The 576,716-nt window shown below is 45.4% G+C and overlaps 1 protein-coding gene and 1 pseudogene across 1 annotated transcript; one reads left to right on the top strand and one right to left on the bottom strand.

The window, feature by feature from the left end:
* Nucleotides 1–46,988: 46,988 nt before the first annotated feature.
* LOC147728741 (EF-hand calcium-binding domain-containing protein 6-like) lies at nucleotides 46,989–424,321 on the bottom strand. The gene is made up of 18 exons (XM_086962496.1): nucleotides 424,002–424,321; nucleotides 339,294–339,403; nucleotides 319,615–319,715; nucleotides 314,169–314,246; nucleotides 310,347–310,523; nucleotides 279,275–279,412; nucleotides 274,153–274,253; nucleotides 265,632–265,774; nucleotides 248,255–248,451; nucleotides 233,671–233,778; nucleotides 232,537–232,602; nucleotides 204,047–204,157; nucleotides 118,845–118,983; nucleotides 101,064–101,188; nucleotides 100,650–100,893; nucleotides 82,482–82,654; nucleotides 54,348–54,486; nucleotides 46,989–49,750 (listed from the first exon to the last, which is right to left on the bottom strand). Exons 1-18 carry the CDS (start codon nucleotides 424,297–424,299, stop codon nucleotides 49,493–49,495), a joined length of 2,706 nt encoding a protein of 901 aa, XP_086818622.1. The 5' UTR covers nucleotides 424,300–424,321; the 3' UTR covers nucleotides 46,989–49,492.
* Nucleotides 265,893–267,180, top strand: LOC147728742 (uncharacterized; annotated as a pseudogene).
* Nucleotides 424,322–576,716: the final 152,395 nt, after the last annotated feature.

The raw sequence follows: 576,716 nt of genomic DNA on the forward strand, positions 1-576,716 counted from the left end.
GTTTTGCCCTGAATTGTACATTTAGTCTCAAGCATTCCAACACAATCTCTTTCAACAATCGCAATATCCACTTGCAGCGTGCTGCCTGCTGGTTAATGCACTCAACTACAGTCATGTTATCAGACCAAAATATCACCGAGCGGTTTCGGAACTCTTCTGGCCATGCCGACAACGCTACCCAGATGGGGAATAGCTCTAGAAAACCAATGTTGCTCGTCAAACCACTTGTTTCCCACCATGCTGGTCATTTCTGGGCCGACCATCGGTTACCAAGGATCGCGCCAAACCCCACACTGCCCGCAGAGTCAGTCCATAAACCTAATTCTGCTGACGAGGCCGGGGCTTTGCTCCAGACTGCTCGGCCGTTGAAATCCGCCAAGAATGCCAGCCAAATGAGCATGTCCTGGTGAACCTCTGCCGACAGCCTCGTACAATGGTGCCCTTCCTTTAGGTCAACCATGGCCTGGGCAATCGATCGGGAGAAGGGGCGAGCCATCGGTATAACCCTCAATGCAAAGTTAAGCTGACCCACTGTTTGCTGTAGTTGGTGCAGCGTCACTTTGTCGTTCCGGAGACATTGCAACAAGGAGGCCCTGAATTTGGCGATCTTCTCCGCCGGCAAACTGAAGCAACCCTCCACGGAGTCTAGTTCGATACCCAGAAACTCCAGGGAGGTAGTTGGACCCACCGTCTTACCTGGCGCCAATGGTAACCCGAAACCCCGCATGAGCACGCAGAAATCCCGCAATGCCAGTGCACAGTCCCGAGAGCCCGCTGGGCCGAGAAACAGGAAATCATCGAGATAATGCATCACATGTTGGTGCCCTGAGGCCTTCGAGAATACCCACTCCAGAAATGAGCTAAACATTTCAAAATAGGCACACGAAATCGAACAACCCATCGACATGCACATATCCATGTAGTACTTCCCCTGAAATGCAAAACCCAACAGGTGCTGATCCTGGGGATGCACCGGAAGCAACCTAAATGCGGATTCAATGTCTGATTTCGCTACCAATGCACCGGGGCCTAGGCGATTCAACATTACTACTGCGTCATCGAATAATGCATACCTCACACTGCAAATGTCTGCATCGATCGCCTCATTAACGGAAGCTCCCCTTGGTGCAGATAAATTATGAATGAGCCTGAATTCTCCCGGCTCCTTCTTGGGAACTACCCCTAATGGGGAACCACACAAAATTGGCCGTTGGTGGTTCACCGAACGGTCCTGCAATCCGCCCCAAGCGAACCTCTTTTGCGATTTTTGTGGCGGTCACCGCCGGGTTGTGCTTAACGAACAGTTAGTTTCTGCATGAGGGGGCCCCCCGAAAATCACACGCCGGGATCCTGAAGCCATACGAGAAGCCATCTCGCAGGATCCCAGCGGACACATGATCAGGGTATTTGTTCAGCCAGGGAGTCAAGGCCAGAACATCCACGGGCGATTGTTTGGACCTCCGAGGCACCGTGTCAATCCTGTTTGGTACCCCCTTTCCCTCCTGTACTATTGCCTCTGGATCGGCAGTTAGTCTCGGGGTGGGAGGTGTTACCACAACCTGCGCAGGCATGCCTGAACCTGCATGTTCCCTGCGGCCTGCTACACGTTCCCTTGTTGAAACCCCAACATACCCCTCACTTATTCCCATTCCCGCCCGATCTAGACTGAGTATCTCCCCCGTAGGTTGGTCGAAAGGGCTGTGGATGCTTCTGCTGAAAGGCCCTGGAGCCGTTTGCACTCGACCCTGATCCACCCGCTGAGCCCGGCAAGAACTGCGCATGCCAAGATACAGTATCCAAACAATCCCAAGTCAATGTTTCGTTAAACTCTTTCGCCTTTCTAAATGCCACGTCATACCCTTTCCATTCTTCTCCTCCATACTTCTCATGGAAGCCTGTGATCCTGCTCTGGTAGCAAGCAAGGTCTCCCAACAGTTCTGGTGTTCGCTCACCCATAATTGCTACAAAAATAGAAAAAGCCCTGATCCAGTTCATCATAGACTCTTCAACCCTGAATTCTGCCATTTTTGCCCTCCATACACTGGGGTGCCATAAATCCTTCTGAGTCTTGGCATATTCTAACTCACGATTGTCAGTCAACAATAAAAACATATTGATGTACTTGTTTGCCCACACCATTTCTTTAGTTGCCATAGGAACATTTTGCGCCAAGTATTCCCGCCTTGAGGGTACAGCGCCCTCCCCCATTATTGGAAGCGATCTCTTACCGGTCTCTGTTGTACCTCCGGTCGTGTCCGTCGACTTATTCCGGTTTTCGACCGTGGCCAGGTTCGCCACCTGTGGCGAAATAGAAGGCATGTTTGCTGCCCCAGAGCCCCTTGTCTGCCTGAGCTGCTCGACAATCTGCCTAGCTTCTTCGGCTGGGTCTTCCACAGCCGCAGATCCCCCCGCTCCCTTCTTCAACCAAGGTAACACAGACGCCAACTGAATCGCTAGTTCGGGAGGCATTTGGTCGTTATCCAGCGGTGTGATAACCACGGGGATTGGCAATCCCCCATCCGGTACAGGTACCGGGCTGGACGCTGGTGCTACTGAGACCAGCGGGACCTCCATCGGGACTGGGGCCTCGCTAGGACCCTCTTTCCCCTTTCTCTTTTTCCCCTTATCCCCCCCTGGGGTAATGTTTGGCAAAGCAGGCCCCACAACCCTCTTAGGTAGCCCTGAGTGCCCCGCTTGGGCCTCCACTTGTTTCCGGAGGGCCGCTAGGCCGCGACCCAGCTGGTCTACTTTACCGAAATTCCTGTCCATCGCCGACACTTGGTTCACTAGTGTGCGCAGCATTCATTCCATCTCGGAGCTCTTTTTTCATTCTTCTTACCAGGCATATCTGCGTTTTGTTCTGTCTCTGCCTGTTTTCCAGTAGCGACTCGAACTCCAGCTACGCCTTGACGACTGAAACAGAAAAAACAACGATTACACTTTCAAAAACTGCAGCTTGTTCCCTTGAGGGCTCATGAGCGACGAGTAGTGCAGCCTTCAGAGCGCAGGAACAAGAGGACGCCTGCCTGGATTCCCGCGCCTTTTATCTTGCAGCGGGAAGGCGGGGCAGCATCCGCAACCCGCCCAGAAGTGCACGGACTTCCGGACGAATGTTAGGACAACCCTTTTAGGCGGTGGGGGCGTGCTCCAACCATGCCACTATGGGCATACCGGCCGGGACACGCCCCCCGCCCGCAAAGGTTTCCCGGGGGATCGGGGCACCCAGCCATACGTTCGGGGTGACCGAGAGGTCTCCCCTTTCCATTCTCTTTCACCTACCCTTAGTTCCAAGCACTGTGCTTCTCTCCTGCTTATTCTTAATTTGTTCTTTTCATTCTATCTTTTCTCAACTCAGTAATGCCTATTAAAGAATAACAAGAGACTTCTTTTAACAAGTTTCCTTCCTTAACTATTTGCTCAATATTTTCTGTCTATGCCTTTCCACTTACTTCCTTGAGTTGGTCTTTCTATCTACTATTTAATTCTCCTTTTGTTTCCTTCACTGTATTTGTGTGTTTACATCCAAGCTGTACAATTTCTACTATTAACTATATTTTCTTCTTTCTTACATTACAGTGTCCACTAGATTCTAGCAGCACTATGGTAAGTAACTTCCTTATCCTTTTATTATATACAATGTCCCTTATAACCACAACATATCATAACCAAAGTTTTCTGTTTCTTTTTCACTTAGCTCTGTCTTCTCTTTATCCTTCTGAATTTCTCTGGTAGTACTCGTCAAGGAATTAAGCCAACGTCAAGTCGCCGACGTGCTGAGGCGAACAGCTGTGGGAGGAACGCTGACTCTTAATCTCCTCAGTAAACACCACCGATTGCTCTGTAGATACACGGAAAGGATACTCTCGAAAAGGACCTAACGCTACTCCCGACAAAAGCAGCGGACGAAAACCCGGCGAAAAACTAACTTTGACTCTGGTTCTTAAAACGGATGCATACTCTTCCAAATCCACGGTGAAGTGCGCATTAGGCTCGGCCCGAGCGCTTCAGCATGCGTCCGAGCACCTGCGGGGAAATACACTAGACCGCCGCTTCGATGTCGAAAGCGGCGGCCATCTTGGAATTCCGTTTTCGGATGTACGCCGTCCAATCGTTGGTTTTTGGTCTTGTTCTCCTGCTCTGGGGAGAACCTTTACGAAACAGAGTGGCCATAATGGACTGCATGTGGTCCGGAGGTCTGACAACTAGACAAATAAATACAACTACAAATCCAATTGATATGAATAAAAAAATCGAAAATAGTACCAGCCAAATGTAAGTCCAAGGGGGTATCAAAAGAATTCTTTTAAACCAAACAGCAAGGGGGCGTGGCTGAGATGGCAGAGTGAGCAGACATACTGCTCTTGAGCTCCCGCTGACGTTCGTCTAAGCACCGGCCCACGGGGCGTCACAGCCACAATCAGCCTACAGTCGGGCAGAGTACCGGTACCGGGAGGCTTACCTGGGGTGCGAATGAAGGTTGCACACGTTGAGGATCCAGCGCTGACCCTGCGGCGAGTCAACAGGAAGATGAGTCGGTAGGGCTGTGCTGCGCTGCGCCACTGGGGTGCCGGCAAGAGACCACCGCGCCGAGACACGGATCCCCACACTGCCCTGTGAAAGTGGTGTATCCAGCGGTTGACTCCGGTGAGGCGGCGGCAGCCGGGACGGAAGGCAGGAGACGGCAGGAGCTTGGTGTGTTGCCGCAGTTAGTAACGGCCCGCCATTTTGTGGAGGAAGCGCTCTGGGCCTCAGGATTGCGGAACGATGGTCACGGGCCTGGGGACAGCGCGGCACGCCCACCCGGGGTGTGCCCAAGGGTCCGGCAGGGCCCAGATACGGAGCCCGGCGGCAGGAGTGGCAGACATCTGACGACGAGGCAGCGGCCAGACTGGCCTTCCTGCCCGAGGACTGCTGGAGCCTGGAGAGAGACAATAGCCAGCACAGAGGGAGGCAGGCCTACACGCTGCCTGGAGGCGGAGGCGACCCTCGCAGAGGGCCCTGGAGAGGCAGGTACCGGCAGTGCGGCAAGCGGGTGGCAGCGAGACCCTGATGTGAGACCCGGAACGAGGTGGCCACCATCTTGGGGGAGCAGCAATCCGAGTCTGAGGCCCACGTGGCGGTGACTGAGGGGCCGGAGACAGCATAGCACCCTATCTCGGGGGCCAGTCTACCGACTCAGTGGAGCCCAGGAAGGCACTTCAGCAGCCTCATGTGAGAGAGGAGCTCACGGGTTGAAGCGGCTGTGAACAGGTCCGCCTCCCCACCCTCCTGCCTGGGTCTGGTGGACAGTGGGAGCCCGGAGGGGACCGGGCTTTGGGAACTCGGGGCCCTGGGTAAGAGCGGACTGCGGAGGCTGCAGCGGGTGTCTGGAGTGGGGCCGCTTGCTTACTACGGGGGGGGGGGTGATCGTAAAGAAAAATCGGCCCCAGAGGCTTATAAGACAGCGTGGGGGGGCCCTGTGGGGATCCAGCTGTGGGCCTGACTCTGCCGGCCTGTGTTGCGCTGGAGGGGGCCTCCGCCCCGGGGGGATCCAGGAGGGAGAGTGTTGGATCTGCCACTTTCGAGCTGGGACATGGACGGTGGCGGGCTCGGGTGCTCCCAGCAATTGATTCGGCGAAATCGCTGCAGCCCGTGCTGCGGGACACTGGCGCTGGCTCACTGATTTGTTCAACGTGGTGGGTGCTGCAATGGGAGAGCGGGGATCTGTTGAGCTGAGGTACTAAAGGAGCAGGAGACATCTGTTGGACCTTGGTTTGGGCCTGGCTTGGATAGTGGTCAGGACTCCATATCTCAAGGAGACGCCAGACGCGCGTCCACCGCTGTCTGCTGTCTGGGACACTAGTGGACCATGGCTGTTGAAAGGGAGATGAACAAAGTGACAAGGGGGGCCCTGTGCAAACCTTTTGGGACCAGTTGAGGGGTGCTATATGTTCCTCCAGGATTCAGAAACACAAGACTATTAAAGGCTTGTTCGCCAAAATGCAAGCCGGGCAAATGGCCTCCAACGCAGCAGCTGGAGCTTTGGGCCCAAAGTTGGAAAAGGAAGAGGGTACTGAGCCCATCACCAAGGCGTTCTCAATCTATGTTCCTTGCACTGAGGGACGACATCCACACCCTCAAACAAGAGTTCACTTCCGAGATTTGGGAGGTCAGGAGGGATGTGGAGAGCATTAGAGAGAGGGTCGTTACTCTGGAAGGCAAGAGCGATGGGAGAGACGCAGAGATAGAGAGCCTTCAACAGGAGACCCTTAGGATACATGGCCAACAAGTCAACCTCCAGGCCCACGTCGAGGATCTGGAAAACAGGTCCCGGCGCCATAATATCCGCATCAGAGGAGTGAAAGTGGACGACGACTCGAAGGATCTTTTTGCCTATTCAAGGGAACTCTACAATCGCATCCTTTGTAGACCGCCAGAAACGGAGCTGCGAGTGGACCGGGCGCACAGGGTGAGCTCTCCGAGGGCTTCATCGGCTCCTCCACCGGACATCTCAGTCTGCGTCCAAGACTTTCGCACCAAAGAAGCTATCCTCCAAAAAGCGCGTCAAATGCACCCCTTGAAGTTTGGGTTTAACACACCGGTTGGTGCTCTATCAGGACCTGTCTGCTCTTACCCTGCGGAAGAGGAGAACATTTAAGCCTATCACTATGCACCTTCGGCAATGCAATATCTCTTACAGCTGGGGCCATCCATTTAGACTGGTGTTTCGCATGGATGACAAACTCTACCAGCTATGCTCACTGTCCGAAGTCTGCAAGCTATTTGGTGTGGAGCGACAAGAGACGGAAGGGGGAGACGAGATTTCCAAGGAAGAAGTTGTCGATTCCAGATCCCAGTGGCACCAACAGGGCCGCAGGCGTCGCCTCAGGAGGCCCCGGCCCGCGGAAGTCATAGAGGGCCGGAGGTCGGCTTTGGAGGCCGTCTCCACAGACCTCCCTAGCACTTAGACTGGTTGGCTCTGAAAAATACCCTTATTTGATTGGCTAAGTTTTCTGAGGAACAGATCATTGGCGGGAGGGGGGGGGGCGCCTTTATTGTTGGTCATTTAACCCCAATACTCTTTTCTCTGATCAACAATGGTTGATGGACTACATGTTTTCTCTTTTTTTTCAATTTTTCAGATTGTTTTACGGTTTGGGAGTTGTGGGGAATTAAGGGGGGATTTCCAGTGCTCCGTGTCCACCTTTCTTATCGAATTAGCGTATATCTGCGTATCTGTGAGACCCTCCATTACCCAGCAGCCAGACACACTATATAGCTCCATACATACAAGTCTGACCCCGATGGATGTTGGGAATGCCTGTTACCACGCTTAAGATTTTAACCCTGAATGTGAGGGGTCTTAACAATCCAGTGAAGCGCCGAGCGGTGCTGTCATGCTTGGAAAACACGCAAGCAGACATATGCTTTCTCCAAGAGACCCACTTGCTGGCGAGAGACTGCCACCGGCTACGGTCCCGCAGATTCCCCACTAATTTCTTCTCCTCATGCTGTACTAAAACAGCAGGGGTGGTGATCTTGGTGGCCCAGTGATTCAAAGGGGAGGTCCTGCATAGGGGGCTGAGATTAAGGGTAGACTTTTGACCTACCGTTTCACCTTCGGCAGCCTGACGTTTACAATAGGCTCCATGTATTGCCCGAATGAGGGCCAAGAACGGTTCCTAAACTCTGCACTCACAGCCACATTAGACTGCAATATTATTCTGGGGGGCGACCTCAACCTAGTGTTCGATAACGTTAATGATAGATCCTGTCAGCGCTCTCACCAGGTGGGCGCGCTCTCAACAGAGGGACTTGAAAGTTTGCAGGACTTAGGACTACACAATCTTTGGCGCAGTTTTCACCCCTTAGAGAGGGAATACTCTTATTATTCCAATGCACACAAGACATATGCATGACTGGACCATCTTCTGGTATCTGACCCAGTGTGAGCACTCACGACTACAGCTGAAATAGGAGAGGCATCATTGTCAGATCATGCCCCGGTACTCGTCACTCTCACCCTACCACCCGCATCACAGCCAGCCAGGGTATAGCGCCTCAGGGATACTCTCTTACACAGGGCAGACATAGTTAAGCACATACAAACCTCCATTACTGATTACCTCTCTCATAATGCGAACCCGGACACCACTCTCGCAACTCAATGGGCATCTCTGAAGGCAGTAGTTAGGGGTGAGTTTATCGCCATATTGGCTGCCGATAATAGGGAGCGCCAAAGCAAAAGGGATGAGCTCACACAACAGGTTCGGGAACTGGAGCAGATGCACCAGAGGACGGGTGCCCCGAGGGTGTGGCATCAGCTCAAAACAATATGCCATCAATTGGCAGCGCTAGACCATGACAGAGCGGACTTTGCTGCTTTGCGGCTGCGACACGCCTACTATACTGGGGGTGATAGATGCGGGCGCCTTTTAGCGAATAGACTGAGGGAGGCCCTTCAGCAGCAAGGGGTCAAGGAGATCACCCGACCGGATGGAACCAGTGTGTCGGAGGATGCTGCTATAGCGGACACGTTCCGGGATTTTTATGCCACTCTTTACACCGGGAAAAACAACAGTTGATGGACAGAATGCAGAACAATGTCATACATTCACCCCGGTACAGAGATCTGGGCCTAAATCCATCGTTTTTTTGCACTCCACACCACCCCAGTTCAGACATGGCCATATGCAAATCAGCCTTAACCCTGTGCCTCATGGGAACAGTCCAGCCCGAACTGCCAAGCCACGTCTTTCCTGGACCGGAATCAAGCATCCTAGGACCGGTTTCTGGCTATCAGCCGTCATCAGCCAGGATAGCTTGACTCCAGTGGTGTGGAGAGCATGGGACTCACGTCTGAGCATACCCATCCCACTCGGGCTGACAAATGCAAAAACAACTCTTTACACCAGGGCCTCGCTAGACCGCGCTAAGGGAACTGCCCTCCTAGACTCTGTTTTCCTGCCATCACTGACTACGGCTCAGGCGACCATCTAGACAGGAACATCAAAACGGAGGAGGTTATAACTGCTATAACTCGTCTCAAGCTGGCGAAAGCCCCTACCCCTGCACCAGAGGGCTTCCCCGCTATTTTTTCAAGAAGTTTTGTACTGTACTTGCCCCGCTCCTCACCCAGCTGTTTAACTCCTTCGCTGACCAGGGAGCGATACCGAGTGACCTCTTAGAGGCCTCCATAGCGGTAATCCCCAAACCCGAAAAGGATAGGTCTAAATGCGGGGCATATCATCCGACATCCCTCCTAAATGTAGACCATAAACTGTATACAGGGATTCTTGCTGCTCGTCTTGGCCCCCATATGCCCGGTCTTATTGACCCAGATCAGGTGGGCTTTATCCCTGAACGCCAAACGTCAGACAACCCCAAAAGGATTCTCCATCTCATTGAGAAACCTACTAGGGTGCCCGGGTAATAGATGATGTTCGCCATAGATGCTGAAAAAGCGTTTGACTGCGTCCACTGGCCCTACTTGGAGCAGGTGCTGGAGAGGGTGGGGATAGGGGAGAGGTTTCGTACTTTTGTCTTTAATTTCCCACTGCCACGGTCAGAGTGAATGGGCACACCTCCTCTTGTTTCCCCATCGAGAGGGGTACAAGACAGCGGTGTCCATTGTTGCCTCTTTTATTTGCCCTCTACATGGAGCCTTTAGCTCAGAAAATATACGACAAAACTCGGAGGTCACAGGGATTAAGTTTGGTGGATACGTCCATAAAATTAGCCTATGTGTTAATCTCACTAGCTAACCCGAAAGCGCCCTCCCGGCATGCCTAGCAGACTTGGATGCTTTTGCTCGAGCGGCTGGATTCAAAATGAATGCGGACAAGTCAATGGCTCTAGACCTTTTATGGACACAGTTCACTCTGGACTATCTGCAAGCCTCGCTTTCCATTCAATAGGCGGCGGACACAATCCCATAGCTGTCTCTATCCCTCCCTGCAGTGGCTATCACTAACTATGATAGCCTACGCAAGAAAATCCGCAGAGAAATGGGTCGACGGAAACACTATCCCCTCTCTTGGTTGGGCAAGATTGCAGCGGTCAAAATGACTGTGTTACCTCAGATCCTCTACCTCTTCGGCACCCTTCCTCTTCGACCACCTGCCGGATGGATTCGGCAGACACAATCCGACCTAGCCAGTTTATTTAAAGCGGTCGGAAACCGCGAATGAGAAGGACACTGGTGACACTTCCCCCAGAGGAGGGAGGGCTGGGAATCCCTGATCTCCAGCTCTACTTTCAGGCGGCGCAATTGCGGCACCTGGTTGAATGGAGTAGATGGGAATCGGAGAAACACTGGTTGTTTTACAATGGTTGTTTCAGTACCAGGCAGTGGCGGCAAGACCCTTGCAAGAAATTCCTTTCCTGCGTAGGCCTCATAGGCCCCCAAATTTGTATGCCTCGCACATAACGCGGGTCCCCCTGGAGGTATGGGATACTACCAGCATCAAGCACGAACTTACCACCTTCCCATCTCCCCTCACCCCGTTGGTCGACAATCCCAATTTTTCCCCTGGCACAGATTCGGAAGCATTTGCACGTTGGAGGCCTGCTGGATGTCAGGTTTTGTGTCATATTTAGGGGGATGAAGGGGTCATCTCCTTTCCCCAATTCAGGCAGGAGTATGGTCTCCCAGCGGCTGAAAGACTTGGATACCTACAGGTACGGCACTGGGCACTCCAACCACAGGTGCGCTCGAGCGCAGACAGGTGCCTTTCCCCTTACAAACATTGGCACTTGACTCGCACATCCGACAGCAAACTCATCTCTGATCTTTATAAGATGTTGCGGGTCACACAGGCATACCCACATAATCCTAGTAGGGAACGATGGGAGAGAGAATTGGGCAGAAAGCTCATCCACAAGGAGTGGGATGGGATATACTATAGGCTCGGCACTCTGCGTGACACATGGGGCTCACGGATACGCTCACGAAAATTGTGACGTATTGGTATTATACTCCGGAGCGCTTACACGCAATGGATCACACTTGGGAGGCGACTTGCTGGCGTGGCTGTGGCCAGGTGGGCAATCTAGTACACTTGTTGTGGGAATGCGTACATATTCAACCTTATTGGGACCAGGTGCTAGATGAGGTGGATAAACACTTTGGGACGGAGATCCCGCGGTTCCCGGCCTATGTGTTACTGGGATGCCCCAACCCCTTGACCTACCCACTAAGATCTCGCAGAGGCAGGCAGATGGCTATTGCATAAGGTTCAGAGGTGCAAAATATTCTTACACATTGGCGCACTAACAACACCCCTACCTTTGCGGGAAGGCTGCACCGCTTATGGCATGTGCTGGGCATGGAGAAGTTGGCACTTACAATGGCAGGGGAGGGATCTAACTATGATGAACTATGGCGCCCATTCTTGTCATTATTAGCTACCGAATTTCGATAAGTCACATGTCCCCGATATCTTAGGTTGCTACGCCTTAAGAAACCACGGCGCATGGGGGCCACTGAGGGCCTGGTACTGCTTAGGGTGGGCTGTGGAGCTGGGGGGAAGAGAGGGGGCACTGGACGGGGGGAAGAGGGGGAAGGGGGATTACTAGGGGGGTGTTCTCTTTTTTCTTTTCCCTATAGTTTTTAATCCATGTCTGTGATATTAGCCGAACATGTTTCTAAGAGCAGGCTAGAACCCTCAATTTACACTGTATGGTTATTCTGTTCTAACATTGCTTGCTGACAGCTAAATGTGCATGGATATGTCTGTGTGTTGTAAACTTTAAATCAATAAAAACATTTAAACCATAAGCCAAACAGCAAAAATAGAAACTTTTGATGGGGACTTTGATGTTGTAGAGTCAGTTTCAAATGAAAAGCGTGACTGGTTAACCGCACTTGTTTGCACACCAGGCAACGACACATCTGTGGGATAAGTATACTCAGTATCATCATTGGGATCATCAGCTGATGGATTCAATAAAGGATTAGTAACTGTATGCATCTCGATGGCAATCTCAGGTCTGTTGGTATTCGCCGGAGCCAAAAAACAATTTCTAAGCATCGCTGGACAAGAGACAGCTGGTGTCATACTAAGAAGAATTGGCCACTCGTAATATGACATTGTCAATGGAGATGTACCTGTTATCCTTGCGACCAGGAAGTGGAGGTAACATGACTTTTCTTGTACCTTGCACTCCAAGCACAGGAACTGGTGCACAACATGAGGGGCCGAACTCCTTCTTGTTCTCCACCTTCTCACGGACCAGGTCAAGCTCGGGGTAGCCAGCCAACTACCGGAATCTGAAGCATAGCATCAGGTCTGGAGGGCAAAAGATCCTTAGCAAGACTGCCTTGAGTCTCTTGTAGGTTCTGTAACACAGCAGAGTGATCATCTACGTCAAAGGGTGCAGCAGACGCCGCCATGTCTAGACCCTCAAGGCCCGAAACAAACATCTTTATGCCAAAGAGCATTTTGTATGGGGTCCGCCCACCCAGAGATCTTCTAGGGAGATTATTAAGTGCACGTTGAACGCTATACAAATGGGCCAGCCAGTTCCTGCCAGTATACCTAAAACCCTAGTGGTCAAGGATTGGGCCGGACCCTGGTCCGAATCGAGGGTGCCACATGCAAAAATGCCCACAAAGACACGCAATTCCCTCATGACAGTTCGAGCATCAGCACTACATTGTGGCCAGAGCCAAATAAAGTGTGTGCACAAATCACGCGTCTGTCTGTACAATCCATGCTACCAGTAATGCTGCTGTAAGAAAGAGACAGTCACTGAAACGCCAGCATGCGCCAAGGCCATGCCCTCGTGAGTGGCTGTTATCAAGGTTTGCCTGCAGTCCACGTAGGGAATCAATCTGTCACCAACGTATTAATTGCATCCTGGGGAGGCAGACGTTCTTTAAGCTCTGCGACTCGGACCCAAAGCATTTCGTGTGTGATTGTGCTACCTTTGGAATCACTATATTCATTCTGAGTCCAAAAGAATAGGAGTCACTTACAATCAGAGTAGTCACAAGAGGGTCAGCATACTCCAGTACAAGCACCAGAGCACGTAACTCAGCCAACTCGACGGTACAGTCCCCTAATGTCTTTGTATGTACAACATCGACTTGAACTCTCCATTCACCATGGTACCCACCACTATTGCGCAGGCTGCTGAATAAGCATGCTTAGATCCTGTCGCCGGTTGAGCCGAACCGTCAGTGTAAATGATACAATGGTAACCCTCAAGCGGGCGCATAGACAAAGGAGCAGGATGAACAAATTCATACTGCAAGTACTCCTGAGTTTGCAAAGAGGAATCAAAAATAAACATGACATCTGGAGACTTCAAGGATGTGGCCCATTGTATTCAATGAGGATGCAAAGAAAGAATTTGAATTCGGTACACTGGCTTTTGTGACTGCCTCCAAAGCAGGATACGGTGTAACAATCAGCATGCGTTTCCCCTGCGATAGCGTTCTCTCTTTCAGAATCGCCATTGACACTGCTGTCAAAGCTTTTTCAAAAGTAGAAAATTGCATTTCAGCCAAAGTGTACAAGTGTGACTTGTAAGCAATAGGAAATGTGTTTCCTTCATTAAACGTCAAGTATGTGAAACCCACCGCGCCTGACACAATTCTCATTACAACTTTTGTGTGGTTATCACGAGTCAGTAAATATTTAGATTCAAGAAGATCAGCCTGCAAAGAATGCAAGATAGCTGAATGTTCAGGCAGCCAGCAAGATTTGGTGAAAGTTGGTTGTACCAAGGCATATAGTGACTTGATACGCTGGGCATATTCAGGAATGTAATGCGCCCAAAATTTAAAAAACCCAGCCAAGATTGTAGTTTCTTCAGAGTTGTCGGAGTGCACAACTGGCTGCATTTCTCCAGGAAGTTAGGTGCTAAACCTCGACCTTCATTGTGGAGCTCTTAGCCCAGGAACAATACTGTATACTCTGCAGTGTGTGATTTTGCAAAGTTAAATTTGTAACCGAAGACCGCAAACATACCAATGATGCAGTCAACGCGACACAAATGCAGCCATACTTCGTCATCTGTGAGATAAATATCATCCACATACGAGCACGCATCAGGGTCGATGCTCTCTAACAGAGAGAAAATATGTGCGGCAAAGACGCCCAGGCTGTTCTTATAGCCCATGTCTAATCTTTTAAACTGTTTTTGTTTGCCGCTAGAAGTAAAAGCTGTTCATTGACTACTAATAGAGGACAGGTTATGGCTAAAAAAGCCATTGGATATGTCAAGTGTGGTTTCAAATCTTTTTCTCAGGAGACTATCCACCAGGGCAGAACTGTGAGTATTCCATACCGCACAGGTCCGACAATGAGAGTTCAAATAATCTTCTCCCTGATATGGTTTCCCAAGAACAGTCTGGTTTGCAGATAATTTATGTACCTTTTCAAATATTTTTATTAAAGCTAATAAACGTACCTCTTCTCTAGCGGCAATTGCTCAGGACGCAGAGAAAGCAGTTGACAGAGTCAATTTGCAATTTGTTATGAATGCCTTTGAATGGCTAATTTTCGAGCCCCGGTTTCACCAACTTATTTCCCTATTATATTTGCCACCTCATTCTACGGTACTGGAAAATGGCGTACAATCACCTTATTTCACCTTAAGAGAGGTACTAGACAAGGCTGCCCCTACCTCCATTATTATTACCGCGGTCATCAAATGGATGAAAATCAACCACCTCCATTGCAATACGGATAAGACAGAAATCCTACTGATAGGGAATAATAATCCCTTTCAACCCAATGACTGGTGGCCGGAAGAGGCAGCAGCCCTTCCATCCACTGTGGAGGTGGCAGAAAATCGATTCTTCCCTCTCCTTCAAACGCCACACATTTAAGGTGGTGGGTACATGCTTTGGCCTAATTAAAACCTTGAAAAAATTTCTTGATTTGATTCCGCTTGCTGCATGGAAAACAGTGGCAGTGGCCTTAAAACTCTCATGCCTAGACTAATGTAATAGCCTTTGGCAGGAGTTAACAAAGCAACCCCGAGGAGGCTACGGGTAGTGCAACATGCAGCAGCTAGATTGGTCTTAAAGCTTCCCCGTAGGGCATCAGTCTCAGCGGTTCTGAAATTCCTTCACTGTCTCCCGTTACACAAAAGAATTTTATTCAAACTTCTCCTCACAACCTTCAGAGCAACTCGCCGAGTAGGGTCAGTATATCTCTCCACAAGATTTATACCATACACGACAATGAGGACACTCAGATCCACTTCTGTAAACCTTCTTAAATTGCCAGGCTTCAAACTCAAAACCAGGGGAGGGAAGTTGGCTACTGTGTTAGGGGCAAGGGCTTGGAACTTTATGCCAAACAAATTAAGATCAATGGAATCTGAAGAGCAGTTTAGGAAGGCCCTAAAAACATGGATCTATGGAACATCTGATGAATCTTGCTTTGCACTCATCTATATTCTAACTCCTGACTGCTAAAGCTTGTTATCTTGTAGCGCCAGGAGGCTCCCCTGGGAGTGACAGTTTGCGCTTTATAAATGTCACATTTCATTTCATTCATTTAATTTCATTATTTATCTTAGCATTAGAGTCCTTCTTATAACAACTTAAAACTTTAGATACCATACACGGATTTCAAGTCAAAGACACACATATCAAATATACTGCTAATGCCCATGGCAGTCTTCTTTTCATTTCCCAACCTGACACCTCTCTACTATCTTTCTTTAAAGAGTTGAGATCATACTCTGTGGTATTGGGATACAAGCTCAACTTGGATAAGTCTGAAGTGCTACCTCTTAAACCTATACTGTATAAAGGATCCTTTTGCTCAGGCAGGTCTATCCTGGAATCCTGTTAAGATTAAATGTTAGGCTGTTCTCAATACCAATAATATCAGAGATACAATAAAAACTAATATGGATAGTATACTCACTAGAATTACACATCTTATCCAGGTTTGGTCACCTCTCTTCTAATCTTGATGGGGCTGTCGTGATACAAGTAAAATTATGATTCTCCCCATTATACAGTTTTCTATTCATATTTTACCAATTAAGGTTCCTAAGAAATACTTCAGTTCCCTGGATGAAATGGTATCTACATTTTTATGGAATGTGAAAAGGTCTTGCATATCATTGAACAGACTAAAACTCCCTAAATCGGAGGACCGAGTAGCTTTCCCGACTTCTATACTTATCATAAGGCTTTCAGCATTAAGCAGATCCAATACTTTATTTGTCATTCTACTAATACAGAACCTAAATTGTGATTTGCATTAAAATTATCCATGACCTTTCCTTTCTCCCACATACAGGTTATTTTTCTGTCCCAACCGCCCAAATTTTGGTTAACATCTCTGATTTTGTATTTCTGTTCCCTGATCACAGTGCTTCTTAATTCTAATACTTCTACATATCATCAATTTCTTCAAAGCCCCATTTGATACAATAAAATGGTTATCCTTAAAGGAAAACCTCTTCGATGGAAGAGACGGATTGATAATGGCTGCTCATTATTTCTCAACTTATCTCAAATAATGTAGTTATTTATTTTCCAGTTCTTTTTCAATTATTTATGTTAGCATCTTCATTCCTTAACCAATACAACATTTTACACAATCTTCTACTACAGGCTCTCACCTCATTCTCTCACCCCTTACCTAGAACTGATTATATGAAAACGCTCAATTATTCACAACATAAAACTCCCACTGATTCACTTATTTACAAAAAACGTATTACGGCCATTCAAGAAAGACCTCAATCTAAGCAAGAAACATTGTGGGAAACTGGCTTACAATATAGTGGACCTCTTTCTCTAAAACATCAAATTTTGGCCAAAATACATTCCACCGGCCGAAAAGCTATTTACTAATACTTCTTTTATGTTTATCAGTACAGTTTTCCGATTAATCTTTTGCCTTTAAGACATATTGTTGTAATCTTTTGTTATATTTTATTCTCGAATAGTACTTTGGAAGGTGTATTTCTTCTATATTTACTTTCCCTTTTTCTCTTCCTTTCAGTCCTGTAATTTTTATTGTCTATTTGGAGTACAGTAAATAAGTATTCCTTTTATATGATTTCGTTAAAAATCATAAAAGCATGGACGAAACTCATATTACATAATAGTTAGCAAAGATAAAAATCTATGAAATACAAAAAAGTAAAAACATTATCCAATCTTAAGTTCCGGTCACAAACAACGGTTAAAACAAGAATGTTGTAATCTATACAAATTGTAAGAACTTTATCGCAGTTCAATATGAAAAGAGCGATATTTAGTGTCAGTGCAGATAGGGAGTGGCCAGACAGTCATATATCTTTGCCATGTGGACTACTATGCTTTTTGTCCAATTATTTGGCTGCCATTGTCCAAAAGGTGATGGCTTGACATGAAAATGTAATTAATGACAGGCCACAAAGGCATTGTATCACTGCGGCTCTGCACGACCTCACTCTGCACGACCTCAATTGGTTTTTCCTACCAAACTCGCAGAGAAATGTTTTTCGAGATTCTAATAGCGAGTGGCAAATGCATAAAAGGTGTAGTAACGACTCTTCTCCTTGTTTGCACAGGCGGCATTCTTTAGTGGGCTATGTAGACTTCCATTTCGGGGTTAGATCCTTCGTGGGGCATGAACCCAGCTGCAACAGCATCACGTAGTGCTTTTTGTAATGCGAGAAGTGTTCAGACAAGTACGTTGTGGTTTCAGAAGTGATTCTTTTAGGACTGCAACTGTAGAGTTTCTTTGCCTCGCTTGCTTTTCAATTTCCTCTCAACAAAAGTGGGCTAAAGTGTTGTCTTCCACTTGCCTCATCCGCCAGTAATATTTGACCATCGCCCCTTACCTGGCAGGTTTCTGTTTTTTCAGCCCGTATTCCAGTCGAATTTGAGCCTGAGAGATGTGCCGAGGGATTGAAAACAGGAGCTTGAAAAAACTCGATTGGGCTAGATTTAAGGCGGCGGCATCTTTTGAATTCATAATTTACGACCCATATGAGTATGTTTCTTTTATCCTCTGGTTCTTTGATCTTCACTAATTGTCATTTCTTTTGTACCTAAGTGATTGTACTTACATTTCTATTGTTCATTGTTTTTATTTCATTGAATAATATATTTCTCTTGTGAATGGCAATATGATTGCATGTTTACCTGTATTCTTATCTAAAAATAGAAATCTTTAAACTACAAAAAAGGCCCCTTTTGCAGAGCTTTGCCTCTCTAAAAATTATCCTGCCCCAGTGAGACAATGCTGGTAAGGATCCATCTCCCAGAAAACAAAGACAGCTGCCCGGCATGAAAATAGCCGGTGGCCCAGCCCAACCAAGCATATGGACACAGGGAGCAGGGACAGCTTGCCTGCACATCAGTGGCGGCTGGCATAAATCTGGGGCGGCGAGAGGCGAGGGGGTAAGGTGGTGTAAAAAATGAAAAATACACTTACCTCCTCGTTGCACTGTTCCACATTGTCGCTCTTCCGTCGGCCGAACATGATGCAGCCAGCCTACCCTGAGCCAATCACAACACTGCAGTGCTGTGATTGGTCTGAGCGCCGTAATTCGGCGTTCAGATGGGGGCATGTTCTCCGCCCAGGCTGTAATGCTAAGTGCGCATGACTGTTTGGCACCCGTGATGGCTGACCAAAGCATCATGCCCAGTTCAGTGTGCCCAGCAGTCCTCCCTTGCTCTGCGAGCAGAGCAACCCTGCCCCGCCCCCCATGCTGCTGCGTTATACAAAGATGGGGGTTAAACCCATATAGTCACGGGGACCTGGGTGCTATGCGGTACATATAAGAGGGGTCCCCGTAAGGGAAGTGTATTGTAAAAGACATACACTACAGTGAAATTACCAAAGGATCATTTAGATGAACATAGACAAAAAAAATTGAAATTGGTATATATGATTTATTACCAAGAACACAGCGTAAATGCTGACAGATTAATAAATAAATTTATGCAAAGTGACAAGCCCCAAAAGAAGGAAGGGAAGGTGGTGCTCTGGGAAGTGAAAAAGGGAGTAAAAAGTATTAACACAGTGTTGAGAAGGTGAACATGTTTGGTTACCACTCCAGTAGAATACTGAAGCAGCGCTATATTTTGTTTCCTATGCATCAAACGTAGACCTGGTTCACAGGCAGGAGCACAGGACTTGTGGGCAATTATCAGGACTATTTGTGTCCCGCTGTGAAATCCAACACTCCCTACTTCACCTAATGATTCTGGGTACTACCCCTAATGACAGAAGTTTTTTAGTTTTTATTTTTTATTCTTTATTTATTAGAGTAGCCGATTTTCTTATAGTTATGTCTGTCTCCTCTGTAGCTGAGGTTCCCTCTTCGTTGGACTGACCACTACTTCCTGGTGTGGCGGCCATACCCTGTACAGAGCCCGGCTGGGCCGTACCCCATGGTAAACTTATTTTATTTTCTCTCTAATAGATAGGATGAACATTTGTCGTCCTCATTGTATACTAAAATCTAATTATTCCTCACACAGATCTGCGCCCCCCCCTCCCCTTCTTCAGTATGATGTCCTGATGAAGACCCCGCTTAAGGACCTTAACTAACCTACCAATAGGGGTCGAAACGTCGACTTTTTTCTTCCTTGAGATTCCGGCACACCCCCAACTTGTCAAGCAATTAGCTGTGACCGTTGAATATGATTTATTGACTATGTGTGAAATTCGCCCTAAAAAAATGTATTAGGGCACTTGTATTGTAATTATTCTGTACTGTTATTGAATTTGGATGTTCACCTTCTCAACACTGTGTTAATACTTTTTACTCCCTTTTTCACTTCCCAGAGCACCACCTTCCCTTCCTTCTTTTGGGGCTTGTCACTTTGCATAAATTTATTTAATAATCTGTCAGCATTTACGCTGTGTTCTTGGTAATAAATCATATATACCAATTTCAATTTTTTTTGTCTATGTTCATCTAAATGATCCTTTGGTAATTTCACTGTAGTGTATGTCTTTTACAATACACTTCCCTTACGGGGACCCCTCTTATATGTACCCCATGCTGCTGCAGCGCGAATAAATAAAATGATAATAACATCAAGTAATTATTATTTTATTTTTCCTTTCCTTCCCTGCTGCAACGCAGTGAAGGAGCAGTGGTGCCGCCACTGCGCACATAATTGCTTTTAGGTACAATGTGCTCTTTTTACCTAAAACAAACTTGCAGGCAATTACTAAATAAACATGCCCCAGGCGTTAAAAATGCTTGTGTTAATTGCAAGCATTTACAAACGTTCAGCTGATTTAAAAATAAACACGCCATAGGCTAATATAACCTGCTTGGATCACCTAAACACACTTGCAGATATTTACAAGCATTTAGCTGCTTACAAAGTAAACAAGCCCCGAGGCTTAAAATGCGCTTTTCCCAACGCATGAAAACACACGTTTATAAACAAACTTTTAATAGCACAATTGTTTGAATAATTCCGCTTACCTAGTTAAACCGGGAACCAAGCATATCCGAGTCACAACGAAAAAAGCACTTAGGGAAGTGCAGAAGGGACATTAAAGGGGGATAGTGGGAGTGTTTCTACAACAGAGATTCTGGAAACACTATCTAATTGACGTGTTCGAGGCTCGCGTGTTAAAGGCTGATAGATAAGGACTGGGACGGGGAGGACGGGTTTTGGGGAAATGATTTTAAAGTGCTGCACCTGCAAGCAAGAAGTGTGTTTAGTGTCCGAGGCTGGGACAGAAAGCATGCATGGTTAACTTCTAAGTTCTGTGCGTGTTGTTGCACTGGCTTCTCCTGCTTGCGCTCTGGCCCTTCATAATGTCCAGTGCATAGTTGACGAGCTCCAAGTTAGCTGAACAAGCATTCATTTCAATTGGACGTTTGAGTGTGAACACACTTTTCAAAGCAGAGGGCCCTTATAATGGGTTCAGAGTGCAGAGAATGGATAACAGTACACAGACAAGGTTCAGATTGGGACCACAGCCTTGATACAATGGTAGGGTTCTCATTCACTGTTTTCTTCAGCGTATGGAGTATCTCCTCCTGTTTTGCGATATCGACCAGCAATTGTCCACAGACCCCGCATATTGGACCCGATTCCCAGAATGAACTTAAGACTAAATCCTAAACGTACTACTATTTGGTATTTACAGAATGCACTTACTACTTTCGGGATTCACAAAGTGAACTTACTACTTTCGGGATTCACAAAGTGAACTTACTACTTTCGGGATTCACAGAATGAACTTACTACTTTCGGTATTCACAGAATAGATTTAAGACTACTAACTTTATGTCCGCACTCGGGCCGTAAATTCCGGCCCGGAGGCAGAGTTTCCGGCTTGGGGGCGGAGCTTATGGCCCGGAGGCGGAGCTTACGGGCCGGAGGCGAAGCTTGCGGCTTGGAAGTGGAGCTTCCGGCTCGGAGGTGGGTATTTAGCCATGGCTGAAATCTCCACCTCTGGGCCGGAAGCTCCGCTTCCAAGCCGCAAGCTCCGCCTCCGGCCCGTAAGCTCCGCCTCCGGCCCGGAATTACGTTGTGTAATTATGCCCTTAGAGTTTAGCTAGATTAATTTCTTCTCCAGAGATTGAAAGAAATGTGTGGTCTCTCCTTCCACCACATAGAGCCATGCTGGGAAGAGAAAAGTCTATAGTAGTACTAGTGCGCTCAGGTTCCTCTAAATTTCTATGTAGGAATTTCGTTGGGCCTCGACAGTCGCAGTGTAATCCGTGTATGCTGATATCATGGTACCCTCATAATTCCACCGACCCTTGTAGAGTTGCTAAAGCAAACCCCTATCCCTGTAAATGAGCAGCCTTGTAATGATTGGGTGAGCAGCGTGCCTGGTCAAGGCTGGCGCCCTGTGATGCGATGGGCTCTTTCAATGGAGAAGCACTTACGTGGTTTGTCAGTCAATACTATCTCTGCTGCCAGTTATCCAGAAAGAGTTCTGTGTTGGGGCCTTTTGTTTATTATAGAATCCCCAGCAGGCAAATGTTGTTACACCTGGAGTAGCTCTCTACATCCTCAGCACTGCCCTGGAGTTCCCTCACCACTTGTTGCAGTTCTTGTGATCAGTATCCAAGAGGGACACTACTACGCAGCTACGGTGTTGATTTTGAGGGTGGTTTTAGTATCTTGAATGGCCTGGATTCTTTTTTTTGGAGTGTGTGCTTCTCCAGGGGTGTTTCTACCCCTGGAGAAGGGGTATTTGCTGTTTTCACCCTTGAGGCGGAAGCCGGGGGTACACTGCGCTCTCTTGCGCGCTGCTTTTAAAAAAACGCTGATCTAATAGTGCTGGCATTGATTTAAAAATCATTCCTCATTTAAATAATTGTACATATTTTAAATAGCCAATTTTTAACTGTAGCCCCACCTAGGAGCGAGACTTACTTCGCCAAGGTTGTTTACACTGCATGACACAGCGCCGCTGTCGCTAGGCGCTGGTCACTTCCCCTAGCAACTTGAGCCGCCATCTTGGGCTGGGGAAGGCTCGTGCTGCAGATCTCCGTCCCTCCCGCCCTCCCAGGATATTTAAGGGCTCTGCTTCCCGCATTTGAGGTATTTGCTGTTTTCACCCTTGAGGCGGAAGCCGGGGGTACACTGCGCTCTCTTGCGCGCTGCTTTTAAAAAAACGCTGATCTAATAGTGCTGGCATTGATTTAAGAATCATTCCTCATTTAAATAATTGTACATATTTTAAATAGCCAACTTTTAACTGTAGCCCCACCTAGGAGCGAGACTTACTTCGCCAAGGTTGTTTACACTGCATGACACAGCGCCGCTGACGCTAGGCGCTGGTCACTTCCCCTAGCAACTTGAGCCGCCATCTTGGGCTGGGGAAGGCTCGCGCTGCAGATCTCCGTCCCTCCCACCCTCCTCCCACTCCTTGAGATGTATTTAAACCACCATACCGCCCGTCCGCGCCAAAGGCGGGCCCGTCTGCGCCCGTCCGCACCTGGACCGGGCCTAGGGCCAGTTCCCCTGGTTCTCATCCCCTGCCCCCAGGAAGAACTTACACTGCTAACCAGCTTCGACACTGGCGCCTCCCCCAAGACCAATCTTGCACTATACTCAATCCTAGCCTTCTTACTGGCAATTCACCTCACTGCTGTTCGAATTGCTCCGCATCAATACCCTTATATCTGAAACACCCTCGGTGTAACCTTAACAATACACGGAGCTCTCACTCAATTGCCCTTATCAATGTTCGATCGCTCGGCAAACACCGACAGGAAATATTCAAACTTATAGAGGACAACAAACTAGATCTTCTATTCTTGACAGAGACCTGGATGGACAGTGCGTCCGATCCGGACGTAGTCATTGCTGTTCCTCACAGCTTCTCTATTTATAGACTGGACAGACAACGCAAGAAAGGGGGTGGGATAGCAATTATTGCTCGTGATTCATATGCGGTAAGAACCAATGTGATACCGCTCCTTTCCTGTGAGGCTCTTCAATTCTCTATTAAACTGACCCCTTCGGTGAATTTTAAAGGCATTCTCGTCTATCGCCCACCAGGGCATAGGTCTGGATTTATTTCCGACATTGGGTCTGTTCTGGAAGTGTCTGCCCTTGATAGCTCATTCACCATTCTAGGTGACTTCAATTTTCATTTTGATAAAATTGAAGATAACGATACAGCTACTCTCCTGGCAGACCTGATAACCTTTGGCCTTTCCTCGCTGGTAAAGTTCCCTACTCACGAAGGAGGTCATATCCTTGATGGGATTTTTACTAATTTGGAGGACCTACATGTTACTGAAATACTCCCCATCACCTGGTCAGATCACTATGTCATAATGGCTTCATTTATCACCCATGACACTGGAGCACTTAAGGCAAGTGTAAGTCCCCGCCAGACATATCTGGCCTGGAACGACATTGACAATGACAGTCTAGAATCACAGCTGACCACCTCCAAACCTCTCCTTTCACACGACCCAAATATTGCCATTACTCAATTTAATGAGTGGGTGGGATCTGCGACCTCCGCTTTGGTCCAGACTAAACAACGCTCTCGCAACAGATCCTCCCCTTCAGCCCCCTGGTATTCCGAGACCTTAAGAACACAGAAATAATTGTGTAGAAGGTACGAAAGGTGTTGGCGTAGAGACTACTCCGAAGAGGCCAAAACCAAATATAAAGAAATGGTGACCAAATACAAAATAATGATAAGTGAGGCCAAGAACAAGTTTTACTGCGAATGAATAGAACTCTCCAAAAATTCCAACAAGGCCTTATATGAGACCACTAAACAGTTAGCAGGTGACTCGCCCAACTTACACCCTCCCCCCTCCCAACCACTCTGCGATGCGCTGGCAGAATTCTTTTTTAATAAAGTTAATGATATCCATGCAGCCTTCGCTAACGGTGTTAAATCCACTCCTAAAATCATCTCTGAGCTGGGTTGTATCCCAAGGACTAGCCCATCGCTCCTCCAGTTTGCAGATGTTTCCACAACCCAGATTAGGGACATTATGTCCTCCATTAAAGCAGGCTCCACCCTTGACCCATGTCCTTTCAAAGTACTTTCCTCAGTTACTGAAGTGGTTCTTCCTGCTATTACCACCATTTGTAACACTATGATCACAACAGGTATTTATCCACTTACTTTGAAAAAAACCCTAATAAGACCTTTGCTCAAAAAATCCAATCTCGACATGGATGAACTTAAGAGCTATCGGCCCATTGCTAACCTCCCAGTCTTGGCAAAGATTGCTGAAAAGGCTTTGAACTCTCAACTTTTAGCCTTTATAGAGGAACATCACTTATTGGATGATTCCCAGTTTGGCTTTCGCCAATATCATGGGACAGAGACGGCCCTGATCAAGGCTGCGGAGGATATTAGAGCTATCTGGGATGCTGGGGGAACAGCAGTACTTATACTGCTGGACCTGTCAGCAGCATTTGACACGGTCGATCATACCATCTTGTTCGACCGTGTCGAAGGCATTGGCGTTCAGCAAAAGGCCAAGACTCTCCTGGCCTCCTTTTTGGCAGAAAGAACTCAGGTGTTCACCATAAGACCCTTCCAATCTGCCACCTTATCACTGCCATGTGGAGTACCCCAAGGCTCATCCCTGAGTCCGACACTTTTTAATATATACGTGTCGAACCTTGCTAACATCATTCGTACTCATGGGATGAGCCTTACATCCTACGCTGACGACACCCAGCTGGTCCTTGCCATCAGGAATGATGGCCAAAAAATTGCTGACGAATTCAATCTGGGCATGCAAGCCATAGGGAATTGGATGGCCTCCAATTGCCTGAAATTGAATTCTGATAAGTCCGAAGTAGTTATCTTCGGAAACTTGACCCCTGAATGGTCATCCTGCTGGTGGCCACTGTCTTTAGGTCCTCCCCCCACACCTGTAAGCAGGGTGAGGAATCTGGGAGTCATTTTTGACGACCGCCTTACCTTCCTCCCACATGCTAATCAGATTACCTCCTCTGCTTTTTATAAGCTACCACTTATAAAAAAAAATCTCCCTTTCCTTCTGACCTCAGCAGGCAAAACTTTGATTATGTCCCTGGTTCTGTCCACCTTGGACTATTGCAATGCCCTATTCCTGGACACACAAGAAAAAGTTCTCAATAAAATGCAAGCCATCCAAAATGCAGCTGCCAGGCTTTTGGGAGGTGTTCCCAAATTTCACTCAGTGTCAGGAACCATCAGAGAACTCCATTGGCTTTCTATCAGGAATAGAATAAAATTCAAAACTCTTTGCATTGTGTATAAAGCTTTGCATAACCAGGGACCAGCCTTTCTCACTCAAAATCTTTTTCCTTACCGTCCCCTTAGACCCTTGCGATCTTCTAATTTACAGGAGTTAGTGGTACCCCGTACCAAACTAGTGTCATGGGGTGACAGAAGATTCCTCGTGTCAGCACCCAAACTCTGGAATACCCTACCTTTGGCCATTAAAACCAGCTCGTCTCTGTGGTCTTTTCGAAAGCAGCTTAAAACCTGGCTTTTTAATCAGTGATCCCCTTCTCCTCTTTGGCTGTACATAGCAGATATTTTAGCGCCGAGATGCCTAAGGGCCTTCGTTCGCGCTCTACAAGTGCTATAAATAAATAAATAAATAAATAAATAAATAAATAAATACCTGTATTAATAGTCTCTTCCCTAACTGGGTCGGGAGTATATGCATCCCATCATAAGGAGCAATGGGGAAAAACTTCACAGCCTTCGGTTTCAGCATAGTAACCGTTGTCTCTCAGGGTCTGTAAGGCACATTAGTAGCTAGTGAATGCTAGCTTCTCATCTGGTACCATTAGTGAGTGTCACAACACATGCACTCAACTCAGTACTGCGACTTGGAGTACCTCTCCTCAGATCTGAGCCGCTCGAGGTCAGACCGTCACAGGTGTGGTTCCGGTGCGCTCTTCCACCAGCATGCATGCGTAACATCGATTCCCCAAACTGGCCTCCCAAAGAGTCTAGTCATACAGCATGCTTCAGGCGTGGCAGGAGCACTCTGACAACATATAATGTAGCTAGCTCTCTGATTGTTGGGGGCAGACACTCAAGGAGAGTGTTCCCAGCTGGGGCCTATTTCCTAGGCCTTGCATCCCTCAGGAATCCCTTAGTTTCTCCTTGCAGTCAAGTCTGTAGTGGAAAGGGGGGCTAATCCCAGCTCAGTCCTCCACCCCTCGCCCCGCAGGGGCGGCCTTAGGCATGTGCAAGCTGTGCACCTGCACAGGGCCGCCAAACCCTAGGGGCCGCCATGCCAATATATATCCTTAATATAATAATCCTCTGAAGATGGATACATATTTGCGTGGCGGCCCCTGGCAGGGATTTGGCGGCCTCCGGCTCTGTTCCACTTCCAAACACCCTGACCCCCCCCCCCCCCCCCCCTCTTCACTGGCCTCCGCGCCTGACTTCTTCCGGGGGCCCCCTACCTCCTCTCCCTGTCCAGGGCCGCCATGAGCCTAGAGCCGCCCCTGGCCCGGCCCCCGGCTCTTCTGTGTCATAGCACCCAGGACCTAAACCTGGTCCGCACTGTGGTGGCTATGTTTCTTTCTGGCTGTCCTCTTAAGGACCAAGAGCACATCTTCATGTGCTCCCAGCAAAGGAGGGAGTGAGGAGCCCTGTCGCGACTTGTCCCTCTGGCTTCCCCCTCTGCAGTTTTCATTTTCCCAGACTGTGGGGACCTTAACACACGTATCTCTTGCAACGCCCTGCTTGTGGGTGCTCCAACTCCCCTAACCAGGGCCTTTAGCACCGCTCTCAGTCGACTCCTCACTGTGGCTTCAGGCATCGGGACTTACGCCTGTCTCCACGGAGTCTCCTCCACATCCAACCCTAGCCTTGTCAGTAACAGCAGAGATCTCAACTATTAAAGACGTGGCTAAGGGAGCAATGCGTCACAGGCAGGAAATCCATGGGCCTCGCTCAGGGCACTGATCTGTGCATCTCAACACGCCGCCTTCTTGGTCACGCCTCTTTTCGCTTTCATTCACTCGTGGCTCCTTCTCAAGGACGTTGATAATCGAAGCTCCTGCTCACTTTAGGCCTCCGAGGTTCCTGCTTATTTTCAGGCCATTACAACTCCTCCTTAATATCACATTAAGAATGCTCTTGCTTACCTTCAGATCACTGACTTTCCTGGTCACCCTAAGGCGACTGCCACCCTTAGATGGTCGAAAAGTTGGAAGTACACATCTAAGTCTTTGCTGGTTTCAAGCAAGTCTCTCTGTATGCGATATCTTGGGTTGAAAGACACCTTGTTTTTTTCTTTTAGAATAGTTAATTTCATACCCCTTGTACTTTTTTTAAACTTAAAACATCTAATAATAATAATTGTTGTACCTGCAGGGCCCCTACAGGGGATTTCTTTCATATGTTTTTTCATTGTTCAAATGTCTCTTTTTTTTTTTGGAAGCTTACATGGCTCAAAATTTCTGAACTCTTTTTTATTTTAGTCATTTACAACATTTTTCAAAACTTTCTTGATGGGTACTTGGGTCTGTGTTCTGGAGATAAGGTTAAGGGCATGCTGGTGGACCTTCTTCTGGTGGTTGCCTTTCAAGTCATTACCTCTAATTGGAAAAACTTTAACAGAATTTCTTTTCTCACATGGTGGAACTTGATCTGTTACAATCATAGATTAGATACCTCTCATTCAACCACATTACATGTAGCCATTAGCAGAGATTTGTTATGGCTGCCTTTGACCACTTTTTTAATCAAATCCTCATGCCATAAACATTAGAAATGTTGAAGTGTCCAAACCTCCATGATTATATTGTATTTTTCTCATATTCCTCCTTCAATCTCTTCACATCATCCACCGTATACCTCCAGGTTTTTATCTTCAAAATAAATATTGTCACCCTATTTCCATTTTTAACTTTTACTTGTTTTAGGAACTTTTTGCTATAGTCTCCCTCCCCACCCTTTACAATAAAAAAACTCACACAATGCTATTAGGTATAGGCAGGAATTTTGTATACACTTTTCTTTCTCTTTCAGTTTTTGAGATATGTTCTATTTCGCACAAGCGAAGTAATTTACCTTTTGTTCAATTTGTTTTTCTCTCTGATGAATATTTACATTACTATATTATGTATCATTCTTGTGTTCTTTTGCGTGTTTTTGCTGTACATCACATTGATTATTCTTTAATAGAGAATTTTTGTTAACTTATGCTTTTTTTACTTCCAGTACAAGGTCTCCCTCAACAAGCTCTTAAGCTTTTGCTCATCATTCCCCATTTATTATGGCATTGGCTTTCTTACTGCTCTCTGATATGGCTTAATTTGGGTTGGTGTGGGGTGGTATCCACTTCTGACACATTTTGAGTGGCTGCCTGACAGGTGTTACAATATCCTCAGAGACACCTCTGTAGTACACTCCACATTGCCATTCTCCAAGATATTTGATCACTTTATTGAGAGTGCACATAAACCACTCAGGCTCACTATTGGCCTGAGGCCGCTCAGGCATATTTATTTCGGTGTGTGATGTTGAGCAACTGTAGGTAGCAAACAAACACAATTGTCAGTTTAAATTTCTATGGGAATACAATCAATGGCCAGCACCTTTTAAATTTTTGGTATTACTTCTTTCCGGCATCCGGCATGGATTTGACTATCTTCACTGCAGGCTATTTAGTGCAATCATCAATCCATACCAACAGGTATCAACAGACCTGCAAAATCTACACTGAAGCATACCCACAGTATTGCTGGGATGTCTTCAGACATTTTTGGGCGAGAGGTTCTGGAGGCCCAGTGGCTAGGCATGGCACATAACTGGCTACTACCCTCATAACCAGTTTGTCAATGTCCAAAAATGACAACTTTTGTTGAATACGCATTTCAGCTTGATCACGCCCTGATGTACATTATGTGCCAGTCTGAGCACTTGGGATACTAGTGCACTGGGTATGACAACGCATCTTTCGAACATCAGTATCTCCTCATCAATTACATGCAACTCCTAATAGATGTTTTCAAGGCTTGAAGTTGAGTCTTGTCAGCTGTCCTATATGATATAATGTTCAGCTGTCTGATATGAAAACGTGTTCAGCAAGCCCCTTCAGCCATTGGTCATCACTACCTACTTTGCTAGGCTCAGGCATCCGTCATTTTGAGTGCCCGCAATAAACTCTTCTGTTGTCAACGATCGTGGTCTGGAGTCACTGATTATCAGTTGCACATAGTCTCCAGTTTTGGTGGCCTGATTTGTCTTACCTTTGGTAGTGTCTGCAGGTGCTGCAAGATATAGCCTGCCCCACTTTACATTAGATTACCTGGAATGAACATCCCTAATGCTGTAAGGTCTATTTATCAATTCTTGGAGTCAATTTGGATGCTGAGCCCTTGAAAAGTGGAACCAAAGACTTGTAATCAGTAAATACATAAACAATTACTGCCATACAGGTATACTTGAAAGTGCCAACACCAAAAAATTGTGACAGCTTACTTTGAAATGTATGAGTACCTTTTCTCTGTTTCAGTGGGCCACCGGAGCATAATGTTAAATTGGTTTGTTGAAGTAAGGCAGTATCTAACTCTGTAGGGCTTGTGTCACCAACAGTTCTGAAGGCTTTTTTTTGGGTCATAAAGTCTCACTGTGGTCACTACTGATAGGACAATCTAAATACTTTGGAAAGCAGACTCATTCTCTTACAGCCACACTCACATCATGCTTGCTTTTAGGAGGCCCCTGAATGGTGTGGTGAGGGCTGTGAATGGATTGTCCACAATCGGTCACTATTCCCAGAAAACTCCCAAAACACAGAGATATTCTGGGACTATGCTACTGTGTTAATGTCACACACTTTTGGGGGTCAGGGCTCTTCTTTCACACATTACCCTGTATGCACAAAACTTGATCTCACACATGAGAAACTTGCACTTTTTTGTGGAATTTAAGACCACTGCCGCCGATCAAATGTGCTTGAACATGAGCATGGGGAGGAGATGGTTACTCAGTATTTACAGCATAAACAAGGATTTCATCAGTATTCTGCAACCCATTGAGACCTTATATTAGAACATTGGAATGTTGGGAGCTCCATTGCAGACAATGGAGTGCTCCCTGCTTCTACGGGCCAGTAAAGGCCTGCAGAGCAACATTCCAATGTTCTACAAAGGCTTCTCGAAGCTCGAGGGGATTTATATCCCCTCGAGCTTTGAGAACCCTTTGTTTAATTTGTTAGAGCATTCTGCCCTCTAGTGGCAGAACGTTCTAATAGCCTTATAGCCCTTCTTAGCAGGGCTATACCGGCAATTAAAGTCCCGCTGTCTCGTTAAAGTCCCTCGCCTTCGGCTCGGGCCTTTAACAATTCAGCGGGCCTTTAATAGCCGGTATAGCCCGCTATGGCCGGCTATAATATTTCTCAGATGGACGGCTGAAATAACCTAGTCACACTTGAGGTGCTAAAATTGAGATGCTGATATATGCAGCGGCCGACATGAGTGAAAAAAGTTGTTATATACCTCAAGACTTTGTGTATTTTCAGCCAGCGATCTCCTGATTTTAAGTTAGGTTGTGAATTCAATCAGACTCTGATAACCACTGTGAATATGTCAACCACAGTTGAGGTGAAGTAATGAACCTTCTTTATTGCTTTTTGTTAGCATATCCATGTCCCTACAGATGAACACCTCACCGCAGCTTGGGCTTTCGTGGTGTCACAATTGGTGACACCTACTTACGAATTTCTATGCTGCCTGCTTCCTCTACATTTTCCAGTTTTTTTCAACCTGTTCTCACACATTTAATGGGATCTGCTGATGACAAAGAGCCATAGGCTGTACTAACTCATTGAATTTCAGTTGGATGGTCTTCTCTTGTAGGCATCCAATTCCTTCAAAAACACCACAGGGATCTTTTACCATGCTGTTCAAGTCTCACTCAGGTACCCCGAATGCAAATGCCATTAAATGTAGTCTGCACCTGATCAGTTTGTTGCCTTCAGTGCAAGTGATGAAGAAAGAGGCAACAATGGACGATAGGTGATTCCTGAGGCGGAAAGCCAGGAATCTTAGCCTACGAGGTTTTTAATTTTTTCTTTGGTCATTTTTTTTAACTGTATTGTATTGCCCATTACCTGCCGCACCACTCCACATTCTGCTCCGCAGCCGATTAGGAGCTGCTGGGAGACCTTGGAAGACTTCCCTGCGCAAACATTAGGTGCCATCTTAGGGGGAAGCGGAGTCAGTGGGCTAGTTTCTTCTTGCACCAGCTGACATTAGAGCTTAAAAGCGGAACAAGGTTGCTTACGCACACACTAGACGATTCCTGAGGCGGAAAGGCTGGAATCTTAGCCTACAAGGTTATTAACTTTTTCTTTGGTAATGTTTTAAAACTGTATTGTATTGCTCATTACCTGCCGCACTATTCCACATTCTGCTCCGCAGCCGATTAGGAGCTGCTGGGAGACCTTGGAAGACTTCCCTGCGCAAACATTAGACGCCATCTTAGGGGGAAGCAGAGTCAGCGGGCTAGTTTCTTCCTGCACCACCTGACATTAGGGCATAAAATGCTTCCACCATCCTGTACGCGCAGCGGACGCGCAGGTGGCGTGCTGAAGGCATGCCAAAGGCAAGCCCGTCTGCGCCCTTCCGCGCCAGACCGAGCCGGTAGGCGGGAAATGCTGCCCAACTGGTACAAAATCCTTTGCCTACAGGTTTGTTAACCTACACGAGGAAAGCGTTGCATGGGATAAGAACTGTGGCTTTTAACAATCAAGAAACAACTAGTATTTGCCCTATTAAAATACCTGCGGCACTAGAAGGGCTTGCAATCTGTCGTATTTGTAAGTTTCAGTGTTCCATCGGGAAGGCCGACCTTAGTGAACATGGCCTGCGAACTTACAGTGGTCCCAGCTATATCCTATGCAATGTTAGATCCCTGGCAAAACACTATATAAAAATCTGGGATATGCTGTCTACCTACTCCCCAGACATTTGCTTCTTAACAGAAACATGGTTAACGCCCTATAACTGTCCTGCGATTAATATAGCTATCCCTGCTGAGTATAAGTTCATTTACTTGAACAGAGGGGGAAAATTGGGAGGCGGCGTTGGAATAGCCTTTAAAGATCACCTAAAAGCCCAATGGCTATCGAATCTCTGACAGAATATCGACGGACAGAATATCGACCAACAGCAACATCGACGCTGGAATATCGAAGGCAAGTATATCGACACCCTATCTACAACATGGTAAGTACAAAAATATTGAAACTAAAATATCGATGTTAAAAATATCGTAATTAAAAATATCGTTTTTTATTTTGTAAAAAAAAAGTTAAATACATTAAATAATACTTATAAATAAATTAAACATATTTAAACATATTTAATAATGTTTAAAATTAATAAACATTACATATTTAATAATAAAACTTCAAATAAAAATAAACATACAATATATAATATATACCTACTTAATAACAATATTTATTAATTATTTTAATTAATTATAAATTAATAACAAATACCATAAATTACAAATACATCTACACACATAAAATATGAACATAAATACAAATAATTAATTATATTTAACACATTAAAAAAATGAAATATACTTTCAATATTTTGAAAGTTAATTAAATACAACATTATCTAAAATAATACAAAAAATATTAAATACATAAATAAATAAAAAAACTATTTAAAGTCCCAAAAAAACTACATTAATGAAAACATTGGATTGCGTAGAATGTAAAATTACTGTTCCCACTCCAGAGAGTGCAAAAGTAGGGAAAGCGTTGGATAGCGTAGAGGTAAAAATTACTATTCCAACTCCAGAGGGTGCAACAGTAGGGAAAGCGTTGGATAGCGTAGGGATAAAAATTACTATTCCAACTCCAGAGGGTGTAACAGTAGGGAAAGCATTGGATAGAATAGGGGTAAAAATTACTATTCCAACTCCAGAGGGTGCAACAGTAGGGAAAGTATTGGATAGCGTAGGGGGAAAAATTAGTATTCCAACTCCAGAGTGCAACAGTAGGGAAAAAGTTGGATAGCGGGTGGGTAAAAATTACTATTCCCACTTCCGTACTTAAAAATAACATTATTAATATATAAAAATAATACACATATAATTAAAAAAAAATACTTAACAAAAACATATTACACATACATAATTAAAAACAAAAATAATACAAATATCGATATTAGTAACATCGAAATTAGTTACATCGATATATATGCTATCAATATTAATAACTTCGATATTACTTACATCGATATAAATAAATTCGATATTACTTACCTTAGGGTCGATATTCTGTCCAACGATATTCTTGACATCGAAATTCTGTACCTTCGATATTTGCAACACAAAAATTTGTGTAGGTCGACAATTTGGACTCGATATTTTGACTGTGTACCATGGCTATCAACGGTTAGCAATGATACAGTGGAAATAGGTATCTTTAGGGTCTCCATGTCCCCCACGGAAACTTGGGACGGAGCCCTATTATACCATCCACCTGGTCCGGAAATGAACTTTGTTAACTATCTGACAGAATTTATAGCTAAACAGGTCCTGGCGTCTAGTAGTTTCATTGTATTAGGTGATTTTAACTTTCATGGAGAATCCCTACATGATCTGGACGTCCTTCAGCTGACCTCAAGCCTATGTGATATGGGTCTCCTTCCACAAGTATGTGGCCCCACTCATAGTGCAGGTCACAAGCTAAATCTTGTATTTACAAACATGGAACATTTAAAGTTCCACTTTTCGCATATCCTGTCATGGACGGATCACTACTTGATCTTATTCTCATGCCCTCTTAACACTAATTCTTCCAATCGGAAGGCGTCCAAACCCTTAAATTCACAAAGGGGCAGACCTTGGCAGAAGCTTACTCTGGAAACATTTAAGGAAAGGTTCCCTCTCTATGATAAGGATGCTGACGGTCAAAGCTCTCAAGATACCTCCGTCCTGCTGGCCAGATTTCACTTGGCCATGACCCAGACTTTGGACATGGTTATTCCTGAGTGTAATAAGAAGCTTGGCCCCCAACGGAAATCAGCTCCATGGTACTCAGGGGCTCTAAAAAACGATAAAATCTTCATGTAAAGTCCTGGAGATACGTTGGAGAAGAACTAAAGAGGAGCCGGATAAGTCGAGTTATAAAGCGGCATTAGCTTGCTACCATCAAAAAATCAAAACCGCTAGATGCGCATTCATACAGCTTCAAATAGAACAGGCTGGAAATTCATTTAAGGCACTGTTTGATATTGTTAAGGGCTTCGCTTCTCCTCAAGCATGTAAACAGTTACCCTTAGAAACACAGGAGCTCTGTGAGTCTTTAGCGACGTTTTTCCAGACGAAAATCTCACTAATATATGACAACTTCCCTATCAAGAGTATTAATCATGATAGATTTACTGGGTGCCCTGAGGTTCTTGCGTCAACACAGGGTTGCGATCTTAACTGTTTTGAACCTATTTCATTAGAGGATGTAAGTCACCAACTTCAAGCATCAAAATCAGTGTCCCCGAGTGATATATGCCCTCCAAATACCATGGATTTGCTTGCATCCATTTGTGCCCCTCCAATTCATGGGATTTTTAATTCCTCTATCTCTAAGGGCTTTATTCCAATAGCGTGGAAGGAAGCCCATGTCCGGCCAATTCTTAAAAAACAGACAGCAGACCCGAAGGTCTTGAACAACTATAGACCGATATCGCTGTTACCTTTGTTGGGGAAGATATTGGAAACCCACATAAACAAACAATTGAGCCACTACCTAGAGACCAACAATATTCTGGATCCTTCACAGTCAGGCTTTCGCCGGGCTTTAGTACTGAGTCCGCCCTATTGGCAGTCACAGATTCAATAAGATTGACACTTGATAAGGGAGGATCCGCAATGCTAATTCTTTTAGACCTCTCCGCAGCATTCAATACTGTCTCCCATCGACTGCTTGTGGAGAGGCTGCAGGAATGTGGTGTTGGGGACCTTGCTCTGAAATGGCTGATAAGTTTTTTGGCTGATAGGAAGCAATTGGTCATATTAGGTCCTTTTAGGTCAAAAAAATTCCAGCTTGATAAGGGAGTCCCGCAGGGCTCATGCTTAAGCCCGACACTATTTAATGTTTATTTGGCCAAAATCATCCGACATTATGGGTTTGAGGTCGTCTCATATGCGGACGATATTGAACTGTTCTTTCCCATCTGAGCAAATCTAGAAGAGGAGAAAGTGCGCTTTTCAGCGGGAATGTTGGCTATTTCAAATTGGATGGCAGAATCCTGCCTCCAACTTAATCTAGACAAAACAGAGCTGATGTTTCTGGGAAAGGTGCAGGATCTGACTCTGGCCGATTGGTGGCCTGCCCAGTTAGGGACGGTTCCTACCCCCTAAACATCAGTAAAGAGCCTAGGAGTACAACTGGATGACAAACTGGCCATGAAGGATAATGTCAGAAACATCATGAGTTTGTGCTACGACTACTTCGTAGAATTATTCCATATCTACCAGTGAAACATCGCAGAACGGTGGTCCAGGCAATGGTGGTGAGCCGACTGGACTACGGAAACGCTCTACTGGCCGAGGTAGGTGAGACTCTGACAGCAAAACTCCAAGTCATCCAAAAATACGGCAGCTAGGATGGTCTTAAACCTCCCCCCGGGCTCGCCGTCACTTCCCTTGTCGAAAGAGCTCCACTGGCTTCCAGTGAAGAAGAGGTCTTTTTTAAAGATTTGTTGTTTCACCTTTAAAGCTACTAATGGAACAGGCCCTGAATATCTGCAAAACAAACTTTGAAAGCAGACCTCCTGTCGTAATCTGAGATCGAATGATAAGGCTCTGTTGAGGATTCCGCGTATTTGGCAGACGCGTTTAGGGGCCAAAGCCTTCTCATACATTGCCCCTAAATATTGGAACTCCCTACCAGTAGCTCTGCACAAGTCCACATCCTATCTTGTTATTAGGAAACTATTGAAGGCTTTTTTATTCTAAAATATCTCTGCAGCTCTGGTACCTAATTTTTCCTCTTTAGTTTTCGTCTATTAAGCGCTGAGAGGCCCCTAGGTGAATCATGCACACTATAAGAGGCCCTTAACATAACAATGGAATGGTTGTCTTGTGACACCTTGATGCAGAACATGCCTGCAGTGTTGAGTGGAACGGTGCTGGCTTAGGTATAAACGTTGGTGCATTGGGAATGGAGCTTCAGGCTGGGTTAGAGGTCAGTGTAGACTTGCAAGGATATTACACATAGTGGCACTTGTGTCAATGAGGCAGGTTATGTTACAACCTTGAATGTCCAGCTTACATTGTGTGGCTGGAAATGTCGCCTTTGGTCTTGTATGCCTCCCATGGCATAGATCCGGTGAACATGTTCTTCTTCTGAGACAGTATTCCTTTGATTCCTTGTTCTGGTGCCTCACCTGGCTGGTTTTGGGGTGTTCAACTACCTTCTTGAGAGACTGCTTGCATTTGCATGGTTGTCCTTTGCTGTCACACTGCGACCAGCAAATCCTGGTAAAATTAGTGCTATTGCACTGGTTGAATAGGTCTTGCCTTTCACCAGACAGGCAACATTCATGTGGGTAGAATTACCATAGTACCAGGATGTTTTGTTAGGTTTCTTGATTGGTCAGTTGAAAAACTCCCTGTCCACACCAGACACTGACTCTGCTGGTTCAGTTTTGATTGGGCGGAAGGCTTCAGAGGTTTCTATGTGTGGAGCAGGTGCTTTTGCTGTTTCGTGGGCGCTACCAGGGGTGAACTCTGCAGGCCGCATCACTTTGGTCTGGCACAGGATCTCTTGTCTTATTTGAGTATAGAGCCAACCTCTGAAAGGTGCACAGAAAGCTTTGTTGGGTGAAGGCCTTGCTTGGCTTGCCGAAGATGAACCTCTCCTAGTCAGAATGCACTTGTGTGCTGAATTGTCTATTCATGGTTGCCACTGCAGCATTATAGTCATTGTCCTGTCCTATGTTCCCTAACATGAGAAACATTTTATGTCCCTCACCCCCCTCCAGGTGTAGCAGTATGGATTGTTTTGTGGGGTCCATCTCTTTTGTAGCTGCTGAGAAATTTTCAAATGTAGCCATCCATGTCTTCAAGCAAGATGCCATTGAAGAGGGAGCAGAGAGCGTGTCGAACAGCTGGACCGCCGTGCCACCGTTCTGTAGCATGATATCCCCTTTGGTGTGGCTAGCAGAAAGTTGCATATGGTGAGCCCAGATACAGCAAAGCCCAGGGCTCTCTCAGGCTGCTGACTATCAGAAAAACTTCAGCACTTGGTTATTACCGTGTAACAGGTGGTTCTCTATGCACGTGAAAAATTGTATTAATGAATTCTGGCACAGTTACTCACAGCCTCTGACACCACAAGATTGTGTGATCTGGATCTTGAATGTGGGTTGACTCCTAAGTTGCAACCAGGATACAGCTGAATCAGTCACTCATAAAGTCACTATCTGTATTTATTTTCAAAGTCACCATCAGTACTTCTGTAGAGAACATATGGAGAGCATGAGGCAGCTGCACTATTCACAAAGAAAATACTTGCAGGCATCAATCACTGACTCTGCCACGTGGACCTTGTGACACAAGATTCACATGCAGTAAAAGCAAGGAGCTTTCTTTGATTTGTGCAAGACGAGATTCCCTCTGTGTTTCGGGAGGGGGGAGGGGGGGAGAGGTTCACACCCACATCTCAAATTTATGTCAGTCTTCCTTGGTCGTCAGGGCTGCCTTCAACAATTGTGGTGCGCTGGAGTGAAGTATCAACCTGTCTCAGCCCCTTGGTGCTTCCACTCTCACGGGTCCACCAATGCCAGGGACCCAAGAGCATACAGGGCAGGATTTAGATTTATCCTCGTCTCCAATGTTGTATCTCTGGACTACCTGCCATAATGTTTTTTTCTAGTTTATTGTTTACCTTCGCCAAGGCCTGTTACCAATGGTCCTTCTGGTAGCGCAGAACCTGTTTAAAAGTCCAAGCTTTAAACTTTATTGAAAACAGAGAGTATTTTAGGGCTCTGCAACAGTTGGACCGAGAAAGGTACCATACATTGTTCTGTGAATACATTATTTGTGATAGTAACAACAACAGGAGTCATTGTGAGATGCTCACACGAAGGATGAGGAAGATAAATATGCTCTTGTCCTAGCATACATGCAATAGGATTTATCTTTTTTTTTGTCTTCCCCTACCAGAAATGTGAGCATGCAGTTTGCAGAGGATTAGGAAAGCTGCACAAGTTACTACTTGTGTAACGATATATCTCCAAGAGACATTAGTGATAGATTTCTTACCTTAGAATATCCCCAGGTGTCAGACTGGTTCTGGAAAGTTTTGCTTAGCAGTACCCTTGCGCGTCAGTAGGTGGCGTCCTGCGGCTCCGCGTCCGTCACGGGCGTCGTCAGTGCCGAGATGACGTCACAGAGAGTACTTAGGCGCCACCCATGCGTGCTGACGTCAGTTCTATACATGACTTTCCGCGCCAGGAATGCAGAGCCATGCAAGATATTGACCATTGGTGCATTAAACTAGGGCCCTAAAAGGGGATGACCTTAACCCTAGTAATCAGTTCGCAGAACGGGGAGGATGGGCGGGGCGGTAAGGAATCTATCACTAATGGCGGCGATCTTATTGCCCTTTGGCCAAGGAAACACTGCGAAAAGAACAGAGAACCTATTACGCCAGTATTAAAAAGGCAAAGGGCATCTACTACGCCAATCGGATCGCCAAGGCCAATAACAACAGCCGAGAGATCTTCTCAATTGTTAACAGCTTTCTGTCCCCTTGCGCGGAGGAGCGGACAGTACCAGCTTCTAGGGATTGGTGTGAGAGTTTGTCTGGGTTTTTTGAGGATAAGATCGCGGCTATTCAGTCCAACTTTGCCGCTATTATTCCCTCAAATGCCTTAACTCTCCTGATTCCTCTGAGGGCTCCAGCGGCTTGGTTGACGGAGTTTGCCCCTCCTTCAACTACCGACACTCTTGCTGTGATTAAATCTTTGAAATCCGGGTCACCATCGGACCCTTGTCCAGCAAGAGTGTTAGCGGCGGTTGCCGACGTAGTTGTTCAGGAGGTATCACACTTAGTCGGCCTTTCATTTAAATCAGCCAGCCTGCCTTCTGAGTGGAAACAAGCCAAACTTCTGCCCCTCCTTAAAAAGGCTGGTGCTGATCCGGCGGTTCTGACTAACTACCGTCCGATATCGCTGCTCCCTGCTTTGGCAAAAATTGGAGAGAAACTGGCCTTCCAGCAGCTTAACAAGTTTGTGGAAAGCTCCGGAGCTCTGCATGAGGCACAGTCCGGGTTCCGTGCTGCCTACAGCACTGAATCGGCTCTTGTGGAAATCTCGGAGGCGGTCAGAGAGTGTTTGGATGGTGGCGGCAGAGCGGCTCTAATTTTATTGGACCTCTCTGCCGCGTTTGACACGGTTCCCCACCAACGCCTCTTGACCAGGCTTGCCGACATTGGCATTGGAGGTCTTGCATTAGATTGGCTGAGCTCATTTCTGTCGGCTAGATCCCAACAGATTTGGCTCCCCCCTTACTCCTCTTCGGCGAGACCTCTCGTGACAGGAGTCCCACAGGGCTCGACTCTGAGCCCTTTGCTCTTTAATATATATTTGACACCTCTGATTGAACTAGCAGAACATCTGGGAGCCAAAGTTATAGCCTACGCGGACGACACGCAGTTGTTGTTTACCTGGCCTGGAGAGGCGCTTGACACTGAGCAGATTCAGAACTGTCTGTCCTCAGTCTTCAATTGGTTAGCGTCTGCTCAATTGAAGTGTAATGAGGACAAGACTGAAATCCTGCTCTATGGCCAGTTCCCCCCTGATTTTCGATCCCTACTGTGGCCGGTTGGCTTTCCTGCACCATGTGCCTCTAACACCTTGGCTAAAAACCTTGGGGTCTGGTTTGGGGAAGACCTCCGCTTTGAGGGGCACATCAAGAGGCTCACTGGTGGCTGCTTTGGGACTCTGAAGTCTCTTAGAAAAATTTTCCCTTATCTGCCTGCCCCGGCCTGCGAGTCAGTCGCGAGAGCTTTAATTCTCTCGCGTCTGGACTACGCCAATGCCCTGTTCAGTGGCTCACCGGCCTATCTGATCGGGCGGCTCCAGATTATTCAAAACGCCACCGCCAGACTTTTGGGGAATATCTCCAGGCGGATCAGTGTTAGAAGTTATCTGGAGAGCCTGCATTGGCTGCCGGTACAGCATCGTATTACCTTCAAAATTCTGACTCTGGCCCATAAAGCCATCAATGGGTGTGGCCCTGCCTATCTGATGAAACGTTTCACGCGGTACTTCCCTAACAGAGATTTACGCTCAGCAGCTCAACATCTGCTGCTGGTCCCGCGCTTCCAGCGTGTTCGGCTGGGAGGCCACTCTGTGACTGTAAAGGCCGCGCGCGCATGGAACGCCCTCCCTGCGGCTCTACGCTGCATTGACGAATTCATTGCTTTTAAAAAAGCGCTGAAGACTCACCTGTTTAGAATAGCTGTCTAGTATGTTTGCTGATCTATGCTCTGCGTCTACTGTTCCCCTCTTTCCGCGCCAGGATACTCCGGAGTAATTGTGCGCGCTATAAAACAGCTTAATAATAATAATAATAATAATAACTAACTAATGTCTCTTACAGATATATCATTACACAAGTAGTAACTTGTGCATCTGAAAGAGACACGTTAGTGATAGATTCCCTGCCTTAGAATTGATACCCGAGCAATACCAACCCCGGTGGTGGGTCTGCGAACAAAATGACACCAGGGAGTCACGGAGAACAGAACAGCCAAAGAAGCCGTCTCTCTGGACTTGACTGTCAAGGCAGTAGTGCTCTGTAAACGTGTGCAGCGAGGCCCACGCATCTGCCTGACAAATGTCCTGCAAGGGAACGCCGCGTCCAAAGGCGGTAGTGACTGCAGTTGCCCTGGTCGAATGGGCATGCAGCCCCTCAGGAAGCTCCTTCTTGGCCAAGGGGTAACATGCTTTGATGCACAGAATGACCCACCGGCAAATGGTCTGTTTGTGTACAGCCAGACCTTTTTAGGCGCCAACGTAGCCAACAAAGAGCTGATCATCCACCCGGAACTGTTGTGTACGCTGTAGATAGAAAGCAACCGCATGTTTTGGGTCCAGACGGTGGAGCCTCTCCTCTTCCCTGGAAGGATGCGGAGACAGAAAGAAGGTGAGCAAAGTGATGGTCTGCCCGATGTGGAAGGGCGTGACAACCTTTGGCAAGAAAGAAGGACGGGTCCTTAAAACCACCTTGTCCAGATGAACAGAAAGGAAAGGAGGTTTAGAAGAAAGACCCTGGAACTCACTCACTCTTCTGGCAGAGGTGATAGCTACCAGGAAAGCCGTCTTTAGAGTAAGAAGACATAAAGGACAGTTATGAAGAGGCTGAAAGGGAGCGCACATCAGAAAAGTCAAGACAAGATTGAAGTCTCATTGAGGCATTATGAAAGGCAAGGGAGGAAAGGTGTGTGTAATGCCTTTTCAGAAAGCGGTTAACAACCGAAGACTTAAAAAGAGAAGGCTTATCAGGAAACCTCAGGAAGGCGGAAATGGCAGAAAGATAGCCTTTGATAGTGCCCAGAGCAGAGCCCTGCTGGGCCAAAGATAGGAGAAACAGAATAACCTCAGAAAGAGGGGCCAAAAGGGGATCCACGGCCTTTGCTGTGCACCATGCCACAAATTTGTTCCATCGGCAGGCGTATACCATTTTAGTGGAGGGATGCCTGGCTGCCAGAAGGTGGAGGCTGGACAGGTTTGGGTGGAGGACCGTCCCCTGCTGCTGCGACAGAAGATCCTCCCGAGGAGGCAGACGGATCGGGGGATCGATGCTCATACTGAGTAGCTCGGGATACCATACTATTCGAGCCCAGTCCGGAGCCACAAAAATAACTTGGGCCTGGTCGCGCCTGATCTTCTTCAGAACTCTGGGCAGAAGTGGTATAGGCAGAAAAGTGTACAGTAGACCGCAGCTCCACTTGAGATGAAAAGGGTCTCAGAGCGAGTGCCGCCTTGGAAATTCCAATGCGCAGAACTGATGACATTGCGCGTTCTCTTCGGCGGCGAATAGATCTAACCAAGGCTCTCCCCACTGCAGAAAGGGACCTTGCGCCATGTTTGTGTTCAGACGCCATTCGTGATCCATCAAGCACCGTCGGCTGAGTTTGTCCGCCCTGGCGTTCAGAGAACCTGCCAGGTGTTGAACCAACAAGGTAATGCCTTCACGTTCCAGCCATGTCCAGAGGCGCAGAGCCTTCTGACATAGGGTCCAGGACCCCACCCCGCCCTGTTTGTTGCAATACCACATGGTGGGGGTGTTGCCCGTGAACACCTGCACTACACTTCCCCAGATAGAGGGAAGGAATGCCTTCAGTGCAAGTCGGATCGCCCACAGCTCCAGAAGGTTGACATGGAGCCGGGACTCCATCGGAGACTAGAGGCCTCTTATCTCCACCTCTCCCAAGTGGCCTCCCCATCCCAGGAGGGACGCATCTGTCACCATTGTGTGCTCCGGTTGGGGAAGGGAGAGGGATCTGCCATTGACCCGATGGCAATTCATGAGCCACCACTGCAGTTGTCGTGCAGTGCCCTCTGAGATCTGGACATGATCAGACAGGTTGCCCTGATGTTGTGCCCACTGGAACTTCAGGTCCCACTGCAGAGCCGTATATGCCATCTGGCATATCGCACTAGCAGGATGCAGGAGGCCATCAGGCACAGGAACAGGAGGTCATCCTAACTGAAACCCAGGATAGGGGCTGAAAGATCAGAATCATAGCCCGAATATCCCCGACTCGCTACTCGGGAGGATACACCCGAAATTGCGTCGAATACAGAACAGCTCCGATGAAGGGAAACTTCTGAGAGGGACTCAGGTGCGACTTCGGCACATTGAGGGAGAACCTCAGCAAATGCAGGAGGTCAGCTGTAGTCTGTAGGTGGTTGACGACTGCCTGGGACGAGCTCGCCTTCAACAACCAGTTGTCGAGGTAGAGGAAGACTGACACCCCTGACCTGCGCAGATGAGCTGCGACCACCACCATCAGTTTCGTAAACACCCGAGGGGCACTGGTAAGGCCTAAGGGGAGCAGGGCATACTGAAAATGCTCCCGGCCTACCGTGAACCGCAGGTAACGCTGGTGGGCCGGCAGGACGGGGATGTGAAAATATGTGTCCTGCAAGTCCAACGCTACCATCCAGTCTCCAGGGTCGAGAGCAGTCAAGACCTGAGCCGGGGTGAGCATCTTTAACTTCTCCTTCCTGAGTAAGCGATTCACGTCCCGGAGGTCCAAGATGGGACGCAGACTCCCTTTGTCCTTCTTGGAGATCAGAAAGTAGTGGGAATAGCAACCACTCCCTACTTCTGGCCCAGGAACGCACTCAATAGCCCCCTTGGCCAAGAGGGCTGCAACTTCCTGTTGGAGAAGAGGCAAATGATCCCCCGACATGTGGTGGCACCGAGGTGACATGGCTGGGGTTGGGGACTGAAAGGGAAGGGAGTAACCCTTGCAGATTATCTGCAGCACCCATTTGTCTGATGTAATCTCGCACCAATCGGGGAGGTGGTGGCGGATCCTGCCACCCACTGGCGTGGGGTACTCCCTGAAGCTCAGATTAGGAGGGTTTAGAGGTGGAAGCAGCGGGGATGAAAGTGGGTGGACCCGCGCGCTGGTCCCCGCCTGCCCTTGCGGAAACCGTGACCGCAGCCTCGCTGTGGCTGGTTCTGCCCAGGCCTGGTGGAAGAGCGTGCCTGGGCGCCTCAACCCTGTTTATGAAACGAATGAAAACCAGAAGTGCCATCAAAGGGCATGTCCATGAGCGAACTCTGGACATCGGGCGAGAACCCGGACAAACGCAACCAGGCGTAAAGCCGCAACGCCATGGTCATAGAGATCGCCCTGCCCAGGGAGTCGGCGGTGTCTAACACACACCGGATGGCAAATTTAGCCGCATCTTTGCCCCCAGCAATCGCCTGAGAAAGGGTAGCCTGCACCTTTTCAGGACACTGAAACAACACCTGAGCAACGGCGTCCCACACCCCGTGGGAGTAGCGGCCCAACAAGCAGGCGGTGTTCACCGACCGTAGCCAAAGGCTGGCTGAGGAGAACAACCGCTTCCCAAACTGGTCCAGCCTTTTAGAATCCTTATCCGGCGGGGCCGTGGGAAAGGCACTCTGCGATGTCAAGGCCTGAATGACCAGGCTCTCAGGCGTAGGGTGAGTGGTCAAGAAAGTGGGGTCGCCGGTCGGTGGTCTCTGATGACTTTTTTATCCACCGGGGCCCCCTTGGCCGGCCTTGACCAAGTGCCCAAGAGGACCTCTTTAAGGGCGTCATTAAAGGGAAGCAGTGGCTCCGCCGAAGTAGACGCTGTCTGGAGCACCTCGGTGAGGAGGTTTGTCTTGAGGGCCACTGTGGGGAGGTCAAGAGTGAGGGCCTCAGCAGCCCGACAGAGGACCATCTTATAGGAGGCACCCTCCATCATAGTAGGCGGGGGAGAGGTGAACCCCGGGTCAGAAGAGACATCGAGATTGCCTGCATCCCCCAAGTTGTCCACTAAATCGAGTTCAGAGTCACATTCCCGAGCAAGCGGGTCCTCGGACCCTTCCCAGTCGGCATCCGCCCCTGGCGTAAAGGGGGCCGGTCGTGGCGGCAGAGCCGGAGCTGGAGATGGGACGAACGGCGTTGGAAACGGTGCTGTGAACGGCGCCGGCTCCCAATGCGGATCCCAGGCTGGAACAAAATGGTCAAGGAACCCTAGTAAGTGTGGTATAAACGGCATCCAGTGCGGGGCCGGGGGTTGACCCGAGGTCGGGGCCGGGGCTGGAGCCGAGGGTGGTGCCGGGGCTGGAGCTGGGGGGGCGCCGGGGCCGGAGTCGGCAACGCAGCACCTCGTGGCGCCGGGGCCGGAGCCATCGGCGCAGGATCCTGTGGCGCCGGGGCTGGAGCCGATGGCTGAGCCGCCGGGCCAGCAGGATCTGGACACTGGTCCGCAGGGCCCGAAGGAGCACCGGTGGGAGCCAGAGGCCTGTAAAGGCGGTCCAAAGCAGCAAGGAAATCTTGCATCTGTTCAGGAGTCGCCAATGGACCCGGGTATGGCGGATAGACCGCGGGACTCTCCGGCTCCAGAGGAGTCACCGGGACTAGGCCTCTGTCCCCCTCGTCCACCTCCAAGGAGCGACGGCGGGACGGCGGAGAGCGGACACGCTTCTTTTACTTATTTTGATGGCGACGCTAACCGGAGTCCGAAGGCGAAGACTTTGAGTCCAAGGAGTAACGTCACCGGTTCCGTGAGTGGTCCCGGGAATGGCCCCTAGACCGGGAGCGGCGACGAGACGAATGCTGGACCTCCAGCAACTTCCGACGCAGCTCCCGGAAGGCCTTTGGGCCATGGCACGGCAGTCACGGTAGTCCTGGGAGTCATGGTCGGCCTCCAGGCAGTAGAGGCAAACATCGTGGGGGTCCGCTACCGACATGTTTCGGCGACAGCTCCCACAGGACTTAAAGCCGGGCATCCCTACGTGCACCAAGAGAAAAGTGGGGAGACAAAAGTCTCAAAACAGTGGTCAAAAAGAGACCAAGGTATGTGCTCAATCCGGATCTGCGCTTACTGGCGCGGAAAAAGAAAGAACTGACATCAGCGCGCATGGGTGGTGCCTAAGTACTCTTCGTGACGTCATCTCAGCGCTGACGACGCCAGTGACAGACGCGGAGCCTCAGGACGCCACCTACTGACGTGCAAGGGTACTGCTAAGCAAAACTTTCCGGATCCAGTCTGACGCCTGGGGATATTCTAAGGTAAGGAATCTATCACTAACATGTCTCTTTCAGATATTATATATTTTCAAAGAGTGGAGACACTGTATTAAAAGTCTAAATAAAATGTTTGAAACAAATCTGCTTTTCAGTATCATTCTGATTGTACGTGCACGGTGCATTGTGATATTTTGGCTAGCAAGCAATTCCAAAATGTTGTGCGAATGAAATGCTGTGCCAAAAGCGGAACACACTTAGAAATAGGCAGATGGATTCGTATGTAACTTACTTTATTGATTTGTTAATCATTTGGATCATTGGGAGTAATACAAGTGTGTTTTCAGATATAAAGAATTAGACACATACAAATCAATGAGTGCCAGCCAAGTACTCAGTACAAAAATACCAGCAGAATATGTAGAACAACCTGAAATATGAAGCCATGTACATTAGTCGGTCAATGTTTGATTAAAGCAAAGTGTGTGTGTGTGTGTCTGTGAGGCGAAGGTTGAGAGAGAAACTTTTTTTATAAGTCATTGAATTGTTTATTTCAGTGTTCCAGAAAACTGCCCTTGATACATATGCTTCATACAAAAAAGGACCCAGGAACGGATTCAAGTAATGTGTTAATTTGGTGTAATGCATATGAAGAAAAACGAGAACCTAAGGCTATTGCAATTACCTAATGAAGATGTTTTAACATTAAGCCTGAACACTCATACTCTATTCATTCAAGGTATATAAATGCTATAATAACTGAAGGGTGAGAGTGTGAGTTATCATGTAAATCGAAAATACTAGGAAATATACATATTTTGGGGGGTGTGGGGGGGGGGGGGAGATAGAATCCAACAGGTCCAGTGTGCAACTATAAAATCACATTACTACAGAGACGGTATCACCTGCATCAGTCTCCATGGACAGTGGCAGGGGAGGGCGTACAGTAAGCCCACTGGCTCATCTGGCCTAAAAGACTCCAGGCCATGTTGCTGTCTCTCAGACTGCAGTGACCTGGCACAGAGATGGCCAAACAGCGTTGCGTCTTGACATAGAAACCTATGGCATTATCAGGAAAGTGCAGCTTCTGTATTAGAGCACTTCTGATCATGTTTCATCTTACGAGTGGTAAAATTCCTTGAAGCAAGTAATTAAAGGTAGGCGAAAGAGCAATAGGCCTTAAGGGACTTTCTGCAAAGGGGATGCAGACGTCAAAAATGAGATTCGACCATCTCTCTTTCTCGTATTTCTTTTTTAGCTCTCACTCAACCATATTCCTCACACGTCCCAGCAACATAGGGTTTAAATCACATGGATTTTACTATGAGGAGGTGTGACTTTAGTAGCAATCCTGGCTTACTCCGGGAATGCCTGGAGTCTCACCCTCTCCCCCCATGATCAAGCTCACCCTCTCCCCCCATGATCAGAAGCTGGTTTGTTTATCTTAAAGGTTTTTCTTAACTATAAGTTTCATAAACTTTTACGTATTTGTATTCTACCAACCATAAACCCAATTCACAAAAAATGCAAACGTATATTAGGCGATTTACACCTCTGCTTGATCCGAGGTGTACAAACTTTTCTAGGAGTACGGCTCTAATGCTGCACCGGCCAGAGTGAAATAATATTGAGTCCACAATATCGGCCACCACTATCCTGTCAAGGTTAGGAAATAAAATGACCAATGTACTATTCTTACTCAACGTACCTTGACTATAAGTAGATATGGAGTTAAATTAGTCGACCCATAGTTGTCTGTCTGTACTTGCCTTGACGATACAGTGGTAGTAGATTCTGGGGAGTCAACTTTGTTGCAAGTTGATATTATGACATCCAAACGTCTACCATATTCCCTGCATAACACAAATGCCTGAAAATAGACGCTGCATATTTTTACTAAACTGAAAAACAGACTGTGTGTTTGAGTGGAACTCCAACTATTTTTAATCATAACCTTTATTTTTGCATTATGACACAATAAAATACAGAGATGTATTATGTAACTTCTTTCTTATTTCAATAGCAATTTTAGTTAAAAACACAAACTAACTTGCCCCTGAGATGTACATTTATGGAAAGTGAAAGGAAAATAGGTAACAAATGGACTATTGACACGATCTTTCATAATTTTATGTTCCTGAATTCAGATTGTAGCAAAGCAAATACAAAATAGTAATATTATTTTTATAAATAACTTACACCCAGTTTTACTTTAAAAACGTGGGGGCATATTATCAAGGAGATGCGATAATTTCCGCAAATCGCGCTAAGCGCAATTTTCTTTATCGCTGGATTATATCGCCGTGTTAGCGACGTATTATCAACGTTTTGCTAACAGGCAATGTAATTCCAGCAATAGAGGCTGATTATCAGGAATAGCGCTTGAAATCCTGTGATGATTTCACAGCGCTAAGGAGAAGCTTGCTGATAGGGGAGTGTGGACCTAACCTGGCAATCCACCTCCCATTATCAGTATGCCTAAGTCAATTTAAAAGCAGGCGTTACATTCCTGCGATAACCGCGGTTAGCGCAGTTATTTTTATCGCTTCGCGGGTCTGCTGCATGGCTTGTAAATATTGTGAAGCCGTGTTAGCGAGGATTCCCATGTTGTAGTGCTCAGGAATGCCTACTTTGCATGTCATTAGCGATATTGATGGATGACATGCAAAGTCGCAAGGAAACACGGGTTAACGTTTGTTAGCGTGTCTTTCAAAATATGGTGATAAAAAATTTGCCACTTTTTGGGCGCTATGTGCCGAAAAAGCGGCGATGTTTCCCTTGATATTATGCCCTGTGGTATTTTGAATGTTAGATAAAACTATTTGATGATTTTTGGTCAAAGATATAAACTCCAGTAAAGTGTAAGGCACAGTGTGTCATATTTACGCAATATTGTCCAAGCAGGAGAGCAGTCCTTGGTCCCTAATGACCAAGATGGAGTCAGAGGGCCAGAGGCGAAACTGTAAATCTAGTGGGTAGATATCAGCCGGCAAAGAGCCAATAAGAATGCAGCACTTTGATAGCATACTGGTGTCTGATTTACAATTAGTGTTCTTACACATTTGGTTAAGGAAAGGAGTGAGTTGGAGAAGAGTACAACATTGTTTGTTTTAGTAAACAAGGGTGTGCATATACAACAAATCGATGTGTTGTGTTAGGGCGACTTTGTACAATTATTTGTTTCCAGATATTAGGGTTGCACCTATAGGTATATCAAGGATGTCTAATGCCTGACCCAGGCCCTCTTGTTGGGGAGGGTGAACATGTAGGATGGAGGCCACGTGCTGCATATGTCCATTTCCTTTACATTCTAGGTTTGATGGGGGGATGTCCATGGATCTTGGGTGTGTTACACCCCAAGCTCACTTGATTTACTCATGGCAGACGTACGTCCTTTCAAGCCAGAGTCTTCCAGAAAGGTTCTGTAATTTATTCGCCCTTCCATATTTTGGTCATACTTGGACATGAGTTGGTAAACTTCATTTTCGTCCAGAGTGAGGTTACACAGCTTGAGGACAGACTTGAAGTCTGGCAAGGAGAGGTAACCGCTGCCATCTGCATCCAACTTCTTGCAGGCGCGACGGAGAGTCTTCCATTCACTGGGCAACTAGGAGTTAAAGTGAAAAGTTTACAAATTAGTTTGATCAAATTTTAAAGATCAATGCAGCTTTGGGTACAAAACAAGATTTATGTTCTTGCAAACTGCAATACAATCTGTTGGGGGAATCTGCAGACAAAAAGGGTTGCAGAAAAATGGCGTGCATCGCTGCAGACTCTGATATATGCATTTTTCAAATTTTGCATTCGTAAGTAAGAAAGATATGCTTATTATTGTACGTCTTGGAGTTGTGTTCCTGCATAGGTTATTTCTTAGTGGCTATTGATGTCCTCTTTCTAAGATTCGGGAAGACAGATCCAGGAATCCCACTCACACATCCCTCAGATTCACACAGGGCCAGGCCTACCATTCACAGGGAGACCCAGGCCTGACCTTCAGAGCAAGTCCTCACACTCAGTCAGGCCTGCCACTCACACAGAGAAGCAGATTTCACATTCAGAGCACAAAGAGGACATCACTCACACGAGAAACAAGCCTACCACTCACCCAGATATCCAGGCCTCGCGCTCACACAGACAGCTATGCATTCGAATTATAAAGCAGTCAGTCCTGACTGACAGGGGCATATTTACAAAGAAGTGACGGAGTGCAGCGTTAGCCTTCTTGGCTTAACGCCACGCTCTGCCACTTCTGAAACACAGGGCTGCACCGTATTTACAACAATACGATACAGTCCTGTGTTTCCCCCTGTGCTGGTGCTAGTTTTAGCTGCCTAGCGCCAAAGCAGGCACCCTTGCACAATCGTTAGGGGGAATTGTTATCTATGTGCAGGAAGGAGTCCCTTCTTGCACATAAACAATCTTAAAAGGCGATGTGTAACTTCTGTGTGCTGCTTTGTGCAGCACACATAGAAGTTGCATTTTGTCATTTTTAAAATGATTGTTTATGTGCAGGAAGGGAAACCTTCCTGCACATAAAAAATCATGCATTGTGTGTTTCTGTTTCTATATGTGATTCACAATGCAGCACACACAGAATCAGCAAAAATGAGGCGAAATAAAGCATTTATCCTTGCTTCGTCATGATAAGACTAGGTTTTTTTGGTCTTCATTTTGGCAATGCCTCCTATTTACACCACCCTTGTAAATAGATGGCAGCGTCAAAATTAATGGGCGCTGCGGTGGAACACTCACAGCAGCACCCATTGCCCACCCCTTTCACGCTAAGTATAGTGTGAAAGGGTGCCTTATTTACAAGGCGATACAAAAGGGGGTGGTGACGGACGGGGCATCTGAATCAATCAAACACTCACACCCAGTCAAAAGTTTTGGGTTTAATCCATCACCGTTCTTTAGCCCACTCTGCCACCCCAGTTCAGACATGGCTATATGCAAATCAGTCTGACCCTGTGCCTCATGGGAACCGTCAAGCCCGAACTTCCAAGCCATGTCTTCCCTGGACCGGAAACAAGCTTCCGAGGACCGGTTTCTTGCATTCCAGCCGTCTTCAGCCCGGCTTGCTTGAATACAGTGGCAAAGTGAGCAAGGGACTCACGTCTGAGCATACCCTGCCACACTTATGGCGGCCAAAAGGGGTACAAAAGGGGGTGGTGATGGACGGAGCATCTGAATCAATCAAACACTCACACCCAGTCAAAAGATTTGGGTTTAATCCATTACCGTTCTTTAGCCCATTCTGCCACCCCAGTTCAGACATGGCTATATGCAAATCAGTCTGACTCTGTGCCTCATGGGAACAGTCCAGCCCGAACTGCCAAGCCATGTCTTCCCTGGACCGGAAACAAGCTTCCAAGGACCGGTTTCTGGCATTCCAGCCGTCTTCAGCCCGGCTTGCTTGAATCCAGTGGCAAAGTGAGCAAGGGACTCACGTCTGAGCATACCCTGCCACACTTATGGAGGCCAAAAGCGGTACAAAAGGAAGTGGTGATGGACGTAGCATCTGAATCAATCAAACACTCACACCCAGTCAAAAGATTTGGGTTTAATCCATCACTGTTTTTTAGCCCACTCTGCCACCCCAGTTCAGACATGGCTATATGCAAATCAGTCTGACCCTGTGTCTCATGGGAACAGTCCAGCCCGAACTGCCAAGCCATGTCTTCCCTGGACCGGAAACAAGCTTCAGAGGACCGGTTTCTGGCATTCCAGCCGTCTTCAGCCCGGCTTGCTTGAATCCAGTGGCAAAGTGAGCAAGGGACGCACGTCTGAGCGTACCCTGCCACACTTATGGCGGCCAAAAGTGGTACAAAAGGGGGTGGTGATGGACGGAGCATCTGAATCAATCAAACACTCACACCCAGTCAAAAGATTTGGGTTTAATCCATCACCGTCCTTTAGCCCACTCTGCCACACGAGTTCAGACATGGCTATATGCAAATCAGTCTGACCCTGTGCCTCACTTATGGCAGCCAAAAGCGGTACAAACGGGGGCCAGACTGATTTGCATATAGCCATGTCTGAACTGGGGTGGCAGAGTGGGCTAAAGAACGGTGATGGATTAAACCCAGATCTTTCGACTGGGTGTGAGTGTTTGATTGGTACAGATGCTCCGTCCATTACCACCCCCTTTTGTACCGTTTTTGGTCGCCATAAGTGTGGCAGCGTATGCTCAGACGTGAGTCCCTTGCTCACTTTGCCACTGGATTCAAGCAAGCCGGGCTGAAGACGGCTGGAATGCCAGAAACCGGTCCTCGGAAGCTTGTTCCTGGTCCAGGGAAGGCATGGCTTGGCAGTTCGGGCTGGACTGTTCCCATGAGGCACAGGGCAGACTGATTTGCATATAGCTATGTCTGAACTGGGGTGGCAGAGTGGGCTAAAGAACAGTGATGGATTAAACCCAGATCTTTTGACTGGGTGTGAGTGTTTGATTGGTACAGATGCTCCGTCCATTACCACCCCCTTTGGTACCGTTATTTACAAGGCGGCATTAAGCCATGTTAAGTGGCTTAACGCCGCCATGTGTATCGCCAGTGGAACGTCAACGAAAGTGTAGTTTCTGTGGTGCTAAGGGCTTTTAAATATGCCGTACAGTGTTAGATCTCACTCTCATATGAGAAGACATGCCTCGTGTACAGAGCATAGTCTAACACACAGCACACCAAGGGCCACACTCACACGTAGAACCAAGGCTCACATTCACACAGAAGGCTAGGCAACTGTTACACACAAAGAGCAAAGCCAGAGTTTTAGAGGCAGTCAGACCCCAGACCTCAGAGTCGAACCTCAGAGAACCAGTGGCGGCTGCTTAGGATCGGGAGTGGCAGGGCAGGGTTGAAAAAAAAAACACTTTCCTGGTTATGGCTGTCGGAAGCAGGAAGCTCCCAGGCTCCCCTAAGTCAATCATGATGCTGCTCTCAGAAGCATTACAGCAGCGTCATGATTGGTCGGAGCAGCCTGTTTGGTCACTGAGGAAGTGCACGGGAGCCTTAGGACAGTTCTCCACCTGGCTGTGCAACACAGCCGGGTGAAGAAACACTAAGTGCGCATGATGGTTTGGTCGGCATACCACTCCTCCTTCTGTGCACCAGCCCAGCCTCGCCCAGGCCCAACCTGGCTCCATGCAGAAAAATAAAATGATAATAACAATGTGTTATTGTCATTTTATTTTTTTCTTGTTGCCTTAGGGAAGGGGCCACCAATGCAGAGAACATGGGTTCACCAGAAATACACAATAATTAACACTTTTGCTGACAATTAACTAGTTGAATAAATGGGAGGAAATTTCCAAAATTAGGCAAAAAAACTTGACCTGCATAAATGAGATGTGTCACTGTTTAAGGCATTGTTGTTGCCCCCATCCTCACCAAAAGGTAGACCAATTAGGCACACGAAAAATCAACTACATGCAGATGGAAGTAAGGACATTGCCTGGACTAAATTACTGTCCAAAGAAGCCAGGCCTCCACCCATTAACCAAACGGGTGCTACTCCTATAGGGCCGTCGGTAGCTAAAAAGAACCTCTTTTTTCGCTTTTGCAGCAATAGAACAATACTACCCTCCACCTGACGTGGGAGCTACTAACAATCTTTACTTAGGTTGCAGTGCAACGGTGTACACATATATAATAGCAGTAACTAAACGCAATATGAGGCACCGATTTAGGCATTAGCCAAAAGAGGGTGGACTATGGCACCAATAGGCACACAGAGATGACAGAAGATTCCACCTCCAAGCCAATGACAAGCGAGTGAGAGCAGCTCAGCTGGGAAGGTGAATATGAAATATGCTCTGCAGATGTTCCCACAAATGTCATCAACAACTTCTATCTACATGCAGCTCCCAGATCGTTGCACCGTGGTTAGAGCATGACTCCGAGATCGGGAGCTTCACCTACACCTACCATATAGGTAGAATTACTACAACTCCCTGTCATCCATTCACTGTGAAAAGGATGCCCAGGAACCCTGTGTGAATCCCAGTGCTCTGCAGTCTCTTCAGGGGTATGAGGCGCTATAAAATTTCTCCAATACAATAACTGCTAAATTAAAAAAAAATGTTTTCTGTACTATCTTAGGTTAATCTGTTCAAAACACTTTTAAGAGCCCACACACTCCCCCTGTTCTCAATGAATCCATACTCTGAAATGCAGAAGTTCCAAAGGGTTCTTCTGACTGCACACTCATACCTTCTTCTGCAGTCTAGCGCTCAAGGCACCGAGTCCTGCCTCTTTCTGTGTTTCATGCATTGCGGCTGTCATGTGCTTGGCGTTCTTCCACATCTGTCGACGTAAGGCAAAGGGCTTCAGAAATTCCATGTAGGACACACTGGAAAGGAAGGAGGTAATTATTTCATCTTGGTCAGTCATGGGTATATTCAATATATTATATCTAATATTACATAAAAATACACATTTCCATTGTACCACTTGATCACACAAATTAAACAAAAAGACCAAGTGGGTCTCTACCCAAAACGAGTATCCACTATATTACTTTGATGCTTTACAGGTGTTATTTACAATTTAAAAATACATTTAAAAAAGTTGTAGTTAGTTTAAAAACCACAGTCTCACCAGTGACATGCACAGCAAGGACACCAGGGTCCTCGTGCAAGCAAGAAAGGAGCCTAGAGGGCAGGGGCATAACGAAACTTGAGGGGGCCCCCCTGCAAAGTACATGGAGGGGACCGCCCATTCTCCACATCAGTCAAGAGCTCTCAGGCCAGCGACCCGACCTACTGCAGGGGCTCAACCCAGCCATAAAAAAAAGGATTCTGGTTCCTTCATTGGTCACATCCGCCCTTTCATCGGGCAATTAACATATATCAGTAAATACTGCTGCGCCCTCCAGGAAAGTTACATAACACTGCCTCCAGCCGGCCCACCAAATACATCCTCCTACTTGATGACCACCTTCAAGCGAACCCCGCTCAGTAAAGCACCTCCAAACACAGACTACTACCTTCATGTCTGCTACTAACGCATCCATTAACTCTACTCTCACTCCTACATAACCTGCAGTTATGCTTTTCCGCCCGCCTTTAAAACCATCCCTCGGATGTCACTGCAAACCCATGACCGCTGCCACTGCTCCCCTGTCCACCACCGACAGAAAGACTGATGGCCGATCCCCATCTAACCACTGCTTACCAGTAAAGACAGAGCTTTTCAGCTGCTGCCCTCCCCAATGCCACTGTAGTAGTTTAAAACATGGTAAACAATCTCGTCAACTGACCGCCCCAAAACAGTTCTTCCTGCTAGCCTCTATGGCATCAAAGCAGTTCCTGCTACTTTTCATCCTCTGCATGATGCACACAATAATATTAAATGTCCGAGTTTTTGTTTCCTCACACCAAGATTAATTTACACTATGCACCCCACTAAACCATACCTCCTGTCAAAGGCAAACCTGATCCCATGTGTAGCACCAGTCAGCAAGTACCCCAAGCACAAACACCAGAGAGAATGTGCTTTTCATGTAATTAAACCTATAGTGACAACGTAGCATATCTCCATCCACTGTTAGCCCAGCAAAGTCTGCAACCACACAGTAGCCATCAATACCAGCAAAATCTAAAGCGCATTTCCACTTCCTTTCAATGGCAGCTCCTGATACATATACCTATGACTTCTGGGCAGTATCGACCACGGACCACAGACAACACCATCACAGCACCACCTGAACATCACACAGCCCCAGCGCAGCACTGCCTCAGTCCCAGTGCATCACCACCTCAGCACCAGCGCAGCACCACCTCAGCACCAGCTCATCACTTCAGCACCAGCACACCACCACTTCAGTAGTGCAGCACCACCTCACTAACAGTGTAGTACTACCTCAGCATCAGTGCAGCATCACCACCTAAGCATCAGCGCAACAACATCACAGCATCAATCAGCACCACCTCACCAGCACTCAGAACCACCTAAACACCAGCACAGCATCTTCTCAGCATCACTCAGCACCAGCTCAGCATCAGCATCAGCACAGTACCACCTCCATGTCAGTGCACCGCCACCAGAGCAGCACCAATTCGGTATCAGTGCAGCCCCACCACAGCATCAGTGCAACTCCATCTCAGCACCAGCACAGCACCATCTCAGCAGCAACTCAGCACCACTCCAGCATTAGTGCAGCACCACCTCAGCACCAGTACAGCACCACCTCCGCATCACTCATCACCACCTCAGAATCACTCAGCACCACCTGAGCACCAGCACACCACCACCTCAGCAACACCCCTGTTTCACTCAGCACCAGTACAGCATAAACACAACAACACTTCAGCATCCGCACAGCATCACTTAAGCATCAGCACAGTGGGGTTTCAGCACAGCATCACCTAAGAACCACCACAGCATCACTGCCTCATCAGTTCACAACCACCACTGCAGCACCAAGTCAGCATCAGTGCAGCACTACCTCAGCACAAGCGCAGCACCACCTCAACTTCAGCATAGCACCACCTCCACATCAGTGCATCACCACCAGCGTAGCCCCACCTCAGCCCTAGCACAGTCACACCACAGCAGCTATCCTCAGCACCAAATGAGCAGTATTTCAACATTAGCAAGCACCACCTCTGCATCAGCGCATCATAATTTGAGCTCAGTACCAAAGCAGCACCACTTCAACATCAGCGCAGCACCACCTCTCCATCTGTGCACCATCATTTCAGCACGGCACCAAGTAAGTATCACTCAGCACCACCTGAGCAACAGCACAGCACCACCACCACAGCGTGACTCTGCAACACCACAGACTCACTCCGCACCACCACAGCATCAATCGGCGCCACGGCAGTATCAGCATAGCACCACCTGAGCACCACACCAGCACCACCTCAGCTTCAGCACAGCACCATCTGAAGAGCAGCACAGCACTACCTCCTTATTAATGCACCACTACCGGCTCAGCACTACCTCAGCAGCAGTGGAGCATTAACACCTCAGCATCAGTGCAGCACAGTATCACTCAGCGCCACAACAGCATCACTCAGCACCACCTCAACACCAGCTCAGCATATCTGCAGCATCACTCAACATCACCACAGCACCACCACAGTATCAGCACAGCACCACCTCAGCAAATGTGCAGCACCCTCTCAGCATCAGCACAGCACAGCACCACCTCCTCTTTACTGCAACACACCCAATGCAACACCAGCATCAGCGCATCACAACCTCAGCATCAGCGCACAATAATTACAGCTCAGCTCCAAAGCAAATTGTTAATTAATTATTAATTGCCAAATATTTTTGAATAATTTTGGTTTTTGGTATTGAAAATGTATTATTTTTTGTTTAATTATTATTTGGTAATTAATTGTTAGTAATAATTATTTTATTGTATTTATCATCAATGTAATTGTTAATGTATAAATTATTAATTGATAATTATTTTTAAGTAATTCTTTATTGGTGTTGTTAATTAATGTATTGTTATTTAATAATTAAATTATTATTATTAATTTTTTTTGTCCTCATATTCGCCCTTGGTGACCATATAGTAACGAACAATTAGAGGAGATGACTGGGACACTGACCCAGATTAACTGGGGGGATTTTAATGATTCCTACCGGACTATCCCGCAGTGCCAAGCATCCACGCCTCAATCATCATCAGATGGTACCAACAGGACTAGCATGCTGCTAATTACAACCCAAATCGTAACCAACATCGCCCTTGTTGGATATGTATAGCAAAAGGGGATCGAGTAAGACGACCCATCAAAGCAGCAGAATCATAGGACATGGGGGAAAAAAAAAAAACATGGTGTTCTGGTTTATGATTACCAGTTCAAAAGTAGCCAAAATCTCCTCTTATGTAGGTTACCCACTCTAGCCATGTCCAGTTTGGACATCTGTAACATAGCTGCACGCCAATCGGTAAAGAGAGGAGGTGTCTTATCTTTCCACCGTCTACATATTTCTCTTCTAGCCAACAACCAGCTATAGAAGACCAGCTTTTTACATATGCCATCAAGCTCTGGTATAATACCAAAGAAGACTAACATAGGACTAGGGCTGACTTGCGAACCTATTGCTGACGAGATAGAAGCACAGATTTCATTCCAAAATAATGTTATAAACGAACACTCAAAAAACATATGAACATCTGATGCTGCTACCAAACCACATCTAGGGCAGGCCACCTGTGCATTATTGGGGAACTTTGATAAACGCAGTGGAGAGTAATACACTCTGTGCAGTGTAAACAAGTGGTTACGACGGAGCCAGGAAGGTTTCACAATCTCCCCCAGAATCTTAAATGTTTTTAGCCACAGACCCTCCACATCGGTGTTGGTGATATATGTTTCCCAGAGCGAGTGGGGGAGCAGGAATTCGCCGTCAGTCTCGTCTAATATAAGGTTGTACCAAAATGTAATCTCTTTTTTGAAAGGTGGTTTGTCAATCAGATGGGTCACTATATTACTATCGGCGCCTATTTTAAACCTACCCCTACCTTGACTATAAGCTTGAGACCAACTCTGGATTTGGAGGTATTTAAATCGTGAGAAACGAATTCCTATTATTGAGCTCAGGGTCTCCCATGAGAGTAAGACTCCTTCAGCAAACAGTTCCCCGCATGATGTAAATCCGGCCTCTCTGAATGGGAGAGCTAAGCTATCCAAAAGCCAAGACGGCGCACCTGGAGAGTCCCATAATGGGGCCCTACTAAATTATTATTATTATTTTTTTAAATTATTATTAAGTTATTTTTAGCCCTACGCTATCCAACACTGTCCCTAATCTTGCACTCTCTGGAGTTGGAATAATAATTTTAACCCCTATGCTATCCAAAACTTTCCCTACTGTTGCATTCTCTGGAGTTGGAATAGTAATTTTAACCGCTACGCTATCCAACACTTTCCCTACTGTTGCACTCTCTGGAGTTGGAATAATAATTTTTACCCCTACGCTATCCAACACTTTCCCTATTTTTGCACTCTCTGGAGTGGGAATAGTAATTTTTAACCCTAAACTATCCAATATTTAATGTTTTAGTTAATGTAGTGTATCATGTATTTAACAATTTTTTTTAAATGTGTTATATATATGTTTTATATTTTTATGTATAGTAGTGTTGTATGTGTATGTATGTATTTATAATTTATAAAATGTTTTTAACAATTTATAAGTTATTGCAATAATTAATTGTAAATATTAAGAAAGTATATATATTATATTTTATATGTATATGTTTAAATCTGTTTTTACATTATATGTATTACTTATAATTTGAAACAAATTTTTAACTATGTTTATTTCAAATATATGTATTATTTACTTTATTTAACATTTTTAAAAAACGATATTTTTAACAACGATATTTTTGACGATATTTTTTCCCAATATTTTTGTACTTACCATAATGTAGATAGGACTTCGATATTCTTGACATCAATGTTTCTGGTCCGATATTTTTGACGTCGATATTTTTGACGTCGATATTCTGTCAGTGATTCAATTTGCAACCCTTGGCTGAGCACATTCGGAAAGCCAAAACCAGCCCAGGCAAATGTAAAAGTAGTGCACCGAAACTAACTTATATGGCCGATAGTGAAGTGATCCATGTAACAGGGCCAGAACAGTAAAAGGAGGATCAAATGTCAATTATGCACCAGCGAAAACAAAGGAATTTCGAAAGGCACATGAAAGAACTAATTGAAATGGATGGGAGAACTGAAAGCCCATACAGTAGATACAGCATGTATCAAGAGACAGTGTATGTACTGCCTAGGCGAGACCTAAAAAGGAGCAGGTACCAGTGTGTTGCCAGGTGAGGCAGCAGCCACCTGTGATTCAAACTGTATCTCAGTTTAGTTTATCAAGTTTGTCTACTACTCGGAATGTTTTAACTATCAAATATGAATCGGGATGCCTCGTGGTTCAGGCTGATATCAGGCAGTGCTCCTAAAGACCTAAGCCTGCTCCCCAAGAGGCCACACTTTAGCGAATCAGATACCACCACACCTTGGGAGCTGGAATGTGATCAGTAGTTTGCAAAAACTACTGAAACATTCCATTACAATCACTAATAGTAAAGGCGCCCCTTTCATGCTTCCTGCTACTTGCAGTTTGAAATGAGAGACAAAAAGGCATTTAAGAGTAAGACTCGCAAAAGAGGTTTAATACCCAGCAAAAAAGAAATTGCGGTGGCAACCCCTGTATTTTTCGAGTGACAGAGTTTTGGCCCCTTAATGGCTTTGTATATCAGACCCTGTATGATAAAAAATACAAACAGCAGATACTTTGAACGTAAAAGTGAAAGCTAAACTAATTAGAATGAGTTTGAGAGAAAATATTGGACTCAATTTCATTTCTCAGTAATCAGAAACAGGGAAAATAATGCATTCAGTGAGAGCAGTCTTTAAGTAGTCTGTTTCCTCTTTGATACATTAAATTGATATATTTCAATGTGTTCTGTCATTTATGTATATTTTTAGATTTTCTCAACAGATTTTTTTAACGTATTTTTCCTCTGACTTTTGCATCGATTTTTGGCTGACTTTTGCATGTTTTTCCAAGAATTTAAAGTGTTTCTACTACAGTTTTTTTAATTATTTATTTGCTGCCTTTTGCGGTGCCGTTGGGCATGAAAATACCACGGGCACATGGTATTTAAATGCCAAACCACAAATTCTACAGTTGCCATAGACACCAACTGCCTGTTGCCGTACATGCAGCCAGCCTAGTGCAATCCGACCTGTGTAAAAAGCATGGCACGTTTTGTACTTATTTTGCGAGTGACTGCAGTATACCCCACACAAAAAAATTGAGTAACACAGAGGCTGTGCAAGTTTTCCACAGCAGCTTGCTGGCCGGAGGCAATATAAAGAACGTGTGCTCACACACGACCCAAATGTATGCCTGTTTCTATACAACTGCACTGTTTGAGGCGCAGACACTTAACTCAGAATTTCACTCAGTGCATGTGCGACATACTGCGCAGCTCGAAAACTGTGAGCAGTGGTTGCCTCGCTGTTTCAACCGTATGTATAAGTCCGGAGCTCATGTGCTAACTCAGAGAAATTCTGAGTTCGAAGTATGCACTTTAGATAGAGCAGTCCCATAAAAACAGGTGCACAGCTGCGCCCCAGGTGAGCGCATGCCTTCCTGATAGCGCCCACAACTGCACATCTGCCTTAGTAGCAGTATCCACTGCTCCAATCACATAGCCACATTCATTTGCAAGGTAAAGATAAAAGGTTTTTTTGTGAGAAATTCTACAGACTGTTTCAACTTTTTGATTTTATCTACATGTACTCGCAGAATTGAATATGCAAAAATGGAGTGGGTGAGTGATTGACAACCTTCATATGTGCAAGTGCCACAGAGTATGTCCGTGGTAACAATGCAGGCCAACCCGACACAGGAAACACCTTTACAATGCAACTTTTACATTGCACTACCATTACAACGCGGTCATTACATCGCAACATCCTTTACATTGCATGCCATTACAACGCAACCATTACATCCCATGTCATTACAACGCATACCACTACAACGCATGTCATTACAACGCAGTCATTACAACCCATACCATTACAGCGCATACCATTACAACGCATAGTACCCTTACACTTTCCAACACTTACCCTACTGTTGCACTCTCTGGAGTGGGAATAGTAATTTTTACCACTACACTATCCAACACTTACGATACTGTGGCACCCCCTGGAGTTAGAATAATAATTTTTACCCCTATACTATCCAATACTTACCATAAATGCAATGTAATGGTATGTGTTGTAATGGTATGCATTGTAAAGGTAGTATGCGATGTAATGGAATGCGTTGCAAATGATGTCGCGATGTAAAAAATGTGTTGTAAAGGCATGCGTTGTAAAAGTATGAGTTGTAACGACATACAACCACCCGAGACTGCTCTGGACATGACCGCGTTCACACAGAATGCCTATGTCGTGACTCAGAAATGGGCACAGAGGGAAAAGTGTGAGAACCCATGAAGATCAGCGACTGTGAAGGATTAAAGGGTCTATAGCAAGAAGCGTAAAGAATGAAGCAAGGACCAGACACAGCGCGCAGGCAGCGGGGCAGAACCAGGGTTGATTTGGTTTATTCTAGGACATGGGACGGTGTGATCCAGCAGCTAAATGGAGGTTATGTTGTGTTTTTATGAATTTTAAAAAAAAATAGCGGACTACCACTGATTAGTCCAAAATGTTCAAAACAAAATCAACACCATACCAAATATACTGTTTAGATTATAGTACCTTCTGTTATTTCATGGCACTGCTTCTCGTTCTGTGCCGCTCTAGGAGTGCCATCATCCATGTGTGTTGTTTGTTGAGTAAAGGTAGTAGACTTTGTTCAATGATTACCTTAGGATCGGTCTGTGTGGGTTAGTTTGATCTCTGTAAAGATCTTTTTAGTGTCCTATGTATATGAGTGGCTGTGCCAGAGCACTTTTCATTTTTTTTCCTGGGATTGGGTGGTTGGTTGGCCGTTGATCAGTCAGTGCAAAGTGTTTTCTATGTATGCATATTGTATAATTCTATTGTACTTTTTGCATTGGTCAAGCAAAGGTTTCACAAAACAGCAAATTCACTATTGGACATCTATGAAATATACAATGTGTTCACCTGTTTTAAATTACCACAGCAACTGCACTGTCAGAGGGTCACTGTGCTCATCTCTAAACTCAGCTGGTATTGAGCCAGCCTATAATAACCAGAAGCCGTTGTCCCCAAGTTATATTATATGACTAATATATCACATTATATCATACATAAAGTACCCCCATCTTATAATATGAAAATATTGAAATTCACTGAAGAAATAAGTGACAATGTAGTGGAACGAGGCCGAAAGTCATTAAAATGCGAGGTGACTTGCAACATGGGATACTTTATTCCTTATAAAATGTGGTCGCCCCATCACCTTTCTGACAAACCACTTAACTCCTTGCTTAAAAGTTGCATTTTCATGAATACATGAATGAATGAGTGAGTTAACGAAAGAATGAATGAATGAATTTCTAACGTGCTCAGCTATTTGTGCAGGTCTAGTGCCGGGACACTTTTCAGACAAACTCATTGACTAGCCTACAAAAGAAGAGAGAAGAAGTGGGTTTTGGGAGATTTCCGGTATATCGATTCTTGAGAAACAGCACAAAAGGATAGCGTAAGCGGATTCCATGCTTTGCTGGTGAGTACCGAAAAAGAGCCTATGAAAGAGATAAGTTGTTTGTAAACATGAAGAATAAAAGTAGAATCTCTAGTGCAAAATTAGACACGCAAAAAAGCAGTTAGAAATCGATTATAAAATATATTAGAATCAGTTTAATACAAGTAGGAGTAACAAAAACGCAATAGCTCAGAATGTGTAGAAACATGCAGATAGATCCTATCTTTCTTATAATTCCCTAAAGCATGCAAAAAAATGAACATGCTGCTATACATATTGCCTTTGTGGCCTGTATATGTTCTAATGTTTCTAATGTTAGAACAATTGAGGATGTAGTATTCTTTTACATTTGTGTTCCACTCATGCAATGTATCCATGCATAGATTATGTTTTTTTTCCATGCGGAACTCTAATTTAAACCTGGAAGATCTTTGTGTATTGGCCATCCAGAGATGGCTCGCAGTTCTTAACTAATGTTTAGGAAAACATCAACTGTTCCATGGAAACATCACCGACCCCGCTGCTAACTCTTCATTTGGCGACGTGGCCTAGATCGAGATGAAGGTAGGTTTATTCTGAAGATATTTAGTATTTGAATTTAAAAAAAATCCTTTGTTTAACATAAAAACGACCGAAGAATAAAAAGGAGGCCCCCAGGAACTGGCAAACAATATATAAAATATACTTTTTTGATAACAGAGGATGTCGCCACTCGCCTCTCCCTGCTGAGAAGTCAAACAACATGATGGCAGAGACGTAGCATCCCTTCCCAGCCCCTGAGAGGTAAGGGAGGGAGCGTGTGACGCAGGAAACAATCGCTGGCTGGGCTGACAAAGGGCAGATCAGTAATCCAGCAAGGTCTCCGGGCGTCTGATCCATAATGCCATGAAAGAAGGGCCCGGCCACTCTCTGGCTGCTGGGGGAGGGGCGACGAGGAAAGGGGTTTGACATGTTTCCTGTGCTCCCAAAACTGAAGGCGTTGCCTTTACTTCGCAATGAAACAACTGCATAAAAGTGGCTGAGAGACGAACAACAGAATTTCCAAACGCATACGCCTCACAAAATGCAACAAGTCAGCGGGGCAAGAGTCTAGGAAAGACCCCGCTCCCCACGCATTACCAACTTCTGCAGGGGTCAGAATAACTTTTTTATTATTGCCCTGTAGTGTGATATGCAGGTCACAAGATAAAAACTGAAGCTAATAAATATTAGAGGAAAAAAAGATACATAGCAAAGATGTGGGGGTCGCACCAAGGAGTGCCAAAGTGGAACAGAAAGAAAAAGAAATGATGGCAATGACGAAAATATGTAAGAGGCTAATGGAGTGCTAGAACATGAAAGAGAAAGAAAAATATGACTGCAAAGAAGGAAAATGGTCAGAAAAAAAGGAAACACAGCTAATTGACGGTACAAATGAAGAAAGGAAGGAAATGAAGTTGTTAAGGAGGGAAGAGACAAGAAAAAGAAAGGGTGAAAGAAAGATTCAAATAGAGGGAAAGAAAGTAGGGGAAAGAAAGAAAGCAGCATGGCAGGAAGGAAGGGAAGTAACAGCAAAATTACAAAGGAAAAATATAAGGAAAGCAGGAAAGCAAAATTAAATATTCAAGAAGAAGTCTGAAAGAGAGGACTAAGAGACAGAGGAAAAAAGAAGGTAATTAACGGAATGACAGAAGAAGAAAAAGAAAGAATTAAAGAAGGAAATGTATAACGAAACAAAGGGAGAAGGAAAGGCAGGAAGACTTTAAGTAAGGAATAAAAAGAATGAATGAGGAAATAGGTGAAAGAAGCAAGGAGACGGAGGAACACATGAAATGAAATAGAAAAGTGAAAAAGGGTAGCAAGAAGGCGAGATGAAGGAAAGAATAATGGATAGAAAGATAGCAAGATGGACCGAAGGTGTTAAAAGAGACTGGAAAGAATACTATTAAGAATACAGCTCAAGGAGAAGGCCAAGCAAAGGTAAGAAGGACATTTGTAGGTTATGCATGATCTACAGCAATCGTCATGTTGATGTTACATCCCCCATGTTGCCATGCCATTCATATGGAAAGTCCTATTACTGGCAAGGTGAGGGTGAGAACGAGAAAGAGAGAGATTGAGAGAGCGTGTGAGGGAGAGAGAAAGAAAGAAAGAAAGAAAGAAAGAAAGAAAGAAAGAAAGAAAAAAAGAAAGAAAGAAAGAAAGAAAGAAATGTAAAAAGATAGAAGGAATGAGTTAAAGACTTAGAAATAGAGATAGATAATATTAATGAATAATAAAAGGAAAGAAAGACAATAAAATAAAGTATAGTGTAATTGAACAGTGGCAAGGGAGAAATAAAGAAGAAAGAAGGAAAGACTGATAAACATGTAACTGGCCAAATTATTTTAAAATTGTGCTGTTAAAGCATAATTTTTCACTATTTTCTGCCCGGGAAAAGGGCGGAATAGTTATCAAAGGCCTGCATAGAAATGGTCAGGGTCTCTTACTTTGCTCGCATGTTTATTGTCATGTGGTTCAAAATGGGGGGCATTTTATTTTATTTTCTACTCCCTTGCAGTCGGGGCACCGACGTGGCCGAGAGGTCTCTGGGTGAGCTTGGCAGATGAGATTAATCTGGAGGCCTTGAATCGAGGCATCCTGAGGATGTTTCCTTGCACACTCTGATGATCAGTGGCCTGGTTGAACACTTTTACAGTGGATACTATGTTCGTTTGCTGCCACTACCAGTATTTTCCAAATCCTGCTCTACTTTTGTATTGCTGTATGTTTATAATGTCTCGAAGTGTTCTGAAGTGGTCGAAGGAGACATGCCTGCCCTCGAAAAGTTATAAAAACAAGCATTGACAAAGTCTTGCCTTTTGGGACGACTAGTCTTTGCCAATTGATTTTCCAGGTGCCATATAGTTTCGGGACAGTGTACAGCATCATCAAAATTAAAAATGTCAAAAAAAGATGCAATGGTGTCATTCCCCTAACACAGGAATGTATTTGCACACAGTTGAGGCCGGCATGGCTCGCAGGTGGGAGGGAGGGCGAAGGTGGTTGTGCTGGGGGCGGTGGGGGCAGGAAGGGTCGCGCTGGGGGAGAGGGAGTGCGCCTTCCCGCCGGGTCCTGCGTTGCTGCTCCTGCTCTCCTGGAACTTGAGAAACAGGAAGCAGGCCCCACTGACCAATCACAACGTTGCAATGTAGCGTTGTGATTGGTAGCACCCAGGCTCCCTGGCCAATCATAATGCTGCACTGCAGCGTTGTGATTGGTCTGACCATTCCGGTTGGACGCTCAGCCAGGGAATAGGGGCCTGGGCATATTCTCCATGCAGGCTGTAATGCATGGAGAGTGGGGAAAGTGCGCATGACTGGTTTGGGCGGCCCGAGTGAGATGACCAAACAGTCATTGCACACTTTGGAGTGGGCAAACCACTCCTCCCCTTTCCTGCTCCGTGAGCAGAGTAGCCCTGCCCACCCGCCCGCAAAGAGGCAGGAAACAAAAAATGCTAATAACTGAAAGTTATTATCATTTTATGTTTCTGTTTTTCGCACTGCTTCAAAGCAGTGGGGTGACGTTCCTCTGCCATAGCGGAGGAGCCGCCCTTGTTCGCACGCCAGCGGAATGATGCGTGTGTACCATAACTTACATTTTTTATTTACCGAATAAAGATGGTGGATGCCACTTGTGTCAGTAAATACATAATTAAGATTTTTTTTTAGCGTGAAAGCAACAATTTCAAAAGACCACAGGTATCTGGCGGTAATGGTGGAGCTGGTGGGGGAGGAAGACTAAAAGCAGCACACAAAAGGCACCAGGAGGAGCACAAACGAGAGCAATCACAGAAGCACACTGGCCAGAGACACACAAAGCACGGGGTGAGGGAGAGAAGTACACAGATGAGAGACAGCAGCACTAGGGGAGAAAGGCACACAGATGAGACATCAACATGGAGCGTAAAGGGGAGAGAAGCACACAAGAGAGACAGCTGAAAAACACATTCATTGCGAAATGCTTAAGCACCAACACTCTAAAAATGGGAGCACGTTAGAGGAGTCTTTGATGGTATACTGCAGGGATTGCTTGGTTGGAAGACTGTTGAGTTGCGGTGTGGCCTGTATGGCAGGTGTACTGGTGGTGTGCCTGAGTTTGCTATAGTACTCGCTACGGGTGCAACGCAAAATTATGGGGTCCCCAATGCAGAAAGAGGTGCAGTGAACCCCTGGTCTCCCATATCTCACTGACATCCAAAGGTGTTGGGCGGATTGGGGGCACCCTGAAGGGTGGGGCCTCGTGCACGGCATGGGCTGCAGAGGTCTGTTTTACGCCCCTGAAGTACTTGCTTAAGACCCACCGATGCTCAAATTCTGTGCTCTTCTCATCAGGAAGTTCCGCAATGGAAGTGTCAGTGGATAGGAGACAGCTTCTTATGGGTGGTCACCACCACACTCGGGGACGGTCTTACTCCTGCCGAGAGCCGGCTTAAGGGCAGTGCGACTGGTGCGGCCACACTGGGCGCTGACCTGAGGAGGGGGCACTGTGATCTCAGGGGGGCGCTGTGTTTAGCAATATTTTATGATAGGAGAGATAAGGGGCACTTTTGCAGGTGGTAGTGAGAGAATCCACGGAGGTGGTCATGGGATGTAGGACCGCCAAAAGTGATTGTTGCACCGGGGTCCACGAGTACTAAAGCTGGCCCTGCTCCTGCCCACCGAACACAATAACTTTTAGCATTCTTAACTGCGGCGCAAATTCAGCCACGGTGCGGTGGTTTTAATGAGTGGGCGGGGCTGCGTTGGTCAACGGACGTGCACAGCACTACAGAAGTAGTGCTCATGACGGCCGTTGGCCGGCCTAAGCATGGAAAGTGATAAAGAAACTAGAAAAATATCTTTTGCGGCCAAAGGCTCTTTGTTAACGGTTCTGCCTAGCCTCAGTGCCCAGAAGCCTGAGGGTGTTTGCACATTTTATTAAGAAAATACTCTACAATATGCTTACGTGCTAAAAGCATATTACACCAAAACACATTCCTAAACCCGACTCAATAGAAGTGATGACACCTGTAGGTCATGCAAGTCACAGAAAAATGGCTGACAAAGAGCTGCAGCCATGTCTAGAGGGATTTATGTCACGCATGTGTATTCAGTTTCAACACATGATTTCCATTAATTTTTTTAGAAGTCTAGGCACTAACCCCCAGATTCTTCATTGTCATGTTTTGCGAGTCCTTAATAGCGATTTTTAAGGAATCGCTATTAAAGACTCGCGAAACAGGATTCATGTAGAAATCGCAATATTTTTAGCGATTTCTACTGCTTCCTTATTAGCGATTAGCTAATTGCTAATCGCAAATAAAGAATGGCTTTCCCATTCATTCCTATGGGCCTAAAGGCCCATAGGAATGAATGGTGAGTCATTCCTTATTTGCGATTAGCAATTAGCTAATCGCAAATGTGCCGCAATTTCAAGAGTGCCAGGGTGTCCAAAGGACACCCTGTAGCACCCCTGAAATGGTAATGTACACTGGTGTTACGCACACACATGTCCAAAGGACATGTGTGTGTGTAACATACAACTTAGAAAAATGCACTAAAGTGCATTTTTTTAAGTTTTTGCTATTTGCCACGTAGGTAGACTTCGTGGAAAATAGCGGCCCCAGATTGCGAATTCGCAATTTCATAATGGTTCATGAATTGGATTTAAGGAATCTCAAATTGAGATTCCTTAAATGCAATTAATCGCAGTTTAGCGATTTCTAGAATTGCGATTTTTGCATTTGGGATTATGAATCAGTAAGGCACTTGAGATCCAATAGTCTACGCTTGCTGATCGTCCCTCGATTCAGACTCACGCGCACTGGTGGCAGAACTTTTACCGTTACGGCCGCCAAGCTTTGGAATAGCCTACCTTTGGATCTCAGGTTCTCCGAATCCGAACAAGTCTTCCGTCGCAAACTGAAAACATGGCTGTTTTCTAAGCACTAGCCAGCAAATCTTTTGCAGACCTGCTCTTGTGACAGATAGTCATGAACTAGGCAACCCCCTCTGTGATAAACAAGTAGTCTTAGCGCCGGGACACCCTCGCTGGAGGTAGCCGTGCGCTCTATAAGCTTCTTAAAATAAAAAAAATAAAATGCAAAAATAGCGCTCGCAAAGCTGGCCCTTTGCGAGCCGATTTCGGCTTCATGAATCTGGCTATAAGTCACTGGAGGGGAGAGTGCCTGAAATATGGACCTTTTAAGGGGTACTGGTAGGAAAGACAGTAATGGTTTGCTAAAAAGAAAAGAAATCATGAAAAAATTATTTTTAGACTAATTTGAAGGAGGCCAGTTAGTTAGGAGGGAAAGAACAAGAAATCTCTCATGCACCTATGGAAATTACAGCATTCGTGGTAAAGTTATTGAGCAGCCTGCACCACCCAAAACATTTGATTTTTATCTGTGTATTGTTACTGTCGAACTCATACAGAACTTCTATATGGTTGCACATAGATTCAGTGTTTACATCATCTCAGTGCAGCCAACCCGATTGACAGACACTTCTTCAGAAGAGTCGTGTATCTATGCAACGTAGATACGCATCGACAATTTGCGTAGAATCGAGACTGTTGGGGGATTCACAAAAAGTCCAAGAGTCCCATGGGTGCCCTTGTACCCCCACAAGTACTCATGCAGATAGTCTGCAGAGAGAACAATCTGCCTGAGTATGCCAGGGCATATTTAGGTCCGGGCGACATTTTAATTATGCCACTGTAATTCATGTAATGTGGGGAATTCATGTTATACTTGTTACACAAATTGCCACCAATACGCACAGCAGGTAGATACACCGTCCATGACAAAATGATAGCACAGAAGCACAGGACCAACGCAAACACTCCGAATGGGAGCAGCAGTTGGTCACAGTAACTGCGTTTTTTGCACTTTTTTAAGCAGGAAAAGATCTTTGTGTCAAAAAATGACAGATGGACCCAATTTCGCTAAATGGCCGATTCGCATTTTGCATAGTTGCACATAATTTTATGTAATTCTTCAGAAATCTGATATAGTTATGTGAAAGCAAATTATGCGTATTTCGCACACCCCTGCGATTCTTTTTTTGTTTAAACGTTTTTCCTTCACTGAGAACTATTTTATTTGCCCACCTCCTTGTGGAACATGTACTCCTTTACTTTGCAGAAGGTCTGCTTGCATTTCCAGAGGGAGAAACATCGTGCTAAAGATTTTACTTAGGTGAAAAGAAATTGTGTGTTTCCGGCATGTGTGAAGAAGCCATTGTTGTGCCCTGGGATGGTGGTAGCAATGGATAAGTGGTTGAAAAAACACAAGAGCCCACACAATACCAGGAACAATGAGATTCCTTACTTTAGTTTCTTCCCTTTCCAACTGGCACAGTTTTTCTCCTTGTTTGTAAGTCTCCTGTGCAGAATGACTGTGTGAACATGAAACGATAAATGCAAACCACAAGGTAGGTGACAGAGCTCATTCTTGCGTGTGCTGATGCTTCTAGGGAAATTGGTCTTTCCTTGTTCCTACGGTGATTCCCCATCCAAGAACTACCAGTTTCCGTGTTATATTTCCTGTAAAAAGAACTTGTGGTTCTTTCATGAAGATCCTCACTGGTTGGCCAAGAGTAATACCGCCCAGCATCATGTTCCATGCAGAGCCCGTATCAGGCCCTTTGGTGTTTTCCACATCTTTACAAACTAGTCAAATTCGACAACTTTTAAAGAATATCAACCCGGGGGATTTACATTTAGCTACAGCGTTATCTTTCCTGTATCATACAAAGGTACGTAACTTCCCAGTTCCAGAACCATTCACCTTCTCACAATCTTCTTAGACCTTATTGCTCAGGTTTCAGTCCTTGATGTGTCACTGACACAGCAGATTTACAGATGATGCCTTGCATGTGTTGGCAGTTGGAGTGTCTTTCTGTTGATGCTTTGCGATATCTCTGTATACTTTTTTGAGTGCAGATCTATATAACGTGAACTCGATCCAAATGTATTGAAGCGCTGTACATGAGCACCAGTTACGTTACACAAGGACACGTTTAGTTTTGGTAGGCATGGGGAGATTAAGTGATTTGCCCATAATCACATGATGCTGAGCCGACGCTGAGGCTCGAACATGGTTCTGCAGCTCCAAAGTCTGCAGCTCTGGTTGTAAGGCCACATCCTCTTCCTTTTCCCACTTTCATATGGTGACATCCAAGTAATCCCCGTCCAATGCCATTTAGGCTGTCTCTGGGGTGTTCCCCGCCACCTCTGTTTGTTTATCTCCACAGAGCTGCTTTAAGATCTTATGCTTGGTAAAGGCATCACCACCCACCATTATTTTGATAGAACCAAACTCTGTCTGGAGGTGTCAGTGGGCGTCATACTCCATCTGAGGGATTAGCTTGGTGAAAATAGGTGTGAAACACCTCCTTCAGCTCAAACGCTCCAAACAAAATATTTGCTATATTTTGCCCACTTTCTGGACTTTATGATTCAAACATGATATTCTCCCCTTTCCACTCCTGGCATTATCCACGCCTTTTTGCTGGGCAGGCAGCTAGGACTACACCACTCATTCAATTTCCAGGTTTCGTGTCAGCATTCACTTCCACGTTCTGCAGGATTTAAGGCAGAACATAAACCGGCCACTAACAGACACGGTTTTAGGAATGGCCTAGTCAACTACATTTTGATTGGCTGGTATGCACAAGGATGGGAGGAGCTCAGGTAAGTAAGGATTCCAGAGCAGCCTTGCTGAAGGGCAGGTCTACATGGGTGGGTGGTAGTTCTCAGGTAGAACAGGAACTAAGGGACTAGGTATATGGAAAGCTATGGGCTGTTCCGTAGCAGATCCCTTGTGCACCCCACTAAGAAGATACTCACTGAGCAATAGGTGCAGCCAGGCTCTAGTAGATGAATAGTGCCAATGCTTTGGCTTAGAGCTCCCCCAGGGGTATTTGTAAATGTATAGGCAACAGATCACCAGAGCCCCACCTTGAGTTTTGTAATCTGAGGGCAGGCTTTCCCAAGCACACCCTGTAGAAGTGTTGTTCGTGACTTCTTCGGGCAGGCAGGGAAGCCTTCTTAGAGAGACAGGAAGAGTCTATATGAGCTAGGGAAATATAAACAAAGTGAAGTGATATAACAAGGAAATATAGACAGTCTCAATGACATGAATTCAGGCAGGAGGATGCTGCCACTCTCTAAAAGAATATAGAAAATAAAAGGACAAGAACACATTTTGGACAGAAAGAGAAACAATGTATCAGACTGAGAATCTGCAGAAAAAAATAGGGGATTCTGGGAACTGTAGTACCCGAGCGCCCCATCATGATTTGCTACCCGCTGAAAATGCACGGAAGCATGGTGAATGTTTCCAGAATGGCAGGAACCCTATTACATCATGTGACCTAGGGCCCTCCAGGAACAGCTCAACATAGCGGGACCTCTGCTCAGTAGATGCGGCATGACATCCGAGCACATATCGTCCAGCTGGCCCAAGTCTGCATTCCCAACAGTTAGTTTTTAGGAAAATGGAAATCATGTCCTGATGATTTGTGAGCTATTGACCAATCTCTGGTTGTGTCCAAGCTGGACGGCAGCAATGGTATCTTTAATGGACTGTGAATAATAATATGTCCAGTTATTGTCTCTGCAAGAAAAAACACAGATGATTCTATACGTCACCAGAAGGGTCAGGTAGCTAGACAGGCAGCCTAAATGAGACAGAATCAACTAGACTGGAGAAGACAAGGACAGAGGGGTTGGTGGCATCACATACGTGGCGCTTCAGAAACTTTTATGTGGGCAGAGGTAGTGTTATGGCAGCAGATAGGGAGTAGTTTTAACAGAAGTTCTTCAGCACATTTTGTCAGATCCAAAAACGCAATTGTTTTGTGACTAGCATTGGGGGTAAGGGTTTTCCTTTACAGAAGAACAAATACAATTGTGACGTGAGATGAGTCAAGGGCAATTAGAGAATTGAATTAATTGGTGACCTAACATCAGCGTCATGTATCTCGCATAGTGAGAAAGTCAATGTCAGGAGGAAAACCATGCCGGTTTGGACTTCCACTACGAAGTTCGGCAGCTAGTACAAAGAGTCCCCCTAAAAGACATGCAGGTTCTAATCTTACCAGCATAGTCTCGACGAAGTTGTGGCTATCAAACCACGGTAGTGATTGATCAACCTACGACTATTGGAAATTGGACCACATCAAATAACGTTTTGATCTTTATATGGATCACTCATTCGACATACAGATCAGATAATAGAGTTCTACTTCTGCTCAGAACAATCTATCTACAAGGCGAACAACCGATCTACTTATCTTCCAGTCGCCTCAGACTGATAAATGCCCTGAAGAAGTCCTATGTTATAGGACCAAACACATTGGCTGTTGCTTGTTTTGAAAAAAAAAATAAAGAAGAAAAATTTCTCATTCCGCGCTTCACTGAGCAATGATTATTTATATAGACATGCTCTTTTCATGGTGGTGCAGCTCTGATCTAGTGTTTATTTAATTTCCCCTTTAGATGTAGGGGTGCTTTTGGACAGGGAGCATCTTTGGAAGTCTGCACACAAGATATTTCAATACTCTGATTTTATTGGTGACTTTTTAGGGCTCGACCTCTGCAATGCGCAAGCATTGCAGATGTCGAGACATATTGGGACTTATCCAGAGCTTACCCAAAGGGGCGATTTGTTGCTGTGCCCGTGAAAAAGCTCGTGCACAGCATCAAAGCCACCAGCCTCCCTCCCACAAGCTTTCCCCAGCGTGCGCTCTGGCATTTCTCCTCCCCTAATTATTCACTGCCCACGGCCGGCCGGCACGTCAAAAGCTGCTGCTCCCCTGCACGCACTGTGGCTGCATAGCTTCCTAAAACTCCTGGGACTTAAAGCGCTATGTAGCACGTTTCCTGCGTTACTCTTCAAACTACCTGTCACCACACATAGGTAGTGCATTCATTATCCTTTGCCATATGAATTGAGCTTGTAAACGTGCTCCTCTTGATTTCAAGATCTCTTTCTTTCAAGGAAGCGCAGTAGCTCGCTTAGGGGGTTTTAATTTCTCCAGAGACTTTCAATGACTTCTTTAGAATAGGCCCTAATTCTGAAACAATGCTGCGTCAGCGCACTGAGATCACCAGCTCCACTTCCGACCGAAGGACTGAAGCACAGACTGGTTAAAAGACTGGGGCGCACGTCTGTGTTCATGCACTTTGTGTGATGAACACTTCGTACGTGCACACCTTGCGATCAATGATTGAGCATACTCCGTTCCAAGCCAGAAGATAAGCAAGCATAAATTATTGTTACAAATGTGCGACCTAATCCTGTGTGACTCAGAGTCGAGCATCAATTTGAAAACGCCTATATGAGATGTATCACCCCTCCCTTTTATGACTGTAGGTTTACCTGGCTTTAAGCAACACAGCGCCCCTGTCAGTGACATTCGGCACGCATAGCAGAAATAACCGAGGGCAACAGTACAAAGTCATCGGGTTTAATCCACACACGTTAGTTAATGTCAGCAGCTGAAATGTGTGCTTTGAGTAAAGCGCCGCCGCTGAGGGCTTCCTCCTCCTCCTGCCTTTGATCAGACGATGGCTCCCTCGTGCCCTCCCCCTGCTGCTGCTGACGGTCTTGGAGTATATTTACCACCAGGAGGTGGGGAAGTCAATCTCATGAGACCCACCTCCCTGTGCCTGTCATCACCCACAGGAAAACCCTTCCCATCCTACAACTTCTCCAGCTGGACTCCTGCAGGCTTTCCAAGGCAGGCAGCATGTCGGAGGAGAACTCTCTCGTGATCGCAGACGGGCATCCCAAACCGGGCACCCCGTCGAGCCCCAACTGTACCACTGCCACCCCCGTGCCCGTGATGCCGCAAAGGGACAAGTGGAGCAAAAAGATGGATTTCCTGCTCTCTGTCATTGGATTTGCTGTTGACTTAGGCAATGTCTGGAGGTTTCCTTATATCTGTTATCAGAATGGTGCCGGTAAGGAATCACTTCTTGTATTAATTTATTTCATGAAATGGTAAAGAAATAATAAACCTCCAAATGCTGTGGCAGCATTATTTTCTAAATATCATTACAGGGAGAATAAGTTGAAGGGATAGACCACTTATCAGAGAAATGGCTCTAGTAGTTCCTCTTGCTTTGGCACACCTCCGAATCTCTTTATTTAATTTGATCCCCGAGTGAATGAAATTGAAGTATTTATCAGGTCTGCACATTCAACCTTTTAAAAACACGAATACATTCAGACCTCAAAAGGAAGAGAATGGTTGTATCAACGCTTTATAAATGTTTGGACGTAACTCTTCAGCATTTCTTATTAAACAAACTAACAGCATGAGACACTGATCACTTCTTGCATTTTATTATATGGAGTGATTTTATTACACTTCCTAATATGCTGCTACAGAGAAGAAAACCTGCGCAAACTGTCTGAAGAAGTTAGCAATTAGAGAACCCAGGGCTATAGTGGTCGTATACAGAGCCTTTCAAGACGGGTGAGCCTTTTGCATTCGGTGAAAGAGATCTGAACCAGTGGTTCGAGCATCAGCTGTGGCACCTGCACATCAGAGTTCTGTAAACTGTGTGATCTTGCGCAATCTACTTTATTTTGCAGATGTCGAGACATATTGGGACTTATCCAGAGCTTACCCAAAGGGGCGATTTGTTGCTGTGCCCGTGAAAAAGCTCATGCACAGCATCAAAGCCACCAGCCTCCCTCCCACAAGTTTTCCCCAGCGTGCGCTCTGGCATTTCTCCTCCCCTAATTATTCACTGCCCACGGCCGCCCGGCACATCAAAGGCTGCTGCTCCCCATGCGCCTTGTCACCCTTACTCTCACCTAATGCTCCCATTCGCCCCTCCTTTTGCTAGTGTTCTAAAACTACCAGTAGTATTCATTACAGAGGTAGTTCCATATGTAGTAGAATCACATAAGTCGACTGCCAGTTTAGAAAGTGCAATATGTAGCTCAGATCGAGTTAATCAGTTATTCCTTTTCGCACCCATCATTTTGGGAATGAGGATTGTGTTGCCTGAGTTGGGACGCCAAGCTGAGTGTTAAAGAAAATGTGTCGCAAATTTGAAAACAAAGTAATTCATGCTTTTTATTGTGCCATGCACTCAGTTGTTAGTGTATAATAGAAGCTATTTCTTCTTTTTGTCTGCCTTTGGTTATTTTCACCCACCACCCAGCTCCACCGATGCACCCACCACACAGCTCCGCCGAGGCAACCACCACACAGCTCCCCCGATGCACCCACCACACAGCTCCACCGTTGCACCCACCACACAGCTCCGCCGATGCATCCACCACACAGCTCCACCGATGCACCCACCACACAGCTCCACTGATGCACCCACCACCCAGCTCCACCGATGCACCCACCACACAGCTCCACCGATGCACCCACCACCCAGCTCCACCGATGCACCCACCACACAGCTCTGCCGAGGCAACCACCACACAGCTCAACCGATGCACCCACCACCCAGCTCTACCGATGCACCCACCACACAGCCCCACCGATGCACCCACCACACAGCTCCACCGATGGACCCACCACACAGCTCCACCGATGCACCCACCACACAGCTCCACCGACACAGCTCAACCGATGCACCCACCACCCAGCTCCACTGATGCACCCACCACACAGCTCCGCCGAGGCAACCACCACACAGCTCAACCGATGCACCCACCACACAGCTCTACCAATGCACCCACCACACAGCTCCACTGATGCACCCACCGCCCAGCTCCACCGATGCACCCACCACACAGCTCCACCGATGCACCCACCACACAGCTCCACCGACACAGCTCCACCGATGCACCCACCACCCAGCTCCACTGATGCAACCACCACACAGCTCCACCGATGCACCCACCACACAGCTCCACCGATGCACCCACCACACAGCTCCGCCGAGGCACCCACCACACAGCTCAACCAATGCACCCACCACACAGCTCTACCGATGCACCCACCACACAGCTCCACTGATGCACCCACCACCCAGCTCCACCGATGCACCCACCACACAGCTCCACCGACACAGCTCCACCGAGGCACCCACCACCCAGCTCCACTGATGCAACCACCACACAGCTCCACCGGCACAGCTCCACTGATGCATCCACCACACAGCTCCACTGATGCACCCACCACAGAGCTCCACCGATGCACCCACCACAGAGCTCCACAGAGCTCCACTGATGCACCCACCACAGAGCTCCACCGATGCACCCACCACAGAGTTCCACCTATGTCCCCACCACGGAGCTCCACAGATGCCCCCACCACACAGCTCCACCGATGCACCCACCACACAGCTCTACCGATGCACCCACCACACAGCTCCGCCGAGGCACCCACCACACAGCTCAACCGATGCACCCACCACACAGCTCTACCGATGCACCCACCACACAGCTCCACCGATGCACCAAATAAGCTCCACCGATGCACCCACCACACAGCTCCACCAATGCACCCACTAAGCTCCACTGATGCACCCACCACACAGCTCCACCAATGCACACACTAAGCTCCACTGATGCACCCACCACACAGCTCCACCGATGCACCTACCACACAGCTCCACCGATGCACCCACCACACAGCTCCACCTATGCAACCACCACACAGCTCCACCGAGGCACCCACCACACAGCTCCACAGAGGCACCCACCACACAGCTCCAAAGATGTACCCACCACACAGCTCCACCGAAGCACCCACCACACAGATCCACCGATGCACCCACCATGCAGCTTTACCGATGCACCCAATACACAGCTCCGCCGAGGCACCCACCACACAGCTCAACCGATGCACCCACCACACCGCTCCACTGATGCACCCACCACACAGCTCCACCGATGCACCCACCCCACAGCTCCACCGATGCACCCAATACACAGCTCAACCGGTGCACCCACCACACAGCTCTATCGATGCACCCACCACACCGCTCCACTGATGCACCCACCACACAGCTCCACCGATGCACCCACCACACAGCTCCACCAATGCACCCACTAAGCTCCACTGATGCACCCACCACACAGCTCCACCGATGCACCCACCACACAGCTCCACTGATGCACCCACCACCCAGCTCCACCGATGCACCCACCACACAGCTCCACCTACACAGCTCCACCGATGCACCCACCACACAGCTCCACTGATGCACCAACTAAGCTTCACCAATGCACCCACCACACAGCTCCACCAATGCACCCACTAAGCTCAACTGATGCACCCACCACACAGCTCCACCGATGCACCCAACACACAGCTCCACTGATGCACCCACCACCCAGCTCCACCGATGCACCCACCACACAGCTCCACCTACACAGCTCCACCGATGCACCCACCACCCAGCTCCACCGATGCACCCATCACCCAGCTCCACCGATGCACCCACCACCCAGCTCCACCGACACAGCTCCACCGATGCACCTACCACACAGCTCCACCGATGCACCCACCACACAGCTCCACCTATGCAACCACCACACAGCTCCACCGAGGCACCCACCACACAGCTCAACAGATGCACCCACCACACAGCTCCACAGAGGCACCCACCACACAGCTCCAAAGATGTACCCACCACACAGCTCGACCGAAGCACCCACCACACAGCTCCACCGATGCACCCACCACGCAGCTTTACCGATGCACCCAATACACAGCTCCGCCGAGGCACCCACCACACAGCTCAACCGATGCACCCACCACACCGCTCCACTGATGCACCCACCACACAGCTCCACCGATGCACCCACCCCGCAGCTCCACCGAGGCACCCACCACACAGCTCAACCGGTGCACCCACTACACAGCTCTACCGATGCACCCGCCACACAGCTCCACCGATGCACCAACTAAGCTCCACCGATGCACCCACCACACAGCTCCACCAATGCACCCACTAAGCTCCACTGATGCACCCACCACACAGCTCCACCGATGCACCCACCACACAGCTCCACTGATGCACCCACCACCCAGCTCCACCGATGCACCCACCACACAGCTCCACCTACACAGCTCCACCAATGCACCCACCACACAGCTCCACTGATGCACCAACTAAGCTTCACCGATGCACCCACCACACAGCTCCACCAATGCACCCACTAAGCTCCACTGATGCACCCACCACACAGCTCCACCGATGCACCCACCACACAGCTCCACTGATGCACCCACCACCCAGCTCCACCGATGCACCCACCACACAGCTCCACCTACACAGCTCCACCAATGCACCCACCACACAGCTCCACTGATGCACCAACTAAGCTTCACCGATGCACCCACCACACAGCTCCACCAATGCACCCACTAAGCTCCACTGATGCACCCACCACACAGCTCCACCGATGCACCCACCACACAGCTCCACTGATGCACCCACCACCCAGCTCCACCGATGCACACACCACACAGCTCCACCTACACAGCTCCACCGATGCACCCACCACCCAGCTCCACCGATGCACCCATCACCCAGCTCCACCGATGCACCCACCACCCAGCTCCACCGACACAGCTCCACCGATGCACCCACCACACAGCTCCACTGATGCACCAACTAAGCTTCACCGATGCACCCACCACACAGCTCCACCAATGCATCCACTAAGCTCCACTGATACACCCACCACACAGCTCCACTGATGCACCCACCACACAGCTCCACTGATGCACCCACCACCCAGCTCCACCTACACAGCTCCACCGATGCACCCACCACCCAGCTCCACCGATGCACCCACCACCCAGCTCCACCGATGCACCCACCACCCAGCTCCACTGACACAGCTCCACCGATGCACCCGCCACACAGCTCCACTGATGCACCCACCACACAGCTCCACCGATGCACCCACCACACAGCTCCACCGATGCTCCAACTAAGCTCCACCAATGCACCCACCACACAGCTCCACCAATGCAGCCACTAAGCTCCACTGATGCACACACCACTCAGCGCAACCACAGCTTCACTCAGTGCAACCACAGCATCACTCAGCACCACCACAACATCACTCAGCACCACCACATCACTCAGCGCAACCACAGCATCACTCAGCGCAACCACAGCATCACTGGTTCAAATATGTTCTTTCAATGTTTCAAGCTGTTTTCTAGCTTTCACGCTTTATTACAAATCACAAAAACATGTTAATACTTCACTTCTGTTCTTGGATTTTTGTCACAATAAAAAACAATGAACATAATCTTCACAAAAGTTATTTACAAAAGTTTAAGCTATTGCCATTACAAATTAGATAAATTATTTAAGTATTAATTATTTAAAAAAATTAAAAGCCATTGTTATTTGTAATATCAATACATCTAAGTCACATAAATACAAAACATGTTGCATTACAAATGCTATAGTTGTCACATTTGCGAAAGTTAAAACTATTGGCATTGTAAATGACATAGCTATTAATTTAGCTATTTTAAAAATTAACACATAAATAAAAAAATTCATTTATAAGACCAATAGCTCAAACTTTCCTAATGCGAGCCCTATTGCATTTCCAATGCTTGTTGTGATTGGTGCTGCAAGTGTTTGTGTTTGGTCCAGTATCCATTTTTGTGTGTTTCCAGGAGAGGACTTTCTAGTCAAGAAGAAGGAGCGGGTAAGTCCACATATGAGGGGTGGGTGGAGGCTGCCACCAACCAGCAGCAATTGTGAAAATGTCTGCTAGAACTCATACAATGCAGCATGGAGATAAGGGGAATCCCTCAACCCCCTACAGGGGGTCTACAAAACCAATATACTGCAGCCAATCAGAAGCAAGTGTAATAAAGCTGAAAATTATTTTGCCCATTTGATAAGGAACCAAGGGATATTATGAAATAACTGAAATTATTAAAAGCCTTCTCTTTATATGGTATTTCTTGTTCATGTGCCTTTCCATTTGATTGGTCGAGAGATACCTTATTAATAATATTACAAATATTTCTCCTTAGCATCCAGAACACTTTTGAAGCATAATTTTGCACAAGAAAAGAAGTGTTTAGTGTTTTCCTGCTTCATTTCACTTTTGGCAGCATCAGGTACCCCATTCCTCTTTAAACTTCACACATGCAGTAATACATATTATGCCATAAACTTACCTCTGTAGTTAAATACTTTCCTTTTTAAATGCCTTAAATGTACTATCTTCATGCCTGACCTCTCCTCAGGTCTAAACGAAGCTCTGATGCAACTACCAATTGGTGGCAACAATGTTGGGTGCTAAAGAAGGTTCTTTCCAAAGCTAGCTAAATGCAAAATGTCTCCTATATCTTTACCGACTGAGCATGGTGTTCGTAGAGAAGTGCAAACCGATACACCATGCATTTCTAAAATTCCAAAACCCAGACGAATCCAGGGGGGGGCATTTCTTCCCTGTTCACCAATCCTGTGTGCCCTTTCTCTTCCTATGTGTCGCTCAGTCTCATGTGGGTTTTACTGTTGTTTGGGTGGATGTTTGGTGTTGTATAATATTCCATGAATGTATACATGTAGTAGTCACATTAAGATAGCAGGAGAACACTGTTATGTCATATTTTTTGCATTTAATTAGCTCTATATATATGCAAGGTTTCTTGGTACGGTAGAAATGAGATCACGAGCAAAGATACACGCTTACAATTCATTCAGTAAGCGAACCTTTCCCGAGTATGGGGAGAGACCAGCAACATGGGTCCTAACAGATGAACCAACATTTAACTTTATACCCTAAACGGAGCATGAAGCAAAAGATCCTGCTTATCAAACAGAAATGTTCTGAGCAACTTCCAAAACTTAAGGAGGCAAAGGGTCTGCACATGGTACACGTGGAAGCAGATTTCATCCTTCAGGCCTCGCTGCTGGCACTGCCCTGTCTCTAGAGCTTCTTCCTAGAGCTGATTTAAAAAAAGAAATAGTTCTAGGTTGGTAATGTAAGTGACACTATGATCAGTATTATATACTGCTTTCAATATGTGCATTCACTGCTGTTATATAGAACAAAAGAACACTAAAGTGAAAAAGATGAGGCTGTAGATTTTCGGAGGCAGCTCACCTGGCACCGGTGCATTCATTAAGGTGTGCCCATGCATGCACTTTCACTTTCACTTATTATGAGCACACCCTTCAAGTTCGACTTACCGTCCATCTCTATTAGTTTCAAACTTCTTGGCAAGCATCTCGCATTCGTATTCGTTTAACTGCACGCAGAGCTCTGTCAGGATGTCACCAAACTCCTCCTTGCTAACAAACCCGGTGTGGTAAGGATCCAGCTCCTCGAACTCCTTCCAGAGTTCTTCAAGCAGGTACTCCACCTAGGATGTGAAGTGCACAAGCAGAGGGTTATCCGGCTTTGAACTGGAAACCCCAGTGTGTGAATTCATTTAGAACCTTCAATACAAGGGGGTAGGATAAAAGAGTAGAAACATTATTCTTTGTGAATAGATTGTTTATATTTTTTTGTTATTTTGACAGCATATTTTGTGCTATGGTATCTGACTTCAATATTATAATTAGCATTAATTAACACTTTGCATAAGATATAAAATACAATAAAAAGGTTAAGCGCATTGGAATTCGTGGCCTGAAATGAAACTAATGGGAAAGTTCTTGGATAAGGTGTGCAGAGGCCTGGGCCTGCTGTAGTGTGTTTACCTGTAGGTTATCCTCACTTGACTGTGCAGCCTCTGAGGAACTCGTGGACTGAACCTGGGACCTGCAGCCTTGGTCTATGTCCCATCGTGTAGGGTATGGCGACCAAGGGATCTCCAGTGGAGGCGGCTCACACGGGAACATGTTCCAGTATATTCTGGATTTGCATCATGTCCTGGAACGGGCTTTAGCCTTTAGCTCAATCTATTAAGGTTGTATATAGCCAGCATGTCGTTTTTAAGTAGTTTGTTTTACTTGTAGCCACTACCATGCCCTGCTTTTTCTTCCGGGGCACTCTGGGGTCAATTCCTGCCTTGAGATATCTGATGGAGCATTGTCTGTCTTCCAATTGTATGGCAAGGCTTCCGGGTAGTTTTGTCAGCTGTTTCATTCTCCCTTACTAATTTTTACCTTTGATATTTTTTGGCTGTTCTTCATCCTTTTAGGTACTGCGAGAATTATTCATCAAGGGTTCCATCGAGAGCAGCCCCAGTGACTGGCATTTTCGGAGAACAGTTGTCTCCCACCGCGGACCAGTTATTTGCCTGGCCGCACTCGCGCTCCCGGTTCCAATTCAAGACGCGTGATGATAGCGCACCCGCCTTGAAGGCATCCGGTTGGCCATATTGTTGGGCTCTATTCAGATCCAGCAGATTGCACCTTCATTCACTGCCTTGGACCTATGCCATATCTATGTTATTCCACTCCAAACCATGACTTGGGACCTCATTAACACTCGACTTTACAAACCCTGAAGATTGTGCTTTGCCATTAAACCTATACCAGCGCTTCCACAAAATCTTAACCTCATCTTGAAGTACAGTGATCCCACTAAGAATCACGTGTGCTCGCGCGCCCCAGCCAGAAGGGCCTTCCTAACTGAAGCCAAAACCTTCCCGGACCACCACCCTGAATCACGTGTGCTCGCGCGCCCCAGCCAGAAGGGCCTTCCTAACTGAAGCCAATACCTTCCCGGACCACCACCCTGGTGTTATAAATAATTATGTTCAGGCAATATTAATTTCTTGTCCTGATGATGATACCGTGATATCTGAGCTAGGGATCGAAACGTCGACCTTAAAGTAATTCATACATGTACTTATATAATACTATTGTGTGTATGAATGACTCCAGGATACACTGCTAATGTATACTTAATGTCAGTGACCTGCTAGCTCACTTTGTTTGCCTGATAACTTTCCTCACTTACCTTTACCCTCTTGCTCTCCTTTTTTCTGTATGGCACAGGACTGTGCCCCAATTTAACCCTTACTGCTTGGGTTAATTGCTGTATCCTTGACATCATAAACAATTGAACCAATAAACATTCCTTGGCCGGCCGGTCAAGGAATCTTAGACTATATAGGATTCCATTGTGATCTATATATATCTTTCTTCCCTTATTCTTGTATGCTCAGGACCACTTGTTGTTTTGATAAATACTTGCTACCCATGGTCCCGAGTGATTAAATGGGTTCCCCTTGTCCTCTTTAATGCGAGAATTATTCAGTCATCTCTAATTCTTAGCTTTGCCTCTACTGTGGGTGCTTTTTTTCAAATGTCGGGGTGGGCTGGTTTATTTTTCTGCTACAATGAGCCCTGCACCATTTGCGCCTACAAAAGATGCTGAATATATGCGAGAGTAAATTGTGCCTTAGCCCAGTGCTAGAAATTAAAAGTATCCAGGGATTCAATTAATTGGGGCAAAGAGGAAGGGCATAAATGAGAGGTCCCTAGAGGTGGAGTAATAATGAGTTGCGAAGTCTGAAAGTGAACATACAAATGTTTTTTTTTTAAACATGTCCTCCAAAGAATTGGTAACAAGGAAAAATAAGACAGTAAATTTCATCTGGCGTACTTAATTTGTCACAAACAGAGCACATTTGAAAATATCTTACAGGGTTATGGAACCTGCTGCAGAGAGCTTTGTGGCAAAGCAAGTTCCAGGGCATTATAGCTGTAATATAACACTCAGTGGTTAATTCGCCAGCTGGAGAGATCAGTGTTCAATCTGAGCAAAGGCTTGATTCATCCTAAATTAAGGAGAGGGTTAATGCTCCTGCTGAGAAGTACAGTGTACAACATGCAGGTTACAGATTTGGATTTTATGGAGCTAGCTCATTGGGTTACCTCTTTTATTACAGTGGTCTGCATGTCGTCTGCAGACAATAAGTTAAAACACTTTATAATATAGCTGAGCGAGATTAATGAAATATGAGCTAGCACCAGCGTTCTGCAAGGAGACGGGCAGGCATATGTTTAGATTCGTTCTGTTTTTCTCAACCTTTCATTATTCGAAGATACTAAAAAGGGTTCCTCTTGGTATTATTAAACACTTAGGGGCGGAGTACAATCTTGCTAGGGAAGCCCTCCATATGACTCCGATCCGGAGGGCTTTCCTTGCGGTTTGTGCTCTGCGAGTCCGAGCGACCGAGTACGATGCACCAGTATGGTGACGGACTTGGTTCGCTCGGACTCCCATTGAACTCTATGGGAGCCTGTGTACTGAACGCGTACCCAGGCTGCCATAGCAAAAAGGGGTGGATGGGAAAACGTGTACACCTGTCTGCCACACTGTGCATGCATGGAAAGGGGGGACCTTTGGGTACCCCCAGGGTACCGATTTGGAGGGCCCCGGGTGAAGGAGGGCCTGCTCAGTCCCCCAATGTCAGATCCCTTCAGTTGTTTCATCTCACTGAGATCGAGTCGATTCAGTTGTCCAAATCGTGCATTGTACTCGCTCGTTCGGAAACCGGCTCCATTGTGCGGCACGATTCGGCGGCGAACGAGTCGGACTGACAAGATCGGGTTCGGAAACGATTCGGTCGACGAGGACGAGATCTTCACATCATGTAACGGGGGCGATTCGGTCGGAAACAAAGGCTCCGAATCGGATTTGCTTGTTCTGGAACCTGTCTGGAGACCTTCCTAGCAAGATTGTACTCAGCCCCTTAGTAGTACACGTCAATACTTTTGAAATTCTTACATTGCACACGTCTCTCTTACTTCTACCAAATACCTTCCTGTAAATCACAGTTTATCTCTTGAGCACTAGTGACACAGCACAGGCTGAGTATCTTTGTTTCCAGGGCGCTGCTATCAAGGTGTTATACTCAAATGAGCTCCCAGCCAGGATGAACTGAACTCGAAAAAACGAGGGGTTGATAGTCCTTTAAATGAGGCATTTCTGTTGGGGACAACTAAAACTTCAAATAAGAGATCTCCCTCACCACCAGCACTTTGCTGCTTTGGACACAAAAAGCACACAAAGTGTGGGTGCTGAGAAATGTGTCCTGAGGTCGGCTATTTACATGTGTCACTGGGACGAGGCCAGAACCTGGATTTTTATTCAAGAATACCTGCTGAATCTAGGATCTGGCTGGATCTGCCCCCACCCCCGACTGGGGGTGAATGCATGATTTATTCAGTAGTACTCCATCCATCATTTGTTTGTGTAGCCCTTTTCACTGTAAGTGGAATAGATATGCCCAGACGTGGGTCCCTTGCTCACTGTGCCACTGGATTCAAGCTAGCCTGGCTGGTGAGGCGTAATACCCCCAAACCGGTACCAGGATGCTTGTTTCTGGTCCAGGGAGGGCATGGCTTGGCAGTTCGGGCTGGACTGTTCCTATGAGGGACAGGGTCAAGACTGATTTGCATATGGCTGTGTATAAACTGGGGTGGCATGGTGACGAAAAGAACTATGGATTTAACCCAGATCTCTTGACTGAGCGTGAATGCATGATTTATTCAGCATTCTGTCATCATTCGTTTGCGTAGCACTTTTTGCCATAAGTGGGATGGGTATGCCCAGACGTGGGTCCTTGATCACTGTGCCACTGGATTCAAGCTAGGCTGGCTGATGAGGGGTAATACTGCGAAACCGGTGCCAGGATGCTTGCTTCTGGTCCAGGGAGGACCTGGCTTGGCAGTTCGGGCTGGACTGTTCCCACAAGGAACAGGGTCAAGACTGATTTGCATATGGCTGGGTCTAAACTAGGGTGGCATGGTGAGCAAAAGATCGACAGACTTAACCCAGATCTCTTGACTGGGTGTGAAAGCATGATTTACTCAGTGCTCTTTCTTTTGCCAGGAATGTACCATCTTTGGATATTTCCAAAACTTGGACAGCCATTCTTAAACGATCTTGGCAATTTATAACATGAACTTCAGTATTGTACTTGCCGATCCCCCTTCAGCAGGATCTTCTTTTGATATTGTGACACATAATTATAAAAACAAGTTGGCTGCAACTATTGACTAATTTGCACCTCTAATACTAAGTTGCTGTCATTGCACCAGGCCGTGATCCATTTGTTTACCAATGCAAGTCCTTTGTGAAAAGAAAGAAAGAGACTCACCAACCGCAGTCACCAAAATCTGTAACTTATGCTTCTGACTTGATCAGAACCTCTCCGGTGCCCTTCCGATCACTAAAGTTTAGGCCCCATGCTTACATTATTTGCGACATTTGCCTAAAATCTGTCCATTTATACCTGATGCCACCAGATGAATTGTGATCCAAGCCTTAATTTTATCTAGGCTGGATTATTGCAAATCGCTTGCAATTCATTTGACTTAGTCTCCCTTCCTGACTTATTGCTGGTCTACAGCATAAAAGACATGACAGTTCACCTGATTTTTAACCTTCCTCTGGATTCTCATATCTCCTCCTTCTGAGCCTATGTTCACTGGCTACCATCACAAGGCACATTCTGCTTAAGATTCTTTGCAGGACTCATCATGTGGTCTATCAGCTAGGTCATGGATACCTTCGCAATAAGGTGACCTTTTATGAGCGGAAAAACAAGGGGGGGGCCCTAGGGGAAAGTGTATTTATAGACCTGCTTGTATCTTGTCCCCCAACTAGACAATAAACCACACGAGAGATACCAAGGGTCTTTTCTGATTGTGTTCGTGATTGGAACCTGTTAGTGTCCCAGACCACATATACCAAGAGGTTTATTAAGAAATTTACACAGGACAAGAGAAGGAAATAAAGTGCAGTTTAGAAAAGGAAAAATGTACCCATCAGCCCACTCAATAGTGGAACTTCGTCATCTGGGTTTTTTTGTTAACAGCTGGTGTCCAGTGAGCTCTTCCACAGGAGGAATCCTGAGGCTAGCTGAACTTAGACCCACCGGTTGTGCCATCAACCGAAACCGATGAGAGTTTGAAGGCTGAAAGGGCAAGTTGCAGTGCTCAAAATAGTGAAGAATGAAAGAAAAGAGTAATCTTAGTGATTAAAAATACCTGTCTTCATGTCTTAAGAAACGTTATTAGGTGCGCCCATTAAGACGGTATGATTAAAAGCAGAGTGAAAATGGTATGGAAGGAATTACTATTCACCATGAATGATATTTGGTCAACATGTTTCAGCCCTTAAGGGCTTTCGTCAGGACCTATGATGTACACTACTGCAACACTTACCACGTGCTGTGATAGATAATTTTCATAGAGTAGACATATCTACTGTTGCAGATGTATGTCTATGTTTATCAACCTTCTCCTGTGAACAGAGTAAAGTGAGAGACACACAAAAAGAAACACAATACATAAATCTAGTCAAAATTCAACATATTAAGTGTATTGATATTCTGTGTGTCCGTCTTGTTTTCAACTTCCAACTCACCCAATTTTGTAGGGAGGAATTGCCTCACCTCACCTGGCGCTCGCTCAGGACAAAGGAGGCCACGCGCTGAAATTTTCAGAATATATCAAATTATTTATCTTGGTATTTGGACTTATATGCCAAATCCTTATTATGTGACAGACAGCAGATAAGAGGGTCTTAGGCTCTAAATAAATAAGGCCTCTATTAAAGTTATTTTGCTCATAGAGCTAAATCTCTTTTTTCACACTTGAAGATTACATGGCTTGTGTCACTTTAATAGAGGCCTTATTTATTTAGAGCCTAAGACCCTCTTATCTGCTGTCTGTCACATAATAAGGATTTGGCATATAAGTCCAAATAACAAGATAAGTAATTTGATATCATTCTGAAAATTTCAGCGCGTGGCCTCCTTTGTCCTGAGCGAGCGCCAGGTGAGGTGAGGCAATTCCTCCCTACAAAATTGGGTGACTTGGAAGTTGAAAACAAGATGGACACACAGAATATCAATACACTTAATATGTTGAATTTTGACTAGATTTATGTATTGTGTTTCTTTTTGTGTGTCTCTCACTTTACTCTGTTCACAGGAGAAGGTTGATAAACATAGACATACATCTGCAACAGTAGATATGTCTACACTATGAAAATTATCTATCACAGCACGTGGTAAGTGTTGCAGTAGTGTACATCATAGGTCCTGACGAAAGCCCTTAAGGGCTGAAACATGTTGACCAAATATCATTCATGGTGAATAGTAATTCCTTCCATACTATTTTCACTCTGCTTTTAATCATACCGTCTTGATGGGCGCACCTAATAACGTTTCTTAAGACATTAAGACAGGTATTTTTAATCACTAAGATTACTCTTTTCTTTCATTCTTCACTATTTTGAGCACTGCAACTTGCCCTTTCAGCCTTCAAACTCTCATCGGTTTCGGCTGATGGCACAACCGGTGGGTCTAAGTTCAGCTAGCCTCAGGATTCCTCCTGTGGAAGAGCTCACTGGACACCAGCTGTTAACAAAAAAAAACAGATGACGAAGTTCCACTATTGAGTGGGCTGATGGGTACATTTTTCCTTTTCTAAACTGCACTTTATTTCCTTCTCTTCTCCTGTGTAAATTTCTTAATAAACCTCTTGGTATATGTGGTCTGGGACACTAACAGGTTCCAATCACGAACACAATCAGAAAAGACCCTTGGTATCTCTCGTGTGGTTTATTGACCTTTTATGAGCCACTGAGATCTATCAGATCGTCTTCACTTCATCTGCTTCAGGTTCCTATGCCTTGCCACATATGACAAGGTGGACATTATTTTACCTACATGGTCCCAATAAATTGGAACTCTCTTCTTTTATTTGTAGTTCTCATCTCTGACTATGTCATCTTCTGGAAAGACCTCAAAACAGGGCTTTTTTCTCTATGGACAAATAATAGTTCCTAATTGATTTCCTCTGCATTTCCACACGGTTGTTAATGCTGCTATCTTGTGGAATGTTGTCTTTCAAAATATTATGCTCTAACTTCTCGTTGGATCCTGAGCAGAGATTTATTGGCACAGGGCTCCTTCCTTGAGCAAATGAGAGATGATAAAGGCTATTTTTGAAGAAAATAGGGACTCCTCCCCAACAGTACATCTTTGGGAAGCATATACATCTACTATGATTGGTGAGATAAGTGCTCTTCAGTCTAAACTTAATAAACTGGAAAACATTTGATAGAAGTCCTTAAGTGACACTCTCTAGCTTGTTGAGCTAAAACGCTCCAAATCAGACTAGCCATAAAATTATCTAGGTAAAAAAGTAGCAAGGCGAGAACTGCAGAGCTACTTGCTTGAAAAACAAGTATTGAATGCTCTACCTTTTGGGAAGCAGATAGATGCGAGATCTGTGGCAGACTGCTGGCCTGGAGATTAAGGGTACAGCAGTTTAAGAATGCAGTTAGGAAAATCGTAGATCCACTTAATGGCCATTTGATTACCGAGGGTCAACTGATTGAATAGGTTTTTCCAACATTTCTCCAAAATCTCCACAGATGAGCTTATATATGTATTAATATATCCAACAAAAGGTTTCCCTGCTTGAGAAAGCCAACACAGTCAGAGGTATATCCTTTCTTTATTGCAGGTAGGCAAAAAACAGCGCGTTATTCCTCCAAGTCCAAAACAACGCCAAACATGTTTCGGGCCAACTGCCCTTGGTCACTGGCTTCAACACAGATTCCCACAGCTGCTCATGATTAAATGTCATTGACTCCGCCCTCGAAAACACAGTGCATGTTGGGCAAAGGAGTTCATTACCATAGTGGGATTCTTTACCGTAGTGGTGGCTGCCGGTTCTGTGTCGACAAACTGCATTCCCCATAGTGGGCTAGCCTGGAAGAAAACGCAGTGTTCCGCCTTGTATCTGTGCCCACAATAGGTGGAACCTCCGACTCCTCAGACCCCTTGTTGTGTAGATGGGTCCGCGGCCAGCGAGAGTATGCGGGGGGCTTCCTCGCGACGAGGAGCGCCGCATTTCACATCCAAAAAAAGGTTTCCCTGCTTGAGAAAGCCAACACATTCAGAGGTATATCCTTTCTTTATTGCAGGTAGGCAAAAAACAGCACGTTATTCCTCCAAGCCTAAAACAACGCCAAACATGTTTCGGGCCAACTGCCCTTGGTCACTGGCTTCAACACAGACGCCCACAGCTGTTCATGATTAAATGTCATTGACTCCGCCCTCGAAAACACAGTGCATGTTGGGCAAAGGAGTTCATTACCATAGTGGGATTCTTTACCGTAGTGGGGGCAGCCGGTTCTGTGTCGACAAACTGCATTCCCCATAGTGGGCTGGCCTGGAGGAAAACGCAGTGTTCCGCCTTGTATCTGTGCCCACAATAGGTGGAACCTCCGACTCCACAGACCCCTTGTTGTGTAGATGGGCCCGCGGCCAGCGAGAGTACGTGGGGGGCATTTCACATCCAAAAAAAGGTTTCCCTGCTTGAGAAAGCCAACACAGTCAGAGGTATATCCTTTCTTTATTGCAGGTAGGCAAAAAACAGCGCGTTATTCCTCCAAGTCCAAAACAACGCCAAACATGTTTCGGGCCAACTGCATTCCCCATAGTGGGCTAGCCTGAAGGAAAACGCAGTGAAATGCGGCGCTCTTCGTCGCGAGAAAGCCCCCCGCATACTCTCGCTGGCCGCGGACCCATTTACACAACAAGGGGTCTGTGGAGTCGGAGGTTCCACCTATTGTGGGCACAGATACTATGCGGAACACTGCGTTTTCCTCCAGGCCAGCCCACTATGGGGAATGCAGTTTGTCGACACAAAACCGGACTTAAGGACTTGGAAAGTACTAGACAAGACATTGATTGGAAGTTGACCGATTTGGAAAACCGCGCACGACGTAATATTGGGAGTAGCTGAACAATCAGAGGGAAGAGACATTCGTCGTTTTGTTGTAGAGATGCTCTCGGATGCTTTTCCGGATCTCAAGGGATGGGATTGGGATAAAGAAATTATAAGAGCCCATCGTTTTCCCTTTAATCAAAAACGCAATCAGGGGGGGGAACAAGAATCCAAGAGCTATTCTTATATGCCTGCAGAACTACTTACTTCGTGAGATTTGTATGACTTGGCTAGACCTTTAAAGACTAGAAAGGGTTTGGGGCATGAGTTTTTTGTTCGACCTGATTTTTGCCCGGTAACAGTGCAGCAACGCTGGAGGCTTAAACAGCTAATGGCACCAATTCAGTCTAAGGGGGGGGCAAGTCTTTCTTCTAAATCCTGCAAAACCTAAGGTTGTGCATAATGGAAAAACTTTTTTTTTATCTGAGGTCAAAGCACAGCAATTCTTAGATGCAATGTAGTAGAGATTGGATAATGATAAGGATAAGAATTATATATTTATTTTTTGCTCTGGTGGTTTGCCCCTCTATCTTTCTCTTCATTCTCTTTTTTTTTTGTGTGCCGGAGATAAGGTACTACTTGGGTCCGGTCGGCCCGGGCAGAATCACACAGCTCATACTCACTTTCCATCAATGGGGGCAGTTGCCCTTAAGCTTCTGGTGGGGGGGTGTTGGGAAGAGGGTGGGCTGGGGAGGGTGTGCTGGGGGGATGTGGGTGGGCAAGGGCTTTCTTTTGGGTGCAAGGAAATACAGCTGAAGGATGTTTTGTTCTTAAGTTCATGATTTTTGTGTGGCAGGTGCCAATTTTTGGAATCTTTTGTTATTACAAGTTTAATTGCACAACTGTACTAATACAAGACAATGGCTAAATTGACGATGTGCTCCATCAATGTTTGTGGCTTAAATGATAAAAGAAAAAGGGGTATAATGGCTCAGATGTTAAAAACTATGCGGACGGATTTAATTTGTATACAGGAGACTCATGTCTCTTGGGCAAACAGAGGGTGGCTTAGGGATCTTGGATTGGAGGTAGTGGGATGTTCTCGTCAAAGTTCCAGAATAAGAGGGGTGGCTATTTTAAAGAGGTTTGGATTAGGTGAAGTTAAAAGAGTTAAAGAAGATCCACTGGGACAATGGGTTATTGCTGAACTTAAATTTGGGGCGTCGATCATTACTATTTGTTCAGTTTATGCTTCTACAGTCGACAACCCCACAGTATTACATCATTTAGGTGAGGAGTTAGCTTTATGGTCACCCAATGTAATATTATGTGGAGACTTCAATTTACATTTGGATGAAACATTTGATATTTACGGAAATACTCCATATGCAGGGAGGAAGAAGAATGTATTTAAGGCAATTAAGGGGATCATTCAAGACTATAGATTGATAGATGTGGGGTATGAAAAAAGGGGGGGAACTTTCGGATACACTTTCTTTTCTGTCCCCCATCAAAGACATTTCAGGTTGGACTACTTTTTTGTTGCTAAGGCATTGTATAATGAACTAGCTCAAATGGAATACATGGTATTACCAAAAATTATATCGGATCATAACCCCATCACTCTTAGATTTGACTTAAATACTCTACCCACCCCTCGGCCGTGGTCTTTTGATCGTAAACTCCTGTTTGACTTATCTTATGTCGAGTATATGAATACCTGGATTCCTGAGTTTTTTTCTAATAACAAGGGATCTGCTTCTGCAGAAGTGGTTTGGGATACTTTTAAGTGTGGGGTTCGAGGAGAAACACTGAGCTATTCAATAAGAAAACAGAGGGAGATTAGAAAGCAAGAGGAAACAGAAATGAATAATCTAAGACTGTTGGAGATTCGGCTTATGCAGGCTTGTAACAAGGGACTAACTACAGAAACTAATATTAACCACATCGCTGCTGATGGAATTCCCCTCCTGTGCTGGAACTCTTTGAATTCCATTGTTTCATGACGAGCTCAGCGCCTTCATAAGCACACGACCAGTGTACTGCATGACGAGCTGAGCTCGTCATGAGCAGGGAAGGGGTTAAGGAACTATTGGCTCTTAAAGTTAAGATTCATCCAGGATTTGCTTTACAGTTTGCTCAGCAAATTGCTGCTTTTCGAACGGAGGTTTATGAAGTGGGAGAAAACTCAGGAAAATATTTGGCTAAGAGGGCATGGCAGAAAGCGGTGTTTGCTAGCATTGACAAAATTAATAACATTGCTGGGACGACTGTCAACAAAATAGATGAAATACTCAAAGTGTTTTGTGATTTTTATTCCAAACTATATACTGAGGATGTTGTGGGAGACTGCTCAGATCAGATTAATCAATTTATTGAATCAGTTTTGAATGATATCCTACCTATACATGAGAGTGAGAAACTGGACCTGCCAATTACTTGGGAGGAGATTGAGCTGTCTCTGATGTCCTTAGCCTCTGGAAAAGCTGCAGGCCCCGATGCTATTCATTTGGAGTTCTTTAAGCATTTTCGGGGTATCTTAAAATCAGAACTAGTGGATTTATGTTTAAGAGCTCAACAAGGTATCGCCCCTCAATCATGGCATGATTCTATAATAACTGTATTCCTTAAAAAGGGTAAACCCCCCTTGCTGCCTTCATTCTTTCGTCCCATATCACTTATAAACGCCGATAGTAAAATTTTCTCTAAAATCCTTGCCTCACGATTATCTAATATTATTTCTCCACTAGTCTCTAAATACCAACATGGTTTTATTCCTACCCGAGACACTGCGGATCATATTCGACGGGTGATCACGTTTCTTGATTGGTCCCAAGCAACCCGGTCTAATGTTGGACTTGTATTCTTAGATGCTGAAAAAGCCTTTGACCGGGTTGCCTGGGGCTATCTATGGGAAGTGTTATCCAGGAAGGGAGTAGGTTCAGGTTTTATAAAAGCACTAAAAATTATGTACATCGCTCCAAAAGCCTGTATCCGAATCAATGGTCAAATTTCCCCTTCTTTTTCAATCACCAGGGGCACCCGACAAGGATATCCCTGCTCGCCTTTACTTTTTGCACTTTATATTGACCCTTTAATTAATTGTTTTATTTTGGAAGAAAAAAATTAAACCTATTTACTTGGCTAATACCAACTATCGAGCATTGGCCTACGCCGATGATATAGTGATAACTACCATCGATGTCCAAACAGCCCTTCCGGCAATTAACGATCTTGCTAAACAATTTGGATTATTCTCCGGCTATAAACTTAATCTGGAGAAAACGCAGATCCTTTGCTCTGGGGATAATCCACCTCAGAATATCTCCACTACTTCAGAGGTTACATATTTGGGAATTAAGGTTTCTTTGCCTATAGAGAAAATAAATAAAATACCGTAACTTAACATAAATCCCGTGATAGTGCAGATTAATACCATGTCACAGCGCTTAGATCACTTACACTTATCACTGTATGGCAGACTTAATATCCTAAAAATGCTGATCTTACCAAAAGTGTTGTACATGTATCGCACTATACCGCTAGAATTTCACTCTCTTTCTTTTAAAAATTTAGAAAGGACTACTTCCCGGTTTTTGTGGGGTTATAAGGAATGTCCCTTACTTTTTATTTTATTATTTAGCGGCTGCATTACAATTTATAAGTCCTCTTATAATGGGAGATAAAGTAAATGTACCCATCTGTCAAACCCCATCGATATATGAAATGACTATGGGCGAGAAAGTGAAAGGCAGGTTTTTTTAAGGTTGTTGAGCCCAGTTACCATAAAAAAAAGGAAAAGACATTGAAGGCAGCCTTTGGAGTCTGGCAAAAAGTTTGAAAGCATTTAGGTCTATCTAAACTCAATTTCTATACCCCTTTAACATCGTCAGGTCTTCTGCCAGTCATTTTCTGCGACTTAACGACGTATAGGTGGGAGCAGAAAGGACTACGATATTTGGGAGATTTATTCGTTAATGGCCAAATTGCTTCATTTCAGGAATTAGAGAACAACTTCTCTTTGGGAAGAAATGATTTTTTTAAATTTCTTCAACTTTGAAGTTTTTTTACAGAGTTATCTATCTACTACCTCAGTTAGAATGATGAAAATTCCATTATTAGAACTTTTGCAGAAAAAGCCTCGTATAGGAACTCTTTATTTAAGTTTGATTCAAGAATGTGGGGATGATCTGGGACAATGCCAGTCGAAATGGGCTAATAAATTAGGCATCCCTGATATCGATATCTTGCTTTATATTAAATCTGCCTCAGATTGTTTGATTACAGGGATGATGAAATCTCAGCATTTTATGTGTATACATAACCTTTATTACACTCCAAGTAAAGTCGCTAAGTGGAGTACGACTACTGGAACGAATTGCAGTCGCTGTGGGTTATTTGCAGCTGATGATTTACATATGTTTTTTTCCTGCCCCAAACTTAGGGCGTTTTTTCAACAAATTGAAAGCTTTCTTTCTGTTGTTCTTAAATGTGAGATTACTGTAGCTATTGAGTTGGTGTTACTGGGTATCGAGCATACCCCTTCTAGATTAAAGCCAATATCTTATTACTTATTTATATGTATGGCGGCAGCCAGGGCCTGTATTTCTAGGGAATGGATCAGTCCAGATCCTCCTTCATTCTTTACTTGGCGTGAAAAATTATTGTTTACGTATAATATCGAGTCCGCTATTTATAAGTTAAAGGGGGTTAAAAGAAGAGCTTTGGGGGAGAAAATTTGGGCACCTATTGCTGAATGGATTTAATCATATTGTTTGAATTGTATAAATTTTGTATATTGTATGTACTTAATGCGGATATCTTCTTATTTATGTATTTTTGTACTGCTGTATTTCCTTGCAAGAAAATAATAAATTAAAAATATTTTTTTGAAAAAGAGAACTGGCACCATCCTACAATTTGTCTGAAAAAACGAAGCAGCCTTCCCAATAATAAACAACAGGTATGATAAAATCAACAAAAGAATGAAAACGGGGAAGTTTCCTAAACACAGGACCCCGTCACCCCCTATTCCCCCCCGCCCCCGATTCCTCTGATCAGGACTTCCAAATTGGTGAAATATTGAACAGTACCCATTTTTAAGCAACTAAGACTGCGGCTTCAGATTCCTGAAGTTCATAAACACCCCCGCCCACTTTAAAAGCATATGTCCACATCCTTAACACCCCTGGTACACTGGATCATCTTAGGGCTCAATGGGAGGAATAGCTGGGCCCCCTTGACGATGACGACGACCGGCAAGATGCACCTCAAATCAGAACGATTTCCTCTAGGCTACGCCTCATCCAGACCCACTACTTGCAAAGTCCCTATCTTACTCCCACTAAACTTCATCATGTTGGCCTTCTCCTCACCCTGACCTGTCCTCGATGCTCAGGTGCCCCAGCCTATTTCTATCACATGGTGTGGTTGAGCCTGTTGACCCAGAACTACTGGTCTGTCGTGGTGAGGGAGTTGTCAGGTGTGCTGGGCTGGGAGGTACCACTTTCATCCTTTGTGCTGCTGCTGCTTGATGTTTTGGAGGGGTCCGGGGTTCGAGGGCAGATTAGGCGCTTTTAGGATCAGCTACAATTGCGGCAGAGAGAGACATTGCGGCCCAATGGAAGGCTCCTGCTACCCTATGGTGTCACCGTGGTGACGTGGTATGGTTTAGTGTGTGCAACAAGAGAAGCCTGGTTATAGGCCTGGGGAATGCCCTTCAAAACAGGAACATATTTGGGGGAAGTGGTTGGGTCCACTGGAATAGCCTTATAGTTTCCTTCATTGCATGAATATGTCCCCTTCCTGGAAGTTCGTCCTATGATGCTCCACCTTTCTTATTTGTCCTGTGCATTATCTTAAGTGTACTATCACGTGTCAAATGAATGCTTTACCTATAATCAATAAAGTTGTTTATCAAAAGAAATGAGCATATGCCCAGCTGTTTTGGGGTAAGAGATAAATGGATGGGAACAACGGACCTTCAGGAAAGTGGGTGATTGACTATTTAATGATAACCTTATTGTTTGGGAAGCTGTTCAGGCTTAACTACCACTATCAAAAATATTTTTTTTCTATTTACAGATAGCTGCCATATTGAAAAGTACTTACAGCTGAAAACTGAACATAAAAGTGTGGTACCATATGCTTATTTAATCCCTCTAGCAATCAGAAAAAATTGTCTCAGTAAATATGCTGGTTAAGAGCTTTGCAGAATATATTTGAGGAACAATTTCATGTCATACAGTAGAGATGGCTTAAGGAAATGAATACAAACTCGACGAGAGAGCAATGGGGAGGAGTGTCACAATTCAATCACAAAAGGCTAAGAGGAAAACATTTTCAAAGAATGCAGCTGAATGCTCACTGACTGGTATGTAATACCCCCTCAGGTTTAACAAATGGAATTCGAATGTGCCCAACCAGTGCCCAAGGTGCTTGGAGTCTGGAGACTGGGTTCATCTGATATGGGGATGCAGTTGGGTACAAACATTTTTTTGGTGGGGGGAGTCTTGGTATTCACTCAGACCTCACTTGGGATTGGGTTTAACCCGGATGTGGATGTGATTCTCCTCAGCAACTCCAAGCGCTTGGGAATTCGACCAAGTGCTCCTTGCCTCTGGTGGTTCATTGCACTATTATTAGCAAGTTCTGAGATCACTATCTGCTGGAGCTCTTTTGAACTACCAGACATGGGTCTGGGCTCCAGAAATGAAATAATGTTTCCATTAAAGAGCAATTATATGCTAAGAGGACGGGGAGAAGAAACATGCCATGCACTTGATACCTTATTAATATGTTGGATATATGACAATTTGCTGAAAGTTTTAAACAGGGAGGACTAATCGGTCATATTTGTTATGGGCTTGAATTAAATTAATTGTTTGTTGCATTATATTTTGAACAACAATGTATGTTTTTATGAAATATTTTTCTGAAAGATTGTTTTTTAAGCTATTATTTCTAACAGGCAACCATCATACATAGCAAAAAAGCAATTCCACAGTGTCAGGATACTCTTTTAGGTGACTGTGTGCTTTACTAGAATAGCAAGGAACCAGGACGATGCCCCTAACCCTCAACTCAGGACCACTGTAAATCTGCCATATTAGTGGATTTTTTAAGTGGTACTCAATTCCACCTGTGCAAACCATAATTCTTTGAATCAGGAACCGTGAATTGACCTGAAAAATAGGAATCTGGGAACTGTCCACAGGTGTATATTTGGGGCTACTTAGTTGAGCTTAGGAACTGAAAAGGTGTAAATTGCCCCTTATGTGATGGAGCATTCGACAAGGGCAAGTCACAATCGAAGCTAGCAATATCCAAACCTGATCATCATATCTGATTTTGTGATTCTTGTTAGGGAATTCGACAGCTAAGTCAAGCATGATAACATCTGCCATGTGGCATACCTATATCAACCAGGTATTGCGGAACACACCGTGTAGATTGAAGATAATTGCTGCAGTTGAAATTGTTTTAAATGCTCATAATTTATCTAATTGAACTTAACCAAGTTGCTCATGTTTCCAAGCGCAGATGGCTTCATTCCTCTTGTCAAATTCAATTCCCAAATTAGTTGTACTAGTCAAGAACTTTTCAAGAGCCCAATTGCTCATTGATTTATTTGAGCACCACTCTGGGTGAATACACATACCCTCAAAAATTGATGCAAGTATGAATTTTGTCATCTAGTTTTGGCAGAAGAATTACTGCTGATGACTAAAGGGTAATGTACTCTGTGGTCTCCTCTTCCAAATTTTCTAGAGTTTGAAAGTCTCTGGTATGCAGCAGAAGGAATCCTATGTTCACACTGTTCACAAAGTTTATATCCAATCCATCATACTGGAGAACATCACATAATATTCCTTCACTAAGTACTTCAGTTCCTACAGCTGGTATTCTGTGTGCTTCCAAGGGAAGGTCTCAGTTTTAAATCAGGAATTGTACTCACTCTGCCCCATTAAATATGAACTGAGCCATATTCAGATATGGCTCTATGAGCTGCACTGGGCTATTTCCTAGTCATACCTGTGGCAAGATCTTAATGACCAAACATAACGCCCACCATCATCTAAACCTCTATGGGGCACAGTAAGGAGGCAGTGATTGTGGTACTAGGTGAATCCTGAATCCAGTAGACTATCTAATGTTCTAAACAATTTGTTTACAGATATGAGGCTTGATATCACCAATGGACCCGTTAAACCTGATGATGGACTCTAAGATGCAGGGTTCTCAGGAAAGTGAAGAATCCATTCTTACTGGCTGATCTAAGCCCAGAGACATGAAATTAAATTACATTTTAAGGAAGGGGACGTGAGATATTTACTGTGCTTTATGGGGTGGGATTAGGGCACCTCTGGACTTTAAAAAGGCTGATATAGAATGTTACCCTTTTTTGTGAAAATACTAATTGTCTTCTCTTCTTACTCTTGTGTTCCTTTACAAACATGTGTATGTTGTTATTCACGTTTCTTGAAATATCCTTGGAAGGACACATTGTCCACTATAGAGATGCTCTGTGCAAATACCAAAATGGATGGGCAGATCACTTTGTTTTTCTGTCCATAGACGACGGAGAAATCTGCCACTAAGAAAAACTAACTTTATTACTTTTTCATACAGAGCAAGCCCTGAAATGGTATATTGGAACTGAATTCTTCTATACCCATTATGGATTTACATTTCCAATGTTCTTACCTTAGCTCGGACTCTATCGACAAGGATATCAGAATCACAGTTGAGCTTGTTAGAAAGCATCTTAAAGTCACTGTCGCCTTTCTTGGGTGGGCTAATCTTGGCATTAGGAAAACAGGCAGACTTAGGAGAGAAGCCAAAGTGTCTCACAAACTCCAGGAAATCCAAAGTTTTGTCTTGGTTTGTAATCAAGGTTTCCCACAGCCGGCGGATTTCACCTCTAGTTATCTCAGGATGGATATCAAACCTATCAAGAAGACATAAGAATTAAGATGTATAGCTTTATTGTGTGAGTAGCAAATTCCATAACATCCTTCAACAAAATGAGAGATGGGAAATTAACTTTCGTTTTTTTAGACTGAAATTGCATGAGCAAGAAATTAACTTTTTGAGAAATAAACCTCATAAAACTCTTACCGCTTTAGGAGGAAGTACATGCTCTCCTGACTTAGGCGCCTGGAATTCATCTCATCCAGATCTTCAAACTCTTTTTCCACGGAGTGATAGTTTTTATTGAGCAGCATTTTGATAATCTTGAACAACTTGGGGAGAATAAAGAAGTTCGAGAGTCATATCAGTGACCAAATGCTCTTTTGTGTTTCTTGATCACAGATGGTGCTTTGAAGAGATATTCAACTTTATTTTCCATAGGCCCCAAATGCAGAGGGAGTAAAGTATCATAACATACATACATTGCAGTAATTCATTCAAATAACATCATGACTGCTTTGGACAACTGGAAAATGTCTGCTGGCTCCATTTTTATGTTTTATTCATTTTGGAAGACACAATGTAAGGACCAATAGAAGGGCTGTGGAAAAATAATGTTTCTGGGCCCGATTCACAGAATGAACTTAAGACTAAATCCTAAACTTACTACTATTTGGTATTCACAGAATGCACTTTCTACTTTCGGGATTCACAGATTAAACTTACTACTTTCGGGATTCACAGAATGAACTTACTACTTTCGGTATTCACAGAATAGATTTAAGACTACTAACTTTACGTCCGCACTCGGGCCGTAAATTCCGGCCCGGAGGCGGAGTTTCCGGCTTGGGGCGGAGCTTACGGCCCGGAGGCGGAGCTTCCGGGCCGGAGGCAGAGCTTGCGGCTTGGAGGCGGAGCTTCCGGCCCAGAGGTGGAGATTTCAGCCATGGCTAAATACCCACCTCCGAGCCGGAAGCTCCGCCTCCAAGCCGCAAGCTCCGCCTCCGGCCCCAAGCCGGAAACTCCGCCTCCGGGCCGGAATTTACGGCCCGAGTGCGGACGTAAAGTTAGTAGTCTTAAATCTATTCTGTGAATACCGAAAGTAGTAAATTCATTCTGTGAATCCCGAAAGTAGAAACTTTAATCTGTGAATCCCGAAAGTAGTAAGTGCATTCTGTGAATACCAAATAGTAGTAAGTTTAGGATTTAGTCTTAAGTTCATTCTGTGAATCGGGCCCTATTTCGCTAAATATTGTAATTAGCCTACATTCCAAAGAGCTAAAATTCCAATCAATATGTTTGAATATTCGTTATTGTGGAATGGGTGTTCCAGTCAAATTCAAGGTCCAGACTGATTAGCAAGTGACGGAGGGCATCATTTAGAGTTTGGCGATAACAGCGCGTCTGTCAAAAATCCGCAGAGGCCCCGTGGGCCAATTTCTAGGCACCTCTGATTCCTTTGGTAGTGTAGATACAACTTATTTTATGATGGCAGAGACTTAGTTACTCTGTTGTTGGAAATATCTAGGTCTAGTGATCCAGCTGCCAACAATGTCAGAAGAGAAGACCTGCCTTAATTGGGAAGTTTATTTCTGAAAACAACCCAAAAATGCCCACCAGGATTGAAGTTTTGCCATAAGTGGTTGTGCGGTATTGTTGGAAGCACTTTTGTTTAAAAATGTCATAAAGACACGGCAGGAAACTCTTATTTGAGAGGGCTGGCCACCACAGAGCATCTCCCACCCCCCAGTGTGTTGGTGGTAAAGAGATAGCTTGCGAAAGTGAAATTATTGTAGAGGGCAGAAATCCAAAATTAGGACACAATGATTTAGTAGATTTACATGATTATAAATATATCTTTTCCACTGGTTTAAGTCTCAAAATCTAAAATAGAAGCACTTTAGAAGCTGCAATACTCAAGCAGGAAACCCAATCAAAGATTATAACTCAAATCTATACTACCAAGGTGATTTGCTTTCATAAACCTCTACTGTGTATCTTTAGTTTGCAATGCTAACCTGCTTAAATAATCATCAGTTAATCTGCATCCTTTTTCCAACCTTATTCTCTTGTGGGGCTTTTGCATCAATATTATTGCTTTGTCAATTTTCGTTATATTTGCATCAATATTATTGCTTTGTCAATTTTCGTTAAATTACACAAACTACATATGGGCACTCGTAAACTGCCAAAGAGCCCAACCCACCCCATGTATGAAGACTATAGTTATGTTAATGTCTGTGTTTGTAAAAATTGTGTCAATCTAAAATCAGATTTCTAATAAATCATAAGCTTCTTCTTCATTGTAGCTGAAGGAATACGTTTTTGGGACCAAAGCTGAGCCGGGCTAAGAACCAAAGACAGTGCAGGCAAAAAAAGTGTTAAACCCGGTGAGCTGGAGATTGAGGTGGCAACCCTGGACTGTCAAAATCTGCCTCCAATGGCCCCAGCTTTGGCTAGGGATGACAAATGAGCATAAGAACATCCAGCCTTCAAAAGATCCTTGAAATGTTTGTTATTCTGATGATTAGAGTTATAGGTGACAGGGCTCTTGGCATAGGCTCTTGAACCTGCTCAAGGGGTGTCTCCAAGCTGCAAGTGAAGCGTCTGCTATTCCGAGCTGTAGGGACCATACGTTTCTGATCGTCTATATGTGTTACATTTAACCACATTAGATTCCCCTTTGTGCTGGTTAAATGCACCGTAGACCGGGTACCTTTCATGAATTAGGAAATGGACAGTAAAGCCCCTTTAGGCTCTCACAGGTAGGGTTGAACGGAAGGGATATGAGGCACGTGGCTGACATGACATGATATTACAGTCCTCCATTTACAATTCCCAGCGATTCGGTGACTATCCTACACATCAGTGCCCATGACCCAGCACCCATGCTATGCTGATGTCATCGTATAAAGAAAAGCGAGTGAACCTCCCTTTCCCTCACTGACGTGGCACCTGGAACTCCAAAAGGGCCTACGGTGGTCTTCGGCTTTGTCAATACGCAGGGCTGGTGTCACAGGCCTGGAGGTAGCTGCGGTCTTGCTCTAATCCACCCCCCTATCCATAGCAGATGAAATTTTAACAGATGCTGGAGGATGCAACTAGAATTGCAGCTGTTGGCAGAAGACACTCCAGCATGGGGGCTGGGCTTCCGGTGGTGAGGGTGAATGGATGGTCCTGGTGCTCCACAAGGGTCACCGGTGCAATCCTCACTTACATGCCCTTGATGCTGGCTCTGGGAATGAGGGAGAGAGTCACCAGACCATTGGGATGATGTGTGTACGGCACCAGCTCAAGGGGGGCTGGCCAGCATAGGTGCCAAGGACCATAGATATTTGACAGTGATAACAGCACACATCTGGGAGTCGGGGGTTCCAGGCTGGAAGCAGCAGCCTTTTTCAAGAGGCAGTCAGAGAGCTTAGTGAAGACTTCTCTCTTTCCCTCTCACTCCTTGAAGAGTACTCTATAGACGAAGCCATAGGCTCACCAGGGTCTCAGGCCTGACACAAACTGATTTTGTGAGCTGCAATGTGCTAAACTCTTCCCCCCTATGTCAATGGCTTAAAGTACTGCACCTTAAAAACAGCCTCCCTGTCATATGAGAGCTTGGGAGTACAAATGCTCTACAGATAGGAATTTCTTCAGCCACCTGTCTGGATCCCTGGAACATGACCATTGACTGTATGGCTGCACTGAAGGGTGCAACAGTGCAGCGGAATAGAAACATCACCCCCCTCCAATCGGACCAATACAGGCCACTAAGACCCATAGGCAAACCTAAAGCAACCCGCCTCATATGCTCAAAGTGCCTACTGACTGGACGGGAAGGTTTCCTCAGACAGACACTGCATGATGGGCGGCATCTCGGATAGGCTAGACAAAATCCTACAAGCAATACACAACACTTGCAAGATATTAGAGGGTAAAATTGACATATTGACAATCTGACCACAGGACCACAGTCGAAAGACTTACTATTGTAGAAACCAGAGGGTCGGTCATGGAACCAGTATGCCTGCTGAAACTGATAAAAGACCCTTTATCACCAACCTACTAAACTACCATGCATAGGATATCGTCTTTATACAGGCTAGACTGAAGATGCAGCTATTTTTCAAGGGGACATAAGTGTCCATCATCACAGACTACACAGTTGCAGTCCAGCAAAAAAGAATACCCTTCTGAAGGTGAAACATAAACTGCACAGACTTCATCTAAAACATATGCTTATATTGCCCAAGAATCTCAAGCTACTCAATCAGGACAAGTTACTCTTCTTCACATACCCAGCTGAAGTGCAGGAATGGGTTAAGGTCATGGGTTTCCGAAAAAGGTGACCTGAGGCTGAAGGTGTTCCTGGTCCAGAAGGAAGAGAAATAGAGGAGCATGAAGGCCTACCCAAGAGCAGAGACTAGTGGACCGATATGCAGCTTATACTGTTAAAGATTAAACTGCAAAACGTCAACATTATCGGCGCCATCTTGCCCCTTTCCAAGCCCATTCATGCGCGTAAGCGGCAGCCATTTTGAGCACCATGGCCTCCCTGCCCCTCGCTGATAGCCAGCGCGTCTCTCTCTCTCTCTTAACCTCGCAAGCATTCCCCCGCACGCTGGCAACCCCCGCTCTCTCATGCCCTGGGTCATAAACCCCTCTTCAGCGCAGCTTCACCACGGAATCCCATCCTGTTCCCAGCGCGACACCTCCCTTCACTCCTTTCATGGCCTCAAACCCTTTTGATGCAAACCCCCTTTTTCTGTGTCCCCGTTTGTCTTCCCTGTTCCCAGGCCGCCACCTGGCTCTGCGGATACTGTTTATTACCCCGTACAGTAGGAAGTTTCCCCTCCCCATCAAAAGACCCTCGAGCCGATCAAAGCCCCCACCCCATGAGATCCGATCAACCCCATGCATTCCGTGAATCGGCGGAATGCCCTGCTGTGCGACAACCATCACCTGTTGTGACCGGGGTGGGGAATCCAACTGTAAATGTGTGTGGGAACGGGCCTGCAGGGGAGATTCCGAGGATGTTCTTTTTAATACTAAAGTGTTGCAAGAATGTGTTATGTGCAATAAAGGTCATAAACCCTAGTATAAGAGGCCAGGCCTCAGAGATGTGGTTAGAGCACCTCGTGACGATACTTGCTGTCTGAATTGATGTGTTCTCCTCCGGAGAGAATAAAATCCTCGTTTCCCGCCTTCCAGTCTCCAGCGCCTGCTTCTTCATTGATTAATATTGGTGGGTCATAGAGGCGATACCGCCGGGCAACATAAAAGGGTTTTTGGTTACCGGTTGTCTTTGGAACCCTTTTTAACAATTGGCGTCCCAAACGTGGGGCCCATCAGCGACTCGTGGATCCAGTGGGAGAGGTCCCGACGACAGAGTGAACGACTGCAACGATCGGAAGGTACCCTGTCTGATAGACCCTCGTCTGACAGCCGATCATCCGAACTTCACTGGTTCCGAACAGACCTCTCTCGAGTGATCTGCGGTCCTGACTGGGAACCATCAGGAGTGCCACGAGAAGTACGAAGAGAAGAGGACGATCGGGCGCTGGATTCGGAAGACGAGAAACTGTCCATGCGGTCCGGGTAAGGTCGTGTAAACACGACGAATTGCGAAAGTGATAGATAATTGAAAGTGGTTGATAATTGTTGAGAAAATACTAGTATTACTTTTTGTTAATTTATTGGAGATTCACTGTCTACAAACGGAGAAACAACAGGCTCTCCCTTTATAAACAGCGAAGGATAGGTACGCACCCACCGGACCCATCTTTCTCCCCCATTGATTAACTGTTATAGACTGTCTTCTGGAGGTTCTCTGTCTGCAAACAGGGAAAAATAGGTCCCCTCTTTACAGATAGTGAAAGGGTAGGTGACGCGAACTTTTGCGAGCCTACTTATTCTCCCCATTGACCATATTGATTTTTTATTTTCGACCTAAACATTGATTAACTGTTATAGATTGTTTTCTGGAGATTCTCTGTCTGCAAACAAGGAAAAATAGGTCCCCTCTTTACAGATAGTGAAAGGGTAGGTGACGCGAACCTTTGCGAGCCTACTTATTCTCCCCATTGACCATATTGATTTTTTATTTTTTGACCTAACATTGATCGCCCAGAATTGGTTCATGAGGTATTCACTACGTGCAAACAACGTAGAATAGAAATATTCTGTCTAGTCTTTGCGCGCAGTGATAAGATAGGTAGTGCTGACTATTATCCCATTGTGATCCGTCATGCCTGTCTTCTCCCCACTGGTTAGTAGCCTGTTTAGCCCGGACCGCTTATTAGAGATGAACCATCCGGCTCCGCTGGAAGGCACCCCTAATAAGGACATGTTCACAAAGCATGGATTAGTCGCTATAGCCTATAGCCAACTGTGGCATAAATATACGAAAAAGGATCGAGAAAGTCAGTGGCCACTGATAGGATCCTTCGAAGACGATAGAATAATCGCACTAGAAACAGCCCTTGGTAAAAACAAGACGACGTCCACTATGCTTGACAGCTTCGGCATGTGGCGAAAAGAAGCCGAACAGCGCAAAAAGAGAACTGAGAGTAGGTTGGGAAAAGAGCTGCGGAAAGCAGCCCACCTAGCGGCCCAGAAACTAGAGAAAGAGATAAAAGAAAGAGAGGATACCAAACAGAAGCTAGAAATAGAAACATCAAGCCAGTGTCTGGTTAGAACCCCCTCCGCGCTCTACCCTGAATTACACTCAAAGCAGCGAACCAACGATGATCTGCTGCTAGGTCCTCCGATCATCCACATGCCCCCTCCATATGCCCCTTCCCAACCCTCAGCCCAACACCCACTATCCCCAGGTACCGGCGAGAGTAGCCCCACGGCTTCAGCTCCCATGGCCTCCGTGCCGGCTGAACTCCTCGTATTAGATGTTACGCAAACGACAACGCCGGGCGACCCAGAAGCCCGAGGGGTTGGTCCTGTTAGAGCATATAGACTAAGCAAACATGAACGAGCAGGGGTCGATAAGATAGCAAAGATACTGGTAGAGAAGAGGGAGGATGAAGAGTCCGTCACGGATGTGTTTAATTCTTATACTGGGAGTCACAGACGACACTTTACTGTACAACTGTGTTACCACGTCTTGAATGCATACGAGGACCGATATCAAGAAAAGGGTCCACAGAGCCTAACGACTCTGTACCGGAAGGTTGACATCGGGGACGAGAGTGAGAGTGATGTGACGGACCTCCTTACGCGTACGCTTAAGGTTCTCCGCCACCTCACTGAACAAAAATCAAAAATCGAATCCACTACATCTGTAGCAACCGACCCACAAACTGAACGACCTAACACTATGATGCCGATACGAGAGGCTGCCCCTTACTGGGTTCCTCCACGAGGTGAAGGGACTCACGATGACGCAAACAATAAAGATGCAAAGGGAAGGGTAGTATACAATTGGGTCTACCAACCATGGGACCGGCAAGAGATTCTGACCTTCCGGAAATCTCTGCCTGACCTACGTAAAAACCCCACTGCCTTCTATACTGAGTTGGGTACGGCCCTAGGATCAACGATTATGACTCTAGCTGACATCGACTTGTTTTTCGGGTTATGTCTACCAGCTGATGTGTGGAAGCAAATCCGGAAAGTCGACCACTCTGAGCTGTTTGGACATAACTGGTCACAACTTGATGGCATAGACAGACAACGAGAACCCGGACAAAAGCCTTTAAAAGCCATTTTAGACCTCCCGGATAAAATCGTGCAGAAATTAAAAACCCTGATTCCAGAAAAGAAAGTGGACTGGTCGATAGTAACGGCTTGTCGCCAGAAACCTCAAGAGGATGTATCGGAATACTTCTCCCGGTTTGAAACGGTGTTCTCCGATTACAGCGGCCAGGACCTGACCACTGCAACCGGACACCATCTGTTTGTCCAGAATTACGTTAAGGGCTTATCACCGGAGGTCTCGCAGAAACTGCAGGCCAGTGAAAGTAGTTGGGCAGCCTCCAAACCTACGGCCATCCTCCAGATGGCCCAATATTATGAACATCAGAAAAACGAAAACGATAGAACAACAGAGAGGAAGAAGAAAGAATTAAAAGAGAGGGTGATGATAGCTCAACTGCAAGGGGTGACTCTGGGACGAGACCAATATCGAGGAAACCATCAGATGAATGTCCCTAAAACGGCACCTCCCAAAGACCGTGCTTCAACTCCCCACATTGGACGTACAGACATTAGAGAGGACCAGTGTGCCTTCTGTAAAGGATCGGGCCACTGGAAATCTCAGTGCCCGGTTCTTTTGGAACTCACCAGAAATAGAGATCCTAGAGATTCAGCAAACGAACCAAGAAATAGGGGACCACAGCGAGGGCCCCCAAACAACGCAACTAATGATAGATCCAGTAGACCAAACACATTTGATCGACCCCGACAGAACCAATGCCAGCAATCTGACTACGATGACGTTCATGACTTTGCATAGGACTGCCTAGGGCAGGGGAGGGATCCAGTCGAGCTCCATGTTGACCAGCAAGGCCCTTATGTCACTGCTAAGGTCTTGGGTACAAAGTCACCATTCCTGGTAGACACTGGCGCAACACGTAGTGCATTATCTAAACGACTGATTCCAAGGGCACCCTTGTCTGGCTTACTAATAACATCGACAGGTTTCGATGGGACGCCCTCCACTAACCCTTTGTCCGCCCCAATCCTCTTTGACTTAGAAAACAACACCACTGACACCACGTTTTTGCTCTCCTCCAATAGCCCTGACGCAATTATGGGACTCGACTTATTGAAACACTTCCGAGCAACGATTAGATGTTCTCAAGATGGAGTCCGAGTTTTCCTTTACGACAATCCCGTTCTGCTTAGACATTGCCCCCCCAGACACATGTTTTCCATCACCGACGCTGACACTTCCCTGCTTGACACTCTGCCTCCGTATCTGTGGGCCAAAACGGATTCGGATGTAGGGCGCATGATGATTGACCCAGTGCACATCACTGTTCGACCAGATGCAACACTCCCAAAACTTCCACAATATCGGATATCGCCCGAGGGCGAGAAGGCATTGGTAGAAATCATCCAATCACTGATAGACGCAGGAGTGGTAGAGGAAGTAGTTAGCAACGTTTGCAACAGCCCAATCTTGCCCATCATTAAGAAACAGGGAGAAGGAGATGAGAAAGCATACCGCTTCATCATTGACCTTCGAGAGATCAACAAAGTGGTGGTACCCCAGTACCCTGTGGTCTCGGACATTACCACCATCCTGACTTTGATTCCCTCCACTGCCACCACCTTCACTGTCATTGACCTCAAAAACGCATTCTTTTCCATCCCCATCCACCCAGACAGCCGATATCTCTTCGGTTTCACCCTAAAAGCCCGCTCATATAGGTTCTGCCGAGCACCCCAGGGCTACACAGAAAGCCCTAGCATCTATAGCCAGGCCCTCAAGAGACAACTGGATCAAGTCCAGTTACCCGATGGAGTGGTATTAGTACAATATGTCGATGACATCCTCTTGGCCGCCGACACCACTCCACTAGCTGTCACAGCCACCATTCAACTCCTGCATTTCCTTGCAGAAAATGGCCACAAGGTCTCTAAGAAGAAGTTGCAATTCTGCCAACCCCAGGTCACTTACCTAGGCCACCTTTTGTCCAAAGACGGAAGGAAACTGACTCCTGACCGGATCCAAACCATTCTCGACACCCCCGTCCCTAAGACCCAGAAACAGGTCCGCTCCCTACTAGGCCTCACCTCCTTCTGCCGACAGTGGTTGCCCAACTTTAGCCTTGTAGTAAAACCACTGCTTTCATTGTTAGCAAAGGACATCCCTCTCCCACTCCCTTGGACCCCTGAGTGTCAGGCTTCTTTCATGCAACTACGAGATGCCCTCTGCTCGGCCCCTGTGTTGGGTACCCCCGATTACACAAAGCCCTTCTCCCTTTACACCCATGAAAGGGAGGGGTGCGCTTTATCTGTCCTGACCCAGTCCATCGGCTCAAAACAACGACCATGCGCTTACTTCTCAGCCACTCTTGACCCTGTAGCCAGAGCCCTGCCTGCTTGCCTTCGAGCCGTAGCTGCTGCTGCGATCTCTATCCGACAGAGTGAGGGGATCGTGCTCTCGAATTCCCTCACAGTACTGGTACCCCATGCAGTTGACACCCTCCTAAATCAAACCAAAACGCAACACCTGACGAGTGCACGACTGACAGGATACGAACTAACTCTGCTCGCACCCCACATCACTCTGAAGAGATGCACCACACTGAACCCAGCAACCCTGCTGCCCTTACCAGAAAACGATCCCAATGCGCACCCTGTACACGACTGTGTGACCCTCACAGACGAACAGACCAGAAGTAGGGTTGACCTCAGAGACACGGCTTTCCCCGACCCCGACGGAGAGCTGTGGGTGGACGGTTCTTGCATCAAACTCCCCGATGGCACCACTTCAGCTGCCTATGCAGTCACCACGGCTCGAACTGTAGTCGAGACAGCCCGCATAACGCAACGATCTGCCCAGGCAGCGGAACTGATTGCCCTGACACGAGCCTGTATTCTAGCAGCAGGAACCACAGCAAACATTTACACCGACAGCCAGTATGCCTTTGGGGTGGTTCACCATTTTGGGCTCCTTTGGAGGGAGAGGGGATTCTTGACCTCACACGGCACCCCCATTTTGCACGGGGACCTAGTCTCCGCCTTGATCGAAGCCGTCCTTCTCCCCAAAAAGCTTGCAGTCATCAAATGCCAGGCACACAAAAAGGTGACAGACATTATTGGACAGGGAAATGCACTAGCCGACCTCACTGCCCGAGCGACAGCTGAAAATAGGACGACAACACGCATGTACGTGACCAGGTCACAAGCAGAAAAATGGTCTGACGCTAGGGACACTATCAGAGACATTCAAATGGCTAGCACACAACACGAACTGACTGAATGGACACGGGTGGGATTGAAAGATGACGAAGGCTGCTGGCGGACAAAAGACACAAACAAATGGTTATTACCTGACTCATACCTGATTCCCATACTGACTATGGCACATTCCCCTGCCCACATAGGATCAGCCCCTATGATTGAACTTGTCTCCAGAGTTTGGCACAATGATAAGATCACAGAGTCCGCCAAACGCCTGGTCCAACAATGTTTGATATGCCTGCAACACAATCCCGGGAAAGGAACTGTAGTACCCCGGGGAGGGTTCGGGGTCCCGAATCACCCATTTGAAGTCCTACAGATGGACTACATCCAACTAGACAGATGTCAAGGCCTGAAATATGTACTTGTGGTGGTATGCGCATTTAGCAAATGGGTGGAAGCATATCCAACCCGTGACAACACTGCTATGGCCACAGCAAAAGTACTGTTAAAGGAGTTTTTCCCCCGTTACGGCCTTTGTCGAATTTTGTGGAGCGACAATGGCCCCCACTTCGTAGCCGAAGTTATCCAACTCATTTTGAAGGGGTTGGGTGTAAAACAAAAGTTCCACGCAGTCTTCCACCCCCAATCTGCTGGACTAGTCGAACGACATAACGCCACACTGAAACTAAAATTGGCCAAAATAGTGGCTACCACAGGACTGAAATGGCCAGACGCACTCCCCCTGGCGTTGCTTTCAATGCGTTCCACCCCCACCAAACACCACTTAACGCCATACGAGGTTGTTTTCGGCCGGCCTATGAATGTCTGGTCTGCACCGAAACCAACTTCCATTCATGACGTCCCGGACGTCCTAATGTCGGATTACTTATGTCAGTTGACTAAAACGCTGTCTGTTATCCATCAACAGGTGCTGCATGCCATCCCTGATACTTCCAGGGGTCCCGGACACACCATTCAGCCTGGGGATTTTATCCTGATCCGGAATTTTCAGCGTGCCAAGAGTCTGGAACCCCGGTGGACGGGCCCCTGGCAAGTCCTCATCACCACCCGAACAGCACTACGGGTGGAGGGAAAACGCAACTGGCTGCATGCACACCACTGTAAGAAGATCTCCTCGACCCTGACCTCGACTGAAAACATCGACAGCCAAGAAGAGCTCCTGAACAAGGACCGACCGTCACTAACCTGCTATCCTGATACCGACACACTTGAACTTTCAAAATTCTCTGATCCCACAGTGCCATCAAAAGAAGGGTATTTCCTGCGTCGAAAGGGGGGAGTCTCGGCTAAGTAGACCACGGACTGAGTTAAATCTCAGAACGGTGACCTAAACACTACCAAGGGTTACCTGGAGAGAAGCAAAACAAAGTCTGTGGTTCTGCCCGCTACCGAGCCCCTTGAAGGTGATGGAAGCGCCAGATAAGAAGATGATGGAAGCGCCAAATAAGAAGATGATGAAGGAAACAGGAAATACCCACCGCAGAAACCCAAAAGCAGACAGACTCCATAGCCCAAAGACTATTGCGCTCTTCATCACAATCCTCTTCTGCTTTCTCCTCATGACCACACTCTGGATTGTGGAAGAAAATGCACCTGCTCACGAAACCTTCTTGACCACCGTCCAGCCTACCACCATGAAGGAACATTATCTGATCTCGCTCTCTCCCCAACTCAGAGAGAGGCGAAAGGAATTTTGGAATAACTCCTTCGTGCAACTACTTCACCAGCACAACCTTGCCACCAATGCCACCAACTGTTGGATCTGTGGGTTGCTACCCCACGCCACTGGACATTCGATACCATTCATCCCTTCACCTTTCTCAGTTCACGGCTCCTGTCTTGCCTGGCTGATGCTTCTGCAAGAAAGCTTTAAAGACAATGCCACCTCCAGCAAAACCGTAACGCATTTCTACCACGGGGTCTGGCGGAACAGAACAAAGACACACTTCTGCCCGCAGACCAACAACAACACAATCCACTTGGACATCCCTGCTAAAGAACAAGTTGAAATGCAAGTGTTCAATAATCCAACCAGAACCACCTTCTCCTACCTGCGAAAACGAACGGCTGCCACTCTGACTGTGGCCCTGTCAGTCATCAACGTCACCGGCCACATGTGCATGGAAGGGCTTGGGACTCAGCTGGTAGGCCACAGTGCCTGCCGGTTTTCCAGAACTCTGGACTCCATCGACCCACCTTCCTTTGTGGCATCTCCAAACACGTATTTCGTCTGCGGCACGAAGGCTTACACCTGGCTCCCCAAAGGCTGGGGGGGCACTTGTTTCATTTCCTTCATCCTTCCTCCGACTTATGTGGCACCAGCAAATCATCACAGACAAAAACGAGCCAAGGACATCGAACAAGCCGATTCAACAGGAGCGCAATTCATCGATGCTATGAAAGGACTTGTCCCCCTCTGGGGCCCGATGGCAAACAGCCGTGCCATCCGACATCTGACTCAAGCAGTTGAGACAACAATGAACATCACGGCAGGTATCCTTGCTAACAACACCGCTGAACTTCAAGCGGTCCGCTTGGTGGCCCTCCAGAACCGCCTTGTCCTGGATGTGGTTCTTGCGGATCGTGGTGGGGCATGCCGCATTATTGGGTCCAGCTGCTGTACGTACATACCGGACAACTCACCCTCAGTGTACAAGGCCATCGAACATCTTCATAGACTCTCTTCAGAAGTCCACCAAGAACAAGAAGAATGGTCGCTGGGTGGGTGGTTCTGGAGCACCGTTAAAAACTGGGGCTGGAGACTTTTCACCATTATCCTGATTCCTGTGGTTGTACTATGCGGTTTATGTTTAGGAATTCAATGTCTACCACCCCTGTGCACATTATGTGTAAATTGTATTTGTCCTAAGACTGTGGACTTTGAAAATGAACGTATGAGAGCAATATATGATGCCGAGGTTAGGAATTTGATGAAGATTGACATTGAGTAAAGCAAGTTGGCTAAGATATGTTGAAAAGGGAGGACTGTTAAAGATTAAACTGCAAAACGTCAACATTATCGGCGCCATCTTGCCCCTTTCCAAGCCCATTCATGCGCGTAAGCGGCAGCCATTTTGAGCACCATGGCCTCCCTGCCCCTCGCTGATAGCCAGCGCGTCTCTCTCTCTCTCTTAACCTCGCAAGCATTCCCCCGCACGCTGGCAACCCCCGCTCTCTCATGCCCTGGGTCATAAACCCCTCTTCAGCGCAGCTTCACCACGGAATCCCATCCTGTTCCCAGCGCGACACCTCCCTTCACTCCTTTCATGGCCTCAAACCCTTTTGATGCAAACCCCCTTTTTCTGTGTCCCCGTTTGTCTTCCCTGTTCCCAGGCCGCCACCTGGCTCTGCGGATACTGTTTATTACCCCGTACAGTAGGAAGTTTCCCCTCCCCATCAAAAGACCCTCGAGCCGATCAAAGCCCCCACCCCATGAGATCCGATCAACCCCATGCATTCCGTGAATCGGCGGAATGCCCTGCTGTGCGACAACCATCACCTGTTGTGACCGGGGTGGGGAATCCAACTGTAAATGTGTGTGGGAACGGGCCTGCAGGGGAGATTCCGAGGATGTTCTTTTTAATACTAAAGTGTTGCAAGAATGTGTTATGTGCAATAAAGGTCATAAACCCTAGTATAAGAGGCCAGGCCTCAGAGATGTGGTTAGAGCACCTCGTGACGATACTTGCTGTCTGAATTGATGTGTTCTCCTCCGGAGAGAATAAAATCCTCGTTTCCCGCCTTCCAGTCTCCAGCGCCTGCTTCTTCATTGATTAATATTGGTGGGTCATAGAGGCGATACCGCCGGGCAACATAAAAGGGTTTTTGGTTACCGGTTGTCTTTGGAACCCTTTTTAACAATACCAGCAATAGGGCGTATTAGGTGTACCATGGGAACACCACAGATGAGTGACACAAGCAAACAGCACTCAATGACAGCAGAACAGGACACAGATGCCCCCATCCAAATGGGACCAGTGATCATGCTGATGGCCTCAGACACTTTCCTGTAAAGTTAGACGGCAATAATGAACCAGAACCCCTTATTGGAACTGTTATGAGGGATTGGAATACCCAATACCACATGACGAGCACCCCTACTCAGGGGGGAGGGGCAATCCAACAACCAATATGCATACTGTATAATGATGTGGAGCAGCACAACAGTGAAGCACTCGCATGGCCTTGGATACACCACACACCTTCTCCTTGGTTTCACTCACAGTATACCATGCAGAGGTCCATTGTTTGGTTGTCTGAGGTTTACTTTAGACTTTCAGGCTAGAGACAAATTGATGGAGTGTGGTTGCACTCAGCCCAGGGGATTTACAATGCCTTGAAAATGCTGAGTCCTGATGCCTAACATGTCGTGCCCTGACTTTGACAATATACTCTCTCTGGATTGACACTGTTGCATGTGGCAACATCGACCAACCTAATACTAAAAAAGGAAACACTCTTTACTGGTGCTAGGAAATGTGTCAACTAACCTGTAAATGTTAACTAAATGGAATATCAGAAGGTTGATGGGGCCAACAAAATATCACAGAATTCATGCATACCGGAAAAGACGAGGACACATACAGCTATCCTGCAAGAGACCCACCTCACAGCAGCAGAGTGACTTTAACTCCAAAAGAGGTGCCAAGGCCTGCTCTACGCAACCAAATTTTCAGCATATGCTAGAGGAGTGCTAATATGGGTCAGGCCCTGGGTCCCAGTTATTTTCAGCAGCCACTGGGTAGACCCGAATGGAAAACGTTACAGCATTGTAATGTCCAGCAACAGAACGTGTGATGCAAATGTTTTAAGAAATTCATCCAAGAAGAAGGTTGAGCAGAAACTGACAGCTCTTGATAGAGTACCCAATGGATGAAGGGACGAATGGTCACATGAATGGAGACTCGATGTGGGCTAGAGTATAGAGGAACAGAGCTGTTAGAATACTGAAGGAAGAAAGCAACTAAAGACCTGAAGTTGCTTTGTGTTGGGAAGAGCTGTTACATACCCGCTGAAGCACTCATGATGGTAGTAAAGAATTAGATATCTCTTCCGGTTTGAAGTGAGTCACACCTGTATTGTTTACCTAGCAATGAAGTAGGCTGAACACACCATAACGCATGCATGACTAAGTGTAACAGAGAGCCTCCAACTGCACCCCCGTGCAGCCGCGGTCGGCAGTAGGAGTTCCTGCAGGGCGGTGACGTGGGGAGAGGGAGGGGCAGGGTGGGGGTAGTAATGTGTGGATTACGGAGTTTAACAGGTAAGTAAACATATAAATGAATACAACGAATTTTGTTGCGTGCACTGCATCACCAAATGCGATGCAGTGCGCCCAACGAAATTCGTTTTATTTATTTATATGTTTACTTACCTATTAAACTCCGTAATCCATACATTAGTACCCCCCACCCTGCCCCTCCCCCTGTCACCGCCCTGCAGGAACTCCTACTGCCGACCGCGGCTGCCCCGGTGGGGATTTGGAGATTGACAGTATGAGGGCACCCCTGGGCTCAGAAGAGATAGTGGCTGCTTGATGTAAAGGAACTGTATGGGTTGATGGAGGGGTGGGTGTTTGTGGGGATTTTTCCTGGTGATGTCCCTTGGACAGATGCTATGTGTCAGCCATACTGGAGTTATAATTTACATTTTTACGGCAGAAACTTTTTGTTGACTCAGACTATTTTCTCAGTAATCAGATTCTTAATAGAAAACCAGAAATTGGGTTTTGGGAAATTAATTGAGGCGCATAGGACTGCTTAAGGCACTAGACTCTTGGGGTCTATAAAACAGGACAGTAATATAAGGGGAAGAAAACTCCTAAGGACTCACATTTGGTTTCTCCTAGCTTAAACACTCTACCATGATGTGGCTTCATAGGCTATAAAGGAGTGGTATACTCAGGGCAATTGTGACCAAGAAAGGTTGTCATCAGAATATCACTGTCTATAATATTGCCTAACATAAATATAATGCTCTAAATATCATTTACAAAAATATTCTTCCAGTAGATTTCTATTATTTTCTATTATTAACTCCAGCGTGGCATATTTATGTAAGCAATATTTAGGACACAATATTTCCTTAAGCAATATTGTTATTAAGATATTTTGGTATCATTCCCCAAGGACAAATTGAAGCTTAATTCCTTAGGACCTCATGGCTCTTGCCAAAGGGTAGAAGGTAAGAAATGCTGTCTACTTGGCTGCAGACTCTTGTCTAAAATTATCACACATGCGTGTGCACAGACACACACACACACAGACACACACCCCTAACAATCCCTGAGCCATTCATTCAAACAAGGGTACCTAACGGGTACTTTGGTGCTGAGAAAATTGATAATGATATAATAAAACATTTGAAAGATCTATTCCGGTGTAAGCTGGAGATCGATTAGTCCAAGCTTGATGGTGCCTTTAGGCGTGTGCTGAAAGGGAGAGGGTGAACATCATACTGGAAAAGAGAAACATTTCAAAGACAAAACAGGAGGAGATGGACTTCTCAAAAACAATTATCATGACCATTCAAGACATCCTCTTGTGCATCAATTATATTTGATTTTGTAACTATTATGGTCATGGTATTACAAGAGTCAGAGGGAGGCAATCACCACACCCTTCTTAAACTCAAGCATATTAAGATCTGTATTATTTGCAATCTGCCCCACAAACTAGAGGTTGTGGTGTAGGGGATGGCGGCAATTCTCTCAGTCAATTTGAGGTAGCTATCTGTGTTTGTGACATTCGTATCACATGCATAAGTGTCCTGACATGTCATTACACTTTGACTTCCTATCAATAAGTAATGTGAGCTTTGTTTATTGGAACATAAGTCGGTATCCTAAGGTTTGACATTTGCCCTCAGTTTTCGGTGAGTAGCAAGTTTGGCAGTCAAGCCAGCAGCAGCAATACTCACTCCTTCTCCAGCGAGGCTGCCTCTGAAGTTTATTTCAAAAGTAGATCAGAGATGCACATGTCCATAGCATGAGATATCACTAAAAAACAGCATGTGTGAACCAGATCCCCCATTTAAAACCATGAGAAAAGCTAACACTCATGCCCCAAAACAGTGCCATCAAATTCTTCTTATATTGAGTTTTGTATGTACCTGCTCTGGTGTTCTCCCGCTGACGTATTCTTCTTTGGAAGAGGGTGCTCTTGGGTACATTTGGGTTTCCATATCCGTACTAGGTGGAGATTCTGATCTTGCTTTAGACTTCTCATCAAAAAGTGTTGGCACACCCCTCCTAAAATAGAAATTTTTCTTAATATGTTTTTGCAATTTAATATTACTTATTGTGTATCAACATTATCATTTGGGTAAATATATATGTGCTAAAGTATGTATATTCAATAACATATTTTATACTGGCTACGTTTTGCATATTCTTTACAATATTACAATAGAAGTAGTTTGAGATTCACACACATTTGTGAATATCTTATTTAGTCGTTTTCATTTAACACTGAAAGAGGAGTCAAGGTTAGAGGGTGAAAGCCTCTATTGATCTCCTTTTCCCATGACAGCTTAGTGCACAATAGATCATCGATTATCTGTACTGGGGGAATTACATTTTGCCTTAACACCTTTTATTTGTGTTTTGAAGCATGTCCATGTAAATGAATTACACATATCTTCATATTTATTCGGGCCAGTAGAGTCAGAGTTTGGATTGCTATCCTTAAAGAACTTAGAAAAGTTTTTGCTGTGATGATTTAGAGTTACATTATAAGCAACAAGTGCAGAAGCCAAGAGCTCTTTAATGCCATTGTAATGTAAACCTTGTAAAAATGAAAGAGAGCACAAATATGTTATTAATGAAGTACATTATTTCCAATAAAGTCTTTAGGGAATCTAATTTGGGAGATGGACTTTTTACACCTTCTGTCTCATTAGTAGAACAATAAGGGCCAGATGTAGGTCGGTCGGTAACGGCCGAAAATCGGTATTTTCGGCTGTTGCCGACCGGTATACATGATTTGGCATGTAGGGGCACAATTTTACAGAATCGGTAAATACCGAATGTTACAGAATCGGTATTTCCACATCTGGAAATACCTACATGTCCACCACATTGATTTACCGATTTTCAATTACCGAATCGGTAAAATTCGGTAATTAAAAATCGGTAAATCAATTTTACCTACATCGGGCCCCTAATGTCTTCGTTCTGCATGGCAGAGTCTTGTTCAATTTCACTTTTTACTTCACATTCAGTCAATATGTACTTAGCAGTCAAATACACAAGCAATATTTTTACAATCCTTTCAAGAAACATTACATGTAAAAGTAGGATGAAAAGCTTTGAGATAATTAAAACATAGTGATAGCAAATTTATGTTTTTGGGGTAGGGCAGGCAACAAGGAGATTGGTCGATAAGATCTCACAGCTGATTATGTGACACCTTCATCGGGATGAGGACTGGCTCCTCTCAGGACACCACATTTTAGAACACAGGTTTTCAGGAGGTTTTTTAACAAGTATATCTAAGGGCAATTTACATATAATGACTTCCTGTGGAGAATGTTTGGTTGTTTTAGTCATTCTGAAAGGCCAACTTAATTGTACTATTTGGTGGCCTGACAAAAACCAGCTCCATTCCTTATAGACATTACCTTATTATTGCTATGCCATATCAATCCCAAAATGCTTATGGAGTCCTCCCTCCTCATCTCTTTCATTCATAACATTCTTCAGAAAATAATACACAAACTTTTTCATCTGAAGAAAGTGATATCAAAGCTAATAGGTCCATTCTTCAAATCTCCGATGTTAGAAACTGCTACTGATTTCCTTTAATTTATTCTCCATAATATTTATAAGTGAGGGTAGAAAAGGGGAATCTGATCAGGAAGCTTCTGCCTAAAATTACAACTGTGATCTGGGTTTGCATCTAAGAATTTTGGTAAATAGAAGAAAATATTTGCAATCATTATTTTTGGAATCAATCTGTTATAGAATGCCCACTGAAAAAGTATTTCACAGTGTGTGAAAATTCTAGATCAGGGCTAAGATAGAGCTGGAAAGTGTTAGTACCATCAATCTACTCCTTACATATTCTATTTTATATTATGCAAAGGAGACAGTACCTTTCCCCCATAATTGGTAAAAGGGGTCTATCCCAACTGTGTCTATTTTCTATTATGTAGAGGTAGCTTCATCTTATTAGTGTTAAGCTTCAAGATAGCTATACCTCATAATATCCTTTATATGTGAGGATTTGAAAAATAGCTGTGTGTCGTCTTCTTATGACAATGTCTTGCAGCCAAAGGATTTGATGATGTTAGAAACGTTTTGGATGTATACATTGAATAACAATGGATATAAAGAGGACTCTGGAACTACCCCAAATGGCTCTGAGGTACTCCTTGATGTATAATGAAATACATTGAGAGATTGGGAGTGACCCTCCAGGAATGATATGAACCATTCCATAGTGGCATCCTTGATTACCACCTCTCTTAATTGGTGAATCAGAACAGATAGGCTCACTGTTTTAATATATAGAAGAGTACCAAAATAAATACTTCCGATGTGTCACCATCATTCAAAATGGACTTTAGGTCCTTACCGGTTCTCAGGAATGCCGTTTCTGTCACTCTGTCATTCTAATCACCACAGGTCCAGGGTGTAGGATACCTTCAAAATTGCTAACGGCTGTTTCACTACAATTTTCTTGAGGATTTACCCAGGGTTAGAAAAGGTGTCACTGGACTGTAGTTAGCAACAGTACTAAGCTATATTAACAGAACCTCTCAAATGGCCAAAGAGGAGTAAATTTGGTCTGTGACACTGTCCTTAATTTCAGGCACAATAAAGCTACCCTGCGTAGATCATCTGAGGAGCTTCATATTCATGATAAAGGGCTCAACATATTCCCTAGTGGCTGGTGTAAAGGCGGTCAAGGAAGACCAAGTGGTCTCTTGGGGGGCATATACAAAGAAACCTGAGCCAAATTATGATCCACTTGTCTATCCCTCAATGTCCTGGGTTTGAACACCGGAGAATGCAGCCCACTGCTCACTAAATGTCTCTGACTTTTAAAAATCTTTATAAAAATAAATCTGCATTAGAGATGGGGAGAACACCCCTAAAGCCCACTTTCAAAATTTTGACACAATCTATGATTTGAAGATTGTTTACAACCCCTATAATGCCAGTAAAACAAAGGCAATGAAAGTCAGGAAGCTTAGAGGAATACAGGCAAAATTTCAACAGAGTTCAAACTTGCACGTGGAAGTGTGTGTCACGTGGGCAGGGAACTTACATAGGGAGTGGCAACGAAGCAGATCCACTCCTGGCCTGATATAGATGCTCAGTGCAAGAGGACATTAATTTCAGTCTTTCTTGGGAGCCCTTCAGGATGCTGACTGGGAGTCCCTTAACTCAGAGAGCTCCCTGGCAACCATCTGGATATATTGTGTCCAGCAGGATCCTCGACACAGATTGATATTGGCTGGAGGATGAACAGTGTATGAATGAGGGGTGAAACAAGAGAACATGCTTTTACTTCACTGTCAAATGTAAATGTATGTTTTATGTATATTCTCAAAGCTCAGGGATTGCATTGACTCTATACGTTTTGTAAATACACTTAAGGGCTCATAAGGAAACACATAGGTGTGCACGCACACACACACTCTTTTGGAACTGTGTGCCCTTGTTGTAAGCTTTGTGATGCATTTATTTATTTTAGAAGTTTTATATAGCACTGGCTGGACCCGGAGGTATCAGAGCGCTTTACATTGGTGGGAAGGAGGTCACAGTATAGAACAATCAATCAAAAGCATGAAAAACCAAAATGTTAAAAAACTAAAAACAGCAGTTAATTAATAGATTTTTAGTACAAACCAAGAACGTAAATAATCAAGGACTGTCTCGTTTTATGATCTAATAATGGTTCTGAGGCACTGTAGTGGCATTAAAAACACTGAATTCTCCTATAAAGTTTTCAGAAAATAGATGTTAGTCTGCACTGGCATTTGAAAAGGTCTTAAAATAAGTGCCTACAAGGTACGTCTTAGTATGCTACAATTTGTCCACTCTTCCAAGCCAAAAGGTAGCCAACATGTTTGATAAGTCATCGGAACATGGCGACTCATTTGTGTCTGTCCACCTGCAGTTTGCTGTATCCTGGCGGCGATCAGGCCTTGACACCACCCGTTGGCTTACAGACTTCTTCCAAAAACCAAGATCAATTTAGAGGTGTAGTGGAGGGTAGCGAGGGTGGTGAATAGCTCAGAACCTCCCCTCCTGCCCCGCGCATTAGTGGGACAGCGTTAGTAGTACACTGCCGGGTCAAGGGCACATGGACCAAATTCTCCCAGCACTTGACAAACTTAACCAAGCAAACCAAAGATTCTCACAACAAAGGAGGAGAAAGAAGGGCAACCGCCCTAATGAGTTTTTCTTGCGCTTGATTGAACGAAGTAGCCTTTTCAGGAGGCTAATAGTTAAAAACCTTCACAAGCTTTTGTCCGAAGAAATGGCAGGCGTTTTCCACCCCTTTATTTTTTTTAAAGAAAAAGTAGGCCCTTTTGGAGTCCACATGAGCTGTGTGGATTTTAAGGGCGACCCCAGGTCATACAGAACTAATCAAGCGAAAACAATACGAAAATTTGCCTGACAGTCATCAAGCATCTGAGGACTTTATCAAAAAGAAAGAGGAATGCACTAAACCACTGGCAGAAGCAAAAGGTCAAATCCGCAAGGTGGTATTGCTGCGGCCTGGATTAAATTATGTATTCATTGTTAATTTATGTATGTATGTATGTATGTGCAAATGACCTCGCTGCTGCAGGTGCATAAGGGAGTTTCTGAAAGGGCCCGGTTTAGCGCCTCGGCTGGAATATTGGTCCATTTAACTCATTCTTCCCCTTAAGGCGATCAAACACAGACTTTTTTTTTAAGGGAAGCAGATAGGGAGGAAAACGCATAGGGCCAGTGGTTTTCTGAGCCCCATTCATGACTTTCAGAAGGCCGGGGAGAGGAGAGTGCCAGCCCCATGCAGTTTAATGGCTAGGAAATTAGCAAATGAATGCTTATGTCAATATGTGATTAATCCTTATTGGTTTAAAGAGATACAAAGTCTCCTTCGAAGCTTAAAATCTCGCAGTGTGCCCCTCACACAGAGACGGGCGAAAATCGTCTTTTTGTGTCAGAGGACAGACAGACGGTAATTATTTAATCGACTAAAGGCTGCAGACCTGTTCTTCTCAATTAATTTGTTTCGAACTCTTCCGAGTGAACGAGATAATAAAAGCGAACCATTGGTCTTTTTTTTTTTGCTGCGTCATGAGGTGTTTGTTTCTCACAGAAGAAATCATGTGTTACATCTGACGTACTCTTTCCAGATTCAATCCGTTTTCTGTTTTGTTTCGGAAGGGCAGAAATCGAGGTTACAAAACAGCAGGCATCTTGGTTTTTCAAGGTCTTAACCCGGCATTATTAATGGACTGAAACCGCCACTGCCCGCTGCTGCTGACCCGGAGTAGCCACCCTCAGTGGGGCTCCGTGTAGGGCAAGACCCTGGGCCCAGGATGAACATAGCACCCCAGCGTGTGGGCATGGAGCCAGAAGCCAGGCATGTGCCACATATCCCAAAGGAGGCTTCAACATACACATATAAATACTTCTACATCACAGGGGGGGTTATTATCACTTACACCACGATTTAAAAAAAAAAAAAAGAAATCCGGGTTTTACCCTTATTTTTGTCACTTCAAAACAAGATTTCTTTTTATACATTTAGATGAAGTATCTTCTGGGTTTTTGTATTTTGTCAGAGGTTACCCTGTTCAGACCGAGATACCATTTAAAATTATGATTAATAAAAAAGTAATAACTTTATGAGCTTTAAGCTGTCCGAGTGCCTCATACAACTTTTGTAGAGTTTCCTATTTTAAGGGATTCACACAAATCTCTTTTTTGCACACAGGAATGTATAAAAACGATTACCTTTCTAAGTGTCACATCTGACCCTAAACTGGCGGAATTTCCATCAGCTGAAAAAAATGATTGTTTTTATTATGGTTATGGGGCTAAAGCACCTCGCCTTTGTTATTTTTTCTCTAAATGTGAGAATTTTTTTGCAGGTGGGGAATTTTCTCCCCCCAACACCCGAGGGACATATGGGACACTTTCATAGTTTCATTCCTAATTTGCACACTTACTCCATGTAGTTTAACACTACAGTTAGGAGAGAAAATTATTCCTGAAAAACATTGTAAATGTTGGTGAATATAAGTTTATGACTTTAGGGCAGGTTTTTGTGGGAGGTCAGTACATCCCTAGTGGCCTCCATTGAGCCCTTCATGTGGTAACACCCAGGTCCCAACCTTTAGTCCCACACTTACAACAGTGGAGAAGTAGTCATTCTTGCACATATTTGCAGTCCTAAATAGAATTTAGGGTCATAAATCTTATCAAAACCTGTTTTGAGGATGAAAGTTTTGGAACTATCAATCTAGGTACATCTTTTTACTTCTAAAAGTAAGGGCAATTGTACCTGTAAATGCTTTTCTCAAGATGGCCGAGAGATAGTCTAGATATTTAATGATTTGGAAACCGATTTCTAAAAGACAGGCTTACCTCATCACCTCCTAAAGTTGAGGTTAACTTTGTAAGTTGATGTAAGTAAAATGTAATGAAGAAAATAGGTTCAGCAATTGCTACTAAGCAAATCTTGTAAAGGCAAGAATGTTGGTAAAATGACAGGTGAGCCAACCCAAACACCTCCACCGTCAGACTTTACAGCTGTGAATCTGTAGCTTTCCTACTAAACAGGGACCGTCTATGAAGAGATGGAAATACGTACCATGTTTAGGAAAGAAAATTGAACAGAAATAGCAAACATGCTCCTTTTTATGAGGACACCTTGTAGGGTATGGAACATAAGCACCTTCATTAAAAATGAAAACCATATGGACTCAAGATATGATGTTCATGCAGAAGAAGAGACTCAGGTGTGGAAGAAAATATTGCACCTTCCACAAATACACCAGAAGGACCTAATCTTGGTCTAAGAATAGACCTGAAATCAGCTGAACCCGTGGAGTTCAAGATATCCCGAAAGAAAATTGTCCAGAAAATTGTGAGAAATTGGACTTTTGGTTGAGGGGGGAGTGAGCCCTCCTCAAGCAACAACCATAATTCCTGTCAGGGTGAACCACAAAAAGTCATTAAATGAACCTATGCTTAACCCCCCTTTGGTAGCTTGGCACAAAAGCAGTCAGGCTTAATGTAGAGACAATCTGTAAAGTACGTATGAAGTACATAAACATGAATAAAGTGTAAACACAATACAAGAAAAATCCCACAGCAACTAGAAAAACAGTACATTTTAATAATTAAAATGGGATGTATGACATTACAACGCATGCTTTTACCACGCATGCTTTTACATCGCAAGTTTTACAATGCATGCCTTTACAACGCCTAGTGTTGAGGGGTGCTGGATAGTGAATAGTTTAATTTACTATTCCAACTCCAGTCCCCGTGGATAGTAGGGAAGGTGTTGGATAGTAAATTAAATCTATTCCCTATCCTAGAGCGCCCCCCAGCGCAATGCGTTGTAATGGTTTGCGTTGAAAAAGTTGAGATGTAAAGGCACTGCGTGGTAAAAGTTGCGTTGTAAAGGATGTTTCCCATTAAAATGATATCAAAACAACCAAAATCCAATCAGTAGAACTAGAGATATGCAACTTCAAAGTTTTAGTTAAAAGTAGCACCAGAAAGCACAAAGCTCGAACTGTGGTTATCGGGGCATGTCGGACCGGGACAAAGTCACATGTTCAATCTGACAGCGATGGAGCACAGGACGGAGCTTGTTCCACTGGACATTATATCTAGACTGAGATGCGTGTTCTTTCATTGGAATGCATCGCGCTTCATTGGTTCACATGAGGCCACTAATCAGGAAATGAGAAATGCTGCAATGCGAGGTCCTTCATCGAGATGCATCACCCTGTGTCGGTTCTGAGGTGTCTGCCCATCAGGAGCTGCAATGCATTGTCCTGCGTTGTCCTACGTCGCGCTGCATCAGTTCTGATGAGGTTGTAGATCAAGAGCTGCAAGGTGACGCAATGTTTGGGCCAGCATCGAAATGAATCGTGCTGCATTGTGTCTGATAAGGCCATTTATAAGGAGCTGCGAGGTACTGCAATGCATGGTCCTGAGTCGAAATGCGTTGGTTCCAATGAAGCTGCCAGTCAGGAGCTGCGAAGTTCTGTGATGGGAGGTTCTGCGTCGAACTGCATTGAGCTGCATTGCACTGTGTCGATTCTGAGGGACCCACAGCTGGGCCAGGAGGAGTAAACCAGGAGTAAAGCCATCCAAGGGTCCAGACCTGGGAGACACCGCCTGGGAATCAGGGCTCACTCAAGCAAAGGCCATGCAACAGGACACAGGTAGGTCCATTATCATCTGGACCACTGGGTAGATGCAGTACAGGTCGCTGGAGCTTGTTATGTGTCTGTCGCTCAGAACAGTGGGCCAGTCAGCTAGCCCTTGGAGTCACTCTGGTAGTTCTGGAATCTTCTGGGGTCAAGGAGCAGGTCCAGTCTTCATTTGACAGGCCAAAAGGAAAAACAATGGAACCCTACTCACTACGGAACCAGGGTGCGTACTTTATATAGGAAACAATGGTTCCAGTGGAGCAATGTGTGTACGGTCATGGGTCAGAACAAAACATAATATCCATAACAGTTTGAGGGTTCAAGGGGATATTGGAGAGAGAGAGACAAAGCTCATAACACCAAGTTTCATATCATAGTTGAGTTTGTATTGTTTCAAAATGAAATAAATCATATACACATTATACACATAATTTTTTAACACAGTGCGAAGTGTCCCAAGTGTATTATGAGAACCAAAAAAACAGAAAAACAATTGAGTGACATCAAGTGAGATATATACAAGCTTTCTACAAAATGTAATTTCGGGGAAAAAGGAATAACGACCATGAAAGTAATAAATATAACAGAATGTTACAGTGACTATCTTCATTCATAGACACTGTTTGTATGGTTCATTTCCATAGAGCGTCGACGGCGTTTCGAACCGGAAGTAGATAAGGGGTCTCGTCAGGACCAGGGTAGTATGGGACATCTATAGGGGTGAGAACAAAAGTGTAAGGACATGAACACTATGTGTTGGAAAGGATTGTGAAGGACCATTGCCAGAGCGTAATTACCTAGATCATGCGAGCTCAAACACTGAGTGAAAGTGTGCCAACCATGTGTGAACTTCAGAGTAAAGTACTCACAGTGAACCCAGCTGGGTTCTTTTGCATGGCGTGGCAAGGGGGGGGAAGGGAGGGGGGAAACGAGGTCAGGTAAGGAAACAACTCAATGCAGAAACCTGGTGAGCAGTACCTGGCAGGTGGAGGTACTTACCACTGAAGGCAGTAAATGTGTAATCGATGATTTCTTTGTCAGGCAGCAGGGCAGCCCTTCTTTCAGCAGGGCATCATGGCAGTTCTTCCAGCAGCTCGCAAACAGAGCAGTTCTTCTTCTGAATATTAAACAGGTCCAAAAGTGATCTGAAGAGTTGGTCTGAGGGTCCAATATTTATACGTGGTGTCAACTTTGAAGTGAGAGAAACTTCCAGACTTCCTCCCAAATCTGGTTCTAGAAATTCTTTACTTCCCCTGCCCTGCCTCCAAGATATCTGGAGTCACAAATAGCTAGTGTGAAGTTCTTTGTGTATGGGCTGAGGCAGCTCCTTTGAATTGCCAGTGTGGTAGGTGACAGCTCCACCCTCCCATAAGTTAAGGATGGGCCGTCCCACCAATAACTAGCCTCCCTTTAGTGACACTGTTTGGGAGGAGTACACAAAGGCCAACTTCCAACTACACCGAACCATTTGGTGCCTACAGCCTGTGTAGACTGTATGCACCAAATGGTTAGAACAAGAAAATGACAACTTTCTAAAAGTGCATTTTTTTTTAATTGTAATTTAAAATTTGACTTTACCATTAAGTAGGATTTTTAAATTACAATCCATTAGAGATCAAACATGATATTTCTACCTATTCCCAAATAAAAGTTGTCAGTTATTATATGCAATAAGGAAATGATATCCTATGGGAGAGGTAGTCCTTACAGTATTGAAAAAGGAATTTAAGAGTTTTTCACTACCAGGACATATAAAACTTAAACATGTCCAGCTTTTTCAACACAATACACCCTGCCTTATGGGTTATTTGGGGTCTACCATAAGGGTGACTTATATGTATTAAAAAAAGGATGGTTTAGCCTGGCAAAAGGTTTTTTCTGCCGGGCCGAAATGGCAGTTTAAAACTGCACACAAGCTGCAATGGCAGGCTTGGGACGTGTTTTAAAAGGCTACTTAAGTGGGTGGCACCATAGGGGCTGCAGACACACAAGTAGCATTTAATTTACAGGCGCTGGGTACATGTAATACCACTTTACTAGGGACTTATAGGTAAATTAAATGTGCCAATTTTACCATGTTTAAAGGAGAGAGCACAAACACTTTAGCACTGGTTAGCAGAGGTAAAGTGCACAGAGTCCTAATGCCCAAAAAAACAAATTCAGCAAAACAGGAGGAGTGAATGCAAACGATTTGGAGGAAAACCACACCAAGTATGTCAGGTAAACATCATATTATTTGATTGAAGGATGGTCTCAGACATATATGAAGAATCAGTGATAGGGGATATTAGCCAAATTGGAAAGGAGGTTTGAATTAGCAAATTAGCCGCCTTTCCAGTCACCTGAACACCCTAAAGTTTCCAAATGGAATTAAACAGCACTGTAAAAAACATTTATTTAGCCGCAATTCAGTGCACAATATACATTTATTTCGAACTATTTAAAATGTTGGGGAGATATTTAAACATTGTTCTTTTAGTGATCGAGCCTACAAGAGACTACCACTGTCTTCTATAGTGTGCCTCAAGTGTTCACACTGTCACTTTACAGAAGGCTAAAAATGAGCGTCTGACAATGTCGCTGAATCTAGTGGTATAGTGAAATTGTGCAGGCAGCTTCTTTCAGGGTCTGCCACTCTGCAGAGTTTGTCTATTTAGCCCAATAAAGTAAGGTGGTTGTAAGTCTCACATCAACTAAAATACACAAGACGTACCATTTAGGATACCCATTCCTGAGATTGCAAACCTCACAGAAAGCAGCAGTTTGCCTGTTATTTTCCCTCTAAAAGTGGAAGCAGTTTATTAAGAGATCACTCAATTGGCTTCCTCTTGACCAGGGAGTGACATTTCAAACACATCGTGTGGTTTTTATGTTCATTGTTGTTCACACCCGAATCATACTTGCTTGATTCACCCTAAAGTCCAGTATTATGTCTCTATAACACTTCTGCAGGCCAGCAAGCAAAACAGACTAAAGTATTCTCTTCTGGGTATGAACACAAAGTAACCTGTTGTATCACCATTCAGGCATCAACACCTCTAGAAGCTCTTCCAAGTGTGATTTTGGATTGCAGTTCCTGCCATGCTTTCAGGAAAGAATGGATAATTCTGTTTTAAGGATTTCCCTAGAATTTCGCTTCCGTGGCCTCTCGGAATGTGGATTTTACTAGACCATGAGTAGGTGACATTAAGTCCAAAGTGATTCATTTTCATAAGTTGAACAAAAACATAGGGGGCTGTGCCCAAAGCCTATATGACGGCTGATTCTACATTACATTCAGAGCAGTAGGAGCTACAGTGCAAGGTGCGTAAGAAGATGTTTTTCATGATCCCCAGAATCTCCTTTACCTTTTGGAAGTTTGAGGAGCTATTTCTCGTTTCCATGCAAAGGAGTAGCTCGTCAATTACCATTTGGTTTGTGAGGCGTGATCTGCACAGTGCCTGCAGGTAGCAAGGAGAAGAGCACTGAATGGAACAGAAATTGTTTTCCATTTTTAAATTTGACAAGTAATGTACATTTGTTCAAATCAGTTTAATTTAATCAGATTTTATACAATTCAAGTAGAATTCTGTCATGTCCTATTGATCCTCTAAGAGGCGACTGTATCCTAGAACGTGACATATAATGATAAGAAATTTTTTTAGAGTAAAGAGCGCAGAAAGAGTTTGAAGTAATGACTTACAGACTGCTATCAAGTCTGAAGAGTAGATGAGAAGCATCATAATCAATAGTCTGTGTCCAATCACGGAGAGACTGCCAGGGTAGAACAATTATGATTATTATTAATAAGCTTAGAGCTAGCCCTGGGATCTGCCCGGTACAGAGCAGCAGTAGGGGAAAATCAAAAGGAGATCTGAATAGCAAGTTAGAAGAGCATTGGAGGAAAAACTTTGATCCCCTGAATAAAATCACCTATAAATTGGTGCTGAAAGCCCACTATGCCAAAGTAAGTGAGGGAAAAAAATCATTTTGGGCCTTAAAAATCGAACAAGCTGGGAACAGCAGCAGGGAATTGTTCACGATTGTAAAGGACTTTTCTTCCCATAATGCAATAAAGAGCCCCTTCACTCCTACTTATGAATGGACGAATCATATTGCGCAATACTTTTATAAGCGGAACATGGGGCAAAAGTAATATCCTGCGCCGATGACACTCAATTGTTGTTTACATGCGAGAAGGATGAGGTGCTAAGAGGAAACGAAATCAACACGTGCTTAGCTAAGGTGTTGCCTGGTTTAGGCAAAATCAACTGCTATGTAACTCAGAAAAGTCTTAAATTGTTTTCTTTGGATATATTCCAGGCGATGAATGGCGCCAATGGTGGCCCCAGAATTTGTTCCCTAGTCACCACCGTAAAAAACCTCAGGGTGAAACTGGACGCTGATATGTCAATGAAGTCCCAGGTCCTTTCAGTGGCCGGCACTTGTTTTGGGCTATTAAAAACAATGAGAAACTCCCTCCCTTTGCATTGGAAAACTGTGGTCCAAGCCCTGATTACGTTAAGGTTGCACTGTGTCAAAGTGCTGTACTTGGGCCTCCCTGATTACTTACTAGGCTGCCTGCAGGTGGTACAAAACGCGGCGGCATGGGCTGTACTTATGGTCGGACCCAGGACACACATGACCCCATACTTAAAGTCCCTGCACTGGCTCTCAGTGAGAAAAAGGGTACATTTTAAAGCCCTGGTGCTGGCCTTCAAAGCCTTTTACAACATTTGGGCCCCTTATATTAAGAATAGAATTCAGCCCTATACACCATCTAGATCCTTGCGGTCTTCGACACAGTGCCTGACGATCGTGCCAAAGTTCTTTCATCACGTAAGGGGGGACGCTCCTTTCAAGTGGGAGCCTCAAAGCTATAGAATAGCCTACCGCCTTCCCTGAGACAGGTACAGGACCTTCTTAGTTTCAGGAGAATCTTAAAAACTTGTCTCTTTCAACAGTAGAGGAAGAGCCTGCTGTTGTGTTTCACTGCTCTGTCAAGGGGTCACGCTAGCGCCAGGACACTCCCAGGAGTAGCCGCGCGCTCTACAAATACCCTGGAACATAACATATCGGGTACACACATTTATTGAATGTTTCTTTTAAGACACTCTCTTTCATTTTATATTTATGGAAATCATGTGCCCTACATTTAAATGCAATTGGCCACAGTCCAGGTCCTTCAGACGCAAGGTATGGAGAACAGCACAATCTTTCAGAGTCTAAAACACCAACAACATAGCCAGCTTCACTTTTAGACGAGACTCAAAATTAACCCTGCGAGTTTGCATTAACTTTGCAGTGGAATTATATTTTATATATTTTATTTTATATAGTGTTCAGCTGAAAAGCTACTTTAGAGTGCATATGAGGGTGCGAAAGGGGACAAGGAAAAGAAGTGTTGCACCAGATGGGATGAAGTGGTCAATGTACAGGGGCTTTAGAAATGTCAGCAGCGACAAGAGCTAAAAGCCTGCAGGCTTCCTGTTCTTTCATGAATTTCTGTGGGTCTTACCTTGGGACATGGGTAGGGAGAGAGAATTTCTTAGGAAAGAGACTTGGTCTTGCAAGGTTCTAGTTCAAAAACGTTTGCATTTTGCTAGATAGGGGCAGAGTCTATTTGGGTTGGTGATTTTAGCTAAATGGAACTGCCTTGTCAGTTCCAATATTTGCGGGGATGTTCAGTTATTCCAGAACCTGTTCAGGATGTAGACTGTGTTGAACTCCACCATTTTCTTGACTGGGAGTTGGCGTAAAGCATTCAAAGTGATTAAAAAGTGTTCCAGACATTACAAGATAGGGAGGAGGAGGAGGCAATATGTTTTTTTAAGTTTGGAAACTTGGTATCTATCTTAACTTAAAGTCCTAGATAGATTTCACAACAACAGCAAATGATTAGGAGTAGCAAAGTGAGGATATAAGCAATTTACTTTCAAGGAAATAACAAAGATAGAATTTTGAGGAAAACATGAAGGGGACAGAAGGCCATCTCAGTGACATCACTGATCTGAAGGACCAAGGTTAGGATCCCACATTGCAAACGTTTAATTTTAGGAATAATGTGGCACCCATAGAAAAAGGGACACTGTATAGTAGTGTGGAAGAGTCAGGAGTTACCAAACGTAGAACATCAGAGTTTGAAGTATTGATGCAGAGCCATTTCTGATGTATTGAGCTTTGAGTATCTATTAGGTAGTCCAAGAATAATCTACTATACCATGGCTAATTTGAAACTCTAATGAAGATCCAATTTGATCAGCCTATATATGCTATCTCTGGTTGTAGTTTCAGATAATACTATCGCGAGTGATAATTTTGACAACACCACATGTGGGGGTCAGAGACATGGAGAGCTGGTTAGGAAGTACTGCTTGGTCCACTGTGTGAAAATCTACTGAGTGGACAAACAGAACAAGAGTGCAAATTGTGGTTGATCCAGGTCGAGGACAGTTCTTGAACACCTAGGACAGTGATCCTATTGAGGTAAAATAACCTTAAAGCAATATTTGAGAAGGGTGTCCTATTACAGATAGTGAAAGAGTTTTGAATTGATCACAGCTTTGAGAATCTTCACCATACAGAGAAGTCAGTGGCTATTTGGACCTTCTGGAACAGCATTCTCTTTTGTTAGTAACAGACTAATCAGGGCATGTTAAATTACTTGTGGATATCTGTTTGTTTCAAAGATGTTCATAAGCTAAATTGTGAGGGTGTTGAGGGTAGGTTGTCTAATTTTCATTAAGTACAGTTGTAGATTCTGGTAGTTGTACTTAAGTAAGTTGATGATACTGAAACTCTCCCCTTATTGTACCAGGCAGAAGTCATAGAAGGAAGCAGGACAGAATAACTATCCTTTGTTGGTCACACATTTTGGGTGGTTCTGAGGAGGCAATTATTGATGGAAGTGATTTGATACTGTCATGGAAGAGAGTGATGAAGTCATCACAGAGCCTTTGCAATAGAGTCATCTCAGAAGATGGTAGCAGGCGGGCAGTGTACATTTCTTTGATCATCCAACGGCATACTTCTACCTCGATGGCTGCAACAAGTTGTGTGATAAGGAGGGAGGTGTGATTCGCATTTACATTGATCAACTACAAAGGGCCAGTAAGCAGATTTAATCAGTTTAGTGATTTGGCTGATTTGGCTCGGACACGATTGCCAGGTGATCAAGAATGATGACTCGATAGTGGTCAAAATGTCTGAAAGCGAATAATCCAGTCAGGGATTGGGAACTGTGTTAGTTTCAAGAAAAGTACTGGCAAACATTTCTTTCAGGTTTCTTTTGCCATAATTGGCCATCATGAGGGTTGGTGGGGCTCCCATGATGTTGAGTTTGGCTTTGACGGAGAAGTTAATGAAGGCATAGTCTGACCATTAAAAAGGCAGGAAGTTGCACGTGATGAGATTCAAAAGCTGAGAAAATATAGGGTCAAGCCTTTGGTAAGGTTCATATTTTCTGTGTTGATCAGGTGAGAGAAGTTGAAAATCTGCATGTCCTCAAACAGTCCTCGAGGGTGAGTTGTCCGGGCTGTCAGTCCATATTTTCAGAACACCCCAGAGAATGGAAAACGTGGGGATATACTACATGAGCAATAGGAGCCTGGGTGTTAAAATGCAAGGTGCTGGAAACCAGGAGATTGGTCTATAAGTGGAAGTCTGAGAAGAAAATTGATCACAGCTTTATTAAACCCAGAGAAGGCCAACCCACCATGGATAAGCTGTGTTGATTAGGATGAACTGCTATTTAGACTCTCAAGTAATCTGACTGATACAAGTGCTAGGTCCTATCTAGGTGTGTGCATAGTTGCAACGCCTAACTGCCTACAACTCTGCACAACTCTTTCATGAACTATGGGTAAGTATGCATTACTAGAATTGGGATTAATTCGGGTAAAGGGGAGGAAGGGTGCCCTTCCCTTCTCAAGGGAGATTTAAAGCTGGATAACCAAATCTTTTTCCTAGCCCACACCGTTCGTCATTCCCTGGCCTCAGCAACATCCAGAATGTTTTCCATGGCCTCAGCATTTGTTCCTGAGAGGGTACAGCCTTCTACAGTTCCATTTCCTGCTCCAGGATATCTCAGGACTATGGCACAGTGGCCATGCTATGGAATATAAACACCATGACATGCAAAGGGGACTGTATCACTGAAAACACTACACAACTCTTGATTATGAAATAGAAGCCACATTGAGCCACATTGAAACGTTTACATGTTAGTATGGTCTTCATCAATAAAATCATATGTCAAATGATGGATTAGCAGACACACGAAGTGCATGGTCTGTGGTCCAAGAAACTGCAACTCCTTAAAGCATCAGAGAATTGCTTTGCAAGAAGTGTACTCGATGAACAGCCTGACAGATTTCATTCTGTTGCTGTCCTCTTTCAATGCTCTGACACATGAATATTCAGTAAGTCAGACTGTCGGATCCCTGATGGAACATCCAGCGGTTGAAGCCTGCCGGGAACAATGTACTTCAATCCGAGGTGGATATTCATGAAATGCATGCTGAACTTCAGTTGTCTGAGGACCCAATACTTTTAACAGGAATTTGTGTTTTTTTTTGTAAGTTCATGTATTTTTTATTATTTAGGCAACTTATGTAAGTATGTACATGGTTACAACAAGAAGAGATAAGTATGTAAAGCTACTGCTGATGTTCAAATATTAAATCACTCGACAAATTATGACACGTTACACAAGAATATTAGTGAGAGAGTAATTACAAGAGTAACACTGAAAAAAGGGGGATACTATAGATTGTAATTATATTTATATAGCGCTTACTACCCCTGATGAGACGTCAAAGCGCTCTTTCGGCAAGTAGCACGCTACTCTGGAATCCAAAAAAGATTAGTGGTGAATAAGTATAAGGAGCTATGAAAATAATTTGAGTGGTGGACATGTGAATTAGTTATTTGGATTGAAAAGGATAGAGGAGGAATAGAAGAGGGAAGGTTTCGTATTTATATAGAGCTTGCTACCCCTCATGAGGTGTTGAGAAGCTTTTCGGCTGGTAGCACGCTACTCGAAACCCATAAAGGATTAGTGGTGAATTAGTTTAGGGAGATATGAAATTAATTTGAGCGGTGGACATGTGAGTTTGCTATTTGGATTGAAAAGGATAGTGGAGGGATGAAGGAGGAAGGTTTTGCATTTATATACCTCTTGCTACCCCTGATGAGGTGTTGAGGTGCTTTTCGGCATGTAGCACGCTACTCCGGAACCCAAACAGGATTAGTGGGGAATTAGTATAGTGAAATATGAAATTAGTTTGATCGGTAAAAGGATAATCTGTTAGTTGGATTGAAAGGATAGTGCAAGGATAGAAGAGGGAAGGACTATAAAGATTTTTTTTGTAGCTCATAGCAGTGAATGAATGAATGAATGAATTCGGATTTCTAAAGCGCGGGTAGCTGCCCTGAGGCGTCCAAGCGCTAAGCATATCTCTGAGGTGTGAGTTAGGAGGAGGGCAGATTCAGTACCATGGTTATGTGGTGAACAGGAGCGTTTTCAGCTGTTTGCGAAAAGAGAGAATGTCGGGGTTTGATCTGAGATGCTGGGGTAGGGCGTTCCACTTTTTAGCCACATTGAAGGAGAAAGAGCGGCCTCCGGATCTTGATTTCTTTATTTGCGGTACAATGGCTAGATGTGCAGAAGTGGAACGCAGCTGTCTAGTGGGTAGATAGGGTGTGATGAGAGGGAGGTTGATGGTCGGGCCTTGCGACCAGAAAGTCTGGTGTGCGATGCAGAGTGATTTGAAGTCTACTCTTTCCTTTACGGGGAGCCAGTGCAGTTTCCTCAGTCCGGACTTTACTGAGGATCTGCGAGGAGGAGGAGGTTTGGGATGAGTAAAGGGGAGGTATATATGAATAAAGAAAGTAATATATATAGATTTAAGTTGTATTTAATACATTCAGACTTTCAAGTTTTGCTGTACTTTAAGTAAATGCATTTGTTTATAAACTTCTTTACAGAAAGGTGGGTCGACGCATGGGTCAATCATAGTTCTTTTATGTTCCTTTTGTAAAATCCATACAGGCCAGAACCAAAGGGTGCCCCAACGCATTTCGGTCTCGCAGAGACCTTGTTCACGGGTGTATGGGCCGCATTTCAAAACCAATTAAATACATTGTTATGTGTTTTAACATCACTTCCTGTGTTTACTGCTTGTTTTATGGGAGATGTAGTGCCACGTGTGACAGTTAAAATCATTCGAAGACAGGGGGGTGTAAAGTGCAATGTGCGAAATATGTGCAAATTGGTTTTACCAGGAGAGGAGAACATTCATAATGTATTTAAACATATGTATGTAAATTCAAGTAAACCGCATATTGTATCCAGTCAATCTAGAAGTTTTTACATGCACAATTAATCTTATTTGTAGGACATAATGTCCCCTTGGGCTCATGTTATCCAGTATTCGAAAGTGACAAGCAGATAATGCAAACCAATGTATGTGGAGTTCACTCATCTCATTTAACGATCAACGACTAGGGATTAACCATTACCATCTATGACGGGAAACTCCTATTGATTTATTACTAGGAGTCATTGTTAATCTAGCGATTATACAATTAATTATTATAAGATAAAAGATTAAATCATTTCAACCCACCAGTGGGTGGGTTGAAATGTATTTAATTGGTTTTGAAACTGTCCTAGAAGCGCCATAATATCCAGCAATGATATATAAATATTACCTACTGGCGTTCTGATGCAGTTTCCACCGGAAGAGCGTTTTTTCGTTTGCCAATAACTTTGGCGTCATTTGACAAATCCTTGCAAAATTTTCTAAAAACGACAGTCACTTCAGCTGCTGTCCTGAAAATATTGTGGTGATCAGTCAAGTGGGCCGGAAAAATAAGGGGGGGGGGGGGGGGGGGGGGTGTCCCAAAACGCTTTTTCACCTTGTCAATTTCCGTAGGAAACTTTAACCACGGCTACAGCCTGAACTGCACTGTACTGGAATTACACCAAATTTGGTAGAACAGTAAATCTTGGTCCAAAAAGCATCCTTTTTGTTAAATTGTGCAATTCTGTTCAGTATTTTCAGAGGAATGTACAGATTTTTCAGATATACAACTGATGCCGCACTGGATCCGCAACCTCTCCCGATCTTGGGCCTGAGATCTGATTGGCTGCAACACTTCAAACCAGGAAATGATGGCAGCCAAGTGGCCCCTCCTCCAGCCCCTGGGACCGACACCTCCCCAGAGCACACTATTTTTTTGAAGTAATGTGAGGGAGGCCATTGGGCCCTCCCCCGCTGTCCAGGGACTGCCACTTCCCCGGCCCCCGAGACCACCACCTCAACAGGGGAAATTTGAAGAAAGGAGGGGGGCCTTGTGGCTCCCTTTCAGGAGCCCTATATGGGCCTGGGGACCGCAACCCCCAGATCCGGCTCCAGCAATGTCCCAGGGTGCCCACCCCGGGTTATTGCAGGTTGCCATAGTTTGCGGGAGCACCGCTCCCGCCAAGAAAGAGCAAACACTGCTCCACTTCATGTCAGCGAGAGCATTAAGTGGAGCAGAATTGCTTTTGGCCAGAGGGAGCTACATGTTAGCAGCTCTCTCTTTTAAAAAGCATTGCCTTCAGGCTCTCCTAGTGGTCTCCAATTAGAAAAACTGGGTGATCTGGGTGGCACCCAAAATCGGCCCAGGAGTGAGGCCACCCTCCATGTGTATAAAACAAATTATATATTTTTTTAAGAGACAGGCCCCAGGGGATGGAGCCCCTTGGGTCAAAATTGGCCCTGGTAAGGGGGGCCACCTGGCCCTCCCTTCCTTTAGTAAATGAAAAAAAGAAAGGACAAAATCAAAAGCTGGGCCCCGGGGGATGGGGTCCCCAGGGCCGTAATTGGCCCGGGGAGGGGGCCTGTGCAGCCCCCCCATTTCATGAAAGACTGGCCCTGGGGAATGGGGTCCCCGGGCCCGAAATCAGGTCAGGGAAGGAGGGCTACGCAGCCCCCTTGCCTAAAAAGAATTAAATAAAATAAAAAACCTCCAGCAAGTTGCTGGAGGCCACACCCCCTTCACCACCACTCTGCAAACGTGCCTCCTTGCACAGTGGTGGTTGGGGAATTAAGTTACCTTGAGTGCTGATGGTCTTTGGGGACCAACAAGCCCTCCTGCTACCTCAATTAAGTCCAAGACAGCAGGATTGCCGAGAGGATATGGAGGTCAAATGCACCTCCTGGCACGTTTCTGGTTGGGGAATGAATTCCACTTTACTCCTGAGGGCTTCAGGACTAAAGTGGACTATTTCCTCCAACCAGTAGTGCACCAGGAGGCATGTTTACAAAGTGGTGGAGAAAGGGGCCGCGGGCCTCTAACAACCTCTCAGCAATCCTGCTATGTGGGACTTAATGGAGGTAACAGATGGGACAGTTGGCCACCAAGGACGTCATCACTCATGACACTGTCAGTGACATCACTGATGAAATCTCAAACAACATCACTGATGACATAATCTGGTGACTGAGTGTTTTTAAAAAGTTTGAGTTTTGAATTATATACCAAAGTGTATTGCTGACTCAGTGGGTGTATGAGTGCCTGATCGGATGATTCCATGGTTGGGTGACTAACTGTACAAGTAAGTGATTAGGTGTCTCAGTAAATGTACAGGTAAGTGACTGGTTGTGTGAATGTCTGCATCTATCTGTCCTTTGGTGTCTAAGTAGCTGTATAGGTGTATGAGTGAGTACATGAGCTTCTGTATGGGTGAGTGATTGGTTGTCTGAGTACCTCTATGAGTGTCTGAGTGTCCATGTAGGTGGTTGATGAGTGAGTTGGTGAGCCAGTGGCTATGTGGGTTAGTGAGTGTGTGTGTTGCTGTGCCTGTGAGTGAGTGCATGTGTCAGTGGTATATGGGTGAGCAACTGGGTATGTGGAAGGCAGTATAGGGAAGTGATGGGGTATATGAGGGACTATATGGGTTAATGAGTGAATGTGAGAGTGGCTGTATGGGTGAGTGTGTGCTTGTGTCAGTGACTGTAAAGGTGAGTGAGTATGCGTTAGTATCTGTATGAGTAAGTGAGTGAGAGTGTGTGTATCAGTATGGGTGAGTAAGTGGTTGTGTGATTGCCTGTATGAGTGAGTGGGTAGGTGTGTGAGTAGCTCTATGGGTAACTGACTCAGTGTGTGAGTGGCGGTAGGGGTGTATGAGTGGATATGTCAGTGGCTGTATTAGTCAGTGACTGGGTGTACGAGTGGCTGTATGGGTGAGTGAGTGGACGTGTGTGTTGCTCTATGATTCAGTGAGGTGCTGTGTAAGTACTCGTATGGATGTGTGAGTGGGTTTGAGAATGGTAGTGTGGATGTTGGAGTGAGTGTGAGTGGGTGTATCAGAGATTCTGTGGATGATGTCATCAGTGATGTAATTTAAGATGTCATCAGCGATGTCACTGACCATGTCATGAGTGATGTAATATGTGAGGCCATAAGCAGTGCGTTGCTGGGGTGCCAGTTATAGTTACCTATGTTTTTTTTTAACTTAAAATAAGTCAAAAGCCTTTGGCCGTGCACAGCAGGAGATTGGTTACAAGGTCTGGCCTGTGGCCAGGTCCTTTGGCTGACCCACTAGGAGGCAGTCAAAACCCCACCTCCAGGTAGCCAACCCCACGCTGAACACAGTATATCGTCGTGCGCGGTGTGGGGTTGGCCGAGGGGGTGGCTTAGAGCCTAGACCTGCGTCCAACTCCCTGCAGGCAGACACCAGAGGCAGCCAACCCCATGCCGAGGGCAGCCTTTAGTCATGCATGGCATGGGGATAGCCACTGGGCCAGTCTTGCAGCCAGGCCCTGATTCGAACTCCACGCAGGCAACCAACTCCATGCTGAGCACAGCCTTTGGCCATGCGTGCAGCAGGATGTTGGCCACAGGGCTTGTCCTATGGCCAAACCCCCAGCAGGATGCTAACCCAGGACAGCAGCTGGCCTTCAAATCCGGGGGTTCCCGTCTCCTGGGCGCAAAACATATATTTTAAGGGGAGAGGGGCATGCAGCCCCCTCCCAGCCCTTGATTGGCCCCAGGGACCCTTTCTCCTGGGTCAATGTCAATAAAAAGTGGAGGAAGCATTAAAAGCACTAGGGACCCTATCCCCTGGGGCCAAATATAATTAAATAGGAGAGGAGGACATGCAGCCCCCATCCCAGAGCCTTCATAGGCTCGAGGAACACATGCCCCCAGGGCTAAAAGCAACAGAAAAGGGGAGGAGGCCACGCCGCTCTCTCCCAAAGCCTTCTTGAGTCCCAGGGATACCACCACCTGTGGCTAGCCCAATATAAAAGGAGCCTCCCCTCCCCTTTACTGCACATTTCGCTCCCGGGGAATGGGCACCCCGAGGAATAGAATGCCAAGAGTATCAGAATCCCACAGGAGCAAGCACATTGATTGGCTTTCAGCAACATGAGAAAAATGCTGCTGTTAGTCATTACATGACTCTGGGACTTAGTCTCCTGTCCTGAACATTGAAAAAAGATGTATGGGGGCAGAGGAGTGGATATACCGCCCCTCTAGACCCCATGGGGGAGTTTTTTTTTTATTTATTCCTGCAGGACAAAATGGTGACCATGGCCGCATGCTTCAATTATAGGCTCTGGGGAAGACCACCCCTGGCGTGAAATTTCAAAGGGAAGGGGTTGCATAGCCCCCTCCCTCAGCAATTATAGGCCCCGTGGAGTCCACCTACAGTGCCACATTTCATAATGGGAGTCGAGTGTGAGGCCCCATTTCAGAGAAATTTTAGGTCCCGGGAGCCCAGCCTCAGGACGGAAATGTGTACACGCTGCCCCTCACCCCGAGCCTTCAAAGGCCCTGGGGAGCCTTCTCCTGGGGCTGATTCATTTAATTAAAGGGAAGGGGCGCTGCAACGCTCCTCTCCTCGAATCCTTATAAGCCCTGGGGAGCTCACCCCTGAGGCTGAAACTTACAAAAAAGGGGAGTGCTGCAGCACTTGAGATCTGTTTCCCTGCCTAAACTAATGCAGGGGGTGAAACAGATCAATAGACTGCTTCCACCAGGAGGGAGTGCAGGCAGGAGCAATGCAGGCTCCTGCAGCATGCAGTTGAGCCTTGTGGGGCCATGGGGGATCTGGGGCTCCCCCTATGGCTCCTAATGAGGTCCATGGTGGGTGCCCTGGGCAGGCACCAGGGCACTCAACTATACTAAATTGAGGTTTTGGCCCCAGGGGATGGGGTCCCCAGGGCCAGAAAAGGCTCAGGGAGGAGGGCCATAAGGGGTCCGTGCGGCTCCCTTCTTCTTAATAAACAAAAACATAGCCCTGGGAATGGGGTCCCCAGTGCCTTTTGAAGGGTCAAGGAGGGGGGGCATGTGGCCCATCTCCCCTTCAAAACAAAATGTACCAAATCATGACGTTCCCGACACTTTTCAGACTGAAGGACAGTGTGTTTTCTTTACAATTACACATTAAAAAACGATATGAAGTCCTTGATGGAAGTGAATGCATTGCTGATTTATTGGAGTGTCATCTCTTCTGCACTGACTGTCCAAGATGAGTGAGTTCTTTCTTGTCATCTCCTGGCCTTACTGCAGAGTCCACGGTTCTCCCTTTGATTGCTGCTGAGTATGCAAGGGAGCCAAATCACCTACAAGCTCTGCTCCTTCCACGTTGGCAGTATGCAATGGTGTTACTGCCAATTCCCAGGCTGATGCACAGTGTATTTTTTCTACAATTGCAAGCGGAAAAATGATCTGAAATCGTTAATTGAGGTGAATGCATCATTGATTTATTGGAGTGCAATCTCTTCTGTAGTGACTGTCCAAGATAAGGGGGTCTTTCTTTTCATCTCCTGGTCTGACAGCAGAGCACACTGTACTCCCTTTTAATTACTGATGAGTATGGAATGGCACCAAATCAGCTACAAGCGCCACCCGTTTGGCCCCACCCCTTCCATATTAATAGTAAGCAATGGTGCTGGTGCCGGATGGGTTGGCAACAGAGCCTGACCTGCCACACCCCCTGCTATGCACAGCCAAAGGCCATGCACAGTGTGGGGTCAGCTGCCTGTGAGGAGTTTGCCGCAGGGGGCCACAGGCCATGTGCGACAGGAATTGGCTTAACGTAAGGTAATACATATGACTTTATATATTAAAAAACTAGAAATTCACTAAAAAAACTATAGTTAAAAGTAACATTATAGCTAGGTGTGAAAAAAAGATCTGTTTTTGTTAAAACAAACCTTAGAAATTCACTGAAAAAACTATATGGGTAAAGTAACGTTATAGTTAGTGACTATGTCAGCAACATCATTAACGCTTTGAACTAAAGATAAAACAAAGCAATTCTTCAGTTATAGTTTGCAGACATGTTCTTTGACATCATTGATGACAGACATCACTGATGACATCTCAAACTCAAGTGGCTGATTGTTAGTACAGAAACCAGGGACTGGGGCTCAGTTTGCATACTTGCATTATGGCCCATGAAGCCTTTGCAACACTCCTGTAACTACCAGATAAATCTGCAATTGTTAGTATGGGAAGGCATCTTCCTCTTTAATATCTAAACACTTGGCATTTTGTCAAATGGTTGGCCCTCGCTGTTTGTCTCATGCGCAACTTGTGAAGTGGTGTTTAATATACATCCTGGGGGAGGTTTTCACATAATACTAAGACACATTGGTTTGCAGAGGAGAAGAGTGAAAGAATAGTGACCAGTAACTGTTGCCCACTCCTGCCTTGTGAAACCTCTTTTACATTTTTGGCCTCATTTACAAGGAATTAACGCAGCGCGGTGCTGCAAGCCATTTGCCGCGCTGTGTTAATTCTGAAGCACAGGAATGCGTCATCTCTACAACGATACGACGGATCCCTAAGCTCTCCCCTGGGCTGGTGCACAAGTTGCTACCATGCGCTGACACAGATACTCTTGCACAATAGTTCAAGGGTGCCTGAATTGAGGGGAATGTTTGTTTATGTGCAGGAAGGTGTCCCTTCATGCACATAAACAATCTGAAATGGCGTTTTAAAACGTACATGTGTGCTGAAAGCAGCACATATAGAAGTTGAAAAACTGCATTTTTTCAATGGTTGTTTATGTGCAGGAAGGGAAACCTTCTTGCACATAAACAATCACAAGAGGTGCTGCAGAATGTAGCATGCATAGAAAGAGGGAAAAAAACGAGGAGAAATCAAAACATTTCTCCTCATTGTGCCTCCCCTGGGGAAGCATAGTATTCTGACGCATTTCCAGGTTTACAATTTCTCATCAATCTGGAAATGTGGCAGAAGCCATGGGTGTTGTGTGGGAACACCCACAGCAACACCTATGACACACCCCTTTCACGCAAAGTGTTGCGTGTAAAGGGGCCATATTTACAAGGACACATAAAGTCAGGCAGGGTGGATTTACGTGTCCTTGTAAAGATGAGGCAGCAGATTGCGCCGCCGGTGCATCACAAACTGACGCACCGGTGGCGCAAGGGGCTTGTAAATAACCTCCTTTGAACACAAGCCTTGGGCATGCATGATTTAGCACAATAACATGGTCCATGTTTTAAAACTGAATACCACAACTCATTCTGTGGTTTTCCAGAGAAGTCAGAGGGGTTATCGTTAAAAAGCAATGTTATAGAGCGCAACATGCTTGAACTGCTCACAATGAGCAAAATCACCAGCACATTGAAAACTCGACAAGACAAAGAATACTGTGCACAGGAGATCCTGCATCACCCCACATTTACAATTATGAAAAACAGTGCAAAAGACGATCAAGGTGCAGATCTGTAATAAAGTCACAAGTTGACTGCCTTGTGACCTTGCAGTGCCTGTATATTTCTGCTTTGCATTTTTCAAAACAGCGTCAAGTTTGCAATGTATGCTTTCTACCCTCTCCCTCCTCGTCCTCTGCTGTCAATAGGTACATTTGTCTCACCAGGCATGAACTGAGAACACATTTTAACAGAGCACTGTACCACATGGGTGCTGGTGTTATTTCACAAAAATCTTTTTTTGGGGGGGGGGGGGTGGAGGGGGGAGTCTTATATAGCGCGAACTAGACCTAAGGTATAAGAGAGCTTTACATGAGCACTACTTACGTTACAGAAGGACATATTCATTTTTGTTAGGCACAGGGAGACTCAAACCCAGTTCCCCAGCTCCGAGGTCGACCACCCTAGCCGTTAGGCCACATTCTCTCCCCCAATTGGTTAAGACTCGAGGGCAATTGAGATTAAGATATGTCCCTAAAACTGACGAGGTGCCTACTGTATTTAGAGTAGAGCAGACTGTTGTGGTTTGACCGGCATGCCCTACCAGGATAATCCTTACACAGACAGCCCGAAGGAAATTGGGGCCATTTGTGTAAGCACCTCAGACTGTCTGCTTATTTTCGGCGGATCTTTAGATGTACTTGTATTTCCATTCAGGAACCCCAGGAAAAGCCTTGCAGTCGAAAACAGAAAAAAATAACAATTTCCACACATCCTTGGCAAAACATCCCATGGTTCAGTGTGACTAGTATATTGTTTTTGAAAAAAACAAACTCCTGCTTTGTTAGTTTGTTTTTGAAAAACCCCAAAGTTTGCTTAGCAACCTCATTCATAAACCATACCAGCAGCACTTCTGAAGACTACTACTTTGTCTAACATTTGTTGCTGCCAATATCTCTTGTGTCGTGTCCATTTGTATTCCTGATTGGCTGGGTATGATGTTGCCCCTGATATTGGCCTCTTTCTCTGCCATAATTTTGTGTCTCCTGATCCCGTTGTTTCTGTCAAAAAAGAGTTGGTATGCTCTCTCACTCTAAGAGCCCTCATCACGACCATGACAGTTAGAAAATAACGGGCTGTGATTTTATGTAATTTTCACGACGTTTCTGATGAATTGTGCTGATAAATGAATATCAAAGTTTGTTGCACATTACAAGCTGTCCGCCAATAGCGGTGGTGTATATCAAAGTTTGTTGCATTACAAGATGTCCACCAATAGTGGTGGTGTTGTCCTCTTTCAGTGTTAATGTAAATTGTAATTGACATTAAAAACGGCTGTTTCAGGCACGCCATGCTACCATAGATAAAGGCGTCAGCCGAAACGCGTCTGGATACCGTAAGCCCCAAATAAATTATTTGTACTCGCCACCGTGAGTGCTTTCTTTGTGTGTGAGCTATTACACAGAGATTGCAGCAGTCGTAGTTTCGGGCGCACCACCCGCGAAAAGCACCCACGGAGGAGGTAGAAATCTAGAGCAGTAAAGTTGATCTCCGTGCACCGCGAGGGAAGCAAGCAAGAGCCATATGAAGAGGCATAACGTCTCAAGGTAGGAGACTGCCCACACGAGACTTGCAGCTTTCAGCAGTGCGAGGTGGCTGACATCCAAATGGTTTTGGAGGTTCCGGTATAAGCATTACAAGCTACCATGTGCAGTGATGTGGATCGCGATGATGCGACCTTAGAAGTCTTTCAAAAGAAACCGTCATCAGGGCAGTGGCGTCCCGGGAATGTAATTCTAAACCCACGACTTTAATAGACCAGTTTGTGGCACTGGAAAGGCTATATGAACGGGAAATTTGTAAGTGGTGGAAAGGAACATCGCTAAAAAATTATGTGGAGGTAAAAAGGGTCCCGAGGGGCCTGCGAATATACACCATTCCGGCTTACGAGAATCCCGACCCTCAGTTGCTGCAGAAATGGTCCAAGCATACTGCTGATTCTTGTAAGGGTATGCTATTAATTTTGATCAAATTTGCTTGGAGGGATCACGCTAAGGCTCACAAAGCAATTGAGGAGCTGGAACAAGAAATTGGGTTAAACAGTAAAAAAGAGATACAAGAAGAACTGAGGAAGAATATGGCAAAGCGCTTGAAGAGTTATGAGGGCAAGATTAAATCACGTAAACAAGAAATGTTTGAGCGTGACAAACGTGACTATGCGTCAGGCAGGATACTGACATTTGCCAAGAAATTTGATGGGCCACAGAGGGCTCTCCGGATTAAATCGGCACCGCAAGTGGTGGTACTACCAAAGACCTTAGAATCGGAGATAACCACACCTGAACAGTCCGAGGATGAGAACAGACCCTCAGAGGCAACAGGAAATAAGCCTTTATTTTTTCACAACGAATTCCAGGTTATCCAGCAATCATAGCAGCGGAACACGCAGGGAAAACCACCAGCGTAAAAAAGCAGAGGAAGACAAGAAGAGGGGGACACTGGCGTAAAAGGGCACGGGTCACCCATGGTGACAAGGAGCAAGAAGAAATTCAACAGACATCGTTAAATCATTCACCATCCGACAACCTCACCATCATTAATTTGACCTCACAAGTCTTGACCGAGACAGAGGAGGAAGTGTTAAAGCTGGGTTTCACATTCTGTCCTCAAAAGAAACTGGAATACACACAAACGCGGATTGATTTGTTCAAGTTCACCAGCAAGCTGAAGTTGCACAAGTTCTTTAAATTACGACCTAAGAAATCATGTTTGAGAGGAGAAAATGAGTTCAATTGGAAACAGATATCTTAGTGGGACAGGACATACCGGGTATACGAACTCTAGAAGATCTGAGAAAGGAAATTGATTGCCCAATAGAGGAAGAAGACCCGGCTGGGTTTCTGGGCATAGAACAGAGCAATGCAACCACGCTATTCAGGCCAGTATCCACTTTTTTACCACAAATGCCAAATTATGTCATTGATACTTTTTCAGATAAGGTTGTGCAAGAATTGGTGAACTTAAGAGAATATGACAGCCTCCCAAACAGTAAATGCAATTTCAAGTATGATCAACGTATGGCGATTGACGGACTCAAAAAAGATGCAACAGTTGTCTATAAGCCCTCAGATAAGGGCGGTCATATCGTGTTACAGACTTTTGACGCTTATAATGAGGAGGCCTTATGTCAATTGAATAATGATGAATTTTACGAGAAAGTTGGTAAAGCTGTGTATATCAAAAGCATTGCAGATTTTCATGTATTATTGAAAAAGTGGTAAGAGAAGGGAAAGATAGAAACTGAGGAATATTTATTTCTGAGACGGTTAAATCCAGTAACACCTTGTTTTTATCACCTTCCTAAGGTACATAAGAATGCCCTATTTCCACCAGGGAGACCGATGTTATCATCAAGTTCAAGTTTAAGCATTTATATAGCGTGCTACTCACCCAGGGGGTCTCAAGGCGCTTGGGGAAGGGGTTCATTATTTGTCGAATAGTCAGGTTTTGAGTTCTTTTCTGAAGGAGTTGTGGTTTTGAGTAAGGCGGAGGTGAGTGGGGAGTGAGTTCCAGGTCTTGGCAGCGAGGATGAAGGATCTGCCACCCATGGTGGATTTTCGGATGCGTGGGACTGCGGCGAGGGCTTGATTGGACGATCTTAGTTGGCGGGTGGGTTTGTAGAAGGACAGTCGTGTGTTGAGGCATTCGGGTCCTTGATTGTAGAGGGCCTTGTGTGCGTGGGTGAGAAGGCGGAATGTAATTCTTTTGTTAACGGGAAGCCAGTGGAGGTCTTTTAGGTGTCTGGTGATGTGATCTTGGCGAGGGATGTCTAATATGAGTCTCGCTGATGCGTTTTGAATGCGTTGGAGTTTTTCTGTAATTTTGCTGTGATTCCAGCGTAGAGTGTGTTACCATAATCCAGTCGACTCGTGACCAGTGCGTGGGTGACAGTCTTTCTTGTCTCGAGGGGGATCCAGCGGAAGATCTTTTTGAGAATGCGGAGTACGTTGAAGCAGGAGGATGAGACTGCGTTGACTTGTCTGGACATCAAGAGAGAGGAGTCTAGGATGAAGCCAAGGTTACGAGCATGGTCTGTGGGTGTGGGTGCTGTGCCCAGAGCGGAAGGCCACCAAGAGTCGTCCCAAGCAGCGGGGGAAGATCCTAGGATGAGCACCTCCGTTTTGTCTGAGTTGAGTTTTAGACGCCTATGTTTCATCCATTCGGCTACTTCTTTCATGCCTTCGTGAAGGTTGGTTTTGGCGGTGTTAGGGTCTTTGGTGAGGGAAAGGATTAACTGGGTGTCGTTGGCGTAAGAGATGATGTTAAGGTTGTGTTGACGCGCGATGGAGGCAAGTGGACTCATGTAGACATTGAAGAGGGTGGGACTGAGTGAAGATCCTTGTGGTACGCCACAGATGACTTCGGTGGCCTCTGAGTTGAATGGGGGAAGTCGGACTCTTTGAGTTCTCCCAGCGAGGAATGAGGTGATCCAGTCCAAGGCTTTTCCATGTATGCCGATGTTGCTGAGGCGTTGTATGAGGGTGCTGTGGCAGACTGTGTCGAAAGCGGCGGAGAGGTCAAGTAGAATGAGGGCCACTGTTTCTCCGTTGTCCAGTAGTGTTCGGATGTCGTCAGTCGCTGCAATGAGGGCGGTTTCGGTGCTGTGTTTGGCTCGAAACCCGGATTGAGATGGATCGAGGGAGTTGTTGGATTCAAGGAAGAATCGGCAGTCTTTTAGACCGGCAGTCTTTTAGAACACATTTTTACATACATAGACTAATTTTGTGCATATGACAGATGTTGCATGGCAAAAGGGTGATCATATGATAGTGATGGGTATAAGGAGCCTCTACAACTGTACAGTACACCAACAGGGTTTAGTGCCAGTTCACTTTTTTCTGAGGAATTGGGCACTGACATATTCTGAGCATAATGAGATGCTAATAGAACTCCTAAGTTTCTGCTTACATAACAACATCTTTATGTACCAAGACCAGTACTTTAGACAAGTATCTGGTACAGCCATGGGCACCTTCTTCGCCCCCAGCTGTGCAAATTTATTCGTGGGATGGTGGGAGGAGCAGGTGACCTGGGCAGAGGACAGGAGCAAATGGACCGATACGGTCGAGGCTTGGTACAGATATATTGACGATCTTTTCCTGATATGGAGAAGGACATCGGAAACAGCTGAGGAGTATGTTCGAGTACTGTATAGCAGTAACTTGTACCTTGAATTCAGTGCTGAGATTAGTGAAAATTCTGTGAACTTCTTGGATTTGGAGGTTACTGTAATTGAGAATAAGATCTGCACCAAACTGTTTCGAAAACCCAAGGCGGGCAATTCTATCTTACATGCCCGAAGCGGTCATTCTCCCAAACTTATTAATAGTATCCCCTATGGGGAATTACTGCGTATAAAAAGAAATAACAGCAGAGAAATGGATTTTCACAAATATGCAGAAGAATGTATTGGGAGGTTTCGTACTAGAGGGTATGGAGAACAGACATTGGATGGGGCATTGAAGAGAGTCAATCTCATACCTAGAGAAAAACTTCTAGAGGAGAAAGTGAAAAAGAGAGATAACAAAGGGGGTTTTCGGATGATAACCATCTATTCACAAGACTCAGAGAAACTATGGAGCATTTTCCGAAAACATTGGAGTCTTTTGAAAATGGAACAGATTGTTGGAATGGATATTCCAAATCGACCGCTATTGACAGTTCAGAAAGCAAGGGCCCGCCGAGACACTCAGTTTCAGCAGTTTCATGAAAAAAGGTACATCTAAGATGTTTGTTAAGGAAATGAGGGGTTTTATCCCTGCAGGAAATGTAAGGCCTGCACAGGTAGTAAAAGAGTTTTGACCTACCAGGTAACAAGGGTTAAAAAACCTAAATGCCTTTACAAGTTTATCACATGCAGTACCCCTTGTCCTTGCGGGCTCAAGTATATTGGGAGAACTATCCATCAGACCAATCTACATGTCTAGAGCATGCAAGGGCCATCAATAATGGAGACATGACATACCCGGTTGCATGCCATTTTAAAGCAGAGCATAATGGTGACGGATCCCTTCTGACCTTTTTTGCCTTAGATCATGAACCTGTCAATCCAAGAGGGGGGGATAGGGTGAGTAGGACAAGAAGACTAGAATCCAGGTACATTATTGATCTTCAAACTTAAGTACCGGGCGGCCTAAATTCCCATGAGGAACTTGCAATACATTTGGGGGAGTAACTGTGTAATTCCATGGCCATGGAAGCTGAAGTAATCTGTATTAGGATTTGTTCTTTGTGACGTGATGACATTTTGCTGATATTTTAAAATGGTTAATTGGAAAAATGTGGTGGGTAGGAAGATGATTCAGTAGATCATGAAATATGACAGGTACAATGAGATGAGCTTGGAAAAAGAAAGACAAATAGAGGAAATGGTCGTGATGAGGGCCCATTCAGGGTATATCTATGATAAAATGTGTGTTTTGTATTATGAGTGGTACACAAGCCCATCTGGGGCTAAATGACAGTTAGAAAATAACGGGCTGTGATTTGATGTCATTTTCACAACGTTTCTGATGATTTGTGCTGATAAATGTATAAATCAAAGTTTGTTGCACATTACAAGATGTCCGCCAATAGCGGCGGTGTATATCAAAGTTTGTTGCACATTACAAAATGTCCGCCAATAGTGGCGGTGTTGTCCTCTTTCAGTGTTAATGTAAAAAAACTGCTGTTTCAGGCGCGCCATGTTACCATTGATAAAGGCGTCATCCGAAACGTGTCTGGATACCATGAGTCCCGAAGAAATTCTTTGGACTCGCCACCGTGAGTGCTTTCTTTGTGTGTGAGCTATTACACGGGGATTGTAGCAGATATATTTTTAAATATATATATATATATATATATATATATATATATATATATATATATATATATATATATATATATATATATATATATATATACATATATATATTTTTTTTTTTTTCAAGAGGAAAACGAGGAGGGGCAGGCCGAGCCGCACAAGGAAGATCCACCCCGGTGGTGACGAGGAGCACCCGAGGGAAGAATTGAAGAATTGGAAATGAACACAACAATGATGACACAAAACACCATAATCAATCTATCGGATAGAAAACTGACGAAAAATGAAGAGAGAATTCTAAACTTGGGTTGACTTTCTGTCCAACTCCTGCTTTTGACTACACGCAGACACGGATAGATCTGTTTAGATTTATCAGAAAAATCAAATTACAAAAGATACATACTTTGGACCCAAAGATTGATGATAGAACAGGAATGGAGGAGATTGATCCACTAGCAGCAATAACTGGAAAAGATCTACATGCCATCACTATGGCACAAACCATGATTGGAATAAGTGACTCACAGGATTGGGAGGTACAACCCACGCAGATGTTGGAGGAATGTGGGATCACACAACAAGGCTGCAAAAGTAAAATGACAATAAAATCCAAAATCAATCCAAGAACCCCACATGATGGAATTGACACATTTCAGGAAGTGGTTATTGAAGAAGTGAAAAAACTACAAGAAGAGAAATTCAATTGGAAAAGAAAAAATTTGAAAAAGGATGAATGGGCAGTAATTAAAAGCTTGAAAGAGGATGAGAATATCATAATTAAACCCAGTGATAAAGGCGGGAATATCGTCATCCTAAAACGCAGCCAATATGAGGATGAGGCACTTTCCCAATTGAACAATAAAGAACATTACATTGAAGTAAAAAGGGAGAAATATGTAGAAAGTATTAGAACCTTCAACAACCTGATTACAGAATGGAAGGATGAAGGAATTTTGGATTTTAAAGACTGGAATAACTTGAAATGCGAATTTCCTCAAATTACTATGTTCTATCACCTACCTAAGGTGCATAAGAGTAAAATATGGCCTCCAGGTAGACCAATTGTGTCTGCAAAAGACAGTCTGCTAGAAAAAACCTCAACTTACATTGATAGCTTCATCTCTCCGTTTGTCAAAGACCTCAGCTCATACCTGAAGGACACAAAGGATTTTTTGAGAATTATACAGGATGTCAAGTGGGAGGAGGACATGATCCGAATAACACTGGACATTGCCAGTCTATATACTTCAATCAGGCATGAAGATGGCCTGTTGGCAATGAAGAGTTTCCTGGACAATAGATCTCTTAAATATCGAAGCCACAATACAATGTTGTTGGAATTGACAAATTTCTGTTTAAGAAATAATATCTTCTTATTTTCAGGGAAATTGTACCTACAACTCCAGGGGACCGCGATGGGCACGTGCTTCGCCCCCAGCTACGCGAATCTATTCGTGGGCTGGTGGGAGAAGCACGTGGCCTGGGTGGGGGACAACGACCGGTGGATGAATAACATCATCCTGTGGACCTGCTACATCGATGACTTGTTCTTGGTGTGGAGTGGTTCACAGGATGAGGCTGAGGAATACATCACTGAACTGAACAACAATGACTTGAACCTCAGCTTCACCAGCAACATCAGCAGGAGTGAGGTCGTCTACTTGGACCTTCGGGTCTATGTGGAGGATGGCATAATTCAAACTGCAGTATATCGAAAACCCACTGCGGGAAATACAATCCTGCACTCACACAGTTATCATCCCCGTAGCGTAATCAATAACATTCCCCTGGGAGAGTTGCTGCAAATGAAACGCAACTGCTCGACCCAACAGGAGTTTGAGAAAGCGAAGGATCAATCCAGAAAGAGATTTTTACAAAGAGGATACTGCAAAGGGATTCTAGATCAAGCTGAGATTAGAAGCAATTTAGTGGGGAGAAATGACCTACTAATAGACAAACCTAAATCTGCTGAATCAAAAATCAGAATGATCACTGACTATTCAGAGAAGTCACTAGAAGTTTTCAATATTATGAGAAAAAAATGGAAAATCTTAAAGACAGACTCCGTAATAGGAAAATCCCTATCTGATCACCCTCTCATTTCATATAGAAAGGGAAACTCTTTCAAGGACCATCTAGTTGACAGCCACTATGAGAGCAGAAAAAAGAAAAAATCGACTATTTTTGGCTTCTTCCCATGCATGAAGTGCAAGGCCTGTAAAAACTCAAAGAAGGTCAAAGAATATCAAATTCCTGGGAGGAAAACCAAAACCAAGATATTGAAACTGCTCAATTGCAATTCTGACTATACTGTATACTGCTTAATATGCCCGTGCGGGAAAAAGTATATAGGGAGCACAGTAAAACAAACTAAGCTTAGGGTCCTTGAACATATGAGGGCTATTACCTCAAAAGATCCAAGCAATCCTGTAGCTCGTCATTTCGAACAAGTGCATAACAGCAACAGCAGTCTACTGACCTATTTCATACTGGACCAATTAGTCAGAACAGACAGAGGGGGGAACTGGGTAAAAAAATTAAGAACCTTAGAATCTAGGTTCATTATCCAGCTCCAGACCAAGGCCCCAGGCGGGATGAACAACGAAGAAGAGATGTGGACACATATCTAAAATGTTGTCATCCTGGACCCTCTGCGAAAACATGCAAATCCTGAGAGAGCAAATAGAGAAAGAAGATGAAAATAAAATGTTGTCTGCCCAATCCCTGAAAATAAAATAATATACACATATCAAAAATATAGGAACAATTAGAAATTACCTTAGTGTGAGTACACAACATGACCTATATGAAACTGGCCCATTCAGGGCTTGATTGTACCAAACTTGAAACAGATAATTGTTCCATGTATTTCAAAAACGTGAACTATTCGACAAAGCTCTAAAACGGGATCGTTGTGGGCTTTGCGAATTAACGGCACTGTCAAAACAGGCGTCCAAAAAAATGTATGATAACACAACCTACCATCAATACACACACATGAATGACTGAATCAATTAATTGATTGTTATTATTATATGAATTATGTATATGAATTTGTTGAATGCATAACATCATGGTACCAAGTGATATTGAAATGATTGATATAATGCAGTACTGAACCCATTATAAGATGGCCGCCACAAGTAATGATGCAATTACAAGCTTTGTGCCGTTTTTTATGTTTATTCTTTTAGAACACGTGACAGGCTGTCACCATGGTTTTTATTTAAATCACCAAACAAAAAAGTGCGAGTTTACACTGACGAAGGCGGCAACGCCGAAACGCGTTTGTAACCTTGGCTAATCAACTGCAAGAAGTTTCTGTTATTAAACAACTTGGCGAAACCATGCTATATCGGCTTTGAGCGCTCTTTATTTAAAAACGAGTCCCGAGGATTTTGGGATTTGGCGTTGGCAATATATATATATATATATATATATATATATATATATATATATATATATATATATATATATATATATATATATATATATATATATATATATATATATATATATATACACATATATATATATTCCAGCTCCTGCACCTCGGCCCTAAATCGCCAAAGTTCACCACAGGTACAGACCACAAAATGCGCAAAAAGTTTTCAAGAAGGTGGTTTATTGTCCCATCGTCTCCAGCATGACGCGTTTCGCCTACGTCATGGTAGCCTTGATCACATGTATATATATATATATATATATATATATATATATATATATATATATATATATATATATATATATATACACAGCAACACGCGCCACTTATGCAGCGCAGAACGGGCCACACCAACAATGCTTAGTCAAAGAGTTCTTTTTTTTCAAAGACCAACAGGCATTACGCGTTTCGAGTCTGCCGACTCTTAATCATATGCCACGCTGTCTACTCGGTGGGTTCGTTGGCTCTTAAAAACTTAACTTTTCCAGACATTGAGAAAGGACTCAAGTCTGTTTGTTCCAGTCTTCATTTAAAAGGGCAATCAGTTGTTAATTCAAGTTCATGGTTTATATAATTGTTACCAATGTTGCGAGGATGAGTACAATTTCATAATTCAGGTTTTTACTTTCAACCCCCAAATGGTTCTTTAATAAGGATGTTTCCTCGTTGCAAAATTCGGTCGTTTTTGTTCCCAAAATTACAGGGACTGCAACTCCCAAGGTGCACCATGACTGCCCTTCACCTTCTTTTTGCTGGTTTCAATGTCGATTTTGGCAAGACTCTGCTTGTTTTGCTGCTTATAATAAAAATTATATTTTAACGAGTCTGACATGACATATCAAAATGAAGTAATTAGTAATTTTTTGGATTGTTTAGTTATGTTTTTATTATATATTTGCAGTTGATTTCAAGCCCTCAATAATATAAAATTTGGTACTGGTATGCAAATGAGTATTGCACGCTGAAATTTGGATCCTGAGGAAGGTGGCGTTAAACTTATATTCCCGTGAAGTATGTCAACGATTCTTCTTGTGAACATGAGATTACTGTATGTTAGACCTGGCATCATTGGCATGAGTCTCTCCTCCATTTTTATTATCTGTTTGCCTCCTCTGTTTACTATCTTTGGCTGGAATATTGCTTTGGGCACTGTGCCACTGCTGATCAGTGCCACAGTGCAAGGGCTCCCTATGTTACATTGATACATTGATTGGATTCCATGATTGGCTTATTTGGTTTACTGTCAGTCCCTAGTAGAGTGCACCAGGAGTGCCAGGGCTTGTAAATACAAATGCTGCTGGTGGGCTTGCAGCACTGGTTGTGCCACCCACAGAAGCGGCCTAGTAAAATATGTCTAAGGTCTGCCATTGCAGAACCTGAGTGCAGTCTGGTACTGCCATGCTGACTGCACAAGTACACCTACTTGCCAGTCCCTAAAACCTTCCCTTAACTTCATGTTAGTCACCCCTATGGTAGGCCCATGGGCAGGGTGCATTGTAAGGATAAGGTAGGACAAGCCCTGATGTGTGTGGCATGTCCTTATAGTGAATTACAGCCATTTTCGTTTTTCACTATTGTAAGGCTACCTGCTCTCCTTAGGCCAGACAGAGCTGCTGGAATTATTACACTATATAATCCAAACAGACTCAGATAGCATGGTGGAAAGTAGAGTTTAGTATCCCTGAACTCAGAATTTAATAACACATCCTTTAGGATGGAGGGTTTTTAGATTCTGAGTTTGAAACTAGCACTTTTAGAAAGTGACTAGTTTCTTGTTTAACTATTTACCGGTCTCTGCTGGTTCGGTGTGTGTGTGACAGGAGCTGGGGGGCTCCAGAGGTCTGAATGAGTCAGTGTGGGGTGAATGAGGCATTTGCGTTTAGAGTGAGGAAAGAGTAGTTCCTGATAGCCTGCCCTGCCTGACACAATACTGGCTCCACCTCCTGCTGGGCGAATGATAGCCCTGCTCCTGCCAGTGACAATGCTGGCTCCACCTCCTGCTGTGCGGCTGAGGACTCTGCCCTGCACAGTGAATAGGCCAGGTGCCTCGGCCTGGCAACACCCACAACAAACCCTGGATGGGGGGAATTTCCCTGCCTGGACAAAGAGATCAAAGCAAGAAAAGGGTATAAGAGAAGGACCCCTGAATCAAGAATTTAGATAACGTCTATCAAGGAAACCTACACCAAGGACAAGAAGCCTGCTGATCCAAGGACTTGCCTACCCCTTCTGCCAGAGTGCTGTTTGCTGGGGGGAATCCTGCAGTTGCTTCTTTATTTTTGCCAAGGAACAAGGAGAGAGGAACTGAGTGTGTACTCTCAAGCTTTGCCAAGAAAATCTCCAAGGACTGGAAGAGTGCCAGTCTTCTGCTGAAGTCACAGGGCTAAAGTACTTCGTCATCTACTTGAACTGGAGCGTGGTGCTTCCAGTAATCTAAAGAAACCAGCAATCTCGATGTTGACGGATGCCGCCGAATCCAGCTCGACATCGTGAGTAACAGCTCCAGTGTCCCGCTCCTTCGACGCCAGTAGCGACGCCAGTGAGTAGCGAGTTCGGCTCCAGCTCCAAGTGACCCTGTGTCGACGCCGCCGCTGATCGCATCGAATTCGCAGCCCTTCTCGACGCCGTGAGCGCTGCTCACTCTTGCAACAACGACTTCAACGATGACACCGTATCCCGCTTCGCCACTGTGAGCGCTGCTCCAGCCTGACACCTGTCGACGCCGCTACAGATCGCTCCAACTCCGAGGCCCGATCGACGCCGAAGACTCGACGCCGATACATCTCGACGTCGTGGAACATCGTTTCTTCATTTCCAAAGGTACTGTGTTTGTGGGGTCTGCTTCGACTCCGGGCTCGACGTAGCGATCCTCGCGGTCAACGCCGAACCTTTGGATAACTTTGCCTCGACGTCGTGTGACTCCTGTGGGGGTTACCTAGTTGCCAAGAACTGTGCTTTAAAGAAGATTTACTTTTGTTGATAAAGAACCGTTTATTAAGAAGAGACTTTACCCGAACTATTATTTTTCCTTCCAAAGAGTATTTATTAAGATTGTGGTATATTTTTGTCGTTATTTGGTCTTGTGCTAAGCCTTATATAAAGATCCTTATTTTTATAATACCTTCTGTGTTGTGTCCATTTGTAGTGTATTCACTTTATTACTGTATGTGGTCATAAATGCTTAACACACTGCCTCTGAGATAAGCCTATCCCCTTGCCCTGACTAGAGGAGGTGGGTCCCTATTTGTCAGAAGTGTATACCTCTGCCAACTAGAGACCCCCAATTCTAACACTGTAATTATGATGTTGGGCAATCTTTAAATGAAAGGTCTTCAATGAAATACATCAATGTTATGTAAACAGAATATGGAAGTAACAATGCCTGCTTAAGCTACTTAAGAAAGATTCATTTTAAAATATATGAAAACACACTTTAATTATTAGTAGTGAATGACATTTCAAGATAAAAAAGGTATAATGTAGAGGAAGGAAACTCAGGGCCCAATTTAGAGTTTGGCAGAGAGTACTCAGTTGCAAAGGTGGCAGAGTACCCTCTCTGTCAAACTGAAGGTCATTTAGAGTCGGCAGAACCTTTAGAATATCGTTGGGGAGACTACTCTATCTCCTCTGCTGACATACACCTTCTGCAGCCCAAAAGTGTAAGGGCTATTGGTAGTTTTAGCATTTGTCTGCCGGCCCTGTTTAGAGTGAGCGAAAAAAGGGCAAGATTTAACTGTCAGTTATGGACAAGGAAAATCTAGTGGTAAGGGGCAGAGAAAACGGCAAAATGCCCCCACACCATGGAAGAAACTCTCATGGGGAGGGGGGAGGGTCATTGCTTTTTTTATTTTCAAAAGAAAAATCCTACTTTAGGATTTTGTTTTTGAAAATAAAAATAAACTTTGACTGTTTGCCATATGGCTTCACTATGTTGGTAGGACCAGTCCATCAAACACTCAAGGCATTGACAGGAACCACCGTGAACAACAGAAGGTTACTAAATTTGATTTCCAAAGCTTGTGGTTCTTGAAAAGACACCTCAATTTGGGTACAATATATAAATGAGCTATACGCAGCTAATATGGAATTTTCATTGAAAACTCTGCAAGTGGGGTTTTCTCGCGTTGAACCTTTTAATGAATATGACCCGCCCTCAGAGGCATTAATGAAGAGTTTTATGTTAAAATCGAGCACTTGAAGTGCAAATGAACCTGATGCAATGCTAATTTCTGTTATACAATACGATACCGCTCTTTGGTCTTTCTTTGTAGCCCCCATATTTAAGTACTGTTATGAGCAAGCTGTAATTCCACTAAAAAAGACTATTTCTGTCTCATGTCTCACTCTGTCACCTCACTTCCTCTACATCACCCTTATCTCTTACTTCTCTCTCTCTCCTTAGCTATACCTTTCTATTTACCCACCCCTTCTTTATATCTCAGGCGATTCTTTCTCTCCTACATAAACCTCACCTCTCTCAATACGCCTCTTTCTACCTCACCTCTCGTTCTCACAAAACAGCCTTTCTCTCTAAAACTCTTTACCTAATTCTACATCTCTAGATCCCTAGCCCTCTCCCTACCAACCCTCTCAGTCTGCACTTTGCTGCTGTTTCCCTCTTGCCTTCCTCCTTCTCTCATCCATCTTTTTCCCCTCACTTTCATTCTCATTGCTCTCTATACCTCACCAATCTCTCGTTCTCCATCACCCTATAGCACAACTCCCTCGACCTCTTTGTGGGTACTGTCTTCACCTCTCCAACTCTCTCTAATACATTTCTATCCCACACCATTCCCACTAACTTGTCTCTCAACTTCTCTCTCAGTACCTAAGTTCTAAATTTACTTTTAAATTTGTTCGCTATCTCATCTTCACGCCTCTCTTCTCTCGCTTTTTACCTCTGCTCCTTTCTACCTCACCTCTCTCATTACCGTACTCCTTTCTTGTTACCTCTTTTGCTTTCTCTTTTTCATTATCAATACTTCCTCTCTTTTTCTTTCCTGTCTCTCAACCACTTCTCCATTTCAACTCACTCTCTCTATCTAATGTCTCTTAATTCTCCCAGTACACATCTCTCTAAATGTCCTCCCTGCCTTCAATTCTGTCCCAATTTCACAACACTCTCTCTTAAATACTCTCTGTATCAACTAGCCTCTTTTCTACCTCACTTCTGTCTCATTGTTTACTTCTTTTCTCACTACACTTAATTCCTCTTTCTACACATTACCCCCTCGCTTTACCTTTCTCTTTGGCTTACTATTTGCTTTAACTTTCATGCCTTTCTATACGTCTTTCGATTTTTCCCTCTCTTTACCTCATATTTTTCTCTCTACCTCCCATCTCTTTAGACATTTCTTACTACCTCACCTCTCTCTACCTGTCTTTCTCTCACTGTCTGATTTTCACTCTAACTCTCCTCTCTTTCTGCTTTAGCACACTCTCTGCCTCACCCTTTCTTATACCAACCGTATATACCTCTCTTTGCATTTCCTTATCCCTTTCTCAAGATTTCCCTATCTCAACCAAAATCATCTTCACCTGCAGCAACAGCATTAAATACAATTCCACCTTGCCGTTCACATGGACTTCATCATCCACTTCCAAATCAACATGCCGCAAGTCAACACACCTACTAGAATGTAAATGTAAATGTAAATGTATAGGCATTTATATAGCGCACTACTTACCCGGAGGGTCCCAAGGCGCTTCGACCGCTGCGAAACCCTTCCTGGCTTCCCTGAGAGATGGTCCCTTAATGGGTATCTCCAGGGTGAGACCAGGCATCCCCGGCGGTCTGGTGGGGCCGTTCGTGAAGATGAGGCAAGCTAATGCCCAGAGTTGCCGAGTGTGAACGCTGATCAGAGTGGGCACCGAGGCGAGAGAATTATCGAGTCCGCTGACCCTGGTCCAGAAACCTGCCGCGCCGGGAATCGAACCCTGGTCCCGGGCCGTCCTCTGCTCTCGGGTCTGCCGCCTCTAACCAGTGAGCCACACCACCAGCCTACCAAGCCACAGTAGGGGCAAAATCTCAGAAGCAGACTCGCTCAGCATCCTCAGCACGGAGCAACCCAACCCCACAACTAACTTATCGATTTCAGACCCATTTCCCTGCTTCCCTACCCAGTAAAAGTGATAAAGAAAGCTGTCAGCAAACAGCTCTTATCCCACCTCCAGCATCACCACGTGCTAAACAACACCCAATCCAGATTCAGAACGAGCCACAGAATTGAAACAGCACTCATCATGGCCAAAGGCAACATCAATTCCCCAAGGATCGTCCCTCAGCCCCACCCTGTTCAACGTCTACATAACACCACTCGTCAACACCATCCGCACCCAGGGCTTCACAATCATGTCCTGTGCAGACAACACCCAATTCATCCCTTCCCTGACAGACAAGACAACCACCACCAGAACGAATTCCTCCACTCTGCATGACCATGATAGCAGCCTGGATGCAGACCAACTGCCTAAAGCTCCACTCTGAGCAGACTGAAGTGCTGGTCTTCGAAAAGAAGGCCTCCCCATGAGACACCGCCTGGTGGTTGCCAGAGGTAGGACTAACACCTTCACCGACTGATCACGCAAGAAATCTGGGGATCATCCTCGATGACAAACTCTATACAACAGCACTTGTCAACACAGTGAGCTCCTCTTGCTTCCACATCCTACGCATGCTACGAAAAATATTTAAGTGGCTGCCACATAACACAAGAAAGACCGTCATGCAGGCACTCATCACTGGCAGACTGGACTATGGCAATGCTCTCTATGCAGGATTCTCATACACAGACTCTGGTTCATCCAGAATGCCACAGCAAGACTTATACTAGACTTCCCATGCCACACCCACATCACACCTCACCTCAAGGAGCTTCACTGGCTCTCCATTCACAAGCGCAGCCAATTGAAACTTCATAACGCACACATACAAAGCCTTACACAACACTGGACCAGCAGAGCTGAACAGCCTCATTCACTTTCCACAGCCTGCCAGACACCTATGCTCTGTCTTACTCTCAATTTCCCGGATCCACAAACCCAGAGCAGGTAGTCACTCATTTGTTTACATTGTTCCTAGAGCCTGGAATGACCTCCCTCAACACATCACTGCCTCCTCCTCACTTATGGACTTCCGCAAGAGGCTGAAGACCTGGCTCAACGAATAGCTCTGCGTGGAACACAGGCCTAAACCCCTGTTCAAGTGCCTGGATATCCTCATGGGTGATTAGTGCACAATACAAATCCACATCGCAAAGCATAACTATCTTATTTCCGCTCCCATTTCTCATATTTAGCAGAGTTTGTATTTATCTAGCCAGAAAAGTGTACACATAGAAAGAGCAGACACTTAACAAGGCAGGGGAGAGAATTAAGGAGAAAATTATGAGATTTTACTGCACAAAATTATGAGAATCTTCAAAGCAGTGTTTTGGTTTTCACTGTTGCAATGAAAAGGCTAGTTGTAAAGGGGGATTTTTTATGATTATGAATAGGTGGAGAAAATCTTCAGAACAGTGTTTTGATTTTCACTATTGATGTGAAAATGACAGTTGTGGAGAGTGATATATTTGTGTTCATGAACATCCAGCAATTGAACCTACATTTCAAGAGTTATATTCTTATGTCTTGTTTTCATATTATGAATAAGGCTCACTGTTTTCCGTTTTTACTGATTTTTACAGATAAATACGGGCAGAAAACCATTCATTTTCTTGTCTGTATTTATTTTTAAATGTGGATAAAAACAGGAAGTAGGTGCTTTTTTTAGAGATTCTAAATACACTTTGCCATGACTGTCAGGCCAATAACTGCGTGGCTTGATAAGTAAGGGTGTTTAACCGCATGCGCGCTAGCGGTTTTCCCGCTGAGCGCTGCGATTTTAAAAATCCTGCGTTACGTGACAAGGTCAACTCGTCACACGCACAGCGCAGGTAACGCCCATGACGAGCTGACCTTGTCACACGCATCGAAGGGGTTAAAAAGAAAGGAATTTTAGTAAAGAGGCTTAACCAGCAGCTGTTAAATATGCTTAAGGCTGATACAGAAATGTACATATTTTCATATAAATGCATTGATTTATCTTCTGCCAATGTTCATATTACAGAAACCTGGCAGGCATTCAAGCATGACTCTATATTTATTGTTTAAATAAATGTGAAAATATACCAGTTCAGGCATTATTTTTTTCACAAAACTCATAATAAATATGGATAAATACAGATAAAAGTTGACAAAAAATACAGATAGAAATGTCAAAAAAATAAATACCATAAAACTGGGAGTCCTAATTATGAACTAACCTACTAAAGATCCTCCAAGTCACCCACACATATATTTTTTAGAATGAGAGGAACAGGCTGGTCAGACACTGAGTTCCACATAAAGAACACAAAGTGCTCTCTCAAGACAAAAACAATCCAGGTCTAAGCCCCAAATGAGAAGGTTTTTATTAATGCTTCTTCAATCTTTCTTTTGGTACTGTTTGGCTGGTGGACATAGGGCAACTTGAATTTCTAGCTGTTTTTGAAGGTCTAAGTTTCTGAAAATGTAACATATAATTCCGAGCTGATTGGCAACATCACAAGAGCTGAAAATTGATAATTATTTCAAAATTGTGCGAAAGGGAACACAAAATATGATTTGTCTTGCCCCCAGGAATCTCACAGCCATGTAAAGTCGTACTGAATGGCATTCAAAATAGTTATTGTAAAGTAAAAATAAAGTTACTCAAAAGCACAGTGCAATTAAAAGTGTGCTGTGAGCAAATATATTTCACATGGAAAGTAGATGCCAAGATTTCAAAAGTCACATTAACAAGTATTCTTTCGGAATTTTATTGCGATGGCACAAGCTCATAAGAAGCATGTGGTTTTAGCAAATTTCTTCTCTTTCAGCTCAAATGTAATACTTCCAATTTAATTCTTCTATTTCTTTCTCAAAATGAAATTTTTTTCCGGTATCATTCAAGGGAAGCCAGCTCTAGGGGCTACTAACAGCCAAACAGATAAAACGCACATCCTCTAATTCCTAAATATGTGGGCGGGCAGTGCTCTTTTAACTGCACACTGACCAAGTACAAGGGAATTGGGTAAATGTGGAAGGAAGAAATACCTCTTATGGTTCTGAATCAAAACAACTGTTAATTGCTATTAAAAAAACATCAAGGGAGTATTTGTCATTGGTGCAGCAGATGCAGTGGTACCGGGGCTCAGCGGCTTGAGGGGCCCACTGAACACTGATTATTGCTGTATTTTATAATACAAACAGCAGGGGGGTCCCATTTTCTTCAATGCACTTTGTGGACTGCAAATATTTGACTCTGTGTTGCTGATTCTGTGGACAGTTATTTGACTCTCGCTGTGTGATGGGCGAGCAAAGTGGTTTCAAAAGTTGAGCGGACAAAAACCGATCATAATTGCATATTTCAAGAAAATTCAAGAGGTAAAAATGCCTACTAATCCTATAAATTGATTGACTGTCACTGTTCATTTGCATAAGTAAAATTCGCTATTTCACATTGCCAGGTTCAGCCCACGAAGCTGCCTTGGACATGTCTGATCTTGCATTTCTCCAGGGGCCCAAACTTTGTCCATGAGATTGAAGTTTTAAAAATGTTTCTTATCGGTCTCGCTCATAATGCTTGATGTAAGAGCAGGGACAATTCTTCATTCATTTACTCTATTAGTGAGACAAAAATAGTTACCCCAGTGTAATTAATGATATGTAGAGGAAAAAATAGAACTATTAGTGGTATTAACTCCATCTACATTGATTTAAACAATGACTAAGAAGAGAACTTCAGATCAGATATAGAAGGCCTTTGGAAAATTCACATTCATGCAAAATAATTTGGGCTTGTGAATAGGCCCAGGCAAATTTTTGTTACACCAGCATAATCTTGCATAATTTCCGATATTTCAGATTGCGTTTGTTTTTATGCAAAATCCCCGAAAATACATCAGTACTTCCTGTGTATTTTCCAACTGATCGGGGGAAAATCCTATTGAGGGAGCATCTGCAAGGGAAAAAACCGAATGCGTAATTTGTGATTTAGCGCTATTTTTAGTGCAAAATGTGTCCTTGCAATCAAAATGAATACGAAGACGTGTTTCATGCTAAAATTCTTTGCTAAATGCCGTATGTTGTCTGTTTGTGTAATTTTCAAAAACTGTTGCGTTATCATGGAATAGAAATTGTGCGTATACCACAAACCCCATTGCGGTTATTTGCCATTTGGAGGTACCTTAACTACTTGCAGATCAATGTCTGACAATAATGACATGTAACTGCCACAAATGATCAGATCCTTATTAAAAGGATTCCAAGATGTGAAAAGGAGGTCACCTGAGGGGCTTTGACATCATTACCAAGGCTGCATGAGCCCTATGAGAAAGAGGCACATGGTGATGTACATTCAGAAACATTTGTTAAAGAAATGCAAAACAAATGAAACATTTTTGGAAAGGAATTGGAGTAAAGATGTCTCTATGGAGGAAAGAGACATATAAAGAAATGCACAAAACAGCCTCATTTCTCAGCAGAGCTAGAGTGAGTCTGGGCTCTGCAAAAGGCATGCTCAGTTCACGTCCCTAAGTGAGACATGTTTACACTTACACTTAGCAGCTGCTGGGAGTGGGCAGGGCGACAAGAGGCCATATTTGGTTTTGTCTAATAGGTCATCTTTGCTCAAGATGGCCCCCCTTGTAATCTTGTCCATGGACGCAGCCATGTTAAACGATAAAATGGCAGGCTAATTGGATTGTGTGTAGGTGCAGCGACGGGTGAGAAGAGCGAGACGCTGGGAGCAGAATCGGGAGGAACTCGATGTGTCTGAGAACCAGCAGACCAAGAAAAAGCTAAACGAATCCAGGCAACAGAGAAAAGCTACGTCGAATTCAGCGTTTAAAGGCACACACTCGAGATTCATTCAAAGTTTATTAAAACACACAGCCCAATGCTGGCTCGTATGATTTCTGAGTGAAACGTATGGAGAGCGCCTTTGTTTCAACCATGGCCAGTTAAAAACAGAAGACTCCCGGGAAACCGCAAGTATTTGCGACATTTTGACCCATAGGCAATTTTCCAAATCTTTTCAAGCTCTTAACAAGAAGCAGCCGAAAGAGACTCGAGTCCTTGCTTTTCATTCCAAGAGGGTGCTTCATAGGACGCGAAGATGCTATGCTTCAGGAACAAACACGCTGTCATCCCAATGTCTCGGAAGGATAAGGCATCTTGCAGGAGGGGTGCTCAAAAACAGCGAATAAAAGATGGTTCCGTCTTCTTTTTACAGGCGATTGCCGGACAGTCGGTGTGAGCCGCAGCTCTGCAATCCGTGCTTGCACGAGTGACAAGGGTACCGATTCACAAGAGCATTTACGAGGGCGGGAAGCAGCACTAAAGGTTTACTCTTTTATATACTCCTCACACACCTTTGTGATATGCCCGAAACGTCAAAGTCCTTATTAATAAAAGTGCAAAGGGGATTTCTATTTCCACTGACTGAATCATTTATTCCCATTTTCGATGTTTTCGCGCCAATTCACAAATCAGGTTAAGTAACAGGTGCACAACTTTACGTATACCTAAATGCCTTTGTAAACAGACCACAGGTTGTTTCCTGCAAACGTCCATAGCAGTTTTGGATGCAGTATTCAGTTTTTGAAGAATGAGTTTATACCAGGTGAAAATCCTACTTCTCAGAGCACGTTAGCCCTACTGGGTGCAATGTACCCATAAGCCAGCAAATGCCACATTCAGCTCCAAAGTTTAGCATGCACGCTTTCAACCCTGTCCATGACATGCCAATGTGTTTGTGCGGGGGCACATAGCGTTTCGCGCCTGGCGGCCAGGCATGCCTCACACCGCCCAAGAAAGCAAGACAGGCCTGACAAAACTACAGGCTGAGCGCCGGCCAGACACAGAGATGGAAGAAATGTGCCTTTTTTTCTCATGCAAAGAAAAACATTGCATGCAAACTTTACATTTACAACTGCATTGTCCCCCCTTTTAATCTGGCCACCATCCGAGCGCTGATCTGGATGTTAGAGACGGGATGAATGGGAGGCATTGGCAGGGATTGAAGCCGGGCGATGAATGTGGAAATGTAGAAAGGGTGTTTCTTTTTGCTGGCTTTGAGTTGACTGTTGTTTCTGTCTGTTTTTTAGAACTGATCCAAGGGGACAGGGAAGTCAGTGTGGGCAGCCCTGAGGAAGCCCCCTCTCTACAGCTGCGGCTCAGCGGATTAGGCCGCCTCGTCCGCAAGGCAACATTACACAAGTAGCCTTTGAACAAAAGTCATGGATACTATTAATGATATGGTAATCCTTCATCGAGCTACCTCCCAGGAGTGATTATTCTGACATGGGAAGAATATCTAAGTCTTGGAAGCAGCCCACAACAACACTGTGCTATTGTTTACCCCCGGCTTGACCACGACTAACTTTTACCAGCTTCTCGGACGTCACTTTTTTTTCTCCCCAATAAAAAGGAAAATGGCAAAGAAGTCTCCGATTTTAAATCTTTCCTGGGGTTTGCTTCCAGTGAGTTCCCACACATTTAGTGTCATCCTGAGCATCCAGACAGCAGAGGACCTCAAGGGATGGTTTTCGTCTGAGATGGAGACCACACGTTAGTTAGCCTTGCTGGTCTCGGTGGAGATGTTTTAATTGGCCGACAAAAGATGGCTGGGTCCTTTGACTTGTTAATGTGTGTCTTCTGCCCTGATATGGCGTATACTTAACCAGACAATTTGTCGGACCCACAAGCACCTAGCCTCTGGCTTTCTCAGAAGAATGCTAAACAACAAAGGGGCACAACTGTGACGTGTCTACAAAAAGACACCGCGGTATCAACCCTGGTAATGGCCCGTCATTGGGTCATCCATAGGTATGTACATGTTTGCAGGCTTTTATTATTAATACCCTAAAGTTAATCCTGGAGGTGAAATAGCAGTGGAACTCCAACAATGGCTCTGATTTTCACTAACTGTAGGGGGCATGAGGTGCAGGGATCCCGTAATTGTGACAGACAGTAAAAATACCCATTGGCTTTTAGTAGGGTTACTTCCGTGCTGCCTTCAAGGATAAGTGGCATAGAAGGTATATAGCTGGAAAAAAGGGGAACAGAGCTGAGCAACAAGTCTACACTTCTGCTTTCAAAAATTGATGCACTCTCCTCAGTGACCTCTGTGAAAATTAGCAATTATATTGCACTTTCTCTGTTTTTCTTGAGTGATGTGTAAAGCAGAATGTAGAAGGGTGTATTTACTGATGAGCACTTGTCTTTTTCAAAGCAGAGCTTCTGACTGGAACTCTGTGTTGCAATCGGAGACATTAAGCGTGTTGTGTCATCGCCACCCTACGAAGCATGTGGTTTACTGCTTACATATCGAGTGAAACACAGAGAGAAGAGCTAATAACACAACATTTAAAAGAAGCATACTTTTCATTGTGCTTACAAAAGAACTGTATACAATTGGGTACGGGGTGTGAATTCAGGCCGGTCCAAGAATGCTTTGCGTACGTGACGGGTGCATGCCGGGTTTCCCATTTTCATACTCTGGGGAATGGCCATAGGCTAGCCGGGTATCTGAATTGTGACAGAATTCTTCCCTCAAGGGGTTCTGAAGGTGGAGGGCAGGCTGTAGCTGCCAGCTAGCAAGGTGAGGTGACTCTACCTTGTAAGTGCAGTGAATTTGTTATATCTTTTTAGGATACATCCACAGCCCACATATGCCATGCCATGGCTTATTGCCACTGTCTGTGATAGTGGTAAATGAATAGTACATACGCTATATCATATGCAGCCATGTCTTTTAAATCGCTGCCTAAAGGTCAGAGTATCCTTGCTAGAGTCAAGAGTGAAAGCCCTCAGATTTCTGTCCAGGTGTTCTGGACAGAGTTTTGGGTGAAGAAACCGAAGCCTCTGGCAGCATGATGCTTATGTTCTGGATTGTCCCACTTGAGAAGTTTGAGGTACTGAATTAATTAGAGAGATTAGGGCACTACAGAGAAAAAGGGGCGGCGTTGCCACATATGCAGACAACGTATAGTCACTTTCCTGGGTAACCGTGTGTTTGTGTTTGTGAGTTGCTATTGCTAGGGAGACTTCAGAAACCAGAATGAATGGCAATTACTTAGCTGCCAAGTTGCTGAGTGTCCAGTACGACATAATCCGCCCCTCTTGGATTGTTAACCAACAGCACTGTGTAATCTAGTATGTATATATATATATATATATATATATATATATATATATATATATATATATATATATATATATATTTTATATATATATATATATATATATATATATATATATATATATATATATATATATATATATATATATATATATATATAAAAAAAAAAAATTCCCCACAGCGGCGCAATCCAGCCAGCAAAAAAGGCGCACTTGTGGATCAATCACGGCCAAATTTTATTTTTAGATGTCTCCCCCCCCCCCCCCCCGGGTGCTGACAGACGCGTTTCGGCATAAGATGCCTTTCACCCCCCTCGTGGAGGGGGGGCGGCGGGGGGGGGGGGAGACCTCTAAAAAAAAAATTTGGCTGTAATTGACCCACAAGTGCGTCTCTTTTGCTGGCTGGATTGCGCCGCTGTGGGGGAAAGTATTGCGGCTCACCACCGCAAGCAATGCACCCAGGACGAGTGGTGTGGCGGCAGTGATTTCTGTGCTTTAAAAGAAAAAAAAAAAAATATATATATATATATATATATATAAATATATATACATTTGGCATGGCAATGTGCAAATTAACAAGGCGCTGGCTCATTCAGCCAAACTTCAAGTACCCCGGCATGTTTCGAAACACCTAAATATCACTGGCAATATTCTGAGTCACTGGAAGGAGCTACAACCTGGCAGACTGTGACAATACCTGGGATTATAGGATGTATTCAGGAGGCATTTCATTTCCTAACACAATAATGTGTATGTCCTGTTGAGTGTCACAGAAACAATGACACGGATTATATTTCAGAAAACATTAATATAAAACTAGTATCATTCCTACTGGCAAACGGCTGAAGAGCAGGGCCTCTGGAATTATGCGGCAGGGGAGGAACAAATTATGAGGCAGGGTTGACTAATTATGCAGCAACAAATGGCAAATTATGCAGCACTTTTTGAGATAGTATTACTTCATTATTTTGTTATTTTCACACATTAACACTGTCTGGGCAAAGCTGTCACCTCTGTCGGTACCAGAGGAACACATAAAAACAGCCATATGCATGCAACAGAAAGTTGACCAGTAAACTTTTGTGAAGGGTCCCCATGGCACTGCAGCAAGTGTTGCTGCGTTTTAGTAACTTTTGATCCATTTGAGCTAAAAACTATTTTTCTTTGTTGAACTATTCAGATTATGTAGCAGACGGTGGATAATTCCAGTGTGCTTTGTTTATGAATCAATTTTTACTAGTTGTGTAGTGACACTGGTTCCGTAAGAGCCGTGAGAGCACCCCCAGCAGTGAGTAGGGGGTAACAGTTCATCTCCTATCGGGATTCAAAGGCCAAGAGATGGAGAACGAAAGTCCTGGCAGCGCAGGAATATGGGGAAGGAAATGTCTCGAGAGGGATCTACCCCCCTCCTTCGACGTGAGTGCACACGTTTCCAACCCTACTAACAATAAGTTAGACAAAACTTCGCACAAAGAGACTGCACAAGTGGCGTGGAATTTCCCTACAACCGTAAACTCTCCTTCTACAATCATCGAAAAAACCCGAAAATTGTAAGTGTTAAACAGTTTTCAGATTTTATGAGTAACGCATGATTGTGTTGACTGCAGTGCTACACTACGCCACACATGGAAGAGGATGAATTATGGACGACATGTAACAGATTTGAACTCCATGGGTCCGAGTCACAAATGAAATGTACTCCTGTAAACGTGCGCCTCAGTTTGGAGAGATTTTCTGACCTGTAGATGCCAAGTGTCAACAGGCATACTATATATTATGACTGCCATTCTTTCATTTTGTTGAAATTTATTGTATAGACAAGTGAATTGCTCTAATGTATCTGCCTGTTTAGCCGATTAAAAAGTATTTTTCTTGCGTGTTCTCCCAATCTGTCTATTTCTATTTTTGTGGTGATATCTGTTTTATGTACATTATTTTGCTGATTAATTGCTGAATCGCTGTTTTTTAAACTCTTTCTAAGAAATATTCTTTTAATGTTTTATGATTAATACATTTCTGGAGACATTTTTCAACACTTGGCCTTTGAAGGGAATATGTTATGTTCTGGTGATATAGTTAATTGTATGATTATGCTGGTGAGAGTGTTTTGTGAAATGAAATAAGTTGCCCATAGGTTAGTTTTTGTTTTTGACTAAGGTCTATTTGGTGCCCTACTCTCTGGGTTTGACGGGGCCCCTCTCATTTTTTGTGAGGCGAATTAGATTTACTCCTGTAAACGTGCGCCTCAGTTTGGAGAGATTTTCTGACCTGCGCAGATAGCTACACATGTGTAAAAGTAGCATGAGTATATTATCACCATAATTCCAAACGAACACACCACTTGGCGAGGAAACAAACAGCTCTTGCGAAGGGCAGTCCTATCAGGGATCGGGAGGGGACACAAAGCCCGATTTTCAACCGAGAGCACACTCACCACAACAATAGCACAATTTACGTTGTGATACAGGAATGTAGCCCTGATTACAAAACAAGTGTAGTCCTGTAAAGATTTATCGGAGGATTTGTAAAAAGAGTCAGAAATGCAAATAATATAAAAAACACAAATTTGAGACAAACTTGGAACGCTAGAGAGTAGATTTAAAGAAAGTGAACAAAATGTACACTTTTTCTCTGTCGCCTCTCCGAAGATTCGTTTGTTTGCTGATTATGGTAAACAGATAAGGCAAGAGGGTCACACTAAGAGGGTGCGTAGCGTTTGTATCCTATTAGTCATTGCCCACTATACAATTGTTGAATAGTTTCAAGCTATATATAAGTATGGCGTCTTTGCATGCATAACCTCTGTACAGGTCACAGGATGAAGATGCAGGTGGACGGGGAGTGTGTTGGTGCCATGATTTCTATCAGCAGCATTTAACGCCGACTTTCACATATTTTTTTTTATCAAACAGATAGGTACCAATTACATTTCCGTTATTTGAGTCCAAGTCCTCACCTGACTCCTAGGACTTACCTCGCACTCTCGTTATTGGGTCTTGCCTATAGTACAGACAGCTTTTACCTTTCTATTATTGAAGACCTATTATGTACATGAGTGGGCGTTGGTTCAGCCCATTGCTTATCATTTGTTGACATTCTTGTAAGTCTAATTTGCTTGCTTCTTATTTCATGCATTTCTTTCCTCTTCCTGTGTTTGTCTTTCCAATTTACAATAGCTTCTTTGCCATCCCTTTGATTGGAAGACTTATAGCTTGCCATAGCTCAGATCAGGAAACATCTTTTTTCTTTCTTCTTCAAGAACTCCATTAGATAAGCACCCAGATAGTGCACTACCTCATCGGTCCTGGGAATCTTGTGTGCAACTGTCTTAGTTGTCTCTTTCAAGGCCCCATAGTCCACACAAAACACAAGTCTATGTATCGTTGCCTGGGTACCAGTACCACTGGACCGCAACAAGGACGGTAAGAACTGTCAATCACTGCCATGTCCAACATCTTGGCAACCTCTATCTTGATGCATTTCTGTACTTGGTCAGACACACTAGTAAACTTTGTTCTTTACTGACAAGCTCTCCCATGTAATCTATGTTCCATACACAGACATCTGTCAGCCCTGGAGTTAGCAAGAACAGCAGGGAAAAACATCTCGTCGCTCATCTGTACTCTCTTTGCTACTCAGGTGTTAGTTCAAGGGCAAGTTTGACTCTGTTAATAGAAGCATCCTTCTCATCAGTGTGCAATAGGTCCAGAACTGATTGAGTGGCTTCCTTAACTTCTCCTGTCTTTTCCATGATGCTTATAGTGAAGCCTCTCAGTAGATAAGGCTTAAGTTGGGTGACATGAAAAACCCTCTTTGGTATCCTTGTGGCACTTGTGTTCTCTAAGTAGGTCATCTCAGAAACCTTCTGCACCACCTTAAAACATAGCCCACACTACGCTATACTCTAAAGATCTCAGAAAAACGGGCTTGAGCACCAACAACTCATGACTCTCCTAGTACACAGTCAATGTTGCGTACTGCTCACACCATTACTTCATCGGCTCTCGGTTTGCTTAAAGGTTTAACTTTGCCTAACTCATGTACTGCATAATCGACCACTTTTGGATAATCACATAGTCCACCAAATCCTTTTGAGGTAACTCTAAAGTTCCTTCCAACTCTTCTTCAAAGTGAGATGGCCATGCTCTGCGTGCTTAAACAGAAGTTCGAAGGGACAACTGTTTTCTGTGGAATGCCTCTATAGGCGAATACGAGACATGGCAGGAGGCCCCATTTCCTGCCGAGGTTCTCTAGCAAAGTTTACATCATGCAATTAAGGGCCTTGTTAAACGGTTTCACCAACCCGTTGGTTTGAGGGTAATATGCCATGGAAAATGGTAGGTCATTCCCACTTGTTCCCACATTGCTCTTGTGTAAGAAGAGATAAAGTTATCCTCTTGCGGAAGTCACTGTTTTAAGCAATCCAACCCTTGAAAAGGTCCTCAGGAGTGTCCTAGCTACAACTCTAGCAGAACATGTGCTCCTCAGAGGTGCAGCCTCTGGGTATCTGGCGACATGACCCACCACAACCAAGATATACTTGATACCTACGACTGGCAGTGGCACTAATGGTGCCTTAGTCTTGACTTATCACTTATCTGGCAAATGTGACAGGTTCTACATAACCTATCTATGTCTCTATGCATCCTTGGACAGTAGAGGAAAAAGTAAAAGCCATACTGGGTCTTTCTTATGCCCAAGTGTACCGCTAAGGGCAACACAGGCGCCAGAGATAGGAGGAAATTCCAGTGCATTTGGGGAATCACAAGCCTTTTACTGGCTCAGGAGTGAGGATTCACAGGCTTATTATACATCAATCCATTTTCCCAGCAACATAATGCCTTTCAACTTCTCCCTGGCTGACCTGTTCTTGTACCTCTTTCTGAAGTCCCACAATTGTAAAGCACTCAGTCTGTGCCTGGAGGATTTCATCGCTCGGTGGTCCTACAGCAGCTAACCCTGCCGCTCTGGAAGTAGCCCACCTCCAAACACCTGGACGGATTTGAGTTTCTCATTCTCATGCCCCTCTGGAGCTGGGACATGGATGACGTGGCATGTGCTTTCTCAGAGTCTGCGCTAATCCACTTCCTTACTCTTGCACATTTGAAATGGTCACACTCTCTTCCTGAGACTGATGTGAAGCCTGTGCTCTGGTCAACACAGTTGAAGTAGTCCAAGGCTTCCCAGTTTTCTACGTTTTCTGATCCTGGTATCAAACAAGGGGAATCAAATCAATGGCCCAAAGACATCCAGCTCTGTGGTTCTCTCTTACCCCTCTATCGACCATGGATGACTTGCCATTAGGTTTAACTGTAATGCAGCCCAAGTAATTACTATTCGCCGAGATGAATTCAAGTACTTCACACATTACTTTCTGATTTGTCTGTGCTGCTGAGCTTACAGCTTTGCAAATTGGTGTGGTCCCTGCTATTGTGACAGCAGTTGTTGCTACTGTGAACACTGCTGTTGTCCTTACCATGGTGAAAGTTGTTACTGTTGTCCTTGCTGCAGTAGCAGCTATTGCCTTTGCTGTGGTTAAATCAAATCAAATCAAATCAGGTGATTGTTAAGTGCATCTACTCACCCGTACGGGTCTCAAGGCGCTGGGGAGTGTGGGAGGGGGTTCGCAGGTTCCAGTCCATCAAGGAGGGGGTCTGTCGAAGAACCAGGTTTTGAGGTTTCTTGCGAAGATAGGGAGCGATGTTATCTGTCTGAGGTGGAGTGGAAGGTCGTTCCAGGCTCTGGCAGCGCGGAAGGAGAAGGAGCGGCCTCCCAATCTGGTCTTTCTGGTGCGGGGGACCATGGCGTAGAAGAGCTGGGCTGATCGTAGTGTCCTTTGGGGTGCTTGGAATTTGAGTTGGCTGTTCAGGTGTCGTGGAGGGCCTTGTGAGCATGGGTTAGCATCTTGAAGGTGACTCTAGCTTCGATGTGGAACCAGTGGAGTGCGCGCAGATGCTGGGAGATGTGGCAGTGTCTTGGCAGGTTGAGGACCAGTCTTGCGGCGGCGTTTTGGATGTTCTGTAGCTTGCGGGTGAGGTTTTTGTTTATTCCGGCATAGAGTGTGTTGCCGTAGTTGAGCCTGCTGGTGTGGAAGCAGGAGGACGAGACGGAGTTGATCTGGCGGTTCAGTTTGAGCTCTGAGTCCAGGAGGATTCCCAGGTTGCATGCGTGATCAGTGGGGGTGGGCGGGATTCCGAGGGCGGGGGGCCACCAGGTGTCGTTCCAGGCATCTGGGTTTGGGCCCATGATCAGTACTTTTGTTTTGTTGGTCTTTAGTTGTAGGCAGCTGTTTTTCATCCATTTGGCGATGGCTTCCATGCCTTCTCGAAAGTTGTGCCTGGCCGTGTTTGGTTCGTTGGATAGGGAGAGGATGGGTTGGGTGTCTTCTGCGTATGATACAATGTTGAGTCCGAAGGTTCTGACGATGGGGGCGAGCGGAGCCATGTAGACATTGAAGAGCATAGGACTGAGGGAGGACCCTTGGGGGACTCCGCAGGTGGTAGGTGTAGGGTCCGAGAGGAAAGGGGGGAGTCTGACCCGCTGTGTTCTGCCTGAGAGGAAGGAGCGGATCCAGTCGAGGGCCTTGTCTTGGATCCCTGCATCGTGGAGTCTGCGTATTAGGGTGGGGTAAGAGAGGTCGAGGAGGATGAGGGCTGCTGTTTCTTCTTTGTCCAGTAAGGTACGGATGTCATCTGTTGCGACGAGGAGGGCGGTTTCCGTACTGTGGTTTTTTCTGAAGCCGGATTGGGAGGAGTCGAGGATGTTGTGCTCTTCGATGAATGTGGTGTGTCGGCTGTTGAAGGCTTTCTCGATGAATTTCACTGGTAATAGGAGCAGGGAGATGGGTCTATAGTTTTTGAGGTCGGTGGGGTTCGCTGAGGGTTTCTTCAGGAGGGGATTGACCTCAGTGTGTTTTCAGTCATCAGGGATTGAGGCGGTTGCCAGGGAGCGGTTGATGGTGTGGAAGAGCATGGGTGCGATGATGTCGGCAGCTCTGTTGAAAATGATGTGGGGGCAGGGGTACGTAGGGGCCCCTGAGTGGATTGACTTAATCGTCTTCAGTGTGTCTTTGGTGGTGAGGCCTGTCAAGTTGTCGATCACTGGCTTCCGGGTGTCCGGGGTGGTTGGTGAGGGTTCAGTGTGTTGGTTGTCTTTGTCGAAGTTGTCTTAGATGCTCTTGATTTTGTGGTGGAAAAATGTGCTGAGTTTGTCACAGAGGTCTTGTGAGGGAGGGATGTCTATGGACTCGCTGGTGGGTTGGACGAACTCCTTGATGATGTTGAAGAGTTCTTTGCAGTTGTGTGCATGTGTGGAGATTCTGTCTTCAATTGCTTTTTTCCTCGTCTTTCTGATGAGTTGGTGGTGGGCGTTGGTGGCGGCTCTGAAGTTGTTGTGAGCTTCTGTGTATTTGGTGTTCCTCCAGGCCTTTTAGTGGTGTAGGCTAGTGCGTCTGGACTCTCGAAGTTCGGCGGTGAACCATCTAGCTTTCTTGGCGGTGGTGTTGTTGTTTTTCTTGAGAGGGGCTATGGTGTTGGCGCTGTTGGAGATCCATCTGTGCAGGGTTCGGGCTGCGATGTTGGCGTCGCCGTTTTCCGCGATGGTTGGGGTGGAGTTGCTGAGTATTGAGGTTAGCTGGTCTTCAGTGATTCTGGTCCAGTTTCTTTGTGGGAGCAGGTCTGGTGTCTGTGGATGGTGGGTGTTCTGAATGTGAAGTGGACGCATCGATGGTCATTACATGGGTGTTTGGTGGTGTGGCTGAAGGTGATGGAGTTTCCTGTTGCGAAGAGGGGGCCGAGGGTGTGTCCTGCTGAGTGCGTGGGTTCGGTCACGATCTGGCGGAGTCCAATGTTGTGGAGGTTGTCCAGGAGGGATGTGGTGCTGGGGTCCAGTTGGTTGTCGAGGTGGAAGTTAAGGTCTCCCAGTAGGGTACAGTTGGTGGACGCTATGGCATGTGGAGAGATGATGTCCATGATGGTTACAGTTGTGGTCACACTTGTTCCTGTCGTAGTAGCAGGTGTGCTCAGTACTCTGGCCTGTGCTGTTGATGCCACTTTGGTGGAAGCTCTTGTCACTGCTGCTTTCCCTTCTGTGCTCACAATTATTGTTGCAGCTGCTGTTGCTCCTATGGTGGTGGCTTCTTTCAATGCAGTTTTTGCTACGGCGGTCCCTGCAGTAGTACAAGCTACTGTTGCTACTATTGTTGCTTCCATGTTGGAAGCTCCGGTTGATGCTGTAGTCTCTACTATGGTAACAGCTGTGGTGACTGCTCTGGCCCCTACCTTGGTGGCCTCTGGAATACCAGTTATTTTTTCAGCTTAGGTCACTGCTATAGCCCCTGCCGTGGCAACTGTTGCTCAGCTGTGGCAATGGGTGTCATGGCAGCTGATGTGGCTGTTGTTCAGTGTTATCTTACTATTAATGAGTCCCAGCACGAATCTCAGGAATAACATCAATTGATTTAAGAGTCACTGAAGTAGTACTATTGTTGCATATGCTGGTGTAAGTGCAACTACTCTTTCAGTGGTGTGAGACCAGTTCACCATTGATATCTAATGATTTAGTGACAAGATCTAAGGGTGAGAACTGCAAGTAATGACATCTATAGTGTCCACCACCCCCTCTCTGGATGACAGCAGGTGTATCCTAAACACCAACACCACCGTGAATGACTTTCAAGAGCAAGTGTACAGCAGCATTCTGGTCCTATGCCAAGCAGCTGCCGGGTAACATGGTCAGAGGCTAGAATCTAACCAGTGGACACTGGCTGTGTCAGGTTTGCCAGCTATCAGATTACTGGTACTGCTATTGTTGCTGTAAAAATTCTATGCTGCCACCACTTCTCTGGGAAATGCTGGTATAAGTTGATGATGAATTTTTAAATTTAATTCAAAATGTGCATTATTAATAATGTGCAGACCAATAAATCTACACTTGCATTCACTTGTGTATACTGACATGGATCCAATGCAGTTGAAACGAATAGGCTATGACACGTTAAAGTGAGTTTTTGTGTCTTATGCTAACTAGGCCCAATTAGGCATTGACGCCATCTTGTCCAAAATTGATATTCTTTGTATCTAAGTCTGTTGCCTGTATTCAAGTAAGATGTGCATTTGTATATTTCGGAATGACACTGCCCCTGAAGAAAGCCTGCTGCAGGGCCTACAACAACACTTTTTCAAAGACCGTCCACTTGCACGCAATATTGCATTCATTTGCCACCTGATGACATTAGGTCAGAGGGATAGAATCAATAATCATGGAGTGGGTTGGTTCTAAATTGTTAGGGTTATGTGACGATTTAAAAATCTGTAATTTGATTGGTTGAAAATGTTATATTTATGACTTTTATCTATTCCTCACTAAATTACAACATTAGGTAAAGGTGACCTCATAGGGGAAATAACACACACAAACTTCACCCTGTCATTGTATATTAAACAACACTGTAGAATCTCATCTGCCGACAACTTGCATTACCACATGGCCTCACGAGGAGATATGTGGTCACCATCTACCATGGGGTGGAGTACACTCTGCATGCACTTCCAGTCAGGCACCTCTAAGCTCATAGATGTCAGCCAGAAAGGGTATGGAGTTCATCCATTCACAGTAGTCTTAAAACACGAGACAGCTTTGATTGGCACAATGCGTTTACCTGCCCATTGAGCTTTAAGCAGCTTTGTATCAACACCTTTAGCTCTCTCTTACCATCCTTATCTTACCATCCTGTCTTACCATCCTTATGGCTACATCTGTCTTCAGGTATTTGCCTGAAACTCCTTATAGCCTGATAGTAGAATGCTGTGGGCTAAATATCGCCTGATAAAAATATTGTGTCCTAAATATAATTTACAGAAATATTGCCCTGTTGCATTTAATAATAGAAAATCTACAACCAATGGAACAATATTTTTCTAAACAATATTTAGAAAGCAGTATTTATATAAGGAGATATTAATAGACATTTCAAGAGATGTGAACCAAGAGATATCACTTCCAAAGATGTCCCAGAGACATACTCTACACATAATTCGGCACATGAGCCACAAGACTCATTCTCTCTTTGGGCCCGATTCACAAAACTAACTTAAGGCACAATCCTAAACTTACTACTTTTGGTATTCATAGAAGTTAGGATTTAGTCTTAAGTTTGTCTTAAGACAGACTTAAGTTAGGATTTTGTCTTAAGTCTGTCTTAAGTCTGTCTTAAGACAAACTTAAGTCAAAATCCTAACTTCTGTGAATACCAAAAGTAGTAAGTTTAGGATTTTGTCTTAAGTTAGTTCTGTGAATTGGCCCCTTTGTTATTTATCTCCACAGTTAAACCAATGTCTTAGAACACATATGCTACAGAAAGCCGAAAATAATGACATTATCCACAATCGTGCCAGTGCAAAGCACGCTTTTGTCATAAGTCATGCTCTATTCTACAGTGGAAAACATGCCTTAGTACACTACCCTCTCTTAGTTATGACTAGGGCACATTTTATGCAACGCGTTCAATTTTCAGCAAGCTGAACTGTAAGTGGGCTTGGTGGAGCTGCAGATGCTCCTCCATCCATCTACAGTAGTTCCACTGGCTTTCTGCCTCATTTCCCACCCCCAGGCGTTATAGGTCTTACCTACTGGAGGTGCAAGCTGATCTCCTCGCACACAACCCCGGAAGGAAGGACAGCTGCCAGCGAGCGACGCCGAACACCACCCACAGCCAGTTCTCCTGCCGACACTGCTGACAGTCCTTCACCATCGACAGCCCCCCCACAGCCACCAAACCTACATCGGATGTCCGTACCACCTAAGCCCTGACGTGCACCCTCCTCAACGTGCACTCCTTACACAGACACACCGTAGAGATCTGGGACCTGCTCGACGCCCTCTCGCCAGACGTCGCCTTCTCCATGGAAACAAGGACCAATGTGACCTCGGCCCTGACATTGCCATCGCCGACGGATACAAGATCCAGAGAAAGGACCACCCCCACCACACAGGAGAAGGACTCGCCATCGAGCACAAGAGCTCCCGCCGACTCTCCACCTCCAGCACGAGCGACCCCCTCTGCAACACAGACCACCTCCATTTCCATATCCAGAACAGCCCCAGGACCCTCGCCTACAGACCCAACGGGCCTCAAGCCTCTTCCGCTACCACCACTGCCTGCCTCGTCGCCTCCCACGCCATCCCCTCCAAGGACTACATTCTCATCGGAGACCTGAACTTCCACCTCGACAACAGCAGCGACCCGACTCCGCCACCCTCCTGGACAACCCTTCTAACCTCAGACTAAAGCAGCTCGTCACCACCCCCACCCACAGAGCTGGACATCCTTGACCCCATCTTCGCAGGAGGAACAAACATCCACTTCAGCCACGCCACACAGCCCCCCTGGACAGATCACCACTGTGTACACTTCACCTTCAACACCACCACCGCACCCAAGCCAGCCCAAGGCCCGCCACAAAGGAACTGGAGCAAGGTACTAGAGGAACACCTTAACACCACTCTCTTCCACGACCCCCCCGCCACGACCGCCGCCAACTCTGCAGCCAAAGAACTACACAGCTGGATCACCAGCTGCACAGATAAGCTCGCACCCCTCTGCCTCCCCAACAGACAACGCCCCCTGAAAGCCCCCTGGTTCACCACCGACCTCCAAGAAGCCAGGCGCTCCTGCAGACACCTCGAAAAAATATGGAGGAATAGGGTAACCACCGAAGACCAGAACACCTACAGGAACGCCATGAGTGAATACCACAAGCGTATAAGAGACACCAAGAGGACCTTTATCAAGAACAAAATCACGCCAACACCAATAAAGTAAAAGAACTCTTCAACGTCATACACCAGTTCACCAAATCCCCCAGCGAAACCACGGACGTTACACCACCCCAGGACCTCTGCAACAAGCTTAGCACCTACTTCCACCGTAAAATCAAGGCCCACTACAACAGAGGTCTTCAAACTTTTGGGGGCCGAGACCCCCCCTGTCAACATTTTCAGTCATAAGGACCTCCTCCTGACAAACATTTCTAAACCTATAGGCAGGGCTTCTGGAATTACGAGGCAGGTGAGGACCAAATTACATGAAAGGCTTGACTAAATTGTGTGAGAGGAAAATGTAAATAATGTTATGTGATGCCACGTTATTTTGGGATAGAATTGCTTCATTATTTTGACATTTTTTGCACACAATAACACAGAGGAAAGATTTCACCCCATCAGTACCAGTTTATAACCAAAATACAGCAATTAACATCAGAAAGATGTCTAGTCAACCTTTGTGATGGGCCTTCCACTCCGCAGGAATATGTGCTGCCACATTAGAAGCTCACCTGGCCCTGGCCGGGAGCAGCAGGGGTCCCAAAAACCCTGGCGGTCTTGTGCAGAGTTAAGTAATTTACCCATGCCGCTTCCCTCTCACCCCTCCGTTCCATCCCTCTCTCCTCTCCCAACCCCGTATCCCTCTCTCATATTGCCAGCATTTTATTTCACCCCTTTTTACAACTTCTGAACTCTCCCCATTCAACTTTTCACTTCACCCTTAATCACCTCTTGCCATTCTGTATTTTCACTGCCCTCATCTCTAACAGTTTCTCGCATTTATCTCATGGCCTCTCTGGCCCGTCACCTCCCGTGCCCATCTGCACTTCTCATTCACTCAAGTCTCTCCATTCAAATTGTTGTCTATTTGTATCTTACACCTCTCCAGTCCCCCTATTCATCATTCACATCTCTACTTTGTTCTTTCACACCTTCTTGAACAAATGTGCCTCTCCCCTGTTACCTCAGCACCAGTGCTTAATTAGAGCAAGTGGTTTCCGGTGCTCCGCACTGGCACCTAATTCTGCACACAGGCACTATGACCGTCAGCCACATGGTGGCTCTGTCTGTGTAATTTAGAGATGAGCAGAACAGCTGTTTATTAGTTCAATTTACATTAAAAACGATAAACTCCTGACATCCATGCCATTCTTATAGCTTTGGGGGCTTGAAATAGTCACACTTGTACAGTGTTATGGTTGGTAGTTGCAAAGGCCATTGGCTGCACAGGCAAGGCAATAGGTGGGTGGCTAAAGTTGCAGTGGCACCAACAATGCACCTCATCTCTCTGTAGCACCTTTCTGACAATTTTTTTTTATAGTGCTACGCATAGTTTACTCACACGCAGTTCTGTGATCTGCATAGTACATATAATTTTAGCAGGAACATTAACCCTCTGCACTCTGTGGATGAAAAGTGTGGCCATGTGAGTGCACGGTGAGCGATGCAACAGTATGAGAGTAAGGAAAGAGGAGTGACTGCAGGGTGAGTGAGGTGGCCATATTAATTTGGGTGTGGATATAGATGCAGAGTGGGATGAATGAATGCATGTTTAATGATGGGCTTGTTTGAGCGAGTTGCAAATTGAGCAGTGAGGGGGCAGGTGACTGAGGTGTCACATGAGTGCAGGATGAGTGCAGATGAGTAGTGTGACTGCAGGCTGAGGTACAGGGGAAACAACGCAAGTGCATTGTGATTGCAGAGTGATCACTGGGAGTGCAGGGTGAGAGGGTGAATGATGTGAGTGCATGGTGATCAGTGTGAGTGCATTGTGATCGCTGTGAGTGCAGGGTGAGCATGAAAGTGAAGTGCGAGAATGAGAAGTGAGTTCTCTGAATGCAGGGTGCATTTCCAGACACTTGAAGTAACTCAACACATTATTGACGGCGGCGTAGGGTTTAAGATATAAGTTAAACTATTGCTATTATGACATTAATCAGGGATCGAGGGTGGAGGAAATAAATCATATGCTGATCTTGCAACATACTTCCAGTCCTATGGTTGTGGTTGCCTGCTCATTATTTTGATGTCCCAGACGGTACAAAAATAAGCAGTCACCTAAGCTGTATATTTCAGCACTCATCTGTGCATACTTGGAACAGCAAATCTAAATAGAAAGCACTTGTAATTGTGTTCTAGGGCTGCCTCAATGATCCATGACTGATAATTAAAGGGAACAAAGACAGAAAAGTCACATTACGAATGTATTTATTTATGCGTTTTTATATAGCACAGACTTTACCCGAAGGGGTCAGAGCGCTTCACAATAGGAACAGTAATGTTACATGAGGAGAAAATTACAAGTGAACAAATTACAAAAGCAAACGTTAAGTTACGTGAGGCAAAAGTGACAATAGTGAGCAAGATACAAGAGGTAGCAAACGGTACATTACAGGAGGAAAAAGTGATATGTGTGCAGGTTACAAAAGCATACAAAGTACAAGTAAAGGTATATTACTGCAATAAATGGCAGACACTCAAACACAAGAACAAACGTTTCGTAGGCAATGGTGGCACTTGTGCAAGTATATAAAGCAAACAAAATGTGAGAGGTAGCAAACAGTGTGTTACAAGAGAAATGGCTGGTATTTTTTCTTCTGGCAACCCTTCTTTTTATTTCTTTTCGTGAAATGCATTCTCACACTATTGCAGTAAATGTAAAATACAAATGTAAGGAAAAGGCTGAGTTGGGGCCCAGGAGGTACTGGAACTATAACAAAAAAAAAACTAAGCCTCAGTAACCAGTTTTCAAAAGGTATGTAAATATGCAAATGGTCGTTAACGACCTGTGAAAAACTCAGGGGTGCCGGGCTGTGCTGGAGATAAGACTGCAGACAGCCCAGTGGAGCTCACAGCAGCTCGAGCTGAGACACACTACGGGGGAGGAGGGGGGCTGAATCCCTGTAGTCCGAAGGGCCCGGGCAGAAGTGTGATTGGGAAAGCGAGACCCCCTTTCCATCACTCCACGGCCCCCCTGAAAACCTCTGTCCCATATCTCTCCTTCCCATTGAAGCCAAAGTCACCGAGAGATTTGCCAACACTCAGCTGACTACCTTGATCGAACAGAACGCCATCCTCGACTCCTCCCAGTCCGGATTCCGCAGCAACCACAGCACTTAGACTGCCCTCCTCTCCGCCACCGATGACATCTGCATGCTACTCAATCAGGGCCACAATGCCGCCCTTATCCCTCTAGAATTCTCCGCAGTCTTCAACACCGTCTCCCACCTCACTCTCGCCGCAAGACTCCACAACGCCGGCATACAGGGGACCGCCCTAGACTGGATACACTCCTTCCTCACCGGCAGAACACAAAGGATCAGACTCCCACCCTTCCTCTCTGAATCCACAGAGATCAACTGACGTGTACCCCAAGGATCCTCGCTAAGCCCCACGCTCTTCAACATCTACATGGCCCCCCTCGCCACCATTGTTAGACAGCATGGGCTCGGCATAGTATCCTAGGCCAATGACACCCAGCTCATCCTCTCCCCTCACAAAGAACCCTGAAGGCACCAGACTCAGCTTACAAGGAAGTAATGAAAGACGTCACAGCCTTGATGAATTACTGCTGCCTCAAGCTCAACCCAGAGAAGACAGAGGCCCTTGTCCTTGAACCCTCCTCCATCGCCTGGGACAACACCTGGTGGCCTTCAACCCTCGGAAACCTACCCACACCATCAGACCACGCCCAAAACCTCAGCATCATTCTAGACTTTTCCCTCACCATGACACACCAGATCAACGCAGCCGCCTCCAGCTCCTTCAACTCCCTCTGCATCCTTCGCAAGACCTTCAAGTGGATCCCCCTGAAGGCAGAAAGACTATCACCCACACACTCATAACTAGCAGACTGGACTACGGCAACTCTCTCTACGCCGGAATCAACAAAACCCTGCTACACATGCTCCAAAACATCCGGAAAAACTGCAGCCAGACTCGTCCTCGGAACCCCATGGCACGGGCACATGACCTAGCACCTACGAGACCTCCACTGGCTCCCCATCGAAAAGAGAGTAACCTTCAAGCTACTCACCCACGCCTACAAATCCCTTCACAACATCGGACCTGAATACCTCAATGAAAGAGTCTCCTTCCACGTACCCAAAAGGAACCTCCGCTCCGCTGATCTCGCCTTGGTAGAGAGCCCATGCATCCGCAGAACCAGAGCAGGCAGAAGAGCCTCCTCCTACATCTTAGCAAAAACCTGGAACGAGCTCCCAGTCAACATCAGACGCTCCCCCACTCTGCACACATTCAGAAAGAGCCTCAAGACCTGGCTCTTCGACTGACCCAGAGTTGCAACCCCTCCCTTCCACCAGCGCCTTGAGACCCTCATGGGTGAGTAGCACGCTTTATAAACCCCTGAATGATTGAATGATTGATTGATTGTTAGCAATAAGTGAGTCCACTTATTGCTTACTATTGGTTGGCATTATTGTCAATCACATTTGCTTGCTTCTTAATCATTAGTGAGCATAGGCTTTCCTTTCTCTACTTCTTTTTGTTCCTCCCTGGAGCATGGATACTTTACTTACGTCCTTCCACTGCTCACTTTTCAGGAGCAACTTTTACTTTTTGTTTAAGCACTCCACATGAGTGCATGTATTTTCTATATTTCTCCCTCTTATGATTCAATCCCCCCCAGCCAAGCTGTGGTGTTCCTCTCTCTCATCCGTATGTTTCTCCCACATGCACTGTCTGTTGCAAGATTTATTATTTTCAGGAGTTACCTTTTTCTTTTTGGTTAAGCACTCCACAAGAGTACATATGATTTCCAGATGTCTCCCTCTCATACTTCTCTCTCCCTGTCCGCCAGGCTTTGGTGTTCCCATCTCTCTCGCCAGTATGATTCACCCACTCCCCCTTGTTGCTTTCTCACCCATATACTTCTCCCTCCCAGTTCCTCGTTACTCTGTTCCAGGCCCTTTACTCTCCTCTATGCTCTACTTTTCTCTCTCCATATTCATTTCCCCTTACATATAACTTTGGTGCCCCACCTGTGGTGCCTCTGCCCCCATGTCACATCTGCCCCCAGTCCATTGTGTTGCCTCTGCCCCCCATTTCATCTACTCCTCGTGTTGCTCATCCCCTCCCGCTTTTAGAAAAAAAATCTTGTATGAGTTTTTTTTGTCTTTTAAGTTATAGATTCAACTTAGATCAACAACTAAAAAGAAGAAAAAAAGTAAGGATGCGCCTGCGAAGTGCACGCACCTACAAAATGACGCAGCTGGCGAGGTCTATTGTCTTAGCCAGTGCTTGTTCTTCCTGCAACTACTCCCCGCTCTGTCACCATTGCAGTAGCCATGTGGTATCTCCATCTGGTCTGCCTTCTTACCCAGAACCTTCTTCCTCTCTTTTTGCACCACAGAATCACCAAGCCCAGCCACTTCCTCTGGTCACCTTCCATCACCACAGCCCATGCTATTGCTCAGCACGGTGACATCAGCTGCACTACGGCAGTGGAGATGAGTGGGAGTGGGTGCGGCGAGAAGATACTGGCATATGGGGCCGAGAAGAACTAGAGGTAGGAGGCCTGGGCCAAAGGTATACACCAAGGGTGTCTGCACTGTACCCATTCTTTGTGTGTGATGCAAGCTTGTGCTGCTGCTGCCCGTTTATTACCTGTTCTGTGCCAATTTCCACAATGCCTGGGATAGAGCAGTATCTAACCTGGGTGGAAAAACCAGAACATGGGATTAACCTCACAAGGTTCAGGGTACATTCATTTCAATATCTGGTTGCTTACACTGGCTCCTGCTTTGAATCACTTACAGGCTGCCCATGAAGTAACTCTTTGCCTCAAACGACAGTGCACTTTATATTTTTTGCCCACCTATTTAGCAACTTGCGAAAATATTTCTTACTACCACTTTTAAAGCACAAGCACTTCCCGTCAAGAGGGGCTGATCTGTTGAAAATGCTTAAACATTCTGACAACTTGCTTCTCTGTCCTTAACTATATAATGTCTGCAATAAAGCTGAGGAGGAGGTATGCTTCATAAGAATATTTATTTCCTTTTAGCCATGACAAGTTTGTCAATAGTATTTAAAAGAATGTTAGCCTCCATGGGCACTCATAAAGTAATTGTTATATTACTTGCTACATGCATACAAAAATGATATTTTATGGTGTTTTTAAATTGGTGCTAATTGCTGCGTGATGTTTTCTTAATGTTTTTGATCCTGAAATATGATATGATGTAAAATGTATTTTAAATCTGTGTTTTTATGGTCATTGTTATGCCCGAATAAAAACTGTTGACTGACTGACCTGTTCTGTGTGTGTGGGAGAATAACCGGCATTGTCTATGATATCTCAGTCCTGACTACGCATTTAAAGATTGTATGACGTTTCAACGCATGCTTTTACCACGCATGCCTTTACAACGCAGGTATTACAACGCAAGTCGTTACAACGTTACAGTCGTTGGGGGGCGCTGGATAGTGGAATAGTTTAATTTTCTATTCCAACTCCAGTCCCCGTGGATAGTAGGGAAGGTGTTGGATAGAAAATTCAACTATTCCCTATCCAACAGCGCCCTCCACCGAAAGTCGTTGTAACGACTTTCGTTGTAATGGTAGTGCGTGGTAAAAGTTTCGTTGTAAACGATGTTCTCCATTTAAAGAATCTTGCACTGCTGCTGCACTTGTTCTGTGTGTCTGGTGAAGCCCACATTCCTACTAGCTTTTACTGTACCTGTGCTTTGAGTGTGAAAGAAGCTTTTTCTGCTACTGCATTCGTTGTGCCTGTACTGTGTATGTATGGGTGTTTGTAACAGAGAGATAAGGAGGGCGTTAGAAATCTGGACTGCTGCCGCCCATGATGTGCTTGTTCTGCATGTGTGCATACGTGTTTGTATAAAGTTTCTTCTGTTGCTGTATGAGCTATACACCACAATTGTTTTTAAGGAATATTGCACTGCTGCCGCCCTTACCAGACCTGTTCTGTCGTTTTGTTTGTGAACGAATTGTGCATTGCTGCCGCTTGTGGTTTGAATGTATTCAAAAAGATGCACTACTGCTCGCTGTATTGTAGCTTTTCGATGTGGTTTGGTAAAACTTGAGAAAACATTTTTGCCAAAGCATTTGTCAATCTCAATGCTTGTACTCCTTTAATGATTGGTGGAAGAACAATGTAAAAAAAAAGCATTAGCAAAGTCAATAGGTTTTGCCTATGCGAGATCTATTGAATTTGTTGATGTTTTTTTTACATATCTCACATCATCACGAGCTGCTGTGCAACATGGCTTTGAGTATGAAAAAAAGACCTAGGACGTGGGCAGCGTTGACCGTGTCATAGTATTTTTCTTTTATTTAAGCCATGTTGTACAGCCACCAGCACTGCTGTGGAATATATCTCAAAATTGCCAGGAGGGGTTGGAGGCTCAAGCAACATGAGGGAGAGCAGGGGCGGCCTTAGGCATGTGCAAGCTGTGCACCTGCACGAGGCCGCCAAACCCCAGGGGCCGCCACGCCAATATATATCCTTAATATAATAATCCTCTGAGGATGGATACATATTTGCGTGGCGGCCTCTGGCAGGGATTTGGCACCCTCCAAACACCCTGACCCCCCCTCTTCCCTGCCCTCCCGCTCCGCCCCGCCGGACCCCCTCATCCGGGGTTCCCTATCTACACTCCCTGCCCAGGGCTGCCATGAGCCTAGAGCCAACCCTGGGGTGAGGGCAGCGGGGTAAGAAACGGACAGCGGAGGGGATGAAAAAGAACAGAGAGCAGGAGGAGAGCGGGTTGTTTCACACAACAGGGAACGTGACGGGGAGGATGCAATACAAAACAGAGCGGAAAACAGAGGCTGATAGAAACATGAAAACTTATGGAGAGCCGGAGAGGGCAGGGGATGAGTGAAAAAGAAATGAGTGCGGGAGGAGTGCAGGGGGTCTAAAAAAGAACGGAGAGGGAGAGAAGATACAAAAGAACGGAGAGAGGGAGGTGAGTGAAAAAGAAAGAGAGTGGGAGGTGGGCAGGGTTGAGGGAGAAGGTCTGTAAATATAAATCAAAGAAAGCAAATATTACCAGAAATTAAAGCAGCTGATGAAGACTTCAAAAGGAATAGGTAGTCGGTCAATGCTCCACAGAAAACAGAAACTCACAAGGGAAGACGAAGAGAAACAGGAAATCACAAGCAATAACCAATAGAAAGCAAAGAAATTAGAGAGACAAGCAAGCCAATAAATGGTAAGTAGTGAGTGGGCTGTAAGTCCCATTTAAGATTTCTTTTTTATTATTTCCAAGGGATTTCGCAAACACAGCGCTAACGATGTGCATTTGAAACCTAAAATGGGAGAAGTTAATGTGTTTTTTTAATATATATATATTTTTTTTAGTGTCCTCATATCACCAGTGTTTGCAAAGTCAAGCCTGGTACCCGACCTGTTCCGCCTCAGGCAAGTTGCAATTAAAGATCTAGCCCTGCGATCCAGTCCATCCAGTTACCTGGTTACTGGTTTCACACAGGTTTAATCATAGGACAACACCATTAAGTTCTTACTTTTCTCCACCAGCTCAAATAATCGTCCCAGATACTACTACGAGGGCCACCTCAATACCAGTGTCCATTTTGCAAATAGTTTCAACCGCCTGGAGCTAGTCAAAACCCCGAGGTGGAATGGGGTCTGTACATCCCTTGCAGATCTCTCTCCTGGCAAGGAGCATCATTTTTTTTTTTTTTTTTTTTTTTTAATAATTTTTATTGTAGTCATACCTGTACAGGCCCAAACATATTCAAGTAGCTTCATAAAATTGAGCAGGTATACAATATGATTTGTTGGTCAGTACACAGCCGTTATGCCCACAACCCGGGGGTTGGGCGGCGATGATGTCTCTGCCCTTCCATGCCCGACGTTTAAAATAAAGGAGTAATCGGTGTCCGGATCGTGTGCATGACTACTTTTATAGTCCTACTTAACTATGCGCTAACCCCCAACTCCCACCCCCTGCGCAAAACCTAAAACTCCCCCCCCTATCCCACCCCGTTCACCACCACCCGTCTGAGGCTCTTATGGCGGTCGTTCCTGGAGTACTGGTGTCTGCTCCCCTGTATATCTGATGCTCCCAGGTCCTCAGCTAGCCTCTGTCGCCCTTCCTGCCTCGGGGGCCTCTTCTTCCTCGTCAGCCTCGCTATCCCTGAGTGCCTGTACCATTACTTCCCATGAGGTCGCAGTATCAGCCGCTGTCTGGCTAGGGGACCTGCGCGCAAGCTGATACCTGTATGTGCTGTCAGCCGCCGCCCACTTCAGGAATTCCTGCCGCCACCTCCGTGGAGTTGGCCCCATCCTCGCCTTCCAGTTCCTAGTGATCTCCCTCTTAGCCACCATCAATCCCATATTAATAAACTTGCTCGTGAGTTTGTTTTTGGGGGTATGGGGAAACCAGTGCAGGATACATTCCGCTGGTCCATAGTCTATGGTCCTGTCAGTCACCTCGTTCAGCACCACCCCTATTTCCTGCCAATAACCCCGCAAGGCCGGGCACGCCCACAGCATGTGCACTAATTCGGCCCCCTCTTCCGGGCACCGGGGACAGGACGCTGTTACCGCGCCAAAATACTGCCTGATCCTTCCTGGGGTCATGTACGCTCTATGCAATACGTAGTAGTGGATAAGTTGGAATCTAGCGTTTCTCGTGCTGTTGCGAGCCCTTCGGAGCAGCTGTGCCCACGTTGTATCAGGTATGTCCTTACCCAGGTCCGCCTCCCACTTGGCTTTCAGAGATGCAAGAGGAAGGATATTCTCTCTGATCATCCGATTGTAAAGGCATGTTACCGCCTTGAGCGTTCCCGCCGCCATCATAGTGTACTGGCACGCTGCCGCCGTCTCAGGTTCCTCAAGTCCCGTACCCCAGTGGGCCTGCATTGCCCTGGTTACTGCCGCATGAAGCAAGAATCCCCCTCTTGGGATGTCAAAGCGCTCCATTAATTCCTGGAACGGGAGTAGCGCGCCATTTTCGTAGAGGTCTCCAACCACTTGCACTCCCGCTTCTTCCCACCCTTGCAGATGCGACCAGTCGCCGCCATGCGGTAGGGCTGTTAGCATGCCCAGAGGGATCTCCGGTGCATATGGGCGCCGAATTCCGGCTCTCCTCTGTGCCCGGTTCCAGCATTGACGGTACGTGCGCTGTTCCAGCGACAAATTCCGACTGTCCAGCCGCTGTTGGAGAGTAATATACGCCAGGACGTGCCTGGGCGTTCCCCGCAAGTTGTCGTCCTCTGGGCCCCGAAACACCCTCGCTACCTCCTGCGTGAAGACCTGCAGTTGGGCCGCTAGATAATAAAGCTCAAAGTCCGGCACCGCCAATCCCCCTCATCTTTCGGGCGAGAGAGCGTGGCCAGCGCCACTCTGCACCGTCCCGCTCCCCAAATGAACGTCGTGATCAGAGATTTGAGCAGTCTAAAGAAGGAGCTAGGTAGCCAGATCGGGAGCGTCCGGAAGTAATATAATAATCTTGGCAGTGCAACCATCTTCAGCAAGGAGATCCGGCCAGCCACCGATAGCGGTAATGTGGCCCAGAAGGTCATGCAGCCCCTCAGTCCTCGCACACACCGCCCCAGGTTGCCCTCAAGCAAGTCTTCCGCCTTATGGTAAATTTGGACCCCCAGGTACTTAATACAGGCAGGCTCCCAGGCCGCCTCCGATCGGTGTTGTGGCTGGGCGGCGCCCTCCAGCAGCGGGAACAAACTCGTCTTAGGCCAGTTAACTTTCAGGCCCGACATCTCTCCGAAGCTCTCCAGTAGTGCTTCCGCTCCCTGCAAGTCCTTAACACCGTCATGGAGGAATAGCAGTAAATCATCGGCATATAGCGAGATGAAATGTTGCCCGTCTCGGGCCCACACTCCACGGAAGTGCCGCCCCGTCCGGGCCTGAGCCGCCAGCGGTTCTATAGCCAGTGCAAATAGCAGCGGCGAGAGAGAGCAACCCTGTTGAGTGCCTCGTTCAACCGGGTAGCGGAGGGACACCGATGATCCCACCCTCACTCTCGCTATCGCCTCCGCATAAAGGACCTTCGTCCAATGAATATAGCCAGCTCCCAGCCCAAACCGTTCCATTACTGCATAGAGGTAGTCCCACTCTAGACTGTCGAAGGCTTTTTCAATGTCGACCGAGAGGACCAGTTCCGTCCCAGCCCCGCCGTCCAGCCCGTCCATGAGAAGGACAAGCCTTCTGATATTTATTGTGGTGTTGCGCGTTGGTATAAAACCGTTCTGGTCTTCGTGCACGAGGCCCGTCATGTGTGGCAGGAGCCTCGCTGCTAGTATGGAGCTCAGGATCTTATAATCTGCGGTTAGCATAGAGAGTGGTCGATAGGACGCCGGGTCACTACTCTCTCTACCGGGCTTCAGCAGTGGAACCACCAATGCCTCCCGCATTGACTGCGGTAACCGGCCCGCTGCCTTGGCCTCTTTATAAACGGACAACAGTCTTGGCGCCAGGATATCTAGATACTTGCCATAAAATTCTACGGGGAGCCCGTCTATTCCCGGCGATTTGTTCCGTGCCATGCGCCGCACCGCCGACCTGATCTCCCCCAGCTCAATGTCCGAGCCCAGGTCTTTCGCCTGCTCTGCCTCCAGCCGTTGTAGGGGTAGACCTGTCAAGAAGGGTTCCGCTAACCCCGTCCGGTCTCCCGGGGCACTCTTGTATAGGCCCTCGTAATACTTCTGGAAGCCGTCAACTATGCCCAACTGAGTGTGTTGCACCACGCCCGACGTATCCCTCAGTTGGAGTATGGGAGCGCACCGTCTAGTGGGGTTCGAAAGCCACGCCAGGAGGGTGCCCGCCTTATCTCCGTCCACATGGGAGCGCAGCACATATCGCTTGTAGTCAAAGGCTCGGAGCCTCTCTACTTCAATGGCTACCGCCTCTCTAGCCGCGCAGAGTGTCTCCTGGAGTTCAGGGTGTCCGGGCCGCTCCCTTTCCGCTTCCCTCAGCTTGGCATCCGCCTTAGCCAAATCGCCCTGCAACACTTTCCGCACGCCTACATAGTCCTTGATACAGATACCCCTCACCACTACCTTAAAGGCGTCCCATTCCATCGCCCTGGAGGTCGCCGTCCCTTCATTCTCCGTGAAATATGAGGCCACCCCCTCCGCCAGGGCCGCCTCGAATAGGGGGTCTTCCAAGGTCTCAGGCCGTAGTTTCCAGATCGGGATCCTGGGTTTCTCCGCCACCCACGCTAGCCGGATCAGGAGTGGATTATGGTCAGAGATCGTTCTCGACAGGTACTCCGATCCAGTGACGTAAGGCAGCACCCCCCGGGAGCAGAGTATCGTGTCCAATCGGACATGCAAGTCATGCAGGCCGGAGAAAAATGAGTAATCTCGGTCAGTCGGGTGTTGCCCTCTCCAGACATCCGTCAGTTCCCAGCTCTCTTGCCACTCCCTTCTACCTCTAGATAGCCTGTGTACCGGGGAATCGTGTAGGGGGGGATGGGACCTATCCAACGAGGGGTCCGCAATGGAATTGAAGTCACCCCCCAGCAGGACCGGGCCCGCCAGGGAGTGAGCCAGCGTTCCTGACAATGTCGCGAGGAAAGCCAGCTGGTCCGAATTCGGGGCATAAATGCTAGCTAAGACAACATCTCTACCTTCCAGCTTCCCCTCCGCCACCACATACCTCCCTTCCTGGTCCACCCATTGGCGCGTGAGCTGGAAAGGTGTGCCTGCTCTAATCCAAATTAGTACCCCCCTAGCATAGGCTGAGTAGCTGGTGTGAAAAACCTGTCCCCGCCATCTCCTCTGTAGCGCCGCCCCCTCCTGCCGTGTAAGATGCGTCTCCTGTAGCATGGCGATGTGCACTCCCCTCCGCACTAAATAGGCATGTACTTTGTGTCTGCGCTGCATAGTATGTAGGCCCCGCACATTCCAGGTAATACAGTTCAGCTTATTCACATTAGCCATTGTCCCAGTGATCCGGTCGAAACACTCCCTCCAGTTCCCGCCCTTCGATGGTGGTGGTGCCCCCCCTTAACATAACAAAGCATCTCAACAGTCCTACCCGTGGTGTACCCAGGGTCAATAACTTCAAAAAGGGTAAGCAATCCCCAACTGTGGAACCCCCCCCGTCCCCAGAACAGGCCCCAATACCGAGATATCAGTCCCCATCCAAACTCCCACACCTGATTGACCCAGGTCTTAACTACACAGCCGTAGCCGTGGGTGCCTTAAGGGCCTACGGAGCGCGGCCTTGACCAGAGGGGGGCTGCGCCGCCTAGCTCCTCGCTCCCTCCCCAATTTCCCATGGCCTCCCTGCTCTGAGCACCCCGGTGTGCCCCGACCCCCGCTATGTACGTAGGCATGGGTCTCCCTCCCAGCTTTCCAAACATTACCCACAGTCTTCTGTCAGCAGTTCAGATATTCAGGATCTCATCCGCCGTTTGCGGCGTCACCAGCGGCCCTCCAGTTCGATGAATCCCAGAAAGGTCCGACTCTGAACCTGAGGCCGAGATATGAGTGTCCGAGTCCGTGGCCCCCCTAGAGCCGGGGCCCTCCGCTCGACCCAGCTTCCCCACTTCCAGTAACGCGGCCTGCCGTTCTGCTTCAGTCTGGGAGGCCGGCGGTCCCATCTTCCCCCGCCCTCGCTTCCTCAGCCTCTTCGATCTCCGCAGCTGTGGTGGCGAGCGTTCCCGCTCCTTCTCCCGCTCCTCCTGTGCCCTGGCACCGTCTGTCCCAGCTTTGTATGTCTCCCACCAGTCCCAGGCCTCCGCTGATGTGCTAAAGAAGATCGCCTTGTCGTCCACCACCACTCGGAGCCTGGCTGGGAAAAGCAACGAGTAGGCAATTCCCTCATTCCGCAGTTCCTTTTTGATTGTAAGGAAGGAGGCCCGCTGCTTCTGTGTCTCGAAGGTGAAATCCGGGAAAAGTGTGACCCTGCTGTTCGCGATCTGGAAGGGGCCATCCTCTCGAGCTTTCCGCAGGAGCAGATCCCTGTCCTTATGATGAAGCAACTTGGCTATGATCGGTCTGGGCGGAAGCCCGGGCTTGGGAGGCCCTGAGGGGACTCTATGAGCACGCTCCAGTGTGAAGAATGGCGAAAGCCCTTCCGGCGCCACCACTGTTTTCAGCCATTCCTCCATGTAGGCAATCATGTCCCTCGTCCCCTCCGTCTCCGGCACGCCTACGATCCGCACATTGCTGCGCCGGCTTCTATTTTCTGCGTCCTCCGCTCGCCGTTCCAGGGTGCGTATGCGGTCCAGGGCTTCCGTTAGCTTCCCTTCCATCACCTTGTGAGCTGGCGCCAGGTCTTTGATCACCGTTTCAGCATCCTTGACCCTGTCCTTTAATTTGTCGTGGTCCGCCCGGAGCAAGCCAAGCCCCGATGCCACCTGCGCTATATCGTTGTGGAGCGCGTCTCGAGTGGCCGTTATGGCGTCCAATATCCGATCCTGCAATCGCTGCAGGTCCGTCTGCCCGGTGGGGCCCCCCTCTGCCGCATCAGACGCCGCTGCTTCCTCCGCCTTGGTCTTCGGCTTCCCCATTGTGGCTGGCCTCGACTTTCACGGCCTGCTCGGTTGCTTGCGACCCACCGGGCCACGGCCACGTGGTCTATTCCTGTGCGCTATGGGGTCGCGCTTCGCAGATGTCGCGCACCAGGAGTGGCGCCTGTCGTGACTTTTGGCCCCCCGGGATCTGTGGTAGATTGTCCTCCCCCACCTGGGTGAGCGGTCCCGGCCTATCACACCTCAGGGAGCCTGGAGCCGCCGCGGTCCCTCCGCTGGTCTATGGGCTCCACCGCCGTGTCCCCACACACATCGCAATCCTCCGCGGTGGGGCGAGGGGGGGGGGGGCCCGAGATGCATCGCGCTGTGTTCCTTCCCCCGTGGACCACCACTCAGAGCGGCCCCCTCTCACCTGCCGGCATGTCCGGGGCCCAGGGCTGGATCTCCGTTCGTTCGCTCGCTCTCTCGGCTATGGAGGTTGCCAGCTAGCTCCGCCTGCAGTGTCGCACCCGGGCGGTTTTCTCTTCTAGCTGTTCCGGCCGCCGCGCACCGCAGCCGGGGGTGAAGGAGCGTTTCTCTCTGTGGGGGGTATCGCCGCCGGTGATGTCCGAGCTGGCGATCGCGCCCCTTCCTCGTTCTCTGGCAGTGTGGTCCGCTGCTGAGCCCTCGATCTTTCAAGGCTCCGCCGCGGCAGCCATCTTGCGCGCCGCTTCCTTTTCCTCCGCTCCGGCGGCCGCTGCTATCGGCGGCCGTTCTCAGCTCCGCAATGCCGCCAGCAGCCCAAAACCTGCCCAGCTAGTCACCAACAAGCCCTCAGTTGGCGCCGGGGCACACACGGGCTCTCCGGCCCCGTTTCACAGGATTTTCGTGGGGAAGAGGCACGGAGCTCCGGGCTCACGCCGCCATTTCCCTTGGCGCGCAAGCCACGCCCCCCCTGGCAAGGAGCATCATATAAAAAAGAAGATCCCGCCTATTTGCTGAGAGGGGCTGAGTAGGCTGATCTTCCAGCCCCATCAGTATCAACGTTAAACTCATTTTTATAATGACCTAAAAAATATCATTGATTACTTTCTCGACAGTAGGCAAATACACCTGTAATTTTGGGCATTCAAAAGATCGTCTGCGCTTAGCATACCACATCTATAACATCTTAGAATTGGAGTGAATACAAACTTTGCAAGTTTCTGAGGGGTCCAGTAAAGCCTGTTAATAGTGAAGAAGTGGTTCCTTTTCAGGTTAGCTGGTTTAACCACCTTATAAAGTAGTTTTAATGAAAGTTGCCAAGTTTTCTACGTCGCCGTCATTTGAATTACTACTTCCCAGATCTCACGTTGGGGTTTTAGCTTCTTATCTTCAGAGAGCACCAAATTCCAATACCAATCGGCGACTTCCTTTCTTCTAGGGACCTCATTCTGCAGTTTTAATACAAATTTCCACGCTCCACCAATCTCCCGTCTATTTGCCTCAACCCAAGATAGTAACTGCAGGTATTTAAATCTTAAGAGAGAATCGCCCATTTTTGCCTCCAGGATTTCCCATGGCACCACACCCTCGTCAGGAGATCCCCCCTCCTTCCAATTCCCACCCTCCTTAGTGGGATACTTAACCGATCTTGAAGGCACTCTGGAGTACCTGGTGGATCCCAGATTGGTGAGAAATCTGAAAAATAGCCCATTCCAAGTGTCTTCCCTACCCCGAACCAAAGAGTAAGTGCTGCCTTCAACGTCTTCAATCTAACTTTTTTAAAGAATTTCCTTGCCCCAAACTTGTAGAGAAAACCTTTAGAGCCCCACTCCTTTACCATTTCCTCCAACAAGCCACCCCATACCAAAGTCCCTGGTTTGCCTAAAAGAATTCTACAGTTTTTGAACTGGAAGGCCATACAAAATAGTCTTAAATCAAGGAGAGCCAACCCGCCTTTCTCCAACTTGCGCCTCAATTTCTTCCAGGCGAGCCTAGCTCCCTCAGCTGCCCCCACAAAACTAACTCATTTCCCCAGTAGCGTATCAATCATATCTTTAGGAAACATCAGAGGGATGCAATTGAAAAGATATGTCAATTTAGGCAATATCACCATTTTGATTAAATTCACTCACCTGTACAGTGACATGGGGGGATTCTTCCACCTGGCGAGTGATTTGTCGATATCTTTAGCTATCCTCTCTAGACTAAGCTGGGGAATTCCCTCTAATGAGTTGATGATACTGATTCCAAGAAATCTAATCTCTTTCGGAATATTTTCCCTTCCAGTCTGAGACATTCCAACACAATAGTTATTGATTCATTTATTTATTTATAAAGTTTTATATAGCGCGAACTTCCCGGTTTTAACGTTGTTTACCGAATAGTGCCCTGAACTCTTTAACTAGGACTTCCACCCTGGGAATAGTTAGAACTGGATCTGCTGTAAAGATTACAAGATCATCTGCATATAATGCGATTTTCTTTTTATATGTACCTTAACTGAAAACAATTACCTAATCATCCCGACGCAACATCTGGCCGAATGGTTCGATATAAATATCGAACAATAATGGTGAAATGGGGCAACCCTGCTGTGTTCCTTAAAAATCGGGAAACTTTTAGTGAGAGAGCCATTACGAAGAATCCTATCTATTGTACAATCATATAAAGCTTTTAGGGCCATATGTATCAAGCAAACTCGCATTCGCAAACGCCAAAATTTCGAATTTCGGCATTTGTGAATGCAAATTTGCTAAATGGTATGTATTAAGGAAAATCTGGTGCAAAACAAGGAATCGCAAAATTTGCGATTCCTTATTTTTCAATTGGATTTAAGGAATCGCAAATTTTGCGATTCCTTAAATGCAATGTATGAAGCAAAAAAAAATGCAAATTGTCCTTAAGGAATCGCACATTACCACCAACTTCAAGGTGGTGGTAAGTTACGAATTCCTTGAAAAATGCACATTTTTGCATTTTTCAAGGGCATGTATGTGCGCCACATGTGCACCCATGCTTATTTCAGGGGTGCAACAGGGCGTCCTTTGGACACTCCTGCACCCTTGAAATTATTCTCAATTTGCGATTCTCAAATTGCGAATCGCAAATTGAGAATAACTTCCCATTCATTCCTATGGGCCTCCTGGACCATAGAATGCGAATCACAATTAAGGAATACTAAGAATTCGCAAAAAGTGCAAATTTGTACATACATCCCAATTTGCGATTCTGAAATAGCGATTTCTAAAAAATCACTATTTCGGAATCGCAAATCAGGTTGATGATACATATGGCCCTTAGTGTTTAAATAAAGCATGGGCCAAACCATATATCCTCCAACACTTCCCATAAGTAGACCCAACAAACATGATCGAAAGCCTTGGCTGCATCCAATGTAACTACTGCCAGGGGCACCGACCTTGATGTAGCCAGATTTATGCTACCAATTAATTGCTGGGTCAGTTCATGGATCTGCCTCCTGGGAATAAATCCTTTTTGATCAGGGTGGATAAGTTGGGGAGCCAATTTAGCCAGCCTCCCTGCCAGAATGCGCACAAAGACCTTACAGTCCACCTTCAGCATGGAAATCGGTCGGTATGACGCTGCTCTCTCGGGGTCTTTGGCTGGTTTTAGGATCAATACTATGGAGGCTTCTCTCCATGATTCCGGAGCCCGCGTCTTCCCCATATAGACCATATTAAACAGGTTTTCCCAACCTGGGAGGGCTTCCTCTATTAATAATGTATAGACTTCTAAGGCAGCCAGCCAGCGGCCTTCACATTCTTAGTTCTCTAAATTGCCCCCCTGATCTCTTCCTGGGTGATTGGAGCTTCCTCTTCGCTAGTCAATACAGGGAGAACAATTGCCCTCAACCAGTCTTTAAGCCGTCGGAGTTCGGTAATAGTGGCTTCACCATAGAGCTGAGAGAAGAGTGTGGCTACATGATTCTGCATTCCTACCCAGTTGTTAAACACCTCCCCTGAAGGTCCCGTCAGCTCATTAATCAAATTCCTGGTTCTTTCGACCCTGGCCTTCCAAGCCAATATCGCCCCTGCTTTCTCCCCATAATCAAATTCCCTCACATTCGCTGCCTGCCACCTTGCCTTACACTTTGACTACAATTTGATCTTATTATTTAATTGGGCCTCTTCTAGTCTTCTTACCACCCCCTCTCTTTCTTTCCCCTCACTTACGGAGTGTAAGGCTGCCTCAAAGTTACTCACTTCTCTTTCCATACCTACTAATTCAGCCCTCTCTTCTCTCCCATTAGCACGTCCGAGATTTTTTAAAACCTCTTGTGTATATGGTTTAAAAGCATCCCACACTATTTCGGGGGAGGCAGTGTCTTTATTGATCGAAAAGTATTCTGATGTGGCCTTTTTTAAGGCGAACACCACCTCCTCATCTAAGAGAAGAGCACGTTTTATTTTCCACCTACTATTGGGCTTAGTTCCTGGGGCCTGAAGTGGTATAGTGACAGCTTAGTGATACGAAATGTGAGCTAGATGGTGTATAATCTTTTTTATATTGGGCGCTAAGCATCTTTCAACTAAAAAATAGTCCAATCTAGAAAAGTGGTGATATTTTTTGCTGTGGTAGGTATAGCCTATCGCCTTCTCTCTCAGATGCCTCCAAGCGTCCACTAACCCAAGAGCCTGCATCAAGCTTTTCAGGGCATGTCTCGTTTTAGGCACCGTGGAACTATCTCTTTGTGTTGATCTATCCAGTATGGGATCTAACAGGGTATTAAAATTTCCCACCACCAATGACTGGGGCTGATATATCAACTAATCTTAGTTACAACACTATAATGTGCTGTGGATCATCCTCATTGGGGCCACAGAAACCAACATATATAAATTCGCAATCTGCCCATTTCATACCTGCTAAGACCCATCTGCTGGAACTATTCATACTTGAGAACTTAGGCTCAATCCCTCTGCCCCTTCTAATTAAAATTGTGACACAATTGCAGCATTGTGCTTGATCGGAGACTAAAGAATTCTGAACCCAGCCACACCTGCTGAACAATTCCTTACTCTTGCTTGCTAACAAATGTGTCACCTGTAGCACCATGATGTGGGCCTAATTTTTTTCCAAATACCTCAGCACTACCATCTGTCTAGATCTTGACCTAAGGCCAATCATACTCCATGTGAGTATATCAATGTTGGCCATCATACTTCCTCTCTAATTTCCACCTCCTGCTTCATCGCTGGCTCAATAAAGCTCTCCTAACTGAGTGATAATGAGGACTTTATTAGTTTTTTTAACCTAGTGCTGCCAACCTGTGTCCCTTCCCCCCCACCAGCACCCCACCCCATTGATCCTGCCCTGGGGAACCCTCCCTTTCTTTTTAAGCATAAAAATGCCTACACCATTTGATGGAACTTCATTTAGTACTAAAATAAGGAGAGTTCATACTATTGCGTTTAATAGGCACCAAATTACGTTGGTCATCTGCTTATCACTTAGCAATATCTTTTTTTTTTTTATCCTCATTTGCCATATCTTGCTTCTTTTTTTATTGTATCGGTTAGTGACTCTACGTCCTCTACTGAAAGTTAGTTGTGCATTTGGTTGTCCCACATTATGCGTAGCATTGCGGGGAATTTTAGTTGGACCTTGGCTTAAAGCTTCTGTAGCTCCTCCATCTTGTTTCCTAGCTCCCATTGACTCTGTTCTGTGGATTTACATATATCTGACCCGATTACTAACGAGTAGCCATTAACTGAGTACAGACCATTTTTTAAAGACTTCGCTAAGGATTTTTTCTTTGATAGTATAAGAAAGGAAATTCACCAGGATCTTCCTGGGTTTAACTCTTTGGGGGTTGCGACGGAAGGGCTCTCTATGTTCTCTTTGGATTTCCTGCTCAAGGTTTATATCTTCCTTATCCTTCAAAATCGTGTTCCGAAGTAACTTAATTATGAAGGCCTTCATATCTACTCCCTCCTCAGCTTCTTGGATGTAAAAAAATCTTAAATTATTCCTTCGGGAATGATTTTCTAGTGTCTCGAGATCTTCCCTTAAGCTTTGATTTCGCTTAGCTAACTTAGTAATATCATAGGCATTTTTTGTCACGCCTTGTCTTACTGCTTCCATGTCTTCTTCCAGCATCTTAGTGAGGAAGGTGAGCTCATCTAGTTTATGTGTTAGCTCCGAGCAGGAGGCTTGTATGCCGACCTGATTTGCTTCTGAAACTTCAAAACGATTCTTGATTTCATTTTTCAGCTCTAATAGAATACTTGCCAGTGAGTCCTAAGAATTTCTCTGAATGGCTATTTTCGAACTCTTCAGACTCTCCTGGTGTATCCGTCAGGGCCAACGCTTCAAACCTGTTGCTAGTGGGGATTGTAACTAATTCTTCTTAAACTACTGCAAAATTAGGGTTGATTTTGTCTTGTTGTGGGGATCTATTTGAGCTACTTGAACTGCCTGCGCTTGCACTACTTTCATCACAATTAGGGCCCATACTGAAAGCCTCTGCTCCTACGTATTTAAGAGCTGCCCCCCCCCCCCCCCCGAGCTGCCCTTCTGCATACTTGGTAAAACGCAAAAGAATGATTTAAGCAAAGGTGTAATTTTTATGGGTATGTTAGTTGGTTTTTTATTTTTATTCCCGCTATTTTTGATGGAGATTTGCCTGCTCTCCTACTTTGGAGGCTCGCTCCACTTTGCCGACCTTGCCTACCCTTAGCAGTGTTTTTTACTTCCTGCACTGTGCCTGAAAGGGGGTCTGACGTTGAAAAAATAGGTAGGAAGCCCGCCTTACCTCTACCAATGTTCCTGGTTCTCAAGGTGTACCTGGAGTGTTTATCTCCAACCTCCCCTTCCTTAGCGATACCTTTCTCCATATGCGAGGGGTGGAACCTCCTAACCTCACATCCCTTGAGTAGCTCACTCTCTCGCCCGGCTCTCTCTGCTTCAGAGCTCCCACAGGGGCTGTTCGGTCTCCATCTGCTGCCTCGAGAAGCTCTGCCCCCAGCCCTGGCGTCAGCTTCCCTGCAACGTCGGAGCTCCACATCCACCTCCTTGCACTGCAACCCCGAGGTCCTGCAGTGCAGTGGCCGGCTCTGTGCTGTCCTCCCTCCTGCCACCTATGGAGAGGACCGAACCTCCAGCATTCTTCCTGTACTTTGTTTTCGCGTTGTTGTCATGGCTGCTCTCCTGGCACGGTTCCGAAACTATTTACCCTAATGGCGCCCACGGCCATCTAGCACACGGCCGCCATGTTCCTCGCCAGGGAGGAATTGAATGTGTTTTTCTAAACGAATATTATAATATTTGGCTGCACAAAAAAAACAAAATATGTGCTAAATTCAAGTATTTACAAAGTCTTTGAATCCTGCAAGTCTTCTGATATACTATAGCATATTACAAAATACAATTTATAGAGTACAACTCATTATACTTGGAAAATACCCACATTCCTGCGTAGCCTATGTTTTGTGCAGAATTATAGACTCATTTGGATTGTGGAAGGAACTGAAAATCCTCCAATTTCTGGAAGAAACTCTAAAAGCGGAGTAAAACCCCCTGTCTGAATTTGCTCCACAATAGTATCTCGATGGTGGAGTCGGTTCAGTCGGTGAATTATATTTCATATTTATCATGTCCTTCCAGTACCGTAGCCAGTGTGCCCTGGGCCCAAGTGCAAGTATGGACCTGAACCCTCTGGCTGCTGTTTGTATTATAAAATACAGCAATGATGAAGGTTCAGTGGGCCTCTCGGGCCTCTGGGCCGCGGTGCACTGCACCTGTTGCACCAAGGGAAGCTACGCCCCTATTTCCTCCAGCAATTTAAGGATTTTCAGTTCCCTACAAACTTGTAAAGTCCATTTGTGTGAGTTGGAGTTGTGCTTGGTGTGTCCCTCTGTGTAATGTGCCCCTATATGCAGTGTCATGCATCAGCGTGCCTTTTGTGTACTGACTGTGTCAGGGTGTCTTCTGTGCACTATCATATTCTGATGCTCCTGCATGTAGGCCCGAGGTGCGAGTACTGCTAGTAAACAACCTTAACTGGAGGCATAAGCAAGCTTCAAGGCCTTCTAGTAGCGGCCTTTTAAACCCCAAGATATCCTTTTGCACCCTCATTCCCCTAGGATTCATTATTGTTTATGATTGTGTGCCTAACTATCGAGCCAGATTTAAAGTTTGTTGGTAACTGACATGTTTTTACTTTTTTAAAGAAAACTCTAAATATGAAGACAAATTCACCTGCTGAATTTCCTCTATGACGGGTGTTTTATGATACAGGAAATTCAGCAAGTGGAATTCACTCCATCCTTAAAATGTATTCCAGAAATTGTCGGATTTTCATTGCCCACCAGGTTTTAATCGGTCCAATATTGTCGCCAGAGTGAGGCCTGGACCGCACATGGAATACAAGGATATTTTTCATCTTCTTCAACAGGTGCACATACATAGATACATCTATACATCTTAATTACACTTTAAAACGACATGTTACACTTAGTGCAAATGAAAAGAACAAAACTGCCTACCGGGAGTCGAACATGGCCATGAACTGAGGGTATCTGACATTTCCATCTTCATCAAGCGGGATCCTGTCAAGCAGCAGCTCAAACTCTTCCTCGGTAATCTCCAAGCCAAACCTGAAACAAACAGGCCGCAGCCGTCAATCACAGAGTTCACGTTCGGGTCAGCGGTACCCACAATGCCCCAGGCATATGGCTGCCATTAACTCTTTGTCGCCGCCGTGCTCCTGTAGATCAAGAGCGCCTGGTGAATATCAGAGGTTAATCAGGGTTTGGATGGCTGCGGGTTTCCCAAAGAAAGACATTCTAGCACAGAATCGCGGCCCTGTGCGAGGGTGGGTCACAGAAACCGAGATGCCGGCACTGGGGCCCGCCAGCGATTGTCCCTCAATCAAAAGTTATTCATTACACTAAAAACACTGTAGCGCTTAAACAAGTTAACTCCCAGGGGTATTTCAACAAGGCCGTCGAACGTGAAAAGAAACGTAGAAAAACGTTGCCTTCCAAGGCCCCCCCTAAAATCTGTCTTAATTCTCCTGCATAGAATCTCAGAGGACATTTAGCATACGAGTATTTGAATACAAGGCGGTGTTTATTCATCAGTTGTACTGAGTGGTTCATCTGTCAAGCCCAACAATAACATAATCCTGCAAATGCTGACATAAATCAGAATGACTTTAGAAATACTAACGAGCGAGGCAGCATTCAGTTTTTATCTCCCCATGCATACGAAGCAGTTGACTTCTGTGAGGCCTGCGTGGTGGTGGGGTGGGGATATGCATTTTACGGATGGTACATGGAACATTTGTCTCATGCAGCTTTCTTATAAAAGGACTTTAGGGTCCTTCTAGTCTGTCCTTCCTCATGCAATAGCACAGTCTCCATGCTATGAGCAGATCTGCCTTTTCTCTAGTGCTTTGATCCTGTGTCTTGCTCGGGACTGTTTACATTCTGTTACTGACTTTGCCCCAGCCACTCTCTTGGCAGGTGGTGCCAATCATCCCTAACCCTTATCTGAGGAAGAACTTCGTTCTGATGTTCTTGATGAATCTTATTTCATGGCCCGCTTCTTCAGAACTCACACTTGCACTCTGATATTTCTCCCGCCCCATCCTTCATTTGTCACTACCGTGTGTTAAATTCTCCATGATGGACCCTCGTCTCTTCTAGACTACATATACCTGTGTACTCTCGTCTCTGCTACTGACACTGCAACCCTGTTCATAACCATTGTCATGGAGTGCTTTGGAGGTGGGGCCTCCTCCCCCCGGAACTTGGACTCACGTCTTGCCAAACAGGCTACAAAAGGCCGCACACCTGAGGACAGGAGTCTTAGCAATACAGAAAAGCAATATATGTGCTTTCAGAGGCTTGACACCTAGAGAAAGATTTCACGAATAAAGTTCAGGTATCCATTTCCTTCATTTTTGCAGCTCCTTGGTCTAAGTTGATTCCACAGAAATTCCAGCCCCAAGTAGTGGTGTGTGAAATTAATATAATATGCTTTCGCGTAAATACGAGAAATTTCAGGAAAATTCCGCAAAATTACGTGTAATTACCCTAAAAGTAAATCTGTCAATTAGTGCTTTACTCTAGAGCGAAATGCATCCTTGCGTCCATTTTTGACACACGTACACATTACACGCAAAAAAACTAGCACAAAAATCACAATTTCTTCGAAAATCAGCCACCATGGAATAGTACACCAAAGAAACAAGGCAGCGGACCATACGGAACCGCACCTTTAATGTGGTCCAGTGTAAGTAGGTTTCCACAATTCAGTTTCTATCTGTGTGCACTCACTACAGGCACCTGCTGCCAAGATGCATCCTTTAGGTCAAAGACATATAGGGGCCCATTAGGATGGCGGGCGATTGCCCCCGCCGGGCCGGCAGAGGTCACCGTCGGCCCGGCGGGGGCAATCCGCCATCCGTGTAGAAAAGACCCTAATCCATATTATTATGGCTGGGGGGTCCGCCGCGGACGGAAAGACCGTCCGCTGCATTTCCGCCCCGGTGGACTTGTGACCCGGGCCGAAAAGGCTGCAATATGGTGGCGGTGTCTGAAATTACAATGTGCATTTAGGAATGCCTTTCGTTGCCGCCACAGAAAGTCATTCAGAGTCTGCTAGGGGGACCCATTGTGGGTCCCCAAGGACTCCGGGGGTGGGGGTGCATATGGGGGGTACCCATGGTACCCCCTTGCACTTCCATGCACAGCATGGAAGTGCACAACATGCCTCCCTAACATTGTGGCGGGCGGTGGTGAGTGCACCGCCCGCCACAATGTTAGGGATGCAGGATGCGCCCGTCACTGTGGCGGGCGCATCCTAATGGCAGCCACGGGACCCCCGCCCTTATGGCGGGCGGTCCCTCTGTACGACGGGATGGCGGGCGGACTTTCCTAATGTGCCCCATAGTATCTAAACTAGAAGTGCATCACAATCAATTTTAACATGAAGAAAGTCCCAATTTCAAGTTCAAAGCATTGTTAATTCTTCGTTTTATTTTTCTTTCTTAAGCGTATCAAATGTTACAGCGAAGACAGCCAATATGTTTCGTCCATAACAATGGACTTCTTCAGGGCACATTAGTTCCAATGATCACACCCTTCCAAAGATGGTTTATCCTTCAATCCCCGCTCACAGTAGTATAGAATATGGCATACGGGTGATTTGAGCAAATCTACCCCGTATTTGGTACTCAATTCTAATGTTTTGCTTCATGGGAGGTGAAGGGAACCCCTTCATGCAGCATTCGACACCAATCAGAGTGTCATCTCGGGGCATTTTGACCATACCACTCATGTAGTAAACTTTGCATGGTGGTCCACAGATGTTGAGTGATAGATCCTTTATGGAGGATTGGACAAAACAATACATTAGAATTGGGTACCAAATAAGGGTGGATTAGCTCAAATTGCCAGTATCCCATATTCTATACTGCTGAGAGTGGGGATTGAAGGATAGCCATAATTGGAAGTTTGTGATCATTGGACCAAATGTGTCCTGAAGAAGTCTATAGTTATGGACGAAATGCGTTGGCTGTCAGCAGCCACTCTGGATGTTCAGATTGTTCCTGAGGCCCTGCACTATAATTTTGCAGTGAATCGTGGCCTATTTACGTGACATGATGTAATGGCACAGTTTTGGGAAATTCACAATTACACCAGCATAATTTAAATTTCACCCAGGGCTAGTTCTAAGGCAAATTTATTCTTTTTTTTGGGAGCATAGTTTCTACAGAGGGTCTATACTGCAAAGTTCAGCAACAACTTTAAAGGGAGATGGAAACAGAGGAGGAAACTAGGATTTCCATATATTACCTATCCTCGACCGTCTCTAGCCAGAGTAATTCTGGTTTGTTGTGAGGGTATCGTGAAAGGTTTTCTTCTAGGCATCAGCAAGTATAGAAGCGACTGGCACCAAAGGTCCAGCTATATGTGTTGGGTTGTGAGATGCCAAACTCTTCTAGCCCAGGGCACTTGGGTACTATGAAATTACAGGCATGACATAAAGGGTTCAGGTTCTGTTGCAGGGCAAGCGTTTTAACTGGTAGAATGGGATTGCACATTTCCGCAGTGCACCAGTTATCAATGGGGCCTTTAGGGCACAGCCGCAGGCACAGCCACTTGAAGGTTGTCACGCACAAAAGAGGGACAAAGACGGACTAAAGAGAGTCACCATTTTATGCAACCTTCACAAAGTACCCCAAAGCAGCCATTTCACATTGCACATCCATACAACACATGACAGCATTATACAAACACACACAGAGGCACTAACAGAGAAACACACACACTCTCTCAAACATGTGCACAGTACTTATGTAGAGGGGTAAGTACTCCATTTATGAGGATAAGGGGAGGATTCACAGTGGGGACAAGTAGGCTGCTTCCCTACCAGGGATGAAGGTGCAAAGGCCTGTGCTTCTGACCCCAGAATCAGCTCCCACCCACTGCCAGCCATCTCACAATCCACTCGATCATGGGTGGCGGTTCACTTTGGGGCACACACTGCATAGAAGAGTCGTGTTCTCTGCTGGTGACACAAAAATTTGCTGTAACTCCAGTGGAGTAACATATTGGTGAGGACACTGAGAAAACAGGCACTGCCAAAGTCAATGGGCCTGGCAGTTTTTAAAAGTCAAAGTACATGTTCATTGATTGGAGAATTTGTGTCTGTGGCGGATGATTAGGTGAATATGGGAGTGAGACAACATTTGTAGGGATGAGGAAGTGCACTGATGGATGAATGAATAAGTGGCTGCATAGCAGACTAGATGAGTGCATGCATGAATGAATAAGGAGTGAATAATGGATGAGAGGCTAGATGAAAGAGTGAGTGAGAGCTTGAATGCATATAGACAGGTTAAAGCAATCCTACAGGCTAAGGCTTCTGATAGCAACAATGCACATGATTCCCCCATTTAAAACTTGCAGTAAAACAATACATAAAATGTTCTACCGAGCCAGGGTAAGTGGAAAGTCACCACAAACTGTACTCCCTAGTCACTGGTACCCCGACTCTCTCTGTAAGTGAACATGAGGCCAGATATTTCTCAGCACCTGGGTCACTTTCCTTTAACAGAAAGCAGTGATATCAAAGCATTTACTCTTTCAGCAGATAATAATAGCTCTTAAATGTACTGGTGTCTTTGACGAATTGAGAGGCGACACAAGCCTTTCAAATATGCCTCCAAATACAATGTTGCTGCTGCTTTCTGTGTGTGAGCACCGTTTGCAGGGCAGCTTTCCATGATATGGCTTATCTCTGTGAGAAAGACGTTTGCAGTGCTGCTGGCCTGGCTATGCTTGTTCTTCGTGGGAAACTAGCAGGGCCAGGTTTAGGGTGGAGCGACCGGTGCAGTTGACTGGAAAACGAAACTTGAGAGGTCCCCACTGCAAGGTACATGGAGGGGCCCTCTCCGGACTCAGTAAGGAGTTCTCCAGGCAGAGTGCTGTGCCGAGGGTGCCCCCTGAAACTTGCCACCCCCTCCCCCGCACCACGGTGGCTGCGGGAGCCTGTGTTACACCGCTGGTACAGCTGCACCTGGCTCTGATTTTGGTGGGGGGCGCTATGCCTAAAAATAACTTTTGGTTTAAAAGCAGGTGAACTTTCTTGTGCATCCAGTACTTTTCAGGCAACAATAAAAATGGCAAGATAACTTGGTGATTAAATGTCCGTACTGGTGAGAGATATGAATTTTGTCTTGTGGCAGTCTTGGCTCATTATAAAATAGCGTGGATTGTTAATGTGCCTGCTGCAAACAACCTGTACCATGCAAATCACGGAACTGAATGTGAGTGAACTGTGAGTAGGGCTAGAAAAAAATTAAATGTTTGTCAGAGAGATGCTGTGTACAGAAGAGGTGTACTGCTGGAGAGTGGGAGTGAGGGAATTCATGAAGAAGAAGGTCATGGTCGGGCGCCAAAAATAGACTGTCGCACCACGTGCGACCAGCGCTAAAGCCGGTCCAGGAAACTAGTATGACTGGTGCACATGTTTTACCTGCTCTGTGCGAGGTGCACTCGCGACCACTGTAAACCTGGTATAAGCTCACATGATCTTACCCTCGTCAACAAAAGCAGCAGAGCACTTAAAAGTAGACTGGCCCTCAAAAGATATTTTCTTTGAAAATGAAAGCCAGGTGCTCCAGTGACCGGGAGGTGACTAGATTCCTATTCATCTGTATGCCTAGCAATTAATGAAGGGACAGTCTGGGCTGAAATGCTTACCTATCAACTGTTGACTACTTAATGAGGATGAAGTCAGATGTTTAAGAGAGCGATCCGATAAATGTCAATGCGAAAGAGCTATTTTTGAGGGGGATATAAGTGTGAAAAAAAGACCAACCCATTGAAACAATGGAAGTGTTTTATTCGTCCTAAAGGAGAATGTGACTGAAAATAGGGTGACACCTGCCACATGAGGCTAAGGTAACAGGCACCAAAGTAATAATAGGCTATACCATGCAAAGACAGAGTTGGTGAAGGCAGCTATATAATGTACAGCTGCCTGGGTTTCCTTGGCAGCAAAACATTAAGGGCTAGATGTAGGTACCTAAATACCGGTCGGTAACGGCCGAAAATCGGTAATTATCCTGTAACCGACCGGTATTTAGCCTTTTCTAATGTAGGAGGCAGGTTTTAAGGATTCAGTAATTTACTGATTCCTTATTTTAAGGAATCGGTAAAATATTGAATCCTTAAAAGCTATGTAGGAGGCACTCAAGTGAGTGCATGTTAGCTTTAAGGATTCGTTATTTACCACCAACTACAGGTTGGTGGTAAATACTGAATACCTTACATAAAGCATTGTTTTGATTTTTTCTCAGTGCCATGTGGCCCTTAGGGCATGTATGTGCACCACATGTTCACACATACACGATTCAGGGGTGCAACAGGGTGTCAATGTGACACCCTGCCACCCATGAATATGCTCCCCCTATTACCGATTCAGTATGTACCGAATCGGTAATAGTGAATAGCTTCCCATTCATTCCTATGGGCCTCCAGGCCCATAGGAATGAATGGGAAGGTGATTCCTCATTAATAAGGAATATTACTGAATCTGTAACTTTTACCGATTTATTACCTACATCACTTTTACCGATTCTTAAATACCGAAGCGGTAAAATTCGGTATTTAAGAATCGGTAAATTGTGATTACCTACATCTAGCCCTTTAAATATGTTGCTCTGTCTTTGATAAAGGGTTGTCAGGGCATAAAGAGCAACATTAATACTAACTGTGTGGAGCTGCCCACAAAATGAAAACACAATGTATGCCACACTAATATATGAAGCATTCACTTTAAACTTTATAAGAGCTGCAATGTTTTATTTTGTTGTTGATGTGGGCGATCCTAACCTGATAAGAAAATCACAGTGATTGGAGGTGGAGTTCACCTGACATGGGCAAACAATCCCTTTAGCTTCAGTAAGGTTGCAGGAAAGTTATACGCAGCAGAAGAGTTAACATTTGTTTGTAGCACTCAAGATTGGAGAGCAGGGGGCCTGTAACGTTGTGAGTGACAATAAAAGATCCTGGTGAATACCAAAGGCACTGCTGTCCATCAGGTATCTGATGCGCCCCAAGGCAGCCGTCAGTAAAATGAATTGTAGACACATATACATTTATGGAAATACATTTTCAACATCTGTGGGCCTATCAGAGGAAACAAAATCAGTATCTTTAAAACAAATAGTGCTCCTATACATGCTGGTTAATCCTTCCTAAATTATCAAAGGAATAGAACAAAGTCTGAGGGCCTTAAACCCACATTCTGCAGGAGAATGGCAAAAGCTGTACTACAGGGCGATATATATCTTAAGTTAACAATTTGAAACTTAAGTATGTTACATGAGTAGTAACGGAATTAAAATAAATGCTTGTTTTTATGACTTATCGAAGGACCTTATTTGCTACTTGCCGCTCGAAATCCTCAAAACCACCTGTGAGGATTGCACACCCATTCAGAAGAGGAGCTTAGAAGCACAGCGCTACCTTGAAAATGTGATTCCTGTTTGAATTTCTGACTCCGTCGGTGCTTGCCTGTGACAATCACATGTCTAGACATTTAGGTATTTAAATACTGTTGTTGCAACACACTCGATGCACGTTTACCGTGGGCCAAGCCATTGTGAACCCTAAGCAGACTAGAAGTGTGCAGAGAGTTGCAAAGTCCACTCCACTTGCAGCCCACAAGCACAACCAACGCTGATGCAGAAAGACCTTTATATTTGAAAGCAAATAAGAGAAAAGTTAAAAGAAAAAGTGCCACGGCACGAAAGATGGAAACTAAACCTGTGAGCGAGTGGGGCTGAACGAGGGTTTTTGTCGCTGTACTGCAAGAGAATGAACATGCTGCTCCATTTCGATGGCAGTAGCTGCATTGCTGTGCGATGATATTTTGTGGATAGTAAAGTCCTTCCACACAGATTTAAAACAGGAACCTAGGGATGACCTGCGCTCTGCTATCTAAGCCACTGAACGCTCTGATCTTTCCTGGCTTCCCAATGCATCCCATCAATCTGTTCATCTCATTTACAGAATAAATAGAACATAAGAATATTTAAAAGATTATTAGAACACTCAATTCAATATTCGGTAGGCAAGCATGTAAGACGTTTCACAATTTCTCTCTCTGAATTCTATATGCATGAATAATGCTTTGGAAAACATATTACCAGTACATGCTTAAGTTTTAACCTTGATTCACTTGCAAGTCATTGTAAAATGTACCAATGGGGATCTTTTCATCTCACAAGAGGCTGCAAATTGCTTTCTGGTAGCATGGCATGGGAAACATGACCCATGGGAAAAATAACAAAATAGCTTGAGTGTCATGTCCTGATGCATCGTTGTATATGCATTGGCTGGTTTTAGTTGTGCCATCAGTATATGAATGCCCCTCTGCTAAGTAGGGGAAAAAAGACTCTCTGTTGATGAATGTTTATTCCATTTAAAGCTACCACCAGATGATCAGCAACCTTTACATATAGCCAAGTGTACCCTAATCCATTTAAAGATGGCCACAAAGTTTGCACAAAGCGGCAATTGTGGATAACTGGTTGCGCCGGACCCGGACAAGGTCACAAGTTGAGGCTGACTGTGATGGAGCACGGGTTGGCTCCAGGGACTCAGGTAGGCCATTGAACAAGAGCACCTTAAGTCTTGGTTGCAGAGTGTTGCGAGGTCCTGTGCTGAGGATGTGTCGCACAGCCGAGGCGATGGATAGGTTCCAGGGTGTTGCAGAGCTGTGATAGGAGGGCCTTTGTCGGCACGGAGGATCCCGTCAATGAGTGCTTGCAATGTGAAGTCTGGCGTCAAGGATGCTTTGCATAGTCAAGGTGATGCGTCAGTTCCAGAGAGCTGTGAGGCTGTGATGCAAGAACCTGCATCGTCGTTGAGGCTAGCAAGAGATTTGTGATGCGAGGGCTTGCAATGGTGAAGCTTTGCACAGCGGCGGTTCCAATGCGGGCTGCAAGGTCGATGCTGAGTACTGAGGCTACGAGAATCCTTGAAGCAGAGGCAATACCTCTTTTCTGCTTGGATTTGCGCCACGCAAAAGGAGGCGATGCGTCAGTTCTGCTGGATCCACTGATGGGCTGGCAACGCACCTTCAGGCCCACTTCCAAGGGTCCAAGCCTGTGGTGACACCACTTGGCAGGGTAGGACTCTCAGATGGCAGAGTCTAGGTGCTGGGTTTAAGGTTGTTGGAGCCTTCTGTCCCTGAGGGTCTTATCAGGAAGCCACCCAAGTAGCCCTTGCAGTATCTCTGGGGTCCTGGGCTCTACACATGCAGTTGCAGTCCTTCTCACTCAGGCAAGAGGGCAGCAGGCAGTAGGTCAGCACAGCAGGGCAGCAGTCCTTCAGAGCCGCAGTCCAGCACAGTGGCGGTCCTTTCAGCAGCACGGTTGTCCGTCCGTATACAGTATTTACAGGTCCAGAAGTGTAATGAAAGTTAGTGTGTGGAGTCCAAATTTTATACCTGGGCCTTACTCTGAAGTGGGAGAAGCTACTAGAGGTTTCTCTTTGAAGTCCACAGGCTTCCCGCCTTCCCTGTCCTGGCTCCAGACTAACTACAGTGGTTATGCAGCTCATTGTGTGGCGGCAGAACACAGCCTATTCAAGTGTAAGTACGTCTGTACTCAGCTCCACCCTTCCATCCTGCTTGTGAAGGCCCATCCAGGCACACCCAATCTCTCAACTATATGCGGCTGTCTAGGAGGAATACCGAAAGCCCAACTGTCAGCATATCCAGTCATGTGACCCAGGGACAGACTGCACACAGTAAATGGCTATGACAAGAAAATACCAACTTTCTAAAAGCTCCATTTTCAAAATTGTAATTCAAAATTCGATTTCACTGTGAGAGAGGATTTTTCATTTGCAATTCCAAAGACACCAATTCGTGAACTGCTTAACTGCTCCCATTTGGAAATGATCACTTTTTAAATGTAATAAGGTAACACCAATGTTATCCTGTGAGATAGTATGCCTTGCAGTAGTGAAAAATTAATGTAAGATTTTTCTCTACCAGGACATGTGAAACTAAGAAGTGCATGTCCAACTTTTCAATTACACTGCACTTTGCCCTTTGGGCTCTCAGGGCTTACCTTAGGGGTGACTCATATGTCTTAAAAAGCAAGGTTTGGGCCCAACAAAATGTTTGTTTTGTCATGTCGAAATGGCAATCTAAAACTATCAACACAGGCTGCAATGGCAGGCCTGAGACATGTTTAAAGTGATACGTAAGTAGGTGGCACAAGCAGTGCTGCAGGCCCATTAGGAGCATTTAATTTGAAGGCCCTGGGCACAGATAGGGCCACTTTACTAGGGACTTAAAAATAACTGAAATACGTCAGTTGGGTATAAGCCAATCCTGTTGTGTTTTAAAGAGAGTGTGCACAAGCACTTTAGCACTGGTTAGAAGTGGTAAAGTGCACAGAGTCCTAAAGTCAGCAAAAAGAAAGTAAATAAAACAGGAGGGTTTGAAGGCAAAACGTTAGTAGGGACCCACACCAAGCATACCATGTTTAACACTTTTTAAATACATTTGTTTAAATGCAGCCCATTTTCCTTAAAGGAATTTCAATTTAGAAGTGATGCCCTAAACATGTCCCTTTCAAAATTTGAAATCGATTTATTAAGCGTTTACTGAATAGCAAAATGGGCATAGTACTTAGTGAAAACGTTTTTAGCAGTAAAAAAAACCAGTGGTTTAGCCAAATGCAGTATTTATTTTTACTGCTAAATGGATTCGTAACTCTGTCTCCTAGTCCTAAAGAGGGTAACACAGATATATAGTTTATGAAGCTTGCTGATCTTTTTTTATTTCCAAATGTTGTAAATGATCATTCTCTTGAGATTGAATTGTGTTAAATTTGCCTAACTTGTTCTCAAAAGGTTTCTTATATAGTGCCTGGTTGTTATATAATGTGTTTTGTATAAATTACAAGTCAGCGTTAGTTAGCACATTGTAACACTTTAGCTCTTGAAATCCAACGCTGCACAAAGTATTATCATTTGCGTTAAAACTAAAGTCTGCAGGCGATGTCTCACTAATGTTGTGCATCCACAGCACTTGTGAAGGGAGGTTTAGTAGTTTGATTGGGTTGGCATTCTGACATTATGAAGTTAATGTTTGATTCCAGGTGTGACGTAGGAAAAAAATAAAAAGCTTGCAAACTTTATGCACTGGGTCTCCTGGTCAGTAGGGTATACTAAACCTGTTTCTCTCTTACTTCACTTAGGACTTCCAGACATATAACATCTCATTGGCGATGAGCAGGAAGCCCTGTTCTCTGGAATCAGCCCAACAGAGGGACCCCTGCGCCCTTGGCACCGGTCACGTCACAGCAGCAATTCATCTTGTATCAACAGCCTGAAGCTCTGTCAGCACAGAGCCGCGTACTGTTGGCACTGGTGCGGCTCAACATAAAGAGAGCTCAGGCAGAGAGCTTGCCAACAGCGCTACCCATCAACACCACAAGGACCAACTCGATGGCCATCATATCCCACTTTAAGTAATAGCACAGCGGTAGGTGGTGTCATTGTCGCATCTCCAGCCGTGGAGGACATCACAGCTTCGGCACACACACCACTCAGGCAACTAAAACCAAATAAAACAAAGAGGGAAAGAGGAAATCTGACAATATGTGTTTCCATCAACGACACAGCCCACACAGTCTCCTGCCCTGACTGTCTCTTCACACTCACTGTGCACAGGCCACAGGACACAAACTAAGAGCCATGTCATCAATACCACTCATCAGCCAATTGGTGACCTCAGGGATCCCATTGGCACAGGCCTGCAAATGGAAACTGTGGGTGGAAAGATTGGATATGTATTTCACTGTCTCAGGTGTATTTGACTATAGGAAGTGACCCCTATTCCGCCACCTCGACGGGACAGGCATCTTTAAACTATCCTGCAACCTGGACGAAGTGGGACCACAATGGTCACAGCTCATAATAAATATTTTGCACCAATGATGGACCCTTACTAAAAAAGATTCCTGCTGTGTCAGGCCCAGCAAGGTCCAAAAGAGTTGATAGACACATTCTACGTCAGGCTCAAAAGCTTGCAAGCTTGTGCGGGTTGGGTGATAAGGTGGAGGAGATCAGGGCCCAATGCATCCACTGGTGTGCTAATTCAAAGTTAAAAGAACAGATACTTCAGAAGCCAGGCAAGTCATTATCGAACATTTTGCCATTGGGACACTCAAAAGAACTCGCAAAGGCAAGTGCTTTGCATATGGAAACTGGGCTCCACAAACCTGTCAAGATAGAGCCGGTGAACCAAATAACCGAGTCCGCCAGCTGACCCAAGGCAACTCTATGTCACTTCTCAAACCGCCCCTGTAGGCACTGCTACAGAAGTGCTCTGCGTTCAGAAAAATTAACCACTTTGATGAAGTCTGCTGATCCTCACATCAACCAAAACCTAGCAGGAAAACACTATTACGGTCGTGGTGCTGCCCCCATCTGACACTCCAGAGGTAGTAGGAAAGGGAATGGGCCATACACATAGTGCACACTATCAAATAGCAATACATAAACACATTCACCCTACTGAAATGCCAGGTTATAATATAAAAATCAACACTGGTGTGTCCACAAAAGTCATGTCAAAGATGACCTTTGACTCTACATTTCTGAACCCCACCAAACTGAGGATCCAGTGGTTTCTGGTGCTCTGCACTGCCACATAATTGTCAACACCGACACTTGTGAGCGCCCACGACAAGATGGCACTGACTGAGGAATTTACACAAGACCACAACAACAGTTAATTATACATTTAATAAACATTAAAAAGGACTGTCTCCTGCTGCCCAAGCCATTCTTATAGCTTTGGGGACCTGAAATAGCCTGAATTGGCACACTTGGAAGAGGGAATGGTTACTAGCTGTGTTGGTGCTGTGATTGGCAGTGCTGGCAAAGGCAATGTGTGGTACATGCTGCAGTGGCCTCCTGACGAGAGCCCTGGCACTTATTTCTTTACAAATTAAGCACTCAGATCCACTCATAAAAACATCCAAACCTGCTGCTACTCATGGAGGGATTCATGACCAAGCACTTCTACATAGACACACGTGAGTCATGGACACAGTATACATCACACAGGGAAGCACTGGAATGCTCATAAGCTGGAGACCGCAGACACACTACACCTCATCGAGTTCACATACTGTGCACAGACCATGGGGCTAGACAACCTACTCAATCAATGTGAAGAACTATTTCACAGAATTAGATACTGAAAAGACGAAAATGTAAGACTTCGCATTGACCATTCCATCCAGTCGGTAGCACTTAAGCATCATCGAGCGAGGCACATCACATTTTCCACTCACCCGGTACAAAAGGCTAAATTTTGGGGTATTCAGCACAGCTGAGGTCTTACAGAATACAATCCAGGAGGACCTCTCTGGCATAGCAAGTGTCATCACTGATAGTTATGAAATTTTGCTCTTTGCCCTCGGTATGAAAGAACACCACACATGACTGCAAGTTTCGCCCTCTACAGAAAAATATGTGAATTCCAGAAGCAAGAGATCAGCTTCTTTGACAGACGGAGTTGCTCCAGATCAAAGTGGAAGACATCAAGTCGGCTCACCGAGAATTGCCACATGTTGTGGGAGATTTACCATTCCTTAATGAGACCAATGAGAGAACTTACAAAGACATCTATGGCTTGAACCTGGGATGTGTTATCTGCAAATAGGACTCAATCATACATCGACCCGGCCAAGCACTTCAAGCTGGCAGTCTCACTGGGCTAGGGGCAGTGCTGTAAATGGGCCGGTACTGTCCGGTACGGAGTACCAGCACTTTTTAATTTTGAGAGGGAGAGTACCAGCACTTCTCAAGAGAGACGTAATATGTTTAATTGGAGAGTACCTGCACTTCTCAGAAACAAGCAGGTACTCGGTTACAGAGTACCTGTACTTCTATTTTTCCATTTCAAGCACTGGCTAGGGTTAGTATTATCCCCAAAACAGCCCTGTAGAGAGCGGGCACCTGTCGCATATACCAACTCAGTCCTCACTTAGCAGCAGAATTAAAATGGAAACAACTGCAGTCCATTGGAGATGGTGACACTTTCCCCTAAACCTCTATAGTCACCCATCATGCAGCAACCATACACCCCAATGTATCTTATAAGTGTCGGGATCCAAACCCCCACCAAGGACAGAGAACTAGATTTTGCAGTTGCAGGAATATTTGTTCTCAATTGTGGGCTCACCTGGCTCTCACAACGGGGAAGATTGTTTGTCGAGACACACTTAAGCCGCCAATCCAAACAGGAAGATAAGACTCAGAAGAGTATTTATTGCTGTCAATCAAGAGATATCACCCATTACCAATGTCACTGGAAGAAATCAAACGAGGTGCAGACACTGACTGCTGCTAGCAGCTAGACTTGCAGGTGATTCAGCTGGGAGCCTTGAAGCTACTAGGGGAAACTGCCTCAAGATGGATGCATGATGTGTGACAGACCTTAAATATCTTTCTAAAGTGCAAAAGGAATTAATGTAATCCCAAGAGGGATGCCTTCACATGGGTCATAGCAGTGCTTAATTTGAGCCTGTGGTTTCTGGTGCTCAGCACCAGAACTTAATTATCAACGCTGGCACTCATGTGAGAGGAATCTTTCCCCTCACAGCAGGGTCAGAATGGGACCAATCACCATAAAGGCATTTTTTTAAAGTCTCACTTTCACTTAACTATATGTTCTTTAGGTATTACGGTGCCACATTTCAGATAATGTAGTTGACAAAGCATTTTTCGGCAAACTGGGCCAGCAAAAATGGGGAAAATTGTATATAATTTTTAAAGGGACCTTTACATGAATATGCAGGTTTTTCTACCAATGATTTTGGAACATGATCGCTCATTTTAAAACACGTTCGGTCTATATCACTGGTATATACAAAGGAATGGCTGACAATTTGATTCTGACATTGGAAAAAGTAATGACCACCATGGCATTATTCAGAAACTCCAGACCGTCAATTTGCAAGGGCAAGAAGTTGCAGACTTCCTGCAGTCATGAGAAATAAATCATCAAAGGTGATTCTACAATGGCCACACGCCACCTGGGAAGTGGAACATTTCAGGCAGACTCTCACGAATGTGATTCGTATTGCTCAGGCGGAGCAGAAAAACAGCGAATAGTCTAGGCCCTCGACCTATTCACCCACACATATCAACAGATGCCACATCTGACCACTGGGAGAGGTCGAGTCAGCTAAGCAGCAACTGGCGTAATCCCTCACCGTCCGATCTATAGCCCAGCCCTGACAGATGATGAAACCACTTCAGCTCATCAGAAGCAACAAAATTAAAATGCCAACTGTAGCGCGGCTGGCCCACATGTAAGTAGGCCGCAGCAGCACTCAAACACAGGTACGCCACACAGTTTGTTATGTGCTGGCTGGAATACCCCGAGCAGTCTGCGGCCGTTTATTTATCCTCTCGTGTGGAGCCCACCCTGAGGGGTGTTTGGATGCATGGGCAAGTGCAACAATGTAGGGGAGAGCCCGGATGGCTCTCTACATCCCTCCTTTCTTTTAGTGAAAGAATCTTAGGCAGTCCAAACTTCAAGGTGAGGTGTATACAAAGTCCTACAGTCTTTGGCTAGGCACCGGGTTCGGCCGGAGACCTTACTTATGGTTCCACGAGCTGGAACTGACCACGGCGTCAGCTGAGGTGCTTGGTGTTGACCCCGTTGGCACATCTTGACCGAGTCGATCGTTCGCAGAGCTAGCTTCTTCCCGATCCCCTGGCGATCTCCTTAGTGAAGAACACAGCAAACCTGAGGAGCTAGGTAGGGTGAGAATTGGAGTGTCTTCGGGGTATTCAGTGTCTTGACTCGAACTTTGACTATCGATCTTTTTGAAATGAGACACGTTCCTCGTGACCGATTGCTGGCCACGTTGGGCGGTGACCATAGTTCCTTGGATGCTCACCACAGTCCACTCTTCTGGCTCATAGGGTGTCATGAACCTCCAGCCCGGGTGCCTGTCTTTGACCACTACACGATCTCCTTCTCTCAGCTGTGGCTCTTTGGCTCGACGGGTTTCGCTCGCATTTTGGTTTGTCATGGCTCTTCTTGCTTGGACAGCATAGTTGTTCTATTCCGGGGGCACCCACGAGGGATCTGTCGGGATGCTATCACAAGGTGGTCTCTGGAAGAGCAGATGCGAAGGAGCACACTTGGTCGTGCTGAGAGGCGTTTGACGGTACGCATCAAGGAACTGATATAGTGAGACTTCCGTATCCTCACTCTGGTCCACTGCGATGCGGAGGGCTCGATTAAGTGTCTGCATGAGGCGCTCCACCTCTCCATTGGCTTGAGGCCACAGTGGGGTATCTTCCAGTGACGGATGGCCTTTTGGTCCAGGTACTCTTGGAATTCTCGACCTTGGAATGGTGGCCCAATGTCCGTCCGAACCTCTTCCGTTAATCCCATGAGTGCGAATGTCTTGTTTAGGACTCTTTGGACACGTGTACATGCCGTCAATGCCACTATTCCTACTATGGGGATCTTTGAGAAAGAATCAACCATCACTAACATGGTGGGTCCGTCTAGAAAGCTTCCGAAATCTAGACTAACCTTAGTCCACGGGGTGGTACTGGGTTCTTCAGTGATCACCGGCGCTGGCATCGGGTCTCCCCCATGGTAGTGCAGGCATGGCACTGCCTCACCATTTCCTCCACCATAGAATCCATTGCCGGAAACCAGACTTTGTTCCTTAACCGGGCCTTTGTCTCAGCCATTCCCTGGTGCCCAACATGCGCCAGCCAGAGTATTCGATTCTGCAGACTTCCCGGGATCACGATCACATGTCCTCGCAGGATGACTCCCTGTTCTCCCACACTAAGCTCATGACGCACTTCCCAAATCTGTTGGCGAGCGTGGCTCACTTCCGTCCTGAGAGTTCGGGCTTCTTCCATGAAATGCGTCCAGCCTTTGTCCACCAGCGCCGTCTTTACTCTGGACAGTGTTTCATCTTCGGTGGTGGCACGGGCAATTTCCTCAAGAGTCATGGCCATGGTTCACGCTCCTTGCGAGACCATCTTCACGAAAGCTTCGGACTGGGATGCATCCGATGATGATTCCTAAGCCGGCATAGCTTCTGAGTGGTGTGAGAGGTAGTCTGCCCAGTTGTGGGCCCCAGGACGAAAGATGACCTCGAAATTGTAGGACTGCAGCTGCACCGCCCATCACTCTATCCTCGGAGGTGCTAGTCTGGTTGATTCTGCAAAGAGCGGGAGCAGGGGCTTGTGGTCCGTTACCACCAGGAATTCCTGGCCACACAGATACAGGTGAAAATGTTGACACGCCTATTTTATCGCTAGGGCCTCCCTCTCGATTTGGGCATACCTTGTTTCCGTGTCAGTGAGGGCCTTGCTGGCGTATGCTATCGGTCTCCAAGCTTCTGGGCTATGTTCTTGAAGAAGGACTGCTCCAACGCCGACTAGGCTGGCGTCAACGATCAATTCAGTGCGCCGCCCTGGGTGGAGTAGACCATTACTGTCTTGTCCAGCAGGGCTGCCTTGATGTTGTGAAATGCAGCATTGGCGGCTGCGGTCCACTCCCACTTGTGGTCATGGCGTGTGAGAGCCCGGAGTAATTCAGGCAGGGCTGCGAGGTTCGGAATTAATCTTCCACAGTATGTGGCCATGCCGAGAAAACTTCTCACTTTCGTCGGGTTTTTCGGGGTGCTGGCTCCCCGGATGGCTGCAACTTTCTTGGGGTCTACTTGTAGTCCTTCTCTTGTGAACGTGTATCCAAAGAAATCGATAGATTCTTGGTAAAACAAACACTTCGCCTTGTGAAGAGTCAGCCCGCTTTCTTCCATTTTCTTCAGGGTGGCCCGGAGGTGAGTGTGGTGAACTTCTATGGTGTCCGAGAACACCAGGATGTCATCACTGAGGTTAATCACACCCTGCAGCCCCAACAGTGCTTCCCGGATGGCATTTTGGAAGACTTTGGCTGCAGATGATACCCCAAAGCTGAGTCTTTTGTATCTCTGGAGGCCAACATGCGTTGAGAAGGTAGTGATGTATCTACTCTCAGGTTCAAGTTCCAGCTGGTGGTATTCCGCATTTAGATCTAGCTTCGAGAACCACTTGGCCCCGTTCAGGTCTGCCACAATGTCGTCAGTGGTGGGCGTAATGTGACGCTCCCTCTTGACTGTCGCATTAGGTAACCGCATATCCACACAGAGCCGGATGGCTCTGGGCTGCTTGGGTTTGGGAGCGACGGCCAACGGGGACACCCACGGGATGAGCCCGGATACTTTCTTGATCACATCAAGGTCCTCAAGCTTTTTCAAGTCCACCTCTACCTGCGGGCGGAGATTAAACGGCACTCTCCTATGCCTTAGGCCGGCGACCGGTCTCACCGTGGGGTCAATGTGGAGTTTGAATCTTTTCCCTTTGAGTTTACCCAGTCCAGTGAACAGTGCCCGGAACTCCTTCAGGATTGCTTCGGCATGGGAGTCGTGTATTTGGTGGGCAAAGAAGACTAGCCCCAGGTCTTCAGCTGTGTGGCAGCTGAGCGTGCCTTTCTTCCCTTCCGTGATGTGGAACCTGGTCTGGAACCTGGAGGTGTGCTTTCCAATGGCAACTCTGGTGTGAATAACTCCTCGGAGGGGAAGTGGATCCGTCCCTCCGTACGTGTAGATCCAAGCCTTTGATGGTGTGAGCGGGGCCGTGGCGACAGACAGTCATATTGCTCGGAGTCCATCACATTGACAGAGGCACCTGTGTCGATGAGGGCCTGGACTGAAATAGAGCACATGGGTGGTGGCCTTCAGCGATTGCCAGTCCTGCTGACATACGACACCACAAATACTTCATAGTCGTCATCGTCCTCGAGTGCAAGGCAGCGTTCCTGCTGTTGGGTCTCACTTGTCGATGACGAGTCGTCAATGGAGATTTGGCGAAGGCGTTGCGACATGCCCCGCGGCCTCGACGTGGTGTGCCTTGACCGACCACTGCGGAACACTTTCGCGAAGTGATTGATGTTGCCACAACGCGAGCACGTCTTTCCCTTCATCCCACAGACAGCCGTCGCTGGGTGCTCCTCACCACAGTAGCCACATTGCCCTCCGGGCTGCATTCTTGGTGCTTGGCGAGTCATGTTGGGGCGCCGTTGGATTGCTTCGACCTTCTTTTCTTGATGGACATGTGCCTGAGCGCATGCGGTGCAGCGACGGGTGTCTGTAGGGCAGTCTCCATTTCTGCCGCTTGAACATCTGACAGTTCGTGCGACCGAGCCAAGACAATTATCTCGTCCAGCGAGATTCCAGATTGACGAAGGATCAGCTTCTGCAACAGTTTGGAGCGGCATCCTAGGATTATTTGGTCCTGTATCTCTTCCCTCTGATCCGTGAAGGTGCACGTGCTGGCCAGCCGGCGCAGCCATGTGTAAAACATGTTAACCGACTCCATGTCTGACTGGGACGCCCGTCTAAACTTAAACTTTTCGAAGTTGGGGTTAAGTTGGGGGTCGAAATGCCTGTTGAGGGCGGCGACCGCCGCCTCGTAGTCATCATCTTCACCTGTGTTGGGGAGTGTCTCAAAAAGGTTGTAGATCTCACAGCCTCCGTAGAGGATGAGTAGTGACCGCTTCTCCGTGCCATCCATTTCCCTGGTGCCCTTAATATAATGATTAAGGTGACCGACCCACGCTTTCCATCATGGGGCCGCTGTGGCGGGATCTGCCATCTCGCAGAACGGTGGAAGTGGAGCAACAGCCGTGTGGCTGTGCTGTGGGGGTGGTGCGTTAGCACCCCTGACTGGATTGTTCTCTCCATCTTGTGGGGCCGCCGCGGCGTCTGGAGCTTGGTTGCTCATGGCGTCTATTCGCCAGAGTGATTGCGCAGTCTTGGCGCGAAGAGCTCGCTGGGTGTGAGCACACTGGTATGTGGCCACACATGGTTAGCAGATGCCAGCTTGTAGGCCCGTCAGTGTTGGCGAGGTGGCTTGGTCCTCTGCTGTGTTTTGACTGTCCTCCTTCCTAAGGGTGGTTCTATCTTCCCTCTTATCCCTCTTGATGTGTTTGTGCTTGCGCTGGTGTCCCCTTCTTTCCCTCTTACTTCTTGAGCTTTTTGTTTGCTGTTCTTTTCTTTTTTCCTTCAAGCAGTGTGAAGGGCAGCCGTAGGGGCAGGGGGGCCTGGGGCTAGGTGAGATCCAGGGCCTGTGCAGGGGCCTCAGCGCTATGTGCAGGTAAAGATTTGGCAGTTCGGGTCGGAGACTGCGAGGGAGACGTCCCGGCTGGAGTACACCGACGATCAGTCCCCAGAGGGGGGGGGGGGGGGGGGGGCCGCAGTCCCACGAGGCACCACAGCAGGGGAGGGCCTAGGCGGCCACCACGCACACTGCCAGCTGAACACGCTCCCTTTAGGCACAGCGGAGATGTGTAGGTAGGTGCAGGGACCAGCGGCAGGGACCGCAGGGCCCGCCTCGCTTCAGTCAGCGGGAGCAGCGGCAGGGCCTGGATGCGAGCCCAGACCGGCTCCAGCGACGCAGGACGACAGGGGCAGCAGCACTTCAGGCGGCAGCAGGGCGTCTTGGGTCGGCTCCGCTGGCGCTCCATCGACCAGGGACCTAGAGGCGGGCACGCGTGGAGCACCACCGGCCTCGTCGCCTATGTAGCATGGCAGAGCCACGTGTAAGTAGGCCGCAGCAGCGCTCAAACACAGGTATGCCACACAGTTTGTTATGTGCTGGCTGGAAGACCCCGAGCGGTCTCCGGACGTTTATTTATCCCCTCGGGTCGAGCCTGCCCCGCGGGGTGTATGGATGCATGGGCAAGTGTAACAATGTAAGGGAGAGCCCGGATGGCTCTCTACTCTAACGGGAGACGTCAACCTAGGACATCAAACCTAAAAAGTGAAGACCTGGTACTAGTCAGACACGAACTTGTGTGGTTAAAGTAAAGACTATGCGTCTGGGACAGAGAACCGAGAATCCTGGGCTCAAGTCCTACCCTCTGCACTTGCCCAAACTGTGGGATCCTCGGAAAACTATTTATTTCAATGTACCTTATATTCCTTCTATGGAAGTTTGGGAGCATCCGTGAGCATCATTGATTTGTTTACTATACTCTAATGTTGCACAATGATTTTAAATAATAATTTTATTAGTGAGCATTGGTATAATGCACACATAAAAACTAATTGCCTTTCAGCTCAGTAGTAGTAATCTCGTGAATGCAATTTTAAAAAATCTTTTTACGTTTTTGATTAGAAATGTTTAATTTTATTCCAAGGTACGCAATGAACGAATGTGCTCGACTCACACTCTAAATAAATACTATTTTTGAATTTTGAGGTGACATTTTACGCCATTTCTCACGCTCTTCGCATGATCAGTCAGTGAGTGGATCGACTCCTGAATTGGTTGCCATGGTAAAGCCAGACCAGTACCTGGGTTCAGGCTCAGCTCTTGAGGCTTTTAAACCTGTACTTTAACTGTATTCAAAGAGTTTGCTTGTTTTTTTTCACTTTTTTACGGTCATGCGTCGTCTTTCTTCTTAGGTTAGGGATAGGATTACTAAATTAAGAACTGATAATCTGAATCCACATTTGCACCAGACAGTCCAATCAATTGCATCAGTTTGGCAAAAAATGTCCCTCTGCGTAAAACAAAAGATATTGCGCCATCTACTGGTCTTAAGGGTATTTCTTTTAATGATCCTTCCAAAAAGAGAAATTCACAGGCTGCAACTAGTGTAAAATGCATTTACTTCATCCCCCACACACAGGACATATTATCTCACCAGCTCATCTGATCACTGGTGAACATTCAAGTATCTATTCCTTGAAGTCTCCCCCCCCCCCCCCAGTCTAACCTAGCTCTAACTCATACAGGCTGCTGGCTGAGATCCGGTACAAAGTCCACCCCTTCAAACGGGATTGGATGGGAGACGGAGTCTTTTCTGCCAGTGCAACACAGCTAATAAACCAGGCCCCCCTTGAGCTACTTGGAGAAGCAGATTTATAGAAATACAGGGGAAGTCTAAAACGTGGGTATCTCCTGCAGCATCAGCATGATGTGTTGCAGAGTCCGGCCCCTGAAGGGGGCCTCGAGGGCCGGCGCCATAACGGATGCCAGCGCCCAGGAAGGATCCGGTTCTAGCCACCGAGAAAGGCCCCTAAGCTGGAAGGGGGCACTCTCGTCGCGGCAACAACTTGCGCCAGGATGGCGCCTAGGCATCCAGCCAATGGGGGGCCAGGTGAGGTTGACCCTCCCCCAGAAGGAGGGCCACTCACACTGGGATGCCGAACGGCAGGGTGAGTAGGCCTGACAAAAGGGGGTAGCAGACAGAGACGGCGCTCGCAGCCCAGACCCAGCCGGACGGCACGGCACAACAAATAGACTAGCAAGGTAGCGAGTTGGGGCCTAACTCTGGGGAGAGGCTACCCCTCACACGCAAAGGAGCATGGAAACCAACAGAACAAGTTGGACCACATAAGAGAGAAGAATAACGAACTGTCAGGGTGATTGATTTATGACCAAGAATGATGGATGATAATGGAGTTATGACAATGTAGCACAAATGATTTATGACATCCAAATTATGGCGGTCCATCACACAAATGATTTATGGTACACAAATGATTTATGACACATGATGTATGACCCTGGAAATGCAAATAAGTGATGACAGATAAATGATTTATGACCGACAGAATGATTTATGACCAACAGTATGATTGATGACAAATGATTTATGACAGGCAACTCTAATCATGTATGACGTCCAATTTATCATAACGCTAAATGATTTATGACATGCAGACAATGTAGGACGCATGATTTATGATATGCCATGATAACGTTGTATCACCCTGGCCATAAAGTAATGCCCAGGGGACAAAATGTGTTGGTATATAACGGTAATAAAACTGCGGCCAACAACGACCACAACGATCTACAACTCGTGTTGGCTGTAATTTGGTAACATTGCATTTTCTGGAGTGGGCCCTGTGCGGGGGTTATTGCAGAGGCCGGCCCCTGAAGGGGGCCTCGAGGCCCGGCGCCATAACGGACGCCAGCGCCCAGGAAGGATCCGGTTCTAGCCGCCGAGAAAGGCCCCTAAGCTGGAAGGGGGCACTCTCGTCGCGGCAACAACTTGCGCCAGGATGGCGCCTAGGCATCCGGCCAATAGGGGGCCAGGTGGGTGTTGACCCTCCCCCAGATGGCAGACCCGCCCGGGCATGGCGGGAAAATCGTGGAGGGAGTATAAGACGCCGCTTCCCGTAACTGCAGCTCGTCACGACATCGTGGAGCTGGGGAGCGGTGATATGCCATGATAACGATGTATGACCCTGGCCATAAAGTAATGCCCAGGGGACAAAAGGTGTTGGTATATAACGGTAATGAAACTGCGACCAACAACGACCACAACGAACTACAACTCGTGTTGGCTGTAATTTGGTAACATTGCATTTTCTGGAGTGGGCCCTGTGCGGGGGTTATTGTCTCACCCGCCGGAGGTTCCATGAGAAGTGTAGAATGCTTTGAAGCCTATGGGCGAAAGCAGCGCTCTATAAAACCAGATACTTCTAGATTAGGCACGACCCTTTATTCACCCAATATCTCAGCAAGGCTTGATAGGGTTAAAGCAACAGACGGGCGTAGGACTAACTCCCGGACCAGTGCAAATTGATATTACGCATGCGTGTTTACTTTCTTTGTTTGTATATGACTTCCAAAAGCACTCTCCTTAGAACACATTAATGACCTGCTGAAGATCAAACGAGGACTGGACCTGCTGTCTGTGATCTAAGAGACCTGGACCTGTTTTCTCTTGTACCCAGGACAAAGAAGTGGAATCCAAGTGTTATAAGGCTGTCCACCCATGTGGCTACAGGGACACAACAGGCTGCAAGAGGTCCAGGTGACCAGGGGGCGTTAGAAGTGTACTCCTGTGGTTAAATGAGACGTAAAAGACAAAGTGCCTGATTTTGATCTTGGCGGATGGGTTACTGATATCCCATCCACCAAAATATAAATCCCATAGGATATAATGGGATTTATATTTCGGCAGATGGAATATCCGTCACAGTTGTGGCAAAGTAACCCATCCGCCAAGATCTAAATCAGGCCCAAAGTAGGAAAACAAAATCTTTGACCAGGACAGGCCTTCTTGATGTATCTGACCAATGCTTCTTCAATGTCAGTCTCAAATTATATGTAAGTGTCAGTCTACCGTGATTATGGACTATCACTGGTACTTAGCACTTCTTTGACCTACTTCTACTTAAAAACTTTTAAAATTCGTTTCTCCGGTTCCCCCGTTGGATTTATTAAATGTGTCTTTATTTTTCTAAATCAGGTTGGGTTTTTAATGTTTTTACAATTTACATACTTTATTACTGTTTTGGTTCAACTTAAATACTTTACACATTGCTCTAAGTTAAGCCTGCTTTGTGCCATAGCTACCAGGGGCTTTAGTGTAGGTTAATTCAGTGACTTGGGGGATTCACCCTGACAAGGGTAATGATTATTTCCTGAAGTCGGCAGTCACCCATCCCAAATGATTTTAACAAAAGCTAGGTGATCCTATTGTGTAACTGTGTACCATAACAGGTCTCTTACTAGGGACACCAATACAGATGGATCAGATATGAGCATAGTTCCATGTCAGAGCAGTGTGCAGAACTGTATGAGGTTTCAACTTCTCTTGTTCGTTGTTTAACCAATAATTTCCAGTGCTAGAGTTAGTGCTGGCTTTCCTCTCATGTGGCTGAATGTACATCTGAGTCAGAAAAGATGCTGACATTACATTTTTACACACTAATTTGCGTAACAATGCAATTTCTTCAAGTGGTTGAGCAATGAAAATGTTTTTCATCAGTCCCTCGGCTCAGTCCCCCTTCCTATTCCTAATATTCATATTGTTGAGTGAATCCTTGTGACATCAGATCCTGTATATGTACTTGGTGCAGTGTCCCCTTGTGCATTGTGTACACCTTTAATTGGATGTGCCTGACCGCCGTAAGTATGGAAGAGATTGTGCGAGCCCCTTTCCCCATTGAATCTGCGATGGCGGTTCCCGGAGTACGCCTTCTGATGGGCTAAGACTTGTGACATTGTATTCTGAGCTCTGGCGTGTTACTGGGAGATCCTAATACTTGTTTGTCAAGTGTTTTCTATATTGGCCTGGATTCTTTGCATTTGTAATTTTACAACCAGTTGCCAGTTTTGTCAGATGTAGAATAAATACTAACATTGGGGTGGGCTGCTTCTAGCGAAATAGCGCTGGTGTCCTACCATGTGTGAAAAGAAATGAGTTGCTGCCGAGCGTTGGCCATTTTGGACTGGGCTACTGTTCATGTGAAGTTTAGCAAGTTCATGTGAAGTTTAGCAAGGGGCCCTATTTTCATAACCCCCTAATATAATGTAGAGTGTCAACATCTTCCACCTCCTTCAGCAAGTGGCTTCAATGCTTATATGGACTTAAATGCTCCACTAAGGAACTTTCTTTTTGTTTAATGCAACTTCATAGTTTTGGGCTATCTTTGGTCCCATTGAGTTATGCAGTTTTACTAATTCTAAACTGGAGCCTATGACCACTATATAATGCTACCTCTCATACATTGGAATACCCTGTTTAGCCCTTTGCCATGTTTTATTTTTTTTGGTCAGCTTTTTTTTGGCCAGTAATCCTATTTTCAACTATCTTCCTCGATATTGCCCAATCTCATGTGTGTCATGGTAATTTGGTTACTTTAGTGCTGTTTGGACTATAAATCCCAACAAACAACAATCGTTTTTCAACCTTCACTGGGGTATCCCCCAAGACTCTACAGTGAACGTCTTTACCTCCACTCTCCTCAACAATGAGTTGATTCAACATATGCTCAATCCCACATACACTAAATGCTCAATATTAGACCTAATAATCTCCAAAGAGAACATGCTCTCAGTAAAAGATCTAATCCCAAAAGAATGATCCAATCACTCACTCATTTCTTTCACCCTACGACTCTCTCACCGTGGTAATGGGTCAACCAAAACAAGCAACCACCTGGTTTCAAGACACCAGAAAAATAGATGTCAACATTACTACTCTTAGCAGCACTGTTCAAAAGATACTCCCCCACCATTGGCTCTTCCACAAATATGAACAATGCTACCTCACAGCTTTGCATGCCTCTCTGATGCTCTTGACATTGCAACTCCACTCCAAAGCAAAAACAAACATCCTAAACCGTCAGCCCCATGGTTCAACAAGGCCCCTTATGAGCAAAGGAATAACTTAAAGAATTGGATACAGCCACCCTCCACCACCAAACTCACCTGCCTTTGAAATGCTAGGTCCCAATACAAAAAAACACATCTTCTGGGGAAAATTCATACAATTTAGGTCCCTGCTAGACTCAGCAAAGAACCGACACAAGCAAATCTTTGATCTGGTCAGAACCATTAACAACCCCACCGTGCCCCCATCCAGCAAATTTGAACACCCTCCATCAAAAGCAGAGGAGATTTACAGTTCTCTGACTCCAAACTTCAATGGCTAGTATGCCATGAAGTCCACCCTACCTCTATGCTAGCAAGCAAATCCAAAGAAACTTGGCAACTATTTTGTTCTGTTTCAGTGGAAGACTTAATCAAAATTATATACAAACAAAACACTCAAACCACTTTGTATACCCAATCCCTGGTGACATTGCAAAAGAACTCTATAGTCACATGCTTCCCCACTGGACAAAACTGGTTAATCACTCTCTCAGCCAAGGAACAATTACTGACTGCCTTAAAACTAAAGAAGTGACCACTTTCTTAAAAATACCCTCTACAGACATCAACGACTTCAACAATTTATGCAGAATCTCCAACCTGCCTTTCCTCTCAAATATCATCAAAAGATGCGTAGCAGAGCAAATCACCCTCCACATCAAAAACAATGATTTCCTAGAAAATTTCCATCTGGTTTCAATCAGGGCGTCAGCAAAGAAACCGCTCTTCTAAAGGAGGTTGACAATGCTCTTTGAATTCTAGACAGAGGCAACCTTTGCCTCCTGATTCTCCTCAACCTATCACCAGCCTTCGACATGGTCGTCCACCACATGCTCCTACACATATTTAAACATCAAATGAGCATTAGTGGTATGGTCCTGAAAGGGTTTGCTTCATTCCTCATGGGCAGGTTGCAGTGAATACAAATTGATATCCATCTCTCTTTACCAATTGCAGTGGGCCATGAGGTCCCCCAGGGGTCCCTCCTAGCCCCAACACAATTCAACCTATGCATCGAGCCACTCTGCGTCCTTCTTAAGAAGCCAGTGATCTGCTACCTCGATAGTACCTCAACCTTTGGAAGACTGTACACTACCTCAACCTGTTTACGGACATACCTTTGTACACTCTGTATACCACCTCAACCTTCCAACAGCTTTTGTACATTCTGTTCTATGAAATGATCTACCTGTTGTATTTCCAACTTTGTAATTACTTATAGCCATATTGTTTATCTTAAACCATCTGTGACTTTGATGTAATTAATTATTTCTCCTGTAAAGCACTCTAGCACTTTTGGGTATGTCCAGGCTATATAAATATCATATATAAATAACTACAACCAGAGCTTTATTGATCAAAGCCAGTTTACCCACCCACATTTTTAAGAAAGTTCAGGGACCCTGCCTTGGTGGGTACTGAATGTAACTGCACCCACCTGTGGAGGAATTCCTGGATTGGGTTACAGGGACCATACTCACCTGGAGTCCCCTCAGGGGACAACACTCCAGATGTAGACGCAATCATTGAGCCTCCCAGGGGTATGTTAGTCATTGCGCTATAACATGGCATGAGTGCAGGAGCAAAGGTGGTCCCTCATGGCATGGGCCACTCCCCGATGCAAATGAGAGAATGCCCCGCAGGATAGCACGGATACAAAATATGCAGCCATGAGATCCACATTACAAAAGGATTGGCAGGAGCATTTGCACAAAGAGTGGCACAAATGCCAGATACAACCACAGGGTGCTTATGTAAAATGGCTCCTGTTCTAATTTAAACTTCAGCTGCACGAGCACTTAGAAGCATACTGATATAGGCAATTTGCTATCTGTTCCACACCATGGATACAAGCAAATGTGCACTTCAGGTGAACAAATACTTTCCAGCCCCTCTTTTGTTATTTTAGGTATACATCATGAACAAACACGTAGAAAAAATACATGCACGTGTACAGAGTTTGGAGCTTTCTGGACACCACTGACAGATTTGCTGTAGGAATGATGATGCAGCAATAAGACCCTGATTGTTATTTTTGTATTATCAGTGATTTTACAATAAACGCAGGCCTCTACAGGGCAACAAAGCCTTTGCGATACCTTATCAACTAGCAAACGTGAGGGTTCAGTCTGCTAACAATACCTGCAACCACTTAGCAATATCAAATAAAACAGCAGTTTCTTGATCAGAAAGACAGAATTTAAAAAGCATCTTACCGACTTTCAATTGCTGCTCGAAATTCTTGTTGGCTGACAATATTTCTCTCCAATTTATCAATTTTACTAGAAGGACGAAAAAATAAAAACACTATATTAGCTAAAAATAAATTACACTCTGGAGAAGGAACCCCATTATTTTGAAAGGGAATGAAGCATTTGACATACTGAATTGTTGATTGGGTCCAGAGGCAAACCTAATAAGAGGCAACACTTAAACATTAGTGCTGGAGCGAATTTAATTTGCAAACTAAACACTTTTTATTAAAAATATGTACAAGTCTACATTTAGACAGCACGTATAATAAACACAAAATTTGTATTAGGTAATCACACTTAAATTTTATAAGCCTACAAATGAAGTAAATACGTGCCGATTTAACACCTTCGAGTCTCATGACGAGCTCAGCTCGTCAGGAGCCACAGTGCTCGTGTGCTCATGACGGGTGACTGAAGTGGCGTCACGCCACTTAACTTCTGATGGCATCACAGCGATGTCAACCGTGTCATGATCTCTGCCCTTCAATAGCCTTCTATTTGCTGCTTAAGTAATAAAGGTAAGGGAAAGGAATAGTAACTACAGAAAGTAAACATGTCTTACCTCTCAGCTTGCTTTCTGTTGCTTCTTGAACCCTCATACCAGGGATAACAAGGGCAATCCATGGGGCACCAATGGGAAAGCCAAGGGAGATCCCTTCTACAGCCCTGCCTACCCCTGTGTGTATGTTTAACCCATACAAGTAACCTGTTTTGAGAACTGGGCCTTGAGACATAATATGAGGTTGGATTCCTCAAGTTAGTCCCAGCACAACAGGTTTACGCTGAGGTGAGGATATTTTGGACATCTCATGAGCAAACTAGTTTGACCAATTATGATAGATGCTACCCAGAGCCCAATGTTAGTATTATGCCTTTTCAGGCCTTATTTGTGGGCAAGCTTGCCCGAATTGTCTGCATAATGCCGCCATCTTGTTGCCTGATGCTTCTGAGTGTGATTAACCTTATTCAAGGTCGTGTTTAACAAACTTCTAGCCATCCTCTGGTAATTGAAGGAGCACATTTATTAACTTTTTAACAGACTAAAAACTCTTTCCAATGAGAAATTACAACACATACAAGGAATTGAGTACTTACTGGAAAGTGGCCAAGAGTGACAGGAAGTCTGACTGGAAGAGTGTTGTCAGTTTGGCTTCCACTGCTGTTAAGGTTGAAGCTGGGCTGATGCCGCCTTCCCTATGGAATCTGCAAAAACAAAGAGATATGTCTCGGGGATAATGAAAGGCCATCTATATTCGTACGGATAATACTCTTAGTTACGGAGGAAATTCTCGCTGAATTCTGCTACTTTGTTAAATTAAAAGTACACACCATGTACAGTTTAATCACCCAAGAAAGTTCAGAGACATGTTTGTGGAAGTGAATTAAACACACTAATAGTGGCACAATGTTTTTCATGTGATCTTATGGATGAGACCAGGCTTACAAATTTTATGTTTTGAGCAAAGGAGACTTGAAAAAAATGCCACATTTCAATACACTCCAAGAATTTACTGTAGTCTCAATGACAACGCATTTCTTGCAAGAAAGCAGTCAATGGATTTGACACCAGTACTGACACCCTATAAAATGCAAAATGGAGCAACTCGTCGGTTTTTCGTTTTCTGCATGTAAATATTGGGCAGAAAACATCTGCACCATTCTAAACTGATCAACAGTGACTCTTTTCCAGGAACTGGATAGCAGTAAAATCATCTTGATAACTGGCTGACCATAAGCCACAGACGCTCAACAATGAAGACTAAGGGGCTTATTTATGGGCCCTGCGTCACTTTTGTGCCGCCGGTGCATCACTTTTTGTGACACACCAGCAGTGTAAAAAATGTGCCATGTTGCGCCATATTTACAAAGTGACGCATTTAGGTAGATGCGTCACTTTGTAAACCTCTGCACCACATTATACCTGCGCCAGGTATAATGTATTCAGGGGGGGCGTGCTAACACAAGAAAGGGTCATAGAAGTGATGCAGTAAAATCTATAAGATTTTACTGCGCCACTTCTAGGACGCAAATTCGTCATTATCTTCCGCCTGCCTCACGGCAGGCGTAAGACTGATGCAGGCACATTTAACATGAGACTTGCCCATATGTAATGACCCATTGCTGGAGTTGCGTCACTTTTGTGACACACTCCAGCAATGTGTCATTTTTGCGTCTACACATACATCAGAAATATTGACGTATCTGTAACTCCTTGAGACATGATGCATCATACTTTAAATATGACGCATCATTGGTATCGCAAGGAGGGCTCAATGAAAAGTGAAGCATCGCTGTTTACTCGCACCGATGCGTCACTTTTCATAAATGAGGGCATAAGTCTGGTTGACATCACTAATATCTCTCCTATAACAAGGCAAGTTAGCATCCTATAACTCGGCCACACTAGGCAGGAAGCGTCCTGGTAACTTGGTATTAGTTAAAGGGACCGTCCAGTGTAGAAGAAAAAAGTCATTAATCTTTAGCATGTCGTGTATCTCGAAAAGTCATCAACGATAAGCAGCAATCTAGAATGTTGATTTGTTCGATGACATCTGAATGGATTTTGAGATTTACTGTGACATCATCCAGTGCTTAATTTGTGCCGGTGCTTTCCGGTGCTTAGCACCGGCACTTAATTATTAGGGCCGGGTCTACATGCATCTGCTGCGCAGGTCACATATTGCACGATGATAGATGTATATTTTATCATTTCCCCTGTACTGTACTCGGTGCAACCACAGCGTGTTTTTCACGTCTCCCGGCCGAGTGAGTCACTGTGCTGTGCTTAACAGTCAGTGTTGCGGCTGCGACTCTTAGTCACTGTGACTTAGCCTGCCCAGGCTGAGCTGCGAGCCCAAGTCAGAGGAGATTCAAATTAATAATTATGTTGTTGATCACTAGGACAGCGACCTGCCCTTTCACTTTCAGTCAGTGTTTTTTATTAAAGAGGAGTTTGTTTGTGGGGCAGCTCTCTGCCCTCCAAGGACTGATACTGTGCTGCGCCAGAGAGGGGTGCTGCGAGGTATTCCATAGGGTGAGATCCATAGGGTGAGAGAGACTGGGTTGTGCTCCAGATAGAGGGAGCTCTGCCCTTGAGTGTGGGACGGCACTCCAAGGGGGGGAGAGTCAGACTGTGCTCCAGGGTGGGGGGCTTACTTTTCACAGAGGGTGACACTGTTTCAAGATGCGTCAGGCGTGAAAAGGTCAGTAGTACTGGACGAGGTATTCAGTGAGTAACATCGACACCGCGTCTGCGTGATGACAGTACACAGGCTGTGTCTATAGATTCGTAGAATAACCAGGCAACTGTCGAATGTGTGAGGTTTTTCACAAAGCTACGCACAAGGCCACATATGCACAGTTATCCATAATTAGCCTCTGTGCTGCCTCCTTCATGTGTTCGGGTCATGTACTGACTGGAGTGAAGATTACACAGCACACAGATATGAAGGTTGCCCGATGTCCCTGCAAGGGACCCCATGGGAGGGCAAACCCCGTAGTAGGGCGCAGGAAACCGAGGCCAGCCCTTGGGTGGGAGGAGGCGGGGTCACGCTAGTTCAGGCCACCCCTTCCCTTCCTTGGGAGGTTATCAGGTGAGCTCCTCCTTCACGGCGGCCTCTTTGCTGCTGCCCCTCCACCATTGTGGTCGCATGGCTGTCCCTCGCCAGCCTTAGGCCCGTTAGCCCCTCCTAGGCCCTTTCCCTCACCCCACGACCCGGACGCGAGGCCCGCAATTTCAGCTCCCCTTTTCATCCCGGTTAAGCGTCGTGAGCAAGGTAAGCGGACGCTCTTTTGCCTCCCCCTGGCCCCCGTCCTTGGGCGAAACCCAAATTGTACAGGGGCCCAGTGGCTAGGATCACGGGGAGGCACGGGGTCCGTGTGCGTTGGTCGCGCGAGGGGGGGCGGCGGCAGTAAGAGCGGGGAGGTGCGGGGCCGACTGCTAACAGGAGCCCGCACAGCGCTGGGGTCCGACACCCGGTGTATCGCTCCACGGCCGAGGGGAAACTCTGATACGTGGAACAGTTAGCATACTATTCTACCCCACCTCCAGAAGGTTATAGGCGCGCGGCACTATGGAGCGTGCAATTAAGCAGGCACTGGGTCACATTAGGCGTGGGCGGCAGAGCTGCGGGAATTTCGCTCGTGGGTGTCCCCCACCTTCATTGAGGCACATGGTCTGTCCGTGTGTTTCGGTCCGCGTGGGGGAGGCGGCCTGCGCCCCGGGAAGTTCTTGCATGCCAGTGATGCAGTTGCCCCACGGGAGGGGAGAGAAGGAAGTCCGCGGCACTCTGAAGTGCTAGCCGAAGTTAAGACAAAGAGCGCTGCTTTCGTCACTAAACTGCTGGAGATGTGAATGGCTCTCGCCCTTGTTTGAGAGCGTCTGTGATGCACTGACACCCACTTTAGCGGTGTATGGCCATTTGTTTCGGTGCGTGTGGGGGAGGCGGCATGCGCCCGGGGAAAGGGAGAGCTGGCGGCTCATGTTCCTGTCGGTTACACGAACACAAATTCCTCTCTGCCTAGCATACCCCTGCTCACCTATAGAAGTAGAGGACACATTCCTTTTGTGTCCATATGCCGTGAATGGAAAGCGACCTCGTGTTGGTAGATTTCCACCCTGACAGCACATAGAAATTGTCAAAAGTAGGAGTAAGTGCATTTCAGTGGTGCAGATGTATAGGCGTTACTTTAAAGGGATTCTCCAATGGGAAACATTTTTCCATTTCGTTAAAAAAATCATATTTTGTCAGATTTACAGTCAGACGTTTCCACTTGGTTTTTAATCCACATTCGTAAATATTATGCATTGGAGAACTCTAATAATTCTTCGATATTAATGTTTCGTCAGTCAGGTATCTCCATTCCATCGGCTATGTTTGGCAGATTATATATGTTGCCTTCAGAGAAAGCGCTTAGGCGGTGTTTTTTTTCCCTGCTTCGGCGCTGTGTAAACACCAAGATACATAAAGAGATAAATGGAGGGCCCATTGCAGCGTGGGCTCGAATCTTAAATCGCCTTTCACCCCCCCCCCCCCACCCCCTCACCCCCTCCCCCACTTTGTTATTAGCGGTGTATGGCCATTTGTTTCGGTGCGTGTGGGGGAGGCGGCATGCGCCCGGGGAAATGGAGAGCTGGAGGCTCATGTTCCTGTCGGCTTCCACGAGCAGGCGAGGCGTCGGCATCACAGATCATTGGTGGGATGCGACACTTCGTAAGGGGGCATAGCTGGGGGAGGTCGCTCAGCATTGCAGCGTCCGCCCTGGGTACAGCCTAGATAGCCCAGCAGTACCGCTCTCACCTAGCACTTGCGTTATGGCTGTTCGAGGCACGTTTGCTACTCTAGCATCAAGTAAGGTTCAATGTGAGCAAATCAGAAGCCTCCAGTCACTGATCCGGGTTGCACGTGTGAAGTCTCCAGGCACTAATCGGGTTTGCACATGTGCCCACACTGGTTCCAACACAATAGTTGAGTAATACTTTTCAGCAATGCCTTTGCCCCGGCCCCCAAGCTCCTTGACCCCGCCTGATTCCACGCTAGCCTGAAGACAGAAAATCACCTTCCATCAGGCTGCCCGCTTTCCAAAGACAACATGTAGTTCATGGAGGCGTGGGCTGCCCACTGCGAGTCTGAATCAGAAAGGTACAAACACCTGTCGATCTTCTGATTGGCTGAAAAGACCATGATGCTTTAGCAGAAGCGGTGAATAAGAACAGGCCTTGCAAGAATCTCGCCTAACACAGTTACTTTGCTGCAATTCGTGAATCGCTGTGAAATTACCATCTCCGTCCATTAGAGCTGGCAGCAAATGCCACGGAATCCGAGGATAAGTCCTGGGATTTGCTACAGCATGCTGGGAAATGCACAAAAATAAAGTCGATCCATTGGCTGCTGTGGATTTCAAGCAGCTCCTATGCGAGGCACCGGGCCGCTGAGCCACATACCTCCTTTCGTAAGTCAATACCGCCATCAGCGGAAGCCTCTCGCACCTAAAAATGTGTATCGGCATCCCCTCACAGCAGCACCACGAGAGGCTTTTCTGCACCTGAGCCAAGAATGTACAGCACGAGCAGAACATTGTTTATTCATTCAAATTATCTGCTATCTCTACTTCAAAGGCTCCATATCCCTTGCTTGGTTACAATTGGATTTCAACTACACACCCAGTCAGTAAGGTAAAGCCAATGCGGGTGATACAAGTCTACAAACTAAATGAACACTGAACTCTAGTCAAAATTAAAATTGGTCTTAGTCGCGTACAACAACCAAAATTTAATATAGCCAGCTGCTAAATGTGGCTTTTTAGATTTTAAGACCAATTGTTGCTCATCGCAATAGCAACAAATTGATGAAAACATTGGCACTCAAATAGGTCCAAGGATAGGTATTTACTTAGAGCAGATGCTTTGGATTGTGCACATCCCCTGGCTTTCCAGAGTTATTTATTATTTTTTTTGTTGTATATTTGTACCATTCTGTTTGCACACCTAAACAAATATATGCATTTAGCGGAGGGTGCGCAGCTTCTTAGCGCAACAGGCAGCGCGTCAGTGGCATAATCTGAAGGTCCTGAGTTCGATCCTCGGAGAAGGCATCTGTTTCTTCAATACAAAGGCATCCAAATTGTATGTGGAAAGGACGCAGGCAATTCGTTGCGGGCCAGCGAGGAGGCAGGGTAGGACCCAGAACAGAAGTGCCCAAGCACAGCCCCCCCCTCGCTGACAGCACGATGCTTCCTTGACCCGAGAAGGAGCTTGCAATCACACATGCAAGTGGAAGCTCAGGAACTGCAAATAGGACAGTGATACAATTAATGCAAGCTTGTGTGTTGGAACCAAGCACCAACTCGGGCTACATACCATTCCAACTTAAGGCCTTGGCGCGCTTTCCCTTTGCCTAACTTTTTAACAAAGTAATAATCAGAACAGATGCGAGAATGGGCCTGCGCTGGCCTCTTCTAAGGTTATAATTTCTAAGCGGGGGTTTTAGGTAAATCCTAAATAGTGTATTTAAGCTGTCACTGGAGGAGCACTTTGTAAGATTTTACTGGGTTGTTAATAAATAACCAATGAATTTACACTGCCTTTCTCCAACTGCTCCACCCGCCAGTCGCCGTTACGATACATGCCTCAATTTGGCGTTTAGTTAACCAGTACCAGACTGTGAGAACTTAAGGGGGAATCGTTGGTACCAACAACTGTAGCCGTCGAAGTGCATGAAGTCTAAAGGGGGGTTGAGGTGGGGCGATGCATATCCCAAAACATACAATGAATTTCCTCTAATTGCGCAATAGATAGGGGCACGGCCGCACAGTGCACAAAGGGCTAGAGTTCTTGCACGACAGACATGAGATTGTACAGACCAGTTTATTAAGGGTTAATCTAAACAAATAGATAAACGTATGGGCTGACCACAAAGGCTCTCATGCTCGACACAATATATGCTCGGTCCAGAGTAAACACTACACGCCGTGTCCTGCGCATGACCTTTACTTCCTTTGGTGCTGAGATGCAGGATGGTATTCATTGGCTAAGTAATGATTTTAAAATTAAAAGTCTCGTTTTGTATCTTCCATTAGCAGTGCCGAGGCATAACCTTTCCTTGACAGTAGCCAGAGAATGTAGAAAGCATTTAATGCAAGGGTAACATTCATAAGACCGTTAAAATAAGGCCCTCAGCTCAGCGGGTTTTCTCAGACTCGATGGGAAAGGAAGATATACATTCCAGAGAGTGGACATCTTTTAACAAATACCAAAGGCAATGGACTTGAAGCTACACGCCTGTTGCTCACTAAACACATCGCACGGCTGAGCTCTTGCATACCCTATCCCGCTTACCTGTATCCTATTTACCACAGAAGGGTATGGAGCACACAGGACGGATAGTAAAAGGGTCCCATGAGCTCTCTATATTTCTCGTCCTAGCACATTTTCATTAGCCCTGAGACCACGGATATCAAGAGCGGTGCAGGTAGCACCAGAGAGCAGGCAGCCAAATTGACTTCAGCAGATAGGGGTAGCTAGTGCAACCCCTGGTTAACCTTAAAAAGACTCAATGATCTATTCAAATTATCCTCCAAACATCAAGTGCAGAGCAGGCAGCCAAATTGACTTCAGCAGATAGGGGTAGCTAGTGCAACCCCTGGTTAACCTTAAAAAGACTCCATGATCTATTCAAATTATCCTCCAAACATCAAGCGCAGTTGCATTTGTTTATGCAAAGAAAGTGCAGTTGCAACTGTATTCTCTTTTAAGCCGAACAGTTACTCAGTCAACACATGTCAAGGGATCGGCTGGTGCTGCCATTCATGTTTGCCGAGGGAGACGTTTTGGAACGAGCCCCTCAAAACAAAAAAACTTTTAATTAGGCCCGTCAAAGTGAGAATTCACACTGGTCGCTGCTAGCTATAAAGATTGTATTTAACTATACCCGCACATCCCGCTCATGGACAAGATGGAATCTCATTACAGATTAGAATGAACGCACATTTTATCACAGTAGATTAGACGTGTCCTCAGAGGACCAACAGCGGACCAATCATTCATGAGCACTACATGTTCTCCACCGGTCTGCAGTGTAGCCCGGGTGGAGAACATACCCAGGCTCCCGCTGCGCGTCCGAGCACCGAACCACGGCGCTCAGCCCTAGCACAACAGTGGATTAGTAGGTAGTTCCTACTGAGTACCCAGCATTTGAAATCCCCACCCCAATGCCAGGGCAGCGTCTCATCGCTGCTTGGAAATGGTCAATTCCGGTAAGGTGAGGGCTGCTGAGCCCGCAGGTTACCCTGACATGAAACTACATTATAGCTCCATTGTAAGAATGGATGAAGACAGCTCCACAAGTAGGCAGACCCAAGTGGCTGGATCCTTGAAGAAATTAAGGCAATTTTAACGTTGATGTCTGGAAATGGAAAGATAGGAAAAGGATCTTTTGGGTTTATCATGTACAAAGTTCAAGGAATCTGGTATTGCTTCTGTTACAAAGAGCAACGCAGTATTAACAGCCCACCATCGTCCCAGCATCAGGATAAAATTTATAGGCACACCTTACGGTGCCCTGATCTGAAATAATACAGAACAGAAGACATCTATATTAATTTGGGGGTAAACCCCCGTTAAAGCTAGAGCAACACAAAAGCAACAACAGATTCAGTTTTCTTTACTAATGTCGACCGGAAAGGACTTATCACTTAGCTTACTGACCGTATAATAGATTTATTATATTATCAGATTTTATCCAAAATCTTAGAGGCAGGAAATGCACCGGTCACACCGTAATTATTTGTTCACTGCAAAACAAGACGGAGGCAGAACAGTTACACCACGCCAGGGCAAATAAACTAGTAAAAGTAACGCGATGCACCTGTGTGGCCAAGAATTACAGAGCAATAGATCAGCACATTGCCTCCGCCACATACACTTCCATAATAGAATAAAAAGCATATCCCCCAGCCCACATCGAGCCATACCAGCATCCCCAGATAGCTTCTGTACAATAAAAAAGGTACCATTTTGGGGAAATGCAGTGCTGTATATTAGGTGGGGGTGAATTACCTTCAGCTCAAAATAAATTATGGGTTTCACAGCAAAGTCATTTATCGGTTTCACAGCCAGGCGTGTCACTGTGGGAGCAGGACGCACACCTCGTGTTTCTAACCGTCAAACTTGTCTACTTTTATCTAAAAAGCGCGTGCAGATTGTGTCAAGTGCCATGCCAAATTGGCACTGGTATAATAAACGTCTCTGTAGTGGGGCATCATCTCGCCCCAAAACAATCGCACAGCTAATTGTGCCTGCTAGGCAATTAATTGTTTATTAGTTCACCGTAATAACTATTAATCCATGTAAAACTCTTATTATCCAATTTTATTCGAGCCCACACGCTGAGTGTACATGCCACTTCCTAATTTCTAATGTTCAAATTGTGCCCATCCGGACCTTTTGAATGATCATGAGCAAAGCATAAATTCATTGCAGGCAGCGTTTTCCTAATGCTACCCCATTTATAAAATACTGTGTGATATCAAAAACATTTTGCCACCTATAAAAGCTTTCCACAATGAATGTATTACAAAATACCAAACTGCCCAACTCATAATGGGGGCACCTACCAGCAACCTACATGAGCTCTTTCTAAATGCTCAGGTAACAATTAAACCGGTGAAAAGCTATAGGAGGTTGGAAGCCCATCCTCTCCGGAGCTCCCGGGTGATTGGCTATGGACCTCTGCTTGGAAGCAGATGGGCACACCTGAAGGACTCATCATTATGAGAGCTTCGGGATAGGTTCGGAATAGATAGGTGCTTTAGAAGCAAGCCCTGAATATAGCAGTCAATACTCCCAGCCCACGGCGTATGGTCCATACCATAGGCCCAGGGTGTCCACAGCCGCTGGCCAGTTTAAGGAAATAAAACGGTTTGCATTGATCTTGGAGTTCTCCATTGATGTAGGCGGTTGAGCCGCGTTTCGAAGAATACCTGCAACACAGGGGAACTAGTGGATGTCTTTGATATCTAATTTATGAGGGCTCCTAGCACAGAGGGATGAGGAAGGACTTGAGCACCTTGAGCGGCGAATTAGGACAGTGCAGCATACACTGGCCAGAAATACCCCCCCAGACCTATTTGGCATGGGGCAGTATCACAAGGGGCATTGGAAGTCACTCGCAGGCGAGTCAACGCAGCAATGCGGAAATTCAGCGAACAAAGAGGGGTAGGTTTCATTAGGCATGGCTTGCTGCACGCCAAATCCATTGGGTGTTGGGAATGTGATGGGGTGCACCTATCCAAAGTGGGCATGGCGATCTTCCTATTAGGCCTGGGTGAAGCGCTAGAAAAAGCGGGGTGTAGATAGAGTAGGACTAAGGCTAGGTAGTGGGGGCCCTGGGCGCAGCGGGTGCCACGCCCAAGGCTGTGGAAAAGGTGGTAAGGCAACCCCAGGCAGGACAGGCGCAGGAACAGGACCTGAAGCCCACGTGCAAATGCACAGCGATGAGTCATATATAAGCCGAGGGGCCCTTCTCGGGGACTTGGTTCAACGGCACCCCGTTAGTCCTTAGGGCGGTTGTAAGCCTGAACAACCGGGGGTTTGCTAATAACGCCCCGCCTGGATGGGCAAGGTGTGAGTTGACTCTCCCTTGTCCGGAGGGTGGGGCAGGTGGACGATAGGTCCACCGGTGGGAGGCTGGTGCCTCCCAGGATCGACACCTGGCCAGGGCCACTGTGTCCGCATCATTGGCTCAACTTCAGGCGCCCTGCCACGAGGGGTGGCGGGGCTTAGGGGGGTCGCCTGTCAGTTAACCCGCTCTGTTATTTGTATCACAAATAAACCTGCAACTTCTTATCCCCAACTTACTTGTCTGTGTATCATTTGGGCGGTGACAGTTGTGGGAGGGCGAGGTGTACCGATGCAACTACTATGAAGGTTGCCCGATGTCCCTGCAAGGGACCCCATGGGAGGGCAAACCCCGTAGTAGGGCGCAGGAAACCGAGGCCAGCCCTTGGGTGGGAGGAGGCGGGGTCACGCTAGTTCAGGCCACCCCTTCCCTTCCTTGGGAGGTTATCAGGTGAGCTCCTCCTTCACGGCGGCCTCTTTGCTGCTGCCCCTCCACCATTGTGGTCGCATGGCTGTCCCTCGCCAGCCTTAGGCCCGTTAGCCCCTCCTAGGCCCTTTCCCTCACCCCACGACCCGGACGCGAGGCCCGCAATTTCAGCTCCCCTCCCTACCGCTCACCCGCTGAAAGGGGGGAAGTGGTGAGGGGGGTTTATTAATATTGTTTATGTTTCTTTCAGGTTGCAGGAGGTGTTACAGGGCGATCCCCCATGCAGGACAGGCGCAGGAACAGGACCTGAAGCCCACGTGCAAATGCACAGCGATGAGTCATATATAAGCCGAGGGGCCCTTCTCGGGGACTTGGTTCAACGGCACCCCGTTAGTCCTTAGGGCGGTTGTAAGCCTGAACAACCGGGGGTTTGCTAATAACGCCCCGCCTGGATGGGCAAGGTGTGAGTTGACTCTCCCTTGTCCGGAGGGTGGGGCAGGTGGACGATAGGTCCACCGGTGGGAGGCTGGTGCCTCCCAGGATCGACACCTGGCCAGGGCCACTGTGTCCGCATCATTGGCTCAACTTCAGGCGCCCTGCCACGAGGGGTGGCGGGGCTTAGGGGGGTCGCCTGTCAGTTAACCCGCTCTGTTATTTGTATCACAAATAAACCTGCAACTTCTTATCCCCAACTTACTTGTCTGTGTATCATTTGGGCGGTGACAGTTGTGGGAGGGCGAGGTGTACCGATGCAACTACTATGGTCGGTAAAACCGGCCAACCCAGCGCTTGGTTAAACAGAAATACATTTATTATATAGGCACCTCAGTGATAACAGCGCCCCATTTTGGTAAAGTGGACGGGGGCGCTGGTTTTGTGGTATTCACTTCTGCTTTCGCTTTGTGTCCAAGATGCATTGTCAAGTAAAATTGCTACACTCTTCAGGAATAGTGATTCCACTGCTTTTTCCACGTTTGAATTGCCCATTGTTGCTGCATATGTCACAATTTACTGCATAAACTGCAGATTTAAATAAAAAAACGCTTCTAGTTCAAACAGGCCAAAGCCGGTAAAACCACTAAACCGCCTGTTCGGATGTTTAAAAATGTGTACATTTTTAGGCTCACTTAATCACTCGCCCAAATGCTTGGCGGGCTAAGGGCTGGCTTGGCGGCCTGACATCCTATACTAGCCCTCCTGACTGGCCATATTCCCAGCACTGCATATTCCAGATTGATCCATCGGGCTTACTGGCAGTGGCTCAGGCTGGGCAGGCTTTAAAGTTAAAAACTTTTGCACGTACGACGCACACATCGGCAGTCCAGCACCCATCAATCGAAAAGCACTGATTGCAAAAAAAGTTTGCAAGCATGCGCCTGAGCATGGATGGGATATCTATGATAATGTAACACACACACACAGTACTGGTGCCAGTGGAGGAAATGGGTGGAGCCGAAGAAAAGTAGGTGTGGCCTCCAACAAACATTTGAGCACCTGCACTTCATATTTTACAAATTAAGCACTGCCGGAAATCCTCTTTAAACTTTCATCTAACTGAGCATACACACTTAAAACCAACAGTGAGATTCCAAATGTGCCAACTGGTCTAGAGAATTGTCCTACTCACTGACTAAGTGGGAATAAATGTTTCTATGAGAGGGGGAGGTGTGGCTCCGCGGCCAGGGTGACCGACTCCGGAATCTGGGAATCACGGTTCAATCCCCAGGGCCGGCGGCAGATTAGCCCAGCACCATGTGACTCTGGGCAATAGCTTGCTTAATCTTCCGGATGGCCCCCAGCGCCTAGAGACCCTAACGGGTGATGGTTCGCGCTTTACAAATGTGGATTATTATTCTAATTATTATGAAAATGGTTGCTGTTCAACTTGCCTCTAATTTTTAACTTTAGATGTGGCTAATAGCATGCTTCTGGGTGATGGAAATCATTCTACCCCACCCTAATACTGTGTTAAAGAGGGTGCACCCATGTTCTTGGTAGGCAGTTAGCTTCTCCCGAAATTTAGTGAAGGAAATCTTGACGATATTAAGCTGTCAAAAGGGATCACTGTACTGAAAACGCACAGAGAGCACTTTCTTTCACTGGAATACAGACAGCTACCCACATAACAAGCATAACAGGGAGATCTCCCTTTTGAGGATGACAGTGAGACCTTGAATTCATCCAGGCAACAGAGGGGTTGTTCCACAATTCCTGGGCAGGAGTTTAACCACTGAAAGAGGAAGTCCCTTTTGGTAAAGTAATTTTTAACACTTGCTAAAAAGAGTTTAAGCTAATTCTACCTAAGGCGTATGCATATGGCTGAGAGAGGGAGAGAGTGAGAGAGAGAGAGAAGAAGAAGAAAGAGAAAGACATGTTGTAAGCTTCTGATTCATTTTCATTGTTCAGTTACACATTTCATGACCAGTTTAATTAGATTCAATGCTGCACCATTAGAAGATGCCTTTTCTGCATGGCTATTGCGCTGTAGACACATATACACAGCACTGCACTATAGCGACGTGATTACATCACATTTAAGTTCATCTGAGGGGCACTATCTCACAACACGGAATCCAAAAGACATTAGGTTGGCACAATGCACTGTATTCCAGAGCCATTATTCCACCACGACATTTCAACCTAGTGGAACACACACACTGCACTGCTTCTTAGGAAGACTAATTTGCCCCACAGCGCTACACCACACGGGCACTAACTCACCCCAGAATTCTCCATCGTAATAAAAAAGGCCCCCTGCATTCCATCCTAGGCATGCTAGCCCACCACACTTAATAGAATGCTATGGGTACTAACCAATCACAGTGCACTGCACCACTGGTGCACTAACCCAACTGCAAAAAGAACAATTGGACAGAAAGCAGAACAATGTCATACATTCACACCAGTACAGGGATCTGGGCCTTAATCCATCGTTTGTTTGCTCCCTATGTCATTCCAGTTTGAACCCAGCATATGAAAGTCAGCCTTGACCCTGTACCCAATGGGAACAGTCCATCCCGACCTGTTAGGCCAGGTCCTCCCTGGACTGGAAACAAGCATCTTAGGACCGGTTTCTAGGTTTCACCCCTCATCAGCCAGGATAGCTTGACTCCAGTGGCATGGAGAGCACGGGACCCACGTCTGGGCATGCGCGTCCCACTCCGGCTGACAAATTCAAAAAGAACAATTGATGGACAGAATGCTGAACAATGCCCTGCATTCACCCCGTACAGAGATCTGGGACTAAAACCATTGTTTTTTTGCCCAACTCATAGGACTAAATCATTAGGAAACCCATCCAACACACTGCACTACATCCTGGTGGCACTAACCCATGACACTGTACTGCATCCGCGGGACAACAGCATAATCCCCTGTCTTATACACTAGAGGAACTATGCCAGAGCTGTTGACTGTATCCTCTGGACAATAATTGGTGATACTGCACCTCATTCGGAATCAATTAATCCACCAGGCTCCTTGCACTGTATCCAAGGGACAGGAACCTGCTACAGGGAGTGACAGCAGTCACTCTACACCACTGCATCCTAGTGACATTGTCACCATCCAGTGCACTGTTCCCTACAGCCAACGACACATCCCTCTGGATTGCATCCAACAGACATTAACCATCCTCACTGCTTTCTAGGAACTCTACTGTAAAACCCAGCCTGCGTACAAGGGGTACTAACTCACCACAATGCACCACATTCCAGGGGTGCTCACGAGCCACACCGCAATGCATTCTATACACATTTACCCACCACACCTGATGTTACCCCAATGGCTTAGTAAATATGTTTACTTTTGTATCCCCTACTTCAAATGTTTATTGAAAATATAAAACAGTAAACTGAGTAGTACATTCTTGATAAATGGAATAACCAGATGTTCATGTCCTTGTGAACTGCACTTATTTTAATAGTATATTCACAAAGGTATCATGCCTATATTAAATACATAAAAAGAGCGTGTGTGGTAAGTGACTGCAGACTGCAGGTCTCCCGCATAAATCACAAACCACTGGTAATCGTGAACTCGGATTGGCTCAGAGAACAGCTTTTGTTCTAAAGAAAGGCCCCCGCCATTACCACAATAACTTACATGAGCACAGAGTGCACACACTGAGTACTCACTTGTGTTTTGGGTTACAGAGTATCTTGTGAGTGAGCCCTCGGTCACTGCGGTCCTGGAAGTTCTTCAGGAAGTCCATGTAGTTGATGCCAGTCAGGCTGTTTTCTAAGCCACATCTTGCCAGAAAAAGGTTAAAATGCTCGTTCTTGAGATGCAAATCAAACTTTTCCAGGACTGAGAGGAAGTCTTCTTTCTCCACCTACAACAGAAGATTTAACAAAAGAAGTTTTAGAGTAGAGACCAAGTGTGGAGTCCATGCTACAAAGGTTTTCAGTCAGCATTTTCAAGTTTCAAGACTACTGAGCTCGATACACCTGGATAATGACCCTCAAAAGTGGAGGAATAGAAGCGTCCACTCTTGATAGGCAGTATTTTTAAATATAATCTTGTACATTTATAGGAGGATTTTCTTTCACAGTTGTGTATTTAATAACTATTTGGGGGCATGTGCTGAAGTCACTCCAGTGAATTCACTGGCAGTCCATATACCTATGAACACAATGATGTAGGGCTTTAGGGAAGGATGTCCCCTTTGGGCTGATTCCAGACCCTCATCATAGTCAAAGTATGCCGGAGACTAGCAAGGCCTACCTGCCTGACAGGAACTTGGTGATCCTTGGGAAGCAATCAGCCTGGGTGCCAGGGCTGCTGCCGGTACACTCTTACCAGTACATCACACCATGTAAGGTTGATGGGAAACAACCTTTACATCGCGGTCATTACACCGCAATGCCTTTACAACGCAGTCATTACAACGACTGCGTTGTTACAATGCAATGCTATTACGACGCAAGTCATTACATCGGCTTGCAGTAGATGGCACTCCAACATAAGGAATAGTATAAGTTACTATTCCAACATCTTCCCTACTGTTGCGTAGGCTGGAGTTGGAATAGTAAATTATACATTCCTAATGTTACCCCGCCATCTACTGCAAGTCGATGTAATGACGTGCGTAGTAATGGCATTGGGTTGTAACAACCCAGTCGTTTTAATGACCACGTTGTGAAATACTGCGTAGCAAAAGCATGCGTTATAACGTGCTATATTAAAGGTTGATATGGGCTTGGCAGGACACACCCCCTGTGCACAGCCACTCACTTTCACTGCACCGTAGATCAAATGCAGAAGTGCGGCAAAAGTTGGAAAAAAGCTTTGGATGGGAGAACATCCCTTTCAACGCAACTTTTACGACGCATGCCTTTACATCGCAAGTTTTACAACGCATGTCATTACAACGTAAGCTATTCACTATCCAGCACCCCTCAACACTATGAGTTGTAACAGCATGCGGTGTAAAACTAGCGATGTAAAGGCATGCATAGTAAAAGCATGCGTTGTAATGTCATACAACCCTTTGGATGATATGGTAAGCATGTATGCATGTATTGGTATTTCTAAAGCGCAAACCTAGCTCACAAACAAAGTAGCACAGCACATCATATTGGGGGACTGGGAGCTATGTTGGGGAAGTAGAGGAAGTGCGTCCGGGTTTCAGACACGACAATTATTGACAAGCATTTGCAATGCAATAGGTCTTGCATCTGTCAGAGTTAGATCTACTGGTGATGTAAATGACAATGTATTTTACTTATGTGCTATGGTTTGAAGTGTATTGGATATATGAACAGAGACACAGCTGCAGCACTGCCTAGAGGACTGAGAATGAGGAATTATCACAGGGACCAGAGAAATTACTACTGGGACCTGAGAAGCAGCTCAAGCCTAGAATGTTACATCACTAATTTTAGAAATGTTTAAAAAATAATTGCAGATAACTGACTCCTCTTACTAGAACACGCATTATCTGCCTAGTTGTCTCTGTATTGTCTGACATTGAGAACAAAATTACCAATTAACAATTTCCAATTCTGAAACTAGACCGTAATTCCTAAACACCTTTACTCCTTCACTTAATTGACTTGTGGAAACTGGGCTACTAGCAACATCTCCCCACCCAAAACTATCCCCAGCTGGTATTCACATCAATAACAGTAGTTGCAAAAATGTCTGCTTGGTAGTGAGGTTGAAGGCCAGTAAATGGTAAGTATAGGTGACAGACATTGTGGCCCGGGGTAGTCATGCAGGAAATCGCCCTAGAGTGTTAGCTCGACTGAGGTCCAGCCATGCAGAGTTAAACAAATAAAAAACACTGCGTGGACAGGATGGTTAGTTTGGCGAAAGGAAAAGCTTGGCAATGCATTAGGCTGGCATAAAGAAAGGCGACCAGGGCTTAGTGTGGCAGAGGGGCAACATGCCAAACGGCTAGTAGTGCAGATGGGCAACCTAGCAAATTACTAGTCCGAGAGAAGGACAACCTGGAAGATAAAAAGTAGGTTAGTGATGTCAGTCGGGACAAGGCTCTCTTATGTTTCACCTCATAAACCTCCAAATCAAGCTTGAGGTTCTCGAAAGTGGGATTTACCTCCCTCCACCGGATCTTTAAATTCTGATTGCCACAGCCTCGCCTTATAGTCTACGCGGCTTCACAGTGCCAAAGCGTGCACTAAGGAGACGCACTATGTAAAGTAGACAGCACTGACAGGTAGGGGACGGCACTAGGAGGATAATAAGCTGTTCCCTTACAACACATTTTGCGACTATTAGTAAGAAGCCCCCGTCTCAGAAAAGAAGCTTTATTCTGTCCCAGATTAGATTCGAAATTTGTAATTAAGGTGTAAAATGACATACTGAAATGCTGGGGACAGGACATTCCGCGCTGGGACAGTGGTCTGAGATGAAGGCCGGACAGTGGTCTGAGATGAAGGCCGGGGTTGCTTTGCTCTAGAAATTATTATTTTTTTTTTTTAAATGAGCATTTGTTAAGGCGCACAGTTTAAATAATCAATGATGAAGGTAACAGCAGAAATCGCGTACACACATGCATAGAAGGGAGGAGGTGGGGAAGGGGAGAATTAAAAAACCCCTTTGGCCACATTGTCAGCCGGGCTGGCTACTTGGAAGTGGTGCTATGCATGGTGTCCTCTCGCCTTGCATGCGGCCTGCTGTGAACCCCCCCCAGAGCTGCTATGCGCTAAGTTGCTGTCCCCCTCCCCCCGCTTTGGGCTCAGCTGCCTGCTGCATTTCTGTTGTGATGTTTAGTTAGCAAATAAACCTGCTACCGCAGTCCGTCATGTCTGCAGGGGCTCTAAGGATGTCAGAGGAACGTCCAGGCAAAAGAAAAGCCAAAGCGGTAATGTAGGAAAAGCGCCCAAAAATGTTAGAAGTAGCCGAACCACTGAAAATTGCGCACGGGAACCATTGTTAAACTTAAATCATGGGTTTTTGCCGAGGTTTAGGGGAGTTTAGATAAAGCTGCCTCTGACCCAGGTGCAGTCCACAGAGTAGTTCCAGGGCTGAAGCGAGGGCAGGTCGACCACACCCCGTGAGCAGACCTGGCCTGCCTGTTACGTCCTTAAAACAGGCTGCTATGATGGTGAGGATGTAGAGAAGGAGAGACTGGGAATATGGAAAGCGTCAGTAGACGAAATGAGCACAGCGAGTATCGGCAGCAGGCTGCACAAATGTTTCATAAGGGGAAGGTGGGACTGGGAGAGAGGCCCGTCTAGCTAGTAAACAGGATCCGAGGAAGCCTGCCGGAGGAAGTAAGGCTGTGACGGCGTGCTGACAGGAGGAGCTCGTGAGACCTCTAGCTCACTGTGGAGATAGGAGATCAGCATGGATGTTGGCGCGTCTCCCACTGTATTTCCAATTAAAAAAATAATTTAACAAACAAAAGAAACACTACGTGCCCAGAAACGTGAGAGGAGGAGAGACAAGGAGATCAGCAGCGCTCTGAGATTTGAGCAGATCTTCGATATGCTTAAGGGGAACGAGAGCAGCTGCAGGCAAGCAAGAAACGGCGCAGGACTATTCAATGCAAAATAAACCGGACGAGCCCCCCGAGGCGCTTCCGGTCTTAAACAGTAATAATGCATTACTTCCTTCCGCAGCTGACAGCCCAATCCGCGTGCAGCCTTTGCCCTCATCCGGCACCTGGAGGCGTGTCCTCCTCCAGATGATAGCCCTAACAGAGCTCCTAAACAAGCGCTCATGCGGCAGCAGGGGGGCAGGCGCGATTCACTTGCGGGAGCGATAATTGCTGCCAGATGGAGGCACGCGCTCCCGCGAGTGAATCTCCTGAGGTGCACGTGTTGCCATTGATGACAATGGAACGCGTGCACTTGCTTGGCTGAAAAGCCTAAGCGCTTGGAAAAGGTCTTTTTGCCTTGTAGTGCATGTGCGCTGGGAAGGCAAGACCTAACAAACTACTTTTGCAAAATGTCCCTATCCTTCTATATAGACAAGTCCTTAACTTTACTAGCATAAACATTGCTTGATTTCTCAAGAATTACTGTAAAAACTCTTAAGGTATTCCCTGTCTGCAATGCAATCCCTATTTACATTTCACGTGTTACTCTATCCTGCAGTCCCTAAGATTATTTGTTATTTTCAACATGTGTTTCTGCAGATTTTTCATGCAACATGTAACTCTTGCATAATATATATATAAGTCTATGTTTTCAATGCCTAACTCTACATATATGTACCTACTCTATACCTAAATCTTCAAGCTACGTACATGTGGAGTTAGGAATAGGAAATCTATACTTTTTTTATAGGCACTTACCTTTTGATATTTTGTCCCTCAATATTCTTGTGTCAACTTTCTTTATGTCAATATCCATTAGTACAATCTGGCTGGGTGTTTATCATGGTCAATGTTTGGCAGCTCTGATGGTGAGGCAGAGGAGAGTGTGAGTTTCTCACTGTGCCTGTCCAAAGGTCAAAAAGGTGTGCAGAATACATGTACATTTAGGGCCTGATTTATGAGACCCCTTGGGCTTCCGGAACGTGACTTTTTGTGACGTTCCGAGGTGCAGAAGCTTGCGTGATATTTATCAGGCAGCACTAAGCCACTTTTTTTGGCTTGATGCTGCCTCATTAATATCAGTCCCTTTAACACAGTGTTCTGCGCTAAACGGGCATGCAATGGGTGTTGCTGGTGGCATTCCCAGCATCCATGGCCTTTTGACACTGCTCCAGATTTACAAGAAATCGTAAATCTAAGCAGCGCCAAAAGCTTACGCCTCCTCAGGGGAGGCGTAAGGGAGGCATAGCAAGGAGTACTCTCTTTATTTCTCCTAGTCTTTCCTTTTTCTACGTGTGCTGCATTCTCCAGCACACATAGAAAGAGGAAAAGGCCTCTTGTGATTATTTTCGTACAGAAAGGTTTCCCTCCCTGTACAAAAATTATCATTCCTGCAATGCAGGCACCCTTGCACCATGGTGCTGGAACAGGGCAGCACATTGTGTGCCGGCGCAGGGGAAAAGGACAGGAATATGCCGTATCTTATCGATACAGCACATTCCTGCCGTTTTCTTTTGCCGCAGAGAAGCGCCGAAGGAAGATCTGCTGCGCTTCCCTACGGCAAAAATCTCATAAAGGAGGCCCATAATCCTTTGCAGAGTACACAGAGCAATGGTTGCAAATGTACCAATTGTGGGAAAGGGTGTGATATGCAGATGGAGGATTTCAAAAAGATGTGGTGAGAACAAAGGTGTATGCGTCTCACAGAGTGAGACCCCAAAGAAGAAAGTGGTGTGAATGAAATGAAATGAAAATTATATTTATATAGCGTATAATCTACCCTGAGGCCTCACAGCGCTTTGGCTAGAATCAGAAAGGCGACAGAATAGGGCGCTAACAGGCTCTTCTGAACAAATGAGTTTTTAAAAGCTTTCTAAATGCCAGCAGATTGTTATTCTCTCTAAGGGTAAGAGGAAGGGAGTTCCATATTCTCGCAGCATTGTGTGATAATGAGCGGCCACCCCAGCGGGCCTTGTTGGCCAGATGTAACGAGATGGAGCGGAGAGCTCTGGTGGGGAGGTAGGGAGTGGCTAGAGGGTGCATAATGGCTGGACCTGTTCTACGAATAGCTTTCTGGACCAGGCACATGGCTTTGAACTGTACCCTAGCTGCCACAGGAAGCCAATGTAGCTTCCTCAGGGCGGGGTTGGCCGACTGCCAGCGTGGGATTATGAAAAGCAGTCGGGCCGCACAGTTTTGGGTGACCTGGAGCTTGTTGATTGCAGCCACCGGAGCTCGCAGATAAAGAGCATTGCCGTAATCCAGGTGAGAAAGTATCAGAGCCTGAACCATGACTCTCCTCGCCTGGAACGGAAGCAAAGGGAGAACTTTCCGGAGCATTCTCATCAACCCAAAACAGGTGGATGAGGTTTTGGTGGCCTGGAAGGTAAAGTCAAGTGATTTATCTAGCCAAACTCCCAAGCTTTTTATCTGTGGTTTGGGAGGAGGGGGGGCCTAGACACGTAGGCCAGATGGGGACAAGATGGTAGGTGAAGGGTTGCCCAGTAACATGAGTTCTGTTTTTTCCCCATTTAATTTGAGGCAGGAGAGTTCCATCCATCTGGCCACTGCCTCTAAACAGGGGCTCAGAGTGCTAGCCGACCCCTCAGCATGGTTCAATGAAACCACCAGCTAGGTGTCATCTGCATAGGTGGCAATTCAAACGCCAAATGGATGGACTATCTCCGCTAGGGGCCTCATGTAAACATTAAAAAGTGTGGGGCTCAGGGCAGAGCCCTGGGGGACCCCACAACTAAGTGGCTGCTTGGTGGATACAACCTCTCCTTCAAAGACCTGAAAGAAGCGCTCATCCAGGAAGGAGGTGAGCCATGTCAGAGCGTGAAGATGGCCACTACCCCTTCCACAGGCCTTAGTAATATTTATTTCAGTCTAATATTTACAAAATTAAAGCATTTTCAATGCTAACTATACACAATTAAATAATTTGTATTATTAATTTATTTTATACTGCTAACGTGCACTTGCAAAGCCCACAGCTCTAGCCTGTTCCTAGGTATATGTGCTTGTTTTTGCGTGACATGTCAGAATGCAATACCAGAAAACTCACAGAGAGGCAATCAAATACTTGTCAGGTGGCACACTGTCTCAAGTGTAGGATTTTAGTTCGCGTTTTTCAAACCATGCCCATAATTGTATAGGGAATGCCTCTTGAATCTAGTTATGCACATTTGGCAGCACCACTTTTAGAGAACCCCTCATTTGGGATGGAAAAGTCCCTCACATGCTTATGGATGTGCCCTAGGTGCCCCAGCGGTACGATTTCTGGGTCCCTAAAGATGATTTTTGTTGTCATGGGTGAACAGAGATCATGAGTGTGCGCCATGGCATAGGCCTGTTTCACGGATTGTGATCTTTTTGGACTGAGAAGGGCACCCGAAGCTTTACCCTCATAGTGGTGAAAAGCTACTGCCTTTACCAGGAGTTAAGCAGCACGAGCGCCGTGGCGTTAGCATACCATGTAGTAATCAGTGGAAGAGAGCAGTGCCTTTATATCTGTGTCACTAGAGTGAAGCCTACAAGCGCATTCCTTTAAGGTTGCTACTGTGTGCGTAACTCAACATTGGCCTACATCAGTTTGGTGTGTAGGGCTGCACAGTGCATGTGTGATATACATCTGCTGGGTATATGTGTTCCTGCAAATGGTACAATGCAGGGATATTGCAGTACTGGGCAGTGCATGTATGTTATATGCATATTCTGGATGTATGTGTGCATGTGAGTATACATCTGTTGGGTATATGTGTGCCTGCAAATGGTACAATGCAGGGATAGTGCACTTCTGGGCAGTGCATGTATGTTATATGCATGTTCTGGATGTATGTGTGCATGTGAATGATACAATACATGAAGGATGTAGTTCTCTGTAGTGCTTGTATGATATACGCATATTCTGGGTAAACATATACCTGTAGATACATGGAAGACTCTGGGTTCCATTTTGGGATACCCAGAGCTGATTGGAGAAACATGAGCAGGTAGAGGAATCCCCATAGACAGATTTGCGTACTGCTGCATTGCTGGAAGCTGGATGGGACACTTCAGAGGAAGAGAGAGCCGGGCTCTGCAGTGCACTTCAATGGGTGCTCTTTGATTCAGAGAAAGAGGTCACTGGGAAGGATCCTGGGCACATCTCATGAAGGAGTTGGAGCTCATGAGGGAATCATAAAGAGTAGGACTGATGCCCTTGTGTAATCTTTTGATACACATATCACTGTGGCTGACATCCAGGTGTCTACCTCTAGTCGCTATCTTGGCCTGTGTTTGGGGGCTATCAGATCTGGAGTCACTCTTGCTGTGAGAAACTGCTTTCTGGAGGAAGAGAGAACAGAGGAGAGGGATTTCCAAAAGGAAGCAGACCCCAAACATAAACTGCAAAGAATGAGACCCTAAATAATATCTGGTATCTGCAAATACATGATAATGAGGGGAACTTGGAACCCCAAAACCTGTCAACTATCAAGCAGCCAGTCGGACTGTGCCAGGAGAAGAAGCTCCGCAAGACTTCTGCCTATGACCAGGACAGGGGGCCCTAGAACTGCTAGTCTCCCAGCTGGGTGACAGGACATCTCCCAGGGAATCCAAGACCACATGCATTGGAGCCTGGAGCACCAGCACCTGCCTGCTTGCCAAAACCAGTGTGCCCTGTGAGGAAGAGGAGAGCATTGGCGGGAGCAATGTCCAGAGGGGAAATCCTGCCAGGTGGATCCCAGAAACATGGTGTGAGGAGTCAGCTGCTGCACCGATCAGATTATTGCCCATGTGCAGGGAAATGTTGGTGACCCCCGTATGTCAAAGGAGGGACACCATGAAGTGAGTAATCCTGGGCAAAGCACTACGCTATGCTCGCGTAGTTTGCGAAGTTTCCGCTACTTCGCACTTCGCAAATTGCACGTAGCACAGTGCAAACACGCGTAGCATAGTGTAGTTCCGCGGTCATTTTTTGCTTGCTCGCGGTCCTCAACGTCAAGTTGGCGACCGCGAAGAAGCATAATGACATCCCGGCGAGACTTTTTCCTCGTTTGCGATCGTGGAAAATAAACCTCCCGACAAGATACTCAGCGCGGGCTGTCAGGTTTCTCATTGCGAGTGGTCGCGTATGCTCATGACCTCTCGCAATGAGAAACTACCAGTCCGCGTTGAGAAAGTTGCCACTCGAGTAAAAATCTACTCGAGCTGCAGAAAACTACAGCTCGCACTGTGCAAGATGCCGTTTTCAATGATTGCACAGTGCCGAATGCTTGTCCGCACTGTGCAATCATTGAAAACGGCATCTTGCACAGTGCGAACAGGCTACTACGCATTTCGCGTAGTGCTATGCGTAGCTCACGTAGTGCGAAATGCACTTTGCATAGCTTCACGTAGAGCTACTTTGCGAACTACACCCAGCCCTAGAAGTGAGCCATGACCTTTATTGCACCAAACGGGTCATCATCGCCTGTGTGCAGTACCAAATCGCCGATTCTGAAAGCCAGGTGGGGCCGCCATGAAGATTGCTGCATGCTGATTTGCAGGACCCTGTGCACGGGGAAGGAACAGTGACCCCCATACCAAAGGGTCCACCGGGACCAAGCAAGAGAGGAGAGAGGCCGCTACAGTGACCGCAGAGGTTCTGAGCCTCCCCCCCCTTCACCTGTGAGAGGAACTGAAGAACTTACCCAGCATTGAAGGTGCATAAAAAAAAACAGCTGTTATCGCTGTAGGACCGTGTCTGTGGAACTCAAAGGCCACCAACCAAAGCAAGTCTTACCAAAGACAGCCGTTTCAGCCTCTGCGTCTGCAAAGGGGGCTTGGAACCTGTTGGTCTAGGTAAGATTGATTTTAGGACAGACACTTCGGTGCTGGAACACTTTTGACTTTAATAAAGAGTCAGAGTGGAACTCCTGAGATTCGAACCACAAATAGGGCTTAACCTGAACATCGCCTATAGTGAATGGGGAGTAACCACAACCACTAGCTGGAGGGGAGTGGAACTTAGAGACACATTTATTAACCATTAGAGCTTTGACCTCAGGCAACTGTGTGTATTATTTGTGACTGTTGTATTTTCAATTTGTGGCCTTATGAAAATATGTTGTTTTACATAAAAACAAATATTTGACCGAACAATCATTTATTGCTGCTGCTGTGCTTATTTTGAGTTGTGAGCCTGTGTTCACCGTCTTGTCTATCCCACCCCCCACCGAGAAGCTTTTGACTGCTCAACCAGTGCTACCACTGAGAGTGAAGTGCACTTGGCCCAGTTGCTCAGGATCCTTAATAGGTTGGGCCCTGGGACATCAGGAGTAAAAGGTGTCAACCCCCACAGTTGACACGCTTTCCACAGTACTTCAGCTTGTGACACTGTCTCGCGGAAGAAAGGAAAGAATCAGACATAGGCGTATAATAAAAGTAAGATAGCAATACATTACAATATACTACCTATCTGATAACTGGTGTAATGGATCATGTTTTAATCTAGTAATAGATGTTTGCTACTACCTAGTGGCATTGATTAGAACTGCTTCTTATGCTAATGGTAACGGTGCAGTTGAATGGATCGACGGTAATCATTTTGAAATTTTCTGTGTTGTCAAGGTTTTCTTAGTCGGGATAGGCCATTCTATGCACACCCTTCGAGCGCTACAACGAAGTACAATGAACATAATAACATTATTCTATTCATGGTGATTCTCATAACTTCAAAAGATAGGCTCTTTCGGTTCCTAACATTCTTTTTATTACGCTTCCCATTATAAGGCTGGTCGATTCATTCAACTGCACCATGACGAAATTCTGGGTGGGTGCGGGTGCACAGCTGCGGGTGACGGGGTCGACAGGTGTGCGAGCGCGACAGCTTCTTTCCTTACAGATCTGTATGCACCATTACAAATAGCTTGAAGAGCAGTTCCTATCAATGCCACTGGGTGGTGGCACACACCCATTACTGGATAAAGAGAGGCTGCCTAGGAGTAAATCAGTTACCAGGTAGGGAGTGTATTGTAATATATTGCACTCTTATTACTATTATTATATTCCTTTGTCTGATTCTCTCCTTTCTTCAGCGAGACAGCGTGCACTGGACACTGCTCCAGGTTCAAATGCGGGTTTTCTGCGTCCAAAGTGTATGTTGGCTATTTGTTGATGCACGCGGATCCTCGTTCCGTGCTCCAACTGGAGAGAATGTCCAAGCTGTTTTACTTGTTTAATGGTTTCCCACTGGGGCTAGTTCGGCGTACACTAGTTCAGTCAGACTTTAAAGCATGCCTCTGCTTTGCCTGTCAGTCGGATGCAGCTTGCCCTTCCAATCACTGACTTACCTACAGCAAATGTTTAGCGGTTTGGGGGTTTCTAGGAGCTGGTGTGGGGTGACCAGATTTTGAGAAGAAAAAACCGGGCAGACCAGACATAAAAGTAGGGCTAAATACTTCAGCCTTACTTTTATATCTTGCCTGTCCCGATTTTGTGTAGCCTTGTAAAAAACAAACACACACACACATGCATGCATTAGCTACGCATTAATAACATTAGCTATGGCACAACTTCTACCCTGAGCCCCCTGTACTCCATCCCCACTCTGTCCCCCTATTTGCTGCACCATGCATGCAGTCGAACTCCTCCTGCGCTCTCTGGAAGAAAGAAACAATTTACTTAGAGAGAGCATACCTTTCAATTCTCCTTTCAGTATGAATTCACCCTGGTTCCAAAAACCAGGACATTTGTTTAAAATTAAGGAAAGCCTTGGGACACCGGGACAGTCCTTTGAAAACAGGGACTGTCCGGGGAAATCCGGGACGTCTGGTCACCAGAAGCTGATGTAAAGCTTGCCTAGCCAAGCACAGGCAGGACTTCAACTTTTCCTGAAATTTAAGAGTGTTGTTGGGAGCTGGATGTTTAAAGGGAAGGCATTCCACTGTATAGAAGCCTATGCCGAAAAAGACATTCGCCCCCACCCCCAAACCGGGGTGGGGGGAGAGCTTGAGCACATATCTGCCATGTGATTTTAGAAGAAAGGCATCCTGAGACAAGTTGATATAGGCTTTTGAACGCAATGAATATGATTTTAAAAAGCAGTGTGATATGGGATTACGAGCCACTGCAGAGCTCTGCAAGCTGATGAAATGTGGTCCCAAATATTCAAAACAGTCACGGAAAGCAGTGCAGCAGCCAAAAATGCTGCTCTGCACTGCGCGACAGGTTGGGATCAGGAGACCACCATATCTACAGAGAGATGGCTCTCTCCTCCCCTCTTCATAGCGTCGGCACAGATTTTTGCTGCCAAGCACCAGGCACACACCTTTGCGCCATAGTGCAAGGGTGTGTGTCTGAGTCTGCCATAGGTTTTGTAGTGGAAGGTTACCCTTCCAGTACAAAATGTTATGCTTAGGCACACTTTAAAACTGTTCCTACTTTTATGTGTGTTGCATAGTGCAGCATGCATGCAAAGTCAGAAAGGAAAGTAGAAATAACAATAATAATAATAATAATAATAATAATACTGGTACTTATAAAGCGCAAACATCTACCTCAACCAGAGGTGTCCCGGCGCTCTAGCAGCAGGCAGTACCCACGTAGAGATCCAAGCACTGGTCTGAAGCCTAGTCTGGCCTAAACAGCCATGTCTTCAGCGCATTCCTAAAGCAGGTCTCTAAATCAGCATGGCGGAGGTTCCCAGGCAGAGCGTTCCACATTTTGGCCGTCCTCACTGAGAACGCTCTACCACCCAGACGAGCTTTCGTAAAGCAGGGGGTACAAAGCAGATTTTGTGAATTTGACCTCAGAGATTGATTTTGCTAATAGCAGCATAGCCTTTGTTTAAGGTATCCGGGGCACTTTCACTTCAGAGCCCGGTAGGCCAGAATCATGGCCTTGAATTGTATTTTTTTGGCTACTTGGAGCCAGTGAAGCTGGAGTAAATGCGGAGAGAGATGATGTCGAAAAGGTATGCATCTGATCAGTCTCGCAGACGCATTCTGTACCATCTGAAGGCTTCTAATCAAATATTTAGGAAGGCCGAGATATAGACCATGTGCCTAATCCAGTCTTGATTTCACTGTGGCATGGACTATGGATTTGCGGCAATCTTCTGTTATGTTATTTGCACTTGTAGAGTGCGTGATTACCCTTGGGTGTCCTGGCGCTAAGTACTGGTCTTCTGGCAGAAAATGTAAACATTTCCGAAGGTTTCTCAGTTTGCTGAAGCAAGTATCAGAGATCTGCTGAATTTGAGCCGAAAAAGAAAGATCAGCCTCCCACTTTACGCCTAAGTTTTTAATATTAGTGGCATGGGTAGAGGGTGGGCCCATTTCTGATGGCCACCACAAATCTGGTGTTGGGGCTGGGCCCTTTCTAAAAAACAGCACCTTTTCCTGTATTGAGTTTTAGCTTGCTTTTATTCATCCATAATGCTATACCTCTCAGAAAACCCTTAAAGTTCTTGAAGGCATCTACTGTCTGCTCTTGAAAAGGAAAAACCAAATGGGTATCTTCAGCGTAGGAAATCACCTTCACCCCCCCCCCCCCCCAGTTGGCAATCAAAGAGAAAAGCGGAGCCAGGTACAGATTAAAGAGCAGAGGGCTCAGCGATGAGCCCTGAGGAACACCACACCAAAGGTGTTTAGGCTTTGATTCAAATGATTGTAGGGCGACTCTCTGAGTACGACTGTTCAGACATGATTTCAGCTAGGCTAACACCTCCCCCCCGATGCCTATGTCCCGTAATCTCTGAACCAACATGGCATGGTCGACTGTGTCAAATGCCGCAGAAAGATCCAGGAGCACCAGCATCGCTGATGCCCCTGAATCGAGCGACCGTCTCACTGAATCAGCCACCTCCAGGAGAGCAGTCTCCGTGCTGAAACCCGCGTGGAATCCAGATTGTGTGTCATGCAGAGAGCCCTGGCTCTCAATAAAGTTAGTCAGTTGGCACTGGACCAACTTCTCTAACATTTTTCCCGGCGCTGGCAGCAATGAAACTGGCCTGAAATTATTGAGATCTCCCGGGTCCCCATTGGTTTTTTCCTCAAAGGGAGAAGGGTAGCATGTTTCCAATTGTCTGGAAAAATGCTGGATTCAAGGGAAGTGTTCTAGATATGAGACAGTGCACCAATAAGAGAATGAGACAACACTTTCCAAAGTTTAGGAGGACATGGATCATCTGGGGCGCCTGATCTGCATTTTTGAATTTCTGCCAACGCATCGTGCTGTGAAATTGGCGTGAAATTCATGAGCGAAGGTTTCGCTGCAACTCCCACCTACCTGTCTGATTTCTCCGTTGCCACTGGTGTTGGGAAGGAATCATAAACCTTCGAAATTGTATTGTTGAAGAAACTTACAAACTTTTCGCACATAACAGGGGAAGGTTGCACTTCAGTCTCTAATGCTTTAGGCTTGAAAAAGGTCTGAACCACCTTAAAAACCTCTTTGTGAGAGTGATCTGCCTTGTAGATACTATTGACTATGTAGTTCCTCCTGGCTACTTTTAGAAGCTTATGTTGTTCCTTCAATACATTTTTATAAGTTGTTTTTGCCAGCTCGCAGTTGCTCACTCTCCACTGGCTTTCCAGGCGTTTACACCTGCTTTTAGCTGCGCTAAGTGTGTCAGAGAACCTTGGTGCAGAGGGGAATGTCTAAAAACATTGTAACGCCTCCTTTCAAATAGCATTCACTTTTGGAGCTAAACCCTGTCTTCTTCTGTTTGGAGACAAGGTTTTGCATCAAGAGGCATGGATGGTTGCATGGGAATGTTCAAGTACCACTCATGTAATAAATCCTCGGCGCTAAGTAACGCAAAGCAGTGCTTGGTGCTGCTTTGCTTTACTTTCAGGGTACTTTCCAGAGCAAAACAAGTTTTGCACTGGAAAGTGAAATAGGAAAAAAATATTGTGAGATGGTTAGCATCACTTTTTGTGATGCTAACCCAGCGCAAAATGTTTTTAAATCTTCCAGGGGTCTCTTATTTCAGCCCAAAGATAGCCCTGACTGCTGCACTAGGCATGTGTTGCAGCTAAAATAGAAGTGTTTTTAAAGGAAGGGTGTGGTATCTATGCATGGCTGGCTCTAAGGCGGTGCGATCAGTGCCATTGCACCGGGTGTTGACTTGAGGTGGGGGCGTAATTTAAAAAAAATGTATACTATCATTTTAAAAGCACCTGCTTCTGTGTTCCTGGGCTCCAGCAATTTTCAGACATCAATAAAAATGTCAAGATAACTCTGGTGAATAATCATCTTCCTGGAAAGAGACCAGAGGTTGTTCTAGTGGAAGTTTTGGCTCATCCTATGGTAGCACAGAGGGTTAAAATGCCTACTGCTAAGAACGTGTACTATGCAAATAACAAAGTACATGTAATGTAGATAGGACAGTAGGTTACTCCTTCTGTAAGAGAGCTTCTTTTGTAACAGGTTGTTTCCAAGTCAAAATCCTAATATAGAACATTGAACTATTAACTGTCATCAAAAAGCTGCATGCAAACTGCAAGGTAAATGTTAGAGCTAAATGCTTTTTTGTCCAGTCTTTCATCATCCTAATCTTCTTAAAATGGTTCCCGTGGGTAGAAGAAAATAATTCTTATTATTAAAGAGAACCCCTAACAATGATGTTAGGTTTTAAAATCTGAATTTGTGCTTTTCCAGACTAAGGACTCAGACTATATTGCCTACCAGTATCCACATGTCGCTCCTAAACTACACCTTGTAGCCCTGTCTGATGTAACATTTCCTATACACTGGTTTACACACATGTGATTGTCTCTGTGCAGTGTGTGTGTAGTGTAAAGTGCCCTGACACCTTACACTGGTATGAGTGGTGCTATAAAACTAAATGAATCTGAGAGACAGTGATATGAAGACTTGAGGGGCCCTGTTAAGGGGTGCTAGTGAGGGAATCCGTGGCAGAGGTGGTCATTGGCCGGGGCGGCAACAGACATTGTCACACAGGGCACCACCAGAGTTGAAGCCGGCCCTGTAGCAATGTATATGGTTATGACGTTGCTTGCCTGGCCTGAGCATGGAACTCTGTGAGGTCATCTGGAGAGCCGGGCTCATGCTTGGAATGTGCAGGATTTGAAGGGGTTGGCGGTTGCTGTCCCACCTGTGGATGTAGTCTATGGGATTCTCTTCTCCCAATAAAGTTACTTGTTTCTTCAACACTATACGGACTCCAGCCTCTTCTTAGCAGCTCTCTTAAGTGTCACAAAAAGCTTTGATATAGTTTACGTGGGTGTTTAGTTTGGCACTGGCTATGAGTTCTTCCAGGAGAGGGGTAGGTTTAAGAGTTGCATGTACAAGAAGTATTTTTTTATTTTGCTCTTGCATTGACCTGTGGCATAAAAATGGCACCAAACAGAAACTGAAACTTGGGTAGTTGGAAGAAGCTTGAGTCGGAAGACATTCAGAATGTTAAAGGCATCAGTGCAGACCTCCCCCGTACCAAAAAATGATCTGACCCGTGCTTGACTGACCCAACTAGAGATAGCTGGGGTTCATCCATTTCTGGATGTCGTCTAGCTGAGCACGATTGTGAATCGCTCATTCCTGTGGACTCTGGAAATGATAGGCCTGGGAGTAAAGTCAGCAGAGTGTCCTAGTGTTCAGCACAAGCCAAGTGGCTCTAAGGGCAAAGTGGGGTACAGAGCGCAGTGCTAAAAAAGTATTAGAGACAGTGGACATGCTAAACACAACATGTACACTCAACCGCAATATTATAAGAAAAAAAACAAAAGAAAAATACAAAGTTGAAAAAGCATCAGCCAAAGAAAAAGAGCACTATATACAGAGAATGAAGTCAGTGAAAGAGCTGTGGGAACTTGTGACACATTATGACTAAATACAGCTCATAAATTGAAGTAGGACTTAAAAAAGATGGATCTGCCCATTGAACTTCCTGAGACAGCAGAAAATTAGGAAACCGTGACGGCCATCACCAAGCGGAAACATCTGCAGGCATGATAATGTCAAAGCCTCTTGCATAATGGACATCAAAGGTTACCTCCTGGTGGTACCATATTGTTCAGAACAATAAAATGTTGAAAGAACCCCCCACACACTTAGGATCTCAAGACAGCAAATAATATTGTCATAGATTTTCAAGTGATCAATTTTAAATGGAAAAAAAGATTTTTTTCTTTTTAAAGAAAATGCACTGTTAAGTGTGTTGTGGGTGGGCTTCAGTGAATAACTTTAAATATAATAAGCATGCCCTTTTAAGAGAGCCATATCAGTAGATGATAAAATAGGGCTGCACAACTGCTGAGTGGTTTGGATGGCTTCCTTGTGAGTACAAAGCAGTGGTTCTGATCACAGAAGTTATTTAATACTTTAGATGCCTCAGGTTTTAGTGCAATAAAAAAACCATTGAACTTACTATGTAGATTTCAGGCAAAAAGACCTGCCTGTTTCTTAGAAAATATCACCTACTTTACTGCAAGCAGCACAGCATCAATGTTACCTGTATGACCTTTGGAGAGATCTGTTGTTTATCTATTACTAAAACAGCCACTAGGAGGGCTCCATACCTTGCCCACTTTATGTTTATCAAGCTTTTGAAATTCTTCTTTCATGTTCTTAAAACCTTCTCTAAATTTGTCTTTCAGCCATTTTTCAATACTAAGCGACGCCTTTCGCTCCAGTTCTGCTTTCGACATTTCTCTCGTTTGACCTGCACATAAGAAACAGGAAAATAGAAAATAAGTGTTATAGACACGAGATAGCCAGGACAGAGATGGCTAAAGGTTGTGTTTAATTTGAAAGGTTGAGACCTTGTAAGTAAAGACAACATGACAGTGTGGGTCTGATTCACAAAGCGTAGTAAAGTTACAAGTGTGGAGTCTGCGCATTCGTGCGGAATTCCCGCATTCGTGGCAGAACCTCGCACTAGGGTGGAATTTCTGATTGGTGCACTGCAGAGAGTGCGCCATGCGGAGATTCCACTCCGAGTGCTGAGATTCCGCCTGAGTGCTGAGATTCCACCCCAGTGCTGAGATTCCGCGCGAGTACTGAGATTCCACCCCGAGTGCTGAGATTCCGCCCGAGTGCTGAGATTCCACCCCGAGTGCTTAGATTCCACCCTGAGTGCTGAGATTCCCACCCAAGTGCTGAGATTCTGCCCTGAGTGTTGAGATTCCACCCCGAGTGCTGAGATTCCACCCTGAGTGCTGAGATTCCCACCGAGTGCTGAGATTCTGCCCCGAGTGTTGAGATTCCACCCCGAGTGCTGAGATTCCACCCTGAGTGCTGAGATTCCCACCGAGTGCTGAGACTCTGCCCCGAGTCCTGAGATTCCACCCTGAGTGCTGAGATTCCCACCCGAGTGCTGAGATTCTGCCCCGAGTGCTGAGATTCCACTTTGAGTGCTGAGATTCCCACCCGAGTGCTGAGATTCTGCCCCGAGTGCTGAGATTCCGCCCGAGTGCTGAGATTCCGCCTAAGTGCTGAGATTCCCACCCGAGTGCTGAGATTCTGCCCCGAGTGCTGAGATTCCGCCCGAGTGCTGAGATTCCACCCGAGTGCTGAGATTCCGCCTGAGTGCTGAGATTCCCACCTGAGTGCTGAGATTCTGCCCCGAGTGCTGAGATTCCGCCTCGAGTGCTGAGATTCCGCCCGAGTGCTGAAATTCCGCCTGAGTGCTGAGATTCCCACCTGAGTGCTGAGATTCTGCCCCGAGTGCTGAGATTCCGCCTGAGTGCTGAGATTCCCACCTGAGTCCTCAGATTCTGCCCCGAGTGCTGAGATTCCGCCCGAGTGCTGATATTCCCACCTAAGTGCTGAGATTCTGCCCCGAGTGCTGAGATTCCGCCCGAGTGCTGAGATTCCGCCCGAGTGCTGAGATTCCACCTGAGTGCTGAGATTCCCACGTGAGTGCTGAGATTCTGCCCCGAGTGCTGAGATTCCGCCTGAGTGCTGAGATTCCACCCCGATTGCCGAGATTCCCACCTGAGTGCTGAGATTCCACCCCGAGTGCTGAGATTCCACCACAAGTGTGGAGACTTCGCACTCGTAACTTTACTGCGCATAAGTTTCCTTCCTGAATCCGGCCCTATGAGTTTACGTCTCATTTCCTGGTAGGTGATGCTCTGTGCAGACCACGGGTAGCAACTTTGCTTGCTGTTGTCTAAGTGTTTGTCTCAAATAAAAGTATTACCAACGTATCTTTACTTGAGACATTCATAAAGCAGCAAATATGTAAATACATTGCCTACATTGACATTATTCAACATAGATTAGACATATTATAACAGCACAGGAAGGACAAGAACACTAAAACTACAGGAGGACGGTAGGCTACCAGTTCCTTTTACTATACCTTTGGACACTCGTGAAGAATGCGTAAACACCTATGTATGTAATTCATTCCAATTTAACTTTTTATTATCTTAAGGATCATGTAATTTAACCACTTTACTTTTATGTATTGCATACACTGAATGAAGTTATCTTATTCTATTTACTCTCTTCTTTCAGTCTCTACTCAATTGCACATATGCTCTTTGGGCATTTTGACATGTATTTGTCTTCTTTCTTTTGCATTCACTTATATTTTGTTCATCTGTTAAGAGGTCTGACGCCAAAGCAGAGTTTTCCTGGCTTTCATCACTAGGAGCCATCAGCCGCAAAAAACTAATCTGAAACGTCATCAAATATATTTGAAGCTGACACTTAGACAATTAAACACCAACTCCCAGATTTACTATCCCCGAAAGGAGCCAGTTATTCCGGTATCTAAAATAATTGTCTTTCTCTTTATTGTTACTCAGCAATTGTGGGCTAAATGTCAGTTCAGAAATGAGTTTATTCATATTTCCTCTTGTTAGCAAGGGTCTGGCAGTAAGAACTGAGTGTTAGAATAGGGCATGAGCGCCACCGTGTGGTCTCAGGATGTTGGTGCAAGCAAGTGCAACTCGTACTCTATGAGGATGAGATGATGTCCTCTGCTGCTGTGTTTGAAGGATGCGTGGATTGTCTGGGTATCTTTGCTGCCAGCATGGCTATTGAATTGAGTTTCCGAAGGTACCTCTGCCTGTGATTTGTTGGAATATTTGTGAAACAACTGTGTGACTGTTTAGAGGCATGACGAGTGCGAGAGAGAGTCGGGTCTCTTGAGCGCGCTCTGTCGGTGACTGAAGGAGAAGAAAGTGATCCAACAGGGGTGTCAAATAGTCACCATTCTTGCCAAACGCCAGATTGCTGAACTTACACTATTTTATTTTTTCTGGATTTCCAAATCTGTGAATTCTTACTTTGGGAGACCCACTCCAGTCGTGCTGGAACGATTTTCAGAGCCGGGGAGCTGCCAATAATATTATAGCATCAAAGTCAAAGGGATTGTGGAAAATCCAAGCATCACACAAATACAGGGCTCGAGTCGGGGTACCACGCGGGTGGATGGCGTCCCCTCGCTTATTTTAACTTATTTTACCGGGTAGAGGCCGTCCCCCCTGCAAAGATGCCCTTGCTGAGGAATAAAGTGTATTCTTGCCATTAACTGCATGCAAAAACATACCCAATATAAAGACACTAACCTCCCATAAGCCTTTTTAAAAGCAGACTACTCACAGCAGACGGTGCACAGAAGATGAGTGCACACTACTGCTACCTCTGCAACAGAGGGCAGACTTTGGGCCAGTACGCAAGACTCTTAAGAAGCGTGCGTCACAGCTGCGTTTGCCAGGAACTACCAGCCCCAATACACCTCCATTAATGGAAGTTTATGTTTTTTACCGGTCGTGACGTCACTCCATGCCTTTGCGCATCCCCCCACTTCTTTTTTAGGTCTCGTAGCGATACAGTGCGTAAGCACTGTACTCGCCGAGATCTTTTGTCACTGACTCTGCTTCCCAGGAGACAGCGCCGGCGGCGCGCTTCTCTCAAAAGGCGATCGGCGCAGGCCACGCGCGCGGCTGTCTCCTGGGAAGCGCCAACATATACAGGCACACCTCTCCCTGCACGCATGCGCACACATGCACAAGCACACACACACGCACGGAGAGACTTTTCATCGTATTATTTCTCCTTCGTTCATCCACCAAACTGCTCGTGCTCATCATAATCTTATTCCCTCCGCCTAGCTGCATATTCTATTAAAAAAGGATCAAGTGCTTCCATTTTTAGACGCCGGGCTTTCATCTATTAATTAGCTGCTACACTATGGTCCGTGCTTTGCCTTCACCGCGTGCAAAGAGAAAGGAGACAATTCTGCATGCTCGTCTCAGCTCGCTCTTGTCTCTCCCTGTACGGCTGTCACATACACAAGCATACACACACACGCACGGAGAGACATTCCCCCCCCCCCACACACGCACACGCACACATGCACAGATACAGGCACCAACCCCTCCCCTCTCCTCCCCCCCCGCCCCTCCCCGCTCCGCTCACCGGCACTCCGGACTTGTGCAGCCTCCGACCGCTGGGCTCTCCGGGCATGGGAGCCCCGAGTCACCACTACTCCTCCAGGCACTCCGTGGGCGCGGGCTTCACAACACGGAAGTCCCGCCCCACGATAGGTTTCGTTTTGCGAGCGCACAGGAAGCAGAGCAGACAGTAGAGCCAGTGACGATGGGGGTGCCTCCTCGCCCGATTCCCAGAGTACAACGGCCGCGGGATGGTTATTGCTGTGCTGGACACTGGCGTGGACCCTGGGGGCGCCGGTTATGCAGGTAACAGAATGTGCATGAAGCGCAGGGATGAGACGCGCTTTCGCCACCCTGCACGCGATCAATGCTGCTCTACCTCAATATCAATACATCGATCGTCCTCATCCCTCCAAATTCTCCAGTAGATTTGGTCATCCTATGACGAGGCAAGTCTAAGGGCGGGGAGGGGGACACACCCACTCAGTGATGCCACAAAGATTGGCTTCCCTCGATGGCGCAAACAGCGGGGCGTAGAATCCAATGTTGGGCACCTGCCGCTTGCAGGGGTGGGGGCGGCGGCCGTGGGTGGGGGCGGAGGGAGCAGGCTGGGCCGTGTGGGAAATCCACATCCTCGGCTTCTCACACATTGTTTTGCAACTTCTTCAACTGCCCCTCCCCCTCCCTTTGCAAAGCCGTTAATGCCACAAAAGATACTTTGCCCATTGTGTACTCTGGGGACAGCTGAGAGGGTGGAATTGGCCAAGCGGGGCCTCCGCCATCGACATAACGAGAGGGGGAGAGGATGGAGCCATCAAAACGGGGGGCTCATGCTTTGCATACAAAAGGAGGGGACCCCGAGACCTCCCCCTCACTAATCTGGGGCGCGGGGGGCTAAATGTCGTTACATTTTCATTAGGGGCTAATAGGTGCATAGGAAATTCCATTCTTCTGCATATGTCTCATAAATGTCCAGTTATTTTATTGTAATAAGCATAATTAGGCTGTTTCTAGGCTCTCCCGTTAGTAGGTCATAAATGGAATGACGTATATGGGGTTTTTGGTTATTGGAGACTAAAAGCCAAATATCTTCATATCGGATTTCCAGGATCGGCTGACGTAGGACCTTTCTAGACATCTTTGATATAATATCCAGGTTTAAGTATAGCGCTTCGTACTCCGAGAGTCTGTTATAAACACTCCAGGTATGGGAAGATGCTCGAAAAGGCACACAGAAAGTAATCGATTTACACGTGTTCTCCAATTTGGTCAGGGGTGCGAGGGGGGGCGGGGAGGGCTTCTAGAGATTAGAGTCCAGGTCTCCTGGTTGAACAGATTATAATGTAGCTGCTCGGACTCTTCTCAGCCAATGTGAGTGGAAGTTTTAGTGCTATTGGAGTCAGCTGAACTGGTAACCTTTAAATTAGCATACCTACTAGTTCACATGCTAACCTTTTCACCTGGTTCCTCAGGAAGGCACCCCACATAATATACAATAATATTCTTACCCAATTAGTCAGCGAGCAACACAAACAGAATTGTCTCTTGGTTTCTCAAAATCTGGAAATTATGCTGCAGATGATGGATTATGCGGCAAATGTAGCAAATCCATAATTATGTGAAAAAATAAGTGGCAGCAGAATTCCATAATTCCGGTAGCCCTACCAATAATCCAACCAAAACTTGTTTTATATCAGTTTGGCAGTCAAACAGAAGTTTGTTTCTAAGACAATGTTTGTGACCTGATCAGTGGCAGATATGGTTAACAGATGACTCCAAGTCACGAGGTTACAAGTCCTTGGGTTAGTCATGCACTGAAAAATTTCATGCATTCTGGGAAACAATCTTCATCTGCCTCTTTTAAACTAATTGTATTTAGCTACTAAGACGACCTTGTTCCTAAACGGAATGTACAGGTGTAGATCATGAAGTCCCAGGTGACATGGACCAGCATTGAGTGATCCTAGGCGAAATTTGCTTATCTCACTTTGATTGTTCTTTTCATTAAACATTTATTTTCCGTTTGGCAACACTAGAGTGCTTTGAAATTGAGTAATAGTAAATGCTACATAAGAAATTAGGTTTGTGCCATTACCAATTAAGGTGGAAGATCATTGCATGGCAGGGCTCCAGACCTGGCCATTCGTTTAACAAATCAATGCTTTCAGGGTTTTACTTTTGCAGTCTGTTTTTGCTTCAGTTAAGGGTATGGGACTTAACCAACAAATATCATTCACTTATAATCAGAAATACCAGGAATGGAACCAAGAGGGATGAGTCCCAAAAACCATTTATAGGTATGTAAAGTAGAGATACTGGTGTATTATTTTATATATGCTTACATGAGACTTTGTGCCTGCAGCGCTTAATTTGGGCAGAAGCTTTCGGTGCTGAGTGAATAATTGCATCAGCCCCGTGCTCAGGTGCATCATTACAGCTGTGTGAATAATAACAGTTGTGAGCCCGTATCTGAGGTGCATCATCAGAGCTGTGTGAATAATAACTGCGTCAGCCCCGTGCGTGAGTTGCATCATCAGAGCTGTGTGAATAATAACTGCGTCAGCCCCATGCCTGAGGTGCATCATCAGAGCTGTGTGAATAACTGCGTCAGCCCCGTGCCTGAGGTGCATCATCAGAGCTGTGTGAATAACAGCTGCGAGCAACAGCGTACTCTTGCACACACACTCACTGCTCACCAATTCAAAGTTTGCAAAAAATGTATGCAACGCATTGTCATACACAATGCCAATAACTCAAACTTTAATGCTGCGAGACCTATTGCATTGTAAATGCTTGTTTACCTTTTGTGGCATCACTTCCTGTTGTGATGTCACTTCCTGTTTTGAGCGTCCCTCACTTCTTTACTTAGGACTTGTGCCCTTCACAAAAAAATAAGTGTAGCAAATTTGCCACACCCATTCAGCAGGAGAGTGTTAAGGGTGTGGTATGTAGCTGGTGGTGCATTTAAGAGCACTACTGTGGTGGGCCACTGTCATCTACAGACAGCACACTTTCTATCAGAATGGTCAATAAATTTGCATAGACAAAGTTTTGCCCATAAAACTATATTGCACAAAAACGATAATGCTTGGAAATAGAGTTTCAGTGAATTTCTTTTGCAAAGTACCAAGTACAGTGCCTTGATTTGTTTTTCTTCCTATTAGAATTTTTGTTTCCACCTCACTTCAGAATTACAAAAAATGAGCTTCATTTATGCTTTCCTAAATGCTGTTGTAGTTTGAAATAGTGTATATTTAATTTACTGGTATTCAAATTTCGTTTCCTGTACCCCAGTAGGATTGTTATCTTGATTACTTTTACAACATCTTCCCACTTAGCAGTCTCAGAAATAAAAGTACACCCCGGTTTTCGAATAAGCAGCAATTTGTCAGACAACATAGCCTGACATTGAACATTCGACAACAGTCAGCAAATGTGACAAGATAAACACAAAAAGCTAAAGGCATCATTTTTGCTCATTCAACTTCTAAACTCTAGCATGATTATGTCTCAGGGCGCTGCAGCACCCCCCAAACCCAGACTTCCAGCACCTATGAGTACTGTGTGAGGAAGAAGCCACCAACCGTGGCTCTAGTCACCACTCTACCGTAAGCGACATGCTCCATACATCCCAGGGATGGATTGGCCTGCCTGTGTATCCTTCAGCCTCATGCTACTGTGCACAGACTGGGAGGGCTATGGCAGTCGTTGCTGGTAAAAGCCAGTTTCTTACTGGGCGCTTCCACCCCAGCCAAAAGGGCAGCTTGAGGGACACCAGAGGTCCTTACTCCGCCCACAAACCCAGGCAAATCCGAGCCTTCTCAACTAATATTGTTAAAATATGCACAGGGAGCGCAGCAGAGCAGTTTACAAACGTCATCCTCTCTCCCTTCCTCCCTTCCTTTGCGATGCATATATGTACCCCAGACATCCAAATGTAGGACCCGCCCCTGTTTCTCCTTGGCTTGACTTGCAAAGGTATTTGAGACCGTTGCCTGCATGCTAACACCAAACAGACAAACAAGTCTCAATCAGTCTTTTTGAAAATGTTCAAGCTAGACACTGTAGGTCTGCTTTTGGCCTATTTAGCTGTGATCTGTACACTGGGGCAAACTACTGGTTCCCACATGTGACCATGTAACATTACATGGCACATATTTATGTTTTTAGGCGTGCTACATACATCTTCAAGGTAGGTAGATGTGGAGTTTGGAATAGTAAATCTATACGTCCCTGTATGCACTTACCTTTCAATTTTTGTCCCTAAATATTCAGTCCACAGTAGTCTTCTATCTTGATATTGTTGGCACCAATATTCAACAGTACATATCTGCTTTCTTATATCTATGACTGCGCTTTTCTCATAATATTTGCTCCTTGGCGTCTAGCCTGAATGCTGATCCTCAACCACGGCTCTGCATCCAGCGCTAGGGCATCTGTGCCAGACCTGATGTAGGCTTTTAGAAAGCACCAAATAAATAAATGCATGATTAAGAAGCATGATCCTGCCTAAATAAGTGGCTACTAGCCCACAGAGGGCATTTTCATTTGATACCAGTAATATGGAGAATTCAGACAAAAGGCAGAAGCCAACCTTCATTCCTTGCACAGCATTACTGTCTCCTAGAACCTCTCAAACTTTACACTTCAAACATGGCAGCCGTGCGAACCACACACAAAGTCAGGTTACCCGAAGGCTCCGCGTGCTTTGAAGACGCATTTCGGAATTCGATGCCCAGACGTTTAAGGAGGGCATCTCCTTTCAGGACTCCTGTGCCATTAGTATCATATCTGCAAAGAAAGGAAATGATGCATTAGAGAATTTTTGGGTTGGCAAAAAGTCTGCCCGTCAGATACATTTTAAAACATTTTCTAGAACATAGCAGTTGTTTTTAATAGCAATTTTAAAACTACACTGCAACATCTAGTTGCAAAACATACATGGTTTCCTAATGAAACCAGTGGGTCCTTTTACAAAGACACAGGGTTACCTGATGTACACCGGTAAAGGTCTTCGCTTCCTCTTCAACACACTTCATGAAGCTTAGAGGTGAACTTTACACTCATTGTGATATTTCCGCAACCTTAAATGCAATCTTCCCACGGTAACATCTCCTTTTACTGAGTTTGTGCTATTTCTAGGCATGAGTGCCAGTTTTTGCGTGCCCTCATTTTATGTAGATGCACAAAGTGTTTTGTGATTGAATCTCTCAGGTACACTGCTGGGGTCGTTCTGTAATTTCAAATCAGTGTGTAGCTGGTAGTCATTGGACACACAGCAGTATAAACACTACATGGTGGTAACTTTGCATGTCCACTGAGAGCCTCATAGTCAACGTGGTTAAGGAAGCTGACATGAATAGAAGACCTGCAGCTACTTTGTAGGTGGGCTTCACTTTAGCCCCAAGACAAGGGGAAGAGCCGCATAATTCTGCAGGTGATGTTGAGTCTGACAACCACAATCTGCCGCATTAGCATCCAAATATGGTGGTGGAAGCACAGACGGAGACCAGACGACCTTCCAAGGATCTACAGGGGTGTCAGAAATGCCTCTGGGAGACGAAGTCACGATACGCTCTGGGATAATAGTACATAGAAGAAATGTATTCACGAGGCAAATAATGGACAACTGCACTGGTTACATTCTGCTCCAGTGTCAGCAGACTTCATTAGCATGTGATGGCAGAATAGGACACACTAGTGAACATCAAAGGGCCAGTGCCCCTTAAACATGGAGAATTTAAAGATGGCCGAGAAAGGCTTGGAGTTTGTCAAATGAATGGCTTTGACTTTTATGGACACAGGAGCTAGAACAGCATCCTGGAGACATAGGAAAGACAAACATAAGGGGAGGAGATAGTAGTGAGAAATCTTAGGGTTTGAGTGGCACATTACACACCTCTGAAAGCACTAAAGATGGAAAGAGAAAAAGGACACTCATAGTCTAATCGTTTGCTTCTAGTATAGAAGTATGAAAACATTCTGACAGGTGCAAACACTCTGAAATAATCAGAATCTCACTCACAGTCTTAGCAAATTTAGAAGAGCTATTCTCAACTGAATGCCCCTGCCGACCAAACGGGAGTCAGCATTAAAAACATGATTTCCATTTTTGTCCTCCGTTCAGCTTTGGAGCAAATCCTCATAGTGACCCTAGATGGTAGCAGCACCAATGAGAACATGATGGCAGACTTGGCCTGTTGAGGCGTTTTAAAAGATCTACTTGACACGTGGAATTTGGCGTGACTCAGCAAATATGATACTCATTCTTAGATGGCAGTCTGCAATCTGAGAACTGAAAGTATTCCTATTTTTGCAGTTATATAAACTACAGATAGGTAGGTGCGTCAGAGTGATCATTGGGGAGGAGATCTGGCCTAACTGCTAGAGCGGTCTACCTTGAATGTGGGGAACCGGGTTCAAGTCTCGGCAACGATGCTCAACCTCCTAGGATTGTGGGCAAATCACTTACAGCCACATGCATCAAGCGATTTTGGAGTCGCAAACGGTGCGAATCGCAAAATTCGTCCGTTTGCGATTCCAAAATCCCTATTTGGGATGCATCAATGCAAAAGTACAAGAAATCGCTATTTTTTGCGATTTCAGAAAATGCGATTGCATTTAAGGAATCGCATTTTTGCGATTCCTTAAATGCAATGCATGAATGTTAAAAAAAATTGCAAATTCGCAAATAGGGGGAGCAAATTAACACGAGGTTGAACCTCGTGTTAATTTGCGAAATCTTACAAAAATGCTCAAAAAAGCATTTTTGAAAGTGTCATGTTACACACACACATGTCCTTTGGACATGTGTGTGTGAAACTTGCACTTACAAAAACATTTCAAGGGTGCAGGAGGGGGTCCTTTGGACCCCCCTCAGCACCCTTGAAATGCATTAACAAATTGCGAATCGCAAAATGAAAATCGCAAAATGTTAATGCCTTCCCATTGATTCCTATGGGCCTTTTGGCTCATAGGAATCAATGGGAAGATTTTCCTTAATTGCGATTCGCAAAATGTGAATCGCAATTAAGGAAAAATAAAGAATCACTAAAACATTTGCGATTTTTTGATGCATTGCCGTTTGCGATTCCTTAATTGCGATTCCTTAATTTTCGCAATTAAGGAATCGCAAACGGCACCAATGATGCATGTACCTGTTAATTTCCCTGTGCCTAACAAAAAGAGTTGAATGTGTCCTTCTGTAACGCAAATGGTGCTCATGTAAAGCGCACTGATACCGGATACCTTAGGGTCAAGTTTGCGCTATATAAAAATACAAAAGAAATTTAAAAAAATTGTGCGTTTGAATTATTCAAAGCCAATTGTCCCAATTTTACAATGTGACACATCACAGAATTTGCAATTATTGGTGGGCACGAGATGCATTGAATAGATGCTCAATGACAACAGTGATACTGTGCACAGGAGGAAGGAAAAGAAGTAGCTAAAGAACTCACAGAAAAATCAATCAGAACAAAATGGATTAATATTATTTTAGCAAAAACTATCAATCGATATGAAAGTCTAGATAACTGTTTCATTGGCAGTGATAGACTCTGTTGGAATCAGCAACTTTTCATTTAGGTAGAAATTGCTGGTGATGCAGCCTATAAGCAGCTAGATCCTTTAACCCCTTCGACGCTCATGACGAGCTCAGCTCGTCATGAGTTACACCTCTCGTACGCTCATGACGAGCTGAGCTCGTCATGACCCGCAGGTTTTTTAAAAAGTCAGCGCACAGCGGGAAAATGCGCCACACGCATGGTGTTAACAGATACCTAAACCGATAATAAGACATCTTGAGTGGCACATGAATAAACGACACGACAAAGAGCCATGAAAAAATAGTTACTGCATCATGAAAGCATGTAGATAAATTGCATCAAAGATGGAATCATATACATTAAATAAAATAGATTCATACGTTTAATCCGCTTTAATTGTTATTTCAATGTGTATTAAAAAGTTAAAGTGAAGTACTCACGTGTTATAAGATTCCTAACCATCCTTGTTGAAATAATAATGTGTGTGAAGAATTAATTAAATCTAACAAGAAATAGATAATTGTACTTGTGATATTGAAGGTTTCATTCTGAATTCCATATGTGAAATTGTGCAACAAATAAGAGACAGAGACATAATCATATTGAACGCAAACAAATCAAAACCTTCAGCTTTTAACTTTCATATATGTACTAATGTAAATCATTAGAAATTATGTTAATATATTATGATTTAAATAATATCAAATGTTGATACTTTGAAAATGCAGTAATATGCCATAGCTATATGGGATCTTTACAATATAACGAATAATGTGTTCTGAGTGCCTATAAATTGAAAGAATCGTAGAGAATCTTTCTTATTCATGAAATGCATTTTTTCATTACTTTATATTCAGCACATCGTTTAAAATAAATATAGGAGGCCTGTATTTTCTTCTTTCCTTACACTGTATTTCCTTATTGAGAAGGTTTCATAAACTTCCAATGTGAAGCCAAACTGCGTCTTACTTGAAGCGTTCTCACCTGCTTACAAGGACTGTTTGCAACAAAAGTTGAGCATTGGAAACATTTGTTATGAGAAACTGTCCTCTTGAACTTATCCATGTGCCTACTACTAAAGGATCCTTAATTTGAAGTTTACATATACCGCATGACCTAACAATTCACGTGACCAACACCACCTCTTTCTATAATATGTGTCTTCTTTTTGTTTCATGACAACCAACCTACACAAACTGACCAATGGACTGGGTGGTCTGACACGATGACTTGGCCAAGGAGGTATCACTGCCAGAACTAGAGGTTTATAATATATATTGATTTGAGAAAGTTGAAGATAGATTTTTGGGGATTACGCTGAACAGACTGACTAGTTCACTCTGATTTTCCCGATCCAAACCAGACCTGATATCAAAGATTGCCTTTGGGAACCTTTGCGAACTCTATGTGCTTCCTTTTGGACCGATGCATACGCTGCGTGCACCATTCGTGGACCGTTTATCAATGTGGCACTGCCAATGAGCTGTTATAGCTCATGTCTTTGCTGAGGTTTCCAGAGCTTCTTGTCACCGTATGGCAATGCTAAAGTGATTCGATTGTTTAGCACTCTTTAGATCTTAAATGTTGATCAATGATGTACAACCCTTTGAATATCTTTGATAAATTTAACCTTTGACTAAACCAGAGTCTATGTTGATTGTGACTTATCTCCTTAAGTTGATTGTGCATTCCAATTGATTAATGACGGAGAAAGCTCGACATTGATAGATTTCTAATCATCAGGTACGAATGGTATTGTTTTGGATTGCCTTAACAGAACTATTGGCTTGCTTGTTTAGTCCAGCTAAATTTCTTTAGAAGGTTCAGACTAGCAGTGATAATTCTTTATTTTTATAGTCTGGTATTGAGAGTCATATACATGAATCTAATTATTAATTTGTGAATTGGTTATCCAATTCCTGATACTCATTGAGTATCCGGATGCTAAATCTCTTATATCAAACCCCTTAGTAGCACAATACAAGATCCATCGGAGGATCGAGTGAGTGTCAGAAGAATTAAAACATATGATGAGAGTAGAGAAAAGATGGGCCCAAAGATTTCCACTGCAACACTGTCTCTTGCACTGATTTGGTGCACATGGTATGGATTGGTCACCTGCAGCCGGCTATCCCAGTGCCTTCTCGTGCTGTGCCCAATATTTGTTACTGCACTGACAAACTCCTCCATTAGCAGCAGAGATTTAGTGTGGTATTGTATCTGCTCTAATGCTAGCATCACCCACCAAGGTGGACCACATGTTACCTCTTCCATAGTTTCTCAAACTCCTCGTCCTCCATGAAGAAGCCCAACTGGTTCAGCACATTCCGAAACTCAGCGGCCAGGATGCGCGCAGAGCCTCCCGGGTTCTTCTGTGGTATCAGATCTGCCAGGTCCAGAAACCTACATCCAACAGTACGGAGGGTGAGGTTTAATTTTCAAACTTCAAGAATATCATGACAATATACTGACACACTGAACATCACTGCCTCTTCTCTTCTTCGTTTATCAATTTTCTGTGATACAAGAGAAAGCTTTACTCACATTATGGTCATTTCAATTACTTGTGCTCTATTACCCAGTCTAAGACAATCTCAAATAGAGACTGCAAATGTGAGATTAGTGAGTTACTAAGTGACCCAGGGACTGAATTAGTGATTATTTTGTGTGGAACACAAACTCAGTATTTTACTTAGGTATCCTGTAATATGGAGACTCCAGCTATCAATGTGCTTTGTCATGTGCTAGCCACTTCCTCTCAGCATATACCCAGAAACAGAGATTTGTTAAGGGCAGTCACTTTCTCTGCCTTTTATGTTAATTTCAGTAGATCCAAGACTCGTTCTAGAGAAATCCTGACATATAGTTCATTGTGTATTTAAACAAGTATAGAGTACAGTGAGAACGTTTGAAAAAAACCTTCAAATCCCATGGTCATCATGGTGTTAAAGGTCACCAACATTTAAGGAGATGAAAACTGTACCCAATTAAATTGCAAAGGAAGAAACAGACAACGACCCTTTTGGATGCTGCAGTGACAACTATAGGATAAGAATAAGTGATAAGGTTTATCCATGAGCACCCAACATTAAAAATAACATGGTTTCTACTAAAGTTAACCAAGAGTAGGGGGATACAGAGGTCAGGAAACAGAGGACTCTACCTCCTATGCGTACTGTAACAATCAACGAGAGTCTGTCCATGTTGTTTGGAATATCTTTTCACTCTAATATGTGGGAGCACTTTTTATCATATACTAGCTAGAGGTCAGAATACATCACTTTTTTCCTATTTAGCCAGGTATTTTCAACTCTAGTTTTCCATTAGATAAGACCCTCTCACTGTTATATCTCCCAATTCTTCATAGTATATGATCAAAAGTGCTCCCACGTATTCGTCGGTCGTGGGACGCCCTGTTCTGTAGCGGGACAGGAAGAACCCTATGATGAAGCATGCCACCAAGCATGCCACCAAGGAAAATCTTGGTGGTTGAGAGTGGAAAGATAGTCCAAACTGATTATTCTACTGAAGTTCACCAATTTGCAGGGAAAATACAAATTTGTTAGTAGGCTATGCTCACACAATGCTGTCTCATTAAGATGTTCTAAATCGTAGCTTTCTGAACATTGGATTGAACGTGTCATGCATTATATCATAACAGTCAACAATTCACAGTAAATACCATAAATGTTATCTTATTGTATCTTTTTTAATTTATAACCTATAAGTAATATTCTCTACAACATTGCTAATTGTATAATTAAAAACGAAGTACAGAAAGGCAAAGTATTACTCCTATTCAATTGAAACAGGGAACAATAAGCATACAGGTCTGTTGTAATTACTCCATTTTTTCTTTATTGATGTTATAGTTCTTCATATATTAATATGTGTCAATATATTAGGATGAATCCACCCCATCTCCCTCCCTGTCTCTCTCTCATTGAACCTTCCACCACTATTGACCCTTTAGTGGAGAATTGACAGAAGGTGCAAACAAAGAATGTCCTTTACTTACCTGTGTTACTTGGACTACAATACTACAATGGACTACAATGTTTGGCGAGGGTCAGTAGGCCCAAAATCCAGTCTTTAACCATAGCATGTTTTTAAAACTCTTAGAATCTATGTCTTTGTAGTTCTTAACAATGTGGATATCCACTCTTAATAGCCACTTTTGTGTAGAAGTTAAAGACCATTTAATTACTTTATATGGTGAAGAAAAGCTCAGAGGGGTAATCCATGTAATTTAATACCCAAACCCAATGTTATTCGACCAGTATCCTTACTCTGAATTGTAATCACTGTTCGACACCTCCACAAAATACATTATTTATTATATTTTTAAATGATTACTGCTGACTAATCAAATTCTGTCACTTGCTGGTGAAATTGTTTAGCATATCAAGATCACACATAGTAAGGCAGGGGACTTTCTCGTTCTTTACAAAACAAGCTCTATCATTGTATTCCAGTTCAGAAGTTTGCAAAAAGGTCCCTTGTCAAATGCAGGTCTGCGACTTTCATAAAACCAGGTTCAAGCACTGTCCCCGAGTTAATGTCCAGTTATCTCAGTGTTTATCCTTTTCAAGCCCACCTACACCTTTTTGTATTATAATTCCTCAAAAAGTACTGCCCTAAATGACACAAAACCAAACAATGGCACTTTGAGGACTTAAGTTCTATTGTCATGCCAAGTCTGGTGTAATTCCTCTTGACATGTTTTCTGTAGCAGAGAGCAACAATTCTTGTGGGAGTTAAAATCAGAACCTCTGCTTTTTTAACTACCGGTTTAAATGTTTCCCACTTGACAGATTAACATAAAACTTAAACTGAAAAGAGTGTCTGCCAAGCTCTGTGCAGATCCCTAAATCCATTCCAAAGCATACACGCCAACATTTAAGAACACAAACATGTGAGATTTACAGGAGAATGTATTTTTCCCATTGACTACCATTGAAGGTCAGGTGGGAGACATCTAAAATAAAGCCATTTTTGGCTTTAAAAAGAGTCTCCAAAAGTTATTAGCAAATCAAAGGTTTTTGTGACCCCCCCACCCCTTTGATTTTGCCCCCACCTCATAAAAACTGAGATGCCCGCATGAGGCCTGATTTGCAAAATTGCATTCACATTCATTAAACAAGACCTATGTTATTAGCACAGGAAAACGTTTTTGCCCTCCTTTTCAACTACCCCCGCTTGATGAATCGACATGAAACTTGCCATACACACAGACGACCCAACATGCCACATCTCTTCCAAATTTCAAATGGATGTGTCAAATGATGTCTTATTTGTTTGCAAACTAACACCTTTTTGGACCCCCTTTTAAATCTCTACTGATTCTCAAATCTGCGCTAATTAAAAAGCACACCAACAGTACGAGAACCATGGTAAAAGTCTGCAACATTTTGTGCGAATTTGTCAAATGGAGCTGAATTTACAACAAATTAAAAAACAACTGTCATGCTATCTCTAACTCTCTTTCGGGGCATATTATCAAGAACGGCATTAAAGTTATCGCCACTTTAGCAGCAAGAAACAGCCGCTAAAGAATTCCAATAGAAGTCCATGTTCACACCAGAACATGGGTGTAGCAAAGTGAACGTGGAACGTGGAGCCAGGCCACATCACACTTCTTACCTCTTAAATTTGAAATACAATTTTGAACTTGAAATACAATTATCTTCAGAAATGATAAATTAACAGCAAGTAACAAAAATAGGAACCTCAGAATGTAAACACAATCGTTCTTCCTCCTGAAATGCAAAGAATAAGAAGAAAACACATCTCTAGCCTGAACTAAAAGAACAATTAAAATCTGACAAAATCATGCAGATAATTGTGAGGTTTTTGGACCTTATAACTCTTGCGAGTAGGCTCAGATTTTGAACAAGCACCAAACGAAATTCCCACTGAAGATTCAGGCTCAGGAACAATCTCTTTACCAACCCCTACATGAACAACACAACTATGGTTCCAAATGCGACCATCATCAGTTTTCACCGCATTTTTGAAAAGTTTAATCACACTTTTTACATTAGTGAATTTGGGCCAGTTCTGACACCCAACAGGAGCTTTAAATTTTACTTTGTCACCAACTTTGAAACTAATTACCTTACTTGACCTGTGAACATCTACATAGACTTTTTTGCTGAAGAGATAACTCTTTATCTCTCCATTTACCAATCTCATTGTTTTTGAGACCTTTATCCAGAATCATCCACCCTGGACATAGTGTAGCAAAGTGAAGCAGGCACATAAAGGTGAAGTTTAAGAGAGGCTTTAATGAGAAACCCCATCCATCGGACTACTGTCACCAACTGCCCAAATCAGAACCCTCAGTGGACCTGGTTCCACGCTGGAACATGGAACGTGGAGCCAGGCCACATCACAATGGTCTTCTATGGGCATTCACAAGGGCATATTATCAAGCCCATTATCGCCGCTTTAACTGCAGTTTCTGCAGCTAAAACGGCGATAAATTTAACGCCGTTTCTTGATAATATGCCCCTTTAACCTTTCAAGCCCATCAAACATTTTTGTGGTGCTTATTTCTCAAAAGCTACTGAAGGGATTTAGAACAAGACAATTAAATGCTTTTCCATGAATAACTCTGTATTTAATCCAAGTTTGCTGTATTTCTGTTCATTATTTTTTCTGCAATTTAAAGCAAAGATGTCGGTTGCAACTGTGTCTCTTTATGCAAATGTACATATTGTATTGCTGACTGTCAAACGCATATAGAAATGTAATACTGAGCCTGTAGAAGGGGAGGGGGAGTTAGTTTTTGTTTATGACATGTTTTTGTGGAGGGGTGAATAGTGGGGGGGGTAATTTTGTCGCAACTCATAAAACATTATAGGTATGACAAGGAAGACGTCATATTGAACATTGCAAGATAATAGACATAGAACTGTTGGCATTATTGGTTGGCAATGTTGGGACATCGAAATACTTTCTATTATCGCTCAGAGTATATTTCCTTTTTGTCTTGTACATTATTATGTGAATTATTGTGGTAAAATGTATGTACTACAAGCAACTGATCATAGGAGCTGTAAAGTTATGAAAATTCATACAAACATGTTAAAAAAAAGCAAAGATGTCAAACACAAACAAGATGAACCTTTTTTTGTAATGTTTTGTGCACATTTATCCGACTGTGTCAAAGGTACTTAGATAGTTAGATAGATAGATAGATAGATAGATAGATAGATAGATAGATAGATAGATAGATAGATAGATAGATAGATAGATAGATAGATATGTGGAAATTAGAAAAATTAATGTACATAAGCGGCGTTCATTTGCCTTTTTCCATTCCCCTCCCTGTAGGCACCATGAATACCGTGAAACATTGACCGCATCATTCCGCCAGTAAAAGCCCGTGCCCATATGTACATGACAGCCATTTTAGGCACCATGGCCTTTTTGCCCGCTCGTTGGAATCCCCGGCTTCCCTCCTGCGCGTATTTGAACACCCCCCCTCTCACATGCATGGACCATAAAACCCTCTCCCTCTGCGCGACCCTGCTCTGAAAAGTAACCCTCCTGCTTGACCCACGCACCCCCCATTTCCTCTTGAAGAAGCATCCTTCGCCTCAGCTGACATAACCCCCCCCCCAGCTGTACCTGACTGCCCCCGCTCTCTCATGCACGGGTCATAAGACCTCTCTCTCTGTGCGACTCTGTCCTTGGGAGTCACGCTCGCGCCTGACCAACACCTCCTTTCCTTTTATGAATACCCCTCTGTTGGTTAACTCTCCCTCTGCGCTTGATTGTCCACGCGGCATGAATACCTCTCCTTTGATAACCCCTTCCACCGAGTCCGATTGTCCACACAGTTCCGAGGCCATCGCCTAAGCCGGGAGATACAGTTTACTGCCCCCTATTGTGTGGAGTCGCTCCTCTTCAAAGGGCCCACTATTGATCCTGGCCTCCCCACCCCCTGGGATACGATCAGGCGCACACATCCTAAGAATCGGCGGAACACTCAGCTGCGTGATAGCCCCCTCCTCTTATCAGCAGGTTGAGGACCTCTATTGTGGATGCATGTGGGGGGTGGGATTGACACGAGGGTCGGGGATGTCTTTTCCTTGTTTCACAATGTCGTTATTGTAATAAGGAATGTTTGTAAGGTATAAAAGGCGATGTCTCAGAGAACTTGTTAGAGCACCTCCCGAAAGACACTGTGTTTCGTGTCCGAAATGACAGGCTCTCCTCATGAGAAATAAAACTCTGTTCTTGTATTCCTGCCTCCAGCGCCCGTCTCTTTATTTGGTAACTATTCAGGATGGGAACTAAGAGGCGTCTTGCGCCAGCAGCCTGGGCATCGGTTGTAATTTGGGCTGACTTTCCACAATTGGCGTCCCAACGCGGGGTCCATCAGTGACATAAGGTCCAGTAAGAGAGATCAAGACGATGAGGTGAACATCTAAATGATTGGAGTATACCTGCCTTGAGAGGGCCCTCGTCCGGCTGCCGATTGAATGAACTTCACCGATTCTGAACGGACCTCTCTCGAGTGACCTATTGTCCTGACTGGAATCCCACGGGAATGCTGCATGGAGTAAGAGAACGATCGGGCGCTGGAGGAGGAAGACGAAGAACTGTCCTTATGGTCCGGTCCGGGTAAGATTAAGTAGGGCGTTTTTACGCCTGATTGGTAGGATGGTTTTATCCATCTGATTGATTGATTGATTGTATTGGAATCGGTATTTAAATGCTGATATTGTTTGTTTATTGGTTCATTTAGCTTTGGTTGCTACTTGAAATATTGGTTCTCTTCTTGAGAACGAGACATTCTCTGTTTGCAAACAGCGGCGAATAGGAACGTTCGTCTCTCTTTGCAGATAGAGAAGGGTAGGTAATGCCCCTTTATGATTCGTCATGCCTACCTTTCTCCCCACTGATTGTTTGATATCGATTAAATATCGATTGTTGCTCTTTGAGATCTTCCCTGTCCACAAACAGAGACGAATAGGAATATTCTGTCTCCCTTTGCAGATAGCGAAGGGCAGGTAATGCAGACGTTTGTCCCCGTTGTAATCCGTCATGCCTGTTTTTCTCCCCACTGATTGATTGATTGACTGGACATTTATTGTTCAAGGAATTGTTCGTTTGAGGTATTTTCTGTTTGCAAATAACGTAGAATAGAAATATTCTGTCTAGTCTTTGCAGATAGAGAAGGGTAGGTGATGCCCCTTTATGATTCGTCAGGCCTACCCACTCCCCACTGATTGATAATCTAGTTCCACCCGGACCATTTATTGGAGGTAACTCACCTGGTCCGTCCAGGCGTACCCCTAATGAAAGGACATATAAAAATATGAAGTGATCACCGTACCCTGTTAACAGAAACTTTAGCATGAAACAAACTGGAAAGGAAGGAAAAACAAACTAAAAAGAGAAAAAAAAAAAAAAAAAAGGAAAGACATAGGAAAACGAAATCAGTAGGCCACTGATGAACTTTTATTTAAATAACGAACAAAGAAACGATAACAATACGTAATGATGAAACCTATTATTGTCCTAGAAACAAGAAACGTTAGAAATAAGCCCATAATAAGAATCCAGAGAACAGTAAGAAAAACCAAGCGTGACATTGCAACGGCCACGAGGCAACGAGGCTTCATCGCCCCTCACTGCCCCAAACGTGCCTGTCCCACCGTCTGCCACGCCCAAATAACGGCAAAATGGGAAATACACAAGTCACCAGACATCCGCCCCTTTTTCTGGAAACTTCCAAAATGCAACAGGCTTACGGCTACGCCCAGCAGGAAACAGTATATATAGGGCGGGTCCTGCTGCCAACCGTCGGCCAGGAGATCATCACGTAGGGTGTAGCCGGAGGAGAGGCCGAGGCCAGCGGAACCCGGCCAGGGGGATTGCTACGACAACACAGGAGAGTTGCAGGGGGGGGAATGTCTGTGTCCTCGACCCTCCTCTCTCTCTCTCCCAGTCCGGCCAGAGGCCGAGGCCAAAGGGGTCCGGCCGCGATAACCCTGGAGAGTTGCAGGTAGCCCCTTCAGCGGCAACGCTTGCGAGTTGCAGGTAGTCCCGCCTGGTCTGGCCGCTCTTCATTGCCTGGTACGGCCATACCAAAGTGGTGGAGCCAAGAAATGGCGCGGGGTCGCTGGAAGGGGGAGGCGGCGCGAACGAGCCTCCCCCACCCCCCTCCAGGTGGAGGCTTCCAGCGACACCCCAACGCTCCTGCTCAAAGAGGGTCCATATCAAAAGGTGTTTTTTTTTGCCCGGGACTGGCACACGCCCTGCGCTCCTCGACCTTGAAGATTCTAAAAGAGCCGGGGGTGCGACCTCTCCACGAGGCGCCCCCCGCACCCGTCCTCCGATGGAGCCACGAGACGTCGGCGCACTCCTGCCGGCGCCAGCCTCAGTTTGGAAATGACTAAAAATCCTGCAAAGATACAGATTTGTTCAGTTCCGGTGGAACACCAGAATGACCCGGTAGGAAAGATTGTTGCCTCCCTCCCCACTTTTTGACTGATGGCTCATATCGCTAGTCTGTTACCCTATTACGAAAAACTTTTTGAACTGCCAAAAGAAGGTTCTGGTCCAACCACGAGTCAGTAGAGACAATCTGACTATACTGGGACTTGCCTGACCTCGCCCAAAATGTCGCCGATACAAAATGAAACTTTCAACTCCTTGTTGCACCCTGATTGCTCAGCCTTGATGTTTCAAGATAAATATGCAGTTTTTGGACAATGAAAATAGATAAAATGGATATTGATTATGTGTTTGGAAAAGAAAGCGATGTAAGATGGGTATTGATTATTTGTTGGGACAATGAACTGATATAGGGTGGGTACTAATTATGTGGATGGATAATGAACAGATATGAGATGGGTATTGATCATGTATCTCAACAATGAATTCAGCATAAGATGAATACTGGTTACGTGATTTTTCAATGGATTGATGCACGATAGGTACTGAGTGAATAGTTAAAGTTTGAAACTAATGGTTATTGAAAGTTCGAATTTGACATTTATGATGCTTGCTCCCAATGAATTTCGATACAATTTTATTACACTGCTGCACTTTATATTATGGAATAAATGGCCACCAACTTCGTTCCTCTTATGCACAGTTCCAGTCTGCTCCGTAGCCGGCCCACTGGGTTGTAGGCCCGTATTTGTGCGCCAACATTTTCATTAAAGGTTTTTTGAACACGCAAAAATAATTGTAGCGTTTGGATTGATGAGTTTCGAAATGTATGGCTACTGTCACCGATATAAGTAAAATACATGCAGCATGATTAAGGTTGAAGGTTAAAAAGGCCCGATATTTAGCAGCTACATTATGTGTCACAGGCAGCCGGAAAAGTGTTTTAGACGCCCTTAAGCGATACCGAAGAAATGCCACCTGACCACCACCCTTGCACATGACCTAAAAGGCCACGATCAAGTGATTCATGTAGATACGCAGACCATCGATGATTATCTATCTAACCCTCCTGGTCCCTCTGGGCTTAAACGCCGAGATGGTAGAGGATGCACCCCGTGGAGATGGGTCGAGTATGTGGTAGGTAAAAACATTTTCGGATTATTGCGCGCTGATGTGCTTTGAATGCTGCCCCCACCCCCTTCTTTCTCCTCCCTTCTGCAGGTCACGTCGGAACATCGGTTGAAGTATGGAAGAGCGATGGTCGAACGACCGACAGAAGGAGAAAAAGGGGATCTGAGCATAGTACTTATGCTAGCGAGCTTTGAAAGGCGTCGACTTAGATATGACTGTTCCTCCTTAGAACGTAGCGACTGGGAGAATGGACTGACATAGAAACTTGACGGGTTAGTACTGTATGACAGAATTTGACTCGAACCAGCACGCCAGATAGTGCAACTATGACGTTTTACTAGATAGGGAAAGGACAAGGAAAGTTCCGGGGTAAGGTTTACCTAGGCACCACCCGTCTGGAAAAGTAGGAATGATGTTGATGTTCAAAAATGTACCACCTCCTTCTCACACTTTTATAGATATAGCCAAGCTGTCCGACTGTTCTCCCGATTAATGCCCTCCGTTGCCTCAGCCTGGAGAACTTCTTGCCAAAAGAAGAAACAAAAGAGTGGTTCAAGATCCAACCGTGGGCAATAGCCCGACCAGGTTAATTCCTGACCAACTGACCGAGGTGTAAGTATTAGCGATCGAGAACGCTCGCAAAGATAGCAAACGAAAGAAAAAGGAGGAAAAGGTAAAAAGAGCTCAGCACGTAGACAAATAGGATACTAAAGATACGCAGCATGCAGAAAGCGATCTTTTTTTTTTTTTTTGGCCAATAACTGTTTTATGTTTTGTCATGAACCTTTTTGTATGTAATACATGTACTGTCTTCCTTTGACTGAGTTTGTGTGTATGTAATGTATGGGTTTATGTCTCCCCTCTGTTCGCGTCTCTGTGTTACCTGACCCCTGCTGTTCTGTGTTGTGAGCACACTAAATGACCCATTACTGTACACGTGTCTCTCTCCCTCTCTCTCTCTCTCTTTCCCTCTCTATCTCTCTCTCTCTCTCTCTCTACATGTCATGCGTGTACCGAATGGCTCGTTTAGGTTGCGGACGACTCTCACTCTCTATGAGAGTCTCCCTATTCCCTCTTCCTTTTCGTGGTAATATTGTGCCCCGTCGGCACCAGTCTAATTGGGTCCTTTTTTTGAACGCAAAGGTGTTCAGCAAAATTGACAGAAACTAAAACGATTGTGACTTGCCATATTACTACCTCTCCTTTCTGCAAAATAAATGAACTTGAATTGGCTAAGAAAGAAAGGGCAGGTAAGACGACTGATACCCCCCAATCTGGCCTTTTATAGGGGGGACTACATGTCAATGGCTTCCTATTCTTCAGTTCGTTAGAAATACGATCCCCAATGCCCAGATTGATCCCCAATGTCCAGGTTGCCCCACCCTTATGTACTCAAGCGCGAATGTTCAAAGCGTCCCCGCTTCTCCCATTGACCCCTGCACCATATCAGAACTGATGGCCTTGATTAACTGTCGCTCCTCGATGAAAGTCTGTTTCACCCCCGCCCTGTTTGAAAAGGTTAACCCGCTCTGAAGGGAAATGTTAGACTGTTAAGGCTCGGGTTTGAAAGACAAGTCTCCGCTGGAGGTTCCGAAATGTTGAATTTGATGAAATGCGCAGTTGATAGGAGTCTGATTTCTCTCCATTTGTGTCATGAATAGACGATGAATAAACTTGGCATGAACTCAGTAGGAATGCCGACATATACACTGCATGGTAATAGACTTCTGACTGTGACCAATGACGTATCTCCCAAGTGCGTAGGATTGAAGGAGGAATTCACATGCATAAATGTCTTCTCCTGCCAGTTCTCTAAAGCTTGTTTTTGTACCTATTCAAAGATATACGATCACTGGAGGAGAAGGGTCGGACGTGACGTACAGCCTGGCTGCAGATCTTGAGACACATGTGACCTCGACCAAAGGTGGAGCTGCAGAGCAACAAGATACGGGACGAGACAGCAATTTCAAATGTGGAAAATGAAACTTGACGGGCTGCCCTGAAGCCCTCAGTCTGCTAACCCACGTGTGCCTGAAGTCTTCATCCCCTTTTTGAACCCGATTGATGGGCCTGCCTGCTCGTTATCCTTTGCTCCCTTGGTCCCTTGGAAGTGTCCGAAAGGATCTGACCCCACTCCGCCCTCTCTTCCCTCGACTATCCAACAACCCCCTCTTTTTCCACATGACTTTTTGACTCAGAAAGAAGAAACAGCATTTAGGTGGAAATGAGGTTTGCAAACGGAAGTAAAAAGAAATATAGGTGCCGAGCATAAGGCACCACCAAAGGGATTGGTTAGGGAACAGGACTGTGGTCTAACAGCAGAGGACTGACCGCACCCTGCAACGCGTAAGGATAGATCCGAGCTGGACCTATAGCTCCACCGCCGGTGCTCAACAGCGCCAACGAAAAGATACGGACGAGAGCCTACCAGTGATGGCTCACTGCTAAAAAGACACTGTGACGAAGATATATTGGACTGAATTCCTCCCTCAACCACTTGGTATTGTTTTCAAAATGTTTGTCGGTCACCTTTAGAGCTGTACATTGATTAGAAAGTCAGAAGCATTTATACTGTGTAGTATGCTGCACCCTAGGCTAGTAGTAACCCAACAAATGAAAACTTCTATGTATTGCATTCTGCCAATCACATCGACTGCTCATGTTTATATGCAATCTGCTAGTATTGACAAATCTTCATCAACCACATGTTTATATGTACACCCGTCGATTAGGAAATGAACTTTCTTATGTAAAAAGCGGCGACTGTGGAAATTAGAAAAATTAATGTACATAAGCGGGTTCATTTGCCTTTTTCCATTCCCCTCCCTGTAGGCACCATGAATACCGTGAAACATTGACCGCATCATTCCGCCAGTAAAAGCCCGTGCCCATATGTACATGACAGCCATTTTAGGCACCATGGCCTTTTTGCCCGCTCGTTGGAATCCCCGGCTTCCCTCCTGCGCGTATTTGAACACCCCCCCTCTCACATGCATGGACCATAAAACCCTCTCCCTCTGCGCGACCCTGCTCTGAAAAGTAACCCTCCTGCTTGACCCACGCACCCCCCATTTCCTCTTGAAGAAGCATCCTTCGCCTCAGCTGACATAACTCCCCCCCCCAGCTGTACCTGACTGCCCCCGCTCTCTCATGCACGGGTCATAAGACCTCTCTCTCTGTGCGACTCTGTCCTTGGGAGTCACGCTCGCGCCTGACCAACACCTCCTTTCCTTTTATGAATACCCCTCTGTTGGTAAACTCTCCCTCTGCGCTTGATTGTCCACGCGGCATGAATACCTCTCCTTTGATAACCCCTTCCACCGAGTCCGATTGTCCACACAGGTCCGAGGCCATCGCCTAAGCCGGGAGATACAGTTTACTGCCCCCTATTGTGTGGAGTCGCTCCTCTTCAAAGGGCCCACTATTGATCCTGGCCTCCCCACCCCCTGGGATACGATCAGGCGCACACATCCTAAGAATCAGCAGAACACTCAGCTGCGTGATAGCCCCCGCCTCTTATCAGCAGGTTGAGGACCTCTATTGTGGATGCATGTGGGGGGTCGGATTGACACGAGGGTCGGGGATGTCTTTTCCTTGTTTCACAATGTCGTTATTGTAATAAGGAATGTTTGTAAGGTATAAAAGGCGATGTCTCAGAGAACTTGTTAGAGCACCTCCCGAAAGACACTGTGTTTCGTGTCCGAAATGACAGGCTCTCCTCATGAGAAATAAAACTCTGTTCTTGTATTCCTGCCTCCAGCGCCCGTCTCTTTATTTGGTAACTATTCAGGATGGGAACTAAGAGGCGTCTTGCGCCAGCAGCCTGGGCATCGGTTGTAATTTGGGCTGACTTTCCACAGATAGATAGATAGATAGATAGATAGATAGATAGATAGATAGATAGATAGATAGATAGATAGATAGATAGATAGATATGTAATAAAGGATAATATCAGGTTACCTGTTATGTATTTTTTATATTATATATTTATGTTGGGTGCGTTTGCATGGAAATGGTGCTTTTTTTCACCAAGAAAATGTTTCTTGAAAAAAGTGACAAAAACACTAGCCAACACTTTTTGGTTGCCTCATATATAGTTAAGATTATAGGGCTTATCCTTGCTAAAAGCACATTCTATCCTTAGAAGTCAGAGATTTTGGTAGCTCTTGTCTACAGGAAACAACTAACAACGGGCCCTGATTACGATTAGAATGTTCAGGCTTTGGTTACCTTCCATGAATACACTGCTAAAAGAAAAGCAGTCAGTGTTTAAACAAACTTCCACAACAATGTAGTTTGGGCGTCTCTTTTTAAATGCACAAACCAGCAGGAGGGAAGGAAATCAGTCTGTGACAAGAACTTCCATTGCTCACAATTGAGTCATTTCAGTGAAATATGAAATATATTTCATTAGTACTCTCCACCGACATACGATCGACCATCAGCAGCTGGAAACCTGCTATCACTGAAGACACCACCAAGACCATGAAGAACACCCACTCAGGAGCCCCCATGGACCCCTGTCCACTGCACATCTACCACAGAGCCGCCATAGCTCCTGGACTAGGCCAGACCATCAATGCCTACCTCGAATCGGGCATCTTCCCCGATGATTGGAAGTGGGAAGAAGTCAAGGCCCTCCTCAAGAAGCCCTTGGCCGACCCAAAGGACCTGAAAAACTACAGGCCCATCTCTCCTCCTTCCCTTCGCAGCCAAAGTCACCAATAGATTCATCAATGCTCAGCTGACCACCTTGATCGAAGAGAACTCCTTCCTCAACTCCTCCCAGTCCGGTTTTCGCAGCAACCACAGCACCAAGACCGCCCTCCTCGCTGCCACCAATGAAATCCGCATGCTACTCGATCATGGCCACACGGCGGCCCTCATCCTACTAAACCTCCCAGCAACCTTCATCACCATCTCTCACGGCACCCTCGCAGCCAGACTCCATGACCCTGGAAGACGAGGTACCGCCCTCGACTGGATCCGCTACCTTCTCTCCGGCAGAACACAAAGGATCAGACTCCCTCCCTTACTCTCCGAACCTACAGAGATCAACTGTGGAGTACCCCAAGGATCCTAGCTCAGCTCCACCCTTCTCAACATCTGCATGGCCCCTCTCGCTGCCATCATCAGACAGCACGGGCTCAGCATAGTATCTTACGCCGAGGACATCTTCTCTCTCACGAAGAACCCCTTATACACCAGACTCAACTTTCCATAAGGAATAAAAGACGGGTCAGCCTGGTTGAACAATAGCTGCCTAAAGCTGAAGTCGGAGAAGACCGAGGTCCTCGTACTTGGTCCTTCCCCCATGGCGTGGGACAGATCCTTGTGGTCCCCTGCCCCCGGAAACCCACTCAGCCCCGACGGACCACGCCCAGAACATCGGCATCATTCTAGACTCCTCCCTCACCCGACCCGCCAGATCAATGCCATTCCCTCGACCTGCTTCAACTCCCTCTGCATGCTCCGCAAGACCTTCAAGAGGATCCCCCACGAATACAGAAAGACTGTCACCCTTGCACTTGTAACTAGCAGATTGGACTCCAGTAACGCCCTCTACGCCAGAATCAACAAAACCCTGCTACACAGGCTCCAAACCATACAGAACACCGCAGCCAGACTCGTCCTCGGAACCCCATGACATGAGCACATGACCCCACACCTATGAGACCTCCACTGACTCCCTATTGAGAAGCGAGTATCCTTCAAGCTACTCACCCATGCCTACGAATCCCTCCACAACATCGGACCCAAATACCTCAACGAAAGAGTCTCCTTCCACTTACCCAATAAGAACCTCCGCTCCGCCGACCTCGCCCTGGCAGAGACCCCATGACTCTGCAGGACCAGAGCAGGCAGAAGAGCCTTCCTCTACCTCGCAGGAAAGACCTGCAACAAGCTCCCAGTCAACTTCAGATGCTCCCCCTCTCTTCACACCTTCAGGAAGAACCTCAAGACCTGGCTCTTTGACTGATCCGGAGCTGCAACCTCCCTCACCCACAGTGACTTGAGAGCCTCCCGGGTGAGTAGTGCGCTTTCTAAACCCCTGATTAATTGATTGCTTGATTGATTGATTGACTGATTACCCGTTTCTTTCTTCGACAACTTTAACAATCTTTTCTTTTTGTTTGGCCTGAAACCGAATCTCACACTCCTTTCTCATGTCAAAGGTAACTCTTTAGAAATTATATGCCCAAATTCCAGACTTTGTCAAGCTCATCTACCCATGTATGTTCCTTGGTCCGATATCTTTGGACTTCCCTTATCTTTTGAGATGGCTAAAGTCCCGTAACCAACTAGCACAGTCATTCCTGGCATGGAATTTAGGGGATGGAATGGAAATTCAGCCTCTTTGGTCACAGGCTTTCTCCCTCCAGTGGCCAAGAATTCAGATCTCCCTTTATTATAAGAGGGCTTTTGTGATTCTCTTACATAAGCAACAGATACTCTCACCCCTAGGATCATGAAACCCAATAAAAGAGTATGTGTCTCTTATGGCTAGTACACTCAGGATCTTTGGTTTCATAAACCTTCTTTACGTCAGTAGAACATAAATGGGGCAGATAAAATTGATGAGGTGAACCCCAGCAATAACTCTAAATATGTAATAAAGTGGGTTAAACACCATTTTGGCAATGTCATTTTCTTAAGCCCCAAACATTTCAGCTGGGATTTCTGCTACTGTTAATGAGCTGCATTCCCCTCTTAAGCAGGGTTCACCCCACCTTTTTAGATTCTTCACTGCTGCAAAACTTCTGAATGTTTAGAGAGGAAAATTCAAAAGATATAAGCCACCATAAGAGCAGTGGATCTGTCCTTCCTTCATGTTGTCTTCAATTGTATCCCAGCAGCTAGGACTCCTTTTCTAGAGTTCTCCACTCTCAATGAAACTTGTCCCTCATATCTGCCAGCAAACCTTCAGGATCTCCCTGGGATTCTTTACTGGCATCCCTCTTCATGGAATTAATGATTTCTAAGCCTTCTTGACCGAGGACTGCTGTGAATGTTTCTCTTACAGCCAGCCCTTCCATTAAAACAGGCATTAGTTTGTTAAAACAGGCCATGCTTGAAAAAATCTACTTTGGATGCAGACAATCTGGAAAAGATACATGGCTATTTCTCAGCTCACTTTTCTAGTGAAAAGTTGCAAGAAGGTGGCTTCCATCAATTGTTTACTTTAGCGGAAACCAACCAGCTGCTCCATCCCACTCATATGGGTATCCTTCTGGACACAGTACAGTGTTAACAGTTCTTTCCACTTTGGATGATTTGCAGAGGTCTACTGATGCTACCATCTCAGCTGCTTGAATTTTTGATACTGTACGAATTTACATCTTGCTGGCAAGGCTTTCCAATTTTGCCATTTTTGGTAAGGCATTCTCATGGTTTTCAGATTTTTTTCTCAAGGAACCCCACTATAGAGTCAGGTAGTCACCTAAACTTTCACTTATATTCTCCCCTACCATTACACTACATAACGATTCTTAGTACTGACCTTTTACCTAGTTACGGTAATGTCCAAAGATGACATGAGTTTTCTCTGAAAATCTTAAGCCTCATTCATAATTTATGAGGATTCTTGGAATCATAGCAAGACAGCAGGCCCACCATCTCTGCTTAGTAACTATATATAAGGGTCATTCCTTCCATCATCCTAGACCAACATGACGCAGCAAGATATATCCTCAGGGGGTACCAATTTGGGTATATATACACCATAACTTGCTGAGGCAGCCAGAGGAGAAACAGACTTCCATGCCAACACACTGACGCAAGACGCTGAGGCTCCTGCACGCAGACACGCCAGCTCGCAGTGGTCTGACATCCCTTGTGGACGCTGTCCCACAGTCTCTCACTACAGGTAATGGTGTTGACTTTATCCTAGAAGGATAATTGGTTTTACACCAACATACATGCTAGGTACACTTAGGTACATCTAGTTAGGGTCGCATCATAGGAGTACGCATTTACGACTGTCACGTCTATTATATACTTGCTTGTATTCATTGTTTTAGCACAATGGTAGGAATCTACTATCCTTTTACTCTGTTAGTACTTATAATCATTTATATCCGTTAGTGTCTATTGGTTGTTTCAGCACACCTATTTTACACTAGAATGTTGCTGGTTCAATAAATGTTTATTGAAAAACGTCCCCACCGTTTATTCTGTGTATCTCTCTGAGATGAAGTGAGAATGAGTGCCTGAGCAAAAAGTATTGCACTGTTTCCATGATTGCTGATGGGACAGGGTTGTTATGTTCAATAGTTGCCAAGAACTATTCTCTCCTTGGTAAGAGGGGTTTCTAGTGGCACTGTGAGCTCGCTGGTATATAGGCTAACATACCCAGTGGGGGTGTCTAGAATCAGTCCGGACACCAATCCTAAAGTGTATGTTGTCTAAACGCGCAGATCCTATATAGGTTTACAGGAACTACACAACACCACCTTTTGCTTCCTTGTCTTCATGTGTAGTTCCTCTCTGTGGTTATTTATTCTCTACGTGGTTTCACTCACCTACATCATTCAATCCTTTGGTTTCACTATTCACTTGTATACGGGTGACACTCGGATTGGTGTCTGAATTTCTAGCGATGCCCATGTGTCAGCAAATCAACTTCATAATAGTTTCTCTAATATCTTCTTTGCATGACAACTCAACAGCAATAAAACAGAGATTCTCTGCCTTCTGATATATTCTACTATCTGGGAACTACCATTGGGGCCTGATGTATTGGGTCCTATGTCCCCTCCGTGAGCTCAGTGAAGAATTTGTGCATTAAAATGGATTCTTCTTTATCTCTGTCTGAGCAGTATGGGCTATAGTGAAGTTGCATCTATTCTAACTCCATTTCTTGAAACACATTTTGTATATTTTTACAACTTCTCAGACGCTGCAGACTTTTAATGCTTTAGTGTTCTCCTTGCATGATTACTGCAACTCTTTTTACCTTGATCTCCACGCCTTCCTGATCAAAAAGTTGCAGTTAGTCAAAGAATTTGCAGCTAGGACTGTACTGGGGCTTTGGGCCCATGAGCATGTGCCTCCCTGCACTTGCTCTCTGTAACACAAAGCATCCTTTTTAAAGGCGGTCTATCATCTTGGTGCTTGCCCTTTGCATACCATGCATAGCCAGTACTACCCTACTATGCTTTTGAGGTCTGCTAATAGAAATCTTTTCACTGCTCCTTCATATCGATGGAACTTTTTGGATGGTGGAACCTTTTCTGTTGCTGTCACCCACCTCTGGAATTCCCAGCCTATTTTTCTCAGGGAGGAATTCAATCTTTAGCAATTTCTGAGACTTTTGAAAATATGGTTTTCCCTATGAAATTAGCTAACACCTAAGCAGACCTGTCTCTTACATTCTGAATTTTGGTATATATCAAGAATTGTATTGAGCTACAAGATACCCAATCATGGGTGTACGGGCTGCACTTCACAAAATCCCCAAAATAAAACATAAATGCCCGTTCTCAGTCTATGTTGTTGATTGATCACTAGGAAAGACAGAGAATTGAATTTGATTGGGAATATTTATACATGTTTTATGTCTTTATAATGTTTATATAGTGCAGCTCTTACACTCCAATTCACATCCTGCACTCACATCACCAACCACCTAAAAAGCTCCACCGGCTTCCTATTCACAAATGCATGCTCTTTAAACTTCTAACTCAAACCTACAATGTGCTTCACAGCCATGGCCCCTCCCACCTGAAAAACCACATTGGCTTCCACACACCAACCGGATCACTCCGCACGGCCACCTTCCTGTTACCTCACAGCGCCCCTCCCAAGACCCTGAGCGGGCTGGTGAGCTTTCTCGTACCCTGCTGCTAAATCCTGGAATGACCTCACCCTACACATCATAGACAGAAACTCTGTTGCAGACTTTTGCAAGAAACTCAAAAACCTGGCTCTTCAACAATGCCCAGCCAGGACCTAGCACATCTACTGGCACCAGGATATACCATGCCACAGGTGATATGTGCACCCTACAAATACCTTTAACATAACATAACATAACGCAAAAGGATGTCAGCTTGATTTTCAATATAACAACCATGGAAATCAAGGTCTCAAGTGCAGAGAATATAAACACAAGAGAGGAATAGGCTAGTGTATTATCGAAAGGATTTAAATTATTCAGGGATGTGACAGCGCATAAAAATTACCCAGACACCTGTCTCAAGTAAGGGAAGGGAGATAGTGTGGAAGGAAGTAGAATGGACCATAGAGAGAGGTGAGTAGTTCACAGAAATGCCTTTATTTTTTTAAGGACATGGAGCGGCTTTTTTGTGTCTTCATAGAAGAACGATATCAACAGTGGTGGAAAAGATACACCCAAAGGTTTAGTAACATCAATACGGGAAACAAGCTTCTCTGCTGAGACATAAGACATCTTTGTCGCCACTGGATATTTTAAAAGTAGGATGCAGATATCCGGCTTCTTGAATGGTTTTGAACGCTACAGCCCTCATTATGAGTTTGCCAGGAAAGCAAGCTCCGAATTTCTCAGAGTGAAGATGCTAAAGTTATGACCCATACTATTGGGACTGTTGGACTTGGCCCGCAGGGCAGGTTCACCCCTAGACTTTTTGCCTTATTTGTGACCCTGTGTCAGTGATTTTTGGGTCCCTGCGCACTTTCCCCTGAGTCCCATAGTGAAAGTGCGTGCGTGTAGTATGGCTGGCCTGCCCTCCCATAGGAATGCATGGGGAATGTGTGTGTCCCTGGTAGTTCCTGATGCGTGGGGAGTGCAGGCTCGAGTTTGGTATGCTTAAACTCGTGAGAGTGAATGCTGCAAGATGGTGTCTGCGGCATGTGTGTGTCTCGTTGGGAAGTGCTACTTCTGGACATTGAGATATGTGTGCAGTGAGGGTGCTGGAGCGTGATTGGCTGGAGCTGGCTGGCATGCCAGGCTCCAGGAAGTCTAGATGGGTTTGCCCGGGGGTGAGTGGGAGATTAGCATGAGTGATGTGTGGGAAGAGTGTACCTGTGTCCTGGATGGGCTGGGTTTTCCCCACACAATGCTGGCTCCGCCCCCCTGCGGTGTGTCTAATGACCCTAGCCTCCCCAGTGAAAGGAATGGGTGGTTGGGCCATCAAGAGTGCTCCAGAACCAGCTGCGACTGGTTTTCCCCCCACCCTGCACCCTGAAACAAAGGATTTGTCAGTATAAGAAGGGGCTGTGTCCCCACTGAAGATGTTCTACTTTTGAATCCTGCCTGAGGGGGCTTTTGCCGCTGCTGGGGCCAGAAGGACCGCCACTTGGGGAGTCTCCCTGCCTGGAGACCCAGTGTGCTGGCTCTGGCCCAGCCTTGTCCCCCTGCCTGCCTCCAGCCCTGCTGGAGCCCTGTCCTGTCCTCCAGTGCTGGGGAGCACTGAGGACTTCCTTGCCTGCAGCCTGAGAGCGCTGCTCTCTGCCCTTCAGCGCTGGGAGCGCGGAGATCGCCTGCCTAGCGCTTGGAGAGCGCTGGATTTTGCCCCTAGCGCTGTGAGCGCTGTACTGTGTCCTGGAGGCGCTTTGGAGCGCCTGCCCTTCGTTGCTAGCGCTGCTAGCGCTTGGTGTGCACAGCCGGTGCCCACCCGGCATCTGATCGCCCCGTGTGGCGAGATGGCGGCGCGGGTGCCACCCCGCTCATTGCCGCGTTGTTGGTGCCCGTTTTATTGATCCACGAGGGAGCCCACTCCTCGGATCATCTGGGAGCCCGCCTGCCTGCCTAAAGCGAGCCGCCGCGCTGCCCGCGGCGACCCGGAAGTCCCGCCTCCCTACCCCCAGGGCCGCGCTGCCATTGGCGGCCCCAGAGGGAGTCAGGCGGATTGCTACCTGACGAGGCCAGGCGGGAAACTGAGGAAGCAGCCGGCCGCGTCATAGCCCGGCCGCGCTGGGATTGGCCCAGGCGGTCGAGCCCCCCTGCCGCGTCATCGGAGGAGCAGAGGGAACAGAGACGCGAAGGAAAGAGCCCCGCCGTCCCCGAGGGGAGAGGAGTCCCGCGCTGCGGCGAAGGCACCCGGTGAGTGGCAGAGAAGGGAGAGGGGCGTCGGGACACATTGTCGGTGTCCGCCCCTCCCCCGTAGCGCGACCGCGCGCCCGTGTGTTTTGAGCCTGAGGGCTCAGGGAGCATCTCCGCGTTTTGAGCCCCGAGGTGCCCCGGGGGCACCAGTCGAGTTAGAGCCCAGTGAGGCTCTTGGCCAGCATCATTGCTTTGGGTCCCCAGAGAGGGGGACCCCACAGCCCAGCGAGGCTGCACCTTTTTGTTGCTGGAGCCCTGAGAGGCTCAGCAGCCCCCCCCCCCCTTACTGGTGTAAGAGAGCCTGAGAGAGGCTCACCAGTGCCACAGTGGTGGTTCTTCGAGCCCAGAGAGGCTCCAACGTTGCCCTAACTTTCCCTGCTCCAGTTGCCCAGCACTTTGTGGGCAACTGCCACGTTTAGGCCCTAACATTGGGACACCGGGACAGTCACAGGTGGTGACTTGTGAGTTTGGCGCAATTGTTATTGATTCTGCACCTCTGAATGTATTGTTTATGCGTCATGTGCCTTTACACCTCTGAATGTTACGGCATCATGTGTTTTGCTTTTACACCCCTACAGGTAGTGTGACGTGTAGGTGGTTGTTTTCTCCCTAGTACAGGTGGTGCTAGTGAGGCCCTGTTACCAGTGATTACTGGTTGTATGCTCTACTTTTATATTGTGTGCTAAAGTGCTATTACTGAAGGTATTGCTTTATTACTGAAGGTATTGCTTTATTACTGAAGGTATTGCTAAAGTGCTATTACTGAAGGTATTGCTGTATTACTGAAGGTATTGCTAAAGTGCTATTACTGAAGGTATTGCTTTATTACTGAAAGTATTGCTGCTAAAAGTGTTGATACCCCTGACAGTGGTTTAAGTGGCCCTGTCCTGTACAAATATCCCTTGTAAATTCCGCCCGTGCCTGTTGGCACAGTGTAATAAGATGTGTGTTTTATCTGATGTATATTTATTATACTACAAAGGCTATTTTTATATAACCTTGTGTGGAGTTTTCCTTTGTGGTGGGCCTTTGGTTGTTGTTGCTGGGGTGCGTGCGCAAATGCTTAACCTTCATCGCCTCCAAGTTTAGCCTTGCTGCTCGCGCCACGTTACCTAGAGGGCGAGTAGGGGTTATCTTGGCGTGTAACTCCCTTGCCCTGACCTTAGGAATGGTGATCCCTGACTGACCTCGACGCGAGTCTTGGCCAGCCAGGGTCCCATTTCTAACATTAGTGGCAGCGGTGGGATAAGGATTTGTGTTTGCGTTGTACCACAGTGGCAACTGGCCACTACAAAGCTCTGCATTTTAGATGACCACATTTTAGGGGATTATTGTGTTTTTGGTAAAGTTCCATTGTTTCTTCTCCTGAAGAGTGTCATTTGATAATTGTGTTCAGTACATTTGTCCCCCGCCCTGCTTCCAGAGTTTGGTACCTGTGTCACATGTGGTCAGGTTGAGAAGTCAGGGGTGGTAGAAACTGCCCTACCGATCCGAGGGGAGGGTGTGTGTGGATGAATGGTGTGTTTCCCTGGACGCATGAGTGAGTTCTTTTTTTTAAGGAGAGTGTGGAAGTTTTGGAATTGTGTACTTTTACTTCAGATTGCTAGGTCCCTTGTGTTGCATGTGTCTGTGGGCATCCTGTCAAGATGGAATCTCCTTTTAACCTTTGTGGCCTGTTTAAGTACAGTGTGCATGAGTTGGTACGGTTATGTAAGGAGAGAGACATCCCAGTGAGTGAGTCAGACACCCAGTCCAAGCTTAGGGATAACATGATCCTGTGGCAGAAGAGTGACTGGGAGCGTGAGCACAGTGAGAGGGAGAGGGCCCGGACCGCACACCATGAGGGTGGTGGGTCTGAGGGGAGCCCTGAAGAGTCTGATGTGGAGAGTGAGTTTGACAGTGGATGGGCGCCAGCAGAGAGCGAGTACCCCCTAGATAGGGAGTCCCTTGCTGGGTCCTGTGTCAGATGTAGCACCCCATCCCTTTCCCTGTCCCCAGAGGAGTGGGTGGATAGGAGAGAAGAGAGGGAGCACCAGCTGGCCATGGAGAAGCTCAGGTTAGAGCATGCCTGGAGGATGGCGCAGCTGGGTGTGAATGAGCGGATTGCAGAGGCTGAGAGGGCCTCAGCCAGGGAGAAGATAGCCCTAGAGTGTAGGTTATCCCCTGACCGCAGTCAGAATTTTCTGGATCCCCCAGGGAGGGTGGAGTCCAGTGGTGGCAGCTTTTTAAGTGTTGGTGTTGGCAGTCCCACTCCCAGTTCCCAGAGTATGGTACCTGTTTCCCCAGAGGAGGAGTTAAGGTTGAAATTCAGGGGCAGTAGGAACCTGCCTCACCAGTCGTGGGAGGAACTTGAGGAGGACTGTTGTGAAGCCCTGTGTGATTGGGTACAGGAGCCCACGAAATGTGATTGGGACATATTGTTCGATATGTTTCTCAGAGAGCAGTTGCTCAGTTGTTGTTCCCCAGGGTTGCGGCAACACCTGATGGGGTGTGGATTGTCTGAACCATGGGAGCTTGCACTGGAAGCAGACCGCTGGGAGAGGGCCAGAGGTTCTGTACAGTCATTGGTGAGTGAGTCCAACAGCAGTGGTACAGGGAGCTTCCAGCCCAGCGTGGTGGAAGAGGCTCAGTGTAGCCCAGCTAGGTCCCAGTATAGTGAGAAGGGTGAAGGGGCTGACTGCCTGGCTCAGTGGAGCAGGAGTCAGTGGGTGGCTGAGAGCCCCCCGAGGCCCGAAGCCCTGTCTCAGAACTTGGGTGGTTTCTTGAGGGAACACCAGGTTAGGGACCTAGGCTGTCCTGTTAGTACACTTGAGGAGGATCTCCTAGTGTCTAGGGAACCTGGAGTGTCTGTAACTAGAGCTCCAGGGGTTCCAGTGTCCGGCAGTGTCGCTCCAGTTGGGAGGGCACAGAAGTCCGAAGCGAGGAGTGATTGGGGGTTGAGTTTCCCAGTGGATGCACCAGTGGACCAGAGACTAGCCAGTTGGGCTAGATCTTCTTGGGTGGACCCGGGTGGCGCCACTTCTGGTCTGGGGGATCTTTGCGCCCTGTCAGGTGGACAGGAGGCGGGAGATCTGCGCCAGACAGACCGTCACACGACACATGGGTCATGTGTCAGCCTCAGGGGGATTGCGTGTGAATCCCCAGAAGTCCTGGAGTGCCAGGCAATTATTCCACCAAAGGTTTTAGACCGGAGGTTGGGAGGCCAGGTTCAGGTTCGGCCTGACCTGAAGGGTAGGACGACTGTAACCAGTGTCCTGACCGGTTCTTCCAGAGGAACTTCTCCAGTTGGGAGAGGGCAGACCTCTGGAAGGGGGTGCAGAGGGTGGGAAAGCCCACCTCTGACCCCGGCCGAACCTGAGGGGTTAAACCCTAGGTTGGAGTGGCGTTGTAAGGGTACCCCTCGCAGGAGGAGGAGGAACCCTGGAAGAAGAGGTAAGGGGAGGAAAGCCTTCTCTGAGACTCCTGGTCCGCCTGAGGTTGTAGACCAAAGGCTGGTGAACCAGTGGCAGTCTAGTCCTGTCTTGCAGACAGGGAGAGTGGAGAATGGGTACTATGTGCCAGGGGTTACTACCCCCCGCTCTGCGAATTGGCAAGGACCGGTGGCACCTGGGTGGCCCAGGGCCTGGTCCTGGCCGCGGACAGCTGAGGAGTACCAGTGGGGTAGCCCAGTTGGTCCTTACAGTAGCTTTAGAAGGAACCCTAGGGGTTCACTGTGGCATAGAACAGGAGGGTGTCCCGGCAGTGGCGGGCCTGCGTCCGTGTTCTATCGCCCCAAGCAGGGAAGTCCATCACGGTGGTGATTGTTCTCCCCTGCGTTCTGGCTGGAAGGGGGTTGTGTTGGACTTGGCCCGCAGGGCAGGTTCACCCCTAGACTTTTTGCCTTATTTGTGACCCTGTGTCAGTGATTTTTGGGTCTCTGCGCACTTTCCCCTGAGTCCCAGAGTGAAAGTGCGTGCGTGTAGTATGGCTGGCCTGCCCTCCTATAGGAATGCATGGGGAATGTGTGTGTCCCTGGTAGTTCCTGATGCGTGGGGAGTGCAGGCTCGAGTTTGGTATGCTTAAACTCGTGAGAGTGAATGCTGCAAGATGGTGTCTGTGGCATGTGTGTGTCTAGTTGGGAAGTGCTACTTCTGGACATTGAGATATGTGTGCAGTGAGGGTGCTGGAGCGTGATTGGCTGGAGCTGGCTGGCATGCCAGGCTCCAGGAAGTCTAGATGGGTTTGCCCGGGGGTGAGTGGGAGATTAGCATGAGTGATGTGTGGGAGGAGTGTACCTGTGTCCTGGATGGGCTGGGTTTTCCCCACACAATGCTGGCTCCGCCACCCTGCGGTGTGTCTAATGACCCTAGCCTCCCCAGTGAAAGGAATGGGTGGTTGGGCCATCAAGAGTGCTCCAGAACCAGCTGCGACTGGTTTTCCCCCCACCCTGCACCCTGAAACAAAGGATTTGTCAGTATAAGAAGGGGCTGTGTCCCCACTGAAGATGTTCTACTTTTGAATCCTGCCAGAGGGGGCTTTTGCCGCTGCTGGGGCCAGAAGGACCGCCACTTGGGGAGTCTCCCTGCCTGGAGACCCAGTGTGCTGGCTCTGGCCCAGCCTTGCCCCCCTGCCTGCCTCCAGCCCTGCTGGAGCCCTGTCCTGTCCTCCAGTGCTGGGGAGCACTGAGGACTTCCTTGCCTGCAGCCTGAGAGCGCTGCTCTCTGCCCTTCAGCGCTGGGAGCGCGGAGATCGCCTGCCTAGCGCTTGGAGAGCGCTGGATTTTGCCCCTAGCGCTGTGAGCGCTGTACTGTGTCCTGGAGGCGCTTTGGAGCGCCTGCCCTTCGTTGCTAGCGCTGCTAGCGCTTGGTGTGCACAGCCGGTGCCCACCCAGCATCTGATCGCCCCGTGTGGCGAGTTGGCGGCGCGGGTGCCACCCCGCTCATTGCCGCGTTGTTGGTGCCCGTTTTATTGATCCACGAGGGAGCCCACTCCTCGGATCATCTGGGAGCCCGCCTGCCTGCCTAAAGCGAGCCGCCGCGCTGCCCGCGGCGACCCGGAAGTCCCGCCTCCCTACCCCCAGGGCCGCGCTGCCATTGGCGGCCCCAGAGGGAGTCAGGCGGATTGCTACCTGACGAGGCCAGGCGGGAAACTGAGGAAGCAGCCGGCCGCGTCATAGCCCGGCCGCGCTGGGATTGGCCCAGCCGGTCGAGCCCCCCTGCCGCGTCATCGGAGGAGCAGAGGGAACAGAGACGCGAAGGAAAGAGCCCCGCCGTCCCCGAGGGGAGAGGAGTCCCGCGCTGCGGCGAAGGCACCCGGTGAGTGGCAGAGAAGGGAGAGGGGCGTCGGGACACATTGTCGGTGTCCGCCCCTCCCCCGTAGCGCGACCGCGCGCCCGTGTGTTTTGAGCCTGAGGGCTCAGGGAGCATCTCCGCGTTTTGAGCCCCGAGGTGCCCCGGGGGCACCAGTCGAGTTAGAGCCCAGTGAGGCTCTTGGCCAGCATCATTGCTTTGGGTCCCCAGAGAGGGGGACCCCACAGCCCAGCGAGGCTGCACCTTTTTGTTGCTGGAGCCCTGAGAGGCTCAGCAGCCCCCCCCCCCCCCCCTTACTGGTGTAAGAGAGCCTGAGAGAGGCTCACCAGTGCCACAGTGGTGGTTCTTCGAGCCCAGAGAGGCTCCAACGTTGCCCTAACTTTCCCTGCTCCAGTTGCCCAGCACTTTGTGGGCAACTGCCACGTTTAGGCCCTGACATTGGGACACCGGGACAGTCACAGGTGGTGACTTGTGAGTTTGGCGCAATTGTTATTGATTCTGCACCTCTGAATGTATTGTTTATGCGTCATGTGCCTTTACACCTCTGAATGTTACGGCATCATGTGTTTTGCTTTTACACCCCTACAGGTAGTGTGACGTGTAGGTGGTTGTTTTCTCCCTAGTACAGGTGGTGCTAGTGAGGCCCTGTAACCAGTGATTACTGGTTGTATGCTCTACTTTTATATTGTGTGCTAAAGTGCTATTACTGAAGGTATTGCTTTATTACTGAAGGTATTGCTAAAGTGCTATTACTGAAGGTATTGCTTTATTACTGAAGGTATTGCTAAAGTGCTATTACTGAAGGTATTGCTTTATTACTGAAAGTATTGCTGCTAAAAGTGTTGATACCCCTGACAGTGGTTTAAGTGGCCCTGTCCTGTACAAATATCCCTTGTAAATTCCGCCCGTGCCTGTTGGCACAGTGTAATAAGATGTGTGTTTTATCTGATGTATATTTATTATACTACAAAGGCTATTTTTATATAACCTTGTGTGGAGTTTTCCTTTGTGGTGGGCCTTTGGTTGTTGTTGCTGGGGTGCGTGCGCAAATGCTTAACCTACATCGCCTCCAAGTTTAGCCTTGCTGCTCGCGCCACGTTACCTAGAGGGCGAGTAGGGGTTATCTTGGCGTGTAACTCCCTTGCCCTGACCTTAGGAATGGTGATCCCTGACTGGCCTCGACGCGAGTCTTGGCCAGCCAGGGTCCCATTTCTAACAGGGACTAACAGTGGTAATTGGTGTTTGCTCACCGATTCCAGCATGTTTTACATGCACTATTAGACTTCTTCAGTGTGCACACTTTGGTAGGCTTTAATCTGCTGATATTTGTTTGTGGAACAGAAAACGAGAGTGTGGTTTAAGCATACAGCTTGTCATTTCCCGCCCAAACCAGTCATGCACACTTTCCCCTTCTCTATGCAGGCTGCATTGCAGACTACATGGAGAACATGCCCACCTCTCCAGCCCCTGGCTGAGTTGCGTGTTACGGCGCTCAGACCAGTCACAACAATGCATTACAGCGTTGTGATTTGCTTAGGGGAGGGAGCCTGGCTGCCTGCTTCCTGTTCCTGTCTGAGGCAGGAGAGCATGAGAGCAGGAGCGGAGAAGACGCGGAGAAGACGCGGGACCCGGCCTCGAGGTAAGTTTTTTTTTTTTTTTTTTAAATTTTTGAAAACCTTAATTGCAAAGTAGAATCATACAAATACGGGCCTACAACCATCCGGCCGGCCTCGCAAACATCTCAAGCAAGGTAGCAAGCATTACAGCGACCCGGGAGCAATAGAGCACAAAGCAGGATAAAGCTGAGTTACACTGGAGTCATACATGCCACCGGGATTCAGGAGAAGTGAGGTTTAATTTTAAAGTTTTTTAGTATGTCCATAAAAGAAGCTAAAGAGGATCAGAGGCAAAATAGATCATCCAGGACATAAGTGGGCAAGTAGCGGCATCAATATCAGGCAAACAATATATCCGAAGCAATTGACCGCAGAAGACCGGACAGGAGAAATTTTAAGCAAGCAATACTACGGTCGGCAGTTACCTCCCACACCACAATAATCCACCCAATGACCCCGAGAAAAAGGAGGAGAAAAGAAGAAGAATAGAAGAAATAAAACCAAGGCCCATAGTAACAAAAAACAAACATAAGAATACCCAACCCACCCTACACACATGCAGAGGCTACGGCCTACCCCCACCTAGCAGAGTGTCTGTCGCCCCAAAAAGAGTACCCGAAATGCAGAAGAAAGAAAAGAGAGAAAAGAAATCACAGAAGACCGGGGGAGGGCCCAGGTAAAGAAAACATATGATTAACGTGTCCACCCTTGGCCACCCCTCCTCGGATTCCAACCCGACACCGTAGTAGCATACATCAGCCCAGCAATGCTAGTGGTCCGTCAACCATAACAGCATCCGACCATCTGGAGACCATAAAGACAATGTCAGCCTTGTCCCCGTCGATCTAGCCCACCAGTGAAGTCCGGGCGGGCAGCGGCCATCTTAGACGAGAGGTGCAGATGTAGGGACCACCACCAAGTCAAAAACCCCACACAGAAATCTGTCCCACGTAGCGCCAAACAGTCAGTAGCTATCCAATCAGGATAGAAACCCAGCAACAGTACCTGAAGGCCGACCAGCCAGGGCCAACGCAACAATCTTCCGGCAGAGCAGGGGGGCACTCCGGGGGACCCCAAGGTGGGCACAAGGCAGGTCGACCACCAAGAAATCTCCAGCCAAAGGGCAGGGTCCACTGCCACATGTCTCAGCACATCCAGGGTGGGGGGCCCGACAGCCGATTCATCCGGGAGGTTCCGCGTCGTTACACACGGCAGGGCGCTCAGGACACCACCACCGATCACCGGGTGCAGCAGGGCTGGCGAGGGGTAGCAGGCAGTGCTAACGTCCGAAGGTTCTCCAGGCAGCACAGCATCCAGACGGTCACCCAGGTCCCGGGCGCTCGCCCTAATAAATGATCTCAAGTCGCGTAGGGCATGTAAAACCTCAGCAAGCAAGATGGGTTTCTCGGCAGCAGAGTCATGTCCCCGAAGGGCGTCGCCATGTTGTCGTCCGCTGGAGCGTCCGCTGGAGCCCATCCCGATGATAAAGCCGCTGGTGCTATGAAGTGGCGCAGTTAGCACGGGTCAACGTTGCAAGGCAAACCCCAGCTGCCCCGATTCTGCCAGAAACTGCTCATATGCTGGAGAGCGACCCATGCAGGTCTCCAGAAGCTGCGAGCTGAGACTCAAAGCGTCCAGGAAGATGGCGTCTACCGCAGCGCCAAGGAACGGGGACTCGTCCAGCGCCGATCTCGAGTCGGGCGAAGGATACAATGTAGCGCCCGCTACGATCTCCAAAGCAAGCGCGGAGGCATGGAGGCGCGGAGGGTCGGTCGGCAAACTGTAGCAAGTATTGCAACAGTATCTCGCCAGCCGCCGATCCCTCCCGCTGCAGGCTGTCGTTGTTGTCGAGTCCAGGGGCAGCCGCACTGAGGAACAAAGACCCGGACCCTCACACGCCACGGAGGGGTAGGACGAGGACGGAGCTCCGGATCCACTGCGAGCCGGTCGACGGGGAGCACATCATCCGAGTCGGAAGCCCAGCGCGGTTCCGAAGCGCTCACTTCCAGACAGGATAGACATCAGGATCCGGTGCGCTTCGGGAAGAAAGCGGGCGGGTCGGCGGAGCCGAGGAGTCAGGCGGCCATCGCGGTTGCTGGCTTGGCTCCTCCCCCCCTCGAGGTAAGTTTTATATTATTTTTATTATGGCCCCCTCCCCCGCAAGCCCCCTCCTCATGCACTCCTCCCTATCCGTGAGCCATGCCTGCCGCAACTGGGGGCAATGCTTAGAAATGAACCCTCCCCATCCCAGGACCGCACGTCTGGACTTTGCCCTTTTTCTTCTAGCTCTTTTTGATTTCTGCCTGGTGCTTCCTTTCTCTTCTCAAACATTACCCTTTCTTTAATCTCGTTCTTCCCGGTCCATTCCTTTTCACCCCATTCCACTTAACTTAATTCTCTTGTTTCCAACAGAAGCTTTCAAGCTCGAATGGCATCTCAAGCCTTTGCACATGCAAACTCACTGTGTTCTATTTAAAGCTTTCCACTACTCCTCAGGGCTAGGGTTGTGCAATGTAAATAATCCCACGAAAACAAACAAAATACGTCGCCACATGTATAGTGACACAGATCAAACCATATATATTTACAACGATTAACTTAAATGATGATTGGTATAAGTAGGAACAGACATACAGCAAACAGTATCTTTGAATTTTACTCTAGTGGTAGCTTTCTTTCTTTCTTTCTTTCTTTCTTTCTTTCTCTCTCCCTCACACGCTCTTTCAATCTCTCTCTTTCTCGTTCTCACCCTCACCTTGCCAGTAATAGGACTTTCCATATGAATGGCATGGCAACATGGGAGATGTAACATCAACATGACGATTGCTGTAGATCATGCATAACCTACAAATATCCTTCTTACCTTTGCTTGGCCTTCTGCTTGAGCTGCGCGTGGACCTGGGAGGCTGTCATCATCATCCGCTCCGCCTGCCTTCTGCTGATAGGGTCCAGCCAGGCTGGGCCGCCAGAAGGAATGGGGTCGCGAATAGCTGCATACAACTCCTCAAACTTGATGATGTTCTTGTCATGGAGCTGCAGCCTGCCATAGTTCAATGAAAGCATCCATTTAAGGTGAAGCCCTCTCTTGTTAATGAACTGGAGCAAACATATTGTCCAACAGAACAAATAAGTTACATTCTGTGATGTATTGACATCCAAGTCAAGTCCCTTTATATGCAACCGTTGCTAGCAGTACACAATCAGCCAAGCGGAAAGCCCAGAGGAGCAGGCCCCTCTTACAGATTTTAAAATGATTAGAATGGAAAGAGACTCTTGCCACATATTTCTGCCCAAAGCCCCACACTACCTTGTATTCTGGTGTCAGCAAATATCTTATGATGTGTGGATGTCCAGAAAGGTCAGCTGACAATGCAAACGGAAAGGCCTATCTATTTATGGTCTGTTTCACCCCTCTACCATAATTTTGAGCCATTACAGAAGATGGGCGTAACAGACCACAGTATATAAAGTGCATTATCAGCTATGCTGCATAGACTTTGTAGCGAGGAATTAGAGCTGCTGGGGAATACATTAGGTAAACATAAAACAATCCCTTGGGCCAAACACTTTCTTAGATGACATGCTTAGATTACTTGAAAGCATGGAATTAGACCAGTAGATAAAGTACATATTGGATCCACACATAGGGATGAACCAAAGTACCCTGGGAAGTATTAAAAGAATCATTTGGAACAATTATTCATATGACTTTTTCACCTTTCCTTTATGTCCTATCGAAGAAAACGAAAAAGACTTTCAAACATAATCTTCTCAAACGAGGTCCTGAGACGCTTATCTGGGACATATATATTTCCACTAAGGGCTCTGTGGTGACAAACCTCATTTTCTACACTAATAGAACAGCCCAGTGGAGGAAGTCTTTAACTTCTGTGTTGCGCTCTAAACAGCTGACCAAAACATCACGCGGCTTCCGTTTATCCACACTACACTCCCTTGCCCTTAAGGGAGATTTGACCATTTCCTTATACAATAATAGGAACATCCTTATTCAAGCCTCTGACCTGAACCTCAATCGCTTTGACAGTATCAAAGTACACGTACACGGTCACTCTCCATCATAACAGTCTACCCTCTACATCTGCATCCTCTGTGCCTTTCGCCTCTTCTTCCCTTAATTTGCGTCCCCATCTTTACCTATTTACCGCTTTGTTCTCTCCAACAACACAGAGGATATTTATAGCACTCATACTACTATCTCAAACATCTAGGTTATTCCTCCCTTGGGCCATGGCAGTACCGACTCAAGGGCCCTCCACCAAGTGGCTACCCCCTGTACTTCTCCTCCTTACCCACTCCTTCTGTCTAATTTCACGTCACCCTCTTTATCCTCTTGCCGTTTTGTTACTCCAACAACTTGGGGGTTGAGCATTACACCTGCAACTACCTTGTCAACCCTGCTAATCTGCCCCTTGATTCAGGTACTACCATTTCAAAGACCTTGGACCTAGCTGCTGTCTCCAGTTTTTCTCCTCATAAACCATTCCCACCTACCTCGTCCTCCTGTGAGTCCCCTAGTGCCTTTATTCAAGCCACCTTGCCCACTACTAAGCCCATGCTAGGACCGGCTCAGCACCCACTTGCACCAAATCTTACTCCACTTCATGCCAATCCTCCTCCCTTGGTTGAGGGCGAGACAACTCTCAAGGAGGATTCCATATCCCTCTATAACTGTGGTAATGGACTTTCTATACCATCAAAACCCCTCTCACAACTGGGTCATACCCATTGTCTCATTCTAGGGCGGCTGAGGAGTGCATTAACGGCTCTTACCTTGAGGAGAAGATTGCTGACCTCAAGCTGGATCTCCTTGCTGTCAAAGAGATCATGCAACCCTTTTACAGTTCTCCATGAATATGGAGAGGGTCTGGAATACACACCCCTCCCTAGGGACCGGTCAACACAATCCACCGAGAGTCTTTTATGGTGGGGAAGAACAGTCCTTTATCCGCTACCCACTTAGCTCCAAGTGAAGTTCTAGGCCTCTCCCTAACCATCACACTAGGCCACGCAGGTTTCAGCCTCAGATGTCAGCTGAAGACACCCTTGCTCTTTTATTCTCGTACAGTGGCGCAGGGGTTTTCTCCTCCTCTAACTCCTCTATCAACTTCCCTGCTTTTACCCCTGACATTCACCGAAATTTGTCATAAGGGTAAGATTGTCTGTGTGCTGCACACGGTTTATCATCCAGCGGGTGATAATCTGCTCTTCATAGAGAAAATCATGGAGGTCATTAGCTGTTGTTCGGACCAACTATACCATATCTTACTTGGAGACTTTAACCTCCATTAGAATGAGTGGAGCTGGTGGATCCCTCTGCAGTCTCCTTACATATTGGTTGTTCTCCCAAAAATTACGCCTTGTGGAATTCTTTTCTCCTCCCAGATGTCACGGTGCTGCTCCACGATATGGCGTCCCTAAAACCTTCCAATCATTTCAGCGATCCACTTCCTGCTAAGTTTTTGAAAGATCTCAAAACTGGCATTCTACCTCTTTGGTCCCGGATCATTCATGAATCTCTACGGCAAGGGAGGATCCCTGATTGCCTCAAAATTGGGCAAGTCACTCCCATCCCTTAGAAGCCCAACACTGATTTATCTGATCCTAACAACTTCCGACCTATCACAAGCATCATGACTCTAGCTAAATTGCTCAAGAAATGCATCCACAAGCAGCTCTGCAACCATATAGAGAAATTTTAACTGCTTGACCTCTTCCAGTCGGGTGTCAGAGCAGGGAAAGTTGGTAGTGGGCAAATGAGGGGCCCCCATCATTTCACCCAATGTCACTGAAGCTAGAATTTAGACTCGGAGGGCCTTATTGATGAGCAGTGTCGCAGCATCTCAGTGCGACCTCCTTGCAACACCATTGATGCGTCATATTTACTGTATGATGCATCATGTTGCAAGGAATGCCACATATGTCAGTATCTGTCGGCGCAAAACTGAATCATTGCTGGAGTTGTGTCAGAAGCGTGACATAACTCCAGCAATGCAGGAGGAGGGCTATGATTATAGCACTGCGTCACTCTTATGCCTACTATGAAGCAGGCGTAAGGATTTGACGCAGTGGCATCCTAGAAGTTGCACACCGAAATCTTATAGATTTCAATGCACCACTTCTACTTGGCTTTGATGTGGGGGAACGTTCAAACTGCATACATTATACCTGACGCAGGTATAATGTAGCGCAGGGCTTGACGAAGTGGCACATCTGCCTAGATACGTCACTTCATAAATATGGAGCAACGCAGTGCAATATTTACGCCGCCGCAGCATCCCAAAAAGTGACGCAACAGCAGCGTAAATGTGACGCAAGGGCTCATGAATAAGCCCCGGAGTATTGGAGTGCAACTGGAGTTCAGAGGAGAAAACATATTACTTTATTCGTGTACTGATATTTATATAGCGGAAGAAACAAAGTGCAGTAGGTTACTGGGTGGAACGGGAGACGGCCTACAAGATAGTATGCATCCAATGAGGATCACAAACCCACAACTCACTCATTACATTGCACAGGGATATTAAGTAATTTGCTCAGAATCCCACGATACTGAGGCAAGCGCTGAGGCTAGCATTTGAGTTCCCAGTTTTCAAGGTCGGAATCTCTAGCTGCTAAGCCACATGTGTGCAGCCCTTGGCACCACCCTGATAGGATGTTTACATACCTCAGAAGAAGCTGCTGGTACTGCTTGGGGCTAACAAACCGTCCCAAAAACTTGGTGAGCATCATGAGGAGTACATCTCTGCAAGGAGAACACAACAAAAGAGCATTAGAACCTAAAGGCAGGAGGTTTCAAGATGGAGACGTTCAAATATATTGTAACATAAAAATTACAGAGGACATAGCATATGGGGAAAAATGCTGCACGGTGCCCTTAGAAGAGTGTAGTGTAACAGTACATGAGCAAGATCCACACAGTGAGGAGAGTTCTGCAATTTAATAAATAACAGCCAGACATAGAGCTCTCGTTAGCATCTTTCACACAGCTGTTGGTGGTCAGGAAAAACAGTTATGACTGTGAAAATTAGATTTAGGGCGAGTCACAAAATTAGGGTTTAAGGAGTTTAGTGATAATAAACACTCATCAGAATCTTGAAAAGTCTAAGGGCCAGATGTATGACCACTGGCTTTTGCGACTCGCTAATTGCAAAAAGTTGCGAGTTGCAATTTGCAAGTCGCAAAAGTCAATGTACAACAGTGTCAGAGACGCTGTTAGCGATTCCCAATAGGGCAGTGGTTCCCAAACTTTTTTGACCCGTGGCTCCCTTGACCTAATTGGCAGTTGGCCGTGGCTCCCCACCATCTTTTTACCGGCGCACCGGGGTGCCGCGGCGCACACTTTGGGAACCACTGGTCTACATGAAGAATCGAGCCTAGACGTGATGAAGGATTCAGAGAGTAGCCATTACCATAAAACCTTATTTGCAATCACAAAGATCTTATAAGTACATCTCAATGTATACAACACCATCATAGAGTAGCATAAAGCACTCCCACTAAAAGTAACCAGGCTAGAGAAAGGTTCAAGGAGCTCTGTTACGTTACAAGAAGTTTACATGGGGTAGGCTCTGATGAACCCAAGACGGCTCACCAGATCCCATCTACCCAGTGTTTTAAGTGGGCTGGGCACAGAGGACAAGTGAGACAAGTCCAAAACTGTTTAGTCTCTCAAAAAGATAATTGAAGACACTGGCCTGCATTACTGATGGACTATTGTAAGACGTACATACCCATAATACTCTGATAATAACATGCATTTTTGTTCTGCATTGAGAAGAAGAGGCAGTGTCCATGAGGAAGCGCACATTGGTGTTTAAACAAGTGGGCTTAGTGGAGATCCATGCAGGATGCAAGCACAGTATTATCAAAGATGAACAGCACCTGAGACCAGATGGATCTATGTCTCAGGAACACCACTTTCCATTCCTGGACTTTGCTTTTGCATCATTGTGATCAGGTTCGTTGGTGCAATTGGCTCAATTAACCTGAATCAAGACTACAACTCCCAAAATGCAATATGCTAAATCAAAACCCAGAAGTGGAAAGTTATGGCCTGGTGACATGGAGTCATCAGGACACTCTACTTTTGATGCCCATCTGCACCATGACTATTAGAAGAACATGACAAGAAATGTAGTAACTATGCATGTTTAGGTGGTATTCCTAAGCCTGGGAAAAGTGTAATTTACACTGGTATAATTTGCATAATTTTAGGGATTTCATGTTATGCATGTTAAGTGAAATTCCCAAAATTATGCCACTTCACATACTGACACACCATTCACAGTAAATATTTACTGCAAAAGCGCGATATGTGACAATAAGTTTACATCCAACATGTGGGACCATAATGCAGAGTGCTCTTGTTCATGTTGCTTTTGTTTCTTTACACTATTTTTTGCGCAAAATGTAGCCTCTTGTCAAAAATTTACTCATTGTCACATTCTGCGCTAAATTACATTCTGTGCTAAAGTTTAGCGGGAAATGATGAATTTGCATTTCACATAAGTATGCACAATTTTGTCATTTTGCATAAATATGCAAAAGCAAATTAAATTAATTCCGCACTTTGGGAACGACAGCTATATAGCAAGTTCAAAACTGCCCCAATTTGCAAACATATGCAAACATATGCCACATTTTAGGTATTTAATTCACAAATGAGGGGCGTTTTTTTTATATTGGTGGCCATGTCTATTTTCTGTCCCAGTCCAACACTGATCCTTAACCACGTCCTGAGATCATAGCAGCATATACTGCCATGTAAAAACGAAAGGGAATGACAACTACTTGTCATGGCACGAGCAAAATAAATGTAGGAAGTTATGATGATAAGATTCTAAGAAGAGCTGAGACAAAAAGAAAGAGGGAAAAAAGCATCGACTGCAAAGTCAAAAATGCCCAATTAGTGACCCCAGCCAATTACATGAACTACAGAGCCCGGCTCTTCGTCTCCTGAGAGCTAAAGGTACTCAATACATTACGGACCGTTCTGTGGGGGCAAATTGGTAAATCATCTGTAAATTGGGATTTGGGCAACATTCAACAAATCCCCACTGCGTGCTTTAAAGAAGACACGATACATAGAAAATCACAAATGAAACTACGGGGTCTCTGCGTGAGCACGTATCCGTGCGTGACAACACGTGCAATCCAACGTCGTCTGTCTGTGACGTCACACGCATTACTCGGTGTCTGAGCAGCAGGTCCTTTCCATTTAGGGTGTGAACAAAGGAGGGGGAGGAATTGCGGCTGCAATTTCCACGACCCATCCTGCGAGGCAGCACGGCGCCCCTGGCTTTTCATCACGGCGCACCGGGGTGTCGCGGCGCACACTTTGGGAACCACAGCAATAGGGTCACAAAATGAGAGGCTCATGAACATTAATTAGGCACTCGCAATTTGCAACTCTATCGGGAATGGCTGGCCCTCCCAGGGATGGTGGCCTGCTGGGCTCAGCAGACCTCCATGTCTGGGACTGCTTTTAAAGCAGGTTTTTTTTTAATGCAGCTCGTTTTCCTTAAAGGAAAACGGGATGCATCAAAAAAAAAAATTCAACGTTTTCATTTCATTTTATAAGGGCAGGCAATGGTCCCTGGGATCACTGCCTGCCCGTAAAAAATATTTTCCCATGCATTTCCAAAGGGGAAGGGGTCCCCAAGGCACCTCTTCCGTTTGCGAATGCTTTACCATCTACTTGAAGTAAGTGGTAAATTGCAAAAATCATACGTAGGGCTCAGACTCGCTATTAGGACGGGACACCCTTGAAATGCCCCTTTCTAATAGCGAGTCGCAAATCCTAATTAGCTAGTTGCACATAAATTGTGACTCGCTAATTACGGTTGGTACATGGCCCTTAGGTATTTTGGCATGTGCAAATGGGTCGCAAACCCGTTTGCGCATGCAAAAAAACATTGTACATATGAGTTTAGTATTAGCAATGGAAACGCAGGTGTTCCTACGGGATGGTGGGGCACTGTGGGATTATTAGGAACGTGGCAAATAGCTCCAAAGTTATACCTTTGTAGGTCTTCAGAATTATCCACACCCAACTAAATAATTTAACCATAATAATATAGACAAAAATAGTTAAGGTGCATTTATTTTTCCATTAATCTTAACCAGGAATCAACGTGTTGGCTACTGGCAGGCAATCCGAATATGTAAGGTTTGATATACCCATGGATATCTTAAATTTGTTTATTTCAGTGTATAGATTATGGAGTGTCTGTGACCCTTAAAAAATGAGTCAATTTATAACAAACAGCCATACGTCTCTGGCTCCTAAAGTTATGAATTTTTTTGATAATGCAGATTGTTGCATAATATAAGCTGCTGATTGCACATTTGGCTGATTCACAAAGATAACGAAAAAGTCCTAATTTTTGCAAAGCACATCTCAAACCAATGCTTTTACCTAAATTATGGCCTAGTGGTGATGTACATACACATATCACTGAGTAGCTGGCGCAAGCAAACATTGGATACATTGCATACATATATGAGTATTAGGGGAGGGCAGAGTAAGGCTGAGTTGGTCACGGAGCAGGAAGCATGAAAGCAGAGTTTCTTGGTCACCAGCCATTTACACAAATTGTCCTGTAATACTGAAGATATTTGCAACCCAAACGCTGCTGCCTCATTTACAGACATGAATGGCTGCAGACGTTGATAACTCAGATCAGCTGCAGTATGATCATGGTTGACCTGTCCTGAGCTCCAACGAAAGCAGATTGGCTCCCTCATCCTCTCCAAATGCAACCACATGGCAGCGGGGAGCTTTGAAGACCCCAACCAGAACCTTGTGAACCTCTGCACCAGCTGTCGCATAGGCTCTTCTAGCTGATTTTATGTTTTCATTTAGATGCTGAGGCAGGAAGTTGTGCAATCATTCTAGAACGTCTCTCACAATTGGGCTCCGTTTTTCCCCCTTGCAGATGAATGTACCCTACTTCTGGCTTCCCCTTTGGTTTTCCTTTGGTGCCTAGCTTAGAACAGTGTGCTCTTGTGCCCTATTTTGGGTGCAGCATGGTGCTTCTTTATGGCCCTCCCCCTGCACTCTAAGGGTACTTGAGTTTGCGATTTTTTAGAGGCCACAGTCTCCAGTCTGGCATCTGGACCTTCTTGTTGTCTTCCTGTTCCTGGCCCCCCTAAGGTGGGACTGGTGATATCTCTTCACTGGTGTTGTAAATAGGTTACGTAGGAAGCAGGACACATCTTCATTTAGGTTTATTAAGTTACATAGGATAAGACATCAGAGCAGTATAACCCCACAGCTGACCAGACCAACTGCCAGGGCTGGAATCCTCAACACACCAGATAGAACACACATAGGTACTATGGGAAATAGAGAAGGTAGGAACACTAAGAAAGGACTACAGACACCAAGTAGTCATATTGAACCAAGTAAGAATATACATCAACTGGGTTCTTGGTTTTGCTAGGATGGAGCATGCCTACTAAGCTGACGGGTCTTTGTGCTGCCCCTGCCAGCTCTCTTTCCCTGAATCACTCACTGTGTATTCTTTGTCATGTGATTGTCTTTGGCTTCTTTGACTATCCTGTTCCTTCTTGTGGGTCACTACTGGTTGCAGCCCCTGTTTTGGGAGCCTGGTGCTCAGGGGGCACAGGTTGTGTCTTCTGCTTATTGGTCCTCCCGAGATTGTTGTCCAGAAATGTGGTCTCTGTTGGCTTTCTTGGTTTGGCCACTCCTCCTCTGTTTCTGGATTTTGCCCTTTCTGGCTGGACAGCCGAGAACACGCCAGCCCTCACCAATACTCACTTCACTTTATCAGCACAGTTAGGCTTTTCCTTGACACAGAGCCCCGAGGGCTGACAAAAAAGTAAAGGAATTTGCTGCTGCTACTTTCACATTAGGACTGAATATATTGCTCCTCTTTAGAATGTATTTTATTATATGATACGAATGTTAATCATTTTATTTTGTGTAAACAATACATTTATACAGCTAATCTTGGTCCTTCTGGGTTTATCAAAGGTTTTGCCAGCGAAGGGCTTTAAATGTATCTCCTGTACCTATCTGACTGCTCACTTTTCACGCAAAATTAGAGATTTTTACCTTTAACATCTTTCACATTCATAGCACATACCTGTTAACCTGTCCTTTCCCTTCGGGGTCATTGTTTTTGAACAGCTGTCTTAGAGTAAAATATCCTCCAGATCTCATCTTTTCACGAAAAATGTACTCCAGCTGAAAGAAACATATTTTTTCATGGTGAATGTGAATACAGTCAGACAAGTTCTTTCTAACAATGATTGCATTGGGAGACTCTTACGTACACCTAACACCTTTTCTTCAGGAAATGAAACCCATATTCTTGGCTATGTAAGGTTATAAGTTGCACAAAGAAGTATATTGGCTCGATTATCTTTGTATGAAAACTGAAAAATGCCTTAAACATGAGAACAATGGAGTCCTGGAAACGTTTAACCCCTTGGGCGCGGCCGCGATTCTGCGCCTGTGCGGCACATTCCAATTGCGGGTGTTTTCATGACGGCCGGGAGCCATCATCAGCACACAAGCACTGTGTGCCATGACAGCTCCCGGACGTCATCAGCATGGAAGGGGTTAAGAGAGCTTCTAAACACCTCGATCTTCTGTTTTAGAATATGCTCTTTTTTAAAAGCTGGTATCAGAGCCAGGAGAATGATGGCGGGCGAAATTATTATTCAAGGTTGTGATGAATTACAGCTACCAAGACACTATGGGGTAATGGCGCTGTTACAAGCAAGCAGTGCGTTCCTACCCACTTTCACTGCTAAAAGGCTCTGGTGAGCCGCCCCTAAGCTGACGAGCTTTGGTACCCCTGCACGCTATGAGTGGGATTATACCTTAGAAAATTGACAGCATGTCCAGCAACCCATGAATATTCTCTACTGATGAGGGAGGAATCCTGAAACACTGATGTCTAGAGATACGATTTCGAAAGACGGCATAACCCGAAAAATTAGATGAACTGTGTGAAAAGCTGAACAACAACTACCAAGAAGCTATGAGGTAATGGCGCTCTTACATGTAAGCAGTGCGTTCCCAACCACTTTCACAGAATCGTTTTATCATGTTTGGTTCTCCTGATTTGTAGGATTCTTTTTTATCTGCTTATTGTTTTTATTGTTGTTTCTAGCGGTTTTAACATTGATAATTTTATCCTTAATCATTTACATGAGTCCCCTACATATTTATCCTGTTTGCCGGTATTTTGACGAATAATCTTGCTGCACCACTGATCTTTGTTCATATTGATGTCTGAATTGTGGACTTTTTTTTAATGATGTCGTTTTAGTCTGTTGCACAATATTGTCTTTTTTCCTGTGTCTTTTATGGCCTGTTTGGCCAAATAAAGTATTATTGTATTGATTTGAATTGAGAGAGCTTCTTTACCTCAGATCTCCCAACCATATCTCCCACTAACCTGCGACTGACTGCTCTGGACCACAAATTTTAAACACAGTATCTCAGAATAGACATCCCAGCGCAGTAACCAGCTATGTGGACTATGATCCTGAGAAATACCATAAAGGGACCTGCAGTGCTATTCAAAGCTGCTAGCTTCTAACTGTGTGTCGCTCTCACTCTTCTTTATTCAGGACACTGCTGAGTACTAAGGCCCATAACATGATAACCAGTGGTCATCATCCATGATGTGAAAACACTTCCCACATAGCAAGAAAACAAATACAACACACCTCTAACCACACACCTTTCAGAGTTACTGTGCTACCCATGTATACAAACGCTTCCATGGCCCAAATAGAGGTAAGTGCTATATAAATAATGCATGAACAGATACAAGAATTCTGGTATTGAAGGAAAATTTTTATATAAAAAAGTATTTTTTCATGTAAAAAAATGTATCAATATATCTTTAATATGCATAAGAAATATATCTGGAAAGAAAAGTCAAGCTACATGCTTCTAAAATGACGATCAATCTAAGACCTCTGAAACATTGTTTCCCTAATTAACACCTACAATGTTGTGGTATGTTATGTTAAAAATATGTATACCGCGCTCGGTCACCAAAACGGTTTCATGGCGCTCATAGACAATATGCACATGCCTTATTTATTTCTTAAAGTAAATACATTGTACAGGTAGGGTATCAAAACTTGATACAAATTACCCATGCGTTACAACCTAATTCACTCATCACCCTCACTGTTTTATAATGGATGAGGGTTGATCCAGCAAAAGAAATAGCACAAAACATTTTGTTACTTCCAGAGTAGGTAACAAAAAGTCCACCTCATCCTAGCATGTCTTTTCTATATGTCAGTGAGTTTTATATGGTTATGCAGGGACAGGCTCTCTGAAGACTCAGGGTTATAATTTCTTGGAGTGATCCCAAGGAGATTCAGGCTCCCTTTGTGTGCAGACACATAGGTAAGTGGCGAGCATCTCAATCAAGACAAAGTGGGATGTCCTTGGGTGAGGGGACGAATCCAGACTGACGCACATCTCAGATGGTAGAATCAAGACACCAAGTCTTTTTGTTTCACCGGCACAATACCACTCCGTCTATTACCCCAGTAGTCAGCAGAAGTAGGACATAAGCCAAGTATGCATAGGTGTCATAGGCGAGAGAGAGAAAGAGAGAGAGAGAGAAAGAGAGGGAGAGAGAGTGTGTGTGTGCATGTGTGTGCGTGTGTGTGTGTGTGTCTGTGTGTGTGTGAGGGGTGTTCACGCACAGATGTGTTAGTGTGGTGTGTATGTGGAGTCAGGCCAGTATGATATGCTAGCATTGCAGCCACATGTGACCTGGCAGCCACAACACAAAATCTACCATTCTGTTCACCATAACAAGTGGAGTGAGGTTCTACTTTCCCAATACTCCTCTCTCTCTGGAACACTCCTCCAGTGTGAAAGGTTTCTTCATCTTCTATGCAATCCCAAAATCCATGGGAGTTAGGGTAGAAATGGTTTTCAGTTGTGCCGGAAAGAGGCAGACACCCTTCCTCCAGAGATGTCTCATCAGATTTAGTGTTGGGAGAAGACAAATAACCTGACCACTGCACACCAAGAGGGATGGGAATTAACACACATTAAGGGGACCCTTGAGTTTGAATTGCGAAATCACTTGGGCAACTTGTTGGTGCATGCTATATTGAAGCAGCAGACTGTGCAGCACACATAGATCTGCTGTTGGCTGTTGGGAGCTCATGGATGAATGTGCAATCTTTAAAAGACCCATTAAGTCTTGGAGTTCACTGGCCATGTATCTGACAGAGACCAAGGCAGAGTGTTATGTCCATCTTTGCCAGTTCTGATGTTTTATGAGCTCTGGGAGGCTCTATTGACAGAACAAGTTGCCTTAGATCTCCATTATCTAACGGGAAAGGATGCAGAAGACTTGAATTGCCTCCTAGGACAAGCTCCTTCTGGATCCATGCAGCAACACTGTTTACTTACAAGGAATGATTCTAGACTTGATAGGTTAACTGCTCACTTGCCAGGGCATGGACATTGTTCCTCCACTACTTTTAATACTCACCACCAATGCCAGCAGAGCGGCTTACAGGGTTTAGCCAAGGTATCATTCAGTGGACGGTGCTTAATTTGAGCCAGTGGTTGCAGGTGGGGCTCACCAGCACTTATTTTAGGGACTGGCACTTATTTTTCCTCAACAGACTTGAAACTGAGCAAGAAAGAAAGAAGCAAGAAGAGAAAGACCATAAAACAGTGGCAAAGAAAAAAGCAGAGATGAAAAGGAACTTGCAAGAGTGAAATAAACAGGCAGTGTGTGTATTATGGTGGAATAAAGAGGCATGAGGTAGAATTCAGATCACTCAACGTTGGTAGTTGGCAATCCCAACATTCATAAGTGCCGGCTGCTGGCATCTCAGAACAATTTCGAGCTTCAGCATGTATTATGTTACAAACTAAGCACTGCCACTGGGATTGCACTGGTTTCCATGTTATGAGCTCCGAGGTCCTACCTTCCAGTCTTCTGAAATTACTCAGTATTCACAGGAAAGACAACTTAGGTAGATGGGAGTATTTGCAGACATCTGGCTAACATGTTAACCCTGCCAGGGCTCTGGGTTGAATCCAAATGTGTGGGCAGGTTTTGAGTTAAGTGAGCTGCTCTTTTTATTGTGATGATCATTGGTATTTTTTGCAAAGGAGATGTGTTTGACAGTAGTTGGCTTGGTCCGGCAGTCAAAGTCTGCATGCTACTAACTATTTCCTCACACATTTTAGAACTGCAACAAGAATAAGTCGATCACTGCAGCAAGTCTTACTCCTCATCGTCATAGGTCCTGCTCTGGATCATTGCCCTGTAAAGGGGGCGGGCCAGTCTCTGCCTGTGTTCTTCGGCCTGGCCATGTCAGCAGCCACAGGCAAAGGGCAGCCAGAAGTATATTCTCTGAACAGAAATAGTAGAAGTGTCATTAATGGATATTACCAGTTGTAATATCAGGGCCACTTCCTCTTTTTGAGCTGAGGAGTGATGCCCTACAGGCCACAGCTGAAAAATAAAATGGTTATTAAGTTTATTTATTTTCATTTTATTTTTCTGCAACCGACCCGTCCTGAACTGAGTGACAGGACTGGGCAGGCCCAGTGCTGCAGAGTGGCAGCAGCAGAGAGCTGGGCACTTTAAAATGTGCATGTCCCTTTGGCCAGCTGTCTTGTGACGGGCAGACAGACATGTGCATTTTAAAGTTCTCTAACCCAGCTTTCTTAGACAGCTGGGTTAGAGAAAGCGCAGGCCTCCAGTGCTCGAAGGAGCACTGAGGGAGGCCTCCAACCAACCCTGGGGATTCTCTCGTGCTGTGAGAGAAGCACCAGGATTGGTTAGGGAACTGGCTGGGTCCCGCGGAAGAGAGACGACCGGTAGAGGAGGACGTCATGTCACGCCTCAAGGTAAGTGCTATTTTTAAATGAAAAACATTGTTATTTTGCATCCCTACTGCCCACCACACCACCCTCGGTACATGGCAGCCGCCACTGTGTAAAATATGTACATTAGTCCAACTGGTTGTGTTATGGAGGACTTCTCATTAGGTTCAGGTGTGGTTAAAGTGCTGTGATGCATCCTCCTGGACTCATGACAATACCCATTTTAATCTCACAGCTGTCTAATTTGTTAACTTCGGGCTCAATTTCAAACTGACCAAATGTGACACCCCAAAAACTAAAGGAAGCTAATGAGACTGACAAGAAAGTCAACCAAGGGTAAGCAATGGGCTGGCACAAAGCCCACTATAATTATTGGTAATGTTCACAATCTTTCGTCTTCAGGAAGAGAAGAGGAGAAAAACCATCACAATGGGAGAAAGCAGGAACCCACAAGAGTGAGATGAAAGGGCAGGGAGCGCCTGGCAGGAAATAATAGAGGTAAGGGGTGGATCCAAGACTACGCAGCCTTGGTGTCCAGCAGTACGACATTTGATAGCACCAACTGCGGGTTCCTGAGCAGAGCGCTGGCCCTGGCACTCATTCTTTTACAGATTAGGCACTGGGTACAAGATGCATGGCGTGGCCTTTCACCATGCCATGTACCTTGTACACGTGTTGTCCATACCAACTAGACATGACTGGTGGCAGTGCATAGCAGTAGCTGGTGACCGGGCCCCACCCTCTGCCCAAACCACGTTTCGGCCGCCACTTTTAACAACTTGATGCTGTGCCAAGCAGGCAAAGGGCATCGTTGTGATTAAGAACCCGTGCCCAGTACACTTGCACCACACGAACATGGCATGCTCCATAGGCAATGGGGTTTGTATTCTTGATTATTAAGATCCCTGTATTGGAATTTCAATGAGAAATCCAACAACACTCATAACTTTCACCCACTGGATGAAAATGCATGCAAACTCTCAGGATCAAACTAAAATAGACTTTAAAAAACTGTTTTGTTCAGATTAATCGTAAGAGCCAAATTTAAAAGCAATCCTCAAACATATGTTTACTCATTACCTGAAGTACCAATATGTACCTGTTAGGATTAGAGTTAAGGCTGAGCTAAAACCTCCTGTCCTTGGGCTTGCTCTGATAGATAAATTGTGCCTATTATTCTCACGACCTTTGGCTAAACGCATACTTGTGCACTAGTCTAGACAATGAATGAATGTTTTTATTTGAATAATTAATTAATACCATTGCAAAGTTGCAATACGATAGCAAAATTACTGTATAAAAATGTGTCTCACACCATTATAATACCTGGATCAAATAAAAAATAACATTTGAACACTGGTCTCGAACCGATTGTGAAATATGGGTTTTACCCTAAAATGCATGGGTTAAAAATGACGTTTAGAAAAATGCCTGAGTCCCTAATATATACTTGACAAAGAAAGTCACTTAGTGTGTGGCGGGTCTTGTGGGGACCACATGGACCTTTTTCTGGAGGTGGAGCCCCACCGTTCGTTCCCTTCTGTAACAACAGGAGTATCAGCAATTGTGACCGCACAATTTTCATATGTGCTGTTTTCAATTAGGACCCTTCGTATCATGCTCATGAATTTGCCAAATTTGACCAGATACAAGGGCTCTGTGCAGGACTGGAGCAGGGCCACTACGTCAACACATTTTCTGAGCCCATGCCTTAAAAAGATTGGTATTAACAATTTGCATCGGTGTTGCAGGAGGGCAAGGCAGCAACATATTAGTTGTACCAACGATTCTGCACTGCAGTTGCACAGCCTGCATCTGGATATAGTGCTCAACGATTTCCAGCCCAGGTTCAGTTCCTTTGTTGGCAGAGGACCAGGCATATCCATTGAATTTCTTACAAGCACTTCCTTCCTAAGGAATTGTTCATGTATGGCTACATTTTCTGCGACTCGTGCTTTAGTTAGGCCAACCTTCCCTCTGATGTCCTTGAGTCTGGCTATGTCTTTGTTCCTTGATATCTGGGTGATTTGGTTATTTAGCGCCCTCTTTATTGCTGGGTAATTTAGTTCATTTTGGGACCAGGATGCTGTGGTTAAGCCCAACTCAGCCACTGTCTCCAGACAGTACTTCTGCCATGGGTTTGGTGCTCCTTTAAATATGGTTCTCAATACCTCCTTAAGGGATCCTTTCTGGGCTTTTACTGTCTTAAACCAGAATTTTACCATTGTGCTCCTGCATTCCTTTTTTTATTGTACTAGGCTAAACTCAAGCTGGATCAAGGCGTTTCTTGTGTTTTTGGGGAGCCGGAAAAACCTTTTATAACACTGGCACTGGGCTTTTTCCATCATCTTTTCCATCGTACCTGGGAATGTGTGTGCTGCGTACACAGCAACAGAAAGCAGTTTAGATTTTTTTACTCTAATTATAGGTTCCGCTGTAGGGCTGTGTAATTTACCTTGTAGCTTGCACAGTACGTAGGTGGTGGCTTATATTTTGGCTTGCGTCTTAGCCTGGTGCAAGGTTGCATTTCCTTCATCATTCAGCCAAGCTCCTAGGTAGTGGTATGTTCTTTCTGTTGCTATGTTACTACTTCCCAGTCTCCAGTTTAACCACGCTTTCTTCTCATATTTACCAAACACTGCGACTTTTATTTCGCCGGGATTAACCACAAGCTTGTTTTCCTGGTTGTAGGTGTTTCATGCATTCAGACCTCTTTGCAAGTCTACTCTAGTGTGGTTGAGAATCAAAAGATCATCGGCATACTGGAGCATGTTTAGTCGTTACTCTCCGATTTTCGGGGTTGACAAGCTTGCTCCTTGGAGGGCTTTCCCCAGGTCTGCAGTGTAGAGATTGAAGAGTGTTGGTAGGCCTCGGTCAGTTGGCAGCTTGTGTGTGACCGTGTCCCCCGCCAGTTTGATTCTCACCCAAGTCTTGGTGTACAATGACAGAATTGCCTTCAGTAGTTTACCTGGGATCTTCCAGATGGACAGTTTGTACCATAGCTTGCTTAGGTTTACCCCCTCGAAGGTTGCAGAATAGTCTACAAAGCATGCAAATACCGGCAGATTGTTACTAGAATTTGCCTATAGTGCCAGGAACAAGAGAACCATTATGTTATCTATAGTAGAACAGCCTTTTCGGAATCCCGTTTGATAAAAAGTTAGTATTTCAGTGTCCTTGATCTTGGCTGTTAGTTCCTGTAGCAGTGTATTTGCATAGGCTTTACCTTCAATGACTAACAAGGCAATACGTCTATAGTTTTTGGGGTCTGTTTTTGCTCCCTCCTTGCATATTGTCTGCAGTAAAGAGCCGCACCAGGCATCCGGTACAGCCCCCAAAGCTGTGCATTCCATGTACTGCTAGTCTAGAGTAAACGGTGACTTCTTGCTCCTCTATGGCTGACGGGCCCTCATAGCGGAGGGTTTTGCCCATCCTGCTATCAGCCGCATCCCAAAGCAATTATTTGCTAGAACTGATTTGCAAAATCATTTGACGAACCTCATGCAACATCTTGAACAGATCAATCAAACGGAGTCAGTGTTACTAAAGATCAAAAATGAGTTTCCAAAGTTTAAAAAACGAAACTAGACTTTTCTTTGTCACCGACTCTGTAATATATGTCATACAGTTGAATATATGTGCTGTCTTAATGCTCCGTGTATTTGTATTATTTGTCGTATCACACCTCTTCCTTTGGTTATAACACTATTTCAGTACATTTGCAGCTTTGGTTCAAATCCGCATTGCACAGGTAAGTGTGATAATGTAATATAGGCACCGATTCATTTCTGGAGCTCACTTGACTAAACCTCTGTGGCCTATCTTCCTTCACTGGCCTTCACCTAATCTGACTTTATTTGACAATCATAAAAAAAATCATGAACAATTTGCTCACGCTTGAGCATCTATGTCTTGTGAATAATGCCCCGTTCCCTTTTCACAAACAGCATATTTTCTTAGTACAAATTCCGTGGTTTATAGCCCGACATACAGCAAACCTTGGCAATTATGTTTTAGAATGCACATAAAAAGTACTTTTTGTAACAAAATGCACACTGCATTAGTGATCGATGACAAGCAACCCCAGCGTGCTCATTTTATGTCTGAACAGGATCAATCTTATAAAATGCTTTCAGTTTTGTGAAACATTACAGTACTTTAAAGCAAACATCACTAATTTATTTGACAAACGAACCTTCTGTTCACTGTGTACTGCCACTCACTTGCCCATGACATCCCCAGCCCTGCCAAGAGCCACACATCAGGTGTTAGACTAACGCATTTCAGTATGGTGTTCCACATCACGGCACTGAAATGCAGAGTCACGCATAATAGACATAGCCTCAGCCTTGGCTGTCAAGCCGTTACTAGCGCTGCTATGAGAAACGAATACTACTGCGACAGCGCACCGTGGCGTGTGCGCTGCCCCCTGTAGGCGTGGGGGCTAGCTGAGCTAGTAGCTGCTACTCTCACAGCTGCTACAATGTTTCAACAGAAGTAATCGAGATTCCCGCCGCAGCATGACTTTACTTTGCTGATGTCACGAGTCAGTGCCCAATGGCTACTACTGAGACATCAGCCGATTCAGGTTGCAACACAGTCAGTGACTTTAATAGGTGCCACAGAAGTGATGTCATGTCCTGCTGCTGGCTTAGTTAAAGTTTGTGGGAGACTGGCTAGGCTGCGGCTAATCATGGCAGTGCTGCTCGCACCGCCACATGGCAGTACATTTAATTTAATCAATGATGACCTCGAGACCGCCAGACCCAACTCCATGGACTGCAGCGGCCGCTGGAGCCCACTGCACAGCTCAGCTCTGAGCTGCACCTATGAATCAGATGCAATCCTAGTGGTGCATATTTGCTGAGGAGGGAGTGAATTGCGGCCAGACTCTGTAGAGGCGTGGCTGGCCTACTGGCCAGTAAACCGAATGCCGTGGCTCACCTCGCAAGTAGGTGTCAGACAGTGCCAGCCATGAGCTGAATGTTAATCTCATCTACAAATTCTCTGTTTAGCACTTAGCACATGATCAGCTGCCTGCCAGGTTGGTATTATTAGCTGATTAAGTTTTGCCCTGGCTAAGTCAATGAGGCTGCAAGCGGACTGTGACCTTAAATTGTTTCCCGCGATGACTGTGCCAACACTTCGGTGACCTGGGGTTGGGCCTAAGGGGCAAGGAACGTTACAATGATTACAGGAGATGGGGAATGTGCTTCATGCTAGGACTCGCCTCCGTTGCCTGACTGGCGTACGTTTGTGCGTCCCAATACTTTTATTAAACAGGGGTCACATGACCCTTACGTTCTGAACATGCTGGTTGCGTCACACGGCACAACATCACATTCCTCCCCAACAAACATCAAAACAATACGGGACCAAACTCCCCCCCCCACTAGTGGAGCAACAATTACAGCATGCAAATTAGAACTATCACACTTATATTCAGCCAACAACATATTTAGAACAGTCTTACGTGAAGAAGTCCTTCAAGCAGCATGATGGTTCAGGATTTCTCCGCAGCCGATACTGGGACTGGCCGCGACTGGGAGAGGCAGCCACCTCTACGTCAGAGGTGACTTCACGACAACCACCGTCAGACGGAGCCTGAGAGATTTCCAACTCCGCACTGCGGGCACTGTCTGTCCAAAGGAGGCTAGAGTCACCAGAGTCACCACCTTCTCCCATGAGACCCAGTCCAACCACTCCATCGTGACTGTCTCTGGCCGTTGCCACTTGACTGTCCTCACCCTCCGGCTGAGTCAGGGACAACGCCGACAACTCAGAGTAATATCGTTTGAAATGGGACACGTTGCGAGCCACGGTCTCTCGGCCTCTGGCGGCAATGATCCGAGTTCCTTTGACATTGACCACAGTCCACGGCTTCTTTTCATAGGGCAAATGAAAGCTGCCAGTGGCGAAACGATTCTTGAGCAGTACCAAATCCCCTTTCTCAAACTGGCGAATCTTGGCGTTCCTCTGCTGGCTGATGTGGGCATACGCCTCCAGACGATGAGTATCAATCCTGGTGTCATCAGGTGTCTACGGCTGCCACTGGGGGTGATGAGGTATTGAATCTGTTACCACCCAGCCCATAAGCAAATGAGCAGGAGCAACCCCCGTGGTGGTGTGGAGTGTTTGACGGTAACTTCTACGAAATGTAAAGATGGGCAATTCTATGGACTGTCTCTTAATATGAGCAATTTGGATTACTTTATTTAGAGTCCTCATGAATCTCTCTGCTTCACCATTGGCCTGTGGCCAGCGGGGAGTAATCCTGCGATGCCAAATGCCAAGATTGTTGAGGTATGTAGCCAGTTCTTACCCTTCGAAGGGAGGCCCGTTATCGGTGCGCAGCTCTTGTATTAGGCCATGTGCGGCCATGATCTTCTCAATCTTAGGTATCACTTCCGCAGCATTGGGAGATGTCACAATTTCGACCTCAGGGTACTTTGAATGTTCATCAATGGCTACTAAGGTATGGCGGCCGTCAGGAAGACTGCCAAAATCCATGCTGACACAGGACCACGGAGACCTCGGCCGAGGTTCCAAAATGACTGGAGCAGGACGGGGCATCTCCCCATTGGCTTGACATGACGGGCAGGAGCGGACCGTGGCCTCTAACAATTCGTCCATTAGTGGGAACCACACCTTGGTTCAGAGCCGGGATTTGGTTTTCACCATGCCTTGATGCCCTACGTGAGCCAATTGGACGCATCTATCCATCAGAGACGTTGGAATTACCGCCGGTGTCCCCTCAGGAAGCACCCTGTAGGGTCTTCAGTCAGCTCATCCTTGACATGGTACAGGCTTTCCATGATCCATTGGGCAGGTATCGTCAGGATCTTCCATTCCTCTTCAGCCTTGTGCCAGTTGCCACTTTGTAGAGCTGCTTTGGGCCTTTGCAAGCAATCATCTCTGGATGTCGCTTCAGTGAGATCCCTCATGGACAGGGGAAGAGGACATGAACGAGTTGTTACACACTTAACATAATCTTTGGTGTCAGTTGCGTCTTCCATCTCCTTAATGGTGGATGCTCAGGGATGCCTAGACAGGTAATTCACAGGATTGTGGGACCTTGGTTGACATTCTACTTTACAATTGTAGTCTTGAAGCTGCAACATCCACTTCTCAATCCTTGGAGGGGGGTTTCGTAGATGTTCCTGAGAACAGCGCCACAAGGGGTTTGTGGTCCGTGACCACCACGAAGGGCTTGCCGTAGACATATAGATGAAAGTGGCTACACCCCCAATGAATGGCAATGGCCTCCTTCACTATTTGAGAATACCTATTTCAGTGAGTTACCGGCTTGCGAAGGCCACAGGGGCCCAGTCATCCTCCTGGCGTTGCCTTTGCAAGAGTACAGCTCCCAGGCCCATGACACCCGCATCCACCGCTATCTGGGTCATCTTCCGCGGGTCAAAGAAGGCCAGCGTTGCCGCCTCTGAGAGCGCATTGTTGACCTCCTTAAAGGCCCTCCTTAAAGACCCCACTTCCATGGGACCAAGTCCTTAGTGAGCTCTCTTAGCGGCAGCCTTAAGGTGGTGAGGTCGTGAATTAACCTGCTGCAGTAGTTTATCATGCCCAGGACACTACAGACTTCCCTCACACTGGTAGGGGCTGCAGCGTCCTTGTTGTCTCTGACCTTTTCTGGATCTTTGTTGACTCCTTCTGTGGAGAAGGTGTAGCCAAAGAATTGCAGCTTTTTCTTCAGGAATTTGCATTTTCCCGATGCAAAGTGAGTCAGGAGGCGAAGCACTTGGGTGAGGCTAGAATTGTGTTCTGGGAGCCATTTTGCATGCACCATGATGTCGTTACTGATGTTGATGACACCGGGGATGTCCATAATCAATTTGTGTATGATGTTTTGGAAAACCTCAGCGGCACTAGATACTCCAAACTCAACCAAGTATAGCGTCGGTGCCCCACATGAGTCGAGAATGTGGTAATATTTCGTGACGCTTCATCAAGCACCAGTTGATGGTATCTGGACCGTAAGTCAAGCTTGGAGAACCAGCAGGCTCCTGCCATCTCCCCAACGAGGTCATCGATAGTAGGGGTGATGTGGCGCTCAGGTTTGATTGCGGCATTTGATAGTCGCATGTCCACACAGATCCTCACCGCGCCAGGTTGCTTCGGCTTCAGAGTGACTACGATGGGAGAAACCCAGGGTGTGGGATCCGTCACTTTCTCAATGATTCCTGCTGCCTCCAGCCACTTTATGTTCTTCCTCAATCCTGCAGTTGCAGATGGAAAGCAATCCGCCGATGCCGTAGTGCCACGGGTTGAACCGTTAGATCAATGTGAAGATGGACTTCTTTGCCCATGAATGTTCCGATGCCCTCAAAGACTTCTGAGAACTCGTCCAGCAGGTGTTGGATCGACTCATGATGCACACTGAAGGCGAATGTCACCACTCCTAGATATTCTGCAGCACGGCACCCCAGCAGCATGCCTTCGCCATCTTCGGTGACATACACGTTGGTGGTAACAGAGCGGTCTCCATGGGATATAGATGTCTTTAAACGCCCTTGTATTTTTAGGGGCGTATCTTGACCATATGCAAACACAGTGATTGCTGACGGATACAGCTTGGGTGCTGGGCACAACGTCTGATGAAGAGCAGATGCCATAATGTTAATGGTAGCCCCAGTGTCCACTACCGCCATGACGTCCTGGGACCCCACACGAATGTTGCACTGTGGCAGATGTCGCGCTTTGCAGTTAGAGGCGCCAATCATGTGTACCTTGTGGACTACCTTCTCATCCTCCTCATCGTCATCCATGTTGCTTGGTGTTCTGTCCCCCTCAGGTAGAGCATTGACCAGCTGCTGTGGCTTTTGATGCTTTTTGGATCTGCATACTTTCTCAAAATTATTAAATCGCCCACATCCCAAGCATCTCTTCCCTCTCGTCGGACGCTGGTGCGGGGAACCACAGCAATACCCACACGTCTTTAGTTGTCTCGCAGTCGCGGTGCTGGGCCTCTTCTTGCTCCACCACGTCGTGGGCTTGGTTGTTACAGCATTTACCAGTTCGGTCTTCACCGGGGCCTGGAGGGCCGCCTCTAAATGTGCTGCGCGGGCCTTAGACAGCTCCTTGGTGCGCCCTAGGGTCAGGATAACGGCGAGGGACTTGCCTTATTCTTCTAGGATGCGTTCACGGAGTTTGGAGGAGGCACACTCCTGAATCACTTGTCCCCTTATCTCTTCTGTCTCATCTTGAAACCCACATGTTGATGCCAGATTTTTCAGTCTGGCATGGTACATGCCCAACGACTCCTTGGGGAGCTGGCGCGCTTGCCCAAATATGAACCTCTCATAGTCCTGATTGGCCATCGGCTCAAAATGTTATTTGAGGGCATTTATGAGTGTGTGGTGGTTCTTTGGCGTGGCTTCTACAAGCATGTTGACGATGTATGTCCTTGCCTCCTAGTTGCAACAGCATTGCTCTTTTCTGGTCCTTGTGAATTTTGGTGGCTTCAAAGAAAATCTGCAGACAATCCACCCAGTCTTTCCACTTGGGTGCCAGTGACGAGGGTGACCCTTCTACTATGATTGGCTCTATGGGCGGAATTTGTGACATGGTTCTGGCTGAGGCTCTTGTGACAGCCTCTGCAGTGGACGCTTTGCACTTGGGATTCCCGTGACGCTGTACTGCTAGTGGGTGTATTCACTGTGCGCCTCTCTCAGCTCAAGTCAAGTCAAGTCAGAATTTATATAACGCACTACATACCCAGGGGGTCTCAAGGCGCTTGAGGAAGGGGGGGAGGTTTACTTATCGAATATCCAGGTTTTAAGCTGTTTTCTGAAGGCTAGGTGGTTTTGAGTAAGGCGGAGGTGGATGGGAAGGGAATTCCAGGTTTTGGCCGCTAAGTAGAAGGATCTTCCCCCCATGGTGGCTTTGTGGATGCGCGGAACAGCGGCGAGGGCTTGGTTGGACGAACGCAGCTGGCGGGTGGGGGTGTAAAAGGAAAGGCGCGTGTTGAGACAATCAGGTCCAAGTTCGTATAGGGCTTTGTGTGCGTGGGTGTGGAGACGGAACATTATCCTCTTGTTGACGGGGAGCCAGTGAAGGTCTTTCAGGTGAACGGAAATGTGGTCTGTGCGGGGGATGTCTAGTATGAGTCTGGCTGAAGCATTTTGGATGTGTTGGAGTTTTTTCTGCAGTTTTGCGGTGGTACCGGCGTAAAGGGTGTTTCTGTAGTCCAGACGGCTTGTAACCAGAGCGTGGGTGACCGTTTTTCTTGTTTCGGTGGGGATCCAGCGAAATGTTTTTTTAAGCATGCGTAGGATGTTGAAGCATGATGATGAGACGGCGTTGACTTGTCTGGTCATCGAGAGTGAGGAGTCCAGGATGATGCCCAGGTTCCGTGCGTGGTCCGTCGGTATGGGGGCTTTTCCTAGGGCAGTTGGCCACCAAGAGTCGTCCCAGGCGGAAGGGGATGCACCTAAGATGAGGACTTCCGTTTTGTCCGAGTTCAGTTTCAGATGGCTGTGCTTCATCCACTCGGCTACTTCTTTCATCCCTTCATGTAGGTTTGTTTTGGCGGTGATTGGGTCTTTGGTGAGTGAGAGGATCAGCTGAGTGTCATCAGCGTAGGAGATGATGTTGAGGTTGTGTTGACGTGCGATGGTTGCGAGGGGGCTCATGTAGACGTTGAAGAGGGAGGGGCTGAGTGATGATCCTTGCGGGACGCCGCAGATGACTTTGATGGCCTCTGACTCAAAAGGGGGGAGGCGGACTCTCTGAGTTCTTCCAGCGAGGAACAAGATGATCCAGTCCAATGCTTTTCCTTGAATTCCGATGTTTCCGAGGCGTTGTATCAGGGTGCTATGGCAGACTGTCGTAGGCTGCAGAGAGGTCAAGGAGGATGAGGGCGACTGTGTCTCCGTTGTCCAGTAGTGTTCGAATGTCGTCTGTTGCTGCAAAGAGGGCGGTCTCGGTGCTGTGTTTGGCTCGGAAGCCAGACTGTGAGGAGCCGAGTGATTTGTTGGTTTCGAGGAAGGCGGCGAGCTGATTGTTAATGGCTTTCTCAATGACTTTGGCAGGGAATGGGAGGAGCGAGATGGGGCGGTAGTTTTTGAGTTTGGTGGGGTCAGCTGTGGGTTTCTTCAGAAGAGCGCTGAGTTTGGCGTGTTTCCAGCTTTCTGGGAATGTGGCGGAGTTGAGGAAGCAGTTGATGACGTCTCGGAGATGGGGTGCGATGATGGAGTCTGCTTTGTTGAAGATGTGATGGGGGCATGGGTCGGTAGGGGATCCTGAGTGGATGGAGTTCATCAGGTGAATGGTGTCTTCTGTGGTGATTGGGTTCCAGTCGAAAAGGTTATTCGGAGAAGGTACAGGTTCGGAGGTGAGTGGGGTGGACTGGTTTGCGGGTTGGTTGTCAAAGCTGTTATGAATGTCGGCGATTTTGTCATGGAAAAATGAGACGAGGGAGTCGCAGAGGACTTGAGAGGGGGTGATGTCGTTTGAGCTGGCGGTGGGGTTGGTGAATTCTTTGATGATGTTGAAAAGTTCCTTGCTGTTGTGGGCGTTGTTGTCTAGTTGGTCTTTGAGTGCTGATTTCTTGGCTGTCCGGATTAGTTGGTGGTGTTTGCGGGTGGCGTTTTTGAAGGCGGCTTGGGTGATAGTGTTTGGGTCTTTTTTCCAAGTTTTCTCAAGAGAACGACAGAGCTTCTTGGATTTCTTAAGGTCATCGTTGAACCAGGGGGCGTTTTGCTTCCTTGCTTGATTTGATGTTTTTTCAAGGGTGCTAGTTTGTCGGCGGTTTGGGTTAACCATTGTGTGAGGTTGATGGCGGCTTGGTTAGGGTTCGTTGAATAGGCAGGGGGTTTTTGAAGAAGCGATGTGGAGATCTGGTGGATGGTGATTTTGTTCCAATTTCTTCGCAGAGTTGGTTGAGGGTGGTTGTGGATCGTGGTCTTATTGTAAATGAAGTGGATGCAACTGTGGTCCGTCCAGTGGAGGGGTGTGGTGTGAGTGAAGGAGATATGCTTGCTGGAAGTGAAGATAGGGTCGAGTGTGTGTCCTGCATAGTGTGTGGGGGTGTTAACAAGTTGTTTGAGTCAGAGATTGGCGAGATTGTCCAGAAGGGTGGTAGTGTTACTGTTGTTGCTCTTTTCCAGATGGAAATTGAGGTCTCCCAGTAGAATGTATTCTTCCGAGGGGAGGGCGTGTGGGGTGATGAAGTCAGTGATGTCTTCGCTGAATTTTGTACGGGGTCCTGGTGGCCTGTAGAGGAGGGTGCCTCTGAGTGTGATCTTGGGGTCGGTGTGGATCTGGAAGTGAAGGTGTTCGGCGATAGCGAGGTTGTCTTCTGAGCTGGTTGAGACGCGGATGGTGTTCTTGTGGACGATGGCGATGCCTCCACCTGTTTGGATGGTGCGGTCCTTACGGATGATCTTGTAGCCGTCCGGGATGGCTATGGTGATGTCTGAAGCTGAAGAGGCATTCATCCAGGTTTCTGTTAGGAAGGCGATGTCCGGAGAAATGGTGTCGAGTAGATTCCAAAGGTCGATGGCGTGTTTGTGAACCGAGCGGGTGTTGAGAAGGATGCATTTAAGGTGGTTGATGTTGGATCTCTGTTTGGTGTTTGTGGGTTTGGTGTGGGTCTTGATGCAGGTGAATTTGCAGGAGTGGCAGGTGAAGGGTCCATGGTTGTGTCCTGGTGCTGCTTGGGCGCAGTTAGGGAGTCGGCCGGGGTTAAGTGCTAAGAGGGTGGAGGCGTCGTATGTAATGCGGGAGGGGTGGGTGATGCGGGGACAAGGGAGTCTGGCGCTGGGGGCGGTCCAGGCGCAGACGGGCGTAGACAGGCTTACCTTTGGCGCACCTTTGGCGCGGCCGCAGCGCGTGGACGCTGCGCGAAGGTCCATCTGTCTTAAATGGATGGTGGAGGGGGTGGAGCGTGGGAGGATCAGCTGGGAGGCGGTAGCAGGGAGGAGAGGCGGGTCAAGGGAAACAACAACACAAGATGGTGGACAACAACACAGAGCGAGACAGGGGCACAGCCAGCAGAAAACGGTGAAATGCAGTGAATCTATAAGCAGGCTAGCACAATGTTACAGCGGCGTCGCGTAAATAAATTAAATAAATTAAATGTGCAAAATGCGGCGTTCCGATTCTAAGCGCTATGACCTGTTGAATGCGCTTGAAAACTAATAGCAAAGCAGGCTACGATACCAATCGCTTAGGAGAAACTCCGGGCAATGTGAGTTCAGCTCAGGGCAGAGGAGCAGCACGATGGGGGCTCTGGAGATGGGAAGCGTGGGGAGCGACCGCTTAGGAGAAGGTCCGGACGGTCCGGAAGCTCCTGGCTGTCCCTGCGTGGTGAGGTAGTCACCCTAGTGTGACGTGTACTGCTTTGTCTGCCTCCTCTGCTGTTGCGCTCCTTTCTTTACCTTGCCTGTGGGCTCTTTCTGCAATGTACGTAGTGGGGCCTTGTGTCAGCTCTGGTCTGCGCCTTGCGAGGCCTACACAGAGCCTTACTGTGTGCTGGGCCCATGTAAAGGCCTTTCTTCCTGCCATGTCTTGGGCCTTCGTTAAGGCCTTGCCTTCTCCCCTCCACGTGGTGCAGCTCGCGCTAGCTGGACGGGCTGCCAGACACAGCAGACACCTCAGGGTGTGATCAGAGGTGCAGGCTCTCCAGGCGCGCAGGCTGGGTCACCACGAGCTCCGCTAACAGGCGAGGCAGCGTCCTCCCACCGTGCACCTGCACGCTCACCTTCCGGACACACCGGGCCTTGCAGATCTCCCCAGTCCACGCACGGGAACCTAGAGCACCGCAGCAGCTGCTGGGCCCTAGGACAGTGCCACACGTTGGGGCACGAGCGCCGCGAGCAGCAGGAATCACTCGCAGCCGCCTCTCTGCCGGGTGCGAGGGCACGACCACCCTCGTCACCAATTGTGGTGTTTACGCGCGGTGACTGCGCCAACACTTCGGTTACCTTGGGTTTGCCCTAAGGGGCAAGGCAAGTTACAATGATTACAGGAGACGGGGAAAGTGCTTCATGCTAGGACTCGCCTCCGTAGCCTGACTGGCGTACGTTTGCGCGTCCCAATACTTTTATTAAACAGGGGTCACATGACCCTTACGTTCTGGACGTGCCGGTTGCGTCCACAGCACAACATCATGCACACCATGCCTTAAACCTAAGTATACTTTCTTTATATATGTGCAAAGCAAGTATAATAAAATGTCCAAATGTTCCTAGGACCTTGTTTTACACCTTCGTTATATTGCAGTATGTATTTATTCATTTATTTTCACTACCACGTGTTTACAGCGAAACACCTTCGGGTTTTGTGCTGGCACCTCCCAGCATTATGTTTTACCTTATTGCATTAGCAACCGATTATGCCTGAGACTAAGTGACGGTATAATCACCTAGTTGCACTTGCTATGCTATAAAATTTGCTTTTTAGGCTAGTGCATGGTCATGAATAATCAGATCAATGAAATCATCTTCTGAGCAGCTGCAGTGCCTGCTTGCCCGCTGTTACTGAGAACTGCAGTCACATAGTCTGTCTGCAGTTAGTGCCCTTCCATTTCTGGTGCTTTGCAGCAGTTTCAGGATCTTAGAGTTTGTTGTTGCTCGAATGGGTGTGATCTTTTATATTTCTATGTTTCCTTCATCTTCATTGCTTGATTTGGCTCGCGAAGAAGTGTCACTCATAGTCATTGAATGTCACTCATAATTACTCTGAAATCATGAAAATGTCACACATAGCAATCTAAAACATTGTCAGCTATGTTCACAAAAATGGTACGGTCATTCTTTCACTGCCTGTCACCTGGTCCTTTCACTTTCGTTTTCTCCCAGGCTCCCTCTAGTGGTAGTACACTGCCACACCGTCACATTTTACTGTTTAAAGTGTGAGCGAGTTAATGAATCCAAACATAAAGCAGGGACCACCATAAACTCTTACCTCATCCACTTCAATCCTGATTTGTGTCCCAGGTCGTGAGAGGGAACTTGCTCTACTGCTGGCAACACTACCTCTGCTTTCAGCCCGGTTTGCAATATCCGCTCGCTGGCCTGGGGTTCACAAAAGAAACATTTGTGGTTGAAAAATACAAGTTATTTTGACATATGATTCAATCCATAATGTATAGTGTACAATCACAACTTAATGTTGGATAATCAGAATGTTTTCCCCAAATTAACCTTCTTTATGTGCGGAAATCTTTGTTTTCTTCCAACTAGAGCAGGAAACTGTAGAGCACTATACTATACTATACTATACTATACTATACTGTACTATACAATACTATACTATACTATACTATACTATACTATACTATACTATACTATACTATACTATACTATACTATACTGTACTATACAATACTATACTATACTATACTATACTATACTATACTATACTATACTGTACTATACAATACTATACTATACTATACTATACTATACTATACTACACTACTATTGTAGAGCATTAGGAAATATATGTCACTCAAGGTTCATAGTTCTGTGCAAGAGTATCTTATCTAGTCTGAATTTATAATGGCTCAATCTGTGCTATAAGTCCCAAAATGCAAAGCTAAAAGCTGGACTGGATGAGCTCATCAAACACGGAGTTGGTAAATATAAGCGATCTGTTATAATCAAAAAATAGCGGAGCAGTTTCTGCAACTAAACAAATCAAATAAGCTATATTAAGAAACAAGCTAGGGCAAAGCCTTAATGCTGCCACTGTAGACCTATTGGCTTTGCAAATGATTTTGCCCATGCTATTCAGCCCCAGCTAAAGCAGAAAATAATGAGTTTTGCTGATGCCATGCAGTATGTGCCCAGAAATCGTAATCACATGTGCATGCATCATCACACATGCACATGTACGCGTCATGACATTACAGCAACCCAGCTTCGCAATGCATACACATGCATTCATCACTATGCCTATGTGAGTGTACTGAAAGCCACGGCCACCATTTAATTGTATTTATCGCTCCAAAACAATGGACGTGAAAGCATGTTTTTAAAAAGTAGTAGCCCAGTAGCGAAGTTTATTTTGCCAAGCCCTCCAAGAAGTTTAAAAAAATACTTTTTAGGAGAACACAAAGACCACGATGGGTGTGGCGGCGAATAATGGAGGGGTAGGTGGGGGATCAGAAGCAGGGGTGGACGTTACCCAGTTAGTGCCCTGTGCAATACCAAGTTTGTCACCCCTATAACTTTTGAGGAAAAATATTTCCGAATCTTCCGTTAGCTTAGGTAATACATGTTTTAATTTGCATCCCACAACTTAGTATCCTGCATTTATGAGTGGAAACAAAACTACAAGTAGCATACTGCAAAGAGAAAATATAGAACTTAATAAGTACCCACAATGAGCATGCAGTAACTTTTGAATTGTGACCGGACAATGGGCCTAGGCCCCTCACCCATTGACCAGAATCAGATCAGAGGGTGACTGTTGCATGACTTGTACACAAACAGGCATGAGTGTCCCCCCTACCGATCAGGGTCTCAGCTCGCCCATGCTAAAGGCCAGACCTGATCAGAAGCAACAGGTAGTTGGGTGAAAAGTATGAGAAGTTAAAAAGTTGCGAAATTGTTCAAAACAACTGACATGGGGATGAGGAAGTAACATGGATATTACATAGATAGTAGAGGGTATATTTGAAGAGTTAAGCAGATCAAGAGGGAGAGAGCAAGCAGACATACACTTTCATGGAGTGCTGAAGGAAGAAGAAAAATGTAGTTCCATGAATGGGAGCAATGGAGTTATACAGGCGTCCAATCAAACATAGTAAAGAAGCTATGCTTCAGGGGAGGGCAAGCACATCAAGAGGAAGGAAAGCCATTGAATATGAACCAAGCAAATGAGGCTCACAAGAAAACAAACCAATGGTTAGCAATGATATGTCAGAAAGCCTACTGTAATTACTGGTATTGTTCACAATGGGTCCTCAAGAACAGACTATTAAAAGCTATCAGCAGGCAAAACCTAAAAATAGTAAAGGCTTTCTGCATTACTGTTACTGTGATGGTTTTGTCTTCAGTATTTTAGTCAGCAGTGAGCTGAGTGTTTTCTGATCTGCACCATCTCATACCATAATTGATGTATTTAAAAAAATATCTCACTTTTAAGGTAAATGGAATTAAGCATATGTTATCACTTCAAATATGTGGTTAAACCAATGTTTTATAATATGTGTCTCAGCCAATGTTCTCTTTCGCCCCTTTTGACACATTTATTTGGAAGTTGATGAAAATCTGGGTTGTGCATATTTATGTGTCACATACTTACCCACACCACAAGCTCCTGTGCTTGCAATTAACCATAAAAAAGACCTGACCTGGCATCAGTGGTATATCGTGAGGGCAGGTGGGGCAGAGGTGCAGTTGCTCGGTTGCAAAATTCTTGGGGGTTCAAAATTTTCAAAGAAAAGTGGAAGTATACTTGCCTGCCCCGGACGCTGGTAACCCAGGCTAGGCTGCTGCCTGGAATAGCGTACGGAAATGGCTGCCATTAGACTAAAAGGGGTGTTATCCAATCATAGTGTACTCCACAGGATTCTTTTAAAAGAAACAATTGGTGATGCCAGGTTTCAGCTTGGTAGCGGGAAGAACATTTAAAGTTTCTCTAATTCCACTACTTCCATTATGTAGCAGCTGACCAATATATTTGAGGATAATGTCGTCACCACCCATTATGGCCCCGTCTACTTGTCAATGTATCTTCCACGAACAACTCAATCTAGGGTAAATCATGTGTCAGTTGCTAGGTATATTATTTAATATGTTGAATTTCAGCTGGTCTTTTTTCAGTCTCTAAGCTGAATACATCTGTGGTAGATTTACAGGAAACAGCAGGGAGGTGAGTGCATAACGACAAGGCAGTGATAAGCTATCGATGAGCCTGTTCCTCTAAGTCAAAGACCTAGTTGAACAGGATGAGTCAGATCTTCTTCTGAAACATTAATTAGTCACTTTAAGATCTTAGAATTTGGTTGAGGGCGTCAAGAACTTTGACTTGGGGCAACCTACCTCCCCAGCAGCATCTGCATTTTGTTGTTGTAATTTTATTGCAGTCAGGGTTTTAGTCTTCCTATCAGCTCTATTGTGAGAAAGGTTGCAAAGGTAATTGGAACAGTGACCTCTGGAGTATTCATAGCCCAGCAAGTATAAGCATTATTCATAGATCCCTCCCTCCCTAAATTCATTATAAATGAGGGCTTCTTGCGTTATCAGAGACCAATAGCCAGTGGCCACTGTTAAGAAAAGCACCTCATCTCCCCCCTCCTCCTGTTTTTTCTTGTCTCCTTATTTACGTACTAAGGTGGACAGTGGCAGATCCTTGTTTATCAACTATATTAATATTAGCCAAAAGTTGAGAAGAATAGAATTTTACCTTTTACCCAAGACGTGGCTCTTCAAGGCAAGAAATTACACCGCGAACACTGTAGACTCAGCTGTAGCAGCTTGCGTTGCAGCGGAAAGCCGCAACAGAGTACAGCTGGCTCATGGGATACTTGGCCTGCACTTTCTAGTTCAGAAATTTGGGGTTTAGCTACCACTAGAGCAATTGTTAAGTTGCAAAAAACATATTTATATACATCAACGGTTGGGTGTCAGTGTGATGAAACAATGGAAGGTAAGAAATCCAAGAGAAGTCATGTTATCTCTTCCTCCCTTTCCGGTGAGCTGTCCCATATGGGAGTACCAGAGGGGTCGTTCAGGGATTTTACCCTGTCTCATTACGTAGAAGGAGATTGAGCATAAGACTGACTCATTGAAGCCTTGGCAGTGAAACCTAGAAACACCAAAGACTGTTGGTGATGATGTTTCCTTAATGTCTGACTCTGAGAAACCACTACATCATTAGGCAAATATGTAAGGAGATAAGAAATGTGGGAAGTTCTCTCACTTGTTGAAAGCAATTTGGGGTTCTGTCCATTTCACATGAAGGGTAGGAGGGGAAGAGGGATCCTGTTTCCAAAATATGTCAAGCCTTTGTAAATGGCTAAGACATTTCAGGGAAAAATTTAGATTTTTTGTAACCTGTTGGGCAGAAATTCTAGATTTTATTAAAGACATGCAGGCTAAGATAATGCAAATCTCCTTTCTTGCTGGCTCACAGCAGCAATGGAAGAATATAGAAATTGAAGGATCATTCTAGGCCACTATAAAGTCCCTTCACCTGTAGCCATTTTCCTTCTTTAGACCTACAAACAAGATAACTCCAAAGAAAGAAGGTAAACTTCAGTGGCATAAGGTTCACCCTTATCAATTTCAAACAGACGAGTGCTCCTATTAAGAAAAGAGAAAAAAACAAGAAACTTTAGCTAATACGTTCTATTCCACAGGGGTTTCACACCAATGTTCAACATGTACTAGATGAGTTGAAATGGGATCATAATCTCGTTGAAAACACCCCCAAGGCAGTCGTTCGGCCTTTCTTGTTCCAAAAACCCACGATTCAGATAGGAGCCGGGAAGCGTCTGGCAAAATGCCTGGGATTTGCCACTGTCTCCTAAAATTTCCCAGGTCGTCAGTACTGGTAGTTCTTGTTCTATGAGGGGGTATAACTCTTTTTCTGGGCATGAGAGTATTTCCCTGAATGATGGTATTAGGATGGGAAAGTCTATGGTCATTTCCAAAATGATTGAGAACCAGGACTGTGATCTCCAATGGGGTGTTATTACTACCAGGCTCTCTCAGCACCGTCCTGCATGCAGACATTGTTGTGGGAGCATGGCAAAAAGAAGGGAAAGCATAAGGTGCTAAACACTTCCAGTCTTGGAGGAATGCATCTACCACTCGACCTTGAGGGTCCGGCCTCCAGCTGAAGAATTTCTTCTACTGTGTGTTCAGTCTGTCCGCAACGAGGTCTGTCCCGAGGGGACCCATTTTGGATGGATAGGCAGGAATATCCTTCTGTCTAGTCTCCAGTTGCTGGAGTCCTTGAAATTCCTGGAGAACCAATCTGCCACACCATTGTTTAAAGCAGGAATGTGTTCTGTTATAACCGAAAGTCCTTTGCCCAAGCAATATCCCCAGAAACCCTTCGCTAGATCTGCAAGTCCCTTGGAGTGAGACCCTCCCAACTTGTTGGCACACCTCACTGCTAACACATTGTCCATGTGTAGCATCACACAGCATTTCATCCAAATCTGGGTGAAGCAACCAACTGCAAATGAACCTGCTAGTAATTCTAAGCAGTTGATGTGCAATTCCTTCTCTTGATCTGTTCACTGACCTCCTCTTGATGAGTTGCCACATCTCGCACCCCATCCTTCTAAACTCGCGTCCGATTCTATTATTAACTCTGGTTCCTCCCCAAAAATTGCTCTGCCATTCCATGCCTCCACATTTTTGAGCCACCAAAGGAGTTCCTTTCTTGAATTCTGGTCTAAAGATACCATCTGGAAGTATGATTGAGTTGTTCTCAAGGTCCTTGTTTTGATTCTCGGGAGAGTTCAGTAGCATAAGGGACCTGGGGAAATGGCTTGGCTCATGGATGATAAGAGACCCAGGATCCTAGCTAGAAACCTTAAAGGGAATTCCCTTTTTGCTAGTATTTTCCTCAGTTCTTTGCGAAGTTTCCTTACTTTCTCTCCTAGGAGTTTTAGTTTTGCACTTACGGTGTCTACAACAAATCCCAGGAATTGTGTCTCTTGGTTTGGCACTAGACATGAGTTTTTCTTGTTTATTATAAATCCCATGTGTTCTAATAAGTGTGTTGAGAGGTTTGTGTGGCGAGAGACCACCAATTTGGATTGAGTCATTAACAGGATATTTTCATGTATATTATCAGTCTTACTGATCTTTCCCTGAGCCAGGCCTCTACGGGTCATAGGACTTTGGTGAAGCACCAAGGGGATGACGACAGTCCGAAGAGGAGAGTGCAAAACTCACAGAGTATTCCCTCCCAAGAGAATTAAAGGAATTTTTGGTGTGGACCCCAAATTGGAAAGGTCAGGTTTGCTTACTTTAGGTCTAGTCTTTTCAACCAGTCCCCTTTTCTTAGTACGTCCCTTAGAATGTGGACCCCTTCCATTGTGAAATGGTGGTATGTTACCCATTTGTTTGGGTCTTTCAGGATTATTACTGGTCTCAACCCTTTGTCCTTTTCCACAAGAAAGATATTGCTGACAAAACCTTACTCTGAGCTCTCTCTTACTGCCCCTTTTGCTATTAAAACCTTTACTTCCTGAGACACTAGGTTCTTGTCTACCTGTGAGAAAGACATCTCCTGTAGTCTCTTCACTTGGGTAGGGGTATTGGGGAACTTTATCTTGTATTCCCTGGCTATACTCAGAACCCAAGGGTCCTGTGTCACTAGATTCCAGTTCCCAGAGAATTGAGCCGATCTGCCTCCCACCTTTATAAGGGTACCTGAAAGGTCTTTTGAGATTCTTAACTGTGGAGAATAGGCTCTGTCTACGGTTCACCCCCGAAGGATCTCCCTTGGCTTCATTGTCTTTGCGTTTGAACAGTTGGTAACTGGTAAAGGTTGATTTGGGAGAATCTGCCAAGGCCCAGGAAGGGTCTTGTTGAGTTTTGTCCACGGCCAGGGAACAGACCTTGCGTTATACCGGCACTGCCAAAAACCCTATCCTGGAAAACCTTTTCAATGTCCTTTTGGGACTTTTGTATGGAGCTAGACACTTCTATGTATTTGGCCATTTCCCTTATGAAGTCCTATTCCAAAGAGGAGGCATTGGGAGCATGGCCCCCTGTCCTTATTAGCTAGCTCTACTAGTTTGGGGTTTATGTTTAGTAGAACGTCATTTCTTCTCTCTGTGGAGATCGCAGTGTTTGCATTCCTTAAGATGCAGATGGTCCTTTGGACCCATTGGCGTAGTTCCTTTGGGTCGACTGGGGTCTCGCCAAGGTAGGCTATTTCTGCCCTTTCAAATATTTTTGTTAGTATTCCTATGGTGTGTAGAAGGCAATCTTGGCAGGATTTCAGACCTTTGCCAATCACTTTCCTAAGGTCCTTACTCCCCTTAGCAATGAAGGCCACCTCCTTGGGATCTATTTCTGGGGTCATCGCAACTTGTCAGAGAGGTATAGTTGTGGGCATTCAGAATGTAACCTTGGTGATTTCCTTTCTCAACCAGAAAGAAAGATAGTCCACAACTTGTTGTGCGGGTATCCATTCTGGAGATAAGGGGTAATTGATCAGGAGAGGGTCAAACATATCATCCCCGAACGGATCCACAATGCCTATTTTAGACCTTACATGCCTCGTCAAAAGTTCCCATTCTCTTTAGTTCCATCTCCTCGATATCTGTATAAAATTCAGAAGAGCATGAGAGTTCAATATCTGGTTTGAGTGCCACATCACTGTCGATGGGGATGGAAATCTTAGGGCCTGTTTCTTGCCTATCTGTGGGGCCCGAGGCACCGCCCTTGTCACCGCCTAGTGTGCGTGAAAGAGCTTGTTTGCAGTTTTTGATCTTTTTTGCCTCTTTTTGTAGGGTTCCTCCAACCGCCCTCTTATTCGGGGCCTTGGTCTCCCTATCTGTGCCTTCAGGCTCCTGCCTGTAATGGGCCTTCTTGGAGAAGGTTTCCATTTTTTACTTATAGTTTCATCTAGAGAGCCTATTACCTTCTCTAGGGCCTAATTGACTAGATCTTCTATTTTGTCGTCCATATTAGGTTCTATGGGTATTGTATACATGACGGTAAGGCTAGAGTTACATTACTGTGGGTGGAGTTAAATTAGTAAGTATCAGGGGTTAATTTACCCTTTTTAAGTAATATTATGGAGTCTGACAACCTGAGACGATCATCTGTCAGAAGGGTTCAGTTGGTGAGTCCAACTGTAATTCTCTAACTGTCACCATATATCTAGCGTTGTGAGCAAATTATTAAAATGGTTGCAGTATTTGTTTTTAATTAGGCTGTTCCAAGTTGTTAAGATGGTGGTCGGCACATACTCAAGGTGTGCAACCGCCTCCTTAGGTATTTTCCTCTAGGGCCGTAGCCCCATGGTTCCTAATTTCCACCTTTGATTTATTTATTTGTTTTGTTATGCAGTGCGGTTGTGCCACACTGTCTTTGAGAGCTGCCATGGTGGTGTTTAGCAGCGGGGGTGACGTCGCACTGACTGTTCATTCTGAGATCCGCCTGTTGCTATGGTAACTTTTATGCTACCGCGAGCTGTCCTGAGTCGGGTCAATGCAGTGAGAGGACGCATTAATTTCTGAGGTAACCTTATCTTGGGACCGGCTTTCAAACAAAGCCGGTCCTTTTAACTAATTAGTTTTCAGCCTTATGAAGCTGAAAAGGGACGTAAAAGAGAGCAAAATCTAAGTTAAGGGTGAGCCCCTCATGAGAGGTAGGTAAACAAAAATATCCCTCAAGGTACAGGGAAAAAGAGGGGAAATTAACTCTCTGTAAGGAAAGTAGGAGGTAAATAAAAGGTATTGAATACACACATATATATATATATATATATATATATATATATATATATATATATATATATATATATATATATATATATATATATATAAATCCAAAGAGCACCTCTGTGGGGTATCCCTCGTCTCGTGGGGGTGGCGCGCTGCCGGTGAGGTAACCGGTAACAATATGTTTCCAAAACGGCGTGCCAGGCGCGCACTCAGGTACAAAAATCCACACCAGACAGCAGGTTAGTCAACTTGAGTAGGGTTTATTCACGCCATAAGCCCTACGTGACGCGTTTCGCACTCCGTGAGTGCTTGTTCACACAAAGAGCTCAGAAAGTTTTTCGTATTTACCGTGTGTTCACACTAAACATTGACAAAGGACTCATACGTCTTAGTGATATTGTACGGGCGCCATATTGTAGTAGGTTTACAAAGTAAAATTTATCTAGTATAATGCCTAGTGAACTTATTATCACTTTGCCCTCAATAGCGGGCGGCCCCAACAAACTGGACATTCACAACCGAAAATATCGTGAAAAAATAATTAACAAACAAAATCATGTTAATGTCACAAATAAAGAACCCATGAATTGGATAAACTAAACTCATAATTATTGAGTTTATGTCCCAAGTGGTTGTACCCACAACGTACCAAAGTTATGAGATACATAGGTGCCGTCTTCCTATCCGAAGCAAGGCACACAGCACGTGACCGTCTCCTACGGGTTACTATGGAGACGTTGTGAGCCATGTCATGCCTGCGTAATACACCAAACGGTGTATACGACGTTGCATATGGAAACGCTACCCCCTGGATAGTGGGAAGGTGCAAGGCATACATCGTAAATACATATCCCCTGGTTAGTGGAGGAATTCATGGTGACATATCGAAAGTCCAGTTCACACAGTCTTATAGTCAATGCACGGCATTGGAGAGAGCAATCAGTGAAGGGTCAACCACGGAACAACCCCGTTCCAAAATCCATGAATAATAAAGTGCACGAAAAAAATATATAAGAGGACATACTTCGTCAGGAGGAAGGAGAAGGCCAGAGTTGAAAAGTACTCGGTTGCTGTAATCACAAGCCTGTGATACAGTCCTACTGTTTCAACCTGTGGGGATAAAATATGGGGCTGCAATTAGGCTGAGAATAAGCATAAAAAGATGTCATGCAACATGATGGAAATACATTAAGATACATAAAATTCATTCTTGCTGTAAATGTACATTGTATTCCTCATCAAGATTATGTCCATTCGGAAAACGAGTACAGAGACCGATGATATGTCTCGACTCTCGCTGTCTCAGTCTTAAAGCACGGTTGCCTCCCCTGGTGGAAAGCATTACCTGTTCGATGACAAAGTACGTAAGGAGTTTAGCATTGGAGAAATGTTGTTTTTCAAAATGCCTAGCAATGGGGTACTGTTTGTCTCTGTTGGTAATCGCTCTGGTATGTTCCAGTATGCGGAGTTTTGCCATTTTCGTCGTACTACCCACATACTTTAATCCGCACGGGCAGACTAGTACATATACCACAAAAGTGGTAGTGCATGTAAGGAATTGTTTTATAGTTTCCATTTTGTTGGTACTTGGATTCCAATATTCCTTTACCATGTGGCTATTTGCACAAGCTTTGCAATGGCCACATGGAAAGAAGCCAGGGAGATCCACCCCACGAGGTACAATGTCACTGATAACGTTATGTACTAGTAGGTCACTGAGGCTGCGTCCCCTGCGGTAAGTTATGCTAGGTCTTGTTGGTATGCTTTTTCCTATAATAGGATCATTTTTGAGAATATCCCAATTTTTTGTGATGCTTTTCTTTATTTGTTTGTGACTGCCATTGTAGTCGAGAATGATGCGGGTGACATTGTTTTCATCTTGCATCACATCATCTTTTCTTTCAGTGGTTAGTAAGTTCACTCGTTCCACAGACTTGACTTTTTCAATAGCTCTTTTAATGACCCATTTAGGGTAACCCCTGTCGGTGAATCGTTGGACCATGATTTTTTCTTCTTTGGCGTAGTCATTGGTGGTACTGCAATTACGTTTGGCCCTGAGTAGCTCCCCATAGGGGATGCTCCATTTCAGCGGTTCTGGATGGCTACTCAAGGCATGCAGTAAGGTGTTACCTGCTGTTTCCTTCCGAAATAGTACTGTGGTGAGTTTGTTATTTTGGACTTTCACTTTGATATCCAAATATTCAATTTCTTTGTCACTGATGTTGCTTGTGAGTATGATGTTATTCTCATTAATGTTTAATTTGGAGATAAAATCAATGGCTGAGTTTTTACTGCCCTTCCAGATCACAAAAATGTCATCTATGTATCTTCGCCACATAGTGACATTACGAAAATCTTCTTGTAAATCTGGTCTGCCTCTGATGTCATCTTCCCATGCCCCCATGAATAGATTGGCAAAGCTCGGGGCAAAACAAGTGCCCATCGCCGTGCCATGCAATTGGACATAGATATCGTCATGGAACAGAAAGTAGTTGTTGACTAGACAGTATCTCATCATGTCTAAAATCATGACAGACTTGACTTTTTCAATGTCATCTATGTATCTTCGTATTTTTGAACATACGACCATGATTTTAGACATGATGAGATACTGTCTAGTCAACAACTACTTTCTGTTCCATGACGATATCTATGTCCAATTGCATGGCACGGCGATGGGCACTTGTTTTGCCCCGAGCTTTGCCAATCTATTCATGGGGGCATGGGAAGATGACATCAGAGGCAGACCAGATTTACAAGAAGATTTTCGTAATGTCACTATGTGGCGAAGATACATAGATGACATTTTTGTGATCTGGAAGGGCAGTAAAAACTCAGCCATTGATTTTATCTCCAAATTAAACATTAATGAGAATAACATCATACTCACAAGCAACATCAGTGACAAAGAAATTGAATATTTGGATATCAAAGTGAAAGTCCAAAATAACAAACTCACCACAGTACTATTTCGGAAGGAAACAGCAGGTAACACCTTACTGCATGCCTTGAGTAGCCATCCAGAACCGCTGAAATGGAGCATCCCCTATGGGGAGCTACTCAGGGCCAAACGTAATTGCAGTACCACCAATGACTACGCCAAAGAAGAAAAAATCATGGTCCAACGATTCACCGACAGGGGTTACCCTAAATGGGTCATTAAAAGAGCTATTGAAAAAGTCAAGTCTGTGGAACGAGTGAACTTACTAACCACTGAAAGAAAAGATGATGTGATGCAAGATGAAAACAATGTCACCCGCATCATTCTCGACTACAATGGCAGTCACAAACAAATAAAGAAAAGCATCACAAAAAATTGGGATATTCTCAAAAATGATCCTATTATAGGAAAAAGCATACCAACAAGACCTAGCATAACTTACCGCAGGGGACGCAGCCTCAGTGACCTACTAGTACATAACGTTATCAGTGACATTGTACCTCGTGGGGTGGATCTCCCTGGCTTCTTTCCATGTGGCCATTGCAAAGCTTGTGCAAATAGCCACATGGTAAAGGAATATTGGAATCCAAGTACCAACAAAATGGAAACTATAAAACAATTCCTTACATGCACTACCACTTTTGTGGTATATGTACTAGTCTGCCCGTGCGGATTAAAGTATGTGGGTAGTACGACGAAAATGGCAAAACTCCGCATACTGGAACATACCAGAGCGATTACCAACAGAGACAAACAGTACCCCATTGCTAGGCATTTTGAAAAACAACATTTCTCCAATGCTAAACTCCTTACGTACTTTGTCATCGAACAGGTAATGCTTTCCACCAGGGGAGGCAACCGTGCTTTAAGACTGAGACAGCGAGAGTCGAGACATATCATCGGTCTCTGTACTCGTTTTCCGAATGGACATAATCTTGATGAGGAATACAATGTACATTTACAGCAAGAATGAATTTTATGTATCTTAATGTATTTCCATCATGTTGCATGACATCTTTTTATGCTTATTCTCAGCCTAATTGCAGCCCCATATTTTATCCCCACAGGTTGAAACAGTAGGACTGTATCACAGGCTTGTGATTACAGCAACCGAGTACTTTTCAACTCTGGCCTTCTCCTTCCTCCTGACGAAGTATGTCCTCTTATATATTTTTTTCGTGCACTTTATTATTCATGGATTTTGGAACGGGGTTGTTCCGTGGTTGACCCTTCACTGATTGCTCTCTCCAATGCCGTGCATTGACTATAAGACTGTGTGAACTGGACTTTCGATATGTCACCATGAATTCCTCCACTAACCAGGGGATATGTATTTACGATGTATGCCTTGCACCTTCCCACTATCCAGGGGGTAGCGTTTCCATATGCAACGTCGTATACACCGTTTGGTGTATTATGCAGGCATGACATGGCTCACAACGTCTCCATAGTAACCCGTAGGAGACGGTCACGTGCTGTGTGCCTTGCTTCGGATAGGAAGACGGCACCTATGTATCTCATAACTTTGGCACGTTGTGGGTACAACCACTTGGGACATAAACTCAATAATTATGAGTTTAGTTTATCCAATTCATGGGTTCTTTATTTGTGACATTAACATGATTTTGTTTGTTAATTATTTTTTCACGATATTTTCGGTTGTGAATGTCCAGTTTGTTGGGGCCGCCCGCTATTGAGGGCAAAGTGATAATAAGTTCACTAGGCATTATACTAGATAAATTTTACTTTGTAAACCTACTACAATATGGCGCCCGTACAATATCACTAAGACGTATGAGTCCTTTGTCAATGTTTAGTGTGAACACACGGTAAATACGAAAAACTTTCTGAGCTCTTTGTGTGAACAAGCACTCACGGAGTGCGAAACGCGTCACGTAGGGCTTATGGCGTGAATAAACCCTACTCAAGTTGACTAACCTGCTGTCTGGTGTGGATTTTTGTACCTGAGTGCGCGCCTGGCACGCCGTTTTGGAAACATATATATATATATATATATATATATATATATATATATATATATATATATATGCCGGTATGGAGTACATAGGGTACAATCAATTAACCCCAATACCTCTACAATCATCAATTAAGAATGAGAGAAAAATATATACGGTACTTATCTTTTGATTACCAGCAACAAAGAAGGAAGATGGCTACATGTGAGGGGACTTTAATTGTTTCTGCTGTGAGCAGGCAATAAAGGAGATTTGCATAATGTTATCCTCCATGTCATGCCATAAAATTGAGGAGATGGTCATGGGAGTATGGAGAGACCTGGACAAGGCTTCAATTACAATATTCCTGTAGAAGCTGTGAACCTTGGATGGAGACAACTCTCTTCCTGTATTGGCCAGGTTGATTGGTAGAACATTGGATCCTTCCAACAAAAAGCTGTTTTCTGGATTGAAGAGGGATTGTGCTACAGACAATATGGCCTATAAGGTGGGCAGATATGCAGCATATACAGCCCAGTCAATGGTGAAGGACTTTGACAATTTAACTGTTGTTATTCAGGAATGACAGGAATATTCAGAACTGTTAGCTGCAATGGAACAGCAGGCTAGACATATATTTCCTCATATGTGAACAGAGCTCGAGTTTTGCCTTCAGGTGCATTAATGTCTACCAAGAGAAACCTCTGAGTGAGGGAGTGGAGTGCAAAACAGCGGAGAAAACATCCCTGTTTCAGTTCCCATTTGAGAGGTGCATTTTGTTTAGGAAGCAATTGGACACAATGATTTCTAAGGCGCACAAGGGTCACAAGCATGCTCTGCCTTATAAGGGAAAGTCGAATGCCCAGAGGTTTTGGGGTGGATCTGAAAGAGCATCTCCCAAAATGGAATCAAATGCCTCATCCTTGAGATGCAGCAAGTATCAACCGAAGAGTTGCTCTTATAAAAAGAATGGCACTAAGCAGAAGGGGACAACCAAAAAGAGATCCTGACAATTACACTTTGTCCAACCTGAATCCAGTGGGCAGAAGAATTCAGTACTTTCTTCAACATAGCAAAAGGATATGACAGATCAGTGGGTCGTGACTGTAGTCAGAAAAGGCTATTCGATAGACTGCGTAGAGTGGCCATCAGAAACAGGAGTAATTCGGATACAAGTACTAAGGAAAGGTTCCAAACGCATGGCATTGCTGGCAGGGGTCCAAACATTGCTGGAAATGAAAGCTTTCGCCAGAGTACCAGAGGGAGAGATAGGAACAGATGCATGTTTCATCCTATTCCTGGTACTAACACTTTCAAGCTTATATAGACCTGCTCTGGATTTGAAGTGGGTGCATTATGGGATCAGGCACAGATCCTACAGTCAGCAATTCCTATGATGAAGCCAGGAGATTTTTTTTAGATCAATAGGTTTGCAGGACACATATCTGAATGTTCCCATCCGAGAATTTCATTGGAGTTTCCTTGGGTTTGCGGTGGCAGACACCCAGTATCAGTTCAGGGTTCTTCCCTGTAGACTGACATTCTCCCCGAGGGTGTTCATTAAAGTATTTGTTCCCCTGGTGAGTCTTCTCCATACAGAATGAGTCTTTCCTGCACCTGCATGCGCACCTCAACGACTGACTTCTTCAGGCCCAATTGAAAGAGCTATTCGTCTCCAAAACACAGACTTTTGACAATCCTACAGGTAATGAATAGTGCAAAAACTTGTGCCCACCTTGTTGTGGGTGTTCACCCATATCAATGTAAAATATCTCCTTCTTGTGATATGGCAACTAAAACGAACTGGCAGGATGCTGTGCATTTTTGTAAGCTCCCTTTGGCGGGAAATGGCAGGTCACTGAATTCATAAAAGATTGAAAGTGCCTCAACAATACATTGTTACTTTCTCTGTAGCCCTTCAATCACCTTTATTTACTTCAGGACTTTCACAACCACGCGCTGCCCTTCCCTTCAATTTACCTCAGGCGCTTCTGGCAAAACAATACATTGGGCGAAAATCATACAGCGAAGTCGTGCCTCAAAGAGAGCAGACACTACACGTGCCCCTTTCAGGTGAAATAGGGCTACTCTCCTAGACACACATAATCCTGTTAAAGCAACTATGGGGTGTTCCATAAGGAGACCTGGTGAATGCACAGAGGTGAGGCAGGGTCATGCTCCTCTCATTTCGTCTCTCCCAACATCACCAACAGGCAAACAAGCGAGACATGGTCCGACACACTGACCAGGCATGGCGCTTAGCTTACACTTTGCATCCTTCTGCAAGTTATCTGAGGGGCTTCGAGTTCATGTGCACACTGACTTAACCTGCCGCCTCTATTCCTTACTGTGTGAACAAAAAACGGTGCACAGACACCTGCTCTGCAAAATGTTTGTGGGACATGGCATGTTTTCCTGGCACCGCATTTGAGATTATCAATTGGCACAACTCTGTGTAAAGGACATTCTTCTCAACAGAATAGCACAGTGTCAGTTTTAGAGTCTTCAAAGTGGCAGGCTACACGTGTTTGATTTTCCTATAGCACACTGTTATTTTGTATGCTCTGTCTGATCATCGTTGTTTCATTGCGGCGTTTCCAACAATCTCAATGCACTGGCGGAGCCAACAAGAAATAAAAGAAATCTGTCATCCGCATGTTACATGATGTGCTATTTATGGGTTATGTTACAGCCTGGTAAAGGGAGCATAGGAGGGTCACGAGCGGGCTCCATTGGGGCATTTCCCTTTCCTATAAAGGCCCTCAATTTGAAGTCAGACAAAAGCAAAGTAAACAGGAAACCTCCCTCAAAGTCAGCTTTACATTTGACCTCCGTCTTTAAATGCACAGGAAATGTGACAAGATAAGAACAAGATTTAAAGGCCTGATTACAGAAAGCGGGTTTGTGGAAGAATACAGTAAATGCAGTGGGACGAACTGGAGCTGGACAGCCTAAAGCAAATAAAGTCAGCAAACTGAAAGCCAAAAAATGTGAGTTACACCCACAAAGCCAATGGTAAGCAACACGCGGAATGCATTCCTAGGTCAACTTTCTGAAAGTCCCCAAGATGTCTTTACCAAACAAGTCAGCTTAGCTGTCTGGTCCACTGTGACCAAAAAAAGAACTGGGTGTGACAACTCACTAGGTCTCTCGCAGTCAGCACTTAAGTCCAATCCAAACCAAAGGAAAGGAGAGCGAGGGGTGGGCCCTGTGTTTTTAACAGATTCTCACATTTCTACACGGCTCCGTCACCGACTGCGCCCCTCAATCTCTACCAGGGGCCAAAACAAAGCTCCCACATCCATTCAACACCTGCTTGTTATATTCTCTGGATGGATAAAAACTCATGGAATTGACCCCGATATTTCCATTCTGTGTGGTATTCCCCATTGCAGCAGAAATGAGTCGCAATCCCTGGATTCAAGTGGGCAATCCCAGCTAGAGACCAGTGAATCTGGCCCCTAAATTACCGCACCTGAACCCCGGGGACTGGTAACGAGGGCCTGAATATTAATGCATGACAAAGGTAAAGATGGGCACATTGTAGAATCTCAGCTTCAGGGAGCTGCAGAGCTTATTATTCAAAACCTGCAATCTTGACACATTCACTCATGATGTCAAAACATGCGGCATATTGTTTTTATAGAAACGCGCCCTCTCCTGAGCCAAATACTGAGGCGCTGATTATTGACGCTTTGGGATGAAGGCCCAAGCCTGCCCTCCATTTATATATTTGTAGACAGAGGAAAGGGCGACAGTGGGTGTGAGATGAAAGTGACTAAGAAGGAATCCCATTTGGGGAACATTTACCACACGAGAACAGTTACTAGTGAAATATATAAAAGCACAGATCCATACCCAAAATGCCGCCTCTCCACACCTTGCCCACCAGTCCTCAGGTTCGGTCTACAGTTTTGTATGCATCTCTGTGTTTTAATGCATTACACTTTGCGTGACTTCTGTCAAATGCACTGTAACCCTCTCAATACGTGATGTCGAGGGGCTGGCTGGCTCCCTGTGAAACTATTTCGGGGTCCCTGCCCTTGGCAGCAGTGGATTCCACACGGTTATATCGGTGAAAAGGTTTTTTCCTCTGTTTAGTCACTCCTCTCCCAGGCTACCAACTTCAGCCCCTTCAGACTTCAAAACAAACTCCAATAGCAACAGCACAAAGGCGCGTTTCTGTCCCAACACGTCTCCCTAGAGGTGACAATAGCGGAGTGTGTTAATGAGGCCTGTACACAATGCTCTTGGCATCTCCACCTAACCCCCCACCCCCTTTACCCACCAAGAAACGTCCGAGGCGCACATTCCTGCACAGAAGCACGTTCTCGCCACAGGCGGTCACTTCCAGGGTCTCTCAGGTCAGAGCAACCCGACCTCATACTGAAAGGATGTTTTATAAGAATGTGGTTCCATTCAACAGCGAACGTGTGAGTGTCACTGAGCACGTGTTCGCGTGTGTGTATATGCTACAGATAACAAGTTTGTATCCTGGAAAGTTCAACTAAACTACTCTTGTTTTTACGTTCCAATATTGTATTTATACAGCGCTTACTACCGCAACGTGAGGCACTGAAGCACTTGTCTCTATGGGCCCCAATCTAGGATGTGTGGTAGATCTCTTTAGTTATTCAGTGCCCATTCAGTGAGTAATGGACAGCTTATTTCTGGGGGCTGGTACAGTACTGGGTGATGGCCATGGCCATTAGCAGTTTTGTCTGATGTGGGTGTAAGAGTGTTAAACACTAAGGGACATATGTATCTTCAACCTGATTTGCAATTCTCAAATAGCGATTTTTAAGAAATCGCAAATAGGTATGTATGTACAAAATCGATTTTTTTTTGCGATTTCTTAAAATTCCTTAATTCCGATTAGCAAATTGCAAATCGCAATTAAGGAATAATGTCCCATTCATTACTATGGGCCAGGAGGCCAATAGGAATAAATGGGAAGGTATTCTCAATTTGCGAGTCGCAATTTGAGAATCCCAAATAGAGAATAATTTCAAGGGTGCAGGGGTGTCCAAAGGACACCCTGTTGCACCCCTGAAACATGCATGGGTGCACATGTGGCGCACATGGCACTTTGAAAAATGCAAAAATTTGCATTTTTCAAGGAATTCGCAACTTACCACCAACTAGAAGTTGGTGGTAATTTGCGATTCCTTAAGGACAATTTGCAATTTTTCTTGCTTCATACATTGCATTTAAGGAATCGCAAAATTTGCGATTCCTTAAATGCAATTGCAAAATAGGGAATTGCAAATTTTGCGATTCCTTATTTTGCACCAGATTTTCCTTCATACATACCATTTAGCAAATTCGCATTCGCAAACGCCAAAATTCTGCGAATTTTGGCATTTGCGAATGCGAATTTGCTTGATACATATGGCCCTAAGGGAATTGTTATGCATCTTGTATGAACTAGAATCCATTTCCCGGCAGCTGAATTTTATAGTATGAGTGTGGGTTAGGAGGGGTGTATATTGTATTGTATTGTACCTGCTTTATTTAGCACCTACTACCCTTGAAAAGGCATTAAAGTTCTTTATGCTGTTCTGAAATCCAAGGCGAGTGTTGTTGTTTTTTCAGGGGTTATTGTTGGTTACTGGTATTAGTCTTGTACTTTTACGAAAACCATTCATTGCATTTGCTCCAGTTTCAAAGGATACATTAAAAGAATAGGAGTAAGAGGTGATCTTTAGGCGGTGGAGTATGTGAATTTATGCAAATGGCTCAGGGTAGTAATAGATAAACTCCAAGAGATTAGATATTGTTGGGTTGCAAGAGAATTACTTTTAAATGATATGTGATCTTTGAAATAAAGTGTGGTCAATTTGCAGAAATACAACAAGGATTATGATAAACACGCATGTGACTTAGAGTAGTTCAAAGAAAGAAGGCAGTCCAAGGATGGAAAGTTAGGAGAGGGTCATTTGAAAGAAAAGGAGAGGCAACAGTTAGCAGTTCTAAGTCAAGGTCAATACTCATGGGACTAGAGAGGAGAGTTTTTTTGTGATTGCATGCTATTTGAAGATGCAAAACTGTAGAAAGAAGCGATAGAATTTACAGGCATGACAGGGCTATATTAGGTGCTAATCAGGTGAATAGTATATCCTTGAAAATCTACTGCCAGACCACCACTTCTACAAGGACTGGCCTATCTCATAGGGGCTGGAAGTGTAAAGCTATGGCTGGCTGCTAATATAGGGAAATATTGAGCGATTTATGGTGCGCTAAATGGAGGTAGCCTCTTGAAAATGCCAGCATGAGTTTATATACAGAGTAAAAAAAATTAACATCAAAAAGGAGATTCTGTAAATGCTGGAAGAGATATTTTTTTTATGTTCACCCTTATAGTATGGGTCACAGCATTAATCAGAAAAGAAATATGTGGTCCATTAATGAATTCCCCTGCATGAGCATGGCACAGAATGGGTGTGATGACAGCCTCCCTAGACAGTGAGAGTGTATTGCCTGCATTCCTGGGGCTTGAGGGTGGAGACCAGACACTGAAGTGAGGGGGTTGGGGACAGGGCTTCCCTTAGAAATTCAATGATGGCCTTGCTAGGAAGGGGCTGCTGATGACTTGTTTTTCCTGAACACTGCAGGATTCGTAGATAGTAAGTAAGTGTGAGGGGCGGGGCTCTATGAAGTGCCCTGGGATGATTATTTCACAGTACTACACCTCACAAGTTTCATCAATTGCGTGTAACTGAATTGGGTACAAATAAAACAAAACCAAATACACTGCTATCGCAGACGTAATGCAAAACACAAATTATTATTATTTTGTAACAGATGCCTTCACCTTTGATCACTTTTTCTTTGTCTTCCATAAAATAAAAGGAAACAAAAGTAGTCTTTTGCACCTTTCAGCATGAATTTAGGTTGAATAAAGGCAAGAAATCTGCCCTACTAATACTGAGTCTGAAAGCATCCTATGACACTGGGTACCACACATTCTTCTGGGATTTGCTGAATAATTATGGGTTTTCCACACCTGCCCCACAATCCATCATCCTACATGTTTTGCAGGTTTGAACAAATAAGAATTGTTTCTAGTTCAAACACTCCAAAACATGCTAAACAACTAAGATGATCTGTTGATGCGCAATGGGAGACCCTTCTTGTAGATTTTCTGGTCACCTTTTAGTTGTCTATTGCTATATTTGGGTTTTAAAATAGTACTAATTAGATGACAACTTTGCCATGCCAGTGTTAACGTGTAGAAATGACAAACTAATGAACAAATACTATACAAAATGTATTGCTTTACGCCACAAAATTTGCCTTTTCTTGCTGCATAATTAAGTCAACCCTGCCGCATATATTGGTCCTCCCCTGTCACATATTTCCTGAGGCTCTGCTTAAAAGAGTGGGTGAAACCAAACACCTACTGACTGAATTCACCTCATTCTTGACACCCAAAGTAAATAAGTAGCAGTTGGGCCAGTGGAATCAGTAACACTTACAGTGTCAGGCAGAGTGTGACAGTGGCTATCATCCCTTTCACGCATGCTCAGTGTATCTTTTGACACAGATATTAGGACAGTACCGGGTACTCTTACAATCTAGACCAACGGCGGCCTCTCCAGTAGGGCGGAGAAGCACCGCCTCCCCTGCCACCACCCGCATAGAACAATAATAAAACGGTTTTCTAACCTGTTTAATTATTGTTTTATTTTAATCCCCCTGGACCCACCCCCAGGACTCTGATGAGTCTTAGGGGCGGGTCCAGGGGGATGACACCGTGGTGGGGAGTGGTTGTGCACTCCCTTGTCCCTTCCCTGTGAATGATGTTTTTGGCTGGCTGTTTCAGGCCGGCCAAACATCTCATGCACAGTGAAGCTTTCTCCAGCCTCAGCTGCGTTGCTGGGGCTGGAGAAAGCTTCAGCGTTCAGCTTGAGCTCTTTGTTATCGAATCCAGATATATAACACAACAACTGGCGTACACCTAAAACAAGCCAGGACCTTTGCCAATGCTTGTTAGCTGTTTAAGATAAATGAGTAACAACAATGATTTTGTTTTAAATAATATATATTGAAAATGACTCGATTTTGAAATGGTCAGATTTTGACATAAACATTACTGAGGACTGTGGAAGGGATAGCAGTCTTCAGAGTGTCACAATCAAACCTGTTACATTCACTCGAAGGTAAACATGTATCCCCTTTTTCTCTCCACACCTTGTCCAGATGCATATCTCATAACTCATCACTGTCCTCTTCAGCACCTTCTTTTCACTCTCCCCTGAAGCACTTCCTCGCATCTTCTTCACGTCACTACCTCCCAAACACACAATGCACCCAATCCCCTCTAAGAATTGCATTGTCGTTAAGTTTCACCATGTGAATATTTTAACAACTGTGTACCTCCTTCACACACATTCGCACAGATTACAATTGCAACTGGAATACATGACTGTAACTCTGTGCGCTCTATAATGAGACCAAGGATTGGATGACCATGTATTCTGAACACTTTTTTGGCCCACTGACAGGCACTGTGAAAAATACGCAGTGCATTCCTTCTCAACTCTGAGCTCTTACTCGTGGCTCATTGTAAACCCCCCATTAGGTGCCTCAGTTCAATGTATACACTATGCAAATGTAATATGCTACCGGAAAAACATTTAAAAGCACAACATCCAGGAAATAGCTAACACTCTTAGGGAGTGCAAGATTATGTGGAACATGAAATATAAACTGGGACTAAATCACTCATGGATTACCTTAACTTTTTTTACTTTCATTGTTCAGAAATCAATCATTGTTTTTGCGAGAAAAGTTAAGGACATGACTATAGGGCCAACAGGGACCCGTTTCAATGTCCATTTTTAATTACTACCAGGTCTGAGACCCAGAGAGACATGACCCACTTAAAGCCCTGTGTACGCCAGACAATCTCTTAAAAGCAACAAAGGTATAACCAGGGGCGGATTGGCACTGGGGCACTCGGGCATGGGTCTAAGGGCTGGTGTCTCAGTGCACTCTGTGGGCCGGTTATTTCCCCCTTTACCAGTCCACAGAGAGCACTGACAGGGAGAGGAAAGCAGCTTCGCTGTGCTGTCGGCCGTTTAGCGATGATCAGCAGTGGCCTCTCCTTGCCAAGCATGATTGCTTGGCAGGGCAGGGGGTTACCCTGCCCAGCAAACATGCTGATGGTGGGCTGGGGAGGGGTGATTGTGTGCCAGAATCGGCCTCCCAGGGGGCCAAGTGTTGCTCAGGCCTTTGAGCCATTTTCACCTCAATCCCCCTGGGGGCCACGCAGCCCAGAAACAGTGTTTGCATTAGTCCTCGCCCACAGCCCTTCTCATTCAGGGCATAGTGGGTGAGGAAGAATGGGTCTCACTATGGGAGCCAGGTGATGTGGGGAACTCGCAACATCTTCACCTTAGCCTCCCCCTACCCCCATGGATGGCCCAGAAGCTGTGTTTTTGTTTTAGCCCCTCTCCTGCCACGCCATTGCCCTGAGGCAGTGATGGGCTGGGGAGGGCTGAGTAATTTACAAATAGCTGGGGCCTTGATGTTTTTCAGGTGCTCCTGCGCAGGAGGGCTTGGGAATAATTTTTTAAGAGGAAGGGGCCTCGCTGTTTTCAGGTGCTCCTGCGCATGAGGGCTGGGGAATAATTTTTTAAGAGAAAGGGGCCTCGCTGTTTTCAGATGCTCCTGTGCTGGAAAGCTGAGGAATAATTTAGTAATAGAAAGGGACCTGGCTGTTTTTCAGGTGCTCAGCTTGTAGGACATTGCCACCTTGGCCCTGTGTCTTTCCCAAGAACAATATCCTCCCACTTACATTCCTTGTGTGTTTCATGAAAGGACACGCCCGCGAATGTGGGTCACGCCCGCAAATGTGGGCCACGCCCCGCAAATGTGGGCCATGCCCTGCAAATGTGGGCCACTTTTTTCATCAGTGCCGGGCCAAATTGTCATCCCAATCCGACCCTGGGTATAATATTAGGCAGTTAGAATGTATCTTTAACAGAAGCAAACAGGACTACCACTATATGGTGCATTCCTGTCCTCTCCGTGGGCTGGTGCACTCAGCGCAGCCTAGCACCAATGTAGGCACCCTTGCAACATGGTGCAAGGGTGCCTGTGTTGCAGGCAGGATTGTTATTTTACAGGAAGGGCCACCTTCCTGCACAAAAACAATCCATAGAGGCAATTTCCTCTTTCTAAGTGTGCTGCAAAATGTATCCACACTTAAAAAGAGTAAACAAGGAAAAATAAAGATATTTCTCCTTGTTGCACTTCTGGAGTGAATGTGTACAATTCTGACGCATTCCTAGGTCAATCAGTGTTAGAAAATCTGTGAATCCGTCAGAATGCATTGATGGATGCGAGGGAACACCCACTCTCCACCCATGTAATACCTCCACCGAGCAATGTAACGAAAGACAACAATTGCACTGACTTGTGTTACACTAGATTTACCAGGCCACACGAAGCCATTTAAGGTAGCCATGCGTGGCTTGGTAAATCTGATTCTAGGGTTTGCGTCACCCAACATTGCCTTGCGTGGCTCAAGGGCGACACTAAACAATGATAAACCTGCCCTGTGGTATAACTACCTCAGAATGTTGAAAAGCTGATCTGAGTTTGTTAATATTCGAACCTTTGACGTGAAGGCGTTGATGCGAAATGTATTAACTGACAATACACTTTTATTAATAATATGAAAACGCCATATTTAAGTAAAAACATGCTATATGCAAAATTTGTAGTAGTTAATCATACTTACATTTTATAGGCCTGTTAAATAAATAAAAGTGCTCATTTAAGTTAGCCTAACTGTTGATGGCTTGTTAACTGAAAAATAATGCATTAACACTGAAAGGTCTGTTTTTCACATTGTATAGTTGTTTGCACATTATGTTTTTCTTACAAATGTTGTATTTTTCAGGAAGCCTTCTGTTAGCTAGTGCATAGGCGTTTGTTATGTATTAAACAACTGATAGCGAGTTCTCACCAGGAGGAGAGGAGGCGACCAGAAGGATAATTCATGAGAAGAACTGTCTGGACAGCAAAATTTCAACAATGTAACTGTTCAAGATTTAATGTCCGAAAGCCTATTGTGCCCCTATGCGAAAATGGGGAGTTTGCTTATTTCAAGGAGTTTGCTGGTATTTTATTGGCGAATGAAGAAGAAGAAAGAAAATAGTATTGCAACGGGGCATATTCTGTGTTCTTATTAGTGCATGTTTCCTGGGTACAAGAGAGATTCAGGATTCTTTCCCTAACTCTCTGACTGGAGACTTACCTTTGAGTTTCTGTTGCCTTTCTTCTTGGGAAACTACCTTACTTAGACTTTGCTGAATTGTCTGCTGATATCTTTGAACTGAGAATACTTTCCAGCTTATTATACAAAGGCTTCATGATTGGGCATTGATTCTCTCATCAGAACTCTTCATTGGGTTTCTGAACTGACACCCTTTTCCTTTCATCATTACAAATGAATTTAGATTAGAGCGTTTTCTTTATGGAGTACGCTTGTTGTATTATTACTATATTAACTGTGATTCTATCAAATATCATGTTCTATTTCATAATCATTATATTGATTGATGTATTATATTAACTTTTAATGCTGAAAACTGAGAGATTTTTGCTTAATGAATAAACAGGTGAAAGACTAAAAGAACTGACAATAAAACCCTTTAACTTACACTAATTCTCTTTATTGACTGAACTTAAAGTCTTTAATGATTTATTGCTATGTAGATGATTGCTCCTTACTTCTCCTTATCAACGAGCAAAGGTTCATATGGCCAGTGATGGGGGTTATTTAATGAATACACCCAAAGATCGAGACACTGAAAACCCTGCTCCCTCAAAGGTTAAGAACAGATCTTAACACTAAGGGGCACATTATGATGGCGGACGAACCTGAGGCCGTCCGCCACCATAGAGCAGGAGGGAACCTCCGCATGGGCTGCGGAGTTCCCTCCTGTGCAATTAGGATGTGACTATTTTTATGTCACATCCTCTATTTTTAACATTGCGGCGGGTGCAGCTTCAAGCTGCACCCGCACATGGTGCACATGGGGGGTACCTATAGTACCCCTCATGTGCATCCCCCACCCCTCCTTCACCTAGGGGGCCCGAAACGGGCCCCCGCAGTGAAGTTACACATGCTTTTCCACGGCGGAAAAGCCGCAGCGGAAAAGCATGTTTCAGAGCCCACCCTAATCTGGCTGACGGCGTCTGAGAGACACCGTCACCATATTAGTGCTTTTCCGCCGCGGTTGTAAGCCAACCGTGGCGGAAAAGCTGCGTACAGAAACTAGGACCCACCAGCCATCCTAATGTGGCGGTGGGTCTTTGGTGGGTCCGCAGAGGATTTTCTGCATCCTCCAGGCCGGCGGTGGCTTCCGCCGGTACGGAGGATGCGGAAAATCCTCCATCCTAACGAGGCCCTAAATGTTTTACTCAATGGTCTATCTTGATGGTACAGATTGATTTCTTTCCGGAAATGTATAAATCATCTGAACACCTATATAAACGTCTAAGGTGCAAGTTTTACTGGATCTCATTCTTTCAGACAGATGGTTACTGGAAATCATGCGAAGGCTGGTAGCATCTGTTAAATTTCAATGAAGACCCAGTGACTGACTTTATCCTAGTACTCATTTGCACAACAAAATACCCAGGTCTAACACTGAGAGCAATCTGCGGACCTAGAATATCAAAGAAATATTTCTTTATTAGGATGAAATCCCTCACCCACCAGAGATGGCATGCTTCATCATAGGGGTTCTCTTCACATCATGACAACAAATCACAACGCTGGATACAACTTCCTCTCTACTCTAAAGATGTTTTAGTATTTGGTAATAATGCCTATGGAGTCAACAGGGTGGTGAGGCTAGCAGAGTGCGCAGTGTGTAAACGAAAAGTGATGTGAACATGTGAACATGTGAACACATGGCGGAGTAAGTGAACGGGCCCACAGATTCTGCGTAGGTGCAGCACTGATTCTGCAGTGAAACTCGTAGAGAGAGGGACTCAGGCAGACTAGTGCTGCTTCCGGTTTGGGACTCTTTCTGCAGTGTAGCCTTCTTGACTCAGAGAAAGATTGCATCTTGTCTCATGTAAAGGCTCAACGTGACATGCCACCAAGGACATGGAGGCCGGGTCCTCGCAACAACTAACGTGAAAGAAGAGTCAGTTATGGTGGCACTGCTCAAATTCAGCTATAAGGCCAAGGTACGTTTGGTGCCATGGCCATGATAGGTCGCGGACAGCGCACACTGCAGCCAGCATTGCTCAGGAGGCTGGCCTTTTCCAGCTATGCTCCCAGGATCTGGACTAGCATCCCCATAGCCATCAGGAGCAGCCCAAGGCTGCTCCACTTTAGGAGAGAGCTGCAGAATTAACTTTCTCAGGAATACTACATGAAATGTATTAACCTACCACATTCAAACTACTTCTGCTATCACAATGCTATCACTTTCATCCTGTACAGTGCTCCTCGGCAATTTGGCTAGGTTTGCACTAGAGAAATAACATACAAATACGTATATACATGCATGGATACAGACATACATACATGCTAAGGGATGAAACTCAGGCCATCAAAATTGCCTCGAGCAATGGCTATGTTCTGCACATACAGGCAGGGCAAGCTACAGAGCTGGCCCAACAGTGAGGGCCGAGCAGAAATGTTTAAGCAAGGAAAGCAGGGAGAGCATGCCAGGGATCACATGCTCAACCATCAAAAGTTCAATATGTAAATGCATAGCAAAAGCGCTGCTAGAACACGATGAAAACGCTCATTATGTAAAAAAAAAAAAAATTCTTCAACTCCTATTATAATTTAATACATTAGGTTATATCTCTGCATCACCATCTCTTACGAACGTTTTTAAACATTAACTTTTACCCTCCTCCAATAACTTGACACTGGGCTATGAGATGTCAGTATGTCATGTGCACTGTAAATATGGTCAGTATTATAGTTGTTTGTGGAGTAAATTTAAATGCACACCTTCCAAATACCAAATTGCAAACACAAATTGTGATTCGCTAACATGTTACCAAATTGTAATTTGGGGTCAGATGTATGACCAGCAGGTTTTGCGACGCGCAAATAGAAATTTCTAGCGATTCGCAATTTTGGAGTCGCAAAACCTGATGGACAACAGTGTCTGAGACACTGTTTACGATTCCCATATGGGTCGCAAGGGACCTACCTCATTAATATTCATGAGGCAAGTCGCCATTTGTGACCCAGTGGGAAGGGCTGGCACTCACAGGGATGGTGGCCCGCTGGGGTCAGCAGACCATCATGTCTGTGGCTGCTTTTTAAAATGTAGCAGTTTGTTTCAAAATAAAAAATAAAAAATGTTGGCACACCCGTTCACCAAGGGGAAGGGGTCTTTTGGGGGCCCCTTTCTGTTTGCGAATGGCTTACCACCAATTTGAATTTGGTGGTAAACTGCAAATGTTTTGCGACCAGTGCTACTCGCTTTTAGTATAAATAATAATAATCTTTATTGCGTGATTTAAAAATAAACCATTGCAAGTACAAAACATTTAAAAGGTTCAAGATTGCATTTAGAATATTAAATTCATTAAAAGTCAGTATGTATAGATGATAACAAATGAAACTTACATTTATAAAAGTCATATTCATAAAACCCCAGCAACAGCAAGTAAAATTTGGCAGCATTATTCCAATGGGGGGTCGCAAACTCTGGGCAGCTCAGTAAGTTTTTTTGCAGCGCGCTCCATGAATCTCGCTTTTAGTAAGGGATGCCCTTGGCACACCCCTTCCTATTAGAGACTCGCAAACCCTATTTGCGAGGTTACCAACTCGCAAAATATGATTGGTACATTTGAAAATGCATTTTACCAGCCGTAAATGGCCTGATGGGCCGTTTACAACTGGTAAAATGCATTGCACGTTTGGCCCTTTGTGTTTTGTACATATGTAAAATCATTTTTGCGGTCGGAAATGGCCCAAGTGCAAAAATGCTTCGTACATGTGGCCTTATTTCTCAAAATCAGTGAACCATGCACCATTTTAAATTGTTAGTAGATGTGCTCACATAGGGCCAGATGCATCAAGCATCCATTTTGCGATTCCTTATTAGCGAAAAAGAAGGAATCGCTAATAAGGAATAGCAAAATGGAATGCATCAAGCAATCACTATAAAAATAGCGATTCCTTAGAATTCCTTAATTGCGACTCGCAAATTGCGAGTCGCAATTAATGAATACCTCCCCATTAATTCCTATGGGCCTAGAGGCCCATAGGAATGAATGGGAAGACAATCTCAATTTGCGAATCGCAATTAGCGATTCGCAAATTGAGATTGCGAGTTCAAGGGTGTATGTATGTGTATGTATGTATGAAACTTATATAGCGCAGGACTTACCCTGGGGCATCTCCGCGCTTGCTTAGGGAACCCGTCCTGGTATTCCCCTGTGAGATAACCCTGGAAGGGTATCCACAAGGTGAAAGCCAGGCATCCCGCCGCGAAGGGCCGATGTGGAGATTAAGCAAGCTATTGCCCAGAGTCGCAGAGTGTGAACCCGTGAGTCGAGAAGGCACCGGAGCGAGAATTATCGAGTCCGTGGGATTATTGAGCCCAAGACCCGCCGAGGCGGGGAATTGAACCCTGGGCCAGGGCCGAAACTCAAGCTCCAGGTCTGCCGCCTCTAACCCCTGAGCCACACTTCTCCAAAGGACACCCTGTTACACCCCTGAATGTGATCTGTGCACATATGTTGCGCACACACATGCCCTTAGGGCATGTGTGTGCGCAACATGAAACTTTGAAAAATGCACAAAAGTGCATTTTTCAAAGTTTTTGCAAATTACCATGAAGTTGTACTTCATGGTAATTTGCGTGCCCTATTAGCGAATTCGCTATTTTTGATACTTTCATGCATTTCATTTAAGGAATCTCAATTTGAGATTCCTTAAATGCAAACAATCGCAATTTAGCGAATTCTCTATTTGCGATTTTTGCATTTGGGATGATGCATCCCAAATGCAAAAATTGCACTCGCAAAGGGCCAGATTCTGAGAATCTGGCCCTTTTGCGAGCGCATTTCGCTTGATGCATCTGGCCCATAATCTCTCACCTATGCCATCCTATTGTTCAAGAGACAATCATTCCTCCGCATAGCAGCACATTCGTCACTAGCCCCTTTTTGTTATTCGTTATAAACATTCCTCCTGCTGCGTATTTTCTCTTATAACCGGTATGCAAATCTGTTACTTTGCTGTACTTAGTTTTTGGGTTTATTTGCTTTTGCGTTTCATTATATTTGGTCCATATACAATGTTTACGAAACATTATTATTCCCAGAAGAGCAAATATTGATGTACACTTTCTCCATCTGAACCCCCCGGTATAGAACATATATATGTATCTAGTTGTGCAATAAGCTTCTTCTCAAACCTGTCTTTCATATGTTTACCTGTATACAGAAAAACACATTAATCACCACAATTCTGGCAAGTCTGCAGGCTTGTTACTCCCATGATACCAAGCTGAGTTTCAATAACGACAATTTTTTCCTTGAGGGGAGTAATTGCTGCTATTTAGTGCTTCAATATGCGCCTAAAATAAATCAAACCACAGCAGTCACTTAGCGATGCATAACCCCTGTATCTTCTGACCTCCAACCCACCATGTATGATGTACAGTCGTGTTCTCTGCCCCGCATGCTCAAACTTTAAGCCTATTATCCTGTTATTTGGATTTGTTTGGTCCTGCCACACACTAATCGTGTGGGCCCATTGGCCTAGACCCGGCGTTTCACAATCATAGGATCTGGACTTTGTTACGAACTTTGGGGGGGGGGGGCACCCAGCGCAATCTTAAAGTGACAGCTGACTATCCTCCCAGTCATGAGTTTCATGCATGGAGCACGGTGGTGAGAGCGCACCTTGGTTGGTAAATTATAGAAAAAAGGCTTTATCCTCTGAGACATGAATGCATGCTTATTTAAAGAGCTGCTGCTCAAAACGAACACGGAATCTTGAACGCCAACATCCTGTGCATTATATGTTTGCGTGTGTGCCAGGATTGATAGTGTGCCATGCAGAAATGAGACAGTCCTGCAGGATCCTTTGTGGAAACTCACAGACTGGACCAGAGTACAAGATGGAGGAGAGGTTGCTTTCTCCAGATAACATATGTGTATGGCTGACATCCCCTAGATGGATTGGGTGAAGCACCAGACACAATAGTTGGGAAATAGAAGACAAGCTTTCCTCAGCAGAGCTAGGGTCCTTATTTAATACATTGTTCTGTAAATGACTCTGACTGTACCTGCTGTTAGGTGGACAGCAGGGGGTGCAGAATCTGTTGTTAGGGAAAGGAGTCCATTGATCTGGAACACAATATTACTTTCTCTTATCCTTATCTCTGTGAGGAGGGGTCGTAAATAGCTGGCCACAGCCTACTCACACCTCTTTGTACTTCTACGGTGGGCACGTCATTTAGAGACTTTTCTACTGGATAGAGCATCCTTGTAGACAAAGGACAGGCTGGTAAGGTGGCCTGAGAAGAACACATGAAAGGGGAACCAATCCACACTGGTTACAAGGAAGCAGACCTGGAATGCACATCCTTCAACTGCAACATCAGTATAAAGATTGGAGTTCAAGGTCGACTGTTGTTCATTGTAGTGGTCTCTTCTACCAAGGAGTGGGTACTCTGTGAGTACTTAGGGACTACTATGCAGCTAAGAGTTGGTGTTACACTGATAACCAACTCCCCAGAAGCGAGGAAGCATCACCTGCATTTGACACGGTGGACCACAAAATACTAGTCCACCGTCTTGCAAGGCTGGGGATTGCAGGAATGGCCCTGAAATGGCTGGAATCCTTTCTGGATAAACGAGCATTTAAGATCTGGGAAAATGGCGTTATGTCCAAATCTACTCCCCTCCAGTGTGGAGTCCCCCAGGGCTCATCCCTGAGCCCTACCCTGTTTAATGTATACATGGCCCCACTGGAGGAGGTAGTAGCCCCGTTCGGGATTAAATGCGTCACTTACGCAGATGACACCCAATTAGTCGTCTCGCTGACGCAAAAAGTGGGATGCTCAGACAACCTCTCGGCCTGTCTCTCTGGAATCTTTTCCTGGATGACTAACTCTAAGCTCAAATTGAACGGAGCAAAAAACGAGATTTTAATTTTGGGTCACCAATTTTATTCCCTACCCAAAGCATCTTGGCCGCCCTGTATGGGTGAGGTGCCCCCACCAAAAGACAAAATTAAAAGCCTGGGGGTATGGTTCGAGCCTGAACTAACTTTAGGTCGCATGCCCAGAAAGTGGCAGGCATATGCTTCGGCTTGCTCCGAACAGTACGGAAAGACCTCCCGCTGCTACCCTTCCAACCCAGAAAATTACTGATCCAGGGACTGAACTTGTCCAGATTGGACTACAGTAATGCGCTGCTCCTGGCAGCTCCAGAAGCCACCATTAACACCCTACAACGGGTACAAAACGCTGCTGCCAGGATGCTCATGGGCGCCCCAAGAAGAGCATCCGCAAAACCATTGCTGAGAGCCCCTCATTGGCTCCCAGTACGCGAGCGAATATCTTTCAAATCATCATGTATGGTCCATAAAGCTCTCCAAGGCAAAGGCCCCCAGGCACTAAGGAGCCTGATTCGCCCGTACAGACCTCCACGTGCCCTTCGATCGGATCTTGAAAATTTGGCCATAGTCCCCAGAGCTAGAAAAGCCCGCTCGGGAGGCCGCCGCTTTTCTGTAAATGCGGCAAAGAACTGGAATGCCCTCCCGAGACACATTCGCACTGAACCATCCCTCGTCAAATTTCGAAAGCTTCTCAAATTTTTTCTCTTCCCTAAAAATCCTTAAAAACTCCTATCCCCTTTAGAGCTTTTTACTATTTGTCAGGCAGTGCTGGGACGCTTACGGGCAGCCATGCGCTTTATAAATCCAATTTCATTATAAATCCAATTTCATTTCACCTGAAGTCCGATATGAAGAAGGAATTAATGGACTGTCCTGGTTACCAAGACATCCTGCCTGTGAGCAAGGGAAGGAAACAGCAACCTTGCTGGAAGAGTTGATCATGAAATGAACTGCCATAATTGACCTCGACAACAGCAATGATCCAGACTCCAATGCTCTCCTCGATAACCTCGCCAACCTAGGGTTGAAGCAGCTTGTCAACACGACCACCCACAGAGCGGGTCACACCCTCGACTCCATCATCTTCGTGGGAGGAACAAACATCTGCTTCTGCCACACCACCCAGCCCCTCTGGACTGACCACCACTGCGTCCACTTCACCTTCAACACCACCACCACACCCAAACACGCCCGACGCCTGCCACAACAGAACTGGAGCAAAGTCACAGAGGAGCACCTAAACGCCACCCTCTTTCATTACTCCCCCATCGCTGCGACCGAAACCAACGCCCTGTCCAGGGAATTTCACAGCTGGATCTCCCACTGCGCTGACAAGCTCGCACCCCTCCGCCCGCCAAACAATGCCAGCTGAAAGCCACCTGCTTCACCACAGAACTTCGAGAAGCCTGACACTCCTGCAGACGCCTATAGAAAACCTGGCGAAACCTGAATACCACAGAAGCACAAAACGACCACAAGAGCGCCCTGAAGGAATACCACCAGCACATAGGAGACACCAAACAGACCTTCATAAGAGACAAAGTCCAGACCAACGCGACCAATGCCAAGGAACTGTTCAACGTCATAGAGCAGTTCGCAAAATCCATCTGCGAAGCCAAGGACGTCACACGTTCCCAGGAACTCTGCAACAAGCTCAGCTCCTACTTCCATCAGAAGATCACGGTCCTCTACGACAACTTCAGCGTACCAACGACGAGCACCACCCCCTACATAACGCTGCCAACAAGCTGACCATCACGTCCTGGGATCCCGCTACAGTCGAACTCATCACAACAACCATTAGGAAAACACACTCAGGAGCCCCAATGGACCCCTGCCCACCGCATATTTTCCACAGGGCCACCACTGTCATCGCACCCGAACTTTGACGCACCATCAACTCCTCCCTCTGGTCATGAATCTGCCCAGACGACTGGAAATGGCGGGGGTGAAACCCCTCCTCAAGAAACCATCGGCCGACCAAACGGACCTGAAACACTACTGGCCCATCTCCCTCCTCCCGTTTGCACCCAAAGTCACTGAGAGACTTGTACATGTACAGCTGACCACCTTTATAGAAGATAACTCCATCCTGGACGCCCCCTTAGTCTGGATTCCGCAGCAACCACAGCACAGAGACAGCCCTGCATGCCGCCACCGCTGACATCCGCATGCTACTTGGCCAGGGACACACCGCTGCCCTTATCCTTCTAGACCTCTCCGCAGCCTTCAACACCGTCTCACATCGTACTCTCGCAGCCAGACTGCACAACATGGGAATACAAGGAGCTGCCCTTAACTGGATCCCCTCCCTCCCTTCCTCTCCAAACTCACAGAAATCAACTGCGGAGTACCCAGGGATCATCACTCAGCCCCACGCTCTTCAACATTTACATGGCCCCCCTCGCCGTCATCGTCAGACAGCATGGGCTCAGCATCATATCCTACGCCGAGCACTCCCAGCTCATCCTCTCGCTCACGAAGAATCCCGAAGACACCAGACTCTGTTTCCAGAAAGGTATGAAGAACGTGGCAGCCTGGATGAAGGACAGCTGCCTGAAGCTAAACTCAGAGAAGACCGAGGTCCTCATCCTTTGCCCCTGAACCTCCGCCTGGAACAACACCTGGTGGCCCTACGACCTTGGGAGCCCACCCACCCCAGACCACACTCGGAACCTCAGCTTCATTCTTGACTCCTCCCTCTCCTTGAACCGCCAGATCAACGCCGTCATCTTCACCAGATTCAACTGCCTTCGCATCCTCCTAAGACCTTCAAGTGGATCCCCCGACTGCAGAAGGACCGTCACCCACGCACTCATTGCCAGCAGACTGGACTATGGCAACACTCTCTACGCTGGAATCAACAAAGTTCTTCTGCACAGACACCAGACCATCCATAACATCGCAGCCAGACCTATCTCCGGGACACCATGCCATGAGCACATGACCCAACACCTACGAGGTCTCCACTGGCTCCCCGTCGAGAAGAGGGTCACCTTCAAACTCCTCACCCACACCTACAAATCCCTCCACAACATTGTACCCAAATACCTCAACGAAAGAGTATCCTTCCACGTACCCAAGAGGAACCTCCGCTCCACCGACCTTGCCCTGGCAGAGGTCCCCCACATCAGCAGGAACAGAACTGGCGGGTGAGTAGTGCGCTATATAAATCCCTGATTGATTGATTGACAGAAACTCACTAAGTAAGTGCACCAAAGGAATCACTGTACTGCTAGATCGGGCAGGGCGATCTCTGTCATTTATCCCCATCAAAGATGTCAAGGCACCTGGGGTGGTGTATCCATGAGGTAGGACCTACTGAAGCCAGGAAAAGCACCTGCTGGTGGGTTGTATACCCCAAGAAATGTAGAAGTGGAGTGCATCACCCCCCTCACTGCCAAATGTGTTGTCAGGTATGGATCAGTCCTGAAGACAAAGGTCCAGATGTACAAAGCTTTTTTACTTCCACAAATGGTCCAATTCACAGAATCAGGTGTTTGTGAACACAAAAAGTTTTTTTCAAATTTACATTACCCTATTTGCGATTTGGTAACCTATTACCAAATCGCAAATTGGATTTGCGAATCGGTATTAGGAAGGTGCATGTTTAGTCCGTCCCTTCCTAATACCGAATAGCAGTGGTATGTGAAAATGTTTCGGGACCCAAATGTGGTTGCAAAACATTTGCATTTTACCACTTCTTCAAGTGATAACCAATTCACAAATAGGAAGGGGTCCCTAAGGGACCTCTTCCCCTTTGTGAATGTTTGTAAAAACATTTTGTGAAAGAAGTGGGCCCACGGACCAGTGCCTACTCTTAAAAAATAGTAAGGAAACCATTTGATTTTTCTTTTTGAAATGCATCCCATTTTCCTTTAAGAAAAACAGGCTACATGAAAAAAAGATTGCTTTATTGAAAAGCAATCACAGACATGATGGTCTGCTGATGCCAGCAGGCCACCATCCCTTTGAATTTTGCCACTACCAATGAGTTGCAAACCGAGACCTACCTTATGAATATTAATGTGGTAGATCTATTTGCGACCCACTGGGAATTCCAAAATGTGTAAAGCACACATTTGTACTTGGGTGTTTGCGATTGCCAAATAGCAAATTGCAAAAATTTGCTATTTGGTAATCTATTACCTACATACATCTGGCCCTAAGTGAGCAGAGATGTGCCATGGGAGAACCTTGTGAAGAATCAATGTTATCGCCTTGAGGCATTGTGTGCCAAAGACAGTGCCTGGCATCCTGCAGTGCTAAATAATCATCATTAGTCGGTGTGTGGCTGTCTTGCTCAAGAAGAAGCACCAACTACTCACTCGAATATTGGAGTGCAGCCCACCACCTGGAAGAGAGTATCTGACAGAAACTTCTATTCCTGCTAGGACCCTCCCAGTGACGTGTTGTGTGGCTGAGGTGGCAGAACTCACGAAATTTAACTGTGCAGAATTCCGTGGAGGTATGTAAAATTTCTGCAAGATTTCACAGAGTACTGCCAATGGGTGGAAATAATTACGTCGTGCTGTGATTTAGCACCAGTAGTGTGCTCCTTCCTGACAAATCATGGCGAACAGCAACACACATGAGCGTGCAGCAATTCAAGTTGATTTTGATGCCGCTCTTGTAGAAAATCTACTTGAGAAAAAGCCCTATCACTTCACGTCTTGTCGTCGGAGGAGTAGATGCGCTCCATGAAGCCCCGGGCAATTGACATTACAGCTGAATGTGAAATCAACCGAGAGGACTCACAGATTGAGCCTCTTGTGTGACCTAAAAAGATAGAGCTGGTACGTGGACCAGTGGCTCTCTTAGGTCCCCGGGAAAAGTGACTTGAGTGTCCAGTACTGGTGGCAGGCGACTTTGTTTGCCCTGAAGAATTTGCCCTAAAATGAATGTGGCAATGAAACATGTTGGCGCAGTAAGAAACGGTATGCATGATAAGCAACCAATTTTAATTTGAATGAGTGCACATCTGAATAATAAAGTTCGTTTTGAGTAAAGTGCACTTTTTTCAATTTTAACTTCACAGGGTCGCTTCGTTGATGTGATCTTTTCACTTCACAGCAGCTACACCATTCTTCTTTTGATTTGGACACCACACTTCCTATTCTTTTTTTAAACAAGATGACTACCAATGATGATAAAAGTGGGCACAACTGGTGAGTACCAACCAGTGAGCTCGTTTGGTGGAGCGCACGTGAGGGGTCATCTTGTCTTTTCACATTTTATCAAATTCTTTTGAATTTTCATGCACTCTTTACAATTTCTTTTGTATGGCGATGTAAAAAAATGTGGTGACTGCTATTTGTAAAAACGGTTTTAGTTTGAAGTGAAGGCAAAAGAACGGTTGGTTACTACCTCATTATGGAAAAGAGAGGCGTATATGGCATTTACATTTTATGAATCCTTACCTCCGTCCGAAATTGTTTGGCCTAAAAAGAGGTGCCTTATAAACCAGGTCTTTATGTCTTTTGACTTATGTAATGCAACCAAGGCCCAGAAACTGTTACTAAGTTCAAAATTGATGAAATAAAGAAGTAATACTATTATAAAATGTGCAGCACTATGCCGCATAATTTGCCTTTTTTATGCATAATTGACTCACCCCTGCCACACAATTCCAGTGGCCTTAACTATAATATATGTTCTAGAACACACCAGCAGCAGGCAAGCAACCTGGGTATCTACAATACATACTCTGAGAACACTACCAACGAGAAGCAGGGAGCAGAACATGGCAATGGATATTATGCAACCAGCCATACTTTGATAGATTCACAATGAAAAGACAGAGGAACAACGCTCTTACTATCACGCATACTGTAATAAACCCTAGATACAGCGCCACAACTGTTGTCTAAATGTGACAATCACACAGCACTCTGATTTTCTGGTATACTAGATAAAGTGTGCTAAAGGAAACCCTATTGATATGGAGTTCAAGAACAGGTTCACACCTTGTCACCCAGGTGTCAGATTATCAAACCGTAGGATGGCCCTTCACTTTACACTCTGAATCAAAGCCAGTACCCACTGCACTTCCCATGCTTACTATACATGTACATCAAAAAATCAAAATGAGTCTTGTATTTTGTCGAAATTATTCATATTCAACTTCTGAAGATGGGCTTCTTTACAGCATTTCTCTCTCTACATTTCTTGACATGAGTGTCATCCAGAAAAGCGCAGTAGTTTAAGACTCCTAATTAGAGAGGTAAGTCACTTGGAGAACAGATAACAAACATCAGCTCACACACTGGTATCTGGGTCCTGTCTACCTACTGGCGTCAATGGTGCACAACAGGGAGCAACCAGAGGAAAGGGCATTATACAACCAGCCATATACATGCTCTGATGGAACCACCATGGAGAGATGGAGAAGCAAGAATTATAATGAAAAGACCTCAAAGAAGATGTAAGTACCCCTATTCCTGATGTGGCTCTCTGATTCAGAAGGAGCAGAGAAGCAGATGCTGTACTAAGAAGAGGCTGCTACAACGATTACAAACCCATCTTGCAAAGCATCAGCAGCAGGAGATGTCACAAAGTCAATACAGACGGTAGGTTTCAAGATAGAAAACTTTCTGAAAAAGACATACGTTGGCATGAATCTGCCAATGTGTGGTTAAACTCTTTCCACATAGATCTCTCAATAACTGGTGAAATATTTGCTTGAACATTTCCTTGGCAATTGAAAGGAGTAAACATTTTTCTTAGTCTCTGAGTTACTTATGCAAGTAAGATTTTCCTTACGTGTTTTAATCAGCAAATTACATCTGCTTTAGTTTCAAGAGTGACTTCTACAAAATGTGAAAACCCCGTATCAGGAACTCGAAGACTGAAGGTATTGAAAAATCATCTTTTTTTTTTGATTTCAAAAGAATTTTATTATTATAAAGAAGCAAATGAATATACACAATACATGAAAAAGTGATACAATTGTTAATAGATAAAAAGCAATCAGAAGCTGGAATTCAAAAAAGGTGTCGTAGCCAGGACATCAATAAACAAAAGTAGCCTGCCAAAAACTGAGAAATGAATGAAGTGAAATAAAGTAAGTGGCTAGGCAAAGTCTACAATCAAAAGTATCACTATCAGCTGGTATGATCAGGGAGGAGAGGAAAGGAAAAAAGAAAGAAGAAAGAAAGAGAGAAAAGAGGGAAAAGACGGAAAAAGGAAAGAAGACAGAGAAGGAGGAGAAGAAAGGAGGAGAGAAGGATTTCCTCCGAACCACCCCAACAAACAAGGCGCCATTCATCCAGACAAATCAAAGGGAAATTGTTCAATCAACCCCTTTGCTGACAGATCCATATAGTTATCCAGAGCATTCCAAACTCCACTAGCAATAGATGGAGAAACGTGAGTATGATCGACCGAGGTATGAGCACTTCGCAAGAAGGAAACCCAAGCCCACCAAGTGTGGTAAGAAACAGCGGAAAAGGATTTCCATTCCATAAGAATTACTTTCACTGCAATAGACAATAGGAGATCCAGCAGCTGTAAATCTAAAAATTTAGAGGTCAGAACGTCAATTTCATGAAAGAAGGAATCCGATAACTTTACTGGGAGCATAGATGATACAAAATTAATAATAGGTGTAATCATCATTTTGAGGGTCTGAAGGCGACCTCACCAGGAAATGTGTTTAGGAGACCAAGTATCCAAAAAGACGTCGTACTTTAAGAATAGTCTGGGTTTCATTATAGGCAATTGTAGCATATAAGGTAGAGCAAAAATAGATACCCAAATATTTTAACTGCTTAGACTGCCATTTGAAACCAGCAGAGCCCATATGCGTAGAAAAACAGTAGGCATTCAAGGGGAACATCTCAGTCTTATCCTTATTTAAGGTGTATCCTGAAACCTTCGAAAAAAGGGAAATCGTATCCGAAATAGCCGGGATAGCCAAGGCAATATCATCTGAGAAAATAAGAACATCATCCGCGTACGCAGCAGTTTTAATACGATGGGAACCAAAAGCAAAACCTTTAATGTCTGGGTGTATCTCAATCAATCTGAGGAGAGGGTCAATGGATAATAGAAACAAAAGTGGAGATAAAGGACAACCCTGTCTGGTGCCCTGGCGAAGATTAAAAAACGACGACGTAGCACCATTGACTCTTATGTTAGCTCTAGGTTGAGAATATAGGGACATTACCATATTAATGAAGGAGTCACCAAGATTATGTGCACACAAGACAGCTCGAAGAAAAGGCCAAGAGACCTTGTCAAAGGCCTTTTCAGCATCAAGGGCCAAGGCCGCGGCAGGGAGATGAGAACGTTTAGCTGCTCCGAGAATATGGCAAAATGTACGTATATTATCACGCGCAAGACGGCCTTTTACAAACCCCGTTTGAGAGGGATGAACCAGTTTAGGAATAAAGGATTCTAGTCTCTTGGCTAAGATTTTAGCAAACATTTTAGCCTCCATGTTAAGAAGGAAATTAGGACGGAAGTTTTTGGGCTCTGAATGATCTTTTCCCTCTTTTGGAATCACTACAATGGTAGCCTCAGCCTCCGTGCCAGAAACAGAACCATCCTTAATAAAAGCGTCAAAGACAGATTGAAGCTTGGGAACAATCACTGGAAGAAAGGTTTTATAGAACAGAATAGGGTAACCATCAGGGCCTGGAGCTTTTCCAGAACGAGTAGCTTTAATTGCGGCAATAATTTCTTCAGGAGTAATCAGACCATTTAAAGAATTGCTATCTTCCACGGATATCGACTTCACCGGAACAGATTTCAAGAAGTCCTGACACTGCTCAAAAGAGGCCTGATTAGAAGGGGTATATAATTTATTGTAGAACTCACGAAAGACTTCAAGAATTTCCCCAGTCTGAAACTTTTTAGAACCAAGATGATCATTAATAGAAGAGATTTGCGAAGACTTAAAGGAGGAATCCTGAAATTTTAATGTGGCCGCGAGAATCTTCCCAGCTCGATTTTTTATCAATAGTCTTTTGGATTTTTGAGCCTGAACCCCAATATGGGCTCTTTTGGTAACTATAGTATTATATTTGTACTTTAATTGCTTGATTACCTGTAGACAAGATTTATCCTTAGAGTGTCTAAAGGTAGATTCCAGACTTTTTATTTCAGTTGCTAGATCTGTAAGTTCTTTTTTAATAGTAGCATTCCTTTTTGACATACATTTAATAACCTGGCCACGGAAGGTACATTTAAACGAATCCCAGAGGACAATTGGGGAAGAGACCGAGCCTTCATTCTCAAGGAAAAAGGTTTCGATATCCGTAGAAAACTCATCAATCTGGGCATCATCATACAAAATTTCTGTATTTAGTCTCCAGGAACGAGCTCTTGATTTAGGAGCAAAGGACAACAAAGTAAAAGTAACTGCGGCATGATCAGAAATCAGAATAGGATGAATAAGTGGAGAAGAGGAAGCCGAGACCAGAGAGGAGTGAACCAATAAATAATCAATACGAGAAAAGGTAGAATGAGGTGAAGAAAAGAAGGAAAAATCACTACCAGTGGGGTTGTGAAGACGCCATACATCCTGAAGATGAGTTAGGGAACACATGTTAAGCATTTGTTTATGAGATTTTGGAGGGCGAAATTGAAAAGCTGAATTCCTATCTAGAATGGGATCCATTGGTAAGTTAAAATCTCCACCAACGATAAGATTCCCAGAATGAGGTGTGTCGTTCAATTTTTTGGTAACCGTTTTCCAAAAGGACGGATCATCCTTGTTAGGGGCGTAAATATTCATGACATAAAGATCAGTATTGCCATCAGACAACCTAGTTAATAGCCACCAACCCTCAGTATCATGATCAGAAGAGAGTATGGATAAGCCTGAATTTTTTAAAATTAAAGTAATGATCCCATTTCTTTTACCACAAGCATCGGAACAAACAACATCTGAAACCCATTCCTTCTTCAGGAATAGTGCCTCTCTGGTAGATACTTTAGTTTCCTGAAAAAGGACTAGATCTGAAGAGAGAGATTTGCAATAATGTAAGATTTTCGATCTTTTTACTGGATGATTTAAACCCGTAACATTAAGGGACAAGACATTCAAACCTGACATTGACATACATAGAAATAGATAACATAGGCCCTAAATGGAAAATAAAAAACAACCAGCACGACTACAAGCGTCCAGACAATAAGCAATAATGTAGAAGAGGAAGAGTCCATGGGGGAAATCCAAAAGAAGAAGAGAGAGAAGATAGGAGAAAGAAGAAGAAGGAGAGGAACCAGCAGGGGAGGTCAGAAAAAGACCAACTTCATACTAGGGGGAACGTGGGAAGGCGAGCAAGGGGACCGTCAGGAGGAGAAAGTTCAAACAATATCAACAGCCCCAATACAGTACATAACTGGTTAAACTTAATGAAGAGAAAGAAACATCTGAAATATGGACTAATATCATTAGATTATTTGCAAAAACAATTCATCATGTGAGTCTATAAAGTCAGCAAGCATATAACAAGTTAATACACAGGTAGCTTATAGAGTATACCATAGAAAAGTGGCATAGGAAGAAGAGAGAAAGACGCCTAACAGAGTAAATACAATAGCGAGTTGTATATGTCATATTATAAAGAAAGAAAGCACCAAAAACATCATAAAAGTAAACGAAGATTAAATAAAACAAAGTCGAGGCAATCATGAAAATTATCAGGACAGAATAAGTAGAAGAAAAAGAATGCTTCCGAAGAGGACTATAGAGTGCAATATAAAGAAAATAAAGGAGACACAATAGAGAGAGGCACCAACCAGCTACTGAGTAGCACAATCAATGACGCATCAAACTGGATAAAATGGAAAAAACCACTATATCATGCAGATGAATATGCAAGAATTAAAGATAAGCAATTAATTAAGTTCCATTAAATAGATATAACTTGTAATAAGTAATCTGATTTGAAAATACAGGAACATATCAACATTATATTAATGAAAAGTAGGAGAACAGGAGACTAGAACGCAGAGAATAAATAGAATAAACTTAGATCTAGGGTAGAGAGGCAATTTATAATACTAGGTAAGGAAGCAAGCAATGAAACTTATCATAAGCTAGATATATAGACAACTTATACAATAATGAGAGTTGAGCATTAGCTATATAGGTGTACTTAATAAGCATCTATGAAACAGTTTATATAATCTATAATATAATGCATTTAGTAATTGACGATGTAAACATTGAAGAGCAAACAACATGAGATAAATGTCAGGCGAAATGACCATATAAAGAACCAACAGTAAAAGTGACAATAATTAGAGTCAAAGGAAAGAGAAGATCAAAAGAGGGACATAAGACCCAAGACTCACACATAAAAGAGAAGGAAATAAAATAAGCTAGAAAATGAGATAATAGAAGAACCGAAAGCTAACACGGGCAGGGAACAAGCAGAAGGAAGGAAAAAGACAGATAAGCACAATAAAAACAAACAGGATTAAGGACAACATCAAAGAAAAAGGAATACCACCAAAAAGGTTAGAAGAGATATAAATAAGGTATACCGAAAAGAGTGGTAGAGTACATCATATAGATAGAAAGCGCGTAGAGAAGGGAGAGAAGAAGACAGACCGTATACCTTTAAGTGACACACCACACACAAGGTAATAAAAGAACACCAACAACAGTGAGCAATAAGAGCACTATACAGAACTAAAAGAAATAAACTTAATAGATCTGAAAAAAAGACAACTCATTGCAGATAGCAAACCAAACCAAGTGGCAAAGCCACAAACAGACAACACCAATATACCAACAACAGAGGAGCATAAAACCACCATACAGATCATAAGAGACAGCTAAGTCAACAGATCTGAAACCAAAAGAGAAAGCAGAGGAGATATAAGTATACACTTCAAGTGCCAGAAGCACCAGGATCAAGCGAAGTTGCCATTTGAAGCTCCATCTGCAGTTCCATCTGATTGTCCAAGAAAGAGATTAGGTCTGCGGGTTCATCAAAAATTCTGGAGCAACCTTTGAAGGTAATACGAAATTTCGATGGACCAGAAAAGGAAAAGGGGATGTTCATCTCAGAAAGACGTTTCCGAAGATTAAGAAAGCCCTTCCTCCTTATCACTGTATCCCTGGCGAAGTCCTGAGAGATTGAAATTCGATGACCTTCCCAGATAACAGCTTTAACCTTCCTCATGTGGGCAAGAATCTGCTTCGTGTGTTGGTGGCGCAGTGGTTTAAAAATTATCGCTCTTGGCTGTGTGGCAGATTTAGAACGAAAGGTAGGGACACGATGAGCCCTTTCTAATTCAAAGTCTCTCTGAAAGGAGATTTGTAGAGTAGAAGGAATCCAGTGGTATAAAAAATCAATCATAGAAGAGGATGATTTCTCTGCATCTTCCGGCAGACCAAAAATGCGCAGATTAGATCTGCGATTACGATCCTCCTGCTCCGTGAGATCCCTTCGCAGTGCCGCCATTGAGCGCTCCATTTGGGAAAGAGACCTAGATTGCTTCTGCATATTATCCTCTGCACCACTAATACGTGTTTCCGTGGCCGAAACACGAATAGAGAGAGCCTTAAAGTCATTTCTGATAGCAGACACCTCCACTTGCAGTAAATCTGTGTTAGTCTTTGTTGACTGCGCAATATCATGAACCTCATTGAGTCTCGATAAGATTGCATCAAGAGTGGTATTGGTGTCCGATTGAGAAGACTCAGGCGTGGGAGACAGTGATTTGAGTCTTTTAAGAGAGGTACCGGGATCTTTAGCATCCTTAGCAGTTGATGACCGGCCCATATTTGCAGCCATGGAACACCAGCCACAGAGAAAAATGTAAAGCCACGTGAGGTATAATAGAGGCAGGCAAAAAAAGGTCAAGGGGAGAGTATTTCCCACAAAAAGTAAAGGAATAGAGCGCACTGAAAGCAAGCAGGCAGAATAAACCAAAAGGGCGGACTTATATGGCATTCACTCTCAGGAATAATTGCCTAGGAATTATATTCACCCACACTGGTAGAGTTAGGAAAGGTGCATATACGTCAGAAACAAAAACAGCACCCTAGGCACCAGTAGCAAACTCAGAATATGTTGAAAGACATATGTACTTACAGCAAATAATTCAATATAATGTCACCATTGTGAACATCCCAGTGAAAGAAAAAAGATAGCAGTGTAGTACCACATGACTAGTAGTAGGCCTTCAGTGGGACAAATTAGTTGCCACAAATAAAGAACATTCTCCTGTAGTGAAATCTCAGAGTCACAAATATAAATGTTGCATCCTCAGTAATGATCAAAAAGAACACCAAATAAAAGGTGCAACAGCTGAGGTAAAGCAGAGTCGCCACTAATAAAGCACAAAATGACGGCCGTTTGCAGAAAGAAACATATACAGAAGGGCTTTGCGAGAGCAGGAGTATCAAACCGGGCAACAAGAGCAATAAAAATGACACAGGTATCTCACCAACTATTCCAGAATAGAGTTTGATGAGCTATCACTGAAGAAAGTCACTAAAAGGGGCCATAAATCTCCACTTCATAAAAGCTCCCAAAAACAGCATGATAGGAGGAAAAAGCCTTCTTGGAGAAGCTAAAATAACCAATTCAGGCACGTATCACCTCTTTCCCTTCATGTAGCGCAGGTTCTGGTGAAATGCCCAGCACTTGGAGAGAAGCACACGAGCGCCGCCACCAGGATATAAAATGGCGGCTGCCCGCAAATTCCAGAGAGAGGGGCTCTGCGACGAATACCTAAGCCTTCCGAGCAGCGTGAGTAGAAGGAGCCACACAAACTGCTCATGGCATGTTCCGAAGTCGAAAGCGCCGATTCCGGGCAGGTTTCACCGCGTATAGGGATCAGAAATCTCCCTGACGGCCTCCAGTCACCCCGGAGCTCAAGCGCAATCCGCCATTTCACAGCGGCGCGCAAGCCACGCCCCCTTGAAAAATCATTTTACTTTAAAACCCTTTGTAAGGGAAACAGCTCAACAGTCCTCAACTGCAGGGGATTACAAACAAATCCGGAAAGTACAGAATATACACAGCATTTTGTTCAAGAGAATTAAAAATTAGAACTCACACATTTTGGACCACCCAAGTACAACTGATCTTTGCACCTTTCGATGGACAATTCAAGACAAGCTCAGAGGGGTTCCCATCCAGAGAAACCTCACTTCTCCACCCACAACAAAGCATTCTTGACTATGGCAGACAAAAGAAGCCTGTGTCCCTCCAATGAGCAGGTGGATCACAAGTTTCTTCTGTGTATTGAGGTAGGACACTTCAGGCTGCTTTGTTTTCGAAATAGCTAAAAATGTGAACAAGATTGAGTTTTTCCTCTATCCTCCTCTCCCCGAGATTCAGGAATGATTCAGACCTAGTTAAAACTATACATAAAGAGAAAGATACAGAGTCTGAGGAACAAGGTGGCTATTCAAGTTCCAAGGGGAGAAGAACGACTATTAGCTTTTCCACCATCTTCTAATGGAATAAGCAATTGCAATGCAATAGGTCTCGCATTATTAAAGTTTGAGCTATTGGTGTTGCAATATTTAGCATTGCCAATAGCTCAAACTTTAGAAATGCGAGACCTATTGCATTGCAAATGCTTGTTTATTTAGTATTTGTCTAATTTGCCTTACAACATCCTGCATTCTGCTACAATGTGCCCCACTTTACCTTTCAAGGCTGCTGCAGTCCCCATTCCATTTAGCACTGAGTGTCTGTAATGAGACTGCAGCATGCTTTCGAATTCCCCCGGTATAGCCATTTGGTCAGGTGACTGCCATTACCCATTAGATACGGCTTGTGTACTAATTCATGTGTTGGGGGTTCTGTCCCTTTTGGGGCCCACGTGTCTCTGACAAATCTAATAATATTCGCATGAAGAAGCAATAATGTATTTCTTACACTAGTAAAACTTTATTTCAGCCGAAAGGCCATAAAAGCAATTATGCAAGTCCCCATATACAGATATGAACATGATTAAAACATTAGATCAAAACAACTAAAAAATGTTATGTCTGTTCATGTCCATCAATCTCCTGGGACAGCTAGACTGTTTGAAACGATAATGTTGACATATATCACAGTCTATTTTGTGAATTCATTTACAGATATAAACACTAAAAGGAAATTTTTGTCAACCATGTTCATTATAGATCTATCAGCAAGTAAAATCAATATAATAACTTATTTGGTACTCCCTATTCCCTCACAAATGTGTCATGGGTAATCACCAGGGTGTTATCCCTAATAACATTCCCACCGTACTTACTCCTGTTTCCACTCAATGTGTTTCGATCTCATAAGAGCTCGTCGGAGAGACATAGTTTGCCCAGACACAACAGAGCACCCAGTACAAGTCAACACAATACCATTTCAGGCTAACAGTGCAGCATAAATTAAGAAAAAAACAGGAAGTAGAGAACTCCGGGCAGTTCTCAAGTTTTAGGTGGAGAGCAGCTCCTTTATATGGAGTACTGAACAACACAATTGACACTCTAAAACTCTTCATCTTAAATGGTTAGCAGACTTTTTAAACATGGGATTAGCATAGTGACACACAAATGCCAATAATGGTTTTTGCAATGTATATGGTTTTGAATTAAATAAACCTAAACCGTGTATTGTAAGTAAAGATTAAATTTGCTATGCACAATTTGTTTACAAATTATTTTTGAGCATTAGATCTCTATTATGTCATGTTATATCATGAAGGTAATTTTGTAAGAAATTCTGTCAAAACAAGCAACGCTGAACAATACATCATAAAAACTATTGTGCCATGATATTTTCATCAAGATTCTTTACTTAATAATATTATCAGAAAAAATATCCTCCTGCGTTCATTCAAATTGTTCTCTATTTATTTATTAATTTATGAATAGATTTATAAAGCGGACACCATCAGAAGAGGTGACAGAGCACTTTATAAGAGCAACAATGATATTTCACCCTAACATCAGATGGTTTTACAATAGGAAATAACATTATTGGATAGAAGTAAGTTTAGTAGAGAGTTTTTAAAAAATTATAATACCATATAGTGCATCCTCTTCACTGTAGGCCAACCATAAAATTAAAACATAAATATTGGCTATAGAGAATATGTACATATAGAAGATAAGAGTTGGACTGGAGTACCAACATTATCAAATAGGCACTCACTCTAGGAGATGCCTTATTATCATAAACTGTTTCAGCTTCTTTTTGAAAATCTCAAAAAGGGGTATTATCTTTATTTATTTTCTATGCAACAAACAATTTTGCAGTAGGAAACCCAAAAAGAAATAAGTGTTGTTGCGGATTTTTCATTCACGTTTACCTGCCCTGTTAAGATCTTATAAATCCTGGGTTTCATTATGGTAAAAACACCCGAGGATGAGTTTTTTATTCCGCCATTGAGCCAGCATTAGTGAGCTCAAAACATTACAAATGAAATATCAGGCAATTGTCTTTGAATTTTCAACAAGAAGTGTGACTGCTATCAGCGATTACAGGATCTCTTACACTGGCAAGAGGCATGTGAGTCTTCAAACACCACCGAGTAAAAAAGCAGAAAAAATATGTTCTTACTTTAGACAGGGTTTGGTTTAAATCTGCAAGTGTTTAATTTACTCTTCTGCCCTTCCCTTATTAATGTGTAGTCATCTATCGATTGTGGAAGCGCTGTGTTGCTAGCTGAGAATATCACCATTTATGTAAAGCTGTTAAAGTGTGGTAGAGCTTTGAAACAGTACAGTCTCCTAGTTCCAAGCAACCATTGGGTGTAAGCTTTCAAGATATGAATTCTGCCGCTAGGTATGAATGTAGACTTAGAAACCTCTAATCCAGAAAGACACGTCCCGTCAATGTTTACTTTTACATACGTTTGCTTTGGAGTTCAAACAAATAATAACATGCAAGTAAATGCTTGGCATTGGATCTTAGCCTTTTGTTTGCTTTCTTTGAAGAAGCAGGACTACTTATGTTTCATGTATAAACAGTAGCTATGAATTGGATCAGAATTGGAAAATGGTGGTACACATCAGACTGCTGTTCTTGTATAGCATCTTGAATGGCAATGCCCAGTGTAAAACACTTAAGCAAAATTGAAATCAATCCACATTAATAGAACTGTATTTCATTGGCAAATACCTTTTAAAATAAGAACAAGTAAGACAATGCTTGACAGTGGAGCTGAACCTTTTGTTGGCTTTCTTTGAAGAAGGAGGGCTACTTAAGTTTCATGTATAAACAGTCGCTATGAATTGGATCAGAATTGGAAAATGAGCACACACATCAGATTGCATTGCTTGCCTAGATTCTTCAGTGACTATGCAAAGTGTAAAACACTTAATCAAAATTAAAATCCAGATTACTAGGACTGTATTGTTTTTATTGGAAAAGACCTTTTAAAATATTTAAAAAAATTGGCCTTCCTCTACATGTGAGCGAATGTGTCTAAATACATATATGTATAACAAATCACCCTTAAAAACTTCACTCAGTGTTGTTATACAATGTCACCAGCATAGGGTCAGATTCACAAGATTTGGCTATGTACAATTGTGTCTTACTTCTGAACCTATGTGAAAATACAAAAACATGGAGCAGGCTGTGGTGGTAGCATTTCCAACTGAATGGGATTCGATTGGAAACTACATTTGTGTTTCATTATCAAATGATTTGTACATGATTTGTTACTAAAATGAGAGTACTGAGCATTGTTTTTCAAAAGAATTTAGGAGGTATCTGCCTGGGTTTGGCAACTGAACTCCCCCCACCCCTTTATCTCCTGCACCTCAATCAGACAAGTATATTCCTTTGATAAACTTTGGTTACAATGAAATGATATGCGAGGAAATGTGCTTGTGTCACAATTACCATCTGTAAATCATTTATTAGATGTGAATTATACCTAATTTTCCTGATCCATTTTACAAAGTAGTTTCTACAAGTACTTTTGTTCTACTCCAAGCTTAGGTATGGTTTACTCATCCCTTACAGGGAGTAAGACATGCTCAGTACACAAGGCTCCTTAGCACTAGCAGAGACCCCGCCCTGGAGTATTTTTGTGCGCTCACCTCTTAGTTTCAAATGTCCACTAAGCATGTGGGCCTGAGGGCTGCATGCCAACTACGACTGTGTAGAGAATTAATTGAGGTTAAAGTTATTCTCACACAGGGCATGATTCACAAAGGTAAACTTACACTTTTGTGTTAGTTGAAGATTGTTTGGAATTCACAAAGGGATTTATGAGTAGTATCTTTACGAATACGGAGTCTCCGCACATAAAAAGATAGAACTGTTATCTATTTTTATGTGCTGAGACTTCGCACTTGTAAAGATACTACTCCTACATCCCTTTGTGAATACCAAGCAATCGTAAACTTACACAAAAGTGTAAGTTTACCTTTATGAATCAGGCCCATAGTACTCACCAGAGTCAGTGAATGCAATAATGATGATGTTTTGTGCTAGCAGCAGGGAAATGATGCAACATTTTTAGGGCCTTAAAAGATCAAGAAATAACAGCACACTACTGTGAACAAAACCATACACAGAAGGGAACTGAAATGCATATTGATTAATGATGCACACTATCCCATCAGATCTACAAGAATCATATATTTCTGTGATTCCATTTTGAAAGAAAGATCCACATGGATAAGCGGAGCCATGCTGGGGAGTCCTATAAAAAAAACTGAATAACATACAATATGAAATGAACAGAACTGACTAAATGTCCAGCATACACAATACCTCAAGGAAATTAGGGCCAGATGTAAGTAGGCAAATACCGGTCGGTAACGGCCAAAGTCCGGTAATTTCGGCCATTACCGACCGGTATTTGGAAAATGGGATGTAGGTGGGCATTTTACTGATTCGGTAATTTACCAAATCAGTATTTTAAGGAATCGGTAAATTAATGATTCCTTAAAATACCGAATCGGAAAATTACCGATTTTGCTATGTAGGGAGCACTCAAATGAGTGCTTTTCCCCTTTTAGGATTCGTTATTTACCACCAACTACAAGTTGGTGATAAATAATGAAAACCTTGGAAAAATCATTTTTTTTGCTTTTCCAACAGTGCCATGTTGCAGACATACATGTGCACCCATACACAATTGAGGGGTGCAACAGTGTGTCAAAGTGACACCCTGCCACCCTTCAATGTTTCCCCCTTTTACCAAATCCGTAAATACCGATTCGGCAATTGGCATTCATTCCTATGGGCCTCCAGGCCCATAGGAATGAATGGCAATTACCGAATCGGTATTTACCGATTCGGAAATTACCGAAACGTACCGATTCGGTAATTTTTTCGGTAAAATTGCCTACATCCCATTTGCCTGTTCTTAAATATCGAATCGGTATGATTCGGTATTTAAGAATCGGTAATCTGGGATTACCTCCATTGGGCCCAAAGTCTCTTGGAGCATGTTTTAAGTATATGTCAGTGACATAGAAGAGGTAAGTTTTATGGGTTTTTTGAAAACTTGTACGCACTGCATATGCTGAATACCTGCTGGTGGAGTATTCTAGAATGGTGGCACTTGAAAGGAGAAAGACTTAACACTTCAGAAGTCAGTTTGAAATTTGGAAAACTACCAATCAGTGCTTCAGAGGTTTCTTTCAGGGCATATTAATATTATTTTCACCTACATATTTGGAGGCAAGATTGGTCAAGCACAAGAAGACAACATTGCCCAATTTAAATTGAATCATTTTGGTGGTCCGTGCTCAGTGCTGCCCACGAATCATGAGCTTTAGCCCTGGATACAGGGGGTTGAACTACTCAAGTTGTGAATTGGTGGAAGCACCAATCACAATAGCTTTGTGTTCTGGATATAGATGTTGAAATGTGTGCATTAACTTACACATTTGGGGAAAACAATTATTTATTCCTGCTTCTATATAGGTATTTAGACATAGTCCATTGACAAAAAGGAAGCCCATGTTTATGACTGGGAAGGGAGACTAAGATCCATTTTCTGTTGCTGCTTAAGGTAATCAGATCAGGTTTTAGGCAGCTGAGCTGAAGCGACTTAAGGGCCGTCTATGGATTCAGATGAGATTAATTTGTACAGCATCCATGGTACCACTGTTACTGGAGAACTTGGTGTACACCTGTGCGCCATAAGCACAGGTTTGGAAATGGCCAGGCTAACTGGAAAACTGTGGGTCAAGATAGAAGTTGAAAAACATATGCAAATTCAAAAAGGACTGAGGAACCTCAAAAGTGACAAATATTTTGTTGGAGGTTAAGTACCCTGCTGATGGATATGAAGAAGAACCAGTGAACACAGTTACCCCTCATCAACCTTTCTTGGAGTAACAATCAAGAAAGCAATGTGCCCTGTTTCCGTTGTCTGGTTTGGCATATGGATGGATTGAGTAGGGGACAAACAAAAGTGTTTGTCTAGAAAGGTCTGTAACGGAGATGCAGTCACTTTCTTCAAGGATCTGAGCACAGAGGAGCGAATTACCTGAGCATCTCAGGGGTGTCTTCCTTTCTTGAGGAGATGCTTAACAAGGAGCTAAATCGAGGTAAATGAAGGAGCAAAATCTGCTAAAATGTTTTTCAGAAGAAAGGTAGGTGAAGCATCCATTTCGGCTGTTGGCTCTGTCTCTAGCACTGGGAGGCCTTTGGTAGCCATGCGCTCTATAAATATATATTCAGTCATTCATTCATTCATTCATTTCGAGATCCGTTCACTTGTGAAAACTCAGGTTTGAAAGATAATGTCTATTAAGCTTTTAATGTCTAAGTCTATGCATCTTAAATAATGTCTGTTAATCTTTAATTAAAGTTTGTTTTGTGTCTTATAAATAAATTTCAGGAAAATAAAACATGTAATTCTCCAATCCTTTGAAGCTCTGCCATTAAATCCAGCCCGAAGTGATACTGCATTGGGAATTCGAGCCTCAGCGGTCCAGAAACTCTACCAGTTTATAAAGAAAATACGCCCTTCTGCTTACACGAAGCTGTGTGTTTAGCGAGAGGGACAGTGAGACCCCTATCCCAGGAGGAGTACGTTTCCAACACAGGCAAAATGGCTGAACCCAAGTAGAATACCATTCGGAGAAGGGGGAAAACCCCCCATGAAGGTGAGTAGGCACTGGGCAGGGAGAAGCAGATGCTAGATTGCAACAAAGAAAAACATCTTGAGAAAGTTGAAGACCCACATTGAAACAAGCGAGGAATGTTTGACTGGCTGGATGGAGAATAGTTTGCTGTGGAGGGCTGAGTAGGTTTCCATTGACATTTTCCTTCTCCGCCTCCAAATAGGATCATTAGATCCCATATCATATAAGAGATATCTATAGCCAGACACCTGGAAAGAACTCTGACTTAACACAATAGAGGAGGAGTGAGGCACTTTGTGAATGTAAACATTTTTTGTTGAAGAGCAGACACTAGTTCTGTGTAGTGTGTAGTATTACATTTTACTGTTTATTAACCTACATTTCTTTTCACAGATATAAGCACTGGTCTGGCCATCCATGTTATTGTGTTGTTGGGATTCTGTCGAATCTTGAGTATGTTGAACCCCCCCACACTAACCTCCCTGTGAAGCCTGTGACTGCTCACCATCACTACCACTGACAATCAAATGCTGAAAGGGTTGCACGTGGCCCAGTATGCACAGCCATAGTAGGGCAGACCTCTGGACATCAAAGCTAAAAGACTAGGAATAGCACAGCTGTGTTCCAGTAGCCCCTGCTTGCCTGTGGCCCTCCGAATGGGGTCTGATACCTTTACTGAAGAGATGATAAGGAGACAAGTCAGGTTAAATTATCCCTGCTGCACATATTGATATCCCCCAAGATATCAAAGGAACAAGCAGAAAAAATATAATCCCCAAGAGGAGGGGAAAATCACCACAGTCATATAAAAGCTAAAATTGAAAAAAACACCTGGGCATCATGATTTCAGGGTGTCGTTTTTCAATGAAATTGACCTGGATACTAAAGGAAGTGTTTTTATTCATCTCACAAGAGAAAAGGGAAGTCCCCTCATTGGAGGAAACAAATATTGCAGTAATTCCCAAATCTGGCAAAACCATGCAGAACATTTGTCATACAGGTCAATCAAATTATTGAATGTCTGCCAAATAGACTATCAACACTTCTTTCCACCCTCATACAAAAATATCAGATGGGATCTGTGACACAGCAACATGCATTTGCTAATATCTGAAGGCTAGCTCAATGTGTTGGGAAAAATAGTTGAAATGAACAAAAGCACCATTGCTGGTGTTGGTGCTGATAACGTTTTCACCAGGGTGAGCTGGTTTTTCATGGTGGAGGTAATGGAAAGATATGGTTTGGGATAGGCATTCATTGTTATTGCAATCATGAGCTATCCAAGCCCAGGGTGGCGATTGATGGGGAAATCTCAAATCAAATTGATCTACATAGAGGTACCAGGCAAACGTGTCCCTGGTTCTACTTGGTTTTTCTTAGCAATCAAGCCATTGACAATGAGGATATGCTCAGAGGAAACCATTACAGGTACCACATTTGGGACCACAGAACATGAAATGTCTATGTTTGCTGATAATGTGATGTTATCACTGTAGCCTCCCCGGAATAGCTTTCACCAATATTAAAAACATTGGTGGAATATGATCGACTACACAATTAAAGAAAGTAGGAATTTCTGCTTCTCCTACCTCCAGCTTCTCCTCCTCCTCAGAAATCGGCACCTCAGGACACAGGGTATCCTTTAAAATTACTAAGGGGTAATTAAATATAATTGACCTCTTCCTTCACTGGATGTTATATGGCAAATATCTCTACCTTATTTAAAGAAATAAAATTGAACTAAGAAGTGAAAAGATGTATATTAATGGTGGTTGGGAAGCATAGCAGCAATTAGCATGAACATAATACATCAGTTGCCTTACGCTTTTCAAGTTCTCCCAGTCAGGATAGGGAAAGGGCTCTTGGACGAATTACAAAATGCCCTTCTAATTTTTATGTGGCAGGGGAACTCTCCTAGACTATCATGTAACACCACAGACAGAAAAGGAAGGACTAAAATTCCAGAACATAGCAATCTGCTACTCTGCCTGTCCTGCTATTCTATTGCCCTGCAGCCCGAGTGAAAAGGACTGGACCTGTATCTTGAACCCAGGACCACCAGAGTGATTCCAAGGGATAGATGGCTGGCTTCCTGATGAGAGCATCAGGGACTGAAAAGGCTCTAACCACCTTTAACCCAGCATTTGGACTCTGTCATCTACGAGTCTTGCTCCAAGTGGTGACACCCCAGTCTTGGATCCCTTGAATGTGGGCCTGAAGGTGCTCTTCCAGCCCAGCTGTGGTCTCTAGGGCAGATCCAATGCAGGGCGGCGTATCTCCTCACAGCTCTGCATTGGAACCGCCACTGTGCGTTGCATTCCTGACACAGAACCTCGCATCACAAGCCCCGTCGATGGAGTCATCAGAACCACCACTGTCCAATGAATGTATGATTCAGAAACTCGCTTTGAAGACAGAGCTTCTTCGATACCACAGCTTCATGACACATCCTCTACACTGGATCTCACAATACTCCGCACCTAGGATTTAATGTACTTTGTCCAGCGAGCCTAACGTGGTCCCTCTATCCCGCCAGCAGTCCATTGCGGTCAGCCTCACCTTGTGACTTTGTCCCTGTCCAGCGTGACTAGATGAACACAGTTGCCACGTTGTGCTTCTAATCACAATTTTCACTTAAATCTTTTAAATTGCATATTTACAGTTCTAGTGATTGGATTTTTGACATTTTGGTGTCAAATCATGTATTCAATTTTACCTTATTTTTCTAAATTGGTGAGGGATTTTTCTTGTTTCGTGTTTCACTTTATTATTGTGTAAAGTTTTGCATACATTCTTTACACATTGCCTCTAACGTAAGCCTGGCTGCTTTTTCTGCCAAGCGTGTATTTCACCCTGCCAAGAATTGTAGTTGCTACTTGTGTAGGATTCCATCCCTCTCAACCAGTAACCCAATTTCCTACAGCTACCGTTTATCAATATTTGTTTATTGTCTGTTAACTCTCGGGTTAGTTTTCCATTAAAACATTTTTTAAGTGTGCTGTAAGTGACCTCATGCGAGGAAAAGCCTTGTAAATGTTTGCCCCTGCTACTCCATTACTCCAATTACATATTGCAACTTCTCTCCAATGAAGTCTAATTTTAGGAAATACAATTAGTCTATCCCTTTCATTCATCAAGATCAAGAAATCTGGACTTTCCATCAGAGACTTGTAAATAAAACACAATCGTAAAGGTGCATCTGACAAACCAGAACACATTGTAAATGCACCATAACTAATGCATGGACGAAACAATCCAAGCTGCTATTGTTCTATTGCAATTACCCATGAAGCTTCGACGTACTTATATTTTATTCCTGCAAGCTGTAATTAGACAGGCCAAACTGCCCAGGAGAAATGAACCGAGCCAGTCGAGTCTGGTATCAGCTATAATTAACATAGTTTAACTTGAAGTTGCTGGGAGAGGTAACCAAAGCATTCAACTAGTATACTTTCAGACTAAGCAGAAACTCACATGCCTTGGTATAGAAATGGCATACATACACCCTGTAATTTTTCCAATTACAGAATGTATGCCAACGCCTATGGACAGTGCTACCCCACTGAAAGAGCTCACAAAGCCCAAAGTCGAAACTTTGGAACACCAGATCATCTGAGACCGCAATCCACACCAGAGACAGGGATCCTTGTGAAAGGATTAGAGAAAGTAGTGATGCAGTGTAAAAACTGTTCATCCTTTACACAACATCTGAACACACTATGAGAATGACAATAGACATATAATCTGAATGGCACCTTGCACACTGTTTTAGAAATGTCAATGATTATAAGAAGATGAAATACATGCATCATAAACCAGGATGTTTTTGTAACTGTCGACCAATGCGTCCAGCGTGAGTCCAGGAGGGTGGGCTTTGAGCAAATGTGGATTTATCTATGGAAATGTAAACTGTTCGGATATTCTAATGATCTGGCCCAGAGTCAGCCAGAGTTGGACACCCCCCACCTTATAATGTAAAAGTGCATTTGGCAGGTGTCGTCCCTAGCAGCATAAACGTTCCCCTGTACGGGGCCGCAGAGCTCATCGAGGGGGAGGTAGACCCCGACGCTAGATGCAGGACCCCAAACCTACCGTTAACTTTATCCTGAAGCAGTGGTGTTGTTTGTCATTTTTTTCCAAATTGTGAGACTTTGATGAATTAAAAACAGTTACACGTTTTTGAATGTGACAGTCTCGGGGGAAGAGTCACCATGGGGCTGCCCCCCCTCCCCCTCACTGCAGATATACCAGTTCAGCGCCTGCCTTGCGGTGGCGCCCCCTGCAGAAGGATTTGAGCAGTGCAGCCTCGTCTTGTTCTCAGGGTGCGCCGGCGTTGCTGAGGCCCTGCTCAGGGTCTGGGTCTGCGAAGAGCACTGTGCAGAATGAGTACTTTAGATGAATGAAGTAAGCACTGAGGACTGAGCGCAACCACCGGGGCTTCATTGGATAGCCTACTGAGTTCATACATGCGCTGCTTGCAGGTCACAGGTTCAAAGCCCTGCATGCCCAAATCAGCTTTGCAACCTTTTATTTGGTTAATAATGCCAACTTGGTGCTATGAAATAGGAGGCTCTGATACCAGGCGCTACATAGAAACAAGGCCTAGTTTGCACAGTGAGGGTATGCATATGACGACACTCGGGATCTTTTCCAGAAGTGAGTTGTGACTTAGATCGATGTACTGGCAGAAGGTGAACAGCGAGCCATACTGCAGCCGTCACTGGTGGCCCACATCATACAGAACCCCAGGGGGCACCGAGGGGTAGTCTATCTGCTTCTTGATAGACACCTCATCAAGGCAGAGCCCCCACCCACTGCTGTAAAAAAATCAGTGGGAAGCCAGGGAGGAGGGACTGTACCAGACGCAAAGAAAGTGTCTATTAGCTCCTTGGTAGGCGCGTCATTAAGTCAGAGCCCCCACCCACGGCTGCAAAAAACAAAACTGCGGGAGGAGCCAGGGAGGCAGTGCTTTTGCAGGACGTAAAAAACGCGTTGTGCATTATCTGCAGATTAACGATATAATCTGTTTTTACTTTGACAATAATTTTTATTTATTATCTACCGCATGGCGAGGCAAAAGCAAGCAAAGCACATGCGTCGCTGCTCGTTACCATGGTAATAGTACTCCATGGAAGTTAACTTGCAGACAAAAGCCGCACACCCCAAGGCGCGTAGCTGCTCGTTTCCGCTCAATACTCCATGGCAGTTAACTTGAGGAGAAAGATGGGACATGTACCAACAATAAACCATTTGCAGGCTGTGATTTTCGAATTACGCACTCAAAAGTCAATACACAGTGAGGAAGGAGTCAGAACCCACAAAGTACATACAACAGATCACCTGACAGCACATGCGCTGTCCAGGCTCGACTTAAAAAGTGCTTAAACTTTAGAATTGAATCAAAAAATGTAACATGGTACTTAAAATGTCTAATAGTTGATTTTGATAATGGTTTTATTATGCTAAATATTCTATACATTTACTTATCAAACCGAAGCTTATGAAATTTAATACTTTAACAAAAATAAATGCGCAAAATATAGTAATGAAAAATTACTAAGATTACACATAGCTATAATGATTTATATGATGAATTAAAATGTGAGAATGCTTGACACTATTTCCCTAGTCACTTTGAAGTATACTATTGAATTTGGAAAAGTTGGTGCAATTCCACCATGCTTTGAGATAACAGGGGGAAACTTTCAAAAAATTTACCTTATGTAGAAGTAATCTTAGATTTCCTAAAATGATATTGCTTCATAAATGGATATAAGTTACTGTATGTGTTTTTCAAATATAGCGCCAGGCTGTATTTACTATTTAACAAGCCTTTTTTGGAAATCCATGACTTTTAAGCTGATTGGACGGTTACATTAGAGAAATTGTTTACTTCTTTCTATGAATGCATATTAAATCCTGTTACACTGCTTTAATATGAAATTAACTTGACTTTCTTTTCGGGCCTATACTTTCTCATGAAGTTTATGAGTAGTTTATTGTTCTAGTTACTACTCATGTAACACTTGTGTTCTTTCTCATGAGACATTAAGAGACTGGATACATTATGCACTAAAATTATTTATACGTCTATGAGAGCCGGACATTTGCAATGGGCACACGAGAAAGATCTAACAATGAATAGTCTTTTTGTTTTAGCCATATGATTGAGAAGGCCAGTCCTTTCCCATGACTGGCATGGGAGAATATCTACATGTTTCCAATTTTGCACTTCGTAAGCTGAAGAATACCACCTGGATGTTTGATGGTAATAGTGTAACACTGTGGATGTTACATCCGGACTGATGAACTATATTATTGAAATGAGCAGAGGCGAAGGAGTCCTTTTTGCCTTTACCCTTTCACCATGAGCCTTCTGTCTTTGCTTCTTACCAACTGACTACAGGCTCTCTTGTCTCGCTTTGCCCTTTGCTGATTTTAAGCTCGATGGCTTGCTAGCTGACTTGCTAGAGACTGCTGAGAATTTATGGACTCTTTTTCCCCATAAAAGGCAGGAATCTCCTGCCTTGCGGACTTCTTTTAGACACCTGGACGAACCATAAACAAATAATGCCCTTTTATCCAGATTCTCTCTTGAACTTGCCAATTTAGAGACTCTTGCTTGATCTATCCATGATGAGGGACTTTGAGACCTTTACCGTTAGTTTCTGTATTAATGTATAGTGTCACACTACACCTGTGATTGATTTATTTGAATTCCTCAACTAATTTCCTAATGACTGTTTGGTGCAATGATGGCATTTAGTAAATGTATACACTTAAATTGAAATCTTTAAATGACTATCTTGAGCTCCTAATTGTTTTTATGCGTTAGAGATAAAAGTTTCGAAGTGTATTGTAAAGATAGTCATACTGTTTGCAGAACATCAGATTCTATTATAACTATTCTGTATTACAGCTGCTGAGCTCTTAGTCTGTGTGATCTTGGCTCATTCAAATTTCCATAGATTTGGACACCCTGTCGCCATTCTGTATTCTGATTAAAATCTAAAGGTTGGTTACTAATTCCTGGTCCTCGTTAGGTAGCCAACATTGACACCCTAGGGTTCGTGGCTCCTCAATGAGATGAGCAAGATCCATCGGAGGACCAAAGTGAAGGGAAGCAGATAGATAGATGAGAAAAATGTGTTGTGTTTTCTTTGGGCCCAGTGCAAAGATAGAGAGAAAATGCTGCAACAGAACTTGGTAGCACATCAGATAGTTTTCTCCACTCACATGAGGGATCTAGGGTATCCTATCTAGACAACTGGCCCAATCAAGTCCAAGCCCAAATATCCCATGGTACGGCCGAAGAATTGATGGCGTACTAGTACCGCATTTTTTAAGACTACTTGTAGCAGCAGAGGAATGTAAGCATCAATAGGGTTGCACATGTAATTGCTTATGCTTAGATTGCTGTGTTTGTAATAGATGTGTGGCACCATGCAAAGTTGATTTGATTTGATGTGCGAGTGTGGTGCTTGATGCAGAAAAGTTAAAGTGGTTATTGGGTCTGTCATGGTCAAAGATCCCTAGCATATATGAAGAAAAGTTGGGTCTCAGTGTAGAAGACACTTAGTGTAGCTGTCTGCTGTGTTGTGGTGTTTGTCGTGAGACATCGTCTACAGCATCTTTTGGATAGGGACTTTTTCTTTTGTGTGGTTGTTTCAAGTGGTTGGTATGGTTGATCTGTGTGCAGAGGGAGTAAATATATCAATCTAGCTGGAATCCTCACTGGTCGAGGTTTTCACTGAAAGAGAATGTTAGTATATGTTAGAAGATGTTAATACCAATTACCTTGTTTGCTTGAAATATTTATTTTATTAGTGGAACAAACAGATTTAGTTATTGAAGTTGCTTGCATTGAAATTGTGTGAAACTCTTACGAAACGTTCTTGGAAATTTTAAAAGAGGCTAAGCTGCAGCAAGGAGCGAGATCTACATCACAGAGTGCCACACTGGCATTGATCAGTTGGTGTAAAGCTGCACTGGGATTGTTTGAATACGTCACAAAGATTCGCGCTGGTATTGGTTGTGATCACCGAACAGCTGGGTGTGAGAAAATTGTATTTTCTGGCTTTACAGAAAGTTATTTGTGAATATTGTACAATCCTAAAAGAAAATAAAATTCTTTGAAGTAATACGAAGACTAATGCAGGAAGATGTGATAATACCTGTTAGGGAAAGAAACCTTATAGTACTTGAGGGTAAGTCAAGTCATCATATGGCATTAGATAAAGAATATCACACATATATGGCTTGAGTAATGGTACAAGATCACAGAAAATGATGACCCACCCTAGCCTTTTCACGATATGGCACATTCAAGGTAAGGGTCATTGAACATTTGAGGAGAAGGTTATATGAAATGAAGCTGCTTCCTAGACCTACTCAAATGGAGGCACTAAATTAATGGGAACACATGGCATATCAGAAAGAAAGGGCGAAATACCAAGGAAAATATAAAAGAGCTATAAATACTTACGCAGAGGCGAAATGAAATGCAGAAAGTTTGGAGAACTGACATAGCTGAAGGAACAAGGATGTATCCAGTCATCAAAGTAGAAGAGAAAACTAAAGTCAGATGAAAAAAAGAGAAAAATGCAGAAAAGGACAAAACTGACACTGCAGATGACGTTGGGGAAAGTGACCTAGATGATGAATTTCTAAATGATTTAATGATGAATCATCCTCCACCATACAATGAATCCCAGTCTGGGGGACTGATAAATATACATTCTGATGGAATCCCAAATGTGCCTACTGTGCCTGTAGACTCAAATGTACATACACCTTTTTCTCCAATAGTGGGAGGTACAAGAATGACAGTCACTATAAATCAGATTGCTTTGAATGCCCCAGATGCTTTAACTGTTCCTGTTACTATTGGTCCTGTTGTACCCCTTTACAAGTGTGGGAAGCAGGGAAACACTGTACATACATTAGCTGTTCCTACTGGGATAAATGCACCCGTTAATATACCTGCAGAAACAATGATACTTAAGGTTTTTCAGACTCCTACGGTTCCAACTCACAGGAACATTTTTAGGTGCTTCAAATGCAACTTCTGCCTCAAATCAGACAGCAGTTGACTTGTCACAACGGTTCCCTCTGAGAATGTTACCTTTACCTGTGGCAAATTCAAGTGTATTAAATTAAAGTGTTTTACCCGCAATGAATTACATTTCCCCAAGGACAGGAGTGCTGATGGGAATATTTCCTTAATCTGTAATCTCATTCCTGCTGGTCTCATGTTTGCAGATCTGATGTTGAAGAGGGACACGTGAAGGGCTGGTCCTGATATATCCCTCTTACATTCACCACATGAGATAAACCGAAATGCAAATAATGGAGAAGTATCTTTAAATACTTTAACAGACAAATCTGGCCCTACACCACAGGAAATCGATAACTGGCTAAAAGGTTTAGATACCCCAGTCGCTAGAGAGAAACCAGGCATTAGTGGAAAAAACATTCAGGTTGCAGAAAAGGAGAAAGTTGTGGATGTAGCAAGATGAACTGTGAAGTTAGAAGAAATTATATTGGAACCCTTCGGTTATAGGCTGACATTTTATCTTTCACAAATGATTACCTGAAACCGAGAGATAATCCAGTGGAATGGTACAAAGAAGTTCAGAGTTTTGTGAACATTTCAAAAGTGCTGTGGAAAGATTTGGATACCTTGTTTGAAATTGTGGTTCAAGGTGATTTGTGGATGGAATGAAAAGTTTCCGTGGATTGGCCCAAGAGAGAGCCCTAGAGAGATCCTAAAGCAGATGCTCCATCTCCAGTGGTAATGAAGAAATATAATTAGGTGGTTACCTTTCTGAAATCAAAAATCTCTCCTAAAGAGATCGATTGGGTCAAGAGTGACAGAACAACTCAAGAAAGTAAAGAGACAGTTCACACCTACTATAAATGATTGTTGCAGGTTTTTAGGAGAGTGGAGTGAAGAATGTTGCACAAAAGGAAATGGGGCTATTTGTGTATAGATTTGTGTATGGATTGGGACCTGAGATTACAGAAATGATTCAGCAGCATTTAATTTGTTGGCAGAGTAAGAATAAGCAGCTTGTTGACACTGTGACTACCCAGCAGAGAGTTTATCAACAGACCCCGATGAGGGGTCGTGGCTGAGCCGCGAGGCACGATGGCCGCTGCTTAACAGAGCTCCATTCCTACCCTTCTCCTCTGTCTATCCGTGATTTTTATCCGTTTGCCAGACCACGATTCTGTGTGGCGGAATCCTCAGTGACCCTGATGCAGCTGCAGCGGAACCCGCAGGAGCACAGTTAAACCACGAAAAGGGACGAACCGACATTGGGCCTACCGGGGGAGGAGACGCCGGGACCTCACGTAGATATGGAGGCAAGGCGAGAAGTCAGTGGGCCATTCATTTCGCCCTCTGGTGGGGCCTGCGGGAGATCGACGACTGACGCTGGTGTCCGGGGGATGGATCGAGTGTCCCCTTTGCTCATGGGCAGTGTTCGCTGGCATCGCCTCTCCCCCTGCTGCACCGGGGAGCTGCTTATCCGCACAAAGGACCGGAAAGAACTTGCGCCTCTATGTAAAGGAGAAGCCGGGGGCTCGCGTGACGGTGGCAGCCGTGCAGGAGGTAGGCAAGCCCGTGACCTTGACCTTTGTGGGCGCCTACGGAAGTCCCATGGCTGGATTTTGGTACTGGAGGGCGCGGTGGGTGTCCTGTTGGCCCTCGGAAAAACATCTGCAGCAAATTAGTCCCCTGCTGTGATTACCTAAGCCTCGCGGACTGAGGAGGCGGAAGAGACCTGGACTGAATGGGCGGCAGAGAGAACGCCTTCGGGGGCTTGAGCTACCTGGGGTCCGTGGTGAAAATTATCATACCGGGCATCATGTAGAAGTGAAGTTCAATCCTGCACTGAACAAATAGAGGCTGAGACCAGTTGTAGGTGGCGGCAGTGATCCGCCAGAAGCAAGGGCGAGTAAAAGTGGAGGACAGCCCTCTAGCGACCTGACGCAAGCAAGGCCTTTTGAAGCGACAGGGGGCAGGAGCCAGAGATATCAGAGAGGTTCTGTGGCGACCCCCGCATTCTGTCAGGACAATTGGTGCAGTAGGCCCCCAGAGTGGACACAGCCGGATCTGTGCTCATAGGTGGAGACACCCAGGGACACGTGTTACCCACAAACTTATGGAGGTGGGGGACACCTATACTTCACCAACTCACTAGGACCACCTGCATAAGACCGTAACAGGAGGTTCTGTGGCCCGGAGTTCAGGCAGGTAGTCACGCTTCTTGGCAGACGGCCCCAGATGGCGTGCTCCCTTGGTTGCACTGTTCCATCGGGGCGCATGAGTGATGAATCTGGACTACAGCCTGGCTGCTAGCCTCCACAGGATTCGGACATTGGGCGTTGTATTACAGCTGACCTCCTTGGCACTAGCCATACCCCACAGTGACTGAGCAATTGATCCGAGTGGGTTCTGGCTTTGACACTTTACGTCGAACCTTGCATACCTATACCTTGCATCAAATCCCAACTGCAGCCACTGATACTGCCTAGCCACGCTTGCAGATCAGATCTAGGGATATTGTCTGGGACGCCGGGTGGCCATTGTTCCTGGGAGCGATCCTAGTCGATTTGCCTGTCAATCAATCTGTTAAGTAGACGAGATCGGGATAGACACGGGTGGTAGAATGGCATAGTTTAGAGGCAACAAACTGGTACAGCAGAATAGACTTGACCGCTACACCCTCCCCAAGACATCGCTGCCGGACCCTTTCCCAACAGGCAAAAGCGGTGGGGTGCAGCCTGAGTCGGACCCAGAACTTACCCTCAAAGACGTGCTGGAGGCAATTGTGGGAATCAAGACATTGCTGGGGCACAAGATGGATGCCATAAACATGGAAGTCAACCTACTCAGGGCGGACCAGAACAAAAACAGCGAGAAAGTCAAGCAATTGGAACTTACAACTGTTAGTCTGGTGGACGATACTTCCCAGATACAAAATGATATTAAAGAACTGCAAACCTTTCGGAAGTACGCGGAAACAAAGATGGATGACTACGAAGGGAGACTACGACGTAATAACGTGCGTATCCTGGGAGTTCCGGAAAAGTCGGAGGGGCAAGCTACTGACCTCTTTGTGGAGGACCTCATCCTCAAGCACCTGCAACCTAAGGGACTTGGAAAGTTTTTTGTTATTGATAGAGCCCATAAAGTGCTGGGGGGATATGCGAAGCCAGGGGACCACTCCACGCCCAATCCTCACCAGAGTATTAAACTTCAGGGACCGGGACATGATACTCCAGCATGCCAGAGCGGGCCCTCCGCTCCGATAGGACTACTCAGATATCACCTTCTTTACGGACTTCACCCAGGCGGTTCAGAGGCAGAGGCGCTCCTTCCTTGGGGTTAAAAAGGCACTGCGGGATAAAGGATACGAATACGCTATGCTTTTCCTGGCCAATCTCCGGGTGGAAGCCAACAGCAGAGCCTGGTATTGGCAGCAGACTGGTTGGAGGCCCGCTGAACGCCAAGATGCAATTGACTTGGGGTAACCTATAGGGCGGGGGTCTGGGCCTGAAAACATCATGGACTTGAAGGTTTATTGGTGAAGTGCTTAGAGGCGGGGGATAATCAGAGGTCCGCCTGGAAGTATATTATTCAGAGAGGGAGGAGTCCAATGCACTTCAGGCTATTTGTAGATCTGCATTTGGGAACATTTAGTATGGCAATATCAAGCGTAAGGGGGGGACACCACGTACCCCAATTCACTTCATTTAGTTAGTGTGTGTGGGCGACAGGCACTCTTAAAGTTTGATCATGGGAAGTTTGAAGCCCAGAGGGCAGGGGTGCAGGGAGGGGAGGGGTTGGGAGGGGATGTCCGGTTTTGAGAATTTTTGCTTGTGGTTTGTAATAGTTTTATCGACATTGACACAAGGTAACGTAGAAAAGGGGCAGTATGGAAACGGGGGTCCAAATGGGTACACAGTGAGATACAGGGATTAAAATCCTTAGTTGGAAAGTTAATGGGCTTGGGGATAAACTCAAGCGTAGCATGGTACTCCAATATATCAAGAGACAGTCCCCAGATGTCATCCTCCTACATGAACACACCTAGTCGGAAACATGTGTAAGGCTATGAACAGGGGAGATTATAAACTGGTGGCGCATGCCGGATTTACGACCGGGTCACGGGGTGTGGGCATAGCACTGAAGAACTCTTTCCCGTTTACACTGCAATCCACTTGGTCAGAAAATAGGGGAAGGTATGTGGGTATCTCAGGTCTATGGGATGCAAGAGTTGTCACATTTGTGTCGGTATACGTTCCCCCTGGCCTCCAGAGTGAGACGTTTAAAGACCTGAGTGCAATAATGTTGTCCTTCCCGGAAGGCCTCCTCCTTTTAGGAGGAGATTTTGATGCAGTAATGTCAGGCACACTGGACCGCCACCCCCGCGAGACATTAGACCTGCGTATCGGTGGTTGCCGGACTTCCTCGATACCCTGGGATTGGTGGATGGGAGGAGAACTCACAATCCGGATAAGACTAAATATACCTTTTTATCTAGCGCCCACCGAAGCCTCCCACGTATGGGTTATAGACTAGTTCTAGCCGCATTGGTACTTGATATCAAAGAAATACAGCACCTGGGTGGAGTATATCTCACCACTCACCGATCTGGACACACATCGTCCTGGACCAGAGGAGGGTAGGTAGAATTGCCTCCATCAATCCCTGGTATCTCCGAGACCCCGGTACTCATAAGAAAATAATCCAAGAAACAGACCATTATTTCCTTGAAAATGAGGGTACAGTGGAGTAAGCTCAGACACTGTGGAAAGCCTACAAGTCGGTAATTCGGTGACAGGCCCAGTCCTTGATAGCAGGACAGAAAAAAGAAAGATGGAGGGAGTTGGTACACCTGGAGGGTGAGGTGCAGGGACTGGGGAACGATTTAGAAACGGAGGTAACTCCTGAGAGGTTACATCTCTTGCAGCTTAAACAAGATGAGTTCAGGGCCATAGCGACAGATAGAGCTAGGCTAAGGGAAGGGAGACACAGAATAGAATTTACAAACATGGTGATAAGGCAGGGAAACTAATAGCGTGGTTGGATAAGAAGGAATGGGCTAGTCGTCTGGTGCCTGAGCTCCTGGTGGAAGGCGTTGGGCCAGTCACAGACCCGCAGAAAATTGCCGACCTGTTTGCGCCAAATTATAAAAATATATACAGTACCGAAGAGAAATACTCTCTAGAAGAGAACTGCGCTTTAATTCAGGACATCTCGCTTCCTGTACTGTCAGATGGCAAAAGGAATATCTTGAGTCCGAGTTTTTGAATGAAGAGGTAGCCCAAGCGATATGGTCAATTAATTCTTGGAAAGCTTCGGGCCCTAAAGGCCTGCCTATTGAGCTCTACAAGCTCCGACCGGATAAACTTGCCCAGTATCAGCGCTCGATGTTTGAGGACAGTAAGGAAAGGGGTGCCCTTCCCATGGATCAACGGATTGCTAATATAGGGGTTATTCACAAGGAAGGGAAACTCAAGACTTGTTGCGCCTCTTATAGACCAATTTCTTTGCTTAATGTAGAGCCCAACATCCTAGCAAAGCTATTGGCGATCAGACTAGTGAAGGTGATAGGTAGCTTGGTGCATTCGGACAAGTCTGGTTCCATGCCACATAGTAACACCGCCTTAAACCTGCGCAGAGAACAAAGGGCCTTGGATAGAGCGTCAACTATCCAGGAACCAGCGGTATTGGTTTCGCTGGACACCACCACAGCATTTGACAGGGTGGAATGGCCGTATCTTTTTATTACTCAAACTAGAATTTAGTACATGTTTTCAAATGCTTAAGTCCTCATCCTGAAGCTAAAGAAGCTTAAACAATAGGATATTTCTTTAGACCAACTTTGTGTTTAGATGTGGCTTATGCAAATTGACATAAAGTAACTTGTGATTTGACAGAAGTAGAAAATAAATGTATATATTCAGAACAAAATAGATGCAATGATAATAGTATTAAAGCTGCAAACCATTCAAAAGTACCATCATGGGCACCACATAAAGAAGAGCATAGAATAGCAGAAAATATGGCAGCTTTATCTTTAGATTTTCAACATAATTTGGAAATGTTTAATATTCATAAGAAAAATTGTTACTAACATGAATTTTGCAGGTTTTTAATTCATAGAAATTGAGGACACTATTTAAGTGGAGTAGAGACTGTATTTCCTGGAGTATATTACATCTGTGGCAAAAAAGCCTTTAATAAATTATCTGGTGAATGGCATAGAACCTGCCTCATGGGAATAGTTTTTTCAAAAATCTATCATGTGGGATAAATTGATGACACTCCTAAAGAGCTGGATGAGAGAATGAAGAGAGATGTTAGGCAAGTAAAATTGTAGGATATATTTTTAGTATTTTCTTATAATCTTTAGGAGTAATCATAAATCCTAACAAAAATTAGAACGCTTTCTACTGTAGTTGAGAAATTAGCTGTGAGTACAGCTGGAGAAATTTCATCTATAGATACATAAATGATAGCTATAAGATCTATGGTTATCCAAAATCGCCTTGCTTTAGACGTCCTTTTTGCCAAAGAGGGCGGAGTATGCCGGAAGTTAATGATTCATAAATGTTCCACCTATATACCTGATAGGAGTGAAGACCCAAGGGGTTATAGCAAAAACTTTACAGATTTGAAATAATTAAAGCTTATGGTGCCTGGGAAGCAGTAGGGAAATGCTGCTATCTAACTGTTGGAAAACTTGGGAAATGGATTAGTGGGTAAAATATTGAGACCCTTCGTGATAATTGTTCTTTGTGTGTTGCCGGTATTTGGGACAATAAAAGTACGAAAACATGTACAAGATGAATAGAGTGATAATTGAAAGAAATCTGCTGTAGAATTAGAAGACAAGCAGAGGCAATACAATGACAAATTGAAAGCTCTGGAGGATGCCAGATGAAAAATGATAAAGACAACTGTATTGTGATCTGTGACACCTGATGTGAGATTTATGTGATGGCTTCATTAGCCATTAAAGGGGAGGGGGGGGTTGATGCAATGTAAAAACTATTCATCCTTTACACAATATCAAAACACACTATGAGAAGGAGAATAGACATATAAACTGAATGTGCACTCTGCATACTGTTTTAGAAATGTCAATGATTATGAGAAAATGAAATACATTTGCCATAAAAGAGAGCATAAACTGTAAAATATAATAAGAAAATGTTACATAAAATGTCTAACAGTTGATTTTCATAAAGGTTTTTATTATGCTAAATATTCTATACATTTACTTATCAAACCAAAGCTTTTGAAATATAATACTTTAAAGAATAATAAATGTGTCAAAAATAGTTATGAAACATTACTAAGATTACTCACAGCTATATGATGAATTCAAATGAGAGAATGCAAGACACTATTTCTCTAGTAACTTTGAAGCATACTATTGAACATGGAAAAGTTGGTGCAATTCCACCGTGCTTTGAGATAAGAGTATGAAACTTTCCAAAAATGTTCCTTATGTAAGAGTGGTCTTAGATTTCCTAAAACGATATTGCTTCGTGGAATAGATGATATAACTGGAGACATTATTTACTAATTTGTAATGAATGCATATAAAAATCCTGTTATACTGCTTTAATATGAAATTAACTCAACTTTACTTTCAGGCCTACATTTGCTCATGAAAGATATAAGTAGTACATTGTTCAAGTCACTACTCATGTAACACTTTTGTTCTTTCTCATGTGACATGAAGAGACTGGATACATTATGTATTAAAATGATTGATACTTCTAAGAGGACCGGACATTTGCGACGAGCACATGAGAAAAATCGGACAATCAATAGTCTTTTTTGTTTTAACCGTGTGATTAAGAATGACAATTGTTCCCCATGACCAGCATGGGAGACTATCTACATGTTTCCACTTTTGTACTTCGTAAGCGGAAGATTACCACATGGATGTTTGATGGAAATAGGGTAACACCGTGGATGTTACATCCGGACTGATTAACTATTTTATCGAAATGCACAGAGGAAAAGGGTTTATTTTTGCTTTTAGTCATGAGCCTTGTGCCTTTGCTTCTTTTCAACCGACTGGCTGACTCTCTGAGCCTCTGCATTTGCTTTGCTGATTTCAAGCTTGTTGGCCTGCTGGCTGACTCGCTAAAGACTGCTGAGAACTTATGGACTCTTTCTGCCCCTGAAAAGGCAGGAATCTCCTGCCTTGTGGACTTCTTTTGGCCTCCTGGGCGAACCATATCCTAATAATGCCCTTTTATCCAGATTCCCTCTTGAGCTTGCCATTTTAGAGACTCTTACTTGATCTATTCATGACTAGGGACTTTGAGTGTAGTGTTACACTACGCCTGCAATTGATTTATTTGAATTCATCAGCGAATTGCCTAATGATTGTTTGACACACTGATGACATTTACTAAAATTATCTTGAATTGAAATCTTTAAATGACTTAGCTGCTTGAGCTACTTAACTGTTTTTTCCACAGGGATTATGTTAAAGATAAAATATTTTAAATGTATGGTAGAGATAGTCATAAATTGTTTACAGAACATCAGGTTCTATTATTATTATTTTGCCTTGCAGCAGCCAAGCTCTTAGTCTGTGTGATCTTGACTCGTTTAAATTCCTTCAGGAGATTTGGACTTCCTGTCACCATTCTGTATATTTACAGTATGGTATTAAGAGTCATCTATTTGAACCTGATTACAAATTTATAGGGTGGTTACTCATTCCTGGTCCTCGTTAGGTCGCCAACAATGACACCCTAGGGTCCTTCACCACTCAATGCGATGAGCAAGATCCATCAGAGGACCAAAGTGAAGGGAAGCAAATAAATAGATCAAGATAATTTGTTGTGCTTTCTTTGGGCCTAGTGCAAAGATAGAGAGAAAACGCTGGAACAATAGTAACAAAATCTCAGTCTTGTTAACTTTCTCTTCACAGAAAAAGTTCAAAATTTGTGTCACACTGTTTAAACTCCTGTGATTTTAGTTTCAGGTGGTGGTGCAATGTCAGTGGTTTTCTAATGCAATTGCCATGAAAATGCCTGGAACTTCTAAAGCTGCAGGGTCCTGCCCAAAGAAGTTAGTGGCTACCCAGTTCTTTAGTAAACAAACTGTTATGCCCTGCATAGTTATTCTATGTTCCACACTTCACACTTCACCCTTTCTTCCTGCTGCTCAGCCAATGTGCATGTTTACTTTAGAATGTTGGGAATGCAGTGATGCATGGAATGTTGGGTGTCTGTGTGAGTGAGGAATGACAGTTAGAAAGAGAGGAACTGAGCAGCAGGCAGGCTGCTCCTGGTGGGGTTTGATGCTACAAGGGGTTACCTACTATCTGGAACTAATGGCTTAACTACTGGCTAATCTACTTATACTTCACCTGTTACCTGGACTACCTGTCTGATGTACCAACCTACCATCTTACTGTACAACTGGATTAAAGGTACATTTTAAATCTACTTGGCTACCAGTGTCTTCTTCTACCATAGAGCACAGTACAAACAATATGGGGGCAAATTTACAAGCCCCTTGTGCTGCCAGTATGTCACTTTTTGTGATGCACTGGCAGCGCATTTTTTTGTCCCATATTTACAAAGACAGGAAAAGCCACCCTGCGAGGCTTTTCCTGCCCAGGTGAAAATTGCCCCTTTACAAGCAGCACTTTGCGTGAAACGGGCATTCCATAGGTGTTGCTGTGGGTGTTCCCACGCAACACCCATGGAACAAGACACATTTCCAGATTTACGAGAAATCGTAAACCTGCAAATGCGTCAGTTTGCTACACCACCCTAGGGGTGTCAAAGCCAGGCGCAACGAGGAGAAATGTTTTAATTTCTCCTTGTTTTTTCCTCTTTCAATGCATGCTGCTTTCTACAGCCGCATTGAATGAGGAAAATACCTGTAGTGATTGTTTTTGTCCAGGAAGGTGCCCCTTCCTGCACAAAAACAATCTCCTCATGGCGCAGGCATCCTTGCACCATGGTGCAAGGGTGCCTGCGCTGGCACATGACAGCTGTTTGTGTGCCAGCGCAGAAGACCACAGGAATGCAACATATCATTGTAGATATGTCACATTCCTGTGCTCTGAAAGAGCTGCAGCGTGGCACAGCCAAAGGGCTTGCCGTGTCGCGCTGCAGCACTTTCTTGTAGATCTGCCCCATGGTGTCCAAAGTACCAGGAAGCAATATACAAGAGTCCTACTATCCATGAGGATAATCTACTAAGGGTAACAGCTGGTTCCAGTTCAGTTCACCAGAATATCCACAAGCTTAGGAAACTGCATTGTGAACCATCAGTTACAGTAAAATAAATCTGATGGTGAAGGTGGACATAGGCACACCAACGATGGGCCACTGATCCACAAGTGACAAAGATAGAGACAATGTATCTTGGAGTAGAGACTTGGGGTTAAAATGTGACTATCTCCAGAACTGCTTATGATAAGATCTTGTCAATTTTTGTGGACTCGGGTTAACCTCTGCTTGCTGCATCTCCACGTCCTCAGGCCATTGGTTGAAGTCACTGTAATCATCCAGACCTATGGAGGCAACTAGAATTTGCATGGGGGCTCTAAATTGCAATGAATCAGAGGAGATTTATGAAGAAAGTGAGCTCGGCTTTACTGCTGCAATGAGTAACTAACAGTCCTCCTGTGACCTGATGGTGCTACATAGCCCAGATGATGATGTTAGATAAGTTCCTGAACAGCTAGATGAAGAGACCCCATGTCTGGAGCAGACTTCTAGCTTCACTAGCAGGCAGTTTTCCTATAAAATACAATTCAGTGTTTTCTCCAGAGGAAGAGAGCACCAACTCCTCACAGTTTGGCCTCAGCAGGATGTCTGTGGAGATCTAGGTCTAAGCATATTTCCGAAGTGGAAAGGAGATAGCAGGTATCAGAGTCATGTCCCTGAGCACGGCCCGCTCGGTTGCACTTGTATGCAGCTCTGTCCTTGGATGTTGAGAATTCTTGAAAAAAGGTACTAGTCAAGGAGGCCAGTGTTTACGGTCAACTCTTAGAAATAGGATCTTCAATAATCTTTGTATCTTGCACACTTGTGCAATTCCACAGAGGCATGATCATTAAGTTATCAGGGTATGCACGAATCATGTTCAAAAGTAGCTTTTCCTGGGCTGGGTTGAGCTTTAGATATGCAATTCAAAGGTCAAAATATGCTGAAGTAGAGGAGGCATAGACTGGTGCCCGAAGAGTAGCTCATTGGGCGTTATACGAGGACTATGCTGGAACACATGTACGGAGGAGTGAAGCTGTTAAAAGGGGATCAAGCGTACCTTGATAGTTGACAGTGTGCCAGTACCAGCGCGATTGAGACCTGATTCTCGTGTGTCACGCAGTTACATTGTAGATCGGAACGTAGATGCCTATTAGTGCCCAGGAGGTTTTACAAGTTGTTCCTTATACCCATTTCCTGATGAGGGCTGAAACGCATCGACAACTGAAGAAAGGAATCCACATATTTAAAAATACTGTGTTAGAAATGGATGCACTCACTACTAAAAGGGTTTAGAGGTGTAGCTGGTACCTCAAGTGTGTAAGAGCATTACTCCACAATGTATTACTGTTAATCAGAAAGCGAACACTTTATTGTAAAATTGGGGGCGGGGGGTCGGAAACAAGTGTTGTCTTTCCGTAATGATTTATGTAATTTTATGTATTTTTTTTTTATGTTGACTTAATGGAGAACAATTAAAAAGAAATGAATAATTGTTCCAACCTGGAAAAAACGGTGGCATGTGGCTCTTTGAGATGTAGATAAATTAGATGGGACTATATACCATGAAATAGGAGTAATTTGATGTACCCTATGACCACTTTGTATGTATCCATTCCTCCACATCACTTGTTGTATAGTGTGATATTTGCTTGCCTAGATGGTGGAGGGGTATCTGGCAAAGCCTATTGTTTTTATTCTGTTTTTGCAAATTCAGATACAAACTGAGCAAACTTCTGGAGAGACTGACCAAAAGCTTCATGCTAGAAGTCAGGGGGAGGAATACGATAATGCACTCAGGCCAGGTTAGTAACATGGATTGCTTCATTAATGACACCCTCTGAGAGATCGGTTTTATAGGGAGCTGGTGGAGGGATATCATGCCCCCAAGGCGAGAGTTGAAATAAATGGGAGAATGTCATAATGGATTCCTATAGAATGGGGAACAACACAGGGCTGTCCCCTCTCCTTTTTGCTATCACTCGCCCAGAGAATGTGTAATAACCTGTACTCCGTGGGGTATGCTTTGCAAGCGCTTTGACAACAGTCAAGCTAACAATGTTTGTGGACTGTATATTGTTCTCCTCTCATAAAAGGACTGGACAAGTTCCAAGAAGAGTCTGGCTTCAACTTAAATTGGTCCAAACCCAATGCTGATGTGATGTGGAAGTGATGCTGAAGTGATGCTGCCACTTCAAACTGTAACACCCTTATGATGGTCAAATACAACGATTTGATACCTGCGTCTAGAACTCTATGGAGAATAATGGCAATTACTGAAAGTCGCAAACCTTTGTAGACTGGAGACCTCTATACAAATAAAACTCAATTGTTGGTGAAACAAACCCCTTTGCTGACTAGGGCAGGAAGCAGAAATATCTATTATAATCCCTCTAGACCTCTATTTCTTTTCATAAGGCTTATGACAAGCTCATGCTGAGGGCGCAAAAAACTGCTCTCCTACACAACAAAGTTGTTTCTTATTTTTGTTTTCCACATTTTGTTTCTTTTTTTCGTTTTGTTTAAGTTTTCAACATGTTATGTTTCATTTTTTACAAAGTGTGTTATATTTTATAAATAACATTATATAAAAGACAAGAAAAATGATATGGACATTAGTCAATTATTACAAATAGCACCAAAAAATAATTTTCAAAAGACACAATCTATACAAAAAATGTACATAAAGTACACTATCATATACAGGTCTAAGCTAATTAGAAAGTCCAACATTTACGGTCCCCCACACTCATTCATACCTCTTCACACTAAACAACCATGGGCCAGATGTAGGGGGCCCAATACCGGTCAGTAACGGGCGAAATTACCGAATTTCAGAAGTTACCGACCGGTATTAAGCATTTGGGATGTAGGTGGCCTAAATTGCAAATTCGGTAATTTACTGGTTCGGTATTTTAAGGAATCGGTTAATTACCAATTCCTTAAAATACTGAATCAGTAAATTACCGAATTTGCAATGTAGGAAGCACTCAAATGAGTGCTTTTCCCATTTTAGGATTCGTTATTTACCACCAACTATAAGTTGGTGGTAAATAAGGAATACCTTTGAAAATGCAAATCTGTGCATTTTCAACTGTGCCATCTGGCAGACATACATGCCCTTAGGGCATGTATGTTTGCCACATCTGCACACAAGCACGGTTCAGGGGTGAAACAGGGTGTCAAAGTGACACCGTGGCACCCTTGAATGTTTCCTGCATTTTACTGAATCGGTATTTACCGATTCAGTAATTGCCATTCATTCCTATGGGCCTCCAGGCCCATAGGAATGAATGGTAATTACCGAATTGGTAAATACTGATTCGGTAAATACCGAATCTTACCGATTCGGTAATTTTTACCGAAAATGTATCTACATCCCATTTACCTATTCTTAAATACCGAATCGGTAAAATTCGGTATTTAAGAATAGGTAAATTGGGATTACCTACATCTGACCCCATATCTCTTACACTCCATACATTCACTCTACACACCCCACCTCAGAACTACATACACAGGTGACTTCCTAGGGGTGAACAACTCCACCCTCTAATGCTGTGTTGTGAGCTAGGGTGTTCCACTCAAACTGGTCAACGCGCGTTTCGATGGCCTGTATTATTTTTCATACCATCTTCTTCAGGACCTGGTGACAGGGAAACACTGGAGCTGGATTTCTCGGCAGGAGAAAAGACTGCGTCTCTCTCAGTGCATCAGCAGGGAGGGTCTGCTTCCTTCGGCACTCGCATCAGCAGGGCGTCGGGCAAGCAGATAGCTGATCTGCTCCAAACCACTGTGTGTTGCTTAAGGCAGATGCTGGTATATTTATACCTGGAAGGTGCCGAGTTTGACGTAAGGTTGCACATAAGACGTCACTAAGAACTCGCAGTTCTTTCAGGACTCCAGGAGTTCTAAGACAAATCAATACAGAAGCAGGGGTAATTCCCGGGCTGCTGGAGGCTTGGTTTGTTTAAGAACGCGTTGTGCTTTCTAGGAGTCTATGGGATCAAGGATTCTTGAAACTGAAATGTGACGGACTGCCACTTGACAGGTCTCTAACTTGTAATCAATGTGCTTGCTTTTAAGCTGGAGATATGAATTAGTTGGATGAAAGGAGGTTTCGGTGTGGGTAGGGAGACTGATTGGGAGGGAACACTTGGGGAAGCTGTTTACTGTGCATGGTTTTAACTTTGATGAAATACAATAAAAATGTACTCAAACTAGAATGTGCTAAAATGGCGACTGTGACGTGTATGATATTTGAAGGCACAATGAAGCATGATTTGTTTGTGTGTGTAAAGAGTTATTGCTTTCATGAGATCAAATAAGTATGTGATGGCATTCAAAGAGGCCACGAAATACCTCATATTCCAAACTAAATAAGCAACTGAGGTCTCACTGTGAGCCTTGTAAGCTTGAGCCAGGCGCAGCGAGATGCCAAGAATGATCTACAGTTCCAGATCATGCTGAAGAGAGACCATCTTGATGTTTATGTATTGATATAGAATGCAGTATACAATCTGCTATGTGAGGCGTCATAGCGCTGTACCAGTGTTATTCTTTAGTGTGCAGGTAAGACTATTTTGAACAGGTTTCTGCTATTCTATGGATTAGAACATAAATGAAAAATTGTAAATCACTTTATGTGACCTTTCAACTGATGTAACTCTTATTCTTTCCTGTGTTCTCCACACTACCTTTCAAAGTGGCCCAGATCTCTGGGCAACGATGCATGCCTCAATCGATCAATTAATCAACCAGTATTTGTATAGCACGCTAATCACCCCAAGGGGTATCCAGGTGATGCCTATTCTAAAGAAATCCCATCTTTGGGTCAACAGCCCCTTAACTGGAGGCCCATTGTGCTGTGGTTTGTAACTGCAAATCTTGGATATCTTGACTGTTGTGACTTTAAACAGGCTGGCTTCTTATCATTAAGGGGCGCTGAGTCAGTGTTAATGGCTATGCTAGATGATATGCATATGGCTCAAGATGTGAGAGACGCTACAACCATGGTATTTGTGGAACTATCTGCATGATTTAATATCATCAACCAGGCCACTGTCATCATTCAGACTGCTTTTCTGGGATCAGTGATATTAGCCTGCAATGGCTCTGTTTGTTCCTTGATTACATTCCCTGTTTGTTCAACCATCACCCGTTCATAACAAATGTCCATTCCTTCCTCGGATCTCCATTTTCTTTGATCCAACACCTTCATGTCCCTTAGACTAGATCATGGAAGCATGCTGTGCCTAGGTTCAACTGCATACTTCCTACTTCCTAGATAAGGTACAGCAGGTTCAGAATCTCGTGGTCAGGCTTGTCTGTAGTTTGAGGAAATGTTACTACATCCCTGAAGGCAAACAATCTTACACCAAATTGTTTTTGTTTGCTGTGAATTGCTCATTGCAGTTTATATCACTCTGTCCGCTGTTATTACAACAGAGACTTCACACTTACCTTTCACAGAGGACCCGCTGTTTTCATACTAAACTTTTGATGCCCATATCAGCAAGATCAGACATGCTTAATATGATGGTCCCATCATTTCCAACACTAATTCAAAACTATAAAATGCTTAACCACTCCACATCTATTTTATCCATGACAATCTTCTATTCCAATTTATATGTTATAATAAAAACATGTATTCATTTGGGTAAGCCTGCCAGCAAGCAGAAAGTTCAAGCCCCAAGAAGCTTTGTAATGAATAGGAGATCAGATGAGATAAGATGAGAACCCATCAGTGTACTCTTAAGCCAACCTATTATGCCACTTGAATTTACCCTTCTCAGAGATGCATACTTAAAATGTGAAGAGTACAAAAGCCAAAGTTTTTTGCAATTCTGTACTTTAAAAATATAAGCTATTATCAAAACATAATTCTGTATTGCAAACAAGACACTCATCTTAAATATAGTACTTTATCTTTTTTGTTTTAAATGTCAAATGTTTAGGCACACCTATTTCTCTTAATATATGAATTAACCTAAAAAGAAAAATGCTCATTCCAGCTACAGTTTATCTAACATCCATAAATGATGCTCCTAGGAAGACCTCCTTTATCGTGGTAAACAATAGTTTTCTAGCAGATTATTCTATACAGAGTGTTTACAGTACGGAAACCTGAAACATTCACATTCTTTTTTTCATTTACAATAATATGTCCTTAAACTCACTTCTAACAATAAATTGACCAATGTCATCTAGCTAGTCCTGACCTAGGGATTAACTAGACGTCTGCAGTGCCAGGTTAACGAACTCTGCACATTCATTATTTAAATGATCATAAATGTATGAGGCGTACCATAACTTCAAGCAGATTGCATTGAGTGGTTTATAATTTAATGGTGTATATTGGGCATTAGAAAAAGAGGAAGTGCTATAATACTCCATATTCTATAGTTGTAAAGAGGAGATTTGACCTACTTCTTGGACCTTTCATATAACATGAGCATAGTTACTCTGATTTTTGCAATTGTAAACTTTGCACAAGGAGCCACGTTGACTAATGATGTAAAGTGGTCTTTCCTCTGGGGGTTTGACTATGTTATACCATTTAATAGAAAACTAATATTCAAATCTAGACCAACTGCCTGCTGACAGAATTATCTTACAATATTTCTGTATTTTGTGTAGACTGCTTTATTTTACTATTTTGCATTGTCAGAAGCTCAATCACGTGCCATTAGTTTCTGGCTCTCTCTACGTGGAAAGTCTAGGCATAGTGATACCTACTTGCAGAATTAGTTATTTCCATCAGAACAACCGTAAATAGTTACCTTTGTTCCTCATGAACTTGTTCTTCAATATATACAATATAAAAGCAACTGGATTGAGACTCAATTGACAAGCACTGTATCCTCAAACTACCCTTTAATGCAGAAACATACGCCCACATGCATCAACCTATTTAAGAAGTGCAAACAATGCGAATCGGTAAATTCGGCCGTTTGTGATTCCTAAATAGGTTTTTTGGATGCATCATGCATTTTTGTGAAATTCGCTATTTTTAGCGATTTCCAAAAATGCGATTGCTTTTAAGGAATCGCAAATTTTGGATTCCTTAAAAGCAATGCATGATTGTGTTTCAAATTGTGAATTCGCAATTAGGGGGTGCAAATTACCACGAGGGTGAACCTCGTGGTAATTTGCGAAAAAAAATTTAAATGCTCAAAATTGCATTTTAAAACACTATCATGTTACAGACACACATGTCCTTAGGACATGTGTGTGTGAAACATGCACTTAAAAATACATTTCAGGGGTGCAGGGGGGGTCCTGTGGACACCCCCTGCACCCATGGAATGCATTAACATTTTGCGAATCGCTAATTGAAATTCGCAAAATGTCAATGCCTTCCCATTGATTCCTATGGGCCTTTTGGCCCATAGGAATCAATGGGAATTGCGAAATCGCAAATTAGAATTTGCATAATATTTGCGATTCGGTAAAAATTGCAAATATTATGCGATTTAAATCATGCATCCCATTTTACGATTCCTCATTGGCGATTCTCTAAAAATCGCAAATAAGGAATCGCAAAACCTTACTTTGATGCATGTGGCCGTACATCCTGCACGTTACGAGTGCTGCTTCCACAAACAAAACAAAGTTCCCTTCCCAATATGATTTACAACCATTGTCGAAATCTTCATTCTGACTAACATGAGTAAGGAAAACTTCATCAACCAAAGCATTAACATCATTAGACAGAGGCAACTCCAAACACTCACCCCATCCACTGTCTCCCAATTAAACAATACTGCCACTTTTATTTAAAGTTGGCAAACAAGAGTCTCTCTGGCTATGCAACAAAATGCATCCAAATGGCAAAATTCTTCCACACTCCATGAAAACCCCTGTCTTCGGAATACCAGACCACAGTAATTGCAAAGATCCTCCCTTTAAGCTAAATCATTTAATATCACAAAGTATGCAGTCTGGAACCTGACCCACAGTCGCAGAGCTATTCCAAAGCTATTGCCATTCTCTAAAGCACTGACAATTGGATGTTCATGAAAGTTGACAGCAGAATGTACAAACCATTCCCAGACCCCAGTGTGCTAAACATCTCAAGCACTCACTTGCCCTTTGTTGCTGGATGTCCCTACAAGACTTAGATTACAAAAGGCCACTGCAAGACTGATACATTTTATATGTAAATGTAGTATACTTGTAAAGCGCACAGCTGCCCCAGCAACGGGGCACCCCGGCGCTGTATAACGCTGTGGAACCCTTCCTGGCTCTCTCTGTGAGATGCCCCTCCTGGGCACCCCCAAGGTGAAGCCAGGCATTGAATTGAATTGAATTGAATAAAATTTATACCGCCCAAACAATAACCCGAAGGCATCAAGGCGCCTAACAAAACAAGTAATAAATGTAAGCACTACACCACTACAGATACGCCTGCACAAAGAGATGTGTTTTCAGAGCACTTCTGAATGCCTGAAGAGTGGGTAGGGATCCTATTTCCAGCGGGAGGGCATTCCACCACTTGGGCGCCAAGGTGGAGAAGGCCCTGCCACCCCATTTCGCTCTCCTGAAACGGGGGGTAGATAGGAGACGTCTGCCAGAGGAACGCAGATCCCTAGAGGGATGGATCCTACACCAGTGGGACTGTTTTTAGCTAAAGCCCTGTATGTTTTACATAGGATCTTGAAGTGAATGCGGTCCTCAACAGGAAGCCAATGCAACAGCTTTCTAGCCGCTGTGGCTGAGGAGCGTTTAGGAAGATCCAGGACAAACCTGGCAGCGGCATTCTGGACTACCTGCAAGCGCTGCAGTAGACTCTTATTCATTCCCGCATACAGCGCATTGCAGTAGTCCAGCCGGGAGCCAATGAGGGCAACAGCAAGCTGTTTCCTTGCCTGCAGGGATAGGTAATGCCTGATCCTCCTCAAGACATGAATAATGCCCCAGCAGGTGGAGATGGTTCTGCTGACCTGTTTACCCATGTTGAGGGCAGGATCAATCATAACCCCGAGATTTTTTGCAGAGGAGGTAGGGGTGGGGCAGGCTCCTAGTGAGTCTGGCCACCAGCAGGATGACCATACGTCATCTTTCCCTCCAAACACCATTACCTCCGTCTTCTCTCCATTCAGTTTCAGCGAATTAAGGATCATCCATTGACCGACTGCCTCCATACAAGATCTAAAATTGGAGGCAGTCGGGACGCTAGACTGGGAGAGAGAGACAAGGATCTGGGTGTCATCCGCATAGGAAACTATCTCCATCCCAAAAGATCTAATAAGCCTGGCAAGTGGGGTCACATAGATGTTGAATAGGGTCGGACTAAGAGCCGACCCCTGGGGGACCCCACATTGCACAGGAAGGGATGGAGATAGGTACTCCCCCAACTTCACTCTTTGCACTCGATGATTGAGGAAAGAAGTGAGTAGATCTAGAGCTGCACCTTGCACCCCAATCTCCCTCAGCCGAGATGTTAATACTGAGGGAGAAAGGGTATCAAAGGCTGCCGTCAGATCCAAAAGGATAAGAAGGGTGGTCTGGCCCTCATCAACGCGTGTGCGGATATTGTCCAACACTATGGTGAGCGTCGACTCAGTGCTGTGTTCCCTCCTGAAACCATGTTGAGAGGAGTCAAGACAGGCAGAGCTCTCTACAAAAGCAGCAAGATGCGTGTTAAGATGCGCTTCTAACATCTTTGCTGGCGCTGGAAGTAGTGAAATGGGCCGGAAGTTTTTTAAAACCGACGGATCCAGGGAGGCTTTTTTTAAAAGAGGTTTTACCACCGCACTTTTCCATTGGGTGGGGAAGAGGCCATCTCTCATGGCTCTGTTCATGATATCAACCAGAGGGGGCAGGAGAGTTTCCCTGCACTGTTTAAGGATCCTGAGGGGGCACAAATCCAGAGGAGAGCCCGATTTAGTTTTATTAAGGAGGCTATCCAAATCCTCTAAAGTAAGTGGGGGGAAGGAATCTAAAATTCCCAAAGGGAGTTTTTCAGTCGGGGCATCCCAGTCTTGTTGGGGCCGTTGTGGAGATTAAGCAAGCTATTGCCCAGAGTTGCAGCGTGGGACCCATGATTAGAGTAGGCACCGAGGCGAGAGAATTATCGAGTCCGCAGAGATTGAGCCCAAGACCCTGCCGCGTCGGGATATGAACCCTAGTCCCGGGCCTGATCTCTGCTTCAGGGTCTGCCACTTCTAACCAGTGAGCCACACTTCTCCACATATATCCATAGTTTATAAATGCTTATTACTTAATCAGACAAGCAAGGAGAACACACTGGAGTATCACAGATGAGCCCAATGCTCCCAAATCTTTTAAAACATTAGCTTCTCTTTACATTGCAAATGAGTCAAACATTTGAAGGATTATTTGATCACAAATTGCCAAAGGTGCAAATTCTGCAGATACACATTCTTTAGGTTATTGTGACAGCAAATGCAGTTGAATATAAACATCAGATAAAAAGGCATTACTTCTAAAGACAGTACAGTTGATACAATAGATTAACATGATTGACTCAATTCACTAAGTTTTAAAAGGACCCCAAATTTTAAATGATCCAAACTCTTATTAGCAGCTTATTTTGCTTCATTCAATAAATCTTGTCTTCAAACCAGTTTTCAAATGGCAGAGCATCAATTTCAATATACATCTATTTAATTATACACTAACTGAAATATCAGCTTGGCTGGACCTGCATTATTGTTTTATTCAGTTTATTTGGAACCTGAGGATATTCTATCGTTCTTCTAACATTTTATCTCAGGAACTGCACTTTTAGAGAATTGTCGGTGTTTCTAATCAAACGTAATGTTCCATCTAGTAAATATTACTATTCTATGCATTTTAAGAAATTGTTCAAATTCATATACTGAAAATGCCACGAGCAATTTCAGGACCACCTCAAAGCTTCGCTGCCCACATCATTGATGACTTTACTAAATAAACTGGTTGTTTTGGGGCATGATGTGCATGATAAAAATGATCTTCAACTCAATAGGATTCAGTAACAAATGTTATATTCTTTTCACTGAAAATGCAATCCCAGAGTTTTAGGTATTTTTAAAATTATTTTATGGAGCACAGACTTGTTGGCCTCCTCTGTACCAATTACCTTAATCTATGTATTAGTGTAAGTCTTGGTTAATTATCAACATATATGTATCATTATCCTATGGGTCCCACAGGGCCATAACTTGTCTAATAGGACCTTGTGCATAGTCTCAGGATCAAAGCAAGTTCCTTCCTTGATCTTGCTGACCATTCTGCTCTGCCTAGTTCATTCAAAACATCAATAATGAATGGAAACCAAAGAACAGTTCAATTAAAATCTCATGACCTTCCTTTGTCCCAATTTCAGAAAGAATACCAATTTCGATTTAGCTTAATGAACCCCTTATCTTGACCTCCCTTTCTTGTCCCTGGCCATATCTGTTAATTATTTCATATTAAAAAATCACTTTCTATCCTATTCCTGGGTTTGACCTTGAGAAAGATGGATATAGCTAAGGCATGGAAGGCAGACCACGCCCATTCCTTGGCAGAGTGGAAGCAAGGTTTAGCCGATTGCATGGCGCTTGAGGTTACGATGTACGAGGCGCGGGGATGCCCCCAGAAACATCCCAAGATCTGGAAAAGGTCAGCGGACTATTGGGGTATTGCTCAGGAGCCTGTCCGTTCAGTTAACTCTTTTGTTGAAGAAAAGCTTCGATCCAATGGGAATGATAGATGTGGACAAAGGGAGCAGCCTTGAATTTTCGTTCATTGAGAATTCTGGTACTGGCTGTTGGGTGCTGAGATGGGGTGAAGCAACTTTTTTTGTGTGTTTTATGTTACTGTATATGATCATTTGGTATGCTTTATTGTTCTTGTATTCACTGGCCTGAGGGGCCATGTTATCTCAGCAAAATCTAATAAAACTTTTTATGAGAAAAAAAATCACCTTCTACAATCGCCTTTCTCCACGTGAGTAGCTCACTCACCACCATCTCTATCTGGTCCCTCCACTCTCTCTTTATTTTTTGTCATTTCTCTTAACACCCACTCTCGCTCCTCACTTTTCAGCTAACGTAACATTAGCTGTGCAGCTGCCAGCTGGCCCACCATGCATACCATCTCGATTCTTCATGGTTGTCCTTGACTCCTACCACACCTCGTCGGTCTATTTAAACTACTCGTAGCCTCTGAAATGTTTCCTGATATTTACATTTGCTGTCACCCTCCCTTTGCTTAGAAATCTCAGGATTCTTCCACCCAGTCTCAATTTACATGAGAAAATAAGTTATATGAGAAAATTGAATTACCCGCACACAAAATAATCTCCAAAGATAATGAAGCTCTGAGAAATTGCAACCTCTAGTGTGAAGAAGGTATGTTTCAACAATGTGGAAAAACATGAAAATGAAATAAACCATATGTAAATCCATATTACCTTGTTATGTGAAATTCCTGAAATTACACCATGACACCACTTTGCAAAATTATTCACCATGTGCAGCAAAAATATAACACACGCACTCCATTTGCAGTAAAAATATAGAGCAAGAGTGGAGGTAGTGTAACACATTTGGCATGTCATATCATTTCATATCTTGCCCTTATCATAGAGTGTGGTCATTGTAAGTATTGGAGGTACAGTCACTCCCCAGAAGGTAATCAGTAAGCAGGTTTATGAACAGTTTACAGGTACATCATTGATACCCATTATGGGATAATGTTGCTGTTGGTCGAAAGGGTTACAGAAGGAAGGAGTGGGAGTGGGAGAGGGAGAAGAAGCTAGACTAAGAAACCAAAGTTGCACACATCTTTTCCATTTTTCTCGCGCACCATGGGACATATTCATATCACTGATGACCAAAGTGGCCATTTTATCGAAAAATGAACAAGAGGCCCTTTAAATGTGGCCAGTTTGGAGAAGTCACTGTTAGTTCAGCCTTGACTCACCAAAGAGTGGCAGCCGGGGTTTGGACGGATCAGCAGTGGTCACCGGCACTCCTTCCGGGATGTGGTGCTGGAGTGGCGCGAGCTTCATCCCCTTGTCCTTGCCCGAGGATGAGGAGGAGGAGGAGCGTTCGGTGTGCTTGGTGGCTACTGCAGGTGGCACCTCTGGGGGCTCCCCGCCTGCCCTGGAGAATCCGCGCAAAGACAAGGTCTCGGGGTCCCCGAGTCGCGATAGGGAGTGCTGGATGGCAGGTAAGCGGGGCAGGCCCGAGCCTGGAGTTTGGGGGAGCTGCTGAGGCATCTCCAACAGCCGTCTGACCCTTTCCTGCTGGAGAAACCAAGAGAAGGGGAAAGTAAGCACAAGCATTTCCCAGTGCAACACACCCGAAAACAGGCCAAGAAATCATGAATTTTATCTGTCAAAGATATGATGGCATAAAGCAATGAAGGTCCAGCTGGACATTTCCATTGGACTGGATAATTCTTTTGAACCATCACCTGCCACTGTAAAAGGCTGGATACTGATTGGCTATGCTGGAAAGTGACGCTCCATTGAGGGCCCAAGCAGCGTCAGATCCTCTAAGTGGTTTCACCCAATAGCTGTGAGAACTCCAACTCAATTCACACCTATCACGTCTTGCACTTTAAGTGACAGAGCATTCATGTATTTGCACTTTTAGGCATTGATATGTGATACACAGTATATAATAAATGTGAAGAAAAATATAAAATAAAAAAATGATTGACTATAAAATAAGTGGGCATCAAGAGTAAGATGAGATGTTTGCTAACTGCAGCTCGAAAAATGTAAAATATATTCATGCACATATAGAGGAATAGTCTTTGTATTTATTAACTAGGTGGTGAGTCACTAAAAATCAATAACTCCAAAGAGGCGTAGATATATGCCTATCGTTTGCACAGATTTACTTATTTTTTATGATTGAAAAAAATGCAGTTGTGTACATTTGCAGAATGTGTCATATACTATCACCCCCGGAGACCAGTTGAGGTCTCAATCCCAGGAATCACTTATGACAGCAGAAGCGTCCGCCCGTCCGTCAAACGTTTTGCTGCCGGAAGTGCAATCAGCAAATGGAAAGATCAGAGCAATCAGAATCACAGACCCAGAGACCGATGTGCAAAGGTCTTTTGCAGTCACAAAGTCTGGGATTTCACAGGGTTTGTGATCGCAAAATACAGTCTTACAATGTATAAAAAGCCTTTTATGAGTAAGTAAAATGCATTTTGCGGCCCTTCCAAATCACAGACAGTCTGGGACGTGATAGGGGCATCGCCTTATGTTTGCAAAGCTTAATTTGTAAAATGAAGAGTTCTGGTGCCCAAAAAGCTGCTCAGAAGCTCACAGCTGGCCCTATTAATTGTCAGTGTCTGAATACCCAGTACTGAATCGACCTCCGGCCTCTTTAATCCACTGCCAGACACTCTCTTCCCCTTTATGTAACTCCTGCAGGTCTGTACTTTCTCCAGTTTGTGAGTTTTTCCCTCACTTGATCTAGGGAACTGTCCGATGCCGAAAAATATGTGCCAATCCCAAAAAATGAGTGCCAATGGCCCCACCAGCAACCACCGGCTCAAATTAAGCACTGCCTATTTGCGAGTCAGAATAGTTTGTGACTGCACTTGCAGCTGCAAAACATTGATTACTCACCCTCGAGTTGAAATGGTAACTGATGTGCAAAGGAAAAGCTGTCCTCATAAAGGGGGAGCTGTCCCTATGAGGCAGCGTTCCCTTTGGAAACTGTCCTGAGCACCCTTGGATGGAGCAAGCAGTGGTCTAAGGGACATCTGCACACCCCCCTTAAGCTCTACCAAGCATGTCAACTATTTTTCTTTTAAGCAGTACCTGTTGCTTTAAGGGATACAGACTAATTTTAATGTTAATAAATCTTGCGGTGCTGGGAATGTGAACAACTGAATGAGGTCTTCTGTCCCTCCCAAACCTCCATCACTGCACTCTCAGCTATTTGTAGAGGGTCATAAATTGTGACTTGCCTCATTGATATTCATGGAGCAAGAGATTTTGCTACACTCTATGAATATACATTGTGTGAGGGAACCAGAGACGTTTTAGGGCATGGGCAAAGTGGACGCTGGCCCAGGGCCCCAGCCTTTTTAGCCCCCCAGACTCCCATCGAACCATCTCTGTCCTGCAGAGTCTTGCCCTGATGACCTTGAATAATTCTTAAACAGATTGTTTTAAATACCGTTTTCCTTTCATTTATTTTTAATGTGGGTGATCTATGAGAGTCTATTACAGACAAGTATTCTTTTTTCAACACCATTCAACATCTATAAAAAAAAGGTTTATCTTAGGTCAAAACAGAACCGCACATATAAGAAAAGGGAGGGGATCACCACAGAGGTTATTTGCAATATCGGAGGGGTGGTACTGCTGTATTATAATATTAAGAGCACAGGTCACTATCCTTGAATATTAGATGCAAACACATTTAGAATTCGGAACAATGCTCTGTCAGTGTCCTGGCCAAAGAGGGTATGAAAGAGCTGAAAGTGGATCATAAAATCAAAGCTGTTCCAAACAGGGGCCTCCAAATTATGTTTGGCCCAGGGCCCCTGAAATCCTTAAACTGTCCCTGGAGGTAACTGATGAGTACATTAATCACATTGCAAAATACCGGGCAGGTCGCAAAAATCTAGTGCTCAATTTGACCAACTATTTGTGACCTGCCCGACAATACATCAGGTTCCAGGATCTTGGAAAATTGTGTTTTATTTCTGTGAGCATCCAAGTGCTATTTTAAGTATGCAAGTTGGAATCATGGCATTATTTGCAATAGTTGTATGTAAGTTATGCATAAAGTCTTATCGACCCATCAGTTTCATTGCTTTAGAGACTTTTTTTTTTATACATTTTTTATTGAACATAGCAATGGTTAATCAGTGGTACAATGCATCTTTACAGTTTTAAATAAATAAATAAAGAAGAAAGACATCTATATACAAATATATATCAGACATGAGAATTAGGAAAAGGGGAAGAGATTCATCGAGCACAGCAAAAAGGGAATACAGACAATGATTTAATCTAGAAGGGACTGTGCAAAATCCGCAATTTATAAAGTGTTGTTGTAAATAAGTGCAAAAGCCTACAATAAAGTGCTACTGCATGTGCAAAGAACTATGATACAGCGATAACCAAAGCATTGCTTTAGAGACGTTTTGTTGATCAGCCACTATAAATTTGTAAGCATTCCTGTACATTAGAGCGCCGCTTTACATTTAATATCAATCAAAACATGTTTTAAACAGTTTGAGTTTGCCTTTGAAATGCACTCTCACTCTCATTATTTATCAAATGACCCATAATCTTGTAAAGACTTTCAACGCGTTTTATTGTGTTTCGCAAGTCCTAACTATTTTAAATATATATTTAAAACATAAATATTTGTATGCATTCATCATGTGTTTAAGATAAAGCCAATGAAGGAATTTGTATGTGTCATTCTAGGGGGGTTGGAACCGCGATTAACAAATGAGCATGATCGCCAGCTTTTGGATTTAATGTTGACACTGGCATGTAAGGTTATTTTGTGCAAGTGGAAATGTGCTAAGGAAGTAAATTTCAAAATTTGGCAGGAATGGCTGTCTTTCCTGAGAGGTGCCACGAATCAGGCGTTACAGTCCTCTATGTGGTGTCCATCCAATAAGAAATTATGGAAGTCACTAGACAGTTCATCCCTCCACTTTGAACCGCCTTGAAGCAATATGACCTTGTAGTAGTACCTTGGATATATGGGTGTGATCCTAGTTGCTATGTCAGAACTATCCCCATTCATCCACACGTCAAGTGTTTAACAACTTGATCAATAACCATGTGACAAGCAAGAGTGATTCTTCTCTTTATTCTCTTTATTTTTATCATTTGTAGTTTCTGTATTGGTCTGACAACATCTGTATTAATTCACTTTTGATGGAAGATTTAATGTAATGTCTTTTGCTTTGTTTTCTTACTTCAATAAAAACGATTTGAAATTAAAAAAAAAAAAAAAAGCGCTGCTTTACATTTAATATCAATCAAAACATGTTTTAAACAGTTTGAGTTTGCCTTTGAAATGCACTCTCACTCTCATTATTTATCAAATGACCCATAATCTTGTAAAGACTTTCAACGCGTTTTATTGTGTTTCGCAAGTCCTAACTAACATGCCTTTGTCTTTCTGATGTACGTGGCCAAACAAATAAATACATGAACAACTTTTTGGCACCTGGATGACGGTATAGCCGCCTTCCGAGAGATAAACATTCCTACTATTAGGGAGAGTTTGGGGGGGGGGGGGATCTCTGCAGGTCACAGGCACTAAAAGGCACGTCGTGTGACCTTGAGGCCAATGTAGGGAGCATGCCCCCGAAAGCTTCTTCCCATTCTCTTACACTACCCCAACACCCAGACCACCCACCCGCCTGTCCACAAACCCCCCAGGACACAAAACACTACAGGCATTTTATTTTATGTTGCCCCGTGAGGGAGTGCAACCTCCCTGTCTCAGGCAGCACACACCTCAAACCACGTAGGGAAGGCAGTCGCCTGACCAGCCCAGCATCTACACACTGTTTAAACTCTATTTAAAGTTTATCTGACTTTCTCGCTGCATCGGTTCCCAGCTCGAGAACCACTAACGCGCCAGAATCAACGCCCCCTCCGGAGCAGAGCGGAGTGGCACATTCCTCAATATTAATGTAGTCGCCTGCTCAATATACTGAAAGGGAGTGTAGGATTGCCCACCCTATTGGTTGCTGCGCCGCAGGTGGGATGCTTCAGCGGACGGTCCAACCACCGGGCAGCAGCTCGCGGGGCTCCTCAGACGCCGCGTGTCCTGCGCATCCCTCGGGGCTGAGCTCGGCGACGCTGTGCTGCTTCACCCGGTCTCACACTTCTCTCTGCGCCTGGTGTTGTTTCTCCTCATTGAACGAGGCAAGGTTGCCAAAGGCAACAGCAAACCCTTAAATCTCCTTTCAACAAGCCTTCTTGCCAGGACTGAGGCTGCAAGGAGCGCGCCAGACACCCCCGGGAGGCCATGCCTTCATTAGCAACATTCAGACGCCTGGCTCGTACTTATCTAGAGCAAGAAATAAACAAACTAAACATATACATCGACTGTAATATTAAAAGAATGTAAAGTCAAGTTGTTTCAGATTAAATGTTGGCCCAGCATAACTCTGAAATACCTTATGACACACCACAGACTAAAACAGGAGTTAGGACTGTCTGAGGGAACACACCTGGCAATGTAAAATACCTCTTTACAATGGTCCTTACACTTATTCATTTAAGCATTGTACATAGCATCAACACACGCCCCCTTCAAACCACCTCAGAGCTCTTTAAACTTTTTGAAGAACCAAAAATGTATAGATATACAAACATGACTCGCCAGAAATTTGTGGCACATGAAAACTTTCTTTACAGGTGATTTCCCTCTTCCCATATTTGTAGGTATTATTTCGTGAGCTATTATCATTCCCTTGGTGCCTGTTTTTTTATCAGGCTGTAATTTTTATGAACCTATAGGTAGGCTAAAATGCACTTTAAACGCCATCACATGTGTTTTCGCTGGGGGCCTGGGGCTTCTTGAACACGGATACACAGTGCGATGTTTAACACAGAACTCCGCGCGAGGGGCATTTTTTGTGAACAGTTTTTGCAGCAGCTTTATCTGTCAGGTCAGCTTTAATGCCCGCTGTGCTGCTGCCAGGAAGCCATAGCTTAGAATCCGGTCAGACTGGACTTGCGGGAGTTGTCCAGGGAACTGAGTGACAACGCACCTCAGTCGGCCCTCCTTGTCCGCACGCTTAAGGAATCCTACGAGCACAAAGGTACCGCAAATGATTGTGCTTAAAGAATACTGCTCCGGCCCAACCCACCAGATAAAGAGATAAAGACGAGCGTGTCACTTGTATTGTGCTGTTTTCAGGAAACTGTTGAAGAAATGCAGAACGAGGCGCAGGCACTGAGCAGAACTGTATATATTCAGAATGACACTAGCAGGGATCCATATAGCGGCCCCAGCTCTTAACTTTTCTCCTGATTCATCATCACTTGCCAATCACTGAAGCCAGCCTACAAACGAGAGAGATAAGTAATGACATAGTGACAGCCCATGTGGGTAACTATGAAAGCCATGACCAGGTTAGGTAGAGCTTCACAAAGTCCCCCCCCCCCCCTTGTACAGGCACATAAAAAGTAAACTCTCCCCCCACAATTCTGTTGAAATACCCAAAACCCAATGGCAATTAAGACAAAAGCAAACACAACAAGCTGATGGATGGAGTGCTGAAACTTTTCAACCACTCACCCCAAGTCACAGATCTGGGTTTAATCCATTGTTCTTTTGCTCACTATGGCATACCAGTTTGGACTCAGCTATATGCAAATCAGTCTTGACCCTGTTCCTCATGGCAACAGTCCAGCCGGACAAAGCAAACACAACAAGATGATAGACTGAGTGCTGAAACTTTTCAATCACTTACCCTCAGTCACAGATCTGGGTTTCATCCACCGTTCTTTTGCTCACTATGCCACCCCAGTTTAGACCCAGTCATATGCTAATCAATCTTGACCCTGCTCCTCATGGGAACAGTCCAGCACGAACTGCCAGGCCAGGTAATCCCTGGACCGGAAACAAGAATCCTAGGACTGGCTTCACCCCTCATCAGCCAGGCTAGCTTGAATAAAATTGTAGCGCAAGCGAGGGACCCACGTCTGGGCATACCCTTAGCCACTAGGGTGAACATAGCGAACACAACAAGATGATGGACGGAGTGCTGAAACTTTTCAACCACTCAACCCCAGTTACAGATCTGGGTTTAATCCATTATTCTTTTGCTCACCATGCCACCCCAGTTTTGCCCCAGCCATTTGCAAATCAGTCTAGACCCTGCTCCTCATGGGAACAGTCTAGCATGAACTGCCAGGGCAGGTCCTCCCTGGACCGGAAACAAGAATCCTAGGACTGGTTCATCCCTCATCAGCCAGGCTAGCTTGAATAAACTTGTACCGCAAGCAAGGGGCCCAAGTCTGGGCATACCTTAGCCACTAGGGTGAACATAGCGAACACAAAAAGATTATAAACGGAGTGCTGAACCTTTTCAACCACTCACTCCCAGTTACAGATCTGGGTTTAATCCATCATGCTTTTGCTCACCATGCCACCCCAGTTTGGATCCAGCCATATGCAAATCAGTCTTGACCCTGCTCTCCATGGGAACAGTCCAGATCGAACTGCCCAGATCTCTGTGCTGAGTTGAATGTTTGACATTGTTCAACATTCTGTCTATCAATTGTTCTTTTTGCAATTAAGACAAAGGATGCACAGATTAAAAGCAGGAACATATTAAAGTGTCATTGAAATTAGTTTCCAGCTAACGAAAATAAACTTTTGCACCAGACTCCCCAGAAGACCAGTGACTACATTATCTTCACTTCAAGCAAAAGTCCCGGGCACACGTGATGAGGAAAAGAAATACTAGTGGAATGTCTCGTATTCGTATTCAATTGGTCAACACCAGTAGATTAGATGAAAGGTTTTAATAACGCAAAAAACAATGAAAAGACCAGCCGACACATGTTTTGTCTCAAAGCGGGAATTGTCCCGTGATTCTTCAGGGCCGGGAATGATACAAACACTGAGAGAGAACCAATATACACTTGGGAAAACTGCATGTGGTCTAAAACGAACCAGGATGTCTATGCACGTTGATCACAGACATCCATATGATGTGGAAACCCTACGTGTGATTGAGTGATCAACACATAATGATGGTGACTTGTGTATACACATATTTTGGCTGTGATTAAGCAAGTGACTGCAAAATGGGGGGGAAAATTGTATTACATTGCGAAACAACAGGTGTCAAAATTATGCGCATTGTGACTGATAGTGTATTGGTGACCCCAAGCTGCGACAAGGTTGAATCACAAGAAAAATGTCATGTACACAATGGGGTATTGACATCTAAACTAATGAGCCTAATACAGTGCAGATGGGTCAATGTACACAAGTGGTTGGGAAGACGAACACTAACCACAACATGATGGAGATACTATATACAAGAGTGTGGGGTCAGGGAAGGGTCTCTAGAATGGACGGTAAAAAAGGGCATAACGGTCAACCAGGCAAAACATGGAAGAGAAACCCAGCACGGAGGGGTATGTATAAATACCTGTGTGGCTGTTTGGAAGAATTGTGGGATCTGGGGAAAGGGAAAGAAAGAAGCGATCGAATGAGAAACAAAAAGGTTCGGAAAAGCTGAACGTCCAAAAGATCACTGGCATGAGGTTAACAGAGCCAGGGAAAGAAAAATTGGAGATAGCTCACCAATGAGCCGGTGGAGTAACCAGAGTGGCTGAAAGTTTAGAGGAACCCATCAAACAGACTCAATTGGGGATGGCGTAACAACCACTGCGAGGCGAGTGTCTGGCGGGAGAAATCATAAGGTGAATGATTAAAGAACTAAGAGAACCGCAACAGATGAGACAGTCGATAAAGCAGGGGAAATGGGGTTACCCAATCTTAACTGCTATGGATGTCAGATCTTACCACTATGAACATGTGGTAAAGACTTGGTAGCAATGGCGGGGTTGTAAAACTGGAAGAAGGGAGGCATAGCAAAGAGTTACAAAAGCAAAGATAACAAGGCGGCTGTGCCCTACAACCCGGGGACTTGCCCTAAAACAGGCGGTGTGTCCCATGAAAAAAAAACTGGAAATGGCGAATGCAAACAAGCGGATATGCTGTATGCACGAGGGAGCTGGGTGCTGAAAGACAAAGGGGAAACGGAAATTGGGAGGTGTGTGGCAGACAGTGCGATAATGATGTGACAGGAAGGTGAAGGCGGGCACAAATAGGGGAAGGATCTTACCCAGGTATGGACCGTGTTTAAAGGTGCAAAAACCGGAGGGTGCGAGAGGCGGGGGCGCCGTAACCTTGAAAAAAATAGGTGGGGGGAACTTGTCAGTGATGGTACATAAACCGTCTAAACAGGGGAGTGGAGTCTGTAGGGACAAGGGCGGCTTACCTTGCGTAGGTCAAGGCTGGAAACACTCACTTGATCCGTGGATTTCCTCCAGATGCGGAAGTCCACAGACCCGATCGTCAGACAATTTGAATGGCGGCAGGAGCGCAAAGACTAGACCGTCAATGCCATGCTGGTCCCTGACGTGAGGAGCGTGGCGGGCCTGGCGGGCTCTAACTTGAAATGTGGAAGAGCGCGCATGCATGGAGAAGTGACCAAAGGTCCAAAACAGTGACATGGGCTAGAAGATAAAGCCTAGGTTAAAAGCTGGCCATAGGGTATGAGGTTGGAAAAAGATAAAAAGATGTGTATTCCCCAGAAAGGAACTATCGACATAATCTGAAGAACCGAACGCTGAGAGCAAAAACAACACTGCATGTAAAAAATATCTTGCAGGAAGAGCAACATTGAGTCATGTGTGATCCCCGGTAAAAATGGAAGGGGGACGGAGCGTGACAACCATTGGGAGATGGTAAAAAAGGGAGTGGTGTTGACGGAGCATCTGAATCAATCAAACACTCACACCCAGTCAAAAGATCTGGGTTTAATCCATCACTGTTCTTTAGCCCACTCTGCCACCCCAGTTCAGACAATGCTATATGCAAATCAGTCTGACCCTGTGCCTCATGGGAACAGTCCAGCCCGAACTGCCAAGCCATGTCTTCCCTGGACCGGAAACAAGCTTCCGAGGACCGGTTTCTGGCATTCCAGCCGTCTTCAGCCCGGCTTGCTTGAATCCAGTGGCAAAGGGAGCAAGGTACTCACGTCTGAGCATACCCTGCCACACTTATGGCGGTCAAAAGCGGTGGGGTGGCAGAGTGGGCTAAAGAACGGTGATGGATTAAACCCAGATCTTTTGACTGGGTGTGAGTGTTTGATTGATTCAGATGCTCCGTCCATCACCACCCCCTTTTGTACCGCTTTTGGCCGCCATAAGTGTGGCAGGGTATGCTCAGACATGAGTCCCTTGCTCACTATGCCACTGGATTCAAGCAAGCCGGGCTGAAGACGGCTGGAATGCCAGAAACCGGTCCTCTGAAGCTTGCTTCCGGTCCAGGGAAGACATGGCTTGACCCCAGATCTTTTGACTGGGTGTGAGTGTTTGATTGATTCAGATGCTCTGTCCATCACCACCCCCTTTTGTACCAACCATTGGAAGATAGCACTAACTGAGTGTATGGTTGTGTGGAAAAAAACCAAAAAGGAAATAGCCAAAGCGGGTAGAAGCAAGCACTCCGTGAGTGTATGGTCGTAGGGGGGGGGACCTGACAATGTACTAAGGTCCTGCAGGGAGACCATCATAAGAGGTAGACAGTGTCTAATGATGTCTCATGCTAGTGCCCAGGAGAGAAGGGCAAAGGGGCTTGCTTGAAAGGTTGAAGTAAGTGTGTGCAAGAGGAATAGCATAAAATGCCCTACAAGCTATAGACGGGCTCACATGAAAGGATAAACCCATGTCGGTGGGTTGAACAGTTGTGACACATGCTATATATGTACATTAGAAATCAAAATCAAAGTTATCTTTAAGGATTAGAACCGTAATCAACAGGGAGACATGTTATACAGGGTTACTGGGAGCATGCATAACAATCATTTGCACATTTCACTATATACAATATGTCGCTGGGTTCCTCTGACCCTTCAGCCGCTCTGGTTACTCCACCGGGTCATTGGTGCGCTTTCTCCAATTTTTCTTTCCTTGGCTCTGTTAACCTCATGCCAGTGGTCTTTTGAACGTTCGGCTTTTAAAGAACCCTTTTGTTTCTCATTCAATTGCTTCTTTCTTTCCCTTTCCCCAGATCCCACAATTCTTCCAAACCGCAACACAGGTATTTATACATACCCATCTGTGCTGGGTTTCTCTTCCATGTTTTGCCTGGTTGACCGTTATGCCTTTTTTTACAGTCCATTCTAGAGACCTTTCCCTGATTCCACACTCTTGTATACAGTATCTCCGTCATGTTGTGGCTAGTGTTTCTCTTCCCAACCACTCGTGTACATTGACCCATCTCCACTGTTTTAGGCTCATTAGTTTAGATGTCAAAACCCCATTGTGTACATTACATTTTCCTGTGATTCAACCTTGTCACAGCTTGGGGTCACCAATAAGCTATGAGTCACAATGTGCATCATTTTGTCACCTGTTGTTACGCAATGTAATACAATTTTCTCTCCATTTTGCGGTCACTTGCTTAATCACAGTCAAAATGTGTGTAGACATAAGTCACCATCATTATGTGTTGATCACTCACTTGGAGAACCGTAGCCTTAAGGCCCGGCGGCGCAGGGTACGCCTGAAATCCCCGGGATTCACCTGCCTTGTCAAATACAGAGACACGGACTCTTCTTCTGACGTAGAAGATTGTATTTATTAGCTGCAGCTAGTACAGTGGTCTTAGAAGTCGTATAACGAGGTTCAAAAGAGACTGCCACTTAACTCCGTGGCGCACAGGTTTATATACGCTATAATACAATGTAAAATGCAGTCACACAAGAACATGAGACATAGGCAAACGTTACAAACAATGCTTTAAGTCCCAAGCAACTCAATTTCCCGGTTCATGTTTATCATTAGACCCCTTAAGCAAATTACAAATAAATCCACACAATTCAGTTTACGAGTAGAGAAAACACAGCTGTAGGTTTTAGAAGGACAGTCGTGAAACAGGAGAATGCACAAGACGTGTAGCGAAGGACAACAGATAAGATAACTTAAAGGAAAGAATGGTGTGAACCAACAAATAGTCCGGACAGGGATTAATCAGCTCAGACAGGAATTAGTGTACTCGGCCAGACCCTGACACTCGTTAGTAAACATAGGCAAGGAAGCCACCTGACACGTAAATGCAGAAACGACAGAAACATCGCGCTCGCCGTGCTGCCTGAGTGAGGGCAACACAAAATGGCGGCGTCTACAAAATGGAGACTGAGCACGAACGAATTCGTAATTTACAGAACCTCAGACCCTCCTTTTGCCATTACTCAGGCAAAAACAAACCAACTCATGCTAGTCTGAGTCAGAATCAGCATTGATATTCATAAAGTCCTCAAGCTGTTCCTGCACCATCATCCTAATATTCTCTGTCTTCTGATTTACAGGTTTTGGAACACATAAAGTAGCCAATAGGCCACAAACTGCAGGACCACATTGGACACACAGACAACAAGAGAATATGATGGCCAAAATTGCTCCAAGGAACGTTAGGATCTTCCATCCCTAGGTTGACAATATTTCCCAAAACCATCCCATAAAAGACCAATCCCCTTCGTCCTGATGAATCGACTCGGAGACGTTGTGTAATCTGGAAATGGCCTGGTATTTTGTCGGAGAGTCGTCTGGAATATAAATGCAGCAACTCGATCTGATCAATTTACAGACACCTCCTCGGTCTGCTAAGATCACATCTAGCGCAATTCGATTTTGCAACGTCATAAGACGGTCCGCCTGAAGCTCTGCTGTAATGTTACCTATCGCACCTGCAGTAACATTAATAGTGGTCTCAACCACATGAACCAAGTGCCTGATTTTTCTGCTGTTGGCCATTGGACCCCAAAAGGGAAGGAATCCTTTAAGGAAATCTCCTCCCTCTTGTTCTGCCGTGTCCTTGGCATCGAATATACCTCGGCTATATCTAACTCTGTGATGGTCTGACGGAGCCGTATATGTAGGGGGAAGAAGAAAAGCAATATAACAAGTTCCAGAAAAGTTAGAGGGGAGCCATGTATAGGCTCTGTCATTACAGACAAAATATGTTCCTTGAGGCGGAACTAACGGAGGAAAATCAGGAGACGAGAAAATATAGGTGTACGAACAACTCTGCCTGTTGTCAGTTTTCTTGCTGTTGACTTGGAGACAAAAATTACCTTGATGGGGTACAGTCCATACTGGAGAAGACTCACCCTTTCTAGTTTTGTCACCAAGGCTAGAAACATAATGGGTAACATTCCATCCTTCATAAGCTCTCTTCTCATCTAATGGAATCTTGTTCTTCTCTACGATCTTGGCCATTGCCACTATACCCTTAATCAGAGAGCTTTGGCTAAAATCCAATCCATTCCCAAAAGTTTTAAAGGAACTTCTGAGTCTGTTGTGGTATGCGGCCGAAAAACATAGCCAGGTAGGCCCAAGCTGAACCTTCATATGAGAAAGGAAGAACCAAATATGGCATTCCCTTTCGTGTATTGTGTGGCATAAGTCCGCACACCCAACAGTTAGTCATATTAATGGCCAACTGATGTTGATGTAACAACTGAACAAACGTATTGTTCATATATTCGGCCCTCCTTATCTGCTCATGAGGAGGTAGAGTATGCATTTTATGTGAAAGGACAGAAAGACGAGAAGAAGAAGGATTCGTAGAATTAACAACATTTCTCTGCTGCAAAACATGTACGATCCAACCTGTGCAAGCTAATAAAATACACAAAAACATAAAAACACACAAAGTTACGCCAAAATGACTACGCAATAATTTACAATACTTCGATCTCATTTCCTGCTTCCTATTTTCCCTACCTATGGTTGTTGAACCATCCATCTTTATCTAAAAAAAATGTCGCTCACGGCAATCTTCCTTAATCACTCAGCTACTTATTTCTGTATATCCTGAGGCACTAGCCACTTGCTAAAAGGACAAAAACCAGGTTACAGTCTGAGTCTCCTACCATGACCCTGCGACGGAGACGGATGGCACATCTAATCCTAAATATCACACAAAAATCAAAGAGGCAAAAAGATCAATAAAAAATGTCTCTAGGTAATAAGGAAAAAGTGTTCAAAGTGTTCAGTTCTTTTGGTCAACTCTCGACCTCAGATTGTAGCGTGTTTTACTCGGCAAGGTCTGGTCCTTGAATAGAGTCTCTGGATTAGTAGTGTCTATTCGAAGATGCTCAGGCACAGCAGCTTGAAGAATGTCGTCATCCGATTTCTCAGACAGGGTTCCATAAATTTGAGCGTCACTGAAAGGCACAAAACAAGGAATCGCTGCAGATTCGGATTCTCTTATACCACTGCGGATCCACTGATCAAAGGGTAATGGCAGAGGCACTTTCTTACAGTGCATGCCATGAACCCAATTCTTCTTGCCGACCACTTTCACAGCTGTGCGGGTGACGAGCAAAACTTGTCTAGGGCACCGACCAACGAGGCTCCAAGTTCTGAGTCCGCAGAAAGTTCTTGACGCAGACCCAGTCACCGGGCAAAATGGTGTGACCTGAGTCTGTGGAGGCCTCTGGCAAAGCACTTTGTACCTGTTCACGAATAACACTCAGCTTAGCAGTCAAGTCATGCAAGTAATCAATTAACGAAGGATATGGTATATCCGAGTATTTTCTGGGACGAGGGACACCCCAGACATTAGCTGGGCGTCTGAAGACCACTTCATATGGGCTAAGTCCCATACGAGAGTGCACAGTAGTTCTGGTTGACAAAAGAGCTAGGGACAAGGCATCAGGCCAGGCAAGACCTGTGCTAGCTTGAATTTTAGCTAATTTAAGCTTGAGTGTGCCATTGTAGCACTCAACCAAACCCGCTGACTGTGGATGGTTTGCCGCATGGAACTTTTGTCTAATACCAAGACCAGAACACACTTTCTGCATAATTTGACCCACAAATTCACTTCCATTGTCACACCAGACAACTTGCGGCAAACCAAATCTGGGTAAGAACTCCTTGAGCAACACTTTTGCAGTTGACAAAGCAGTGCTATCTTTCAAGGGGTAGGCCTCTATCCAACGGGAAAAGGCACATACCACTACCAGAACATACTTAAGGTTGTTGCATCGATCCATGTGAATGTAATCGATCTGCAACCCCTCAAAGGGATATGTCGAGGGAGAAAAATGACCTGCCGGAGTTGGGCTACCCTTTCCTGGGTTATGCATTAAACCAACAATACAATGCTTAACCACATTCTCGGCACATTTCGGGATTCCTGCATTCTGCCATACAGGAGCCAAAAGCTTACATAAGCCCTTCGCACTGATGTGAGCTGGACCATGAGCCATAGTCACAACCGGCAACACATAAGCGTCCGGTAACATCCATCGCTGATGTTCCGACAACTCCGTCCAACAACCCATCGAGTCTAACATTCCCGTACTTTCTTTCCACGTTCTCAATTCCTTCTCAGTAGCCTCTCCCTGGATCATTTTCACACTTTCAATTGTGTCTTCACACATTGCAATCTCTCTAACCCAGTTCGCAGGACCTGACACACACAGTGGTTTCTCTAGCTGTGGCTTTTGCTACTTCGTCTGTGTAATGGCTGGATTTTCTGTTTAGATGGGATCAGCCCCCAGGGGCCCCTATGACCCAGCCAAAACGTACTCACCTTCCCTCCTCAGATCGTATTCACAATGAGTAGATATACAGGTAAATATACAGATCGCACCTAAGGATGGGGAATGACAATATATATATATATATGTACGGATTTTCTACAATATCTTATTCACATTAGTTGGTCTCGCGGCCACCCCGACCCAGACCGTTCTACCCTAGGGCAGATCTGACACACAATCCGGTGTGTCTACACATGGGCCTGCAGAACCCAATGCTCCCTTTTCCAAACTGTTCGCAATCCTGCGAAACTACACGTTAGTTCAACCCCCTAACATTCTCACTTACTCAAGCCACAATCCGGTGGGTATTGGCACTGGTCTCCCACCCAGTGCTGTCACTAACGCCGCATATCAACGACGACCACATTCCTATGAACCATTATTTGGGGTATTATCTCAGTGGTCTACCTGGAATAAAACTACAATAATAACTTTGAATAGGGTTCCAGATTGTATAGTGTACTCCCTGCTTTTGACATCGAAGGTCCACCCACTCCCTCCTTATTCAATCACCATTTACCTGATCGGGATTTCTCATCCGTTCCCCCAAACAGTTCCTGACTAGAAGTATGGTTTACCAAGATTGAACATAAGCACCAGGTACACGATAATTCTATATGAATTAGGGTATTTATTAACAATAGACATAAATCAAATTACTATGCAGCATAACATTTGCAAGAAAAAGGTAAAGATTAGAGTGCACATCCTAAATAAGTCGGGCGGGTATCACCTGGTTAGTGGGAAGTCTGGACTCGGCAGTCATCTAGGTTCCCTTCTCGTCTCTGTATCCTGGCTCGCCTTGCAGTCACCCTCAGCCGTCACAAGTACACGTCTGCACCGCTAGGCTCAACCTCGTCTGCTTCCCTTCAGGACACCGGAACCTTGCTGATTATTAGCTACCGTCTCTCTCTCTCTCTGTATCAGTGCGCTCCGCGCTACTTCTCGTTCAGTCTTTCTCAGAGAGTTTCGATCTTAAATCTTTCTCCGACTTCAAAGATGGCGACTTGTCCACCATGAAAATGAATAATGGCAGAGATGCTAACGGCTAGATGCCGCCTACGGACTAACTGACAAACTGACTAACACCTTCGCTAATATCAAAGCCCGTTCCTTCATGGAAATTCACGGCCAGTAACCTGCCGCCCACCAAATTCTTGTACCTCCCCGTACCAAGGACACTTTCCCAGCCGGCCGGCCTGAAGTTGTGTCTTCGGAGTGGAGAAAAATACATTCCTTCGATAAGGGTCAGCCTGAACTGGTTCTCTCCAAGCGAACAACAGCTTGAAACTAAAACATTACTCTTCACCTAGAAAGCCTTCTCGAGCTACCGGGCAGAAAGCAAAATGGAGTCTGTCTCGTTTAAGGCCTACGGAGCCCATAATATGCATAGCTCCATGAAAAACAGCTCAGCATGTTAGCAAATGAGTGAATCATGACTAATACTTATATATCTATCCCCTAACTTAAATTCATAAGCCTTACTCTAAGGAAAATAATACGAAAATGCCCTTATATATGTAAGACAGGACCCCTGTCTATCGGCCTAATCCCTATGCTATGGGGGTGATAGGCTGGAGTCACTCTCCATCATTCTCCTTCTCCAAAGAGCTAGCAAAAAGACAGCCATAACATTACACCCCTTGACTCCAGTCTATTAACCACAAACTAAATGGAGCTAACGTCAGTAGACGAATAATATGAAACAAAATTAACTGATCTACGACCCTTCGTAAGTCTAAAAAATTGTAGCAGGGAAGGGATACACTGAATAAAGCAACAAATAGCTATGAGGATACAGATAGCAACAATAACCCCCCTAAAATTTGTCGTATGAAATGCATGTCAGGGAGCCAGTTAAAAAGCCAGTCAAAGAAACCCTGATCTATATGTTCTCTAATTTCTGCGGTCAAGTCGTGGAGTTTGTTAATGTGGGACTGGATAGCTTTAGAATGGTCAGACAAATTAAAACAGCATAAACCTTCAAAATCAGAACAATCATGACCATGTTTCAACAATAAATAATCGATAGCTGCACGATTCTGTAAAATAGCTCTACGTTCACCTTGGGAGTCTAATAATAAGTCTGATAAAATAGTAGACGTTTGGTTAATTGACTTAACCATCCAGCAGGCCATTTTGCCGATTGTTTTGGCATTATAAACGGCCAATGCTGGCACACCAATAATAGAAAAAGCTAAACCAAGATATTCTGATTTAGAAAAAAGATGAACAGAGGAATCACAGTCTTCATGTAATGACATTGAATCTCGGACAATACGGGAATGTGAAGAAGGATGTGAGGAAAACATTAGCAAACTTAATCTAGTGATGGCGCATGGGCCACCAGAAATATTCGCAGGAATATAGGGCCAAGATGAATTCCCGCAAGAAAAGAGCCATCCAGCTGGCAATAGCATTGAACGATAATGGCTAGTGGCTACTACTAAACGTTTACAGGTCATATTATTCTTAACTGAAAGACATGAATTCGGAAGTCTCTTTGAACATAACAAACGTTGATGAAATGAAAAAGTAGTAGCGGCTTGGAGCTTCAACCGCAAACACTCGGTAATAGCTTTAGGGTTGCAGGTCATCACGAAGCAAAGATCTCCAGGGGTAATATTAAAAGTAGTAATTCTGGAATTAATAGGGACATCAAGATCTGGAATAAGAGAACACGAGGGACAGAATTCATGTGCCGCAAAGTCACCCAGAATAACATTAGGTCGGGCATTAGATACATTAAAAATATGGTGGAGCGTTTCAGTGGATGCAGGGACAGCTACCAAACAGGTCGCTAAAATGTCAGTAACGCTTTTCATAGGGGTAAGGCAAAAATGCGGAGAGTTCGTCACCCGCTTCGCGAGTGTGATCCAGAAATTCGATGACGTCTGCCACGCAGACCGCGGGGCTCTTATTATCCCATCAACCGGCGTCGGTGGATCCTCTCCTCTCCCGGCGTAGCAAGCCAAAAGGAGTCCAACGCCGACACATCCTGCAGCAGCAGTCCAAAGAATGATCTGAAAGAATACAAATACAGGCCTTAATCATTCTCGTAAATAACATTTATCAGCTGGGACAGCTTCCCAGCCATCTTTCCCTGGCTTCATCACCAAAACGGTGTTGTCATGACCGGTCGCAATAATATCAGCCTGTTCAGGAGGATTTTTAGGCGATTGCACCCATATTTTAGCTCCAGGAAGATCAGACGATCCGAAGCCTTTTTGTCCTCGCACAGTTAGCAACGTTGGAGCAGAGCTTTTTTGATCTCACCACTGAAGACAGGCATAATCAGTAACTGAGCAACACGGTCAGACTTTTTGATGAACAAATCCGTCTCACTGCTATTAAGCAGGAGAACCTTAATCTCTCCCTGATAATCACTGTCAATCACTCCTCCGAGTACTTGTACACCTTTCAGGGCCAGGCCAGATCTAGGGGCAATTAATCCAAAACTACCGGCAGGTATAGAGACACCAATGCCAGTTTCAACAATGATTCGATCTTTTCCTGGAAATTGTGCATCATTTAATGCATGCAGGTCGAGGCCTGCAGAACCTGGGGTTGCTCTACATGGAGCCAAAGCACCGGGGGTAATTTCCCAATACATGACAGTGTTTGCTATGGAGTTAGGTTTTGCATCAACATGTGGAGGAAACAAACGCATCAAAGGAGATTCAGCATGTAACAAAGGACGATTATTTAAAATTAACAAAGCTTGAAGTAGGACATCTCTCCACTGGCTGTAACGGTCATCAGTCAACTTGCGCAACTGTTCTTTCAACAAGCCATTCATTCTCTCAATCAGTCCTGAAGCTTGTGGATAATATGGAATATGAAACACCCAATCAATATTATTTTCCGTACAGAATTCCTGCACCAATCTTCCACGAAAGTGGGATGCATTGTCTGATTGAATCTGGAATGGGACACCATAGTACAGAATAATGAGCTCCAGGGTTTTAATTGTATTCACTTGGGTAGCATTCTTACAAGGGAAAGCGACTAAAAGGCCACTATAAGTATCAACCACTGTGCAAATGTATTGACAATTTCTGCTCATAGGGAGCGGACCAATATAATCAATCTGCCAAATTTGGGCGGGCAATTTACCTCGATGTAAGTGGCCTCGAACAATTTGAGGCACCTCTTTCTTCCTAGAATGCTGGCAAATGGGACAATGTAGAATAACATCTTTAATTAAAGAAAAGGGAATATGAATTCCTCTATCGGCAGCCCACCTGCTAGTGGCTTTCTCTCCAAAATGTCCTGCTTTCTGATGGGCCCACTTCGCCAATCCCGCCAAATCAGAATCCTGCATGTCAACCACTGCCTCAGAAATTTTAGACTGTTCATCTGCAATATTATGAAAAAATTTGTCAAGGGAGTCAATTGGAGTATGAGCATCCACGTGAAAGATTGTTACAGTACTCTGCGGGAGCAATTCCCAAATTTCTTGCCACAACTCTTTACCCCATAACTCCTTGGAGTGCAATTCCCAATTATGAGAATGCCATGTTGGCAGCCACACCGCTAGTCCATTTGCAGTGGACCAGGAATCAGTAAAAATATGACATGTACCTGGTAACTCCTGTTTCAAAACTTGGTAAACCGCATAGAGTTCAGCATATTGACTACTCTTACCGTCTCCAGTTGTGCTTAACAATTTCTTTGTAATCGGGTTAAAAGAGACAGCTTTCCAATGTCTTTTGTCACCAATGAACTTCGCAGAACCATCCGTAAACCACACATGTTTTCTATCCTCCGCGGACAGATCATCAAATGATTTACCCCACTTCACGGGAGACTCCTGCACTACGGGAACCGAACACTCACTTTCAGCCTCATTGGAGGGCGCCTGCGCCACTCGCTCATGTAAAACCGCCACACCTTTCGGACCCACACGTGCCCTGTCCTGAATGTACCATTTCCATTTAATCACACTGGCCTCCTGAGCATGTCCAATTCGATGGGACTTCGGTGAACTCAAAACCCACTGCATAATGGGAATTTCAGGCCTCAAAATCACAGCATGGCCTAAGGTCAATTGCTCGGTATCCACCAGAGCCCAATAACAAGCAAGCAGCTGTTTTTCAAAAGGTGAGTAACGCTCACCAGCCTCTGGTAACTTTTTGGTCCAAAAACCTAATGGCACTTTTTGTCTGCCCTGCTTTTGCCACAAACTCCAATTGGCATACAGGCCTTCCACGGACACATTCAAATCCACATCACCATCACTCACGGGCCACAAATCCAAAGCATACTGAATAGCTTCTTTAGCCAAATTAAAAGCAGTCTGTTGAGGTTCACCCCATTCAAACGCATTCTTTTTACGAGTGACTCGATATAATGGAGCCAAAATCTGACTTAGATGGGGAATATGCTGACGCCAAAATCCAAACAATCCAATAAAGCATTGCGCCTCTTTCCTGTTTCTGGGAACAGCAAAATCAAGTATTTTTCGTTTAACCTGTGGAATCACCTCTCTGTGACCCTCATGCCAATTAATACCTAGAAATTTTACAGCTTGGGATGGAGTTTGTAATTTGTCAGGATTAATTTCCCAACCTTTCGCTCGCAAACAGTCAATGATCTGATCTAAATGGGATTGTACCTGGGCTTGCGTTTCACCTTGAATCAAAATGTCGTCAATATAATGACAAATCTGAACTTGTGGATTCGTGGGTACTTCAGACAAATGTTCCGCCACCAGCCGGTGACAGATCGTAGGACTATGTACATAGCCTTGAGGAAGACTCCGGAACGTCATTTGACGTCCATTCCATGTGAAACTGAATTGTTCCTGACATTCGGGAGCAATCGGAATTGAAAAGAACGCATTAGCAATATCAATGGAAGCATACCACGTACCTGGATGCTTTTGAATTCTCTGAATCAGTGTAACAATGTCAGGCACTGCAACAGTCAATTTAGGTGTATTTTTGTTCAATTCTCGATAATCAACAGTCATGCGCCAAGAGTTGTCACTTTTGCGCACGGGCCAAACAGGATTATTCCAAGCAGATGTGACCGGAGTAATGACTCCCGCGTCAACCAAATCCTGAATCGTAGCGGTAATTTCTTCATGACCACCTGGAATGCGATATTGCTTCTGAGAAATCACTTTCGTTGCTAAAGGGATCTTAATAGGTGGCATGCGTAAACGGCCAACCCGTACGGGTCTGGTCGAAATGTACTGTCGTGTACCAAATTGATAGTATCCATCATCCAAATGCAAAGTCATACCTTTCAAAATATCAATTCCAATAATGTATTCCAAAAGGGGCACAACCAACACAGAGTATTCTCTACGAGGGATTCTACCAATTTTAATTTCGAGTGCAGTTTGAACCGCGGGTGTCTCTTTACCACCCAGACCGGTAATTGTAAAAGACTGTCCATTAAATTTTCTCGACTTACCATGAATTAAAGTGGCCTCCGCCCCAGTATCAACCAACGCTCGGGCCCTTTGGATATTACGATGTTTCCAAAAAATCTCAATATCTACATAGGGTCTGTAATCTCTGTGGGCCCACTTGCGTACCGGAGCTTGACCTATTTCCTAGTCATTTTTCCTGCGTTCTGTCAACCAAGACAAATCAGGGTAAATGTTCTCGGTTTTCTTTGGTATTAGGATGTCTTGTTCATATCCGTCTCCAGTACGAAACGGATTAGTGTCAGGTTCAAAAAGTTGTGAGTTACGGTCAGGGAGTCTGTTACGATCCTCCCTCTTTCTTATGTCAGGGGAGTAACTCCTTGCATCTCGTCGTCTGCTAGAAACACGATCATCTCTTCCCCTTTCACGATCATCCTCTCTCCCCCTCCCATCATTACGACGGGGGGATCCATCACGTTCATAGCGCCGATCATCACGGCGATCAGAATTCACACGTCGCCTCTCATCACCACTGTCATCCGAACCACGATCATACTCATTCTTTCGCACACGACGGGCACCCTCCTTTCGATCCAAACCACGCTTACGAAACATGTCCCATAAGCGATTATTAGGCTCGCCATCAATGTCTTCCCTTTTGACACCATCAGCAATGAGAGCAAGAAACATATCACGTCTAGAGAACTTATAGTCCCCACCAGTACGACCCTCAGGTCGGGATTGTCTTTCAGGTTTAAACCATTCACCCAGCTCACCCAGCTGACGAACAGACTCAAGCACAACAGACAAAGGATTGCCAGTTTGATTAATCAATAATGTCATCATGACCTGCTTGTAAGCAACAGGAGAAGAACGAATAATGCGGTTACGCACAGAAGATGTTAAAAGACCATCCAATAACTTGTCAGCAGTACTAAGGAAGATACACGTTTTCATGACTTCCTCCTTTAAACGTTGCGACGCATCGCGCAGAGTGTACCACGGTTTTTCATCAGTAGGCCAATCAGATTCAGTTGGATATTTATGATTACAGCCATCAGACGCAAGCTGGAGCAAAGAAATTTGACCAGCACCATTATAATTCCGAAAATGATCCTGAATCGTAGAATCAGAACTTAAAGAGCAAAATCGTAAGCAATCAACAGCATCGAGCATAATACCGGCAGCGCCAAGCTCATAAAGACGCACCATCCAGGTAAGCAAGGCCTCACCAGGCCGTTGTCTAAATCGTTGCAGAATGTCACTGACCTCCTGCTGAGTAAAATCTTCAATACAATCAAGAGCTATACCACCCGGATTACCAGGGGCCTGTTGTAATTTTCGTCGAAAAATCGGGTGAGCAGAGACTGCGGGAAGAGCTTCCGAGGAAGCCCGCATCTTAGATTTAACAGCACAATCAGGGCAAGCTACGTCATCCACACGGGAAGAACGAGCACGGTCACAATCGGTAGTCAAATCAATGCATGAAGCAGATTTACAATCACGTCCGGAGCGAGAAAACTCGCGCTTGTCACCCTCCTCTGCCGAGGAGTCAGAAGTATGAGAATCCCAGATATTACCGTCCCACTCGTCGGGGTTCCAATCCATTCCAGCTTTTGCTACAACCATACGCACTTTGCGGGAAGACACACGTCCACGACGATGTTTATATTTATATCGTGCAATACGGACCGCAGCTCTTTCGGCAATGGTCTGATATGTTTCAAGTTTGTCGGCAAGCAATTTATTTTGACAACGCAACAAAGTATGCGCGTTTTGCAACTCAACACACTGTCCTTCCGAATCTTTAAACTGTTTCTGTAATTGAACAAACCTCTCATGCAATATTCTGTATGCATTAAGAACAATCCACCCTCTGCGTCCTAAAATAGGAAGCTCATCACCCTTCACTACTGGCGCTTTCTGTAGGCATGACACCACATCGGCAGGCCCCGCCTGCTCCAAGCATGAAGACCAATTTTCACTCAGACCAGTAGAATCAGCCCACTCACGGGCCAAGGCCTCGTAAGGCGTAGACTCCCAGCCGGGAATCTGGATCGGTAATTTGAAAACCGACGATGATTTTTTCGCAAACATAATGACACGCAAAAATTATATGCACAATTATAAACAAAATTTTATACGTACAAGCCGAGCGCAAACCAACAAGATTAAAACAACACAATGCACACAGGCTTCGTAAACAGTTCGTGACGCCAGATGTAATGGCTGGATTTTCTGTTTAGATGGGATCAGCCCCCAGGGGCCCCTATGACCCAGCCAAAACGTACTCACCTTCCCTCCTCAGATCGTATTCACAATGAGTAGATATACAGGTAAATATACAGATCGCACCTAAGGATGGGGAATGACAATATATATATATATGTACGGATTTTCTACAATATCTTATTCACATTAGTTGGTCTCGCGGCCACCCCGACCCAGACCGTTCTACCCTAGGGCAGATCTGACACACAATCCGGTGTGTCTACACATGGGCCTGCAGAACCCAATGCTCCCTTTTCCAAACTGTTCGCAATCCTGCGAAACTACACGTTAGTTCAACCCCCTAACGTTCTCACTTACTCAAGCCACAATCCGGTGGGTATTGGCACTGGTCTCCCACCCAGTGCTGTCACTAACGCCGGGGAATGTGTGACATTGATCCACATTTGGTCCATCATTTGTTGTTTTTGCAATTGCCGCCCTAAGTGCGCTGGGGATGCCCAGACGTGGGTCCCAGGCACTCCAAACCACTTGGAGTCAAGCTAGCCGGGCTGATGAGAGGTGTTACCTCGAAACCGGTCCGGTCCTCGGATGCTTGATTCCGTTCTGGGAAGGACATGGCTTTTGTAGTTCGGACTGGACTGTTCCCATGGGGCAACAGGGTCAGAGCTGATTTGCATATCGCCATTGTCTAACCCAGGGTGGTGTGGAGTGCAAAAAAACGATGGATTTGGGCCCAGATCTTTTGACTGGGGGAATGTGTGACATTGATCCACATTCGGTCCATCATTTGTTGTTTTTGCATATCAACGACGACCACATTCCTATGAACCATTATTTGGGGTATTATCTCAGTGGTCTACCTGGAATAAAACTACAATAATAACTTTGAATAGGGTTCCAGATTGTATAGTGTACTCCCTGCTTTTGACATCGAAGGTCCACCCACTCCCTCCTTATTCAATCACCATTTACCTGATCGGGATTTCTCATCCGTTCACCCAAACAGTTCCTGACTAGAAGTATGGTTTACCAAGATTGAACATAAGCACCAGGTACACGATAATTCTATATGAATTAGGGTATTTATTAACAATAGACATAAATCACATTACTATGCAGCATAACATTTGCAAGAAAAAGGTAAAGATTAGAGTGCACATCCTAAATAAGTCGGGCGGGTATCACCTGGTTAGTGGGAAGTCTGGACTCGGCAGTCATCTAGGTTCCCTTCTCGTCTCTGTATCCTGGCTCGCCTTGCAGTCACCCTCAGCCGTCACAAGTACACGTCTGCACCGCTAGGCTCAACCTCGTCTGCTTCCCTTCAGGACACCGGAACCTTGCTGATTATTAGCTACCGTCTCTCTCTCTCTCTGTATCAGTGCGCTCCGCGCTACTTCTCGTTCAGTCTTTCTCAGAGAGTTTCGATCTTAAATCTTTCTCCGACTTCAAAGATGGCGACTTGTCCACCATGAAAATGAATAATGGCAGAGATGCTAACGGCTAGATGCCGCCTACGGACTAACTGACAAACTGACTAACACCTTCGCTAATATCAAAGCCCGTTCCTTCATGGAAATTCACGGCCAGTAACCTGCCGCCCACCAAATTCTTGTACCTCCCCGTACCAAGGACACTTTCCCAGCCGGCCGGCCTGAAGTTGTGTCTTCGGAGTGGAGAAAAATACATTCCTTCGATAAGGGTCAGCCTGAACCGGTTCTCTCCAAGCGAACAACAGCTTGAAACTAAAACATTACTCTTCACCTAGAAAGCCTTCTCGAGCTACCGGGCAGAAAGCAAAATGGAGTCTGTCTCGTTTAAGGCCTACGGAGCCCATAATATGCATAGCTCCATGAAAAACAGCTCAGCATGTTAGCAAATGAGTGAATCATGACTAATACTTATATATCTATCCCCTAACTTAAATTCATAAGCCTTACTCTAAGGAAAATAATACGAAAATGCCCTTATATATGTAAGACAGGACCCCTGTCTATCGGCCTAATCCCTATGCTATGGGGGTGATAGGCTGGAGTCACTCTCCATCATTCTCCTTCTCCAAAGAGCTAGCAAAAAGACAGCCATAACAGTCTGCAAACGCATTTCCACGACCAACATCATCTATGACTTTCTTGTGTGCGCTGCACTTTATGATCGCTATCTGTGCAGGTAAAGTAAGTGACTCAAGAAGATCCACCAACTGACCATGCTGGATCTTTGTCCCGTGAGAGGTAAAGAATCCTCTCTCAATCCATAACTTGCCGAAGCTATGTGCAACACCAAAAGCATACTGACTATCAGTATACACATTCACTCTCTTTCCCTTCGACAACACACACGCTCTAGTCAAGGCTATTAATTTGGCTGCTTGGGCTGAATTATGTCCGATACGTGCCGTCTCAACAATTGTGCATAAGGTGGTGACAGCAGAGGCAGAAGTAGTTTCCCCATTCGGAAGCTTGAAACAGGAACCATCCACCCATAGGATCCCATCCGGGTCCTTGAGCGGAGTGTCCTTCAAATCGATCCTACCCTTCATTTCTTCCTCCATTCGAAGAAAACAATCATGTTTTTCCTGTACGTCTTTCTCATCTGGGAGTGGCAACAGTGTAGCTGGATTTAATGTATTACATCTTTTGATATGCACATGACTCGCTAAAAGTGTCAGCTCGTATCCAGATAAACGAGCACTCGTGAGATGCTGTGTCCTTGTTCTATTCAACAAAGTATCCACTGCATGTGGAACCATAACAATGAGGTGTTATCTAACACCAATCCAGCAGATTGCCTAATAGAAATCGCTGCAGCTGCTGCAGCTCTGAGACAGCTGGGCAAAGTTTTAGCTACTGGGTCCAGTGTAGCGGAGAAATAGGCACATGGCCTCTGTTTTTCTCCAAATTGCTGTGTCAAAACTGACAATGCGCAACCCTCTCTCTCGTGAACATACAGTGTAAAGGATTTGCTATAATCTGGGGTACCCAACACTGGAGCAGAACACAGAGCAGTACGTAGGTCAACAAAACTTTTCTGACATTCATCCGTCCAAGGGAGCGGTTGGGGCGTATCTTTCAACGTGAGTGCCAACAATGGTTTGGCCAGAAGTGAAAAATTGGGAATCCATTGTCAACAGTATGAAGTGATACCCAAAAAGGCACGCACTTCTCTCTGCGTAGTAGGTACAGACATCCGTGAAATAGCCTGAATACGTTCTGGAGTCAATCGCCTTCCCTCCTTCGACAAGAGATGACCTAAATAGGTAACCTCTTGTCGGACATACTGCAACTTAGAGGGCGATACTTTATGATTTAAAGCAGCCAGATGATGCAACAACGCAACAGTCACATTCTTACACACATCTTCCTTATCAGCAGCCACCAACAAATCATCCACATACTGAACAAGCGTAGCGCCTGGAGGCAAGGAGAAAGCATCAAGTTGTGACTTAGGAGCGTTGCTATAGATGGAAGGACTTTCACAATAACCTTGAGGTGCTCTTTTAAATCGGAAACTTTGGCCACCTAAAGAGAAACCAAAGATATCCCTACTTTCTTCAGCAATGGGAATACTAAAGAAAGCGTTCTTGAGGTCTATCACTGAAAACCATGTTGCAGAAGCAGGGATCATCGTCAATAAGGCTGTAATGTCCGGGACAACAGGAAACTGGTACAACAATTTTATTGACTTCTCTAAGGTCAATAACAAATCGATAAACAGGAGGCTGTGAAGGATCAGTTCTCTTAAGGATTGGGAGAACAAGACTATTACAAACAGTGCCTCTTGTTTCTTCAACCACGCCCTTCTGAATAAAATCATCAACAATAGCCAAAAGTGCTCTCTCACTATCACTAGAAATACGATACTGGGGAATGCGTGGCATTCTGACATTTTCTTTAACTGTGACAACATACGGTGGTATTGCAAGACTTCCCACATCATTTGGGCCTGTAGCCCAAAGACTTTCAGGAAGAGAAAGCAACTCAGGTGGAAACTGGTCTCGAGATAAATACATAGAAGTTGTCAATTTCTTCCCCAACATAAGATGCACGCCAGAAGGGGAACAGTACAATGTTGCATGCAGTCTTTTCAACAAATTCAAACCCAGCAGGTTCTCACCACAACCAGAATAAGCGAAGCATCCAATTTATAAGGTCCAATCGAAACAGGCAAGGGATAAGAAACCGGATTATGAACAGGGGCGCCAGAAAATCCTACAGAAGTATTTGTTAAGCCAGACAAAGGTGCCCCAGGGAGTTTAGAATGGATGATAGAACTTCTCATCGCACCAGTATCCAAAAGAAACGGTTCTGAAACACCCATAGTATTGACAGTGACATACGGTCCTTTTTGATCTACCAGAATCGACACAACTCCCTTACTTCGTCCATGGCTGTCCTATTCGATATGAAAATCGTCAGCACTATCTTCAACACAGTAATCATCATTATAATACTGCGTAGACTGAACTCTTTGTTGATCAAAATAATTCGTAGCAGATGGAGCAAAGGAACGCTGCTCCTGAGAGGACACACCTCGTCCTCTACCTCTAGATCCTGACTGAAAATTACCACAACCTTGTGGAGCAGACATCCCATTATTACGCTGTAATAAAACCGGACAACTATTCTTGAAATGTCCCTCTGCCCTACAATATGCACATTGATTAGGACCTAACAAAGATTGCAGTACAAAAGACTCAGGCTTCTGAAAAATCTTCTGAAACTGTGGAGGTTGAGAAAACTGAGGCTGTACAGGACGCGGAGTATAAGCCTGCTGCAAAAGAACCTTCGTTTTCAAATCTTTATTCTTTTTATCTTGTTTCTCCTTCTCTTCCTTATCTCTATTCTCCTAATACTGTGCAGTAGCCAATATTTTAGCAGGGGAAGAAACAGCTCATGCACTTTCAGAACTCTTTAATTTATTTGACAATTCGGGGAGTAAGTTATATACCAACTTATCCACAAACAACCGCTGACCACCCTCTACACTCAGATCTTGACCACTATGGTCAATAAACGTCTCTTCAAAACGAGTGAAGAAATCTGAGACGCTTTCGTCTTTCTTTTGCTTGCATGCGGCCAGCTTATCCCAATTTACCCGTACCGCAGGCATCATTGTCTTCATTAATTCAATTATTCTGCCCGGTAAGGCCGTAATCAGATCATCAGGTTTCGCACCGCCCACTTGACCCGCATCTGCGGCTCTAATAGCAGCCCAATCACCACCTAATTCAGCAACGTGATTTTCCCTACAAATTTCTGCCCATAATGCTTGCGGAACAACATTTCCAAATAACATGTCAATATCGGCCAAATTCATAATACAAGCCTCGACTGTTTGAGACAGTTCTTTATAATATCCAGCAGGATTTTTACGGGGGTCCGGAAGAGTCTGTTTAAGCGCCAATACTTCAGACCTTTTCCATGGTTCGTGAACCCATATGCGCTGGAAATGGGCAGGTATCTGTGTTGGACCAACTACCTCTTCTCTCCATACGGGAGGAACTTCACGCATCGGATAATTCTTAATGCCCTGTTTATAAACAGAATCAGTCTCGGAAAGAGTCAGGGACAGAAAAATTGCCCGAAACGCAACGAGTTTACTCACTGCGTCTGCAACCTGTGGTCCTACAATAAAACCTTTATCGAAATCAGCTTGTAACTTCAGCAGCTCCAGAGGAACTGAATCTAGCTCCATATCTTCCCATTGTCTAATAAGAGTTTGACACATAACATTAAAAACATATCTCTGAGTGGGCTCCACCCACTGATGAAAAGAACTCCTAATGTCCTCTGTACTATATTCTAACCCTTTCTCAATCCATTTACGAGCAAGAGATCCCAAAACTACTTTCTCGTCCGTAAAAGGAAGTTGACAACGAGATTGTCGTCTAGAAAAAGCTGGGGACAAATTTAAAGACCCAAGAAGCATCTGCTATTCTCCTCTGCGAGGTAGGAGAATTTGTCAGCCCAGAATTCTACAGCGCCCACTATTCCTCTTACACAAGTTCAATGTGACACTATCGCTAACTTTTTCTTGCACAAAATAAAGGAGATTAAAGCCACTTTTTCTGCTAGTTTGTGTGCCTATGAAATTGAATATCCTTCACGTGTGTCAGGTGGACTGAACCCTTTTGCCCCAATAGAGGTTTCTTCATTCATTTCCTTGTTGTCGGCCATTAGGTCTGTCTCCTGCTTGACCCATGCCCTTCTTCGTTATTGAGTACGTTGGCTATGTTAACTATGGTGCATTTCACCTGCCTTTGAATGTTTCCCTTGAAAAAGGCAGGGGGCAATTAGCGTGAAAGAGGGCTTTAGTTACGCCCCTAATAAAAAAGCCCAATCTTGACCCGCTTTTATGGTCAAATGGTAGATCTATCTCTCTATTGCCTACCTTAGCTAAGGTGCTGGAAAGGCATGTACATCAGCATCTACCACTCAGGATCCCGAGCAGGTTATAGCACTGAATCTGCTCTCCTTGGTGTCATGAAATATCTGAGCTGCCAAGTAGATTCTGGCAGATCAGCGGCACTAATATTTAGACCTCAGTGCCGCATTTTACTTGGTGAATCATTCCACTTTGCTGGGTCGTCTGGAAGGAATGGGAGTGCAGGGTAAAGCCTTTGCTTGGATTAGATCGTTTCTGCATAAATGCACCTTTCAGGTGCATTCACAGCAATAAAGGTCAAAAACCCTATCTGTTACCCTCTGGGGTTCCATCTATATGCCAGGCCTCTTGCTGACATTGGGGATGCCCATGGATTGGCACTTTTTTCATATGCTGACGACACACAAGTTGTGGTGTCCTCATCTACTAAGGACAAACAAAATGCTGATGTCCCAAGTTTCGGCCTGGATGAACATCAATTTGCTGAAGCTCAATGGGGACAAAACAGAGGTCTTGGTGGTAGGCAACAATCCCCATCTCTGACCTTCTACTCTGGGCTCAACCCCCTCTCCAATGCAGGTGGTCAAAAGTCTGGGAGTATGGATTGATGATAAACTAACCATGAGTATCCAGATAACTAAAGTAGCAATCACAAGCTTTGGTATCCTCAAGTAGCTGAAGAAATTCTGACTGCAGCTCAACAACCAGTAATTCAGATCTTAGTGATATCCATAATGGATTAGGGAAACGTTCTTTATCTGGGTGTGGCTACATTCCTGCGTAAACGGCTTCAAATTGTTCAAAATGTGACAGCCCATATGCTTTTGTGTCCACCTGGTCCTAGGAAGCTTGTTTCCGGCCCAGGGAAGGAATGGCTTGGCAGTTCGGGCTGGACTGTTCCCATGAGGCACAGGGTCAGACTGATTTGCATATGGCCATGTCAGAACTGGGGTGGCAGAGTGGGCTAAAGAACGGTGATGGATTAAACCCAGATCTGTTGACTGGGTGTGAGTGTTTGATTGGTTCAGATGCTCCATCCATCACCACCCCCTTTTGTACCGCTTTGTTCGCCATAAGCTGGCAGGGTATGCTCAGACGTGAGTCCCTTACTCCCTTTGCCACTGGATTCAAGCAAGCCTGGCTGAAGACGGCTGTAATGCCAGAAACCGGTCCTAGGAAGCTTGTTTCTGGTCCAGGGAAGGCATGGCTTGGCAGTTCGGGCTGGACTGTTCCCATGTGGCACAGGGTCAGACTGATTTGCATATGGCCATGTCTGAACTGGGGTGGCAGAGTGGGCTAAAGAACGGTGATGGATTAAACCCAGATCTGTTGACTGGGTGTGAGTGTTTGATTAGTTCAGATGCTCCGTCCATCACCACCCCCTTTTGTACCGCTTTGTTCGCCATAAGTTGGCAGGGTATGCTCAGACGTGAGTCCTTTGCTCACTTTGGCACTGGATTCAAGCAAGCCTGGCTGAAGACGGCTGTAATGCCAGAAACCGGTCCTAGGAAGCTTGTTTCCGGTCCAGGGAAGGCATGGCTTGGCAGTTCGGGCTGGACTGTTCCCATGAGGCACAGGGTCAGACTGATTTGCATATGGCCATGTCTGAACTGGAGTGGCAGAGTGGGCTAAAGAACGGTGATGGATTAAACCCAGATCTGTTGACTGGGTGTGGGTGTTTGATTTGTTCAGATGCTCCGTCCATCACCACCCCCTTTTGCACCGTTTTGTGTCCACCTAAGCATAAGTCTATAGCCAGTTGGCTCCGTGACGTACACTGGCTGCCCATTGATCATTGTGTCCAATGTAAGACCTATGTTATATGCACAAGTGCCTTGCTAATACAGGCCCTCTGTACCTATGATCCTTTGTATCAAAATACACTCAGAACTGCGCCCTGAGTTCAAGCTATCTACGTCTAGCCATGATTCCCAGGATCAGGAAATCAAGGCAGGGTGATCAGTCTTTTACATACCTTGGACCCAAATTGTGGTATGGTCTGCCACATTCACTGAGAGCATGTGATTCGCTTGCAGTGTTTCAGAAGAACTAAAGATGTGGTTGTTTCCATTAGCAGAACATGTTGTTCAACACAACTTCAGAACCATGGCTGTTTCCTCCGCACATGCATTGTAACAGATTGAGCATTGTGTTTGGTGAGGAGTCCAGCTCTGGGAAACCTGACAAGGTAGCCATGTGCATTACAAGACACTATAACACAAAATAACATAACATTCTCATGATCCCCACTTTGCACACCTTTAAGTAATGTCCCTGCTTTCAATAAGCTGAAGGCTAATCTTACTGTAAAATCTGGGCATATCAGTTTTATGGTGTATCAGACCCAGTTTGTCGGCCCACAGAGTAGTAAGGGGCTATTTGGTCTCAACTGTGTGACTGTATGTCGTTTGCTTCTCTGTCTTTGCAGTTGTCCTACTATGGCTCAGCAAACTGGGCCAGCTACACCCCTTTTGACATTTGACTTTCAAGTTAGCAAGAGCAGGCAGTCACAGGCTACTCAGGGCACTCAACGCTGCACACTACAAGCAACAAAAGCAAGCCAGTGTCCCTGGGCACCTCTTTAGCAGTTGTTCTGCCACTTCGCTCCCTCGCTGTCCTCATTGTTTCCAGGCTCTCTCTCCAGTTGCAGGTTATGAGAAAACGGGAGTAGTGTGAATTTAGCACAGATGCAGTTCAATCATCCCCACACACTATGCATACACAGATTTACAGGTGAATCACCTCTCAATGTCCCCTTCGTGCTGCCTAGAACTCTGTGGCATGCCTGCTCTCTCCACGAAGCAGCAGCAGGAAGCTTTGAAAGACCTTGTATCTTGGGCGCCCGTCTGCATTAGGCAGATGCTGGTGCAAGAAGGGCAGTCTTGAGATGGTGTGGTCTTGCCTGGACCAGTTGGTGAGTGTCATCTGTCGCACCTCGAAAGTTGGCAGTCCGGTACAACTGGACTAGAGAAGAAGCTTCTGATAGGGCCTTGTGACACTTTGCAATTGGCAGCCCCATACAAGCTGGTCACAACATCAGCAGACGCAGCCCTACGGGGTCCAGTCACAACTTCAGCAGTTGATGCCCTGTGTGGGTCAGGCAAGTTAAGACAGCTGTGGCCCTTACACAGGCCGGATGGCATCATACAATCACAGCCCCAGCCAAGCCACAGCAATCACGTCAATGCCAAGTGGCAGTTCCTGCCTGAAACCGTTGGGTGAGTCTGGGAGTCCTCTGATGCTCGGGTCTTCCCGTACCACTCTCCAGCAGTCGGTTCTTCTGGGCTAACCACTTCCACCAGGTACATGCTACACCTCACTCCTTACTGCTCAAGGTAGCCAGGATCCTTTGCTCTCTCGTCAGGCAGGCATGCTTTTGGGTGCTTCAGAAAAGGTACACAGCTTCTCCAGCAAGAGATAGACTATTGATGTCTCCTCGCCACTGGTATACTGGCTTTAGGCAAACACCAGACCTGGTGGCACAGTGGCTCTCTGAGAACTATGCAGAAAACCTCCTTCAGTGACCATAGAGGAATTAGAACTGAAACAACAAAGTGAGCAAGCGGGGCCCACAGGTGTATTTATTTACAACAGGTATAAAAACCCTTTGTAGTTTTAATGGACATCAAAGGAAAATATCTTATTGGTGCAAGCAAAATTTATTTTTGGCTTTGAATTACTGTAACCCGAAGACATACTTTAAACACACAAGAATTAATAAAAAAGGATAAAGGAAGGGAAGGGAAGGGAAGACAAGAGTAAAGTATTGGACCAGAACTCCTGGCATCAAAGTGAACTTCTTTAAAGGGGGATGTGCACTTGTAATCCGGTAAAATGAAAGAGAGTCGATAGCTGAAGTGAGCTTACCAATTGTCCTGTGCTATATGCTTTGATGGGCGGAAGGAAAACGTGAATGACTGTTTACCAGACCAATGGATGAATAGAGGTGACCCAAAGTCCCTCTACTTATGTACATAAGTCACGTCTGGAAGCTTAGTGGGCTAAGGCATCCACTGTAGTAACCTTTGTTCAACCTCATGGTCACAGGCTCAAATCCCAGCAGGCCCACTCATCCTTCTGAGGTTGATAAAATGTGTACCATTGACTTGGATAACAATTAACATCTGTTATTCAGCACTAAGATACCCTTGGGTGAACATGTGCTATACAAATACACGTTATGGTACATACATGTATATTTATTTATGTTTTTTTTTGCATAAATCTGGTGAGAAAGGTAAACTGCCTCTAAGCCAAACATAGACAATGAGATTTCATTCTATGCCTTTTGCTGGAGCAATAGGAATACCAGATCATCTCAGAAAAGGTTGAATCACCATGGCACTGCAGTTGACCTTTCAATGCTGAGTCTCATTTGTACTATTGGGAGACAAAGCTTCACACTATACAATCTTTCTAGTAGCACATAGATGTCAAGAGCCCTACTACGTATACTTGTAGGATTTAATCCATGTGGCTGAGCTAAACCGATATACAATTTGATTTAATTCTTCAAATGTTTTTAAAAAAACATAAGTTTTGAAGCGGCACACACTGTCTTTCAGGTGTGGTATGGGATTAAAAATGCCTGAACTACTCACAATACATGAAGAGATCGGTAGGCAGACAAAATATCAATATTTTAATATTGACATACAATAATATCGATGTTTAAGTATTGAAGGTACAGAATATAGAAGGTAAGTAATATCGATTTTTTTTAATATCGAAGGGACAGAATTTCGAAGGTAAGTAATATCGATTTTGTTAATATCGATGTTACTAATATCAATCTTAGTAATATTGATGTTACTAATATCGATGATTATATGATTTTTATGTATATTATTATGTATTTAATATGTATTTTTATTTTTTTTATGTAATTTAAGTACATTTTGTATTTTAGTACCGTAGCGGGTTGTGGGTTTATAGGGGAATAGGGTGGGAAGTAATTTAATTATACTAAATTAATTATTAATTTTTAGGAATTATACATTAATTTTAATTAATTGGTAATTCATTTTTATTAATTGGTAATTAATTGTTGTTATTAATTGATTAATTGATCATTATGTTCTGTAGCGGGTTATGAGTTTATAAGGGAAAGGGGTGGGACGTAATTTGGTGGAGAAGTGTGGCTCAATGGTTAGAGCAGGCATACCCGGAAGCTGAGGTCAGACCCGGGACCAGGGTTCAATTCCCGACGCGGCAGGGACTGAGCCCAAGTGTCCACGGACTCAATAATTCTCACTTCGGTGCCTACTCGAACCACGGGTTCACACTCTGCAACTCTGGGCAATAGCTTGCTTAATCTCCACTACGGCCCCCCGCGGCGGGATGCCTGGCTTTCACCTTGGGGATGCCTAGTACGGGTTATCTCACAGGGAAAAAGCCAGGACGGGTTCCCAATTCAAGCGCCGGGACACACCATTGGGGTAGCCGTGCGCTACATAAGATACACTAAAACATTTTTTTTAAATCTAACTAAGTAATAAATTATTTTCATGAATGGTTTTTGCTAATTATATTATTGTTATTTAATTATGAATTGGTAATTGTTTTTTATTAATTGGTAATTATTTTTTAATAATTGATTAATTGATAATTATGTTCTGTAGCGGGTTATGGGTTTATAGGGGAATAGGGTGGGGAGTAATTTAAATGCAATTAAGTAATAATTTACTTTCATTAATTGGTTTTGCTAATTATATTATTGTTGATTAATTATTAATTGGTAATTAATTTGAATTAATTGGTATTTATTATTAATTTATTGTTACATAATTATTAATTGGTAATTATGTTTTTAATAACTATGTATTGGTATTTGTAAATAGTTTAGATGTATTTAATAATTCATTTTTTAAATATTTTAAAATATTAATTCATTTATAAGTATGTTATATTTTAACTTCTACGTTATCCAACACTTTCCCTACTGTTGCACTCCCTGGAGTGGAAATAGAAATTTTTGCCCGTACGCTATCAAACACTTTCCCTACTGTTACACTCTCTGGAGTTGGAATAGTAATTTTTACCCATATGCTATCCAACACTTTCCCTACTGTTGCGCTCTCTGGAGTGGGAATAGTAATTTTTACCCCTACGCTATCCAACTATTTTTCTACTGTTGCACTCTTTGGAGTGGGAATAGTAATGTTTATACCTAAGCTATCCAAAATTCTCCTTACTTTTTTTTAATATGTTTTACATTTTTATGTAATTTTTATTTATATTATTATTTTATGTGTATAGAATTTGTAATTTATAATATTTGTAATTATTTATAAGTTAATAAAATAATTATTAAAAGTTATTATTAAGTAAGTAAATAGTATGTATGATATGTATATGTTTAATTAATTTTTATTAAATTGTGTATATTAATTATTAAGTGTAAATATTATACCATATTTTTAACAATGTTTATTACATTTATAAGTATTATTTAATTTATTTTACTTTTTTTAAATAAAAAAAATGATATTTTTTATTTACGATATTTTTGACATCGATATTTTTGTTTCGATATTTTTGTACTTACCTTGTTGGAGATAGTATGCCGATATTGTTGACATCGATATTTTTGTTGCGATATTTTTGTATGTTGATATTTTGTATATCGACATTCGAAGAGATCACTACCCTAAGATAAAAGAGACGTTTCTGGATTAACTGTGTAGAGGACTGCTAGCCCAACGGGTCAGTCTTATAAGAGTGATGAGTTTCCCAAGCCTGGTGGTCAGCTGACAACAATTGTAATAGTTTAAAGAGAAACAGATCTCATGTTTAATGAGGGTCGTTACATGTAGGCCCAACCATCTTTTCTTGAACATATAATTCACCCAAATGTCGCATCACCCCACCACATGTGTACACACTGCGGCATACACTAGCTCCATAATCAGAAGGCTATGTGAAAAACTCAAGATGATACTTCCTGAAAAAAGGGTCTAACCCAATGACAGAAATATCTGAAACATTTATTAGATACTTTGATTTGTGTGACTTTTAATTAAACATGTACTCATCATTTCAGTCAAATACAGGCAGCAGGAGTTTTAATCAGTACATTATGACTACTACAGACCAGAAAGCCGAAGAGGATTCATTTACACAATTTCTGTTTGTGCTTGAAATGCCTTACTAGTTTTGCAGATATTGTTCATAGGGGTTGTTTCATGCCTAGTTGGTGACATATCAAGGATGTCAATGGTCCTCATACAAGCAAGGGCAATGGAGCACACTGCCCATGGCTGAGTAGAAAGGGAAGTATTTGGGAATCATTGAGTCCCTCACCAGTGAGCCCCAATTACCAGAGCATCTATTGCATCTGATAAATAGATGGCTATGCTTTATGACTGGGACACGCAGCATTGCTTGAAACAGCAGGTCAGTAATAGGAAGGCCCAGCCAGCACCCAGCTTATGTGCGAGGCATTTAATATCCCCCAGGTGAAAGGACTCCTCCCCTGCAGCGTTTGATCAGTGGATTACCTGATAGGCGTCATGGCAACGACAGTAGATACAGTTACATTCAATTTACAAAGCTCCACCTGAATCAATTTCTGGAAGTAGATCAGGGAATTCTTCATAACACAAACATGTGGGGAGGTGTGATTTCTTTGTCAGCTCTGCTTCTCCTATTTACATTCTGCAGGCACTCTGTTACATTTTTCACAGTACGTGCAACTTCACCTGTGACACACCCTTTGAATTTCCCACAGCACAACAAACCTTCAACCATCACCTACAAATGCCACAACAAACGTCTCAGTGAGATGACTATAACAGGGCACACAGCACATATAATACAAGAAAAGGAAGCAGAACCTTCTACTGCACTGAATGAAATACAATAAAATATTGCTCGCTCATGTCAGGACACATCAAGCACTAAAACATGACAAAGAATGACGCAACACACAACAGGGCGATGTAAACACAGTACCTCCCAATTCTGACTCTTCATCACGTCCACTCAGCGGTATCTGCCCCTCCGGGTGTGACTCGGATCAGCAACACTGCATAAAACGTCAACCTCAAAATTAGGAAGGAGTCAGACTGTAGGTCCTTGCCCTCGCAAATTTCATCGTAGTTTTTTTAGACCGCTTTAAACTTCCTGAACTTAAAGTCTGAAAAGTGTAAAAACGAAAAGGTGACTACAAGTAGGTTCGTGGGAGAAAACAATGGTAAGCTACTTTCAGCAGAATTAAAAGACATTAAAGGAATTTTCAGATTATTTTCTCAAATACGTGTTTTAGTGCAGCAAACTGCACGCGCTGGAAATAGTCCACTTGGTGACTAAGTTGAGAATTTCTCCAACTTCACCAGTGGACTTATAATTCAGTGCTCGCCTACTCAGGATGTGACATGGCATCCGCTCAGAATGCATATCAAAAAGCAAAAGTACACATTGTAAGAGCAGTCCGAGCAAGACAACTGTATACTTTTTGTATACGTAAACACTTATTTTCAATAAAAATATTTGGGAAAAAAATAAATAAATAATAAAAAAAAGCTCTCTTCACCTCAGAATGTGAATCCCTACTTAGCAAAACTGTGCAAATCCGTGCACTTTGAGTAGTTTGAAAACGGGCACCGCAATGGGAACACAAAAGTAGTTCCAGCACGACATGGAATGTAAAGTCCATGCTGTGCTGAAACTTGGGGTGCATGCTTGCACATGTGGTGCCCCCCTGAATGCATCACCATGGCGGCGAGAGCATGGGGACCCTGTAGGTTGTGGAAACTTGAAATATGCTCGGCAGACCGCAGTGGTACCGCCTTGCATATTAGATAGCCCTGTCATCGGTTCCCTGGCGCAGTGGTGGCTGTCCAAATGGCCACCTCGTAATACGGCAGCCACAGGACTGCCAGGGCGAGTCTGGCGGTCAAAGACTGTCAGACCCGTAATCAGCCCCTAAACTTTACTAAAGTCTGTTAAAGCTATTTTGACCATCTGTCAATTTCAAGTTAGTTGTGGAAGTGGAACCTGTTGCCTGGGGTCTCACTGGGATCCCTGCTGCATGGGCTGGTTACTGACTTTCAGGTGTCGGTGCACCACCATACCGGTGATGGAAGGACAGTGTACGTTTTTAATGGCTTTTGAGTAGTTATTCTTTGGGTAGGAATCAGGCTGGCAAATGATTAGAGTGGCCTGATTTTCTTTTTTTTTTTAATTTCAAAAGTTTTTTTATTGGTTGTTTCAGCATAGACATAAAAAAAAGTAGATCCGTTAGCATAATTTGAGTCATACATCTACAAATCAGAATGACTGTACGCTGCAATATATCATAGTAAATGTCAGTACAAAAGTACATGGCTGGCATCTAGCCTAGAACAGTAAAGCCCGTAACTTATATTCAATAACAATTTAGCAACAGACATTGTAATTCAGCAGCATTTTACTCAATCATTTAAGGACAACTTTCTTCGATAATTAATAGTGCAATGAAGGTAATCGGTGAGAATATGTTGGTGGATCGTGGACGGTGTGAGGGCCATTCTAAGGTGGCTTATGTGACGTGAAGTAGTTATCAAGAGTCGACCATAGTTTTCTCGTGGGAGGGCGCCACGGTGTCTGAAGGAGTGCAATATTGTCTGCTCCACGTAAACTGATTATCCAGTTCAGCCACCCTGCGTAATTGGCCTTGCTGGTATCTTTCCAGTTGCTGAGGACTGTCTTAACCGCTGCCGAGAGGAGAAGGTCAAGTAATGCTCTATCATCTGCTTCAAGGGATGGGTCCTGGGTGAACCCGAAAACTAGGTAAGGGAGCTCTTTTACCGGTGAGATGTGGAAAAGCTTTGAGATAAATTCAAATATCTTCCCCCAGAATTGTGCCACGCAGTCGCATTCTAAGATTATGTGTGACAAGTCACCTTCCGCGCGTTTGCAATTCCAGCAAAAGGCATCAGGGGTGAGGTTGTGTGCAAATAATCGCGCTGGGGTCCAGAAGGCCTTATGTAAGAGCCAGTATTTTGTCTGTGACAGTGTAGGGCTGATTTTGTGTCTCGTGCAAGATATCCATGTGTTGGTCCAGTCTGAGTCCGTGATTGGCCTGGATGAAAGGTTATTCCAGAATTGTGTAATTGGGGCAATAAGGCCAGATTGTTGGGGACGGCTGAGTCTATAGAGAAAGGAAACCTGGTGTCCTAGTCGGTTTAGTCTGGCAAGGTATGACGGGAGCAAGGGTGCTGTCGGGGAGAGTTTGGTTTTGGACAGAGCCGTTTTTACGTTTAGGAAGTTATAGAATTCAATTGGTGCCAGATCGTATTTGGTTTGTAGGTCACTGAACGGGATAGGGTCTGCCCCAGCGTACAGCTGGTATGGGAACAGTATGCCTTTTTTGATCCATGTTTCATTGTGCATGGGTTTACCCTTGTACATAATGTTACGGTTGTCCCAAAGGGATTCCCATCGTGAGCCCCGAATGGTGTTTTCTAGGATTTTATCAAATTTCAGGAGAGCTGATTTTGTGTTATGAAATATTGATCTAGAGTGGGTCAGCTTGTTTAGGTTAGATGAAAGAGCCGCGCTAGGGGAGATACCGTCTAGAATTTCCTCCTCAATTTCTAGCCACACAGGAGTATAGTCAGGTGAGGGAGCGAGCCAGTGGGCTCCTTGTATGGCTAGGAATGCGGCCTCATATCTTTTAAAGTCTGGCAAATTGACCCCACCCGCGGATTTGTCTAAGCGAAGTTTTTTTATGCTGATTCTTGCCCTTTTCCCCTTCCATAGGAAATTTGAGATAGCCATGTCTAATTTGTGATAGAAGTCAGATGTGAGGGTTAGTGGGAGCATAGACATGAGGTAATTAACTAGAGGTGAAATCATCATCTTGATGGTCTCCACCCTGCCCCACCAAGTAATGAAACGGGGGGACCACCCCTCTAGTTGGGTCTTGATTTTATTTAAAGTGATTTTTTCATTTCGATGGAGGGTCTCCATGAGGGAGTCACCAAATTCGATACCCAGGTATTTCACAAACTCTGGTTGCCAACATAACCCTGAGTCCCCTAGCACCTCTTTGGTGGTTAAAATATTGAGTGGTTTGACCTCAGATTTATCCCGGTTGAGTTTGTATCCTGAATGGGTAGAGTAGTTATCTATGGTGGTCATTAGTGCAGTGATGGAAGATTCAGGTGATTCCGTTACAATCAGGATATCGTCCGCATAGGCGGCAAGTTTGACGCACTTATCTCCGAATTTCACACCTTTGATGTTTTCATTTTTTTTTATATGAGCAATTAGGGGTTCCATCGCCAAGAGGAAAAGTGAGGGGGAGAGGGGGCAGCCCTGTCTTGTCCCTTGTTCCAAGGGAAAGGGGTCCGACAATGAACCATTTATAGCAATGCGTGCAGAAGGCGAATGGTATAGGGCCATAACCAGATCAGTGAATGAGTCTCCCAAGTTAAAGGCGGACATGCAGCTCTTGAGGAAATACCAGGAGACTCTGTCGAACGCCTTCTCTGCGTCGAGGGTAATGGCTACGGCCGGGGCTGTGAGTATTTTGGCTTTTTCAATGACGTGACAGAGGATCCTCGTATTATCGTTAGACATGCGCTGTTTCATGAAGCCAACTTGTGATGTGCTAATTAGCTTAGGGAGCTGTAAATTTAGACGTGTGGCGAGGATCTTCGCGTAAATTTTGCAATCCAAGTTAATTAGGGAGATTGGCCTGTAGTTTTTGGTTAGCAGAGGGTCTTTACCATCTTTAGGTATGACTATGATGGTAGCTTCACTCATTGAATTGGTAATACTTTTTGTTACGTTAAAGGATTGGAATAGTTTTAGGAGAGTCGGGCTCAGGGAGTTTGTGAGTTCTTTATAGAAGCTGGCTGAGAACCCATCAGGGCCCGGCGCTTTCTTACATTTAAGCGATTTAATGGACGCTGATACTTCCTGTAGGGTAATCGGAGAGTTCAGTGTGACCTTGTCATCATCGTTGAGTTTAGGAAGACCCAGTGAGGTTAGGTATCTGTTACACTCTTCCGAGTCAAAGTCTAGATTATTTTTGTACAAGTCTTGGTAAAAGGATTTAAATGTATTGAGAATTAGGTTCTGCTTTGTTTGGATGACATTGTTGTTATCTTTAACTGAGGCGATGTTGAATTGCTTATTTTTATGTTTTAGATATGACGCTAAGATCTTTCCAGCTTTGTTGCCCTCACATGTTCTTAGAGCCTTAAACTTATTGACCCAGACCCCCGCCCTTCTACTGAGTATCGAGTTGTATTCATATTTGAGTTTGGTGAGGTCTTTTAAAATCATCGAGTTCTGGAGATCTGCCATATGGGCGGTTTCCAGCTTTTTGATGTTACCCTCCAGAGTGGACAAGTCCTTGTTTAATTTTTTGTTAGCTTGAGCCCGAATGCCTATTATTACTCCTCTCAAAGTGGCTTTTAGTGCCTCCCAAACGTTTGCTATGTCTGAGTCAGGGGTGTCGTTAAGATTGAGGTAGTCTAAGATGGCATCCTCTATCTTTCGTTTGTTTTCCGGCTCAGTAAATATTTCGTCATTGAATCTCCATCTTTTAGGGGGGAGAATGGAACTGGAGCCCACTAGTTTGGTCTGTATGCTTGAGTGGTCGGAAATTAGTTTAGGGGCAATACTGGTTTCTTCGATGAGGTGAGTGAAGGGGCTATTAATGAGGATATAATCTATCCTCGAGTAGGAATTGTGAGGAGGCGAGTAGAAGGTGTAATCTCGGCCGTCAGGGTGTTGGAGTCTCCATGAGTCGTACAAGTTGAATCTGGAGCATAGGCGGCGTAAACTAGTATGTGAACGTGTAGGGTGGTAGGTGCAATTCGAGTGGCGATCGATGATTGGGTCTAGTGGCAGGTTGAAATCACCCCCCATAATTAGTAGTTCTCCCTGGGGTATGCAATCCAGGGTCGGGGTGAGTGAATCCCAAAACTCTGGATCGTCATTGTTGGGGCCATAAACGTTCAAGACATGGATATGATCTTCGTTTCTTTGAAGGTGTGCCATGACGAATCGGCCGTTATTATCGTGAGAGTGTGAAACTACGGAGATGTTGGATTTCTTAGCTATTAGGGTAAGAACCCCCCTCTTTTTGCTAACTGCTGGAGAGCAAAGATTGTGAGATATCCAATGTTGGCTTATAAAGTCAGCGTCGTCTTTTGACAGTTTAGTCTCCTGCAGTAGTAGGATGTCACCCTTGGATTTGGCCAGATACTCCATGACTTTTCTCCTTTTGACCGGATGATTGAGCCCTTTAACATTGAGGGAAACAATATAAAGGCCTTCCGAGATAGATGTATTACGAGTCATTGTCTACTACGGTGTCGCTCTTGGTCAGGCGTTATATTGTTGAAGAGTCGGTTAGAAGGAGGTGGGTGTGTGTTGAGTATGAATGAGTAAGCTGCATTACTGCTTCTGAACTGTCTCGCGTGTATTGCTGTTACAGTGGTGTCGATTGAACAGGCGTATTTCGGGTTTGTGGTGAACATGGTACTGTAGACTATTACTGTGGATAGACTAGAAGCGCGATAGATTGGGTCCCTGTGTCCTTTTGCAGACATATAGTTGAGAAAAAGCATCAACCTCAGATAAAAAAAGCATGCTGAAACAAACCAGATTTTTGAGCACTGAGCGGTCTTACCTGACGGAGTCAATCAGATCAATTCAAAGCATCAACAGAAACTGAAGCGGAAGAGGCAGCCGGGTGGTCAGCTGCTCAAGGGTGAGGACTATTTTGACTTACTATCAACTGTAAAAGATACTGAACGATGTGAACACTATGAACTTCAAGTTAGAGGCTAGAGATTGTACTGTTAGAGTCATCCATGACCAGAGCCCGAGTTTATATTTTCCTGCGAGTTGGTCTTCCGTTTGTTTGAAGAGCCGTTGGACAAGTCCATACTCTGCGTTGGAGAATCTCCGATGAATTGTGCCAGTGCGTTGGGGTCCGTGAAGAATTTCGATTTGCCCTGTATGGTGATTCTGAATTTCGCCGGACCAACAAAGGAGAACTGAATGCCTTTCGATCTAAGTTTTTCTCTCAGGGCCAGGAAGCCTTTCCGGACTTCGAGTGTGTCCTTCGAGTAGTCCTGGGTGAAAGTTATATTATGGCCCTCCCAAGTGATTTTGTGATTGCGTCTTGCGAATTGAAGTATAGCTTCCGTATGCTAGTACCTCAGTGGTTTGCATATCAGTGGACGCGGGCCTCTGTAGCCGTGAGGAATGTAGCTGGGGACTCTGTGGGCTCTGTCGAGTTCAAACTCGTGGTGGAAGGAGATCCCTGTTATCTTCGGGATCCAAGCTTCTAGAAAGTCTACGCAGGAATTCGCATCTTTCTCTGCATTTTCTGGGATTCCAAAAATGCGCACGTTGCCCCTTCTGTTTCTGTCCTCCAATTCCGCTACTTGGCGTCTGAGTTGGTCCGTTGATCCCTGGAGTTGCTGTATGGAAGTGGATGCGGTATTGGATTTGTCTTCCAAATCACTAATTCTCTGTTCCGCTTCGTCTATGCTTTTGTGTACAGAGCTCATGTCAGCTCGAATTGCAGTAAGTTCCAGCTGCATAGTGTCAGTGTTGGATTTGGTTGACTTTGCTAGGTCGTGTACTTCTGCTAGCTTTTTCAGGATTACCTCTAGGGTGCTACTGACGTCCGCCCTTGATTTAATAGGAGAGTCCGACAGTGAGGGTTCCGGCTTCACCTTTTTGTTGTTCTTTTTCTCGTCTCTGTCAGTGGCCTGATTTTCTTCTTAGATATTGGATAAGGTGCATTGTCTAGCTCTTGTAGGGTATTCACAACCTTTGGGAACCTTAGTAGACATCCTGATCCAGTGCCCTCTACCTCCAGTATTTTCTTGCACTCCTACTCAGTGTTTACAAAATACAAAATTCCCAAAGACCCCATCACTACGGAGGAGCATCAGGTCCTATTTTGTTTGTCTAGAAGGTTCTCTCTTTTGTATCTTTAACCTTGACCATGCATCTCCATACATGTTCTTCAGTGGCATCACTAAATGGTTCTTCCATTGATGCTTGTTGAGCATGTTAAGGTTTACCTGGAAGTTGTTATTTTTTGTTATGCTAAAAGTACTTATTAAGCTCACGTACACCAAGCTGTTTCATGGCGCTAAGAGCAAAGGGGACGCTGCATTGACCAGACAATTACCTTACTGATAAGCTTGGGAGAACAGCCAGGTCTTAAGCTTTTTCGCGATCTGGGCATAGGCGGCCGCCAACCTCACTTCCACTGTAAGCGAGTTCCAAAATTGTTGGTCCAGTACCGCAAATCTAGCCCTCCATGCTTTTTGCATTTGAATGGTAGAGTGGTCAATAGATTTAGGTTGGAAGAGGGCAGTTCACGAGAAGGGATATAACGCTGAATCTTTGAAGAAATGAAAGCTGGGCCATTCCCGGCAAGGCTTTTAAATATCGTACATCCCAGCTTAAAGGCGCAAAGTTTGGCCACCGGAAGCCAATTTAGACTCTTCATCAAAAGTTTGACATGATGTCGGCTGGGCTGACGGACGATTAACTTGGCCGCGTGGTTTTGCACCAACTGCAAACAGTGTAATTGATATGCTGGAAAACCAAACACCAGCTGCAGATCGTTAGCATAGTTAAAGGTTTCAACCATTCTTTCAGAGGAAATAGGTACAAATTAAAAAGAAGGGGCAACAGGGAAGATCCCTGAGGTACCCCACAGGTCAGTTAAATTTTTTGGGATGAGAAATTGGCAAGGCGGACTGTTCGAGATCGGTTGCTGAGGAAGAGGGAAATCCACTTCAGCGCCAGGCCCTGGATCCCGGCATTGCTGACACGGTCGATTAGGAGACCGTGATTGACCGTGTCAAAAGCAGCTGATAAATCAAGGAGTACCAAGGCCTGAGTGAGGCTCTTGTCAGTCCCCCTTCTGAGCTCATCCATACCTGCGAGGATAACGGACTCTGTTGAGTGTGCTGGTCTGAATCCTGCCTGAGGAGGGTCAAGGAAGTGGGAGTGTTCAATGAAGGAACTAAGACAGTTCGCTACATGAGTTTCAAAACTTTTCCTAGGTAAGGCAGCAGCGAAATGGGGTGATAATTAGTAAGAACCAGGGGATCAGTGGGGCTTCTTCAGAATTGGAACAATTTCAGCACTTTTGAAGGTGTCAAGTTCAAGGGAATTGTTAAGAAGTGCGAGAGGAGGGTCCGGGCAGGTGAGAAAAGATTCACGTAAAATTTGAGGAGGGCAGCAATCAGTGGGAGAGCTGGAACAAACTTTTTTAAGTAGAGCAAAGACATTTTCCTTTGAGATAGGGGGATTTGATCAAGTAAAAGTGAGTTTTGACATAAGATTGGAGAGGCCATAGAAGAGATAGATGACGCCTTGATCGTGGAAATTTTCTCAATGAAGTCGGAATTGAAAGAGTCGCATGACGATTGCGAGGGAAAAGGTTTTGCCATGACTCTATCCAGTTTGGCGTGTTCGTCAACTATGGAGGAAATATCCTTGGATTTGTTTGCCGAGTTTACGATTTTAGAGGAAAAATAGTCAGCCTTAGTCTGAATAATATCATTTTTATATTCTTTAAGCAATATTACATAAGAGGCCTTTTGTCCATGGGGTAATCACGTCTCCAGCTATGTTCAGCTTGCCTTAAAGCTAATTTTTTTCGTTTTAAATGATTAGAAAACTATTGTTGGGCGTCATGAGGACGCATAATTTTAATTTTCCTAAGGGGGGCAATGCTATCACTGTCAGATTCCAGCCACGTCTTAAGGTTTTGGCCTGAATGTGGAGAGGCTCCTGTGCAATAGGGGCTGTGGCAGTTAATAAGGAACAACATTTGCCAATGTTAGCACGGTTCCAGTTTCTGGCCAAATTATTCCTTGTCAGTAAATCTTTAGTGAAGAAGATACTGGAGATCATAAATGTAATAAAATGATGGTCTGACCATGTACATGGAGAAGTTAAAAACTTAGAAATTTCCAGATCAGATGTCCACACTTGATCTAAAATGTGCCCCTTTATGTGAGTGGCTGAGTTCACATGCTGGGTGCAATTCATTCCAGAAAGGAGATCAGTAAATTCTCTAGAGTCAGCGCTTTTATGTAGCCAATAATTAAAATCTCCAATTATAAGAATTCTGGCGTGATTGATAGCTAAGTGGGAGATCATGTCGCCTAGCAATCGAGGGAATGTGAGCATGTGATGAGGGGGGTCTATAAAATAGAGTGCAGATGAAACAGAACAGCGGAGATTCAAATTTCAGTATTAGGCTGTCAACTGAGGTAATACCTGTGATCCCTAATGAAGTGAACTGGAGTTTCTGATGGATAATGGCTGCGACACCTCCTCTGGCTTTACCCGAGGACCTGATGGCATGAAGAATTTAGTAGTTGTCAGGCACTGCTGCCAGGATATTGGGGATAGACTCAGCGGAAAGCCACACTTCAGAAAGGAGGAGGATGTCCGTTTTATCAGCGTCGACAAGCAGAAATATTTCAGGCTGATGTTTTACCATTGAACGGGTGTTCACATAGTAGATTGTAATTCCCTTCACCTCCTGTTGCTCAAGAATAGCTGTAGCTGGCAGGACCTTACCATTAACGGGAGACTCCCGACTGCTAGGTGAATGGGAGATTTCTAGATGAGGGTCCCTATGTGTCAGAATCCCTGCCTTGTCAAGTTTGGCCCGGGTCTCATGTTCAATGGACCAATTCCCTTGCAACTGCTTCAAATCTGATGCAGAGTAAGTAAGACAAGCATTTACAATGCAATGGTCTCGGCATTATTAAAGGTAGAGCTATTGGCATTGCTCGTGACATTTTTTTTTTTTAATCATAAATAAATGGCATTGTCATTTACATTGCCAATAGCTTAATCATTTGCATATGTGATACCTATTGCATTAGCACCCACAGGGGGCAGGGGCAGGGTAGCAAGCACAGCGAAGGGGTAGGGGAGCAGGCACAGCGAGGGGGTAGTGGCAGGAGAGCAAGCACAAGCAACGAGGGGGCAGGGGCTGGAGAGCAAGCACAACGAACGAGGGGGCAGGGGCAGGGGCAGGAGAACAAGCACAAGCAACAAGGGGACAGGGGCAGGAGAGCAAGCACAACTAACGAGGGGGCAGGGGCAGGAGAGCAAGCACAAGCAACAAGGGGGCAGGAGAGCAAGCACAAGCAACAAGGGGGCAGGAGAGCAAGCACAGCCAGGGGAGCAAGAACTGCTAGGGGGCAGGGGAGCAAGCACAGCCAGGGGACAGGGGAGCAAGCACAGCCAGGGGGCAGGGGAGCAAGCACAGCCAGGGGGCCCTCCTGCGCTTTGCCTTGGATACAGGAAATGCACAACGGTACTATGATAAAAGGACACACGTTCTAGTTGTTTTTTTTTTTTTAATTATCACACACAACTTGATACATAAAAAAGGATACAATTTCATAGCTTTTCATTATTTGATAGAGCTCTTTTTCATGCATGTCGAAAAAACTAAAGCCTAGCTTTGTAACAGAAGAACTGAATTAGGGAAGGAAAGATGGATGTCAAGGTGGATGAATGAATGTTTACCACTGTAGTGTTTAAAATGCAGTTTAGGAGAGCTTTAGAAAACGGCGAGGCATTTTATAAGTCAGTTCTGAACACCATGTGATACGTTTTAATATCCAACAGTTCATGAATGTCACAAAAACAAACACATCAGTATAATTTGCCCAAAACGGCTGGGATATAAAATAATCAAACTGCGAAAGCAAAGAGCAACAGCTGAAACATATGTGAGTGAGAAAATGCAAATACATGACTCGGTATGGCGTGACACATAAGAAAAAGAGAAAATAGCCTTTGACATATTGCAAAATACTAATGCAAAGAATTGTCTGCACACTAAAAGAGCATAGCAGCTTGCAATAATACACCTGCAACAAACGAAACTCTTTACCGCTGATTTTGTTTCCCCGCAGTTTAACATCACGCCTTGTTTGAAACATAAAAGCACTTGGTGTTAAATATTCCTTGTGCCTGGATAACTTCGAGTGATGTCATTGAATACAGCACTAACAGCAGAAAAGAAATTGTAAGCGCGAACTGATATTGTGCTACTAGTGCATACATGTCATGGATTGGAAGACGATAAAAGGCACAGCATGTACCTATTGGTGCCAAAGTCTAAGAAACCGGAAGTGACGCATACATAATATACTGCTAGAGTCACTGACACGATTGTTAGGCGAAGACCTGGAACCATCATTCTGTCGGTAGGAAGCCTTACATTGCAGACCCTGTATAAGCACTACTGAAAGCATTAAAGGTGGCCTGTAGTGTAATGTGCGTTGTCTTAGACAGCATATATGTCACCCTACAGTAAATGAGCATTACTCTTGCGAATTGTTATACAGAGACATATTAGTGTCACTTTTAACCTTTTTACCACGCCCGCAAAGATATCATTTCTATTTAATACAAACACTTTCTGTCATATTCTGTAAATAGTTCTTCCCTAAGGTCTTTCAGAATACTTCCTGCACCCACAACCCCCTACTCCGCGCCTAAAGCAATGCCCCTGCCGATCACCCTCCCTCCCCTCCGCCTCCCCGATTCCTACTTCACACGTGTTGTTTCTCATTTAAATGAACAGTGGGATTCTTTTATTTCCTACAAGTGCCGCATTCGCCTTATCGCCCTAGTTCCTTTGAGGGTTACCAATTGGTTTTATCCACGGATGTATCACTTCTCAGGCTTCCCTTTCTTTCGCACAAATAGAAAGAACCTCTTGATCAACAAGCCTCTCTGGAGTGGAAGATTAACAAAAGGGGCTTCTGGGTAAGGTTACCCGATGGCTCAAAGATATGTGGCACCTACCAGTTTCCAGAGCCCACGATGCAGACCTTGAGAGACGGCATGTTTCTTCTCTCCCTGGCGATGAACACTAAGTGACTTTCCCTCGGTGCCCAGCAGCAGTGGAGTGAGTCAGCCGCTCCCGCCTCGCCTGCTTGCGTCTCTCCTTTTTCTCTTCACCCGGTGTGCCTGCTCCCTGCCTTGGCATGCAGCGATAACCATCAGCACTTCCTGGCATCGCCCTGCAGAGAGGCGTCCTCGTTTTAGCCTGCTTGAGCCGGAGGCTGAAAACAAGACAAAAAAAATGGCGGCAGCAAAGCTCCGAAATTTTCGGAATCGGGGCGTGTTTTTTGCTGAGTGACGGATGACGTCACAGATAGAAAGAACGCAAAAACCACGCCCCCGAATCCGAAACAGACGGGGCTTAAAGGGAGTGACGCCCCTCTCATCCAATGGCTAGCCTCCATTTAGGAAGCCAGCCAATGGAGAAGAGGGGCGGGTTCCAACCCCCTCTAAGAAACATAAAATCTTCGGCTCGGCCCACTGCTACGCAGTGTGACGGTCCTCGACCTAAAAACAGGCATGTTGAGTGGCCCCGGCCGGCCGTGGATGGGTGCAGATGGGCTTGGTTTTGGCGCACCCTTGGCGCTTCCGTTGCGCAACGAGGAAGGCATGCTTTTTAAGTAGGATTTAAGCACTAGAGCGCTAACCGCCCTGCTCCGCCCCAACAGCTCCCAGCAACCGGATACGGGATTCTAAGACGCCGGCACCCTCCACAACAAGCGGGGAATCCCCGTGGTGGACTGGGGTGCAGGCGTTAACACAGCAGATTAATAAAGTGCAGAGTGCAGGTAAGAAGTTCAGCAACACACGTTCTTTTAAAAAAGCTAATTAATTTAAAAACAGTAGGCTAAAATCAATGCTAGGCTATAGGTGTCACAGAGACTTAATCGACTTCAGCAACTGACTTGTGTCTGCGCTCGTCCGCTGCGCGACAAGGAAGGCATGCTGTTTAAGTAGGCTTCAAGCACTAGAGAGCTAACTGTAGGAGAGTAGGGTCTGCAATCCTATGATCACCCGGACTTTTTGCTTTTGTTTCACTGGTTTATGACTTTCTCGGGCTGTGGGCCTGCCAATCAGACCCACAGCCTAGCTGTTCTCTCGCTAAATTGATATGTGTACCTTAGGTGCATTACCCAATTGGAACTGGGCCACCCTGTCAGACCCTGTAACTCAGGGCATCGGTGTACCCAGGGCCTACCAGGGGCTGAAGCATGTATTATGCCACCCCTGGATGGCCATCTAAATCTGACACAACTGGCTGCACGACAGCTGGGGCCACGTGGCGTACTCGCCTGTTGCTGTAGGTGTAGTATCCCTATACCTAACCTTAAAATGGACACCCGAGTTCCTCTCAGTCACTCCTATGGCAGGCCTTGACAATCCTGAAGGCAGAGTGCATGGAACCGTGTGAATTGGGCTCTGGCACGAGCCGAGCCCGGTTGCAGCTTGCGGAACCAAGACCCAATGGCTGTTCCATGATAACGCGTATCATATCGGTAACTTCGGTATCGCGTTATCAAGACATGTCGAGTAAGGTGTCATACGAATCGGGCTGCTGCCCCCTCACCAATTCTGGCGACGAGGTTAGCATTCCACCCTTCTAGAGGGACACGACATGTACGTAACTGTGAACCCCGGTTAAAGTTAACTGAAGCCTCAGCTCCACAAAATGGATGCTGCCACCACAGACACAAGTCTGACCTCCTGCTGCTGGGAGTCCTTCCAGCGAGGAGAGCTTGGACAAAGGGTTTCCTGTCAAGGGCGGTGTTCGCACCGTCCCAGACAGGGTTTGTGTATTCTGGGTAGGTAGGGCTTTGCAAGAAGGTGACTGCGGAGTGGCACCCCGGTGCTCACTACGCATCTGCCGGCTAGAACCAGTTCCAGGGGCGCACAGCCCCTGACCTGGGGAAAGTCCAGCAGGGGGAGAGGGGTGTAACTACCCCCCTTCCTGGTCCCACCCTTAGGGCAGGACCTAGTCATGTACCCACCCCTTTCTTTAGGATAAAGGCCGGAGCGGGGACCCTTCCAAATCAGATCATCTTTGAATCAAGAATACTTTCTACGAAAGGACTTCGAGACTCTTCTCAAGATTTCTCCCTTGTGGCTAAGGAGTAGTCACCCTGCACCCGCAGGCACCATCTAAGAACTCTGCGGTTTGCTGCAAGTCCTTCCTCAAGGATCCGACGGCCCAGCTCGACGAGAACCGGCTTCCCTGGCACCTCTGACCTCTACCCACGTCGTCAGCTCAGCTGAGATCTGTGGGTGCGACGAGACCTCGAGGGACCGGCCATCATCAAAACCTGCACGCTTTCTTAATCAGCACGACCATCGAAGCAATTCTGTGGTGAGTGCTCAGGGGTCCGAGAAGCCCCGACCCTGAGCAGCTCCAGCACCGAAGTGCAGTCTCCCAGCATCTCCACGATCTGCGTGGGGCCCTTCTGCTCGCTGCTCAGCACGTTGTCTGGTCACTAGCCGCGGGCTTGTGCCCTTCTTTGACGACATCCGACAACCAACGCTGCTGGTCTGGTTGCTCCAGACCAGCCCTTGCTCCCTTTTCCGAGAGGAGCACCCCGGACCCTCCTGGTCCACTCAAGAAGCCATTTTAGGCCCACCACGTGGCCCTGAAATCTGCCAAGGCTTGTTGCCCCAGTCCTGGGCCCAGCGACGCCGACAGCATCAACCTCCGTGGGACAGCTCGCACCTCCATCCTGGTCGCCGACAACGCCTCCTGGTCCGTGAGACTGCAGAGCCTAGCGTCGCCCACTCACCTAGTCGAGGTGACGGCCATCCGGTGCCTTCCTGGTACCCTCTGACTACTGGCTAGTAGTACGAACTTGGTCCCCTCTGCTTTCAGGTATCAACGATCACTGATCCAGGCTTGGATCTCTACGAACTATTCATCACTGGTCGCCGGCCAGCAACTCCTTTTCTTCCGGCTCCTGGCTCGTCAGCGAAGACCCCCGACGCCTGTAAGACTTGTGCAGCCGCAGCCCTCGTGGCTAGGTAACTTCGGCATTTCGGTGCCTGCATAGCCTCCTTACTCTAGGGTCCCGAGTCCCTCGCTTCCGACTTGCCTTATCGGGTCCGCCCGAGACCACTAAACTTTCCGTGCCCTCAGGCACTTGTTTTGAATTGTGCACTTGAAGTATTTTCTAAGAGCTTTGGTTCTGTGCTTAGTACCCTGTCCTCATAAAGAGTACAGGGCTGTTGTGATTCTAATAAATATACTGTTTATTTTCATAACACTTGTGTGGTGTCCTTTCACTTGGTGTTCAAGGGGTATGTGATGGTATTACAGCTGGCTTAACACGCCCTCTAGAGTTTAGCCCGAAGACTGCTCGTATCCACGCTACTAGGATAGCTGGTCTAAGGTTGACTTACAACCAATCACCATAAGGGTCGTTTGGAACGATACATAGTGGTCGCTAGAATAGCGAACGCTGCATATCGGGCCAACTTCTCACACTAACTACCCTGCTCCGCCCCCAACAGCTCCCAGCAACCGGAGACCGGGATTCTAAGACGCCGGCACCCTCCACAACAAGCCGGAAATCCCCGTGGTTGACCGGGGTGCGGGCGTAAACACAGCAGAATAATAAAGCGCAGAGTGCAGGTAAGAAGTTCAGCAATACACGTTCTTTTAAAAAAGTTAATCAAGTTAAAATAGTAGGCTAAAATCAATTCTAGGCTATAGGTGTCACTGAGACTTAATCGATTTCAGCAACTGACTCGTGTCTGCACGCGTGTTCAATGGGTTATTCAGTGATTTGTGAGATGGAGAGTCAATGGGTTCTTTTTGGGACCAGTTTCAGTTTGTTGTGGTGAATGGTAGTTAGTCAGACCTATAACACCGCAGTTTTAGAATCAACACTACCTGGCTATAAGAGATTACACATCTTAAATGAATAGAAAATGGCATGATATGGAGTATTGTTGCAGTGCGGCAGATGCTCTGTATAGTAGTTGGGCTTTCCTATGCAAAAAGAATAAAGTGGGACTTCGAACCCCAGTGGTATCTACATACTCAGATCAAACTACAGTCATCTAAATTGTATAACTGCATTAACAAAAATCAAATCAGCAAATACTCTGGAGACAATTGCTCACCTTTTTACGGTGGTGAATCTAAAGTGAGGAAACCAGATTGATAGGTTCAGCATGACAGGTAAGAGGGCTGACCAGCCACTGACTACTCGTTGTGCAGCGTAAGCTAGAGTTTGGCTTCCTGGTATGGGTGTCCATGCCACCAGGGCCTACTACCAGCTCTGGAGCAGGAGCAAGTGCAGCTCCAGCAGCACAGCCAGGCGGAATTCAGTCATTACCTTCCCATTCCCAGAGCTACGCTCTGCCTTCACGTCCATTTCTAGCGACTTCACCAAGCCATTGCAGTCACCACTGACAGGGAGAGTAACTTAAGTCCCAGGAGAGAAACACTAGCATGGCAGAGGAGAGAAAAGCTGAAGTACCTATGGTGAGAGGCAGAGTGCATTAACACAGGTACATTGGCACTGGGACAGTATCAAGAAGATAGGTAAAAAGAGGGGCACTGGGCAGTAGAAAATATTTGGGGAGAGATGAAGGAGCAGGGAAAAATAACATATAGCTATGAAGATCAGAGATCTGTGAGGAGTGCATTGGATCTCTAGACATTTACAAAGGAGCATCTTTTGGGAAAAGACACACACACACCAGCGCACTGTAATTATGAAGATGATACACATGTACACTATAAAACGTAATAACCAGGCAACATGTCTTTAAAAGTACCCATTCGCCAAGCAGACCCACTGGTGTCGCCAACCTTCTGGGGTGGTGCAGTATGTTCCTACCAAACACAATGTTGTGACTTATCGAAACTTCCTCCGTATCCAGCATCAGTCATCCAAACAAGTGCCTCAATCCCCACATCCACGCTACCTGCGTTTCCCTCTCTCATCTGAGAGGCTAGTCCTAAATCCATCACACCAAAACTCAGCAAGGCTTATGGCCCTACCATGAAGTACGCCTGTCGATGAACAGAGGAGCTAACCAATGTTGCGAAAGTCAACAGTGTACAAGGTCACACATTATGTTGTGACATTATTTCTTGGTGGCATCTAGGTTAGCAGCCTCATAAGTCACAATAAGAGTAGTAACATAGAAAGAGAGGGAATTTATGACGACGAGTAATTGGGGTGGTAAGTTGTGGCATGTGTCCAAATGTGGGTGAGGTAAGATGTGGGTGTAGACCATAAGTGAAAGCTGTGTGAGTCAGAGGGAAGGGTTGCTGGCAGACTAAAAAGGAGTGTAAGTAAAAGGCGGGAATGGAAAGAGTATGAGGGGAAGGGGTTAGTTGTGGTAAGTGAGCAACAAAAGAGGCAAGAGAGGGGGGATGGGGAGAGAGTAGAAGGGTAGAAGGCTAGGAAGTGTGGGGAGCTAACTGAGTGCAGACTTGAGGATGTATTCTACTGAGAAGGACAGAGTGTGGTGGGTTCTAGGGGTTCCTGGAATTGAGGAAACAGAAATTTTAGGTAGTCAGTGTGTCCCCCCCCTCGCACCCTATCCATGTATCTATGCTCCATGTATGTCCCTGTTATCGTATAATTCCCTTCCCGTGCCTGTCATAATAATGCCCCTGCATTTCCGTCTAATGTTAGCATGTCAGTTATTAGGCCTTCCATGAATGTAATGTTAATTCTACACTAAGGCCTACGTTTCCAATGCATTACATGGTGCACTTTTAATATCACGAAGCACACGTTTTTGTGGCCCAGCCGAGCCAGGCCCTGGATTCAGGCTCCGAGCCTCTTCTGTCTCTGACAAGCTGCAGTTTAGGTATGCATCCCTGACCTCTGCCTTACTCCCTGCCCAGCCGAGAGGTGCCCGGCCTGGCCTGCCTGCCTGCCAAGACGGTATTTTGCCTACAGTTATCTGCTCAGCCTCCGCAAAAACACATTCCAGTCTAGGGAAATAGGTAAACATCTTCCGCCTGCAGAGCATAGGGCCTAGCCTTCCTGTCTCCATGCAAGAGATTTACTGAACCCGTTGCCATAGTAGGCCCATGGCCCCGCGCAATGCACGAAGAAATATATGCACCCACTAGCATTTAATGATGAACGGCCTCTGCTCGAGAGACCTTTACTTCAGACAATACATCCTCCAAACACAAGATATCAGATATGCCAGAGGTGCAGGTCGTTCTGACATCCCAGACTCCAGGCTCCTCTACTAGTGCTAAAGTCAACCCCCCAGCTCTCCCCAGTTGCACGTCACTCTCACGTCATGATCAGTTACGCGCACATGTAGGGTAAAGCTTTCTGCTGACCCTGCAGACTTTCTCTATGCATCCACCCACCTATGACACTTCTATGACTCATCAAGTGCACACCCCTGTGTACGCCTCCTTTTACGCCCATATGTTCTTATCTCTATCTCTTCTCACTTGTTATGCCTACTGTATTCATTGCAATTGTATGGTTTTACTATATATAATGTGTGATGTTAATAAAACGTTAGATATCCCTTCCTGAACCTTAGTGGTGATGGAACCCGATTCTCAGTGACTCGAGTCATCTTAATTAAAGCCCTTATGACTCAGATACCACGGACTCTGCCTCTCATTTTATGAGCTATTCTTATTGTTATTAATGTATTGAAAAATAGTCCCGGTAATTTTATTTACCACATAATCTGGCGCCCGAATAGGGACCAGTCCCCTTCCCCACGCGCCGGCGATGTAACGCAGCCCCCTGACCCATTCTACAGCCGTGACGGACCCCCTTCTGTGCACATTCGCGGGTTTTCCTGCTAACTCCCTCAGGCCCACGGAGGAGACGGAGACTGCGACCAGGCATCCACAGGAGGCGGTGAGGAATGCGGACTGTCCCGACCAGAGCCCAAGCCGAGAGAGCAAGGTCCGAGGTATCCGGAGGCCCACCTGGTCCGAGGCGCATGCGTAGCAGCAAGAAGCCGTAGCAGTCCAGTCCAGTGTCGAGTTTCCGAGGCCTTCAGCTTTGCTTCCCGGTGAGTACCGTTGTTGGGAACGCATATAGACGGGTTCATTTATTTGAGCCCGGTCAAGACGGGTCTGGGTACACAGATCCGGTATAGACGTGTCCATTAAGGTGGATGCGGTATGACGTGTCTCTTTATGAGACCGGTATGACTGTACTGTTCTAGCAGTGCATCCAGTATTCTAGTGTTGTTTTTCGAGATTTTCAGAATTGTGTTATTCTATGTACCAAGTAGTATCTGCTTCGCAATGTTTTAATGTCGTGGTATGAATGATTGTTTACAGTCTATTATTGTGCTTAATGTGTTTTTCGTTCAAGTCAGTTCAAACATGCCGCTGTTTTCGAAATTACGTCAAATAGGAACCAGGAAAGGGATACTCGAAGAGGCAGTTCCCGTCCCACCTAGGGACACTCCCGGACATTTTATGTACCACAAACATGGCTTAGATGCCATACTGTACTTAGACTTATGGGTAGACTACACTAAAGATCTGGAAGAGAAGTATAGATGGCCTGTCTCAGGGACATGGGATGCTGATTGTATCATGAGGGTAGAGGAAGCACTGTGGAAAAAGAAAGCCAGACAATCCCAGAAAGATGCCATACAGTTGTGGCGTAAAGAAGCGCATAGAAGAACAGAGAAAGAAATTAAGAAAGCAGAGAGAAGTAGAGAAGCATCAGAAAAATCCCAAGAAAAGGAATTACTAGAAGAAGGTGAACGAGTTAGAGCAGAACAATTAGACAGACAAAGAAATGCCCTTATTAAAGGCATGTATCCCCTTCTCGCCGAGGGCCTACCTAAAGTGACCCCGGAAGTACCCAGTAACTTGCCGCAACCACTGATCCCGACTAAACTCCGTAGTCATAAACAGACCGCAGCGGACATTTTCCTTTCCTCCTATTTAGATGACGCTGCTCCAGAGTATGTAAACGTACGTGTACCTCCTACTAATCCTCCCAACCCTGTTCATAACACGAATCCCCCCACTGTTCCTCCTGTTACCAACCCCCCTCCGAATCCTTTTCTCCCAGCACCTGTAGTCCAAGATCAACCTGCATTACCAGCGACTACACTGACAGCGACAGCACAGCCAGTAAAAGCCGATTCAAGCCTAGGCGATTCCAGTTTGGGGGCAACGGGAGGGGGGCACTCTCGAGAGACGCCGCACACCCCACCTCAGTTAAAACGATCATCACTACGAGATCTAGCATTACAGCACACGCCAAAGGCAGCTACACCCGCATATCTTAGACAGCACCTTACAGATTGTATATATGATCCAGTACCAGGGGAGGGTTCAATGATTATATATTCAGTACGACTAAGACGCGTTACAAATTACTTGCTTATTCTACCAGACATGAAGGAACATTTAGACAAGATATACCACTTCATTAGAACGGGGGAGGGACCAGAAAGTATTCACGAGGCCATGGCACATAGAAAAGTGGAGCTTCAACGTATGCTCTTACAGTTTTTGATTAATTGTTTGATCAGGGAACAAGACCAGCCAAATAAAGAAGTAACTAAAGTCCTGACAAACTGGAGTGACAACATAGCTGCTGGTAAACATGATAAACAGAGTTGTGTAGAAGCCATGTACAGGAAAATTCGTAAAGAGATTGTTGAGATACACGAGAGAGAACAGGCGGAGAAAGAAGCTGAGAAAGAAGATGACGAAGTCTCAGAGGACGATGATTTAGCAATTGAGGACACTAGTAGAATAAATTACGTAGGTAGGGCAAGACCTTTTGATAGACCCATACGCCTAGAATACAAGAAACTTTCTCTTTCTCCCATACCAGAACAATATTCCCTTGAACACATATTCCAAGCCACTGACCAAGTATTAAAACAACGAGTAGGGAGTAGCGAACTTAGTACTATGCATGAACAAGAACTAGCCCGGTCAGCAGTTCAATGGGCTGGAAATTCTAACATATATAAGGATGACATAGTAGCGCAAACATTTTTGAGTCTTCTTCCGGAAGAACAGCGTTTAGCTGGTACTTACATGATTCAACATCTCATCACAATGTACGAGAGTCAGCGTTCTGATCCAGGTCCCCTATATAAATTGTTGGACGATTTACTCCTAGCAAGATGGAGAGGTTTAGGTCCGAATTAATTAATGTCATACTAGAACAACGACATAAGTACATGACTTTCCTGACACCACATTTTGTTCCTGTTCCACACCGAGAAAGAAAGACCTTTTACATAGACAGAATCCCTTACGAGAGGTTCATCCCGTTAGAACTGATGCGGGTACGCTCAACGAGTATACGTTTACACTCCCTTGACAAAAATGGAATTATTGGAAATGAAAAAATTACTGCCCTGTCATGATAAAGATCCAGCAGGGTTCCACCGTGAAATAAAAGACATGCTCCGCATGGGAGAGTATACATATGCTGATACAATTAAAATGTTGAAAGTACTGTTACCTGCAGGCATTTACGAAAAACTTAAAGAAAAAGAGTGAGAGGTAGGAGAGAAAAAGATTAACTGGACATTATTAGAAAACGAGGATAATACACGAACTCCTGGTACTGGTCTCGGGGATAAAGTTAAAGAATTACCCGAGCTATTGATACAGGTTTTACCGAGATTATTGATTACCAAAAAGGAAGATTGGGATGCCATTTCAGCCTGCAAACAGAAACAAGATGAAGACACTAGTGATTTCTATTCTAGATTTGAAAAATGTTTTATTATTAATAGTGGCCTAAAGACAAGTAGTGAATCGTATCCACATCTTTTTGTGACCAAATTAGTAGAGAATTCCTTACCCCAGATTAAAAATAGAGTACTGAAGGTTGAAAGTACCTGGCAAGCTAATAGCCCTTCCCAAATGTTACAAATGTTACAGTACCATCAGAACCGAATTAGAGAAGAACAGGAACACGAAAAGAGACGTATGAAAGACACGAAAATGAAAGTACTAGTTGCCCAATCAGTTCCAGCCGCCGATGGTCAGAGAAAGGGCGCGGCACCTGTCAAAGGGAACTGCAACTACTGCAAGCAGCCAGGTCACTATATAAATGAATGTACTGTCCTGAAACACAATATAGCTACAGGCAAGACGAAAGAAAGACCGCGTCCTCCTAGACAGGAACACATCCCGCAGAACACGCAACCTCCACAGAACGCACAACAGACAGTAGCTGTACCCCAACCCATAGCTGCCACACAACATGTCACGCAACAAATGTACCAGTATGCACAGTCAGATTACCCTGATTATCAACAGTACTCATGAAATAGCCTAGAGAGGGAGGTTGGCTTGCCCCTTATCGAGGTTCCTGTAGATCAAGAGGGTCCCTATGTACATATTCAGGTATTGGGGAAAGACAGAAAATTTCTGATTGACACAGGGGCGAGCAGAACTACCATCAGTCACGATGAGGTTCCAGGGGCACCCCTCTCAGGCTCACGAAATACTTCCCTGGGATTTTCAGGAAAGCCTATTGTTAACGAAGTGTCAAAGCCAGTTTCCCTAGAAGTTGGTCCATTGTCCCGCACTACAGACTTGTTGCTTACGAAATCATGTCCAGAAAACTTGCTTGGTATAAAAACATTGAAAGAACTGGGTGCAGTGATTTGTTGTTCTCCGGAAGGAGTGAGATTGTTTTTACGTGATTTTAAAGGACATTATGTGTTGAGAGATTTTGATCCCAGACTTCAGAATGTACCACAGCATTTATGGGTGCAAGGTCCGACTGATGTAGGTTACATGCACATTACACCATACCGTGTCACACTCAAACAAGGAGTTGTACTGCCACGAATCCGACAATACAAGTTACCACCCGAGGCTGTAGTGGCCTTACTAAAAATTGTTGACGAACTCATTGCACAAGGAGTGGTTGTAGAAACTGACTCCAATGTATGTAATTCTCCTATCATTCCGATTCTTAAACGAACTGACCCAAATGCACCACCGGTCTACAGACTATTGATTGACCTCCGAGAATTGAACAAATGCATAATACCCCAGTATCCCGTGGTCCCAGACATTTCTTCCCTATTGATTGCAATTGATTCCGAAGCAGCGTTCTTTACTGTCATAGATCTCAAGAACGCCTTCTTTAGTGTCCCAATCCATCCGGAAAGCCAGTACCTTTTCGGATTCTGTTTAAATGGCCGAAGCTTCAAATTTGCAAGGGCTCCTCAAGGGTTCACAGAAAGCCCTAGTATTTACAGTCAAGCTCTGAAATGACAACTAGACAGTATTCACATGCCTACTGACACTGCCCTGCTCCAATACGTTGATGATCTATTGATCACAGCACGGACAGAACGAGACTGCGAACGTGCATCACTGAATGTCTTATATTTTCTGGCAGACAAGGGGCATAAAGTGTCCCCTTCAAAGCTACAATTCTGTGCCCAGCAAGTGGTATACCTTGGACACTTGCTGTCCAAGAGGGGTAGACAGTTGACACCTGACCGAATTCAGTTAATTGCACATCTTCCACAGCCCAAGACACAAAAGGAAGTACGGGCCTTCATTGGCCTCACTTCTTACTGTAGACAATGGATTCCTCAGTATGCATATCTAGCTAAACCACTTATACAATTGACAACACAGGAGGCAGTGACTTCGACTGTCCTCCCTTGGACTCAGGAACATACACTTGCTTTTGATGAACTGAAGAAAGCTCTATGTCAAGCACCTGTTTTAGCGACACCATGTTACAGCAAACCTTTTACACTTTTTGTGACTGAACGCGATGGCACAGCATTATCTGTTCTTACACAAGATCAAGCAGGAAAACACAAGCCTTGTGCTTACTTTTCTAGTACATTGGATCCAGTGGCCCAGGCTCTGCCTGCGTGCCTAACATCAGTTGCAGCAACAGCTCTAGCCATCAGACAAAGCGACTCCATAGTGTTAGGACATCCCTTGACAGTACAGGTTCCACACTCAGTGGAAGTTCTCTTAAACCGGACACAGACACAACATTTGACCATAGCAAGACTGACAGGATATGAATTGACACTGTTCCAGCCTCACATAGAGATCAGACGTTGCAACATACTAAACCCAGCTACGCTTTTACCCTCAATCACAGCAGACCCTACACCACACGACTGTGTGGAAGTCATTAACACAGTGACGAAGCCAAGACAAGACTTGACAGACATTGCATTTCCCGACCCAGACTTGACACTTTATATGGATGGTTCATGTATGAGAACAAGCACAGGAGAGTTAGTGGCCGTGTATGCAGTGACCACTGAAACTGAAGTTATAGAAACACATCGTATTGACACCTTGTCTGCCCAAGCAGCTGAGCTCGTCGCTCTGACCCAAGCCTGTATACGAGCCAAGAACCTGAAAGTAAATATATACACAGATCCACAGTATGCATTCGGAGTCGTTCACGACTTCGGTGTCCTCTGGCAGGAGAGAGGTTTTTTGACCTCTCATGGAGCCAAGATACAGCATGGTCCCCTCATTCAAGCTCTGTTAGATGCAATACACTTGCCTACAGCCATAGCCATCGTGAAGTGCAAAGCACATACGAAAGTCACTGACACTATTTCCCAGGGTAACGACCTGGCAGATCGAACAGCCAAACTTACAGCACAGACTCATACAGGCATTCCATCCGACACGACAAAGACTGAAGTACCATCACTGAAGAATTGCATGACAGTCAGGGATCCCTCACAAGATGTACTCGACATACAGACACATGCCATTCCAGACGAAATCAAGAAATGGACTGAACAAGGAGGGGTCCAGACAGATCAGGGATGGATGACAAAGGGAAAAACCACATGGTTTCTCCCTGACTCCATGGTTCAAGCTATCATTAATACAGCACATAGTCCAGCACACTTAGGAGAGAAAGCCATGTTAGATAGTATACAGAACATCTGGTTCAACAAGCATTTACGTGCAGCAGCGAAACAGAAAGTGCGTACATGCATGATCTGTTGTCAGTTCAATCCAGGCAAAGGCATTGCGGTGGAACAAGGTGGATTTCATCCTCCTGACCACCCTTTTGAAGTCCTCCAGATGGATTATATCCAGATGGACAGATGTCGAGGATTCAAGTATGTCCTCGTAGTTGTATGTGCCCTATCCAGATGGACGGAAGCGTACCCAGTTCCAGATTACACTGCTGTGACCACTGCCAAACAGTTGGTCCGTGAATTCTTTCCGCAATACGGCTTGCCCCGTGTCGTGTACTCAGATAATGGACAACCATTCTCTTCTGAATTAATGAAACAAGTATCTCTTCTGTTAGGGTACCAGTGGAAGTTCCATTGCGTACGACACCTAGAGGCAGCTGGCCTTGTCGAGAGACACAATCAGACTCTGAAAACACGGTTAGCGAAGGTCTGTGCAGGAAAAGGCATAGATTGGATGGTAGCCTTGCCAGTTGCCCTCTTTTACATGCGTATGGTAGCTCATTCCAGAACCGGACTATCTCCATATGAGGTTGTTTTCGGTAGACCGCCAAATATGTGGGGTACGCCTATGCAGAGAAAAATCACAGACGTTGACAGTAATATGCTGACAGATTACCTGGCTTCCTTGATGTCTGCACTACTCTCTTGTCGTTCACAGGTTGCCGCCGCTTTCCCAGACAACACCCAGGTTAAGGACCACGCCATCGTCCCTGGTGATCTAGTCCTGGTGAGAAATTTTGACCGGTCAAGCCCCCTGGAGCCGCGTTGGAAGTGACCGAAGCTTGTGCTACTGACGACGAGGACGTCTATCAAAGTGGAAGGACGTAAGGGCTGTATCCATGCCCACCACGTGAAGCGATTTCATGGACTTGGCTCAGGAAAGGATTCCAAAGACTGTTTCACGAAGGTTTCTGAGAACTGTTCCGACACTGACACTAAACTCCCTTTTCTAGAAAAAACTCTGCAACAGGAGTATCGTTCTAAATTACGGTCTAGTAAGTCAGACAGCGTTTAATTGTTTAAGTCCCCCTCGGGTGAAGCGGTTAGACAGGTTCCTGACATGTATAAGACTGTAGACCCAAATAGTGAGAGAGATAGACAGAGACAAATGAGAGATAAATATTGCAAAAATCTACGCAGTCGATGCATAGTTACCTTGCTTATTATGTTTTTTTTAAGTATTTCGATTATATGTATAAGCTTGACGCTACATGTTTTCTTTCCTCCACTTGGTTCACATGTACATTCTTCTTTCAATGACACTGTAGAGCACTCATTCAGTGACCTGCCACCTCACGAACTATCCTATCGACTAGCACTGCGCAACAACACTTTTATCCGTATGTTACACCATTCTCACCAGACCAGTAATGTCACGAATTGCTGGGTATGTGGCCGACTCCCACCTTACCAGAAAATGAAGGGAGCTCTGCCCCTTTTTCCTTATCCGTTTTCGCACAATGGTTCGTGTGGAGCATGGTTTGCTTTAATGTCATCACTAGGTAGTAAGTCCACAGTTTCCCAGGGTGATTGGATATGGGGAGACCTGAATACAGTTATGAATAAAGCATGTTTCCCAGACAAAGACGGTCTTCCCCAAAGGACAGGGACCGATCTAGAAAATGAAGTATACGAATTAGGAATTTTTTCCCTTAACCTCATGATTCTGAATGTCCAGTCCGAGGCCAATACAGATTTACCGTTTATAACCGTCTTACCAGTGAAAGGTGAATTATGCGTTAGGAAAAATGGTTCAGTACACCTAGGACACAGTGATTGTAATACTGTGGTCGAATTCAGTGATAAAGGAAAGTCTACTTTCAAAGCTTCCCGCCATTCTTATTTTATTTGTGGTCAGACAGCTTATGTACGTCTGCCCTTAGATTGGGGTGGAACATGTTATATTGCATTCTTACTGCCACCAGTTTTTCTAGCCCCATCCGATTATCATCGAGATTCCCGACTCGTACATGTAAGACACAAGAGGGAGATCGAGTCCCCAATTGTCGATCAGACTGAGACAACATTGGAGCAATATACAGATTTCAATAAAGGATTCTTTTTCTTCATAGGTCCCATTCAAAATAGTGAATTAATACGTAGATTAACCAGAACTTTGGAAGCAGTAGTGAACGAAACTACTTCTGCCCTAGGTAACTTAACCCAGGAGCAGTCTGCTATGAGACTTGTCGTTCTTCAGAACCGCCTTGTTCTTGACGTCATCCTGGCCGATAGGGGCGGAGCTTGTAGAGTGATCGGCTCCAGTTGTTGTGTGTTTATTCCTAATAACGCACCATCAGTGTATTCAGCAATAACAAGGCTCCATAAAATAGCTCACCAGATACACCAGAATCCTGGCACCTGGACTTGGTCCGGGTGGCTCTGGAGTGTGATATCAGCCTGGGGATGGAAAGTATTGTCATTCCTAGGAATAGTACTGCTCATACTATTCAGTTGCTGTCTCTGTCTGCAATGTGGCCCAGCGATTTGCGGCTTGTGTGCCACTGCTTGCATTCCCCGTCCACGTTCACGTTCCCGTGCTCGAATAAAAAAAAGACGAGCAAATGATGCTATATGAACAAATAGATGGTCTCATGAAAATAGATATATCCTAAAGGGCGCAGTAGGGGCCAAGGAGGGAATGAGGAAACAGAAATTTTAGGTAGTCAGTGTGTCCCCCCCCCTCGCACCCTATCCATGTATCTATGCTCCATGTATGTCCCTGTTATCGTATAATTCCCTTCCCGTGCCTGTCATAATAATGCCCCTGCATTTCCGTCTAATGTTAGCATGTCAGTTATTAGGCCTTCCATGAATGTAATGTTAATTCTGCACTAAGGCCTACGTTTCCAATGCATTTCATGGTGCACTTTTAATATCACAAAGCACACGTTTTTGTGGCTCAGCCGATCCAGGCCCTGGATTCAGGCTCCGAGCCTCTTCTGTCTCTGACAAGCTGCAGTTTAGGTATGCATCCCTGACCTCTGCCTTACTCCCTGCCCAGCCGAGAGGTGCCCGGCCTGGCCTGCCTGCCTGCCAAGACGGTATTTTGCCTACAGTTATCTGCTCAGCCTCCGCAAAAACACATTCCAGTCTAGTGAAATAGGTAAACATCTTCCGCCTGCAGAGCATAGGGCCTAGCCTTCCTGTCTCCATGCAAGAGATTTACTGAACCCGTTGCCATAGTAGGCCCACGGCCCCGCGCAATGCACGAAGAAATATATGCACCCACTAGCATTTAATGATGAACGGCCTCTGCTCGAGAGACCTTTACTTCAGACAATACATCCTCCAAACACAAGATATCAGATATGCCAGAGGTGCAGGTCGTTCTGACATCCCAGACTCCAGGCTCCTCTACTAGTGCTAAAGTCAACCCCCCAGCTCTCCCCAGTTGCACGTCACTCTCACGTCATGATCAGTTACGCGCACATGTAGGGTAAAGCTTTCTGCTGACCCTGCAGACTTTCTCTATGCATCCACCCACCTATGACACTTCTATGACTCATCAAGTGCACACCCCTGTGTACGCCTCCTTTTACGCCCATATGTTCTTATCTCTCTCTCTTCTCACTTGTTACGCCTACTGTATTCATTGCAATTGTATTGTTTTACTATATATAATGTGTGATGTTAATAAAACGTTAGATATCCCTTCCTGAACCTTAGTGGTGATGGAACCCGATTCTCAGTGAGTGGAGTCATCTTAATTAAAGCCCTTATGACTCAGATACCACGGACTCTGCCTCTCATTTTATGAGCTATTCTTATTGTTATTAATGTATTGAAAAATAGTCCCGGTAATTTTATTTACCACATAATGATGGAAGGAAGAGTTGCTGTTGGGTGTTAGGTGGTTGCAAGAGTGGAGGAGGGATGTGGGGAAAGAGGAAGAGAAAGAAAAGAGAGTATTTGCTACGAGTAGGGGTGAACATGTTTGACAGGCTGGAGATGCATACTATAGGAGGCACCTAAAATGTAGACCAGTGAAGACAATGTTGGAAGGTAATATTAATATGTTGAAAGGTAGATTGGAGGGTGGGTAGGAGGTTGGTGGAAAGGAGGAAGGACCATGTGGAGCTCTAGCAGTTTGTAAAGTGCCACTGGTTCAGATGGAACAGATGCAGGATGGAGATGTGCTTATGTTTGCTACAGAGTTCCATTGGTCCGCTGTCTAGACAAAGACCTGCTTACCTCCTATGTGCTTCTTCTTGGGTGGTATTTTGTGGTCAGGGAAGCATTGCTAGTTCTCAAAGCATCTACAGCCTAATATTTTGGAGGTTTGGTTACAAGGAAAAGCACCGCAGTGTAGAGCCTGTAACTCGGGTGATCTGAGTATGATGGTTAGTAAGATGGCGCATTTTGAACCCTTTGAATTCTCCTTGTCCGATGGGCAGAGAGGACATTTGTGTAGTCAAGGTGTGAAAAGATTAATGCAATCACAGCCTGCAGCCTGCAGCCTGCAGCCTTTAGGGATGCATCAAGTAAAGAAGAATGACGTAGTGTGTAGAGGTGGTAAAGTGTGTTTGAATTACCTTATTGACATGTGGTTCCAGAGTGAGGTTAGAGTCCATGGTTATACCCACGTTTTGAACTCGTTTTGATGGTTGGGGCAGCGGTCTAGGCTATTTTGGCCAGGACAGTGGTTTAAAAAACTTTGTTAGGCTGCCACAGACCAGGATCTCAGTTTTATCAGGGCTATGTTTGAGGTGATTTCTCATCATCCAGAAGTTAAAAACAAGCAGGCAAACATGGAGTATGTGCTTGTTAGAGGACGAGCATTTCTAAGTCCTAACGATAATTCATGTGTTATTGGCACAGTTGAAGCACAACTTACCAAATAAGTGATTTAGGGCGCTAGGAGGTGCTGACCAGTGGTGATGACAAAGCCTCTGGGATGGTTGCATCAATGGATTCCGCTACGTATTCGGCTGCTGTCACATTGGAATGGTTGAGTTTGCACGGTCTACGTTTTCTCTGAAAGTAAGGAAAGAATTAGGTGAGTGGAAAGCTGACTTTCAGCCTGTTGGGAAGGGTTTGGAGGTTCTCTGTGTCAACCGCTGCTCATATATCCAGAAGAATGACAATCCCAGTGTTAACAGTAACATTTTTTTAAGCCACCTCAAATTGATAGGAGTACAGATTCTGTCCCTCTCACTGTTCAAAATTCCAATTGGGCTGGGTCTAGATAAGACTGGAATTCCAGGTGTTGTGTCAACTGGTTAAACAAATGACAGTCAATGATTTTAGCCAACTATTGGGCCACAACTGTAGTTCTTGAGATTGATAAGGTTTGAGGTTGTTTTTTTAAAGATGTTTTTTTGTGCTCTTTGAATTGGTCAGGGACTATCTCTTCTTGAAGGTACTGTTGGAAGAGGGAAAGCAACATTTATGAAATCGGAACATAGCACAATGATGAATTTGATTGCTGTGGGGGAGCAGGCACATCTGTTTGAATTTGTTTGGTAAGAGTAAATTCTAATATTGGGACTAAGAAGTACAAGGTCTGGTTGATGACACATTCCTTAAAGGTGTATGGTTGGGGATCATGATTGTTGAGTGAGTGAGATGAGGGCTTGATTGTATATGTTGGGGGATATGCTGAACATTTGTTGTCAAATTGCTTGGCCAACGTGTTGCATAATTCCTAGTGGTATAGTATCAGTATTTCGAATCTTTACTATTGTGGTACCATGAAATCGTAACAAAAATATTGATGACCAAATATCGGCATGCTAGGTATATATAAATAAAGATAGCTTTACTATACTTTACTCCACATAAATGTACTATAATGACATTATGGAAGACAATATCCAAAACTCAAAAGTCTGAAATACAATCTCTTGAGAAGTTGGTGTATTGCTTGATAAGGCTGTTTTGTTGTGAAACTTGCTGAATATTAGGTCAAGGCCTATCAGACAGCACAGCTGTCTGGTTTGTTGAAAACATCTTGGCAGTGGTGTAGATAGACCTTTGGCCACCCGTGGGGGTACCTGCATTTACCTCGCTGGGGCAGCCACATGTAAAAGGGGGCTGGTGGCCATTCCTGCATTTGCTGCACATGACTACCGCAGATAAGATGGGGGTGGGTGCTGCTCCCAAAACTTGTTCAGGCCGAGGCAGACTGAACCCAGCACCCCCACCTTTTTACGCAACCGCATCTTGGTAACATTCAGAAAGCTTCCCTGGGAATGCATTCCCCCCCCCACCCCCACATTGCTTACTATTGGCTTTCTGGTTCATGACTCACATTTTATTGCTTTCTATGTGTTAGCTCTGTTTGTTTAAGGCTGCCAGCCGTAGTTTGTTCTTCCTTGGCCCAATCCTTGTTTGCTATATCAATCAATCATTCTGTATCCTTCTAAGATCTCACTTTCCGTAAACAGGCCTTTAAATCTTGTTCTTATCATGTCACATTTGCTATGCATTTAAACACAGAGGTCAAATGTCAGCCTGTCTTCCATCAGAGCTTGGTGTTTACTTTTCTGTCTGTGACTTCAAAGTGAAAGCATTTATACGAAAGCAAGAGGAATGCAGATTACTCTCCCCGTGGAACCTGCTTGTTCCCCTCTTGTGCTCCAATTTACGAGGCTGTAACATAACCCTCAAAACAGGCCTACCGGGAGAAACAACAGGCCTGCAGGGAGGAACATGCACATTCTGTGGCATGCTAAACAAAAATTCATGTTGAGGTTCTCCATTTTATGTGAAGAGCTACGGGCCCATATGTATAGATACATCAGCATTTTTATCACTCTAGTCTGAAACAATCTACTCTGTGTCACTGAACTCTGCACCACTGCTCTCTACTCTACCGCAGTCTATGCCACTGCAATCTAATCTCCACCAATCCACTCTGCGCCACCCTACTCTATTCTGCACCACTCTACACTATCCACTGCACTCTATGCCACTGCACTCTTTGCCAATCTACTCTGCACCACCGCACTCTATGCCACTATACTCTACAACAGTTTACTTTACACCACTGCACTCTATGTGGCTCTACACCATTGTACTCTACATCACTGCACTCTATGCCACTCTATTCTATGTTGAACCACTGTACTCTATGGCACTGCTCTGTACGCTACTTTCTTTTACACCACCTATGCCACTGCACTCTATGCCACTCCACTACACACCAACGCACTCTAAGAAAATCTTACTCTGCACCACTGCACTCTTGGCCACTGAAACCTATGCCACTCTACTCTATACCGCTGCACTCTGCACCACTCTACTCTACACCACTCTACTGCACTCTAGGTCAATGCATTCTACACTGCTACGCTCTATACAACTTCACTCTAGTCTGCATCACCCCAATCTACCTTACACCACTCCACTCTAGTCAGCACCACTCCACTATGTGCCACTTCACTCTACGTCACTGCACTCTGCAACACTGCAATCTCCACCACTGAACTCCCCACCACTCTACACTGCACTGTACGCAACTGCACTATACTCTGCATCCTTCCACTCTACGCCATTGCACTCTACATCAATCCATTCTAAGCCACACTAATCTATTCTGGATCATTACTCTATGACACTGCACTCTACACTACTCTACTCTATGCCACTGCAGTCTACAACACTTTACCGTACTCTGAAATAATCTACTGTATGCCACTGCACTCTACGCCACTCTACTCTATGCTGCTGCACTCTATGCCAATGTACCTACACCACTTTACTCAAAACCTATATGCTCTACTGCACTGCACTATACACCAATCAATTCTGCACCACTGCACTCAATGCAACCTTACTCTACAACACTCTACTCTACTCCATTGCACTGTACACCACTGCACTCTGTGCCACTCTTCTCTACACCATTGCATTCTACATCATTGAACCCTACGCCACTCTATTCTACTCTGCACCACTGTACTCTATGCCACTGCTCTCTACGTCACTCCACTCTGCACCACTCTATGCCTTTGCACTCTACACCACTTCACTTTACGCCTCTCTACTTTACACCACTGCACTCTACAACATGCTACCCTGCAACACTGCACTCTCCGCCACTGAACTCACTGCCACTCTACTCTGTGCCACTGCACTCTATGCCATGGCACTCTACTCTGCAACACTCTACTGCACTTTACGACAATACACTCTATGCCAATGCACTCTACACCACTCTACTCTACGCCACTCTACTCTATGCCACTGCACTCAACGGCACTCTAATCTTACTGTACACAACTGCCCTCTATGACACTGCACTCTATGCCACTTCACTCTATGTCTCTCTACTCTACTCTTCACCACTTTACTCTTTGCCAATGCACTCTACCCCATTCCACTCTACTCTGCACCACTCCACTCTAGCCACTCAACTCTACGCTACTCTACTCTGCAACACTTCACTGTATACCAATGCACTCTAAGCCAATGCACTCTACTCTGTACCACTCCACTCTAAGGCAGTGCACTCAGGGCCACTATTCTATGCATCTGCACTGCACTCTACTCTGCACCACTTCACTCTAGGCCACTTTACTTTACTCTGAAACAATCTACTCTGCGCTGCTCCAGTCTATGCAACTGCATTCTACACCAGCCTACTCTACTCTGTGCAACTACACTCCACGCCACTGCAATCTACACTGTGCCTCTCTTCACCACTCTACTCTACTCTGCACCACTCTACTTTAGGCCAATGCGCTCTACACCACTTTCATTAAAACCAATGCAATTTACGCCACTGAACTCTATGCCAACTGCTCTCCACCACTGCACCTCTATGCCACTACATTTTACTCTGCAGTACTCTACGCCACTGTACTCTACACTTTTGCACACAATGCCACTCTTAGCCATTGCACTCTACATCACAGCACTCTAAGCTATTATATTCTACTCTGCACCACTGTACTCAATGCCACTCAACTCTACATCACTCCACTCTATGCCACTGCACTCTACACCACTGTCTATATACTGTGTTAAGTTAGCATGAGTTTATTAAGTGTTTAAACGACATATTTTCCTTCGGCTTCAGTTTGCACACGACACATAATTGTTTTTTGTAGCTTTCAACCTAGACGAAAGATGTGATTTATTTGAGAATAATATGTTATTGTTCTGATATCAGTAGTGCTTGGTACACTGTCTGCACACTGAGTGCTGAACCCTCTAAGAATAACCTAACACAAGGTTGCTGGGAGGTCTGATCCTCGCACCACATTAGACATAACACAAATACAGTTGCTGCCAACATTGGGCTCTAAGCGGGTTTAAGATAGAGTTACTGAGAATGCAAAAACACACTTGATGATGCTTCGCATGCAGAGAGCTGGTAGCAGATTATGTGATCCTCTCCTCCTGACATTTAGAGGTATGGGCCCGCCCTGCTAAAACCCAAAAGAGACCTTCATAGATATAATATAATATACTAAATTGGGAGGGCGAGAAATAGATGTTATTAATTTCTATTGATTTCAGAATTATAATATGCTATCACCGTTTGCTTACTATGGACTTGTAACTATGCTAATAACTTTGATTCTTATAATATGTTTTCTTGTATTATATAAGATACTGCGTTTGAGAACCATGCATTGAATAATAAATATTTCAAATGTGCACGTGTCCTCTTTTACTCCACGTTCTGGTTTGAAATGATTATAGAGCGAAAGAGTGTTCATGTGTTCCACGATACCTGAGGTAACCTAAGTTCATGTTCTGGTTTGTCTAAGTCATTGGGAGTTTGTTATGACCAATGAGACACTGTAGCTAGCTTGGTAAGGGGATTTTGGAAACTGAGGTGAGTTTTGGGTCATCCTAATTCACTGAGGTTCCGGATCTCTATGCACAGTTCTGTAAGAGAACGGAATCCCTGCTACACCACTCTATTCTACTCTGCACTACTGCACTCCATGCTACTGCTCTCTACTCTACACCACTGCACTCTACACCACTCTACTCTTTACGTCTTTACTCTACCCAAAACCACTCCACTTGACCATGTACCACTCCACTCTACCCTGCACCACTCCATTCTATGCCACTTCACTTTGCTCTAAAACAATCTACTCTATGCCATTGCACTTTATGCCACCTCATCCTATGCCACTCTACTCCTCTCCATCCTGCACTTTTCTATTCTACATTACTGCACTCTACACCACTGCAAACTACAGTGCACCACTCCACTCTACGCCACTCTACTCTGTGGCACTCTACTCTACACCACTGCACTCTACATCACTGCACTGTACACCACTTTACTCAAAACCAATGCACTCTACATCAAACTACTCTGCACCACTAAACTTTATGCCACTTCACTCTAGGCCACTCTACTCCACTCTACAACATTCCACCACACTCCACTCCATGATACTCCACTCTATAATGTTCTACTCCATAATACTCCACTCCATAATATTCTACTCCACTCTATTCCACTCTACGATACTTCTCCACTCTAGGATGCTCTATGCAACTCCCTCTATGCCACTCCATGGCACTTTACTCTACTCTATTCTAACACACACTACTCCGCTGCACTACTACACTCTGACACTCTAGGCCACTCCACTCTACAACACTCCACTCTAATCCATTCTATGCCATTCCACTCTACTACACTACTCCACTCTGTGCCTCTACACTCTACAACAATCTTCTCTGCTCTAAGCCACTTTACTCTACAACACTACTCCACTCTACGCAATGCCCTCGACGCCACTCCACTCTACAACACTCGATGCCACAATACTCTATTCCACTCTGACACTCTAGTCCACTTTACGGGGCTCAACACTCTGACACTCTACTCCATTCTACGACACTCAACTGTACGACATTCTACTCCATTCTACTCCCTTTCACTCTACAACACTCTACTCCCTACACAACACTCCACAACACTCTACGCCTCTCCACTCTATGCCACTCCATGACACTCCATTTAACTTCATTCCATGCTACTCAACTCCACTCATTGCCACTCTATGTCACTCCATGCCACTCCATAACACTCCACTCTACCAAACACCACTCTCCTTTCCACCGCCAACTTTTAGTCATGTTGAACAGCAGCTGCACTGGTGTACAACATGGCTAAACCAATATCTCTTGCATAGGCAAGACCTACTGGCTTTGCCAATGCTTGTTTTGATGAGCTCCTTTTCAAGGAGAGTGATGTGATCTCTGTTACTACAGTGTAACTTTTTTGCATTATCTGTTGCATCTCAGATGTCATCAGAAGTACAATTTGTCTTGATAAGATAAGATGGCCATTAAGGAGTGTGGAATTAGGAGGCATGGCCAAGATAGGGCCGGGACAGGGCCTGCACAGGCCATACACCCTACTGGCTGCAACTAAGGGCCTGTCACGGACTCCTCTGCCGTGGTTCGAGCCTCTGCGGTGTGTCATCAGAGCCAAGGCATCAGGGGCGGCACTCCATGTGGAACTGAGCCGCGGGATGGGCCCCGGCCCCATGAACAGAGACCCACCTCTCAAGGTGTCCCTGTTAACTCAGTACCAACGTTCCCCACTTCATTATAAAAATGGTAAACCAATAACCTTCTGAGAGTGTCAGGCAGGAGAGATGTGACTCCCATCTGACACCACCCCAAACTGGGCTGGTGTGAAACGCCTCCCTGTCTGCCTCACAGAAACAGGGAGAATGCTTTCATGAACTTCTAGGGGTCATTAAAGATGTGAGAACCAGCCTAGAACCTAAATCGGATGCATTGGTGGCTGGTATGGGGGTTATTACAAGCTCACTAAGCTAAGTTCAGAGATAGGGTGGAGGCGAACATGTCAACCTTAGCTAGAAAGCGCCATACAAAGGTAGAGATGTAGTCCCATATTAAAGCTCTGCAAACAAAAGTTTTACACCTGCGTGACAGAGCCAAAGATGCGAAGGGCCAGTCACACCGGAACAACATTTGACTCGTGGGCCTTCCAGAAGGGGATGAAGGCCCCTCTATGGAACTGTTCCTTGGAGACTGGCTTCTGCATGTGGTAAAAGATCCACTTTCTTTTTAGTGGAAAGAACCCACAGGGTCCCCGCAGCACTCCTCTCCCCCTGGATGTCCATCTAGGACAGTGGTTTCCCCCTGTTTAATTACTGGGATCACAACCACATCCTACAAATTAGGAGAACTAAGGGCCCTTGGTGGGATGAAAGTGGGTCGGTGAACATTTACTCAAATTACACTGTGGAAGTTCAAAGACTCAGGGGATCCTTCATGCCAGTTAAGCAGACCTTATGTCTACTAGCACTGAACAACTCTCTAATAACACCACCATGCTTTTTTGCATTTCAACGGCAGATGTCTGGAAGTGGCTGGAGTCGAACAGGGTGTCCCCAACACCTGTGATACACAATTGGAGGGAGACAACAGACAATTGCAAACAAGTAGCAATCATGCAGACCACCCAGAACGAAATCCATGAGCGAACAGGCGGCGCTCGAGCGTGGTAAGGCTGTGGCGGAGCTGGAGTCACGGCATAGCCTGTTTCCATCGTCAACTAACTCAGAGTCCACCTTTCCAGAACATGAACTAGTCCTTGCCCTGGAGAACATCCATGTATTGATAACTTGTTCCTACCCACTGCCGAGACCCCCTGACTCCAAATGGAGCACGTTATTTGAACTCCTGTTATGGTTTATATTTGGTTGCAGGTTTGTTGCTGCCTTGACCAGGGAGTAGAAGTTGATGATTTTGTGCTGGGTTTAATTTCTGTGGAGCTGTAGCATCATGTTGTATGAGTCATATGGAAGATGGAACTACTGCATCATGTTGTATGAGTCATATGGGAGATGGAACTACTTAGGGGGAGATATGGGTTGGCTTGGAGACACATTATGGCCGCGCGCCCCTCACACTCTTGCCCACATATAACGTTATCAACTCGAATGTTCGGGGGATGGCCATTCCCAGATGGCTTCATTTGAAATATTCCAACCTGAGGTGCAGACAGGCACACATCACTTAACCTCCACAGAACTCTGTAAAGTGCAGAGGAGATGGAGAGGCCAGATTACTGGCACCTCCTACTAGGGATACGCTAGGAGAGTCCACATCTGGTTGGCTCCAGGGGTACAGCTGATGATTTGATGATTAGCAACACTGTGGTATATAGTGAGTTTAGATATGTAGTGATGGAGGGGTCACTGGACGGTGCTCCAATTACCTTACTGATGCTTTATGCACCTAACAACAGCCAGCTATAAATCAAAACAAGTCTCACCCCCACGATGATACACAACCTGATGACACCTAGTATATGAGGTGAGGATTTCAATGCTACGCATTAAATCACTTTAGACAGATCATGCCCTCTCCTACAGGGAACACTAGCAACCAGAACAACACATGCCCAAAGAGAGTAGCTTACACACAGACAAATCCATGGCATCTGGTATGCTATGCACTTGACACAAGGGAATACTTATTTTTCTGCCCAGTCCACCAGCTACACACCAGAGTAGGCTTATTCTTATGCAACTCCCACATTGCGTCCCAGGTTGTAAACACTGAATACCAGGGCCACACACTCTCCAATCACAACCCCCTTAAGATGAAGTTGCAATGGGGTGCACTGTGGGCACCAGCGCCCACCTGGAAACTAAACATGCCGGCAATACAAGACCAGATTTTCGATGATATCTTAGGCACACATGTCACTAATTACTTCATCAAAAATTAGGGGACCGCCACCGATGCAGAGGTCAAATGGGATGCATTTAAAGTAGTCACATGGGTGTGTGCATCACAATATTATACAGGGGAAAAGCACACACTACAGACACAGACCGTTGAGCTCGAACAAGCCATATGAGTGGCAGAGTGAGGTTCCGTGACGATCGTAAGTAGTGTTTTCGACTCGCCCGAATATGGTCGAGTCTGGTATCTATGAACCGCAAATGACGAGTTTAGTGGGTGTACGCGTTTTCGCTGTGCTAACCTAAACCGTTCGTTTGTTTCGTGGGTTTCTACATCTGAGCCCACGGGTTCCATCTTAGATGCGGCATCCATTTTGTCTCTTGCCCTCAAGTAGCCAGCGAACGGACGCTGTCCGCTTCGCGACCCTGGGAATCCCAAACTCTTGCGGAAGACACGTTTCCTTTGAAAGTGTCTTTATGATGAGGGGGACGACACTGTAAGGCAGATGGCCCCGCTCGAGGCTCATCTTGCCGTGCCGATCTAGTGTCTTAGTTGTGCATTCATTAGGCACGTCCCCTTTGATGCCTGCAGCTCGTGTTTCCCGATACCACCCCTTTTACACCCTTTCCTATCTCCCCACTGTTTCTGTCTTCCTCTGCACCTGTTTCTGTCCCTTCCTCGATCTGTTTATTGTTGATTGGAATGTACTAATGGTGGGAAGATGGGTTTTTACATGGGAACCACCAAACGTTTCCGTACTTATGTTCCGGGCCTTGAATACATGAAAGTAACCCCTTATGGTTTTACGATGGGAACCGAGTTGTAACCTTTTGTGTACCATGATGTTCAATGCATTAGAACTGTATAAAAAGGAGCGACCCACAGAGGCAAGTCGAATCAGACTCCTCGAACCTACACATGCTGTACTTCCTGTGACTTCTGTGTTCCCTGCAGTAATAAACTTCGAATCTTTGACGCCGAAGGAAGTGTCCCGTGTCTCTGTCATTTGTACGCTGGAACAGGTTACCCACGAAGGTTTTAGGTGTTATCCCTGGCACCGCTGGGTCTTAAGAAAACCCAGTCCTTCAGTTGGCGCCCAATGTGGGGCTGCATCAGTGGTACCGGTCCAAGCCCGACGATCGTGAGGAACTTCGTGTGAAATCTCCGAGGGAAGGTGCACCCCGCTTCATCGATCCTGTTGTCGAAACAAGTGGCCCGACGACTTTTCCCGCGAAGATCCCCGCCTCCTGACGGCTGCGACGGACTGCTGCCCTGACTGTAGACCTGTTTTGGCGCCTGGCGTAGACCTTGGTACAGCGAGACGATTGACGGGCCTTCCTGGTGACGCCATCGATCTTTGAGTTAAGTATTTGTGGGTCGCTCCCAGAGTCCTTAGTTGTGGGTGCTTAGTTGTTGCATGGTTCCATTGCATTTGTGGTTCTTAGTATTTGGTTCTTTGTTGTGATATTTGACGTCTGCAGTCGCCAAAAACCGAGGGTTTTTGCTCTTTGCAGGGACACTGTTAATCCTATAACCCTTGAAGTTTGTGAAACTCGGTTAGCGTGCACGATGCCTGGCCGTAGTACTTTGTTCAGTCGTTTTAGACGTTGTGGTGCGGATTCCCGATTGGAGGACTCATGTCCGATACCTCCGGTTGGAACTCCAACTTATGAGCTATATAGCAAACACGGGTTAGGTCCGATTACCTTTAATGAGTGTTGGATTCGCTATACTAAAAAGGATGGTGTCCTTAGTTGGCCACCTCATGGTAGTTTTGAGACTCCGATTCTAGACAATCTAGAAGCCAAATTGTTTCAGAGAAAATCAAGGCCGGCCATGTTTGATTCCTTTCGGTTGTGGCGTAAAGAAGCCAAACAGAGAGAAATTAGACAGATTAAACGCAATAAGAGAGAAGGAGTTGTTACCACGGTAAGAAATGCAGAGCAGTGTTAGCGAGATAAGGAGGAAAAGGAAAAGGAAGTTTTTGATAGATTGCAGCGTATGTCTGTAGACAAGTGTTACCCCGCTTTACCAACGGGTACGGATAAGAAGCAGGAATCAGTAGAGGACCCCTTTTTGTCCTATCTCTTAAAGTCGCCACCTCCGTACGCACAGGGCACTATGGCTCCGGTGGTTCCTCCTGCCCCTATTCCTCCTGCTCCTGTTTCACAACCTGTCCCTCAACCTGCTCCTGCTCCTCTACCTGCTTCCGTCCCTACTGCTCCTCCACTTGTACTTCCCCATACTCCTGCTCCCGCTGCTCCTGCTGTTCTGGTTACTCCTGCTGTCTCTTCTGCTTCTGATGCTTCTCTTGTTACCCCGTTGTGTTACTCTTCTTCTCCATCTGTTCGACGTCGTACCCCCTCTGTTGCTGCTAACTTTTTCAATTCTCTTGGCCCTATTCTTGAGTCCGCTGGTTCGGACGGTCCTCAAAGATGTAGTCAGCTTCCCGGTAGTCGGGAACGTGATGCACTGTATAATATGGCGATGGGTTGGATGAAACACCCCATTAGAAATTCTCCACGTGTGGTGTTAGATACGTTTTGCCAATTCAATATGCCGACACAAAGGTTTGTTTTTGATGAAATGTGTAAAGTTCTACGTGACCAAATATCGGCTGATGCATCTGATGAGGTTTTGACTGCCTTGACTGATCTTCAGCTCCAGTTTTCGAACGGAATGTTAGTGGGCACCAATGTTCGACGTGCTGTCGAGCAGTTGTTGTCTTTCCGTCCTTCTATAATGCCTCAGGCATTGTTTGTAGAGGACATCGAAGGACCGTTTGCAGCGCCTGTCAGTATCCCATGCGCGAAGTTCCACCAGTGTGGATGCCAGGTGATGCTACTCAAGCTCCACCGATCTTGCCACACTTTCAGAGAGTGTGGATACATCTTCCATGGAAACGATCGGAAGTTTTGCAGGTAAAGCAATCTTTACCTGACCCTCACAAAAATCCTGCAGGGTATTATAAAGAATTATCGCAGCTCGTGGATGCTACGATAATGAATCTTGCTGATATCGATATGCTGTTTGGCAATGTCGTACCGCAACCGGTATGGGCAAAGATTCGTCAGGAAGATCATGCAGGAGAACTAGGCGGTGATTGGAATGCATTGCGGGCTGCTGACGTTTTGCAAGTCGGTGGGGCCAAGCCTGATCAATTAATTACGGCTTTGCCTCAGAGAATTATTGCTCTGATGAAAACGCTTATGCCCGCCATGAAGGTGAATTGGGACAAACTGTCCGCTTGCAAGCAAAAGAAGGATGAGAGCGTCTCTGATTTCTTTACGAGATTTGAGGAGGCTTTCATCGACCATAGTGGTCAAGATATGGGTACTGAAGGAGGTCAGCGATTGTTTGTGGATAAGTTTGTCTCAAATCTGCTACCTGACTTAAGCAACAAATTGCGTAATTCAGAAAGTGCGTGGGCTGTTTTCACTTCTGCTCAAATATTGGCCACGGCCCAATACTATGAGAATAGGGAGAAAGAGGAGAATGATCGTGCTGACGAAAAGACGAAAGAGCTCAAAACTAAAGTGTTGTTGCAGCAGGCGTATCCTCCGCGTTCGAATCAGAATGATTCGCAACAGCGGAACTGATCACAATCTCAGTCGAATAGGTCACAATCACGAAATGATTCCTCTTCACTGAGATCTTCATTAGGGTACAATCAGTGTGCCTATTGTAGAGGAGAGGGTCATTTAAAATTCGATTGTCCAGTTTTAAATGAGCGTAATAGTGGTAATTCGTCTAGAGGAAGTCGTGGTAGAGGTCGCTGTGCTCAAAACGATCGTTCCACTAATACTTCTGACTCTAATAATTGTTTTGATCAGCGCGGATCGTCGCAAGGGCGATCTGCTCAGTACAATGTGGATGATTATTACGTCGATCAGGATGCTGACGACGGTAATTACTTGGACAGCCACAGACAAGGAGAGGGAGTAGTATCAGTTCCGGTTGATCAGAGAGGGCCTTACGTCGCAGTTGCCACCTCGGGCGTCGTTGAGCCTTTTCTGTTGGACACTGGTGCAGCGAAAAGTTCCATCATGCATTCGAAACTCCCTGGCGCACCTTTGTCTGGCTTAACAAATGTTTCCGTTGGATTCTCTGGCGCCCCTGTTAGCAATCCGGTTTCGTGCCCTTTGCCTCTTACGATTGGGCCTCGTGAGATGAAAGCTCCGCTGATTTTGACCACTGGCTGTGGCGAAAATCTTTTGGGCCTGGATTTGCTAAAACGTTTGTATGCGACTTTGTATTGTTCTCCTGCGGGAGTACAGCTTACGTTAGGTGAGAGTTGTTTCTCCTATGTACTTATCCATCGATAAGCTTCCACCGGAATTGAGTTCTCTTCCTGCATCTTTGTGGGCAACAGGTCCCAATGACGTGGGCCTGCTTGACATCTCCCCTTATGTTGTTCACTTGAAATCTAACGTGCGACTGCCACGTATTCCCCAGTATCGTATCTCCCTTGATGGTGAGCGAGCATTGTTAGCTATTATCCACGATTTGATTGAAAAAGATGTTATCGAGGAGACTCGGGGAAACGTGTGCAATAGCCCTGTACTGCCCATTTTGAAGCGCACGGATCCATCAAAACCACCTGTTTATCGAATGACTCTGATTCCAGCCTCTGCATCTTGGTTCTCAGTGATCGATCTGAAAAATGCTTTCTTCAGCATTCCGATTGCTGAGGAAAGTAGAGACCTTTTCGGTTTCTCTCTTGGTGGCCGCAGCTTCCGGTTTAAACGTGCTCCTCAGGGCTACTGTGAGAGTCCATCGATATACAGTCAAGCCTTGAAGGGCCAACTTGATGCGTTTGTGTTGCCGGCTGGTGCGGCTTTGATCCAATACGTCGACGACTTATTGGTGGCTGCGGATACTCAGGATATTTGCAAACTTGCTACGGTATCGTTGTTACAGCATCTCTGTGACTTACATCACAAGGTGTCACCTTCTAAACTTCAATATTGTTGTCAAGAAGTAACCTATCTAGGTCACTTATTGTCAAAGGAGGGAAGGAGGTTGACCCCAGAGAGAATTGCAGCGATTGCTCGAATGACTGTGCCAACAATTCAGAGAGATGTGCGTGCCTTTTTAGGTATCACGTCATACTGCAGGCAGTGGATTCCAAATTTTTCATTGCTAGCGAAACCATTGGTAGCTCTTACGTGCAAGGATGTTCCAACTCCTTTACCATGGACGGAAGAATGTCAGAAAAGTTTTTCTGAACTGCGTGATGCTTTGTGTTCGGCTCCTGTGTTAGGGACCCCTGACTACAGTAAGCCGTTTACACTATACGTCCACGAGAGAGAAGGTTGTGCGTTGAGTGTTTTGACGCAACAATTCGGCGGTAAGCAACGTCCATGTGCATATTTTTCCTCGACCTTGGATCCCGTAGCTAGAGCATTGCCAAGTTGTTTGAGAGCAACAGCGGCAGCTGCGGTGTCCATCCGACAATCTGCAGGATTGGTCATGGATAATATGCTTACGGTGATGGTTCCGCATGCAGTTGACACTCTCTTAAATCGTACGAAAACTCAGCACTTGACGAGTGCAAGGTTGTCTGGTTATGAGTTGACGCTTTTGGCAAGTCATATACAAATAAAACGCTGTAATGTCCTGAACCCGGCGACTTTGTTGCCAATCAGTATGGAGTCAGATGAGATAGCACCTCATGATTGCTACTTACGAACTGAGGAGGAAACAAAAGGTCGCGTAGACCTGAAAAATACTCCATTGGAAGATCCCGATGGGACCCTGTATGTGGATGGTTCATGTTTTAAGTTGCCGAATGGCGATGTAACGACTGCGTATGCTGTGGTGACATTAAATACTGTTGTGGAGACTGCGAGATTGAATCAGAATTCTGCGCAGGCGGCAGAGCTGATTGCCTTGACTAGAGCGTGTGTGTTGTCGAAAGGGAAACGGGTGAATGTGTTTACCGACAGTCAGTATGCATTTGGCGTAGCACATAGCTTTGGACGTTTGTGGCGAGAGAGAGGTTTTATGACATCGCATGGTACGAAGATCCAACACGGACAGCTCGTGAATGATCTTTTGGATGCACTTACATTGCCCAAGCAGGTGGCGATTATTAAATGTAGTGCACACCGTAAGGTGACGGATGATGTTGGTCGTGGCAATGCGTTCGCTGATGAAACTGCTAAGGAGACTGCTCGGAATCTTAGTACCAGAATGTATGTGACGAGTTCGGTTAGGTGGCCTACAGAGACTAGTATGTGTGAGGATACCATCGAGAGCGTGAAAAAGATTCAGAACGAGGCCACTGAAACTGAAAAGACGAAGTGGAAAGAGAGTACGGGAAAGTTGGATGCGAATGGTTGTTGGATTGATCTGTCGGAGAATAAGAGGTGGATGTTGCCAGATGCATATGTACTAGCTGTTGTGACGATGGCACACGGCTTGGCACATATTAGCGCGAAAGGTATTTGTAAGTTGTTGTCCCCTGTATGGAAGAACGATGGTATCACGAAGTGTGCTGAGAGATTGGTGAAGAATTGTATGATATGTATGATGTACAATCCTGGTAAGGGAACCCCTACACCTCCTGGCCATTTTGCTCCCCCTTCATGTCCCTTTGAAGTGATCCAGCTAGACTTCATCCATATGGAGCGATGCAATAACCTGAAATACGTTTTACTTGTGGTTTGCGCGTTCTCCCGATGGATCGAAGCCTACCCTCTCAAAGATAACACTGCTTTGTCCACTGCGAAAATCCTGCTGAAGGAATACTTTCCTCGGTATGGAATGCCACGAATTGTATGGTCTGATAACGGAAGTGAGTTTGTGGGGAGTGTGATGAAGAGTGTGTGTAAGGGCCTTGGAATTACCCAGAAATTCCACAGCGCCAATCATCCCCAGTCAGCAGGTTTGGTTGAAGGGTATAATGGCACCCTCAAATTGAAGCTGGCGAAGGTTCAGGTTACGACTGGTCTCTCGTGGCCTGACGCTTTACCTCTAGCCCTTCTGTCTACTAGGGCGACTGTAAACTCCCGAGTAGGGCTTAGTCCCTATGAGATTGTGTTCGGCCGCCCTGCGAATGTTTGGGGGGTTCCTAGACCGAGTGTGTTCTCTGATCTTGAGTACCCAATGTTGATCGATTATCTGCATGATCTGACTGCTAAACTGAGGTTAATTCACCAACAGGTCTTTGAAGCACTGCCGACGCAGACGGAGGGTCCAGGCCACCAGCTCCAGCCTGGAGATTGGGTGGTGACGTGGAACTTCGGACGCAAAAGAAATCTTGAGCCCCGCTTTACTGGACCCTACCAAGTTCTTCTCGCCACGAGGACTGCTGTTCGTTTGGAAGGTCGTAAACACTGGGTGCACGCCACCCATACTAAAAAGGTATCTCTACCTTTGCCGGCAGACTCGTGGGTGAGGAAGGGCATTGCTTCGTCTGAAACGGAAACTGCACAGACCTTCGTCCCTTTTAGTGACGCTCAGCTTGTTGGAGAACCCTCAGCGCAGCAGGACGACATTGTTGAACAATTGTCATCTAAAAACTCAAGATCTGAACAATTGACTGACCAGCAGAACTCTGTCTCACCATCGGATCAGTTGTTTGATGAACAGACACGTCCTGGGAGAAGCCGATACTTCCTGAGATCCAATACTAAGGACAAATAAAAAAGTTTTTGCTTTCTCTCTTGACATTTACATTACCCCATTGACAGCATTCAGTCTGAACACACTCGTATAATTTTGGTTTCTGTAAATATTGTGAGTTTGTTTCCACATATGTTTTTGCTTCCACAGCTAGGAGATTTTGTGTATATTTGTAAATAAATTACCTTACATCCGGGTGAACCGTAGGGCCGCGCGTGTACTTCCTTCTGGTTAGTAGGTCTTGACACTAGGTCGAAGGCCGTAGGTTCCTGGGAACTCCTGGGGATTGGCTACTGCTACACAGAACGAAGTGCGTCAAGAAACGTTGCGGACGGTTTTAGAGGATGCCGTTCTCTAAGCTGGTGGATTTGGAAAAAGCTCAGGCCGAAAGATTCAAGTTGCAGCAAATTACTCGCACAAAATGTTTCATGATTCAAGTGTTCCTCTTGTTCTTAACTGTTTCTTCGCTATTGGTGGGTGGGGTGTATTATCTGATATTGACGTTCTTGCCTTCTGCCTCACCTACCCCTTCTCCTGAACCTAAAACTACTTCCACTGTTTCTCCTCATTCCTTCCACATCTTACCCCAACACGTGCAGGCCAGACGTGCGGAATTCATGAATAATTCGTTTATTCAGCTCCTTCATCAACATCAGTTGGTGGTTAACACTACCAATTGTTGGGTGTGTGGGTTGATGCCACATACCACCGATAAGGGAATTCCGTACTTGGTCCTTCCTTATAGTTCCCAGGGTTCAGCTCGAGCATTCCAAACAATGTTTCGAAGTGCACTAGATTCCTACCCCAATCGAGAGCCACGTCCTCCGCACTTTGGTCCCGGTCCGTACCACAAGCCTTTGGCTATAGCGATCGCTGATTTAGATAGGGATATCTATGAGCCGTCGCTCATCCCAGAGGAGGAGTTGCGAGCCTATAGGGATCTGAGTGAGGCTGAGTATAGTGCGCTCGTGGGTGAAAGACAGCTTAGAAGCTCGTCTCCAATATGGATCGTACCCCACCTTGGTAATTTCTGTCTAAAAGGTCGTGGCCGAAGACCGAGAGCTCATCTTGGAGAGAGTGCTTGCTCCGAGACGTATGTCTTACCGATGCTCTCTTCCCCTGTATTTCTGACTGCCAAGGGTACGTACTTTGTCTGTCATGATCGTGCGTATACGTGGTTGCCCTCTGACTTTGCGGGCACATGTTACATTGCAAATTTGTTGCCTCCGACTTTTACAGTCGCCTCCGATTACCACAAGACTCGAATTGTGAGGGGCGTGATTAGCAAAGAGGACACTGCCGGTCAAGAGGCAGGAGACTTTTTCAAAGGTTTCTTTCCGTTTTGGGGACCTATGGTTAATAGTAGGAACCTGAGACAGATGACCCGAGTGGTGGAATCGACAGCTAATATCACTGCCAGTGCCCTTGGTAACATCACAGCAGAACTTCAGGCGGATAGGCTCATGACGTTACAAAACCGTATGGTTTTAGACGTTGTCTTAGCAGATCGAGGTGGAGTATGTAAGGTGATCCATTCGAGCTGCTGTATTTTCATTCCAGATAACGCTCCGACTGTCTATCAAGCTATCTCAAAGTTGCATAAGATCTCTGAGTCCATACACGTGGACGTAGGGGATTGGACGCTACTTGGGTGGTTTTGGGGCCTGATGTCGACTTGGGGTTAGAAAATTCTGATGATCGTCGGGGTTGTTGTAGCATTTCTTTTCACGTGTTGCCTTTGTGTGCAGTGTGGTCCTGCCTTATGTGGCCTCTGTGCTACGACGTGTATAAGACAGCCGCCTGTTACCAAAGGAGCTCTGATGGATAGAATCATGTTGCAGCAACATCTGGATGGTCTGATGAATATCGAATATGATTCTGACTAGTGCTTGCCTACATGAGGGCAAAAGGAGCGTCTGAGGTTCCGTGACGATCGTAAGTGGTGTTTTCGACTCGCCCGAATATGGTCGAGTCTGGTATCTATGAACCGCAAATGACGAGTTTAGTGGGTGTACGCGTTTTCGCTGTGCTAACCTAAACCGTTCGTTTGTTTTGTGGGTTTCTACATCCGAGCCCACAGGTTCCATCTTAGATGCGGCATCCATTTTGTCTCTTGCCCTCAAGTAGCCAGCGAACGGACGCTGTCCGCTTCGCGACCCTGGGAATCCCAAACTCTTGCGGAAGACACGTTTCCTTTGAAAGTGTCTTTATGATGAGGGGGACAACACTGTAAGGCAGATGGCCCCGCTCGAGGCTCATCTTGCCGTGCCGATCTATTGTCTTAGTTGTGCATTCATTAGGCACGTCCCCTTTGATGCCTGCAGCTCGTGTTTCCCGATACCACCCCTTTTACACCCTTTCCTATCTCCCCACTGTTTCTGTCTTCCTCTGCACCTGTTTCTGTCCCTTCCTCGATCTGTTTATTGTTGATTGGAATGTACTAATGGTGGGAAGATGGGTTTTTACATGGGAACCACCAAACGTTTCCGTACTTATGTTCCGGGCCTTGAATACATGAAAGTAACCCCTTATGGTTTTACGATGGGAACCGAGTTGTAACCTTTTGTGTACCATGATGTTCAATGCATTAGAACTGTATAAAAAGGAGCGACCCACAGAGGCAAGTCGAATCAGACTCCTCGAACCTACACATGCTGTACTTCCTGTGACTTCTGTGTTCCCTGCAGTAATAAACTTCGAATCTTTGATGCCGAAGGAAGTGTCCCGTGTCTCTGTCATTTGTACGCCGGAACAGGTTGCCCACGAAGGGTTTAGGTGTTATCCCTGGCACCGCTGGGTCTTAAGAAAACCCAGTCCTTCAAGAGGTACGTGCAGGGACTGACGCAGAGAATAAAGACAAAGTGATCACCCTTGGAAGGAAACATAGGAAGTCATCGCTAGACTCTGGAAACTAGATTACACAGAATATATGGCAAGGCAACACATGGAAGGAGATAAGGTCAGACACATACTGGCGCGGCTCCTGAGGTCAGCATCCTCTAGGACCCATTTGAATGCTATCAGATCTCTGACAGGACAAGTGCTGAATATGCAGTCTAACATTAATCGAGTTTTCTTTGATTACTACACCTCATTATACAGAGTGAATGTGAAACATGAAGGCCCACCTAGCAGGAGTTTCTCGATAAACTACCTATCCTACGCCTTGACCTCCTGCAGTGCCATACCTTGCACAAGATGCTATCCGTAGAGGAGATCTGTCTCACAATTGACCAGTTAGCATGCAACAATTCTCCGGGTTGGATGGAAACCCAGTGGAATTTTGCTCCCTATATGGTACGACCCTTGCACCAAACTACACAAGATGTTCAAATGGGCAAGAGATGATGGTGTCCTTCCAGCCTCCCTGTGGGAAGCAATGATTGTAGTCCTACCCAAGCCAGGCAAAGACCCACTGGAGATGTGGGCAGTCATATAGAAGGCTTTCTCTACTAAAATCGGACTACAAGATCCTAGAGAAGGTCATTGCAAATAGCCTACTACCCTGTCTCTCTGCACTGGTACACCACAACCAGAATGGTTTCATTCCAGGAAAAAACACATTCTTAAATTAAGTTGCTTCTTCAGGCTGATGAAAGAAAATCCGGAGGTGACTGTTCCATGCCTGGCTCTCGCTCTTGATATTGAGAAGGCCTTTGACACCTTGGGGTGGCCCTACCTGATGGAAGTGCTGAAGAGAATTGGATTTGGCTAGGAGATAATACAATGGATAGCATTACTTTATACTCTTCCAAAGGCCCAGTGCGTACAGGCAGAGAGATCTCTGCTGTATTCAAGGTAACAGTGGCACCAGTCAGGGATTTTCACTGTGGCCAATCATTTTTACCCTGGCTATGGAGCTCCACGCTGGCCTCTTCCACCTACAAGACATTTAATTTTGGATTTTGAGTGGTAACTCCTGGGAATCATCTCGCTGTACGTGGATGCTACACTGTTGTATCTCAGGGATACGGGTAGAAACCTCCCACATGTGATGGAGGTATTAGATGTCTGGGCAAAAACTGGCCTGTTCCCATTGCAAAAACACACTTCGGGAGAGTGGGAGGAATTGCCTAACTTGGTGATTGAATGGTAGCCTTACACCTTCCGCTAACTGTGAGTGAACATCTACTACTCCAAAGACGATCTTATACAAGGAAACCAGCCGGTGGTTGTAGCCTCCGTATGCATCTCCTTAGTGCTCTGGTACTCCCTACCACTGTTGCCGATGGGTATGGGGGGCGATAGCCAAAATGCTGGCACTGCCTAGACTGTTGTATTATTTCTCAGCTGTCCCAGGCAGCCTCCCAGGCGCTTCTTCAGAGAGATGAAATGTATTCTTTCAGATCTGGTTCAAAGAGATTAAATCTTTTCTCTCAGATCTTGTTTGGTAGTCCGGCTGCAAGAGGGTGGTGCTTAGTAAATGATATGCCTCCATGGAACATGGCGGGTTAGGTGCACAAAAATACAAGCTTTACTACGTGGCAGCTCAATTTCAGTGTCAATGACCTCTGGGGAGCGACCTCTTACGCTGTTCGCAGGCAGGTTGCTCCCTACGCTGCTGCATGACTCTGCCTGCATTGTTTTTGCCTAATCTTGTATTTTCCCCTGTGCCTAACTTGCTTTCTTGCCCAGATTAGTTTTTTACCCTATGCCTGTACTTGCTTTCTTGCCCAGACTTGTTTTTATTCCCCTGTGCCTGTACTTGCTTTCTTGCCCAGACTTGTTTTTATTCCCCTGTGCATGTGCTTGCTTTCTTGCCCAGACTTGTTTTTATTCCCCTGTGCCTATACTTGCTTTCTTGCCCAGACTTGTTTTTATTTCTCTGTGTCTGTACATTTTTTCTTGCCTAAACTTGTTTTTCCTTACTGTGCCCAGTTCTCCAGCGGCCCGCCCGTTTTTCCCGCCGCTGCATCCCTGCGGCCCGATCCCCCTGCAATCCCATACGCCGCCCCACCTTCCAGCTGCTCCTCCCTCCCACATCCCCTCATATGGAGGCCGTGCAGCAGATGCTCGCAGCAGGCATGCTGCTGGCGCGCCGAAGGTGCCCCTAAGGCAAGCCCGTCTGCGCCTGTCCGTGCTTGGACCGCGCCCAGCTCCAGGACCCCTGGACTCCGCGAACGCCACAACGCCCGACACCGCTACGATGCCAGAACCCTCCACGCACTCAACACCGGACGATCACACACCTGCTTCCTGGCTGCCCCAAAGCACACCCAAGGAGCTTTCACCTGCCAACACTGCAGCTTCACAAGCATCCGACCAGGAAAGAACCCAACCACCTCAGATGCATCCTTCTCAACACCTGCTCCGCCCGCAAACATGCTGTTGAACTCTGGGACATACTTGACTCAAGTTCACTCAACCTCCCCAGAAGTCGCCTTCCGGACGGAGACATGGCTGAACCCCCGCCTCGGCACCCAACATAGCCATGGCTACAAAATCACCCGCAGGGACCACACCAATGGAGCAGGAGGAGGAATCGCCATCGTCCACAGGAACACTCTCAGAGTCTCCACCAACACCGAGGACACCCTCAGCACCGCCAAACACCTGCCCTTCCAGATCCACACCAACCCCAACACCACCCTCAGAGGAACCCTCATCTACAGACTCCCGGACCCCGACCACAGTTCAGCGACTCCATCGCCGACTTCGTCAGCACACTCGCCCTCGCCTCCACGGACTACATCCTCCTCAGGGACCTGAACTTCCACCTCAAAAACAACAACCACACCAACTCCACCACCCTGATCGACATCCTAGCCAACTCCAGACTCAGACAACTCGTCACAACACCCACCCATTCTGCCGGTCACACGCTTGACCCTATCTTCTCCGCAAGCCCCCACGTCTCCTTCAACCACACCACCGTACTCCACTGGACCCACCATCGCTGCATCCACTTCACCTTCAAGAAACCCACCACGCACCACCACACCCAACAGATACCTCGTCGCTGCTGGAGCAAAGTCACCAAAGACCAGCTAACCACCACCCTCGCCCAGAGCCCACCCGCCGACCTCACCGACCCCGACACCGCTGCCCGCAACCTCAGACAGTAGATCAACAACTGCGCCACTACCCTCGCCCTGATCAATAAACCCTCCAACAGTCACACCAACAAGGCCAGCTGGTTCATTGAAGACCTCCGGGCCTCCAAGCAAACCTGCCGAATGCTGGAGAAGATCTGGCTCCGTGAACGAACAACGGACAGCCACGCAGCCCACAAGAACGCCACCCTCAGACACAATCACCTCATCAGATCCGCCAAAAGGGCCTCCTTCAAAATCCTCCTAGACAACAACACACACAACAGCAAAGAGCTCTTCAACATCGTGAAGGAACTCTCCAACCCCAGCTCCAACACCAACCACGTCCCACCGTCACAAGACCTATGTGACTCTCTTGCCACCTTCTTCCACCGCAAGATCACAGACATCCACAACAGCTTCAACGCCACAGCCACCCCGACAACCACTTAGTTCTCCGCCCCCACGACCAGCATCCGCACCAACCGCCTGCTCCCTTGGACCAACATCAATGACGATGACACCATCAAGATCATGAACACCATCCACTCCGGATCTCTGTCAGACCCATGCCCACACCACATCTTCAACAAAGCCAGCACATCCATCGCACCCCATCTCCGGAAAGTCATCAACACCTCTTCGAGACAGCAACCTTCCCGGAGAGCTGGAAGCACGCCGAGATCAATGCCTTACTCAAGAAACCCAAGGGGACTCAATTTCCAATTTCAAGTTTATTGTTTGATTACTTAAAATCATTACATAGTGTTAAAACCGTATGACTCACGTATACATATAAGAATTTAAAAAGGGGCAGAAAGGGAACTTTGATTAATACAACAGCAGTGCAATAATCTAGCAGTAAAATTGAATGAAATTTAAAAATTGTCTGAATGTGCGTTTATCTTTTACAGATCAGCTCGTTAAATAACGTGGCAGTCACAGAGTGGTTTTAAAAAAAGTTTAAGTAGGGGAAATAAGTCAATATGACAGCTGGTTTTGGAGAGCTGAACGCTGTCCATGTAGGCCTTGCGGAGGGGGGCCGGTGGCCGCTTGAGTTTTTTATTACAGGGTGATGTCTGGGTCAACCAGCAAAAGAAAAGCTGTCCTATCTTTTCCCAACGTTTTTACAGCTCTGGCAACAAATTTGATAAACCGGATGTTCAGGATCATATTTTCTTGATTCATAGCTGCCATTATTGCCTGGCGACATGTACGAACGCCTAATTTAATCCTCTCTACTGTCAGTAAGGTCCTTCTGTCTTGTAGCAGAGCTGGGCATGCACAGGATATGTGCTCCATGCTTTCGGAGTGGTAGCCGCATTCTCTGCATTCGATTTTCTGATTAGGGCGCCACCGTTCCGGTAAATGCTTTTAAAAAGGCCATTCGCCTAGCCTTAGGGCCATAAATTTGACTTTCCAAAAGATTGAATAGGTACTTGATAGGTAGGCTGACTCAACTCTCGGTTTGTAGTCTGAGACAACGGCCCAAGCGTGCTTTCTTCTGGATAATTTTGCTCTGTCAGAATGGAAGGACCAGAGCCGAACGCTTCGCTTGATTACGCTCTTCAGTGCCTGTTGTGAGGGGTTTGTCCCGCAGTATTCTGAAATTCCAAGGAGCTGTAGGGATTGGTCCAAGTGGAGCCGATGTTTTTGGCTTGATGTACTGGTCGATATTTGGTTCCAGAGTTTGATCTCAAGTCTGTTTTCCGGGGAATTACGCAGTCTATTGCAAAACTTAATGAAAGCACCAGCCTCAACACCTCTGTGGTCTAACAGACCAAGCTCTAATCTGACTTGTGCCGGAGATGAAGACCTCGGCAGACGCCATGCTCGCTTGAAGATTCTGATGATTGATTTATTAAGTACGATGTTTGTCGAGCCCATCATAATCTCATGGCCATATGATAGAGAATTTGTGATCTTGGCCTTCATCACCTTGAGCAAGGGGGTTAGGCTTGGTCCTAGTAGATGTTTTGAAAGTTTTGCCAACGCGACCTCCAGGCGCCGTGCCTTAGCCTTGATGGCGTCTTTTTGTTTAATAAAGGAAGCTCTTGAATCGAAAAAAATTCCTAAATATTTGTAGTGTGGCACTGTATCGATGATTTTGTTGTTAAAAAACCACCTTCTTATCTGCTGTTTCAGTTTGCTAAAATGAATTATTTTTGTTTTTGACAGGTTCAATTCCAGGGTGTTTTCAGATGTATAAGATAGAAGTTCGTCGAGGAGCCTCTGTAAACCAACCTTTGTGTGGCTCAATAACACGAGGTCTTCAGCTTATAACAAGTTACTGATGCGGGTCCCATCCAGTTGAGGCGGATGCAAGTTGACCTTGTCAAGTATGGAGGATAGGTCGTAAATAAGCAGGTTAAAGAGAAGGGGCGCCAAGACGCACCCTTGTTTGACGCCGCTTCCAGTTTGAATCTTTTGTTAAAGGCGGACCCTTAAGACCTCAAGAACTTCCGCCCATCTTCCTGCTCCCGTTCCCTGCAAAGGTCATCTATTAGCATGTCAACGAACAACTGACCCGCTACCTCGAGGAGAACAACATCCTGGACCCTTCCCAGTCTGGGTTCCGCAGCAACCACAGCACTGAGACTGCCCTCATCGCCGCCACCTATGACATCAAGTCCCTGCTGGACAACGGAGAAACGGCGGCCCTCATCCTCCTGGACCTGTCAGCCGCCTTCGACACAGTCTGCCACCACACATTACAAACACGCCTCCACAACGCCGGGATTCAAGAGAAGGCCATGGACTGGACCACCTCCTTCCTCTCAGGCAGAACACAGAGCGTCCGCCTTCCCCCCTTCTGCCCTGAAGCCACCAAGATCATCTGCGGCATACCCCAGGGCTCATCCCTCAGCCCAACTCTGTTTAACATCTACATGGCACCGCTCGCCCACGTCGCCAGTCAGCATAACCTCAACATCATCTCCTACGCCGATGACACCCAGCTGATCCTCTCCCTCACCAAGGACCCCCACACCGCCAAAACTAACCTTCACGAAGGAATGTAGACCTTCACTGAATGGATGAGGAACAGCCGACTGAAGCTGAACTCGGACAAGACGGAGGTCCTCATCCTCGGATCCACCCCCTTCGGCCTGGGACGACTCCTGGTGGCCGAGCGCACTGGAAAACGCTCCAACACCCATCGACAACGCACGCAACCTAGGGGTCATTCTCAACTCCACCCTCTCCATGACTAAACAGGTCAACGCCGTCTCCTCCTCCTGCTTCAAACACCCTCTGCATGCTCCGCAGGATCTACAAGTGGATTCTCACTGAAACAAGAAGAACGGTCACCCAGGCCCTCGTCTGCAGCAGGTTGGACTACGGAAACGCCCTCTACGCAGGAGCCTCGGCCAAACTTCTGAGATGGCTCCAACACATCCAGAACGATAGTAGACTAGCAGACTGCCAACTAGAAGTCGGTTCAGAGCTCAGCATTTGAAGTTTAAAAATATTTACAACATCCTTAAACTGACTGCAAGGTTAGCACTGAAGGCTTTTCAGACTGTAGATTGAAGTCCCCAGAGGGATACTGTTGTCTTTTCGTAGGATTCATAATATTAATTTCCTCAGCTAACTGGTAGGAGTTTTAGGTTGTGGGGCGACAGTCGGTGGAGACTGATACATTATTATGAAGTGTTCAGTGGAGTTTTCAAATGTTAAACAAAGAGACTTTCAGTGTAAGCAGCCTTAAGTGGAACTGAAAATCAGTGGGTTATGACTGCACCACCCCTCAATAGTGTGTTCATTCAATCGGCACATTAGATTTTAAAGTCAGTAGGCACCAGCTCATCCATTAAGCGATTGCTCTTTTCAGACACCCAAGATCAGCCATAAATAGCTTGCCAAGCTTGAACTGCCCAAATATGTTGAATATGTATTGTCTTTGGGCAACTAGTGATGGAACATCACATAACTGCTTTAAGATTGATATCCTCCCTTCGATTCTGAATAGAAGAGGAGTCACATGGCAGAGGGACAGAGTGAAACAAGTTGTCTTTACCTTAGGGTCGAAATGGTCTCTGCTTCAGGTTTTGTGGTGAGGAGTACAAACAAAAAGAGTCATACTCAGCATGTGGAAGTGATCTCAGGGGCACAATGTATACAGCATGTCTTGCCACAGGTCACGTGACGTCGTGGACGGGCGCAGTCGGGCACACACTGGCATGCGTACTCATGCATCATCATCATGCATGCACATGGTCGGTCAGCAATTGCACAATGGGCTTTCTGTCAATAGATTCTAAGAGGGCCACCGAGGCTTGCACATGCGTCATGAGCTATGTGCGCATGTGCTTAGTGACGCAAGCCAACCATGCTTAATTTACCTACCTAGCACATTAGACTGCTAAATGAAAAGTAAAAAAACCCAATGAATGATACGTGCAAGCTCACTTTTTAACCGCCAAGCCCTTGTAATAATACATGAAAAACAAATAAATAGAAAAACTTAAAGCGGGACAGTGAGCATAAGGGAGTGAGGATGAGGTATAAAAATAAAGCATTCAGAGCACAGAAAAGGGGCACAAATAAAGAAAGTGACTGGCCCAGCAGCATTTTGCAGCTTCAGGTCCTCTGAAAAAATAAATAAATAAATGAAAAACAAATGTAAAGTGAGACAGAGATTAAGGAGGGCGAGAAGAGTAATAATAGAACAGAGCACAGGGCACCAAAACAAAGAAGGGAGAGTGCAATGAAACACAGAGAGATAGGCTCAAAATGGAAAAAGAGCCCCATTTAGTTAGTATTGGAAAGATGCAATTTATCCAATCAGAACACTGAGACAAAGAAATGGTCATGTATTGGACAAATCGAAGTAAATGGAGAAAAGCCAGTGAATCAAAGCAGACACCTGAGACAGACAACAAAGATAAGGTGCTCACCCAAAGCCCACTCTAAAGTATGTGTTATGTCTTAGAACCAATAGATCTTGCCAACATACAGTTAAAGTTGTCTTTGTTACTAGTTGCATGGTTTCCACGAGTCTTAGTGTCTGCATTCACTTTGTCCTGATGAAGAACCCATCCAAAATTAATCCCAGAGGTCGAAATATCAAAGCTGATTTTGTTTTTTGACTGCATTCTCATTTGGCATGGACAATTTGGTCAATTTATGGACAATTTGTAAATTTACAACCCTGCCTTTGAAATGCTCTGTATCTGTGGCCAATAATTACATTAGCTTATTATGCTTATGAGTTGTTAAATGTTATAATTTTTCACAAATCACAGCTCAAGTGCAGTGTGCCACCTCATACACTTATAGAGCACTCTTTGTTCTTTATGTCGCTATTTACGATAAACTATTTGGTATCTGTAAGTCTTTTTGACTGTAGGTTCTTTGTTTCTTTCTACACTTAATTTGTGCAGGCAGCACTGCAACCCTACCCCAACAGAGTGGGGCTACACAAGATCCTGGGCTGTCTTCCTATTGGCCTGTAGGCGATATATTGCAACCTTGGGTGCGAGATGGGCCTAGCTACGGACCATGATAAAACCCTTTCTGCAGTGCCCACCCAGAATCATGATGTCCAAGGCTAACGACAATAGACATGAGGCATCACTTAGTAGACATGGGTTGCAGCTGGTGATTTACCTAAATCTTTGTTCGGATCAGTAACCTTTTCCAAGAAACCAGGGATTGTAATTGCTCACGGCTCCCAAAGCATACAATACAGACTACTTCATAATGTGACTCAATTTTGCAGATATTACTTAATGTGGCTCATCAAAATAATTAAGAGCACCAGAATAATACAGCATTTTGCACTTGAGTCCCAAGGATGCCGGTAGGAGAAGTCTGTGTACTGTATTTTCGATAACACAGAACTCTGTATGTTGATATAATTTGAGTTAATATGTAATAAAATTCAGCTTTCCAATGCTGTGTAACATGAACTCCGGCTCCCCCTGGCTCCCCCTGGCTGTCCCTTATTGACATCCATGAGCTGGCATAAGTGGTATTTGTTCTAGTTTGCCGAGATCGATTTAAATATAGAAACGATCTAAATGATAAAGGGGCATATTATCATCAAGTACGACGTTAAAATTCACGCCGCTTTAGTGGCAGAAAACTGCAGCTAAAGCGGCGATAATGGGCTTGATAATATGCTCTGGAGAATTCCAATAGAAGCCCATGTTGACACCAGAGCATGGGCTTCTATTGGAACTCTTAACCTCTTTCCTGCTGATGACGGAACCGCTCCGTCATCAGCTGCGGTGGCGCTGTACTGATGACGGAGCGAGTCCGTCATGGCCCGCTCGCCGCTCATGCGTGGCGCAAATTCTGCGCCTGCGCTGAGCGTTCTATTGAGCGGGCGGGGCCATGACGGAACCGCTCCGTCATAATCACAGAGCAACCGACGCTGGTGACGGAGCGGTTCCGTCACCAGCATGCGCCGGCCGCTCTTCCGCCCCGCCCCCTTAGCACTGCGGCGGAGTAGCGCCGCAGTGAATGGGTAAGGGCATATTATCAAGCCCATTATTGCCGCTTTAGCAGCAGTTTTCTGACACTAAAGCGGCGATAATTTAAACGCCGTTTCTTGATAATATGCCCCATACACTCTAATAAAGAAATCTTTTTTTCGATTTGGATTTTATCCACAGTGTTTTGCGTAGTACTTATTCTAATACTTCTGTGTTGCCAGCACTAGGACGATAGCACTGTGTTGTTTTCTGAATGAATCCTTGAAACACGTTTGTTTGTTGCCAGGTGCTGTCGTCAGAGTCACCTTTGTCTTTGTTAGGAACCGATAGCAAAGAGCCAAGGAATGTTCCTTGCTAACAATACAAAACAAGCATTTGTAATGTAATGTGTCTCGCATTAACAAGCGTTTGAGCTATTAGCACTGTAAATGACAATTCCTTTTATTTATGTGTTGTTTTTAAAACAGAGAACAAACAAGGGAGGTACCCTATATGCCAATACGGGACAGGGTGAAACAATCTTAAAAAAGGAAAAACAGTCCCTAAGTTTAAGGATGTCCCTTATGTCGAAGTGTCCCTTGTCACTACTAATCTAGTGAGACACACCACAACTCAAAGCACAACCCTCTTATTAATAAGCAGCAATAAGACTCAGCTGACTAATAGCTGAGCATCAATTATATTGGGTACTCACTGTCGTATACAAGTCTTGTGGCATTACAAAAACAATACTGTGTGCATATGTGGTAAAAAGTAACAGTTTATTAAAAAGAATTTTTAATTACAATACATAAAATTGATTATTGCACAATCATATACACAAATACATTAAAAACCAAAGGTCGACGCAGCGTTTCGGTGTCTTGGATAGGTATACCTTCTTCAGGACGGTTTTTAAAATCACTCAAATTATGAGCGAGTCTGGTAGTTGCGGGCTACCTTTAATACCAACAGTTTCTTATTCCATTTGTTGCATATTAGCTGCTTTGTTGGTTATTACAAATAATTTCACCTGGGTCCAAGTGATTATATAAACTGGATATGTTCGCTGTACCAGGGATGACCACCGTATGGATAATGTATTCACATACAACCTTGTTTAGAGCAAGTTTCTCGGGTCCCCTCGTGGGGTCTGGAGGAACTATTTATCTGTTCTCCTTGTGTCGGCTGAAAGCGTCTTGTTTTATGCTTCCTTATGTCGGTTTGTCTTGATAAAAACCAGCGGCCTCCCTGTCATCTCTTCCTGGTACAGCGTTTCCCGATATCCCTGTCATCTCTTCCTGGTACAGCGTTTCCCGATATCGGGAAACGCTGTACCAGGAAGAGATGACAGGGAGGCCGCTGGTTTTTATCAAGACAAACCGACATAAGGAAGCATAAAACAAGACGCTTTGAGCCGACACAAGGAGAACAGATAAATAGTTCCTCCAGACCCCACGAGGGGACCCGAGAAACTTGCTCTAAGCAAGGTTGTATGTGAATACATTATCCATACGGTGGTCATCCCTGGTACAGCGAACATATCCAGTTTATATAATCACTTGGACCCAGGTGAAATTATTTGTAATAACCAACAAAGCAGCTAATATGCAACAAATGGAATAAGAAACTGTTGGTATTAAAGGTAGCCCGCAACTACCAGACTTGCTCATAATTTGAGTGATTTTAAAAACCGTCCTGAAGAAGGTATACCTATCCAAGACACCGAAACGCCGCGTCGACCTTTGGTTTTTAATGTATTTGTGTATATGATTGTGCAATAATGAATTTTATGTATTGTAATTAAAAATTCTTTTTAATAAACTGTTACTTTTTACCACATATGCACACAGTATTGTTTTTGTAATGCCACAAGACTTGTATACGACAGTGAGTACCCAATATAATTGATGCTCAGCTATTAGTCAGCTGAGTCTTATTGCTGCTTATTAATAAGAGAGTTGTGCTTTGAGTTGTGGTGTGTCTCACTAGATTAGTAGTGACAAGGGACACTTCGACATAAGGGACATCCTTAAACTTAGGGACTGTTTTTCCTTTTTTAAGATTGTTTCACCCTGTCCCGTATTGGCATATAGGGTACCTCCCTTGTTTGTTCTCTGTTTTAAAAACAACACATAAATAAAAGGAATTGTCATTTACAATGCTAATAGCTCAAACGCTTGTTAATGCGAGACACATTACATTACAAATGCTTGTTTTGTATTGTTAGCAAGGAACATTCCTTGGCTCTTTGCTATCGGGTCCTAGTGCTGGCAACACAGAAGTATTAGAATAAGTACTACGCAAAACACTGTGGATAAAATCCAAATCGAAACAATGCCAAAACCTTAAACTCTCAAATGCGAGACCTATTGCATTAAAAATGTATTCTGCGCCCGTGTTATGAAGATTTTTTTTAAGCGTTCGGAGAGAGGTGTCCAGCATGCAACAGCAGACAGGAAAAAGCTATTTGAGAAAATAGTGCTCGTAGGCTGTAATTAAAGCGTACTGAGTAACAACACACACAACAGGGGTTTTCTCATCGGAGGTTACAAACTTAGTTAAGGCGGTACTAAGGAGGGACTACTAAGCCTATTGGTGAATGAAAAGCCACAGTTTACAGTGGACAATGACACAAGCCAATTAAAAATACAAGCGGAGACTAGGCGGAGCTTCAGCTCCATACCTGAATACAGAATGTATCTATCTATCTATCTATCTATCTCTCTGTCTCTGTCTGTGTCTATCTGTGTCTGTCTCCATCTGTGTCTGTCTCCATCTGTCTCTGTCTCCATCTGGTTATCTGTCTCTCTCTGTCTCTCTGTATCTATCTCTCTCTCTATCTCTATGTGTCTGTCACTCTCTGTCTCTATCTGTCTCTGTCTGTCTCTATCCGTCTCTGTCTGTCTCTATCCGTATCTGTCTCTATGTCTCTATCTATCTCTGTCTCTGTCTGTCTCTATCCGTCTCTGTCTGTCTCTATCCGTATCTGTCTCTATGTCTTTTTCTATCTCTGTCTCTATCTGTCTCTGTCTTTATCTGTCTCTCTCTGTCTATGTCTGCCTCTGTCTCTATCTCTGTCTCTACCTGTCTCTGTCTCTATCTATATTTGTCTCTATCTGTCATCTGTCTCTGTCGCTATCTCTATGTGTCTCTGTCTGTCTCATTCTGTCTCTGTCTCTCTGTCCCTATCTGTCTCTGACTGTCTCTGTCTCTATCTGTCTCTATCTGCATCTCTCTCTCTCTGCCTCTATCTGTCTCTGCCTCTACTTCTATCGGTCTCTGTCCCAATAGGAAACTTGCCAAAAGGCCCTTTAAAAGTCAGCTGTGGGGGGGCGTGGCCAAGATGGCGGCAGCGTAGGACGTCTTTCTCGGTCCCTCCGCTGCCGCTTCTGCAAAGCGTTGAACTAGCCCTGCAGGGGACCTCGCTGCTGTCTCCAAAGCGTCACCGGCAGCCTCAGTGACGGTCCGGTAGCCGCAGGTGCGGTTCCTGGCGCTCCAGCCCCGGAGAGGCGGACGCGGCGCTGGGTGGCGGTGGAGCCGGCGCGGCGCCTGGAGACCGTGGTTCGCGCGGCTGGCGCGCTGTCCACTGTGGGCCCCGGCTCAGCGGCCTGCACTGGTACCGCATCGCGCGGGCCGCCATTGCTGTGGCGTCACACCGCAACGGAGGTTCGTCGGAGGCCGCTGGTGACACCCGCCGAGGTACTCCGCGCTGCAGCTGGTGGGGCGGACCCGACAAGGAGAGAGCGTTTGTGTGCCTGAGGCCCGGCCAGAGTGACAAGGCCCGCGTGGCACCGTCTTGCATCCCCTCCCCCCTCCCGCCTAGGACAGCGGGGGGAGGCAACCGACGGAGACACCCAGCAGGGGGCACAGCGCTGGACCCGGCGAGACCGTAGCGGCCTTAAGAGGTCATTGGCGTGCCTGGGTCCTGGCCGTTGCGGAGAGGCCCACGTGGCGCCGTCCAGCTTCCCCTCCCCCCTCCCGCCTGGGCCAGCGGTGGGAGGCACCCGAAGAGGACATCCAGCAGGGGGCACAGCGCTGGACCCGGCGAGACAGCAGCGGCACTAAGCGGGCATTGACGTGCCTGGGGCCTGGCCGGTGAGGGGAGGCCCGCGTGACACCGACCAGCATCCCCCCCCCCCTCCCGCCTGGGCCGGCGGTGGTGGTCGCCTGGTGAGGACACCCAGCGTGGTGCACCGTGCTGCACCTGATGGAACAGTGCTAGCTCTGTGGAGACACTCGTGTGCCTGGGCCCTGCCCGGGGAGAAGAGGCCCGCGTGGCGCCATTCAGCATCCCCTCCCCCCTCCCGCCTGGGCCGGCGGTGGAAAAGGCGCACACACAGCACGTGGGGGCGGTAGTCCCTCCCCTCACCCCCGGCACCATCGGCCTGGTCAGGGCCTCCGGGTGGTGAGCCCCTACCGTGGACAGCGGAATTAACGCTCGTTGGCCCCTGGACTGCGCTGTTGCCCGGGCGCACTACGCTTGCGGACCCTGCTACACGCCCGGCGACTGCACGGAGGCGCGCTTTTGGCGTCTGGGGGTCCGCCGCCGCCATGACGGCCAACAGAACCAAGAAGGACAAGGAGAGGGAGAAAGCCCTGAAGGAGGCCTCGCTGAAAAGCTCTCCACTGCGGCCGTCGACGGCGCCTGACAAAGCGGCGGCGCCAGAGGAGGGTGAGGCGCCGGCCACCAAGGCCTTTATGCGTGACCTCTTTGCGGCCATCAAGGAGGACATACAGGAACTCCGGACGCAGCTGGCCTCGGACCTCCGGGAAGTACGCCGAGACGTCGACGCCATCGGGGAGAGGGTAGCGACCCTCGAGGAGCACGACGTGGACACGGCGGGGGACATCCATAGGCTCCAGCAGGAGATCCTCCGCCTTAACACTCAGCACCTCGACCTGCAATCACATACGGAGGATCTGGAGAACAGATCCAGGCGCAATAACATTCGTATTCGTGCGGTCCCTTGGAAAGGTGAGGGGCCGGACCTGCACGAGGACATCGACGGCTTGTTCCGCCACATCTTACAGGACGAGGAGCTCGGCGAGATCCAACTGGACAGGGCCCATAGAGTCGGCTTACCTCGAGGCTCCAACGCACCCCCCCCCCCCCGGACATCCTGGTGTGCGTCCACAACTTCCAACTCAAAGAGAGGATCCTGAAGAAAGCCCGTGAGCATGACCCCCTTCTGTTTCGTGACCATCGCCCTGTGCTCTACCAGGACTTGGCGGCCACCACCCTGGCCAAGCGACGGGGCTTCCGGGAGGTCACAGCTTTTCTGAAGGAACAGGGTGTCCCCTACTCCTGGGGGCACCCCTTCAGGCTAGTCTTCCGATGGAAGGGGAAGCTGATACAGGTGCGCTCAGTGGAGGTGGCCCGTGACCTGTTGGGAATGGAGCAGGCCGACCCGGCCGCTGAGCATCCATCGCCTACTTCGAGGTCTCGCCGCCGCTCCGAGGAATGGCACACCGTGGGCAGGTCGTCCAAGCCAGTGGGCCCGGACTTGTCCGTCAGCCTGCAGGAGCGTGACGCCGCAGTGGCCTCGGTGTCGAAGGTGACGGTCTCGCCCGAGGGGCCCTGAATGGTTTGGCTGAACTTCTTCCCCTGTGCATCTTGGCTGGCTGGCAGTGGAGGGACCGAACTACTGGACACTGATGGGTAATGTACTGACACGTTCCCCGTGTATATTGTCCTGTATCAGGATCTGGGTGGCTGGTGGGAGTAAGTCCATGCCCCCAGCCCTTGGGACTTCACTGACAGACTCTTGTTCCCCCTTGGTAGTTCGCTCCTGGGGTCCATGTCGGGGTTTGTTGTTGTTGGGGTGGGTATGTTTTGGGGGGTTTGACTTGGAAGGTTTTGGGGTGGTTGAGGGTCAGGGGAGGGGAGGGAGGGGGAGGGAGGGTTCTCCGCATCAGCCGCTAGTTTCTCTCAGCAGAGTGCTTCTTTTGCTTGCTAGATGGGGAGAGATTTGAAGGTTGTTAGCTTGAATGTGAGAGGTCTCAACAGCCCTGTCAAGAGAGCGGCGATCCTCTCCCTGCTGGAGGGGTCAGGTGGCGACATCTGTCTCCTGCAAGAGACGCACCTACTCGCCAAAGACACGAGGCGGATGAAGGACAGGCGCTTCCCCACCCAGATATGGTCCTCCTGTGGCACAAAGAGACAGGGGGTGGCGATATTGATCAGTGCGAAAGCCCATTGTAAAGTGCTATCCCAGGTAGTTGACATTAGAGGGCGCTTTCTGGCGGTTAGGATCCAATGGGGGGACTCCCAACTCACGGTAGGCTCCATCTATGCCCCAAATGTGCAACAGGACGCCTTTTTGACCTCAGTGCTCGCGGATGTGTTGGCTTCTCCTGATCCCGGGATCCTGGTGGGTGGTGATTTGAATGTGGTGATGGATCCGGCGCTTGATAGGTCTGAGGCGCGCTCTCACGCGTCTGGCGCGCTTTCCAAAGGGGGTCTGGTTTGGTTGCAAGAAGGGGGGCTCCATGATGTGTGGCGGCATTTGCACCCAGCTGAGCGCGATTTCACCTATTACTCTGCTGCGCACAAGTCCTATGCGCGCCTGGATCACTTCCTTGCCTCTTCTTCCCTGCTTTCCCAGCTCTCTTCTGCGGAGATAGCGCCGCGCTCCCTCTCTGACCATGCGCTTATCTCGGTTATGCTGTCGGGAGGGTCCGGGACGCCAGCGCGCGGGAGCTGGCGGCTGCGCGACTCTCTGCTTAACGCCGCCTCGGTAGTGGATCGTTTGCAGGACACGATCAAACATTACTTTGACACCAACGAGACCGACGGGATGTCGCTTAATTCGGTTTGGGAAGCGCTTAAACTGGTGGTGCGGGGGGAATGCATCGCGATTTCGGCCTCGTTGGCGAAGGCGCGCAAAGAGAAGCGCGAGGAGCTCGAGAGGGACGTCCACGGGCTGGAAGCGATACATAAACGGACCGGGGCGCAAAGGGTCTGGAGGGAACTGGAGACGAAACGGCGCATGCTGAAACACCTTGACCTTGACAGGGCCGAATACGCGCTCCTCCGACTGCGGCATAAATTTTATCTTAGTGGCGACAAAGGGGGTAAGATGCTGGCGCACCGTCTGAGGGCGCAAACGCAACAATTGATGGTGTCATCCGTCAAGGACGAACATGGGGTGGTACAGGTGGCTGACGCACAAGTGGCGAACAGCTTCCAGCGCTTCTACCAAGCTCTCTACTCTGCTGACCCCCCAGACCCAGACAAAGTACAAGCATACTTGGAGTCTTGTGACATCACTCCCCTGTCGCAGACCTCGGCTGCGTCGCTAGACGCCGAGATACGCATTGAGGAGGTCATCTCAGCGATTGCGCGCCTGAAGGTGGCGAAGTCGCCTGGCCCTGACGGCTTTACGGCTGCCTTCTACAAGAAGTTTTGTCCCGCGCTGGCCCCCTTCCTGACGCGTCTCTTCAACTCCTTCCGAGAGTCCGGGAACGTGACGCCGTCCATGGCCGAGGCCGTGATCACTGTTATTCATAAGGCAGGCAAGGACGCCCAGGAGTGTGGCTCCTACCACCCCATTTCGCTTCTGAATATAGACATGAAGTTATTTTCGGGCATCCTGGCCGCTCGCCTCAGCCCGTTTATGGACGGTATCATTGAACCCGACCAGGTGGGCTCCGTACCGACGCGTCAGGGCGGAGAGAACACCAAACGCCTCCTGCATCTGATGGATTTGGTTCGCCGGTCGCGTACGCAGGCATGCTTCCTCTCCATCGACGCCGAGAAGGCTTTCGACCGTGTTGACTGGTCGTACATGTTTGCGGTCCTGCGTAAGTTCGGGCTGGGGGACTCGTTTGTTAGCTGGGTCCGCTGCCTCTACGCCTCCCCCCGAGCCGCTGTTCGAGTGAACGGCTGTCGGTCTGATTATTTTCCGATTACCCGGGGGACGAGGCAGGGGTGCCCTCTCTTGCCCCTGTTATTCGCGCTCTATATGGAGCCTTTTGCGCAACGCCTCCGGGACAATGCGGACGTACAGGGGGTGCGCTTTGGGGCAGAGGAGCACAAGGTGAGCCTCTATGCGGATGATGTCATCCTATCCCTCACGCACCCGCGCGCCTCACTGAGACATCTCTCCCGGGAGCTAGAAGACTTCGGCCTGGTGGCCGGCTTCAAGGTCAATTTCTCGAAGTCCCAAATCCTGAACCTCTCGGTGCCGGAGGAGGAGGTCCGGGACCTCGATGCCGATTTCGCGTTCCAATGGGTCCACTCGGCCATCCCGTACCTCGGGATCCAGCTGGCGCCCACGCTCACGCAAACGGTTGCTCTCAACTACAGGCTCCTCATTGACCAAACGGCTAAGTCCGTCTCGGACTGGTCCCGGCTGCAGCTGGCCTGGTTTGGCTGCCTCGCGGCGATCAAAATGACGATCCTTCCCCGCATCCTCTATCTCTTCCAGATGCTGCCTTTGCGCCCCCCCCGGGAACTCTACGAAAGCTCCAGCGGTTGCTGACCACCTTTTTGTGGAACCATAAGCGCCCTCGCATCGCTATTGACCGCCTCATGGCGCCGCGCGATGACGGTGGCCTTAACTTCCCGTGCGTGGAGGCGTACTACCAGGCGGCGTGCCTACGTTTCATTCTGGAATGGAATAGGCCGCTGTCCAGCAAGCACTGGCTCTTCATGGACCAGACTGTGGCCGGGCGCAACATCTGGCGCGAGCTATGGCTCCCACGCAAACACAGATCCTGGGGCCTTTACTCCTCCCCGGTGACCTCCCCGACCCTGGCGGTGTGGGATCGTCTAGCTCTCAGGCGTGGCTGGACCACTTTTCCATCCCCACTGACGCCTATCGTTGACAACCCGGACTTCCCCCCCGGGTGCGACTCGCCGGTCTTCCAGCGTTGGAGGTAACTGGGCTGTAAGAGAGTGGGTCACCTCTTTCAGCCGGAGGGGCTGATACCGTTCACCACTCTGCGCCGGGAGTACTTTGAGCTGACCGTGGCTGACGCCTTCCACTACTCGCAGGTAGCGCATTGGGTGACACTTCCTGATAACATCGCGGACATGTCTCGTCCAATGACACCTCTGGAACGCTGGGTGGCCTTCAAGAAAGACGATCGCAAGCTTATCTCCGAGCTGTACGCCTTCATTATAAAACGCCACCACCCACAGCGCTCCAAGGCACAGGTTCGTTGGGAGACGGAGTTGGGCCGCCCCCTGACGAGTAAGGAATGGGGTAAAATTTTCTATCGCGCGCACCACACAGCGGCGAACGTGGCGGGAGCGGAAGCGGCCTTCAAAATCGTAACTTATTGGTACCACACACCGGCGAGGCTCCATGGGTGGGACCCCAAGTGCTCGAAGCTTTGCTGGAGGGGCTGCAGCGCTACAGGCACTCTTTCCCATTTGCTCTGGCACTGTCCCAAGCTGGTGCGCTACTGGCAAGCAGTTTTAGATGACATAGACAATGCTTTCGGTATCATCTTTCCCAGGGCTCCGGAATATGTACTACTGGGCCTCCCTCACCCTAAGGCGTTTCCCTTGCGCTCCCCTCGAGGTAGACAGATTGCGCTGGAGCTCCTGGCGGCGCGCCTGGTGATCCTTTCGAAGTGGAGCTCACTGGACGCCCCTGACCCCAGGGACTGGATTAGGCGCCTATGGCTGCTTCTGGGGATGGAGAGGCTTTCCCTGTGTGTGGATGGTAAAGGGGACACATATGCTAAACTTTGGGCACCCTTCATACACCTGTTGTCCCAAGACTTGCAGGAGGTCACGTGCCCCAAGTTCCTCCAGATTTTACAACTTATTCCCTTGGAACCGCCCGGGGCTGTGGCATGATGGCACGATTGCTGCTAGGTCGTCTTAGGACAGCAACGGGGACTCTGACCCTGGGATTCTGAGGGTTTTCTGAACTATGCTGATGTGGAGAGGGTGGGAGGGGATGGGGGGGGGGAGTTAGAGTTGGTTGGGTACTGGGGGGGCGGGAGGGTTCGGTTTCCTTCGGGTTGTTTTCTTTTCTGGTTTTGACAAAAAGCAGCCTCGCCTCCCTACACGAACTCACCGCCTGGCTGTTAGCCCACCTTCGCCGGGTCGCCCTCCGGGTTGTAGACCCTATGGCTGTGTTACTGTGTTCTGTGCAATTTGACTCTGCTCTGCCGGCCTGTGGATGTAGGCAGCTCGGCTGTGTTCACTGCTACGTGCCTGCTGAATAAAATTGTTTGATTCTAAAAGTCAGCTGTGAAAGCGCTTACAGCTATCTTTTAAAGGAAATTTTGGGAAGCTTTCCAAGGATGCCGTGAGATCACAGAGGCGGGCAGTAAACACAGAAGATGGCTTCAGGAGCATACCTAGTGAATATCTATTTAATACGTTATCACTACATATGCTCCTGCGGCCATCTTCTGTGTTTACTGCTGGCCTCACTAGAATCATAGACATGGCAAGACAAGGTCTGCGGGCCGCCAATGAAGGTCTGCCGGGCCGCTGGCATCCCGCGGGGCATACTATGAGTACCACAGTGTTAAAGGACAACTGGGGCATCCTCGAGGGTAGGAGGGAACTTACCAGAACGGGTTCCTGAAGACCTGTTTTTCCCCCTAGAATTTTCAGCATTGATCACAGTTCTTTGTCCTTTCTGCAAAGGCCCCCTCTTTAGTTGACATCTTCTTGCAAGGAAACACTTCCAGCAGCCCTGCCACAGTGAGTTGGCATCTTACTGCAAAGCAGATGCAACACTTCCAGCAGGATTTTGGCCCAAGAACATGCACAGGTTCTCATGACCGGTAAGCTGGGCAGATAGATTATTCCACAAAGCAGGCCCCCAACCCAGGGGCCTGCTTTGTGGAATCTAGGAACGCTCGGGGGCCTGCTTTGTGGAATCTAGGAACGCTCTGTATTCAGTAGCTGCTTCTGAAGGCAGTCTTCAGCTCTCCTTAAAGTGTCTGGTCTCAGGTTGCTCCTCCACTTGAAAAGGCCCACAATCAAAACTTTCACTCAAGTATTTCTTACCCACACTACTGTGTGGGTGCTGTTGCCTATCAATATGAATACTGGCATGATGAGCACAGCAACCAAACAATGTTTATTATCCTCTTGGCCAATCGTGTATGCTTTGTTCATATTTGGTGGGGGGAGCTCCATCAATCAGATCCTGGAGACCCCCTATATGATCAGGACATGCAAGCGGTGTCTTCCACAAGAGCGCTCTACAACTTTGTAACAGGTAGTTAGTGCATTTTGCGTATTAGCCCAAGACCGCCTTATCTACAGTCTATGTTACCCAATGTACTTTAATGTTATATAAATGTAATGTCATCAATTCCATTAAATGTCATAAATTAGGAACTATGAAGGGTTATGTTAAACATCATTATTTAAATGGATTTCCTGTATATGATTTAAGGGTTGGCGTTAGGTCTAAGCTTAGGGTTTGAAATAGGGTTCTAGTTACGATTAAAAATAGGGTTTGGTTATTAATAATTATTTTAATTTCATTTAAATTAATTAGGGGTTGTAGTACACTTTTAACATTAGCTGAAGGATAAAGGTTTTGTTTAATTTAATGTATATTAATTAAGGGTTAACATTAGGGTGGGAAGTCTTGTTAAATAAATAAGCAATCTAAATTGAATTTAAATAATTAAGGGTTAGGGCAGGGTTAATGTAAGGCTACATTTGCAAATTGATTTAATTCAAATTAAATAACTGGTATGTTTTGGTTAGGTTTAGTATTCCATTGCAAGTATGATGTACTTTAATTTAAACTAGCTTAGTAGTCCTGCTTGGTAGATTAATAATTATGCAAAGTAATTTAATGTAATTTCAATTAATTTAAATAAATTACAACAATTAAAACATTTTTTTAATGGATGGGTACGGGTAGTGGGTTTGAAGTAGCTGTGAAATACAACAAACAAGTACTTGTACAATGTAGTGCCTGTCGAAGTAGTGACATTAAGATACTTGAAACAGTGGGTAGGGGTCCTCCAGGTAGTAACATACAGACAGTGATTGAACTCAAAAGGTGAACAACACAGGAGGGCCCTGCAATCAATTACAACAGCAAGAGAGGCAAATAGGTAAAGTGTCTAACCATCAGCTAAGTAATGTGATTCAAGCAAAGGAATGAAAACTGATACTGACAAAGTAGTTATTGCCCTGTCAGTGCTCTCGTCCAACTAGTTTTCCATCCTCTTTGGTTGTCATGAGAGCAGATGTTTTAAACGCCACTCCTGGGAGTGTGCATGTCCCCACCCCTTGGTCCTCTTCACCCTGATGAAGGTGCAGCCTAAATAGGCTTCGCATCGAAACGCGCGTTGGCATGACCAACATGGATGGCCTCTAATGTAGCCGTCATTAACTCATCCTATCCATCCTGTCTGGCCTCCATGCTGTTAATTTAACCCTAGCAGTTCTAAAATTTATCATCTGCAGGCTATAATGTACCTCCATAATTTTTATGTGTGTGATTGTATTATTATAGTGAGTGAGCCTGTGAGTGAGCCTGTGAGTGAGTGAGTGTATGCTTTAGTGAATGACTGTGGTGGATTGTGGGACACGAATAAATGTTTAGTTCTGTGTAAAGTCTCATTGTAATGCACTGTTGGCTATCTGTTTTTTATTCCATACATGTATTTAAATATGAATCAGTTTTTCATTAATAAATCAACTCTATCTTTTTCAAAAAGGTGTATTCGATTTGTGTGATGTATTGTTGACTCTGATACGATTTACCTTGTCACCACCCCCATATCATTGGGATCCCTCCTTCGGGACCTATTAATAAGTGTGAGCGGGAAATCCGTTACGCTCGCGGGTTTTGCGGATTTTTGGGAAATCCGCAATCCGCTAATTTTTTCGGATTTCCCGCAAAATCCACAAAAAAAAATCCGCGAACGTAACGGGTTCAAAAGTTGAACCCCCACTCATGCAACTATTTTACAATGGCACCAGCAAGCTGCCAGCGCCGTTGTAAAATAGTTACAAAGTTAGCTTGCACAGGAACCACTAGATAAAACAAAGCAGGTGCTGCTTTATTTTATCTAAGTGCTTCCTGTGCAAGCTAACTTTGTAACTATTTTACAACGGCGCTGGCAGCTTGCTGGCCCCATTGTAAAATAGTTGCATGGCTGGGCACAGGTCTGCAGCTCACTCAAGGGACCCCTGCGCCCTTCGGGGCGATTGCATAGTAACACACACATGGTCGCTCGAACTAGTTGATGCTCAAATTCAGTGACTCATTCATTAGCCCAAAAACAATCGTGAGCATCGTCGAGGCTGGACAGGTGTGCCTTCTTCCAAAATCTACCGTGGAAAATCAGCTGTGATGCTGGATAGGCTTTGCATCCTTGACTTTCACGAGCGCAATACCCGTGCTGTTCCTGTGACCAGGAGCTTCTTTCTCTTCATCTGCTGAACTGATCTTTCTCTGACCTTTTATTCACATAAGAGGCACATACCCTACTGGGCACATTGTGTTCGCACGGGTTTCTGCAAGTTCGCACGCGTTTTGTACAATTTCGCAATTTGCGAAATTGTACGAAACCCTCGTGAACTTGCAGAAACCCGTGCGAACATAAAAATAAAAAAATCTGCAAATTCGCGGGAATTTGCGGATTTTGCGGATTGCGAGTTCGCAAATCCGCAAAATTCGCGAACGCAAGATTCGCAAAATTCGCCCATACTTACCTATTAACTAACATTGGCAGGGTTCTCTTGTTCTATTCAGCAATTGTCAAGACCTGTGCAGTGCTTTTCCTTTTGCCGTAATATATGTTTTTTAACACAGATTCATCGGACCATGTGCCCTTCCGCAACCCGTCATTAAGGACAGAGCGACGCTGCCACGAGCTCTTAGAAAATTACATGGTCTCCATGTGCCGGAGGTAGTAATTACAGTGTTATGGACACCACAGACGAAGCTGCAAGGGAAGCAGTCACATAATTAATTGAGGTAAAGGCAATTGTTTGAAATATTTGCCATGGTTATCGAATCAGTGAAGCAAACAGAATGGCTAAAATATGTGGGAATGGTAAATAAAATAAAAAACACTTTTTCACTAGCAAAATTCTGGGGCAGTTTCTGCTTCTGCAGTCATGCACTGGCTGACTTCACTGTGAGTGACTGTGTGATAGCATTCTGCTGTTTCACAGGGAGCACATACACAAACAAAGAAGCTCATGTAAGTGCCAAAGACTGCTATGCCAAAGTTTGCTTTTTGGACCAAACAAATATTTTTGCCTTTAGCTATTTCTTTTTCAGATTGCAGGCCAAACAGCTTCACCAACAATAACAGTTTACAAACATCACAAAACAAAGCAATAATTGTAGTATGCGTTCTGTGTGTGCGCACAGCTATCGTCATGTTTATAGACTGTTGCTGTATTTGAAAGGTCCATTGCTCCTGCCCATTCTCGCTGGAAGCTGCTGGGATGTACATTGAATAAAGTGTAGTGTGTATCCACTCACCTGAGTCCGAGTGATTACTACAAATTTGGCAACGATGTGTACATCCCCACCCACGTGTGCATCCTTTTCCAGGATTGTTCTTCACAGCTATGCTGCAGGTCCTCCGACGTTTCGTGGAAGTCTTGTGTGCCTCCATCTCATCCTCTAGAGGACCCCCTGACTCCTGCCAGTCATCTTCCACGGCTGCTGCTAGGTTTCGATTATGCCACTGAGCCTGTGTTGGTTCATGGTGAGCTGGTCTTTTTCTTGCCTATCAGTGCTTGATCTCATTTAGGTGGACGAGTTCTTCACTATGTCATAGCTGCCTCTCATCTGAACACGTGGTTGGTTGTCGTCATCACATAGAGCATAGAGTATCTCTGTGTTCCAGCAGCAGAACAAAGATTGGTGCTTGCCTTTGTTTTCCCAGAAGAAACGCTCTGCCTGCCATCTCCTGTAAGTGTGTCTCTCAAATGTTTTCCTGGTTGTTCCCAGCAGAGTCAAGGCTGGTACAAATTGCTGCATGTCGGAACCTTCACCTGCACCCACAACAGTGTCAGGGGTGTTGCAGAAGCAATTTGGTCCCATTTTGGCAGCACAACAACACAGCAGGTGATTCCAGAAGAGCTTAGGTCTCCCTTAAAATGCAGTCTGTGTTACTACTTTTGGAGTGGAGGTACATTTTGGCATGTTGTGACAGTTTACTGTGTAAGCCTAAACTAAGATCGATTTGAGAGGAATTTTTTGCACATCTTGTACTCAAACAGATCCACCATCCTTGTTTTTTTGTTATCTTCGATTCAATGGTAGTGACTGCTGTGAACATACTTTTGGGTGTTCTATTGATTAGACACCCATTTGAATTCAAGAGGAAAGTTTACGTAGCAAAGAACGGGCTCAACATCCTGGGATGGTACCATCAAGGTCTTTTTGGTATGACCCTCAGACCAGGAACTAGAGAGCAAGTGTCTTTGGTGGGAGACAGTGATTGTGGAGATGGTGTGCAGGTATGGGCTAACAAACATAAGGATGTTTTTGCAGACAAATTGGGTCATATCAAAGGTTTCAAGCATCTCCTTTAAGTAAAGGAAAATGCCATTCCTGTTAAACATGAATTGTGCAATGTGCCCTACAGTGTTAGAGATGATTTGGTGGATGAACTCAGGAAAATGTGTTAGTCTGGTGTTATAGAACCAATTGACTCTTTGCTGTGGCTTTCGCCCCTGGTGGTTGCCCGGAAAAAGAATGGGAATCTCAGGGCATGCATTGATCTTCGCAGCCTAAACAGAGAAATTTGGGTGGACTCCCATCTGTTACCCAGGATCGATGACATAGTGTCAAGGTTTGCAGGTGGCAAGATGTTTTCAAAGACTGACTTGTCTTCAGCCTACCATCAAGTGGAGTTAGATAGCACTCTAAACATCTGACTGCATTTATGTCTCCTATAGGGTGCTTTCAATTTAGAAGGATGCCTTTCGGCCTTGCTTTGGCGACCTCTGTTTTCCAGCATATTATGAAGAAGGTCGTGGAGGAGGTCGAGTACATTGCTGTTTTTCAAGATGATATTTTGATGTCAGGCAAAACAAAGGAACTACATGAAAAAAAAATTATGTGACGTTTTGACAAGATTACAAGAACAGGGCATTACTGCTAACAAACAGAAGTGTATTTTTGGTGTGGAATCCATTGAGTAATTGGGGCATGTTATTTCAGGTGAGGGTGTTGAACCACATGTGGAGTTAGTCAACGCACCCTCTCCCATGTCTAAGGAGCAAGTGTCATATTTCCTAGGTGTGTGTGTGTGTGAATTCTATGCAAAATGTATCCCCAATTTTGCAGCTAAGACAGCGCACATGAGAGAATTATTGAAAAAAAGCTATGTTTGTCCGAAGTAATGATTGACAGGTGAAGTTTGATCATATAAAGGAAGAAATGCTCAAGAGAAACATTCTTACGCCGTTTGATTCTTCGAAGGAATGCATGGTTTCTGTGGTCGCCAGCCATGAAGGGTTAGGTGGCATAATCATTCAAATCAGCCATGGAAAGAAGGTCTGATTGGTTTAGCTTCACGTGCATTATGCCAAGCGAAAATAACTACTATGTTATTGAGAGGGAGCTTCTGGCAGGCTCTTTGGTGGTGGAGAGGTTTAAGAGCTTTGTATAGGGTAGATCATTTAAATTGCTGACTAATCACAAGTTCTTAATTCCCATTTTAAATGGTCATGTGGCTAAAGATCACACCCCAGGCTCAGTTCTAAATTGTTACAATACAGTTTTGTGGTAGAGCATATTCCCAGTGGGAAAAACTTTAGAGGGGATTTCCTGTTCAGGTCCCCTCTTCCTTTAACAATAGAAGATTCCACTCTGCCTGATGATGATGAAGAGTGTTTGATTGCTGCTGTGGATGCGAGCAGTATCAGTGGTTTCCCTGAAATCAAATGGTTTGAGTATTTGCAATCAGACAGTGATAAATGATGTCAAAGAGCACATCATTCGAGGGTGGCCTATAGAGAAGAGTTTGAGCCCTGAACTTCAGCCTTTTGCCAACATTTCTGACAAATTATCTATTAAAGGTGGGAGAATGATCATGCGTGGAGAGAAATGTATATCTCCGAAAGCTTAAGGTCTACAATTATTGAATCTTGACATAATGGTCATCTTGTACAGACAAGCACCAAAAGGAGAATCCGCAACATTTATTGGTGGCCTACCATGAATCGTCAGATTTTCGAACCCTTCCTTGTCAGGTGGTCGAGCTACCCACAGGACCATGGATGAAGCTGGCAGTGGACTTTATAGGCCCATTTCATGTCCTTCCAAACAAATACAAATATGCGGTGGTGGTAGCCGATTACTACAGTAAGTGGTGGAAGGCTCAATTAATGGTTTAGCCAAATACGGGAAGTATAATTAACTTTTTTCAGTCGTTGTTTACAAGGGAAGGTTACCCAAGGAATTTGTATTAGACAATGGTGTATAATTTGTATCAAAGGAAATGGTGGTGCTCTTGAAACAATCTAATATTTTACATAGCCCTTTATCATCCCCAAGCCAATGGTTTTGTTGAGGGCATGAACAGGCTGTTGGTGGAATGCTTACAATGGGCGGTGAGCAATAGACTAGAGGTTAAAAAAGCTGTACAAAGCATGTTGTTGGCACATCATACCACCCCTACCTAATCACTAACAAAAGCCCTTTTGAACTTTTGAGAGGAAGAGTAGCCAGTTTTGACATGTGTCCTGCATGGGTTGGGTCTGCAAAATGAACCCAACGATGTTAGTGATCAAAAGAAGGAGGACACTTGCCTTTTCTTCAATATTAACGGGGCAATGAGTGTACGACTGAACACAAAGGAAATCTGTCCCAAGTATGTATGGGTGATTGGGTTGGCTCAAACTTCCTCAGAAAGTGGTCAAAGGTCTGTCTAAATATGGTCCTCCTACAAAAGTGGACGCTGTCTCTCGTTTTGCTGTAAGAGTTGACGGAAAGAGTTGGTGTAATATTTCTATAGTTTATATGATCCCTTAACATACAGTAGACAAGATGAATTTGCCTGGTGATGCTGAATGTGACAAGGGAAGTTATGTATGTGATTACTCTGTTAAAATCCCAGTCCCTCTAAATGTTCCTCAATTGAACACATCTCAAAGAGCAAATGAGAGGACTGTGTTGGTCAGGTCACCTGCGGAACTTAAGAGTCACGCAAAAGTGGTAGGAGAGTTAATCAGCTCAACCAGTACAGTTGGTAGTTCTCACTAAATCATTACCTTTTCCTTGTAATCTTACAGGTACTGTGTGATTTCTCTTCCCTATTTTGCTTCCTTTTTGTTTTCTTGGTTGTTTTTGACAGTACATCTTGTAGCCTTGCTTTATTGTTCGGCATGCTTACAATTATTTTTCAGGTTCTTTTCTTTATAAAGGGAAGGTCACTTAATTAATTGAGGTTAAGGCAATTGTTGGAAATATTTTCCATAGTTGTAGAATCAGTGAAGCAAACAAAATGGCTAAAGTATGTGGGAACGGTAAATACAATAAAAAAAAAATTCACTAGCAAAATTCTGGGGTAGTTTCTGCTTCTGTAGTCATGCACTGGCTAACTTCACTGTGCGTGATTATGAGTGATAGCATTCTGCTGTTTCACATGGAGCACTTCCACAACAAAGAAGCTCATTTAAGAGCCTATAACTGCGATGCTAAAGTTTGATTTTTGAGACCACACAAATATGTTTGCCTTTAGCTATTTTTTTTAGATTGCAGGCCAAACAGCTTAATCAGCAATAACCTTTTACAAACATCATAAAACAAATCTAGCATTGTTTTAGTATGCATTCTATGTGTGTGCACAGCTATCGTCATGTTTATAGAATTTTGCTGTATTTGAAAAGTCCGTTACTCCTGACCATTCTCGCTGGAAGCTGCGGGAATGTACATTGATGTAGTGCGTATCCACTCACCTAAGTCCGAGTGATTACTACAAATTGATAAAGCCCAAAAAGCAGTGGCGACTCGTCAATAGGGAGAGCCAGTGCGGTACCCCGCCTCTTTCAATTCTTGCTACATGTGTTCCAGTTTTTATTATTTTTTTAAAACATCTTACCAATCGTTTTTTTCTATCAAAAAAGCTGCAATGTCATGATAGAACCAGAGGGGGCCCATGGTGTACATTCGTGAGCGCTTTGGCTCTTATATCCCGACCCCACACATTCATACTCCCAGGGCTTTAAGTGGAATGAAAAAATTAGGGGGGTATCTCAAAGGGGGATGGCCGATGTAATTAAGCGTGTGACTTAAAATACAAAGGGTAAATATCTGTGCTTAGCATGGTGTGCTGCCCCACTGGTATTTTGCTGCTTCTGTCATTGCATACAGATATATAATACAATAAGTAACATTACACCTACAACAAGGCAGGGCTATTGGGTATGCCAATGTTTTTTAGTTGTGTAAGATAAACAAACAATGACTATGGCTTTGTTGTATAGAATAGTAAAAATGCTTCAGTTCTAAAATGATGAGACTGGTAAAGAACTATAAAGAGTCTCTTTGAGGTTATCTCAAAGGCAGTGAAGGGAGGTACTGCTGCAGAGTTCAGGTTCTTTTTTACCCTGAATGCAAAAAAGGAGAGTCAGATAGAGACCCATTGAGGCACTTGCTTTTCAGAACTGCTGGTGCTGAACACCGGCAGGACCCAGCCCATTTAAAGCCCTGCATATTCCATAGCTGACATGTTTCACAAACCTCGGCTGTGCAGCATGCCAGCTAATGGAACTTTGGTGGGGCTGGCTTGTCTATAAGATTTATTTATTTATTTATAACGTTTTATATAGCGCAAACAAGAGCTCATATGCCCTCCATAGCTACCAAGGTTTCAGATTGCCATGTGTGACATTTTCATAATTTCAGTGTAATTATGAGTGACATTTCAAAGACTATGAGTGACACTTTCTTGCGAGCAAAATTAAGCCATGAAAAATGGAAACATAAATATCAGAAATTACACCCATTTGAACAATGAGAAACTCTAAGAAGATCTTAAAACTGAAATGGAAGGGCACTAACCCACTGCCTCGCTGACATTTTAAAAAAGACTTTACTTACGCTCATGATGACACACTCTAAGTTATTAAATTAAATTAGCATTCAAAGGAGAAGAGTGGGTGCTTTAATGTCACACATGGTTTAAAGGTCTGGTAATGCGTCACCCTACGAGTTTTGTGAGGCACCACCTGTGGTAAACTCTGCTCCTAGCCTTATTCTGTTATAGAAAAAGTGGTCCCAGACCTAATGGAATTACTTAATGCAATAACAAGTTTTCTTAAAAGAAACACTATTGTTTATTCAAAATAGTGTATATACGTTTTTCACTGTATTTTTTCTTTTTAGTGCATATATACATATAAATAATTGATACACATCTTAACAGTGCCCACTGTACAGGGAAAAGGGGAAAGGGAGTGCAGTGTAGGGGAGGTGTGGGTAGGTTAAAGTGACAATCCAATTGTAAATTGCTTCTAACAATTGAAAATGGCTTCACAGAGGAGCCAAAACTGAGTTAATCAAAACACTCATGATACGTACGTTTACCACGGGAGTTGCAGGATGCCGGTATATGGAGGAATCTGACCCGCGCCCCTTGCGACCGAGTCATAAACGAACTAACACCCGTGCTACGACCAGTACGCCTTGAAACAGATTGTCAACCCACGAGGTATACTGGCCACTGGACCGAGTCTAAAGTGTTCTGCGTCCACAAGAAATTAACAACCTTAGGGACTGTTTATCAGGAATGATCCTGTTAAGAACTGCATTCCTGTTCAAGACAGACCAATCCATGATTTGAACATAAGGAACCTCCCACCAATAAGTCCCCCCACCCTCTCACTGTCCTGAAGAAGACCCGCCATGTAAGGGGGAATATCCCTACAATGAGGGTCGAAACGTCGACTATCAGCCACAGCACATGGTCGGGATTTTTTTATAGTGTTTTACGCAACATGGTCAGAGTGTGATTAAGTACACCTGTCATTTATGATGCTGTATTGATGTTTATCATGAGTGTTTACTTCACCCGGGCAGAGTTGCAGGAATGTCCATATACCAACTTACAGGTGCGCCTCTGTTAACCAACGAGAGGAGGCGGCCTTAGACGGAACGTGGCCCGGAAGATCTGACTTCTGTGCTAACAAGGGTAATGGCTCTTGACCCCTAGCTGCCAGAGAGAAGAGTGCTACTGCATTAGTCTCCTACCCGTTGAGTGAAACGCACCCTTCCCTGCGCCCTACGCACTACGCCCTCCTGGACATTCCTGCACACGGGAAGAGAGAAGTGAGGATTTATTTGTTTTTTCCCACTCTACCAGCATAAAGAGCATCTCCACCCCGTTCTGATTTTAACCTAACCCAGAGGACCCTCTAATAAATATACTGGGGTACCAACAGGTTATTTTGCTCCCATTTTCACTCACAACCCTCACTTGGCCCACAGACCCACATGCACAACTGTGGCAACTCCTAAAAAGATCTCCATCAAAGAGCCCTCTGTGAGGGCCCGTGAGGGACTGTAGCCCCACCCCCACGAGGAGCAGTGCCCAATGATGATACCTTACACTCGCAAGGGTGTGTGAGGGCACAACAGACACAGGAGTATCTCTCCTCACTCACTCACATTCATTCCTTTCTTTTGGAGACTCATTGCCCTATTTCTGCAACCACAATAGGCTGCAACCTTCCCACTCCCTTTAAGGAACTGGTACCACCATTAGTAATTATTATTTTAACCTCAACCATATATATTGCAAAAAGGCCAAAACATTAATTGCTCATGTGGAATAAAACAACACATAGCCAGTATTGTCTCCCGATTCAAGAATCGGATGTAATTTTCTAAATCGGAGAGGCTAACTTTCAGTGTCTATGGCGGCCATCTTTTAATATATGGCTTCTTCCGCCCAAACGCACAAGTTATACACGTAACTAATTCACATTGTTCGGTTTCCGCCTTATGAGTTACGAAAAGGCCTAACCATTATTTACCAATATATACAGGATATATGTAAAAAAATGTATATATAAGACATGGCCACAAAGGCTCATGTATGAGTCCAGTAATCTTGGGCGGGGTCCTACTGCAAATGTCATAGTTTCTATAGTACTAGACCAGAAACACCCCACCTTTACTAATATCCTATCTCTGGCAGTTCTTGTAGTTTTAATCCAAAGTCGGGTTACTGCGCTATAACGTACCTGTACGGGGAACGGCGGCCTCCCTGCTCCAACGGGTATCCAGGAAGCATTCGAAAAAGGGCTTCCAGGGTACCACCCTTTCATACACATCCGGTAGCTGTTGTCCGGTTTTTAAATTTCGCCTCTAGTTACTTTCACAAAATCAGCAGTTAAGTCATTCTAAACATATTTACAATTTACAATTAACTACTTACTAGAATTTTGTTAGTCCTAAGGTTGTTTTAATATTAGGAAAATCGGTTTTAACTAATTGAGACAGTGGTTTTAAGCTTACGTATCTGTGGCAGCCATCTTTAAATGTTTAGGTTTGGGTGCTCGTAGTTTAGGGTTTCTCGTTTGTCTGCTTGACATTATTGTTCATATACCTCCTATTGTCAAAATGTCATATGCCAGAGGAATTATATGGATATTATATGGATATTTCTATAAGCATATGTCGGCATTCTTATAGTGTGAAATCAATAAGGACTAGCCTATTTGTGAATTTACATAGACAAGACTGTAAGACAGGGTACAAACCCTTTTGTTTGTTCATGAAGCCCTCACCCACCAACCTGGTTGGTGGCATGCTTCATCATCGAGCCCACCCAGTGACACCGAGTGTGTCCCGGGTGTGCTTCGATGCCTGAAAACAGCGGAGCAGGTATGTTTCTGAGTGTGCAGTGTAGTGATGTGAAGGTGAAAGTTTAAAAGCTATACAGGGATCCCAGTACCCGAGGGTGAATTATATTTTAATAACTGGGTCACTGTTAGCATTAAAAAAAGGCTGTTGGATGTTATAGGAGTGTTAATTAGGGTCTCCTACATCCAGGTGTGGTCTACATGTTTCAGCCAGGCCTTTATGATTAAAACTGGCTTTCCTCAGGACCAAAGTGTGTAGGTGCAGATTACTTAATTTTAAGTGATTGTGTAATTTTGAAAATGTGTAGCACTCACTAAGGTGCTTTACATGTGTGAGGGGGATTCCCTCTTAGAGCATTAGTTGGCTTGTTGCCAAATTAGCCCCATGGAGTAGTCCAGGAGAGGAGTGGACCGAAACTTTCAGTCAGTGTCTGCGTGAAACCTCTTGTCGTCTCTGCGGCCTCCGTAATGCTCTCAATCACAATCACAATCACTTAAAATTAAGCAATCTGCACCTACACACTTTGGTCCTGAGGAAAGCCAGTTTTAATCATAAAGGCCTGGCTGAAACATGTAGACCACACCTGGATGTAGGAGACCCTAATGAACACTCCTATAACATCCAACAGCCTGTTTTTATTGCTAACAGTGACCCAGTTATTAACCCTTTCCGTGCTCGTGACGGAACCGTTCCGTCACGAGCCTCGGGTGGGCTGTGCTGGTGACGGAACGGTTCCGTCACGGCCCGCCCGATAGCGCGCCTGCACAGCACGAATTCCGCGCCTGCGCTGACGTTCTAAAGAGCGGGCGGGGCCGTGACGGAACCGTTCCGTCACAAGCACAGCCCACCCGAGGGCCGTGACGGAGCAGTTCCGTCATGAGTACGGGAGCGCCGCACGGCCCGCCCCCCCCCCCTTTAGCGCTGCGGCGGAATAGCCGCTGCAGCTAAGGGGTTAAAATATAATTCACCCTCTGGTACTGGGATCCCTGTATAGCTTTTAAACTGTCACCTTCACGTGATGCCACCAACCAGGTTGGTGGGTGAGGGCTTCATGAACAAACAAAAGGGTTTGTACCCTGTCTTACAGTCGTGAGTCTATGTAAATTCTCAAATAGGCTAGTCCTTATTGATTTCACATATAAAACCCTGGGGATACGGACTAGCTACCTAGTCCTCTCTCTCTCCTTGATAGTGATATGGCCATCTTAAAGTATCATGGATTCAATAAATTATAGTGTTGTGTATGAAGGTACCTATAAATTACACTGCTCGTCTATATAATTTTTTCTAGAGAAATTATTATTCAAAAATTATAAAAAGTCTAACATTTTGTTCATAACACTATTAATATGACATTTGTTTTCAAATCATTACCCTTGCAGTTTTTCAGTTTGCATACTTAGTAGACCCAAATTTCAATATTCTTTCTTCATTAGTCCTGCCCAAAATTATAAAGAAATGCCTGAATAAGAATCTTATTTGGTGGGTTCCTGCGTGGTTAAATTAGTTTCTCCCACTCATCTTTATTATTGAGGCCATTTTTATATGTATTAAAACGAGACATATACATTTTTTTCGTTTTTTCCTCTTGCATATATGGTCACCACCCCTTGTGCTGAGTTGGATAACCTCAACCCCACACAATTTTGAATCCTCTATTGTGTGGTTGTGAGTAATCCAGTGTTCCACTAGAGGAGCTGTTCTTTTACTTATTCTAATTGCTGATTTATGCTCATTTATTCTTGTCCTTATCTCTTGTGATATGTATCCTTTATTACAGGGACAGACGATCAAATAAATCAAGTTTTTAGTTTTGCAATTAATGAAGTTTTTCACTTTATGTGCGATTCCATTATAGTGGATCACATCGCCCTTTATGATGTTGGTGCAATTTTGACAGGTGCTACATGCAAAGTTGCCCACTGGAAGGGGCACATTATTAATACTATGTTGTTTATGTGCTTCTTCTTCTCTATATGTATGTACCAATCTGTTACGGATGGTACGATTGCGTCTTAAACTAAACATAGGTTTAAGTAATCCTACATAATTCTTTTCACTTAGTAGTTGCCAGTTTCTGTTGATAATATTTTTCACCTTATTGCTTGCACAACTAAAATTTGTCACAAAAATTAATGGAAGGTCTTGTTTTGTCTCTTTCTCTATTTTGGTTGTAAACAGGGATTCTCTTTCATAATATTTTGCTCTCTTGTAAGCTTGCCTAATGAGTTTCTTTGGGTATCCTCTGTCTTGTAATTTTTTAGTCAATACATCAGCATGTCAATGGAAGTCCCTCATATCTGCCCAGTTGTGGCGAATTCTTAGATACTGCCCAAACGGAATATTATTTTTTTGGCAGGTAGGGTGGTTGCTATTGTAATGAAGCATGGTAGGATCCGTGGGCTTTGTATAAAGTTCTACTCATAGCGTGCCAGCATTATGTTTAATCTTGATATCCAAGAAGTCGCAACTCTCTTTAATAATATTGGAGGTAAATTTCAAATTTGTATCCCCAAGGTTAAGTCAATCTATAAATTTGCTGAGAGGATGCGGGAAAACCGCTGCGGACTGAAAAAGACCCCCCGCCAGATCAGGGTGGCTGGGGGATCGTTTTTCAGTCCGCAGCTTTTCCGCCGCGGTCGCCTTCCGACCGCGGCGGAAAAGCTTTAACATGGCTGGCGGTGTCTATCAGACACCGCCAGCCATATTAGGATGTCTACGGAAAGATGCCTTTACACGGCGGCATTTCCGCCGTGTAAAGGCATACGGATTTGTGTTTGGGGGCCCGTTGCGGGCCCCCAGGGGTGAAGGGGGGTGGGGGGTGCACATGGGGGGTACCTGTGGTACCCCCCTGCATTTGCCTGCACAAAGCGGCAGGCACCGCGAGGTGCCTGCCGCTTCGTGCATGCAAATGCACAACTTACATTTTTATGATTGCGGCGGGTGCTGCTTCAAGCAGCACCCTCCGCAATGATAAAAATACAGGATGTGACCGCCAGGGTGGCGGTCACATCCTAATTTGCACGGAGGGACCGCCGCAACCCCTGCGGACGGTCCCTCCTACTCTATGGTGGCGGACGGACTCAGGTCCGTCCGCCATCATAATCGGCCCCTAAATGTGTCAATTGGGGTACAGATTGCATATCCTAGCCCTTTCTCTAATACTGATATCTCATCATTAGTCAGAACAGCTTTCGAAAGGTTAATAATTGGTGCCTTTTTCTCAAGTCACACATTGCCTGACTCCTGGCTTTCATGTAAGGACGTTTCTGGGGTGGGTTCTGGGAATAAAAAATTCCCTCTCCCTCGACCTCTGCCCCGGTTCTGTCCAGGGTTGGGTTGGCGATGATCTAAAAAAGAGAAAGATTCTCCACTTGTCCCCAGAGTGGGCTCACTTCCTTTCCTATTATCTTGTAAATTCTCATTCTCAGATTCTGAGCTTGTATAGGAGGTGTCTAAAAATGTTACTCGTTTCTTCTGAAAATTTCTTCTTCGTTGTTGCCAATTGTTACAATTATATGTATCCTCCCTGGATCTATCATAGAAGTCCTTCTGGAGATAAGGGTATATGTGCTCAAGATTATAATTCGTCACATTCACATCTTTCCTAAATGTGTTAGATTTTTTATTTAGGAGGTACTCTCTATACCCTGATACATCATTCTGGATGTTCTCCAACTTCTTAATGGCATCTTCTAATGCTGTACTTTCTCTCAGTTTAGCTTCCATTTCCTCAATCTCTTTTCTTTCTATAATTAATATCTTGTGGGCTTTCTCTATGATTAACAACATCCAATCCCGACTGCATCGGTTAACGATGAATGTCCAGTTTTCAATAAACTTGGGATTTCTGATAAAAATACCTGGCTCATTTTTAACTTGTAGGCCTCTGGGAATAATCCCCTTCTTGCAATACTCAATTAAAAAATCGGCATGCAAATCAGTTCTAATAGTTTTTTTCTTATTGTTCCACAAGTCTCTCCACTTCTCTTCATCGCAATTGTTAGCAGTAACTGAAGAAAAACTTTTTGACGTACCTTCTTGTTCTTCTGAAAAACCATAGGTTTTAAGTGCGTCCATTGTCAATTAGGACCACCAATCCTTTGATAATACGGATAACAACACTCCCCAGCTGACAAGTTGTACAAATCAAACGTAAAAAGGAGGGAGATACCCCTATGATTTACACAGGGACGGGGTATACAAGTAAACTAATAATACAAGACGGTGGCTCTAACGGGTACAAGAAAAAGACATATACTAATAGAGGTATACAAAAAAACTCTGATTTCCTAAATATGTACGAGGACATATTATTCCTGTTTTGAGTATGTTCATTTCTGAATAGAAAGAAAAGATGGTAAATGCTCTTTTTCTTTCCCATTTAAGGGCCCTATTATTGAGGCAATAACGGTGGTGAGATATCTAACCTCCAAAGATTATGTAATTGATTAAACATAATCCACCCAAACAAAAAGGTATGTTTAAGACTAGAGAATAAGAAACTTGAATTAGCTTGAACATGGTCATAAAATATGTAGACTTCGTTAATCTTGTGCAATTTTTTAGGCAGCTAAAGTATTATCTCAATTGTACATATATATTTTTTCAATCACTGTATCAAAGGCAATTAGTAGAGGCTATGTGGCTGTCAGAAATGTGCTCCAGGGATTTAGTTCCCTTTGAATAATTAATTGTTTTTGTCAATAGATTTGTTTACTAAATTGTTTGATGTATAAAAGAACGCCATGAAATAAGAAATAGAGGCGCAAGATAGATGCCACAGTATTAAATGACTGCTAGGTTTCTTAACTTATGTTTTTTATGTTAAGATTTTATGAAAAGTTTCCTGGTGAAGGTGAAAATATAGAATTAACCCCCGAAACGCTGGGTCGACTGTTTTTTAATTGGTTTTTTAAAAAGTTTTTTAAAACACACAATTGGATTGTAACCTTAAAAGGGAGGAATGTGATCAATGACACATGTATAAATACATAATGTGACATTTATTTAATAAATTCATCTTTTTCATATATCTGTAATTTGATAGAAGAGTTTTTTGAGAAACTGTTTGCTGTACTGTAATACTGGAAACTGTGGCAAGAAATAATGTGTTTTAGAAATAGATAACATCAGGGAATTGACATCTCAATAAGAAAGAATACCAGATTAGCCCTTGTGCTAAGAGAGGGATTTGCCCTTTTTAGATACCACACTACAGGAAACTTGAGTTTTTTTAGTAGAGCAGCAGATGAGCCTCCTCTCGGTCCCTGACCACATCCATCCAATTGGCTACTCGTCATCGGTTGTAATGTGTGGCACGTTTCGGCATGAAGCCCGTCTGGTCTCCATGTATCAGGGAAGCGATAACGGAGACAACACAGTTACATTTTCAGCACCCAAAGTCACTCTTTTGTAACTAGTCAGCCAACTATAGGTTATATATTGCATCCTCGTCCGTGTCAAAAGAATCTCAACTGAATGTGGCACATATACCTTGACTGGATGTCCCATCACAATGGCTTCACTCTGTTCCAGACTCACACAAGTAGCAGCCTGGCAACGCTGCAGCCAATGAATCGAAAGTTGCAGAAAAATACGCTACTGGACGTCATGCCATTCCATGTTTCTGAGTTAGGACTGTAAGTGCACACCCATCTCTTTCACAGCAGTACAACGCAAAATCCTTTGCATAATCTGGCATTCCCAAAGCAGGTGCTTGACAAAGACTGTTTCGCAATTTAGTAAAAGCTTCCATGCTTTCATCATCCAAAACAATAGGATCTTTTACATCTTTTCGTGTTAACCTATGTAGAGGTTTTGCAGTCAGTGAAAAGCCACTGATCCACTGTCTGCAGTATACAACCATTCCCAAGAACATTCGAACATCTTTCTGAGTTTTAGGTGGACTCATTTGCTTAATAACACTAATTCGTTGAGTTGTCACCTTCTTGACTCCTTTTTTCTATTTTATGTCCTAGGTACTGAACTTCCTGTTTACAGAATTGCAATTTTACTGGTGACACTATGTGTCCACCTTCTGGCAAATGGTTCAGTAAGGCAATGGTATCTGTCACACATGCCTCTCCTGTCTTTGATGCCACTAATAGGTCATCAATGTACTGAACCAAAACTGAATATCCTGGCATAATCAAGGTCTCCAAACACCTTTTCAGAATCTGATTAAAAATTGAAGGACTCGGGGCGTGGCAACTGCTTAGGGAAATGACTGCACGGTAGCCGTGCTCCGTCACGCCACTCCTAATTAATCTGACAATAGTCATCGTGCCCCAGGCCAATATCGCCTGTGGTGGAGCCTGGCTGCTTTCAACATCTTGCCCCATGGCTGGGTAAAGTACAGCCTTAATTGGAGGCGCCGTTGTGGGGAGCCATCCTCCGGTGTGTTTCGACGGCTCCAGCGGCCCTCTGTGCGCCCTGTTCATCCCTGGGCCCCTGGGCATGCGTATAAATTGACTCTGCGGCTGCGGTGTGGTGCACGGACCTGTGGCTATGTCGGTGGGGGCCGCGCTGTGATTCCTGGCTTGGTGACCCGGCGGAGAAGGTGCTGTCTCCGATGCCAACTCTCTTCATTGTGGCTGATTTCCTCCTCACCCCGTGAGCGGCTGTACCCCGGCAAAATCCAGCTGCAGGCACACTGTATCAATGCGGCCTGTGAAGCCTCACATTGCGCCTGGCCCACCTCATCAAGTAGCGCCTCCATGGAGGGTTGCAGCACACTACAGTTGCAGTAAGCTCAGTGACGCCGCCACGCGATCAGTGAAGCCCAGCTGGCACTAAGGGACCGTCACTGTTTACGATAGGGCTTCCTGCGCATGGAAGGAGATGCTCCATTCTGACAGTGTGTGACCTGAGCCAGAATTCCCTCTGATGCCTAGAGGTGGAGGTGAGATCTTGGGTGCCCCATTCGCTCCTTGTCTCCAATGGCGGGGGCAGTGGCACAGCTTCATCCTCACCCAACATTGAATTGTTTTGAAATAACATTTGTATAGCGCAAGGCTACCCGGAAGTATCCCAGTGCTGGTAGCAGCAGTAGTGGGGAGTTTCACCAGTTAGGGGAAAAGCAACATTTTTAACAATTTGCGAAAGGACATTGGTGCATCCCCCCAGCAACGGGCAGTGAGGGCCCATCCAGCGCAAACCAACAGGCTGGTGTGGGCTTATTCCCACTGCAGGCGGCAGTGAGTAGCTGTTGTGGCTCAACACCCCCCTCCCTGGCCCCTTGGGTCCACCATTGGCACAATGGCAACCGGCCACAGTGGTCGCAATACGGTTCAAGTGAAGCTGGAGAAATTTGCATGGCAGAAGGGCCATGAGGGGGAGCAATCAAACCCCAAGCCAACAGGGGAGCAGTTGGAACCCACTCTGCAGGACATTCTAATGGCAATACCTCACTTGAAGCCCATATCGACACAGTCGCCACAGAGGTTTCTTTGATAAGAGCGGACATGAGAAAAATGTCTGACCGTGCTGGGCCGTCAAGGACACCACAAAAGAACTGAAGAATGATACAGACCTTCTCAAGAGTCAAGTGTCTGAACTCCAAAATGCACAGGAGACGCTGACCCTGCAACTTGATAACTACAAATGCCGCATGAGACGCAACAGCGTCCAAATTTTGGGTGTGCTGGAATGGGCGGAGGGTCAAGCGGCTGACCTCTTTGTTGAGGAATTGATTCTCCAGCAGCTTCAACCGAGGGGCCTCTCCAATTGCTTCTCAATTGAACCTGCGTATCATGAACCATGGGGCAGACCCACTTATAACTTCCGCGAAAGACATGCCATTCTCCAGTCGGCGAGGGCGGCCCCACCACTAATGATTGATAACAGCAAGGTCACCTTCTTTCCCGATTTCACCCTGCAAGTTCAGAAACAGCGGCATAGCTTCCTGGAAGTGAAGCGCGCTCTGAGGGATCAAGAAATCAAGTACGCCATGTTGTTTCCGGCCAAGCTGCGGATCGAGTCGGATGGTAAACTGTGGTTCTTTACTAGACCCGAGGACACATGGGACTGGCTCAATGGCTGTAGAACTGTCAGTAAGCATCCCCATATTCCCGTGGGTGGCTCTGGGGCTACCGGCGGGCGACGACCGCCGCAGGGGTCTCCGCTCGGAGGTGAATCAGCGACTTGAAGCCCGGAGGGATAGTGTGCACAACAGCAAGTATAAGAGACTGCCTATGAAAGCGGTGGGCTCCCTGAGCACGCATTACGTGGATACAGACTGTCTTGGAACGCATCACCATTTGTAAGGTCCTGGCATGTCGTACAGTGTATATGCATGCTTTCTTTTGGCTACTGTTTTGCTGCGAGGGTGTTGCCATGGATGTCATGTTATTGCAGTAGGTCCTCTCATGATGTTGGAATTATACGTTACGGGGTTAAATGGCCAGGGTTATTAGTGTTTTTACGTATAGATGCCCCAGGGAGTGGGTATTTATGGTTGGATTCGCTTGTCCACAGGTGGATTCCATCACTGGGTGTGCTTACTTTTTCCCACACTGCATGCCTGGCTGGCTTCGCGGTCGCCACGGCCCTGTCCTGAGCCCGATGCCTGACCCTGGACACGATACGGTCCGCGTTTCCCTGCACATTTGGCATCATACTTAGAACTAAAACTCCTCACATGGAAAGTTAACGGCTTGGGGGATTAGATTAAACGGAGGTAGTTCAGCAGTACCTGAAGCGCCAGGTGCCGGACATAGTCCTACTTCAGAAGACGGACAGAATTGGCAACTCATGCAGGGAATTGAATAGATGGGGTTATCGTCTGGTCGGTCACTCAGGGTTCACCTCGGGTTCACGTGGGGCTGGTGTGCTCATACGTAGGGGATGTCCATATATTATAGACTTGGTCGGATGACCAGGGTAGATATGTAGCACTCTCTGGCACTTGGGAGGGGCAGGTATTCAATTTTGTGTCTGTTTATGCTCCCCTGGACTACAGCGTCCAGTGTTGTGAGACATTGGAGCGCTCTTACTTGACCTACCAGTGGGAATATTGGTATTGGCAGGGCCTTTAACCTGGCAACGGACGGCTCCAGAGATCGCCTCCCTCCTCAGAGTGACCCTCCAGGGGGATCCCCACTGTCTGAATTCTTATCTACGCTGGGCTTAGTGGATATATGGCATTAGCTTAACCCTACCGCCACGCAATTTACTTTTTATTCTGGGGCCCACAATAGTCATTCACGTATTGACCACATGTTCTCCCTTGCTCAAGATATTCAGTTCTTCTCTGACTCCAGGTGTCTTGCGCATGGAATCTCAGATCATTCCCTGATTCTAACGACACTAACCCTGGGGCAACCTAAGTACCACTCTACTCTCACCATAAACCCTTGTACACTTAAGGTACCCCACTTCAGGGAGGCACTGCTCAAAGAAACTGATTACTATTTTACAGAAAATGTGGGGTCGGTCAATTCAGCATGTGTGCTATGGGGGGCGTTCGGCGCCGTTATAAGGGCCGAGCCCTGCTGCTGATGGTGGGGCATAGGAGGGAACTCACAAAGTACGTGGTTGAGCTAGAGGAGGAAATCCTCACTAAAGAAAAAGTCTTGGCGGCTGCCCTTGATTTGGAGGCACAACACTCACTGGATGTGGTGCGACTTGATTATCACTAGCTTCTGACTGAAGCGACTAAGTCTAAATACACCGCCACCCGGCATAATATATATGAGCATGGCGAGCGGATGGGCAGGCTTTTGGCCTGGTTGGAGAGAAGGGAAAGAGCATCTAGGTGGGTGCACTCGATCCGTGGAGAGGACGGGGACTTGCTCACCGACCCCCAGAAGATCACCGACGCGTTCGCTTCTTATTTATCGTTGGTGTATACAACCGCTGAGACGTCCCAGTCTGCCTTGGCTACAGAACTTCTGTTGACAATTAAAGTTGCCTGCTTGTCCGAGCACGGCAGAGGCTCCCTAGAGAGCGACATCACGGAAACCGAAATTCAGAAAGCTATTCAGGATGTGCGTTCCGGCAAAGCCATGGGACCCAATGGGCTCCCAATTAAATTTTTTAAACCAATCGCATCCAAGCTCTCTCCCCACCTACTGCAATTGTATACTGAAAGTTTTGATGCCGAGTTTCTGCCACCTGAAGTTAGGATGGCCTCAATTGTGGTTATACATAAACCTGGCAAACCAGCAGAGGACTGTAATTCATATTGTCCTATTTCCCTCCTCACGGTTGAGGCAATAATTATGGCAAAGCTACTGGCCAATAGGCTTATCCCTTACATCACTGAGCTGGTGCACCTGGACCAATCCATGTTTATGCCAGTAAGAAACACAGCCTTGAATTTATGGCGTTTGAATGGGGGTCCTGGGTAGAATAGACACTATCAGGGAAGATGCGATCCTGTTGTCTCTGGACGCATTTATTGCATTTGATACCATTGAGTGGAACTTTCTTTTTGCAGTATTGGCTAGGATGGGGTTCGGTCCTAAGTTTGTGAAGTGGATCCGGCTACTTTATTCACAACCCGCCGCACAGGTGATTGTCAGTAACCAAGTTTCTGGATCATTTCCACTGCGGCGAGCCACCAAGCAAGGGTGCTCCCTGTAATCCCTTCTCTTTGCACTGGTGTTGGAGCCCTTAGCGGTCTGGATCAGGGGCGATCCACTGATCAGAGGCCTGAAATGGAAGAGGACCATGAGGACCGCATATCCTGATATGCGGATGACATCCTCCTTTATTTAGCCTCGCCTACGCAGTCCCTTAGTCAAGTTCTCCATATTTTCTGCATATTTGGTGCCCACTCGGGCTATACTATTAACTGGGTTAAGTCCCAGCTTTATGTCCTTTGGGGTGAACTGCTGCGTAACCCCAGGGGATACAATATACCAGGGGCTTCACGGGGCTTCAAATATCTTGGTATCTTCATCACCCCGGATCCAACCTTATTCTACAAGTCCAACTTGCTCATGCCTTTGACCCGTCTTCGATCTGACGCCAAGCATTGGCAATCTCTCCCTCTGACTCTCTTGGGACGGGCCCCACTTTTTAAAATTTTAGAGCTACAGCGTTTCCTTTATGTGCTGCAGAACTCCCCCAACGTGATCCTGACACCTATTTCGACTATTACAAATGGCCCATACACATTTACTCAACTTAGGAAATCCCTGATGCGCTGGGGGTCAAGTTTTAATGACGTGGTCAGTTGTTTTCTTTACAGGTTCATATCTAACATTTTTTAACACATAACTAAACCTGCATATCAACTCTCTTTCCTCTGGTTGATGGGCCATTAGTTGAGTAGTTGATGGTAAAAATGGTACTATCTAACTATCTAGTTTGCTAAATAATCACAGTCTCTGGGTAAGATTAATAAAGTTATCTCAAAAAAATGTGTAAAAATTAATGCTCATCGCATACAGGTTACAAGGCAAACAAAGAAAATTCAAAATGAAGGAGAGAAAAACATCAGCACAATGCAAACTGTGTCATACTCATCAAATGAACGAAATGCACATCAAGGAGTGGATAGATGAAGAGACATCAGTTTCAGAGACAAAAATACATTTGCAAAAGTGTTATGCAAAGTACAAACCATGAAGATATACTAACCCAAAAGAACAGAGAAATACCACCCTCCTGTCAAGGAGGTAGTGGGGGTCCCCTGAAATTTAGTCAGGGAACAAATATTTCAGGATACAGGAAAGGGACAGGAACAGCTAGGCCTCTCTGCAAAACCGACGGACAGTGATAAAACTCCCCTCTATCTCTTTCTGGACAACCTCCTTCTCTGAACAACCTTCTCTCCTTTCCTCTAAACTACACCCCTAAATGCACCCCAGTTATACCCTAAAACCTTCATATCCAACCCACAATAGTTGAAACAATTTACAGAACTCCGGGGCATATGTATCAAAACTCTGATTAACGATTCTCAAAATGCGATTTTTTTGCTAATCGCATTTTGGGAATCGCTAATCACGATGCAAATAAAAAGTTGCTAACTGTTTGTGATTCCTTAAAAACTGCTGAGATTCTTGAATCCTGTTCTTGCGATTCCTTAATTACGAATTTCACAAATAAGAAATCGCTAATTCAGGGAATCTGCAATTCAGGTGCAGCTTGATGACATCACACCCAGGAAGTGGGAGTGATTTGCTGCACCTGATTGCCTGAGGCATAGTCAGAGGCTGTGGAGAGAGACAGAGGAGGGAGCACACCAGTGACTCTGCTACAATGGAGTCCCAGGACAAACAGAAGGACAAGGAGGGTGCAGGAAGAAAAAGAAAACAGAAATTCAGAAAAAAAGGGAGCAGGAGGTGCTTATTGAGGAAATGGTGTGCAGCCATGAACTCTTATTTGGCAAGAAGGCACTCCGGGTACCTGAGTCCAGGAAGAGGAGGATCTGGCTGGACATTCAGGAAAAGGTCAATGCAGTTGGTGTGACCCAGCGTACGGTGGAAGAGTTAAGGAAGAGCTAGTATAAATGCGCCAAAGGTCGAAGGAGAAGGTGGCAGCCAGGCTGGCGGAGGCCAACAAGACCGAGGGTGGAACATCTACTGCCACCGACTCAACACCCCATGAGGAGTTGGCGGAGTCAACCCTCCGGCCCGAAAGGGTCAGTGGTGTGGCTGACATAGACAGCTCTGACCCTGCATCCACCAGCCAAGGTAAGATGCATGCCAAATGCAGCCGCACACATCACCATCCCATTCACACAGTGAGGAATGCACCAAACACAAACTACACATGTCACTCCGGTCCACTTTTTCAAGCACACACAGCAATGCATCATGGGAGATGTAGTCAGATGCATAACAGTGGGGCAATGAGACCTAGCAATGTTAATGCAGTATATGAATTCATGTACAGGGGAAAAGTGAGAGAAAGCAGTTAGCCAATACAAATGCAGAAAACTTTATTGAGTGAGAAATGCAGACAAAGTCACAAAATCATATATTCCCCTTTCCATCCACAGCAGAAGCCAGGACACAGGAAGACAGTGCAGGCTGCGGGGAGTCTGAACATTTGGATAACCAGGCAGGTCATGGGGACTCAGACTCAGACACAAAGACAACACCTGTCCCACGTAGGAAGTGCACCATTGTGCCACCACTGCCACCACTGGCGGATGAACCACAGTCCACAGGGGAGGAGGATGGACAGGCAGAGCCAGGGCAGCGGGACACCCAGGTGCATGAGCAGCACACACCCCAACATAGGGAGACAGGAGCAGTCAGACACAGGTCAAGTCCCAGGACCAGCTGTACCACTGACGAAGATGCCATAGTGTATGCAGGACTGGATGCCAGCATGCTGCAGATTCAGCACCTGCAACACAAATCAATGAGGTCCATTAACCATCAGCTATGTAGTATGAACAAAAGCCTGCGCTACATGGGGGAGGGCATGATAAGCATGGCAGGTGCCATCCGTGAACTCTGTGCAACATTAAACAGGGACCAGGCAGCCAGGCATAGGGCTAGCCAATGCTCAAACCTTCGTCTGCAAAGCTACACCAAGGTGGTGAACCGCCTGTGCACTGCCACTAGCTAGCTGACACGTCGCATCGTCAGCATTCAAGTAGAGATGTCCCACTGCTGCCACGACGTTGCAAAAAGCCTGGCGCAGGTCACCACTGCCGTTGAGCAACTACAGACGGGAAAAGCAAGTGGCACAGAACTCATGGCCACAGGGGAGAGTGAGGAGACATCCAGTAGGAGCAGTATCACCCCACCAGTGCCAGATCCAAGAAGGCGCAGTGGGAGACAGGGTGCACCACCTGTGGACCCATGGGTGGGCAATCAGCCCCCAGAACGGCCTGGAGCAGTCCGTCCAGGAAGGAGGTGAATTTGGAGCAATGAGTCACGCAAATGGGTGAGGCAACCCATTCCTACAAGACTCAAGACTTGCCTGACTACCTGCGCTGTGGACCTGACATGTGCTACGGAGAGCGACACTCATTGTGTTGGTCAGACTGTGTGACAAACTTTCACCCTGCAGTTAAAGGTGTGAATAAACACAGATCTTCTACAAAAACGTATGTTGCCTCATGTCATCATTACTAACCTAGAAGTAGTACTGTGTGATCTCAGTCCGTCTCTGCCGTCCGGCAGCTGCCCCAACTTCAACTGCTGGTCTGCGGGAGGGACCTGGGCCATCATCGTCCGACGTATCTGTATCACTCAGTTCTATTGAGATGCCTTTTCTCATTGCTATGTTGTGGAGCATTGCACAGGCAGCCACAATCTTGCAGCAGGTCGCAGGGCTGTATTGGAATGCTCCTCCACTTTTACGCAGGCAGCGGAAACGGCTCTTCGGGATCCCAAACGTCTGCTTTATTACACAGCACGTAGTTTAGTGTGCACTGTTGTTTCTCCTCTCCCTTGCATTGGCTGGATTTAGGTACTGGGTCAGGATGAAGTCACGCACTGCATATGCACTGTCACCTGCAGGGATGAAAACAAGAATTGAGTCAATGTCCCCCCCCCCAAAGATGTACTGTATATAGGGATGTGTGCCATGCAATTACCTAGCAGGTAGCTCTCACCAAACTCGCCAGCATTTAGACGTCTGTGTATCCCACTAAAGATGAAGGAGTCGTGAGTACTGCCTGGGTATTTGGCTACAATGTCATTGATGATATGTTTGGCATTGGAGATGACATGTATGTTCAGGGAATGGTATGATTTACTGTTTCTGAATACATATTCATTGGTTAATGGGGGTGTGAGGGCCACATGGGTCCCATCTATGCAGGGGGAATCGTGCAAGCTGGTAAATGTCCAGTTTTGTTTGCTGTAATGCATGTTGTGTGTTGGAGAATTGTATGTGATGTTGTAGCCGCTGTAGAATGCATGGAAGAAGCGCAACAGGCAACTCTGTGAAACCCCACCTGCCACTGCTATCACCCCTTGAAAACTCCCTGAGGCCAATAGGTACAGTGTGCACAGGACCTACACATGGGTGGGAATGGTTTGGGTCCTGCGTGTTGGGTGTTCCAGATAGGGTTTCAGCTCCTCTATCAGGTCTAAAATGGTCTTTGTATCCAGCCTGTACTTCTCATGGATCTCCTCCTCAGTCTGCTGGAACAGGGTGTTTTGCGAACTCTGAATATCCGTTCCTGTCACATCGTCCTCTGTGCTGCTGGCGCCCGAATTCTCAGCCTCCTGGCTATCACATGTAGCGCTGCCATTGTGGAAGTGTGGTAAATAAAATTACCTGGTCAGTTTTTCCGTATAATTATCATTACAAGACAGCTCATAAAAATGAGAGGCAGAGTCCGTGGTATCTGAGTTTTACGGGGTTTATTAGAAAACCTCAAGGTTGGAGATCATGTTCCGTCACCACTAGGGTTCGGGAAGGGACAGTCAACGTTTTATCAACATTACACATTATATATAGTAAAGTAACATAATTGAATCCAATACAGTAGGCGTAACAGGTGAAAAAGAGCGAGATAAGAACACATGTGCGTAATAGGAGGCGTGAAAATAGGCGTACACGAAGGCGTGCACTGTACATGTCAGAGGGACGTCACAAGAATCGTCACATGTGGGTGGGTGCATAGAGAAAGTTGCAGAATCAGCAGTAAGTGCGGATGCGCGCGCAGCTAGCATGACGTGACATAGATGTGGTAACTGGGGAGAACTTTAACACTAGTAGAGGAGACAGAAGTCTGGGATGTCAGAACGACCTGGACCTATAACATATCTGGTATCTTATGTTTGGAGGATGTATTATCTGGAGTAAAAGGTCTCTCGGGCAGAGGCTATTCTATACTGAATGCTAGTGCGTGCATATGTGTCTACGTGTCTACGTGCAGGGCCATGGGCCTACTATGGCAACGGGAACTGTAAATTACTTGCATGGAGGCAGGAAGGCTTGCTCTTTGCTCTGCAGCCGGGGAGGTGTTTACCTAAATCACTAGACAGGAATGTATTTTCGAGGAGGCTGAACAGATAACTTGAAGGCAAAATACGGTTTTGGCAGGCAGGCCGGGTTGAGCCAGGCACCGCTTTGCTTGGCAGGAAGTAAGGCAGAGGTCAGGGATACGTGTCCATGCTGCAGCTTTCAGAGGCAGAAGGCAGAAAGGGCTCGGAGACAGAAATCAGGGCCTAGTTCGGCAGAGCCAGGAAAAACGTAAAAGTGTACCATGTAAAGACGTTGGCATGGTATGGTTAGGAACTGAATTATCGATCCATTCTTGGTGGATCTGAAATAGGACATGTTAACGTTGGACGCAAATGTATTTGCGTCTTCATATTCGGTCATGGAGGGAAATTACATGTACTTTAAGCACGTACATGGAGACGTTGGGGTACACGTTAGGGGACATACTTGACCATAAAAATTTCAATTACCTCATTCCCTCCTTGTCCCCTACGGACCCTTCAGGATATATCGATTTTCATGAGTCCATCTATCTGTTCATATAACATCATTTGCTCATCTTTTTTCATTCGAGCACGAGAATGTGGACTTGGACGGGGAATACATGATGTGGCGCACAAGCCGCAAATCGCTGGCCCACATTGGAGACATAGGCAACAACTGAATACTATGAGTAGGGCTATTCCAAGGAAGGATAGGACTTTCCATCCCCAGGCGGACAACATGCTCCAGAGCCAACCGGACCAGGTCCAGGTGCCTGGATTCTGGTGTATCTGACTAGCAATCTTGTGGAGCCAAGTTATGGCTCTGTATACTGACGGTGCATTATTTGGAATGAAAACACAACAACTGGATCCGATGACTCTACAAGCCCCGCCCCTATCTGCCAGGATGACGTCAAGGACGAGACGATTTTGAAGAACGACAAGTCTCATAGCAGACTGCTCTTCTGTTAAGTTACCTAGGGCAAAAGTAGTTTCATTCACTACAGCTTCAAGGGTTCGGGTCAATCTACGTATCAATTTACTGTTTGAGACAGTTCCTAAATAGGGAAAGAATCCTTTATTGAAATCTGTGTATTGTTCCCATGTTGTTTCAGTGTAATCGACAATTGGGAGATCTCTCTTGGGTCTAACATGAATGAGATGGGAATTTCTATGGTAATCAGGTGGGGCTAGAAAAATAGGTGGCAATAGGAATGCAATATAACAAGTACCATCCCAGTCTGGAGGTAAACGTATGTAAGCTGTATGGCCACAAATGAAATAGGAATGTCGGGAAGCTTTGAATGAAGACTTGCCTTTATCACTGAATTCAATAACTGTATTACAATCGCTGTGTCCTAAATGTACTGAACCATTCTTTCTAACGCATAGGTCACCTTTCACTGGCAAAACTGAAATTGAAGGTGAGTTCAAACTAGTTTCTGGCTGGACATTCAAAATCATGAGGTTAAGTGTAAAATTACCTAATCCATATACTTCGTTTTCTAGATCGGTACCTGTCATTTGGGGAAGACCCTCCTTGTCAGGGAAACATGCCTTATTCATAACTGTGTTCAGGTCTCCCCATATCCAATTACCTTGGGAAACATCGGACTTACTGTCTAACGAGGACATTAATGTAAACCATGCACCACATGAACCATTATGTGTAAACGGATAAGGAAAAAGAGGCAAGGCTCCCGTCATTTTCTGGTAGGGAGGGAGTCGGCCACATACCCAGCAATTAGTAGCATTGCTGGTCTGGTGAGAATGATGTAACACACGGATGAAAGAATTGTTACGCAGTGCAAGTCGGTAAGAAAGTTCGTGCGGGGGCAGATCACTAAAGGTGTGGTCTGCAGTGTCATTGAAAGAAGAGTGTGCTTGTATAGGAAAATATACATGTAACATATAGCTTAGGCATATAATCGTAAGACTCAGAAAGAACATGATAAGTAAAGTAACGATACATCTGCTTCGCAGATTCTTGCAATATTTCTGTTTCTTGATCTCCTGTCTATCTCTCTCATTATGGGGGACTAGCTTGTACATGTCAGGAACCCGTCTAACCGCTTCACCCAGGGGGGACTTAAACAATTAAACTGTCTGACTTACTAGACCTCAACTTTAATTTGTACTCCTGGGACGGAGTTTTCTCTACCAGGGGGAGTTTAGTATCAGTCTCTGGAATGTGAAAGTCCTGGGAATCAGTTTTTGGCGGAAGTCCATAACACTTTTTGACGTGGCTCGAATGGAGCCAATTTTTTCTTCCTTCGAGTTTTACAGCAGTCCTCGTTGTCATCAGAACAATCTTGGGTTCCTTCCAACGGGGCTCCAGAGGGCTTGACCTTTCAAAGTTGCGGACGTATACGAAGTCACCAGGGACGATCTTGTGTGGCTTCACCTCGGTGTTGTCTGGAAAGGCTGCTGCGACCTGTGAACGACATGATTGTAGTGCAGACATCAAGGAAGCAAGGTAATCTGTCAGCATATTACTGTCAACATCGGTTAATTTACGAGGCTGAGGCGTCCCCCACATATTCGGTGGCCGGCCAAAAACCACCTCATACGGGGATAGCCCTGTTCTAGAATGGGCTACCATTCGCATATAGAAGAGGGCAACTGGAAGGGCTACTATCCAGTCTACTCCTTTTTCTGCACAGACCTTGGCAAGACGTGTTTTCAGAGTCTGATTGTGTCTCTCAACTAATCCAGCTGCTTCGGGATGCCGAACACAGTGGAACTTCCACTGATAACCTAACAAAAGGGAAACTTGCTTCATGAGCTCGGACGAGAATGGCTGTCCGTTATCTGAATACACGACACGAGGCAAACCAAACCTCGGGAAAAATTTGCGAACCAACTGCTTGGCAGTGGTCACGGCAGTGTAATCTGGGACTGGATATGCTTCTGTCCATCGGGAAAGTGCACATACAACTACGAGGACATATTTGAATCCTCGACAACGGTCCATCTGGATATAATCCATCTGAAGGACTTCAAAAGGGTGATCAGGGGGATGAAATCCACCTTGCTCTACGGGAATGCCTTTGCCTGGGTTGAACTGACAACAGATCATGCAAGTACGCACTTTCTGTTTTGCTGCTGCTCGTAAATGCTTATTGAACCAAAGGTTTTGAATACTGTCTAACATAGCTTTCTCTCCTAAATGTGCAGGACTATGTGCTGTGTTAATGATAACTTGAACCATAGAGTCGGGGAGAAACCAAGTGGATTTTCCCTTCGTCATCCATCCCTGTTCTGTCTGGATCCCTCCTAGTTCTGTCCATTTCTTGATTTCATCTGGGGTAGCATGTGTCTGTATGTCAATTACATCTAGTGCGGGATCCCTAACTGTCATACAATGTGTTGGAACTACTGTCTTTGTCATATCAGTCGTATGAGTATGAGTCTGTGCTGTATGTTTGGCTGTTCGATCTGCCAGGTCGTTACCATGGGAAATGGTATCTGTGACTTTCGTATGTGCCTTACACTTCATGATGGCTATGGCGGTAGGCAAATGTATTGCTTCTAACAGAGCTTGAATGAGGGGACCGTGCTGTATCTTGTCACCGTGGGAAGTTAAAAAACCTCTCTCTTGCCACAGGACTCCGAAGTCGTGTACAACTCCGAATGCATAACGGGAATCTGTGTATATGTTAACTTTCTTGTTCTTGGCTCGAATACAGGCTTGGGTCAGAGCAATGAGCTCTGCTGCTTGGGCAGACAGGGTGTCAATACGATGTGTTTCGATGACTTCAGTTTCAGTGGTCACTGCATATGCGGCCACCAACTCTCCTGTACTGGTTCTCATACATGAACCATCCACATAAAGTGTCAGGTCCGGATCTGGTAATGCGACATCTGTCAGATCTTGTCTGGGCTTTGTCATGGTGTTAATGACTTCCACACAGTCATGTGCCAAAGGGTCTATTGTGCTTAACGGTAAAAGTGTAGCAGGATTCAGTGTGTTGCAGCGTCTGATTTCTATGTGTGGCTGGAATAACGTCAATTCATAACCTGTCAGTCGTGCTATAGTCAAGTGCTGAGTCTGTGTTCGGTTTAAAAGAACTTCCACGGAATGTGGAACCTGTACTATCAATTGGTGTCCTAATACTATTGAATCACTTTGTCTGATTGCTAGAACTGTTGCTGCTACAGATTTCAAGCATGCAGGCAGAGCCTGGGCTACTGGGTCTAATATACTGGAAAAATAAGCACATGGCTTGTGTGAACCTGCTTGATCTTGGGTGAGTACTGACAATGCAGAACCTTCGCGCTCTGTGACAAAAAGTGTAAAAGGCTTGCTGTAACATGGTGTCGCTAGAACAGGTGCTTGACATAGGGCTTTCTTCAGGTCGTCAAAAGCATGTGTATGTTCCTGAGTCCAAGGGAGGACAGTCGATATCGCTGCCTCCTGGGTTGTCAACTGTGTAAGGGGCTTGGCTAGATATGCGTACTGAGGGATCCATTGTCTACAGTAAGAGGTGAGGCCTATAAAGGCCCGTACCTCCTTTTGTGTCTTGGGTTGTGGCATATGTACAATTAACTGGATGCGGTCAGGTGTAAGCTGTCTCCCCCTCTTGGACAGCAAGTGACCAAGGTACACAACTTGCTGAACACAGAATTGCAGCTTCGAAGGAGACACTTTGTGTCCCTTGTCGGCCAGAAAAATTAGGACTGTCAGAGATGCTTGTTCACATTCTTGTTCACTTCGAGCGGTGATCAATAGATCATCGACATACTGAAGTAGGGCAGTGTTAGCAGGCATGTGGATACTGTCAAGTTGTCTTTTCAGTGCTTGGCTATAGATACTCGGACTTTCCGTGAACCCTTGAGGTGCACGTGCAAATTTAAAGCTTCGGCCATTTAAACTGAATCCGAAAAGGTACTGGCTTTCCGGATCAATGGTAACACTAAAGAAGGCATTCTTAAGATCAATTACAGTGAAGAACACCGCTTCGGAATCAATAGCAGTCAATAGGGATGAAATATCTGGGACCACTGGCAACTGAGGTATGATACATTTGTTAAGCTCTCTAAGGTCAATCACTAGACGATATACAGGAGGTTCATTTGGATCAGTACGTTTGAGAATCGGAATGATTGGAGAATTACAGATATTGGAGTCAGTCTCTACAACTACTCCGTGAGCAATGAGCTCGTCAATGATTTTCAATAAGGCTGTTACAGCCTCGGGTGGCAATTTGTATTGTCGAATTCTGGGCAGAACAACTCCTGGCTTGAGTGTGACACGATATGGTGTGATATGCATACAACCTACATCAGTCGGACCTTGTGCCCATAAATGCTGTGGTACATTCTGTAATCGGGGATCAAAATCTCTCAACACATAGTGACCCTTGAAGTCACGTAAAAACAATCTCACTCCTTCCGGAGAACAACATATTACAGCTCCTAGAGCTTTCAGTGTTTTAATACCTAACAAGTTTTCGGGACATGACTTCGTAAGCAGTAAATCTGTAGTACGGGACAATGGACCAACTGCTACGGGAACTGGTTTCGATACTTCATTAACAATAGGCTTTCCTGAAAATCCAAGGGAAACATTCTGTGAGCCTGAGAGGGGTGCCCCTGGAACCTCGTCATGACTAATGGTAGTTCTGCTTGCCCCTGTGTCAATCAAAAATTTTCTGTCTTTTCCTAATACCTGACTATGTACATAAGGACCGTCTTGATCTACAGGAATCTCGATGAGAGGCAAACCCACTTCCCTCTCTAGGCTGTTTCATGAATACTGTTGGTAATCTGGGTACTCTGACTGTGCATACTGGTACATCTGCTGTGTAACGTGTTGTGTTGCGGCAATGGGCTGGGGCTGTGGTACCGCTACGGTCTGTTGCTGAACATGTTGTGGAGCAGGTTGCGGAGTCTGTTGAATATTCTGTTTAACATGTTCTGGCCTAGGCTGACGTGGTCTTTCTTTCGTTTTGCCTGTAGCAATATTATGTTTCAGAACGGCACAATCACTAATAAAATGACCTGGCTGTTTGCAATAATTGTAATTTCCTTTAACGGGACCTGTAGGATGACTAGTCTGTGTGTTCTGCATGTTACCCCTCTTCTGACCATCTGCTGGAACAGACTGAGCAACTAATACTTTCATTTTAGTGTCTTTCATGCGTCTCTGTTCATGATCGTGTTCCTCTCTGATTCTATTCTGGTGATACTGTAACATTTGTAACATTTGGGAAGGCGTATTTGCTTGCCATGTACTTTCGACTTTCAATACTCTGTTCTTAACCTGGGGTAAGGAATTCTCAACTAATTTGGTTACGAAAAGATGTGGGAATGACTCGCTACTTGTTTTTAGGCCACTGTTAATAATAAAGCATTTCTCTAATCTAGAATAAAAATCACTAGTGTCTTCGTCTGGTTTCTGTTTGCAGGCTGAAATTGCATCCCAATCTTCCTTTTTAACTGTCAATAATCTAGGCAAAACCTGTACTAACAATCCTGGTAGTGCTTTGGTTTTATCCCCAAGACCTAAACCTGGGGTACGTCCTTTATCTTCATCTTCTAATTCGGTCCAATTAATCTTTTTATCTCCCACCTCCCAATCCTTCTCTTTCAGTTTTTCGTAAATCCCTGCTGGCAATAATACTTTTAACATCTTAAGGATGTCTGAATATGTGTAATCACCCATAAGTAACATATCTTTCAATTCACGGTGGAATCCTGCAGGGTCTTTATCATGACAAGGTACTATTTTCTTCATTTCCAATAATTCCATTTTAGTCAAAGGAGTGTATACAAATACACGTTCAAGCGTATCATCTGGCTTCCGAATTGGATGTACTTCTCGTAAAGGATTCTGTCTGTCTAGGTGATATGGCTGTCTAACTGGGGGTGGAACTGAAACAAGGCGTGGAGTCAGGAACGTACTATATTTGTGACGTTGTTCTAAAATGATATCAATTAAATCGGTACCTAGGCCTCTCCACCTTCTCAGGAGTAAGTCTTGTAATAAATTATACAGGGGACCTGGATCAGACTGTTGGTTTTCATACTGGGTGATGAGATGTTGAGTCATGTATATACCAGCTAATCACTGTTCTTCTGGAGTAAGACTTAAAAACGTTTGCGCTACTAGTTCATCTTTATATACATTGTCATCCCCGGCCCATTGAACTGCTGACCGGGCTAGTTCCTGATCACGTAAGGTAGTGAGTTCATGATAACCTACTATTTCTTTCAGGATTTTATCAGTAATTTGGAATATATGTTCAAGAGAACATTGCTCTGGTATCGGGGAAAGGTGTCGTTTCTTGCTTTCTAGACGAATGGGTCTGTCAAAAGGATTACCTAAAGGGTACTGTTTAGGAGGTTTCGCTCTACCTACATACGCTACCATATCTTGAGTTACTGTAGTATTCTCTGGTTCTTCCTCCTCTGAGGAATCTTTATCGACTGACTCAGCTGTCCTTTCGGCATTTTGTCGGGTATGTATAGCTTCTATTGCTTTACGGATTTTCCTAGACATGGCCTCTATACATTTCTCTCTGTCATGCTTGCAATCTGCAATATTCTGACTCCATTTAGTCAATACATTCATCTCTTCTTGATCAAAACCTGGTCGATCCCGTTCTCTTATCAAACAATAATCAAGAACCGTAATATTAAAGCTTGTGTATCAACTTTCTGATATGCCATGGCTTCACGAACACATTCAGGGCCTTCTCCTGTTTGAATAAAATGATATATCCTATCTAATTGCTCGGGCATTCCTGGTAGTGTAACCAAAAAATCTGCAACACGTCTTAAACGTAACGAGGCTAACATCATGGGTCCTGTCTTGCCAGGTACTGAATCATATCTACAATCTGTAAGATATTGTTTAAGCGTTTCGGCTGGGGTCGCTTTCGGGGTACGCAGTGTAGCTAATTCTCTCATTGTCAGTCGCTGTATTTGCGGCGGGGTGTGATAGGGACCTCCTGTGGCACCTCCTGAGGCGGATGCATGGGCATAACCTGGCTGTAGCGGGGTTGAACCTTGGGCTGCATCTGTCGAAAAAGGATTAGGAGGGGGAACAGTAGGGGAAGTGATACCAGGTGCGGGAAAATGCTGACGTGGAGGGGTCGTGGCTTGTGGTAATTGATCAGCAGGAATAAGCTGTGGCGGATTATTATTAGCAGGTTGTACGGGTACGTTGGTATATGCGGGAGCTACATCATCTAAATAGGAAGAAAGGAAAATATCTGCTGCGGTCTTATGGTGACGTACTTTAGTCGGAATCAATGGTGGTGGCAAGTTACTGGATACTTCCGGGTTGGCCTTAGGCAGGCCCTCGGCAACAACTGGATACATGCCTGTAATGAGTGCATTTCTTTTACGGTCTAATTGTTCTGATCTGACCTGTAACTCTTTTTCTTTGGCTTTCTCGGATTCTTCTCTACTTCTCTCTGCTTTTCTGAATTCTTTTTCTGTTCTTCTATGCGATTCTTTACGCCACAATTCTATGGCATCTTTCTGAGACTGTCTGGCTTTCTTTTTCCATAATGCTTCTTCTACTCTCATGATGCACTCGGCATCCCATGTCCCTGAGACAGGCCATCTAAACTGCTCTTCTAAATGCTTGGTGTAGTCCACCCACAAATCTAAATACAACACAGCGTCCAAGCCGTGCTTGTGGTACATAAAATATCCTGGAGTGTCCCTAGGCGGGACAGGCACTGCTTCTTCGAGTATCCCTTTCCTAGTTCCTATCTGACGCAATTTCGAAAATAACGGCATCTTTACTTTGACTCGAATACAATAAACACGGCAATGAAAAGCAAACAGTCATTCATACCACGACATGAAACACATTAAAACATTTCAAATAGATACTGTCGTACATAAAACACAATACTTAGAATCACGTGAGAATAATGCTAGAAGGCTTGAATCTTGAATCACTGAATCACTGAATTACTAGAAGTACTGCTAAACAGTACAGACCGGTCCCATAAAGAGACACGTCATACCGCGCTCACCTAAGTGAACACGTACGGACCAGGACTGTGTACCCAGACCTGTCTTGACCGGACACAAACTAATGCACCCGTCTAGATGCGTCCCTAGCAACGGTACTCACCGGGAGCAATACATGAACTTGAACTTGAAGGCCTCGGACTGGACTGGACGTCTACTGGTACTGCTACTACGCATGCGCCTCGTCACATCGGAACAGGTGGGCCTCTGGATACCTCGGACACTGCTATTCTCGGCTGGGCTCTGGTCGGGATCCTCCGCACTCCTCACCGCCTCGTCTGGATGTCGACCGCAGTCTCAGTCACCTCCGTAGGCCTGAGGGAGATACAGGAAAACCTGCAGATGCGCATAGGTGTCCGTCACGGCTGTGGCAGGGGGCAAGGCCTGCGACGCATCTCCGGCGCGTGGGGTGGGGGAGGGGTCCCTGTTCGGGCGCCAAATTATGTGGTAAATAAAATTACCTGGTCAGTTTTTCCGTATAATTATCATTACAAGACAGCTCATAAAAATGAGAGGCAGAGTCCGTGGTATCTGAGTTTTACGGGGTTTATTAAAAAACCTCAAGGTTGGAGATCATGTTCCGTCACCACTAGGGTTCGGGAAGGGACAGTCAACGTTTTATTAACATTACACATTATATATAGTAAAGTAACATAATTGAATCCAATACAGTAGGCGTAACAGGTGAAAAAGAGCGAGATAAGAACACATGTGCGTAATAGGAGGCGTGAAAATAGGCGTACACGAAGGCGTGCACTGTACATGTCAGAGGGACGTCACAAGAATCGTCACATGTGGGTGGGTGCATAGAGAAAGTTGCAGAATCAGCAGTAAGTGCGGATGCGCGCGCAGCTAGCATGACGTGACATAGATGTGGTAACTGGGGAGAACTTTAACACTAGTAGAGGAGACAGAAGTCTGGGATGTCAGAACGACCTGGACCTATAACATATCTGGTATCTTATGTTTGGAGGATGTATTATCTGGAGTAAAAGGTCTCTCGGGCAGAGGCTATTCTATACTGAATGCTAGTGCGTGCATATGTGTCTACGTGTCTACGTGCAGGGCCATGGGCCTACTATGGCAACGGGTACTGTAAATTACTTGCATGGAGGCAGGAAGGCTTGCTCTTTGCTCTGCAGCCGGGGAGGTGTTTACCTAAATCACTAGACAGGAATGTATTTTCGAGGAGGCTGAACAGATAACTTGAAGGCAAAATACGGTTTTGGCAGGCAGGCCGGGTTGAGCCAGGCACCGCTTCGCTTGGCAGGAAGTAAGGCAGAGGTCAGGGATACGTGTCCATGCTGCAGCTTTCAGAGGCAGAAGGCAGAAAGGGCTCGGAGACAGAAATCAGGGCCTAGTTCGGCAGAGCCAGGAAAAACGTAAAAGTGTACCATGTAAAGACGTTGGCATGGTATGGTTAGGAACTGAATTATCAATCCATTCATGGTGGATCTGAAATAGGACATGTTAACGATGGACGCAAATGTATTTGCGTCTTCATATTCGGTCATGGAGGGAAATTACATGTACTTTAAGCACGTACATGGAGACGTTGGGGTACACGTAAGGGGACATACTTGACCATAAAAATTTCAATTACCTCAGAAGTCCCAGTTGCATTGTGGGCCTGTTTATATAGCTTGCACCTGGTTACCACCTGCATTCACTTGGTGGTAAATTGCAGTGCAAAATTGCAATTTTTTGAAATTGCAATTTGCCATTTTTTCATACATTCCTTAGTGACTTCTTAAATTGCGATTTCTCAATTTGCCATTTTTGCAGCCTGCGTATCGCTGACTGTGAATTCAGAAGGATATTCACAGATTTCGGGCCTCGCAAATTAAGAAAACGCAATAAATTGCGTTTTCTTAATTTGCGAGGCGAAAATGTGTGATACATCGTGTTTCTCTATTTCGCATTTGCAAACGCTCTTTTTTTGCGATTCGCAGCATTTGCGAACGCTAAATAGTTTCATACATATGCCCCTCTGTCTCTTATTGGATGGTCCGATGACGTGGTCAATCACACCACCATGATCACACTCATATTTCTAGAGTAATTTGTTTAATCAATGTTGTCATTATGTGATCCACAACCTGTGTACGCACATACATTTATTCAAATTAAATGTTACAATTTTTATCGTTCTCATGAGTCCTTCTCGTTGGGTCCACGGAAGAAGTATATACACTGACTTTGGGTCCCTCGGCCAGTCTCGTCTCTTGGCAGACAAACAATGTTTTTCGTAGCTGATCAACCTTGGACTTTTGCTCTCTTCTGCAGCGTTAAGCTTTTCTGTCTAGTTATTATGTTATTCATGCTTTTCTCCAGCCCCCATCTACCATGTCAATTTTAGGAAATGCAGGCCCATTCAGTTCACTATGACGAATAAAACATAGGCATCTATTAATTACATGAAATGCACTGTTCACTGTTTACCACCCACCTTTGGACAATCCCATGTTAATATCTTTCTTAGCAAAGCATTAAGGCAAAAGCAGCATTTACTTATTATTATTTTTAAAGCAAGATGCAAGATCCAAAGAGACCTAGTCATTCATTATATTTTTGTTTCTTTTGAAGCTTAATGTAAAATGCGGCCTAGTTCTTTCATGCATTAGTTCACATTCGTGCACGCATGCGCAAAGAGGTTGCCAGTGTATTTATGAGATTTGTACGTTAGTTACCACTGCACTGTTAGTAAATATTACGGGGGTGTCAATCTGAGCAGGTTTTTCTTTTTTACAAAACCCTGCTTCATCAGGAGTAAGTTCGGGATTTGGTTCACATTTAGTTGTAAGGCCATGATTCGCCCTAGAAGACATTTTTTTCAAATCATTATCTTCAGCATAGACATTTAGAACTGTAAATAAAAGTGTATTCCTTTAAATGTTGTGAATTGCATTGGCGAGTTTTATAATTGACATTCATTTTTAGGTAATATTGTGATAAGAAATGTGTGAATCCATTTTTGCAAAAATAATTTGTGTGGGAAATCCGAAAAACACATAAAAGAACTTTGGCTTTGGGACTTCCATCTCAAGCTTGACGTATTTTATGGTGGACTATTTACTTATACATGTAGAATAGTTGAGCATGTTGCTCTCCAAATGAATTTGGCAAATCCAAGCATTCCAGGGCTTAGACAGCTGCATAAATTATACTAAACACCTGATAGGAACTCTTGGAAATTCCCTGTCTTCAGATGGAGAGGAATCTACCTGCTTGTATGTGTTGTAGATACATTCCAAAAGAAGCATTTGGCAAAGCAAATAGGTCTCTCCTTTTCAACCTATTCACGTCACCATTCTTTTGTTATTGATGTGCAACATCAGCAAAAAAAAAAGAAAACAAAGACGATGAAATGAGAGTGTTAATGTGGGTGTATGTGTCATTCCGCATTCATGCACATTCCTGATGATGTATACGTGCAAGTATGTAATTACTTTGCACGTCCATGTGTGATCAATGTTACATATGCATGGGTTATAATGCACGCGATTCCTGCATTATAACTTATGCGCATGAGATAAGTGCCATTTTATTTTATTTTTGTATTCACTTTTCCAAGGTGGCACACATCACTTGAAGCAGTCACTAAAAACTAATCTTTTTTGCTTGTGTGAAAGTACTTTTTGAAACCAGAGCAGCCACAGCAACAAATGGCACTTGCCAGGACCCTGATTTTTTATTTTTAAATGGCGCTGGCAGCGCGGAGGGTGAGAAACAGAGGAGTGGATGGGGAGAGGTCAATGTGGAGGGAGGGATCAACTGGAAGTGGGCAGGTTAGTAACAGAGGATCACGAGGTGGGGCGTGGAATGGTACAAAAAAAAAAGTTTTAAAAGCCTGGGTGCCAAGTAGGGGAAACAATAGATGGGCTAGAGGGAGGAAGGAGCAATAGGAGCTTCTGAGGGGGGATTTGAGGGGGGAAGCAACACACGAGGGAGACAGAGTAAGAAAACACATACATTTCTATGGAATGCTTAATGAAAAAGAAAAAAGTAGTTCAGAGAAAGTGAGCAGTGAAAAGATACAAGCCGTCAAATCATAAACATGGTAAAGAAGCTGTGCTCCAGGGAAGGGGCAAACACAAGAAAAAGCACGAAAGCCTCTAAGAAGTAAGTAAATGAGAGTGCCAAGAAATCTAACCAATGTAAAGTAATAGGCTGGTGCTAAGCGCACTACAAGTGTTTGGTATGTTCCACAGGGGGTTATTCAATAATAGACAGCTAAAAGCTCTCTGTAGGTGAGACCTAAAAGAAGCAGCTCTCCACCTAAAGACACAGAGCTAACCACATGCAAGGATTTAGGGCCATATGTACGATGAAGTGCCGGAGCGTGTCGTTAGCCTCCTGGGTTGAACGATACGCTCCGCCACTTCGGAAACGCAAGTCTGCACCATATTTACAAGAATGTGGTACAGCCTTGCATTTCCCCCTGTGATAGCGCTAAGTTCACAACTTAGCGCCAACGCAGGCTCACTTGCACCAGAGTGTAAGGGTGTCTGTGTACAGGGGATGATTGGTTATGTGTAGGAAGGTGTCCCTTCCTGCACATAAACAATCCTAAAATGCGATTTTGTAACTTTCATGTGTGCTGGGACACCTTCCTTTATATAAACTTAACCAAACCATGGCATTTTGCTTTTTCCAGGTGTGCTGCACAAGGCAGCACGCATGGGAAAAGCAAAAACAAGGAGAAATAATGCATTTCTCCTTGTTTCGCCACCTTAAGACAAGGGTTTTCCTGGTCTCAATTTTGGCGCTGTTTCCTATGTACGCCAACCTTGTACATAGGGAGCAGCGTCAAATACAATGGGTGTTGCAGTGGACCACCCATCACAACACCCACTGCCAGCCGCGGTGCGTCCATTGGGGCGTAGCCCCATTAAGCCCTGGACGCACCGTGGCACTGCAGCTAAGCTATATAAACATACCGGCACAAATTCTTCAAATTAGCGCAGCGCGGGAGGAATAGGCGATCAGATGATCATGTCGATGCCTGTAATTGGTGCGGTCCGGAGTGCGCAGGGGGTGGGGGTGGAGGGGTGCGGGTCTGCTGGTCTGCTGCAGCTGCGCATGAGGATTCTGGGCTGAGACTTGCCCGTGCATGCGCCTTTGCGCGAAAAACACTTTCGCCATAGAGAAGGGGCCGGGGGTGCGGCTTCAGCCGGGCCGAGTGTACAAGGCTGCCCAGGGCGAGTGCACAGTGTGCCCCCCTAGCCAATCCTGGTGCTGCATGCAGCGCCAGGATTGGCTGGTCCACCGCGCATCCAATAATGGATGTTGCGCGGTGGACCAGCCAATCCTGGCGCTGCATGCAGCACCAGGATTGGCTAGGGGGGCGCGGCGTAGGTGGGGGCAGAGTGGCGCGACCCCGGGCAGGAGGAGAAGCAGACGGCGGTGAGAGCCCCTCATGTGCCATCGCCGGGACTTTTGAATGAGCTTCTCTGCGCTATAATTCCGACGAGTGTCGTTAGAACACAGGAAGAAGTTGTATAGAAGAAAGATTGACCACGTCTTCTAGATTTAATGGCGATAGTATAATGGGAGAGCCCAGGAGGCTTAAGCCATGTGAGTTACCATCAACAGCGTTGACAGCCGGCCTTTCTTCTGCCCTTTGAAGCACTAAAAACTGCTGACATCGGAGAAGGGACTTTCGATAGATGTCAGAGGAAGTTTGACCATGTGCAGCGGGGTAATTCATGCAGGCACTATGTCGATGCTCCTGAGTATTTGATCCAACACCGGTCAAGCAGCGGTAACCTTCTGTGAATGTTACCTGACCTTCTAGACGCTATAATCCTGACTTTGGAGCGGTAGTGTCCGATGCAGCACCGTTCTGGCAGACAGAAAGCAGGGCATTGATGGCCCCGGCATGTAGCAGCACTCGGGCCACTACCCCCCCCGCCACCAGACTCCCCCACCGCCGCCCCCCAGGAGCCACCATGGACGGCCGGCTGAACGTCACCCCAGAGGCGCTGACCCGCCTTCTCCTCGAGCACAATATGACCCGGCAGGAGTTCATCGCGGCGTACGGCATCAAGCCGCTGGTCTACATCCCCGAGCTGCCCCCTGGCGCCAAGGTGGTCTTTCTTGTTCTTTACATCTTCATCTTCGCCCTGGCGCTCCCGGGCAACAGCCTAGTGGTCTTCATCATCGTGCGCAAGAAGGCCATGCGGACGGCTACCAACATGTTCATCTGCTCCCTGGCGGCCAGAGACCTGCTGGTCACCTTCTTCTGCATCCCTTTCACCCTGCTCCAGAACATCTCCGAGTGGCTGGGAGGTGAGTGTGGGCTCGTCAAGCGCTGCGCGCTGGGCTTCGAGCTGTTTCTAAGCGCTCCTAACTCTGACAATAGAAAACGAGGGCATTGGGAGATTATGAGCCTGACTCCTCTAGCGCTTCGTGGGCTGTTTCTAAGTGGTCACAACTCTAGCGGATACGAGAAGCTTCCCCAGAGTGATTAAGGAATTGGTTTATATAGTGCTTTCTGTTGGGCTTTCTTTGATCTGTTTCTAAGCGCTCGCAATTCTGACAGATGAGTGAAAGGAGCCACTGAGAGACTAAGGGACAGGTTTATATAGTGCGTCAGGCTGGGCTTCGGTCCGCATCTAAGCGCTCCGAATTCTTGCAGTAAAAGGAATATGTCATAGAGAGGTTATGGGCCTAACTCTTAAAGCACTTTATGAAGTGTTTCAGTCTGTTCTTAAGTGCCCAAAACTGGAACAGACAAGAGAACAGTGCCATAGAGAAAGTAAGGGTCTGGCTTATATAGTGCTTTATGTCGGGCTTTGCTCTTTTTCTAAGCGCTTGCAATTCTGACGGATGCGAAAAACGAGCTACTGAGAGATTATGGGTTTGGTTTATATAGTGCTTCATCCTGGGCTTCGGTCCGTTTCTAAGCGCTCCTAATTCTGGCAGTAAAAGAAGCATGGCATGGAGAGAGTATGGACCTAACTCTTATAGCTCTTTATGAAGTGCTTCGGTCTGTTTTTAAAAGAACGTTAGGGTCTTGTTTTTATAGTGCTTTATTAAAAAGGGGCAATTAGCAGTTGTGACAGCACTACGATATACAAATAAAACACCTTGAACACCAAGTACAATTTGGGTTGTTTTCACTTGTTTTATTTGTATATCGCATTTGAATAATACCAGGCTTTGATCTGTTTCTAAGCGCTGGCAGGTAAGTGATACTAGCCACTGAGAGACTAAGGACTGGGTTTATATAATGCTTTACTATGTGCTTCGTCCTATTTCTAAGCGCTGCTAACGCTGGCAATAAAATCATTATGACGTTGCGAGGTTATGGACCTGATCTTATAGCGCTTTTATGCTGTGTTTCCGCCTGTTCCTAAGTGCTCACAACTGTGACAGATAGGAGGACAGTGTCACAGAGAACTGAAGGATCTGGTTTATATAGTGTTTGTGCTGAGCTTTGATCTCTTTCTAAGTCCCCCCAACTCTGGCAGATAAGGGAAATCTGCTTCTTGGAAATTAGTTTCAATAGTGCTTTGTGCTGAATTTTCGTCTGTTTTTCTCGCTCCCAGCTCTGTCCGATAAGAGAACATTATGATAAGAGAAGAGTCACAGAGAGCTGAGGGGCCTGATCTATAGTAGGGTGGTAATAGAAACTTGCACGGCAGGTTGTGTTTGCTCGGATGTCATCACTGCTGGCTATATTTGAAGCTACGAAAGCCAAGGTCTACCACTGAGCGGACATTCTGACACTCTAGCTACTGGTCTTCACGAGGAAGAGGGGAGGGGAGTGGGCATGGGGATGCCGTTGAGGTTGGCTGTGCTGTGCTGTGCCTAGGAGCTGGAATCTGTTACCCAAAATGCGAGCTGGGCCTAACAAGGATGGAACAGTGAACAGGAGGAAGAGGGGAGGGGAGTGGGCATGGGGATGCCGTTGAGGTTGGCTGTGGCTGTGGTTGTGCATGTAGTGTGAGGACATGACAAACGCCTGTAGGTAATCTATGTTTCCCAACGGCTGTGCAACTTCTTCTACTCTTAGAGCTGAGATTTCCATGAAAGTCTTATAGTCTGAGCATAATAGGACGGAATGTATGAAGCTCTGTGGTTATACTGAATAAGCAGCTACCTACGTTATGCCATCTATTAATTTAATAACTGCACTTTCACAATTGCTTTATTAACCTTCCTGCTTTCTCAAAT

Source organism: Lissotriton vulgaris, chromosome 3_1, assembly GCF_964263255.1.
Source record: "Lissotriton vulgaris chromosome 3_1, aLisVul1.2, whole genome shotgun sequence".
Classification (NCBI taxonomy): Eukaryota; Metazoa; Chordata; class Amphibia; order Caudata; family Salamandridae; genus Lissotriton; species Lissotriton vulgaris.

Excerpts from the sequence above, each read along its gene's own strand:
- LOC147728741 (XM_086962496.1), bottom strand. The coding sequence starts at position 424,299 with ATGCCTCAGCAGCTCCCCCAAACTCCAGGCTCGGGCCTGCCCCGCTTA. Across the intron at positions 310,524-314,168 it reads TACCAGCAGCTTCTTCTGAG|GCTGCAGCTCCATGACAAGA; the intron begins GTATGTAAACAT and ends GAACTATGGCAG. Across the intron at positions 279,413-310,346 it reads AAGCAGAAGGCCAAGCAAAG|GTTTCTGGACCTGGCAGATC; the intron begins GTAAGAAGGATA and ends TGTTGGATGTAG.